Source organism: Lepidochelys kempii, chromosome 10 (genome assembly GCF_965140285.1).
Source record: "Lepidochelys kempii isolate rLepKem1 chromosome 10, rLepKem1.hap1, whole genome shotgun sequence".
NCBI lineage: Eukaryota > Metazoa > Chordata > Testudines > Cheloniidae > Lepidochelys > Lepidochelys kempii.
The window spans coordinates 34,279,676-34,856,391 of NC_136389.1; the positions used below are offsets into that span (position 1 = coordinate 34,279,676).

At 46.9% G+C, this 576,716-nt stretch overlaps 6 protein-coding genes across 16 annotated transcripts in view; 4 read left to right on the plus strand and 2 right to left on the minus strand.

Annotated features, from left to right (window-relative positions):
* Positions 1-37,382: 37,382 nt before the first annotated feature.
* Positions 37,383-62,126, plus strand: DNAJA3 (DnaJ heat shock protein family (Hsp40) member A3). 3 transcript variants are annotated; one of them, XM_073362803.2, is made up of 12 exons: positions 37,384-37,617; positions 39,085-39,221; positions 40,973-41,056; positions 41,930-42,130; positions 42,423-42,575; positions 44,608-44,755; positions 45,973-46,037; positions 47,233-47,361; positions 49,872-49,987; positions 53,739-53,836; positions 59,722-59,844; positions 60,889-62,126. In XM_073362803.2, exons 1-11 carry the CDS (start codon positions 37,431-37,433, stop codon positions 59,829-59,831), a joined length of 1,428 nt encoding a protein of 475 aa, XP_073218904.1. In that variant the 5' UTR covers positions 37,384-37,430; the 3' UTR covers positions 59,832-59,844; positions 60,889-62,126. The 3 variants fall into 3 exon arrangements, with proteins under 3 accessions (XP_073218903.1, XP_073218904.1, XP_073218905.1); XM_073362802.2 differs by lacking the exons at positions 59,722-59,844; positions 60,889-62,126 and adding an exon at positions 56,529-59,711 and having other exon boundaries at positions 37,383-37,617; XM_073362804.2 differs by lacking the exon at positions 59,722-59,844.
* Positions 62,127-85,558: 23,432 nt separating this feature from the next.
* NLRC3 (NLR family CARD domain containing 3) lies at positions 85,559-159,172 on the plus strand. 4 transcript variants are annotated; one of them, XM_073362807.2, is made up of 19 exons: positions 85,559-86,346; positions 111,231-111,427; positions 113,431-113,691; positions 120,655-122,398; positions 124,268-124,354; positions 126,982-127,065; positions 128,701-128,784; positions 131,172-131,255; positions 133,096-133,179; positions 138,152-138,235; positions 139,640-139,723; positions 143,235-143,318; positions 144,643-144,726; positions 150,601-150,684; positions 152,067-152,150; positions 153,447-153,530; positions 153,992-154,075; positions 155,564-155,647; positions 157,114-159,172. In XM_073362807.2, the coding sequence occupies exons 3-19, from the start codon at positions 113,508-113,510 to the stop codon at positions 157,202-157,204; spliced, it is 3,198 nt and encodes a 1,065-aa protein (XP_073218908.1). In that variant the 5' UTR covers positions 85,559-86,346; positions 111,231-111,427; positions 113,431-113,507; the 3' UTR covers positions 157,205-159,172. The 4 variants fall into 4 exon arrangements, with proteins under 4 accessions (XP_073218908.1, XP_073218906.1, XP_073218907.1 ...); XM_073362805.2 differs by having other exon boundaries at positions 111,231-111,408; XM_073362806.2 differs by lacking the exon at positions 85,559-86,346 and having other exon boundaries at positions 110,978-111,408.
* A 2,387-nt stretch (positions 159,173-161,559) lies between these two features.
* On the minus strand, positions 161,560-327,324 carry CLUAP1 (clusterin associated protein 1). 4 transcript variants are annotated; one of them, XR_012161187.2, is made up of 14 exons: positions 327,171-327,324; positions 323,728-323,839; positions 320,890-320,974; positions 313,203-313,382; positions 309,700-309,795; positions 270,902-270,985; positions 265,561-265,694; positions 264,163-264,304; positions 213,411-213,483; positions 190,801-190,908; positions 172,350-172,405; positions 166,298-166,354; positions 165,450-165,694; positions 161,560-161,804 (listed from the first exon to the last, which is right to left on the minus strand). XR_012161187.2 is itself a non-coding variant. In XM_073362813.2 (13 exons), exons 1-13 carry the CDS (start codon positions 327,190-327,192, stop codon positions 165,542-165,544), a joined length of 1,302 nt encoding a protein of 433 aa, XP_073218914.1. In that variant the 5' UTR covers positions 327,193-327,323; the 3' UTR covers positions 165,284-165,541. The 4 variants fall into 4 exon arrangements, 3 of the variants coding, with proteins under 3 accessions (XP_073218914.1, XP_073218912.1, XP_073218913.1); XM_073362813.2 differs by lacking the exon at positions 161,560-161,804 and having other exon boundaries at positions 165,284-165,694; positions 327,171-327,323; XM_073362812.2 differs by lacking the exon at positions 161,560-161,804 and having other exon boundaries at positions 165,596-165,694; positions 166,330-166,354.
* Positions 327,325-388,269: 60,945 nt separating this feature from the next.
* Positions 388,270-429,475, plus strand: LOC140918433 (glucagon receptor). Its single transcript, XM_073362814.2, has 14 exons — positions 388,270-388,547; positions 406,420-406,581; positions 409,060-409,156; positions 410,732-410,839; positions 417,263-417,384; positions 418,070-418,176; positions 418,605-418,761; positions 419,882-420,041; positions 420,777-420,837; positions 421,777-421,846; positions 422,740-422,828; positions 424,085-424,223; positions 425,179-425,220; positions 426,167-429,475. Exons 2-14 carry the CDS (start codon positions 406,504-406,506, stop codon positions 426,236-426,238), a joined length of 1,302 nt encoding a protein of 433 aa, XP_073218915.1. The 5' UTR covers positions 388,270-388,547; positions 406,420-406,503; the 3' UTR covers positions 426,239-429,475.
* Positions 429,476-431,657: 2,182 nt separating this feature from the next.
* Positions 431,658-460,255, minus strand: ANKS3 (ankyrin repeat and sterile alpha motif domain containing 3). 3 transcript variants are annotated; one of them, XM_073362816.2, is made up of 17 exons: positions 460,147-460,255; positions 457,824-457,999; positions 457,224-457,422; positions 456,892-457,013; positions 454,546-454,627; positions 452,987-453,122; positions 452,507-452,668; positions 451,185-451,310; positions 450,415-450,530; positions 447,934-448,110; positions 442,337-442,461; positions 441,763-441,904; positions 441,052-441,224; positions 437,218-437,330; positions 436,204-436,287; positions 435,394-435,488; positions 431,658-435,068 (listed from the first exon to the last, which is right to left on the minus strand). In XM_073362816.2, exons 2-16 carry the CDS (start codon positions 457,994-457,996, stop codon positions 435,406-435,408), a joined length of 2,013 nt encoding a protein of 670 aa, XP_073218917.2. In that variant the 5' UTR covers positions 457,997-457,999; positions 460,147-460,255; the 3' UTR covers positions 431,658-435,068; positions 435,394-435,405. The 3 variants fall into 3 exon arrangements, with proteins under 3 accessions (XP_073218917.2, XP_073218916.2, XP_073218918.2); XM_073362815.2 differs by having other exon boundaries at positions 460,084-460,255; XM_073362817.2 differs by lacking the exon at positions 452,507-452,668 and having other exon boundaries at positions 460,084-460,255.
* Positions 460,256-460,664: 409 nt separating this feature from the next.
* DNAAF8 (dynein axonemal assembly factor 8) overlaps positions 460,665-576,716 on the plus strand; it is a 147,551-nt gene continuing 31,499 nt past the window's right edge. The window contains exons 1-22 of the mRNA XM_073362829.1: positions 460,665-460,711; positions 463,414-463,615; positions 466,353-466,466; positions 467,705-468,226; positions 473,723-473,825; positions 485,127-485,268; positions 487,178-487,324; positions 488,441-488,536; positions 491,935-492,306; positions 494,158-494,317; positions 511,547-511,741; positions 514,145-514,300; positions 519,620-519,814; positions 540,765-540,881; positions 550,110-550,254; positions 553,493-553,808; positions 555,903-556,009; positions 561,367-561,521; positions 566,278-566,425; positions 571,397-571,528; positions 572,930-573,124; positions 574,848-575,174. Of these exons, the coding sequence (XP_073218930.1) occupies positions 463,469-463,615; positions 466,353-466,466; positions 467,705-468,226; positions 473,723-473,825; positions 485,127-485,268; positions 487,178-487,324; positions 488,441-488,536; positions 491,935-492,306; positions 494,158-494,317; positions 511,547-511,741; positions 514,145-514,300; positions 519,620-519,814; positions 540,765-540,881; positions 550,110-550,254; positions 553,493-553,808; positions 555,903-556,009; positions 561,367-561,521; positions 566,278-566,425; positions 571,397-571,528; positions 572,930-573,124; positions 574,848-575,174 (3,991 nt within the window). The 5' untranslated portion in view covers positions 460,665-460,711; positions 463,414-463,468. The remainder of the gene's footprint in view (positions 460,712-463,413; positions 463,616-466,352; positions 466,467-467,704; positions 468,227-473,722; positions 473,826-485,126; positions 485,269-487,177; positions 487,325-488,440; positions 488,537-491,934; positions 492,307-494,157; positions 494,318-511,546; positions 511,742-514,144; positions 514,301-519,619; positions 519,815-540,764; positions 540,882-550,109; positions 550,255-553,492; positions 553,809-555,902; positions 556,010-561,366; positions 561,522-566,277; positions 566,426-571,396; positions 571,529-572,929; positions 573,125-574,847; positions 575,175-576,716) is intronic.

Sequence of the window (576,716 nt, forward strand, 5' to 3'; positions counted from 1 at the left end):
GTTGGGTGTGCCCCGGGGTGCTGCCTGCTAACCGTGCCCAGTGCTGTGCTAATAGTGGGGACAGGAGCCCGCCTGAGCGAGGGCAGCCTCCAGCAAAGCTCCGCTCTGACCTGAGCTGCAGGAGGGGATGTGCCCTGCATGGGGTCTTGGGCCCATGACTGCAATGGGGCTGCTCTGGGAGGCTGCAGGTGCAGGTTCCATGGTTTCCCTTCCCTGTCCCAGCCAGCAAGGGGCAGTAGGGTAAGGTGCCACCAGCCTGGGCATGGCCTGGTCAGCAGGGGTTCATTATTTGCCCCTTAGATCACTCCTGAGTTCCACTCCTTACATGACCAGACAACAATAGACAAGGGCTCCAGACTTCGGCTGACCAAAGCCAGACAGCTCATTAATAAAACCAGTTCTCGTCATGCTCTGATTGTGGATGAGGCCTTGTGTCAGGGGGGCTTGCCCAGGGGCTGGAGAGCTTGGGTCTAAGCCAGCGCTGTTGCAAGAGGAGACTCCCCTGAGAGGAGTCAGGTGTTGTCAATGTAAAAGGCAGCTGGAAGCGCCAAGGTTGTGTGCACATATAGAGGTAGGCGAGGTGTCTGCAGAGTGGAATACGGGCTTTGTGCATGGCAGTTGCATTGGAGGTGGGTATGAACTATGGAGCTAGTACAATGGACGTTGCGTTTGTGACCTTAAGGTCTATTTGAATTACTTTAGGCTACGGACCCCATTTCAGGGGAGGGCTGGTGATAGCCTTGGGAGGCTGTGTGCTGCTCCTGAAGAAAGGGAACAGAGCGAGAGGCATGTGGAAATGTGTTTGGCCACGAGGGGGTGCCAGGCAAATGGCCACCCTGCTAGAGGCCTCCTATTGTACTTTTACGGACCCATGGCTGGATAGTTCCCTTGGTTGTGAATTAGTACAGCCTTAGCCATTTGGTGTCTCGGTGACACGTGAACCTAGGGATGGGCAGGAAGGGGAGTGCCAAGCTCTCTGCATGTCAGAGGTAAGGCACGCACTAGAGATCTACTCCTTCATGGACAAGGTCTTGATATGAGTCTTGAGATATGATGAATAGGGTGTGATATACAGCAAATAGAGAGGGTATAGGAATCCTTGTGGTATATATGGACCACCCCACAACATCACAGACCCTCTATAGTGGGACTGATCCTGGAGTTGCCACTCTGAAACATCTTCCATATGCTCATAAATGATAACTTTGTTTCATTGAGTGGCTTACAACAGGGTGTACCCATGCAAGGGGAGTCATTCTGGATTTTTGGTGTGATGGGAGATGCTTCAATCGTGTTCTGATCACAAGCTACTCCATTCTGAAGTCAGGGCCCACCCACAGTCCTGATCTGGCGGAGGACCTGCAGGGATGATCTCACCTCGAGACTGATGGACTGAAACGGATCTGCCCAGGGACAGAAATGTGGACTGCCTGGGGGGAAGGGGAGGCAGTATTACAATCTATTATCCATAACCCATACATGTTCTGCACCCTCCCTCTGCATCATCCTCACTGGTCACCATGGGTGGCTTACCGATGTAAGCAGTGTCAGGATGAGCTCCACCCTGACATCTGGTGGTGAGGTGTGGCAAGTTGTGGAAAAGAACTTCAGGGGCCGATCTCATTTGCATAGGCACACCCACCCCACCTAGAATGAGGCCATAGCTGCCCAAATGGTCCCTTTGACTGCTGTGGGATCCCCAGTGTCTCTGTTATTGGGGCAGGAAGAATATATTGTTATTACCCTGATTATGGGAACAGTGCTTGGAACTGTACTTGGCCTTTTGTTATGATGGAGGGACTCACCATCAACTAAGTAGCACTCGCTAGGCAAGGGTCATGGGTTCCAAAACTCTGTGAATTGAGAGAAGTGGGGGACAAGCATTAATACTTGGTGGTATAGGCCCCTTAGTGAGGGCCTTACATGCTAATTGCACTTCCTCCTCTCTCCACTGTGGAATGTCAGAGATAATTTTGATTTCATTAGGAGTCTAGTTACAGGCTGCTGAGCTCACTTTGGGCTAATGGTGCACCAGCACTGAGGCTCCGCTACTGCAAGCTGAATTCACTAAAGAGCTGAACTGACTAAGAGCTGAAATCACTGAGCATTGTGTTAAGTAGTGGGGGAGCCTGAAGATATATTGTGGAGAAGTTTGCAGGACGGCTGGAGTGCCTTGTGGACAGGCTGGTGGAGCAGTTCATAGGACGGCGGGAGCTGCTGGTGGGACGTGGAGCAGTTCGTGGGACGGCGGGAACTGCTGGTGGGCCACAGAGTGGAGGGAAGCAGTTTGTGGGGCGGCTGGTGGAGTGGAGAAGAGCGAAGGCCTATGGGGCGGTCAGCTTCAGATCATGTAAGGTGCCTTTTACCCCCGCCCCCATCTCCACCCAGGTTGGGAGGTAAAGCTCTGTAGATAAAATTTTGAATTCTGGGGCTGCCCTGACCAGGGACAGAGACTTTTGGGTCACTGGACTTTTCGGACTTTGGGTGATTTGGGGTTGCTGGACTCAAGAACCAAAGGGAAAGGGCATTCCCCAATTTGCTTGGGGTGGGTTTTTGCTCATGGGTTGTGTTATGAATCCTGTTGGTGGTATTTCCCCAACATAATGCCACATTGTTTCTCTCTGTTATTAAAAAGCTTTTTGCTACACTCAGACTAGGTGCTTGCGAGAGGGGAAGTATTACCTCTTGGAGGCGCCCAGCGGGGGTGGTATATATTTGTCCCAGGTCACTGGGTGGGGGCTCGAGCCGGTTTGCATTGTGTTATTGGAATGGAACCCCTAGATATTGAACCCGGCCCTTGTTGCTGCCAACTCTGATGGGCAGAAGGGTTACACCAATAACCTGCAGCCATTTTTCGACCCTAGTTCTTGCTAATTACTTGCCACTCTCTAATCTTCCCTTTCTGGGTGTTGCCGGCACCCAATGCTGAGAGGCTAAACAACACCTGGAGTTGGTTCGCTACCCGGTGTGCTACACCCAATAATTACAACGGGGTGAAGAAGCAGAAAAGTTTATTTGCAGCTGCAAAAAGGTACAGGGAGAATAGAATCTCAAATCCTGCACCCAGAGCAGGAAGTTACACAGGCTTTTATACATTTTTTTTTTAGCATACTTATTTAATAGCAAGCTGCCCTAAGTATCCATATAGCCAGCCAATCCAGTTTCCAGCTAGTTTCCTTGTTTTTTGTATTATTTGTTAAACTATACATAAAGCTGCTTTATTTAGCATTGTTTTTTTATAGTTGCTCTGTTTGGCCTTGCTTAGTTTCAGGCAGTCTGACTCTGCAACATATTGTTGCAGATTCTTAGCATAACTGCTGTGAGTGCCTCCAGGCGGGGGGGCTAAGGACTCGTGGGCCTAGTACGCAGAGCTGCTGCGAGTGCCTCCAGGCTGGGGGGGGGTGGGGCCAAGGACACTTGGGCCTAGTGCAAGGGGGCTTCATTGACACTCGTGGTCTTCCATCCCCTCGAGTTACCTAGTGGCCATACCCCAGTGTCCCCAACAACTCCCTCCTTTGAGAACACGCAACAACCTTGGCTTTGAGTTTTTTTACTTTGGCTACTTATTTTTTTATAATAGGATTTTGCATAAGCACTTTGTGATAGCTCTGAAGAGAATGACTTATTAATTTTTGTAAAAGGGCCCTGACACATGATACTGCACAGCATAATACCATTAATACAAGCAGTACAGGAAAGAGAAATGTCAATAACAGGCTAAATAAACCACCAAGCCAAGATGACAAATCCCAGCCTGAAAACAAGGTTTGCAACCAATCACTTTCTGGGGCAGTATAAGCAACCTGTGCTTCGGCTCGGGCATGGGCCTCAGCCTGTACCACCTTTTTATAGATTTTATAACTGCTATTATTTATATATACATAACATTGGGGCCCAACGAGGGCACAAACCCCTTCTTGGGATGCCAAGAGATAGTCCAAAGCCAGCCTGTTTTGGAGGGAAAACGTCCTGAGCTGCTGTACCTTTTTATTTAATGTTTTTACTGTTGATTTTAAATTATTAACCGAGTTTTTTAATTTTAAGGCCACTTTATCAAGTACCATTTGCAGCCTTACAGTATAGCGGCCTATGCATGCCATGGATGGCCTGGTAAACAGTGGCGCTATTCCCAGTATAGTGCACCCTACAAGCTTCTTGGTTGTGAAGGAATTGGCGGCTGTGATTGCAGAGCCATTGGCCATTATCTTTGAAAACTCGTGGCGAACCAGGGAAGTCCCGGATGACTGGAAAAAGGCTAATGTAGTGCCAATCTTTAAAAAAGGGAAGAAGGAGGATCCTGGGAACTACAGGCCAGTCATCCTCACCTCAGTCCCTGGAAAAATCATGGAGCAGGTCCTTAAAGAATCAATCCTGAAGCACTTGCATGAGAGGAAAGTGATCAGGAACAGCCAGCATGGATTCACCAAGGGAAGGTCATGCCTGACTAATCTAATCGCCTTTTATGATGAGATTACTGGTTCTGTGGATGAAGGGAAAGCAGGGGATGTATTGTTTCTTGACTTTAGCAAAACTTTTGACACGGTCTCCCACAGTATTCTTGTCAGCAAGTTAAGGAAGTATGGGCTGGATGAATGCACTATAAGGTGGGTAGAAAGCTGGCTAGATTGTCGGGCTCAACGGGTAGTGATCAATGGCTCCATGTCTAGTTGGCAGCCGGTATCAAGTGGAGTGCCCCAAGGGTCGGTCCTGGGGCCGGTTTTATTCAATATCTTCATAAATGATCTGGAGGATGGTGTGGATTGCACTCTCAGCAAATTTGCGGATGATACTAAACTGGGAGGAGTGGTAGATACGCTGGAGGGGAGGGATAGGATACAGAAGGACCTAGACAAATTGGAGGATTGGGCCAAAAGAAATCTGATGAGGTTCAATAAGGATAAGTTCAGGGTCCTGCACTTAGGACGGAAGAACCCAATGCACAGCTACAGACTAGGGGCTGAATGGCTAGGCAGCAGTTCTGCGGAAAAGGACCTAGGGGTGACAGTGGACGAGAAGCTGGATATGAGTCAGCAGTGTGCCCTTGTTGCCAAGAAGGCCAATGGCATTTTGGGATGTATAAGTAGGGGCATAGCAAGCAGATCGAGGGACATGATCGTTCCCCTCTATTCGACATTGGTGAGGCCTCATCTGGAGTACTGTGTCCAGTTTTGGGCCCCACACTACAAGAAGGATGTGGATAAATTGGAGAGAGTCCAGCGAAGGGCAACAAAAATGATTAGGGGTCTAGAACACATGAGTTATGAGGAGAGGCTGAGGGAGCTGGGATTGTTTAGCCTGCAGAAGAGAAGAATGAGGGGGGATTTGATAGCTGCTTTCAACTACCTGAAAGGGGGTTCCAAAGAAGATGGCTCTAGACTGTTCTCAATGGTAGCAGATGACAGAACGAGGAGTAATGGTCTCAAGTTGCAGTGGGGGAGGTTTAGATTGGATATTAGGAAAAACTTTTTCACTAAGAGGGTGGTGAAACACTGGAATGCGTTACCTAGGGAGGTGGTAGAATCTCCTTCCTTAGAGGTTTTTAAGGTCAGGCTTGACAAAGCCCTGGCTGGGATGATTTAACTGGGAATTGGTCCTGCTTCGAGCAGGGGGTTGGACTAGATGACCTTCTGGGGTCCCTTCCAACCCTGATATTCTATGATTCTATGAATTTTTTATATTGCCCTTTAATGCCGTAGTTAGTTGCCGCAGGGACTTAACAGAGGTGTCTTGGGCATTTCTAATTTTTTTTTTTGGGGCAGTGTGGCAGTTATGGAAAGATGAGGAACTCCATGAGCTATATAACAGCTACCTGTCCAGTTGGCTGGCAGCACTTTGTAAGCCTTTCGGCCACATACAAAATAGTGACCTTGTAGGGCCCAGTAAGTATTGTTTTTTAAGGGGATTCCTGGGATATTTAAGGCTGCTTTGGCTGATTTTTTAAATAGTTTATATGCCCCTAAGGGGGCATCCTATTTTTTTGATTGGGTACAAGTGGGGGCGTTTCTAATTGTGCCGTTCAAATTACACTTGCCATAGGGACCATTACAAACCCACCATTGGCTTGCTACATTGGAGATATTAACTGGACGGCAAGTTATATTTCCAAACTTTTTTTTTGTGGTAAGATTATTTGTAAGGGTTTTTTTAAAAGGGGAGGAACCATTACACACACACTGTTGGCCTCCCATTTTGGTCTTTATTCAATACCCATTAGCCCACTGTATAATAACACAGGAGCTTTTTTCCACAGGACGCCCATAGTAATTAGATTGGTTTCGGGTAAAACACAACACTTTTTTAGTAAGTACTGCAACTGAATACTTCTGGTCCTGATAGGTGGCTTGCTGTAAAGAGGTCTTATTCCAGAACGGCGAGTCCGTTCTTTTTTGCTTTTTGGTGGCGGCTAATTCTGCTAGGGTCAAGGGCAGCATGTCAAGGGGCATTCCCGTTTTGAGGGAGAGTGGAGTTGGAGCACATACCCAGCAATCAGTCTGGTTTGTTAAAGTAGCAACATGGTGCGGAAGCGAAACAAAGGAGTTATGCTCCCGACATGCACGGTTTGGAAATACCAATACAGATTGTTACTCAATTAATTATGACCAGAGTTTTTTTAACCTAGGGTCTCCAGTACCTGGGTGGGCCCATTTTATCGTTAAGGTGCCCGCTATCTGTGTTTTTTAAACAGTAGCTTTAGCCCGAGATTGTCACTAGATGAGGAGTCAGCAGGTTGGACGGTCCACTGCTCTGCTGACGAGGGGGCGGGTACTGCCTTCAGACAACAGTGATGGATTCAGTTCTTGTGTTTTTTGAATTTTGCCGCTGTATGGGAGACCAGCAGGACGGTATAGGGTCCTTTCCACTTTTTTTTTGGAGAGGCTCATTTTTCCAGGTATGAACAAGCACAGAGTCACCGGGCTGTAAGGAGTGGACGGGAGAGTCCAAGGGGAGAGGCTGGGAATCCTTGGTATACCCGTGAAGAGACAAGAGAACAGCAGACAGGGAACATATATACTGTGACAAAAAAAACATTACTCAGCTCCCATTCCCCTGACAGAACCGGGGTGCCGTTCATAGGCCATGCCCTTCCAAACATAATTTTAAAGGGACTAAGCCCTAATTTACCCTTAGGGAGAACGCGGATACGAAGTAGGACGAGGGGCAAAGCGTCAGGCCATCGCAGTGAGGCTTCTTGGCACACTTTTGAGAGATGCCGTTTAAGGGTCTGATTGTTACGCTCCACTACCCCACTGGCTTGCAGTCTTCAGGGCGTATGGCGTTTCCAGGGGATCTGTAAGGCATGTGAGATGCTTTGAATGATTTTTGACATGAAATGTGTCCCATTGTTAGATTTCATTCACAGGGGGAGTTCAAAGCGAGGAATGATCTCTTTAACAAACTTGAGGGCCACTGTTTTGGCAGTGCAATTACGGCACGGGAAGGCTTCTGGCCATCCGCTGAACCGATTCACTATGACAAGGAGATATTTGAACCCTTGGGTCCGGGGAAACTCAGTAAAGTCTATTTGCCATACTTGTCCGGGGCCCGGAGTGGATTCTAGGGCGGCTGGTGGCACAGGATGTCCTGGTCGGGGGTTATTCTTTTGGCAGACTAAGCAGTCCGCTTGTACCTGGGCAGCCAGGGGTCAGAGTCCGGAAGTGATAAAGTATTTTCCCATTAGCTGGATAAGTGCTTCCCTGCCAGCATGAGTGGTTTGATGTAGTTTTTGCAGCACTGGCCGGATCAGGCCCTTTGGTAAGAGGACCTTCCCTTCCGGGGAATGGAGCCATCCCTCCTTTTCCCAGAGACCGAGTTTGTCAGTTAGCTGTCTCTCCTTCCCAGAGTCCTGGGGGGTTGGAAGTTCCCCTACTGATGGGATAAGGGCATGCATATGGGCGTTCTCAGTCTGAGGGGATGGCAGGGTGGCAGCATGCTTAGCCTCTCTATCTGCCCGGGCATTACCTCTGGCCACATCTTGATCCTCCCTTTGATGGGCTTTATAGTGTACCACCGTCACTTCCGAGGGAAGTTGTACGGCTTCTAGGAGCCGGAGGATTTGGGGCCCATACTTGACTGGGGAGCCTTGGGCTGTCAGCATTCCCCTTTGCTTCCATAGGCCAGCATGAGCATGCAGCACACCAAAAGCATACTTTGAATTAGTAAAAATGTTGACCCGCTTTTCTTTTGACAGTTCAAGTGCATGGGTCAGGGCTATTAGTTTGGCCAGCTGGGCAGAGGTCCCAGCAGGCAAACCTTCAGCTTCCACAGTGTCATGGAGGGTCACAACAGCATAACCGGCCCTCCTTTGCCCATTTATTACAGTACTGCTACCATTAGTGTACCACTTATAATTTGCATTTGGGAGGGGCACATCCTTTAAATTCGGACGGCTGGAGTACTGGGCGTCTATGATTTCTAAACAGTCATGTTTCTGTTCCTCTGTTTCTGGCAAGAGAGTGGCTGGGTTAAGGGAGGGGCAAGGCTGTAAGGTGACTTTAGAGTTCTTTAACAGCTTAGCCTGGTACCGAGCAATCCGAGCCTGGGTGAGCCAAAGCCCTCCCTTTGCATCCAATAGGGCTCGGACCATATGGGGAGTATAGATTTGCATAACCCCTCCCAATGTTAGCTTCTTGGCTTCCTCAAGCACTAGGGCAGTAGCTGCGACCGCCCATAAACATGCCGGCCAACCCTTTGCAACCTGATTCAGTTGCTTAGAAAAATAAGCCACGGGACGTCTTCATGCTCCTAACAGCTGTGTGAGCACTCCTAGAGCCATCCCCTTTTGTTTATGTACATACAACTGAAACGGCTTAGAGAGATCCGGCAGGCCCAGAGCCGGGGCTTTTATTAATTTTTTTTTTTTTTAGGATTTTAAATGCCCTGTCAGCCTCTGGGGTCCAATAGAAGGGGTCATGCTCTGCTTTTTTTACACAGTCGTACAGGGGTTTAGCCCACAGTCCAAACTCTGGGATTCATATCCTGCAAAAGCCTGCCATACCTAGAAATGCCCTGAGCCGCTTACAATTACTTGGGGTAGGAACTTGACAGATAGCTTTTTTTTTTTTTTTTTTTGCTTGAATGCTGATGCTCCCCTTGCCTTATCTGTAACCTGATTCCTCTACCTCAGACAACAGGGTTCTCAGGAGGGTATTACAGTTGTTTTAATTTGGCTTGTGACTATTGAGGCACTCCTCAAAGACTGAAATAAACCGGCTTGGGTTTGTTGAGAATTCTTCAGCCTGTGTTTTAAAAGCTGCTAAGTTTATTGGATTAAGGCACATGGGTGTAAACTTGCATAGCGGTAGCCTGACGTCCCTCTGCCCCTGGGCAAGCCACAACAGTCTCGGTAAGCAAAGGATAAAGTCCCACCGAGGGGGCAATCTCTGTAACCCGAGGCATCCTACCCATATACGGTGGGGGTGTGGGGGCCGAAGGGGACACCGGCTCTGCCATTACAGTGGGGGTGGGGGTCTGGGGACTAACATTAGCTGCTACCAAACCAGTCGGAGTCAGATTACGGTGCTGTAAAATATCTGGACGAGTACATAAAGTCAGAAACAAATGCGCATACGTATGTTCATTCCATTTTCTTGTTCTCTGACAGAACAGGAGTAACTGAAGGATCGTGTTGTAATTAATTGACCCTCCTGGTGGCCACCACTCCTGGTCCTCTAGTTGATATTGAGGCCAGTCAACTGTACAGAATTGTTTTAATTGGCTTTTAGTTATTGGATCCGCACCAAATATCTTCCAGTTTGCTAGAATGCATTCTAGGGGCGTACACCGTGCCCTGACCCCCGAGCTTTGTCCCTGTCCCATACCTATAGGGTAACTCTGGGCGTCCCCAGGTTCCAACAGAGCATACAATCCGGATTTCAAAAGGTTCCTACCTTATCCAAGGGACCGGTTCCTCACCGTCGTCCACAGCTGCTCCTCCCCTATGTCCAAGGGACTGGTTCCTCACCGTTGTCCACAGCTGCTTTTCCACTATATGAGTGCGTTGCACCGTTGTGCCCTCCGGGGTTGATCACATCGCGTCTCCTCCGAGGCCCCCGATGAACTCACCGGTGCACGCTGGGTGTCGGTTCTCTCCGCAATCCTCGACCTCCAGGAGGGGTCTGGGCAAGGCTAAATAGCAGCCTTGTTGCCCACCCAGGGACGCCAAAAGCTGTTGTCAGCACCCAGTGCCGAGAGGCTAAACAACACCTGGAGTTGGTTCACTACCCAGTGTGCTACACCCAATAATTACAACAGGGTAAAAAAGCAAAAAAGTTTATTTGCAGCTGCAAAAAAGTACAAAAAAAATAAAATCTCAAATCCTGCACACAGAGCAGGAAGTTACACAGGCTTTTATACATTTTTTTTTTTTAGCATACTTATTTAATAGCAAGCTGCCCTAAGTATCCATATAGCCAGCCAATCCAGTTTCCAGCTAGTTTTCTTGTTTTTTGTATTATTTGTTAAACTATACATAAAGCTGCTTTATTTAGCATTGTTTTTTTATATTTGCCCTGTTTGGCCTTGTTTAGTTTCAGGCAGTCTGACTCTGCAACATATTGTTGCAGATCCTCAGCATAACTGCTGCGAATGCCTCCAGGCGGTGGGGCCAAGGACACTTGGGCCTAGTGCGAGGGGGCTTCATTGACACTCGTGGTCTTCCATCCCCTCGAGTTACCTAGTGGCCATACCCCAGTGTCCCCAACATAGGGGAGGTCACTGAAAAGGTGGTGTCGGGATATCTCAAACTACATCTAATATCCTCCAGTTTTTGGATACTAATCATTCAGACTTCAGACCTGGGTATGACAAGGAAATGCTGTTAGTCTTGGTGGTTGATTGTCTCATGAGGGTAGGGTCACAGTTAGGGGGCAGCAAGCAGAGCACTTGCCTGGGGTCCCACAACACTGTCGGCCCCACAAAGCTAAGTTGCTTGGGCTCAGGCCTCGGCCCCGGGTGGCAGGGTGTCCAACTCCAGCCCTGCACGAGGGAATGGATGAGGCCAGACATGCTTGCTGATAATTCTGTCTATTTGAGGTTTTCGATCCCATTGATTGCAGAGTGCTGGGGCCTGACAGGGCTGGGCAGAATCAGATTAAATGCTTAATGGAGACGTTCCAAAGGGCAGTGGTAGCTACGTGCTCCTCCTCCCAACGGTGCTCAGATGTGGAATTCTCTTGACAGGGTCCAGGCTCGGCTCCCTTCTTGTTCAATTTGTACATGAAGCCACCGAGAGATTAGGAGGGTCTCAATGTCTTCAATACGTTAATGCTATTCTGCTCCCCATCTCCTTTTCACTGGGTTGATATCTGTCTAGGTACTTATTATTAATCCACCCTGGTATCTGACGGATGGAACTACGTTCTCTTGACCGAATGTCTGGCAGAGATGGAGGTGGATAAAAGCTAATTGTCTAGCGTTCCATCTGGATAAGATGGAGGTGAAGTTGATTGGCCAGAGAAAATATTTTGAGGAAGTGGTGAGGTCTGTACCTGCCCCCTCAGCTGAGAACATTTACTAGCTGATTGGGTTGCAATCTCATCATGTTATTTCACTCATCCCTTTCCCAAGATTTCCAACTGTAGGTGACGGGAGAACTGGTGGGATTGTGACATCACAGACACCAGGGAAGTGAAGCCTGATTAAAGGAGAGACAATGTCATCTTTATTTGGGTAGCTTAACACTTTGCATTTTTAATTTGTTTTTGAGAGAGAAAAAAGATGTTTTTTATTAAAGATTCAACACCACCTGCCCCTTCAGCTAAGGGATAGGAGAACTCCTAATACATATTTTGAGTCATACAAGAAATCTTCCAACAAGAGTCAGAAGATCAAACACAACATTCCTTATATTTGCGAGGAGAAAAAAACAAGTAGAAAAATAAACTTTCAGGCCTTTTTATACAGCATAAGGAAACAAAGGGGGGCATTAAAACCCACTCTTTAGTTCACCTTTTACTGGCTAAGAGACTGTGTCCTTTCCTTCAGTCCTGGAAAAGATCCCGAGATAACAAAGTAATGGGCTAGATGGTTGCAATGTAACTGTATCTGGAAATATCCAGGAAAGCTAATCCAAAACTTCAGCTAGTGCAGGATGTGGCTACTCACAATGTAAGTAGGGCAAACTGATATTATAGGGGTGTTCTGTGCTCTGTCTGCACTGACCACCATTCATTTCTTCGCAAAATCCATAGTGCTGGCTCTGATTTACAAATACCTAATTGGCCTATGTCCCAGCTATCTCAGAGAATGCCTTACCCCTGTACCCCACCATCACCTGCATTCAGCAGGAACACTTCCGCTGGCTGTGGGAGGGGGAAGCTTGTGAAAGTAGAGGGCCCTTGTCTCTGAAAGTTGTGCCCAGTGAATCTGTCTGAACCCAAGCCTGGCTGTTTTAGAGTTGGATGTAAGACACACCTCCTGTCCAGGCTTCCTGGTGTCTGTTGGTTCTAAAATCCCTTGCATTTAGCTGGGAGCCCACAGCTTTATCTGTCCTTGACTGTTAACTAGTTTGCTGCTGCAATGTGGGGGTGGAATGGAGTTGCACGGAACACATAGTCCTGGATTCTCAAAGGTATCTGGGCACCTAACTCTCATTTACATCAATGGGAGTTAGGCACCTAAATACCTTTGAGTATCTGGGACATACTTCCTCCTTTTTTTGTGTGTAACAATGTTTATTCTAGGGCTGTCAAGTGATTCAAAAAATTAATTGTGATTAATTGCACAATTAAAAAAACCAATCGGGATTAATCGCGCAATTAATCGCACTGTTAAACAATAATAGAATACCATTTATTTAAATATTTTGGATGTTTTTTTACATTTTCAAATATATTGATTTCAATTACAACACAGAATACAAAATGTACAGTGCTCACTTTATTTTTTTACAAATATTTGCACTGTAAAAAGCAAAAGAAATAGTATATTTCAATTCAGCTAATACAAGTACTGTATAATGAAAGTTGAACTTACAAATGCAGAATTATGTACAAAAAATAACTGCATTCAAAAATAAAACAATGTAAAACTATAGAACCTACAAGTTCACTCAGTCCTACTTCAGCCAAACGCTCAGACAAACAAGTTTGGTTATAATTTGCAGGATGCCTTGTTTACAATGTCACCTGAAAGTGAGAACAGACATTCGCATGGCACTGTTGTAGCTGGCATCACAAGATATTTACATACCAGATGCGCTAAAGATTCACATGTCCCTTCATGCTTCAGCCACCATTCCAGAATATATGCATCCATGCTGATGATGGGTTCTGCCCAATAACGATCCAAAGCTGTGCAGACCGACGCATGTTCATTTTCATTGTCTGAGTCTGATGCTACCAGCAGAAGGTTGATTTTCTTTTTTGGTGGTTCGGGTTCTGTAGTTTCCGCATTGGAATGTTGCTCTTTTAAGGCATCTGAAAGTATTCTCCACACCTCGTCCCTCTCAGATTTTGGAAGGCACTTCAGATTCTTCAATCTTGGGTCGAGTACTGTAGCTATTTTTAGACCTCTCACATTGGTAGCCTTTTTGCGTTTTGTCGAATCTGCTGTGAAAGTGTTCCTGAAACCAACATGTGCTGTGTCATCATCCAAGGCTGCTATGACATGAACTATATGGCAGCATGCAGGTAGAACAGAGCATGGGACATACAGTTCTCCCCCAAGGAGTACAGTTACAAATTTAATTAACCCATTATTTTTTTAACAAATGTCATCAGCATGGAAGCATGTCCTCTGGAATGGTGGCCAAAACATGAAGGGGCATATGAATGTTTAGTGTATCTGGCACATAAGTACTTTACAACACCAGCTACAAAAGTGCCATGTGAATGCCTGTTCCACTTTCAGGTGACATTGTAAATAAGAAGCAGTCAGCAATATTTCCCATAAATGTAAACAAGCTTGTTTGTCTGAGGCTATGTCTACACTACGAAATTAGGTCGAATTTATAGAAGTCGGTTTTTTAGAAATCGGTTTTATATATTCGAGTGTGTGTGTCCCCACAGAAAATGCATTAAGTGCATTAACTCGGCGGAGCGCTTCCACAGTACCGAGGCTAGAGTCGACTTCCGGAGCGTTGCACTGTGGGTAGCTATCCCACAGTTCCCGCAGTCTCCGCTGCCCATTGGAATTCTGGGTTGAGATCCCAATGCCTGATGGGGCTAAAACATTGTCGCGGGTGGTTCTGGGTACATATCGTCAGGCCCCCGTTCCCTCCCTCCCTCCGTGAAAGCAAGGGCAGACAATCGTTTCGCGCCTTTTTTCATGAGTTACCTGTGCAGACGCCATACCACGGCAAGCATGGAGCCCGCTTAGGTAACCGTCACCCTATGTCTCCTGGGTGCTGGCAGACGCGGTACGGCTTTGCTGCACAGTAGCAGCAACCCATTGCCTTCTGGCAGCAGACGGTGCAATATGACTGGTAGTCGTCCTTGTCGTGTCCGAGGTGCTCCTGGCCACGTCGGCTGGGAACGCCTGGGCAGACATGGGCGCAGGGACTAAATTTGGAGTGACTTGACCAGGTCATTCTCTTTAGTCCTGCAGTCCTATTGAACCGTCTTATGGTGAGCGGGCAGGCGATACGGACTGCTAGCAGTCGTACTGTACCATCTTCTGCCAGGCAGGCAAGAGATGAGGATTGCTAGCAGTCGTATTGTACCATCTTCTGCCAGGCAGGCAAGAGATGAAGATGGCTAGCAGTCGTACTGTACCATCTTCTGCCGAGCAGCCATGAGATGTGGATGGCATGCAGTCCTTCTGCACCATCTGCTGCCAGCCAAAGATGTAAAAGATAGATGGAGTGGGTCAGAACAAGAAATAGACCAGATTTGTTTTGTACTCATTTGCCTCCTCCCCTGTCTAGATCACACTGCAGTCACTCACAGAGAAGGTGCAGCGAGGTAAATCTAGCCATGTATCAATCAGAGGCCAGGCTAACCTCCTTGTTCCAATAACAACGATAACTTAGGTGCACCATTTCTTATTGGAACCCTCCGTGCAGTCCTGCCTGAAATACTCCTTGATGTACAGGCACACCCTTTGTTGATTTTAGCTCCCTGAAGCCAACCCTGTAAGCCGTGTCGTCAGTCGCCCCTCCCTCCGTCAGAGCAACGGCAGACAATCGTTCCGCGCCTTTTTTCTGTGCGGACGCCATACCAAGGCAAGCATGGAGGCCGCTCAGCTCACTTTGGCAATTAGGAGCACATTAACCACCACACGCATTATCCAGCAGTATATGCAGCACCAGAACATGGCAACGTGATACCGGGCGAGGAGGCGACGTCAGCGCGGTCCTGTGAGTGATCAGGACATGGACACAGATTTCTCTGAAAGCATGGGCCCTGACAATGCATGCATCATGGTGCTAATGGGGCAGGTTCATGCTGTGGAATGCCAATTCTGGGCTCGGGAAACAAGCACAGACTGGTGGGACCGCATAGTGTTGCAGGTCTGGGACGATTCCCAGTGGCTGCGAAACTTTCGCATGCGTAGGGGCACTTTCATGGAACTTTGTGACTTGCTTTCCCCTGCCCTGAAGCACATGAATACCAAGATGAGAGCAGCCCTCACAGTTGAGAAGCGAGTGGCGATAGCCCTGTGGAAGCTTGCAATGCCAGACAGCTACCGGTCAGTTGGGAATCAATTTGGAGTGGGCAAATCTACTGTGGGGGCTGCTGTGATGCAAGTAGCCCACACAATCAAAATCTGCTGATATCAAGGGTAGTGACCCTGGGAAATGTGCAGGTCATAGTGGATGGCTTTGCTGCAATGGGATTCCCTAACTGTGGTGGAGCTATAGACGGAACCCATATCCCTATCTTGGCACCGGAGCACCAAGCCGCCGAGTACATAAACCGCAAGGGGTACTTTTCGATAGTGCTGCAAGCTCTGGTGGATCACAAGGGACGTTTCACCAACATCAACGTGGGATGGCCGGGAAAGGTGCATGACGCTCGCATCTTCAGGAACTCTGGTCTGTTTCAAAAGCTGCAGGAAGGGACTTTATTCCCAGACCAGAAAATAACTGTTGGGGAGGTTGAAATGCCTATATGTATCCTTGGGGACCCAGCCTACCCCTTAATGCCATGGCTCATGAAGCCGTACACAGGCAGCCTGGACAGTAGTCAGGAGCTGTTCAACTACAGGCTGAGCAAGTGCAGAATGGTGGTAGAATGTGCATTTGGACGTTTAAAGGCGCGCTGGCGCAGTTTACTGACTCGCTTAGACCTCAGCGAAACCAATATTCCCACTGTTATTACTGCTTGCTGTGTGCTCCACAATATCTGTGAGAGTAAGGGGGAGACGTTTATGGCAGGGTGGGAGGTTGAGGCAAATCGCCTAGCTGCTGGTTACGCGCAGCCAGACACCAGGGCGGTTAGAAGAGCACAGGAGGGCGCGGTACGCATCAGAGAAGCTTTGAAAACCAGTTTCATGACTGGCCAGGCTACAGTGTGAAAGTTCTGTTTGTTTCTCCTTGATGAAACCCCCCGGCCCTTGGTTCACTCTACTTCCCTGTAAGCTAACCACCCTCCCCTCCTCCCTTTAATCATTGCTTGCAGAGGCAATAAAGTCATTGCTGCTTCACATTCATGCATTCGTTATTCATTCATCACACAAATAGGGAGATGACTACCAAGGTAGCCCAGGAGGGGTGGTGGAGGAGGGAAGGAAAATGCCACACAGCACTTTAAGCACAGCACTTTAAAAGTTTACAACTTTAAAATTTATTGAATGACAGCCTTCTTTTTTTTGGGCAATCCTCTGTGGTGGAGTGGCTGGTTGGCCGGAGGCCCCCCCACCGCGTTCTTGGGCGTCTGGGTGTGGAGGCTATGGAACTTGGGGAGGAGGGCGGTTGGTTACAGAGGGGCAGCAGCGGCAGTCTGTGCTCCAGCTGCCTTTGCTGCAGCTCAACCATACACTGGAGCATACTGGTTTGGTCCTGCAGCAGCCTTAGCATTGAATCCTGCCTCCTCTCATCACGCTGCCACCACATTTGAGCTTCAGCCGTCTCTTCAGCCCGCCACTTACTCTCTTCAGCCCTCCACCACTCCTCCCGGTCATTTTGTGCTTTCCTGCACTCTGACATTATTTGCCTCCACGCATTCGTCTGTGCTCTGTCAGTGTGGGAGGACAGCATGAGCTCGGAGAACATTTCATCGCGAGTGCGTTTTTTTTTTTCTTTCTAAGCTTCACTAGCCTCTGGGAAGGAGAAGATCCTGTGATCATTGAAACACATGCAGCTGGTGGAGAAAAAAAAAGGGACAGCGGTATTTAAAAAGACACATTTTATAAAACAGTGGCTACACTCTTTCAGGGTAAACCTTGCTGTTAACATTACATACATAGCACATGTGCTTTCGTTACAAGGTTGCATTTTGCCTCCTCCCACCGCGTGACTACCCCCTCAACCTTCCCCCCTCCCTGTGGCTAACAGCGGGGAACATTTCTGTTTAGCCACAGGCAAACAGCCCAGCAGGAATGGGCTCCTGTGAGTGTCCCCTGAAGAAAAGCACTCTATTTCAACCAGGTGACCATGAATTATATCTCACTCTCCTGAGGATAACACAGAGAGATAAAGAACGGATTTTGGTTGAATGCCAGCAAACATACACTGCAATGCTTTGTTCTACAGTGATTCCCGAGTACGTGTTACTGGCCTGGAGTGGTAAAGTGTGCTACCATGAAGGACGAAATAAGGCTGCCCTCCCCAGAAACCTTTTGTAAAGGCTTTAGGACTACATCTAGGAGAACCGCAAATGCCAGGGCAAAGTAATCCTTTCACATGCTTGCTTTTAAACCATGTATAGCATTTTAAAAGGTACACTCACCAGAGGTCCCTTCTCCGCCTGCTGGGTCCAGGAGGCAGCCTTGGGTGGGTTCGGGGGGTACTGGCTCCAGGTCTAGGGTGAGAAACAGTTCCTGGCTGTCGGGAAAACCGGTTTCTCCGCTTGCTTGCTGTGAGCTATCTACAACCTCCTCATCATCATCATCTTCTTCGTCCCCAAAACCTACTTCCGTATTGCCTCCATCTCCATTGAAGGAGTCAAACAACACGGCTGGGGTAGTGGTGGCTGAACCCCCTAAAATGGCATGCAGCTCATCATAGAAGCGGCATGTTTGGGGCTCTGACCCAGAGCGGCTGTTCGCCTCTCTGGTTTTCTGGTAGGCTTGCCTCAGCTCCTTCAGTTTCACGCGGCACTGCTTCGGGTCCCTGTTATGGCCTCTGTCCTTCATGCCCTGGGAGATTTTCACAAAGGTTTTTGCATTTCGAAAACTGGAATGGAGTTCTGATAGCACGGATTCCTCTCCCCAAACAGCGATCAGATCCCGTACCTCCCGTTCGGTCCATGCTGGAGCTCTTTTGCGATTCTGGGACTCCATCATGGTCACCTATGCTGATGAGCTCTGCATGGTCACCTGCAGCTTGCCACGCTGGCCAAACAGGAAATGAGATTCAAAAGTTTGCGGTTCTTTTCCTGTCTACCTGGCCAGTGCATCTGAGTTGAGAGTGCTGTCCAGAGCGGTCAGAATGGAGCACTCTGGGATAGCTCCCGGAGGCCAATACCATTGAATTGTGTCCACAGTACCCCAAATTCGAGCCGGCAACGTCGATTTAAGCGCTAATCCACTTGTCAGGGGTGGAGTAAGGAAATCGATTTTAAGAGCCCTTTAAGTCGAAATAAAGGGCTTCATTGTGTGGACGGGTGCAGGTTTAAATCGATTTAATGCTGCTAAATTCAACCTAAAGTCCTAGTGTAGACCAGGGCTTAGCAATTGGCTGAACAAGAAGTAGGACCTCATTGTTTTGTTTTTGAGTGCAGCTATGTAACAAAAAAAATCTACATTTGTAAGTTACACTTTCACAATAAGAAGGTTGCACTACAGTACTTGTATGAGGTGAATAGAAAAATACTATTTCTTTTGTTTATAATTTTTACAGTGTAAATATTTGTAATAAAAATAATATAAAGTGAGCACTGTACACTTTGTATTCTGTGTTGTAATAGAAATCAATATATTTGAAAATGTAGAAAGACATCCAAAAATATTTAATAAATTTCAATTGGTATTCTATTGTTTAACAGCGTGATTAATCATGATTAATTTTTTAAAATCACAGTTAATGTTTTTTAGTTAATCGCGTGAGTTAACTATGATTAATCGACAGCCCTAGTTTATTCTGAAGCTAACCTGGTTAAGGTTGACAGATACTTTTAAGGTGAGTGCCCTATAAATATAAATTGCATAATAAATTATAATGATACTTAGATATGGGCTGGGGAAATGACAGGTCCCAGCATGCAATACTCCATCTGAATATCTCTTTAATTAGACTTGTGGGTCCCCCACGTGTAGCATTCCATTTCAATCTAAGAGGATGTTCAGCAGGGAGCTGTGACTCCAGGAGACACACAGGCCCAGATCACCAAAGGTTGTTGGGTTTGATGTCCAGGTGCTGGGCACTAGTGGTGGCCTGTGATATTCAGGAGATCAGACTAGATAATCTGATCCTTTCTGGCCTAAAGTCATAGACTTTATGGAGTCCAACTCTCAATCTGGGCCAAAGTCCTCCCTCTTGACATAAGGGCCTCTTTAATACACAAGTGTAAACCTATAGGAACATAAGAATGGCCACGCTGCGTTAGACCATTGGTCCATCTAGCCCAGTATCCTGTCTTCTGACAGTGGACGATGCAAGATGCTTCAGAGGGAGTGAACAAAACAGGGCAATTTATCAAGGGGTCCAGTCCCAGCTTCTAGTGGTCACGGGTTTGGGGACACCCAGAGCATGGGGTTGCATCCCTGACCATCTTAGCTAATAGCCACTGATGGACCTGTCCTCCAGGAACTTATTTAATTCTATTCTGAGCCCAGTTATACTTTTGGCCTTCACAACATGCCCTGGCAATGAGTTCCACAGGTTGACTGTGCTTTGTGTGAAGAAGTACTTCCTTTTCCTTGTTTTAAACCTGCTGCCTATTAATGTCATTGAGTGACACCTGGTTTGTGTGTTATGTGAAGGGGTAAATAACACTTCTGTATTCACTTTCTCCATGCCACTCATGGATTTTATAGACCTCTATCATACCCCTCTCATTTGTCTCTTATGAAAGCTGTTCCATCCCCATAACCATTTTTGTTGCCCTTCTCTGTACTTTTTCCAATTCTAATATGTCTTTTTCTGAGATGGCTGCATCTCAGAACTGCATGCACTATTCAAGATGTGGGTGTACAATAGATTTATATAGTAGCATTATAATATTCACTGTCATATTATCTATCCCTTTCCTAATGGTTCCTCACATGCTGTTAGGTTTTTTTTATTGGTGCTGCACACTGAGCGGATGTTTTCAGAGAACAAGTGACTCCAAGATCTTTCTTGAGTGGTAACAGCTAATTTAGATCCCATCATTTTGTATGTATAGTTGGGATTATTATGTCCAATGTGAATTATTTTGCATTTATCAACATTGAATTTCATCTGCCATTTTATTGTCCAGTCACCCAGTTGAGTGAGATCCCTTTGTAACTCTTCGCAGTCTGCTTTGGACTTACCTATCTTCAGTAATTTAGTATCACTGGCAAACTTTGCCTGCTCACTGATTACCCCTTTTCCAGACCATTTATGAAAATGCTGGTCAGCGCTGGTCCCAGTACAGACCCCTGCGGGGACCCTGCTATTTATCTCTTTCCACTATAAAAACCAACCATTTATTCCTGCTCTTTGTTTCCTGTGTTTTAACCAGTTGCTGATCCATGAGAGGACCTTCCCTCTTATCCCAGGACAGCTTACTTTGCTTAAGAGCCTTTGGTGAGGGACCTTGTCAGAGGCTTTCTGAAAGCCCAAGTACACTATATCTCTGGATCACTCTTGTCCACATGGTTGCTGACTCCCTCAGAGAATTCTAATAGATTGGTGAGGCATGGCTTCCCTTTCCAAAAGCCGTATTTGCTCTTCCCCAACATATCGTGTTCATCTATGTGTCTGAGAGCTCTGTTCTTTTCTGTAGCTTCAACCAATTTGCCAGGTAGTGTCAGCAAGTTGTCAGCAAGTTAAAGAAGTATGGGCTAGATGAATGCACTATAAGGTGGGTAGAAAGTTGGCTAGATTGTCGGGCTCAACGGGTAGTGATCAATGGCTCCATGTCTAGTTGGCAGCCGGTGTCAAGTGGAGTGCCCCAGGGGTCGGTCCTGGGGCTGGTTTTGTTCAATATCTTCATAAATGATCTGGAGGATGGTGTGGATTGCACTCTCAGCAAATTTGCGGATGATACTAAACTGGGAGGAGTGGTAGATACGCTGGAGGGCAGGGATAGGATACAGAGGGACCTAGACAAATTGGAGGATTGGGCCAAAAGAAATCTGATGAGGTTCAATAAGGATAAGTGCAGGGTCCTGCACTTAGGACGGAAGAACCCAATGCACCACTACAGACTAGGGACTGAATGGCTAGGCAGCAGTTCTGCGGAAAAGGACCTAGGGGTGACAGTGGACGAGAAGCTGGATATGAGTCAGCAGTGTGCCCTTGTTGCCAAGAAGGCCAATGGCATTTTGGGATGTATAAGTAGGGGCATAGCGAGCAGATCGAGGGACGTGATTGTTCCCCTCTATTCGACATTGGTGAGGCCTCATCTGGAGTACTGTGTCCAGTTTTGGGTCCCACACTACAAGAAGGATGTGGATAAATTGGAGAGAGTCCAGCGAAGCGCAACAAAAATGATTAGGGGTCTGGAACACATGACTTATGAGGAGAGACTGAGGGAACTGGGATTGTTTAGTCTGCAGAAGAGAAGAATGAGGGGGGATTTGATAGCTGCTTTCAACTACCTGAGAGGTGGTTCCAGAGAGGATGGTTCTAGACTATTCTCAGTGGTAGAAGAGGACAGGACAAGGAGTAATGGTCTCAAGTTGCAGTGGGGGAGGTTTAGGTTGGATATTAGGAAAAACTTTTTCACTAGGAGGGTGGTGAAACACTGGAATGCATTACCTAGGGAGGTGGTAGAATCTCCTTCCTTAGAAGCTTTTAAGGTCAGGCTTGACAAAGCCCTGGCTGGGATGATTTAATTGGGGATTGGTCCTGCTTTGAGCAGGGGGTTGGACTAGATGACCTCCTGAGGTCCCTTCCAACCCTGATATTCTATGATTCTATGAAGTTAGGCTTACCAGCCTGTAATTGCCAGGATGGCCTCTGGAACCTTTTAAAAAAACAGCATCACATTAATTATCTGCCAGTCATCTGGTACAGAGGCTGATTTAAGTGATAGGTTGCATACCACAGTTAGAAAAGGAGGACTTGTGGCACCTTAGAGACTAACAAATTTATTTGAGCATAAGCTTTCATGAGCTACAGCTCCGATGAAGTGAGCTGTAGCTCATGAAAGCTTATGCTCAAATAAATTTGTTAGTCTCTAAGGTGCCACAAGTCCTCCTTTTCTTTTTGCGAATACAGACTAACACGGCTGCTACTCTGATACCACAGTTAGTAGTTCTGCAATTTCACATTTGAGGTTTTCCAGAACTCTTGGGTGACATCATCTGGTCCTGGGGACTTATTACTGTTTAATATATCAATTTGTTTAAAAACCTCCTCTACTGACATCTCAATCTGGGACAGTTCCCTGGCCCGAGCCATTCTTGTTAGGTGAAAAATCTGAGGAAACTCCCTCACATCCTCTGGAGTGAAGACAGATGCAAAGAATTCTTTTAGCTTCTCTGCTATGGCCTTGTCTTCTTTAATCCTACTGATTATTTGGCAGGCTTCCTGCTTCTAATGTATTTGAAAATAAGTGTTGCTGCTAGTTTTTGTGTCTTGCCAGTTGATCTTCAAAATCTTTTTTTGCCTGCCTAATTATACTTGTGCACTTTACATACCAGAGTTTGTCCTTTTGTTTCTTCAGTAGGATTTGACTTCCAATTTTTAAAAGATGTCTTTTTGCCTCTAATGCCTCTTCAACTCGCTGTTTAGCCATGATGACTTTTTAATTATTTTTTGGTCATCTTGCCATTTTTTTAAAATTTGGGGTATACGTTAAGTTTGAGCCTCTATTAATTGTGTTTTTTCAAAAGTTTCCATGTAGTTTGCAGGCATTTCACTCTTGTCACTATTCCTTTTAATTTCTGTTTAGTTTCCTCATTTTTTTGTAGTTCCCCTTTTTGAAGTTAAATGCTACTGTGATGAACTTCTTTGGTATTTTCCCCACCTACAAGGATGTTCAATTTAGTTACATTATGGTCGCTATTACTGAGTGGTTCAGCTATATTCACTTCGTGGATCAGATCCTGTGCGCCACTAAGAACTAAATCCAGAATTGCCTCTCCCCTTGTGGGTTCCAGGACTAGCTGATCCAAGAACCAGTCATTTGTGATGTCAGAGACAATAGGTCCCAGCAAGAAGTGTTCCACCTCAGTCACCGCACTGTTATGTACAAAGTGCGGCCCCCATAGATCAAAGTTTCCAACATGTGCTGGTACATCTAGAACAGAATGTTCTCAGCTAGCTGAGCCAGTGCAACCCTATAGGCCCCAGTTTTCAATGTCTGCCTTGGTCTGAAAGGGCCCCCCTGCACTGAGGAATTTTGCAGTTGTGTAGTTTTGCTGCTGATGCAACACCCCCCACCCCGCAACCCACCCCAGTGGGGATGCACTGCATAGCTCTAATGTGGGGCTTGCACTGGTGAGTTTGTACCATTGCAGCTATATCAGCGCAAAATCCCTAATGCAGTCAGGCCCTGAGAGGCTCTTGAGTACTGGGTTGAGGCATCTTGGGCAAACAGGTCTCAGCTTGCAATGTTCCATCTTGATCTGAGTGGGAGTGCAGCCCGTAGAGAACATACTACACTATGATCGGTGCAGCTCTTTAATGCAGGGGTCTTGCCCATGGAGACCACAGTTCCCACCACAGAGAGATCCATCTTGATTCTGGTAGTGTCTTGTGTCTGGAGACAAGAGTCTGAATGTTCTTAAGGGGTGCACTTTGGTGAACTTCCAACATAGGGAGCTTTTCCATGTTTTCAACTGACAAAGTTATTTCAAGAGCCACTGTTACAGTAGGCCATGGTAAATGGCAGCATGTAAAGGGCCTTTCAGAGTCACCAAGGATTATTTTACCTGTCATTTAGTTGCAGCTGCCTTTGAGGTGAAATGCAGCAGCTGCTTAACAGTGCACAACAACAGAAAGTAACAGTTGGGGGTCGGAAGATAAGAAGAGTATTGCATGCAGTTGGAATTGCAAGAGGAATTTAAGTAGGCAGAATGTAATGACCTGAGTTGGTATTTGGCCTGGAGAGGGGGGGTTAACATCCCTACTCTTGCAAAAAGTACCTGTAAGCAGATGGATTTCATACCCTGCTCCAAACAGCATACACCCAGTCTCTGTAGTCTCTGCTGCTCGTCAATACCAAGCATACGTCGGCAGCTGACAGCTATTTCAGATGGGAGGTGTGGGAATGAAAGTGATGCATGTGACTGTGAGTGCCCTGAGTTTATCGTGGACTCCTTTGAGCTGGTTCTCCTAAGCTGAAGGATAAGACTCAGTTCCGAGGTGAATTAAAGAAAAATGGAGATGACTGAATGTCAGGCCTAGTCTACACCTAAAACCTAAGTTGACCTAGCTCCATCACTCAGGCCTGTGAAAAATATTGTGCCCTGTGCGCTGTTGTTAGGTCAACCTAACCCCCACTGAAGACACAACTACACTGACAGAAGAATTCTTCCTTTGAGCTAGTCTCCATCTCATGGACAGGTAGATTAATGACATCGATGGACATACCCCTTTCTGTCAATACCCATAGATGCTTAATGTGCCTCCACAGGGCTCAGCTGGTTCTGAGTATGAAATGGGTACACGCAGTGTGCAGAGCTGGGTCCAGGTAAATTTGAGACTGAAGAGTGGTCGTTAAAGGGCACCTGTGCAGCAATGGGCAGAGGTGGAAGGAGGCTGAGGAATGGGCGGGTACCGTCCCATCTTGTTCTCTCCATTTCCGTGAGAGTAACTGTTTCATATGGGGCCTTTGGCTCTTTCTCCCTGCCATCCATATCTCTGCCACTACACAGGAGAGGGCGTCCTGTAGAAATCCTGAGCTCCGCTAAAGAGGGAAGCCTCAGGAATGGTCAGAACACAAGAATGGAAACACCCCACTGACCAGAGTTATGCTGTGGCCCTGGCACCAAGTGGCTGCTCCCGCAAGTGGGCTGAGCTGTTCTGGGGCTTTTTGCATTTTTTACAAAAAATCTCTAATTTTCAGCTGTGACAAACAGCCAGCCATGCTGATTGGCAATTGGCTGTTCATGTATCCTTCATAGGCTGACGTTTGGGATTTTGGGGTCTTCTTGGGGACCCCAGTTCTGTCATCTCCCTTGCTGCCACAAATCCCTTAACTCCCTCCTTGCCCCAGTCCCTCTCCCCCATACTCACTCCCTTCCTAGTCAGGATGATGGAAATGAAGGCTGCTCTTAGCACTCACAACCCCCAAATGATGGGTAGGGGAAAAGAGGAGGCCTGCAAGCCAGATTTTTCCTCAAAATAAGACCGCAAAAGCACATTGGTTTTCCTTTGATTCCTGGGTCTAACAATGTGTCTACACTACAGGAGCAATACCAGCGCGGTTACACACCATACTTTCGCCAGCATAACCCTGTAGTGTAGATCCAGCCCACAGTGATGGAAGGGGTTTTTCACTGGTGTAGGAACATTGCCTATCTGAACGATGGTAGTTGGTACAACAGAAGCGTCGGCCGCGCTGCGTCTACACCCAGCTTAGGCTGGCATAGCTAAGGCGCTTGGAGGGGTGGATTTTGCATCTACATTGTTTTGCAGGGAAAAAGTTGCAGTTAAAAAATTGGAGGCTGTTTTTAAAAAATTAGGCCCTAAGTCCCTTTGTGCCTCAATTTCCCCATCTGTAAAGTGGGGATCAGCCTACTTCATGGGGATGTTAGGATACATGTACAGTGCTTTGAGATCCTTGGGGTGGGGGGGGGGGAAGGTGCTATTTGAATGCAAAGTATTCTTATATTTGACTCAGGAGTCCTACCCCACTTATCCCCATGAAGCATAGAATCACTCAGCTGTGCCTGTCATGAGTCCCAAAAGTCAGCTCTTTGACACAACCCACATACAATAGGGGACAGGATCTCACTCATGCTCCCTCTCCACCAACTGCTTGGTGTCCCTTCCCATTCCCTCACACAGGGGGTGACTGAAGCAGAACATTGCTGGCTGTTAGCGATTTAAAGGCAGAGTCCCACCAATTAAGGATGAATCCACGACCAGCTCTTCTCTGCAGTATGCTTTGCAGGGATGATGATCATTTCTAAATGTATGTTCTCCGCTCTCCCAGCTAGTAATAGTTTCATTCTGAGTTCTTAACCATCCATTTTGCTTTCAGAAGATCCTAAATTGTGGCCTGTGTTTGGTAACATTTCACTCATGGAGGCTAAAGCATAGGCATTTACCCTGGGAACCTCTTAGTTAGTCTGGAACTGGTTGGAACAAACAGCTGCATTGCAAGTTTCTACAAGGGCCTGGCACTGGCAGTGACCTCGCCCTTCCCCTGAAGGGGCAGCTGCTTCAGAAGGGAAAAATTAGTCTGGACACTTTTCCAGGGAAGCGTCTGTCACATCTGTGTGGGTGCATGTGGAGCAGGATCTGTTGAGGGTATGTTGTTATTAAGTGTTTGTATTGTGACCCTGCTGTGCTAAGTATTGTGAAAAACTAGTGGATCCTGAACCTTGTGATAAACTCTTCTAAACTGGGCTTCTACTTCCCTGGACTCCAAGGACCAGCAATGCAGTCTCGTGGCAAACCAATTAATTACAGGTGGGAATGGATACTTCCCATTATAAGACCCTGTTTTCAGTTGCTTATAACTTTGTCAGTCATTAGCTGTCTGTACTGAAATTTTACATGCTGGGTGTCTGCCACAGGCTGGGTATTTCTGGAAACTTTTAGCCAAAATGGTTCAGCCATTTCTGAGAACAATGAAAAGGAAAAATATGTTTTAACAGAGAAACTGTGACTGCCTGGCAAGGACTTTGGGACTGGAGCCAGGGGGTAAGGGAGGCTGGAACTGACTGGGCACAGACACTGGAAATGGAATGGGGGACTGGGAGACTGGCTCTAGGAACTTGTGAAGGAGGTGTATATGTGCTAGGAACCAGTTGGTGGTGAGGGAAAACATTGAAATTAGATAAAGAACTGGAGGGAGACTGGGACTGACTGGATATGGAGACTGGGACTAGGAGCCAGTTGCGGGGTGGGGGTGTGAGGGACATGGCTGGGGGCAAAGAGAGACCAATCTGACAAGGAGCTTGGGTGTAGAACTGTGAACGGGTGAACAGAGAGGCTGGGGCAAGGAGCTTGGGAGCAGGTTGGGGTGAGACCTAGATTGGATGAGGGTCCTGGGGAGGGGGACTGGGAGCTAGTGGGTGGGGGAAGAGTGGGATTGGACCAGGAGACGGGAACAGCAACTGGCTGGGCAAGAAGACTGGGACCAAGTAGGCAAGGAGACTGGGACTAGGACAAGGAGTTGTTAGTGGGCAAGAGATACTGCTGGGAAGGTTGGTGGGGAAAGGACAGAAGGGGTCAACCTTGTGGGGAGGGGAATGGGCAGAAGAGTCTGTGCCCACTAGAGCACACTCCCTCCAGAGGCTGGACTGGAGCCCAAGGTCCCTGAGTCTCACCATTCCTCTGCTGTCGGAAAGTATCTGTGAAACCCACCGGCAAAGTCTCTCTCCCCTTCCCCTCTAGGGCCGGTTCACATAGAAGAAGACAACCTACTATTGCTATCGGTTACTCCTTCTGGCTCAAGTGGCAGAGGTCTGTGCCTGGCTTTAAAGGTTCCAATCCTGCTGATGGCCCAGGTGGGTGTCAATACGATGTCACATTATAGAATTTCTCTTTTATCAGTTTGCTTTTTTTTAACACGTAGAAAATCATCCACACAAAAATGGCATTAAAAGAACAGGAAGGTTGCAAAGTTGAGCACTCCGAAGTCAAGAAATGCCAGACTTAAGGATGCTGGTAGGTGATTTCCTATCTGGCTCTTATTTCTTCCCATTGGCTCCTTCTTTTAAGTCTCTCTCTCTTCCATTCTTCAACTCGCCTTCACCTCCCTGACACAGTCCTTCTGATACCCTTTACTCTGATCCCTTTCCTTGCTACATGCTCTCTGCTCCTTTTCTGCTGCTGCTGTGCATTCTTCAGCCCCCTCCCTGCTTCCATTTGCCACTCCAGCTGTTTGGCATTAAAACTTGTCTCTCTCTATATGGATTGTAATGCCTGTTCCCCTGGGCACTGCCAACTGTCACATCCCAACACTCACTACCAGCCACCACTAAAAACTGCCCAATGGCAACTGTTCCTCCCAAGTGCCCAGTTTCAATTGCCGAGCCCCAGCTGTCAGACACCTAAACCCAGCTGTCACTCGCAACTTCGCAGTTCCAAGTGTTCAATTCCACCTGCCACTCCGAACTCCCCCACTCTGACTTCCGACCCTACTGAAAACCACCCAGCCAGGTCAGGAACTCCCCAGGGCCAGCTGTCACCCCACTCATAGACAGTTGGAGTTCCAATATACCATCTTCTCTTGGTAAGGGACCATCACCCAAAACCCATCTGCGTACCATTTGAATAGCAAGAGAGAAAAAAGAATCACCCATGAGTCCCCTGTTGTACATACACTTACAGATACATTCTGTACTAAAAGACTCCTCCTTAGTTGTAAAATACAGAGGCTTACGGCTAGAAGTTCTTTCCTTCTACCTTTTTCATGCTCCTATTTCATGTGCTTTTTGTCTGTACACAACATACTCCCTTGTGCAACAGATAGTAAACGGAGGACCTGTAGTAAGGAACGTAAAATAAAGTAGTTTCATCAGACATCCTAGTACAGAGTGTATTCAGTGTTTTAAAGAGGAAATTGACAGATAGCAAGAGCTTTTTCACCCTGTTAACAAGGGTCTTTGGAAGCTAACACCCTTCAATTAAGGATGAAAAAATGCTGTGTCCACTAGACACATCATGCACCTCGTTTGCCAACAGCACATTCGCCTCTGCCCAAATGGCCAGTACACCCCCGAAATAGATCCGACATTTGAGTTAAGTTGGGCACCCCTAAAGGGAAAAGGCATCAAAGGAGGATTAACTGCCTAGAAGCCCTTATGGCACTCAGTGCTACTGGCCCCTGAAAACACCCACTCCCACAGTGCTGTATGTGTGAGACCTTAGGGCTACTTGGTAGCCCTGTGCTGTCACCTGTGGCTCCTTTTGGTCCCCTTACACTGCCCAAGCCACGACCCCTGTGCACCATGTCGCAACACCACTCACTCAATTTTGGCCCCACTGTTCCCTCCCATCATGATGGGGGGGCTGTGGGGCCATCCCTTCGTGGGCCATGGGGTGGCTGGCACTTGATCCTTCACGCTGCTGCCATGGGGGTGGGCTCCCCCTACAAGGGTCATGTCCCATCGGTGCCGACTTCCTCTCTACCTGGGGGATGCTTGACCCTCTCTCTGCTCCAGTCCCGCCCTCACTCCACCCCTTCAGCCAAGGCCCCACCCCTGCCCCGCCTCTTCCTGCCCTGCTTCTCCCCGTCCCTCCCAGTGCCTCCAGCACTCCACGGAACAGCTGATCTGCAGCTGGCAGGAGGTGCTGAGAGGGAGGGGAAAGAGTTGATTACAGTGAAAATGCTTACCTGTAATTATGGCTGTCAAGTGATTAAAAATATTAATCACAATTAATCGTGCAATAAATTGCACTGTTAAACAATAATAGAATACCATTTATATAAATATTTTTGGATGTTTTCTACATTTTCAAATATATTGATTTCAATTACAACACAGAATACAAAGTGTACAGTGCTCATTTTATATTTAGTTTTGATTACAAGTATTTGTACTATAAAAAACCAAAAGAAATAGTATTTTTCAGTGCACCTAATACAAGTACCGTAGTGCATTCTCTTTATCATGAAAGTTGAAATTACAAATGTAGAATTATGTACAAGAAACAACTGCATTCAAAAATAAAACAATGTAAAATTGTAGAGCCTGCAAGTCCACTCAGTCCTACTTCTTGTTCAGCCAATCGCTCAGACAGACAAGTTAGTTTACATTTGCAGGAGATAATGCTGCCTGCTTCTTGTTTACAATGTAACCTAAAAGTGAGAACAGGCATTCTTGTGGCACTGTTGTAGCCGGCGTTGCAAGATATTTACGTGCCAGATGTGCTAAAGATTCATATGTCCCTTCATCCTTGAGCCATCATTCCAAGGGACATGCATCTGTAACCCACACACCTCCGGGGGATGGGGGGAAGAGAAAGAGAAAAGGGGAAAAAAAAAAAAAGAGTCCGCTCTACAGCCTTAGCTAACAGCCAGTTGGCTTTTAGCTCATGCTGTAGAGGCTCATGCACTAAGCTCCAGAGGTCCCCAGTTCAATCCTGCCTGCTGACAACCGGGGTCTGTCGGCATTACATGTCCATGCTGATGGCGAGTTCCGCTTGATAACAATCCAAAGCGGTGCGGAACGATGCATGTTCATCTGAGTCAGATGCCACCAGCAGAAGGTTGATTTTCTTTTTTGGTGGTTCAGGTTCTGTAGTTTCTGCATCTGAGTGTTGCTCTTTTAAGACTTCTGAAACATGCTCCACACCTTGTCCCTCAGATTTTGGAAGGCACTTCAGATCCTTTAAACACTGGGTGGAGTGCTGGAGCTATCTTTAGAAATCTCACATTGGTACCTTTTTTTGCATTTGTCAAATCTGCAGTGAAAGTGCTCTTAAAATGAACATGTGCTGGGTCATCATTCAACACTGCTATAATGTGTAATATATGGCAGAATGAGGGTAAAACAGAGCATAGGACATACAATTCTCCCCTGAGGAGTTCAGTCACAAATTTAATTAACCCATTATTTTTTTAACAAGTGTCATCAGCGTGGACGCATGTCCTCTGGAATGGTGGCCAAAGCATGAAGGGGCATACGAATGTTTATCATATCTGGCATATAAATACCTTGCAATGCCAGCTACAAAAGTGCCATGCGAATGCCAGTTCTCACTTTCTAGTGACATTGTAAATAAGGAGAGGACAGCATTGTCTCCTGTAAATGTAAACAAGCTTGTTTGTCTTAGCAATTGGATGAACAAGAAGTAGGACTGGGTGGACTTGTAGGCTCTGAAGTTTTACATTGTGTGTTTTTGAGGGCAGTTATGTAACAAAAAAATCTACATTTGTAAGTTGCACTTTCATGACAAAGAGATTGCATTACAGTACTTGTATGAGGTGAATTGAAAAATACTATTTCTTTTAAGAGTAACAGCCGTGTTAGTCTGTATTCACAAAAAGAAAAGGAGTACTTGTGGCACCTTAGAGACTAACCAATTTATTTGAGCATAAGCTTTCGTGAGCTACAGCTCACTTCATCAGATGCATACTGTGGAAAGTGTAGAAGATCTTTTTATATACACACAAAGCATGAAAAAATACCTCCTCCCCCCACTCTCCTGCTGGTAATAGCTTATCTATCCAGACTCCAGCGAGAAACTGTTGAATTGGAATTCATTTGCAAATTGGATACAATTAACTTAGCCATTCCCAGTCTCTATTCAAGCCTAAGTCATTATGATTATCACCACTCTTCTGCTGGTAATAGCTTATCTAAAGTGATCACTCTCCTTACAATGTGTATGATAATCAAGTTGGCCATTTCCAGCACAAATCCAGGTTTTCTCACTCCCCCCCCCCCCCAAAACCCACTCTCCTGCTGGCAATAGCTTATCTAAAGTGACCACTCTCCTTACAATGTGAATGATAATCAAGGTGGGCCATTTCCAGCACAAATCCAGGGTTTAACAAGAACGTCTGGGGGGGGGGGGAGGCAAGGGGAAATAGGTTACCTTGCATAATGACTTAGCCATTCCCAGTCTCTATTCAAGCCTAAGTTAACTGTATCCAATTTGCAAATGAATTCCAATTCAGCAGTTTCTCGCTGGAGTCTGGATAGATAAGCTATTATCAGCAGGAGAGTGGGGTGGGAGGAGGTATTTTTTCATGCTTTGTGTGTATATAAAAAGATCTTCTACACTTTCCACAGTATGCATCCGATGAAGTGAGCTGTAGCTCACGAAAGCTTATGCTCAAATAAATTGGTTAGTCTCTAAGGTGCCACAAGTACTCCTTTTCTTTTTGCGAATACAGACTAACACGGCTGTTACTCTGAAACCTGTCATTATGCAAGGCACTGCATTTAGCCGTATGGAGTGGAAATCTATCAACTGCATGAAAAAACTTGTCCAGATACAGACAGACATCATCTTCCTTTCCAAATGCAAACAGATGGACATCGTACCAAAAGGACTGAAGGTAAAAAATCCATTACAATCTACATACCACACAGACTATGCTGACAGCTTGTGCCACACGCTCTCAAAGAAACTGCGGAATCACCTGATCAACATCCTCTACAGCAAACAGGGAAAGATTAAGAATGAGCTCTCAAAAATGGATATTCTCATAAAAAAACAACCTTCCACACAAACTTCCTCGTGGCTGGACTTTAGTAAAACTAGACAAGCCATTTACAACATACACTTTGCTTCTCTACAAAAGAAAAAGGACACTAAACTTTCTAAACTACTACATGCCACAAGGGGCCACAGCAATGGTTCCCTCAACCCACCCAGCAATATTGTTAACCTATCCAACTATACTCTCAGCCCAGCAGAAGCAGCTGTCCTATCTCGGGGCCTCTCCTTCTGCCCCTCTACCCCCATGAACATGATACGTTCTGTGGTGACCTAGAATCCTATTTTCGACATCTCCGACTCAAGGAATATTTCCAACATACCTCTGAACAACATACTAATCCACAGAGACCTCCCTACCAACACTACAAAAAGAAGGATTCTAGGTGGACTCCTCCTGAAGGTCGAAACAGCAGACTGGACTTCTACATAGAGTGCTTCCGCCGATGTGCATGGGCTGAAATTGTGGAAAAGCAGCATCACTTGCCCCATAACCTCAGCCGTGCAGAACACAGTGCCATCCACAGCCTCAGAAACAACTCTGACATCATAATCAAAAAGGCTGACAAAGGAGGTGCTGTTGTCATCATGAATAGGTCGGAATATGAACAAGAGGCTGCTCGGCAGCTCTCCAACACCACTTTCTACAAGCCATTACCCTCTGATCCCACTGAGAGTTACCAAAAGAAACTACACCATTTGCTCAAGAAACTCCCTGAAAAAGCACAAGATCAAATCCGCACAGACACACCCCTGGAACTCTGACCTGGGACATTCTATCTACTACCCAAGATCCATAAACCTGGAAATCCTGGGCACCCCATCATCTCAGGCATTGGCACCCTGACAGCAGGATTGTCTGGCTATGACTCCCTCCTCAGGCCCTACGCTACCAGCACTCCCAGCTATCTTCGAGACACCACTGACTTCCTGAGGAAACTACAATCCATCGGTGATCTTCCTGATAACACCATCCTGGCCACTATTGATGTAGAAGCCCTCTACACCAACATTCCGCACAAAGATGGACTACAAGCCGTCAAGAACACTATCCCCGATAATGTCACGGCTAACCTGGTGGCTGAACTTTGTGACTTTGTCCTTACCCATAACTATTTTACATTTGGGGACAATGTATACCTTCAGATCAGCGGCACTGCTATGGGTACCTGCATGGCTGACTTAGAACAACTCTTCCTCAGCTCTCGTTCCCTAACGCCCCTACTCTACTTGCGCTATATTGATGACATCTTCATCATCTGAACCCATGGAAAAGAAGCCCTTGAGGAATTCCACCATGATTTCAACAATTTCCATCCCACCATCAACCTCAGCCTGGTCCAGTCCACACAAGAGATCCACTTCCTGGACACTACAGTGCTAATAAATGATGGTCACATAAACATCACCCTATACCGGAAACCTACTGACTGCTATTCCTACCTACATGCCTCCAGCTTTCACCCTGACCACACCACACGATCCATTGTCTACAGCCAAGCTCTGCGATACAACCGCATTTGCTCCAGACAGAGACAAACACCTACAAGATCTCTATCAAGCATTCTTACAACTACAATACCCACCTGCGGAAGTGAAGAAACAGATTGATAGAGCCAGAAGAGTTCCCAGAAGTCACCTACTACAGGACAGGCCTAACAAAGAAAATAACAGAACGCCACTAGCCGTCACCTTCAGCCCCCAACTAAAACCCCTCCAACGCATTATTAAGGATCTACAACCTATCCTGAAGGATGACCCAACACTCTGACAAATCTTGGGAGACAGGCCAGTCCTTGCCTACAGACAGCCCCCCAACCTGAAGCAAATACTCACCAGCAACCACATACCACACAACAGAACCACTAACACAGGAACCTATCCTTGCAACAAAGCCCGTTGCCAACTGTGCCCACATATCTATTCAGGGGACACCATCACAGGGCCTAATAACATCAGCCACACTATCAGAGGCTCGTTCACCTGCACATCCACCAATGTGAGATATGCCATCATGTGCCAGCAATGCCCCTCTGCCATGTACATTGGGCAAACTGGACAGTCTCTACGTAAAAGAATAAATGGACACAAATCAGATGTCAAGAATTATAACATTCATAAACCAGTCGGAGAACACTTCAATCTCTCTGGTCATGCGATTACAGACATGAGAGTTGCTATATTACAACAAAAAAACTTCAAATCCAGACTCCAGCGAGAAACTATTGAATTGGAATTCATTTGCAAATTGGATACAATTAACTTAGGCTTGAATAGAGACTGGGAATGGCTAAGTCATTATGCAAGGTAACCTATTTCCCCTTGTTTTTTCCTACCCCCCCCAGACGTTCTTGTTAAACCCTGGATTTGTGCTGGAAATGGCCCACCTTGATTATCATTCACATTGTAAGGAGAGTGGTCACTTTAGATAAGCTATTACCAGCAGGAGAGTGGGGTGGGAGGAGCTTTGTGTGTATATAAAAAGATCTTCTACACTTTCCACAGTATGCATCCGATGAAGTGAGCTGTAGCTCACGAAAGCTTATGCTCAAATAAATTGGTTAGTCTCTAAGGTGCCACAAGTACTCCTTTTCTTATTTCTTTTAAGAAGATAAAAACATAAGAATGGCCCTACTGGGTCAGACCAAGGGTCCATCTAGCCCGGTATCCTGTCTTCCAACAGCAGACAGTGCCCGGTGCCCCAGAGGGAATGCACAGAACAGGTAATCATCAAGTCATCCACCCCCTGTTGTTCTTTCACAGCTTCTGGCAAACAGAGGCTAGGGACACCATTCCTACCCATCCTGGCAAATAGCCATTGATGGACCTACCCTCCATGAATTTATCTAGTTCTTTTTTGAACACTGTTATGGTCTTGGCCTTCACAACATCCTGTGGCAAGGAGTTCCACAGGTTGACTGTGCGTTGTTTGAAGAAATACTTCCCTTTATTTGTTTTAAACCTCCTGCCTATTAATTTCATTTGGTGATCCCTAGTTCTTGTGCTATGAGAAGTAGTAAACAACACTTCCTTATCTACTTTCTCTATATCCGTCATGATTTTATAGACCTCAATCATATCTCCCTTTAGCCGTCTCTATTCCAAGCTGAAAAGTCCCAGTCTTATTAATTTCTCCTCACAAGGAAGCCGTTCCCTACCCCTAATAATTTTGTTGACCTTTTCTGAACCTTTTCCAACTCCAATATATCTTTTTTGAGATGGGGTGACCACATCTGCACACAGTATTCAAAATTTGAGCGTACTATGGATTTATACAGAGGCAACATGATATTTTCTGTCCTATTATCTATCCCTTTCTTAATTATTCCCAGCATTCTGTTCGCTTTTTCGACTGCCGCTGCACATTGAGTGGATGTTTTCAGAAAACTATCCACAATGTCTCCAAGATCTTTCTTTTTTTTCTATTTTATCATTTTTACAGTGCAAAAATTTATAATAAAAAATAATATATACTTTGATTTCAATTACAACACAGAATACAATATATATGAAAATGTAGAATTGGTACAATTGGTATTCTATTGTTTAACAGTGCAATTAAAACTGTGATTAATTGCGATACATTTTAAAAATTGCAATTAACTCACGTGATTAACTAAAAAAAATTAACTGCGATTAATCAACAGCCCTACTTGTAATCCAAACTAAATATAAAGTGAGCATTGTACACTTTGTATTTTGTGTTGTAATTGAAATCAATATATTTGAAAATATAAACATCCAAAAATATTTAAAGAAATGGTGTTCTATTATTGTTTAACAGTGCAATTAATTGTGTAAGTAATCGCAATTAATTTTTTTAATCGCTTGACAGCCCTATAAAAAATCTATTTCAGGCAAACCAACTCAAGGAGATACTTCCAATGAAAACTTACACTGATCTTTCTTAATACTAATGTGGCATGCTCAGTGCTACCAGTAATATTTTGTAATTCTATAGCACTTTGCGTCCAACAAAGTCAAAAGACATAACATTAATTCGTTAATTCCATTTATTCATTCCAAACAATCCTCTGAGGTAGGGAAATATTTTTCGAACTATTTGACATGTTGGTAAACTGAGGAAGAAAAGTTAAGGCTCACATTTTCAAGAGAGGCAGGCCTCTATTTTTGGATGTGCAGCTTGAGATGTCTATGGTCTGAATCTCAGGAGGTGCTGAGTACCTATAAATCCATCTTAAGTTAATGGGAGCTACTGATGCTCAGTACACATGAAAATCTGTCCTTGCTGTTCAAAGCTAGGCACCCAAAAACTGGAGAAATGAAAATTAGGGGCCATTTTTGAAAACCTGGCTATGATTGACTTGCTGAAAGCCACATACTGAGCCAGTAGCAAAGCTGGGAAGAGAATCCATGAATCGTGAACCAACTCCGAATACCTTCCTATAAACTCTAGACCATGCTGCTGTCCATTAGTAAAGAACCCTGGGTCACAAATCCAGTTTTTAATTGGCCTATATCCTTGGTTTGACATGCATCCAGAACATCGGCTGAACTCTGCAATCATGTATGTACATTTTTGGTTTCACTGGAAATATTTCCTCCAGTTGGTATGGTTGGTTAGTCAGGGCTCCCCAGCCATGTGTCCTGGCTGAGCAGCTGGTCCCGCACTGCAGGGGCCGGGGCCTGAGAAGGGACGGACCCAGGGGGCTGCAGACTGCCCCGAACACCCCTCCAGCCAGGGAGCTTAGCTGATCTGTGCCAGCTGAGCCAGCAGGGAACCACTGAGGGAAGGCTAACGCATGCGCAGTAAAATACGTGGCTGGGGGGGTATGGAGCTACTGCGCATGCACAATGCGCCTGCTCGACTCGTCCATACGCCTGCGCACTGAGCGTCCTTTGGCCGGCCGGGCCGCGCAGGCGCTCTGTGCCTCGGCGTCCCAAGATGGCGGCCAGGTGCTCCTCACGCTGGCTGAGCGCGGCGGCCGGGAGGAGCCGGGGCTTCGGCGGAGACACGCGGCTGCTGGTGGTGTGGCTGGGCCGGCGGCTAAGCACGGCCCCCGCCGCCTTCCCGCCGCGCGCCGGGCCAGGGAGCCGCCTCCTGACACTGAGCGCCGGGGTCAGCCCCGCAGGTGAGAGGGGGCTATGTCGGGGCGGGGAATCACAGAATCTCAGGGTTGGAAGGGGCCTCAGGAGGTCATCTAGTCCAACCCCTGCTCAAAGCAGGACCAAGCCCCAATTTTTGCGCCAGATCCCTAAACGGCCCCCTCAAGGATTGAACTCACAACCCTGGGTTTAGCAAGCTAATGCTCAAACCACCGAGCTCCACTCCCCCTCCCCCCCCCGTGCCTGGGGGGCGAAGCCCGGGCAATGAGCGGTGTAAGGCCGGGGGTGAGGGGTTCAGGAACCTGCGGTGGGGGGGCGAGGCTGGGAGAATGAGGGGGGCTGGGCCGGAGGTCAGAGGTTTGGGGATCCAGGGTACCTGTGCTTGAGGGGCTGGGGGTGAGGGGGGGGGGAGAGGAGTGAAAGGTCCCGGCCCTGGGGGGTGTCTCACAGAGCGGGGTTTTTGGTGGCCCAGCAGTGCTGCGGACAGGTGGGAGGTGTTGCGGGAAAGAGGGTCCCCATGTCTCTGTGCCAGGGTGGGGTGGGGGTACTTGATGGCCATGGCCCTGGGAGGTGTGCTCGGGTTGCCAGCCCTGCGACAGGGTCCTGTCATGCTGCTTTCCTGGAAAGAGCTGTGACACTTCTATTCCTTACACATGGGTTCTGGGGTGCCCATCACCCTGGCCCTTGGGCTGTATTCCGTGGGATGTAAAGGTGGAGTTATTTGCTTTCCAACAAGGGAAGTAGATTTGGTTCCCTCTCCAGTGAGGGGAAAGCTAGCCATTGTGCTGAGCACTCCAGCTTTCACCTTCATCCCAACTCTGGCAATTTGCTGCATCTTCCAATGGTACAAATTCCATAGGTCTGGTCCATCCATAGCAAGGGAGAGCTCTGCTTCCAGCTTGTCTAACCACACTCCCTTTTCTAAGCGTTTGGAAGGAAACTGTTTTAGCTTGAGGATAAAATAATTCTCAAAGGAGAATAGTAACACATTTTCCTGTTGATATAAATGCCCCGTTTGAATGGCTGTGACAAAGCCACCTTTACAGAAAAAAACCCCCAAAAAACCGTGTAGTGCAACACCGTAAAGGAGGAGACATCTGTGTGGAATACTGTCTTCACTAAAGCTCTACAACAGCGCAACTGCACTGGTGCAATTGCACCACTGTATGTGAAGACAAACTTAGTCTAAATTTCAGTATGTCTTGGGATCGTCATCTGTTCAGTAACATTTTACAGCGTATTCGTTAATGCAGTTCAGTAACACTGAAGGTCAAAATCAAAGTAATGAAATTATTTTTAATAAATCTGCACCCTATTTACCTCTTACAGCTAAGGTGGCCATGCATGGCTTGTGCAATTCCATGACGCAGCTGGCTTGATCCTTAATACAGAATAGTAGGCTGTGATAAATGGGAAATGGTCTTGGGAACATTGGAGGAGTTATGTCTTCTTTTACAATTCTTCCTGACTCCTTTTTTTCTAATTTTTCTTAGGAACTAAATGCTCTCCTTTAATATGTGCTGCCTCATTTCATACCAGTTCTGCTTTCTACGCCAAAGAAGATTACTACCAGATTTTGGGAGTGCCTCGAAATGCCACTCAGAAGGAGATCAAGAAAGCCTATTACCAGGCATGTATACCTAATCAAAACAAAGAAATGATGTCTCTTGAAATTCAAACTCACCATTGTGATGATGGTGTTGTTGGAGAGATGGCATTATGACCCATTTTTCTTGGGATAGGATGAATTGCACCCTCAGCAAGTTCGCAGATGACCCTAAGTTGCGGGGAGAGGTAGATACGCTGGAGGGTAGGGATAGGGTCCAGAGTGACGTAGAAAAATTAGAGGATTTGGCCAAAAGAACTCTGATGAAGTTCAACAAGGACAAATGCAGAGTCCTGCACTTAGGAAGGAAGAATCCCATGCACCGCTACATGGGACCAACTGGCTAAGCAGCAGTTCTGCAGAAAAGGACCTGGGGATTACAGTGGATGAGAAGCTGGCTATGAGTCAGCAGTGTGCCATTGTTGCCAAGAAGGCCAACGGCCTATTGGGCTGTGTTAGTAGGAGCATTGCCAGAAGATCGAGGGAGGTGATTATTCCCCTCTATTTGGCACTGGTGAGGCCACACCTGGAGTATTGCATCCAGTTTTGGTCCCCCCACTACAGAAAGGATGTAGACAAATTGGAGAGAGTCCAGCAGAGGGCAATGAAAATGATTAGGGGGCTGGGTCACATGACTTATGAGGAGAGGCTGAGGGAACTGGGGTTATTTAGTCTGCAAAAGAGAAGAGTGAGGGGGGATTTGATAGCAGCCTTCAACTATCTGAAGGGCGGGTCCAAAGAGGATGGAGCTAGGCTGTTCTCAGTGCTGGCAGATGACAGAACAAGGAGTAATGGTCTCAAGTTGCAGTGGGGGAGGTCTAGGTTGAGTATTAGGAAATACTATTTCACTAGGAGGGTGGTGAAGCACTGGAATGGGTTACCTAGGGAGGTGGTGGAATCTCCATCCTTAGAGGTTTTTAAGGCCCAGCTTGACAAAGTCCTGGCTGGGATGATTTAGTTGGGGTTGGTCCTGCTTTGAGCAGGGGGTTGGACTAGATGACCTCCTGAGGTCTCTTCCAACCTTAATCTATGATTCTGTGATTTTATTCTGATCTGTAATGTACTTGAATCAAAATTCCAAAAAGAACTCTTATGCTAAAGAGAACATGGCAGGGGGTTGTCAAAGGAACATAAATGTGGCGGAGCAGATTCAGAAGAATTGTCTATCTAGTTCAGTGCTGTCTTGTGGTCAATGCCCATTGTTTCAGAGGAGGGCAAAAAGCTATAAAACTCATAGACATTTGTGAAATACTGTATGAATTTTTTTTGGCTGATTAGCAGGAGGGAAGAGTCCTTTCTTGATGGACTGTTTAAAAAAATAAATAAATAAATAAATAAAATAAACATGGCTTCCCGCCACCTATTAGAAACCTTCTGGAAGCAAATTTTTAGTGGTAGCAGCAGTAAGATCATAACTGCCATTGATCTGACATTATTCCATATGTCCAGGACCTTCTTGGAGGAAGGGGGTGTTCTCACCTGTATGTACAAGATAGCCGATCAGTCCACACCTATGCTTATGTGGAAAAGCTTTGCAGTACCATTTGTGAGAGGCTTTAATACCGATACAATAGGAAACTGATTTTTTATGTCCTTTATATGGGGATGATATGGAGAGAGAATTACTTAGGAAATGCTTTTGGTCTCCTCTAAATGTAAATGTTGAATGCTAGGGTCTGGCTAATTTCTTTTTCCCCCCTGACATGGAAGGTGTTAAGTAGCAATGCTAACAGTGGACTTATTTTCTTCCTGTTTCTAATAATTCTTTTGCTTAGCTTGCCAAGAAATACCATCCCGACACAAATAAGGATGACCCCAAAGCTAAGGAGAAGTTCTCTCAGCTGGCAGAAGCCTATGAGGTAATGTGACTGATGTGTACTCAGTTACCTACTGTGGTAGGGAGGGAACAATAGAACTACAGCTTAGAAAAATTATACCTCCCCTCATCTCAGTTTTTCTGTAAAAGAGCTGCTATTACTTCGTTGGTAACAAAGTATTGTTTTCTAGACTTCAGTATGTATGTGCCAAAAAAGATTTGGATATTCTTCAGTAAATGAACTAGCCAGAATACCTGACTGATGTATTCTAGGCATTTTTTTGGGCCGCTCGTGGGCCATTGTGCTGTTCCTCAATGCAAAATGGTCTGATTGAAGAGCTGAGTACTGGAATGAACCTGTTAGTCAATAGAAAGACATCATAAGTGGCATCAATAATTGGCCTTTTGAGGATAGGGGATTTGTAGAATCCTGCCCCCCCCCCCCCCAACTTTACTAATCTTGACTGTCAAGCTTATTTCATTTGCTAGCTCCATCCCACTTGTCTTTCATACTACAAGGTAAGAGATCATTGAAAGTCACTTTTGCTTACCTTAAAATAGTATAAAAACCCAGAGGTCCTGATCACTTTGCCTATACCTAATGTACTTATTTGGAAGCATCACAAGCTTATGAGCTTAACTGTGCCATCCAATATGCATGAGAGAGAAACAGAGTGCTTTTCTTCCATGGTGTTCATTTCACCTTTTGGCATTATTGAAGGTATCTAGCTGTCCTAATACAAAAGAATTGAAGTTGGGATTCTGTAGTAGTTTCCAGTGTTTTGCTGGTGATGGATGTAAACTCTGACCTTGGAATGAGCAAATGTCTGAATACTCTTATCTAGTGGCAGCCATGCTGCTCCAGTTCTGTACTGTGAGAGAGTCCTGATGGTACTTATGCCTTCCTTCCCCATAGGTGTTAAGTGATGAAGTGAAGCGAAAACAATATGATACTTATGGTACAGCTGGTTTTGACACTGGCTCAGCGGGTGCTGGACGTCAGTATTGGGGTGGTGGTCCCACCATTGACCCAGAGGAACTTTTCAGGAAAATCTTTGGGGAGTTTTCAGGATCCCCTTTTGGAGATTTTCAGGGTGTCTTTGACCAGCCACAGGAGGTAAGGTTAATACATGTATACATTGTGCTGCAAAGACCTTAGCCTCTGGGTATATATAATGAGGATGTTACTGCTTCCTAAACTGAAATCTGAGAATGTCTGAGTATAGATGGTTAATGAGTCAGGTGGGCCCTCTCCTTCTCCAGTACTGTGTCTGTTAGCATTTTAAATGGTCTTCCAATCACAGTCTGAGTGGAGACCACTGGGGCTTTTAATTACAGAGGTTTCAGTTTACTTTCAGCCTATCAGCATATAGATTACAACTGTAATTCCATTCCTTTCTCTCATCTAGTACATCATGGAGTTGACGTTCAATCAAGCTGCAAAGGGTGTTAATAAGGAGATTGTGGTGAATATCAATGACTCTTGTCAGCGGTGTGATGGCAAGGGGCATGAGCCTGGTACTAAAGTGCAGCACTGTCACTACTGCAATGGCACTGGCATGGTAAGTGCTGTTTTAAAGTGTAACCCCGGTTTTCTAATGTTCTTTGACATTTTTGTTTTCAGGACAGGTTAGCTACTTCCTTACTCAAAAATGTTTGATTTCAATTTCTGTGTATCTAAATGTGTGCTGCTAGAAGGGGCCAGATCACCAGCCTTGGAGAGCCAGAAACAGATTCACAGAACAGAGGCCACTTGGGCAGTCTCAGTGCAAGCCTTTCCCATGCTGTTTCCCTGTGTGCTCCCATCCTTGAGGGATCACCTGTAGGGTTGATAGGGTAGTTCAGTTTCCAGGACTTTTTCTGAGATTCACAACAACTGGACCGAGTAGAGTGTCTGATGTAGATACTAGTCCTTATGATTGAGACCTAAATATTACTTTTTCACAGAGACCACCAGTAACAAATGTGAACAACTTTTGGTTTCTATGTGCAGAAGCCAGCCAGTGTTCTGAAGGTACTCTGAGAAACTCATTCATTGCTTTATTTATTAATGGTGACCTCCAAAGAAAAAATTGGAGAAATTGTGATGAGGATTAAATATTCTCAGTCAATTGAATTTTATTCCTAACCAATTCTTGCTTTTTTTCTCCAAAACTTAAAACAGCCATGTGACAGGTTGCTGGATGCTCTCTAGTCACCAGTGAACAAGGTGTTAAGTCCAGCTCAGTTTTTCCTCCCTTCTTTCAAAATGTTCAGGGGAAGGAATATTATTGACTGCTTGGGAAACTGGGAGGAGAGGGGAGGTGGGGGAACCATTCATTTGGAAAGGCTGAGTTTCACACGGAGGGGTTATAGAACTGAATTGATCGCCAACCTGGGGGCAGATTTTTGTTCTTGGTTTTTGAATGTTACCTTATGTTGTTATAAGTCTTGTCTTTTGAGAGACCTTGTTGACTCTAGTTTTTTTATGCTGAATCATTTTTGTAGTTTACGATGAGCTGGGTTCAAATGTTTCCTTTACATTTTGAGGCTCTGTTAATCTGTATAGTCTGTCACATTTGTTTATTCAGTGTTACTCTCTCCATGATGAAATCATATTTAGGGCTTTATTGCAGATTGGCATCCTCTGCCTTATTACAAGGGTGAGGTTTGGTAGGTGAATTACAGAGATTTGGGCTTATTCATGAATCAGATTTTTAGGCTGTGTGGAGATACACATTGTGTGTCTTGGATTGGAATCAGATGGTTGAGATGCATATGGTCTTCCTAGCTCCTGTTACTGAATTGCAGCTGAATTCTTGAAGTGAAAACTCTCCATGCTCTTGCAGTCAAAGTGTACTAGTCAAATAAGGTGCAACCTTTCCACATAAGACTGTGCTTTGTGTCCTAAACTTCACCTTTTAATAGGTTATTGGGGTTGTGCATGAATGATATTGGAAAGAGGTCACAGTTAAGTTAGGACTTCTGTTATCACAAAGCTTCTGATTGACCAGAGATTTCTATCCACTTCAAGCTGTTAAGAGTAGTGGTTTCTTTCACTGAATAAGAGATTTTGGGTATGCTTCTCTGTTGCCTTGCATCTTGGGTAGTGATTTTATGACTGTGTGTTGTGGGTCTGAGGCTACCAAATCGGAATGGAGAGTTTTGTACCCACTCTTCACAGGTGCACATTACTTCAGAAGGTGCAAAGCAGTGGAGAATCAGGCCTTCAGATAGGAAGGGCTTTCTTCCCCCAATCGTTTCTCAAGGTTTCCTTCTTTCACCCACTTCCTCTGACACCCAGAGGCTGTTACTGACAGCATGAGCACTTTCAACTGGCAATCTGGAAACAAAAGGAGATTTACGTTTCTTGGTGGCTTAGTCCTGGTTGAGGCACCTAATCTAGCTCCTCAGGACATATTTTGACCCACCACTCTTACCCATATCTCACAGTAAGGTAGAATACATTTCCTTGGAGCAGGTCATGCTGTGCATGTGTTGGACCATTGACTTAGCAGGGATTGGATTTGCCATTGGAGATGGTTTACGGAAATTAATAATACTTGTACACTATCAAAGGATTCCTCTAATCCCCCCTCTTTCTTCTTTTGCTAGGAGACAATAAATACAGGCCCTTTTGTGATGCGTTCTACATGCCGGCGATGTGGAGGTCGTGGTTCTGTTATGACAACACCGTGTGTGTTGTGTCGCGGCTCAGGGCAAACCAAACAGAAGAAGAATGTGATGGTCCCTGTACCAGCAGGTCAGTTTCTGTATTTGCATGCCGGCCGTGTATCTTTTCCCATGTGAAACTCAGCTGAGCGTGTATCTTGCTTCTAGAGAATGGCTGGCTCTGTGGAGTCAGTGCTCAGACACAGCAGTATGGAGAAACTTGTCTGTATCAAATCTGTCTTAAGAATAAAGAGCACTGATGGCTAGATGGCTCAAAGGATTAGTAATAAGATACAGACCTCTTCATCTCTGGGTGATGGCTTCAGGATGGTGGTAGCAGAAAACAATTACCATCTCATGGCTGTTTGGCCTTTGTGCAATGAATTTCTGGGTCTTACTCTATTTCCTAGTAGAAAGATGTCTAAGGGTAAAATTTTCAAAAACACTTAATTGCCATAAGTTTCACTACATGCAGTGTTGTTGTAGCCATGTTTGTCCCAGGATATTAGAGAGACAAGAAGGGTGAGATGGTATTTATTGGACCAACTTCTGTTGCTGAGAAAGACAAGCTTTTGAGCTTACACAGAGCTGAAGAAGAGCTCTCTGTAAACTCAAAAGCTTGGAAAGAGAGACAACAGAGATTGGTCCAATAAAAGATACCACCTCACCCTCCTTGTGTCTCTGAATTTCACTGACATACGTGTAGGTGCTTTTGAAAATTTTACCTTGGATCACAAATGCACCATCTTGGTTGTCAACTCAGTAAAGAATATTGAATGAGTGTTGAAAGAACTCCCCTCCCTCCTAGAAATGGTCCGATTGTCTGGGTAGCAGCTTGCATTGTTTCTACCTTTGCAGATAAACATAGTATGTCAGTCTCCAGTGCCTCTCAATCGTTTACCTTTCACCAGCACTGAATTCACTTACATTGAAGGGAAAAATACAATTGAATTCAGCTTGAATTGAATTAATGAGCTGCCCAGTTGTGCTTGGCACTAGGATGAGTGCATCCTAGGATACAAACACCTGGTGACACTTCGCTCTTCAAACGCTGGGTGCTGTGGTCATCTGAGATGCCTCTGGAGAACGTGAGTTACGCTGCTGCTGTCTCTATAGTTTCTGCCAGTAAATCCATGGGTGTTTCTTCCTGGATGATGGAAATACTGCTGTGATGGCATCCGGTTGAGGCAGTTGTCGGTGTTCAGGTATTGGGTTAGACTAGGAAGGCTGTATGTGCTTTGGCACATAAGGTGTAGAGCATAATATCAGACAAACAGTATAATATTCGTGTCCTTGTTCTGACTGCAGGTGTGGAGGATGGACAGACTGTTCGGATGCCCGTAGGAAAAAGAGAAATTTTCATTACGTTCAGGGTATGTGTGACAGCTGACTGTACACTGCTTACATTGGGTCGTCTTCTGTGAAGAAGGGGTAGTGTCATCTCCTTTCAGTGTAAACATGGAAATCGGGCTGGAGGGTCATCTCACCTAGCTGAAGTGATGTTAGCCCTTCCGGTTTTCTGAGATTGTGAAAGGCCTGCCCCATACCAAGTGGTAAAATAATATTTAGCCTATTCATAGAACAAAAATGCACGGCTACATATAGGCAGGTTGGTCCTAGGATACAGTCTGTAGCATACAGGCTGTCAGGAAAACTTACAAACTCTCTGGTAACTGGAATTCCTGGAAGTAATGTACTAGTATAGTATCAGCTGTCACTGACACACATGTTCGAAATCCCTAAAGAGACGGCAGGAATGCATTTATGAGTTATTGAATTTAGAAGTTAAAATGTCCTCTCTTTAAAAATGTGAGGTCACTGCTGATTTACATGTTCTTTGCAGATACAGTCCTGTACCCATGTGTATCATCTGTATCATGTCTCTGTCGAGTAAAATTAAGAACCCTAGTGTTTGAAAGGATTTCATTCTCTTCTGACCATTTAATTGAGGGCCTCTTCATTAACACTGATCTATCTCTTCCTCCATTTTTGCTTATATTCCCCTCAAGAAGGATTTAATAACCTCTCCAGAGCCTGTGAAATGCAGTTATCAAAACTGCCAGAGAGGTACTATGAAATACTGAGGGTGCTTCCTTCCCCTCTGCCGTTCCATTGTCCTATGAACTGGATAGTGCAATCTCTTTTCTACTCTCCAAAGAATCTTTACTGGTGGTGATTGACAAGCATTGAAGAGCACAGTGTCATTCTCAGATCTCAGGCTGAGTATGCAGCCCTAGCAGTTAATTTTTTTTCTTGTAAACTGAAAAATTGGGGGGAATTCATTGAAATAGGAAACGTGAAACCTCTTAATGCCATTTTTAGTATCCTCCTTCAGAAGAGAGGCCTGCTCTAGCTATTAATATTTAGTGCCTGAGGTATTTGTGGTTACTAAGAATAACTTTAATTTTGGATTTCCTGCTATGTAATTTTTAGGGGATGAGGGTAAGACTTTTCCTAAAATTATCAATATCAGTTTACAACAACTTAACTTGGTATTTTATCTTGGATTGATGCATATACTGTACTGACATGACCTGTGTTCATTACTCTTGAACTATTTGCTTTTAGGTTCAGAAAAGCCCCGTGTTCAGAAGAGATGGAGCAGATGTACACTCAGACCTCTTTATCTCGATAGCACAGGCAGTTCTTGGAGGTACAGCCAGAGCTCAGGGTCTATATGAGACCATCAATATCACGGTATGTGGTAACAGTGGGTGGAATAGCTAGGAGATAACTTAGCTTGGAACAATAAGCAGCCATTCTTTGTTTTCAAGAAGAGTGAAAAAATACAGGGCAGATTTCCTAAGGTTAAAAGTACCAAGATCTTGCTGTTCTAATCTTAGGCCCCTTGATTACTGACTGCCATGTTGCTGGGGTTCTGCTTGGCCCCATGTATGCAAGGGGTAACTCCGACTTCCCTTTCTTCTGCCTTTGTATAAGTGCTCAAAGGGCAATGAGAGCTGCTGAAGAGAGACAGATCATTGGAAAGGTCGGTCAGGCTGAACGCTGGGAAAGTCCTTGACGCTCCTTTGGGCTAATGTTGCTAACCAGGTTTTGTGTATATATGATTCTCTCCTGCCTGTTGCTGTGTCTTGTTTCTGCTCAGTTTGTTACTACTACTAGTTTGTTAGATTTTGTATTTACATAGCTCTTTATTCAAGGAGGTGATGTTCTGCACATTGAAAGAAAAGGAGTACTTGTGGCACCTTAGAGACTAACCAATTTATTTGAGCATAAGCTTTCGTGAGCTACAGCTCACTTCATCGGATGCATACTGTGGAAAGTGTAGAAGATCTTTTTATACACACAAAGCATGAAAAAATACCTCCCCCCACCCCACTCTCCTGCTGGTAATAGCTTATCTAAAGTATCTAATAGCTTACCAGCAGGAGAGTGGGGTGGGGGGAGGTATTTTTTCATGCTTTGTGTGTATAAAAAGAACTTCTACACTTTCCACAGTATGCATCCGATGAAGTGAGCTGTAGCTCACGAAAGCTTATGCTCAGATAAATTGGTTAGTCTCTAAGGTGCCACAAGTACACCTTTTCTTTTTGCGAATACAGACTAACACGGCTGTTACTCTGTTCTGCACATTGTGGCTGTGCGAATTAAGTATTAACTGTTCTATGCATTGGAGAAACGAGGTTCAGAGGTTGACTACTCCATGATGTCACAATAAATCAATAGCTGGGCTGGGAATAAAACCCAAGAGTCTTGACTGTTCTTTGTCATAAGGACTAGACCACACTGTGGCAGGGGCTCAGTTATAAGTAATGTACTAGGTTTAGGAAGGGTGTACACTAGGGGCTTTTGCTGGCACAGCTGTGTCAGTGAGGGGTGTGTGATGTCTAGACATAGCTGTGCCAGCAAAAGCCCCTAGTGTACACCCAGTTATACTGGCAAAACTGAGCATTTTTCAGTGTAAGCTGCATCTAGGAGTGCAATGCCTGTATAGCAGGGGTGGTCAGTTATTTTTGTCAAGGTCCAAATTTCTTGGTTAAGGTATAGTCAAGGTCCGGACTCCAGAGAAACACTTTTCACACCACAGGTTCCCTGTTCAATAAACAGATACAATGTAGTGCATTAGTAATGTGCCCCATTGCACTAAAAATATAAGTATTAAATGAAAAATAAAACTGAACCACGATATAACCTGAAAATAACCTCCAAGAAAGATGATAGCTTAAATTAAGTAAATAAGGAATTAAGGAGAACCAGTCAATCATTAATCTACAGTACAATGTATTGGAGATTGCATTGTAAGGGAATGAGAGGGTAAAAATAAAATGTTGATAATAAGTAAATACAAAAATTTTGTGGCCCATTCAAAAGCATCTGGTGGTCCGGATTTGGCCCGTGTTCCACTTATTTACTACCCTTGCTGTATAGTATAGTGATATAGCTATACCAGCAAAGCACTTCCAGTGTATATCTGTCCTTAATTACACCTGTCCCTAGTAGGTAGTTCGCTTTAATTCCCAGTGTTGAATGCTTTTTCATTACTATTGAGTAATATCTGAGCACTACCTAATTATCTAAATATAGAAATAAGTCCCTCCTCCCTTACTTCACAGTCTGCAGGAGGAATAGATTGATTAATTTATAGGTAGGGTCCTACCAAATTCATGACAGTGAAAAACTCGTCACGGACTGTGAAATCTGGTCTTTTGTGTGTTTTTACCCTATCCTATATGATAAAATATACAGAGTATACAGCGTTTTTCAAACTGGGAGTCCCGACCCAAAAGTGGTTCTCAGGCCTATTGTAGGGGGGTTGCGGTATTGTCACCCTTACTTCTGCGCTGCCTTCAGAGCTGGGTGGCTAAAGAGCGATGGCTGCTGGTTGCATGCCCAGCTTTGAAGGCAATGCCACCGCCAGCACTACTGCAGAAGTAAGGGTGGCAATACCATATCATGCCACCCTTATTTCTATGCTGCTGCTGGTGCCGATCCTGCCTTCGGAGCTGGGTGTCAGGAGAGTGGTGGCTGCTGGCCGGCTCTGAAGGCAGTGCCGCTGCCAGCAGCAGCACAGAAGTAAGGGTGGTGTGATAGGAACACATCTGTGGAATTTGCTATTTATGCTGTGACAAACCTGTGAAAAAGGTGTGACGTCTCTGTGATTTAAGTAGGCCTCTATTTATTGGTTTCCGTGCTGGCACCTTGATACTGCAGAGCAATAATAAACATATGGGTCTTTTTATTCACAGATACCGCCTGGTATTCAAGCAGACCAGAGGATTCGAATGAGTGGGAAAGGCATTTCCAGGGTTAACAGTTATGGTTATGGAGACCACTACATTCATATAAAGATCAGGATTCCTAAGTAAGTAGGAGGTCTACTAAGATTTGGACGTGTCTTGCAGAAATCTGTAAATTTGCTGTGCAAAATGTGTTCTCAGGAGTGAAAGATCTTCGCTACTTTATCGATGTATGCTTTGAGCCCTAGCTAATGTAGTGAACAAACCAACTTCTATTTTACTGTGTCTTTTGCTGAACTGTAGGTTTTTCCTTTTAACCAAAAAACTGCACTGATTAGTTTATAGCTTAAATTACCATGCTATGAGATCTTTACTGTAACATCCTGGTTGCTCTGAGCGGATATAAATGTCTCAACCGAAAAAACGTTGCCACTCCAAATATATTGATCAGTATGCAAGGCGCTGTCCTGTGTGGCATACTGGGTTACATTCACATTACAGACTTCTGCCAGCATAGCTGTGTCCATCATGGGTGTGAAAAGGTGTGATCCTGGACAAACATATCTATGCCACTGTGGATACAGCTGTGCTAGCCAAACTGCACTTTCGCAAGTGTAGCTGATTTCACTCACGGAGGTGGTTTTATCGTATCGGTACAAGGCGAAGCTTTACCATTATACCTGTGTCCATGCAAGGAGTGCTTTGTCGATGGAGTATACTGATATTCCTACACACAAACAGCGCTCCTAATGTAGACAGAGCCTTAGATCTGAACCGTGCAGCAGGATCTCTGGATTTGTGTGGCATAGACCCTAATCTTACAAATCAGTACAGAATCCCTTGTTTTGTTTGTTGCCCCCAGATTCTCAGTGTGCCACTGATTTCTTTAGGTGCTCTGCAAAGCTGGAGGTTTTTCACAGCGGGTTAAGGATGACATATATTGTCAGGGATCTGCGGGCACATGTGGCTTTAGGTTTTGATGCCCACAAGGCAATTGAGGTTTTTGATGCTGAGTAGGGGATGCATCTCCTGTTTCTTTCACCATTTGGGACAGGATTTGAGATGACTTTACAATAGAGGAAAAGGAAGTTGTTTTTTCTTATTGCCTTTGTTAGCAACTAGCTCTTCACTCCGTTCTACCCTTCCCCAATATCTGCCATTGCTGTACTTCAAATAATGAAGGATGGCTGCTCTTGCTTGATTCTGCTAGAATGATCAGCAGCAAAAGTTAATGTTTGTAATGTAAATTATCAGTAGACTTACTACATGTTGTGACAAAGTTCCTCCTCTGCCTTGGTGGGTCCTGCGCTTATTGGCAGATTTTCTCACCTCAGAGGTTCACGGCAGCCCTCAGTTTGGCCCCTTTCGTGGCTGAAATCTTCTGTTCACTCAGTTAGCCTCATCACTGGCCAGCATGGGGAAAGGAAGAAGAACAATCCCCACAGTCTCTGCTGATCCACCTAGTGGATCGGGGAACAGGCCAGAGACCTTCCCCTCTGGTGGAACCCACAGTCCAGTTCAACTCCTCCAGTATCAAATAGGGAGTTGGGGGGATGGAGGGAACCCGGCCTGCCCTCTACTCTGGGTTCCAGCCCAGGGCCTTGTGAATTGCAGCTGTCTACAGTGCCTCCTGTAACAGCTGCGTGACAGCTACAACTCCCTGGGCTAGTTCCCCATGGCCTCCTCCCAACACTTTTATTCTCACTACAGGACCTCCCTCCTGATGTCTGATGATGGTTGTAATTTCTCAGTCTTCCAGTAGTACTTCTTCTCACTCTCAGCTTCTGGCGCCTCTTTCTCCCAGGTCCTCACATGCACACCACAAACTGAAGTGAGCTGCTTTTTAAACCCAGGTGCCTTGATTAGCCTGCCTTAATTGATTCTAGCAGCTTTTTGATTGGCTGCAGGTGTTCTAATCAGCCTGTCTGCCTTAATTGTTTCCAGAAAGTTCCTGATTGTTCTGGAACCTTCCCTGTTACTTTACCCAGGGAAAAGGGACCTACTTAACTTGGGGCTAATATAGCTGCATTCTATCACTCTTCTGTAGCCATATGGCCCAACCCTGTTACAGTGTATATTAACACTCCCATTTACATGAAAAGCACGGTTGACAACTCTTGGAGTTGTTTCAGGCTTCCTGCAAATTCATACACCAATGCATTGGTTTACACTCCCATCACGTTTGGAAAGTTATTGTAGCCATAAGGATTAGAGACCTAATTTAAAAACAAAAACAAACCCCTGAAAGATAATTGTGGCAATTAAAAATAAATTTGCAGTTATGTGACTATTCTTGAGGCTGCGTAGGTCCCGTGTTTACTGAGAGTTACTCTATGGAATCCAGAGTATGTATACCTTAGAACAGTGATACTCAGACTGAGGCTCAGGAGCTGAAGTGACTCTTTAATGTGTCTCCTGCAGCTCTTTGCAGCACATGATATTAAAACACTGTGTGATTTCATTACTAACCAATCAAAGTTATTAATCAGTCAGGATGCTTTTACTGTGTTATGAACCAGTTAAGTTATCAGCTTGCACTAAGTTATTAATTTATTTGCTGTGAGAATAATATATATTGAGTCAACAGTATGCCCTTGTTGCCAAGAAGGCCAGTGGCATTTGGGGTGTATAAGTAGGGGCATTGCCAGCAGATCGAGAGACTTGATCGTTCTCCTCTATTCGACATTGGTGAGGCCTCATCTGGAGTACTGTGTCCAGTTTTGGGCTCCACACTACAAGAAGGATGTGGAGAAATTGGAGAGAGTCCAGCGAAGGGCAACAAAAATTATTAAGGGTCTGGAACACATGACTTATGAGGAAAGGCTGAGGGAACTGAGATTGTTTAGTCTATGGAAGAGAAGAATGAGGGGGAATTTCATAGCTGCTTTTAACTACCTGAAAGGTGGATCCAAAGAGGATGGATCTAGACTATTCTCAGTGATAGCAGATGACAGGACAAGGAGTAATGGTCTCAAGTTGCAGTGGGGGAGATTTAGGTTGGATATTAGGAAAAACTTTTTCACTAGGAGGGTGGTGAAACACTGGAATGCGTTACCTAGGGAGGTGGTGGAATCCCCTTCCTTAGAAGTTTTTAAGGTCAGGCTTGACAAAGCCCTAGCTGGGATGATTTAATTGGGATTGGTCCTGCTCTGGGCAGGGGGTTGGACTAGATGACCTCCAGAGGTCCCTTCCAACTCTGATATTCTATGATTCTACTCTCTATATAAAAACTAAATATTTCCCCTGTCCTACTGTTTAAATATGAGTATAGTGTGCTAGAGTAAATGAAACCATGAATTCACAGTCCTGTGGCTCTTTTGGGTAGTGTTGATTGCTAATTTGGTTCCTGAACCACTGAGGTTTGAGTATCACTGCCTCAGAAGGATGAGTTTACCCTCCTGAGTTTTTAAACCTGTTCTAAGGATGCCTAGACCTCTAAGCCATCCTTATAAGCTTGTTTCAAGGTAAACTTTAAAACTTGAAAAGTCTCCTGTGTTTGTGTCATGCACTCAAGTGGGAACTCCATTTCTTGAGTGCTCCTCTGCCAACCTGACATTCTGATGTAGCTTCCAGTTTGAGTCTTAGTTTTAACCCTTTAAAATGTTCGACTTATTCTTTTGCAATCAGATGAAATACAGTGACTAGAATCTTCCCTGTTCCCCTAGAGGTTTCCATTAGCAAGGCATATTCCTTTCTCAGGTGCTTATTTTAAGAGGGTCATTGGGATTCTTAAGGCATCTGAGTTATATTAGCTTTGCATTATCAGTAGCAGCCCTTCTGTGCGCAGCTTGGTGGGAAGCTGAGTTTGGGCTGAAAAGGTATCTATCCCTAAAGTGAATACTGACTGAGATAGCAACACTATACTCTGACCTGCAGGAGGCTGACAGATCGCCAGCGAGCCTTAATGATGAACTATGCTGAGGATGAGACGGATGTGGAAGGGACAGTGAATGGAGTCACAAATACATCTGCTGGTAAGCTGTGTGTGATGTACATTACTGCTTCTTTGGTGACTGGCTGTGGGGAATGACTCCTGTAGGTAGGGGAGGGACCAGGCCTAAGGTGGCTTTTGGAGCAGCTTGTGTGTGCATAAGCCTTTTTTCACCTTGTCTGAGGCTTCTAAGTGTTTTTTCTATTTTAAAGGTAACTTTTGTTAGTGTGGTGTTAATAGAGTTTAATACAGTAAATGGGAAGCAGTAGCCACTTGGCAGAAATCATTAGTCTTTCCCTCTCTCCCTAGTATTTACTGTGCGTATAGGTATGCACTGGTGGTATGAGTGGAGAGCCCCATTATCTTCAGATGCTTCTATAATACAACTGAATTTTGCAGTGAGCCTTCATTTCCTTTGTAACATTTAACTCCACCACACCTATGGTGCATGCTCATGGTGGATCTGAAATTCCTTTTCATTCCTTTGTGAGTGGTGATAGAGGGGCCAGTCCTGCTTCCATTGAACCAAAAGGGAATTTTGTCAGTGCCTTTCAGAGGTGCAGGATTGGGCCTACAATGTCTGTGTAGGATAAGTGTCTCCCATATGTTCTTGGTGCTTTGGTTTCTTTGCATTACCCCAGTAGTTCTGATATGAGTCACTTTTTAAAACTCTAAATGAGTAGAAACTTTACTTTGTAAAGCTCAGCCTTTTAATTTGCATTTAGTACATGTAGGAGATTCTCAACAGGAGACTTTGGTGTATGCGGAAGCTGCCAATCTGTCCTGTCTAGTGGGGCAGAGCAATTTAAATAATCGATATTAATCCTAATTGTATCACTTAAAAAAAAGTACATTGATTTAAATCAGATCGAGCCTTTGTTAAACTAACCTGTATATTTGTTGTTTCAGTTTTAGATTAAAATGTATAAGGAACTAAATTATAAAGGCGTTTTAAAAATACCACTATGGGTAGGGTACCTTATTTGAGTTTTACAAAAGTGCTAAAGGTGCAAAACATTAAAAATTAAAGCCTGATCCTGCAAACACTTAAGGAGCTACATAACTTTACTCACATGGATAGTGTATTTACTTCATTGGGACTCCCCGTGTGCTGAAAGTAAATCCGTGCATAACTGTTTGCTGCATGAGCAGCTAAAATTGTATTTTTATATAAAACTTTGTTAGTGGGATAAAATCTGTCACTTCAAATCAAAATTGCTTCAAATCTTAACAGCAAACTAAAAGTTGTTCAGAATTTCAGTACACTAAAAAAGTTCAAAACTTTTTATTCCCACAGGCCACATTTTTCAAAAATAGGAGTCTAAAGTTAGGCATGTAAGGGTGAGATTTTTCAAAAGCTTCTTAGTGACGTAGGAGTACCAGTCCTATGACTTCTCACAGCAAACCTTGAAGAAGGATAGGCTGGTGAAGCATTTCCACTTGACTTGAGGAAGTTCGGTATATTGGAAGAGGGTTACTGGTTTATCCATTTTGTTTGTTTGTGGTGTTCTCACAATAAGCATGTTAAATGAGGCCCTTGGCTTGCCTTTTCAAGCATGGATGAGCATTTGAAGTGAGACTTCTTAGGAGAAAAAAAAATCTGTAAAACCTGATATGTTACAATTAAGAAACTAAGGAAACCAGTACAGAACACCCACTTTAGCAATTTAAGAGTAAAATGGTATGGAAGTAAAGAACTAGCACTATAAATCTGAATTTAAATCAGAAAATCTATTAATTTTTTTTTAAATCACGATTTTTATCCAGCTTGTGGTCTAGCCTTCCTAGCAGAGTTTATAAACACAGTACCCCAAAAGGGTGTTCTTACTCACAGGAAGTGGATAGTGTTGAGTACAGTGCATCTGAGGGGAATTCCACCGCAGGGTCATGTTTCACTACCATTGCATCAGTCTGACTCTGACTTCTGGAGTAGACTTGAAAGATGGACTGCAAAGAAAGGTGCTCTTTCTTTGTTGGCCAATTTATTACATGTAAAGAAGGCCTGAAAAGGATTCCATGATTTTTTTTCTACTCATTTTTTATTATAGAAATAGCCAGATTTGTCTCCTTTGTTTTTGCTGGAGGCTGTTCTCAAAGGGCCGGAGAACTGGGGTGGAAACTTTATCAGGCTTGTGTATGTGGGGAAAGTTTTACCAGTTATACTGATATAATTCTAGCAGTATAGTTAAACCAGTTATATTGGTGTAACTCCTGGTGTGGACACTTATTCAAATATAAGAGTGCCTTTTTTGGTTTTCTTACGTTGCTTTGGAAGGGATTTAAGATAAATTGGAAAAAAAAAACACATATAACTATCTGTTTAAATTCACACTTTACCTTATAGTGATAAAACTTTTCCATGCAGAGAAGCCTTTAGTCATCCAATGTAAGGGTGGTGGTGGAAAATCTTTTACCAAGACATTTTTCTTACCTGTTACGCAGACATTTGAGTTAATGGATATTAACAAATGAAACTCTCCATTTTTAAACAGTCTCACAAAAAATTCCTTCCAACCTCCATTGTTCAGGTTTGCCTCCCTTGGTACTTGTAATGCTCCTCATGGTCAGCCATAAAAAGAGGGTCCACATCTCAGTTTCTAACATAGAAAACACTTTTCAGGTCTTCCTTATACTTTGTAAGGAATCAAAAACGGCACAAACCTATTTTTTCCGGATGTGGTTCTGCATCAGCCAAATCAAAGTTCCCAATTTCATACAGCTTTCCATTGTTTTAGGCCCTCTGATGAAGTGGCAGGGTGGATCACTCCAACTGCAACAGAGAAGACTACCAATACTCAGCTCTTTCTTTCCCATAGATCATGTTTTTATCAGCAGCACTGCAGAGAGTTGGCTTTTGGTGGCAATCTTTATCTGGCACCTCATGTTCACAGCCCTTTTGGGTGCCTCAGAATGTAGCAAACAAAGCATATCTTAAAATAAAGACAGGCCCAGTGACTTCACACAAGTCAGTAAATTCCCTACGTGGTGTGGTTTTTATCCTCACTGCTTAAGATATGGATATCTCTCCTCTTGATCTGCACACTGATGGAGGAGAGATTGCAGGTCTAGTGAGTTGGTTCCCTCCAAATGCATGTGGTGGCTTTCCGAAGGATAGGTCCAGCAGCTGACTTTACCTCCACTTTCTCTAGCTGAACTTTCCCTCCCCTTATTTACTGTACGATACAAGAATCCATTGGAAAAATGAGCCTTGTCTCTGATACATGGGTAATCGTTCTTCATTTATGGTAGCATCTGTCACGCTTCAGGGCAACTGCACTTGTATTCCTGCTGTATGGTCCATCAAGGGCACCCACACTCAGGCCGCTGGGTCCCCAGCCATCACACCCCTCACTCGCTCCCAACAGGGTTTTTCCAGGCTGCACAGGTCCCTGCCTACACTGATACTCCCAGTAAGCAGCCTGCCTGTCCAGGCCAGTGTCTGCGCTTTGATTTCTCTCCGAAAGCTTTGAACAGTGTGATTGCCACCAGTCACACGTTACCACACAGTGTTTTCTAAGCAAGCACATTAAGGTGAAAACATATTAAAACAATAAAAGAACCTACACACATGTGGAAAAGCTTACCAGAGACCACCCCCAACTCCAGCCTAGGGCTTGAGTAAGGAGTCTCCATCAAACCCCACACAGGTTTTTGTGTGGTTACAGTTCATAAGGCCTCAGCTCAGAAAAGCACCTGCAGGAATAGTTCCGTTTTACCTTTTTACAGCCCAGGCCTTTGATCTTGTGACTCTGGGAACAGGTAACCAGCGGACAACGATAGTCTCCTCAGGGCAAACCTTCTGAAGGCGGGGTGGTGTGGAACTTGAATCCCCCCCCCTTTCCCTGAGGTTATATACAGTCACAATCCCCGATAATACACAAACCATTCATTTAATACAGTGGATCCCAAAGCTACTTAATTCAATAAGGTCTCCTGAGAATATAGCAGTAAATTGGCCTGTCTGTCACAGGGCCTTGCATTCAAAAACTAAGCACTTGAAATCTTGCATTTTTTCAGTGATGTTGCATATGAAATTACCTCCTTTTGCATGTCAACCAAAGAGTAGGGGAGACAGACAGGAGATATTAGAGCAGGAAGACACTCCAGTGCCTGTTTTTATTGGTCCATTAGTATACATGAGTCAGGTAAATTGAGACATAACAGCTCTCTTGAGCAGGGACCGTCTCTAATGTGTCTGTTCAGAACTAGCACAAGGCGGCCCTGGCGTCTAGATGCTACTGCAATACATATAATAAATAACAAATCAAGTGGCTAAACAGTGCATGGCCTGCCTGAAAAAAGCACCTATGCTGAGTGGGTGTGCAGCTGAGGGAGGCTATGTAATGGTTTTGTCCTTCTCCACCTGGGCTGTTTGGTGATGGCATACTGCATGCGATTAGTTACTAATGGGAAGTGTTCTTTGGTAGGCATGGCATGGGGTACTCCAGTATTTCCCCAAGTGTGAGGTAACTCCTTGGGAGGGCTCCAAGTGGGACCAGTTGACAGGCAGGGATCGTCCTTTTGTTCTGTTTGTGCAGCACCCAGCATAGTGGGGTGTAGGTCCATGGATAGGGCTCCAAAGTGCTATGGTAATACAAATGAATATTTTTCCAGCCTCGGTTTCATTTAAAAGTCTCTAGCTCTCTTTGTGGGAAACCTTCAAAATGTGACATGAGTGACACCAATGCAGCAACATCTGCCTAAGTTACTGAGATCCTGAAAGGATAGCCCTGAGAGGGAACTTTCCCATTTATTTCAGTGGCTGCTCGCCCAGATACCAGCGACAATACTTTGAATGTAACATTGCTAATTGTTTTGCTGCTCATCAAACCATTTGAGAAAGAAGAGGAAGGATCTTATTACAAGGATCTACACCAAAATGAGGGGTGCAGAAGATGTAAAGCATGAAAATTGATAGGTTTTTGCCTTGTTTTCCTGAAGGGGGTCCCAGCTATCAAAAGCTATAAAAAGAGGGGTACACAACAGAGGTGAAGGATGCAATAGATAGGTGGAAGAGGAGACACCACTCTCTTAAAGAGTATCCTTCACAAGCAAGTTGTGGTGTTTCAAAAACAACTCAGATTATCAGTATTAGGGACACCTGAAAGCTGCAGCAAATACATGTCTTCAGTTCAGTTTTAAATGCAATGACAGACTTTGTATCCTAGAGTAATTGTATCAATCTGTAACTTATATGCAGGGAGTTGACCTGCACAAGTCTAGGAAGAGCAGTGTAAAGAGAATATATACTTAGCTTGCTGGACCCAGGAGGCTGTACTAGTGGCATGGAGGAGAAGCTAACCATAAATTAATCAGAGCTCTGATAGTCTGTGTTGCATGTGGCTTACTTGCTCTCTGAAAGGATCGTTCATGCTACACCCTGGTGCTCACACACAGCATGTTGCCTGTTACTAAAAGTTCAACTAACTAATGATTTTGTGCCTCTTATCTACTAATATCTGTTCACATTTGAAACTTGGTTGGCATATAATAAACTCTTCTTAAATCTGGAGTGTTTGAATGTCAGTGGCTGGAAAGTGGGGGTGGGGGGAAGAGGATAATGAGTGGTACTCTAGGTTAATGCATTTATCTTTCACCTCTGAGGCCCAGATTTTTTACTTTGATCATAAGTGCAAATTATAGTGCCTGGTCTCATTGCATTCTCTCAAGCCACTGCCAAGAGATGCAAAGAAGGAACAGCAGGTGGCTCATGTGCAGTAGCAGATCTGTGCAGGGATGTTTACACAGCATCTGCACACATGAGCACTGGCTAAAGCCAGGCATATTGTGTTTCAATTCACAAGCCCAAATTTACTGTCTAAAATAGTTCCATAACCTTACCTAGACTTCTGAATGCTGTTCCAAGATGTGTGGTGATTGGCACAGGTTGAAGCGTACCCTGATAGCAGCTCTGCTGTTTATGTCTAGGTGGCAGGGCCACGGATAGCTCTGAAGCAGGCGAGGATAGGCCTGAGGCTGAGGCGGGGGAGAACAAGGAGGGATTCCTTACCAAACTTAAGAAAATGTTTAGCTCCTGATATTCCACCTGAGGTAGGAAACCTCTTGTACTTTACTGATTGTTCTTTCCTCATGTTAAGCAGAACATGCATCTCTCTTGGGAGGTAGATTGGAGAGGAAGCAAAGAAATTGCATTGCTTTTTACTTAGCCTCAGGCCTTCCAGCCATCAGTATTAAAACCTGGTCATTTTATTTTATCTCTAAACAATAGCAGAACCCAGCAGTGTAGGGTTAAATTTCATTGTAGCTTCTAACTAAACAGATATGCAGTATAGCTCTGTTTAACGCATGGCTCTACTCTGAAAAGTGAAAATAGCCCTGCCTTAGTCCCCAGATCTGCTCCCTGGGTGTATTCTGAGAAAGATCTGCTCACGGTCACTGAAACAAGTTTAGGGCTTTTAATCCTGCTAGTCAGAGTAGCTAGAAGATGCAAACCATTCTGCTGCTGATGCACAAGGAAGAACAGAATGCAGCTTGCCATGTTTGTTGCTGACAGCTTGGCAAGCCTGTTGAAGGCAAGGGGATTGCACAGATGTCACTGGGGGGCACAGTTGGGCCTGTCGAGCCTTTAATATTGGTGAGGAGTGCAAGGACGGAACCCGGAACCTAGTTTGACTCAGTCCCAGGCTGAGTTTGCAGGACTGGCAGTTGGTGCAAGGGAAATTTCTTCATTTATAAACAGAGCAAATTAGATACAGAAATCCATGATGTGCAATAGTCACGGGACCCCAATGCCATGTTTAGTCAACTCTGAATAGAAAGCACACTTTAAACACCTTGTTTGTGAGTGTAACGGAGCAGTGAACATGGTAAGAATACTTGGACTCCAGAACCCTGCAGTGTAGGCTGAGGATTCCCAGCCTCTGAGGCCCAGAGTTTGTCTCCCTTTTGTTACTGAGTTAAGATTTCTTCCATGTCAGTTCCCAGGGACTAATGAAGTGTGCTCTCAGCTAAAGGGGGAACTGCTCGTTGTTACTGTGGCATTTGCCAACAACCTTTGAGCGCTGTGTGACATTCTCAGGCTTGGACATGAGTAGTTCATTAAATGCTAAATATTTTCCCCATCTTTAACTCCAGGGAAACGTTCTACTGGAAACTAGACAGTGGGAAGCAGCAGTAGATCATTCCTCCATCCGGGGGGGGAGTCATTCTGTCTTCTGGCTGTGAGCCTTGGAAATGAAAGGATGTCACTTAGCAGCAAACTTACTGCCAGCCAGCAACGCCATGAACCACAGAGGCACCAACAATCACCAGATCATGAGGAATTAATCGCCTTAGGAAATGGTAACAAAGTCATCTGTAAAGGTTCTAGGTTTTCTAGTGCTGGGAGCTCATTTGGATCCTTCTGGCCCTATTTACAGAATTAAAACTTGCATTATAATTTAGAGCCAAATGTGATGGAAATTTTAATGGTAAAATTAAAATTTTGTTTCCAGTGGAAAATGAAACAGTTTGCTGTACTGAGCTTTCAGCTAGCTGGTGTCCCACTCAGCGTGCAAATGTCTTGACAAGCCCATCCACTCAGTCACCTTTCTTCAGTGCTAGATCTGCCTGGTGCATCCTTTCCTAGAAGGCTTGGTTTGTCAAAGGCCATAATCCTGTCTTGGACGGTAAAATCTGATGTGAAGAGGCCTTGGCTCTAGACTTATGTAGTACATTTTCTTAAAGAGGGACATCTCACTTCTGCTGAGATTGAATAACAGTGAAGGAGCATAATTGCATATGGCCCCCCACAAGGTGTGAGGTTGGGCATGGCTTTCCTTGTCTGGTTAGCATCTCCTACAGACAATATTGATTAGAATCTGCATTTTGCATCAACTCTTCCCTTCCTCTGAGGTTAACTACAGGTGGCAAAACATTGCTGTTTCTAAACCAGTACAGATCTCTCACCAGCTCTTATGAAAAGCGCTGGGGCTGTCAATTGTTACATTACAACTGAGCCCTGTTAGTCTTCAGAGAAAAGGGCTTTCTTATGTTGGTGGTGATACAAGCAAATGTAAATGATCAGCCTCTAAGAATCATTGTTTTATTTTATATAGGTGTAAAAATACAAACGAATTAGTTTACACTCTACTGCTGGAATTAAGCACTAGTGAAGAGTATTTTCATGGTTACTGCAGCCTGCCTTTTAGTTAAATACTTTACAACTATCAACAAGCCCACGTGCTAGCAATTGACCAGTTAAACAGGATTTGTCTTAGTACATCCCAAGTTGCTAAAATAAAGCACCTGTTGCCTCCTGATTATACTGTCTGTAAAGTGATTCTGTATTGATGTATATAAGATGATCTACTCATAAAGATATTTAAAACCTGTTGTGTTGCTTTCCCCTCCTTGTAAACCACCTGAAAGGGTAGTTTGGACTGCAGGCTCTGAAGTGTTTTATTTTTAGTCCAGATGCTGGGGGAGGGGAAAGGTACTTGTTGCTCAGAGGAGGGGGTTGGAAAAGTGTTTCAGAAAGAAGTCCCAGCCTCTTTCTTTACTCTGACCCTACTGTCTTACTGCTAAGTGGTGTAGAAACAATGCCTAAAGTACTTAGCACCTTATTCTACTGCTTTACAGGTCATTCATTTACTGCTCAAGGGAGAGGTGCTTCAGCTTAGTCTCCCATTCAGTCCCATTTGTAGCTTTGCTGAGCCTAGGAGCCTGAGTCAGAATAAGGCTTTGTCAACGCTACCAAGTCTTGTCCAAAAAGTTGACAAAACAAAACAAAAATCGCCAAAGGGTGTTCACACTTGCTCTCTCTGTCAGCAGATCATGTCCACGTTGTGGGCACCATCGTCGACAGTGTGAGCAATGCACTGTGGGTATGTATCTCCTAGAGCAGTACTATAGGAAGGCGGAGCTGATTGTTGTGTATCTTGGGAGGGTTCCCGCTGAGTTATCCCCCAGCCTCCTCAGCTGCGGGGAGCAGCATCATGAGTAGCTCTGTGAGCTCTCCATGCAGAGGAATGTCAAAGCAGTCTCTCCTCTTCCCCCCCTCCCCGGGACAGCAGTCTCCCTGCTGCTGTGTTCCTAGTGCAGGAGCATTTCAATGATTTGCTCTTTGTTCCCCAAATGGAGCAGCACAGTTAACTGTCAGACACTTCCTGCAGCTTTGAAAGAGGAGGGGCGCATGCCTGCAGGGCAGCAGAGATCAAAACACTGAGCAGAGCATTGTGGGATCCTGGCGGAAGCCAGTTCTGTCAACAGAACAAACAGCACAGTCTACACGGGCTCTTTGTTGACACTAAAGGGAGGGGGAAATATAAAAGTCTCTCGGAGGGGTGGAAGTTTTTTGTTGCTGAAACCGGGCGTTTTTCCCAACAAAAGTCACATTGCTCACTGTTTTGTTGCCAAAAGATAGTTTTTGGCAACAAAACTGGGTAGTGTAGACAAAGCCTAAGGCTGCAATAATCCAGCAAAGCGTTGACACGGCTCTCTGAAAGGTGGCTGGGAATTCAGGCTGGTGTTGAAAAGTGTGTCGCCCCCCCCACCCGCGCACATGCTTCCTGGGCAGAGTGGGCGGCCCTCTGCATTAACATGTCAATGGGATTCTTAAGCCAGCAAGGCCTGTAGGTCTGCTGTTTTCAGACATGGAGAGTGCCCAAGCCTGTGGCATTTATGGCAGGTGCTGTTGCAAAGGGAGAGGGCTGAGCTGATGTGGTTACTGTGGGAAGCCCAACTTCACTGAAATTCCAGAATGACCCATGGTCATGATGAGCTGATGGGCAAATGACCTGGCATCTGCTCTGCCAGCAGAAACAGAGGACTGTGACAGTGCCGTGAATTAGCTCACCAATGCTGGGAGCAATGGCAGGGGGCTAGGGGTGTGGCTGAGCCGGGGAACCTGGCCACCACACTTGTGAATGCCACCTTTGCCTCACAAAGCACCATTATATTAATGGAACAGGTGTTGCCTGTCTCTCTAGGCTGCATTATCTACCCTGAGCACTTCCAGGAGATAGTGTACCATCTGCTACACCTGCTACTGCCAGGCAGTCCTCCATGGCACAATGTCTACCTACTTTGGTGGTAGGTCTGCCCAGCTGCAGCAAAGGTAATGCGTTCCATAACCTAGTGGATCGTGGCATTTCAGAAATGCTTTAGGCAGCCAGAGGCAGGGGATGGGCTGCTGCCAGTAACATCTCTGGAGTTGTTTGAAAGGAAGCCAGCGGTGAGAATAGCTGATGTGTGATGATTCTCACACACAGCCGTGGCATAGCTCCTCTTTACTGGCCGCTCTCACTCCCCCTTCAGCTCACTAGAATTTCTCGCTGGCTTCAGAGGCTAACCCATGCCTCTGAGGTCAAAGAAGATCATGTGAGGCTCCAAGCCTGGTGGGGGGGCCTGGAGCACCTCTGCTTCCATTTCCCCGGGTGCCTCATGAGGAGGTCGGTTACTGTGCTGTAACCCCTTCCCTTGTGCTGTTGTCTGTCACTCCTCACATGTGTGCTGGCTCAGCAGTCCTGTAAACCCAGCCTCACATGCACTGTTCCCTCTAAGTTGTGTGTGGCACGCACATGCGCACACAGATCCTAAACACCGTGCGCACAAAAATTTGCACAGAAGAAATTTTTTGCGCACACGGCCTGTCAAAAATTAGAGGGAACATTGCTCTCGTGCACAGCACGTAGTTACCTCGGTGCTATTTTGCTGTTTAAGAACCTGCCCCTTAATCTGCTTCTGCCATGACTAGCTTGAGCACCTAGAGTTGCTCTTGTGACAGTGCTAATTCTCTGGCCAGGCCCCATTGGAGGGGTCGGGGCCCACCAGGCACATGGAACTTGGAGACAATGAAATAGCAGTTCTGGGAATCCCTTCATTTCCCCCCTTTCACTCAAGTCACTGGCTGGGCACCCAAAGGGGTAGTTATAACTGTCTGAGCTGTGGGTAGGAAGTCCCTTGCACTGTGCACGCTGAACAGGCTGCCACTCACAGCCACAGCTGACAAAAATGGAGGGTTTAATTACATCAGTGTAAAATCTGTCCTACAGAACCATGCCAAGCGCATTCTCCTGCGCCCCTCAGGGAGGTAGCTTCGGTGAGAGCCTTATTACAGAACTGGGAAAAGAGACCGAGCCAGATTTTCTACCTCCTCCTGCAGGGTCTCGGCGCAGGGACTGCAGCAGGTAGGTGGAAAGGCCCAGCTGTATTATTCCATGTCTCTCTGCAACAGGAGTTAGGCTTGTCTACACTACACAGCTTTTAGTGACACGGCTGTGTCGCTAAAAGTCAGGCAGTGTAAACGCTGTTTGTTGGCACTTTTGCCGACTAAATACTTCTACCCCTTTGTGAGCGGGGTTTGCGTTGTCAACAGGAGAGTGCTCCTGCCGACAACGAGCCGTTTAAACTGCCACTTGCCGTGGCAAAACTTTTGTCGTTCGAGGAGGCTTTTTAAAGCACCTGTGAACGACAAAACTTTTGTCGTTCAACTGGCAGTGTGGACAAAGCCTTAGAGCACTGGATAAAAAGCCTTTTCTAATGTTCTAACCACAACTGGTTTAAATTCTCCACCAATCTTGTAGTTATGTTAAAAGGGCGGGGAAAGGATGGTGCAGTTGTATGTTCCAAGGAGCATCCAATCATGGCAAGAGCTGTTGCTTTTGTGTAACACTTAGATTGGGATACTTGGTCTAGGCTGGGTGAGCTGGTCCACTGATGGGTCAAATGTCAATTGGCTCCCTTCTATTTGGTCACGATCAAATATTCCTGCAAGAATGTGCTGATGTAGGTGGCAGCCTACCTCTGTGATTCCAGCGTGGTGCCGTTATTTCATTTTTTTTAGAACTTCATTTAATTGTGTTGCACTTTTTGTGTTAAAATACCTCAGTTCAGTAACTTGTTTTTGTAATTGGGCCTTGGGGTGACCATAAAGTCTTTTTTTGTTTTGTTACTGTTCTAAAAAATTAGGGCTTTAAAGTAGTAGCCATTTTTGACATTATTTGACCAATCAATTGATCTATGACTTTTGGGCCAGTCAAACAATGAACCCTAACTCCACCCTTGCCCATGCTGTTGTAGATTCGGTGTTTCTCAGCAGTGTGCAAACAAAGCCTTTTTATTTTCAAAGCTGTTCAGAACATACAGAACAGTTCAACACTGGTCATTCTCTTCTGGCTATTCACTATTTTCTTCTATGCAAACCTGAATGAGGGAGGAGGGAACAATGTCAGAGGTCTTTGTTGTCTGCCAGCTGCTGATCAAAGGTTCTAGTCCTGGGGTTGAGTTTCAGAATCTGTTTCATGTCATGCTCTGGATGCATGACATAGAACCAGGCCATGTTTGCCAATTCCTGAGTGCTGGGGAGCTGAGGTTCTCGTACTGAGCTCATGCCTGCAAAAAGAACAGGGGAAGAAGCTTTCACTGGCCAGAACAAGGGCTGCTGGGTCATTTTACATGTGGCTTTTACACCATACAGGGGAGCTGAGTAAGGCTTCTATTAAGCCAGGATCTGCTAGGAGTTCAACCAGGAATATTTCCAACAGGGGCGGTGGTCCTCTCTAAGCACGAGAGATCACTTCCTTCTCCATAAGGAAGTTTGAATAACACTGAATGCAGCCACCTCTGGGGTAGAATGCAGCAGCTATTGAACAGCACATGGCAACGCCGCAGGACTGAAGTTAGAAGAATATTGTATCCAACTGAAACTGCAGAGGGACCTTTAAGGAGGCAGAATTACCCAAGCTGGAATTAGGTAATTAGGCCAGGACAGCCAATGATCATACTGTTGTGGGAAGTGCTTTCATAGCTAGAAGCAGTCAGGACTTCATATTAGGCCTCACCTGAGCCGATTGCTGCGGAGCTTTAGAAACACAAGCTTGTGAAGCTGTAATAACTGGTGATGCAGATCCTTGCAGCATGTCCTATAATAGTCTGAGGAAAGAGCCTCCAAGGCCTGATCTACGCTACTAAGTTAGGTCGACATGAGCCACGTTAGGTTGAGTTAATAATGTATGTGTCTACACTACCGAGTCCCTTCCACCGACCTAAAGGGCCTGTAAAGTCGACTTCTGTACTCCACCTCCGCGAGAGGCATCGCACTTGATTTGACATCTGCAGGTCAACATGGGGATAGTGTGAACACTGCGTTGTGTAATTTGAATGAATTGGCCTCCAGGAGGTGTCCCACAGTGCTCTGCTGTGACCTCTCTGGAGAGCACTTTCAATTCCACTGCACGTCAGCCAGGTATACAGGAAGCCCCGGGAACTTTTGAATTTTCATTTCCTGTTTGATCAGCATGGAGAGCTCACCAGCACAGCTGGTCATGGAGACTCAAGGCTGCTAACGCGCGCCAGCATGGAGCACACAGGAGGTGGTAGTGGGTCTGATTGCTGTGTGGCGAGAAAAGTCTGTGCAGGCAGAGCTCCAATCCATCAAAAGAAATGCTGACAACTATGCCAAAATAGTACAGGGAATGGGTGATGATCTACACCAGAGACATGCAGCAGTGCTGCATGGAAATAAAGGAGCTTCGGCAAGCGTACCAGAAGACAAAGGGAGGTGAAGTTGTTATGGTTCTGAGCCACAGACATGCCACTTCTATGAGAAGATGCATGCGATTCTCAGTAGCAAACCCCCCCCCCACCACCACCACCACTACCCCAAAACGCTCCCTGGATACCTCCCAGGAGTCCCGGGCGATCTTGAGCAACAACGAGAAGGATATTGTTGATGAGGAGGAGAAGAATGTGAGGCAGGCAAGCAGAGGATCCATTCTCCCCGACAGCCAAGAACTTCTTTAACCCTGGAGCCCAACCCCTCACAGGACCAGTTGGCGGCAGAGCATGATGCTGGGGAAGGCACCTCTGGTGAGCGCACTTTTCCTATGAAACTGTAGGGGTTACATGCTATTATTTTTAATGTTGAATCTGAACAAAAAAGCAGGTGTAGTGGGTATCGGTGGCTACTCCAGCTACGCAGAGGGTGCTCTCCGAAAAAGACTGTTTATGTGCACGGGAATGGCCCGGGAATCCTCCATGGAGATCTCTCAGAAGCTCTCCTGGAGGCACTCTGCAATCCCTTGCAGAAGGTTTCTGGGAAGGGCTGCCTTATTCCGTCCACCACGGTCGGAGTCTTTCCCGCGCCACTCCAGTATTAACTGTTCTGGCATCACTGCGGCACATAGCATTACGGCATAAGGGTCGGGACTGTACCCAGACACTTGCAGCGTCTGCTCCCTTTCCGCCTCTGTTACTCTCAAGAGAGCGATATTGCATAGGGTCACCTAGGGGAAATGGGGGAAGTTTTCAATGCTAGCCCTTAAACCACAAGCAATTCAACAAGTAATCTGCCCTTGTTTGGTGAATTCTGGGTCACATGACCACAGTTTCCCAAGCGTGCCCTGGTTGTGGTTGGAAGGGATCACCGTGTATTGCAGACAGCATTTAAAAACGGGGGAGAGGGCGCTTCCTGTTTGTCTCCCTTCCCTCCCAACCCAGTGCTGCTTTTGTAACAATCCAACTATTTGTGGGGCTTTACAGTGATGCCTGTCCTCAAGCACCATCCGGGTTGCTAGGGGAAAGGGGGCTTTTCTGAGGTTGGAACCACTCATGGGTGGTGAGTTCTATGGGCCCGTGGTGCCTGTATCCAGGTCTGAGGCCGGGTCTCTCCCTTGGCCCCACCTTCCACCCCCGGGCGCACCCCCCTCCCGCGTCCCCAGGGCCATTTAAAACAGCCTGGGGCCCCTACTCACCCCTGGCAGCGCAGCGGAGCTGAGCGGCTTCCTGCCTGCTCACTCCACGTGACTGCCGGCCCCTCTCTGCAGCCCCTGGGCAGGGTGGGTCTGTGTGCCGCCCCAAGTGCCCCTGCGGCCAATGGGAAACTGCAGGGGCAGTGCCTGGGGGCAGCAGCGTGTGGAGACCCCTGGCCTGCCCTGCCCTGCCTAGGAGTCCCATGTAAGCACTGCACCCCCCTCCCCTCCCAGAGCCTGCACCCCCTCCCTTCCCCAAGCTCCTTCCCAGAACCTGCACCCCCTCCCCCAGCCCAGATCCTACACCCAAACTCAGTCCCAGAGCCTGCACCCCAACCCTCTTCCCACACACCCCCTCCTGCACCCAAACTCCCTCCCAGAGCCTGCACCCCCTACCCCCTCCTACACTCCCACCCCTTGCCCCAGCCCAGAACCTACACCCAAACTCCCTCCCAGAGCCTGCACCCCTACCTCCAGCCCAGAGCCTGCACCCCCAACCCACTCCTGCACCCCCAGCCCCTGTTACAGCTCAGAGCCCGCACCCAGCACCCAAACTCCCTCCCAGAGCCCAACCTCTGACCCATCCTGCACCCCAATCCCTTGCCTCAGCCCAGGGCCTGCACCCCAGACCTCCTCCCCCCACCCAAACTCCCACCCAGAGCCTTAGGCAGGTGGGGGGGTGGAGTTTTTTGGGGGGTGGGTTCTGAGCACCACCAAAATTTCTATAAACCTGCCACCCCTGGAACCACTGACCCCAAGGATGTCTTCACAAAAGCTGCAGCACAAGACCTCTTGCCCATGCAGGGAAGTGCATTGAGGGGGTGTTTCTTTTATAAAAAGAATTAATCTTGCACCAAAAACAATGTATGCACTGTCAATGCTACCCTTGTGTTTTGTATTCTTTGCAGCTGAAACCTTGTCCATTAGCACATCCTCCACACTGGGACAGAGACTTCCCCAGATTAGAAGGCAGATAAAGAAGACTTGGGGGGACATGTTCAATGAGTTAATACTTGCCTCTGAGAGTGAGAAGATGGAGCTCAGCACATGGAGGATTGCACTGTCCAACAGCCTGCACAAGGATAGTGAGGACAGGAGAGCATGCAGGGAACATGAGTGTGACATGCAGGATGAGATGGTGTGGATTATGAGGGAGCAAACAGACATGCTGAGGCTCAAGAAAGGCAGCTGGATGCGAGAATCCCTCTGCAGCCTATGCTGAACCTGCTGCCATCATCGCCCAGTTCTACATCCTCCTCCCCCAAATGTCCAAGGATGCGGGGGAGAGGGGGAAAGTCCAGTGTCCCTTGCACTCAACTCCAGGGGAGGGTACAAGGACCAGAAGGCGCCCATTCCCACACCTGTTATTGTAGTGCAATTGTAAACAATCTTTCCTTGTTTCTTTCCCTGCCCCACCCCCAGTGTTATCTTACTTTTCTTTGTTGTCTCTGTGTGTTGTGAGCATAATAAAACTTAATGGATTGAGGAGAAAAAGCTCTTTATTCATTCAGCACACTGTAGTTAGTGAGAGGTGGAGTTTACAGGGGAGAAAATTCAATGAAGGGGACAGCTTGGTAAGGAACAACACACATAAGTGTAATATTACTGTGGGTCATTGCCTGGCAGCCAATTTTGAGCAGCCAGACACCAGGGCAATAAGAGAACATTGAGGGGTTCTGCATCTCCGTGAGGCTTTGAAAAATAGTTTCAGCAATCTGCCTCAACCTCCTACCCCACCGGAAACTTTTCTCCCTTTGTTTCACATATATTATGGTGCACATAGCAGGCAGCAACAACAATAGGAATATTGCTTTCACTGAGGTCTAACCTAATAAGCAAACAACGCCAGCGGCCTTTTAAATATCCAAAGACACATTCCACCACAATTCTGCACTTGCTCAGCCTATGGTTGAACTGGTACTTACCGCTGTCCAGGCTGCTTGTGTATGGCTTCATGAGCCATGGGAGCAAGGGGTAGGCTGGGTCTCCCAGGATCACAATTGGCATTTCAACATCACCAATGGTTATTTTGCAGTGTGGAAAGAAAATCTCTGCTTGCAACTTTCTGAACAGACCAGAGTTCCTAAAGATGCACACATCATGCCCCTTCCCAACCATCCCATGCTGATGTCGGTGAAGCGTCCCCTGTAATCCACCAGCACCTGCAACACCATTGAGAAGTACCGCTTTTGGTTTATGTACTCTTTGGCAAGGTTGTCTGGTGCCACGATAGGGATATGTGTTCCGTCTATAGCCCCACCGCAGTTAGGGAACTCCATCCTGGGAAAAGCAAAACCATCCACTATGTCCTGCATATTGCCCAGAGTCACTGCCCTTCTTAGCAGAAGTCTTTGATTGCCTTGGCAACTTGGATCACAGCAGACCCCATGGTAGATTTACCCACTCCAAATTGATGCCCCACTGGCAGTCTGGCATTGCAAGCTTCCACAGCGCTATCGCCACTTGCTTCTCGACTGTCAGAGCAGCTCTCCTTTTAGTACTGCTGCGCGTGACAGGTGGGGAAAGCTCTTCCCACAGCTCCGTGAAAGTTCCATTCGAAAGTTCTACAGTCTCTGCTCGTCATCCCATAGCTGCATAAACAATGTGGTCCTGCCAGTCAGTGCTTGTTCCTCGGGCCCAGAAGCAGCAACCGTCGCCAGCCTCTGCGAATTGCTCCGGTCCATGGCTTCCAGCAGGGCTGCTTGCGTGGCATCACATTGTTCCGTGTGGTGGCTCCTGCTTCGGCTGAATAAATACTGCAGGATAAGGTGCAAGGTGTTTGTAATGCTCACAACATTGTACAGCTGAGTGGGATCCATACTTATCGTGCTATGGCATTTATGCGGGTAACCCAGGCTTAGGAAAAAAGGCATGAAAAAGGCTTGGTTTCTTTGCCGTTGATTTCTGGGAGGGAGTGAGGGAGGTATTTGCATCATGGGAGGCTAATGCCATGTTCCCATAACCACCCGCACCAATGTTTTGGTCCCATGAGGCATTGCAAGCCCAACCCAACGTTCCACTCGGCTCCGTGCACTGTGGGGTAGCTACCCACAGTGCAGCGCTCCATGTGTCGATGCAAGCCTGGCAAGTGAAGATGCGCTCCGCTGACACAATGGTGGGGACACGCAAGATCAACTTGCTTAAATCAGAGGCTCAATGTCGACTTCCATAAAAATCAACCTAAAGATACCTCGAGTCACATGTAACACCCGTTCTAAGGGAATAATCCTTAACCACGACACTGCTTTTCGCCCATTCACCAGTAGGTGGCATCACAGCCAAACAAGTGTTAGTTACAATTTGCCGGGCAGAGGCACCCAGGACAAGATGACAGGCAGCGTGAAATACAAGTGTGATGATATATGCAGTACTCTAGGAAAGGGAGAGGGAGATCCCTCCAGTGGGTGAGGCACATAATTGGGCATTAGGATTCCTGGATTCTAGTCCCGGCTCTGTGGGGCTGCCTGTGCAACCTTGCACAAGTCACGTGCAGATGTTATTCCAAGAGGGGCAGGTTCAGATGCCTGGGGCCTGGTCTTTAGACATGAGCAGCCCCAGCTCCTCTGACCACCTGAGGCATCCAAAATCAGAGTCCATGTCTGAAAATATTAGCTGCAACTCCATGCCTCACTTTCTCCTGTCTGTAAAATGGGGCGTTGGGTACCTGTACCATGCATACGGAGTAATTGCTCCATCTATATGTGAAATGTTTAAGGTAATCCCACACACCCCAGCTTTTTTGGGGCACTAGCTCTTTCCACAGCTAACTTCTAAGCTGCAAACTCTCTGGGGCAGACCCATGTTTTGTACCGCACCAGACGTGTCTCCCACTTCACAGACAGTGAGCGATTAACCCTTCACAGCCCTGCAAGACAGGTAAGCCATCCTCATTGCGGTGCTCAGACCGCTTTCTGACAAGAAACTTGAGAGGCATGATCTGCTGTCTCTGGCCACATGCCACATAGATGGTCAGTCAGACGGACAGACAGACAGCCACCACCCATCCAGGATCAGTCCTGACAGCAAGGAAACACGGGAGCCAAGATCTGCAAGAGTGATTGGTACCCAAACCAACAATCCTTAAAGGAGCCAGATTCTCAGGAAGCCCTGAGCCCATGGCCCTTTAAAGCAGTCTCAAGCATCCCAAATCTCAGTTTCCTTCACAGAAAGGAGAACAAAGTAACAAAGGGAGTTTCTTGGCACCTTTCCTGGTCTTCCTGATGTGCTTAGACAATGTGGCCACATACTCTCCTACAGTGAGCTTGCAGGTGCTGAGCACAATGTCTTTGCCTGCGTATTCCTCCGCAGTGAACCACTGCGTGCCCCAGATGAGCAGCAGCCATCCCGTCCAGGGGAGCCTCTCCTGCTGGTAAAGCTGCACGGGATGGAGATTGTGCAGTAAACCAGATCTGTTCAGAGACTCCTGCCCGCACCTTCCTGATTGTGTTACCCCAGTGGTCTGCAGGGACACCACTGGGGCCCTGAGAACACTGGAAATGGGTGTGCCTCTTTGCACACAGCCAGGGCCAGTGGAGAGAAAGACCCAGGGGAATGAGGGGAAAGGCAGCGAGCCCCATACGCACGGATTGGAGCCATGTTTACAGCAAGGGTTAATGCGTCCTTGTTGTCAGCCAGTGCAGTGTGTGGTGCTCAGACCCTGGCACACAACAGCAGGTTTCTTTGCATCCGCATGGTTCCCAGAGGGGCAGCAGGAGATTTGTCTGACTGGAGTACAAAGCTTGAGGGGGTGGAGGGGAACCAATGCCCCCCGGCATCCCCCAGATTAACCCCCTATGCCCGTCTCTGCTCCAGTCTGCCACAGAGATGGCAGGGGGGCTTCCTACCTTCCTTCCAAGGGGAGAGGAGAGACCATTACTCCCCTACGAGCAAAGCCCAGATCAGCCTAGTGGCTCACTTCCCTTCCCCATCCCCGAGAGATCAGAGGAGAGCCTCTTAGCAAGGCTTGAAGTATCTGAAAAAAGTTAGGGGGTCTCCCATAAACCGAGCTGAAATAAACGGTCATGCACTTTACAGACCCGTTGCCACTTCTGTACATGTGTATGGCATCACCATGGCATTCAGATTTTAGCTCATGAAACTATTTATGCCGATGTGCTGTTATTGTTTTTAAATAAGGCAAAAGGGCTCACCCAAATCAATAACATAAAATATATCCTGTGAGTCTGAAGTTCAGTGAGATTCAATGGGGTTGGGGGTATGTCAGGGAGGGTGTCTCAGAGTACAGGGGACTGTGGACTTCACAGGGATCTGGGGCTGCAGCAAGTTTCAGAGGGTTTTCTCTGGAGCAAATACTGAAGCAAATACCCACCAGCAAACGATACACCACACAACAAAAACACCAACCCAGGAACCAAACCCTGCAACAAACCCCGGTGTCAACTCTGTTCACATATCTATTCAAGGGACACCATCATAGGACCTAACCACATCGGCCACACCTTCAGGGGCTCGTTCACCTGCACATCTACCAATGTGATATATGCCAGCAATGCCCCTCTGCCATGTACATTGGCCAAACCGGACAGTCTCTACGCAAAAGAATAAATGGGCACATCTGACATCAGGAATCATGATTCAAAAACCAGTCGGAGAACACTTCAATCTCCCTGGTCACTCAATAACAGACCTAAAAGTGGCAATTCTTCAACAACAAAACTTCAGAAACAGACTCCAACGTGAAACTGCAGAACTGGAAATAATTTGCAAACTGGACACCATCAGATTAGGCCTGAATAAAGCCTGGCAGTGGTTGGGTCATTATAAAACCTAAACCTAATTTCCCCAATACTAATTTCCCCAATACTAATTTCCCCCTACTGTTACTCACAACTTGTCAACTGTCTGAAATGGGCCACGCTCATTACCACTTCAAAAGTTATTTTTCCCACTTGGTATCCTGCTGTCAAGTGAATTGTCTCATTAGACTAACCTCACACTTGGTAAGGCAATTGACATCTTTTCATGTATTTATACCTGCTCCTGTATTTTCTACTGCATGCATCCGAGGAAGTGGGTTCTAGCCCACAAAAGCTTATGCCCAAATAAATGTGTTAGTCTCTAAGGTGCCACAAGGACTCCTCATTTATTTTTTTGTTGATACAGACTAACACAGCTACCTCTCTGAAATCTGGAGTTTGGGGGTCTGTGGGGCATAAGTATGTGCTTGGGGCCAAAGCCCAGTGCCAGAAGTATCACCAGTGCTTTCCTGTCCCCACTTCTCACCACACCCTCCCAGCTCATAAACCTGTCCTGAGAAGGTGGTGGGTGGCCAGTGGGGGAAGGTCCAGGCCCTCCTGCAGCTCCTCCTGTCCCCTCCTCAGCTTCTGGGCAGCAGCGGGACCAGGGCTCGATCAAGGCTGCTATATCTGCCGCTCCCCGGGCATGGCTGCATTCTGCTCCCCACCAACACACGCACTGTTGTGGCCCCTTGGCAAAGGGCCCCTGGCCACTATAAACACCTCTCACCTAAGACCTGACAAACTCATTACAACCTAATGAGTCTGTGAGCTCATGTAAAGCTCAGTTGGCCAGACTTCTTCTCTTATGCCATCGCCGCATTAATAAGGTAGCCTTCATGAGCAATTAGTCTAAAACCATATTAAAATATCAAGTGCCTTAATTTGCCTTTGAGCCATTTTTAATGTGACTGTAGAAAGTTCCTTTGCTTCTGCTCAGCCCTGATCTCAGCCTACAGCCTTAAGTCTGGAAATTGTCTCAAAGCTTTTTTACCGGCTTGGAAGAAAAAAGATGAAAGAGACTGCATGATGCTGCTCAGGAAAACGAAGAAAGGCCCTCCAGAGATTCAGAAAACTGCAAGCATCAAAGACTTTAACACTGAAAGAAAAAAAAAGGGGATGGCACTTGTTTCCTAGCCTGACAGTCTGCTGTTTTAAACTGTAATCATGAGGGATAACACTGCGTTTTTTCATGAGCATTAAAGGGTCCACTGTAAAGCTAGAAGGACACAAGTGTGTCCTGGCTGCGTAACCCCCGTTTCAGCACTGACTTAGTACCTGTATGTTGCTGTGATGGAGTGTGCTCCACAGGCTGGCCCTGCAGGAGCTGAATTGGGCCAAGTGGGCCCAATCAGCCAATTAGGTGGCAATCTGGGAGGATTAAGCCTCGGTGGAAAATCCTGATTAGGGGAAACTCAAATGTGTGAAACAGGTGGGGCTTGTAGAAAGGCAGGAAATTGGAAGCAGAGGGGCTGCAGCTGCAGTACTCCCTAGCAGGAGGGAATGAAGAGGCTGGTGGACCCAGGGGACTAAGGTGGGCTGGCTCAGGCCCAACACTAAGGAAGAGGTTCAGGGGAAAGGTGGCAAGGTGAAGGAGGGAACTACAGCTTGGTTGCTCTTTAGAGGGTCCCTGAGCTGGAACCCAGCGTGCAGGTGGGTCTGGGTTCCCCTGCCAGCTGCTGAGGGGATGGCCCTAGGGCACTGAAGGGGAGGACTGGCTGAGGTTGTGGGTGAGGAGGGACTTTGATACATGCCCCTTGGAAGGGGAAACCACCCAGTGGCCTGGCTGGAGGGCTGAGTCATGGAGAGGGCACTGCAGTTCCTGAAGCGAGAGTGGGGAACGTGCTGGCTGGAAGGGGCACTGGCCTGGCAGAACAGCCAGGAGGAGGCACCATGCAGCGGTGGGTGGAGCGCCCTGTCCCACAGGAGAGGGGTACCTCACTCTCTGGACAGTTCCAAGGGTTGGGTCACTGTCAGGGGCCTGCTGGTTAGATACTCAACTCCTCCTCCTGCTATGCTAAAGAATAAAGCTGCTTCAAATGAAAGAAGGGGGCAACCATGCGAAGACTGTGGCTACCCCCAGAACACCCAAATAATTCAAACTCCCCCAAGCAAACCACTTAAAGAACAACTATAAACTGGATGTGGGGGTGTGGTTACAGACAAATAGGCAGGAAAAGTATTAAAGGAATAAAAGTTTGGGTGATATTATTAATGTGTCTTAATGACTAAAAGCTATGTTAGCAGACGCTTTTGTTCAGGGACACTGGGGGAGCGTGTGGTCACCTGACCAAGTGTGTCTCTACCCCAATGGTGCTGGGAGGCCAGGGCCCCCACTTTTTAACATGGGTGTAGTTTGGGGGCAGGTGGCAGCATTGCCCCCCTACCTCAAACAGCAAGCTTCCAGCAGGCACAGGCAGGGGCTGCACTTTGTGACAGGGGAGGTGATCCCTGCCTGCTTGAGGCTTGCCCTCCGGCCCCCCAAGCTCTGCCCATGTTAAAAAGTGGGGGGCATAGTTCCTGGCCCCCTGGTTCCTGTGTCCATGTCCCCCCCGCACACTTCTACAAAGGTTCTGATGCTCTGGCCCTCACATCTCGGGTATTTGGCTGCTATACGTGGGGAGGGACGTGTTGCAGGCCTGAGAGGAGACCCTGTTAGAAACACGTTATCGTACAGGGAATTGGCAGGTTTTGATGAAGCAGGTAGAGGAAAGGCCTGCCGCAGATGCAAAGTGCCTTAATGGTGCACGACTGACCCCAAGCAACCGGCGTAACCGTAACACAGGGTGCCCCCGCTGAGCCGTCAGGAGCCTGGTGCAGGCCAGCAGCTTTCTCGGGGGAGCATGGGAGAAGGACTAACCGCCCGCCCCATTTTGGAACAGTGCTGACAGTTGCAAAGAGGCCTGGTCTCCGGATCCAAATCTCTGGATCTGTGGTGGGCTGCTGTAGGTGATGGCAGGGGGTGTGGACTGTTTTCTCTTGGTGCCAGCAAGTTGGTGGCAGGAGGAGTGGGTTGTCCACTGCTGAGGCTTTCCTGCAGGCTGGGGTTACAGACAGGCCAGTCGTGTGCTTGGCAGTGCAGTGCTGGCCAGCTGCAGGGAGAGCCCAGGGAATGCTGGGCCATTCACAGCCCCCCTCCTCCTTTCCCAGGCTCTGCACTGATCAGACACTGCTCCCATCTGCCTGGCTGTCCCCTGCCCTCTGATGGGTTGAAGGAGAAGGGTCACCAAGGTGACTGTGGTGTTGCATCCTCCTCCCCTGCTGCTGGGGAAGTCACCAGTGTAAGGCTCTGCCATGGAGCCCAAGGGGCCCAGAAAGAGTGTCTCTACCCTTGGGGCACTGCCCCTGTGCTCGGGGTGTGGCGGGGGCTACAGCTGTGTATCCCAAGATATAAAATACCAGTATTAACAAACACGTTGCAATCCCTCCCCTTTCCTGTGCTGCTGGGGGCAGGCGCTGTCCTCCACACGAGGCAGAGCGAGGGTGTTGTGCTGCAATGGAATCAGCCAGGCCAGCCGTGGCCTAGGGGATCTAGAAGGGTAAATGGGGTCACTAAAGAGTTGCACAACTGAACGTCTTGGATTTCCCTAACCTGTGATTTGATGGGTGGAAAAAATGTTTCCAAGGAGTGATGGAGATTAACCAGGGCCCTGACTAGCCCTAACTAGCAAAGTGTGCAAAACCGAACCAAAGCAGCCCAGAACACACAGCAGAAGGAGGGAAACCTATTTCAAGATGATGGGGCACATTCTGTCCCCGCAGCATTAGAAAAGGCTGAAGCAGCCCTCTGGGGAATACTTATTGAGTGTTATTGCTGGAGCACCTAAGGGCCCCCTGTGTGCTGCCAACCTGGGTGGGATAGGACAGGCTGGGCTGGGGCCAGAAGCAGGAGAGGATGTGTTGAGGGAGGAGCACAAAGGTCTCTGTTTATTCTGCATTGCAACAGGCAGCCATGTGAGGCTGGTCTAAATCTGAGCAGATCCTGAGATTGCTTCAATTTATACTGCTCCCCCCTTTGAGCAGCCCAGTATTAGGGTGCTGTGAAAGCCACCCCCTCTGTTTCCCCTCTCCTAGGTGTGCTGTCTGCGCCCTCTCTTGAGAGGTGCAGTACAGAATTTGGACTGAAGCCTTGGTTACCGAGCAATTCACCCAAGAGCTGGAGTTGTGTCATATGCTTTTATACGTTCATCCCGGAGCCATCATTAAAGTCCATACATTGTTACCATATGTTTTCCAATTAATTTCCCCTTTGTTGTGTCTGCCATGACTCACTCTCTTCAGAGCGGCAGTCTGTGTGAATCTAGCCCGCTGGTGGGGAAGCGTGGTCTTTCAAATGCCCTAAAATTATCCTCTTTGCCACCTGGTCGTCTAGCTAAGCCATATGCAATAGGCTCAAGACACTTAACCCTTCAGGTTCTGGATTGATGAAGTGTGTGTCAGTTCCCTTTGCTGCCAGAATTAGTTCTGTAGCTCCCAGAGCAAACTGTCCTTTCTAGAGCTCAAGGTCTCTTGTACCTTCTCTTATTATTCTTGTATGTTCAGCATAATGGACATAGATCCTTATGTCCACATGTTCTAGTCTATAGGGTGTATTGGGACTACAAGCATGACCATGGCATTTAATGACCACTGCAGATGGTGGTGATCATGGTATCATGGAAGCCAGGGACCTGTGCCCCAGCTTTTGAAAAGCAATGTGGGGGCAACAGCGAGGATACGAGCAGAACACAGACTGGGTTCCCCACTGCCCCAAGAATTCAATCTCTGGCAATATCTTGACTGCACGTGGAAGATTGCTCCCCCTCCTGACGCTTGACTGCACGTGGAAGATTGCTCCCCCTCCTTTCGCATGGGAGATATTGTGGGTTGCTCAGAGCAGTGACCGTGTGAATCTGGCCTCAGTGCCTCCTTTAGAAACTCTCTTGTGTTCTTTCAGCATGACAGGGGAGGGCTGGTGCATTTGAACCACTTGAAAAACATACACTGGCAGATTTACAAAAAGAAAAGGAGGACTTGTGGCACCTTAGAGACTAACAAATTTATTTGAGCATAAGCTTTCGTGAGCTACAGCTCGCTTCATCGGATGGCAGATTTCGGTATCTTTCTGCCTCTCCTTTTATAGTAAGTGACACACTGAGCACTCCTGCCCCAGAGACATGTGGTTTCCTGCATCCTGTGTGCAGTCTGTTTTGGGGGCCTGTGAGCTCATGAGGCAGTCCGCGTATGTCATCGGCACTACAAAGAAAAGACAAGGAAGCCATTTTCGGTGGTGAATAATAATAATAATAATGATGATGAATATGCTGTATGCCCAGCTAGCACTTTCCATCCAAGGCTCTTCAATCACTTAATTAACACTGAGTTCAGCTTCACAACTGTTCTGGGAGGTAATTTGGAATGAAGGATAAGGAAACTGAGGCACACCGAAGTTTATTGATTTTAAGCTCACAAGGAGCTGTTCTGATCATCGAGTCTGACCTCCTGATGGCGCAGGCCAATGTTATTTCTGTACAAAGCCCATCACTTCTCTTTGAGCCATGGCATAGCTGTTAACACAGTACCCACCCTCAGTTTAGAGAGATTGCAGCAGGGATCTGTTTCCCCAGCCTTTCCCACTGCCCCTTCCCAGCTTGCAGTTGGGCTCATAGTACCAGGTGGCCATGGTGCAAGGTGAGGGTGGTGGTTGGGCCCCATCCGGGGACTGCCCAGGGAGCAAGGCCAGTGGGAGCTGGGCATGGAGCAGATGCTTTGGGGTGGGCATCAACATGGAGTTGGATGGGTCGCTCCGCTTGTGGTGAAAGGCCTGGCAGTGCTGGTAGCGTCACCAGGAACAGTCCCAAACCCCACGGCCACCATCTTACTCATGCCAGGGGGTGGTGGTGGTGGGGGGAAGCTTCTGGGGAGGGGGCAGGAGCATGTCCCTGGCAGCTGGCTGGAAGCTGCTTCCTGCTCTTTGGGGCCCCTGGGGAGAGGGCAGAAACACTTCCCTGCCCCTCTCTGAGCAGTCCCACCAGCATCATGCCTCACTGCCTGAAAGGGACTGAGAGAGGTCCCAAAATCTGCTGCCCAAAATCAGCTTGCTTCTGCCTAGAGCAGCCTCTGACCACATCCCTAAGTAAGCCGCTCCAGTAGTTAATTACTCTCATAGTTAAACAAAATAGCCTTATTTCTAGCTTGTCTAGTTTCAGCGTCCAGCTACTGGATCTTGTTCTGTGCCTTTGAGCTGTCTGCTAGAAACCTCTTCCCCACCGAGGTACCTGTACATTGTGATCGCATCAACTCGGAACCTTCTCTTGGGATAACTACATGGATTGAGCTTCTTTAGTCTTTACTGGAAGGCTGGCTAGACCTCAGATCGTTCTGGTAGCTCTCTTCTGAACCCTTTTCAGTTTTTAAACATTCTTTTTGATGGGTGGGCACCCAAACTGGACCCAGCATTCCAGTGATGGCCATATTTGAGCCACCACAAGTCCTGCATCTTGTCAAGGGGTTAGACTAGATGACCACTGTGGTCCCTTCTAAGCCTATAGTTCTAGATACAAAGGTAATACTACTTCCCTACTGCCACTTCATATTCTCCTGCTTATACATCCAAGGCTTGCTTCTGTCCTTGTAGCTACAGCATCACGTTGGGAGCTCCTATTCAGCTGGTTATCTACCAGGACCTCTAAGTGCTTCTCCAAGTAATTCCTTTCCAGGATACACTTAAGTGCGACCTGCATTCTTTGTTCCTAGCTGTGACCTTGCATTTGGCTGCGTGAAAACATGTTCAAGTGAGCCCACTTTGCCATACTAAATACACCTACAAATCAATAATTCAAATATATTAACTAAGATAAATGAATAATTCTGGCTTCCTGCTGCATCTAGGTGAAGGTGGACCTAGGAGAGAGGGGCACAGTAGTGAAGTGCCCATTAAACACCCGTGGGAGTGGAGACTAGGTCTACATGATAGGAATGGTATCATAGAACCGTGTTTATTTTCTGCGTGTGACATCGTCAGTTGCAGCCTAAGAAGGATATTGAAAAATGACGCAAACGCCATTTTCTTTGGATCTTAGCATCATGGTAACAGGGCAGTGTTAGAAACTTTTAAGGGCCATGAGACTCGCTGAGAAAGAGCAGAGTTTAACCCCTTAGAAATCAGCCATGTAGCAACATCACAGAGCTAGATTTTCCTAGTCAGGTGTATTGCGTATACCACACCCTAGTGGTCAGAGCGGGGATTGATAGTCAGAACCCTAAGTTTTTATTCTTCGCTCCACCACACAAAACTTGATGTGTAAACTTAGGCAAATCGCTTAATCTCTCTGTGCCTCAATTGCTCATCAATAAAATGGCACCATAAGTCTTATTTACATCACAGGAGTGGCGCGAGGCTTCATTAGGTCCTGTTTGCAGAGCTCTTTGAGATCCTCTGATGAAAGGCATCAGTGAAGGGCAAAAAATCATTAGCAGGTTTGGGAGTGCCCAGTGGAGAAACTTTTAGTTTGGGGATAAAAGTCTCTTCCGAGTCCCTTGGACCTGCTCAGAAAAAGAACACAAACCACACTGGCCTTTTGTCACTGAGTTTTTGATAAACATCTGCAGATGGATGCATTGTGTGTAACGAGCCCCCAGATCTGATAGGCCAGGCTGTGCAAGCTGCTCTGAGCAAGCAGCAACAATGCAGCTCACCCCAGCGAGCCTCTGAGAATTAAACTGAGCTGATCTGGAGAGCAAGGGGAAGGGAAACCCAGGTGGTGCTAGTGGAGGGGCTGGCCTGGAGAACAGCATCAGCATAACTTTGCATTTAGTCTCTGGGCATCCTTTTGGTGATGATTGTTGTCTCTCTTTGCCTGGTCCACACTACAGAGTTAGATGTGGCCTGCCTTCCGTCAACTTACCTAACTCTGTAAGCGTCTACGCTTCCACTGACGTAACTCGCCCACCACACTGACTTAACTTCACCTCTGCGAGAGGTATAGCGCTGAGGTTGATGTAGTTACGTCAACACACTGTCAGTGTAGACGCTGCGTTACTTACATCAACAGTTGCTGCCTTTCAGACACCATCCCACAGTGCCCCACACTGACAGTTCAATCGGCACAAGCGCTCCTGCTGAGCACAGTGCGGACATGCAAAAGCAATTTAATGACTGGCGTCTGTGAGTTGACGTAACTTAGGTCGACTTGATTTTGTAGTGTAGACTTGCCCTTTGACTCTGCATCCTTCTCAGGAGTCGTCTACTGCCCATGTGGAGGGGAAAAGACATAGACCCTTGTTTGATATATCTGATCACATGCATGTGAAATACAAATAATACATATTAAACTATTATCCAGCTCTAACAGCATTTTACAATACAGCTGAAGAGCTGTATCACTCAAACCAGCCAGATTTAGATTGTAAGGACTCCAGGGTAGGGACCGCGTCTTCATACCTATTAAACACCTATCTAGATGTTAGCACTTTACAAGTAATAAGTAATAGTAACACTCAGAATAGGTTAATTAAATACTTTCTAAAATGACTGAGGTCAGTTCCTCTCTGAGCTCCCATGGGGTCTAGCGTACTTTGTCCAGCCCTCAAGGTCTTTAAGGCACAATCTAATTTCAGAGCTATTGGAGAGCAAGAAAACTCTATGTCCAGGGCTGGATTTACAGAGTTGGAAAAGCAAAGAGCTAAAGTAGAAATGAAGGACAAGGCCTTAGAAGTGTTTGGCCCTACCGGTACCAATTGTACTGCTCAGTAGCAGCAGTTCCTTCATGGAAGGAAAGGCTCATATTTCAGAAGGAAAGTTTGAGAAAAGAATCTGGGTTTTTACATTCCTTTATTTGATACAGTGGAGGAAGCTCAGGAAGAAATATGAGTAGTTTTCTGGCATGGTTAAAAGAATGAAACCCAGCTGACTAGCTGGAGTAGGATCTACTTTAACATCATCTCGCTGCTGCTGGATGCTATGGAATGAGACATATCTTAGAAGTCAAGCAGAAATTAGGGCTGTTGATTATTTGCAGTTAATTTACGCGATTAACTCAGAAAAATTTATCGAGATTAATCACAGTTTTAATCTCACTGTTAAACAATAGAATACCAATTGAAATTTATTAACTATTTTTGGATGTTTTTATACGTTTTCAAATATATTGATTTAAATTACATCACAGAATACAAAGTATACAGTGCTCACTTTATATTATTATTTTTGATTACAAATATTTGCTCTGTAAAAATGATAAACAAAAGAAATAGTATTTTTCAATTCACCTTATACAAGTACCATAATGCAATCTCTTGATCATGAAAGTGCAATTTACAAATGTAGATTTTTGTTGTTACACAACTGCACTCAAAAATCCCCAGTGTAAAACTTTAGAGCCTACAAGTCCACCCAGGCCTACTTCTTTTTCAGCCACTTGCTAAGACAAACAAGTGTGTTTACATTTACTGGAGATACTGCTACCAGCTTCTTATTCACGTCACCTGAAAGTGAGAACAGGCGTTCTCATGGCACTTTTGTAGCCGGCATTACAAGGTATTTACATGAGTGTAAATTGTAAAGAACTGAAAAGGAATGGAGGGCAGGGTGCCTGCTGGGCACTGGAGGCCATGAGGGAATGCTGTGTGGTGGCACCTGTCCACACTGTAGTCTCAGTGTTTCTAGCCCATTTGAAAGCAGGGAGTACCAGAACTAAGCTTGTTCTCAGGAGATTTCCAGGCCACTTTTCAGGCTCAGATGTGGGTGAGCACCAGATCAACCTCTCAGCATTTGGGTTCTCCTCTAAATCTAAACTGTGATCCTACTGAGGTTGCCTAAAATAAAGTGAGATCTTTTTAACAGATGTTGGCAAAAAAGTTTGTAACAAAATCCAATGTCTGGAAGTGAACTTGGCCCAAGTTTCAATCAGAACTGAAAATAAGGAATCCCTGGGTACCAAAGCCCCTGTCCTTTGCGTGATTCTGCTCCACACCAAACTGACATGACTGGGGCTCGAGTGCAACCTTTGCAGGGGCTGTTGCTTCATTGCAGGCTGTCTCCTGAAAGGTAATAAATTCACCCATTATTTATGAGGAGGGCTCTATCTGCAGCGGACTGGGCAGGGCAAGATGCTGGTAATTTTGATTAGCGGGTAGCTTGGATCTGCAGAGCACAAGGAAGAGTTCTAACGGCCTTAAAATCCAGGATTATTTATACTCAAAATGGTGCAAGATCCTTGATGCCAGTCTAAAACAAAACCACATACATGATGTAATTAGACACTGTATAGAAAATAATGACAGACTTGTTCTTTGTTAAAAAAGTAACTTTATCTCCCCAGAATATAGGGCCTGTTGGGTTATTGTCAGATTTTGTAACAGAAACTGAGAGTTATACAGTGGATACTGCTTCATTACGGCAACGGCTAAATTCAAACTCATCCCAAGAAGCAGACGTCGAACAGGATGTGCTATTTTCATTTGCTTTCACCTTATTCGCTTGTTTACACTGCTTCCTTCTGAGCCCTCCTGCTAGAGAAACTTGCAGTGTGTTTGTTTCATTAATTTTGTTACAGTGGAATGAGACTGAGCAATTGGAAAGAAAACAGGTGTAGTAGCAAACTGCATCATTTCACTGCAGGTAACCATCTCACAGAACATTGCACTGTTTAAACAAAATGTACGGACACTGCGGCCATATCTCTGCATCTGAATTCATTCAAATGGAGCATTTGTGACCTTTAATGATAGTGTTTAAAGTTGCTCAGGAAAAATGGTGTGGAACTCCTTGGTTATTATTTCTCCTTAACTCTTGATCAAATTTGCTCCATTTTCATATAAAAAGATTGTCCAAAGTGCCAGCCCTGCACAGTTATCCTGAGATCTGCAAGTTAAACTTCTTTCTAAAGCAAAGAAAATAAACTGGACCTGACTACAAAAGGCTGATCAAAACCATTTATCTGAAAGAGCAGAGAGAAAAGATAACAGCTTGCAACCTACTCCTCCAGCCAACTTCGAGCGACCACCACGGTGCTGTGACCAGGAAGATCAGAACCACTGATGGTACAGTCTCTGAATCCTAGATTTGTGAGGACAGTATATGTTGATGAGCATCTCTGAAACTGGTTCAATGGCAAATGGATAATGCTGGAGTAACACTCATCATAGCCAGGAAAGTGACTGTGAGAAAATCACACTTTGTTTCCGATCCTTTCTGGTCTCTGTGTCTTAAAGACATAATTGTTTAATTTTCTGATAAAAAATACTGTATGGGTTTACTTCTGTAGCTACCACAGAGCCAACATACTCGCAGAAGAGTGGACTGGATTCCATTTGGTTTCCTGAGATTTCCACTCCATTTTAAGCTAAGTTCTGAGACCTTGTTGGTGACGACGTATGCAGCAGAAAGAACACAGTTTGACTTTCAGATTCGAGCGTGAGCTGCCAAGTGCTGTTGCTCAGTGAAGGAACATTTGCTCTGGTTTGAAAACTGTTCAGATTGAATATGGACATTTGTGAGGGAGAATATGCTGTGATGAGAGGACATGCAGCAGAGCATCACATGCAGCAGAGCATCACCACCACTTTGCTCATGGAGAAGGATGCAGGGGGCGGCTGTCTCTGAGTTGGAAAAGGACTCGTGTGGCTATATACTGATTCTGGGCCACAAGTTTTCTCAGTAGACGCTGGCATGCATTTGCATATACTGCAGTCTGGCAGCTTTTGAAATTGACAGGAAGGAAGACCAAGTAAGACCCACAGCACAGGAAGAGGTGAGGAGCAAAACTGAAAGAAAGCTACTCAGCTGGAACTGCAAGAGCGAGGTGAGGAAGGGAGACTAGTTATAGTGCATGGTGGAGGGTGAACTTTGCTTCTGCATCACTTCAGCCTAAGAAGATTCCTGCTTTCTGTATAGTCTTCTGAGTCCTCTGAAAAATTCTCTTGAGGCCCCTCAGGTGGGAGGAAGCTCCCTCAAGCCTCTTGCATTTTCCTTTGTGAACTTGGACGTCTCGGCAAAGGAGTTCCAGCTGCCTAGAGCAAATGGTCTCAAAATCCTTGGGCTTGGCTTAAAAAGAACCTCAGAGCTGATGGACAAGCTTGGGTATTGAGGTGGCTGTTGGACTTGAGGGAGGCTGCAGCAAACTGAGGTAAGTTTTGAAGGCATCCCTAGGATAATTTTTCTTCTTGTGGATGGGGCTAACAGAAAGAGGGGAAAGCTTTGGCACTATGCTAGGGATAGGAGAAGTGCCGCGGGCTCCAGGCATTGTTACCCTGGTGGTCAGTATGGACTGTCATGGAAAACCTGGCATGGGATAATTGTTTTGCCCTGAGCTAATCTGCCCGGGCATGGGATGAACATAACGGTCGAGGAGAGACAAGCTGACATGAGTTAGCATAAGGAAGTCCATCTGGTGTGCAAGAACGGCTCAGGTTTGAGATCTGTACAGGCATAAAAGAGTTGCTCTGGCTGGACTAGAATGGATGGAGCTGCCTTGGAATGTTACAGCCCCACTGACCTTTGAATTTTGTTTAACTTCGTAGATTTCAGTGTCGGTAATACAGTCAGTAACTGAACAGAGAGGGAAAAGTCTGAGAGAGCACTGACTCTTCTGGACAGGCTCTGAACAGCCCCAAGTGTCACTCAGCCCTTTTTGTGCTGCATCATGTCTGTGTAGAGAGCATAGGGGTGTGTTAAAGATGGAGAGGCAACCTGAAGTCTGAATGTCTTTGCTTGCATGGCTTTATGTGAGCTTCCTGCCCCTACATTTTCAAAATCACCACTAAGTTTCTAAGATTTAGCCATACAGGTCCCATATGATAAAGACCTTTTAAACATTTCATCCTGACTGTCTTATCAGTTAGGTGAAACCCAAATAAAAAGGAAGGAAACCAAGCTCTACACCAGTATGTGCTGCAGAGCGTGTGTACCATCTATGGTACAAAACTCAAGCCAAGTCACAAGATGACTGCCCCTGAATGAGGCGCTCTCACCACCAAAAAGAGAGCAGCAGAGTTTGGAACCCTTCTGTGGTTTGACATATTCACGCCTTATTGGCTGCAGGTGGAGTTCCTTTAAACAAACAAACAAACAAAAAAGTCCAAAATTCTTTCCTGCAGCCCCAGAGATAATGAAATCTTTAAAACAGAAATAATCCTGTCATGTGCTTTGATAGGGGCCTTCATCCTGAAGGATCCCAAAACACTTTACAACCCATAGGACTCATGTCAAGAACTGCAGAGAACACTAGAGAGGAACATGGCAAGTATTTAACAGGTCCCAACAATGCAGCACAGCAGTTGAGGATGTGAAGTCAGTGCTGAACCCCGTTAAAACTACACGGGGAATTGAGGTATAAAGTTACTCGTGCTGGAATTTATCTAGGACATCCGGGTCTATCCCACTCTTACTGAGAGCGTCGTAGGATCTTTAATAATTACAAGTGACCACCGCTTCCGTGTACGATGGGGGTGAGAGGGCATTGGTTCGTTAGTGACACCTACTGAAACGCCAACCCTCCTTGTTGCAACACCTTGGTATTCCAGTGTCCTGAGCAAGAACTAACCAGTTCTAAACCTGCTTCCCTTGTGGGAACCAACTGAGCTCCCAGCACAAGGACAAGTGTATATCTCCTAAGAAGCTGCCTGACAAATTTCCTTCTTGAGAAGTTGAATTGGCCTGCTGAGCTTCAACTGCTGTGGCTTCAAACAGGTTCTTGCTAATTTAAATGCCTGAAAAGGAGCTGCCGACAGGCCATTACCATGAGCAGCCTGGCTGGGTGCCATGACAGTTCAGTACTAATAAGCCCCAAATCATTTCCAGGGTGGCAGACAACTGTGATGTGGCTAACAGACAATGATGACTCTAGTATGCATGCAGAACATTCAGCAGGGTTTACCTCCAACTAACCTGCTGGAGAGAAATGCAGACTGCACAAGACGGAAAGTAGATTTGCCACTAAATTAAATGCATTTTGCAGAGCTTTGTCCTTGGGGCAGCAGCAGCTAACTCAGTAAATATATAATTTGATCTCTGAAGATTACCTGTGCTGTAAATGCAGCAGCTGGTACTTTTCTCTGTGAGGTTTGCCTTTTTTTCTGTCTGGAATGATCCATAAACTAGATCCTGATTTCGCTGAGTAGGTTTGTTGTTTGGATGAACAATTTTCAGCCTACGGGTTGTTCGTGAACTGTTCTCTTCCGGTATTTATTACTCACAACTGGTCACCTCAATCAGATGGTGAGGTTTCTGCTCACTGACTGGATGACTGAAATGGGAGTAGCAATCAATGCACTTTGAAGCACATGTTCTGGATGAATAATCATCCCTGTAAAGTTTTGTGAAACTTGGAATCACGAACATTTTCCCCAGTGCCCCGCTAGTGTCTGAATCCTCATGAATGAGGATAATATGAATGTACAAATAGCAGCAGAGCTCCTCCCATACAGGTGTATAGCTGTATTTCCATTGTTCAGCCAGCTCTACGTACTGCTTTGTAGAGTATTCAGAGATGGAGGGTGTACAAAAGGGGCCATAGGAAACAATAGGCTCCCCTGTTCATTAATGGAAACAAATGTGTGGTAATGTTTGCTGAAAGGGGACTGTTCCGCCTCTGAGGGACTGGCTTCTCCCCATACGGAGTGGTTCTGTGCCTTTCCCCTCTGAGATTCACCCACAACACTGTGGTCCTTCCCGGCTCCCCTACTCCTGCCTCTCTCTTCTTCCCCATCCCTACAGCCTTCTCCTTTCAAGCTTGGTTTCTCTCCCTGCTGAATTGGGTCTGTAGCAAGGCTCACACTGGGTCCCTCTGGTTTTGGCCCCGTTGCCCTCTCCAAGCAGTCAGGAATGCCTCAGCTTGATGCAACACCAGTGTTCTTTATTTACAGTTGTTTTCCTGCTGCCACTTTTCACCTATGTACAGGTTTTTGCAGCCAACTTTCCCAAGTGCAGGCCTGGCCAGCAACAGACCAGAAGGCTCCCGGCTCCCACCTCCCCCTGTGCCTGGCCTTTCTTTTCCTCCCTTCCTCCTTTCTCTCTGGCTTCCTCCCAGCCTTTATAGCCCTGGCTGGTGCTGCCGGTTACCAGGCAGACACAGGTCTATCCAGCCAGCCCCAATTCATTTCCCTTGATGGGGGCTGGAGTGGCAGGGGCTGAGTAAGCGCTTCTCACTCAGCACCCAGTCACAGGGTCCCTTCCTTTTGGGGACGTTGCCCATTCTGCTCCCACCAGGTCTGTTTCAGTGCCTACGATCAGCACTCCTCTCCCTGCTTCTGGGAAACTGTCGCTCGGGCTGATCTAGGACTGGATCTGCAGTGTGGGGCAGCAAAACTCCCATACTGCAGTATGGCCTTGCTCCTGGCGGGAGGGCAGGATGTCTTAAGGGTGGATTGTCCCAGAAACTGAGGACCCTTGTAAGGGCTCCAAGGGACACACTGGCACCAGACCCGCCGACAGCAATTCTGGGCCCCAGGGCAGAGCAGTCACTGGGCCCCCTACGATGCAGTCCACCTGACATTTGGCTGGTGCTGCTGGCTGCGCTGCTGGCATGTTCCCTCTAATTTTTTCCATCCATGTGAGCAATAAATTTTGTTATGTGCACCGAGGTATGTGTGGATGTGCACCACCAGTAGAAACAAAACATCTAGATATAATATATATATTTTTAAAAAGTTACCATAGGGATAATTACTCCAGCCAGGACAGGTTACGCATTTTAGAACTCACCACTCAAATAATTAAATTTAAGTTTAAGGGAAATAAAAATTATAAAATGCATAGACCAGTCAAAACACTAAAATAACACATTTTGCAAGAATAAAATTACAGAGAATATATGTGCATTGCAGGAAGTACCAAGAAGTAACAACAATAATAATACACGTATGTGTTGGGAGGTGAGTGTGAAAGAGACTGTGTGTGTGTGAGAACAGAGGCAGGACAGTGTATGTGTGTGTGTGTGTGACACAGAGACAGCGTGCATGCTGGCTGCTGGGGAAGTTTCTGAGAGATGCCTGCACGGTCTCTTTAAGACACTCCCTGAAAGCTCTCCTGCTCTGCTCCTGAGCCCTGTTGTCTCCCCTCCACGGCTTTGCACAGATGGGGTACATGGGCAGGGTGGGAGGAGACTGTGTGTGTGAGTGTGACAGAGACAGAGTGTGTGAGCTGGCTGCTGAGGAAATCTCACAAACAGTGCACCAGCTCTTTAAGAAAGGCACTCAGTCGCACACTCACTGTTCAGAGCTCAGCACCTCTGAGTCTCCTGAGCCAGGCTGTGTCCCTTCTCCCCGGCTCCGCAGAGATGGGGTACCGGGGGAGGGGGACACCCTCAGGGAAAGACTAACCTTTTGTGGGCCGGCGCCCAACATACTTGTGGACCCCCATGGAGGCAATGGGGCATGGCATGGGAAGGTCAGTCCCCGGAGCGAGGGGCCAGCCAGAGGCAATGGGGCATGGCATGGCTGGGGCGGCCCTGCTCCGCCCAATGTGAGGGCACGATTTACAAACTGGCAGTTGCCAGACACATAGAGGCCTGCCTGGCCCTGTGCTGCCAGTGTGCCCCTTCCCCTCAGGGGCGGGCCCATGTTGTACCACGCAGCCCCCCCCGCCCAACACCCCCCTGACTCCCTGTGGCCAGAGGCCCCCCCGGACTCACCCACAAATACACAGCACCACGCACAACACCACTCCTGCCCACAACTGCCCAGCACCCCCGACAGAACCCCCACTCCCTAGTGCCCCCCCACACACAGATCCTCCCTACCCCTTCACAGCCCAGCACCCCCCCCAGACTCCCCACAGACCCAATCCCCCAAGCCCTGCCTCCTGGCCGCACTCACCGGCCTTGCTGGGAGGTGACTGTGTCTGCCGGGCTGAGCCCTCGGGAGTGGCACGATCAGCCAGGCTAGGACCTGCCCCGGCCGGGGTCCCTCAAGATGCACTTGCCTAGAGGGGCCCAGCCAAGCCCTCTGCACTGTCTCCCCCCGACCTGGCTGAGGCTGGCCAGGCTTCTGCACCAGTCCCAGGCGGCTCAGCTCCAGGGACACAGGTGGGACCCCACAGGTGGTGGGAAGCAGAGACTGCCCAGAGCTGGAGGTGCCTGGGGTCCGGCCAGGGGGCAGAGGAGCCAGTGGGTGGGGCCAGGGGGCAGAGAGGAGTCCTCGGCCAGCTGGTGGGCAGGCCAAGAGGAGCAAGTGGTGGGCTGAGGGAGCCAGCGGGGTCTCGGGGCACAGTGCAAGCGGAGCAGGCTGGGGCCCCCTCTCAGCATGGGCCAGGCTCCATGGAGCCACTGGAGCCATTGTAAGCCCGGCACTGGACACCCTGACATCAGCACCCCTCTGTTCCCCCACTCTGCACAGCCAGCAGGAGGGTCCCGGGTGTGGCTGCACAGGGGCACCTGAACACATGCTGCCGGCTGTACGCACTCTGCTAATCAGCTGAGCGGCACTTGAATCTCTCCTGTGGCCTGGCCCCCTGGGCAATTGCCCCCTTTGCTCCGCCCCGTCGGCGGGCCCGACTGGCAGTAGCTGGTAGCCCAGTAGTAACACAGTGCTATTGTCAATATGTACCACTCCCTCGCTCCGCTGAATGGAATTAGAGCAGCTCAGCTGGGTGTGCGAGGCTCTGGATTGCCAATGGAGGAGATTCTTCTTTATCTCCAGTGGTAGAAGCTTGTGCATTTTGGAGCACATGGATCAGACTTATAACCCTGCTGTTACCTTGAAATCCCAAGGGGCCATGGTGTAGCATGGTGACAACCAAAGTCCCAGGTGGCTTGTTAGAATAGACTTTTGCATGTGATTCTGGTCGCTGACAGCGAGCTGGTTTTACTGTGGGATCACTAGTTCCTATCCCTGGCATAAATCTGACAACAGAAAACCCAGCAGGTCTATGCAGGCTAAGCATCCTTTCTATCCACTGGTAGCATATGGGGCTTTTCTGACTTCATTTACTCCCACAGTAATGTCAAGGAAGAGAATTCCCGACAATTGTTAAACTAGGAATAAATAAGTGTGAAAAGATTTGGAAAGATCAATTTTTCTTGGTTATATTTTACATGAAAGTTAAATATATTAACATAATTTAGGATGCTGTGATGTGCTTCTGCAACTTAGATTGGCTTTCCCATTTGGATTTAGGAAGGAAGGCTAAATGTGGTCTAATAGCTAGAGAAGAAGGGAACTAGGAGTCAAGATGGTTGTGTTCAATTCCTGACTCTGCCACTCTGTCTGACATTGAACAAGTCACGTCAGCTCTCTGGGCCTCAGTTTCCCCATTGGCCCACCTCACAGGGTAATAAACGAATGTATGTACAGTGATTTGACAATTCTGGATGCAAGATGCCATTGAAGTGCATGGTCAGTATAAAACATTAATAATGCTAGAAAAGGCCACTAGATGTGTGGGACTGGGAATGAGATTTCACTCATTCTCTGAGGCTGTCAGTGCTGCTGCAGGTTCAACTCCTCTGACAGCATGATGGGGTAGGTTTCCACCACTGTGTAGTTGCAATAAGCTAGTAAAGTGAGTGAATATATTTCATGGGGATTGTTATGCCATGTCTTTGTGCCTTAAAGTTGTGGCATAATCACAAGGAACGAAATTATTCATTATTATTGCTGGTCCAACCCTGCACAAATGAATGTCTGGCAGCACCAAGTCTGGAATGGCTGCTTGGTGCAAAAACGTTCCTGCCCCTCAATTACATTGAGTATTCAAGAACATTCATGCAAATAGTCTTTTGTTTTCAGGAGTGTTTGGGGTTTGGCAGCTTTTTGTGCAAACAGCCATAGCTTCATGTGAACAAGACTATTCCTGACCTGTTCATTCATTGCCATTCATTATGTTCCTGCTTAAAAAGTTTTCAACATCCAATTATGGCACAGAAACAATACCACGTGACTTCAGTGACCAATCATACACCTGGTATAGGGTTGCAACTCTTCCCTGTTTTCACAGGACAGTCCCTACATCCAAAGGGCTGTCTCATGTTCCTCAGACCTGCAAAATGGGACTGTCAAAATTCATGCGTGCATGCATGTGCCCCACACTTCCTTTGATCTAGGAGAAGGTGCCTTGGGCTGGAAGCTAGGACACCAATAATCCTGGTCTCACCTCTTCTACTGACAGGTTTTCATGTAATCCACAACCCTGCTGCTTTAGGAGGCAGGCAAAAACCACTCCTGTGTTTTACATGTAAGTCAACTGTAAGGTTGCACATGGTCATTTCTAGCAGAGGTGGGACTAGAGGCCTGGTCTCTGCTATGACGGGCCTAAATCTCATCCAATTAGACACATAGCCTTGAGGTGCCCGATCTATGTGCCTGGGGTTTCTCTCTATTACTGTTGCTCTAATTGCTAGCACGTGCTCCTTTCCAGAGTCAGGGAGAGCGCTTATGGCTCCTGATACCAAGCGCTTTCCCACTCTCTTACAAATAGCTGTGAGACCCACTGACAAGTTGTGTGCCGCTGTCTAGGGGCAGGTATACGATAACGGCCTTCTTTCGTTGTGGGTTTACTCCTTTTGCTCAAGTGGTTGAGGTCTGTGCTGTGAATCTCCAGGGCTTGGGTTCAAACTTGGCTGAAAAATTGTGGAAAAAGCCAGTATGGCTCATGCAATGAAAGGCTGTTTCCAATGAAGTGAGCTGTAGCTCACGAAAGCTTATGCTCAAATAAATTGGTTAGTCTCTAAGGTGCCACAAGTCCTCCTTTTCTTTTTGGGAATACAGACTAACACGGCTGTTACTCTGAATCCTAATGCACTGACACACAAGGGAGAAGAATTACGGTTGCATGGGCTAACTTAATTCTGCCCTTGCCTAAATGTTGTTAGACTTTGCAACTTTATTTTTTTTAAACATAGGCAGATTTTTTATATGTAATATATAGCTGTTGAACCCCCTGTAAGTTAGCACTTACCCTGAGACATCCAGGCCCTGAGTGTTGCTAATGGGCTGCAGAGCCCTTCATGTGCAGGCCACCAGTTGGACTCTAATCCAATTGCGAGTTGTTCCCATCTGATGGATGTTTGGTGTCCTCTCTCTGAGATGGGTTTCATGGCTCTCCATTCAAGCTCCCACATTACAATCTGGCTATGAGACTTTGTACTAATTGCATGGATGGTGCGTGAAGGAGGCTGCGGGAGGCTAAGCCTCCCCAAACCCCCGCTAATGCTCCCCACCCTGGGCTGTGATGGGAGGCTAACGGCTCCTCTGGCCCCAGTGGGTGAGAGTGGGGGGACGGAGTGGGAGCAGGGCCTCAGACGGAAGGGGCGGGGCAGGAGGCTAGCCTCCCTGAACAGGGGGGGTTCATGCACCACCCATGACTAATTGGCAGACTCATCAGAGGTCAACTACTGCATGGGCCATAGAGACTGAACTACTTCTGTCAACCCTAGAGAAAGCCCTGCCCCCGATCAGGACTGAGGCATGCTGGCAGGGCAATATGTGTTGGCTGGCCGTGTGGCTGGCTTGTAGATAAACAGAGGGCTTTAGTCACCAGTGCAACACTTTTCACCAGCACTAAACCCATACAATAATTTTAAAGCTAAAGTTTAGGGTTCTATGCTGATTATTTGCAAATATACAAGCAGACTCGTTAAATAATTAGCATAAAATGTTCATGTTACAGTGAATGTGTCCCTATTTTTTTGCCAAAAGGTGGCAGCCCGAACCGTGAATTCAGGACAGTCTAAGCAAACCAGTCTGTGAACACCTAATGAGAAGGAAATTTGTTTTCATAAGCAATTCAGTGACTACTCATTCTCAAATGATTTGTAAGCAGGAAAAAGGGCAAATTTTGCCCAATAATGTATCTACAATGAAGATTTCAATCCTCTGTGCTCCAGCATGCAGCACTTCACAGCAATGTGAGGTCAGAAGCAGACCCTCTGCATATTCAGAGTCAGATCTACTGACTTTAGCGGCAAAAATAAGTGTGTACTGCTTTGGAGTATGTCTACACTGCAAAAAAAGATGTGTTAGCTAACTCAAGTTAATAACACAGGTTAAAATAGCAGTGAAGACATAGCAGCTTGGCTTCCCTATAGGCTTGAATGAGCTACAAACCCAAGTTGAAAGCTGAATTGCTGTGTCTTCACTGCTGTTTTAACCCGAGTTAGCTAACCTGAGTTAAGAATGCATTTTTTTGTGGTGTAGACAGACCCTTTCACTCCAGTTCGCTTTGGAGAGCCAACGCGGCTCTGAGACGAGAAGCTAGACTCTAGTCTGGCTTACGCCTCAAATTGCTAACTAATTTGTGAAGCAAAAGAACTCAGGTTGGCTTCAGATCCCAGGGGGAAGTGAGCGGAGTTGCAAGGGTGTAGCTGAGTGGAGAATTTGGCTCAGACTGTAGTGGTGAGAGCAACAAACACAAGACAATTTTGTTCCTAGGTCCCTGCTGATGTCAGCACTTGGATATGGCGCTGGGGAATCATTGAGAGATGATCACTATGAAACCCTTTGATGTCCTGTCTATAGAGTCAGAGTAAGTCTAGAGTGTGGCATTAAACTCAGGCCCTGTGCTGAAGGCTTTGTGAAATGCTATCACCCAGGTGGCAGCTGTTGGAGACAGACAATGCCTTCTGGAGCTCTGGGACACCCTTTCTGCTCTGCTCCCTTTTATGACCAGAGAGCACACAGCTGCAATTGCGATTGTCCCTGCCGCGCGGGCCCCAACCAAGTAGACTTCTTCCATCTGCCTGCTGCACCCTGGCTGAGCCCCAGGGGTCCAGCCATAGTCTGGCCCTGAGTCCCCTAAAACAGATTGCTAGGCTGGAGCTTAGAGGAGCTAAAATGCCAGCTCTTAGCTCTCACTCTGATAAGGTCCTACAACAGAAATCAACTCGCCCCTACCCCAGAGATGGGATAGCTAGAGATGAGCTGCGTTTTGACATCCATGACTGGACAAATGTTATTAATGGCTGACATTTATCCATGCCTTCCAGTTAAAGATCCCACAGTGCTCTACAAACTTCAGTTGGAATCCCCTTTTCACTATGGAAATGCTGCCCCCTGGAGCAGAAGGTACTAACCATTTTACAGTACAACAGTGTAGGGCAGGAATTGAAGAACGGTGTCCGTCTGACTCCTATTAATAGGATTTAGAGGGCAAGAATTAGGCTTTTATGTGGGCATTGTATTGTATGCTCATATAATCTAATATTCACTATAATATAAAAACTATGGAAAACACTGAATTACATCAGGGTAAATATTTTTAACGTATATACAGAATACTCTTATTCATCCCCAAACCCTATTCTCCAAGCCGCCGCATTGTCCAAATCCCTTCCTTGTCCCCCAGCATGAGCTACATGAAGCACAGGGCAAGTCTCATGCTGGGGGACAAGGAAGGGATTTGGACAATGCGGAGGTTCGGATAATGGAGCAGAGATCCCAGGAGGAGGAGCCCACTGCTGAACAGCTCCTGCCCTCTTGATTATCTGAGCTCCTAATTATCTGAATAAAATCCACATCCCCCCCTGCTATTTGGATAATTGGGAGCATACTGTAAATAATCCTTCATTCTCCAGGTCAAAAGCTAACAACTAACTGATGGAGGTTAGGAAGAAGCTTCCCCTATATTCCATCATGGGGTTTCCTACCTGTTCTTCTCCGACTGGCCCATGTCAGAGATAAGGTACTGGGCTATATAGCCTACTGGTCTGATCGGATTTAGAAGTTCCTGTGCTCCTGACTTAAAGGAACAAAATGTATTTACCTGAACTGGTCTTTGGCCAGGACATTAACTCCAATGTCCATACTGGAAGAAAGAGCTAGGAGAATGTAACACTTACAAGTGGTCAAGTCTTCAGTTTTATGTCACATGTGGAAAACACAGTTACTGTGGCTTATCTAGAAAACTCCAGGCCTTATTGACACCCACCAGAGCTTTGTTCCAATCCAAATGCTTCCATCGGAATGGCGCAGGGAATGGCTTCCTATACTGTAAGGTAGTGTAGCGTTCCCATCTTGTGAACAGAGGGCATGCAAAGAAGGTAAATTGTGTTATCTTGTGTTTTGAAAGAGAGAGTTCCTGGTGCAAATATATGGTGCATTGTTCAACCAGGAGGCACAAAACTCAGCTCCTCGCACTGGTGCTCTGAGAGCAGCCCAGGCACTTGGATGCTGATTGACAGTGAGAAAACATTGGAAATGGAAATATCCTGGTTATCATCATGTTCCTATTATGCCTCTGGCATTTAGGGCAGGGACGAAGCTCCTCCACTCCTGTCTGTTTCTGGCAAGTCTTTCAAGAGTTTCCCAACTATCCCCCAGGTTTTTCAGCTTGGCTTCCACAACTCTTCGCCATGATTTCGGGCGGCCTTGTTTTCGCTTGCCTTCAGGTGTCCATCTTATTGCTACTCTGGTGATGGAATCAGTTTCCATCCGAAGCACATGACCGATCCATCTCCAACGCCTCCTGGCAATGATGGTGCTCAGATCCTCTTGGCTGCACTGTGTCAATAGATCTTGGTTTGAGATTGTTCTGGGCCAAAAGATACGGAGGATTTTTCTGAGGCAGGTTGTATGGAATGAAGACAGTTTGGACATGTCATACTTTCTCATTCCCCAGCATTCTGCACTATAAAGTAGTGTTGAAAGTACCCAGTTCTGATAAATCTTGAGTTTGGTTTTGGTGTTGTATTTTGATGATTTCCAGACTGTATTTAAGCTCCTGAAGGTGTTCCTGGCTTTATTGATTTTGTTCCAGATGTCCTGGCTTGTTCCACTGTCCTGGCTGATGGTGCTGCCCAAGTATGTGAATGTTTCTACATTGGTGAGAAAATAATCCTCTATCCATACTGGTGATGGTGAGGCAATATTAAAGGTCATGATGTCTGTCTTACTGTGGTTGATTTCAGTCGAATTTGCTGGCTGAATGCGTTGAGTCGAGTTGTTTTTTCTTGTATATGGTGTTGGGTATGTGATAGGAGAGCGACATCTGTGAAGTCCAGGTCTTCAAGGGATGAGAAGGGTGTCCATTTAATGCCTCTTGGCATGTCTTCTGTTGTATATCGCATTACCCAGTCAATGGCAGTGTTGAAGAGGATTGCAGACATGACACATCCCTGACGTACTCCTATTTTGACTTAAAAACTGAGCTCACTGTGATCAACACTGCATGTAAAGTTGAAATTGAAGCTTTTGATGACGTTGATTATACGGAAAGGAATTCCATGTACCTGCAGAATGCGCCATAGGCTGGCCCTGTGAATGCTATCAAAAGCCTTCTCAAAGTCTATGAAATTTATGTAGGGTTGCCATTGCCATTCTAAGCACTATTCTATTATGTTTTGTAGAATGAAGATATGGTCTGTGCATCCAGGCCCTTTCTGAAAGTCAGCTTGCTCTTTTCTGAGAATGCTATCAACTACCTCTGATATATGCTGGACTATGATCTTACACAATACTTTGTTTGGCACAGATAAAAGTGTGATACCACGTCTGTTATTACAATCACTGAGAGTTCCTTTCTTTGGTATCTTCACTATAACCCCACTGGTCCAATCATCTTTTCCCTTCCCAGACTGATGTAAATAGAGGGGCCAGGATAGATGCTGCTTGAACAATTCTGCATTCAAGTTATCCTTGCCAGGAGCTTTCCCATTTTTTAAGGATTTGATGACTTGAATGATCTCTTCCTTAGTTGGGGTGTCTGTGTTGATATCAAGATCATCTTCTGCCTCCTGGATGTTTGCTTCCTCTTTAGGTGGCTCCCTGTTCAGCAATTCTTTGAAATGTTCTGTCCAGTGCATTTCTTGTTCTTTTTTGGTTGTTAGTAGGTGGCCTTGTTTGTTCCTGATGAGAGTGCGTGTTGGTGTCTGCCGTTTACCACTGATAAGTCGCATCATTTTGTAGACGGTTTCTTGCTCACCACGAGCAGCTGCATCCTCTGCTTGTGTTGCCAGATTATCAATATAATGCTGTTTGTCCACTCTGTGACCTGAGCTAGCTTCCCTGTTTTGTACATTGTCCGTACGTTCCAAAAACGAAGTTTGGTTTTTGTCTTGGTGTTGAGCACTTCAGTCTTAATGCCAGTGGCTTCCTTTCAGCTTTCACCACTGGCAGTCATATAGGTCATTGACTCCTGAAGGCCATCACACACAGTGATGGTCGATTTCTCTGTCGCTGTTTCCATAACATATTTTGTTTTTTACGGGACAGGGTTGTTAGCCCTGTGCCTGACCCCAAACCTGGAGGACCAGGATGTCTGTTTTGTCTGGCCCCTCCCCCACAGACCAATCCGGCAATCTACCAAGAGCAAAAAGCCCCACCTACACAGACTCTGAGGATTGTTAGAGCACGCAAGCTGTCCTGCCATGACAAGGCATGGACACAAGAGGACAAGTCCTGGTTATAGTGTACATTAAATCCCTCATTGGTGACCTTTGTATTCCATGGTTATCTTCATCTGAATTGTTATTGTGTATTCCTTTACAAACGTCTCTTTGGAGTCAATTCTGCCATCCTTACTGAGCATGAATATTGATTTCACTGGGGCTCCTTGGCTCAGAAGGATTCCACCTGAGTAAGGGTGGCAGAATTGAGCTCTTAGGATTGAGGATCTAAGGGCTTGTCTACACGTGAAATGTTACAGCGGCATGTAGTGTCTCAGTGTAGACACTACCTGTGCTGATGGGAAGGGTTCTCCCATCGTTGTAGTTAATCCACGTCCCCGAGAAGTGGTAGCTAGGTTGATGGAAGAATTCTTCCGTCGACTTAGCACTGTCTACACAGGGACTTAGCAGCGCAGTTAAGTTGACCTCTGGGGTGCGGATTTTTCACACTCCTGAGCAACGTTGTTATGCTGACCTAATTTTCTAGTGTGGAACTGGCCTAAGTCCATGAGATGCAGGTAGGCGGGTTGCTAAGGAGTATGACCTCCTGGCACCAATGGAGAACTGCAGCTGGAGATGTACAGCTCTTGAGTTATCACCTGGTTACGCCTCTGCCTTTCTTGGAAGGATGCCATTGACATCCTGATGATTAATGATGTCGCTATCTTTAGCCTTACTTCTTGTGCGTAACACTGTCTTCCTTTTGAAGTGTTGGATGGCTGCAGGACATAAAGTGAACAATGTCTCCTTGGTGGAGCTGATAGAGTTTGCTTGGAGGGCCATTAAAAAACCTGAAATCCATCACTTGTTTTGCCTGATGCATGACACAGCTCTGGGCTCCACTGGAACTCTGCATTAACTGTGACCTGGTTTTTAAGACACTTTCCATCTCCTAATCAGCTTCTATCCAGTAGCCAGTCGACCAGATGTTACTGGTTATAGAAGGGGAAAAATGCATGCTGTACCAACAAAGTTTCTATCTTTTTCTATCACTGCTTAAGAAAATAAGAACAGCCATACTGGATCAGACCAATGGTCCATCTAGCCCAGTATCCTGTCTTCGAACAGGTTTCAGAGTAGCAGCCATGTTAGTCTGTATTCGCAAAAAAAAAAAAGGAGTACTTGTGGCACCTTAGAGACTAACAAATTTGTTTGAGCATAAGCTTTCATATGAAAGCTTTTCTTTTTGTCTTCTAACAGTGGCCAATGCCAGATATTTCAAAGGGAATGAACAGAACAGGGCAATTATCGAATGATCCATCCCCTGTCGTCCAGTCTCAGCTTCTGGCAGTTAGAGGCTTAGGACACGAGAGCATGGGGTTGTATCCCTGCACATCTTGGCTAATAGCCATTGGCCGACCTGTCCTCAATTAACTTATCCAGTTCTTTTTTTGACTTTTGACTTTCACAACATCCCCTACCAATGAGTTCCACAGGTTGTCTGTGTGCTTTGTAAAAAAGTACTTCCTTTTGTTTGTTTTAAACCTGCTACCTGTTAATTTCATTGGTGACCCCTGGTGCTTGTGTTATGAGAAGGTGTAAATAACACTTCTCTATTCACTTTCTCTACACCACTCATGATTTTATAGACCTCTATCATATCCCCCCTTTGTCATCTCTTTTCCAAGCTGAACAGTCCCACTTTTGTTAATCTCTCCTCGTATAGAAGCTGTTCCATCTGCCTAATCATCTTTGTTGCCATTCTCTGTACCTCTTCCAATTCCGATAGATCTTTTCGGAGCACACAGTATGCAAGTTGCGTGCCACTGTGGTCTCTAAGCTCTCTACAACAACATACAATAGCGCTGACAGTGCCCTGCACGGTAATATTATCACAGCCTCTGCTGTTCCCCATGTACGTGTCAAGGTGCTTGTAGTTTTTTTCCTTCCTGCTTCTTTTCTTCTACTTTGCTTTCAGTCTCCACCATTGTGGGTTAGTCCTGGGAAGATGTCTCTACTGGCTGAGCGAGTCATCAAAGAGGAGGGTCGTGCTCGTAGGCCTGAACATAGGGTCAGACTTGTCCAGTAGTTGCTGCATGCTCTTCTGCTGCCCCGGGACAGTGACATACGTCCTCAGCAACAGCGGTAGTAATGCGCTCTGGAGGAGGCTAACGTGTGGGTCACAGGGGTGGGGTCTTCGTCTGGGCAGAGACAGCGTCATTCCCTGGCCAGCCAAAGGGTGGTCGAAAGGCAGCCACCGCTGCAGTGTGTGTGTCCAGTGGCAGGGAGGAGCCAACACGCTCAGCAGGAACTTCACATCCTGTAGTGAGCGCTGATATTCTGTGCTGAGCACCAGCAGATTATCAGCAGTCCTCATCTGCCTTTGATGATGGACCAGCAGCCAGGATTCCCCAACGTTCTGGAGCTCTTCCCACTTCAGCTTCCAGCCAAACTGCTTCCAGCTGCTATTTCATCCCATCTCACAACTTAAATAGGGTCAGGCCAGATCAGGCTGGATCTGAGAGTTGTCAGGGGAAACCTAGGGCTTTGTAGGCCCTCATGCTTCCCTCTGAGCAGCTGTTGAACCAGTGGCATAACTAGGAATGGACATGTGCTGGGCCTCAACTTAACGGTGGGCAGGCACTGACTACAGGTCTGACCCCACAGCAAATCATTTTGTTGCCAGCACCCAGTGCCGAGAGGCTGAACAACAGCTTGAGTTGGTTCGTTACCCGGTGTGCTACACCCAATTATCACAACGGGGTGGAGAAGCAGAAAAGTTTATTTGAAGTTTCAAATAGGTACAGGGAGATTTGAATCTCAAATCCTGTACCCAGAGCAGGAAGTTACACAGGCTTTTATACATCCTTTTTCCCAGCATACTTATCCAATAGCAAGCTGCCCCAAGTATCCATATAGCCAGCCAATCCAGTTCCCAGCTAGTTCCCTGGTTCTCTGTATCATTTGTTAAACTATACATAAAGCTGCTTTATTCAGCATTGTTCTTCCATATCTCCCCTGTTTGGCCTTGCTTAGTTTCAGGCAGTCTGACTCTGCAACATACGGTTGCAGATTCTCAGCATAACTGCTGTGTGTGCCTCCAGGCGGGGGGAGCCAAGGACACTTGGGCCTAGTACGCAGAGCTGCTGCGAGTGCCTCCAGGCGGGGGGGGGGCACGGACACCTGGGCCTAGTGCGAGGGGGCTTCATTGACACTCGTGGTCTTCCATCCCCTCGAGTTACCTAGTGGTCATGCCCCAGTGTCCCCAACAATTTCTTTTGCACATTAATAAATTGACTTAAACTTGGCATACACAGAGGCTCTGATTTGAGTAGGCTTGGGTGCTGATTGGGTGGGCCACGGCCCACTCACGCTCAACCATGGCTACACCCTTGTATTGAACCAATGCCTCAGGATGGTGAAAAAGGATACTGTGCTCCTGGAGGTGCCGCAGTGAAGTGCTCCTAACCGGGGGCTTTGGAGAAGCTTGTCGCAATGAGTGACACAGGCACCCCAAACCCAAGTTACAAGCAGGCTTGGAGGGTTGGTGGGATTATTCCCATGTGCTTCTGGGGGAGAAACTACATTTCAGTGGCTATTTCTTTCCTGTCTTGTGGCTTCTGACTTATATTTGGCTTTATAAAAATCTACATTGTGTAGCTTTAAGTAGACAAACATTAACTCGAAAACAGGAAAGCAGGCCAGATTTCCAGACATTGGAAGCATCCAACTGTGCACTGAAATTAAGCACATAATTACTGTGCATGCTCAATAGCTTATGATTTGTACAAATTCGTCTAATTAGCTATTGGCGCATACAGCTGCCCAGTTTAAGTGTGCAATTACGATAACAGTGCAGTTGCGTGCCCGGGCTGTTTGATAATCTACCCATTGTATTTGGTTTTGGAGCTGAGCAATACCGTTCTGTGTCTGTGGTATTTGCAGGAACTCCTGACTCAGAAGAGAGAGAAAATAATGGTTTGTCTTTTCTGATCACCTTGGCAACATATAGTTCAAAGTTCAAAACAGAACAGGGCATGCTGGACCCTGCGGGAGGCACCTGACGGGACTCGGGGCTACAGCACTGATGAGCCCTGGCAGGTGCGACCTGCGGGGCTGAAGCCCCAAGATCCCCATTCCCGCTGGGCAGAAGCCCCTACTGCACCACCCCACTGCAAGGCAGAGGTCCCAAGCTCCCCCACCCTCCCCAGTCTGGTAGGTGGAGAATGAGGGAGGCTTGGGGGGCTCTGCAAGCTGCACTTTAATGGTAAAAGAGCCACATGTGGCTCACAAGCCACAGTTTAGCCACCCCTGCCATAGACCAATAAATGCTCTGTGCCGCTCCAAGTGCTGGGTTGACTGTGCGTCTTTTTTCAGTTCTTGGGTGGGTGGCCTGCACGAACAATTGCATGCTGCACGGATGCTGAGGTCTGGGTGCAGGAAGAGCCTTCAGGCCGTGCATCACATGCCATCAACCACTCAGTAAGAAAGAAAAATGAGTCCTTTCTGGGGAGGATCACTGAGGTACAAAAATGAGAGCTGGAGTATTACAGGACAATTACATGTCTGCTCTAGCACCAAACTGCACCGGAACTATTCCTCATGTTTAGACGCTCCCAAAGTGTTTCTTTTATGACCAGGCTGACACATTTACATAATTTAAGTGGAAATGAGCTCCAGTGGCAAAGTTTGGATCTGGAATTGGATCCAAATCTGCATTTCCTTCAGGTCAGGATGTTCTGATCCAAGTCCTGATGCCTGGATTGTGAACTGGATCTGAATTTGTTACTCCCAAAGGGAAAAAGGTGCATGGATATTTGCATCCGTGGATGTGTGCCCATGAGTATGTATTGTCATGGATGGTTTTTGGATCCAGTATCGTGGATGGGGCCAGTCTTGCAACTGAAGCACTGGAATGCCAAAGTAGCCCTGTAAGTGAGGTTTAACTTTGATAACTAGGAATGTTCAAATCGACTCATTAATGACACTCTGTTAATTGGTATTTATTTAATTGTGACGTAGAGTCAAAGCTCTGTTCAGGGATTGGATTTAAGTCAGTGGGAATTTTCGGAGGGAACACTTTATCGTTGGAAAGGGTGGACTTGTCAAAATGTAATGTCAAATCCCAGTTTGCCTGCCCAGATCCTCAGAGCCTCGGCTCCCAAGGTCCCTAGCTCCAGAGCAGCCCACCAGGAAAACTTTTCCCAGACCCGGGGCTCTCCAGAGCTGCTGACTTTCCAGGGAGCTGGGCAGCTGGTTCTCTGCCTGGGCTGCGCTCCTGGAAGATAGATGGCCAGGTTGCTGGCCAGGCAGCTGGGGAGTCACGCAGCCATTCAGTGAAAAATTCCAAGATTTTTTTCTTCCATTATGGAACAACAACAACAAAAATTGGAATTTTTCACACAATTCCTGCTCAATTCCAGTAGGCATCCGAAGGAATGCATCCATAGAGGAAGCAACTTAGTTAAGAGCTGCCTCTGTCTTGTCTAGCTGTTCCTGTCTTCTGTGACATGAAGAGAATAACAGAACATAGTGTAGACTGCACATCCCAATGGAGCTGATGTTGGCTTAATAACTAACGCCACCTGCAAATACCAAGAAAGCAAACTGGTAGATTGTAGTTGGATGAATTCATTCATAGAAGTATTCATGAATACTTTGGGACTACACTTTCCTGGCTCTAACAGCTTGCTCTGGCAATGCACTGTGATCTCTGGAAATCTGGGTTCTCTTCCCAACTCCGTCATCGACTCACCTTAACCTCTTACTTAACCTTGTGTGCTCTGCCTGGGCACTTCCTTGCCTTAGTAAAGTGCTTAATGATCATGGCTTAATGATCATCGCCCAATAAAACCAGAGCAATCTCCATACCGTGCCCAAACCTAAAAGTGGATTAATGGGGAAATCAGAGGACTCCAAAGTGGTCAGTCCTGGTTGGGTGACAATGTCGGGGAAGACTGTGCAAGGACCTTTTGCTTTCCTCTTGTTCCCCTCAGCAGGGAACTGCCACTTAGGTACAAGTGATCATGACTTGATCACATTTATAATGTGTGAACAGAATGAAGTCCAGACCAGTGATGTACATGGTGTTTTAAAAGGGCCATTTTCACAAACATGAAAACAGCTATGAGCCAGAACAGCTGGGAGGAAGAATTTAATCAGAAAAATGTGAATGATAAATGGGAATTGTTTAAGAACACCTTATTAGATGCCTCAAAAGGCACAGTTCCACAAGGAAGAAGGCTGTACTGGATAAAAAAATGACCTGGTTTAGAGGGGAAGTGAAGACAGCTATGAAAAATAAAAATAATAATATATAACAGATAAAGAAAGGGGAAATTGATAGTAATGAATATAAATCAGATATTAGATATTGTAGAAAATTTATAAGGGAAGCAAAGTGACACAAAGAGAAAACCATGGCCAGCAGAGTTAAAGACAATAAAAGGAGGTTTTTAAAAAAAGCATATCAGGACCAAAAAAATCCTAACAATGGAATTGGTCCATTACTAGATGAAAATGGTAAAATTATCAATAACAATGAAGAAAAGACAGAAGTGTTCAACAAATATTTCTGTTCTGTATTTGGGAAAAACAGATGATGTCATATCATATGACAACACTCTTTCCATTCCTCTGATATCTCAAGAGGATGTTAAACAGCAGCTGTTGAAGTTAGACATTTTAAAATCAGGAGGTCCAGGTAACTTGCATCCAAGAATTTTAAAAGAGCTGGCTGAGCTTGTTGGGCCATTAATGCTGGTTTTCTTGGAAACATGGGGATGTTCCAGAGAACTGGAAGAAAGCTAATGTTGTGCTGGTATTTAAAAAGGGTAAATGGGATGACCTGGGAATTACAGCCCTGTCAGTCTGACATCAATCCTGGGGTAGATAATGGAGTGGCTGATACAGGAATCAGTTAACAAGGACTAAAAGCTGGTAATATAATTAATGTCAATCAACATGGGTTTATGGAAAACAGCTCTTGTGAAACTAACATGATGCCTTTTTGATGAGATTATAAGTTTAATTGATAATGGTAATAGTGTTGATGTAATATACTTAGACTTCTGTAAGACGTTTGACTCATTACCAAATTACATTTGATTAAAAGATTAGAAAGATATAAAATTGTTACAGGTTAAATGGATTAAAAGATGGCTAACTGATAGGTGTCCAAATGTAACTGTAAATGGGGAATCATCATTGAATGCATGTTTCTATTGAGGACCTGCAGGGATTGGTTCTTGGCCCTACATTAGTTAACGTTTTTTATTAATGACCTGGAAGAAAACATAAAATCATCACCCAAAGTTTCCAGATGACACAAAAATGGGGAGAATGGTAAATAATGAAGGGGACAGGTCATCACTACGGAGCAATCTGGATCACTTGGTAAACTGGACACAAGAAAACAATATTCATTTTAATATGACTAAATGTCAGTGTATACATCTAGGAACAAAGAATGCAGGCCGCAATTACAGGATGGGGGACTATCCTGGGAAGCAGTGACTCTGAAACAGATCTGGGGGTCGTGGTGGATAATCAGCTCCCAGTAAGATGCTGTGGCCAAAAGGGCTACTATGATCCTGGGATGCATAAATGGGAATCTTAAGTACGAGGAGAGAGGTTATTTCACCTCTGAGTTTGGCGCTGGTCTGACCACTGCTGGAAACTTGTGTCCAGTTCTGGTGTCCACAATTCAAGAAGGATGTTCATAATTCAGAGAAGGTTCAGAGAAGAGCCATGAGAAGATTAAAGGATTAGAAAAGCTGCCTTCTAGAGATAGACTCAAGGAGCTCAATGTAGTTAGCTTAATAAAGAGAAGGTTCAGGGGTGACTTGATCACAGTCTATACGCAACTACATGGGGAACAAATATTTAATAATGGGCTCTTGGATCTTTCAGAGAAAGGTCTAACATGATCCAATGGCGGGAAGTTGAAGCTAGACAAATTCAGACAGGAAATAAGGTGTACATTTTTAACAGTGAGAGTAATTAACCAGTGGAACAATTTACCTTACTGCAACCCTAGAATATCCCAACATCCAACAGAATAGCCCAGGGCTGTAGTGGTATTAGAAAAAATGTCTGATGTTGTTTATTCCCTCCCACCCCTCCAGGTGAAATTCATTTACTTCTGCTAATGTGAGGCTGATAGTTTTCACAGAGAGAATATTACATTTTTAGAGTAGCACCCTGTCTGGGAAATTGCAGCCTGGTATGTGGGTAAATAATCTGTGATATCAGTCAGTCATCCACAATCAGTGGCCGGACTCAATCCATTCAGATAAAGAGAGATGAGGCAAGAGCATTGCATGCAGCAGAAGAGCTTCTGATTGTAGCCTGGTTAGCGTCTACCCAGAGAAGAAGGAAAACCCAGTGATTACTTCAAGCAAAGATTGAATTGAACTTTGCAGCCTGGTTAGATCTAACAGGACAGCCACAAGGAGTGATGATTTAGCCTGAGAATGGCTGACTCACTGGACTGTCCTTAATTTGATCATGTATCCTAACTGCAGAAGTCAATGACTCGAGGACAAAAAGAAATATGAGATGAGACAACTCAGCAGCCACTGAGAAAAAAATGATTAGCTCTTAGGCCACCAATAAAACTCCTTGAAGAGGCGATGGTGCATACCCTCAGAACATGTCCGAAGCATGGGGCCAAATTCAAACCACTGTAAACCCCCAAACGGAGAGAACCACAATAGATCAAAAGGGCGAGAGGAGAGCTGGGGGGAATTTGATTTTCTGTTTCAAGGAAAAGTCTGTGATTTCAACCCATTTTTTGTTCAAAATTGGAACAAAACCAAAAATGTTCCAAATCTCCTGTGAAACAAAATTCTGACTTGTGTGGGGGTGGGAGGAGGGGTGGTGGTGACAGAGTGCTGGGAATCAGCCACTGACACAGCACTCTGGTCACTGTTTAACCCATGAGTCCCCCCGGGGAGGGCCTGATTATGGGATCAGATTGGGGTGTGAGTAGCTAATGAGCTCAGTAACACCAAGCCTGGATAAAAGAGCACAGGAAGGAAGTGTGGGGGAGGGCGAGGATGCAGGAAAGAGAGAGATAAGAAAAGGCTAACAGGGCCTGACAAAAAGGAGTGCTCTGATGGCACTCGTGTGTGAAAGGCAGGCAAGTGAAGCCCTGCAAACAAATGGCAGGGAAGGTCTCTGAGAGGCTGCACATAAAGAGTGGGCGCAGTGGGACCCTGTCACAGCGGGGTTGGTTGAAAGCTTGCGTGTTGATAAAATGGAAACATTTCTTGCTGATTTCAACTTGTTTTTTGTTTGGTTCGGGTGAGTAACTGAGCTCTGTGCTTCCCTGACCCGGGTTGAGCAGAGAAGCCGGGCCGGGGTGCTCACTGCAGCACTCCTCCCAGCACTGGCGTTTGACTGTGTTTGTGTTTGTTCTGTTGTGCCGTGCTCCAAGCAATGGGGTGGGGACGCTCCCTACGTACAGTGCTTATTTAATGTTGTTGTTGTGCGATATTGTACCTTTCCCTTCCATGTGCAGAGGGAACGGGGATCCAGTTAATCCCAACCCCAAGGCAGCACCTCCAGAAGAACCTCTCACCCCTTCTCCTGGCTCAATGGAAGCCCCTTCGCGGTGGCTCTCTGAGGTGCAGGATGGTATGTGCTCAGGGGTGTCTCTGGAGGAGGCATTGTCCCCTTGCCAACCTCAAGGGAATTTGCTGCACCTGTGACCCTGTGGAGATGCTCTGGGGCCAAAGCCCACAGGAGAGACCATTCCAGCATGCAGATGAAGGCCCCAGGGCACAGAGAGGGACTGGGAGCCATTGTACAGGGACAAGGCTTTTGGATGGGTGTCCCTGGACTCTGCAGATTTCCCAACATCTGCACAGCTCCTGGGTGGGGGCGGGCGGGCGGTGGCGGGGAAAGTGGGCACTAGTTTGGGAGGCTGAACCCTCTGCTGTTCCTGGTGGAACAACCCTGTCTCTCAGCCCCTGGCACAAGAACTAGTAGCAATGTCTGCAAAGCGAGCCTCACAAAGGGCCAAATCTTAGCCACATGGGACCATGACCCTCCACAACTTCCCTTCACAGAGTTTCTTTTGCATGCCTCCATAGGAAGGGTTGGGTTTGCCACCCACCAGAAGAGAGGAAGATTTAGCCCTGCTCCTTGGCAAGGCTGTGCCATTTGGAACTGCTCTGCAAAGGACTCCCTTGGGTCTGCCTGCCTCCAGGAACCCCGCTAAGGAGGAGGATGTGTGCAAATGCAATGTAGTCTTTGGTTGGAACACCTCTGCTCCCAGCCTGCCTGCATGCAAGCCCAGCAGACAGGAGAACATAGCTCTGAAGGCAGCTGACCCCCCCTGCACCAGTTTCCACCTGGGGATGGGGAGATGCATGCGCAGAGACCCCCTCCACACATGGATCAAAAGGGGCCTGGTTTTCTTTGGCTTCTCAAACCAGACATTTTCCTCTTCTAAGCAATCCTTCCCTCCCACTGCTCGCGGCACAGGAAGTTACTGAATCCAGTGGTTATTTTCACAAAGCAAAGCAATTAGGGGGTGATACTGTAGCACAGAAATGAGAAGGAGTAGGTGGGTGCTCGTTAGCATACTTGGAGCATGATTCATTTGTGTAGTTGAGAACAGAGCAAGTACAGAGCTCTGAAATTGCTGCTAATTAACAAAGCTGGGGCAGAGGTTCTAGGCTCTGATTAGACCTGCTCAAACCTGAACGAGGCCCCTTGCAACGGTGTGTTTTATTTTTTTGGCTTTGCATCTTCCTTTCCAAACCAGATTCAAATCCCCACCCAGCAGTCCCTAGGGGGCTAGGCTTAGATTTTCACTCAGACACTTAGGGGGCACGTTGCAGAATGCATTGAGAACTGGCATCCTTGCACAAGGTCTAGCCAAGAAAGGTGTTGGCAGAGTGCTCTTGGAACTGATGCTATGGCATAGGGACTGAAAGCTGACATAGCCAGTCTGTGCATTCAGACCGTGATGTACTAGCATCCTGGCGTAATGTTTCAGGATGCCAGCTCCATAACACAGGGAGCATTGATCCTAGTGGCGCATGGACAGATTGATATTTAGTTCTTACTATTGTGGGGATCAGGTGATAGTAGGATGACCAGACAGCCAGTGTGAAAAATTGGGACGGGGGCACTGTTGCCTCTAAGCTGTGCATGTGTGCGCACGCACACGGCAAAACACCGCACGCACAAAGATTTGCACAGAAGCACAAAAATTTGCACAGAAGAAATCTTTTGCACACACGGCCTGTCAAAAATTAGAGGGAACATTGACAGGGGGTGGAGGGTAATAGGAGCCTATATAAGAAAAAGACCCAACAATCGGGACTGTCCCTATAAAATCGGGACATCTGGTCACCCTAGGTGTTAGCATCATGGATCTGGGCAGCAGCATCCAAGCATGGGACTGGGACTGGGGCCCCAAGCTGTGGCATGACTGTGAGTGAGAATCTCAGTGGCTTGCAGCCTGCTCAGTCTCCGGCAGTCGCTCTGGGAAGGGCTTCTATTATAAGCTTTCAGTAGAGTACGGCACTTTCAGTCAGCAGCCTCACTGGCTCTAGTGCAGGACATTCTCCTGGTAGCTGCACAAACTTGTCTCAGCCGGAAGTGGCTCATGTCACCAGGGTCTTTAAAGGTTCCTCCCCTCATGGTTTCCCAACAGGCTGCAAGGAAATGTACCTGTGGGTCAGGGTTTGAGTGGTGCTGGCTCCCCCCTGCTACTGATGCTTTTCTTCTCCCTCCCTCAGAAACATGGAAAAAGGCTAATGGTTGCAGAATGAGCCGTGAATGGTGTGCCCTCACTGGGGCCCTGGTCTGAGAGGACAACGGGCAGAGTCAATGGGAAGGCAGTGGGGTCTGTCTGCCAGTCGTCACACTGCTATCGCAAAGAAGGCTTCTAATGCCACCGGAACCCCCTGATGGAAGGTGAGCAGGGGCGTGAAATGTGAGTGTGCATAATGATTAGGGCTCTCGCTCAGCGGTAGTTCATCTTCGGGTTGTCTCTGGTGGCAGCTGCCACCAAAAGCTAACCTTGCTTTCTGACTCCTGGGAAAAGGTGGGGAGCTTTCTCTGACGAGATTTCCTTGGTGTGAAGGGGCCATTTTCAATGATGACCTGTTTGTGTTCCATACAGCAAGAGGAAAAGACGAGGCAGCGAGGGGAAGGGTCTCCAGCCTGGTCTACACTAGAAAATTAGGTTGGTTTAACTATGTTGGTCAGGGTGTGAAAAATCCACATCGCTGAGTGGTGGTGGTGTTAAGCCGACCGAAGTCCCCAAGTAGACGGTGCTAGGTTGATGGCAGAATTCCTCTGTTGACCTAGCTACCTCCTCTCAGGGAGGTGGATTAACTACAGTGACTGGAGACCCCTTCTCATCGGTGTAAGTAGTGTCTACACTGAAGCACAGCTGTGCCACTGTAGTGTTTTAAGTGCAGACGAATCCTTCCTAGCTTGTCTTTTGAAAAGTGAGCCACACGATTTTTAACTCCTCAAAGACTGGACCAGAGTTACCAGTATTGTGCTGGGATATATGGGATACATTCTCTCACAGCCTTTGTTCCATTCAGTATAGCTGGCCTGCACTGTATCATGCAGTGCATAGGAAGGGGGGTGGAGATTAATGACCACAAAAGGACACAAGGATGTTTCTATAAAATCTTCTGATATTGAAGCTGGCACCTGCAGAGCCCCTTTCTAATAGGCTGGTTCCTGAGGGACTTAGCTTAGGTGTCATTTTCTCTCCTAACGTAACCAAATACTCAAACGAGCCCCGTGTTCCCTAACACCAAGTCCAGTTTAAATTAGAAGGAGATGTTCAGAATGTGGCCAGAGAGGTGAATACATGTGACTGTCCAGCTTAACCAATCAGAAATGTGACAACAGCCGTGTTTGCAATGTCGTACCTTTCCCAGACATGAAGAAGAGCTTGGTGTAACTCGAATGGTCTCTCTCACCAACAGAAGTCGGTCCAATAAAAGATATTGTCTCACCCTCCTTGTCTTTACAACAGCCATAGGAATTATAAAGCAAGGAAGGACAACCTCCACGTTTATGGAGGTGTCATTCAGACTGGGAGGCATATCTCAAGTTGATCCGAGTTTTTAAATGGAGGTGAAAATCCCAAGAAGATAAGACTTTCTGGTACGATTTCTGGTGCTTCACTTTTTCACTAGGGATGAAATATTCCCAGAATGATCTTTCTTATGGTATTTTGCAGTACTTACTTTGTAATGAAAGAGGTGCCGGGGCTCAAGCAATTTTTTTACTTTCCTAACTGACACAGCAAGCCCAGAGGTGCCGGGGCTATGAACTGTCAAGCCTAGAGGCGCTGGGGCTCAGCCCTGGCACAAATTAAGCACCAGTATTTTGGCTTTTGGCCCAATCCAGGCTATGCAGAAATTCCCAGAAATCGTTTGAGTTTGATGTGAGTTTTTGGTGAAAGCTCACGTTGACTGAAACTGATTTGCATAGCCCTGTTGGGCAGCATCTGTATTTCTCAAGATTGTCCACTAAACCTTTCTCCCTTTCAGAAAGAGGTTTGATTGTCATCAGTGCATGTGTATTTGGAATATTTCTTCTAATGAATGAAGCAGAAATAATAGAGCAGAAACTTATTAGCTCAGCTGGTGCTGGACTTAGTTTGGGATTCTCTCACTGGCGCTCAATGGCTTCAGCCTAGTGTCTTGTTTGGACAGACCTAGTCAGCTTCAGTTTTATCTCCCTATGTATTTCGTTTCTGGGCAGCATGTTCTGTTCATTATGGTGCAGAGTCTGTACAGAGACCGCCTTGTCCAAGCAGCGCCTTGCCACAGCCATGTGATCTCCAAGAAACCTGCCTATCACCCTTCCATCTCCTGTCACCTCTGAGCAATGGATCCTCAGCACATAGAAGATCCAGATACTGTCAGTGACTCCTCACACTCATCACCCACCTTCTCTTCCTCACAGGGGTTTGGATCAACCGCTATCGGAAGCAGCTGGTGAGGTCCATCTCGTCGCAGTTCCTGGAAGACATCATCTGCTACATGAGGAAGCTGGATCTCCTCAGCGCTGAGGAGGCAGGCCAGGTGCAGGAGGTGAGCTCCCTGTCGGAGCAGGTGAAGGCGGTCATGGATCTTCTGGCTGGGAAGGGCAGCTATGCCTCTCAGTCCCTGCAGACTTACATAGAGACAACCAACTCCCAGCTCTATCTACACATCACCGTCTATGGTAGGAGATGCTGTTCGTTGTCTTCTGTCTGTGTCCATGTGTGTCATAAAAGTCTCTGTGTGTGTGTGCACACACGTTGGTATTGTCTGCTAGCAAGTGTGTACCTGTAGCATTCAGACCCAGGTGTACCCTGGGGAACTTTGCCTGAGTAAGGACAAAAAAGGACCTCCGGTTCTGACCCCTGTTGATTAAGAGAGCCAACTAAGGACACTATCACTGAGACACTCATAGACTCTAAGGTCAGAAGGGACCATCATGATCATCTAGTCTGACCTCCTGTGTTGCAGGCCACAGAACCTAACCCACCCACTCCTGTAATAGATCCCTAACTTCTGGCTGAGATACTGAAGTCATAGAATCCTAGAACCATAGGGTGAGAAGGGACCACAAGGGTCAGCTAGTCTAACCCCCTGCCAAGATGCAGGATTTGTTGTGTCTAACCCATCCCAGACAGGTGGCTGTCCAGCCTCCTTTGGAAAACCTCCAGTGAAGCAGCTTCTACAACCTCCCCAGGCAGTCTGTTCCATTGTCCTGCTGTTTTTAGAGTTAGGAAGTTTTTCCTGAGATTCAGTCTAGATCAGCTGTGCTGTAGTTTGAACCCATTGCCTTTTGTCCTGCCCTCTGTGGCAAGAGAGAACAACTTTTCTCCATCTTTCTTTATGGCAGCCTTTCAAGTATTTGAAGACCGCTATCATGTTCCCCCCTTAATCTCCTCTTTTCCAAACTAAACATCCCCAGTTCTTTCAGCCTTTGCCTTATGTTCCACACCTTTGATCATCTTTGTCACTCACCTCTGGATCCTTTTCAGTTTCACCACATCCTTTCTATACACTGGTGACCAAAATTGGATATAGTACTCCAGCTGAGACCCAATCAGCCCCGAGTAGAGTGGTACTATCACCTTCTGTGACTTGCATGCTGTGCCTCTGTTAATCCAACCTAAAATTGCATTTGCTTTTTCTGCAACAGCATTGCATTGCTGACTCATGTTGGGGTTGGGATCCACCACAACTCCCAGATCCTTCTCAGCAGTGCTGCTGCCAAGCTAGTTATCCCCCATTCTGTATTTGTGCATTTGGTTTTTCTCCCTTAAGTGCAGCACCTTACACTTGTCTTTGTTGAATTTCATTTTGTTGTCTATTCTCCAGCTTAACAACATCCCTCTGAATTTTAGCTCCAGCCTCCAAAGTGTTAGCAACCTCCCCAGCCTTGTGTCATCTGCAAACTTGATCAGTCTGCTCTCTATTCCTACATCTAGATCATTAATAAGATGTTAAATAACACCAGACCAGAACAGATCCCTGTGGAACCCCACATGAGACCTCCCTCCAGTCTGACATCAGTCCATGAATAGTTACTCTTTGTTTGCTGTTGTTTAACCAGTTTTGTATCCATTTAATGGTAGTTCAGTTGAGCCTGCATTTCTCCACCTTACTTATGAGAACATCATGTGGGACTATGGCAGAAGCCTTGCTGAAGTCCAGATATACTATGTCCACCACATTCCCCCATCCACCAAACCAGTTACCCTGTCAAAGGAAGAAATTGGGCTGGTATGGCAGGATTTGTTTGTGGTAAATCCATGCTGGCTGCTAGTGATCACCCCTTCATCCTCCAGGTACTCGCAAATGGAATGTTTCATACATTGCTCCTGGTTTGGGGTACGGGCTGCTTTGTCCTGACTCAAGCTTGTGTGCAGGTAACTTGAACCTCCTGAGAAAAACACGCACACCAACTCTAGGCACATCCCCCTACGGGCCACTGCTCTCTGACCCACCCTCCCCACCGCTGGCATGGCAGAGCCAAGACAGGGGCTATAGTGTGTTGAGGAGTAGGTGGAACAACCTGCGGAATCAGGACCCAAAATTGTGGGCCCCACTGCAAGGGGAGACCCTTCCTTTCTCTGCCCTGCCCTGAGGAATGACTGTGTTTTCTGTATTTCTCACCCTTGTGAGTGGCTAGGGACATTTGCATGAAAAGAGGATCATTGTTGATTAGGACCAGACCTGCTTATCTGTCGCCTGCAGCCGCTTTCTTCTGATAGTGGTCCTGCCATCGCCACAATGTCAGTGGAAGATTAGTGATGGGGGCTTAGTGTTCCCTGGTGACGAGGCGTACATTGGAGACAGTCACTGAGCGGGTTACAGCTCTACGAGATGGCACCTCATGTAGCATATCTGCTTCCTGCATGTCCTGGCAGCAGATTCCAACCTGTGCAGTTCCACTACACTCTGCCTACCACTGCATTTGCAGGTGGATCTTCTTCACTTCCAACTGTCACTGCTAAGTGATGCTGCTGTGCGCTCTTCGGTGGTGGCTTAGAACATAAGAAGGGCCATACTGGGTCAGGCCAAAGGTCCATCTAGCCCAGTATCCTGTCTGCCGACAGTTGCCAATGCCAAGTGCTTCAGAGGGAATGAACAGAACAGGTAATCATCAAGTGATCCATCCCCAGTCGCCCATTCCCAGCTTCTGGCAAACAGAGGCGAGGGACACCACTCCTGCCCATTCTATACCTTTTCCAGTTCCAATAGACCTTTTTTGAGATGGGGCAACCAGATCTGCACACAGTATTCAAGATGTGGGTGTACCATGGATTTATATAGAGGCAATAGGATATCTTCTGTCTTATTATCTATCCCTTCCTTAATGGTTTCCAACATTCTGTTTGCTTTTTTGACTGCTGCTGCACATTGAGTGGATGTTTTCAGAGAACTATCCACAATGACTCCAAGATCTCTTTCTTGAGTGGTAACAGCTAACTTGGGCCCTATCATTTTGTATGTCTAGTTGGGATTATGTTGTCCAGTGTGCATTACTTTGCATTTGTCAACATTGAATTTCATCTGCCATTTAGTTGCCCAGTCACTCAGTATTGTGAGATCCCTTTGTAACTCTTCACAGTCAGCTTGGGACTTAACTCTCTTGAGTAGTTTTGTGTCATCTGCAAATTTTGCCACCTCACCGTTTACCCCCTTTTCCTGTTCATATGTGAATTGTGGCTGTGTTGTACTCAAGAGGTAGCTGCATTTCAGCGGATGGCAGGGTGATCTCAATAGTTTTGCTTGTTAAGTTGTAAAGCACATCTGGATCCTGGACGGGGCTACAGGAAGGTACACCATAGCTGCCCGTTTTACTGGAAAAACAAGCTTCCGCATCTTAGAGCCAGCGTGGCTACACAGAACAAGTTATTACCCTCTGCTGCCTCAAGCAGCATCAAGAGAAGCAGCAGTCATCGCTGATAGAGATGTAGGAGACAGAGAGAGCTCAGTGAGTCAGCTCGACTCGGGTCCCAAGTGGGGCTGGCAGCATTGCCAGTTAAAAGCCAATTATTTAACTGGCTTTGAGGGAGAGGGGTCATCTTGTTTGACTGGGAACGGGTTAGAAAATAGAATAAGGAAAAAGAACTTGGGTGAAATGTTGTTGCTGAAATGTTTGTTTCTGGAGAGCAGGGGGAGAGACTGGAGTGTACATGCCCCAGCTTGGTAATTCCTCACCATGGGAGGCAAGGCTGCCAGGCTGCGGTCCGCTTGATCTGTCTGTCCATATGTGTGTTATGGGTCTGTGGGACTGGGGAGGCTGCAGGGAGTATCTCTGCACTCCCAGGACGGTGGCTAAGCTCAGCCCCTACACTCCCCCATGGGAAAGGATTGCTCTCTCCTACTGCCCCCAGGTGTGCTATGACCCATGGATGGAGTTGGGGATGAGGAGGAGGCCATGCCAGGACCTGGACCCTGTTCCAGGCCGCAGAGCTGTCTAGATGCACAGGATGAGCATGCTGCAGCTCCTTCAGGAGCAGGCCTGTTCTACCTGTGTGCTGGGAGCTACAGGAGGGATTATGTCTGGTTTAGGAGCCCCACCTGGGGTGGTGCAGCTCCACACGGCCCCAAGACAGGGCTGGGGCTGAGTGCGCATTGCCATGCCCTTAGAAAATGTCTTGGGTCATATTGTGTATTACAAATACTGTACAATGAAAGGATGCACTGCCCTCAATATAGGGCTGCAGCTAACCACAACAACCTAGTGCTCAGGGATCTGGCAGTGACAGCGCCTGGACACAGCGAAGCGGCTTCCAAAAGCTCCCCAGCATAGTGTGGGGAATGAATCTAGGACTGAGGTTTTGTGCATGCGGAGCTGTACCCCAGGACTGTTCAGGAGCAGCCACCTAGCTCTGTCTCTCCTGTGGGAGCTGATCAAAGCCTCCTAGCCACACACCCAATTTGTCTGTCTTCTCATTTCTCTGCCTCAGGCAGCAGTTCAGTGTAAATAAGGTTGCTTAATAATTTGCCACCTAGACATTGAAACGCTGCTTCAAGTGAGAAAGTTTGAATAATTCAATCAGGGCTCTACTGTCTGGATAGTAATTGCACAGAAAAGCACTCAATAACATGATGGTGAAGGGGTCACAAGTTAAAGTCTCATTCTGTTTTGTTTCCATGTGTCAGCATCACGCAGCCTCCAAACAAGAAGTCTTGTGCTATATTTAAAAAGTAACAGCCATGTTCTGATGATGATTTACTGAGCACCACAGTCCCCATCCCAGGGATTTTACAAACTAAATCCATCATGGAACGTACAGTGCAGACATTGGGCTGCTACTGTAAGCCATGCTATGGCAAACTGGAGTCACTGACAGCTGAGTCTAAATGAGACTGGGAAAGTCTTATCTGGTGCAACAGATCTTCCAGCCCTTTGACATGCATATTCCATCAACATAGACTAGATAGGCTCCCTTAGGCCTTGTCTACACAGAAAATATTTTTTTCAGTATAATCTAAGAAGTGAATTTAAACTGTTATCATTATACTAGTATTGATCCGAATGTGAATATTCCTACTGCAGAACAAGAATGGCTTTTGTCAGTTTCACTTTTCTCGCTTGCGAAGGAGTTGAAGTTAAATCTAAAAAAACCATTCTTATTCTGGAATAAGAATGTCCACATGGGTAATAACAATATTGGTATAACTGGTAAAACTTTCCTGTGTACACAAGTCCTTCAACTGACTGACTGACCCACTCACTACCATGTTGTTTGCATCTCCTCCTTACATATCAGCTCTGAATTTGGTCAAGAGAGTCTAGCAAGAGAGAAACGCAGCTAAGAGGGAAGGGTGTATGAATATGTACAGTAACTCCTCACTTAATGTCCTCCCACTTAACGTTGTTTCGATCTTACGTCCCCGCTCAATTACAGAACATGCTCCATTTAAAGTTGTGCAATGCTTCACTATAACATCGTTTGGCTGCCTGCTTTGTCCACAGCTGGCAGCCCCGCATCAGCTCCCCTACACCCCCCACTGTGCCTTCTGCCCGCCGGCAGACCCCGCGGATCAGCGCCTTCCTCCTCCTCCCCCCGCCTCCTGCCCGTGGCAGTCAGCTGGCTGGCGGTGTTCAGGAGGCAGGGGAGGGAGGGGGAGCCTGCGCACCATGTCCTCGCTCCTCCTCTCTCCCTCCTGCACATTGCAAGCCAGCTGATTGCCGTGGGCAGGAGGCAGGGGAGGGAGAGGAGAGGAGCGAGGACGCAGCGTGCAGAGTAAAGGGGGGGGGGAGAAGAGGAGGGTTAAGGGTGGGGACTTGGGGGAAGGGGTGGAGTGGGTGGCTGAGGGTTGAGCCCCCCACCCTTGGTGCTTGCAGAGTAGGGGAAGCTGTCACTGCGCAATGTGCTTCTCCTAGCCTACAGCACCTTCAGCCTCCTTGCCTGCCTCATTGTCTCCAGTGCCAGTGGGCTGTGCCTGTGTGGGGTAAGGCGGGGGCACCTCCCAACTATAGTACTGTACTGTATGGCAAAAAAAAGTTTCCCTGGAACCTAACCCCAACATTTACATTCATTCTTATGGGGAAATTGGATTCGCTTAACATCATTTCAATTAAAGGTGCATTTTTCAGGAACATAATTACAATGTTAAGTAAGGAGTTACTGTAAGTTAATTACCCTTTACTTCAATGTACCCTTCCTTTCTCAGACTCCGTAACACTCCATCTAAGGGAGTGGGAGACAGCGTAAGGTGTTCCTGCGTACACCACCCTCTGCCTGACCTGCTAGTGGAATTGCACGTTCATTTGGAAGCCACAGAACTACTTATTTCTGTGAAGGACACTCTGAGTGGGGAACTTGCACTCTGAGATTTGGAGCTGAACTTGTGCTGAACTCGGACCATAACTCACTTTGGTTTCTTGTGAAACTGTGATTGACTTAACTGGCAGGCACAGCAAGACGCTAGCGCAGTTACGGGAGCCGTTACCATGAAAACAAAAGGGTCGCTAATGGATATCGGGAAACCTTTGTATGAGGCCTCAGTTTCGGCACCAGTTCAAATCTCAGACTGCGAGAGAGGCCCTTCCCCAGAAATCAATGGTTCCATTTTATTTGAACCAATGTTTTCTGTCAAAGCAATTTAACACCAGGGCTACTTCTACCCCTGGAAAGTAGATTGATGGGATTGGTGGGATCACAGCAGGGAGAATTTGTGACCATCGTTGTCAAAGATTTGCTGCTTCGGGCTTTTTAAACTTCCTTATGAAACATTTTAAACTAGATTGAACAAAGTCCTAGAGCAGATGCAGTCGGGACATTGTGCCTTTGCTTGGGGGCTGGAGGAGATGGCTCCATCTCTAACTTCAGTGATTCAGTGATGGGTGCAGTTTCCTGCCCTGACATTCAGTCGACACATTCCTCGACAAAGCAGCGGTAACCAGCAGCCAAAGCAGTTCCAGCCCCGTCCTTCTGGTAGCTGGTGAGTGTGTCTGAGTAATGAGAACTGTGCTCCCCATCACAATCACATCTACAGCTGGTACAACCCTCCCCCTTGGTTGCGAGTTTTCAAACGTGCTTTCCTGACCTCCGGAAGCTCCAGCTGGCTTCTCTTCCCTGCAATAATGAGAGAAGGTCAGGCTGTGCCTATTGCTTATGCTTGTGGTCATTGTCTGTCTCCCTCTTGACCTATTTTGCTTCTCTCTACACAGACCCTATGGTGCAAAAGCATTTGGAAAGTCTCCAGAACCGCTATGGAACTGGTGTGGAACTTGGCCAGCTGGAGAGGCTCACTAACCTTCTGCTGGTGGAAGGCTTGACAGATATTCAGCAGAAAGAGCATGATGTCATGCAGATTGAGGCCACCAAAGGCATGAGAAATGTTGCCAAGAAAATCCCCCTGGAGAAGCTCTTCCTTCCTCTGTCTAAAGTCAGCATTCCTCCTCGAATCTCTGTGACCGTGGGTGTGGCTGGGATTGGCAAAAGCACTTTGGTGAAACTGTTTGTCTGCATGTGGGCCAAAGGGGAGGTCAATAAGGATATCATATTCGTGCTACCTCTCAGTTTCCGGGAACTGAACACTTATGAGAAACTCTCTGCTGAGAGGCTCATCCGGTCAGTATTTCCTCACATCACTGAACCCAGCTTTATCTCCAATGGTACAGCCCGGATTTTACTGATTCTGGATGGCTTGGATGAGTTTAAGACTCCTTTAGATTTTTCCAACACAGTTGTTTGCACGGACCCCAAAAAGGAGATTCAAGTGGATAGTCTGATCACCAATATTATCCGTGGCAACCTGTTCCAGGAAGCTTCCATTTGGGTCACTTCACGGCCCACAGCAGCCAGCCAAATCCCAGGTGGCCTAGTTGACCGGATGACAGAAATACGCGGTTTTGGAGCAGTGGAGATCAAGGACTTCTTGGATCAGATGTTCCTGGAGAACAAAGACTTATCCAATCAAGTCTTGGGTCAGATCAAGGCTAACAGATCTTTGTACACAATGTGTACGGTTCCTGCCTTTTGCTGGATATCTGGCTCCTCAATGGGCTATTTCCTAAAGAACAGCACTGATCAATCCCAAGAAATGACAACTGTTCCAAAGACTTTATCAGAAATCTACTCCTATTACTTTAAAATGGCACTGAGTAGTGACTGGCAGGAAAAACAGAAGGAGACTCCCAGGATAGAACAAGCTATAAACAACAGCAAGAAAATTATTGGTAACCTGGGTCGGCTGGCATTTTATGGTCTGCTCAAGAGAAAGTACGTATTTTACGAACAAGACTTGAAAGCCTATGGCATAGACCTCTCATCACTACAAGGCAGCTTGTGCAGTAGGATGTTACTCAAGGAAGAGATGCAGTTCTCCACTGTCTACTATTTCTCCCATTTAACCCTCCAGGAGTTTTTGGCAGCCACTTATTACTATGCTTCAGCAAAGCGAGCAATATTTGATCTCTTTACTGAGAGCGGGATGTCCTGGCCTAAGTTTGGTTTCCTCAATCACTTTAAGAATGCTGTCCAGAGATCACTGCAGTCAGAGGATGGGCAGCTGGATATCTTTGTGCGCTTTCTCTCTGGCCTTCTCTCCCCACAGGTGAACAAATTGCTGTCTGGTTGGCTCTTGGTGAAGGATGAGCATAACAGCTTCCGAAGCCACATGATCAGCTTTCTCCAGAGCTGCCTGAACACTGACTATGTCATCTCCTCCAGGACCGTGAACATCATGCAGTGCTTGTATGAAGTGCAGCACATGGAGCTGGCCAAGACAGTGGAGGAAGCTATGAAAAATGAGAGCTTGGCTGGGATGTTAACACCAGTGAATTGCTCTGCCCTGGCTTATCTCCTCCAGGTCTCTGAGGTGTGCATGGAGGAGACAAACCTCTCCAACTGCCTCACCTACAATATCTGCAAAAGTCTGCTTTCACAGCTTCTCTTCTGCAGTAATCTCCGGTAAGTCAGATCTGGGTTTCCTGTAGGGATCGGGACTATTTCCACATTTTTGTGACATGCGGTAGAAAGTAGCAGCTGTTTAAAGGATATGTGGCAATTATTTTATTCAGGACTATTGTCCTGCAAACAGAAATATACTCTAAAGGTGCAGAGAAGAATGGTATGGGCATGTGGTACTGAGGCAATATGTGTCGTGTTCAGAGCTGGGGGCTGAAAGTCCAGACTCTTGGGGTCTTCTAGTGGAGGGGACTGGAGTAGAAAACCTCTTGAGGTCTCTTCCAGTCCTGTGATTCTATTATTCTATTTTTGGCTCTGCCACTGACCTGCTGTATGACCTTGGGCAGGTCACTCCAGCTCTGGTCTTCAATTTCTCCACTTGTAAAGGAGAGAGGATACTATCTACTTCACAAGGGTGATGGGAGGCTTGGTTAATCCAGGGTCTATTTCAGGAGTGGGTGAGGTTCTGTGGACTACGATGTGCAGGGGGTCAAACTAGATAATCCTGATGGTCCCTTCTGGCCTTAAAGTCTATTAGTCTAATATGTTCAAAATGGCACGTGTTCTTTGGGTGAAAGGAGCTGGGGAAGTGGAAGCGGCAGTACTACTATGCCAAACGTTGTGCTGTGTTTGTTATTACCTATGTGTATCAGTGGCTGATGAGCTATCCTGAGATGCTGGTAGTATTGCTTTACAGAGGCCGCTTAGGAGACCACGGAGTCTGGAACTGGCATTCTTGCTTTGTGGGCTGGTAGAGGTAACAAGACTAAGAGGAGGCAGGTGTCTTTACTTGAACTACTTTCACATTGTACCTTCACCTCTGAGGAGCAGAGGCTAATTCAGTCGCTTTCACTTCATAGTACTTGGCCTCTCTGCTGAGGTTACAATAATAGGTGTTGATTTAATTGGGCGAGGGATGACATGGGCACTTCTCCACTAGCAATTGGACTCAGATCCCCAACTCATTTCACATTGGCCAATGGATAGCCCTTAAAAGACCTTTAGTTATTGCTGGCCTGGATGGATGAGAATCCGCAACTCACAGGTAGAAGATTTTGCATTTCACTCACAGTCCCAATAGCAATCCAGAAGTCTATTGGATCTTTATACCATTTGAGGCTGGTTTAGCATCCCCATTGGATAGACGTCCCCAAAAGTCAGCTGTTCCTAATATCAGACTTAGCGACAAGTAGACAAAGTAAGACCAGGTGACAAGGACCGGCACTGGCTTCAACACAGTGCATTTTAGTGTTGTGCAGGCCTGGAACATGTATTTAATGGTAATGACATGACCTGTGGCAACTACAACCTCATGCCATCTTACAAGACTTATAAAGAGAGGCCCCTGGGCAGTGCAGAGTCCTGTATCGCTATGTTGGAATAGGCTTTACACTTCTGCCATATCTTTCATTGGAGGAACCCAAAGGACTTAAATGTGATTTTTGTATAAGTGAAGCATCTCCAAGTTTTTAGAGGACGTTCTCTGTGGAAGAATAGGGCCTCCTAGAGTTATCCTGGGATGCTGGTAAGTGTGACTGCGTTATCCTAGAGAGAACGGACTCTTCTGGCGCTGTGCATATGGAACGTTCTCTAGTCATGAGGATCAGCAGTGTACAGGCTCTCGGCTCCTTGCTGGGGGATGGTGGGGGGAGGTCAGCTTCACTGTGAAAGGCAGCATCTCAAGGAACATGCTACCTCTGACGGGGGTCACTCTGTGAACTCTTGAGCATGGAAGCTGCACAGATCAGGATCTCTTCATTTTTTCGGAGAGCTCTCACTCTCAGCAGCTCATAATGGACATTTGCTCCTCCTCCTTGTATTATCAAAATGCTTTGTTCTCAGCCGTCTCTTCTGTTTTGCTTTGTTGGCCAGGCTGGACAACAACAAGTTTAAGGACAACGTGATGGAGCTGTTGGGGAGCGTGCTGAGTGTGAAGGATTGTCAGATTCAAAAGATGAGGTACTGGCTAGCATTCATAAAATATTTTGGGGTGTCACTGCAGTGGCCATTTGAGCTAAAGGTTCATGAACTCTCTAAACATTCACATGATCTAAGCTGTGTTGTGAGATGTGCCCTCAGCAAAGCATTGCGCCATGTGTCTCCGCGTGGTCATCCACTCAGGGTGCAGCAGCAGTCAACAAAGAGAGCAGAACAGAGACCATGAGGAAAGGGCGAGAGAATAAAACAGAAAATATCATAATGCCACTGTATAAATCCATGGTACGCCCACACCTTGAATACTGTGGGCAGTTCTGGTCACCCCATTTCAAAAAAGATACATTAGAATTGGAAAAGGTGCAGAGAAGGGCAATAAAAATGATTAAGGGTATGGAACAGCTTCCATATGAGGAGAGATTAATAAGACTGGGACTTTTCATCATGGAAAAGAGACGACTAATGTGGGGGGATGTGATAGAGGTCTACAAAAGCATGAGAGGTGTGGAGAAAGTGCATAAGGAAGTGTTATTTACTTCTTCTCATAACACAAACACCAGGGGTCACTCAATGAAATTAATAGGCAGCAGGTTTACAACAAACAAAAGGAAGTATTTCTTCACACAACACACAGTCAGCCTGTGGAACTTGTTGCCAGGGGATGTTGTGAAGGCTAAAAGTGTAACTGGGTTAAAAAAAGAATTAGATAAGTTCAAAGAGGACAAGTCCAGCAATGGCTATTAGCCAAGATGGTCACAGATGCAACCCATGGTCTGGATGTCTCTAGGTCTCTTGACTGCCAGAAGTATCTGGCACTGACTGCTGTCAGAGACAGGATACTGGGCTAGATGGACCATTGATCTACATGGCTCCCGTATGGCCATTCTTATGTTTGACTTGCAAGCCCTAGCCACTCACTAGTCATCTTCTCCACACTAAAATTGACCTTTTTGTCTCTCTTAATATTGCTGTAGAGCCCAGTGAGATATGTTCTCGTACTTCAGTGCATGCAGGTAACCGCCTAACCCCCGAGCAGTTTGGGTTACCAATCTGCCTCCTAAACTGGTGCTCAATCCCATCTTAACTGACCAGCAAACGCCTCCTCTAACAGGGGGACTTCCAGGGTGGAGGCTCCCCTGCTGGGCAATGCTAATTGACCAAGATGATGATGATGTCATTTGCTGGTATGAGAATGGATGTTTATTGTAATCACAGTCAGGGTGGTGGCTTTGGGAACACACGTTTGTCAAGAGGGGTAGGTGAGCAGGGCAGGTCTCCCACTGCCACGCTGTCTCTCTACACAGCTAATTGCAGTTCATGGGCAGACTTTGACTCTCAAAACTTGTGATCAGTGCCGCCTAGATCAGTAATTTTCAGCTAGATATCAGCCTCTGTCTCTTTCTGAAATCTGCTGCTTGAGCGGCAAATTGTGGCCGAAGGCAGGGAAGTGAGGACTGTGATTTGTACTTAGTTTTACTGGAGTTTTGCTCTCCAAATTGCAGTTCCCAGCTCTCTTGGGCCAGGGGTTCTGAAATGTGGAATTAACAAGGAATAGTTCCCGTGGGCTCAGACACTAAAGTGCTGGTGCAGACAGTATGCTTTGCAATGCTGGTGGAGGCTCTCTCTGAGCTCTTCTGAGAAAAGGCATTCATAAAGTAGCCAGGCCACAAGCAGTGCTGATGCCTTCAAAGTCAGCTGTGCAGATAATTCCCCAGTACCTTAAGCTGGCAGGTTACCGGAGTCTCTCAGGTGAGGTTTGAGGACCTGGGTGGCACAGCCCGAGATGAGGGGTCTGTTACAGGAGTGGGTGGGGGAGGTTCTGTGGCCTGTGATGTGTAGGAGGTCAGACTAGCGGCTCATGATGGTCCCTTCTGGTCCAGATCTCTGAGTCTGCGAGTTATTTGGAATAACAAAGTCGGATCTGGTTAGTGGCCCATGTCTGAAAACCGTGGGGCAAATGGCTAACCTGTAGGACACTGAGGCTGAGTATTGTGTTCTGCCTAGCACTCTGCACTGCTCCTGAGGATAAGTTTGTGGCTCCTTGTTCTCCTGCCCCCTTACAGCAGGAGACCCTCCCCTCTTTGGGAGCACCGGGCCACCAGCAAGCAGAGTCTACCTTTCCCCACCTACCTCTTCCTTCCTCCAGCTCTGTGCCCCTGCCCAGACTCCCTCTCACTTCCACATGAGTCATTGCCTGCCCCAGTGTGGTGCAGCACCTTCCCACAGCCCTCCTGGGACCCAGCCAGGGAGAACTGTCAGTCATAGCCGCAGAGCACAGCCAAGGACAGGGATGGCTCGCTGGGGCCATGGGACTCGTTGCAGGAATGAATTCCAGTCCAGCTAGGTCTGTCAACAGCCAGCACCTCTCCCTGCACCTGCCATTGTCCTCAGTCCCCAGATGACATATACCCAGGGATCAACTGGTTTCCAAAGGGTTAACATGATCTTATAATGAACCAATGGAATTGTATTTTTCAAACATAATATGGTCACCTCCATGTTATAACAGTATTCCTCTTCCGTGCAAATTCCTCAGCTGTGTCCTTGGCAGTTTCTGTGGCCGGCAGCAGGCTTAGAGGGATGTAATGGGCTAGGAACTGTATTTGTTCTCCTTAGACTAGATGCTAACTCCAATTTCTTTTCCCGGACAGCTTGGCAGAAAACCAGATCAGTAACAAAGGGGCCAAAGCCCTTGCCAGATCTCTGATGGTCAACAGGAGCCTGACGGTACTTGAGTAAGTTTCGTATGTTTCCTAGTTGATGTCGTCCATGCTGTGGGCAAACATGGGTGCCTCCAGTGCACTCACACGCCGTCGGCCGTTTCCTTCATGAAAATTGATTAAATAGAATGGGTGACGTCAGCTGACCTTAATTTCTCCACATTGGAGGATGGCTCCTGCCCACCGTAATCAGTTCCCAGAAGAGATGAATGTTGTGGTTGTAGTATTCTTGACTGGTGACTAATGAAAGAAATGTCAGCTGCCAAGCTTCTTTTCTCTTTCTGAAATCAGCTGTCACCAAATATCAAAGATTCCACCCCCAAAGCCGCTTGAACACTGAAATCCAGTAAGAAAGCTCATGTGATGCCCTCTTGTGAAAAAAATCAAAGGTTAAAATCCCTTCCCTGCTCCCCCCACATTCAGAATGAACGAGCATTGCAGACATCGTGACAAAGATTCACAATGAGGGACCCCAAAAAGTTATTCATCCAGGAAATGTAAGGCGCTGTATGATTCCTTCCTTGGGTGTGAAAAGCTCTCTCTACAGCCTCAGTTTCACACTTATTTATTTGTGATGTCAATGATTTTCAATAATAGTAGTCGGGGGACACCAAATTTGTGTGAAATATACTCAACTTTTCCATGTAAAGTTATACATCTAGGAACAAAGAACGTAGGCTGTACTTATGGGATGGGGGACTCTACCCTGGAAATCAGTGACTGTGAAAGAGATTTGGGGGTCATGGTGGGTAATCAGCTGACGATGAGCTCTCAGTGTGATGCTGTTCCGAAAAGAGCTAATGCGATCCTTGAACATATAAACAGGGGAAACTAGAGTAGGAGCAGGGAGGTTATAGTACATCTGTTTGGCACTGGTGCAACCCCTGCTGGAATCCTGTGTCCAGTTCTGGTGTCCTCAGTTCAAGAAGGATGTTGATAACTTGGAGAAGGTACAGAGAAGAGCTGCAAAGGTGATTAAAGGATTGGAAAACCTGCCTTACAGTGACAGACTGAGCTCCTTGAGTTTAATTAGCTTAACAAAGAGAAGGTAAAGGGGTGACTTGATCACAATCTGTTAAATACCTACTTGGGGAACAAAGAATTGACAATAGGCTCTTCAGTCAAGCAGACAAAGATCTAACAAGTTCCAATGGCTGGAAGTTGAAGCTAGACAAATTTAAGATTGGAAATAAGGTACACATTTTAACAATGAGGGTAATTAACCAGTGGAACATACCAAGGGTTATGGTGGATTCTCCATCACTGGCAAGTTTTCAATCAAGACTGGATGGTTTTCTAAAAGCTCTGCTCTAGTTCAGACAGGAACTACAGTAATTCAGGGAAGACCTCTGGCCTGTATCCTACAGGAGGTCAGACTAGATGATTGCAATGGACCCATCTGGCCTTAGCTGTGAATCTATGTAATGATGGACAGTTGACTCTTGATTCCTCCCATGGCGACCTATTAAACTGCACTAAAGTCACCCTGAGTTCCAGTAACAGAGGCTAAGCCCCACTTGCTGAGAAGATCAAGGTTTAAACTGAATGTCCACCCTTAACTCTCCCTTGTCATACCAGTTTTGTTCTTGTCCGGATTTTCTAACTTTAGCTTTTCTTTCTCTCTTTATCCTCATTTCGCCTTCTCCCCAGCCTTCGCAGTAACGCCATCGGACCCACAGGGGCGAAAGCACTGGCTGATGCACTGAAAATAAACCAAGTCCTACTTTCCCTGAAGTAAGTGCTGTTGGTTTTCTTTCCTTGGCTTCTTCTGAAAGCTAATTCCTAATAGACATAATTGTATGTGCGAGAGACCGCTGTATGGGTGTGAACAGTCCTCATCTCACTGGCTATCAGATGTTCAAATGACTAGACTAGAAAGATTGTGGGTAGTAAACAGCTTCCTTCATCCCAGCATAAGTGCAGTCAGCTTGCAGCAGGTGGCTGTCACAGGTGCAATAGCCATAGAAACAACATCTCACTTGCAATGTCCAGGAACAATCCTTTCCTGACAGGGCTTTGGCAGAAGCAGACAACTCCTGAGAGTTGTCTCCATCTTAACTTTACAGGGGACCCAGGAGAAGCCACCTAGATGCTACTTAGTTCTCTCCAGATGCCCAGCTGTGTGGGGGATGCGCTCACTGAAGCTGCTAGCTCTTTACAGTGATGCTGTGCTTTATGGTGTCGTGTCAAAAGGGCTGTCCAGGGACACAGCAACATCTGTGTTGTGTTCTTGGATTTTCTCTGCTATCCCTTTTCTTTAATAAGATGAGGTCAGATCCAGGGCAAATTGCCTGTACGTATAAACGTACTGCATACTAGTAAGTAACATTTACACTTTGGCTATGGAACGAGGAGAAACTCAGTGGTTTTGGCTGAGTTGTGCTCTGAGGTTTTGGAGTGGTTGGACTTTTGGGCCCCTGTGAACGGAAATCAAAGGAATTGTTCATGTGATTCCCTAGCAACTGAACCTGTTGAGTTTTGTACTTCGTAAGTTACGGATCCAGTGGGCCTGGTGCTCCTCTCAGGGATGCTGGCATAAATCAGGAATAGGAAGTCAATGAACTTATGCCAGTGAGAAACCAAGGCAGGATCAGAATCAAGCCCAATAGATCTAGGTATTGGCTCAAACCACAAAACTGAGATTTGGATTTTGAATACCCCCTTCCCCAGTCTGAGGTGTGAGGGAGTCAAGCTGAGGAGTTCTGGCTCCAACCCAGTCTACTTATATCTCCTTACCCTGAACCAACTATCCGGAACTACTTTGAACTCTCCCTCCTCCCCCATTCTCTTTGTAGAAGTCATAGGGCATAACTTAGTACATGGACTGAGGGATTGGGATGGATCTGGTTGGGGCATACATGCCCCAACATCTTATTATTGAGTACAATATCTATTGACTTACTGTCTTGTTTATATTTATTGAATTATTCTCCATATTGAGATTCAACTGCTATTTAAAAATCATGATTATGATTATTGTAAAAAAATAGGCAGAAAGTTTTAAAACAATCAAGAGGAAGTTTTTCTTCACACAATGCACAGTCAACCTGTGGAACTCATTGCCAGGGGATGCTGTGAAGGCCAAAAGTATAACTGGGTTCAAAAAAGAACTAGATAAGTTCCTGGAGGACAGGTCATAGAACATCAGGGTTGGAAGGGACCTCAGGAGGTCATCTAGTCCAACCGCCTGCTCAAAGCAGGACCAATCCCCAATTTTTGCTCCAGATCCCTAAATGGCCCCCTTGAGGATTGAACTCACAACCCTGGGTTTAGCAGGCCAATGCTCAAACCACTGAGCTATCCCTTCCCCCTCTCTTGGCTCTTAGCCAAGAATGATCAGAGACACAACCCCATGTTCTGGGTGTCCTAAACCTCTGACTGCCAGAAGCTGGGACTGGATGACAGAGGATGGATCACATGATGATTGCCCTGCTCTGTTCATTCCCTCTGATGCACCTTGTACCATCTACTGTCAGAAGACGGGATACTGGTCTGACCCAATATGGCTGTTCTTATGTTCTTTTATGTTCTTCTGATGGCACCGAGGGGCGGGGAAGAGCAGGAAGCCAGGCAGAAGGAAGACTAGGCAGAGGAGGAAATGGAGGGATAGAAGTGGCCTATAAGACAATATAAAAAATGAAGGGCCTGATGTCTTTGTTACCCTCAGGCTGCTTTACCCCGCTCTGGCAGTGTGAGGGCCATCAGGTGCAGGCAGATGTGTAAAGTGGATGTCCGTGTAATCTACAGCCACTTTAAGGACTCTTTACCATGTGGCGTGGTGTGGTGGAGTGGTGTGGTGTGAAGGAATGTGTGACTCAACCCCACCACCTTAAACACAAGGGAGGGAGACGAGAAAGGGCAAGAGGTGTCTGGAAGAGGTAGGCTGCTAAGGGGGCAGGAGGCAGTCCCAAACGGCAGGGGCTGGGGGCAAGACTCAGGAGGCGCACTAGGAAAAGAACAGCACAGGAAGTTCAGGCACATGGGGGTTCATTCTTTTATACCATTGCCTGTGGCCTCAGGAGACGGCATGGCTAATATGAGACAGGCTGGGACAGTCTGTGGCTGCATTCTGCTCTAATTCCTAGTTTTTCCACAATAATTGTGTTGTGTTATCTCTGCAGCCTCCAGAATAACGTGATCAAGGAAGATGGTGCTAAATTCCTGGCTGAGGCCCTTTTAACCAACCACAAGCTGACAACTTTGCAGTGAGTGATTCTAAAACCCAAGCTCCCCTATGGTTTGCTGTCTGCTCCTTTCCGCGGCCATCTGCAAGGGCAGCGCTGTGGTCACAGCAGCCTGCTGCTAATTCCCCTTCTTGGCTTGGCCTCCTGGTCAGGGCCATCTGAAAGCACAAGCAGATGAGCCATTGTCCTCTGCCCCACAATCTGACCATTTTCCGTGTCTCTACTCAGACACTTAATCATGTCTTTGCACTCCATTAATCACGGGAGATTAATAATGGGAGACCTCAATTCCTCCTCCATTGCCCAGGCTCCAGTCGCAAGGGTGCCACCATTTCACACAAGGAAGCCTGCACTGCTCACATCAAAGCTGGTTTCCATCTTACAGGAACCACATTCCCGCAAACCCATTCGCCTACAATGCGCTAAATCTACTGCAATTGCTGTGCCCAAAAGTGGGCAGAGGCCAAGTGTGGAGAGAGATGCTCTTCTGTTCAAGGAGCAGGAGGGGGCAGGACAGAGCCGATCTGAAGGAAACATGATAGATGGTGGGGTGGACCCTGAGGAAGATGGTGCCTGGTTTGTTTGCCTGGTTCATACCCAGTCTGTCTTATTTATTCTAACCACTAAGAAGATAAAGCTAAGTGCAAACTACTACAATTAGGAAGCAAAAATGAAATGCACAGCTACAAAATTGGGAATAACTGACTAGGTGATAGTACTACTGAAAAGGATCTGGGGGTTAGAGTGGATCACAAATTGAATGTGAGTCAACAATGTGATGCAAATGCAAAAAAACGCTTATTTCATTCTGGGGTGTATTAACCGGAATGTTATATGTGAGACATGGGAGGTAACTGTCCTGCTGTACTCAGCACTCGTGAGGCCTCAGCTGGATACTGTGTCCAGTTCTGGTTGCCTCACTTTACGAAAGATGTGGACAAACTGGAGAGAGTCCAGAGGAGAGCAACCGAAAGGATAAAAGGCTTAGAAAACCTGACCTATGAGGAAAGGTTTAAAAAATCTGGACAAGTTTAGTCTTGAGGAAAGACAGAGGGGGGACCCGATAATAGTCTTCAAATACATGAGGAGCTGTTATGAACAGGACTATGATGAATTGTTCTCCATGTCCACTAAAGGCAGGACAAGAACTAATGTGCTTAATTGGCAGCAAGGGAGATTTAGGTTAGATATTGGGGAAAATGTTTTGACTGTAAGGACAGTTAAGCACTGGAACAGGCTTCCAAGGGAGGTTGTGGAATCTCCATCACTGGAGGTTTTTCAGAACAGGTTGGACAAACACCTGTCAGGGATGGTCTAGGTTTACTTGGTCCTGCCATAGCGCAGGGGCTGGACTAGATGACCTCTCAAGGTCCCTACCAGCCCTACTTTGCTATGATTTTAGGTCAGGTCGAATAGGGCATGTAACAGAGTGTGATGTCAAGTGTGATGCTAGATTGGCAAGGATTTGCCTTGATGATGATGATGATGTCTGTCAATATGGTAATGGCTGATAACAACATGATCATGGCTGTTACTTGGTGTGACCAGGCCAGCTAGTCTGCCATCCTCCACTCTGATGGAAAAGTCCACCCACCAGCTTACCTGGGGCAGCTATTCAGAGAGAATTTGAGGATCTAGGTCTAGTAGAGCATGATAAGAGATGGGATGAAGGTATAAATAGCAAAAGAGTGTGCACCAAAGCTACCTGTGTGCATTAGGGGAGTACAAAATATACAGAGGCAGAAGTGCCTCAGCCAGAAATGGGAGACCTCAAGTGAGAAGAAGGAAGTTAAAGTGTGTTATTGATGGAGAGCTGACTCCCTCTTTTTGAAGTTTATGGGTGATTCTGTCTTCTTCACAGCCTTCAGAAGAACTCCATTGGGCCCCAAGGTGCAAAGAAAATAGCAGAAGCACTGAAGCAGAATGGGAATCTCAGGGAACTGATGTAAGGATTGACACAGAGGTTACAAGTTAATAGAGAGATGAACAACGATTGAGGGTGACACTAACTTCTGAGTCCCCTTAGGATCTGTCCCAACCTGTTATGACATGGTGTACAAGAAAGGCCAGATATTGCCACCCCTATTCCATGGGTGGTCCCACTGAAATCAGGGGGATTTCTCATGGAGGGATGGACTGACTGTTCATTGTGGCTCAGAATGGCAGAATGTGCATAGGGTGGGCGGTCAGGGAGTCATTTCATAGGCATGGGAGGAATGTTTATGCTCACCAGTTCCCGTGTGATGTATCTTGTAGTAGATCAGCAGGGATATGATAGAGACACTGACGTCAGTGCAAGTGCTGCACCCTATATACAGCTTCATGAGTGTGGATGGGTGCGCGGCTGTGACCACAGGGACACGAGTGGGGCGGGAAGGTAGTGTGTGGTAACAGCCAGCCAGGGACAGGAAACTCCACCAGACTCCCCTGGCAGGGTTTCCTGTGCATTCTTCATTGGGAGGCCAGGGTTTGACCTCTGCTCATCCCCTGCTCGCTGTCGAGTGCCTTCCTGCAGCAAGCATGTGGCCCCAAAACCCTGTGGACACCTTGAGCCTGGAAGGGATATCTGGGCTCTCTATGGGCACAAGGCCATCCACGCAGACCATCTGGGGCTGTGCAGCAGCTCGGGTGCTCGGCAGCTATACCTTGCTTCCTGACTGCCCGGCCGCTTGGCAGCCGTGTTGGCAGGATTCCCATTAAAGGGGAGAGGGGCTCCCACTGTAGAGGGGGCAGCTGGCTGTATTATATCTCCGGAGGAATCTCTATTGGGTGTCCGGGGGAAGAGATGCATCTCTCACTCCTTCCTCCAGTGTAGGTACCAAACTAGATAGCCCCTTTTTGAGAGGTTTGTCCCTGTGCGGTACTGGGACAAAACCAGACGTGGTTTTCTCCAATGTAGGATGGGGGACGCCACTCAGCACCCTGCAGCTCTTAAAAATGGCTTCTGCCCAGGCAGTGTGACCTCACATCTACTGTCCTGCTGGCAGGGGCAGGATCATGTTGGCGGGGATGGGGTCATGCTGTTCCTGGAAGTACTAGGATGTCTGGTATTCTGGAAACGGGCGAGTGGCCACCTTATTCCAGTGTACCCACTGCCTGCCCTATCCCCCCAGCATGCCTCACTGGGAAGAGCCACACCTCCATGGCCCCTTTTCCAGCACGGGGAGGGAGAGACCTGTTCGAAGGGGATCCTCTGCATGCCGATCAGAAGGGTACAGTCTGGCCACACTTGTTCTTATGTTAATAATGTACCCTGGAGAGGACCTGGGCACACCCATTGCTGGAAGTACAGCAGCTGTGCCCCCAGAAATACAAACCACCGTAGTCAGGGAACACAAATCAGACAAGCACTAGAGCTAAACACATGTCTGGGGTCGCACTTTGCAACTCCCTGGAAAGCTTCCCTTCCAAGAGCATTTCTATGAAAAGCCAAACTAGGGAAGGAACAGGTTAAAGAATTTTCAGATCGATCAGCTGTATTAAAGTTGGCAGGGCCTGGTGAAATTCATCTTAGGGTACTTAAGGAACTAGCTGAAGCAATCTTGGAATTGTTAGAGATTATATTGGCGAACTCATGGAGGATGGGTGAGGTCCCAGAGGACTGGAGAAGGGCAAACACAGTGCTGGTCTTTAGAAAGGGGGACAAAGAGGATCTAAGTTTCCTGTAAGCTAAATAAGCTGCTGGCCATGCAGGCTGGGCAGGCGCTCAGGGAACCTGTCCAGCTAGGACCTGCTGCAGCTGTGGGAGGGGCGCCCCTTCCCCAGCCCCAACCTAGCCTGGCCCCAACCTTCTGCGGCTGGGGGAAGGGTGCCCTGAGGCGCTGACTTCCCCTTCAGCCAGGGGGGTGCTTGATCCCCTGCTCCCTCCCAGGTCCCACCCCACCTCTTCCTGCCCCATCCCACCTCCGCCCCGCCTCCTCCCCCAAGTGCGCCCCATCCCCGCTCTTCCTCCCCCTCCCGGAGCTTCCTACATGCTGCAAAACAGCTGTTCACAGAGGGCAGGAGGCACTGGGAGGGAGGGGGAGCTTGGCTGCCAGTGGCTAATTTTTCTCTGTGAGTGCTGGAGACCCACGGAGTCGGTGCCTATGGGGACACCCTTCCCCCGCCCCCAACCCAGCCCCGGCATGGACCTGCTGCAGATGGGGGAGAGGCGCATCTCCCTAGCCCCACCCCAGGTGCTGCTGCGGGGAGAGAGAGCTAGGGGGAGTCCTCTCTCCCCACCGTAGCCCCAGAGCACCCTCCTGCACCCCAAACCCCTCATCCCCAGCCCTACACCCCCAGCTGGAGCCCTCACCCTATGCACCCCAACCCTCTGCCACAGCTCTGAGCCCCTCATCCCCAGCCCCGCCCCAGAGCCCGCACGCCCAGCCAGAGCCATCACACCCCTGCGTCCCAACCCTCTGGCCCAGCTCTGAGCCCCCCCCCCAACACACACTCCAAACCCCTCGCCCCCACCCCCACCACATGAATTTTGTTCTGTGCACCAATATGTAGGTGATGTGTCACACATCATTTCCATATTGGTGCACATAACAAAATTCATTCCACACATGGGTGGGGAAAATGAGAGGGAACACTGAAGAGGACCCAGGGATTTATAGAGCAGACAACCTGAAATCAATACCTGGAAAGATACTGGAGCAAATTATTAAACAAGAAAAAATTATACCAGACCAGCCTAATTTCCTTCAATAGGGTTACTCGTGGACTAGTGGATGCGGGGAAGTAGTAGATGTGATATACCCTGATTTTTAGTAAGGCTTTTGGGTACAGTCCCTCATGACAGTCTCGTAACAAAAAGGGGAAATGCGGTCTAAATGAATTTACTATAAGGTGGGTGCACAACTGGTTGAAAGACGGTACTCAGAGAGTAATTATCTGTGGTTCGCTGTGCAACTGGGAGGGCGTATCTAGTGTGGTCCTGCCGGGGTCAGTCCTGGGTCTGGTGCTATTCAATATTGAAATTAATGATAGAGTGGAGAGGATGCTTATCAAATTTGCAGATGACACCAAGCTCAGAGGGGTTGCAAGCACTTTGGAGGCCAGGATTAGAATTCAAAACAACCTTGACAAATCAGAGAATTGGTCTGAAATCAACAAAGTGAAATTTAATAATGACAAGTGCAAAGTTCTACACTTCGGAAGCAAAAATCAACTGCAGAACTACCAAACGGGGAATAACTGACTTGGCGGGAGTAGTGCTGAAAAGGATCTTGGGGTTATAGTGGATCACAAATAGAATGAGTAAACAAAGTGATACATTTGCAGAAGGCTAATATTATTCTAGGAGCATTACCAGGAATGTCTTGTATAAGACACAGAGGTAATTACCCCACTCTGCTCAGCACTGGTGAGGCCTCAGCTGGATACTGTGTCCAGTCCTGGATGCCTCACTTTAGGAAAGATGTGGACAAATTGGAGAGAGTACAGAGGTGAGCAACAAAAATGCCACAAGGTTTAGAAACCCTGACCTATGAGGAAAGGTTTAGTCTTGAGAAAAGAAAACTATGGGGGGATCTGATAACAGTCTTCAAATATGATGAGGTCTGTTCTAAAGAGGCCAGTGATCAACTATTCTCCGTGTCCACTGAAGGTAGGACCAGATGTAATGGGCTTAATTGGCAGCAAGGGAGATTTAGGTTAGATAGTAGGAAAAACTTTCTAGCCATAAGGATAGTTAAGCTCTGGAACAGGCTTCCGAGGGAGGTTGTGGAACCCTATCACTGGAGGTTTTTCAGAACAGGTTGGACAGACACCTGTCAGGAAGGTGTAGGTTTACTTGGTTCTGCTTCTGCACAAGGGGCTGGACTTGATGACCTCTTGAGGGACCTCCCTACGGAGGGAGGGATAGCTCAGTGGTTTGAGCATTGGCCTGCTAAACCCAGCGTTGTGAGTTCAATTCTTGAGGGGGCCATTTAGGGATCTGGGGCAAAAATTGGGGATTGGTTCTGCTTTGAGCAGGGGGTTGGACAAGATGACCTCCTTAGGTCCTTTCCAACCCTGATATTCTATGATTCTCTTAAAAGGGCTGATCTCCCAGGGATGGGCAGAAGGGTGTTGTCTTTGGAGTGCTTTCAGCTTTGAAATGAACTTCCTCCGACATTCTGCCAAGATGCAAGTGTGGAAACAATTTAGGAAGCCGTGCAAGAGGCGTTTATTTGCGTCGCCTTTTTCTTATGTGGGCCTGTAGCCAGATAGCATTTGCCCTGCCAGTGGGTGAGGGTACAGAAGGAACAGCTGCTGATTTATGCCAGCGGTTAGCATCGATTCACTTTAATCTCTCAGCCACACCCATGTAACGCAGCAATGGGCACAATATAAATCAGAAAAGCGCCCCAAGTTCCCCTGAGTAGGTGGGCGAGGGTTCACAGAGCAGACATTCCACACACCCCACCAGTACGGGATAGGATCACCACATGCCACAGGCTGACAGGGACACAGTGTCACTGAATGGGCAATTGATCTTTGAGCTTGAGTGGACACAGCTGTTCTCTGTGGATGGGCGAGGTCTCCATCGCTCTGGCTTGCATTGTAAATGTATTTGGTGCCTGTGGCTGTTCCTTTACCAGGTCAGTTTTCTACTGTCATTTTGTCCTATGTTGGGATGGGGTGATCAGATGCAGAATCCAGATGGAGGTGTTCGTATTGCTGCTAAAGTGCTGGGCCTTCTTGCCCACCTAGCTCCTCCTTTCCCGGGATGTGACTGGCCTGCTGGGGACTCGGCCTTGGCACGTCACTGCGGAACACTCACTTTTCCCATTGTGAGACTTGGCAGCTGTGAGGAAACCAAGCCACCCCCTCACTAGGGGGCCAAGGTGGGGGCTGGCTTTTCTCAGGCTGATTGGGATCCCCTGCCTCTGGGCTCTGACTGCAATTTCACAGCTGCTAATGGCTGATCTCCCTTTCCTTTCTCACAGCCTCTCCAGTAACTGTGTGGGGGACACTGGCTCCGTAGCCTTGGCCGAAGCTCTGAGAGTGAATCACAGTCTCACAACCCTGGAGTAAGTCCCCTGCCACTCAAGTGCCTGGAGCACCCCTGATGCATTGTTCTTCGCTGCCAAGGTGTGCTTGTTAATGCTCCACCGCTCAGCTCTCCCAAGGGCAGAGTCGTGATCCAGAGTGATCTGGGGTTGCCTCCTACCCCATCCTTGTCTGTTCCCCCAACTCATGTCTGTGGAAAGCAGAAGGGGCATTTGTGGGGAAGAGGCTGGTAGGTTTCTTTGGGAAAATTTCCCATTGATGATCTGCAGGGCGGAGGGGAATGGCTAGGGGCGTGATGGCCTCGTGCATTTTTTTGGGGGATCAGTTCCAGGGGATCTCCCAGGAAGTCTTGGTATCTTCAGAGGAGGGTAGTAGCAGGAAGATTCAGCAAAGAAGACAGGAGGACTGGGGGTGGCATAAGGAGCCTTGGCTTTCCCCGTTGCAACCAGCCCTTGTCTGTTGTGCCCAGAGTTATTTCCCTGCTAGAGGTTTGGTGGCCTGTGGGAAATGAGTTGCTGTCCACTGTCTGCTTCCTCATGGGCTCCATCACAAAACTTTTCCACCCTGGTTAGGAGTCTCAGCAGAGGGGCAGCAGACTGACTCGCCTTAGAAACCAAGCAGCCCTCCGCCCCGACAGACGTGCTCCTTCCTGCTCAGGACTGGGGCAGGGCGCGCCTGCTGCTCTTGCCTGTACTGTCCCTGTCCCGGGGGCAAATGGAAGACTTTTGTCTTCTCAGTCTGGCACCTTTCACCGGGAGCACGTGCCCCTTCTGTGCCAAGAGGGGGACGTCAGCGCACACCTCCCTTCAGTGCAGCTGGGTGCACCCCCTCTCCCAGCTCTCCCAGGACTGCCTGCTGGGGCTCTGGCTGAACTTTCCCCACCTCTTTTCCTTTTTTGCACTCCCCATGTGTGGCCCCACACAGTCCAGGGGCCTCCTAGCCAGCTGTCTCTTGAGGGGTGTCTGTCAGTCCCAGAAGAGGAAGCTGGACAGGCATGTGCCCTGCACCTATTTTTTGGCCTCTACCTACCTCCTGTCTCCAAGCAGAGCTCCTCTGGGTGGCATCCACTGGCTCTTGGGACTCCTTTGGGGAGCTGGGGGCATTGTCTGGGGCTCTCTGCTTGGTGTCCTCAGCCGCTTCATTCTGAACCTGTGACCCTCACTCCTGCTCCTGCTTTATCTTTGGTATCCCCACTGCTTAGCTGATTGCTGGCTCTGTGGCCCCTCCTCCATTGGTGGGGGGGGCGGGGCTTTTGCTTTGGCGAGCTTTGCTGACCTGTCCAGGATTTCCAACAGGCTGGCACGTTTTGCCGTGATGAATTCACTCTTAATCACACGAGGTGAACTCATCCAGTGCTGGGCTGGTACGAAGGCCCACTGCGTCGTTCCTGTGGTGACACTCTGCTGTATCTCTTTGTGTTTCAGCCTCCAGAGCAATTCGATCAGTAACGCGGGGGTCACGGCACTGATAGGAGCGCTCCGCTCCAACCGGGGCCTCATCAGCCTCAAGTAAGTCTTGGTCTCAGCTCTCCCCTCTTCCCGACACTGCCCCACTCAGATCGCGAACACATACACGGGCTGGCCATCTGGCCATGTTGTCACCACAAGAATTGTGTCATTCGGCGCAGCACCTTCCAGGTCTCTCTGGCAGTAATCTTGTTTTTTGCACTAGCTACAGCATGCGTTCCTTGCTACTGAAGCACGACCCCCCACCCTGCAGCTCCTGGGCGAATGGGACCAGTTTCCGGGGGTGGGGGGTGAGGGGAGGCCCAGGGGGGCAACGGGTTTGCACCCACCTAATTGGTCTGGATCCCAATTTGGTGGGTGTCACCTCTTCATACAGCTGAGCTTCTCTTCTAACTCGGTTTGTTTTTTTCCTTGTGAAATGGATCAGCTCAGCTGTGCTTTTTCTAATCCTGCTGCTAGCAGCGAAACCATTGCAAGCCAAAGAAGGTAAATGGGGTGGGGGGGGAGGGCAGGGGGAGTCTCCTTGGCCTAGGGTTACCATATTTCAGGTTCCCAAAAAGAGGACACTGCCGGGTGCGGGGGAGAGCTAGAGGGGCTGTATGGGGGGTATTTGGGGGGTCCCGGAGTGGGGTGTGTGTGTATGTGTACTGGGACAGGAGAGGGTATTTGGGGGGTGCTGGAGGGGGTATTTGGGGGGTGCCAGAAGGGGGTGTGTGTGTGTACTGGGATGGGGGAGGGTACGGGGTGCTGGAAGAATGTGTTTTTCTATTGTGAGGAGGTACTTGGGGGGTGCTGGAGGGGTGTATGTCTATTTGGACAGGAGAAGGCATTTAGGGGGTGCTGGAAAGGGAGTATTTGGGGTTTTTTGGAGGGGGTACCTGTGGCCTCACTCTTGAGGTGGGGGGGCACTATCGCTCCCTGTCATGGTGGCAGGGTGGCTGGTGCAGACCCAGGACACAGCGCCAGCCTGTCCATCAGTGCCTCCCTGCGGGGTTCTCCCCCACCCCAGGGCTGGGATCTGGGGCCTGGGTGGGTGGGATCTGGCAGCTCCTGCTACAGGGAAGGGACCAATCAGCTGCAGTTGCAAGGAAGGGACCAATTGGACGTGGATCCAGCCCTTTCTGAGCTGCAACATCTGCTTGAAAACTCCCAGACGTTGCCTCTGATTTGAAAAATCCTTCTGGACAGAGGGTGGAGGATCAAAAGAGAGGTGATGTCCGGGGAAACCCAGTCGTACAGTAACCCTCCCTTGGCCAATACACTTAACATTTTTCAAAACACCCACGTGCAGCTGAGGAGATGGACAGCTCAGGGGACTGGGGATGATTTAGTAGCTTCCATCTGTAGGTCAGTTCCAGTCCAGCCCAGCCTGCTCCCTGATGGCTAGTCAGGGAAATACGTTTGCTGGGTCTTAGTCCATTTCATTGGATGTTTGTCTAAGAGCTCTGCTCTAGGCATTATTTGGGGCTGTTCTCTGGCCTGCGTTACATAGGAGGTCGGACTAGCTGCTCACAATGGTCCCTGCTGGCCTTGGAGTCTATGAAGAGTAGACAGAAACCAGGGCCACTATTGGTGCTAATGAACCCCCTAGTTTCTGCAGGGCATGAACACCTGCAGGGGGTGGCTCAGAGGTGATGCACATTGGTAGCAGGGATAGGTGGGGCACTTGCCCTGCTCCTGTTCTAGGGATAAATACAGGCTGTCAGTCCAATGCTAAACTCACTTACAAAAGAGAGAGAGAGAGAGATTTAACAAAATTAGGGTGGGAGTTTTTTCAGAATCTCCAACAAGGAGCACTGGACTGTGTTGCCAAACTCTGAAAGTTTGAAGTAAAACATCTGTGAGCACTGCAAGCAACAGGGGCAAACGTCCGAAGTGAAATTACATGTTTCTATTGTTACATTTAGAAAGTACAATGTGCCAGACTGAAACCTGGGATATTTATTTCCTGCTGCGATGTTGTATATAACTGATCACAATGCATTTCTCCCCTGCTTACAGAAACAAATGAAATAGGCTAAATCACAAAGGTGCTTTTTCTAAGGTAGATTGTCCTGCACAGATCAGACACCAATGGAGACACAAATCTTTAAAATTGTTCACTGATATTACCATAAAAGGACAGTAAGGCCTGCAGGGGCTGCTTAATAACAGATGAAGACCCACTAAGCCTCTTCCAGTAGATTACAAATACCAGAAATGCTGCCGTTTTTCCCCTGGTGCATTGTTCCCAGGTCCGTTCCTAGCAGGCGTGGCTGATTGCTTCCACTGAATACAAAGGCCATTACCAGAGTTTTTTACAAAGCATTCCATTTTAAATTACAAGAATACAAACAAAATGAGAAGGAATGAAAAGTTCTAGCAGAAGTGAACCAATGCTGAGAGCCTTTGCAGACTGCTCCTGATGGCTTTGGCACTTGGGTGTTCTCCAGAATATTTCAGGCCACTTGGGTCCCGCAACAGATGTGCTAAACACCTTTATGGGGACTACTGTGGCATTGAAAGGCAGAGCTGCACTGCAGCTTCCTGTTGAAGGATACTGCCCAAGCAGCAGTTGCTGGAGGGGTTTTGTCTGCAAGATCGGCAGAGATCCCAGAGCGGCACTGGGGAGCACAAATTGGTGCAGGTACCATGGCTCCTGTTTTGGAGACGCAGCGATTGTTACCCCTGGCCATGCCCCATCCCACTCAGCCACTTCCCCTTTACGGGGTACAGCACCTCTGAGCCTGCTTTCATTACTCTCCAGGGACTCTGCCCACTCCCTGCATCCTTCCCACCACCGCTTTGTAGCCCCACGCAGATACAGGAAACATCTGGCCCTGTGCTGCGCAATCTCTGTGCCCAGCAGAAACCCTGAGGCAATGAGTATGGTGTATATTCGGTGGAGGTGGGGAAAAATGAAAATATCCTTCTGCTGAATAGCCCAGCCCAAACTCAGCTGCTCCTTTGCGGCTGCTCCCCGCCTAGAGGATAAATCAATGGCACTGGAGTAACTCGCTGCGTCCCTGCTGGGGGCAGGGAGTCTGTGAGTCATTCCCAAAGTGAGATGGAAATTCTAACCCCCTCTGACTTGGGGAGCAGGCAATAACCAGGGGGGAGCAGCCACGTGACCTGGGGAGGGCCACGGGAGCAGTGCAAGAGGAAAACCTGGGCTGGGCTAGATGTTCATCGCTGATCATTCCAATCTGGTTTTTTGCTCCCTCCCCTAACAGGGATTTTTGCCAGCCTACAAAGAGCAGGGCCTGGCGTAGGGAGGCTGTGTGTTGGGTGAAGGGAGAGCGAGGGGCATTGTTCAGGGCCTGAGACATGTGTGTGACTGCAGCAGCTGCTCATGCATCGAATGTTCACCTGCACGTGCCAGGCGGCCTCGCCCTCCCCTATCTGCCCCGGAGAGCCCTCGCCTAGAGGCTACCGCCCCCTGCCGGCCCAGTTGGTTTGTCTTGTTCGCCCTAAAATACAAAGAGTGCCCGGAAGAGAATGAGAAATGTCCGGAGCTGTTCCCACTCCTTGCCCTGGAAGGAGGGAATCCCAGTGACCTCTTGTCTTTTCCTAGCCTTCGGGAGAATTCCATTGGCCAAGAGGGGGCGCCGGAGATAGCCAACGCTCTGCGCGCTAACCACACACTGAGGAACCTAGAGTAAGTCAGCCTGCTTTCGAAGTCCAAATCCTCTGCCCCAGCTTACGCTGTGTGCTCGGCAGCTGTACTGCCCTCAGGCAGGTGCAGGGGAGCTGCTCTTGTGCGGGAGGACAGGTTGGTACGTGGCTGTGGAATACCTGTGGCCAAGGGTGCGTCCTTGGGGCAATGGGGAACACTCAGGCTGGGGATCAGGTGAGTTTGGCCAAGGAGAAGGCATGACAAGGAGCAGCGCTGTGATGGCTCATCAGGGGTGGGGTGGATTGGCCCTTTCTAGGTCCAATCTCTGGAGCCATATCATCACCTCCGTTGTTTTCCCTTTGAGGGAAGGGATTTGCCCCAAACCAGCATCCTCCCGCCTCCCTCCAGCTCTGCAGACATTCCTCCATCTGCACGCTGCATGGCTGCTTGTCCGCTGCTTTTGGGGGGCTGTACTTGGGTGGGGAGGAGTCAGGGCAAGACAGCTGCTCTCCACAGCACCATCCCCCCAGGGCCAGCATCAGCTTCTGCAGACTCCAGGTCTGCCCTGGCAGGTCCTCCTGGAGGGTTTGTTTGGGCCCAAACACAGGTGAGAAGACCATGAGGGGCAGGAGGCTGGGGAGCATGGGGGAGGGTGGGGGTTTTCCAGTGGCAATCCCCACTCACACGATACTCCAGGAGCTCTGTTAGTTTAAGCTCCTGGGGTTTCTCACTAGGCATGATCTGGCCTGATGACCCTGTGGTTCAAGTATGTAAGCAGACCGAAAGAACTTGTGCTTGGCTTAACCATTTTGTAACTTGGAGTTCTGTGGAAAGCAGAATGTAGAATACCCAGAGTGGACCTGACTGATCCCTCAGGAGTACTTAGCCTCGGCAGATAAGACAGCGATTCATCTAGTGAAGTTACCAGTGGGTGCTTGAGAAGAAGACATAAGCCAGTGTGAAATATCCTGCCACTGGGGGTGGGGGAAGAAGGGGTAGCATCTTCCTTACTGCAGCAGATGCCCTGAATTATGAGGATGGAGCAAGCCCTTGCAATATTATCCTGACTAGTACCAGTGCAGACACTCTTCTTGTTCCTAAAAATGTTTAGTTCCATTTTGAAACCTTGAAGCTATTTGCCTCCATGTCCTGCAGCAGTGAGTTCCACAGATTAATCACCTATTGCAGTGTAAAAACCATGTGTATTTCCTTTTATCTGTTTCCCATTAATTGCCTTTTAATGTCATCCTATTGTCTCTTCCCTCCCCTGCCCCCTTTGCACTTGTCTCACTGCACTTCAACCCACCAGAGGCAGGTGTAATGCATCACACTGTGTTTAACTCATTTCTCTGTACTTTGCCTCTAGCCTAGCGGCGAATCTGTTGTATGATGAAGGTGTCAAGGCTATTGCACTGGCGATGAGAGAGAACCAGACGCTCGTGTCCCTGCAGTGAGTTTCACCTTGGCCCTGATTTTTGGTTCCTTCTCTTTAGCGGCTATGTCCCTGCAGTGAGTGAACAGCCTGCAACTATGGGCCTCAGTCCCTCTCAGCACAGCCCAGCTAAGTGGACGGGGGGGGGGGGCGTGATTCCATGCTCAATGGCATCGTCATGGGCAGCACTGTACAGGCTGCATCTGGCTGACTGGTTCAGATCCAGCCCAGGCCGGTAGAGACTGAAAGCTGTTACTTTATGATTTTGCCTTGTTGGTCCCAGGATATGAGAGAGTCAGGGTGGAGGAGGTCATATCTTTCATTGGACCAGTTTCTGTTGGCGAGAGTGACAAGCCTTCAAGCTACACATAACTCTTCTTCAGGGCTGGGTAAGGTACTCAGAGCCAAATACAAGGTGGAACAGATAGTTTAGCAAAAAGAGTTACCCTGTATTCTAAGAGACCATTCAGAAGCGAAGTGGCCCGTTAACACCGTTGCAATCATATGACAAAAACGGGGGGTTACTGGGTTACAGATTGTTGCAATGAACCATAAATCCATTAATGACTGCTTCCTGGAGCAGCTAGTCCTGGAACCCACAAGGGGGGAGGCACTTCTTGTTTTAGTCCTAAATGGAGCACGGGATCTGGTCCAAGAGGTGAATAGAGCTGAGCTGTTCAGTAATAGCAACCGTAATGTAATTACATTTTACATTCTTGTAGGGGGGAAAACACCAAAGAAACCCTCCACAGTAGCATTTAACTTCAAAAAGGGAAATTACAAAAACAAGGGAGCTAGTTAAATGGAAATGAAAAGGAACAGTCAAAAGAATGAAATGCCTACAAACTGCATGGAAACTTTTGAAAAACACCATAATGGAGGCTCAAACTAAATGTATACCCCAAATAAATAAATAAAAATAGGCCCAAAAATGCCCCCATAGCTGAACAACAGAGTAAGAGATGGTAACAGACAAAAAGACACCCTTTAAACATTGGAAGTAAAATCCTACTGGGGAAAATAGAAAGGAGAATAAACTCTGACAAGTCAAGTGTAAAAGCATAATTAGGCAGGCCAAAAAAGAGTTTGAACATCAGCTAGGAAAAGACACAAAAACTAATAGCAAAAAAATGGAGTGCATTAGAAGTAGGAAGCCAAACAATCAGAGTGGCCCCTGGATGATCTAAGTGCAACTGGAGCACTTAAGGGAGATGAGGCCATTGCGGAGAAGCTAAATGAATTCTTTGCATCAGTCTTCACTTCAGAGGATGTGAGGGAGATTCCCACCATTCTTTTCAGGTGACAAATCTGAGGAACTGTCCCAGATTGAGGTGTCATTAGAGGAGGTTTCGGAACAAGTGGCTCAGTTAAACTGTAATAAGTCTCCAGGACCAGATGGTATTACCCAAGAGTTCTGAAGGAACTCAGATATGAAATTGCAGAACTAACAACTGTGATATGTAACCTATCGCTTAAATCAGCCTCTGTACCAGGTGACTGGAGGACAGCTAAAGTGATGCCAATTTTTAAAAAAGGCTCCAGAGGCGATCCTGGCAATAAGCTGATAAACCTAACTTCATTTCCAGGCAAATTTGTTGGAACTATAGTAAAGAACAGAATGATCAGACACATAGATAAACACAATATATTGGGGAAGAGCAACATAGCTTTTGTAAATGGTGAGACATAATCTCCCATCTATTGGAATTGTTTGAGAGTGTCAACAAGCATGTGGACAAGGGTGAGCCAATGGATATAGTGTACTTGGACTTTCAGAAAACCTCTGACAAGGTCCCTCGTGGATCACTAACTGGTTAAAAGATGAGAAACAAAGGGTAGGAATAAATTGGTGTTCAGGAACAGTCAACATGGATTCACCAAGGACAAGTCATGCCTGACCAACCTGATTGCCTTCTATGATGAGATAGCTGGCTCTGTGGATATGGGGAAAGCAGTGGATGTGATATTCCTTGACTTTACCAAAGCTTTTGATATGGTCTCCCACAGTATTCTTGCCAGCAAGTTAAAGAAGTATGGATTGGATGAATGGACTATAAGGTGGATAGAAAGTTGGCTAGATCGTCGGGCTCAACAGGTAGTGATCAACAGATTGATGTCAGGTTGGCAGCTGGTATCAAGCAGAGTGCCCCAGGGGTCGGTCCTGGGGCTGGTTTTGTTCAACATCTTCATTAATGATCTGGATGATGGGATGTATTGCACCCTCAGCAAGTTCACGGTTGACACTAAGTTGTAGGGGGAGAGGTAGATACGCTGGAGGGTAGGGATAAGATCCATAGTGACCTAGACAAATTGGAGGATTGGGCCAAAAGAAATCTGATGAGTTTCAACAAGACAAGTGCAGAGTCTTGAACTTAGAACGGAAGAATCCCATTCACTGCTACAGGCTGGGGACCGACTGGCTAAGTGGCAGTTCTACAGAGAAGGACCTGGAGGTTATAGTGGACAAGAAGCTGGATATGAGTCAACAATGTGCCCTTGTTGCCAAGAAGGCTAATGGCATATTGGGCTGCGTTTGTAGGAGCATTGCCAGCAGATCGAGGGAAATGATTATTCCCCTCTATTAGGCATGGGTGAGACCACATCTGGAGTATTGAATTCAGTTTTGGGGCCCCCCACTACAGAAAGGATGTGGACAAATTGGAGAGAGTCCAGCAGAGGACAACAAAAATTATTAGGGGGCTGGGGCACTTGATTTATGAGGAGAGGCTGAGGGAACTGGGTTTATTTAGTCTGCAGAAGAGAAGAGTGAGGGGGGATTTGATAGCAGCCTTCAACTACCTGGAGGCGGGTTCCAAAGAGGATGGAGCTCGGCTGTTCTCAGTGCTGGCAGATGACAGAACAAGGAGTAATGGTCTCAAGTTGCAGTGGGGAAGGTCTAGGTTGGATATTAGGAAACACTGTTTCACTAGGAGGGTGGTGAAGCACTGGAACGGGTTACCTAGGGAGGTGGTGGAATCTCCATCCTTAGAGGTTTTTAAGGCCTGGGATGATTTAGTTGGTGTTGGTCCTGCTTTGAGCAGGGGGTTGGACTAGATGACCTCCTGAGGTCTCTTTCTACCCTAATCTTCTATGATTCTATGAAATTGTCAGTTTTCGCAGTGGAGAGAGATAAATAGTGGGGTCCCCCAAGGATCTCTACTGCAGCCAGTGCTGTTCAACATATTCATAAATGATCTGGAGAAAGGGGTAAACACTGAGGTGGCAACATTTGCAGATGATACAAAATTACTCAGGATAGCTAAGTCCGAAGCAGACTGCGAAGAGTTACAAAGGGATCTCACAAAACTGGGTGACTGGGCAACAAAATGGCAGATGTAATTCAATGCTGATAAATGCAAAGTAATGCACATTGGACAACATAATTCCAACTATACATACAAAATAATGGGGTCTAAATTAGCTGTTACCCCTCAAGAACAATCTTGGAATCATTGTGGATAGTTCTCCAAAAACATCTGCTCAATGTGCAGCAGAAGTCAAAAAAGCTAAAAGATTGTTAGGAACCATTAGGGAAGGGATAGCTAATAAGACAGTAAATATAATGCTACTATATAAATCCCTGGTACGCCCACACCTTGAATACTGCATGCAGTTCTGGTTGCCCTGTCTCAAAAACTATATATTAGAATTGTAAAAAGTACAGAGAAGATCAATAAAAATGATTAGGGGGATGGAACTGCTTCCATATGAGGAGAGGTTAAAAAGACTGGAACTGTTCAGTTTAGAAAAGAGATGACTAACGGGGAATATTCTAGAGGTCTATAAAATCATGACCAGGGTGGAGAAATTGAATAAGAAAGTGTTATTTTACCCCTTCATATATCACAAAAACCAGGGGTCACCCAATGAAATGAATAGGCAATAGGTTTAAAAAAACCAAAGGAAGTTCTTCACATGATGCACAGTCAACCTATGGAACTCATCGCCAGGGGTTGTTGTGAAGGCAAAAAGTATAAATGGGTTCAAATAAAAATTAGATAAGCTCATGGAGGACAGGTCCATCAATGGTTATTAGCAAAGATGGTAAGGGACGCAACCCCATGCTCTGGCTGTCCCTAAGCCTCTAACCACCAGAAGCTGGGATTGGACAACAGGGGATGGATCACTTGATAATTGCTCTGTTCTGTTCTTTCCCTCTGGAGCATCTGGCACTGGCCACTGTCAGAAGACAGGCTAGTGGGCTACATGGACCACTGGCCTGACCTAGTCTGGCTGTTCTTATGTTCAGATGCAAAACCTGCAGCCATATCTCCACTGCTGCCATGAGCAATACCCCCCACAACACACCTTTCAAGATCCATGGGTCCTACACATGCCTATCATAGCAAGTGGTGCACCTCATCCAGCGCACTGAATGCTCCAATAACAACTATGTGGGTGATACCAGACAATCATTCCACTCTCAGATGAACTCACACAGAAAAACTATAAAGACAGAAACATTCCCTCACTTGTGGGCACAAACTTTCCCACAAAATGATCACTCCATAGGTGACCTCTCAGGCCTCGTCCTCAAAGGCAACCTGTACATCACCTTCGAAAGACAGGCTTGGGAGCTTATCATATCTTTGCTAGACACTTAAAAAATCATGGTCTTAATAAAGACATTGGATTTATGATTTATTACAATAAGGTGTAACCCAGTAGCCCCCCCTTTTTGTCCTGTGACCGCAGAGGTGTTAACGGGCTGGTTTGCCTTGAATGGTCTTTTGGAATAACTTACGCTGAACAATCTGTTCCACCTTGTCTTTAGCTTTGACATGCTGGGCAGGTCTACACTTAAAACACTGCACTGGTCCCGCTCTAGCGCTTCAGTGAAGATGCTACTATGCCGACCGAAGAGCTTCTGCCGTTGGCATAGTTAATCCACCTCCCCGAGAGGCGGTCACTAGGCTGACTGGAGAAGCTCTCCTGCCAGCTTAGTGCTGTCTGCACTAGGGTTTAGGTTGATATAACTGCCTTGCTCAGGGATGTGGATATACAGGGTGTGGATTTTTTACACCCCCGAGCAACGTAGTTATACCGATGTAAGTTTGTAGCATACACCTGGCCTGTGATTGCCTTTACCAGACCTGAAGAGGAGCTCTGTGGAGCTCAAAAGCTCGTCTATTTCACCAACAGAAGTTGGTCCATTGAAAGATATTACCTCCCCACCTGGCTACTGTATGATGACTTTTCAATGGCCCGTGGGATGGTTGGTGGTGAATTGGAGTCGACGTCCCAGACCCCTCCCACCGCTGGCAACCTTTGCAGATGCAAAAGGTTGAATGGGCCCTAGGCGCTGAACCCCTCTCTCGCCTGGAGCCCATCCTCTCTCTCCAGCACTGTCAGGCTGGCAACTTTCACCAGCCCTTCAACCATGTCATTTTTTAAGGCTGAAAAGCCATACGTGCCCCAATTCTTCAGGCCCTTTTATTAATGTCTGATTAATCAAAGCTACTACGTTACCGATGGATTGTGCACTGTAGTGTGATGGATGGATTTGCATAGTGGTGTTTGGAAGCCTCAGATATGCAGGTTTACAGAATTAAACCCTGGAGATCTCCCTGGAGATCACAGCCTTTCACCTGCCACCACGATGCCGCTACTTCTGAGTTCAAAGGCAGCAGCTGTTCAGCAGTGCCCAAGGCTGATAAGTGACAGTTACGGGCAGGATGTGCAGAAGGCTATTGTGTTCGGTACAAACCCAGGGGGGCTTTCATTGGGTGGGATGCAGCTACTCCACAACAGCCTGCGGAGAGCTATCCCCTCTTGTGGCTGGTCCCCCAATGAGAAGGGTCCATTCCCCTTGGCCGGGGGGCCTCTCCCCATTTGCAGAGTCCCGCCCCGCCCCCCAGTGGTCACCCTTCACCGCCCACTCTCTTTGCACAGCCTGCAGTGGAACTTCATCCAGTCGAAGGCAGCCAAGGCGCTGGCCCAAGCACTACACTCCAACACGAGCCTGACCAGCCTCGAGTAAGTGGCGCCTGCAGCCTGCCTGCCTGGCCGCATCGCTGGCTCAGGGTGCGAGGGTGCTGGGGTGGGGGTGGTCACATACTTGCGGGGGGTTAGGGTTTTGTGCTGGGGAGCAGATCAGACCCTCCCTCCCCCAGCAATGCCAAAGCCCTGCGCTGTGGGGGCATTGCAGAGCCGCCTCAGGGAGCGTGTCCCGCTTGGCTCAGTGAGTCTCTGGCAGGGGCTGCATGCGGCATGTACGGCTGGGCTGTGGATTGGGGGAGGACAGGAGGCCAAGCAGGAGCAGGGCAAGCAAGGGGAACCAGCCCTTTTGTGGGCTCAGCTGTCTGCTGAGGAAGATTCTCTGGGGGCTCTTGCGCCTTTGCTCCCCCGGCAAAGGGGGTTCTATTCAGGACATGCACCCATTTCGCGGTGTCCTAATCACTTACCTCTGACCAGCCAGAGCCAGCAGGGGGCCCCGGCAAGCACACCCTAGACTAGTGGTTCCCGAGCTCACTTGTTCCGCAGGTCCCTCCAGGGACCCACTCCCTCCCTCAGCCAGCTCTTCTCAACCCTGGGTCTGCCCTGCTGGAGCATCACCCACCTCCGCACAATAAACCGCTCGTGACCCACGCAGTCAGGGTCCTGCAGCATCCTCCTTTGTGGCCACTCGGCCTGCTCGGTGTTCTGGCTGGGGGGGCTGCCGCCATCCCATGGGCGATGGAGGAGAGGGTCGTAATGCCACAACGTTGCATCGGGGAGGGGGGGATACTTGCATATACTGACAGAGCCCCTAATATTTGGACAGCAGGTCACTCTGTATTGGGTATTTTTGTTGCCTTATATCTCACTGCCTGGCACCCTCTGAATTTCACCCTATTGAGAGAGACCTGTTCACTGCCCCTCTGGGCTCCATCGTCTCCACCTCCAGGGCCAGAAGGGATGGGATCACCTAGGCCGACCTCCTGTATCCCACAGGCCAGAGACCTGCCCCACAATAATTCCCAGAGCAGAGCTTTTAGCAAGACATGCAATCTTGATATAAAAATGGCTAGTGATGGAGAATCCACCACAACCCTTGGGCAGTTGTCCCAGTGGCTAATTAACCACAATGTTAAAAATGTACACCTTATTTCCAAGCGGCTGGATCTTGTCACTGGGCAGTTTCACGGGCTAACAGCACACCCCCATCTCACCATGGGGCAGTGGTCTGCATGTGTCGTCTGGAAGCCGCAGCAGTTTGGAGCATACCACTCAGGGGAGCCAGCTTGTGTCCCGACCCTGTCAGGAGCCATTAACCCTCCTCCCAGAACCTCTGTTGCCTGCGTGACCCATTTCCCCATGAATGTGCTCTAGGGGACAAGGGCCATATATGCTGTCATGTGGCACACGCTGTGTTTCAGTTTGCAGGAGAACGCTATTGGCGATGAAGGCATGATCGCCCTTGCTGCTGCTCTGAAGGTGAACACCACTCTCACCACCCTCTGGTAAGTGTCCACGTGGTGCCGGGGGCGGGGGGGGGGGGGATATGCCCTGTATGTGAAATGTGTAGTGGTGTGCAGAGCAGGGGCACTCAGCCTGCTGGCCCCATCTGGACCGAGATCCTCCAGGCAAACAAAACCTGGTGCTCCCCAGCTCCTCATAGTCCTCCAATCGCTGGACTTCTGGAGAGTTTGGTAGCTAGACAGTTGCACTTGTCCCACTAGGCAAGAGCTCCCAGTCAGACTAGTGAGCACGGGCTCCCTAAAATGGGGGGGGGCCACTGGTGACTGAACTGTGTCCCCACCCCTGTGCCACCCCTTCTCCCTGAGCCCCCACACACCCCTTCATCCCAAGACCCCACCCTCTGCTCACTCCTCTCTGTCCCCTTCCTCACATTGCTCGTCCTTGCGGCCCGTAAAAAGTGATAGGGCCATGCCCCCTGGTCACAATGCTGTATGGGGGTGCATGGCTGCCAGGTCGTAGAGTGACATTAGATCCTGCTCATTAGAATGGTAGTAATGAGTGTGCCAGAGTGAGATAGGAGGTGTGTTTGTGAGCGGGGAAGGGAAGGGTGGCCACGGGACAGCAAAGGCGAGCTATTGCCTGGGGGTGAATGGTTAAGCCATGTCTCCTGGGGGCTGAGCCCACTGGAAATCTGGGGAGATGTCTCCCTCTTCCATTGCCGTTGGGTTGTCACAGGCAGAGAGATGGCTGGGATTTAGCTGGGCCTGCCCCAGTTGATGCGCCAGAGCTAATAAAGTTGGCCTCAAGGTCCTACAGGAAGCGGGGCTCCCGCAGGCTGCTAATTGATTGGACAGAGAAGTCCTTAGCTGCTAGGGGATGGCTATAGGTACCTGCCGCACTGTACTTCAGCACCATGTCCTGCAGAGAGCCAGCCACCCACCCGGCAGCAGGGAGTCAGCCCTGCTTTGTAGTCAATTAGCTCACAGAGACTGTTGTGTCTGTCTGTGCTGGACTCCAGACACAGTTTCCTCTTCGTTTATTGGTGAGTTACTCGGTGGGGCGAGTGTTTTAATAGAGAATGCGCTGCTGTCTGCCCGGCTCATCAGTACATCCTCGGCTGGATCAATGCCCTCATGGCAGGCCTGTCTCCTCGGGCTGCCACGCTCCTCCGCAGGATCAACGTGCTAGGAGAACGGCATTGGCTTGTGAAGCTGGCCCCCACAGCCTGGGTTTCTTGGGTCCGGTTTGCCAGCTCAGTGTAATGAGTGTCTGTCGGGCGTAGGCCGGCTGGGATAGCTTGCCATGAATTGCACTGAACGTTCCTTGTTCTCTTGCAGCCTCCAGGTGGCTTCGATCGGGGTGGGCGGGGCCAAAGCCCTGGCAGAGGCCCTAGTTGTTAACAGAACCCTCACAACTTTGGAGTAAGTGTTCCCCAGCTGCGCTCCTTCTCCAAGCAGTCCCTGCGACTTACCTCTCCTCGGGCCCCTCCAGGAGACAAATCCATCAGCTCTGTAGCATGTCCATCTCCAACAGCTCATTAGGCTGGAAATCCTTTGGGAGCCCTCAGTTCCAGCATGTCTTAAGTCCCAGGCCAACTGGCATGTGCTCTGTCTCCCCCACTGTCCCTCAACCTGCCTTCTGTGATTGTATGACAGGTTTCAGAGTAACAGCCGTGTTAGTCTGTATTTGCAAAAAGAAAAGGAGTACTTGTGGCACCTTAGAGACTAACCATGAGCTCACGAAAGCTCATGCTCAAATAAATTGGTTAGTCTCTAAGGTGCCACAAATACTCCATTTCTTTTTGTGGTTGTATGGAATCCCTGTATTAGCTTTCAGCGGTCTTTGTCCTAATCGCCCTTTTGTATTTCCTGCTTCCCTGCAGCTTGAGAGGAAACTCCATCGGTGTGTCTGGAGCCAAAGCTATGGCCAACGCACTGAAGGTCAACCGCAGTCTCCGTGTTCTGAAGTAAGTAGCTGCCATGCTGGGGCAAATGCTAAAAAAAATAAATTGCATTCTCAAAGCTATAGTAAAAGGGTGGAAAGGTGGCAAAGTCCAGCACTCAAAAGTTAGAAAGTTCCTGAATGAAGGTTCCCTGTGCAATCTTAATTTGGCTCCCTTGTGCGCATGCATCATGATACAGGCTTTAATTACCTGATCACATACTATTTCCTCCCCCCACCGCCACTGGACCCCTGTCTCTTTCTGTGCATAGGACCTAATCCCCTCAATCTGTCTTGGAAATGGCTGAACTGCGTTTGCTGAAATGTTCCAGACAAATTCAGCCTGAGGCAGATGCCCAGCATGGGAAATTTCAATCCAAATGGTCAAAGTTATAATTGAAAATGGAGTCTTATAATGGAAAGTGTCAGGCAACCTTATCTAGAGGTGTCGCCACCAGCACTGTCTACAACGAGTCATCAAAATGCTTCCAAACTGTCATGTATCTTTTCTGTATCTAAAAAGCAGCTTTGGCCCTAACTGGCTTCCTTTGATCTGACTGCTAGTGATAGATGGTTCCATCACACTTCATCATCGAAGGAGCAGCTGTGATGTCACAATCATCTATTGTTACTAACCCTCTATTGTGACATGGACGGAATCAGGCAGGGAGAAGAGGAGGAAGAAATCCAAGTCAATACACATATCCCAGTATGGATAAAAATAGAGGGTTTAACTGATAAAATAAATCAGACTTCCTTATTTTTTTAATTAAATACAGGTTTATTTTTAACAATAAGCCTATTTAAAATTAAAGTAAGGCCTAAACTTACTCTATTCTGTTAAAATCACTTTAAATTAAATAAAAAATATATTAAGCAGTATATATTTGCTGCCGAAGTCTTTAAGAAAGACAAGTCACTGGAAGATAGCGGCTAAGCAGCTGAAACCGGAGGTTGACAGCAGTCACCCTTTTTTTCAGGTGCAGAGAGAACATTTTCTTCATTTGAGTTTAGTCAACTAGTTCGGTTCAATGACTAGTTCATTCTAGGTTAAGAAACTGATTGGAAGTTAGAACAGCGGGAAAGCTTGTTTTCTTTTTCCAATCTATGAATAAAAATGACGAGCTCTACTAGTTCTAAAATCTTGCAGGACTAACTGGAAACAATCGGTTCAGTTCACTAACTACAGATAACAGTTCAGATGTTTAATAAAACAATTTGTTTTAGTTGCAAAACAGTGATAATTTTTATCTTATGTATCTAGCACATTAAAATAGCTGTAATGGTACCAACCAATGAGACTCAAACTTTCTTTAGGAAAATAACTAAAAAGTGAAAATGCAAAACAAGATTAAAATCGAGGATGTAAATCAAGGTTTCCTGCTTTCTGACTGAAATCCATGAATACAACTGGTGTTTTAAATTGCTTGGATTTAAATCAGTCCACCCTGACAGTTCTGCCCGATGCTTTCTCCGGGCCTCACTTCTTGATGAGTCTTTGTCTTCCCTTCAGCCTCCAGGAGAACTCCTTAGGCATGGATGGAGCTATCTGCATCGCCACAGCTCTGACCGGAAACCACGGCCTCACCTATGTCAAGTGAGTGGCAGTTGAGTGCCCAGCTACATGCGGGCATGGTTGGCAGATGGACGGAGACGAGGGAAAGAGTGTGAACTCACCTGCCTCTGGGACCATGACGGCTATGCTGTAGTGTCCCTCTGTGGTAGCATACAGTGTCACTTGTGAGACCCACTCCTCCACCCCATACCTGGCCCAGGCTGCCGCCTCACAATAGAATGCCCAAATGCCACAGGAGGCGTGAAGCCCTGCCTCCAAGTCCCTGCCAAACACCACTGGGGGGGCTAATGGGGTCACCAAGGTGTGGAACCCTCTTGAAAGCCAAACCTTCCCCAGGACCCCCACAGGGCTGTGCTGTGCCAACCCCTGGGTCCCTCCAGCTCCCTCGTGGCCTGGGCTGGCCTCACCGACTGCTTCTTGGCAGTGTCCCCAACAATGCCCAGGCAGATGCTGGGCCACGGACTCCAGCCTCCCAGCTGTTGGATGGGCTCAGTGCCCAGAGCTGCCTTGGAATTGGGGGCAAGCTCCCCAGGCCAACAGGAGCTTGCGCCAGGCCCCTGGCATCAGTACAGGGCCTCTAGGGACAAGGAAGGGGGCTTGGCTTGAAAGTTCATGCAGCATGTGTGGGCTGAATGTCGTTTCCAGCCCGAGGCCGGTGGGGGGAGGGATTTTCCTTGGGTGGGCTGACTTGGGGAGCTGGAGATGGGGGTGGAGGGTGAGGCGCAGGAGGCTGAGGGTAGCAGAAGTGGGGGGCAGCGTTTTTCCTTCCCCGACCGTCCCTTGCTCTCGCTGGGCCCTTGTGCCTGCAGGACTGGATGACCTCTCCTGCCCTGTGGGAGCCCCAGCCATAGCCCCTTCACCTGCTGTTATGCCAGACACTCCTGCTTTTCCAAGCTGTCCCCCGTCTGGTCCTGAGCCAAAGCCGGATGTGGTTTGGGCTGGTATCAAACAGGATGCCATTTTGAAGAGGGTGCTGCTCTGCCTCCGTGTGGCATGAGCTTGCACACACCATGTATGTGAGGTCACACCAGCGGGGACGGGTCTCCCAGCCCCCTGGGGCACATCTACACTGCACACTGAGCCCAGGCTCTGACTCAGGTTTAAGCCCAAGCACCTTCCGTCCCCACACAGATCAGTCTGACTCAGGCCTGAAAGAGCTCAGGATTCGGCGCCTAGGACCCTGTGTGGGGATGGGTGGTGAGCCCAGTCAGTTTTCAGTGTGCACTCAGCTCAACCCACAGACCCGAGCCAGGGGGTCTGCACGGTGGCCGTGGAGCATGACTGTGAGACCTCGCTCCAGCAACTGTCAGCCCAGGTTTACAATGCAGTGTGGGCATGGGGACACCGAGTCCCACAGACAGGGGCTTAGTGCGCAGTGTGGCTGTACCCCTGCCAGCTGGGCAGTCCTGCGCTGGGGTCAGACCGTGCTGGGAACTAGTGCGGCTGTGCGCTCGCTGAGGTCATGCCTGTCCCTTGTCCTCTCCCAGTCTGCAGGGGAATCGCATCGGCCAGTCCGGCGCCAAGGTGATTGCTGACGCCATCAGAACAAACTCTCCGCGCTGCATCGTCGAGATGTGAGGGCCGGCTGCACCGGGAACGGCCAGTGCGAGTCCGCGACGGGCAGGGGATGGTGCAGAGACTCACTTTAATGATAGTGCCGGGTCAACTCAGCTGGCGGGTTCCCCGCAGCAGAGTGCGGCAGCGCAGGGAGCCGCTTTCCCAGCTTGACCCACACGGCCAATCGAGGCCTGCTGGGCCTGGAACGCCCCCGCGGACTCTGACTGGCTCAGAGCGCTGCGTGGGGTGATGGAGGTGCTTGCTCCAGCTGTGCTGAGGCCTAGGGGCACCAACGAAAGCTGCCGCCGGGGCTGCTCCTGCAGAAGGACGTGTCTCTCTTAGCAGCACGGGTGAATGAGGGCACCGTTGTTCCAACGGCCTCCGGGCCTAAGGAATGAGCTTGCTGCAGCCGGGACCATTAAAAGGCAGGCAGGACGGGTGCAGTGGGAACGTGGTTGGAAGGGGTGGGAGGGACGCAGTGCCAGCAATTTAGTCCCACCTCACTTATCCCTGTAACTGAGAAACCCTCCTGCCCTGCTACTGCCGAGCTGGTCCTGGGATCTTCATGGCACAGTGGAGTTGGTGCATCAACTGGCAGGACTTACCTCAATGGTTTAGTAGGGGCAGGGCTTGCCAGGAGCCCTCCTTCCTACCCATCATGTGAGGCCAGAGTACTGTGCACAAATACAATGCCTTTAAAACGGTCCCTCCAGGACAGAATGTCCCCACCTCACAGCCTGGTGTGTGTAGGGCCTGGTGCTGTGTGTACCTAAATGTGTGAGCATGAGGCACTCAATGTACAGGTACACCCAGAGCTTCCACCACGGAGAGACCCCCGCAGAGCCAGATGGTGGGAATTATTTATACAGTTATGACTGGACTGCACGGAAACTTGCCAGGCAGCTGCTTCCCCCCAGTCATTATTGCCCAGCCCTCAGGCTGTATGGCTATTTAATCCCATTGGGGTTGTACATGGCAGGGCCATGCAAATCTCTGCTCCCGAGGTTCACCACATTTCCTGGAGTAAGTTCCATGATGGTCGGTGTGTCCTGCTTTAGTGGGTCTCTAACAGGAAACCTCTTGCTTCCATCAGCTCACGTGGAGCTTTGGCTTGTGAGTACCTCCAGGCCTGTAGAACGAATAAACCACCGTGCTCATGCGGCATCTAACAGCGAGCGACTTGGGGCTCGGCAGGAGACTGACCATTCACCATTCAGTGTCTATGCCCCTGCAAAGCGAGAGGTTTAATGGTCTAGCATGAGCCCACAGAGGGGGCTGCAGCTGTCCAGCAAGCAAGTGGGAAAAGAGGAGAGGAGAAGAGCTGAAGGAGGGGAAGGTGACTGTAGGGTGGTTGGGAAATGAAGTGCATGGAAAGTGGATGGTTCCTGCCCAGTTCAGTTTAGGCGTCTGCTTCCGGGAGCTCCTAGTCACAAAGTTTTGCCACGTGAAACAAAATCTTTAATCCAAACTGACCCCATGTTCTGTGCCCTTCTGAAGGCGATCTTGCTTGGCTGGTCTGCTGCTGACATGCTGTGACCCTAGGCCAGCCATGGCACCTCTGGGGCTCAGCTTCCCCCTCTGCAGAATGGGCCCAGTGAGAACAACCCAGCGCGTGGCCAGCTGGCAGGGCTGAACTTGTAATGCCAGTCTCAAGGGGACAGATTTATAAAGGTCTTTATTGATTTCAGTGGCCGTTAGGTGCCTAAATATCACTGAGTGGCTGGGTCTAGGTATCTGCCCAGGGTTCCTAGGCTCTTGTTTGTGCCTGTTGCTGTGGTGAAGCAATGCAGTGAGCCCTCTGGAAGGGGCGATGCCTGTAGCAGGGCTAAGAGCCAGGCTGCAGGGCCTTCCACCACAGCTGCCTGTGCTCTTGCTCAGACTAGGGCATGAGCGGCGCGCCTGCCAGCCATGCAGCAGCGAGATTCTAACAAGGAGCGTGACCGGTGGGATGAGGTGCCAAGCTCTGAAATAAACGGATTCCTAACCGAAGCAATGACGTGAGCATTCTTACCCGCCCTCCTGCGCCTGCTGTTTGGGCATTTCAAGGGGGATGGATTGTAGGTTCCATCCTCTCTAGTGTGTCGGACGCCATGTCCCGCCTTGCTAGGAGCGGGGCAGCACTCCCCTGCTGTGCACAGCGTGTGCTACGAGGTGGAGCCACCCACTGCATCAGTGCAAAGGCTCCACAGCCATAAGGAGCAGGGTGTGTGGGAGCCCTGGGGCAGCGCTGAGCTGCGGGGCAGCACTCCAGCCATGCCAGAACCTGGCCTGGAGCTGTCACACGTTGTCTGACGCTGCTCCTGGCTCTTTGAGCCCACAACATTTAACCCATTTGGACCAGTAGCAGTCTGGCCTTTTGTGCGCTGGGGGCCCCTGGTCATGCAGCCTCATTGGCTCCAGGCGAGGTGTGGAGGGATTAAAAAACGGAGAGGTAAATTAGCAGCTGGGGCTAATACTGCCCTGCCCAAGGCCTTGAACATGGGTGGATCCACATTTCTGTCCCTGTCCCCACCCAGGTCAGAGGTCAGCTTCTCTTGGAGGCATGTCAGTGACTGGCCCAAGCGAGCAGCCAGTTGGAAAGAAAAGCTGCTAGTAGAAATGGGCTGAAAAGCAGCAGGAAAATGCTGACTCTAACAATAACTGTGCCCAGGCGGCCCGAGCTCGCCACGGGTTCGTTTCTAAACACTTACATCCAGGTTCCCTTCAGGGAGTGTCTGGGGGAACGATGCAGCTAAGCCCAGCATGGTGCCACCTTATGAAAAGGCCCATGGACTTGCCAAACCTCCCTAGTTACCCCTGCCCCCCGCCAACTAATGGAAAGTGCAGAACGTGCTAAGACCACAAGGCTACTGGCTGGGGCTTCTAGCCAGAGGCCGGAGCCTCAAAGGTATTTAGGCCCCTAACACTTTTGAGGGTCTGGGCCAGAGAGCCTGAGCCTCCCTCCACAGGCAGATGGCGCTTGATGCAGTTTGGCAGCTGGGAACTAAGAGCTGTAGGCTGGGTCACCCAGCCCTGGAATTTCCCAGTAAAACAAACTGGAGCAGGACACTTTTTTTCCCCTGAGAATACCCTGTCTCAGCTTCCCCAGCTGGGGGAACCTTCTTCCAAAAGGGCAGGGCAGGACAGCAAGGCTCTCCCCAAATCATCGGCTGTTTGTCATGCTGGCCCCAGGATATTATACTCCTGGGGGAATTCTGAGCCACTGCACCTGCACAGAACATATGGCCCCTGCAGATTTCTTTGCTTCCCTGCAGAAAAATGACTTTCTGACGGGGAAGCAAAGGAAAGCCACAAGAGCGGTCATGCGACCCTCCCCAAGCAGGATGTTTCGGGTGCCCAGGGCAGCCAGGAGAGAGGTAAATCACTGTGGGGCATGGGGCAGGACCGGGGAAGACCCATCTGGTCGCTCCTACCTTACGCTGGGCTCAGCTGCTGGTCACAGCTGGGCTGGGGAGGATGGGTCTTCCTCTTCCCCTAAATGGCATTCAGGGCCATGTCAGACTCACTCCCAGATTTCTGCCCTGGCTGTAGGAAGCTCTGCAAACTCCCCACCCCCCTGCGCTTCCTGCACCCATCGCTCCTCAGCTGCAGGGTGAGGGATCTTTGTACAGGGAGATGCTCCCCCACCTGCCCAACCCCCGTGCAACCAGACCCCCTCCTACCCAAACCCTTCCACTGAGCCTCACCCCCCCTGCGCCCAACCCCCTAAACTCCACTCCCTCTGCACCTTGACCACCCGATGAGCCCCCCCGCCCCGAGCCCCCAACCAGCTGCACCTGGAGCCCCACCCAACTGAGCCCTACTCCCCCAGCATCTGGACACCCAGACCCCCTTTCCCCTGCTGAGCCCCAACCGTCTTCACTTAGACCCCCCGCCCTGCAGAGTCCCATTACTGTTGTATCCAGAACCCCGCAACAAGCCCCTGTGAAGCCAGATCCCTCCTGCATCTGGATTTCCCCACTAAGCCACCACCCCAGAATCTTTTCAACCTACACCTGGATCCCCCCACATTAAGCCCCTCCACCTTTGGATCCTGCCTTGCTGAGCCTTACTGCCCACACCTTGTGCACCTGGCACGGAGGGGCAGGGCACTGGGGTGTCTCTGGGGCAGGGCCGGTTCTTGCCCTGTGCCAGGGTTGGGTGCAACCTCACTGCTGAGTCTGTTTCCCGGGGGGCAGGGGAGCTGCAGAGTGATCTCTCATCTCTATGCAGCCAGTGGCCTGTGCTCCCCAATGCTATGCTGGAGCCTACATGTTTATTTGACAAATAAAATTTGCAGAATTTTAAAACACTGTGCTCAGAATTTTTAATTTTTTGACGCAGAATTTTTAATTTTTTGGCGCAGAATGCCCTCAGGCATATATGATATTACCATGATAAGGTGGGTGATAGCTTGTATTGGCCCAACTTTAGTCGGGGAGAGAGCCAAGCTTTTGAGTGTACACAGAGCTCTGCTTCAGATCCTGGGAGTGGCTCGTATCTCACCCACCTGGTTTCACTGAATCAGCTGTGCAGATGTTTTTTGGCTGCAGTGTGCAGCACTGGGGCCTGGGTCAGTCAGTCCATGCTGAGTGGCACGCTGTTCAGGGCACCTTGCTCTCTGCATAAGCCTGAGCCAAAGCTAGGAATGAACATGGAGACAAAAATGCTTCATTTAAAGCAGTAGGCCACTGTGAATTCAGTTCCACTGGCGTAAACACAGCGTCAATGCAGTCAGCTAGGCTTTATATGGGTGCCAGCGCTAAGCTGAGATCAGAGGCTGGCCTGCAGTGTTCCCAGGGGCTATACAACAGTTCAGCTCCAGGAGGAACTTTTCTTTTTCTGTCTTAAGAACTGGCACCTGGAGCAATGAGAATTACCCCAGGCTGCATCCACAGCTCAGGCGCTACCCATTCTCCAGTGAGCCCTTGCTGGGTAAGCTGCATACAACTAGGCAGGGAGCCCCGATGAGACGCTGTTCCAGCTGGTCATCACTACACAGCCTTTGTCAATCCCACAGCGGGGGAAGGAGGTCTGAGCCACCATAGGTTTCCCCATATTTAAAATAGGACCTAGCCCTTGTTACTGTGTGGTGCTTGCTGGTCAAACGGCTATCTTACTGGGGACCCCTGTAGATCCAGCCTGCTCCTGGAGACACCACCTGACCTCAGCCCTCCACTTCCCCTTTGAAGAGCTGGATGCACCTACTCTGACTACAGTGGCCTGTCACGCATGACTGGTGGTTAGCAATAGCACAGGCCTCGGCCGCACTCACCTCCACTTACTTAGCAGCAAACACAGAGGCGCGGGTGTTGGGTTTTTTTTTAAATCTCTGCTCTGACCTACCACAAACAAGCCCTGTAGCCTGTCTCCTCCAGCCTTCAGAGCAGAGTTCAGCAGTGAAGGCCTGTACAGTTGATCAGTGTTCCCAGCACTGAGCTCAGCAAACCCCTGTTTATCCAAACAGCACAAGGGAATGAAATGTGTTTAGCTAAACAGGCAGCTTTCCATGCAAATGATTCACTGGGGGGGGAATTTACTCATTATCCACCAGATGCGTATTTCAGGTAAAAGGGGGTTGGCTAAGCAAATGTCTGCTGTAATGGCTTCCCTTTCATGCCTGTCTCTCCCCAGGCCCCAGATGGTATTTGCCCAGGGGCAGCAGATGTGCTACCAAACCTCATCTACTGGAGGCATTGCATGCGTGTGTGTCTTTAGATGCACTGAGCTCAGACCCTATGCCCTAATCTATGGGGGGTCTTGCACTTAGGGGTCAGCAGGATACTAGGGCCACCTGCCACAATGGGAGCTGTTCCTTGGCAGCAGTTTGGCATGAATGGGCCTGACTCCTCACTGAGTTGCACTTTGTGCCATAATTGACACCTGGGCGAAGTGGCTGTCCACATCAGGAAGCCGCACAGCGGTAGGAGCATTTCAAACCCATGCCGCATTCCCTTTGCACATGTGTAAATGGCTTCACAAGGGGCAGGCGGTGGTGAATTGAGCCCCATGAGCTGTGAATTCCCAGCGCCATGACGCTAAGGCGTGAGTGGAGTCAGTGATTTCTGCAACAGCTTTTTTTAAAAAAAGCTTTTTTGCGGCAAATCCACTGAGTGCTCTTAAGGGCCCTTCCTGGAGCCTTCAAAGGGCGTTTTGTCCAGGCTGGATGCAGTATGTTAGCCTACAAACTGCAGCCTTGTTTGGCTGAAGCTCTATATGGACGGTGCTAGGTGGCAGTACTGTGCTCTGTGTTCGTACACAGAATATGTTTGACTCTGTCTGATTCAGTTACAAGGCAGACAATAACACATGGGAAATGTAACTAACAGCACCCCAGCACAGGGACCAGGCTTGATTTTATGAGCAGCAACTCTCAGTCTGGGGTGCGACCTCAGTTTTGATAGGTGGGGGTAGTGGAAGCAATGGCTTCTGCCTCTCTCAGTGCACAGCGGATTCCCGGCAGAATAGGTAACTAGGGTTGGAAGTGGAGGTAGAGCGCAGGTCCCCTGCTAACCGCTGGAATGGTGCTGGGATTCCATGACGGATTGTGGAGCGTAGGCCCCCCTGACAGTTCACAGCTAGCTAGCACCCATGGAATCACACAGCAGAAAGGCAGAGGGCTCTCTGTTCTCTTTGAAGCAAGTGGCAAAACTCCCTTTAACTTACTGGATGTACAATAAGGCAAACAGGTCTCCTAGCAATCCCAGTTATGGTGAGTCTTTAAAATCTAGGTGAGTTGCGATATTATTGGTATTGATTTGTGTTACCGTAGCACCTAGGAGCTCTCATCATGGACCAAGACCCCACTGTACTAGGTGCTGTACAAACACTGAATAAAAAAGATGGTTCCCTGTGCACCAACATAAAGTTAGACTTCAGCCTCCTTGCTCTACTGACTGGCACCATACTGGTGTGAAAGGAATGGCTGAGATGGGTGGCATGAAGAAATTCACCTTGAACTACTTAATGTTCCTGCCTTCCTGCAGTACTAATAATGAAGAGGGTTAGATGCACATTTGTAATGCAGATGTAGGGTAAACAAGGGCAGATTTCCAGATGTAGAACATGTCAGGCCAGCAGGGTGCCAGCAATATGGGAACAAAACTGGGCCACTCAACTGTCCTGATGAGCAAGCGCCAAGGTGAAGTGCTCTCATCAAGCAGTAATGTCTGCTCCTGTGAAGCTATGACATTCTACAGCAGCGCTGACAAGCAAGTGAGGCAGATATAACTGACACATGAAGTGAATGCACTTGAGCTTTCTCTAACCTACATGGTTTCTCAACAAGAATTGCGCCTGCCTAATCTACTAAAACTTCTCAATAAAAAAGGTGATATGAATCAATGCGGAAAATACATGTATTTCTGAAACACGGGAATCTATATAAACAACACAACTTGTATAGCACGCAAGAGGACAGCAGCATTTGATAGTACAATAGACTTCTGTGGCTTTTTAGACTTGTTTATGGAAGAGAATCTCTACCCAGTTGTCGTATCGGAAGGTATCATGCAAAAAACATCCAAAGAAGGAAGGTCCTGTAAGGCACGCATTGCAATGAAGGCAAACCCTTAGACAGTTAGACAAACTTTGGACATATTTGACTGCACTCATTGCAAGAGACTACAGCCTGGTCTACATATAGGCTCAGGACTTTAACTAAAGGGCTGATGCTTATGGTGATTTGGTTCAACTGCTGCAAAGCCCCGTGACGGTGGTTCAAGAGTGGATTATTGTAGTTTTGCTTAACCCGTTTCCTGAGAGATTTAAGATAAATTACTGATATAAGATGGGTTTATGCCAATATAACAGCATCCACACAGTGTTCTGCAACGGCTTACCTCTATCAGTTTAATATCACACCTGTAGTTAAACTGGTGCGCCTCTGTGTGGTAACAAGCCCTTAATTTGGTAAGGCATCAGTTTTGGCTAAATCAATATAAAGCAGGTTTAAATCAATTCAAATGTACCCACACAAGGGTTTTACGTCAGTTGTAACCAGTTTTAGTTACACTTGTAGAGGTTTGTGTGTAGACAAGGCCTAAACGACCATTTGGTAGTGGTTTTCAAAGCTTGGAGCCCTAGTTCTAATGCTCAGATACAATCCCACTTTCCAAGAGGTTAAGTAAACAAGTTTTTAATATCACATCACTTTTAATTATCATCAGAATGAGTCAAACTTTGGGAAAGACGAGCAGGGAAGAAGATTGGCAATTAAAGTTTAACTGTCACTATGAAAATAGCTTTATTATTTATCAACTCCAAATTTCATTCCGATATAAAATACCTGCAGGACCAGCAGTGTGTTACATTCCCAAGCCTTGCGCTGTCTGAAGTTTTCATCTCAAGATGTTGAGTGGTTCCACCTCGGAAGGAGAGTCAGAAGTCATTATCACTCTCCTCCAGTGGCTCTGGCTTCCTGGCCCGGCGATTGGCCTTGCTGGGAGAGATTTCCATGCTGTCATCTTCAATGTCATCCTCATCATCATCTTCATCATCATCCAGGTCAATCTCACTATCCTCCGACTCCTCCTGTAAGAAAGCAGTGGGTACTGAATTCATGGCCAGTCCCTTCTCAAACCAGTGCTATCCTCAATGGCCAAAACGTACAAAGCCTGCAATGTACATGTCTTCTGTGTGCCCAGAAACATGGCAGGGGGGAAACCTGCACATCACCCTCTTCTGAGAAGAACTGCAGTCAGGTTCCCTGCCCATGCTGAAATTAACCAGAACCACATCCCTCCATCCTGAGATAATGACCCAGTTACCAAGAAACACACAGTGGGGTGGGGTCCAGTTTTGGATCTGGCATAGGGAGTAGTAACAGTATATGGCTTCATTACTGAGCCAATAGCACAGGCTGGAGCTGCTGATTCAGAAATGATCGGAGAGTGGAGCCCTCACCACCGGAGGGAACTAAAGACACTACACAGCTTTCAGCAGCAATCTCCCACTTTGCTAGGCAGTGGCTGCTCCACCCATGCCGCTGAAGACCTCCTTTCCAGGCCCCCAGTGGGATGCTGACAATGGACTTCTTTACCGCTGCTGAATCCAGGGGGACAGCAGGACCATAGAGGGAACTGTGGAGTGCCCTAGGATAAGGGTGACGAAAGGAACCACAGGAGACAAACCCACCTGTGCCTTCGTGCTGGAGGTCTTGTGTTTACCTGGTTCGGCTTGGGCTGATCCCGCCTTGGAGACCGACAGTGGAGAGAACAATGGGAGATGGAGAAGGGAAAAACATTAAAAAGAAAAGCAAACAGAATGCAACCAAAGTGAGAGCAAGGAAAGGAGGCAGCAGTGGAAGCTGCTCACAGCTGAGGGTGCTGTGCACAATGTCTGAGCGGTACTGCAAAGCGCGATGCTACAGGAAGGGTTGCTGGGAACATGGACAGGACCTGGAAAGCCAACTCCAAACAGCATGCACAGGGCAATGGTGCCCAGAGACGTGCTGCTCACCAGTGCTAGAGGTCTGCAGGCTGTCCTGCATGACTGTCTGCCAGGAGCCAGGCTCCCTGGAAGAGAATAGAGCTTCTCCCTGAAAGGGGCATCCCAGACTGGTTGAGGGAGACAGGGCGGGGACAGAGGAGAGGAGCAGATGGGTAAGGAAACCAGCCCTGGGCTCACTTTGCTCCCCACTGCAAAGATGTTGGCCTGGGGCAGCAGGCAGCTTCTTGGAACCCATCTTCCTTCTCTGCCCCTGCAGCAGCCCCCAGTGCACCTGGTCCCAGGAGCAGCTCAGCCAGAGCTACAGGCTCAGGAAGCAGCTCACCAACCCCGAGGTCGTGTCTCTGCTCTCGCAGCACACAGCTCAGCTGCCACAGGAGGTGCCCTGCCCTGGCACAGGCCGAGGTAGCCAAGCCCCGTGAGGATGATTATCATTATTACGGTAGCTGCCCCGCTGGGTTGGGTGCTGGAAGGGAAACCCAGACCCTGCCCTGAAGGCAATGCGTATGGGGAGTTGATAGCAGCCTTCAACTACCTGAAGGGGGGTTCCAAAGAGGATGGAGCTCGGCTGTTCTCAGTGGTGGCAGATGACAGAACAAGGAGTAATGGTCTCAAGTTGCAGTAGGGGAGGTTTAGGTAGGATATTACGAAAAACTACTTCACTAGGAGGGTGGTGAAGCACTGGAATGGGTTACCTAGGGAGGTGGTGGAATCTCCTTCCTTTGAGGTTTTTAAGGCCCAGCTTGACAAAGCCCTGGCTGGGATGATTTAGTTGGGGTTGGTCCTGCTTTGAGCAGGGGATTGGACTAGATGACCTCCTGAGGTCTCTTCCAACCCTGATATTCTATGATTGTGTGATACACAAGCAAAGCAGGCTGGGAGGCCGGGGGCACAGCCACTGGCTCCAGTGTACAGCTCTCGCCAGCTCTGTCCCTTCGCTGTGTTCTCCCCCCAGCCTGCCCTACTCTGTGGTCTGGTTCTCTCCCTTAGTAGGTTTAACCCTTCCCTTCCTTGGGTTTCCTTCTCTATATTTTGACCCATTTCTGGTTGAGGGTCTGTCCCTGGTAGAGTCACGTAGTTGTGGCTGAGCTCTGGTACCTGCTGGGGTGCTGCTCCAGGAGGAGCTGAAGCAGCTACTGCTGAGAGCTACTGGACTGAGATCTCTTGAGCTCCACGCCTGGGTGGCTGCTGGGACCTGACAGGTACCAATAGGTGGAGTGGGGTGGGCGGAAACAGGCACCAGTCGTCCTGGCCTCCCCTATTCTGTCTGGAGTGGCTACAAACAGAAAGATGAGAGAAGGACAAAAGGGAGTGGAGACAGGAGAGAGCGAGAATGAGAGAAAGCAGCCGTGCGGGTGCCTGGCTTGAGGGGCTAGGCAGCATCCCTGTCCTGGCTCAGGCCAAGAGTCCATGGAGGGAGCCATAGCTTGGCTCTGGCCAGCACAGGCTGGAGCAGAAGAAGGTAAACAAAGACAAAATACACCTTCCAGTCTGGAGGAGGACTTGTGAGTCTTGAACCCAGGTCTGTGGCTGGGCGGTGCTCCCACCAGCCAGCTTTGGCAGAGCCATGGCCAGCACACCATATGTCCTGGGAAACCCATCATGCGGAAAGTGCTGCTCAAAGTGCTGCACTATAAGGTGGGTAGAAAGCTGGCTAAATTGTCGGGCTCAACGGGTAGTGATCAATGGCTCCATGTCTAGTTGGCAGCCGGTATCAAGTGGAGTGCCCCAAGGGTCGGTCCTGGGGCCGGTTTTATTCAATATCTTCATAAATGATCTGGAGGATGGTGTGGATTGCACTCTCAGCAAATTTGCGGATGATACTAAACTGGGAGGAGTGGTAGATACGCTGGAGGGGAGGGATAGGATACAGAAGGACCTAGACCAATTGGAAGATTGGGCCAAAAGGAATCTGATGAGGTTCAATAAGGATAAGTGCAGGGTCCTGCACTTAGGACGGAAGAACCCAATGCACAGCTACAGACTAGGGACCGAATGGCTAGGCAGCAGTTCTGCAGAAAAGGACCTAGGGGTGACAGTGGACGAGAAGCTGGATATGAGTCAGCAGTGTGCCCTTGTTGCCAAGAAGGCCAATGGCATTTTGGGATGTATAAGTAGGGGCATAGCGAGCAGATCGAGGGACGTGATCGTTCCCCTCTATTCGACATTGGTGAGGCCTCATCTGGAGTACTGTGTCCAGTTTTGGGCCCCACACTTCAAGAAGGATGTGGATAAATTGGAGAGAGTCCAGCGAAGGGCAACAAAAATGATTAGGGGACTGGAACACATGAGTTATGAGGAGAGGCTGAGGGAGCTGGGATTGTTTAGCCTGCAGAAGAGAAGAATGAGGGGGGATTTGATAGCTGCTTTCAACTACCTGAAAGGGGGTTCCAAAGAGGATGGCTCTAGACTGTTCTCAATGGTAGCAGATGACAGAACGAGGAGTAATGGTCTCAAGTTGCAGTGGGGGAGGTTTAGATTGGATATTAGGAAAAACTTTTTCACTAAGAGGGTGGTGAAACACTGGAATGCGTTACCTAGGGAGGTGGTAGAATCTCCTTCCTTAGAGATTTTTAAGGTCAGGCTTGACAAAGCCCTGGCTGGGATGATTTAACTGGGAATTGGTCCTGCTTTGAGCAGGGGGTTGGACTAGATGACCTTCTGGGGTCCCTTCCAACCCTGATATTCTATGATTCTATGATTCTAAAGCAGAGATGCCTGGCAGCTCCTCCCATAGCCTCAGATTGGTCCAGCCATTCCATTTCAGCCTGGAGGCAGTACTAGGAATTAACAAGGCAGAGCCCCGCTCTGCATCATTCCTGGCTCCTGCCTCTGTTCCTGGTTATTGAGTCTGGCTTGACGCTAGGCACTGGGCCCCGGCTATTGACTTTGGCTACACTCCTCAGGCTTGATGCCTATGGCTCTAAGCACTGGATCTGATGCTCACGCCCCAGTCCCTGACAGTCATGCAGTGATCAGCACCCTTCCCCCGCTGAAGGGATCTGGACCCCACAGGGTGCCTGGAGGAAAACTTGCTCTTGTGGGCAATGGGCTGGGAGGGGCTTTGCAAGCTTTATGGGAGAAGGAAGACTTGTTTTAGGGCTGAGGCACTGGCTTGGGACTCAGCAGACCCAGGTTCTACTCCCAACTCTGGCACTGACCTGTCACTGCCCTTCTCTGTGCCCCAGTATCCCTCCCCCTCTAAAATGGGGCTGCTATGTCTCTCCCTCCTGGGGGGCTGTGAGGATAAATCAGACACTGCAGTGATGCGGCAGAGAGCTTTCCCAAGCAGCTGCAGCCCCAGATACTAACTGAGAAGCAGCCCAAGGAGTCCTAGCCCCCAGCATGCTGTGAGAGGGCTCTCTCTTTAGATGGCTCCTGCGTTCTCCCTGCTGCAGCAACAGGCCCGCACCAAAGCTCACTCAGCTCCCAAGAGCTGCCTCACAGTGAGTGGCTGTAAGTGAGGTGAGGTATCCAGCTCACACATCCATGCCCTATGCCTGGAGATAATTACGCTTCCTTCCCTGGATACTGCTGGTACCAGAGAGAGTTTGTACTCCTCAGACAGCCAGACAGGGACTGGTTGGAGACAAGGTATTCAGGGAACTTGTCACCTGCCAGCATCCTGCACAGGAATGTGGGTGTCTCTGGCCCAAACACAGAGAACGAGTCATTCCCCAGGAGGCAGAAAAATGAATTTAAACAAACCAATTCAAGCCAGAAGCGAATCGTGGAGCAAGGCCTGGTGAATTCCTGCCTAGACAGAATGTGAGGCACTTCACTCTACTGGGCCCTGAGCAGAAACAACACTGGGAGCTGGTCTGTATAGCTATGGCCTCAGACTCCCTCATCATCACAGTATCTAAGCATCCCCAAAGCTATCAAACACGCCTCGAAAAGGGATAACCCTTCTCCCTTCTCCTCTGCTGGCAGGAGAGACTGCTTGTATAGCTCAGTTTGGTTGGGGTGTGTTGGGGACAGGGGACAGACCTTCTGTGGGGAAGCCATAGCAGAGATGCATTTTGCATTCAGCTGTGAATGTTGGGAGGTCCCCAGTCATTCCTGTCTCTGGGGGCAGTGAGTTCCACAGTGTAGGTCCCACCCCATTTTAAATTCTGTCACCCACACTCCTGTGCCTGAGATCCTGGTCATGGAGGGAGAGGTGTCTCTTAGGTAGACAGAGCCAATACCATAGGGGGGCTTTGAATGGCAGGACTGAGACCTTGAACCAAACTGTTCAATGGAGAACCAATGTGGTGTGCCAGGACATTATGCTTACTAGAGCTGTGCTGCTAAGCAGGTGGTCTACTGCATTTCGTGCTAGTTAGAGCTTTGTCAGGGCATGTCACTTCATTCCTGGGGATACTGGGATGCAGTAACCAAGCCTAGAGGTCACAAATGCATGGATCACAGGGGCAAGTCTGTGGGTCCTGTGAGATTCAATCCTACTGCTCCAAGTCCTGAACCCTGAGGCTCCCACTGTTAATCTTTGCCAGGCTGATAATTCACCATTAGTTCCTGCTCTTTGCGCTCTCTCTCTCTCACTCTCTCGTAGGCCCTTTCTGATTCATGACAGCTCCTTCCTCTCACACTGGGCAGGTTTCCTTAGCAGCCTCTGGGGAGGGGCTTTGCCAAAAGCTTTTGGAAAGTCCAAATATTTATAGCAAAGAAATGTCACCTCTGAGAACCTTATACCAGCTTTAGTCTGAGTGAGTCAGAGCAGTGCTGAGAGGAAGATCTACGAATGGCAGAGCAGGCAGAGCCCCACTGCTGGTTCTGGACAACAGGGCTCTGCTTCCTGCCATTAGCAGCCTGGTCCCTCTACCTTGGACTAGCAGCACTGCACAGAGCCCATCCTGCCATTCACCAGCAGAATGACAGCAGAGGGCAGGGCCCCAGCTGACAGGACACGCTGGTGGAGGACACCAGCTAACTAGACCTTAAAGGGGTGAGTGGAGCAGCTAGAGTGTCTGCCTGCTCCCAGATGGGTCTTAGGTGGGGGTGCTTTGATCCCTAGCATGGCCTGTCTAGCCTCTAGTCACCAGGGTCAGCCTTCACCATCCCTTCCCTGGCCCCATCTCCCTTCCAACAGCAGGGGGTAGAAGGCAGAAGCAGCTCCCCATCCAATCTCCTGGCTGGGTAGCAGGACTGGGAGAAGAAAATCACAGCACAGTCCCCTCCAGTCACCCTCCAGTAGCTTGAGGGCAATATTGTTAGACTCCTTTCTCCCCCTAGAACAAGCCATTTTTCGGGTCTTAAAGAGCCATGGGGGGATTTTCAAAGCAGCCTAGGGATACAGAGACACAGCTTCCATTTAAATGAATGTGCCTACATCCCCTCAACTCTGTCGAAAATCCCAACCCCTCCCTGCACCCCACTGTTGCCTCAGGCTCAATGGCTGGCCAGAAAAGAAATGGGTGGGGCTAGGAGTTTCTAGCACAGACAGGAGATCTGTCATTACTAATGAGGTACAGAATGGAGTTAGGGCAATGGAGAAGTAACAGAGACTAAACAGGCTAAATAAAGAAAACAGGGAAACAACATGCAGGAGAGAGAGGGTGTGGGGGTGTGTAAGGTGAGGATGAGAAAGGAAATGGGGGGAGAATGCCTGTGTGATGAAGATTTGTCAGGGGAACACTGCCATCTAGTGCTGTGGTAGCAGGTCTGTCACTGCAAAGCTCCATCAGTGATGGACAGACCAAGATGCCCTGCAGCCCACACAAGATCTTTTCCTACTTACATCATCCTCTGTGTCTCCACCTTGCATTGTCCCCACGATCCGTTTGTTGGGTCTCCCTGGGCAGCAGAGAGAAAAACACAATGAGAACATGCCCACCCCTCCACTTCATTAACAGAGAGCAACTAAGGAGCTGCTCTGTGAATAAATAACCCTTGGGGAGATAAAGCTCATGGTTTGCTCTCTAGGGCATAATGATGCACCATCATCAAGGCAAACTACAGCAGGGTTGCACCCCAATGCTCCTTCAATGCCACGGGGCTCAGAAGAAGGTGTGGGGGGTTATTATCTGCTTACTCCTCATCTCGTTAGCTTGATTCATGGTGGTTACTCTCCCTATGCCTTATCGTTAAGGCTGCGAGTTTGTGACTGAGGTCACGGATGTCACAGATTCCATGACTTTCCGTGACCTTTGTGACTTCTGCAGCGGCTGGTGTGCCTGGGTCAGGGGCAGCTCAGGCCTGCAGGCACTGCCCCCACAGCTCCCATTGGCCGTGGTTCCCGGCCAATAGAGCTGTGAAGCCAGCGCTCTGGGTGGAGGCAGCACACAGAGCTGCCTGGCCACACCTTCGTCTAGGAGCTGAGTGAGGAGGATGTATCTGCTTCTGGGGAGCCCCCCCATGTAAGCGCCGTCCAGAGCCCTCCTCACCTCATCCTATGCCCCAACCCCCTCCCACACCCAAACTTTGCTGCTGCTGGGGGGGGGAAGGGGAGGTGCAGAGACAGGTAGGGAGCCTGCTGGCCCCACCAACCCCCGTCCCCAGTACCAGCGGGGGTCCCGGGCTGTGTGCCGCCATCCCTCCCCCCAATAAGCACCCGGGCCACTCTCCCCCCGCACCCGCAGTGCCCCCAGGCAGCCCCTCTCCCCCAAGTTTTAGTCAGAGGTATATAGTAAAAGTCACGGAAAGGTCATTTTTGTTTACTGCCCATGACCTGTCCGTGACTTTTACTAGAAATACCTGTGACTAAGCCTTACTTATCGTTAATAAAGTACTACGTCACCACCACCACACACATATCCCTTGATGGCTTCAGAAACATTTTTTCTCTTGATCTAGATTTTTACACCCTAATCCTCATTGTGCTGTTACTTTATTTTAGACATTGGTGTGCTGCATGGACTCTTTTAAATCTGTGCCATTTAGCAACTGGCCAGGTGAGGTGGCCACCAGCAGCCATATTCTAACTCCAAATCCTGTCTTTCGCTGACGTTTTCAGCTCCAATGGCCCATCCATTTGCCAAGTCCCCACCCAGTGGTTGCTGAGATTAGTATTTATACAGCATCATGTGTGCATGGTGATTTGAAGACAAAGTGATGCTTCAGTTATTTTTCATGGCCACACAGAGCATGTACCACATAACCACTGATGGAATGTACATGCAAAGAGCATGCTAAGACCTAAATTACAGCAGTGAGACATGCTGTGTGCGCATGTATGCATGTGTGCGCACAGACGTGCGTCTGTAACATGCCTTTTCTGCAGAGTCTGAATTTTCTCTCACACTGGTGAGAATCTGGAGTAACTCCACTGAAGTGAAGTTACGCTGGTGAGTCAGGCCCTGTGTTTCCATGGCTACCTTATACCAGTGCAACTGTTCCACAGGTTGGGTCACACATCCCATTATATAAAATGGCTTTTCTTGCCACACATAATGAACTCTACAGTAATCTCCCGCTTGCTGACACGCTTGCAAGGAAGCAGCACTCTAGTTACACACAGCTCAATCTGTTTAGTTTATCAAAAAGAAGATTGAGAGGTGCTTGATTGCAGTACATGAGTATTTTCCAGGGGAGAAAATACTAGGTACTTGTCATAAATATCAAGGGAAGGGTAACCACCTGTCTGTATACAGTGCTATAAAATCCCTCCTGGCCAGAGGCAAAACCCTTTCATCTGTAAAGGGTTAAGAAGCAAAGGTAACCTAGCTGGCACCTGACCCAAAATGACCAATGAGAGGACAAGATACTTTCAAATCTGGAGGGGGGGGTCACAAAGGGTTTCTCTGTCTGTGTGATGCTTTTGCCGGGAACAGATCAGAAATGCAGCCTCATAACCCCTGTTAGTTAGTAAGTAATCTAGCTAGAAATGCGTTAGATTTCCTTTTGTTTAATGGCTGGTAAAATAAGCTGTGCTGAATGGAATGTATATTCCTGCTTTTGTGTCTTTTTGTAACTTAAGTTTTTGCCTAGAGGGATTCTCTATGTTTTGAATCTGATTACCCTGTAAGGTATTTACCATCCTGATTTTACAGAGGTGATTCTTTTACCTTTTCTTTAATTAAAATTCTTCTTTTAAGAACCTGATTGATTTTTCATTGTTAAGATCCAAGGGTTTGGGTCTGTGTTCACCTGTACAAATTGGTGAGGATTCTTATCAAGCCTTCCCCAGGAACGGGGGTGTAGGGCTTGGGGGGATATTTTGGGGGAAGACGTCTCCAAGTGGGCTCTTTCCCTGGTCTTTGTGTAAGACGCTTGGTGGTGGCAGCATACGGTTCAAGGACAAGGCAAAGTTTGTACCTTGGGGAAGTTTCTAACCTAAGCTGGTAAGAATAAGCTTAGGGGGTCTTTCATGCAGGTCCCCACATCTGTACCCTAGAGTTCAGAGTGGGGAAGGAACCTTGACAGTACTAAAGGGCTCTTCAGAGAAAGGCATAATAAGAACCAATGGAAGCTAAAGCCAGACAAATCCAAATTAGAAATTGGGCACACATTTTAACAACGAGGGTGATTAACTACTGGAACAAACTACCAAGCGAAGTGACAGGTTTCAGAGTAGCAGCCATGTTAGTCTGTATCCGCAAAAAGAAAAGGAGTATTTGTGGCACCTCAGAGACTAACAAATTTATTTGAGCATAACCTTTCGTGAGCTACAGCTCACTTCATCGGATGCATGCAGCCTCTGTATGCATCTGATGAAGTGAGCTGTATCCGATGAAGTGAGCTGTAGCTCACAAAAGCTTATGTTCAGATAAATTTGTTAGTCTCTAAGGTGCCACAAGTACTCCTTTTCTTCAAGCGAAGTGGTGGATTCTCCATCTTTCAATGTCTTCAAAACAAGACTGCATGCCTCTCTGGAAGATATGCTTTAGGGAAACACAAATTATTGGGCCCAGTACAGGGGTAACTGGGTGAAATGTAATGGCCTGTGAAATAAGAAGATCAGACTAGATGATCCCTTCTGGCATTAAACTCTACGAGTCTATGAAAAAGCCATAAGCAGGATTTAATGGAGAGGACTGAAAACATTTTGACATAAAACTCTCAACTACAGGAAAGCTCCCAAACACATGTCCATTCTTAACAGCGGCAGTTCCTGCTGTCTAGGCAGCACACGGTTACACTGTATGCAGAAATATTCTGTTCATGATGTCTAGCAGGAAAATGTTACCTCCTGACTAAAGTCTCAGAAAAAATGACTGGGAAGCTTCTAAGGCCTGCAGATCCACATCTCTACCCAGGTTCTTTGTACCTCAGATTCATTTATTCAGCAAACACATCCAGTAGATGATTCATCCCCCAAAATGCATCCTGAAAGGCTCCCTCTATGTACCTGGGGTGGAAGAAGTTAAGTGGAACAGTATATATGGCAGCTTTAAGGTGTTTAGTACAAGCTCTCGTTGCTTTTCAACTCCCCAGGTGCAATCAATGAAATACAGATGAATGCTACACAGTTTTGTGGCATTTGCCTGGCTCTGGGAAAAGGGCATAAAGGAAGAAATGGTTACTTACTGTAACTGAGGTTCTTTGGAATGTGATGCAGATGTGTGTTCCACTTAGGTATATGCACACCCAGCGCGCCGGAGACTTTTGCCTACCAGTACCCATAGAGGGGCGGTGCACGCACCTCATGGCTGTGGCCCCACCCCTGGCTATATGAGGCAGTGCCGCCCCGATCCCCCCAGTTCCTTTGCATTGAAAGCCCATGAGAAGAGACTCTGATGCAGAGGGGATGGAGGGTGGGTCGTAGAACACATGTCTGCATCACACCTCGAAGAACCAGAGTTATAGTAAGTAACCATTTCTTCTTCAAGTAGATGCAGATGTGTATTCAACTTAGGTGACTCACAAACAGTAGAATAATAGAATCATAGAATATTAAGGTTCCAAGAGACCTCAGGAGCTCATCTAGTCCAATCCCCTGCTCAAAGCAGGACCAACCCCAACTAAATCATCCCAGCCAGGGCTTTGTCAAGCCGGGCCTTAAAAACCTCTAAGGATGGACATTCTACCACCTCCCTAGGTAACCCATTCCAGTGCTTCACCACCCTCCTCGTGAAATAGTGTTTCCTAATATCCTACCTAAACCTCTCCCACTGCAACTTGAGACTACTGCTTCTTGTTCTGTCATCTGCCACCACTGAGAACAGCCGAGCTCCATCCGCTTTGGAACCCCTCTTCAGGTAGTTGAAGGCTGCTATCAAATCCCGCCTCACTCTTCTCTTCTGAAGACTAAGTAACCCCAGTTCCCTCAGCCTCTCCTCGTAAGTCATGTGCTCCAGCCCCCTAATCATTTTCATTGCCCTCTGCTGGACTCTCTCCAATTTGTCCACATCCCTTCTGTAGTGAGGGGACCAATCCAGAGGCGGTGCTCGGAGTCTACCGCAGTACGGATCGCAAGACCACCCTTCCAAGGCCCGTGTCCACTCTGGAAGATGCAGTAATAGCACAGTGGTCCATAAACATGTAATGACAACCATGTGGCTGTCCTGTGAATGTCCAGTATGGAAATGTCATTGAAGAAAGCTATCAATGTTGCCTGAGCTCTCATGGAGTGAGTCTGTATTCGCTGAGGAGGCATAGTGGAAGCTCTTTCATACTCAGCCTTGATACATGATGTTATCCATCTAGAGATGGTCTGTGCAGAGACCGCTTGCTCCTTCATGAGGTCTGCATATGACACTAACAGGCGAGACGAAACACGAAATGGTTTAGTCCGGTCTAGATAAAAGGCTAGATACTGCCTGACAGCCAGAGCATGAAGGTGCTATTGTTCTGAGGAAGAGTGCAGCTTAGGGAAAACACAGGTAAATACACCATCTGCTCCAGATGAAACTGATGATTGCAGTGTTATCTTATCCTTAGAAAAATGAGTGTAAGGTAGCTCAGCCATTTGGGTCTGGAACTCACACGCCCTTCTTGCCGAAGTGAGGGCAATCAGGAACACGGTTTTCTGAGCCAGAAGGGGCAGCAGACAGGATGCAAGGTGCTCTTATAGAGGCCCTATCAGAGCCACCAGAACCGTGTTTAAGTCCCACAAGGGAACTGGTTCTTGGACTGCAGGATGTAAGCGGAGAAGGCCCTTCAGAAATCTTGTCACCATGGCATTGGAAAAAACTGACTTCCCTTGAATTGTGGGATGGAACATTGAAATCTCTGCCAAATGCACTCTCAGCAAATTGAACGTGAGGCCCGATTACTGAAGATGTAACAGGTACTCCAAGATGTCCTGGATGGAAGCCTGTCTGTTGAGTCCCGTGAGCAGAGAACCTCTTCCACTTTGCTAAGTAGGCTGTCGAAGTGGAGCACTTCCTATTGTTGAGAAGGACTTGTTGGACAGCTTGCGAGCACTGCTCTTCCTCTTCATTTAGCCAGGCAGCAGCAATGCCGTGAAGTGCAGGGAGTTGACTGCAGGGTGGAGGGTGTGACTGCGGTTCTGAGTGAGCAGGTTGGGATAGAGAGGAAGTGATATGGGAGGCTGACTTTGTTGAGGGTGTGAAAGTTGAGAATCAGAGGGGTAGCAATGTTAGTCTGTATCCACAAAAGCAATGAGGAGTCTGGTGGCACTTTAAAGACTAACTGAGTTATTTGGGCACAATCTTTCATGGTTTTTTTAACCCACTGTAGTGGGGTGGCTGCCCCACTCCTATACTAGAGGGGGCTCCAGCAGGCCAGAAAGGCTGTGCGGGTGGGCGGCCAATCAGAAAAGGCCTGCTAGGGAGCCAATCAGAGGCTGAGTAAGAGATAGCCAATCAGGCCCAGGCTCAGCCCTATATAAAGGCTGCCCAGGAAGGGAGCAGGCTGTCTTTCCCAGGCCTTCAGAGGGTGAAGGTCCCTCTCCTGTGTGAGGGGACCACACCACACCACACCACACCACACCACACCACACCACACCACACCACACCACACCACACCACACCACACCACACCACACCACACCACACCACCAGAAGGAACTCCAGCCCAGTATCTGTCAGGCTGCAGGCCCCGAGGGAAGGGCTGGGCTGGTGCAAAGGGGACGAAGGGGAAGCGACCCAGGGAGAGAGGCAGACAAAGGGAGAAAAAGAGGGCAGAAGGGCTGCCACCAAAGGGTCCCTGGGTTGGGACCCAGAGTAGAGGGTTGGCCTGGGTCCCCCTTTGCACATACACCCAGCTGTTGGATGTGATGATACTGGACTGCACCAGACCCCTGGCAAAAGGGGTTAGACTTTGGGGTGTGGTTGGCCGCTGTGGCTGGGCGAAGTGAAAGACTGCTGATAACCAACCCTCCTCCCCCCCAGAAGGGGGTGAACGAGGACTAGGGGGCACTGCTGGAGGGCAGTGTCTTGAAGAGGATGCTGCAAGAAGGGAACAACACGGGTCCAGGCGCCAAGAGAGGGCGAGAGACTGATGGGACACCACCAGTGGAGGGTGCTCCACAATGGACTGAGCTAATTCCCTGACGAGTCAGCAGGAGGCGCTGTGGTGGTGAGTCCCAACCCCATCACACCCACTAACAGATTTATTTGGGCATAAGCTTTTGTGGCTTTTTTTTACCCACAAAAGCTTATGTCCAAATACATCGGTTAGTTTTTAAGGTGCCACCAGACAATTCGTTGTTTTTAAGGTTGAGAATGGGTTTCATCCCACTCTTGGATTTTGGTATCAGGAAGTACTCACAGTAAAAACCATGGCCCTGGTGTTCTGGCAGAAACTCCTCCATCACTCCCAACTTCAACAGAGAGCTGACCTGCTCAATGAGCAGTGTCTTATGAGAGGGGTCCTTGCAGATATGGAAGACAGGTAAGAAAGAGGCATGGAGAGGAACTGGATTGAATAGCCAGCTCTGACAGTGTCTAGGACACAGCTGTTGGAGGTAATAAAGTCCCAAACACACACCTAAATGGAATATATATCTGCATCTATCTGGAGAACAAATGTATCTTCTATATTCAGCTTGTCTGCAGCTCAACCTGAGTGTGGCAGCTCCTATTCACATAGCTTGGAGCTGCAATTCCTCAGGGGCAGGCTTTACTGAGGGAAGGGAATTCTCCGGAAGAAGCTGGAATATTCCCTGCCTCTCTGTGGATACTCAGAGAATGAAAGGCCTCTTTCACTTAACTTGATCAGTGACAGTCTTCTTTTGGGATTCCCCATAGCAGTTTTTCTCTTCATTTGTCCTCTGTACTATTACTGGGGGCACTAATATGTTACCCAAAATCCTAGGCAGTCCCAGTCCCAAACAGAAAAGCCAAATTCACCACTAAGAGCTATGCATATATAGCAGAGGAAGCAGAACTTGACCCAGTGTTTTTTCTCCTTGGTGAGAGGTGACCTGCAATCTTTTCCTAAAAAGAAAAGGAGACTCTGCCTTGCTTTGCTGAATACAGAAGGCCTGAAAGGGTTTCTAAACTTGGGTGGGGACGCTGGTATGATATCTGCTTGCTTCTTACCTTGGAAATATGAGGAATGTCAAACCTGTTCAGAGATGTCTGTGGTGAGCTCTTGTACTTTAGGTGAAAGGGCAAGGAGTAGAATCTCTGACTTCCTTTCAGCCAAGTCTTCATTAGACACTGGAGTTACCTCAGTGTTAACAAAAACCAAACCAAACCAGAAGTCTGACAAAAAACCCAGACCCCATTGCTCAGATTCCACTTTCTTGTTATCACTAGCCCTCTAGCTGCCAGAGACTAGCCCTCCGGGACAGAAAAGACTTGATTTGTAATGTGAAAAATCAACAACTTTAAAACAAACCCTTCCAGCCTTATTCATGCGAGAAGCATAAGGGGGCACACTTGCTTCCTTTTGCAGGTCACCCTAAGAGCTCCCAGAGTCAGGCTTTGTCTTGGGGTGGTGAGATATTGCATACAGTGCCTTTAAAACAAGAAGGTTTTCTCTCCATCCCATGTCTGCTGGAGCGGAGACAGAGAAAAGGTAGCAAAACAAGAGAAGCCCTGGGTAGGCTGTGCTGGAGTCACTATCTGAAGGGAGCCTTTTTTCCTGCTGTAGGGACCATCTGTATAACATAACCTAGGCTAGACTATGTAGCTCTGGAAGAGCTGCCTCAACCTACTAGACATACTTGTTTTCTCCCAACCTGTATTGTATATTGAATTATAAAATGATAGGTAGTCATAGACATATAACCCACGGGCTTCAGTGGAAGAAAGAAGAGGGAAACGCTGTGGGTGTGATTTTTTTGCTCCTCCTTACATTCATGTAAATCAGGAGTAGCTCCATTAAGTCAATGGAGTTACATTTCTGCGACATTGGAGTGGGATGAGAATCAGGCCCTGTGACACAATTTCTGGAGACTGTCTGATCCTGAAGAGGCGAGGGCGAGGGTGCTCAGTACACTGAGCATTAGCAAAAGTGAGATCTTCCAGGTTACTAGAAGAGTCTCTACAGTGAAGGGAGCATATTTTAAAATTCAGATATTTAAAATCAACTCTGTGTGTAAGCCTCCGTAGGGGAAGTAAGAGGGGCTGATAGAGGACACACATACATTTTACTCATGTTCCTGAGGAGAGCCTGAAAATAGAGGGCTTGTGTCTGAAGAACAGGGAGAGCTGGCACGTACGGAGGCGTATGCCACTTGCAGTTAACTCAGTTCAGCTCAGTTTAGCCTGGGGTTTCAGGGCCTGCTCTGGAGTTTAGTACTCACTGATTTACTCCTGCCACAGAGGTTCACATTGCTTCTAAATGAATGGAAGTTTGCTGGGTTTACTTACAGACAACGTGAGTTCAGCAGGGACAGGTTGTACAAAGTGATAATTGGGTATAATGCTAGTAATGAACATGCTGTTATTCACTGTGCCTCTGGATTCAGATTGACTTGCTCTGTAAAGTATGTAGCCACTGAGCTATTGGAAATGAATGTGTATCCAGGGTTTCAAGCTTCATGCATCTGCAGTTTTCCCTCTGCGTGTGACTCTTGCTGCAGCTGGCAGAGTAATAGCGTGCACTGTCTACACTGGACATGTATTAACCCCTATGCCCGAGAACAAATGGATATAAACTGGCCATCAACAAGTATAAGCTTGAAATTTGAGGGTTTCTAACCATCAGGAGTAAAAAAAAAAAAAAAAAATAAGGGGGAGTACTTGTGGCACCTTAGAGACTAACAAATTTATTTGGGCATAAGCTTTCGTGGGATAAAACCCATTTCATTGGATGCATGCAGTGGAAAATACAGTAAGAAGAGATATATCCACAGAGAACATGAAAAAATGGGTGTTGCCATACCAACTGTAACAAGACCAATTAATTAAGGTGGGCTATTATCAGCAGGAGGAAAAAAACCTTTTGTAGTGATAATCAGGATGGCCCATTTCAAACAGTTGACAGGAAGGTGTGAGTAACAGTAGGGGGAAAAATTAGCAAGGGGAAATAGTTTTTACTTTGTGTAATGACCCATCCACTCCCAGTCCTTATTCAAGCTTAATTTAATGGTGTTCAGTTTGCAAATTAATTCCAGTTCTGCAGTTTCTCGTTGGAGTCTGTAATTGAAGTTTTTTTGTTGAAGAATTGCGACTTTTAGGTCTGAAATTGAGCGACGAAGGAGGTTGAAGTGTTCTCTGACTGGTTTTTGAATGTTATAATTCTTAATGTCTGATTTGTGTCCATTTATTCTTTTGCATAGAGATTGTCCAGTTTGGCCAATGTACAAGGCAGAGGGGCATTGTTGGCACATGATGGCATATATCACATTGGTAGATGTGCATGTGAACGAGCCTCTTATGGTGTGGCTGATGTGATTAGGTCCTATGATGGTGTCCCTTGAATAGATATGTGGACAGAATTGGCAACAGGCTTTGTTGCAAGGATAGGTTCCTGGGTTAGTGTTTTTGGTGTGTGGTTGCTGGTGAGTATTTGCTTCAGGTTGGGGGGCTGTCTGTAAGCAAGGACTGGCCTGTCTCCCAAGATCTGTGAGAGTGGGAGATAGTTTTCCAGGACAGGTTGTAGATCCTTGATGATGCACTGGAGAGGTTTAAGTTGGGGGCTGAAGGTGACGGCTAGTGGTGTTCTGTTAGTTTCCTTGTTGGGCCTGTCCTGGAGTAGTTGACTTCTGGGTATTCTTCTGGCTCTGTCAATCTGTTTCTTCACTTCAGCAGGTGGGTATTGTAGTTTTAAAAATGCTTGATAGAGATCTTGTAGGTGTTTGTCTCTGTCTGAGGGACTGGATCAAATGTGGTTGTATCTTAGAGCTTGGCTGTAGATAATGGATTGTGTGGTGTGGTCTGGATGAAAGCTAGAGGCATGTAGGCAAGTATAGCGGTCCGTAGGTTTCCGGTATAGGGTGGTGTTTATGTGGCCATTGCTTATGAGCACTGCAGTGTCCAGGAAGTGGATCTCTTGTGTGGACTGGTCCAGGCTGAGGTTGATGGTGGGATGGAAATTGTTGAAATCATGGTGGAATTCCTCAAGGGCTTCTTTTCCATGGGTCCAGACGATGAAGATGTCATCAATGTAGCGCAAGTAGAGTAGGGGCATTAGGGGACGAGAGCTGAGGAAGCACTGTTCTACGTCAGCCATAAAAATGTTGGCATACTGTGGGGCCATGCGGGTACCCATAGCAGTGCCGCTGATTTGAAGGTATACATTGTCCCCAAATGTGAAATAGTTATGGGTGAGGACAAAGTCACAAAGTTCAGCCACCAGGTTTGCCGTGACATTATCGGGGATAGTGTTCTTGACGGCTTGTAGTCCATCTTTGTGTGGAATGTTGCTGTAGAGGGCTTCTACATCCATAGTGGCCAGGATGGTGTTTTCTGGAAGATCACCCATGGATTGTAGTTTCCTCAGGAAGTCAGTGGTGTCTCGAAGATAGCTAGGAGTGCTGGTAGCATAGGGCCTGAGGAGAGAGTCTACATAGCCAGACAACCCTGCTGTCAGGGTGCCAATGCCTGAGATGATGGGGCGTCCAGGATTTCCAGGTTTATGGATCTTGGGTAGAAGACAGAATACCCCTGGTCGTGGTTCTAGGGGTGTGTCTGTGCAGATTTGTTTCTGTGCTTTTTCAGGGAATTTCTTGAGCAAATGGTGTAGTTTCTTTTGGTAACTCTCAGTGGGATCAGAGGGTAATGGCCTGTAGAATGTAGTGTTAGAGCTGCCTAGCAGCCTCTTTCATATTTTGACCTATTCATAGTGACAACAGCACCTCCTTTGTCAGTCTTTTTGATTATGATGTCAGAGTTGTTCCTGAGGCTGTGGATGGCGTTGTGTTCTGCATGTCTGAGGTTATGGGGCAAGTGATGCTGCTTTTCCACAATTTCAGCCCGTGCATGTTGGCGGAAACACTCTATGCAGAAGTCCAGTCCGTTGTTTCAACCTTCAGGAGGAGTTGGGTCAGATGGTTGGGTTGTATTTCTAGAGTTCAAAACCACTTCTGATTTTGAAGACTTGGCAAAGAATTAGGCTGTGATCTGCAAAGGAGCTGAAGGTAGGTGCCCAAATCCCATTGACTGTCATGGCAGTTGGTCACCTAACTCCCTTAACATCCTCTGAAGTCCCAGACTAAGTCTCTAACCCTTGTGTCTCTAGTACTGGGGAGAGATGCCCCATTAAAAGAACTGGGCTGTTGTGATTTACTGTACATTTCTCTGTGTTTTCTACGCACTGTGTTCAAATATCTTTTAGGCACAGTTGCATGAAGGATCCTTCCTAGTCTTCAGTAAATAATGTGATGAATATGTAAATATGAGATCAGCTGGAACAGGTACATTGGCTTCATACTGTGGACTTTAACAAACTGCCTAATTAAATGTTAATGGAGCCCTTCTGGTCTCTCAGGCAAATACTACCACTTAAAACGGGTGGGCAAACTATGGCCCGCGGGCCACATCCGGCCCCTCCGGGCTTTGGATCCGGCCTGCAGGATTGCCCCCCATGGTGCTGCAGGCCCCGCACCAGCACCATGTCCCTGGGGCTCTGGGGTGGAGGCTCCGTGCATTGTCCTTGCCTCCAGCCACCGCTCCCCACAGCTCCCATTGGCTAGGAACGGGGAACCACGGCCAATGGGAGCTTTGTGGGAGGTACCTGGAGGGATGGCAAGGGCAGCGTGAGGAGTTCTGGGCCCCCCATCCCTCAGGGGCCGTGCAGGGCCATGGTGCTGGCTGCTTCCCAGAGTGGTGCAGCGTGGGGCCAGGGCCTGGTGCGCGCCACTGCCACTCCGGAGCCACTTTAGGTAAGTGGTGCCGGGCCGGACCCCGAAGCCCTCCTGCACCCTGCCCTGAGCCCCCTGCTGCACACCGCACCCCTCCTGCACCCTAACCCCCTGCCCTGAGCCCCCTGCTGCACCCCAACTCCCTGCCCTGAGCCCCGTCACACCTCGCACTCCTTCTGCACCCCAACCCCCTGCCCTGAACTCCCTCCCGCAGTCCGCACCCCTGCCCTGAGCCCCCTCCTGCACTCTGCACCCCTCCTGCACCCCAACCCCCTTCCCTGAGCCCCCCATACACCCCGCACCCCTTCTCTGCCCCAATCCCTTGCCCTGAGCCCATTCCTGTACACCGCACCCCCTCCCACACCCTGCACTCCCTCCCACACCCCAACCCCCTGCCCTGCATACTATTTCCCCACCCAGATGTGGCCCTTGGCCCAAGATGTTTGCCCACCCCTGATTTAAAACAACAGCTTGAGGCTGCATTTGCCGAGGGAACTGACTGGAAAGACTCCACAGAGCTCTTTATGAGTCTTGGGTCCAACACTTACATTCTGTGGTTATAAAAACAATAACTGTCATCCCTCCAGGGAATGGATGTGTGAAAAAAAAAAGCCACATGGAGGCTCAGCAGAGTCCAAGTGACAGGTGCCATTTTGTCTCTAACTCAGGCTGTTTGTCCACTTCACCCCATGACAGGGGGGCAGGTCTGCCCTCTGGTGCATTTGTCAAAGTACATTCAGTTCCAAGGGTCTGAATCTGAGAGGTGTTGAGCACTTGAAAATCCTGTCAACTTCAACTGGAGACAGAAGTGCTCAATACCTTTCATGATCAGGTCCCAGATGCCACAGTCATTAGCATTCCAAAAGCACACAAATAATATTAGATTTGTGAAAGTAGGCACCAAATAATAATAATGCTTAGCTCTCATGTAGCACTTTTCATCAGTAGATCTCAAAGTGCTTTACAATGGTCAAGATTTTTACACCCATTTTACAGATAGGGAAACTGAGTCACAGAGAGGCTGTTTCTTGCCCAAATCATCTGGCAGAGTGGCAGACCTCAGCTGCTGAATTTCTAGCATGTTCCCTTCTCTCCAGTCTCACTAAGGTGTGAAGAAACTACAGATGGGCCATTAATCTAGTGGGGGGAAATCCAATAAGGAATGCCCAACAGCTGTCTGTTCCTTGTTTAGGTTCTCACAGGTTTCCATGGATTTTCTCCTGCTTTTCAAAACATGAAAAAAAATCTTATTTGGGGTATTTAATAATAATCCAGTTCTTACTGACTCTCTAGGTCTTAAAGAAAAATACAGCTCTGAAACCAAAACTAAGACTTAACCCAGGAGAATCTGGAAGTGCATGTACATTAGAAAGGCATCAGGATCAAAGATTTCTCATAGTATAGCTGCACTATACAGTGGTTACATGCTGCTCAACGTGCAGTCCCTCCCGTGAAATCGATTGGTAATGAGATTAGGAATGATCCGTGCAGTGCAGCCACCACCATGCTTATGTAGAACTGTTACGGGCAAGTCAGACAGTGGACATACACAGACATGGGGACCAGGCTCTCTGACCCCTGCATGCATCGCCAGCCAGAATCCGCCTCTTAGGTTTGATTGTTATATACTTAGTTTCACATGCTCCTGTAAGATGCATTTTGCTTTCTGAATAAAAAGCCTTTTCTCTTTTCTCTTCTGCAACGTTTCCGTACTCATCCTTGCTAGGACTGTGTTAAACAATGTAGCTTTTCACAAGAATAGATTTTCTCCAAATACACTGGTTAGCTTGTCAGCCAACACACCATTATCACAGCAATCCCACACACAGCTGCTGGAATGTTAATATGCTTTAGGAAATCTGGATCTCTTAGTCTTTGACTTTGCATTAATAAAGACCATCCTCCCACACCAAAAACCAAAGCAGTCTTGGGTTGCTATAGCCTAAGCTGTCGAACCTCATCCCCAAATATAAACACAGAGGTGATATTTCTATAGTTGGGATCTCTTCAATTCCTAGAATAGAGAGCAAGAGCTATTGAACTTTGGGCACACTCCCCAAGCCATCTGGATAACTGGGCTTCATTAGCACCCTGGATAAAGTTGCTGAGAGAACTGACAGCACTGAATAACAGTTGACTTAATGCAATCAGGCTCTCTCATGCAGCTCTGTAAACACAGACCATCTCTGTCTGAATCTGTAGCATTTCCATTACTGGGATATTCCTGAGCACAAACCATCAACATGTGTCACATTCTGTAATGGTTTTATTACATGGGCCAAAGTTAAGTTAGAAGCTTGACTAGACTCAGGACTGGCTCTAGGCACCAGCAAAGCAAGCACGGGCTTGGGGTGGCACATTTCCAGGGGCAGCATTCTGACCATCCTTTTTTCCCCCCGGCCCTGCTCAGTCAACCAATGAGCCCCTGCGTGGGGCAGGGCGGTGGGCTCAGCGTGGGGGTCCTGGCCCAGGGGTGGTCCCTGCCCTGGCCCACCGCTGCTGGGGGAGCAGAGTGATGCAGCTTCTCCCCCTCTCCCCACCCCTGCCACACGTGTCACAAGCAGCGGAGCCGGAGCCGAGTGGACGGGAGCCTGGGATAGGGGCAGGACCCGTGGCCGGTAAGGGATCCGCTGCCCCGGGCAGCTCGGTGCTGGCTGGGCACTCCTGATCCGCCCCCCTTCCCCGCGGCTGACCCGCTCCCCAGCCACTCTATCGGTTACTGTCCCCTCTGCGGGGGTGGGGCCGGGTCTGAGATCTGCTGGGGGCCTACGGGCGGGATGTACAGACCCGAGCACCTCATTCCAAAGGACTGCTATAGCATTACGCAGTCTTTTAACATTATCAGTATCAGTGGCTTCTGGTGAGCGCAGTTTCTCAAAACTGAAATTACTTAAAAATTATTTGAGGTCTGCCATGTCTCAAAATCGTTTGTCAAGACTCGCATTAATTTCAATTGAAAGTACCACTGCAAAAAATTTAGATTTCACGGAATTATTAAAAAACTACACAAGTATAAAAACCAGAAAAATTCAGTTCATATAAATTCTTTTAATTTATGAGAAACTGGGTGCACCGGAAGAGACTAACGTTTTTCATTAGTGTATAGTTGAACCTGAATTGTTTGTAATTGTGATTTTGTTAAAATTAAATGAGTACACTAGTAGGAAATTGTTTTATTTCACTAACTACAAATTCTCTGTTTTCATTTTTTTAAAAATTTTAAACAGTCAAAAAAAACCCCCAAACCATTTCAAAGTGCAAACGTGTAAAAGCCAAAAAAAAAAGGGCGGGGGAGGGGGGGTGGCCAAAATTTTTTTTTGCTTGGGGTGGCAAAAAACCTAGAGCCGGTTCTGACTAGACTCTGAACTTATCTCACTTATGACTGAAAATTCAGGTTGGAACCTTAGTCTCCAGAAATGAAGTGACAGATCAGTGCACTACATGTAATCACTGTGCCATCTAATCATCTGTTTAGATATGAACAGGCTTTACACTTGTCACTTTCCTATTTAGTCTGTCAGGGGGTAAACAACAGAGAAAACAAAAATGCTATACTCATGAAGTAAGATCCTTCTCGTTGTGAGATTTGAGTATGTCCCTTGATGTTTTAGGTCAATTACAAGCAGTGTCCTTAGTTGCTGATAATTTGCCTCCTGGTGCCATGTGACATAGCAAGAGATAGTGCAATGTTCCTGTGCAGACAAGTAGAGGACAGGGCAGTGAAGAAAGAAATGTAAGAAAGGAAGGTAAGGAGAGGGTGCAGGCTCAGAGGGATGGCCACTCTTGATTCAGCAAACAGAGAGATCAGATAAATTATGGAAAAGTTCAGAGGTGGATTATGTGCCAGAAGAAGTCTATTAAGTATGGAGGCACAGTAACTATGAAACTGTGGCAAGCGATCTAGGCCAGTGGCTCTCAAACTTTTGTACTGGTGACCCCTTTCACACAGCAAGCCTATGAGTGCAACCCCCCCATAAATTAAAAGCGCATTTTAAAATATTTAACACTATTATAAATGCTGGAGGCGAAGCGGGCCTTGGGGGTTGAGGCTGACAGCTTGAGATCCCCCATGTAATAACCTCACAACCCCCAGTTTGAGAACCCCTGATCTAGGCACTCTGGCAGTGAAGATGTACCAGGAGATTGGGAATTGCCTACATGAAGCATAACAAATAATACTTTCGTTAATAACGAGTCTGCAGCCATAGTTATTTGCAGCAGCAAAGCTTTTCCTACAAAAACCTCACTCACAGCAAAATCCACTGCTTTTAGATGCTGTTTCTTCCTTCCGAAGCTGTTGTGAAGGACCCGCCATTTGACTATAGCCAGCTAGCTTGTGCTTTGTTTTGTCTCAATGTTAGCAACTGAAAATCGGCAAAGGCAATCGGCATAGATGGAAGTAAGTGTAGTATTTAGCTGTATACTGGAGCAGTGACCAAGAGTGAGCTCATACACAGTTTAGGGCTAACTATTCCCAAAGCACCAAAACCATGAAGATGCATGCTGGGTTTTTTCTAATAAATTCTGATGTAAAAATTATTTGTGAATATTTGTGCTTCTGGTGGTTTTCGAGAGAGAGTACTTTTATTATGAAAATCATGGCAAACAGTTTGGGATAAAAATGTTTGAAATGTGCCTGGCTGAGATCCAGGGTCTGGCTCTGCTCCCACATACACCAGCCTAAATCCAAAATAACTCTAGGAAAATTAACAGAATGATGCGGCAGTAGATGAGAACAGAATTAGGCGTAGACTTGACAGTTTTTCCAAAGAACAGGTTCCAGTAGGAGCAGCAGCTCTATGAACTTCCTCACACTGCTCCTTCGCCCCTGGCCCAGAGGTCCATTGCTGCCCGTGAAGAGATAATTCATTGTCTCTAAAAGAAAAGGAGTACTTGTGGCACCTTAGAGACTAACCAATTTATTTGAGCATAAGCTTTCATGAGCTACAGCTGTAGCTCACGAAAGCTTATGCTCAAATAAATAGGTTAGTCTCTAAGGTGCCACGATGACTCCCTTTCTTTTTGCGAATACAGACTAACACGGCTGTTACTCTGAAACCTTTCATTGTCTCTGTCTCTTTTAAATACTTGGCCTCTGCTGAAACTGCCCCAAGGTGACAATTAGGTACTTCTTATTTTTAATGTATACAACTGTACAGTAGGAACTGAACCAAGAGCTCCAGGTCACTTCACACAAGCCATTAAAGCAGCTCTCAGATGGTAACTACTCTGAGTCACTGCTGGTCAGGGCTGTGCTGGAACTAGTATCTTAGAGGTTAAAATCTCCAACTCATATGTTATTACAATCATGTGAGCTAACCTGTCCTTCCATAAGGGAAACAGTGCAAGTTTCTTGGGCACATTACTAGGGCAGTTTGGGTGGCATTGTGAATACAACGAAAGGCCAAGTTTTGAAGAAGCACCTCAGGAGGTTAGTGTAGGGCAGGGGTTCTCAAACTTCATTGTGCCGCGACCCACTTCTGCCAACAAAACTTACTACACGGCCCCAGGAGGGGGGATCGAAGCCTGAGCCCGCCCAAGCACCCCCCACCTCCCCAGGACGGGGGCCAAAGCCCAAGCCCAAGGGCTTCAGCCCCAAGCAGGGGGCCTGTAACCTAAGCCCTGCTCTCCAGGGCTGAAGCCCTGGGGCTTTGGCCCCAGGTCCCAGCAAGTCTAAGCCAGCCTTGGTTACCCCATTAAAATGGGGTCCCAACCCACTTTGGGGTCCTGACCCATAGTTTGAGAACTGCTGGTGTAGAGAATATGTGAATTCACTCTACATCTACCGCGAAAGGAAAAGAAGGCATTGGGACCACAGGCCTACGGCTATTTCCAAAGCTATTTCTGAATCCAGACAAGGTAAAAACACACTGATCTTTCCAGTAAAATTTCCCTTGCCTTGGCTCCCTTGAAAAGACTCCTTTTCTCTGAAGCACTACAGTACCCCTGTCAGCAAAAGGGAACTGAGGAGGGTGCAAGCTCATGAACCCTAACAGGATCTTATACCCAAAGTGTCCCACAAAAAAAAGTGTCCAAACCCTGCGCTGAGCAGTGAGGAGGAAGAGGGGGAATTAAGGGGAAGTGAGGATACCTTGCATCAGGATCTCCATGGCCGTGCGCTGCTTTATTAGCTGCCTGTCTTCCACTTCACTATCAGATCCCTCGTCCTCTTGGATCTCTATGTCTGAATCATCATTACCTGGTTAAAATAAAAACAGCAACAGCACTGAATTAATGTAATCATACACAATGCCACAGCAGTTCAACACAATGGCTGGGTGCAAGGGCATGCTAGTGCTCTCTGCTTCTGTTCAGGGATTCCTGGTTCTTGTGGGCCTCAGGGGATATGTCTAAACTGCAATTAAAAGCCCGTGGCTTGCAAGGCTTGGGCTAAGGGGCAGTTTAACTGTGGTGTAGACATTCAGGATCAGGCTGGAAACTCTGTGGTGGGAGCGTCCCAGAGCTCAGGGTGCAGCCTGAGCCCAAACATCTGCTCCACAATTACACAGCCCTTTAGCCCGAGTCCTGGGAACTGAGTCAGCTGGCATTGGCCAGCTGTGGGTGTCTAACTGCAGTGCAGACATACCTAAGGAAACCTACTCTGGCCAGGACTCTATGATGGCACAATCTTGAGTTTCTGGCAACCAACCAAAACAAAAGCAGGACACTGTATGGATCAGGGTGTATGGAGGGCTTCTGATTTCTTGTTTTAACTGAGGAACATTCATAAAATACCCACATTACAAAAAAGAAAAGAAATAGGTGTTTATCCAATAAACACCAGAAAAGGTCACTTGCATCTAAGTAGGGTTAACATGTTTCAGGTTCTCAAAAAAGATGATACTCTTGGTGGGGGAGGAAGGAGAGGGGAGTTGGAGGGGAGTACAGTTGGGGAGTGCTGGGGGGGAGTTGTGTGTACTGAGAGATATTTGGGGGGTGCTGGAAGGGGAATTTGGCAGGTGCTGGAGGCACGTATGTGTACTGGGGAATACTTGGGAGGTGCTGAAGGGGTGTGACTATACTGGGAGGAGTACCTGGGGACTCACTCTTGAGGTGGGGGAGCAGTGTCGCACCCTGTCATGGTGGCAGGGCAGCTGGTGGAGACCTGGGATGCAGCAACAGCTGTCTGTCAGCACCTCCCTGCGGGGCTCTCCCCCTCCCCAGGGCTGGGAGCCAGGGCTTGGGTGGGCAGGATCCTGCAGCTGTGAGGAACCAATTAGATGTGGATGCAGAGGAAGGACCAATCGGGACTCTTTCTGAGCTGCAATGTCTGCTCCACAAAAAAACCCTGACGTTGCCTCTTATTTGAAAAATCCACCCAGACAGAGGGCGGAGGAGGCAATGTCCGGGAAAACCCAAATGTATGGTAATTCTAATCTAAGGGTTTGTCTACATGGAGCAGTCATGTAGATTATGGGGATGTGATTTCTAAAACACGCTACTGTGTTGCACTTTAATTGGCGCAATTAAATTTAATTGTGGGGAGGGATAGCTCAGTGGTTTGAGCATTGGGCTGCTAAACCTAGGGTTGTGAGTTCAATCCTTGAGGGGCCCATTTAGGGATTGGGGGAAAAATTGGGGATTGGTCCTGCTTTGAGCAGGGGGTTGGACTAGATGACCTCCTGAGGTCCCTTCCAAACCTGATAGTCTATGGTCCCTGGTGGCGTGCATTAGCATGCTTTAACATAGTGCTACACTAAAAAAAACCAAAACAGTACTATGTTAAAGTGAACTAGGAACCATTACCAAAAGTTTATTCATTACAGTATATACCAAAGCAATGAGTAATGTATATTATGTATTACTCATTATGCTGTACACAAAGAGAAAGCCCTCTGGATTTTGGACATCTACATAAAACTCAAAAATTGCTCAAAATAAACCCCCCAAAATGAAATTAATAATCCTCAAAAATCAGAAGTCCTAGGTTTATGGAACCAGACCTCTCCCTGCTGCATTGGTAGGGAATAGCCAACCTCCTAGCTCCCCAAAAAGAAGGCACTATTACCAAGAATGGTTATCAAAGAAATTGAGATGAACAGGAAGTACCATATAAAAGCCTTGAGACAAGATAGTATTACTAAGGCACTATTCTAAATATACTCTTTGGGTATGAATCTTATCGGTGTACAGTCAGAGGGTACTATTTTGGCAGCTGAGTATCAAATAAAAATCTTGTAAAAGGTTTTGCAAAGCATGAACTTAAGTCTCCTACTTCCTCAGTCTGACATGAGCGATATCAAGGGCATTTAATAATGGATCAGAACAACACACTGTAATATCCTCAGGTTATTGAAAATAGTGCTGGGTGAACCCCAATATGTTTGGAGGAATAGGGCAGTTCCCCACAGTTCAGATACCAAAGACTTAGAGATTTCTGTCACTCTATTTCCCAGTCCAATCAGTTCTTCGCTCAGTCCCCTATTCCCTCTCCCCAACAGGCTCTCTAGCATCCCAAGTAGATCATCAGTATCCCACTCCTTCTGTCCAATCCCTGATCCCAGCCCCCAACAGGCTTGCTTCCTTTCATGATATTTCACTAGGAAGTGGGTCATAGAATATCAGGGTTGGAAGGGACCTCAGGAGATCATGTAGTCCAACCCCCTGCTCAAAGCAGGACCAATCCCCAATTTTTGCCCCAGATCCCAAAATGGCCCCCTCAAGGATTGAACTCACAACCCTGGGTTTAGCAAGCCAATGCTCAAACCACTGAGCTATCCCTCCCCCTGGACATAGGCTGGTCAGCTGCACTGATCACATCTTTTATGCTCCAGGGATTCCCTTTGGTCAGCTAGAGTTAAGCAGAAATTCAATTTCAAACAGGCGCTAAGCCACATTCTGGCTTACACCTGAGACTTTGTTTAACCTGCATAATAATTCAAATACCTGTTGAAAGCTGCATAATTAGAAACTCCACTTTGTTGTATCCCTGACATGGCTGACTCAGCCACTTTTCACTTCAGCATAGCCTGTTCTGATGGTGGCCCAGCATGGGTTAAGATTGGTGGGTGGGAGGTTAGAAGAAGGCTCCGTTTCCTTTAGGTCCCTTCCCATGACATCAGCTCTTCTTCTTTCCTCTTTCTTGTGGCCAGTACATATCACCCTCCTGTTCACCTGCAATGGACCCCACACCTCTCTCACCTACTAAATGCCTCTCCTCACTCAGTACTGGCAGGTTGCTTGTTTGAAGCCTGCCTTCTAGTTCCAGGGGAGGCTACTTGTTTCTTTGTTCATTGCTATTTATGGGCCACATCCTTAGCTGGTGTAAACTGATGTAGTTCTGTTGACTTAAATGGAGCTATACCATTTACACCAGCTGATGATCTGACCCTATATTTTAAAACTGCCATTTTGCCAACAAACATTACCTGCAGGCAGAAGAGAATACGTATGCTAACCTTCTCAGTCAATAGTACCAGCATAAAGCCCAGAGCACTCAGAATAAGGGGTTAGCCTGTGCATTGTGCAATTTAGAAACAAACACAAACGGAATCATTTTGGAGAAGATAAGGGTAGATTTAATTACCAAAATGTCATTCTAGAAAATGGATATGTCCTCCTTTAATTATGATTAGTGGTACACTGACATTCCCTTACAACTTCTAATTACAGGTAAATGTATAAACGCTAGCCTGTTTTTTTCATAGTCGTATGGATCATTACCAAGTTATTGAGAAAATATAAAGGAAGAGAGGCACTTGAGACATTGTTAGGTGAGGTTATGGAATTGACTAACAATATTATTTAGAATTTATATTTGCTGTAACAGCCATGTGAGGCAATCATTTCTGCCCCGTCTATTACTGAGTTTGAACCAAATACCATTTCCATTTATTCAATATTCATTAGAGTCAGATTTTATTCAGTCCTTGTTTATGCAAACACCTTAGTAAGGGCTCAGCATAAACTAAGTAAAGGTCTCAGGATCTGGTGCTCTACATACAATAGAGGGTACAAATGCCTCATCTATAATGGTTCATACAGCTGCTATTAAATGCCAGCTGTTTGCTTCTGGTTTGGTTTTTTAAGAGGCAACTTTTATCTTTCAATTTTTTAAAATGCTGTATGTTAATTTGGTGCTCCTGAAGGCTAGTAGCACTGACCAGAGTCAAGAAGACTTGGAGCGAGAACACTTAGACTGATTTAAATTAAAGGCACTGGGTTTAGTGATAAACTTTAGGATCAAATATGTTATTTAGCATTAACATGTTTAATTCCATGATAAAGTCAGAGCTTTGAGAATGCATGGATTGGATCCATAACAATTATTATTGGATTCCCAAAGATGCTGTTTTCTACACTGATTTTGGTAAAAACACACTATGGCAAAAACCAAACTGGCAGTTTATAAGTATTTGATATAAAAAATAAAATCTAATTCAACTCACTGAAACTTTAAATCAAACAAGAAAGACAAGACCATATTTTTCTTTAAAAAAAAAAGTAAGTTGGGATTTTTAAAGGGACCCAAGAGAGTTAGCAGTCCAACTTCCAGCTGTGATGCCCCAATCCTGCAAGACTCACACATGTGTACTCTCATTAAACTCAATGGAGCCACATGTGTCAACTTACATACTGATACCTTACACGACTGATACCTAGAAGCATTGAAATGCTCAGATATATACAGTAGAACCTCAATAAGCCACATATCTTATAAGTCACACAGAACATTTCAATCTCTCTTCCCACTTCCCTGAAAGATTTCATCACCAGTATTGAGGGCTGATTTTCCAGAGGGCCTGAGCGCTTGTAGCTTCTATTGACTTTAATGGGAATTAATGTGTGCAGCCACTGAAAAAATTCAGGCCACAAGATGCCATTATTTTTACAAACTATACCACAAAACACAGATTGGTATATTGTGAAGTATGATAATAAAGTATCCACCAGTCTAGCTCCCCTAGGTAGTTCTATATTGCCTATTACTGTACTTTCTAAGTACCAAGTTCAAACTAGGAAAAAGCATACATTTTTAACAGTGAAGGTAATTAACCACTGAAAGAACTTCCTAAGGGAAGTGGAGGATTCTCATCACACAAAGCCTTTCTAGAGCATTCACAAAGTTCTGCTCAAGCTCATGGAGAACTTACTGGGTAAAATTCTCTAGCCTGCATTACGCAGGAGGTCAGACTAGGTGGTCGTAAATATGAGTCACTTCTGGCTTTAATATCTGTGCATCTATAAAAGTATCACCAAATTATTCCAATTAATTTGAAGCTATCAAAATAAATGAACAAAATATATGGCAATTATTTCTTTTCATTTGTTTGTACAGTGTTTGTTCACACGCTGTCTGGTCTTGTGATGGGTTGAATATCTGCTGTAAGGTGTTGGGTGCCCTTAACCCTAGGTGCTGACTTTTATTTTTCCCTGGGGGTGCTCCACCCCCGCTCCACCAAGAGGCCCTGCCACCACTCCACCCCTTCCCAAGGCCCCACTGTCACTCCACCTCTTCCCATCCCACTCTGCCCCCTTCCCTGAGGCTCTGCCCTCACCCCAAACCCTTCCCTGAGGCCCCTGCCCATCCACCGCTCGCTGCTCTCCACCTTCCCCCAAGTGCCTCCCCCAGCTGCCGAACAGCTGATCTGCAGAGCTGCCGAACAGCTGATTGGCGGTGCTGCCAAACAGCTGCGGCTGGTGGGTGCTGAGCATCCACTATTTTTTTCCGTGGATGCTTGAGCCCCAGAGCACCCACGACGTCAGCACTAATACCCTTAACATTCACTGTGTGAGGGTGCTCAGCACCTCGCTCATTTCAAAGTTAAATAATTTGCAATGGGTCTCCAAGTCCTTAATGGGAATCCATGAGTGAATAACTAGAACACCTCAAACATGACATTTGTTATGTGATCGTGTTTCTGGGTAATCATTAATCAGGCTTCAGGGGATCAGTTCATACAATCGTAGCACTGTAGGGCTGGAAGGGACCTTGAGAAGTCAACAAGTCAGCCCCCTGCACCGAGGCAGGAGCAAGTAAACCTAGACTATCCCTGACAGGTGTTTGTTCAGCTTGTTTTTAAAAGCTTCCAAAGATGAGGACTCCACGACCTCCCTTGGAAGCCTATTCCAGAGCTTAACTGTCCTTAGAGTTAGAAAGTGTTTCCCAATATTTAACTTAAGTCTCCCTTGCTGCATATTAAAACCATTACTTCTTGTCCTACCTTCAGTGGACATGGAGAACTGATCACTACCGTCTTTATAACAGCCCCTAGCATATCTGAAAAGTGTTATCAGGTCCCTCCTCAGTCTTTTTTCCCCTCAAGACTAAATATGCCCAGTTTTTTCAACCTTTCCTCATAGGTCAGATTTTCTAAAACTTTTATCACTTTTGTTGCTTGTCTCTGGGACTCTTTCCAAGTTGTCCACACTCTTCTTAAATTGTCGCGCACAGAACTGGATGCAGAACACCAGCTAGGGCCTCACTAGTGCCGAATATAGCGGGACAATTATCTCCTGTGTCTCACATAACACCCCAGAATCATATTAGCGTTTTTTGCAGCTGCATCACATTGAAAATGGATATTCAGTTTGTGGTCCACTAAAACCCCCATATCTTTTTCAGCAATACTACCGCCTAGACAGTTATTCCCCATTTTGTAGTTGTGCAGTTGATTTTTGCTTCCTACGTGTAGAACTTTGCACTTGTCTTTAATGAATTTCATCTTGTTGATTTCAGACCAGTCAAGGTCATTTTGAATTCTAATCCTGGCCTCCAAAGTGCTTGCAACCTGTCTTAGTTTGGTATCATCTGCAAATTTTATAAGCATACTTTCCATTCTATTATCCAAATCATTAATGAAAATATTGAATAATACCAGACACAGGACTGACCCCCACAGGACCAGTAGCGGGGTGGTCACCCTGCTCCAGCCCTGAAGGGGTTAAAACAGCCCTGGGAGAGAGCTGCCTGGGGGAGCCAATAGTAAAAGCAGCCCTGGAGAGGGCTGCTGGTGGGAAAAGCTAGGATGATTGGGGGAAGCAGCCACAGCTGGGGCCATGCCCCAATCAGGCCACAGCTGGCCCTATTAGAGGGCTGAGGGCTAGGAGCTGTAGAAGTCTTACTCTAGCCCTGGAGTGGGAAGGGCTAGGTGCCTGAGAGCAAGGTACTAGAGCAGAGCAGAGCAGAGCAGAGCAGAGCAGGGCAGGGGAATAGGGCTGGGGAGCTCCAGCCTGGTAACTCCTCAGGCTGCAGGCCTTGTGCCAGGCCTAAAGAGGTACTGGGGCTGCAGAGATGTAGCCTGGGGTTAGGCAAAGGCAGCAGGTCCTACTCCCTTGCCAATGATGAGTGGTTTACAGATTGCAGTCTGCCCGAGTGAGCGGGGGCTAGATGATGACTGGCAGTGGCCACTGAGGCAAGGTGGGTTTAGAGGGTTGGGGGTTCCCCTGGGAAGGGAGACCCAAAGTGTGGGGGTACTGCTGGGGCAGAACCCCAGGGTAAAGGGCACTGGGGTCTGGGCAGGACATGGGGCCAGCGGCAGGTGAGACACTGGCCTGCAGAGGGTGCTCTGCAAGCTGGAAAAGATCTAATTCCCAGATGACCAGCAGGAGGCGCCACGCCGGTGAGTCGTCAGTTCGCTACAGGACCCCACTAGATACATCCTCCCAATTTGACAGCAAGCCATTGATAGCTACTCTTTGAATATGGTCTTTTAACCAGTTGTGCGCCCACCTTATAGTAAATTCATCTAGACCGTGTGCCATGCAGAACTGTGTAAAAAGCCTTACTAAAATCAAGGTATATCCCATCTACTGCTTCCCCCCATTCACTACGTCAGTAATCCTTATCAAAGAAGGAAATTAAATGGGTTTGGCATGATTTGTTTATGCTAACTATTCCTTACATCTTCCAGGTGCTTACACATAAATTGTTTAATAATTTGCTCCAGGTTTTGAAGTTAGACTGGCTGGTCTATAATTCCCTGGGTTTTACTTGGTTTCCCTTTTTAAAGACAGGTACTATGTTTGTCCTTCTCTGATCTTCTGGGGCCTTACCTGTCCTCCAGGAGTTCTCAAATATAATTATTAATGGCTTCAAGATTGCTTCAGCTAGTTCCTTAAGTACCTAAAATGAATTTCATCAGGCCCAGCTGACTTGAATACATCTAATTTATCCCTGGGAAAAATCATGGAGCAGGTCCTCAAGGAATCAATTCTGAAGCACATAGAGGAGAGGAAAGTGATCAGGAACAGTCAGCATGGATTCACCAAGGGCAAGTCATACCTGACTAATCTAATTGCCTTCTATGATGAGATAACTGGCTCTGTGGATGAGGGGAAAGCAGTGGACGTGTTATTCCTTGACTTTAGCAAAGCTTTTGATACGGTCTCCCACAGTATTCTTGCCAGAAAGTTAAAGAAGTATGGGCTGGATGAACGGACTTTAAGGTGGATAGAATGCTGGCTAGATCATCGGGCTCAATGCGTACTGATCAATGGCTCCATGTCTAGTTGGCAGCCGATATCAAGAGGAATGCCCCAAGGGTCGGTCCTGGGGCTGTTTTTGTTCAATATCTTTATTAATGACCTGTGTTTCCCCTATCTTGGCTTGCATTCCTTCCCCGTGGTTGTCAGTATTATGGGTTGAATATCTGGTCATCATTAACCTTTTTAGGGAAGACTGACGCACTCTTCTCAGTAAGTTTGCAGATGACACTAAACTGGGAGGAGTGGTAGATATCCTGAAGGGTAAGGATGGGATACAGAGTGACCTAGACAAATTAGAGGATTGGGCCAAAAGAAATCTGATGAGGTTCAACAAGGATAAGTGCAGAGTCCTGCACTTAGGAAGGAAGACTCCCATGCACTGCTACAGACTAGGGACTGAGAGGCTAGGCAGAAGTTCTGCAGAAAAGGACCTAGGGATTACGGTGGACTAGAAGCTGGATATGAATCAACAGCGTGCCCTTGTTGCCAAGAAGGCTAATAGCATTTTGAGCTTTATAAGTAGGAGCATTGCCAGCAGATCGAGGGACGTGACCATTCCCCTCTACTTGGCATTGGTGAGGCCTCATCTGGAGTACTGTGTCCAGTTTTGGGCCCCATTCCACAAGAAGGATGTGGGGAAAAATTGGAAAGAGTCCAGTGGAGGACAACAAAAATGATTAGGGGGCTGGAGCACATGATTTATGAGGAGAGGCTGAGGGCACTGGGATTATTTAGTCTGCAGAAGAGAAGAATGAGGGGGGATTTGATAGCTGCTTTCAACTACCTGAAAGGGGGTTCCAAAGAGGATGGATCTAGACTGTTCTCTGTGGTAGCAGATGACAGAACAAGGAATAATGGTCTCAAGTTGCAGTGGGGGAAGTTTAGGTTGGATATTAGGAAAAATTTTCACTAGGAGGGTGGTGAAGCACTGGAATGGGTTACCTAGGGAGGTGGTGGAATCTCCTTCTTTAGAAGTTTTTAAGGTCAGGCTTGAGAAAGCCCTGGCTGGGATGATTTAGTTGGGGATTGGTCCTGCTTTGAGCAGGGGGTTGGACTAGATGACCTCCTGAGGTCCCTTCCAACCCTGATATTCTATGATCTAAATGGTCTTAAACCTGTGTTTCCGCTATCTTGGCTTGCATTCCTTCCCCGTGGTTGTCAGTATTATGGGTTGAATATCTGGTCATCATTAACCTTTTTAGGGAAGACTGAAGCAAAACAAACATTAAGCACTTCAGCTTTCTTGATGTCATCAGTTATTAGCGCTCCTTCCCTGCAAGTAGAGGACCTACACTTTCCTTTGTCTTTCTCTTTTTCCTAATGTATTTAAAGAACCTCTTCTTATTGCCTTTTATGTCCCTTGTCAGTTGTAACTCATTTTTGGGCCTTAGCCTTTCTGATTTTGTCCATACATACTTGTGCTATTCTTTTGTACTCCTCCTTAGCAATTTGACCATATTTCCACTCTCTGTAGGATTCCTTTTTGATATTCAGGTAATTAAAGAGCTCCTGATGGAACCATATTGTCTCCTCCTACCTTTCCTTTGCATCAGAATAGTCTGCAGTTGTGCTTTACTATTGTTCCTTTGAGGAACTGCTGGCTCTCCTAATCACGTTTTTCCCTTAGATTTTCTTCCCATGGGACCTTACCTCCCAGCTCTCTGAGTTTATTAAAGGCTGCTTTTTTGAAGTCCACTGTCCTTATTCTGCTGCTCTCTCACCTTCCTTTCCTTAAAATCATGAAATCCTCATCATTTCATGATCACTTTTACCAAAATTGCCTTTCACCTTCAGAGTTGCTAGCAATTTTTCCATCTTGGCCCTGCTCTACACTACAAGTTTAAGTCGAATTTAGCAGCATTAGATCAATTTTTAACCCTGCACCTGTCCACACAACAAAGCCATTTTTGTTGACTTAATGGGCTCTTAAAATTGATTTCTGTACTCCTCCCTGACGAGGGGATTAGTGCTCAAATCGACATTGCCGGGTCAAATTTGGGGTAGTGTGGATGCAATTCGATGGTATTGGCTTCTGGGAGCAATCCCACAGTGCTCCATTGTGACCGTTCTGGACAGCACTCTCAACTCAGATGCACTGGCCAGGTACACAGGAAAAGCCCTGCCAACTTTTGAATTTCATTTCCTATTTGGTCACCATGGCGTGACCACGCAGAGCTCATCAGCAGAGATGATCATGGAGTCCCAAAAGAGCTCCAGCATGGACCGAACGGGAGGTACTGGACCTGATCACTGTATGGGGAGATGAATCTGTGCTATCAGAACTCCGTTCCAAAAGATGAAATGCCAAAATATTTGAAAAAATCTCCAAGGACATATGAAGGACAGAGGCTATCACAGGGACCCATAGCAGTGCTGCGTGAAACTTAAGGCGCTCAGGCAAGCCTACCGAAAAAAACACAGAGGCAAACGCCCGCTCGAGGTCAGAGCCCCAGACATACTGCCTCTATGATCTGCATGCAATTCTAGGGGGTGCCCCTAGAACTACCCCACACCTGTACATGGACTCCTGCAAGGGAGTCTCATGCAACAGGGATGAGGATTTTGGGGACGAGGAAGATGATAATGCACACCAGGCAAACGGAGAAGCCGTTCTCCCCAACAGCCAGGAACTGTTTATCACCCTGGAGCCAATACCCTCCCAACCCAGGCTCCAGGACCTTGAAGGCGGAAAAGGCACCTCTGGTGAGTGTACCTTTGTAAATACAATACACTGTTTAAAAGCAAGCATGTCTAATGATTAATTTGCCCTGAAGACTTGAGATGCATTCGCGGTCAGTACAACTACAGGAAAAGTCTGTTAACGTATCTGGGGATGAGGTGGAAATCCTTCAGGGACATCTCAGTGAAGCTGTCCTAGAGGTACTCCCAAAGCCTTTGCAAAAGGTTTCCGGGGAGGGCAGCCTTATTGTGTTCTCCATGGTAAGACACTTTACCACACCAGGCCAGTAGCACGTAGTCTGGAATCATTGCATAAGAGAGCATGGCAACGTGTGGTCCTGGTGTTTGCTGGCATTCAAGCAACCTCCATTCTTTATCTCTGTGTTATCCTCTGGAGAGTGATATCATTCATGGTCACCTGGTTGAAATAGGGGAATTTTATTAAGGGGACATCAGAGGTGGCCGTTCCTGCTGGGCTGTTTGCCTGTGGCTGAAAAGAAATCATCCCCGCTGTTAGCCAGTGGTGTGGGGAGGGGTGAAGCGATCATCTTAGAGAATTGGGTGTGTGCAGAGGGGTTTGTTGGGTTTGTGCTGCATGTTAACCTGAAAACGTCAGCCCCTCCTTTTAAATGGCCAATGTGTCTTTTTCAATTTTACTCTACCTTTTTTTCCTCCCGCAGCTGCAAATGTTTCAACACTGACTAGCATCTCTGTCCCAGAGGCTAGCGCAGATAAGAAGGCGAAAAAAACGCACTGGTGATGAAATGCTCTGAGTTCATGCAGTCCACCTGCACTGAAAGAGCCCAGTAGAATACATGAAGGCAGACCATGGCAGAGTCCAGGAAAGCACAAAATGAACGTGAGGATAGGAGGGATGCATGAGAGGATAGATGGCTGGAGCAACAGGAGAGGTGGTGGCAGCATGACGAAAGGAGGCAGGATGCAATGCTGAGACTACTGGAGGATCAAACTGATATGCTCTGGCGTACGGTTGAGGTGCAGGAAAGGCACAGACTATCACTGCAGCCCCTGTGTAACCAACCGCCCTCCTCTCCAGGTTCCATAGGCTCCTCACCCAGATGCCCAAGAATGCAGCGGGGAGGGGGAGAGAGGCCCTCCGGGCATCCAACCACTCCACCCCAGAGGACTGCCCAAGCAACAGAAAACTGGCATTCAATAAATTTTAAAGTGCAGTGTGGCCTAGTCCTTCCCTTCTCCCACACCCCTCCTGGGCTACCTTGGCAGTTATCCTCCTATTTGTGTGATGAATTTGAAACAACAATGACTTTATTGCCTCTGCAAGCGGTGATCACAGGGGAAGGGGAGGGAGGTTGGCTTATAGGGAAGTAGAGTGAACCAAGGGGCGGGGTTCATCAAGGAGAAACAAACAGAACTGTCACACCATAGCTTGGTCAGCTATAAAACTGGTTTTTAAAGCTTCTCTGATGTGCAGCGCACCCTGCTGTGCTCTTCTAATCACCCTGGTGTCTGGCTGTGCGTAATCAGCAGCCAGGTGATTTGCCTCAACTTCCCACCCCGCCATAAACATCTCCCCCTTACTCACAGATATTGTGGAGCGCACAGCAAGCCAGGGCTTTGGAGCAGAGCCCGGAGCTGGAGTGTGGAGCAGCTCCAGAGCAGTGGAGCCACAGGTTTTTGCCTGGAACTGGAGCGGAGCCAGAGCACAGCTCCAAAGCCCTGCAGCAAGCAGTAATAACAATGGGAATATTGGTTTCGTTGAGGTCTAACTGACTCAGTGAACTGTGCCAGCGTGCTTTTAAATGTCCAAATGCACATTCTGCACTTGCTCAGCCTATAGTTGAACAGCTCCTGACTACTGTCCAGGTGCCTGTGTATGGCTTCATGAGCCATGGCATTAAGGGGTAGGCTGGGTCCCCAAGGATAACTATAGGCATTTCAACATCCCCAACCGTTATTTTCTGGTCTGGAAAGTAAGTCCCTTGCTGCAGCTGTTCAAACAGACCAGAGTTCCTGAAGATGCAAGTGTCATGTACCTTTCCCAGCCATCCCACATTGGTGTTGGTGAAACATCCCTTGTGATCCACCAGTGCTTGCAGCACTATTGAAAAGTAACCCTTTTGGTTTATGTACTGGCTGCCTTAGTGGTCCAGTCCCAAGATAGGGATATGCGTTCTGTCTATCGCCCTACCACAGTTAGGGAATCCCATTGCAGCAAAGCCATCCACTATGACCTGCACATTTCCCAGGGTCAGTACCCTTGATAGCAGCAGCTCAGTGATTGTGTTGGGTACTTGGATCACAGCAGCCCCCACAGTAGATTTGCCCACTCCAAATTGATTCCCGACTGACCGGTAGCTGTCTGGCGTTGCAAGCTTCCAGAGGGCTATCACCACTCGCTTGTGAACTGTGAGGGCTGCTCTCATCTTGGTATTCTTGTGCTTCAGAGGAGGGGAAAGCAAGTCAAAGTTCCATGAAAGTGCCATTACGCATGTGAAAGTTTAGCAGCCACTGGGAATCATCCCAGACCCACAACACTATGCGGACCAGTCTGTGCTTGTTTCCCGGGCCCAGAATCGGCATTCCATGGCATGAGCCTGCCCCATTGCCATTAGGATGGCCAAATTGGCAGGGCCCGTGCTTTGAGATAAGTCTGTGTCCATGTCCTCATCGCTGCCGTCACCGTGCTGCCGTCGCTTCCTCGCCAGCTTTTGCAGGTTCTGGTTCTGCATATGCTGCATGATAATGCGCGAGATGTTTACAATGCTCATAACTGCCGCAGTGATCTGAGCGGGCTCCATGCTTGCCATGGTATGGCATCTGCAGGAGAGCAGAGTTGCAGGGGAAGCGGTGGTTGGATGACCAGTTTTGCACACCTATTGCACTGTCTGCCTCCAGGACACAACAGCTGAGCGGGCTGCATGCTTGCCGTGGTATGGCGAGACAAGAGTTGCAGCAGAAGCGGCCCTGCGAGACCACCAGGAGAGCAGAGTGTTAGCGGAAGCGGTGGATGACGACGGTCATATAGAGGACCTGCGAGGTGGATTCATAGCATCAGGAGAGCAGAGTGGCAGCGGAAGCGATGGATGACTACGACGGTTAGCAGTCCTACTGCACTGTCTGCTGAAAGCAGTATGGCGCCTGCACGGAAAAAAGGCACGAAACTATTGTCTGCCATAGCTTTCACGGAGGGAGGGGCGACTGACGACATGAACCCAAAATCACCCGCGACAATGTTTTTGCCTCATTAGGCATTGAGAACTTAACCCAGTATTCCAGTGGGCAGCGGAGACTGCGGGAACTGTGGGATAGCTACCCACAGTGCAATGCTCCGAAAGTCAATGCTAGCCTCGGTACTGTGGACGCACTCCGCCGACTTAATGTGTTTAGTGCATTAGTGTGGGGACACACACAATCACTTTCTAAAAATCACTTCTATAAATTCGACCTAATTTCGTAGTGTACACATACCCTTGGTCAGAATCAAGTCTAAAATGGCTGCCACCCTGGTTACTTCCTCCACTGTCTGAAACAAAAAGTTGTCCCTGATACATTCCAAGAACTTACTGGAGATTTTGAGTTTTGCTGTATTACTTTTCCAACATATGTCTGGATAGTTAAAGTCCCCCATTACTATCGGGTCTTGTGTTTTTGGATGTTTCCATTATTTGTTTTAGAAATGCCTCTGCCTCTTCCTGATTTGATGATCTAGAATAGACCTCCACCATGACATCACCCCTATTTTTGAACCCTTTTATCTTTACCAAGGAACTCTCAAGTGGTCTGCCTCCCACCTCTTTTTGGACCTCAGAACAAATCTATATATTTTATGTATAATGGAACCCCTCCTCTCTCTTTTCCCTGCCTGTCCTTTCTGAACAAGCTATAGTCTTTTTTTCTAACCAATATTCCAGTCATAAGACTTACCCCACCAAGTCTCTGTGATGCCAATTAAACCATAATTTAGCTTATGTACTAATACTTCCAGTTCTTCCTGTTTATTCCCCATACTCCTTGCACTTCTGTACAAACATCTAAAGTGTTCATCAGATTCCCCCACTGATTTTCTTCTTATTGCTCCATCAACCCTTTTGTAATTTCCCATGTCCCCCAACATCTAACCCTCTGTTAAGGTCACCTTTTTATATTTACATTGTAGTTTAAGATACTGTTCACATTTTTAAAGTATTAACATGGAAAGGATCAGTTAAACTTTAAATTGATCCAGTTTCCCACTTGCATCTGCTCCTGATGGTGCAGGCTTTTTAACAGAATTTATTTCTAGATCGGATTAGAACAAGCATCCTAGGAGATTTTGTTCATATTTTGTGTAATGGATAGGTACCTTTCCACACAAAGATACCCCGAGAGACCATTATATAACAGGACTATTTCTGGCAAAGCGTACTTGTTTTGTAGCACAGCAGAGGTTGAAGAGAGAAGGCAAGTGCCAATTTATTGAAATTCAGAGCTTGGATTAGTTGAGAATAACAGAATAAAGACTGTGACAAAATGACCAATGTTGGTATGGTGGGTCCCATGTTTTTCCTGGCGGGGGGCTAAGATGCCACCCCTTGCCCTTGCTTTTGGGGTGTCAAGGGCCCTGCTAGTGGCCCGGGAAGGTGATAGAGGAGGGAAGTGGGGGAGGGGTCTGAGTTTGTTCCTCATTCTGAGCTCCAGACCCTCTCAACCCCTGCAGGTTTCTTACCCTCTTCCCCCTTGGGTAGCGTTACCCTCGGTCCTTGACACTGGGGGAGGGAGTCTCCCTGCCTTGCTGGGGAAGGGTCTCCCTTCCTTCGGTTCTCTGGGTCTTTCAAATCTCAGCAACACACCTCCAAACTCCAGTCCTCTCTCCTTTCTCGCACACCCTGACTGCCTGAAGCAAGGGGTTTTATTAGGTTCCTGGCAGGGCCTTAATTGACTACAATTACCTGCAGCAACCCTCCCTAGCCATAATTAGCCTAGGGCTTATTTATCTCCCACTCTCCCACTGCTCCCTGGCCCTCCCATATCACAAGACATTTAAAATATTAGGCACTACACTGATGGGCACTATAAAAACCATTGATAGAACTGAGGACAGATACTTGTTACATATACACAAAACTGAGGACAGTGTCTAGTTTTGCCATTAGAACCACTCAGTCTGTAAAATGAGTGAGTGTCCAATAAGGACACTGTCCATGGAGGAACACAAGATTTGTTATACTGTAGCAACATGATCCACCTGATGCTAAAATTATTTTGCCAGGCTGATTTTTTGACAGGCAGGCAAAATATCCTTTGTTTTAACATTGTCATGGTATTAGAGTTGGCAAACAGACTTGGACCTTGGGCGGGTAAATGTTCATGACAGTTTTGCAAGGATATGCACCTGCACAATTGTTCAGTGTTGTACTGAATCCTTACAGTGATGATCAGGGACCTAAGAACAGTCTTCAGCTATTCTAAAGGCTGTTATAAAGAGGATGGTGATCAGTTGTTTTCCATGTCCACTGAAGTTAGGATGAGAAGTAATGTGTTTAATATGCAGCAAAGGAGACTTGGATTAGATATTAGGAAACACTTACTAACTCAAGGGTAGTTAAACTCTGGAATAGGCTTCCAAGGTTGTGGAGTCCCCATTTTTTGGGAGCTTTTAAAAACAAGCTGGACAAGCACCTGTCAGGGATAGTCTAGGAGGTTTTCTTGGTCCTGCCACAGCACAGGAGGCTGGACTTGTTCATTTCTAGAGGTCCCTTCTAGCCTTACATTTCTAGGATTTTATGATTCTATGTCTACCAGATATTTAGTAATTTTTAGGCGTAGATTGATTACAGAAACTATCTGCACTAGATTTGATTGAACACTGCACTGGATATACATTCCACTTCAACAATCCTGATTTTCACCCAACTTTATTACCTCAAAGCTTAAATATAAAATGTCTACAAATATAAAATATGATAAAACAGGAACTCACAGCATGTCTATATACTGTTGGTTCAGCAATCCAGTGGCCCCACTGATTGTTAGGCAGGCTTCCTGCTTCTCATGTTCTTACAATTTTTTTTGCTCTTAGTTTTTGTCTTTTCCTAGTTGATCTTCAAATTCTTTTTTGGCCTGCCTGATTATTTTTACACTTGACTTGTCAAAGTTTATTCTCCTTTCTATTTTCCCCAGTAGGATTTTACTTCCAATTTTTAATGGATGTATTTTTGTCTGTAACCATCTCTTACTCTGTTGTTCAACTATGCTGGCATTTTTTGGCATTTTTTAAAAAATTTGGGGTATACATTTAGTTTGAACCTCTATTATGGTATTTTTTAAAAGTTTCCATGCAGCTTGCAGGCATTTCACTCTTGTGACTGTTCTTTTTAATTTCCCCTTAACTAGCTTCTTCATTCTGTGTAGTTCCCCGACTTGAAGTTAAATGCTGCTGTGGTGGGTTTTGTTGGTATTTCCCCCCCATAGAAGGATGTTAAATTTAATTACATTATGGTCGCTATTACTGAGCAGTTCAACTATATTCATCTCTTGGACCAGATCCTGTGCACCACTTAGGACTACATCAAGTACTGCCTTTCCCCTTCTGGGTTCCAAGACTAGCTGCTCCAAGAAGCAGTCATTAATGGTGTCTAGAAATTTTTTCTCTGCATCCTGTCCCTGTGACACTCCCTGGTAATATACCTCAGAATGATATTAGCCTTCTTTGCAACTGCATCACTTCGGTGACTAATATTCAATTTGTGATTCAGTATAACTCTCAGATCCTTTTCAGCAGTACTACCACCTTGCCAGTTAGTACCCATTTTATAGTTTTGCTTTCCTTCCCAAGCGAAGTCCTTTGAACTTTTCTTTATCAAATTTCATCTTAATATATTCTCAGAAGAATCAACAAAAATAGGATATGTTATTCTAATATATATTGTACATCCTGTACTCCCAGGGCTAAAGGGGTATAGAAAACTTTTATAAGTTTAAGTGTACTGATATATGGTGGTGGGAACAGTGGAGAGAATGAATGAATGAATTCTCTTTCCCTCTTGCCTGGTGGGAGAACACCTGCTGAAAATTAAAACTGTCAAATGCAACTTTTACATTCTCTGTCAATTTTAGTTTTAATGGAATTTGCTTTATCTGAGCCACAGGATTAATCCTCATCTATTTTTCCTGCTATATATAAATGCATATATTGCAATATTAAAGTCACGGTGGTAATTTACACAAGAGAGTTCTACTGATGTCTAACTACTGAAGCAGCACAATCTTACATGTTTACAGTGCTGACAAAACTTCAGGAGGAAATTATTCCCTTCTGATCCTCGACTAGGTTTCTATTTAATAAAAGTAAAAGTTAACATGATAGGCCCAAGTTCTGACTTCATTCATACCCATATACCCCCACTAAAATCAAGGAAGATGCACAGATGTAGTTGAGAGTAGACCATGGCCCATGATGTACTTATTTTTGGTAATCAAGGAGCACTCCTTCAAAATTAGTCATTCATTCATGATTTACTAGAGAAAAGGTTATTACCTGAATCATTCACCATAAAGAATTAATACCAATCCACAAACAAATTCCACAGCATATAAGCGCATGCAAACTAATGAAATCAGAACTTAAACTCCAATTCTGCGAGGTACATAAGCAGCTATGTAACTTTAAGCAACCACCTAGTTCCACAGCCAAAGTTACACACATGCTTAAATACCTTGGTGAATTGGAGTTTAACCCTTGTCAAAAGACTGAACTTCCTTCAGCAGTGCCTCTGTAGCATGCCTAGCCCCTTCTGTCTGGAGAATAACAACCTTCATTGGGAATGAAGTCCTGATGACCTCCTTCATGCTATTGCAGAGCATACAGTATGCATCCGATGAAGTGAGCTGTAGCTCACGAAAGCTTATGCTCAAATAAATTGGTTAGTCTCTAAGATGCCACAAGTACTCCTCTCCTCACTTAATGTCATCCCAGTTTTCGTTGTTATGTTGCTGATCAATTACAGAACATGCTCGTTTAAAGTTGCGCAATGCTCCCTTATAACGTTGTTTGGCAGCCGCCTGCTTTCTCCACTGCTTGCAGAAAGAGCAGCCCGTTGGAGCTAGCTGGTGGGGGCTTGGAACCAGGGTGGACCAGCAGCCCCCCATCAGCTCCCCTAAGTTCCCTGTGCAGCAGCCACCCAGCAGGCTATCAATAGCCAGGTAGTTCTGGTGTCCCTCCCCTTACTCCTCTGCCTTGGAGCTGCTCCCAGGAGCCTCCTGCTTGCTGTGAAGAGGGGCAGGAAGGAAAGAGGGGTGCTAATGTCAGGGTGTCCCCCTTCCCCTGCTCCTTTACCCCATCTCCACAGAGCCGGGGGTGGGGGCACGACAGGGCTCAGGACTGAGGGAGCTTGCTGGCAGCAGCTGCTGTCTCAATTTACTGATCTATTTAAAAAGGCAATCTACATAGAGTGGTGTCAGTGTACTTAAAGGGGCAATGTGCATGTCTCTCTCTCACACACAAGGTCTTTCCCCCTCTGTCTCACTCTCTCTCACACACAAACACAGTGTGTGTCTCTGTCTCTCTCTGCCATGCTGTGTCTCCTATCTCCATTCCTGCTGCCTTGTAGAGTGTGAGCTACATTAACAACAATGTGTTAACTCTTCTGAGTGCTAGTTTGTCATTTAGCAGTAAGGCATTCCCTGGGAAATATCCCACCCTCTTCCATAGAATCATAGAATCATAGAATATCAGGGTTGGAAGGGACCCCAGAAGGTCATCTAGTCCAACCCCCTGCTCAAAGCAGGACCAATTCCCAGTTAAATCATCCCAGCCAGGGCTTTGTCAAGCCTGACCTTAAAAACCTCTAAGGAAGGAGATTCTACCACCTCCCTAGGTAACGCATTCCAGTGTTTCACCACCCTCTTAGTGAAAAAGTTTTTCCTAATATCCAATCTAAACCTCCCCCACTGCAACTTGAGACCATTACTCCTCGTTCTGTCATCTGCTACCATTGAGAACAGTCTAGAGCCATCCTCTTTGGAACCCCCTTTCAGGTAGTTGAAAGCAGCTATCAAATCCCCCCTCATTCTTCTCTTCTGCAGGCTAAACAATCCCAGCTCCCTCAGCCTCTCCTCATAACTCATGTGTTCCAGTCCCCTAATCATTTTTGTTGCCCTTCGCTGGACTCTCTCCAATTTATCCACATCCTTCTTGAAGTGTGGGGCCCAAAACTGGACACAGTACTCCAGATGAGGCCTCACCAATGTCGAATAGAGGGGAACGATCACGTCCCTTGATCTGCTCGCTATGCCCCTACTTATACATCCCAAAATGCCATTGGCCTTCTTGGCAACAAGGGCACACTGCTGACTCATATCCAGCTTCTCGTCCACTGTCACCCCTAGGTCCTTTTCTGCAGAACTGCTGCCTAGCCATTCGGTCCCTAGTCTGTAGCTGTGCATTGGGTTCTTCCGTCCTAAGTGCAGGACCCTGCACTTATCCTTATTGTACCTCATCAGATTCCTTTTGGCCCAATCTTCCAATTGGTCTAGGTCCTTCTGTATCCTATCCCTCCCCTCCAGCGTATCTACCACTCCTCCCAGTTTAGTATCATCCGCAAATTTGCTGAGAGTGCAATCCACACCATCCTCCAGATCATTTATGAAGATATTGAATAAAACCGGCCCCAGGACCGACCCTTGGGGCACTCCACTTGATACCGGCTGCCAACTAGACATGGAGCCATTGATCACTACCCGTTGAGCCCGACAATTTAGCCAGCTTTCTACCCACCTTATAGTGCATTCATCCAGCCCATACTTCCTTAACTTGCTGACAAGAATACTATGGGAGACCGTGTCAAAAGCTTTGCTAAAGTCAAGAAACAATACATCCACTGCTTTCCCTTCATCCACAGAACCAGTAATCTCATCATAAAAGGCGATTAGATTAGTCAGGCATGACCTTCCCTTGGTGAATCCATGCTGGCTGTTCCTGATCACTTTCCTCTCATGCAAGTGCTTCAGGATTGATTCTTTGAGGACCTGCTCCATGATTTTTCCAGGGACTGAGGTGAGGCTGACTGGCCTGTAGTTCCCAGGATCTTCCTTCTTCCCTTTTTTAAAGATTGGCACTACATTAGCCTTTTTCCAGTCATCCGGGACTTCCCCGGTTCGCCACGAGTTTTCAAAGATAATGGCCAGTGGCTCTGCAATCACAGCCGCCAATTCCTTCAGCACTCTCGGATGCAACTCGTCCGGCCCCATGGACTTGTGCACGTCCAGCTTTTCTAAATAGTCCCTAACCGCCTCTATCTCCACAGAGGGCTGGCCATCTCTTCCGCATTTTGTGATGCCCAGCGCAGCAGTCTGGGAGCTGACCTTGTTAGTGAAAACAGAGGCAAAAAAAGCATTGAGTACATTAGCTTTTTCCACATCCTCTGTCACTAGGTTGCCTCCCTCATTCAGTAAGGGGCCCACACATTCCTTGGCTTTCTTCTTGTTGCCAACATACCTGAAGAAACCCTTCTTGTTACTCTTGACATCTCTGGCTAGCTGCAGCTCCAGGTGCGATTTGGCCCTCCTGATAACATTCCTACATGCCCGAGCAATATTTTTATACTCTTCCCTGGTCATATGTCCAACCTTCCACTTCTTGTAAGCTTCTTTTTTATGTTTAAGATCCGCTAGGATTTCACCATTAAGCCAAGTTGGTCGCCTGCCATATTTACTATTCTTTCGACTCATCGGGATGGTTTGTCCCTGTAACCTCAACAGGGATTCCTTGAAATACAGCCAGCTCTCCTGGACTCCTTTCCCCTTCAAGTTAGTCCCCCAGGGGATCCTGGCCATCCGTTCCCTGAGGGAGTCGAAGTCTGCTTTCCTGAAGTCCAGGGTCCGTATCCTGCTGCTTACCTTTCTTCCCTGCGTCAGGATCCTGAACTCAACCAACTCATGGTCACTGCCTCCCAGATTCCCATCCACTTTTGCTTCCCCCACTAATTCTACCCGGTTTGTGAGCAGCAGGTCAAGAAAAGCACCCCCCCTAGTTGGCTCCTCTAGCACTTGCGCCAGGAAATTGTCCCCTACGCTTTCCAAAAACTTCCTGGATTGTCTAGATTCCTGGATTCCACCCTCTGACTCCACCACCTCAACCGAGCTTCTCAATCACCATTGCTGTGTACAGTATTAAATTGCTTGTTTAAAACTGATGCTCTGTGTTTGTGTATGTATATATACATACATACCTACATATAAAAAATATAGTCTTTCATCTAGTGAAAAATATTTCCCTGGAACCTAACCCCCGCATTTACATTAATTCTTATGGGGAAATTGGATTCGCTTAACGTTGTTTTGCTTAAAGTAGCATTTTTCAGGAACTTAACTACAACGTTAAGCGAGGTATTTACTAGGTGACTGCACTCACCCTCAGTACTGCAGGTAGGATTTACAGGGTGCAGTCACACACGTTAGGTTAGTGATTCTGGTAGTCTTTTTTAAGCTAATGGGGTTTTACTTTTTCTGCTCTTCAGCCTACCCAGTAGGCAGCTGATAAAATTCCCCTCAGCTTTGACGGGATCTTTCTGTATGAAGCAGCTGACAATTTACAATTTATTTTCCTAACCCATGCAGTTAAGAAATATAGCTTACTTCCACTCTTGAGCAGATGTTTTTCCTCCTCCTTCAGCCTGTTCTGCATCAGGCGTAGTGTGTTCTCAGCTTCCTGCAAGGAGTGAATACATCAAAATCAGAACAGCTGCCACATTCCCAGGTCAGATGGTTAATCAGATGCTCCTGCAGTAACAGTTAAGGGCATTTAGGAGAAGATTAAGACTGGAGAATTTCAGGATGGGAAGTGTTTCAGAAAGAAACAGTCTTCATATAAATTGGGGAGTTCATTGCCTTTTTGACCATAGGGGAGGGATGTAAGGAATACAGAGAGGTAAAGCAGTGCACAGGGAGTCAGCCATACAACGCTCAATGAGGGTCATGTGACTAAGCCCTCACTCACCACATTGAAAATGAACCAACTGTCTCAATCCCATGAACAAGGACTGCCATTTCTATGTGAAAGGTGCTTCCCATGGAAAGGAAAAAAAGATCTAAGGTAACTATGGTACAATAACCATGTATGGGGATTGAGAGCAAAGGCAAAGAACAGCAGGCTAGAACAGCGGCTGATGTACTGATGAATAGTGATGATTTTCTGGAAGGCAGGATTTCCCATAAAAACTAGTGACTCACAATTCATTAAAAGGCCTGAATCTAATGAGCAAGAACAATATAGAAGCAATTATAAAGTAGCCTTTAGGCATTGCAAAATCCTAGTCTGGCAGGGGTAAACGGCTAGTTAGAAATGGCTCTATTAAACGGTAAAGGAAGAGATGTGCTAAGTATTATTTGGGATTTAGGAGAGTGGTGAACGGTGGAATAGAGGAAAGCTGACCGGAGCACTGGTGTTTTCGAGGGTAGCAACAGCTAGGCCAGAGAAGTGGTACATTCCTCCCAGCTCAGCATTCTGAGGAAGAAAACATGCCTGCCCTTGTAAAAAGGACCCTAGAGGATAAGGGCAGATGTGCAGAATGAGTACCACAGACAGACAACAGCTTCACAGAGCAGTTAACACTCCCTTTAGCCTGAGTTCATCACAAAACAACTGCTGGGAGCAGAGTGTAATTGAGTTCATAGAATATAAGGGTTAGAAGAGACCTCAGGAGATCATCTAGTCCAACCCCCTGCTCAAAGCAGGACCAATCCCCAATTTTTGCCCCAGATCCCTAAATGGCCTGCCTCAAGGATTGAACTCACAGCCCTGGGTTTAGCAGGCCAATGCTCAAACCACTGAGCTATCCCTCCCCCCTATGAAGTTCAAGAAGTTCTCCATACTTTTAGGATTAAAATATATGTAAGCCACTAAAATGCATGCCGATGTGGTTGGATTCTTGGAAAGGATGTTCCATTGGTGCAACGGGGGTGGGGGTGTGGTAGTGGTGTCAAAGAATAAGAGCTTATTTTTGTAAGGGTAGATTAGCAGAGAAGAAAATTGCCGCATGCTTCATAGCAGGACAGCGAGATGGACAATGCGGAAACCTTGGGTCAAGTGTGGGAGCTATTTTTAGAAATCTCACATTGGTATCTTCTTTGTGTTTTGTCAAATCTGCAGTGACAGTGTTTGTAAATCAAACAACATGTGCTGGGTGATCATCTGAGACTGCTATAACATGAAATATATGGCAGAATGCAGGTAAAACAGAACAGGAGACATACAATTCTCTCCCAAGAGGTTCAGTCACAAATTTAATTAACGCACTATTTTTTTAATGAACATCATCAGCATGGAAGCATGTTCTCTGGAATGATGGCTGAAGCATGAAGGGGCATATGAATGTTTAGCATATCCAGCATGTAAATACCCTGCAAAGCCGGCTACAAAAGTGCCATGTGAGTGCCTGTTCTCACTTTCAGGTGACATTGTTAATAAGAAGCAGGTAGCAGTATCTCCTGTAAATGTAAACAAACTTGTTTGTCTTAGTGGTTGGCTGAACAAGAAGTAGGACTGAGTGGACCTGTAGGTTCTAAAGTTTTACATTGTTTTGTTTTTGAGTGCAATTATGTAACAAAAAAAATCTACATTTGTAAGTTACACTTTCACAATAGAGATTGCACTACAGTACTTGTATGAGGTGAATTGAAAAAATACTGTTTCTTTTGTTTATCATTTTTACAGTGCAAATATTTGTAATAAACTAATATAAAGTGAGTACTGTATACTTTGTATTCTGTGTTGTAATAGAAATCAAAATATTTGAAAACGTAGACAAACATCCAAAAATATTTAATAAATTTCAATTGGTATTCTATTGTTTAACAGTGCGATTGATCACGATTAATGTTCTAAATCGCAGTTAATTTTTGAGTTAATTGCATGAGTTAACTGCGATTAATTGACAGCCCTAATGAAAAGTAAAAAGAGAGGTAACTGACAGTGGAAAAACACCAGGAGTCAGATCCTGCTCCATGCTACAGCTTCTTTTTGCCACTCTGGCCATAAAACCACGCTAACTGGGCATGGGGGAATCTCTGCATAGGTAGACCAAGTGTAACCAACTCTTTATCATCTTTTACTGGCCTACAGCATGCCAGAGCCGTGCCAGAGTTAAGCCCAGTAGGAGGGGTCATGCCTGGAGTGCTGTTGTGCTCCCATGACCCCTGGCTGACAGAACAGCCCTTTGGGGGCTCTTACCAGTGGGGATAAGTTACAGCAGCCTCAGTGATGAAAGGCATCCTAGAAACATGACAGATTAGTTATGATAAGGAAAATAAAATAAGATAAAGATAGTATCATAAATCCTCATCAGTTTGCCAACAATTAATCCAATGATTTCACTATTCACCTGCCAAAAATATACTGGATGTGCGTCTCAGCTACAGCCCCATAAAAGCAATAAAGGTAGACAACAGCTTTAATGTACTGTTTGACTGGGTTCTGTTTTTTCTGGGGCTTTGATTTTCTAGACAGGAACCCACACTCCTTTAGCAGCAGTGCAAACGTGCATACAATTAAAAATAATAAATACAACAAGTGCTTTGATAGAAGACTATGCTAGGTCAAACTGCATATTAACTATTCATATTTAGCATGAAAAGAAAAGAGCTTGACCTTGACACAGGGAGCAAGATTAGAAGAGAAGCTGAAAGGGCCATTGATCTCAGGAGGAAATCTTCCCTCCTAGAACATAAGTGGAGCTACACCGCAAGCCCTTAATGAATAGAAACCCAACACACCGCTGTTACATTAAGCACACTCTATTTCTGAATGCACTGCAGATATAATATCTGAAAAGGACACACTTTGGTTGCATGGTTTATAATACAAACATCTTTACACTCTCAGTTAGAATGGTATAACTTTAAGGGCCACATCCAGCCCTCCATGGTACAGCCAGATATGTTAATGGAGAAGAGAACTTCCTCTCACCAAGCCTCACAGAGCAGCAAGCTAGGATTTCTAGCCAGTGCTTGTGAAAACTGCTAGGAAGGTGGATTGGCTACTGGACTAGTTGATGCACCATAGTCCCAAGGGGGCAGTGACAGGTCACCAGACAGTTAGGGCATAAGCTGTCCTTTGCAGCAAGTGCTAGCAATGTGTGCCTCTCATGGAATATGGGTGATTGGCCTGCACCAGCTGCCCTTTTCTACTCTTGAAAGGGCTTGATGGTATAGATCTACCGGCAGAAATATATAGGGGAAAAAACCCTTGTGGAGACACACGATATACCAGCAGAAGAGTGCTTTGCTAGTATAGTTTAAATCAGTTCCCTGAATGGCATCAAACAAGGGTTGCCAAAGTTACTGACAGTCCAAGCCACACACGACAATCTTCAGAAGTTCGAGAGCCAGGGCATGTCTGCTGGGGCTTGGGGCTTCAGTTCTGCTCCAGCTGAAGCCCCAAGCCCTAGTAGGCACATGCGATGGGACTGAAGCCCCAAGACCCTCCTCCCTGCTGGGCAGAAGCCAGAGGCAACATGTTTGGGTGGGGCACAGGGCGTCACGTCCCCCCCCACACACAATTTTTGCCAGGGTTTGCTGGCCCTGCTTGGTCACATGCTGCCAACAGGCCCCCTCCCTGCACTGCAGCTGCACCATCACAGTCTGGGAACCCCTGCTGCTGCCCAGGATAGGGGGCGGGTCCCTGGCGGGGGCTGGTGGATCCAACCTCCATGGTACGCTCAGGAAACTCCATAGTGGGCCCGTGGCCTGACATTCGTTCTTTGCCTGAGGCCCCTCTCTCCTTCGGTACCGAGGGGTTTCTTTTCTTCAAACCTCTTCTTTGGCGCAGGCAAAATGGAACGTGCTGGGCCAAGTCCGGCATCGGTGGTGTGCTGCACGCTGAGGCTGAAGTGCTGGGCATTGGTACCGTGGTGGAGAATTCTGACGCCAGACAAAGAGCAGCCTCCATCAATAACACTCTCAAGCGGATATCCTGCTCTTTCTGGGTCCGCAGGCGAAAGTTCTCACCTGTCGTTGCGATGGCCTTCTCCCAGACACTTAAGACAGCCATCGTGCGGATCGCTGATCAGCATCGGCCTGCTGCATGATGCACCTGGCTTAAAGCTGGGGAAGCGGGGCATGCCCTGCTCAGGGCAAAGTCCTAATTGGGACTCTATTGACTAACTAACACTATCAACTAACTATCTATGAAACTATGTACGACAACAATGAAACCAGTCAATGGATAACTGCTACTGCTCTTGCAAAGCAAGACAAGGCGCTCCAACCATCAATCACGGGCGGTTAGAAGGAACTGAGAGGGCGCAGGGCCGGCTGTTACGAGATTTGCCCATTACTTTGGGGCACGCTCATTTATTAGGGTTACTCTTCCAGGGCGAGGAGGGTGTCTCTAATTCTATATATGTACTGCTTGTGTCACTTGTGTTCTCATAAGGAGCTCTACTTCTCTCTGTTGCAAGTTCCCTCTCAATGGAGCTATCCTGCAGGACCTAGGTTCCCCAGGGCTGGGTTCTTCCAGCCCCAGAATCAGAGGAACACACACACACATTAACAGAGCGCGTCTGAGAGGACCGGATTAATCAGCACTCCCAAGCTGACCCCTTATATGTCCCTGGACTCAGTAGGCTTGCTTGAGCAGCATTTCCAAGCTGTCACCCTCATACGCCTTTGGATTCAGCAGGCTGGGTCGAACAGCATCTCCAAGCTGTCGCCCTCATATGCCATGGACACCGCACCAGAATAGAGTACACCTGAGCAGGCTGGGTCAAGCAGCACTTTCGATCTGCCACCCTTATATGGCCCTGGACTCAGCAGACTGGGTCACACAGCACTTCCAAGCTGCCACCCTCATATGTCCCAGATTCAGCATGTCCCTGTCCCCACTTTCACGTTACAATTGTTCTGGCAGTAACCCACTTGATGAGCAAACCCCACAAGATTTTTGGGTGCTGCAGGGATCTTTAGCTTAGGTACAAGGAGTATTGCTGCAGAGCAAATGAGGGAGCCAAAAAAACATCCACGAGGGGGAGAGACAGAGAGAGGGAGAGAAGCAATCAGCTTAACCATGAAAGTTTTTCATTACCAGGTAATAACCATACGGGAGTCAAACGAACAAAACAGTTATAATATTAAATCTAACTTAAATTTGATTATAAGTCAGGTTTAGAAAACTATAACTGCCCACACAAGTCAGGGTCAGAAGGCTATATTGAGAGAGAGAGAGAGAGAGATGGGTTCTCATCACTCCATGAAGCTTGAATTGATTGGGGTTCCCAGGTGGTGGTGGTAGCTGAGGGTCTAGAGCGCTGGGGACAGGCAGAGCCTCCAGCATGATCAGTCAGGAGAAGATGAAGTCCCAACAGAACTGATTCAGATTTTGGATCCAGGCATCAGAACACTTACTTGAGCATGGGTAGGGGTTTTTGTAGGGAAACAACAATGGTTCAAGGGAGAACACTAGATTTGTTTATGTGTAAACTGATAGCTCAAGGGAGTATACCACAGTTGTTTTGTTCAGGCTAGACAATAGGAACTGATTATTCCTGGCTATGGGTGGTATTCCTTGGAGGGAGCTCACAATGCAATTAGGGAGCTTCACTATTTTGGATACCAATAAAGGATTTATTACTAGAATTGGTCTGATAACTACTGAGCTGAGTGTGTGCAGGCGTGGATTCATTAATATCTGGAGCAGAGATTCCCCCATCATGCAGTGCTTCCTGCTTTTCTGGTCCCAGAGCTCCGTGCGGTTCTTGCCTTGGAATCTCTGTTCTCCATTCTGTATGCTAATGGACACGCCTCCCTGTTCCATTTTCGATGCAAATGAGGCTAGGGGAGTTTCCTTATTCCTGTCACCCTTGTCCCAGGGGTTTAGGTGTGTCTCCCACTGCCTTTTCATTACTTTTTGTAAGTCTTTCTTCTGATCAGTTTTGGTTCTAGCAGAGGCTGGGGGAGGAGGTCTTTCATGAGTCAGACCGGCTGGGTATTGTGCCCTGGTTCTCCAAGAACACAGAGCTGCTAGGTAACACGGCGGTGCCTGATATACCACTGCATGGGAGCACCACTCCAGGAGGCGCCACAGCTGGCCCTATGGATACCGCTAAGGCTGAAATCTCTGACAACTGTGCACGTGGGCGCGCACACACCTAGAGTGGAATCGACATGAGCAAATATTTGAAGAAGAAATAATCCCCTAAAATAAGGAGAACAAAAAAAATTGCAACTGTTCTCCTGGCCAGGAAGCACAAGTCATGGATCCTTGCACCCTTCTGCTTTGCTTCCCTACAAAAAGAACCAAATCTCGCCTAATCCATAGTATGTTTCAGATAGCCATGGAAACAGCCACATGGAACTGTTCAGTTTGCAGAGTTTTTAGAAAGCATTATGGCTAGGAGAGCTAACAGAGAGAGGACAATGGCTCCATGAACGCCCAGAAAGCTGCTAATGTTTACTTGGAATCGTGAATATAATACTGCAAAGCCTAGGTGGGCATTATGTGCTCCAGGGCTACAGCAAGAGAATAAAGGTCATGGCACAAAGTCTGAACCAAACACAATACACTCTGTGTGACAGGAAAAAACAGCCAAGTACTGACCTTGCCAATAATTTAAAACTAGTGAAGTCTTTGGGCCAATATCAACAGGGGCTCCACCTTTGTGAGTGCGAATTTTCATGCCTATGTTTTGGTGTGCGCAAATCCTTGCCTAAATCCAGCAGTTAAGCCTTTGGCTGCCTGGCCTGCACACACACATGTGCAAAAAGGCTAACTACTGCACCAATATGGCATGAGTAAATCTGAGATTCTGTGTAAGGAAACCTGCAGTTTTAGACGCTGCTTTTGGAATAAGAATCTTGAGCTCTTAAAATTCTGAAACAACACTACTAAAATGCTCCATACTCATCTTTTCAAATGAGTTGAAGTTCAGGTATTATAACACGATTTAATTAGGAGACATGTTTTCTTCTTCAATGAACACATTTCCTTAAATTTATAGTGCATCATATAGTCAGACAGAGCACATCCCTCACTAAGTCCCAGAATCCCCTGGCCGCCCACACACAGAACTCATCAGATTTGTCCTACTGTTCCTAGCCTCCGTTCTATGGTTCGCCATCTCCCAGCTGTACTCCCAGAGTCACCAAGGCAACAAAAGTTAGAGCACAGGAGTTTTGAAGGTAAAAAAAAAAACGTAACGTGAGCTGTTCATAACACCTGCCTTTTAGGGCTTGCCATTGAGTTGCTATGTGGGTTTGGGCTTTTAGCATTTGTCTACAGTTCAATATACTTCAATCCCTCCTCTAGCAAACTCCACGATACGTTCCAAAGTACCTGAAATTCTGATCACTTCGGAGAAACACACACATTTTGTATTTTGCAGTCAAAGTTCCCCAGCAGTCAGCACTGTCATTTCATGTTTGTTTTCATGCCCCTCAGTTTCCTTCAATACATATCTTTCTCTCTTTTTCTTATAGTTTCCCTTTCTGAGAAATAATAATTCTATAATTCTCTAGCACCAGCTAGAAAACAGACAGCATCAGTGGAATGCAGCGCCTTTTGGGATGAAGGGAAAGAGTTAGCCAGAATGGAATCAGTCCTGTTGAGACAGTGGGCTGAGTTTAAGGAAATACTTACGCTAGGGAACCAGCCAGTAATCTCCAAAATCTGCACTCTGGGCTGGGAGGCTCTTTATGTAAACTTCAAGGTGTGCAGAAGTGGCATTCCCAATCATTTCTGATTTTCAGACAGTTTTGGGTGTTCCCCTGCCCCCAGCCTGCACTGAGGCTTTTACCTAATCAAGTTTGGAATGTATAGAGAAAGTTCACAGTCTGTACTAGAGACTTTTTTAAAACAACCCCAAAACTATAAATGAATCAGAGAGAAAAGGTGGGTGAGGTAATATCAATCTCTCTTTAATATTCTGGGACCACCATGGCTACAACACTGTATGTAAATGGATCAGGCTATCTCCATATCTCTCAAGTGTAAACTGTCATATAAGGATAATTCTTACTGTACTACCATAATGTTCTATTACTCTGGGAAGCTGTGGCTTTCCCATTCTCAGCTGTTCCACATGAACCAGAACACAATTATCTTTCATGATCTGGACTATGCCTACAAGGAACAAAATGACAAAGTAGTCTGGGTATCTGCAGTTTGCTAAGGGACCAAGTGCAAAGTGTCAGAGCCTGGGGAGCTGTGTACAATCTACCAAGACCCAAACTGCCAAGTGTTAGAAACTGAAAGTGAGGGGGGTTTAGGAGATAAAGGGAAAGCTCCATTAGAGATTTCAAGTGTGAGTGAGAGAAAGAATCAGTGAGAGAGTGGGGTGAGCAAGTAGGGGCAGGGGGAGGGCAATATTACAGCTCATAACAATGATTTTCTATCTTGTTTTTTAGATTTATAATTACAGTTCCAAAAACAAAACAAAAAACTCAACTTCTTATGGATTTATTACAGCTTACTCCCCTAAGTGCTGACTACAGTTTCGTGTGTGTGTGAGAGTGAAACACCTATTTGAGGACTGCGCATTGTTCATCTTTTCAACTGCACCAAGCATCTGCTTTGATGGGATTAAATTCAGTGATGGATAACAGAACATTTAGAAACCTGCACTTCTCCTTCTGGGAATGTGCACAAGGTTCTGAGAAGAAATAATAAATGAATCTTACTGCAAGATGAAAGTGGAGGCTGCTCCTTCAAAGAGTGTAAAACAAGACACAATCATGTATTACTATTCTGCACCTAGATGTTAAAACTCATGGAGATGGATAAATATTCTGAGGGGAACTTTGAAAGAGTCAAATGAAGGCTGCCAAAGCACAGAGAGGGAAAGAGAGACTAGCACATTTTCTTGACAATTTAGCTCCTGTGAATTAAATACCTTCTAAATACTCTATTAAGGGAACCGTCCTCTCGTATCAGCTTCTTCTGTCAGGAACATACTGGGCCAGTTTGCATCAATATGGCACACTGGTACTTCTTCCAGGGATCCCCACTTTGCTTATTAAAACAAGTGAGGATGGGAAATGAAGTAGCTAGGGGTTGGAGGGAAGGGGTGAATTGGGAATGAGAGGGACTGTGGGCATGGCAAGTGAGCTGAGGAAGGTTAATAACTTGTAGCTGGAATTCTCTGACTACATCAGCTCTGTGGATCTACACCACAGGAAATTAAATGCAAGACTTTGTGAACTCTAGAGTTATTCACAGCAGTGTCCACACTGGCCATAGGCATAGATCTAGACCTCACAGCTGCAGATATAAATGGCCCTCCCACCTAACTACCTTCCATTCTTCTCCAAATTCACAAAGCCTATTTACAGACTCTGAAGAAGAGAAGAAGGGTGTGAGTTTCAGAGGCAAAACATTCAGAGAACTGCAGTTTCTGGTAATCAATCCTTCCTGTCATGCTCCTGAAATTATTTCCTCCACAGGATCTCACTTGCAGATTAGAAAGCAGAAGCAATACCCTGGAAGAGAACTGAGAAGCACTAATCAAACAGAAACTGAAGCACTGATCTCTCAAAACAAGTTTCTAATCTGGCTCCAGAATCAGAAAACAATGCTTTGCAACAGTGACTGCCTTACAACTTTCAGCAATGAAGACATCCAGCCAATGCAGATGCACCCAAACAGAATGAGCTCTTACTACTTGGTACTGGGACTCCAACCTGCTCATAATGGAGGTAGGTAGGTACAAAGCATTGGTCCACTTTGATAGGCTTACAATGGTAACAGACTCATAATTTCCCTTAAAAGCTGTGAATGAGTTACAGAATGGCTCGGTTCTGTCCAAGTAATAACTAATGACCATTTTCACATATAGCCCTTTGTAGCTTGGCCTCTCCCAGAAAGTCACAAAGTTTCAGGTGTGTGACAGTCTGTAACCCTATATTTGCCCCTTTTATAGAGCTATGATAAATCTTGCACAAAGTATGCCTTCTGAGGTATCATTTGAAAATGCAGAATTTGCTGATCGTTATTGTCCCAGTAAAATATGTGTGGCAACACTGTATGTAAAGTTATATGATTCTACTCTATGATATTACTAAGGGCAGGCACGAACCAGTTCCTCAGAGACAAAAGGCAAACTGACGACTCAGCCAAGTGACAACAAAATCAAATGGACTTTCACCTGCTTAAGCAGCTATTCTTTGGCAGGAAAAATCTACATTTTCACAAAGAAATGGTTTGAGGTTCTTGTCCACAAAGACTTTCTGTCTCCTGAACCTCAGTGGGAGGTGATTCTCAAAGAAGAAAGAGAATTCTAAAAAGGGGGAATGGATGCCCCAAAATACCCCCTCCTTCATCGCTCTTTACAACATCAGCAGCATTTGAAGAACAAAGGAAGCATAATTGACTAGGGAGGGATCCAGTCTGAAAGAAGTTCAGCCAGTAAAATTGCTAAGATGTGGTGAGAGAGATTTGTGCTTTGAATCCACTTACCTTGTTAAGTTAGGTATTATTTGTGTTTTACTTTTATTTTCTTGTAATCAAACTTTTCTTCTGCAGTTAATATACTTCTTTTATTGTTTTATCTAAACCAGTGTGTTTGGACTGAAGTGTTTGGGAAATTCCATTTGAGATAACAGGGTTTGTGCATATCATTTTCTATTAATAAAATGACGGACTTTCTATGAGCTTGTATTGTCCAGAAGGAGAGAGCTGGGCAGTACAAGACGCACATTTCTGGGGGAAAGTCTGGGACTGGGAATTTGCTGGTGTTGCTCTGCTATGTAATTCAGGAATGGCTGGCTATTGCACTCACACATTATAGCTGGGCGTGATTTACATGCTGGAGGCTGGGTATGAGCAGATCAGGTGTGTTAGTTCTCACAGTGAAGCAGTGTAGAAGGCACCCCAGGCTGGAGAACTGAGGGGATGCAGCTGTTCATTGGTCCAAACTGTACCCTGGGTAATATCACAGGGAGGAAAACTGGAAGTATAACAGATTGATTTAAATGAATCTCTTGACCCTTCCTTTGACAAATATTTAGGATGTTTAGGATGTGGCCTCAACAACACCGAGCCCTTCTGAAAAAGAATAAAGGTTTCGGGAAGGGGTCACTCAGGCATATGAATCTGAATCTCGATGGCTTTTGTAGCTCATGGAATGGCTACTAAAAAGGACGTCTTCAGGGAGAGAAAATGGAATGAACATTCTCCCAGAACTTCAAAAGGAAAGAAGCACATCTAAATCACATGGACTCCTGGGTTGGTAATTTGGCAGGTATAAGTGTAACAACCGCCAAAGGAAATATTTTACAGATGCATGGAAGAAAACCAAAGCCCCCTTTTCAAGAATGTGGACACAAGCTATTTGGAATTCCGCCTTTGGTGACATCAGTTATGTTTATTCTATCAACAGGTGAGATTGCCAAAGAAAGCAGCAGACGTAGGGATAAGCTGTGTATATAGCAGTGAAGTGTAAAGTATGTCACACATTTCATTTTCCATATATGCTGTGTACCTGCTTACAAAGGGACTTGTGGTGAAATCCTGGCTCTACGGAAGTCAATGACAAAACTTTAATTTATTTAAATGGTGCCAAAATTTCACCCTTGAAATCTAATAATTTGTTTAAAAAATGAGTTAAAAGTAGCATTGGTTATAACTTTATCCCTGTGTGTGCCTGCCAATTTTTGCGATTTTACAATCATATTTCCCTGTTTTTTATGGTCTCATCAGATTTCCTCTAACATTCCTTTTCTTCCTCTCTTAATTTTGGCCAAAGTTCCAAATGCTTTCAAGTACGCTAATAAAAGTAACACAAAAACATGTATATGTATTTGTACATTTTTTAGTTCAGTAGAAATGAGGCCATGCTAATCTGAAATGTGCCTTTAATATTATTCTAGCCATTTTCATACTACTCAGTACTTCTGAAATATGACAGGAGAGAAATGAAAAGACATGATAAAACATAATGGCACTGAATGCTCTTTAAAACACATTAGAGAATACAGTGCTATAGTCTCAATAGAAGATAATTTCATACAGGACAACAGGCACATTTTCTATTCAGTCGTGGTGGTGACAGTTCTCTAGCAAAGAATCTGGCCTTGCCCTCATTGAGCAGCCATGAGTGACTGACTGAATGTCTCAATTAGCAGTAAAAGCAGGCTCAAGTATTTAAGCTCCATGTTCAGTTTATCCAGTGAGCAGGGAAGACAATGAAAAACTGCAGGCAAGCTATAGAACATGGTTTTCTTCTACGAGCTGATTATAACTAATTAAAGTAGCAATATAAACTGTGGAACAACCATATTGTGTTAATGCCAATTATTACAACATTAGACTGTCCCTTCAGAACCTGGACCCCAGCTCTGAATGGCCCCAGGGGATCCGCGGAGTCTGGGGACTGAAATCCCTGTCTGCTTCAGAAGAGGGCAACCCCCACTGAGAGGAAAAGATCTGGGGGAAACTCCTTAGTTTCCTGTCCTATATGGTATGGTTTTTTCCTATATACTGACATGATCTACTCCTTAAACTATAACCATATTGATGATTTTACAAAAACAAAGCAGATATTCCATAGAAATGTATTGCAAACATGTATCTTTGTTACCTAAGACTTACAAAACTGCCTCTCCTCACTAATAGTGTGTCCAGGTCTTCTGGCATATGTGGAACTAGTCTCATTATTTGCTATATTAGGTTGTCAGCTCTTCTGAGCATGTACCTTATATTTGTGTTTTGTAATGTGTCATGTACATTCAGAGTGCTCTATAAACATCCAATAACAACAACAAATAGAGATGTCATTGGAATGTTTTTCTTGCACTATTAGCACGAAGTAAAACATTTCCTTATAAATATCGTCCCATGTACACACATATTCACTTGGCCATGTGCATGCCAATCACGTAGGATCTGCCCAAATCAGCAAGAATTACATCCATCTTCCATAAGGCTTTCGAAGAAGGCAGATTTCAAGCCAGATGTATTTCTTCCCCACTGAACATGGTATAAATGATCATAATACAGACATTTCTCCGTATCTCATTCCTGCTTTAACTGGCACAAGAGATGGTCTTACATCTCACGCCTGTTTGAGAAAGCCTTTGAAAACCAGGAATAAGGTACAGTATTTTAGGAATTCTGCAGTACATTGTCACATAAACTAATCTATAACTCTATACAAGACCCAAATATCATCTGCACACTCCTGAGACAGGGTGAATGGGAAGCAGATCTGAAAATCATTTTACAGAAAGCTACACAAGTGTAGCACCTCCACAGTCACTTTTCATCTACCAGCAGAATTGTTTTTTCAATGCGAACTACTATTTACTGAAGAAAATGGATATTAAACAACAAAATGCAGTAGTCTTTGTAAAAGCCAGTGAGTATCTAGAGGATATCATCTAACAATTGGAGCAGCAGACTATGCATCAGGCTGACTCTGCCACTGACTCATTATGTGACTTTGGACAAGTAATTTATGGCTCAGTTTGCAGAGATGCTGAGCACATGCACTTCCCAGCGACTTCAAGGAGAGTTGTGGGTGCTCAGAACCTCTGAAAATTAGGGCATTACCCTCCCCGTGCCTCAGTTTTCCCATCTGTGAATGAGTATCATTATTCATTTGTAAAGTGGGGATAATAATAGATGCTTCCTCAACAGGGCTGTTGTGAGGATTAAATCGTTAACATTTGCTGAGGCATCTGGTCATAGGAGTGAGTGGGGCTAATGTCCCTACTGTGAAACACAAGTACTCCTTTTCTTTTTGCGAATACAGACTAACACGGCTGTTACTCTGAAACCTGACACTAGACATTGTAGCATCTCTAGAGCACCTGAGGGCCTGCAAGATGCAGTACCATCTATGGGCACCAGAGGACTGCCTGTGAGGTGTCAGTCACTCCAGGCCTTCGAGGCTACAGGGGCTGCAGTACACCTGGCTCCCACCTAGGGACCCCGGTGAGGCCCTTCAGGGTTTCCTGCAACACACAAGCTTCAGGCAGCCAGAGTAGGAGCAGTGTAGAGAATACAGAACTTTGTAAAATACATAAAACTACATTTTGCTATGGTTTCTTTACAGTTGCTTCAGCAGATAGAGCCCCTTTATAATGACAGTGTCTGTTGATTGTGACAGCAACTCTGGGAACACCTATGTGTAGCTGAAGTTCTAGTCCATCAAGCTGGCTTTTCATTCCTGTGCTGACAAATAGTTAGATGAATCTATTTTCACTGGGATGAACACACTGCTTTATCCTGGGCTTGCAAGTAGGCATGAGGAGGATATCACAGTTTATTTGTCAATCAGAAAGTCTGTGAAAAGGCAGAGAACTGAAGCTGGGTCTCCCAAGTGCTAAACGAATGCCCTAACCACTTGAACCGGTGTGCATGGACTGAGGCTCAGGACAAGAAAAACTTGAGTGCCTTTTTATGGACCACAGCTCTGGACTGCATTGCTTATCCTTCTGGTTTGTAACTTGAATCATGCCCCATATCAGCCTCTGTATTTCTAAGTGGTGCTGGTCTAGTCGATATAAATCTTACTTGGTATAATCAGGATTCTCTGAGATACCTAGATTTAACCCTTTTTTCTAGAACTGGATGCAACTGTCTGTTTCTATCCCTTCACATTTTCTAGCTCTAAGTTCATGGTTTTAGTATCATTACTACTAAAGCCTGCAAGCAATAGGACTATGTGATCCACCTTCTTTCACTTGGGGTCTCAGCATTTATTGCTTTCATATCCCTCCACAATCTCCTCTCCAGTGAGAAAATCCTACTGAACACATCATCAAGCTACATATACAAGATTCATCTGCAGCTTTGTACAGAATTGGAGTGGTTACTGATAAGTATGAAGGACTCAGTTTGCTTTTCTGATTCCACAGCAGTGCCTGTCAATCAGGTGTCTGCAGCCCCTTGATACCTGCTTTAAAGAAGTCCAGCCAAGACCTTTTAACTTTGCAGGGTTTTTTGCATGGTTTGCTTCTCCAAAACAATCACCAAATCATTGGGCACATTTTTCAGGAGCATCTCCCTCCATACTTGAATTTCAAATGGTGTATTTCTAGTTTTATAAAACAGAACTTCACTCTATGCATCTGCTTTCTTAGCAGATCAGCTCCTCTTGGGTCTCTAATTTTCATTTGAAAGCAAATTTATCTGTCCCATTTATTCCAGTAAGAGTTTCCAAATATTGATATCTGATGCACAGCCTGGTATTTTCCAATTATCAAGCAGGTCATGTTACCCACAGGCAGAAAATGAGTAAGAGCTACTTTAGTCCTTAGCATCCTTTATCAGTTTCAGGTAGCTATGGCTCTTTCTCCTCTCAACCCACAAAGGAGTGAATGAACAATAAGGAACAGAACAGGTCTCTCCAGAGCTGTTAGTCACCTTTTAACCATGCTGTTCTCACAGAAGTGGCTTTTGGTACAGGCCAGACAGAGTGTCATATGCCAGGCAGCACCATGACTCAGGGAAGAGACTGAGCGGCACTCTGGAAGCCCATGCTTGGAGTGAGTGACCACAGAAGAAGTCTGGCCAGACAGTTCTTGTGATTTTAGCACAAATCTCATGGCATTTTTCTTAAAGCCCCAGATGCTGGAAGCAAATAATTGCAGGAGGATCTCAGCTTTCATTAAAAAAAAAAAAAAAGGTTTTTTTTAAAATGAGGTTTCTAGCTCTCATGTTTGCAAAGACAAGCTTGAATATGAAAAGCAACTGCGACCTAAAGGTTCAGTAACAAGAATGCAAATAAAAAGAATCCAGCATTGTTTTGTTTTTTTTCAAAATACAATGATTTGCGGGGAGGGAAGAGCATGGGGGGCTGATGTGATTTTTGAATGCTTGGAACATTTAGACTTTGTAGCTTTGGACCACATCCCCAAGAGTTTGGTCTGAAGGCACAGGCCAGTTGGCCATAAGATAAGTTTCCTACCAAAGTGGAAGTGAGAGGAGGAGAAATGGGAGACCAGGAAGGGTGGGGGCAAGGAAGGGGACATCTGGCAAGAGTTGGACAGTAGAGGAACAGAACCTGCTTTCTTAACTCAGTTGTTTGGGCAAGTGCCTAGAATTTCAATATACCTATGACCACACCATTTCCTTTCAGTTACTCCCTCAGACTTCCCCATTATCCCCCTGCTTTACCAGAGATGTGTGTTTTGCTAGCTGTGCACTTGCTAACCTCTACAAGGGAACACAATTATTCCTTCTGTTTCTTGTTGTGATTTGCTGTAGAATAGCAATAATCCCTACTGTTTTGTAGTATACTCAAAATAAACAGCTTTGAAGATGGATTTAAATACTTCAGCTCCACTTTGGCTATTAATCAATCCCAGCAGCTGTTTATTGCTTTGTATAGAACAAAGCAATAAAGATCATCCCTTAATATATGCACATGATGAGATTTCTTTTCATAATAGAGTGTTGCCACTCATTCAGCAAGGGTGACACAAACAGCAGTGATGTGAGGAAGAGAAAATGTGTGGCACCTGAATCGAGAATGTGACAATACTCTTCTTCCTCTGTGCTACGTGTAGGTACAACAAAAATGCAAGTGAATGCAATATTAAGGATGTACTCTGCCTCACTGTTTGAAAGGAACTGTAATGGGTTAGTTCTCAGAGGTGGTGAGCTGCCATAATTCTTACACAAATTAACAGGAGCTGCAGATTCTCAGCACCTCTGAAAAAAAAAAATCAAAACCACAACTATACAGCATCTCTTGTGCTCTGAGTGGATGAGATTATTCCATTACAGCACAACATTTAAGTTACAACTACTAATTCAAATAAAATCAGGGAAACTAAAATGTATTTAGAGCTTGAAGATGAATCCGTTAACCACAGGGAATGAAGTGCCAAATTACTAACAAATGGAAACACTGTGGTGATCTAACAGATTATTGATAGAGGATTTGCATATTCTTCCTTCAGCTGTCATTTTACTTCTGTAACTTCAGTTACTTTCACATTACAAGATTAGAATCCCCAATTATCATGCTCATGATAGCTTGAAAAGGATGATTTCCAATAAAATGCACAGAGGAAACAAATATGGGGAGTCTAGTGATTCTGTATCTTCTGTGGATACAGATGCTAGCTGCAGGAATAGCCTTTACTGGAGGACTGCTAGCATTAACAGACATAATGGAGTAACACACCAGGTGCAGGTTAAAACAAAATGTTCTTTCACTATTGTACAGTGCACTTTTTAAAATAATGGTCATTAATTAATTGCTACTCTGAAGATAGCTGAGCATTTGATAGCATTTTCTTTTATTATTACTTCTAGGCTTTTTAAAAAATGTTTTAAACAATAATCTCAACAGGTCATGTTGCATCAGGAAACAGCAAGCTTGGCACTGCTTGGTTAGGACGTGGCATTTCTGTATTACTACTTTGCTTTCTCTCGTGCAAGTCATTTTATAAGGATTTTTACTTTCCTGCAAATGTTTGTTGAAGAAAGCTCAGTTTCCATATCAAATACTGCTGCATTGTGTAGATTCTGCAGAACAATCACCAAATCACCTTAACACTACTCAGTGGAATAAGCCAGGACTTTTAAATACAAAATACACCAAAGAGTACATCTCATGAATGTTAAGGTGGCATCAGCAGTCAAAAAATTACTATCACAGTGACATGGTTTCCTGATGAGTTTAAGTGCAGAAAAAAATCCCTGAAATGAAGTTAAACTCTTGTACTTTGGAGAATGTGATTTCAAATGAATGAGCATCTGTCACACATGCAGAGTTCTGGAACAATAATCTCTCCAAAGCTGTATATAAGTTGTTCCAGCAAGTTCCCTGGATCCATCAGTAAGGATTAGCCTTATAAATATTCAACTTTTACATACATTTGTAAATCAACATCATTCTAGGCTGAGGAGCATCTGAATATCACCAGCCTTTGCCTTTCTTACTTTCTTAAAGAGGCCATCTTTACAAAGGAGGAACACATGCGAGTGAGATTGTGTGTCATCATCATCAATTATAAAACCATCTTCTTCCTCTTCATTATCATTATCCTCATCTTTCCCCTCACTTTCAGGTCCTTAAGCAATCATCTCATTGTCATTGTTAATTAGCAGAGTTATCGTTTACTTTGTAGAATACATCAAGCACACCTAATAGTATTTTGTGCACTTATCTGCTACCACGCAGAATGTTTACCAACTTCTATCACGATGCTCGCACTGTCAACGGTGATGGAAACAGTGGGAATAATTCACTGCTTGTATAAACTAAAATGTCTTTCGGGATAAATTTGATTCACTGCCCTTCTTCAGAAAGAGTCCATCCATCATCTTGTAACTTTTCCTACACCAGTTTAATGTAAGTTACAGTGAGTACTGTGCCATGTACATCAATCTACATCTTGAGATGATGTATCAATCTGCCCTTACACTGCGTTCAGAATCAGGGAGATTGATGTTCATGTATCACCTATCAGCTTTGGCTGAAAATCTACATCTCAGAAGCTAAGCCTAGTTTCTTCCCTTCTGTTTTGTTCAGAAAAACTGATTGGGACATGAATTACACATTTTGCAGCAGTCCAGAATTACTTCTCTAGTTGGAATTTGTGATACAAGCTGATCTGCAGGGAAGCACCCTGCTTTACAGGCTTTGCACATATGAGGGCTGACTCACGAGGGCTGAAGAAGAAGGCGTCACAGACCCAGAGGGGAGATTCAAATGCATCTCAAACCAAGTGTGATCGTTCTGAGTTTAAACACCAGTTTACTGATAAAGCAGCTTTTGGGCATTTTCCTGCCAAGGTCAGACCATTTGTAGATGGGATGGTTGGATTTTTTGTTTTGTTATTTTGGTTTTTTTCTCATCATGATGATGCAAAACTTTTGTAAATAACATGACTAAATGAGGAGGCTCTGAGTGAAGTAGCTAGAGACAGCTCAGGTGAGAACATGGGTGAATCTGTTCTCTTGACTTTGAGTCAAATGGAACACGCTCTGGAATGTCAATTTATATGAACGTGAAAGTGTTTTACAGTAACTCCTCGCTTAACATTGTAGTTATGTTCCTGAAAAATGCTATTTTAAGCGAAACAATGTAAAGTGAATCCAATTTCCCCATAAGAATTAATGTAAATAGGCGGGGTTAGGTTCCAGGGAAATTTTTTTCACCAGACAAAAGACTATATTATATATATATATACATACACACACACACACACACACACACACACACAGAGAGAGTATAAGTTTTAAACAAGCAATTTAATACTGTACACAGCAATGATGATTGTGAAGCTTGGTTGAGTTGGAAGTCAGAGGGTGGGATATTTCCCAGGGAATGCCTTACTGTTAAATGATGACCCAGCACTCGGCTGAGCCTTCAAGGGTTAACACATTGTTGTTAATGTAGCCTCACACTCTACAAGGCAGCACAAATGGAGGGAGGGGAGACAGCATGGCAGACAGAGACAGAGACACACACCCTGTATGTGTGTGAGAGAGAGAGATGCGCATTGCCCTTTTAAGTACACTGACCCCACTCTAAGTACATTCCCTTTTTAAGTAGATCAGCAAGTTGAGACAGCAGCTGCTGCCAGCAAGCTCCCTCCATCCTGAGCCCTATTGTGTCCCCGTCCCACCCCAGCTCTATGGAGATGGGGCAAGCAGGGGGCAGGAGCGGGGGGGGACACCCTGACATTAGCACCCCCCTTGCCCTGCCCCCCCGCACAGCAAGCAGGAGGCTCCCGGGGGCAGCTCCAAGGCAGAGGGCAGAAGCAGCACATGGCAGCCGGGGGAAGGACAGCTGAACTGCCGGGCAACTGACAACCTGCTGGGTGACTGCCACACAGGGAACTTAGGGGCGCGGGGAGCTGATGCGGGGCTGCCGGTCCACCCTGATTCCAAGCCCCCACCAGCTAGCTCCAACAGGCTGCTCTTTCTGCAAGCAGTGGACAAAGCAGGTGGCTGCCAAACAATGTTATGAGGGAGCATTGTGGAACTTTAAACAAGCATGTTCCCTAATTGATCAGCAACGTAACAATGAAACAATGTTAACTGGGACGACATTAAGTGAGGAGTTACTGTAAGCCCACCTTCTATTGTGGTTTTTCTTTTTCCTGAAGGCTGTTTGGTCACATACTTCGCTATTTGTTTAGTTCAACAGGAGGTAGTGCAGATTTACTGGAGACTTCACAAGACAAATGACCATTTGCCAGAATAGTACCTCCTTTTATTTGTACTGTTTCCACACCCTTTGCCATGAGATTTTAGTGCTGTGTGAACAATAATAATTATAAATCACCATGGGCACAAGCGCTGATGAGCAAACATGGAAGTCACAGTCCAAGGCACACAGACTGAAATGGGGAAGGAAGATACTGCCTCACTTCTGTGGTGATATGAGATACAGTCAGGAGTGAGTGAGCTGGAGCTGGGAGATACAGAGTTTGGAAATACAGAACTAGAAAACTGTAGGGTTTGCTCTTGAGAGCCAGGCAGCCAAGGCTGAGGACAGCTAACTCACTGCACTGGGGCCAGAGAGAAACAAGAAATGCCCTATGAGTGTCTGAGAAGACATCCCTGATTTCTAAAGGGCTATGAATGATGACCCAAGAGGAATGATGGGGAGCAGGGGGCATCCCCGGATTCCTGGGAAGATGTGTCTGAGCAGAGCCAAGAAGGAAGCTGGGAAGTTAACAGGCCTGGGCTTTTGCAGGGCTCTTTAAGTGAGAGAAGTGCAGTTTTTGATTGAATAATCCAGTGATTAGAAGCAGCTGAGTGAGAGGGCTTGAGTCACCCCTTCCAGCTGTGTGTGGGGCCAGGGACTGAAAAGAATGCAGGCCTCCGGTGACTGGTAAGACACATAGCTGGTGAAACAAAGGTACCCGTTGAAGCAGTGAGGATGGGTGGGCGGATGTCCGCCCACATCTAAGGGCCCCTCTGCACAGCCTAAGGGGAGGAGCCACTGGACCCAGGCATCAAATGATTACAGGGGACAACTAATGAAAAAGTTCAAAAATCAAGGATCCAGAGAGCGACACCAAGTAGAGAATCCCGGACAGTACCCACTGCTCCACACAGGCATCCATGGAGCCAGTGGACAGGGCCCAGGGGAACTCTGCCTGCAGATATGTCTTAATGGAGGATGGCCTCACAGTCACAGAGCACCTCCCCGCTCTGTCCAGCTTCCTCCTCTCGGTATGATGGATGGCCATCTTGGCCAGCGCCAGGAGGAGGTTGACAAGGAGGTCTCGCGACTTCGTGGGACCACGGATAGGGCAGGCTCCCAGTGGCGGGTAAGATGCATGGCTGGTGAAACAAAGGTAGCTGGGAGACTAAGGGAGTTCATCAGCTGAGGAAGGCAAGGAGATAGGGTTGTGTGGGTGTTTTCCTTTTCTTAAATTGCACTCTACTCTAAGGTACTCTACAAGGAAGAACCTGCAATGTCAAGAAAACTATGCGTTGCCAACACTACTTTTCCTTTGCCTGCACCTGAGAGGGCCCCTGCCAGACAGTCATCCTGCCCTTGGAGCCTTCCACTCAGGCCCTGGTCTTGCTTTGCTGGGAATGCAGCCTGCATGTCCCTACCGATGAAAGCCAGGCAGGAGAAACCACCAGGTGTGAGATGTGTCTGTTGGTGGAGACCCTCAGGAAGCAGGTAAGAGAGTAGCAGGAGGTGACTTCTTTGCATGTCATCCGAGGAGTTAATCAACTGGACACACATGGAAACATCCAGGACAGAGGATGACAGCTGACTACAGAGGACTAAAGTGGCACGAAAGGAGAAAGGTGAAGCAGCTGCTCTATGGGGAGAATGGCTGCTGGCCACCTCAGGCAGTAGACAGTGCTCCACACGCCACTCAGTCCCCTGACCGTCATAGCCAAGAACTGTTATGCTGTACTGGCAACAGGAGTGAGAAGCAGATCCCAAAGGCTGAGGAGGAGGAGCCACATGCCCCCAAGGCTGGGAGGCCCACATCTATCACACCTAAGAGGAAGAGGTATAGAGTGCTGGTAGTCGGGGTCTCCCTTCCAAGGGAGATTGAGGCATCCATCTGCCAACCTGACATGATGTCCCAGGAGGTGTGCTGCCTACCTGAAGCCTGCATCTGAGGTGTTATGGAAAGGCTGCTGAGGCTTATCCGTTCCTCTGAACACTACCTCATTTTGCCTGTGTGAACACTAATGATACTGCCAAGTATATTACACTTGAGCAAATCATCAGTGATTACAGGGCTCTGGGAGCAAGGGTTTAGGAGTCAAGGGTGCAGGTTGTGTTCTCATCCATCCTCTTGGTTGAGGGAAATGGCCCAGACAGGAACATGCACATCCTGAGGATGAATGCATGGCTGTGCAGAAGGTGTAGATGTTGGGGGGAAGGGGGAGGCTTTGGATTCTTCGACCACGGGATGCTATTCTGGGAAGGAGTTCTGCTGGGAACAGGTGGGGTCCACCTGACCGAGAACAGGAAGAGCACCAAGCTAGTAAGGAGAGCTTTAAACTAGGTTCAAAAGAGGTAGATGATAAAAGCCCACAAATAAGCATTAAAAAACAGAGGGGTATATGTTGATGGGGACATAGAAAATTACAATAGGGTCATAGGAGCAACCACAGAGGGAAATTAGCAGAGGAATCTACCAAATATTTTAGATGTCTATCACAAATGCAAGGAGTATGGGGAATAAACAGAAAGAATTGGAAGTATTAGCATGTAAGATAAATTATGACTTACCAGTACTTAATTGGCACCACAGAGATTTGGTGGGATAAATCTCTTGACTTGAATATTGGTACAGAGGGATACAACTTGTTCAGGAAGGCCAGCCAGGGAAGAAAGGGAGGGGGGTTGCATTATACATCAAGAATATATACACTTGTTGTGAGTCTAGAAAGAGGTGAGAGGCAGACCAGTTGAATGTCTCTGGGTAAAGATAAAAGGGGAAAAACAGGGGTGATGTCATGGTTGGGGTCTATAATAGGCAATCAAATCAGGAAGAGACATTTCTAGGACAAACAACAGAAATATCTAAAACACAAGATCTGGTAGTAATGGGGGACTTTAACTATCCAGACATCTGCTGGAAAAGTAATGCAGCAAAACACAAAATCTCCAATAAGTTCTTGGAATGTATTGGGGACAACTTATGGTTTCAGCAAGTAGAGGAAGTAACTGGAGGACAGCCATTTTGATTCTGACCAAGAGGGAGGAATTGGTAGCGAATTTGAAGGTGACAGGCAATTTTGGTGAAAGTGATCACAAAGTGATCGAGACTCCATGGTGCTAAGGAAAGGAAGGAGTGAGAGCCACAGAATAAGGACAATGGACTTCAAAAAAGCAGACTTTTAACAAACTCAGAGAACTGGCTCCTTGCAAAGAAAATCTAAGGAGTTCAAGAGAGTTGGCAGTTTCTCAAGAAGACAATATTAAATGCACAACTGCAAACTATTCCAATTCAAAGAAAAGACAGGAAGAATAGTATGATGTCAATATGGCTCCATCAGAAGCTCTTTAGTGACCTGAAAATCAAAAATTAATCCCACAAAAAGTGAAAACAAGCTTGAATTGCTAAAGAGGAGTACACAAGAATGTAAGGACAAAATCAGAAAAGTTAAGGCACAAAATGAGTTACACCTAGCAAGGGTCAAAAAAGGCAATAAGAAGTTCTTTAAATATATTAAGAGCAAGAAAAAGACAAACAAAAGTGCAGGTCCTTTATTTAGTGGAGAAGGAGAGCTAATAAATTATGACATTAAGAAGGCTGAGGTGTTTAACATCTACTTTGCTTCAGTTTTCATTAAAAAAGTTAATGATGACCAGATATTCAACACAATTAATGTTAACAACAAGAGGGAAGGAATGCAATCCAAAACACGAAAAGAAGAATTTACAAAATATTTAGATAAGTTACATTTATTAAAGTCTGCAGGCCTGATGAAATTTATGTTAGGGAACTTAAGGAACTAGGTGAAGGAGTCTTGGAGCCGTTTGCAACTACCTTCAAGAATTGATGGAGGATGCGTGAGGTCCCAAAGGACAGAAGAAAGGCAATAATAGTGGGGAACAAACAGGACCTGGAAAATTACTGAATAGTCAACCTAATGTTGATACCTGGAAAGATACTGGAACAAATTATTGGACAATTGATTTGTAAGCACCTAATAAATAAATAGGGTTATAAGGAATAGCCAATGTGGATATGTCAAGAACAAATCATGCCAAACCAACCTATGTGCTTTCTTTGACAGGGTTACTGGCCTAGTGGATGGGAGGAAGCAGTAGACGTGATATATCTTGATATTAGTAAGGCTTTTGACAGTCCCACATGATTTCTCATAAGCAAACTAAGGAAAAGGTCTACATGAAATTACTATAAGGTGGGTGCACAATGGTTTAAAGACCGTACTCAAAGAATAGTTATCAATGACTAAAAACTAAAAATAAAGGGCTACAACCCAAATAGCAGAGTAAGAAGCTTGAAATGATGCTGGTTTAATTGCTCTAACATCTATGCTTTTTTCTAAATCAGCCATATCATGATTCAGCATTATATTACTTAAATAAGTTCCACTAATAAACAGTGAGAACCACCAACTTTTGCAGAACATAAGTAAATCTGGGCCTAAACTGAAAAACGTGCTTCATAATCTGGTAGAGCTGAGAGGTAGACTCATGGGCAGTATTAAAACGTTTATTTTGGTCCCTCTTTATAAGTGGTCTGCACACAAAGTTCTCATATACAAGTTAAAAGCTTCCCTCAGAGTACCAAATGGGAGAGATTGAAGTAGGAAGAGCCAGTAACTAGGAGGGGACAAATCCACACTTTGTAAAAAAAAAAATTCTTGCCTTGTGGATTGGTTTTATGACTGAATCTATAAACAGAGTTGCCATTTTTAAGGTCTCATCAGAAGTCTGTTTGCTTTCTCCTCCTCTCCCCTTTCATCTTTATGAAGTAAGTAAATATTTTTTCTTGTGTCATGCCTCCAGAATACTTTTCAACATCATTCAGATGTTTTCTGCATGGTTTGCTCCACCTTCATCTGCCCTTGCCTGGTCTGTGATCAACAACTGCTGCTCTTCAAGGTATTTAGCTATTCAGATTAGTTTTCTATAGAACAAAACAAATCCACGTCAAACCCTCTCGTTCTTTGCTGCTATCATGTGTTCATTCTGGGGCCGTACATTAGGATGCATGGTAATTTAAATTAAACGTCAAAGAAAATTTTACACAAGTGATGTGAAGGCTCCTGAAAAGGCGGCTGCTAGTTCAATTCTGGACAACTTTCTCTATTTTATAACTAGCGCTACCAACTCAGGGATTGCTACTGGGTTTTGATGAACTTGCCATTCCAAATTATACTTCTTGATACTGTCTTCTTCTTTCTCTTTCTCTTTTTTGAAGCGTCTGAGAATTGGCTTTTCCTTACTCTTATTTATTGCTGTTACTTCTTGGGGGCAGCTGATTACCTCTTGTTTGTGTTTTATGCAAGATATATCACTACATTTAGGATTTACACAGCTGTTTCACTTACAAACCACATTGCAGACCTGAGAAGAAGTTCTGATTCTGCTACATGCCAGGACTAAAGATTTGGCCCTTAATATTCATGGTCCATGTACCATATCCAAGTTATAGTTATTGAGGGAACCCGTAACTTTGAATTTCCACACTTCTGTGCATTTAAATTAACCACTCTATGGCTGCATTAACTGGCACTCATTTCCTTCCACCAGAAGAACAAAAGCAGAGAGACAGAAAATAGAAAAGCACTAGTGCATGTGACCATGTGATTGTCAGACTGCATTTAGATAAACTCGTGTTTAAAATGTGGAATCATGAGGCAAGACATTCAATAACAAATTCAAGCAACCAACAAAATGTGCTCAATTTAAATTTGTGGCACTGGAGGTCAGTGTTAAGCGTAACCCTTGCTTACTCTAATGGCCGGACCAGAGAAATATGAGTCTGTACAGCCAATGAAGTAGCAGACTTTCAGCTCAGGCAAAAGTAGCTCATATTTTTAGATCCAGAGGTCCTAGGTTTGATCCCCTCTGCTAATGACCCACACAGGGCATTGAGTTACACAAGTGTCTACCAACTGGAGAGCATCTCACCTTGCCACAGAAATAGTGTAGAACTGATTCTATTTGTAGAAACTATTTACTTGCACCATATTTATAACATTTTTCTGTAGAGTAAAGCACATTGGCAGTTATAAAGGTGGTGTGTTTAGACGAGGACTAACCCGGGAAGAAATAGTCATCTGCAAGGACACTAGACTAAAATACTGCAGTCACAGCTGGCTTCTCAGGACTTTAAACATCCACAGAATCTACAGATGGCAACGCCCATTTAGGTCTTTCAAGAGATCTCTTTGGATCGCAGGATCGCTTCCTATTTTATCTTTACCAGTGCTTTGCTCAATCTAATTTTACAAAGGTCAAACAATATTTCTATTACCTCCCTTTGAGAGATTACTTGAGAGGCTAACAGAGTTTACTGTAAAAAGAATTTTCCTGCTATTCAGCCTAAATATTCTCTACATCAATTAAGGTAAGCTACCCTCTTCTCATAACCTTGGAGCCTTAACTTCTTCATAACAGCTACAGTATACGCCTGATTTACTGAAACCCTATCATCTGAATGTCTGCATTATCCAAATCCCTTTCTTCTTCCCCTGGGGAACAAAGAAGGGATTCGGATAATGCAGAGGTTGGGAGAATAAAGCAAAGTCCCACCACCAGGGGGAGCTGAATGGCTCCTGCGGCAGCGCAGGGAGCCCTGTGCAGTCCTACAGTCATAGGAGTGAATGAGTGGGGCCAGGATGGTAGAGCAGCAAAGGGTTCCCCATGTTGCCATTCCTGCACTCCTGATTATCCAAACTCCCGATTATTCAGATAAAATCCATGTCCCCTATGCTATTCAGATAATCAGAACTACACTGTATTAAAAGATAGATTTATTTAAATCTTTGCAGTTAACTGAGGTCCCCACTCACATTAACACAAAGGGCCTAATTCACCACTCCATTACAGCAGTTTTAAGCGGGTGTGATTCCATTAATCTCAATGGAGTTAGAGTGATGTAAAATTCAAATAATGCAGTGGTGAAATATATGAGTTATCTTACCACACGGCATGAAAAAACTGCTAGACTATAAATATGCCACCACCCTTGGTCTCCTTTGGAGGTCTGCTTTCTCTCCCAGAGTATTCTGAGCATGGGCTGAAGTAACAACTACAATACCCACCTGCTGCAGTGAAGAAACAGATTGACAGAGTCAGAAGAGTACCCAGAAGTTACCTACTACAGGACAGGCCCAACAAAGAAAATAACAGAACGCCACTAGCCATCACCTTCAGCCCCCAACTAAAACCTCTCCAACGCATCATCAAGGATCTACAACCTATCCTGAAGGACGACCCATCACTCTCACAGATCTTGGGAGACAGGCCAGTCCTTGCCTACAGACAGTCCCCCAACCTGAAGCAAATACTCACCAGCAACCACACACCACACAACAGAACCACTAACCCAGGAACCTATCCTTGCAACAAAGCCCGTTGCCAACTGTGTCCACATATCTATTCACAGGACACTATCATAGGGCCTAATCACAACAGCCACACTATCAGAGGCTCGTTCACCTGCACATCTACCAATGTGATATATGCCATCATGTGCCAGCAATGCCCCTCTGCCATGTACATTGGCCAAACTGGACAGTCTCTATGTAAAAGAATAAATGGACACAAATCAGATGTCAAGAATTATAACATTCAAAAACCAGTCGGAGAACACTTCAATCTCTTTGGTCACTTGATTACAGACGTAAAAGCGGCAATTCTTCAACAAAAAAAACTTCAAAAACAGACTCCAACGAGAAACTGCTGAATTGGAATTAATTTGCAAACTGGATACAATTAACTTAGGCTTGAATAAAGACTGGGAGTGGATGGGTCATTACACAAAGTAAAACTATTTCCCCACATTTATCCCCCCCCCCGGCTGTTCCTCAAACATTCTTGTCAACAGCTGGAAATGGCCCACCTTGATTATCACTACAAAAGGATTTTCCCCGCCCCTGCTCTCCTGCTGGTAATAGCTCATCTTACCTGATCACTCTCCTTACAGTGTGTATGATAACACCCATTGTTTCATGTTCTCTGCGTATATAAGTCTCCCACACTGTATTTTCCACTGAATGCATCCGATGAAGTGAGCTGTAGCTCACGAAAGCTTATGCTCAAATAAATTTGTTAGTCTCTAAGGTGCCACAAGTCCTCCTTTTCTATTTGCGGATACAGACTAACAGGGCTGCTACTCTGAAACCTATCTAATTCTGCTTTTAAAATAGTACTCCAGAAATTCAGGCATGGAGTGGCCACAGCTCAAAACTGAATCATCTCAATTTGTGTAATCCCTCTTCATTTCAGTATGTTTCATGACAGTCAAGACATCGCCACCCCAGCTCACCCAACACAAATCCCAAGATCAGATTTTGAACTCTACTGATGATATGTCTATGACATTTCACAATAAAAGATCCCTTAAAAACCTGGTAAAAATGGCAGTAATTGACTTTATTTTCTGTTAGACTTTACACAACTTAATTAATTGTCCAGTCAGATCAGCAAATGTGTCTCATTTCAGAATATCCAGACACTAAATCTGCAGAATTCAAATAATTTATCTGGAACAGTCCATACAGTCAAATAGCTGCTGCTTTTCCTTGAGAACTGGCCTATGGCCCTGCTGCATCTCAACTACCTGGAGAGTGCTGAGGTTGGGCTCATTCCACTGACTGATCAGGACAGAGAGAAGCACTGAGGCAGTGGCTGTAACTTCTCTGGCTGAGGATTTGTGCTGCTGCTGTGGTAGCTCAGGCTGATCTAAAGAAGATGAACTCTTTCCCCCTGGACTGAAGATGCACCTCCATGTCTCAATGTTAGTCAGAGTGGAGAGAGACAAGTAAAAGCTCCTGCTGGTATGTTATGACTGGGGCACAAGGGTCAAAATATAGGTATTTCATGAGGGTGCAAGGTAAAGCACCTGGCCAATATTGCCTATGACAAAAAAAAGTATCTTTCACACTAGGCATCCAATTTAGAGGGTGAGCCTTGGGAAGAAATTACATCCAGTGCTGTCAGGGACTGAAAAGCCATCATTCAGGGCCAAGAGATGGAACCCAACCATAGCTCGCAAAGGAAAAATAAAAAAACCCAAGATTGACATTTTCACCAGCATTTAAGAGCCACTGCACACATGGGACCACAGCACTTTAAAAGTCACTTTTCAAGTCAGTGCTACCTCTCTGGACTGGCCTACTGTCTGAAATAATATTATAGAGCAGGAACCTTCAAATGTAATGGTTTACTACAAGGACTCACCAGTTTATTTGCTTTCTTTTCTCTCCAGTTCTGAGGAAGGTATGAATTGTAATGACTCAATAACAGCTCATTTGCTATTCCCTTGATATATTACACTATTATTATATTAGTTTATAAGTTATATTGGCTGGATGTGTGACATTTATATGAATGAATTTATGATTCTGCAGTGTAAATCTCAGATCAGTTTGCATTGTTTAAAGAAATATATAATCCAAATTAATATTGACGGGAAATTACTAGTCACAGCTATGCTTCCCACCCCCACATGAAACATTCACCATCACATCCTTTCTCGCATTTAACGTCAAAATTATTCTGTCTCTATGCCAGAGATAGTGCAAACAAACATTTAAAAGCATTCCACTTGTAGTCAGGATTATTCACTCTTTCAAGTACAGTAAAACCCCGTTTATCCGAGCTTCCATTATCCATATTAACCAAGCTGAGCATGGGGCTTGGGCTCACAGCCCCACCACCCAGGACTGACAACCCGAGCCTCAATGTCCCTGCGGCTGACAACCTGAGCCGCACCCATTCTCCTGATTATCCACATTTTTTATTATCCAATCTGGCCATGGTCTCAATTAGATCGGATAAATGTGGTTCCACTATATAGTATTTATGTTAAAGAGTGCCTGTTCTTAGTGGACTGGCTGGCTCAAGAATTAGTAATGGAAATTGCTGCCTTTTGTTTTGAGATCATTAGTTCCAGTCCAGCCCAGGTTTGTGGCAATCACAAAATCCATCAGCAGAAATTGGTCCCCTTGTAGGGCAGTCTCAGTAGAGAGGCTATCAAATGAATGGCTGTTGTGCTCTATTTCCACCCCTACAGCTTAAGACTGAGATCCAGTGGTAGAGCAGAATTGTTTGGCGGGGAAAGTTAGCCCTGCTTTTGCCACATCATCTCTTTTCAGTGGCTACATGGAGAACAGTTTCCAAGGGTGCCAGTCAGAACCTTTCACCAATACTACATTCACTTATAGTGTATACTCTTAACTCTGCCCCCAGTAGACCTGTCCTCCCCTGCTGAAAGTGCCTTGCAGAGCTGCCAGCCATATCCGCAGGTAGCTCAGCCAATTCAGTGATTCTCAACCTATTTATCATTGTGGGCCACATCCAATACTACCTGTATGGCCCGGAGGATTTCACACGGGCCGCAGCTCTGTGCTGATTGGGCCGCAGATTGAGAACCACCTACCTAGTACTGAGCTGAGGAAAACCTACCCATAATGAAAAATCAGAAGAAGCAATGACTTCCTCTCATATATCTATCTAGGCTATTTCCCCAGGGAAAAGAAGCACCAACATCCCTCACTACTATCCACAATGGCATATGGCAGTCAGGTGGAGTCACAATGGCATATGTGGCAAATTTATCTAACAATCCTTTGTCTGTCTCTTGGTCCCTGGAGAATCCAGTTTGAACTAGTATATGCACATCTCTCCAGGGCCTGGCTTAAAAGAGCTGATAATGGAAGAATTACATTAGCATTTCCCTCCTCCTAAAGGAGTTAAATACAACACAAAGATAATTGCCTTTTGAATACAATGGACCCCAAAGGTACTAAACTTCATTCAATAAGGTTTAAGTTAATTCAATAAAGTTTATATTAATTCATAGACTTTAAGACCAAAAGGGACTATCATGATCATCTAGTTTCCTGCACACCATAGGAGAAAGAATCTCATGTGCCCACTACTGCAGTAGGCCCAGAAACTCTAGCTGAGTTACTGAAGTCCTCAGATCTTGATTTAAAGACTTGAAGTTACAGAGAATCCATCATTTGAACTCTAGTTCAAACCATAGAATCACAGAATCTCAGGGCTGGAAGGGACCTCAGGAGGTCATCTAGTCCAATCCCCTGCTCAAAGCAGGACCAATCCCCAACTAAACCATCCCAGCCAGGGCTTTGTCAAGCCTGACCTTACAAACTTCTAAGGAAGGAGATTCCACCACCTCCCTAGGTAACGCATTTCAGTGCTTCACCACCCTCCTAGTGAAAAAGTTTTTCCTAATATCCAACCTAAACCTCCCCCCCTGCAACTTGAGACCATTACTCCTTGTTCTGTCATCTGCTACCACTGAGAACAGTCAAGATCCATCCTCTTTGGAACCCCCTTTCAGGTAGTTGAAAGCAGCTCAAATCCCCCCTCATTCTTCTCTTCCGTAGACTAAACATCCCCAGTTCCGTCAGCCTCTCCTCATAACTCATGTGTTCCAGTCCCCTAATCATTTTTGTTGCCCTCCGCTGGACTCTTAATTTTTTCACATCCTTCTTGTAGTGTGGGGCCCAAAACTGGATACAGTACTCCAGATGAGGCCTCACCAATGTCGAATAGAGGGGAACGATCACGTCCCTCGATCTGCTGGCTATGCCCCTACTTATACAGCCCAAAATGCCATTGGTCTTCCTGGCAACAAGGGCACACTGTTGACTCTAACCAGCTTCTCATCCACTGTAACCCCTAGGTCCTTTTCTGCAGAACTGCTGCCTAGCCATTCGGTCCCTAGTCTGTAACGGTGCATTGGATTCTTCTGTCCTAAGTGCAGGACTCTGCACTTGTCCTTGTTGAACCTCATCAGATTTCTTTTGGCCCAATCCTCTAATTTGTCCAGGGCCCTCTGTAACCTATCCCTACCCTCCAGCGTATCTACCACTGATCCCAGTTTAGTGTCATCTGCAAACTTACTGAGGGTGCAATCCACACCATCCTCCAGATCATTTATGAAGATATTGAACAAAACCGGCCCCAGAACCAACCCTTGGGGCACTCCACTTGATACCGGCTGCCAACTAGACATGGAGCCATTGATCACTACCCGTTGAGCCTGACAATCTAGCCAGCTTTCTATCCACCTTATAGTCCATTCATCCACCCCATACTTCTTTAACTTGCTGGCAAGAATACTGTGGGAGACCGTATCAAAAGCTTTGCTAAAGTCAAGGAATAACACGTCCACTGCTTTCCCCTCATCCACAGAGCCAGTTATCTCATCATAGAAGGCATTTAGATTAGTCAGGTATGACTTGCCCTTGGTGAATCCATGCTGACTGTTCCTGATCACTTTCCTCTCCTCTAAGTGCTTCAGAATTGATTCCTTGAGGACCTCCATGATTTTTCTAGGGACTGAGGTGAGGCTGACTATATTGCTCGGGCATGTAGGAATGAAATTAGGAGGGCCAAATCGCACCTGGAGCTGCAGCTAGTGAGAGATGTTAAGAGTAACAAGAAGGGTTTCTTCAGGTATGTTGGCAATAAGAAGAAAGCCAAGGAAAGTGTGGGCCCCTTAATGAATGAGGGAGGCAACCTAGTGACAGAAGATGTGGAAAAAGCTAATGTACTCAATGCTTTTTTTGCCTCTGTCTTCACGAACAAGGTCAGCTCCCAGACTGCTGCGCTGGGCATCACAACATGGGAAATAGATGGCCAGCCCTCTGTGGAGAAAGAGGTGGTTAGGGACTATTTAGAAAAGCTGGACGTGCACAAGTCCATGGGGCCAGACGAGTTGCATCCGAGAGTGCTAAAGGAACTGGCGGCTGTGATTGCAGAGCCATTGGCCATTATCTTTGAAAACTCGTGGCGAACGGGGGAAGTCCCGGATGACTGGAAAAAGGCTAATGTAGTGCCAATCTTTAAAAAAGGGAAGAAGGAGGATCTTGGGAACTAAAGGCCAGTAAGCCTCACTTCAGTCCCCGGAAAAATCATGGAGCAGGTCCTCAAAGAATCAATCCTGAAGCACTTGCATGAGAGGAAAGTGATCAGGAACAGCCAGCATGGATTCACCAAGGGAAGGTCATGCCTGACTAATCTAATCACCTTCTATGATGAGATTACTGGTTCTGTAGATGAAGGGAAAGCAGTGGATGTATTGTATCTTGACTTTAGCAAAGCTTTTGACACGGTCTCCCACAGTATTCTTGTCAGCAAGTTAAAGAAGTATGGGCTGGATGATTGCACTATAAGGTGGGTAGAAAGTTGGCTAGATTGTCGGGCTCAACGGGTAGTGATCAATGGCTCCATGTCTAGTTGGCAGCCGGTGTCAAGTGGAGTGCCCCAGGGGTCGGTCCTGGGGCCGGTTTTGTTCAATATCTTCATAAATGATCTGGAGGATGGTGTGGATTGCACTCTCAGCAAATTTGCGGATGATACTAAACTGGGAGGAGTGGTAGATACGCTGGAGAGCAGGGATAGGATACAGAGGGACCTAGACAAATTGAAAGATTGGGCCAAAAGAAATCTGATGAGGTTCAATAAGGATAAGTGCAGGGTCCTGCACTTAGGACGGAAGAACCCAATGCACAGCTACAGACTAGGGACCGAATGGCTAGGCAGCAGTTCTGTGGAAAAGGACCTAGGGGTGACAGTGGACGAGAAGCTGCATATGAGTCAGCAGTGTGCCCTTGTTGCCAAGAAGGCCAATGGCATTTTGGGCTGTATAAGTAGGGGCATAGCGAGCAGATCGAGGGACGTGATCATCCCCCTCTATTCGACATTGGTGAGGCCTCATCTGGAGTACTGTGTCCAGTTTTGGGCCCCACACTACAAGAAGGATGTGGATAAATTGGAAAGAGTCCAAAAGGGCAACAAAAATGATTAGGGGTCTGGAACACATGACTTATGAGGAGAGGCTGAGGGAACTGGGATTCTTTAGTCTGCGGAAGAGAAGAAAGAGGGGGGATTTGATAGCTGCTTTCAACTACCTGAGAGGTGGTTCCAGAGAGGATGGTTCTAGACTATTCTCAGTGGTGGAAGAGGACAGGACAAGGAGTAATGGTCTCAAGTTGCAGTGGGGGAGGTTTAGGTTGGATATTAGGAAAAACTTTTTCACTAGGAGGGTGGTGAAACACTGGAATGCGTTGCCTAGGGAGGTGGTGGAATCTCCTTCCTTAGAAGTTTTTAAGGTCAGGCTTGACAAAGCCCTGGCTGGGATGATTTAATTGGGGATGGGTCCTGCTTTTGAGCAGGGGGTTGGACTAGATGACCTACTGAGGTCCCTTCCAACCCTGATATTCTATGATTCTATGACTGGCCTGTAGTTCCCTGGATCCTCCTTCTTCCCTTTTTAAAAGATGGGCACTACATTAGCCTTTTTCCAGTCATCCGGGACCTCCGCTGATCGCCATGAGTTTTCAAAGATAATGGCCAATGGCTCTACAATCACATCCACCAACTCCTTTAGCACTCTCAGATGCAGTGCATCCGGCCGCATGGACTTGTGCTCGTCCAACTTTTCTAAATAGTCCTGAACCACTTCTTTCTCCACAGAGGGCTGGTCACCTCCTCCCCATGCTGTGCTGCCCAGTGCTTAGTCTGGGAGCTGACCTTGTTTGTGAAGACAGAGGCAAAAAAAGCATTGAGTACCTTAGCTTTTTCCACATCCTCTGTCACTAGGTTGCCTCCCTCATTTCAGTAAGGGGCCCACACTTCCCTTGACTTTCTTCTCGTTGCTAACATACCTGAAGAAACCCTTCTTGTTACTCTTAACATCTCTTGCTAGCTGCAACTCCAGGTGTGATTTGGCCTTCCTGATTTCACTCCTGTGACCTGTGTCCCATGCTGCAGAGGAAGGCGAAAACTCCCAAGGGTCTCTGCCAATCTCACCTGGGGAAAAATTCTTTCCCTAACCCATATATGGTGATCATTAGGATTGTCTGGAATTTTGCAGGATATTGTCAGCCTCTCACATCAGGTATCCCACAATACTTTGCAAAGCTGAAGTCAGCTTTCGTATTAGAAAACAAGAAGCATGTCAATGCCATCATCCATAAATGTTGTATCTTAGCACCTCTATGCCCAACTGGTATGGAATGTAGTATCCAAAACAGAGATAAGAAAAGTACAGAACAAAACAACAAGTACAGGAACTGTTACGAACTGTTGGGGTTGGTTTTAGTAACCTGTAAATAGTTTTGTAATTTTCAAAACCTTATTATACTACTACTAGCTGAAATGAACATCTCTGAGCACACCTTCTGTGTAAGGTGAACATGCTGCGAGATAAGAAATGCTTCCCAGAAGAAAAGTATATAGGTCTCCTTTTTGTATGATACTGCTTTGTCTTTAGACAATACATTTGGCTATGTTCAGTTACTTGGTCTATTGAACATTTTTAAGAATGAACTGTGAGTATAGTCAAACCTCTGGCTACACCTTTGAGTCAATAGGAGGTGGAGCTCAATAGCCACAGAGGCTCTGTATAGCAGCTCCTGGGTAGAAATTTCTTTTTCCCTCCTTAAACCCAGAGCCTGATCTCACTCTAGTGGTCCTGAAAGTGCATGACTCAGGATTTGGCCCACTGGTGTCTGGATGCTAGAATGCCTCACGAAGGACCCTTGATGATGTTCATGCGTCCTTCAGAAAAGTACATCACATGAAGTAGGGTAATTCATACTAATAGACAACGCACCGTATATTTGCAAAACAAGACTCTGAGAGAACAGCTTGTACGTAAGAACTTTAACTGGGAGTTCATATTCACAACAGAATTGTAATCTAGCAGTTATTTCTATACAACCAATAATCTGAGGATTATTTAGCCACTAGAAACTGAAGTCCCTGTTCCCCTTTACGGAATCATTTACACCTGTGAAAAGTGGGTGTAAATGCAACTAAATCAAATGTTCATGTTTTACAGCCACTTTGCACTGGTGCAAATGGCGACAAAGTGCTTGGCAGTGGAGACTAAGGCTATGTCTACACTACAAACCTTACAGAGGCACAGCTGTACTGCTGCAGCTGTGTCACTGTAAAGTCTCCTGTGTACCCCCTCTGTGCTGATAGGCGAGAGCTCTCCCGCCGGCATAATTAAACCATAATTTTTCACACCCTGACCGACAAAAGTTTTGCCACAAAAGAGCTAGTGTAGGTAAAATTTCAGAGTCCTAAACTCAAAATACAACATTATTATACAACCTATTCATGTCATTCTGTGCAACATAGTTCCAACAACCAGGGAGATCAGAAGTATGCAAGACTAACTAGAACTTTTTCTTTTAATGAGTTTTCTTGGTTTTTATATCACTTACACTAAAATGGTTTCTCTGAATGATTTTGATTCCATATTGACCTCTGTGACTCAGAATTTTACATACGGTTGTTCCTTAGTCTTAATGAATTTTAGGCTAGTCTGATTTCTATTTCATAATTCACACATCAACAGTACTTTAAGGGAATATTAATAGTGCACACAAACTAGCAAATGCAGGGAAAGTAAGTGCAGACTGAAAACTGATCAGCCCTTTCATCTTACTTCTTCCATAACATTATCACAACAAGAAGATACTTCATGAAGCTAAAGGGCAGTATATATAGAACTCACTTTAAGGGTATGTCTACACTACAAAATTAGGTCAATTTTATAGAAGTCGATTTTTAGAAATCGATTTTATACAGTTGATTTTGTATGTCCCCACTAAGCGCATTAAGTTGTCGGAGTGCGCCCTCAATACCATGGCTAGCATCGACTCACGACGCTATCCCACAGTTTCCGCAGTCTCCGCTGCCCATTGGAATTCTGGGTTAAGCTCCCAATGCCTGATGGGGCAAAAACATTGTCACGGGTGGTTTTGGGTACATGTCGTCAGTCTCCCCACCCTCCCTCCCTCTGTGAAAGCAACAGCGGACAATTGTTTCGTGCCTTTTATCCTGGGTTACCCGTGCAGACGCCATAGCATGGCAAGCATGGAGCCTGCTCAACTCACTGCTGCTGTTGTGAGCATTGTGAACACCTCGCGCATTATCCTGCAGTATGTGCAGAACCTGGCTAAGAAACTCCAGCAGGAGGACAATTGTGAGGAGGACATGGACACAGACGTTCCTGAAAGCACGGGCTGTGGCAATTGGGACATCATGGCGCCAGTGGTTGATACAGTGGAACGCCAATTCTGGGCCCGGCAAACAAGCACAGACTGGTGGGACCGCATAGTGTTGCAGGTATGGAATAATTCAAAGTGGCTGTGAAATTTTCGCATGCGTAAGGCCACTTTCCTTGAACTTTGTAAGTTGTTTTCCCCTGCCCTGAAGCACAGGAATACCAAGATGAGAGCTGCTCTGACAGTTGAGATGCGAGTAGCGATAGCCCTGTGGAAGCTTGCAACGCCTGACTGCTACCGGTCAGTCGGGAATCAATTTGGAGTGGGTAAATCTACTGTGGGGGCTGCTGTGATCCAAGCAGCCAATGCAATCATTGATGTTCTGTTATCAAGAGTAGTGACTCTGGGAAATCTGCAGGTTATAGTGGATGGCTTTGCTGTAATGGGGTTCCCTAACTGTGGTGGGGCAACAGATGGAACACATATCCCCATCTTGGCACTGGCCCACCTTGCCAACCAGTACATAAACCGAAGAGGTACTTCTCAATGGTGCTGCAAGCACTGGTGGATCACAAGGGATGTTTCACCGACATCAATGTGGGATGGCCGGGAAAAGTGCATGACGTTTGCATCTTTAGGAACTTCGGGCTGTTCGAGCAGCTGCAAGAAGGGACTTACTTCCCAGACCAGAAAATTACCGTTGGGGATGTTGAAATGCCAGTAGTTATCCTTGGGGACCCAGCCTACCCCTTGCTTCCATGGCTCATGAAGCCGTACATAGGTAGCCTGGACAGCAGTAAGGAGCAGTTCAACTATAGGCTGAGCAAATACAGAATGGTGGTAGAATGTGCCTCTGGACATTTAAAAACTCGCTGGCACTGTTTGCTGACTAGGTTAGACCTCAGCGCAACCAACATTCCCATTGTTATTGCTGCTTGCTGTGTGCTCCATAATATCTGTGAGAGTAAGGGGGAGACGTTTATAGTGCGGTAGGAGGTTGAGGCAAATAGCCTGGTGGCCGATTATGAGCATTCATTTCCTCATCTACAAAATCCTCCTCTCTGTTGCGTGAGACTCCCCTCTTGCAGGTGCCCATGGACAGTGGGTGGGGTAATGGTAGGGTCCCTCCTTAGAACGGCATGTAGCTGTTCATAGAAGAGGCATATATGGGGCTCTGACCCGGAGTGACCGTTTACCTCCTCTGTCTTTTGGTAGGCTTTTCTGAGCTCCTTAACTGGTACGCAGCACTGCTGTGTGTCCCTGTTGTAGCCTCTCTCCACCATGCCCTGTGCGATTTTGGCATACATATTAGTATTTCTTCTTTTTGATTGGAGTTCGGCCTGCACAGATCCTTCTCCCCGTTCAGCAATCAGATCCAGTGTCTCCCTTTCGGTCCATGCTGGAGCTCGTTTGTGATTCTGCGGGGGCTGCATGGTCACCTGTGCTGCTGAGCTTGCCATGCTGACCAAACAGGAAGTGAAATTCAAAATTTCCCAGGGCTTTTCCTGTGTATCTGGCTAGTGCATCGGAGTTCAAAGTGTTGTCTAGATCGGTCACATTGGAGCACTCTGGGATAGCTCCCGGAGACCAACAACATCGAATTGCATCTGCACTACCCCAGATTCAACCCAGCAAGGTCGATTTTAGCGCTACTCCCTTCGCTGGGGAGGAGTACAGAAGTCGATTTTGAGAGCCCTTTAGGTCGACAGAACGGGGTTGTGTTGTGTAGACGCATTCATTTTAAAATCGACCTAATGCGGCTAAATTCGACCTAACCCCGTAGTGTAGACCAGGGCTAAGTGGACATACTTTTTTAGTCAGTGTATGGGTGTTACTGCTGTAGGAAGTCAAAAAGTCAAATCTGACAGCATTCATTCACTTCAGAAATGGGATCTGTATCATCTTTATCTTCCATTACCTTCACTGGTTGCTTGTCCCTTTTTGATGTACTATAATTCAAAACTCTTTTCCTTCCCACAGGGGCTCTCTGACCTACAGTCCATATGAGAATCCTCCTACCAGCTCCACCAATCTTAGTTCCCTCCTCTATCCCTTCCCCCAAACTAGTGCTCCACATCTGGAAATCTCTCTGCCCCACCCACCCTTCCTTGAGTCACTGAGTCACTTTAAATTAGGGTTGTCAAGTGATTAAAACATTAATTGTGATTAATCACAGTTTTAACTGCACTGTTAAACAATATTTAGCATATCATTTATTTAAATACTTTTAGAGGTTTCCTATATTTTCAAATGTAGGTTCAGGGCTGGGGGCTCTGGGCTTCAACCCCTCTCAGGGCTCGGAGCATGTGGCTTTAGCCCCTCTTGGGGTGCAGAGCTCAGGATTTCAGCTGCTCTTAGGGCACGGGGTTCCAGCCCCCACCACCCACAGAGCTGCTGGCTGGGGCTTCTGTCCCCTGCCACCCGCGGAGCTGGGGTTTAAACACACACACACCACACGCACACTCCTGGCGGCACTGCGGGCTAGGGTTTCAACACCCTCACCACCTCTGCAGCTCCAGGCTGGGCCTTCAGCCCCACCACCATGAATGCCTCCTTCCCTCCCAACAGGTATTACAATTAACACATTAAAAGAATTAATGCGTTAATTTTGTTTTCAGTTAAGCGTAGGTGTTAACTGCGATTGACAGCCCTATTTTAAAGCCTTTATATCTAGTTTTAGCCTTCCCCCTTTTTTTTTTTAGTCAATAATTCACTTCCTGTAAACTCTCTTTGTGGCGCTTTTTATGGAGGACACCATAGAAATGAATGCCAGAAGCATGTACATGTAACTACTATGGGGTCAGTTAGATGTGCATTTATGAGTCTAATTAGTTGGCATAATAGTATTAGGTCAGTGGTTTTCAACCTGTATTCCATGGACCCCTGGGGGTCCGCAGACTATGTCTAAGACTGCCAAAGGGGTCTGCACCACCATTCGAAATTTTGTAGAGGTCCACAGATGAACAAAGGTTGAAAACCACTGTCCTGGAGGATTGCACACTTTCTGGCTTCTGTAGGTCAAATGCATTACACACACACACACCGGGGGGCTCACTGTATTCCTCCCCCCTCCCACACACCTGGACACACCCATACACCTGTGTGCCACCTTCCCAACCCCCTGTTTCAGGGATTTCCTGCAGCCCCTCCCACTGCCTCTCTCATGCTAGGGGTTCTGCGTGTCCCCTATTCCCCACTTGCCCCCGATGCCTGGGGCTATTTGTGCCCCCCATGCCACTGTCTCCCATTCTCTCCCCATATGGTAGGGACTCTGTGTGTCCCCTATATCACTGTCCTGCATGCCAAGCGGTCTCTCATTCCCCCTCCCACACTAGGGTCCCCCATTTCCCCTACCAGGAGAACTGTGTGCCCCTCAGTCCCCACTCACTCCACATGGCAGGGTCCTCCATTTCTCACCCCAGGCCCAGGGATTCTGTGTGCTCCCCATTCCCCCCCCTTGTGCTCCCCATTCTTATCTCTTTTCTTTCTATCTGGAAGATATGTGGCTCAGGGCATCAGCATTTGTAAACTGTATTGGGAAGATGGGCAGGGTATTCTTATCCTGAAAGGTGTTATTGGCTGTTATCAACTGTTTCTTTGATTTTATAGGTAACTGGGTGGTTGAAGGAGAGGGGAAATCTGCTAACTGGATACAAAAGGTTCCGTGTGTCCCCTATTTCCTCCTTCCAGTTTTCTGCTTTTTCCCAAAAGCTTTCTGAGCAGACATAGTGTTCAAAAGTTATCATGTCACAGACAAACAGACACAGAGAAATGCCATGGAACTGAGTGTAAGACCTTGCTTCATTCAGACAATTACAGCATGTATTAATATTTATGTTTTATTGTGTGCTGAACTATATGGTGAAGAGTTTAACTCCTGAAATATCTTTCCCATAGGACAGGAAAATGAGGAGCTGCACTCCAACATCATCATACTTACAAACCAGACTAAGCACTGCCAAAATAGAAGCAATTAGTAATTAAGATTTCTCTGCCTACTTTTAAATCTGATATTCAGTAACATTTAGCTACACTGGAGTGGAGTGGTCTCCTGGTGCCCATAAGAATGCTACTAAATATACATGATATAAATGTGCTTAGATAGAGAACTGAAGACTATAACCAAATGCTTTTTACATTAACCTTCTGTCTGGCTGCTGTAACAAGGATGTTGTGTGATGGGTATTTCCAGATTAAATATTTCAAATAGGACAGTTCACTGCAAAATTTACCAAAAGCACAGAATGAACAGAATTGAATCAAGGCCAGAGATTCCACTCAGAGACCACCGTGACAGCTGCATTCAAAATAGTGAAATGTGTTTTAAGTGACTACCCAAGGCCCTGATGAGAAATCAATGGTTAAATGAAGATGTCCTTCTAACAGTGGTGGAGTAGAAATGTACTCAATATATTTGTGGTTTCCTTGGGTTAGTCTATTAATAAGAAGTTGCCTATTAAGGGTGATCCCAGGTTCAACTTGTATATTATTAGAAGCTTTTATTAAAGCTTAGCACTTACAGTGTTTTCTCCTATTGATCTCAAACACTTTACCAAGGTCAGTAAACATTAAAACCCTTCTTCTACAAAAGACAAAATGAGACACACTCTAGGTATGTCTAGACTTGGAGCTAGGGGTGTGATTCCCAGCTTGTACAGGCACACTTACAGTAGCTCACTAAAAATAGTAGTGTAGCTGGGGTAGCATGGGCAGCGACGAGTACAAACCCGCCTGAGCCGGACAGTATGTACTTGGCCCAGATAGCCAGTGCCCCTGCTTGCCTCTGCAGACGCAGCCTGAGTTTGTGTTACTTGTGCAGGTCACACAGTGAGTCAATGTCAGAACAGGGAACTGAAACCACGTCTCCTAACTCGTTATTCAGCATCCTACCCTATCCCCTGGACCACACTGCCTCAGACGGCATAGATCTATTCATAGAGATCCATTCACTAGCTGCTAAACCCCCAGAGCAGTAACGAGCTCCTTTTTGGAACCACCTAGAAGATGTAACTCTAAAAATTGCCAGGACAGTGTAGGGTTGTTTTAGTGATGCTGTGGCAGAGACGCTGGCTTAGCAATGACTTTAGGACTCCCATTCCTTATGCTGGTGAAGGGCAGGTGCATTACCTTCACAATGGCCTCGACTGCTTCTGGAGAGGGAGTACAAGAACCACCATCCAGTACACTGGCACTCCCAAATGGACAACTGATGGCAGCAACCTAGAGAATGGCCTAGAAGAAAGTTTTCTGAGGTAGTCTCTTAGGTGACGATAGTTGAAGGAGAAGGAAAGAACTATTTTGAAAAGACACACTCTGTCCATGCTTTGATGGCTGAAAAGGGAGAAGGAGAGCAAGTAAAAGTGGTAAATAAGTAGTAGAGACTTTGGTGTGTTGGTCAATCACAGGATGACTAGGAGCCACCAGTGTGGTATGGCTGCGAAAAAGGCAAATGTGACCCTAGGATGCATCAAGTGAGGCATTTCCAAAAAAGCTACAGAAATATTAATGACATTGTACAAGACACAGGTAAGACCTCGTCTGGATTATGGTGTACAATTCTGGTCATTCATGTTCAGGAAAGATCAATTGAAATTAGAACAGGTTGATACAACGCTTCAAATTGGAAGAGCTAGGATGATCAGGTGAATGGAGAGGACTGGAAGAGCTTGACTTGTTTAGCTTAGCAAAACTAAGGCCGGGAGGGGATATGATCACTCTCTATAAATACACGAGGGAGGATGAAGAGCTACTATTTAAGCTAAAGACAATATTAGCACAAGAACAAATGGGTATAAACTGGCCAAAAATAAAATTCAAACTGGATAGTAGAAGATCTCTAACCATCAGAGGAGTGAGGTTCTGGAACAGCCTCCCACTACGAGCTGTGGGGACAAACAATTAGTTTTAAGAGAGAGATGGACAACTTGAATGGGGTTCTATGACGGGGTTGCTTATGACAGTGGGGGGCAGGGTTAGCCTGCCTTGAGGGTCCCATCTGGTTCACATCAGATGATCCTAAAATGTTATGCTTTAGACTTCAGCTTGTCACCTGCAGGGTTCAGAAGGGATTCCACAGTGTATTCTGGTTTTATTTTTGTCTCCTTCTTTTGAAGCATCAGGAATCTTGTAGTGTGGGCCCTACACTACAAGAAGAATGTGGAAAAAGTCCAGTGGAGGGCAAGAAAAATGATTAGGGGACTGGAACACATGACTTATGAGGAGAGGCTGAGGGAACTGGGATTGTTCAGTCTGCGGAAGAGAAGAATGAGGGTGGATTTGATAGCTGCTTTCAACTACCTGAAAGGGGGTTCCAAAGAGGATGGATCTAGACTGTTGTCAATGGTAGCAGATGACTCAATGAGGAGTAATGGTCTCAAGTTGCAGTGGGGGAGGTTTAGGTTGGATATTAGGAAAAACTTAGGGTGGTGAAGCACTGGAATGGGTTACCTAGGGAGGTGGTGGAATCTCCATCCTTAGAGGTTTTTAAGGCCTGGCTTGACAAAGCCCTGGCTGGGATGATTTAGTTGGGGATTGGTCCTGCTTTGAGCAGGGGGTTGGACTAGATGACCTCCTGAGGTCCCTTCTAACCCTGATATTCTATGATTCTGTGAATGGCCACACCTAGAGATGGGTCACCAGACCGGGGGCGGGGGCAGTGCTCTGTGTTGTCTCTGAGCACTCTCTCTCTAGGGTGCTTAGCTGGTTGGATCTTGCTCACATGCTCATAGTCCAACTGAAAACCATTTGTACACTCCAGAAAGAACTATCACCAGATCAGATTGGCCCTGACCTTGGGTTTGTTTGCCTTCATTAGCAGCATGGGGTGTGGTTCCCTTACCAGGATCATCTGAATCTCTCTCACTTAATCAATGTCCTGGCATTGGCGGGGTGTCAGGCATTGGTGCATCCCCGTCCCTCCCTCCCGTCCATTCTCTGTCTGTAGCAGATAATAGCCAAGGGTATATCTACACTTCACAAAAAAAAACTTGCAGCAGTGAATCTCAGAGCCCAAGTCAACTGACTTGGAGTGCACGGCTCATGCTAAAGGGCTAAAAATAACAGTTTAGACATTTGAGCTCAGGCTGGAACCCAGGCTCTGAAACCTGGCAAGGGGGAAGAGTCCTGGAGCCCAGGCTCCAGCCCACGCCAAATGTCTACACTGCTATTTTTAGCCCAGTATTGAGAACCCAAGCTGCCTGATTGAGTTGACTCGGGATCTGAGACTCACTGCCACTGTTTTTTTTTTTTTTAGGTTTTTTTTTTTTGCAGTTTAGATGTATCCTTAGTGTCCTGAGGGCTGTAATACTTTGGTCTAATTTCAGTTGTTGGGTTTAGTGTGTGGGTGTTGGGTAGTGTCGGTGGCCTGTGATAGACGGGAGGTCAGACTAGATGATCTACTGCTCCCTTCTGGCCTTAAATTCTCTGACTCTAAACAGCATATTTATTATAAAATGATGCCATATAACTGCGTTCAATTCAAAAACTTGCCTTTTTCCTTTACACCAGTTTTGCTCAGTCACCAGTTGCATTTTAAAAGGCAGAGAAAAGTTAGGCATCTCATATGGGCTATAGAGAGGTTCCAAGGCCTTAAATCTGAAAAGCCTAAAACACTGCTTCTACAGTGGATTCAGCCACCACTCCCCCGTCGACTCCGCTTCCGCCTCTCGCCGTGGTGGAGTTCCAGAGTCGACGGCAGAGTGATCGGGGATTGATTTATCGCGTCTACACTAGACGTGATAAATCGATCCCCGATAGATTGATCGCTACCCGCCAATCCAGCGGGTAGTGTAGACATGCCCTAAGTGCACTAGAAATTACAGTCTCATTATTCAACCAGTCTCTAGCCTGGAGTGAGATTTCATCCTATAAAACATTCATTTGTTCAAGGAAGGTTGGGTAGGAATCAGTCCTCAGTATTGAATGGCATCTAGTGGTTCTACTACTGAGTTAATCTAATTACACTGCAGTCGGTCTTTTTACTAGCAAGCTATTTAAACAAAACACACAGAAACACAACAAAAGAACTGACAATCATTTCTCCTACAAAAGATCGTTAAGATTTGATTGGAAGAATAAAAGGTAAATAAGAATTGGAAAATCAATGTGGTGTTTAGGAAAAAGTGTTGACAGTTTAAGGGAGTGAGTATTGCAATGGATTAGCACTTTAGTCATTTTTCTTCTGTTGGTTCTGGAAAGGATACAGTGATGATAAAGTCCAGAACAACTGTCGTTTCCAAACTGTCAGTGTTAGATCATAGAGAGACAACTTCTGTTGGTGTGAGAGACAAGCTTTCGAGCTTACACAGAGTTTTTCTTCAGCTATTACCTCAACCACCTTGTCCCTCTAATATGCTGGGATCGACATGGCTACAACACAGCATACAGTGTTAGATCATACTAATCTTGGAGCAATTTTTTTTCAAGCATAAGATAAATTGTCCACTTTAGTGACAAATTGCCAAGGGTGCTAAAGCATCACCTGAAAAGCAAACAGACTGATGGAGGAGGATGGAGAAAAGCAACAGTAGGTATTTTAGGATGGCAGGGAGGTAATGCTTGAGGAGGTGCAATACTGCACTGTCATTTGTTTCACCAAGTTTGAGAATAGGAGATTAGCAGTGAAAGCCTGAAGTTCATTTTAAAGGCCTAATTCTGCTTCCTCTCCCACTGGCCAAACTCTGATTTCCAGAAGTTTTAAAAATCTGCATTGCCTGGGGACTTCAGCTGGAGTTTTGGCTGCTCAGCACTTTTGACAATCTACCTAGGTGGTGGTACTAGAGGCACTGGTTAATGATGCTTCCCTGAATGGGGATGATGGAGATCTTTGGCCAATCTTTTTCTTTAAATGTGGGGTCTGCTTTTAGCATAACTGCTTCCCCACCTTCTGCTGTTAATCCTCACCATCTCCCTTCCCCATTCCTGGTATTCCCCCATCTGGGCTTTTTTGTCAAGTGGATCAATTTCCTAGGTGCTACCAACACCAGGCCTGAGAACTGCATGCTAAGTAATGAGGAGTGGGCTGTGCTATTTGATACATATGGCTTTGTAGCAGCAGCAATCAGGAAAAATACCAAGTTATTTGCAACTGGTTTCCAGAGGTGCTGAGTCCCTGAAACTTCCATTTAAGTTATACCCTCATTGTAAGCATCAGGGAATAGAAACATTAGTAACCCTAGCAACTAAGGAAGGGAGAAAACATTTCAGTTCAACCGGCTATTTTCAACTGTTATTAATAAAAATGTGTAAAAATAATAATTAACATTTTATAAAATGATCTGTGGCAAGATTGTATAAGTAGGGGCATAGCGAGCAGATCGAGGGACATGATCGTTCCCCTCTATTCGACATTGGTGAGGCCTCATCTGGAGTACTGTGTCCAGTTTTGGGCCCCACACTTCAAGAAGGATGTGGATAAATTGGAGAGAGTCCAGCGAAGGGCAACAAAAATGATTAGGGGACTGGAACACATGAGTTATGAGGAGAGGCTGAGGGAGCTGGGATTGTTTAGCCTGCAGAAGAGAAGAATGAGGGGGGATTTGATAGCTGCTTTCAACTACCTGAAAGGGGGTTCCAAAGAGGATGGCTCTAGACTGTTCTCAATGGTAGCAGATGACAGAACGAGGAGTAATGGTCTCAAGTTGCAGTGGGGGAGGTTTAGATTGGATATTAGGAAAAACTTTTTCACTAAGAGGGTGGTGAAACACTGGAATGCGTTACCTCGGGAGGTGGTAGAATCTCCTTCCTTAGAGGTTTTTAAGGTCAGGCTTGACAAAGCCCTGGCTGGGATGATTTAACTGGGAATTGGTCCTGCTTTGAGCAGGGGGTTGGACTAGATGACCTTCTGGGGTCCCTTCCAACCCTGATATTCTATGATTCTATGAAGGACAAGTGCAGAGTGCTGCACTTATGACGGAAGAATCCCATGCACCGCTACAGACTAGGGACCGAATGGCTAGGCAGCAGTTCTCCAGAAAAGGACCTAGGGGTTACAGTGGATGAGAAGCTGGATATGAGTCAGCAGTATGCCCTTGTTGCCAAGAAGGCTAATGGCATATTGGGTTAAACTTCCAGTCTCAGTATAAAGATTTGACAGTATTTGAACAGAAAGGAGAAATCAGATTTTAGGCTTCATTACAAGTTTTCTTTCAGTCAGGGACATACGTACTTTCTTTTCTGCCAAGGATACGCATATGGACTACAGCATTATAAACCAAAGGGGTGAAAATACCAGGTTGGTTGTGGATTAGAAACACATGGACTAATGACCAAAGCGATAATGCTGATAAAAAGGGTAGCTAATGGGAAACTGGATAACATGGATTACTAACCCGTCAAACTCCTTGATTGAATTGTGAATCGTACACCAATTTTTCAAGACCCTTGTTATCTTTTAGACAGCTTCTTTTATACTTCATATGAACAATGTAGCAAGACAGCTCTACTAGTGCTGTCCAATCAGCATGCAGAAATACTTTGTACTGTGACAGAAATCACAGATTTTATTAAATGACCTTGTTTTCCCCATGGTTATAAAACAGCCTACATTTCCTACGAACCTCCCTCATCAACTGTGCTCTGCTGCTTACAATTCTTATTTCCACACAAAAACCTGCAGTATGCAAAACACACTTTCAGGGCAGATTTCTGGGCAAGAGGACAGCATAAAGAGATTAGAAGGAATTTCATCATGACTCAAGCAAAGATAAGATGGTGCCAATGGGGGAAGGTACACAAAAATATGGGGCTAAATTCTGTAACTATTCATTTTCAGATCCCAAATGGATGCAAATTCATGCTGCAAAAGCAAAATTAACATGCATACATATTTTGAGTACCAATAACCTCATGCACAGCCCCTCAATGCAGAATATTTCTGCCAGGAGTAGGGGCAACCTGTACTGGCAAAGAAGGATATGATCTACATATGCAAGACAGGTTTCAGAGTAACAGCCGTGTTAGTCTGTATTCGCAAAAAGAAAAGGAGGACTTGTGGCACCTTAGAGACTAACAAATTTATTTGAGCATAAGCTTTCATGAGCTATAGCTCACTTCATTGGATGCATACTGTGGAAACTGCAGAAGACATTATATACACAGAGACCATGAAACAATACCTCCTCCCACCCCACTCTCCTGCTGGTAATAGCTTATCTAAAGTGATCACTCTCCTTACAATGTGTATGATAATCAAGTTGGGCCATTACCAGCAGGAGAGTGAGTTTGTGGGGGGGGAGGGAGGGCGCGGAGTGTGAGAAAACCTGGATTTAAGCTGGAAATGGCCCAACTTGATTATCATACACATTGTAAGAAGAGTGATCACTTTAGATAAGCTATTACCAGCAGGAGAGGGGGTGGGAGGAGGTATTGTCTCATGGTCTCTGTGTATATAATGTCTTCTGCAGTTTGCACAGTATGCATCCGATGAAGTGAGCTGTAGCTCACGAAAGCTTATGCTCAAATAAATTGGTTAGTCTCTAAGGTGCCACAAGTACTCCTTTTCTATATGCAAGACACTAAGGTCTGAGAAAAGGAAGCTCTATGTATCAAAAACACTTCACAATACATACACAAAATACTGAAGTATAGGCAGATGTGAAGGGTGGAAATAGTAAACATTTATGGGTGAAATAAAGGATAAAAAAAAGCCTGGGCTAGTAATGATAAGAAGTAAGCCCAAAGATTGACAGTAGCAGTAACACAAACTACAAGGAACAAGTGGCTGAAAGGATGACTGGTGAAAGATTTGCGGCAACCTGTATATGAAATGGAAAAGGAGGAAGGAAGGAAAGAAATCCAAATATAAAAGGAAGGGAGAAAGCAAACTGAATTAATGCAACTCAGAGAGTCACAGGAACACACAAGATTCCAACACAACAGGAATGAAGGCCGCATAAGGGGGAACTCTAAAATGGCTAAACTTTTAAGAGCTATTTTTGATCAGTTTTCAATTAAGAGAATGACAATGAGGAGGTTGGAGAACCTTGTGCAAGGAGACTATTAAACACACTAATTGACAAAGCATTGAGAAAACAGTAAGAGTTTGTCTGCATGACAAGTTTCTGCACTGCAAGTCAGGGTGTGACTCTACTAGCTTGCTTCAACCTAACATGCTGTGTGGACACTGCTACAACAGCATGGTGAAAGTCAGCTTGCAAAGTGTAGTACGCCAAGCTGCACTCTGGCACGTCTACTGCACTGTGGCAGTGTCCACACAAGATGTTTCTGTGAAGCAAGCTGGTGAGCTGTAGATTCACACCTTGGCTTGCCATCATAGGCACCAACTTCCCCTCTTTTCTCTGGTTGCTTGACCCCCTCCCTCTGCCCCCGGCCCTGCCCCCACTCCACCTGTTCCATGAGGCCCTGCCCCTTCCCACCCATTCCAACCCCTTTCCCAAAGTCCCCGCCCCAACTCCACCCCCTCCCTACCCCTATTCCAACTCCTTCCCCAAATCCCCGCCCTGGGCTCACCTCCTCCCCTGAGTGCACCATGTTCCCACTCCTCCCGCCCCTCCTGGAGCGTGCTAAGCATTGCCAAACAGTTGTTTGGCAGCAGCCTGGCAGGAAGTGCTGGGAGGTAGGCAGAGGAGCGGGGACGCAGCGCACTCTGGGGAGGAGGCAAGGAGGGAGTGGGGGCAGGGGGAGCTTGGCTGCCAGTGGGTGCAGAGCACCCACTAATTTTTCCCCATGGGTGCTCCAGCCTGGGAGCTCCCATGGGAGTTGGCACCTATGCTTGCCATGTAGACAAGCCCAAAGGAAATAAAGAATACCTGATAATTGTAAATACATGCACTGCAAGATGCATCCATTGGTTTTAAAAGAATTAGAAAGAAGGAGTTCAGAACTGCTGAAAATTGGTTCTTTGTGAACCCTGGGAAGTATGTGAGAGATAAAAGGAGAAATAAAAGACGATAGGGGAAAGGTTACAGTGATTGGAAAAGACAGCAGTTGCCTGATGCTGATCTAATAGCTTAACTCCACTGACTCATGAGCTAAAAGTACGTTACCTTGTCTGCTCAAGATCGCTCCAGTTCAAAACGAGACAACACAAAATGATGATCTCATCAGTGGAGACAGCTCTGAGGATATGTATTAATTGATAGCATGCTGCTGTGGGAAGCGGCAGGAGGCAATGGAAGTCTTTTTGGCTATTGCTTGATAATAAACAGTGGCCTGCATGATGGGGAAAGAGGTTAAACAAGTACATTTAACTAAGCTAATGTTTTGTCTGGAAAAACAAAACTCTCTTACCTCAAACCTCTCCTGCTCTAGCCTGTGATGATCATCCAGTTGCTGTTCCAGATAGGCCAGATTACGGAATTTTTCCAGATAACTGCTATATTGTTTCTGCAGCTCCTCCTCAATCTTCTCATACTCATCCATAAAGGCTGGTCTGGACAGCCCAGAGACAAAATACAGAAAACAAAACTATTTGAAGCTGCAGAACTCTGCAACATGCTCTTTCGTTTTTTTAGTTCCCTCTGTATTCCTACACTATTAGCCTAATCCAAAAAGCATCTCTCTTCACTCTAAATTTGCCACATTATTTTAAAGACACTAGAATCACTGGGCAAAATCTTACCCTCTGTTGCACAGGTGTGCTTGGACAAAGGAAAATTGTAAGCAGCCTTCCACCACACCCACCCATGTAAGCAGAAAGGCAGTATTTTCCCCTAGCAATAAGGACAACACTAGCAAGAGTTTAGTTTTCTTGCTGATCAGAGCTCCATGCCTCAAAGCAGGCATGGTCCAGCCCCACAGTAGGTTAGCACATGTTCTTCTACTTGCTATCTGTGCTTGCCAGGATATGTTATTTCTCTGTAACAGAACTGTCCTAATAATGTGGCTGGCTGTGTGCCCATCCTCCATCAGCAATAAACCACCATGTCACCCTGTGCCAGAAGGAAGGCTCTTGTACAACACAGACCAGTTCTGCTCTGCTGTCCATGCCCACCCCATGTGCCTCCATCTGGTAGAGACAGGATTTTTATCACAGCATTTACACACAAACATAACGCAGGCACTTCCACACCCTGGGATTTCCTTATTTTCTCTCATCAGCGAGATCACAGATGAAGCAATTGTTCATACTCAATACAAGATCCCAATATGACTGAAGCTAGAAACCAAATCTAAGGCCTGACTGTGTGTGCCTTGATTGCATGGCAGTCCAGGATGCTCTCTAGATGACTCTTCCCCAACCAAGGATACTTCATGACCTGTTTCTTCATCTACTACCTACCAGCAGCTGGAAAAGTTAGGAACATCTTAGAAATCAAGCAGCATGTTTCACCATTATTTCTCCTAGGAGCATCTGCACCCACAGATACCATCTGGGTTTAATGACTTTTTTAAAGTCTGATCATTTTTAAAAGTTCAAGTGACCATTTAAAAATAAAGTAACATTTTCTCCATCTTGACAGTAGCAAAATGTTAGTCAATTTCAAAACCAGATGATTGGAAAATTAGTTATTACAGCCTAGGCATTTTTACAGTGGCAAACCACCACATTTATTGCACTCCCCAGAGGCCATCATATTTCTTGGACTCTTTAAAGACTAGTCAGTCTTCACTACAGTGGGCATTAAGAATACCCTTCACCATCAGTTATACTAATTCTGCAGTGGATAAAAGGTACATAGTCTTTACCGGACACTCTGTAGGGTCTGTAGTCGCTTCTGGTTTCTTTCCAGTTCCAGTTTTCTCTTTTCAATCTTGGCTTCCAAGTTAGCTTCATCAGAGGCCACATTATTCAACATGTCCTTAGTCTTCTGGACTTGTTCCTGAAAGAGAGAATGAGTAGCTGAGTCATGTCCTGCAGAAGCGTAACTCCAATCGTTTTTCAGACTCCAGGCCTGATTCTGCATTATCTTGCACCTTGTGTCACCACAGAATTTTGTAACCGTGAGCCATGTTATGCAATCAGGCTCAGGCAAAGATCAGTCTTCCACCAGCACTCCTGAGTGTCACACTCACATCTTTTCATGTATTTATACCTGCTCCTGTATTTTCCACTCCATGCATCTGATGAAGTGGGTTCTAGCCCATGAAAGTTTATGCCCAAATAAATGTGTTAGTCTCTAAGGTGCCACAAGGACTCCTTGTTGTTTTTGCTGATACAGACTAACACGGCTACCACTCTGAAACCTATCACTCTTATTACAATCATCATTTAGCTTCTCATACATCATGGGTCTCACTGACAGCATTAGAAAGGTCATTACCTTGTTTACAAATCAAACCTATTTATTGTGGACACTACAGAGAAAATCCTGTTCTCATAACAGCTGGCTTTTTCTTTTCCTCTTTCTGATCCTGGGATTAGACATGGATTACACAGTATTATTCTGCACTGCTCAGCACTGACACTGCATGAAAGTAAACCAACACCATTGTTTTGGGACTAAATATGGCCTCTGTGCATGGATTCTGCAGTTTCAACTGGATAGTGTATTCTTCAGTTCTTGTCCTCAACCGTTACACAATATTGCGATTTTGAACAGCTGTCATATCCCACTCCAGAGTGGCCTGCATTTCAGTGGTGGGTAAAGTGATTTCTAGGTGCAATGACTATAAAGCACTTTAAGAACCCTCTGGACTAAAGGCACTGTTACAGCTGCAACTGCAAACCATTATTAGGTTTGCCTGTGCCAAACCAGGGTCACTCAGCTGGTTCCAATAAATTCACCCACTGGGAGAAGTTCCTATATACAGCATCCAGTGAGCCTTTTTTAGGTTCATTCTTCCCAAACCAAAGTGAATCTGCATTCAAATACACAGTAGATTTAAACTGAGCCTGGTGCTGTTGTAATTGTGATGTAGTCTACCTGTAAGGCTGTTTATTGCAGTGATTATGCATTCAAAGAAGCAATTATTTGAAGATGCAATCCAAGGACTCTTCCATTTCTGTTTGCCTCTTCTTAAATGAAAAGGAAATTCAATGGAGAATTCTACTCAGATGCAGCACTATGGCTGAGATTTTTAACAATTCAAAATGAGGATTTTCAAAGATATGTTTCCCAAAGCAATTGCAATTCAGCCAGTTTAGGCAGACTTGCAAAATTCTATAAGCCCATTTGCCCAAGAAGAGTAATCTATTTCTTGGCAGGCGAGAAAAATAGTTTTTTCATTATCACCATCATCATCATTCTGGCAAAGGCACCAGTATATTTGGTGCCTAGCTAGGTACATTTTCACAACAGTTTTCCAAGGCTGACAATGCTCATATGAAGTATATTGTGGCACAAAAATTAGAGGGCTAATCCTGTAAACACTACCAGGCATGCAGATTTTTCCTGGCTGTGTGTGCATGCAGTGGCGGGGAGGGAGTAGATAGTCTTTTCTCCCTTGCATGGCCCATATATGGGAACTAAAGGTAAATTCATGGATGATGGGTCCATCAATGGCTATTACGTAGGATGGGCAGAGATGGTGTCCCTAGCCTCTATTTGCAAGAAGCTGGGAATGAGTAACAGGGGATGGATCACTTTATGATTACCTGTTCCGTTCATTCCCTCTGAAGCACATGGCATTGGCCACTGTTGGAAGACAGAATACTGGGCTAGATGGACCTTTGGCCTGACCCAGTTTGACTGTTCTTATATTCTTATGAAAAAGGAATGCATTTAGGGTAATGCAGCGCCATGGCTCCTCTAGGGGCACGCGATGCCTGAAAGAAGGTGGGGAGAGGTGGACAGAAGGTACAGTGATGGCTCTGTCTCCCCGTCCCCCAACATACCCAACATTCAGCAGAGCCAGCTGGAGTGAGGGTAGGAAAGCTGCATCCCATGGAGGGGTGCAATGAGGGGGGTGCTGTCTCTGTGCTCCTTAGAGCTCAGGGAGGCAGTTGGTCTCCCTTAAACAGATTGCCTCTTGGGATTCCTCTTGCAGCAAGAGTTCTTTGTTGCCCAGCAGCAGCCCTGCTAACGTCTCCAGGACTAGTACTACTTCCTGACAAATATCACATTTTAAAAGAATCTAATCGGTCTTGATCTCTTTGTTTTTTTCTTAGCCCTGCCATGGCCATTTTTTCAAAAATATATTGCAATCAGACTAGTGCTACGTACTCTACTGCAAAGAAGAAGAGAATGGGAAAAAAACCCCTTCACGCATGTTAAAATGTGCTGGGTATGTTCAAAGCATTTGCACCTTTGAAACTTTTTGATCGTTCAGAAAGTTGTTTAATTAAAAAGAGCTATGCGTTTGTTGAAATTCCAGCAGTGAAGATTATTTGCTGTTCAGCTAGAGTAGATCATTTCATTAATTGGTCCGGAACTAACCAGCTGAGGTAGGTTTGAGTTATTGATATTTCCCATGAAGTTATCAACTCTAATATGCCGAGACTGGCTTATTGGAGCTACGGCCTAGGATATCAATACATATTAACAACATTCAGGATGCATATAGACTGTGAACAGCAGGAAAAGCAGATGGAGAGATCACCTTGTGTATCTATTGGATTTGGCATGGCTATTTAAACCTGAAGAGTGTGTGTGGGGGGGAAATACAGTTGGCTATTCAATAATTTAATTTGTTTGGGCTTGATTACTCCACACCCAAGCTGGCAGGGGGAGCTATGTTTCTGGGATGTTTTCAATCCTAGAGCAGGATGAGCAGTGTTTGCACTGATACCTATTTTTTAGGGGTCTGCCTACTAGATGACCACTTTAGCATGGCCAGGGTTTCATGGAATCCCACTGGTGGAGACTACTTGATAGACTGCCCTGACACAGTGCGTTCCTAAGTGTCCTGACCACATGCTCTTCTCAACCAGTACCAACTCTTTTGCCACTGATCGTGTTTCAATCAAACAGAGAAATGCCACTGAGTTGAGTGTAGCGCCTTGTTTTGTTGGCCAATTAACAGACCCCCACCAGATATTGGCTTGTCCCTCACCAATTAACATTCAGAGCTGACACTTGCCATTCAGGATCACAGGATGGGGCCATTTAAAAAACAATTCTTGTTAAAATCTTCAGGTTCAGTCACTTTGAAATTCTACCTATCTAAAGATAAATGTTCTCCCAGTTAAAATACAGGGTCAGCACCACCTCCAGTTTGGAAACAGAACTTTGTGCTGAATGCTTCTCTTTGAAGTGAACTAGTGTGGAAGAATTTAAAATACAGGTATGTCTACACTGCAATGTAAACGCCGGGGTAGTGGGACTCGAGTCAGCTGACCCGTGTTAGGGAACCTTGGGCTGGAGCTTCTACACTGTATTTTAACCCTAAGTTAAGATTATTCTGATCACTGTTCAAACCAAGGGCTCTGGCATCCACGCTGCAGTGCACAGACCCAAGTCAAAGTAACCATATATCCCAAAAAGCCCAGCACCACTCTAGCCCTAGGAACTGTGGGAAAGCTTTAGTGCCCGCCTTGCACATTACCAGGAAGCAGCTCACTTTACAAAAAGCTTGATCAGTTCACTCTCCACTGCAAACCCAGGAGGCCTTCTCTAATAGTGTGCTTGCAGAATGCTGATCAGAACAGGCTGGCTTAATGCTGATTTGAATTTCTGCCATTTGCCAAGAGGGAAGAGAGCTTCTGTTTTCAACAGAGTGGACTGCAGATTGTTGGGATAGAGAGGACTAAGGAAGTTGTCAAACTGAATTGTGGGATACTATCTACTGACTCTGGGGGTTGAGTCAAGCAGGGCTGTGGCTGCATTGCAAAGCAATAGGGCTCAGATCCTGGGTCCCAGCTGGACTTGAGCTCAGACACTCTGGTCCTGCAGGGTCCTGGGATCCTGGGTCCAAGCCCTGGGTCAGAGCAATTGCAGTATATAGATGCAGGGGGGATTAGCCTTGTGCCTGGGCTCAAGCACAGGCTTACACTGCAGTACAAACATACCATAAGAGACCTGCCCAGCTCAGCTACCTCCTGGACATTCAGAGAAACAAAGGAGTGGCAGAAGCGGGACACTCAGCCTTTGGTTGGGGAGGGAGTGCTCTGGGTCATCATGGTCTTGTGACCCCCTTCTGGTGGAGGATTGGAGTAGCATTGCCAGGCTTCAGTGGACACTATATCAGCCAACCTTGATGGGGGGAAATTTCCACGGAAGATGGAAAACTGAAGGGGGTAAAAGAAAGAGATCTGCTAGATCTATTTCCCACAAAAGACCGTTATTCATATTTTAATACATGTGTCTGTTTTTCATTACAGTATCATAGTGGCCCAGCGTATAGATTATAGCTTTCCATACACATGCATGGATGGCTATGTGTAGGGATTCTCTTCTCTCCGTGAAGTTGAGCAGGGTCCAGACACAATCCTTGTTTACCCAGTATCCAAGCACCATGAAAGTCTAGTCCAAAGGGTGTGCAAAGGAGTCCCACCTCTCTTCCACAATGGCAGACAGATGCTATTTTGATGCTGGGGAAGACTGAGTGTATGCTGTGCTTTGTTAAAGGGTGCTAAAGATCCCCCAGATCCTGGAGGCACTGCTTTGCTCATTGTGTTTAAGGCACTTCTGTAATTTTTAGCCAATGACTAGGGGCTGCTGCTGGCCCAGTGCACCACTATAAACAGACTGTGGCTTCTAAAAACCAACCAGGAGTCAGTAGCATGCATCTACATGGGCCTACACAACACAAAGTAACCTGCTTGATTAAAGGGTTGAGTTTGTCTTAAAACCAACAAATTTCCCAATGAAAAAAATGTCATCAACAGCCATGTTTCATTCACATGGATGGGAGATGCAAACACAAATGAACTTCTGCCTTGGTGAACTTATATTTATGCATTTGCCAGTAGCAATGACATGGTGGATGATATGAGCAACTGACTGCAGTTCAATATTACTGTTAAAGCAGCTAGTTAGACTATTTGTTGACACTGCTCTTGAAGGGTGATACAAGCCATACATATACATGCTTTTCAATCCCTAGATGCTGGCAAAAAAGAACCTTGTTCTTCCTACACAAATGACAGCTGGAATGGATATTCTGTGGAATAAAAATTAATAATGAAGCAAATAAATGAACAGCTTACCAGAACATCTTTGATAGCAATTTTCATCACCTTTTCAGTCTCGTTTATCTCCAGAGGTCTCGCAATGGATTCCGTTCTCAATTCCTAGGAAATAAAAACACACCAAGATGCTCAAGCATCATGCAAAGGAATTATCAGTCACAGAACTGGGGGTGGTTGAGCAACTCCAACAAAGGCGTGTGCGTAATAAATGGAGTGGAATTTCATATTTATGCCTCATTGCTCAGGGAGCATCACAGAACAGGAGGCTATGAAAAAGGTCAGAGTTAATGGAGGCCAGTGTTAAGAATTAGCAATGCAGACATCATTTCAAAGTGAGATAAGACGTATTGCTCTGAGCTGGGAACACCTTTAACCTGCCTTTAAGGGCACAGTTTCAGCCACTTACTTGTCATTAATATTAAAGGAAATTACACGGGTTAATACCCCACGCACCTTGCTCAATATGTACCCCAGAAGGTTAATTTTATTATCTTCAATAAAGATATTAAAAAGGTTACAAATGATGATCATACATCTGATCTACTTCAGCCCTATGAGCCAAACACCTCAGCTATCCAGACTAAGGGCTTGTCTATGCTACAGGGGCTAGGGCAGCATAGTTAGAGTGCTGGAGCTATGACACCAATAAATCCGTAGTGTAAAACACAGACTACAGTGACAGAAGACAGTTTCCCCCGCTGCAGGAACCCCACCTTCCCACATGACAGTGGCTATGTTAAAGGAAGGATTCTTCTGTTGATCTAGCTGTGTCTACATCTAAGTTTTAAGCACAGACCAAGCCTAAGGAATGATCAGAACCACTACCACTAACCTAGCCAGCAGAAGCAATCAGTAGATGTCATGTCCTATCCAGTTCCCCCTTCCCAATTCAACTAAGACCCATGGCAGAGGGGGAGGAGGTGCTGACTGACTTGGATTCAACATCCCTCACCAAAAACGGTGCTCATAGGTGGACAGCAGAGGTTGCTGAAAGCCTCATGAGCCTGGTCAGTTTGTGGGTGGAAGAGGATTTAGCACTCATCTGTACAAGCAAATGTAGTTGCAGCCGTGTTGGTCCCAGGATATTTGAGAGACAAGATGGGTAAAGTATTATCTTTTATTGGATCCACTTCTGTTAAGTTTTCAAGCTACAGGAAGCTCTTCTTCAGGTCTGGGAAAGGTAATCTGATCATCACAAGACCTGATTCAGGGATAGATAGTCCACACATAGTTGGAAGCTTCCATTTTTCTTTTAAACAGAAGGAGGACTGACACACTGACAGGCCAAGTGGACTTACAAATAAAGCCTTTGGCTAGGTTCTCCTGAAGGTATGTGTGCAGCGTGGCTAGTTCAGGCTCAGACATGGCATATATATGCCCAAATGGAATGTCTGCCCATGGTAGTAGCTCTATTGGGCAATCGTAGTCTCTGTGCAAGGGCAAGGTGTCTGCAGGTTTTTTTTCCCCAAAGACATCCTTGTAATCTCTGTATTTGGATGGAAGTCAAGGACCAAGAGGAGTGGACAGCTCTGCGAGGCTAGCTACCCGTGCACATGATCACTGGGGAACTACCGCATGCCATTTCCTGGTGTTAAGAAGTGCTACTGGCAGAATTCTGAGAAAAATTCGACTGTTTATTCATGAAAGCTGGTAAGGGAATTGTGGAGGGCCAGTCACAATATATCCAGAAACAGAGGGAAATGAGGGGACCAGATGGCACTAAAAACTGTAGGGTCTCTCGATGACCGTGAGAAGAACAGTTTCTGTGGCCACTGACAGGGGATAAGAGGGACCTGTTGATCATCTTTCCTCATAGGCAACTGGAAATAGCGTGTCTTAGCTTACCACGGTAGTAACAAAGGTTAAGGCACTGCAGGTGCTGTTTCTTCAGGGGCAAGTTACCAGTGGGTTAGGTCTATCTGCATTGGCTCAAGTGATGTGGCGGAATCCAATAGCAGTTGTGAAGCCTCTCTCCTTTCTTCCTGTTGCTCAGGTAGACAATTCACAATATGGATAACAAGATCTATGAAGGTGTCTAGACTTGTTGGGGTCTCAACTGGTACCAGTCCATCCTTAACCTCATCTCACAAGCCACCTCAAAACTGAAATAACTAAGTTGCCTCATTCTATTTCCGATATGAGACAGCGGAAGTGAGCTACGGAGGAAGCAGCTTCCAACAGATGAGAGGCCCGGACCAGTGCCTCCCTTGTCAGAGGGCTGACTACCAGGCTTACTTTGGTATGCTCAGAAGCATACATCTGCAGTCAAAGCAAGAACAAGAGGTGGCACTGATTCATGAAGCCTTGGAATTTGGAGTTCCCATCGAATCATTCAGGCAGAGGAATAGCAGGTCTCAGCTCAGATGACAGTGCAGCCATACAGGCCCGAAGCACAGCATTCTCTACATGGAGTTGATGGACTTGCTCCTGCAAACAACTGATTTTCAGTGGTCAGCTACGCATTCTGTGCCTGCAGTGCTCAGGATCACCCGCTCATGCAGTGCCAATGCCCCTTCAGGTACAGAGAACTCTGCTGGGTCCATCCTCATCTGGGCCCACTCAGAGAATTTAGTAGTAATCCAAGCAAGCTGTATATCCTGGGGTGGCAACCATGCCTATTAGTTAGAGTTAGCCAAGATCTGAATCTGATGCCAACCCAAAGGTCAGAGCAGGACAGATTCAGGAGTCAAGCCAAGAGTCAGAGACAGCGCCAGGTGCCAAGCTGAAGATCAAAGCTGGAGTCAGAGTCGGGTGCCAAGCCAGGAATCGAAGTCAGAGTCAGCATCAGGAGCAGGGCACAGGAGCAGGCACCTGCAGCAAGGCAGGGAAGCAGGAACTGGAAGTAGACAGTGGTCTGGGATAAGGAGACCAGGAATCACAAACAGGCAAGGCTCATGAGTCAGGCAAGTAAAGAGGGTCTGTAGTAACAAACAGCCAGGAATTCACCTAGTTGCTCAGGCCTGGTCTACACTATGGGATTAGGTTGAATTTAGCCATGTTAGGTTGACTTTAAAATGAACCCTACCACTATCCCACCATTGTCCGTGGACACCTGCAAGGGGGGAGTCTTACGCCACATGGAGAAGGATTTTGTGGATGAGGAAGAAGAGGAGGATGAAGAGAATGCGCAGCAGGCAAGTGGTGAATCCGTTCTCCCTGGCAGCCAGGACCTTTTCATCACCCTGGAGCCAATACCCTCCCAAAGCAGCATCCCCGACCCTGAAGCTGGAGAAGTCACCTCTGGTGAGTGCACATTTGTAACTACAGTGCAGGGTTTAAAAGCAATAGTGTTCATAGTCACCTGGTTGAAATAGGGGAATTTTTGTAAGGGAACAGTAAAAGGACCCCATTCATGCTGGACTGTTTGCGCTTGGGTAAAAGGGATCATCCCAGAGAATAGCCACGTGGCGTGGGGGAGGGGTGAAGGGATCATCCCAGAGAATAGTCAAGCGGTGGGGTGAGGGTAGGTGTGTGCTTCACATCTACTTGAATACTGCAGCCCCTCCTTTTAAATGTGAAACCCAACCCACTGCTTGCTCTGGGAAAGGGAGCTGCTGCAGTTTGAAAACATTCCCACATGTTATGAAGGCGTAAGAAGCCAACTCAATTTTACTATCCCTTTTTATCTTCCCCTAGGTGCAATTGTTTCTACGTTCCCCCTATCATCTCCATCCCTGAGGTTAGCACAGACTAGAAGGCAAAAAAAAAAAAAAAATACCGTACTCGCGATGACATGCTTTCCGAGCTCATGCAGTCCTCCCACACTGATAGGGCACAGCTTAATGCATAGAGGCATTCAGTGGCAGAGGCCAGGAAAGAATTAAGTGATTTAGCGCTCATCCCCACTGCATCCACTGTATAACTGCCTACCCTCCTCCCCATGTTCCATAGCCTCCTCACCCAGACGCCCAAGAACACGGTGGGGGGGTGGGGGTGGAGGCTCTGGGCACCCAGCCACTCCACTCCAGAGGATGGCCCAAGCAACAGAAGGCTGTCATTCAAACAGTTTGATTTTTAGTGTGTCTACAATAAACAATGTAGTCTTGTCCTTCCCTCCTCCCCCACCCCACCTGGGCTACCTTGTCCACTATCTCATTTCTTCTTTAAAATTAATAAAGAAAGAATGCATGGTTTCAAAACAACAGTTACTTTATTAAAAAGGGGGGAGGGTAGTTGGCTTACAGGGAATTAAAATCAATAAAGGGGGCGGGTTTGCAGCAAGGAGAAACACACACAACTGTCACACCGAAGCCTGGCCAGTCATGAAACTGATTTTCAAAGCCTCTCTGATGCACAGCGCACTTTGCTGTGCTCTTCTAATCGCCCTGGTGTCTGGCTGCTCAAAATTGGCCACCAGGCAATTTGCCTCAACCTCCTACCACACCATAAACATCTCCCCCTTACTCTCACAGATATTATGGAGCACACAGCAAGCAGCAATAACAATGGGAATGTTGGTTGTGCTGAGGTCTGACCTAATCAGCAACCAACGCCAGCGAGTTTTTAAGTGTCCAAAGGCACATTCTACTGCCATTCTGTATTTGCTCAGCCTATAGTTGAACTGCTCCTTACTACTGTCCAGGCTGCCTGTGTACGGCTTCATGAGCCACGGGAGCAAGGGGTAGGCTGGGTCCCCAAGGATAGCTATTGGCATGTCAACATCCCCAACGGTAATTTTCTGGTCTGGGAAGTAAGTCCCTTCTTGCAGCTGCTCGAACAGCCCGGAATTCCTAAAAATGCGAGCATCATGCACCTTTCCCAGCCATCTCACGTTGATGTCGGTGAAATGTCCCTTGTAAATCACCAGTGCTTGCAGCACCATTGAGAAGTACCCGGTGCGGTTGTACTGGCTGGCAAAGTGGTCTGGTGCCAAGGTAGGATATGGGTTCTGTCCATTGCACCACCACAGTTAGGGAACCCCATTACAGCAAACCATCCAGTATGACCTGCACATTTCCCAGAGTCACTATCCTTGATAACAGAACGTCAATGATTGCATTGGCTACTTGGATCACAGCAGCCCCCACAGTAGACTTGCCCACTCCAAATTGATTCCCAACTGACCGGTAGCAGTCAGGTGTTGCAAGCTTCCACTGGGCTATTGCCACTCACTTTTCAACTGTCAGGGCAGCTCTCATCTTGGTATTTCTGCATCTCAGGGTGGGGGAAAGCACCTCAGAGTTCCAGAAAAGTGGCCTTACGCATGCGAAAGTTTCGCAGCCACTGGGAATCATCCCATACGTGCAACACAATGTGGTCCCACCAGTCTGTGCTTGTTTGCCACGCCCAGAATCGGTGTTCCACTGTATCAACCAGCCCCATTGGAGCCATGATGTCCCAACTGCCACAGCCCATGCTTGCAGGAACATCTGTGTCCATGTCCTCATCAAAATCCTCCTCATGGTCTCTTAGCCCAGTTCTGCATATACTCCAGGATAATGCACGAGGTGTTTACAATGCTCACAACAGCAGCAGTGATGGTGAGCTGAGCGGGCTCCATGCTTGCCGTGGTATGGTGTCTGCACGGAAAAAAGGCATGAAATGATTGTCTGACGTTGCTTTCACGGAGGAAGGGACGTACCCAAAACCACCCACGACAATGTTTTTCCCCCATCGGACATTGGGAGCTTAACCCAGAATTCCAATGGGCAGCGGAGACTGCAGGAACTGTGGAATAGCTACCCACAGTGCACTGCTCCGTAAGTCAATGCTAGCCATGGTAGCGAGGACACACTCCGCTAACTTAATGCTGTTAGTGTGCACATAGGCAATTGACTGTATAAAATCAATTTCTAAAAATCAACTTCTATAAGATCGACCTAATTTCATAGTATGGACATACCCTCAGACAACTTTCTTTGCCTCTCTCTTAAGTAGAGTCCCAGCCAATCAGTGTGGCTGGATGTCTCCCCTAATCAGTTGTTATTGGGGCATTCAGTGCCCAGGATGTGGTACCACACTTTGCGATAGGCATGTGTAGGACCCACGGAGTGTGAAAGGTGTGTTGTGCAGCGTATTGAGTATAGTAATGGAGAGATGTCTGCAGGTTTTGCATTTGTTGTTCTGGAAGAGTTTGTTGCCTTTTTGACATGGTGTGCCCTGTTCTGTGGGGAGCTTGCTTCTGATGAGGAGCTTGGTGAGGCTGAGGGGTTGTCTGAATGCCAGAGGAGAGTGTTCAGGAAAGATTTCTTTCAGGATACGCTCCTCATCAAACAGGAGTTGTAACTGTTTAATGATATCCTGCATGGGTTCCAGTGTGGGGTGGTAGGTGCTTTTTTCCCCTTCACTCGGGGTATTTGGGTGGCCCGTTCCATGATGCGATCTACTTCTCTGGTGTGTGTCCTTGTTTAGTAAGGCTGTTTCAAGTGTGTTAAGGTGTGTATCCCAGACTTTCTCCTCAGAACTATGGTATCTGAGTACCTGGCTGTAGATAACAGATTTCTTGGTGTGTTTGCGGGCGATTACTGGATCCGTGAAGCTAACTGAGGTGATCCAGGGTTTCTTGTATATAGTTGTCCGTGGGGTTCCATTGCTCAGGCTTATCATGGTGCCCAGGAAATTGATGCTGCTGCAGAAGCATTCCGACAGAGTTCAATGGATGAGTGGTGGTGGTTGAAGTGATGATGGAAATATTTGAGGGAGTTTTGGTCAACTGTTCATAAGATGAAAATATCATTGACATATCTCAGCTATATCATTGGTTCGGTGGTGTATTTGTCCAGAAATTCTTCCTCGAGACGGCCCATGAAAAGAATGGCATACTGGGGATGCCAATGCCCCAAAGACAGCTATGTAGGTGAAACCATTCACTATGCTCTCCAATGAACTCACACAGAAAAATGATAAATGACAAAAACACCTTGTCACCCTTGGGTGAACACTTTTCATCACGCAGTCACTCCATATCTAATTTGTCAGTCCTCATCCTCAAAGGAAACCTGCACAACACCTTCAAAAGACTAGCCTGGGAGCTTAAATTCATAACTTTGCTACACACTAAAAATCATGGACTCACCCATGCTTGACTGCTGGGACTGATTAGACTGCGGTGGAGTCTCAAAAAGATCCTTGCTCCTGGCATAGCTGGATCCCCTCCCGCCCTGGTAGCAAGTCCCCAATCCTCCCTCACTTCCTCATCGACCCCCGTCATACCAGGGGCCTGTGACTCAGGCTCCTCGGAGATATCCACAGTGGGTGTGCAGTGTGGTGGTGGTGGTATCTCCGCCAAGAATGACACACAGCTCTTTGTAAAGGTGGCAGGTTTGCAGCGTGGCACTGGATCCACTGTCGATCTCCATGGCCTTCCAATACGGCTGCAGCAGTTCCTTTGCTTTCACGCAGCACTGCTGCTGGTTCCTGTTGTACCTCTTCTCCTCTATCACCCATGCAATCTGCTCATAGATGTCCACATATCTACAGCTGATCCGTAGCTGTGCTTGCACAGCCTCTTCTACCCACAGGCCCAGGAGACCCAATATCTCCTGTCTACTCCAGGCTGGAGCACATCTGGAACGTGTAGCTGGCATGGTCAGCTGGGCAGTTGCACACAACAACGGAGAGCAGCTACGTGTGCTTGCGAAGATGGACAATAAGGAAAAGGCATTTCAAAAATACGCACAATTTTAAGGGTGGGTGCACTTCTGGTCTCAGTGACCAATGGACAGTAGAGTTCACAATTGTGACCAGGATGGTCAGCGTTAGGCATTGTGGGACAGCTGCTGGAGGACAGTTAGGATTGATATAGGTAACAGAGTGTCTACATTTGCACTGCATAGACCTCAGTACCTCTATCATAGCTCAATGCTGCTCAGGGTGGTGATATTACTATGTCAGCGTAGTGGAGGGCTTACATTGGTGGGAGACAAAGTGTAGACATATGCACAACTAGGTTGATGCAAGATGGTTTACATCAACCTAACTTTGTAGTATACACCAGGCCTAAGTTTCTTCCACCACAAGAAGTTGGTCCAATAAAAGACATTAACTTACCACCTTCTCTCCTTCAAACAGTAAAACAGTTCATCATTCACCGGGAAATAAAACAGGTTTCTATTCCCACTGTCCAGAGGGATATTAGAAACAGCAAGGCATTTATTTTTTAAGTACAAAAAACTACCATGTCAGACTCCTTTTAGTGACCCAATGAGCCACCCACAGAACACGTACATCAGATCTGGACTAACTGGTAATGTTCAGACAAAACTGTTGATCCTCAGCAATTCAGGTTTCAAACATCTATGAAAACGTAATGTGTTCTCCTCTCCTGCCTCCCTCACTGTCCTTGGCTGCATGAAGTTTCACTCATCCCTTCACTGCAGAAATCCATGCCAATTTCTACAGTAAGGCTCAATCCTGCAATCAATCAGAGCCACTAGCACAAATGCAGATGCCAAATGCAGATCTGATTGCAGGACTGGAAAACAAGAGCATCACTGCATTTGTTTAAAAAGTCATTTAGGGGAGAAAGGAGAGAAGACCTAAGAATTCAAGTGGATTTTCACAGCTTCTTTATTGGGGAAAAAAAGGAACTAAGACCCCGATCCTGCAAACACTTGTGTAATCACTTTATTTTACTACCACGATTAGTGCCATTGACTACAATTGGGACTACTCGCAGCAGTAAAGTTAAGCAAGTGCGTAAGTGCTTGAAGAATGGGGTGGGAAGAAGTCTTATCAGAAATATCCAGCAATTATATTTTCTAAATGACAAACCCATTGATGTATTTTTAAAAATGGATATTCAAAACCATTTTCACATATACCTGTCATTTAGCTCACTAGAGTTATGAATGGTCTTGTACAGGAAGCTCCAATTCACTGACATTTTTCAGGAGGAAGCTCTAACTTGGTGATGCAGATTAGGTCTGAAAGGAAAGCAGATCTCACTGATCTGGCTGGGACTGCCTGAACTGTTTAGTTTTTGAAATAAAATTTACCTTACAAGTTAATTTAACATCATTAAACCATTATTAAATTAAACAAAGCTTTTTAAGTGAATATAGCTTTGACAGCCCCTATTTTCCCAGGCACACAGACAGCTTGTGCATTCTCTCCGTTCTCCTCCAAAACATGATGGCATCTGCCTCTTTCATTGTTAATTGCTTCTTTATTACTTGGTGTTTATGACATTTAGGGCCAGATTTTTAAAACATAGGCTCCCTTCCCGTGCTCATAATTTGCAGATGCATATAACTGCACTTTTAATTATTTGCAGGCACAACTAATGTCATTACCCAATTCTGCGTACATACCAGGTAGTCAGACATCACAATGACATCAGTTGTGCCTTCCAAAAAGGTAGGCCAGGCTAAAAATTAGGCCTTGCACATTTTCTTTTAAAGTGATTTGCTCTTTGCAATTAGTTGTGCTGATCAGCATATACTTCAAAATACACAAGAGTTTTCCTTTAAATTAAATCTTAAAAGAAAACCTCTCACCAGGGATGAGAGTTATAGAAAAAATTATTAATCCAAGAGGAGGTCGGAAATGGGAACAATTTAGAAATATATCTGATTATTATAACTGTTAATGAAAAGAAAACACACACGATGAACCAGAGGGGTATTCATGAGCAGATTGATTGTTTACCACTTACCCGTGCTTCCTCTTCAAGTGCCCAAAAGCTCAATGGCTGTAGTGCTGCTCAATAAATACTAATTGGAAATCAGGGAAGCCAAGAGTAAAATTAATTTTGATTAACTAAAGCTGACAATCATTAAAAAAGAAAGAATCTACAAAAACCCACAAGAGACACCATTTGCAGGTGATTTTAGTCCTATTTGCTTTGAATCACATTTGCAACTATATGCTGAAGGCAGAGATTTTAATTCAAAGAGTTTTGGATGTAATTTGTGAATAATATTGGGAAAGATTTCAAAATCCATGGGCCAGATTCTTAGTTATTCTACTACTATACTTGGGACAGGCATGGGGGGACAAGGGAGGTGACTAAGCCACTTTTGGGTTCCCCCATATTCTGGGGTTGTACAGGGTCTGCCTGGCCCTCACATGTAAGTTAGGGAAACCCCAGGGCTGCTCATCTTATGTTCTGCTTCCTGTGGCTCCACAGAAAACAGCAGTAGTGCAGTGAGCTTTAGCCATACCCCTGACACACTAGTCTCCACTCACCCAGCTCCAGAGATTAGAAGCAGGACCAGTGCACAGCCCTTGTACCAGCTCTATACTAGGCTGAGAATTCCTCTGAGCTGGAGAGCTGGGAGGTCCCCTGCACAGGAGACTGTTTCTGCCCACTTTAAGACCTTGTCAGTCTTCCAGGGTGGTGTAAAAAGGCTACAGCAGAACTGAGAATGAGGCTCTCTATGCTTTAAGCCCTTTTGATTCAGCTTGGTTAAGTTTAGGCATTACAGCTCACCTGACCTCAACTGTGTATGTGCTCTGAATACACAGCTGATAAAGTCCCTGGGGGCACTTTACCAATAGACAATAGCATAGCAGATAAGGTGCACAGAATAGCAGCTCCAGATTGCCAACTCTCGCCATCTGGTCGCGACTCTAGCGATTTAGAGATGTTTTTAACTTATCCCATGGAAACATGATGAAAGGCGCCAACTCATGTGTGATGTTATACCCCATATTCTTCATAGAAATATTGTTATGATATTAATATGGCATAACTAAGATATGCTTTATGCAAGATGGGTCATGTGAGGTATCATTGGAAAGGTTAAGATTTACTGAATGGGTTTATCTAATCTGTATGCATGTATCATTTCTGTATCTAAAGTTAGGAATATTGTCTATGTAACAATTACAACTGTGTTGATATGTGCTTGGGAAACGCCCACCAGACAGTAAGCAATCAGCCTTAATGGGCCACTAGGAAAAGACAACGAGTCTTCGAAGATGTGGATCCTCCACCTTCTCAGGAGTTCCTTCCTCGGGCCCTTGCAAATAAACCTTGTCTCATGGTTGCCCTGACACTGCAAGATCATGTGATGGTGTCACCTGGTACAAAATACCACCTTGGACACTGCTGGTACTTTTCCACTGGAAACAAAGGTTTCCATTGTTATGTAAATTCTATTTAAGGCTGGGAAGCAAGGCAATCTGGGTTCTCCATTCGCCTCCCCATGTGAGAAGGAAGACTGCTGAACGCTCCTGAACAAACCAAGGAATTAAGCTAGGGGAAGGCAAGCACTGAGTCCAGGCTGTGAACAGAGATCTAGCCTGTAAAGAGATATAACTGGAACTCTGAGCTGCAGAAACTCTACAACCTGCCTAAACAACATTTACGGTGAGAAATCACTATGTGTAACCTATTTCTTTAATGTATTAAGCTTAATTTGTGTGCTCAGTAATCTGCTTTGTTCTGTTTGCTATCCCTTATAATCACTTAAAATTTACCTTTTGTAGTTGTTAAACTTATTACTTGTTTATAATATAACCAAGTTTGTGCAATTCATAACCGGGGGGCGGGGAAGAAGCTGTGCGTATCTCTCTCCACATTGAGGGAGAGGGCGTTTTTTATGAGCTTGAGTTGCGCAGATTTTTCTATACAGCGCAAGACAATACTATTTCGGGTTTATTCTCCAAGGGGGTGTGTACATGAGCGCTGGGTGAATCCTGGAGCTGAATCCTCTCACACAGAGCTGACTTCAGTCTGTCTCTGCAGCTGGGTGTGGCCTTACCTGTATGTTTGTGCTAGAGAAGGCTTGAGGGCCTGGCACAGCAAAACCAAGGTGAGGAAGCCCAGGCTGGTGGAACGGGCAGGCTCAGTTAGACCCCAGCAGATCAGGTGACACTCATAATGTGGGGTACAATCCGTCACATCATGAATAGCCACCACGACTGTCAAAAGGGCTGAAGCCAGAAAGATGCTGCCATTTCCCTACAGTTTGTCTACATGAGACCACCACCATTTTCAATAAGATTGAAGCCATGCCTATAGGCAAAATGGCTACCGCTCTATGGTTCATGGGAATAGGCAGGGCACAGGAGAGACTTGGTGAAAGGGGGCTGGGGAGAGTGGGGGAGCACTGGTGGGTTGCAGGGGAATGCGGGAGCAGGAGGCGGAGTCTGGCACACGGGGAGGCAGAGCAGAGATGGCAGGGTATGGAGCAGGTGGAGGCAGTGCAGGGGTGGAAAGGGAAGTGATGAGGGGTTTCAGAGTAGCGGGAAGCAGTGTAGTGATGGGGGATTAGGAGCAGGGAGAGGCAGGGCACAGATGGGAAAGAAAACAGTGAGAGGGTCCACAGCAGAGGGAGGCAGGGTAGGGGTGGAAAGGCAAGTGATGGGGGGTTCTGGGGCAGGAGGAAGGGAGGAGAGGAGAAGGAGGCTCTGGAGCAGCAGGAGGCAGGGCAGGTGAGAGAAGGTCCAGGGCATCAGGAGGCAGGGTAGGAGAGAAGCAGTTCTGCTCAGTCTTGGGCAGAGAAATGGGTGGGAGTCAGGCTAGTATTCCTTGTACAAGGCTAAACCAATCACATATTATTTTTAGAAATGTATCTGATGTATCTGTGACATTACTGCTTATATGAATAATGATATAAGTTCTTTATTATGTATATCTGTAATCATCAACCCTGAAAAGTAACATAAGTTCTATGTGTGAGTGGGAATCATGGTGCATTAATTAGGTCAGAGGCTCTCAAATGATTTATCATCCAGCCCTTCTTTTAGCAAAGGAAATAAACTGGGGGGGGGGGGGAGGGAGGGGAGTCAAGACAGTAATAGGAAATGAATGGCAGTTCCCCTATCTTAGGGATGAAGAGAGGGTAAATGGAGTCTCTATCTTAGCCACTAGAGAGAGGTATGCATTTTTGTGGGCATTAACAGTTGACTTTTGAACCTGAAATTCTCTCAAACACTGGCTGAGGATAGAGGGAAGTTAAAAAGTCAGACTAACACCCCCACGCCCTCCATTTTTATGGTTTTTTTTGTAATTCATGATTTTTGGGGCCAATCTCGTTATTTTTGTGGGTCCAATACATGACTTTTGATCTACTGAGGTTGGCAATACTGCAGTTCATTCCAGTAAACACTATTATTCATACTTACAGTTAAATAAAGGAAACTAGTACAATCAGAAGCACAGGTTCAGTTTTCACCAGCACCAGCCACTGCAGCACCAAAAGAAGGTAATTTGGATTAAGAAGGAAGTATGACCAAGCCACGGGGGTACACGGATTCAGTGCAACCTTGCTTCAGCCTATGCCTCAGAGAGCGCTGGTAAAGATGAAAGTTGCCTTCTCTTGGCAGAAGCCCCAAAAGAGGGAGGCAATGGAAATACTGCCAGCCTTCCTTGGCGGTGAAATCATAGAATCATAGAATATCAGGGTTGGAAGGGACCCCAGAAGGTCATCTAGTCCAACCCCCTGCTCAAAGCAGGACCAATTCCCAGTTAAATCATCCCAGCCAGGGCTTTGTCAAGCCTGACCTTAAAAACCTCTAAGGAAGGAGATTCTACCACCTCCCTAGGTAACGCATTCCAGTGTTTCACCACCCTCTTTTAGGAAAAACTTTTTCCTAATATCCAATCTAAACCTTCCCCACTGCAACTTGAGACCATTACTCCTCGTTCTGTCATCTGCTACCATTGAGAACAGTCTAGAGCCATCCTCTTTGGAACCCCCTTTCAGGTAGTTGAAAGCAGCTATCAAATCCCCCCTCATTCTTCTCTTCTGCAGACTAAACAATCCCAGCTCCCTCAGCCTCTCCTCATAACTCATGTGTTCCAGTCCCCTAATCATTTTTGTTGCCCTTCGCTGGACTCTCTCCAATTTATCCACATCCTTCTTGAAGTGTGGGGCCCAAAACTGGACACAGTACTCCAGATGAGGCCTCACCAATGTCGAATAGAGGGGAACGATCACGTCCCTCGATCTGCTCGCTATGCCCCTACTTATACACACAAATCCCACACAAAGCTCCCAACTGCCCTTGCTGGCACAAAGAGGGACTGTGTTCACCTTTCTCATCAGCATAGTTGAATCTGGCACACTCACTGCAAAACTAGGAAGTAAGTAATTAGAAATCTGCCAAGCCAGAAGAATCGCTCTTGCCCAAATATGAATGGTCTGACAAACAAGAATGTGTTTCAGCCAAAGGTCTGAAATCTCACTTTGGAATCTGGAATAAGTTACATCTGGCTGCTATGCTCCAAGTATAGACACCCCAAGTGCAGACAAATTTAGGCTCAATCCTGGTTTCATTTTATCAGAGCAAAACTCCTGCATTTCAGTCGCTTCTGGGAATATTGCTCATCCTGAAGCCATTAAAATTCCAGTCTGTCCAAAGAATGTACCAGTCTCAAACTTGCATCACATTGACAGATATTCCAAAGGGTCAAGTAAACCAGTGAGGGAGACTCAGCCACAGTTGATCTCCGCATCAGGAGCCCTGAGGCCATGTCCACAAGAATCAAATCAGCAGCAAGTCTTCTGGAAGAGACAAAGAACTCAGGTCCTGACCACTTGGTACACTTTTTGCAGAAGTCAGGTTGCTAACCCTGGCCAAGTTATGATTTTACTAATTATGTCTTGCGTATGTAAAATCCCTCCTAGAGTTTAAACTAGACTGGATACATTGTGCTCCACTTTCTGTCCTAAACTGTTGTGTAGTGTTGTGGTGCAGTGTTAACCAGCTGCTGCCTTTCTCTCTAGAGCTGGCTGCATTTCAGTGGTGTGTGGAAGCAATGCAAACTATAATGCAGGAAAGGCACCGTGGGATCCTTCTTCCTGAAAGGTGCAGTACAAATGAAAGTCATAAAGTACTGACACCCCAACATTTGCCAGCTATTTTGAGAACAAACCAAGGCAGCTAATAACCGCTCAGTTTTCTCTGCACGTGCTAAAAGCAACAACCCTGCCCTTAGTCTCGAAATGCCCAATTCATTGACACAATACAGACCCTTCATACAAGGGGCAGTAAAACAACAGATCCAGCCAATGGGGAATCCCTCCACCCCCGCCCAGTTTAAGTCCCTGCAAGGCATAGTACTGAGGTAACAGTTTTATGCCATTTCCTCTCTCAGCCATCCCCCCCATACATAAGATGCATAGCTGGAGAAAATGGGCAGTCTTAGAATAAAGGAGAACCAAAAATGCCACCTTTCCCCTCTTTGGGTCCCACAACAAGCAGAGCTTTGCCACACCTGAGAATCAGCCTATGCTGTTCTCCAGTGGATGTTTATCATTGATACTCTCTGGCTTAATGTCACACAGCAGGTTTGCCTGCTCCCTGATGGCTGTTGGAGAACATCTGCCTTTTATTTTTAGGATGCCATCTATTCAATTATGTACAAATATCAAACCGTTTGAAAAAGCTTTTGTTAGTTCCTGCGACTCCAAATGCAGGATGAGAACAAAAGAAAAAGAGTGCTATTGTCATCCTCCTGAGTAAGCAGCTAAAAAGAGCTCTCTGGCACTGGAAGGTTTTGTTTCTTAGCTTATTTATAAGATTAGTAATAATATAGGAAGCATCCAGCACTGCCAGTTAGAACAGTTAGGGAACACAATAAAAACAACCAAAGTAGCACCTAGGTTTTAGCAGTGTGTGAACTGGTCAGATTAGATCAGCGGTTTTCAAACTTTTTTGCTGGCAACGCAGTTGAAGAAAATTGTTGATGCCTGCGACCCAATGGAGCTGGGGATTACGGGTTTGGGGTGTGGAAAGGGCTCAGGGCTGGGGCAGGGGTGCGGGAGGGGGTCAGGGCTCTGGGCTGAGGGTGCAGGCTCTGGGGTGGGGCCAGGGATGAAGGATTTGGGGTACAGGAGGGGGCTCCAGGTTTTGGGGGGAGCTCAGGGCTGTGGCAGAGGACTGGGGCGTAGGGTTGGGGCACAGGCTTACCTCGGGCGGCTCCTGGTCAGCGGCGCAGCAGGGGTGCTAAGGCAGGCTTCCTGTCTGTCCTGGCACTGAGGACCACGCTGTGCCCCGGAAGCAGCCAGCAGCAGCTCCATCTCCTAGGCGGGGGCGCACAAGCGGGTCCACATGGCTCTCACCCACAGGCTCCGCCCCTGCCAGCTCCCATTGGCCGGTTCCTGAAAAATGGGAGTGTTGGAGCTGGTGCTTGGGGCGGAGGCACTATGTGGAGCCCCGTGGGCCCCCCCACCTAGGAGGCGGACCTGATGCTGGCCACTTCCAGGGTGCAGCACGGTGTCAGAACAGGTAGGGACTAACCTGCCTTAGCCGGGCAGCATCACCGATGGGACTTTTAATGGCCCAGTCGACAGTGCTGACCAGAGCCGCTGCAACCCAGTGTCTTACATTCTACGACACATAGTGGGTTGCAACCTACAGTTTGAAAACCACTGGACTATATTATCACAATGGTCCTTTCTGGTCTTAAAGTGAGAAATTACTACCCAATATGCTTTGCCTTTATATATTGTGACAAAGTTCCTCCTCTGCCTTGGTGGGTCCTGCGCTTACTGGCAGATTTGCTCGCCTGAGAGTTCACGGCAGCCCGCAGTTTGGCCACTTTCGTGGCTCAAATCTGCCATTCACTCAGTTAGCCTCATCACTGGCCAGCATGGGGAAAAGAAAGAACAATCCCCACAGTCTCTGATGATCCACCTAGTGGATCGGGGAACAGGCCAGAGACCTTCCCCTCTGGTGGAACCCACAGTCCAGGTCAACTCCTCCAGTATCTCGTAGGGAGTTGGGGGAATGGAGGGAACCCGGTCCTGCCCTCTACTCCAGGTTCCAGCCCCAGCGCCCTGTGGATTGCAGCTGTCTACAGTGGCTCCTGTAACAGCTTTGTGACTGCTACAACTCCCTGGGCTACTTCCCCATGGCCTCCTCCCAACACCTTCTTTATTCTCACCACAGGACCTTCCTCCTGATGTCTGATAATGCTTGTACTTCTCAGTCTTCCAGTAGTACGCCTTCTCACTCTCAGCTTCTTGCATCTCTTGCTCCCAGCTCCTCGCACGCACACCATAAACTCAAGTGAGCTCCTTTTTAAACTCAGGCGCCCTGATTAGCCTGCCTGTCTTAATTGATTCTGGCAGCTTCTTGATTGGCTGCAGGTGTTCTAATCAACCTGTCTGCCTTAATTGTTTCCAGAAAGTTCCTGGTTGTTCTGGAACCTGCCCTGTTACCTTACCCAGGGAAAAAGGGACCTACTTAACCTGGGGTTAATATATCTGCCTTCTATCACTCTCCTGTAGCCATCTGGCCCGACCCTGTCACACTCCCTACCTTGTCTCTCTCATATCCTGGAAACAAGCACAGTAATAACAACACTGCAAATAATTTTAAATCTCTCTGCTAAAAAAATCTTCTGGGCTCAGCTTGGCCACATTCTAGAATCAAGTTCCCTCCTTTAGTTTATAGAGCGAAGTGGAGAGAACAGAAGTTCAGTGTCTTCCTTCTCCTGGAACTTGTTCAGACTAAGCTGAGCAGAAATAGGATATCTTATAGACAAACTGAAAAGTTGTCAAGGAGTCATTGCAAGGTGCAGATTCTGAAGTGAAATCCTTGCAATAACTTTGTGTAACTGACCTTGCTGTTCTACAGTACAGCTGCACAGTTTCCAAGCAGCTCCTTCCTGATTACACCATTCCTAGAGGCCAGTAGGCTCTTGGGGGCAAAAGTGTGAGAGTGAGAAAAGGAAAGAAGAAAATTATGTGCCTGTTATCTCAGAAAGGAAAGATCCATGGTGGAAATAACCAGTCCTCTGAGACATTTAAATCAAGTCTGAACAAAATACTAGGAAATATACTGTATGGAACTGGACACACATCAGACCAGAGAATTTAGTAAATTGCTTTCCCTAATTGTTATGATTTTATGAACCTAGAAAAAGTCAAGTGAAATAGGACTTAAGTGAAATTCTTCAACTTCTACTCTATTTGCATAAAGTGATGCTCTTGGCCACAACCACTGCCCCACTCCCAGCCACGACTCCCAGCTCCCAAGGGGACACGGACAGGTTCCATTACAGAAAGGGAGGTGTGCCGTAAAATGTTTGGGGACCACTGGTGTAAACTGATGCTTCCAAGGGGGAAGACTTCTTCTTGGATACCAGCACAACTGGGAAACAAAGCTATTAAACTGGGAGACAAGAGGGAAAAGAGATTTTAAAACAAATGTGTGACAGAGTATGAAGTCCTACTGCACCTTCCCATGTGCAGCATCCCCAATCACAGCCTACACTTCCAGAGCCAATTAATTTCATTTGAAGGGTACAATTACCCTCAGCTCCAAAATCTCAGCAGGGTCTCTAGTGGTATCTTAACAAATGCCTTAGATCCAGTTACTACCTGACAAGAGGCACAGTATTCATAGTATATTCACATTATTAATGCTCTGTGAGCCATATTCAGGCTCCAGAATTTTACAAGATTTTTGGCTTTACTGTCATGACTAAAGCTTCTTTACCAGGATGCCGTCTGCTTGGTCTGTTCCAAAGTGTGACAGGAGGGCAATAACCTTATTTTTTCCAGCACATGGAAAGAAACATCTGTCATACTATCTGAATTCCCTATTGCATACAAATGCCAAAGTCATTGGCCAGAGGTTCCTCCTTGAAACCACAAGCAGGAGGTGACTTTAAAGAGGAAAAATGTATGGGGAGCCTTACGAAGGCAAATCGCCCAGCTATACAAAGAAACAAAGTTGTTTTCAATATTCCCTTATATTCCAAAACCTCTGCTTAATAGGAGAAATAACATTTTCTTTTCTCTGTTAGTATAATACAGAGTTTCATGAAAGATTAAGATTCCCTCAGAATAGTGAATGATGAAAAATAATATATTTTTCTATAGTGCCTTTCAGACTCAAAGGTATTCAGAAGCACTTTGCAGAGCTACGTCAGGAGTGTAAGCAGGTATTGTGCATGGAACAATAGCTCACATAGGGACAGTTTAATCTTTTCTTTCTCACTAGTTGATTCAGGCCTTTGACTTGAGAACAGGTCACCAGATTGATCACAGTTTTCATTCTCAGCGAGGCTTTACCCGCAGCAACTAGAGTGGCTGCAATATTCAAGCAATGGAAATATTGTGCAGCTCTTTGCATGAGGAAGTCAAACAAAGGCAGTTTGTGTTAATGCGTTTTGTTACGGTTGACTCACAATTTTGACGTAGCCCTGTTTCACACCTGTGGTCTGACGTGGGAAGACTGGATAATAAGCAAAGAAAACCTCATCCAATAGGTACAGACCAGAGTATGTTATTTAGTGCAGTTAGGAATCTTTGGTACAGTCACACAGCTTCAGACAAATATTGAGAGAGACAAGAGATGATTGTAAAGACAGCTCCCTTTACAAGTGAGACAGCATGTGTTTAATTGTAGAATCTTTGTAGAATTCTCTTTCCATACAAGCTAGACGAGTTTAAGATAAATCTATAATATTAGGCTACAAGCATTCAGATGTTTCAACTAGCTGAAAAAACTGCCCTTAAATGTAAACAAACTTGTTTGTCTTCACGATTGGCTGAACAAGATGTAGGACTGGGTGGACTTGTAGGCTCTGAAGTTTTAAAATTGTTTTGTTTTTGGGTGAAGTCATGTAACAAAAAAAAAAATCTACATTTGTAAATTGCACTTTCATGACAAAGATTGCTTTATAGTTACTTGTATGAGGTGAATTGAAAAATTCTACTTCTTTTGTTCATCATTTTACAGTGCAAATATTTGTAAGGAAAAATAATATATATACTTTGATTTCACAGCAGAATACACAGAATACAATGTATATGAAAATGTAGAAAAATATCCAAAATATTTAATAAATTTCAATTGGTATTCTATTATTTAACAATGCAATTAAGTCTGATTAATTGCAATTAATTTTTTAAACACGATTAATTTTTTTAGTTAATCACATGAGTTAACTGCGATTAATCAACAGCCCTAGTTGCTATGAAATTCATCAACATCTAAAATGGTGTCAACATGTAATTTGGATATGGTTACAAAAATATAAGATTATGATACAATAGCTGTCTGCTTACAGTTGCAAGTGAGTTTTTATTATATGCTTGATTCTGGCCTCTCACTCTAAAAATCTACCACAAAATATTTTAGCTTCAAAATTGGTAGGTTACGTCTGGAGACTAGATAGAATTTTTCTGCAGAATTTGAAGTGAAGTAGATAAATGGTGCCTGAATTATGACATCCTAAAATCAGAGTAGAAGTGTTCGCCAGAGGTCAAAAGTTCTCTTCCCCCGCCCACTTTATAGCCAATACAGAAAGCAAGAGAGAAATTAAATCTTGGTTCACTGTACTCCCACGAGTGGGATCTAGAGCCCAGAACAGACATTTAGAGGATTGAAGACTAATTGCAAAAGTTATTAATTTTTGAATTTGTAACATAGCTAAGTACATTGTAGGACTGTTGGGAAAACTAAGCTTTCACTTCAAAAAAATCAATCTCTAGCTCTTTTCCTTGCAGAGACAGACATCAAAATACAAGAGCACCAATCAATAATGGCAAAAAAGAACTCTTCAGCCAAAAGGCAGGACAGAAGGGGGTCAAAAAGTTTCCTAAGACACATGCTGTTGGAGTTCTCCCCAGTTCAGGCCTCAGAGGTCTCCACAGGAAGGGGACATTGCCCCATATCTCAAAAGTCTCATGTTCCCACCTAACTCTCACAAAGATAACTAATATACATTACAATATATCATTGAATCAAATTTAGATCAATGAAAGTCACTGGGTTTGAGGCCCAACTAAGAGAACATCAGTGACAACCATATTTTCACTGTAACTGATGCCCTTTCAATTCTACAGCCTAATGTAACTCCCATTGATTTTTGCGGGCGGTTATTTGGGTCCTTACGGTGCTGAAGTCAGCAGAAAGACTCCCATTAGAATCATAGCATCAGAGCCATGTTAGTCTGTAGCCACAAAAACAACGAGGAGTCCGGTGACACCTTAAAGGCTAAGGGATTTATTTGGGCATAAGCTTTCGTGGGTCAAAAACCCACTTCTTCAGATGCATGGAGTGAAAATTACAGATACAGGCATAAATATATATTGGCACATGAAGAGAAGGGAGTTACCTTACAAGTGGAGGACTGTAGGGAAGCAAGACTAACCAGCGCGGCTCCTCCTGCTGGTTGTTTCAGGAGTTAGCGCTTTTCCAGCCTGGGAGTGCCCTCTGCAGGCCGGTGTCTCGCCTGCTGCTGGCCCCGTGTCCCTCTTGGACCCCAGTGCCTCCTCACCCTGGGTGCTGCCCTCTGGCAGTGTCCGCACACTCTGGGTCTCCCCTCCCAGAGAACCCACAACCCCCTAAACCCACCTTGCCTCAGTGGCTACTGCCAGTCATCTAGCTCCTGCTCATTGGGGCAGACTGCAGTGTAATGGCCACTCATCATTGGCAAGGGGTTAGGATCTGCTGCCTTTGCTTATCTCTGGGCTGCCCCTCTGCAGCCCCAGTACCTTTGTAGGCCTTCACCAAGGCCTGCAGCCTGAGGTTTTACCAGGCTGGAGCTCCCCAGCTCCTCTTGCCTTTTTCCCCAGCACTGCTCTGCTCTGCTCTGCTTCAGTACCTTGCTCCCAGGCAGCTAGCCCTTCCGACTCTAGGGCTAGAGTGAGACTCTTCCAGCTTCTGGCCCACGGCCCTCTTATAAGGACCAGCTGGGTCCTGATTGGGGGAAGCAGCTACAACTGGGGCCACGCCCCAATCAGCCTAGTTGTTCCCAGCTGCAGCCCTCTCTAGGGCTGCTTTAACTCCTTCAGGGCCGCAGCGGGGTGACCACCCCGCTACAAGGACCAATGTTGAAGGCCAATACAGTCAGGACAGATGTGGTCCACTCCCAATAATTGATGAGGAGGTGTCAATACCAAGAGAGGGAAAATTGCTTTTCTAGCGAGCCAGCCACTCCCAGTCCCTATTCAAGCCCAAATTAATGGTGTTAAATTTGCAAATGAATTGTAGCACTGCAGTTTCTCTTTGAAGTCTGTTTTTGAAGTTTTTTATTAAAGAATGGCTACTTTCAAATCTGTTATTGAGTGTCCAGGGAGATTGAAGTGTTCTCCTACTGGCTTTTGTATGTTACCATTCCTGATGTCTGATTTGTGTCCATTTATCCCTTTACGTAGAGACTTTCCGCTTTGGCCAATGTACGTGGCAGAGGCGCATTGCAGGCACATGATGGCATATCACATTAGTAGATGTACAGGTGAATGAGCCTCTGATGGTGTGACTGGTGTGGTTGGGGTCTATGATGGTGTCACTAGAATAGATATGGGGACAGAGAAGACAACGGGGTTTTTTACAGGGATTGGTTCCTGGGTTAGTGTTTCTGTGGTGTGGTATGTAGTTGATGGTGAGTACTTGCTTCAGGTTTGGGGGCTGTCTGTAAGCGAGGACTGGCCTGCCTCCCAAGGCCTGTGAGAGTGGGGGATCATTTTCCAGGACAGGTCGTAGATCATTGATGATGCACTGGAGAGGTTTTAGCTGCGGGCTGTACGTGATGGCCAGTGGTGTTCTGTTATTTTCCTTGTTGGGTCTGTCCTGTAGTAGGTGACTTCTGGGTACCCGTCTCGCTCTGTCAATCTGTTTCCTCACTTCCCCAGGTGGGTACTCTAGTTTTAAGAAGTCTTGAGAGAGATCTTATAGGTGTTTGTCTCTGTCTGAGGGATTGGAGCAGATGGGGTTGTATCTTAGGGCTTGGCTGTAGACAATGGATCGTGTGATGTGTCCTGGATGGCAGCTGGAGGCACGTAGGTAAATATAGCGGTCACTAGGTTTCTGGTATAGGGTGGTGTTCATGTGACCATCACTTATTTGCGTTGTAGTGTCCAGGAAGTGGATCTCTTGTGTGGACTGGTCCAGGCTGAGGTTGATGGTGGGGTGGAAATTGTTGAAATCCTGGTGGAATTCTTCCAGGGCCTCCTTCCCGTGGGTCAATAGGATGACGATGTCATCAATGTAGCTTAAGTAGAGGAGGGACCCTAGGGGACAATAGCCGAGGAAGCGTTGTTCTAAGTCAGCCATAAAAAAGTTGGCACACTGGGGCCATGTGGGTACCCATACCAGTGCCGCTGACTTGAAGGTATAAGTTGTCCCCAAATCTGAAATGGTTGCGGGTGAGGACAAAGTCACAAAGCTCAGCCACCAGGTGTGCCGTGGCCTCATCGGGGACACTGTTCCTGACAGCTTGTAGTCCCTCCTCGTGTGGAATATTGGTTTAAAGAGCTTCTAAATCCATGGTAGCTACGATGGTGTTTTCAGGAAGATCACCAACGCATTGTAGTTTCCTCAGGAAGCCAGTGGTGTCTCAAAGATAGCTACAAGTGCTGGTAGCTTAGAGCCTGAGGAGAAAGTCCAAATAGCCAGATAATCCTGCTGTAAGAGTGCCAATGCGTGAGATCATGGGGCATCCAGGATTTCCAGGTTTATGGATCTTGGGTAGCAGACAGAATACACCTGGACGGGGCTCTAGGGGTGTGTCTTTGTAAATTTGTTCCAGTGCTGTATCAGGGAGTTTCTTGAACAGATGGTGTAGTTTCTTTTGGTACTCCTCAGTGGGATCAGAGGATAGTGGCCTGTAGAATGTGGTGTTGGAGAGTTGTCTGGCAGCCTCCTGTGCATAATCTGACCTGTTCATGATGACGTCAGCACCTCCTAGACAAATTGGAGGATTGGGCCAAAAGAAATCTGATGAGGTTCAACAAGGATTTGAACTACCCGGGCTCAACGGGTAGTGATCAATGGCTCCATATCTAGTTGGCAGCCGGTATCAAGTGGAGTACCCCAAGGGTCGGTCCTCGGGCCAGTTTTGTTCAATATCTTCATAAATGATCTGGAGGATGGTGTGGATTGCACTCTCAGCAAATTTGCGGATGATACTAAACTGGGAGGAGTGGTAGATATGCTGGAGGGGAGGGATAGGATACAGAAAGACCTAGACAAATTGGAGGATTGGGCCAAAAGAAATCTGATGAGGTTCAATAAGGATAAGTGCAGGGTCCTGCACTTGGGACGGAAGAACCCAATGCACAGCTACAGACTAGGGACCGAATGGCTAGGCAGCAGTTCTGCGGAAAAGGACCTAGGGGTGACAGTGGACGAGAAGCTGGATATGAGTCAGCAGTGTACCCTTCTTGCCAAGAAGGCCAATGGCATTTTGGGATGTATAAGTAGGGGCATAGCGAGCAGATCGAGGGACATGATCGTTCCCCTCTATTCGACATTGGTGAGGCCTCATCTGGAGTACTGTGTCCAGTTTTGGGCCCCACACTTCAAGAAGGATGTGGATAAATTGGAGAGAGTCCAGCGAAGGGCAACAAAAATGATTAGGGGACTGGAACACATGAGTTATGAGGAGAGGCTGAGGGAGCTAGGATTGTTTAGCCTGCAGAAGAGAAGAATGAGGGGGGATTTGATAGCTGCTTTCAACTACCTGAAAGGGGGTTCCAAAGAGGATGGCTCTAGACTGTTCTCAATGGTAGCAGATGACAGAACGAGGAGTAATGGTCTCAAGTTGCAGTGGGGGAGGTTTAGATTGGATATTAGGAAAAACTTTTTCACTAAGAGGGTGGTGAAACACTGGAATGCGTTACCTAGGGAGGTGGTAGAATCTCCTTCCTTAGAGGTTTTTAAGGTCAGGCTTGACAAAGCCCTGGCTGGGATGATTTAACTGGGAATTGGTCCTGCTTTGAGCAGGGGGTTGGACTAGATGACCTTCTGGGGTCCCTTCCAACCCTGATATTCTATGATTCTATGAAGGACAAGTGCAGAGTGCTGCACTTATGACGGAAGAATCCCATGCACCGCTACAGACTAGGGACCGAATGGCTAGGCAGCAGTTCTCCAGAAAAGGACCTAGGGGTTACAGTGGATGAGAAGCTGGATATGAGTCAACAGTGTGCCCTTGTTGCCAAGAAGGCCAATGGCATTTTGGGATGTATAAGTAGGGGCATTGCCAGCAGATCGAGGGACGTGATCGTTCCCCTCTATTTGACATTGGTGAGGCCTCATCTGGAGTACTGTGTCCAGTTTTGGGCCCCACACTACTAAAAGGATGTGGAAAAATTGGAAAGAGTCCAGCGGAGGGCAACAAAAATGATTAGGGGACTGGAACGCATGAGTTATGAGGAGAGGCTGACGGAACTGGGGATGTTTAGTCTACGGAAGAGAAGAATGAGGGGGGATTTGAGCTGCTTTCAACTACCTGAAAGGGGGTTCCAAAGAGGATGGCTCTAGACTGTTCTCAGTGGTAGCAGATGACAGAACAAGGAGTAATGGTCTCAAGTTGCAGTGGGGGAGATTTAGGTTGGATATTAGGAAAAACTTTTTCACTAGGAGGGTGGTGAAACACTGGAATACGTTACCTAGGGAGGTGGTGGAATCTCCTTCCTCAGAAGTTTTTAAGGTCAGACTTGACAAAGCCCTGGCTGGGATGATTTAGTCGGGGATCGGTCCTGCTTTGAGCAGGGGGTTGGACTAGATGACCTCCTGAGGTCCCTTCCAACCCTGATATTCTATGATTCTATGATTCCTTTGTTTCTGAGGCTGTGGATGGCATTGCGTTCTGTACAGCTGAGGTTATGGGGCAAGTGATGCTGTTTGTTCACAATTTCAGCCTGTGCACCTCTACAGAAGCACTTTATGTAGAAGTCCAGTCTGTCATTTTGACAGACTGGACTCACTACAAAAGCTATTTTCCCTCTCTTGGTATTGACACCTCCTCATCAATTATTGGGAGTGGACTACATCCACCCTGACTGAATTAGCCTTCAACACTGGTCCTCCACTTGTAAGGTAACTCCCTTCTCTTCATGTGCCAATATATATTTATGCCTGTATCTGTAATTTTCACTCCATGCATCTGAAGAAGTGGGTTTTTTAACCCACGAAAGCTTATGCCCAAATAAATCTGTTAGTGTTTAAAGGTGCCATCGGACTCCTCGTTGTTTTTATTAGAATCACAGAAGACTCATAGATGGAAGGGACCTCAAGAGGGCATCTAGTTCAGTCCCTTGCACTCATGGCAGGACTAAGTATTATCTGATATGGGGCACCAGCAATTTTTTTTTCCAATGTGTGCGCAGACCGGCAGCCGATGGCTCGTGGACCGGCACCAGTCCGCATACCACCACTTTGAGTAGCACTGATCTAGACCATCCTGAACAGGTGTTTGTGTAACCTGCTCTCAAAAATCTCCAATGATGGAGATTCCACAGCCTCCCTAGGCAATTTATTCCAGCGCTTAAACGCCCTGACAGTTAGGAAGTTTTTCTTAATGTCCAACCAAAACCTCCCTTATTGCAAATTAAAACCATTGCTTCTTGTCCTATTCTCAGAGATTAAGAAGAACAATTTTCCCCCCTCCTCCTTGTAACAACCTTTTATGTACTTGAAAACTGTTATGTCCCCTCTCAGTGTTCTCTTCTCCAGACTAAACAAACCCAATTTTTTCAATCTTCCATCATAGGTCATGTTTTCTAGACCTTTAATAATTTTTGTTGCTCTTCTCTGGACTTTCTCCAATTTTTCCACATCTTTCCTGAAATGTGGAACCCAGAACTGGACACAATACTCCAGTTGAGGCCTAATCAGCGCAGAGTAGAGCGGAAGAATTACTTCTCATGTCTTGCTTACAACACCCCCGATAATATATCCCAGAATGATGTTCACTTGTTTTGCAATGGTGTTACACTGTTGACTCATATTTAGCTTGTGGTCCTCTATTACCCCCAGATCCCTTTCCGCAGTACTCCTTCCTAGGCAGTCATTTCCCATTTTGTATGTGTGCAACTGATTGTTCCTTCCTAAGTGGCGCACTTTGCATTTGTCCTTATTGAATTTCATCCTATTTACTCCAATCATTTTTAGATTAGGCCCGCACTGTGTGCATTCAGAATTATTATTATTAGAGCAACACTCTGTACTTATTTAGCACTTTCCATCCAAGGATTTCAAAGCACCTTAAAAACATTAATGCATTAAAGCTCCTAGCACCCCTGGGATGTATGACAGTTATTATGCTTACACCAGGGGAGGCTCCAAGAGACTAAATAGTTTGCTCAAGCTCCCAGAGGGAGTAAGTGTTAGAGGTGGGAACAGAACCCCAACCTTCGGTGTTTCCTCTCTTCATATCAATAAGTGAATTAAAAGAAAGATTATTTTTAACTTTTCTTGCTTTATAAATAGTTTGTAACTATAAGATGTGGCTATAATGAAAACCTGGTAAGGATGCAATTTTTTATGCCTGCTATCAGCATGGAAGCAGTTTATTTTTGGCTTTTTTGTTTCATTATACTGCTGTGTGTAATAATGCAGCTTGTCTAGCCAAGGTGGTTTCTTGACAGGTTCCTGCTAACATGTCCACAGGTCTTTTGACAGATGCCAAGTGGCAAGCACTCTTGAAGTCAATCAGCTCAACTGAGTTGTTACAAACAGCCTTGATTTTTCTCCTTTTGGCAGTTCAGAGATCCAACCCATGAGAACTTGGGGCTTTCCTCACTCCACTGACCACAGTAAGCATGTCCCCCAAGGGAGTTCATTACATTCCAAAAGGAGCTATTCTCCCCTGCACTCAAGGCCCTCTAATTTGCTGTATAATCTCATCAATTCTCTTCCCACAGTCACTGTAATCACAATACTCATTCTGTGCATGGAAAAAATGGCGGTCTCCAAAAAACTATTCTGTGGATTGCTGTTATGTGAACTGAAGGGCACCTGCTTCTGCGACACCTTCTGGCCCAGTGTCCTAAACAGCTAAAGCCATGTGGTTACCCTCAGTGCTGATCACTAAGCTAACTCCTATCAAGAGATCCACCAGTTCCATACACATACAGAGAACAAATACACACTGAAGGTGGTGTCTCATTTTGACCAGGTACTGAATGTCTGTTCATTAACGTTACATAGCTGTATTTTGTTTGATCAAGATCTTGAGAGCTTTAATCCCGAACTCGGAAGTTTCATTTTCTATCATGCTGTGGCAGTTACTCATACAAGTTTGGCTGCTGTGCTCTAAAAATCAAGGCACTATAGTTGTACTAAAAGGATTTCTAAAATGTCCCAAAAGCAGCAAAAAAGAAAATAACCAAGATGAGCACAAATAGTACTTTGCACATCTAAAGTACATCATCTGGGGATCTCAATGTGGTTTACCAATATTCATCCATTAAGCCTCACTATAACCCCATAACACAAATCAGTATTATTATACTTGTTTTGCATGTGGGTAAACTGAGGCACAGAGTATGGAGGTGACGTGGCCAAGCACACACAGTGAGCAGAGTAGAATACAGAACCCTTGAGTTCTGACATTCACTCCTAATTCTAACCTTACATATATATGACCTAAGATCAATCCGAATGTTCAGTTTTCTAGGAAAATGAATGAAAGATCATATAATTCTATACCTTTAGAAAGCATTTTGAAAACAATTACACTTATCTGGATCATACACACAAATGATGAAGGCTCTTTGTTTTAATGGGTTCAGACAGATACCATATTGCATTTCTAAGAGACAGAAACCCACACCTCAACCTCCTCCTGATAAGTACACATATATGTATGCTCAGATACACATACATATTATATGTATTACCATTAGGGCTGTCGATTAATCGCAGTTAACTCACGTGATTAACTAAAAATAATTAATCGTAATTTAAAAAAATGAATCGCGATTAATCACAATTATAATCGTACTGCTAAACAATAGAATACCAATTGAAATTTATTAAATATTTTTGGATATTTCTCTACATTTTCAAATATATTGATTTCAATTACAACACGGAATACAAAGTGTACAGTGTACACTTTATAGTATTATTTTTTATTCCAAATATTTGAACTGTAAAAGTGATTAAAGAAATAGTATTTTTCAATTCACCTCATACAAGTACTGTAGTGTGATCTCTTTATGGTGAAAGTGCAATTTACAAAAGGTAGATTTTTTTTGTTACATAACTGCACTTAAAAACAAAACAATGCAAAACTTTAGAGCCTACAAGTCCACCCAGTTCTTGTTCAGCTATGACAAACTAGTTTGTTTACGTTAATGGAAGATAATGCTGTCCGCTTCTTATTTACAATGTCACCCTGAAAGTGAGAATAGGCGTTCGCATGACACTTTTGTAGCAGGTATTGCAAGGTATTTACGTGCCAGATATGCTAAACATTTGTATGCTCCTTCTTGCTTCAACCACCATTCTTCCACGCTGATGACGCTCATTAAAAAAAAATCATGTATTAATGAAATTTGTGAATGAACTCCTTGGGGGAGAATTGAAGGTCTCCTGCTATGAGTTATCTGAATTCTGCCATATGTTTCATGTTATAGCAGTCTCAGATGATGACCCAGCACGTGTTGTTCGTTTCAAGAACACTTTCACTACAGACTTGACAAAACGCAAAGAAGGTACCAAGGTGAGATTTCTAAAGATAGCTATAGCACTTGACCCAAGGTTTAAGAATCTGAAGTGCCTTCCAAAATCTCAGAGAGACGAGGTGTGGAGCATGCTTTCAGAAGTTTTAAAGGAGCAACACTCTGATGTGGAAACTACAGAACCCGAACCACCAATAAAGAAAATCAACCTTCCGTTGGTGGCATCTGATTCCGACGATGAAAATGAGCATGCGTTCGACCAAACTGCTTTAGATCGTTGTTGAGCAGAACCCAACATCAGCATGGAAGAACGTTCTTTGCAAGGATGGTTGAACAGTGAAGGGACATTTGAATCTTTAACACATCTGGTACATAAATATCTTGCAACACCAGCCACAATAATGCCATGTGAATACCTGTTCTCACTTTCAGGTGACACTATAAATAAGAAGCAGGCAGCATGATCTCCCGTAAATGTAAACAAATTTGTCTGAGTGATTGGTTGAACAAGAAGTAGGACTGAGTGGACTTGTAGGCGCTAAAGTTTTACATTGTTTTATTTTTGAGTGCAGTTATTTTTTGTACATAATTCTACATTTGTAAGTTCAACTTTCACGACAAAGAAATTGTACTACAGTACTTGTATTAGGTGAATTAAATATTTTTTGTACAGTGCAAATATTGGTAATAAAAATATAAAGTGAGAACTGTACACTTTGTATTCTGTGTTGTAATTGAAATAAGTATATTTGAAAATGTAGAAATCCAAAAATATTTAAATAAATAAATGGTATTCTATCACTGATTAGCAGCGTGATTAACCACATGATTAATTTTTTTAATCACTTAACAGTCCTATTTGCCATTTACACATACATAAAGCTTCACTGTTGCCTGAAATTTCAATGTAAATAAATCAAAGTATAGAAATAATGATCCCTTGTAAAGATCTTCTGTTAAGGACCTTCTGTCCTTCTCAAGCCTCAAATCAGAGAGAGAGAGAGATTTTATTCAGAAATAAAATAATTGACTAAAGAATTAAGAAATCCTAGGGCTGTTTCTGTTGGATTCAGAGATTATATTTAATTTTTGCACAATTTCTATGTAAATTAATGCACAAAAGAATTCCAGTAGAGCAAGGTTAAGAGTGAGAGGCAAACTACAACCCAAGATATTACCTCATTTTTACAGGAAATATGAACAACAATTTTACTTCACTTTCTGAATGATCTTTTTCCCGACAGGAGAGCCTGCTTCTGCCTCCAGAAGTGGAGCAATTTAAAGGGTTAGTGCCAAAAGCTGGAGTTTGCTTTAATTTTAAATGAAAATGAAAACCCCTTATTTTAGGATGAGCCAGTAAAACAGAGGCATACCATTTTCTCCTGGGACAGTTCAGCTAACATCTTCACTATGGGGGCACTGGAAAAGAGGAGCAAGCTACGGAAGGCTTACATGTTTTAAAATGCACTAAGCACATGATAAGGTACTTGCCAGTGCACTTCTATACAATTGGTTTTAGAACACAAAGTTTAACGAGCAAAAAAACCAAGACACCTTGCTATTGCCCTGTTACTGTACCTATCCTATGTAATTTATCATAAGCATTCCTTAGCCATACAACACAGAAAGACAACAAACATTGGAACTCAATATTCTTCAATTTTAAAAATAATCATCTTAGACTGATGGCAACTTACTTTGTATCGGTGGGTCAAATTCTCATCCCGTAACAAAGCCAGAGTTAATGGAGTTTGTCAGAGGGACCAACAAGCGGACTGAAGGGGAACAAAATCTTTCCCCCACAAACCAGAATGTGGGACAACCATATGGCTGCTGCAATCATCTCCTTGGCTGCATTAGGAACTGCATCCTCCCACTCACCCTTTATACATAGGTTCTGGCCAAGTGGATCAACAAAGTTCATGGACCTTTAGCAACATATCTGCTCTTTCCTGGCCTGCCTCCAAAGCGCACCCATTGCACTGCCACAGAGGTAAAGGAGTAATGCTCCACCCCACACAGGATACAGAATCACCTTGCATAGCCACTCCACAGCCCACCTCCATTCCCCAGTGCAGCAGAACTGTGATGGTTTCACTGCCTGTCAGGTTTTGGACAGACACACAAGGGAGAGAATCAGAGTTTGCCCATAAGTGAGGATTTAGCCCTCACACTGTAATTCAGCAGCAGAGAGGAGGACATTTATGTTCGGTTCTATGCAGAAATCTCCTTGTACTCTTCCAGCATGTTGTTGAAATGCACTTGTATTTACACTAATAGAGATGTGAAGTGACCTGTTTGCATAATGCGTAGCACAATAGGGCCCTAATCCCTGCTGCGGATTTTGGCACTACAATAATATGTATGTTTACTAATAACAATCCAGAAAGGCTATTCTTATCATATGAGAGAGGCAAGAGATCTTCCTCACTGTGCCTTCACACAAGGCCCAGATATATCACAGAATATCAGGGTTGGAAGGGACCTCAGGAGGTCATCTAGTCCAACCCCCTGCTCAAAGCAGGACCAATCCCCAACTAAATCAAATATTTACAGACCCTGTGCTCCCCCTCTTTCCATGTGCCCATGAGATCCTTATTTCAATCTCCATCCACCTGAAAAGGAGTGGGGAGAAGAAGGGAAAATGTGGGTCCATTGCTCCACACCCACAAAGGGAGCCAGGAATGGAGAGGGAAGCAGGCACAGTGCACTAAGGAGCTAGGGGGACATTATGACCTGGCCCAGTGCAACTCCACACTGCCCTCAATACCAGTGTAATTCCTGAGGACTAATTGCACTGACTTCAGTGCAGATACTTTGGATTTAGATCAACGGAACAGACAGCAGATTTTGGCCCTAGTCTCTTTCATGTGTAGACCTAGTTTCAAATCCTGTTTAGGTCACAAGTGAAAAGTAGATTTGGGTGGTCCTACAAATCTGATTAAGAAAATCTAGAAGCATTAAATCCTTTAACACACCTGTCTGCACTGAAAGGATCACTTGACCAGCATATTCACCTTTAATTCATGTTATTGTTAGTTATTTGTATTACAATAGCACCTAGAAGCTCCAACTGAAATCAGGGCCTCATTGTGCTAGGTGTTGTATAGACACATACTAAAAGATAGGTCAGGTCCTAAAGAGCTTACAATCTGGTCATGTCTAGACTTACAAGCTTACAGTGACACAGCTGTACCATTGTAAGAGCGTTTGTGTAGCCGCGTTATACCGACTGGAGAGAGCTCTCCCATCGACATAATAAAACCGGTTCAACAAGAGGCAGTAGCTATGTCAGCGGGAGAGAGTCCCCTGCCAACATAGCACTGTGCACGAGCGCTTACGCTGGCAAAACTTATGTGACTCGGGGGGTGGGGGGTGGGGGGGGAGATTTCACACCCATGAGCAACAAAAGTTTTGCTGACCATGGCCTAAATAGACAAGACAAAGGGTAGACGGGGGGAAAAGAGGCACAGAGAGATGAAGAAGACTTGCCTAAAGTCAAACGGCAGGTTAATGATAGAGCCAGAAACAAACCCCAGGTGTCCTGAGTCCCAGTCCAGTGGTCCATAGACTAGACCTTAGCTATAACACTTTGCAATTTTATTTCAATTTTCATCAGAGAACCACAAAGTGTTTTACGGGTTATTGTAAAAGCCTCCCAATTGCCCTAAGAGGTAGGGAAATATATTATACCTATTTTACAGACAGGTAAACTGAGGCAAGTGTCTGCTAAATTTGAAGCCTCAACCCCAATTTGCTCGAATAGAGAATTAAGTTTTTGTCTCGTGGCTACTGCAAGGGTGGGACGAGGATGTCCACTACTCAGTATTTCCTCAGCCTCTGTTTTTTTAAGTTCTCACCTCAAGAATAACTCCAATACCTATCCATGCTGCTGCTCAGAGCTTTCCCAAGCAACAAGGTAAGAGAGAAACTGACATGAATCTTGGCAGTTTTAGTTCTACCTACAGGACTATAAATAGCTGCAAATAAAACTGAAATGAAGGCTGTAAATAAAACATATAAAAATCCACATTTATGAGATGTATGTTTTATCTACGCTTCTATATGGCTCAGAAACATGGACGACTTACGCCAAACATACCAAAAGACTAAAGAGTTTTCATATCAGAGGCTCGCATAAAATTCTTCGAATAAGATGGCAAGACAGGGTGACAAATGTGGAAGTATTAAATCATGTTGGTATGTCATTCGTGGAGATGTTGATTAGTAAGAAAAGACTCAGATGGCTTGGACATGTCAAGCAAATGCCAGATTACAGGATCCCGAAGAGTGAGCTGTACTCTGAAGTTCGTAAAGGGTCTAGAAAGAGAGGCAGACTGCTGCACAGATTTCAGAATGCTTGCAAAAATTATTTAGTATCCTTTGGAATCTCTGTGGATTGAGAAAGGATTGCAGAATGCCACTCTGGTTGGCAGAACCAGCTTTTAGATGGAGTGATGCATTGTGAGGGGGACTGGATCAAGCTTTGTGATGACTGGTGTCAGAAGACGAAAGAATCTGTTGCTCAGATTCAGAGCACTGCGAGTGCATGGGTGTGCCCTACCTGTGGACGGGACTGTCATTTGCACGAGACTCTGCAACCATCAAAGAACTCATGGGTGCATACACCCTGCTGTGTAAAGAGCAACAGTGCCATTGAAATAAAACTGACGAGTATTTTGTTAATTTCATGGTATAAACAGCAGCAGAGTTGTCTGTGTGCAGACTTGGCAAGGCAACACTTTCAAAGGGGAACCAAATGTAAGGTCATCTATGCAGCTGTATGGGCTGGAAAGATTTTTTTGTAAAACAGCAGCTTAGATACTGCAAAACTTAATAGTTTCAGCTGGATGATAGTTTCAGAGGAAAAGCTCCCCAAGGACTAGTGGTGAGTGAATTTTTCAAGCCTTACTGTAATTCTAGATATTCTTTAAGTAACAAAATATATTGTCTTTAAAGAATAAGGGACTCCAACTAAAAATCAGCTGCTGTGGTGCTGCTTTTATCCTACAGGAATTATAATTATGCTGACCATTCAAATGAATGGGACATCAGGACATACAGTAGTCAGGAAGTCAAAATGCAGTGGAGTTCTATAGGCATTCCCTGAATTTATCCCAGACGTTCTGCAGCTCTAATGGAGGTGACGAAAGCTGCATTTTGTTTTCAATGCCTTCTAACGTAATTTTAATGTTCAGACAAAGCAGCCTTTAAAAAACCAATCACTGTCACAGCCTTTATAAAAGAAAGCAAAAAATACCATGCAGTTTGAAGTACAAAATACATTAAACAATCTATGTGTATAACTACAGCAAAAGAAATAATGACAAAAACAAGCAAATCCAATGGAAAATTAGCCAATTCGGTTTGTACCAACAGAGGCCAGCTTTTAATTTGAAAAATGTTTGTTTTGCTTTATTCAATGTCCAACAGGCTAAAACTAGCTGTACGCTTATGTACCGGATTTTGGATTGAAGCAGCATTCCTTAGTTTGGATGGATCCCTCAGAAAGTCAGAACTGGTCCAAATCATTAGTAACAAAACATGCAAGGTCTTTTCTAGTGCTACTGGGAAGTTTTCTTTGGGCTGTCACAGTAAAGCATCATGCCTTTAGGATGTAAATTTATCCCTAATGAGGCACAGGCCATTTCTCACCTGACAGGATTTCTTAAGGACAAGGGTAATCTGTAAGACATCTGTGCAGAGCATAAACCCCACATTTATACAAAATTGGCTAGTCCCAGCTAGAGCAATGAGTCATTATGCCGTCGGAAAAATATGTTCTCTACAGGATATAATAATTCACACCCTTCTGGAAATTGCACCTTTAAAGAGGCTTCCAATGAAGAGAGCTCTTGATGGGCCCACTGAGAAGTGGTTGCACTGGAACACTCACTCTTCCCTGATTTTCACTTCACACCTTCGTCACTCTGCTCTTGGATATGTCCCTCATTAAGGGCCCAACCCTGAAGCCAAATGGACTCCTAAAAGCTGTGATTTGGCCAAAACGATTAAATTATTCCCAATTTCAAAGCAACTGCCAAGTGCTCTTTTAAAATTCTCCCTAAAAATTGACATACTCTTGACTTTTTAGCTGTCTGAGTTGTGTGGAGGTGTGTGTGTGCAGGTCAAAGCAGCTTAACCCTTTGAACTCAGACACCAATGCATTAGCCAGCTGCCTTGTGAAATCTGTTTCAATAGCCAAGGGATTAGACAAATATACTGTGGGAAAATGAGGCCTATAAAGATTTTGTTTTATTTTATTAACATTTTTGGAATACAAATGAGCTCTGTTTTGCATCATGTTTTCATGGAAATTTAAGACACTTTGAAAAATGGTAGAAATTTGTGTAGCTTCACTGCAGCTCCTGAAAATATTTTTATCCTTCAACGAAATGCTATTTTGTTATTTCTCACAACAATTCTTCCCCTAGACTTTCCGGGCTACCAAGCACTCCGACTGGTATCACACAACCTCTGTCAAAGGATGTTTCAGGCATTACTGTCTCTTTAGCTGAGGAAAAGGATATATGAATGAGCATCTGCTGCCCTTCCTTCTGTAGTCCTCATCTGAAGGATCCAAGCTGGTGCCATGCTTGGCAGCTGGAGGTGGTACAATGGCCTTCCTGGAGGATGATGGAGTTGGAAACCCAGGCCTAGAGGAGGAGGCTGAAACTGACCTGGTAGTTTGAGGGATAACCCTTGATGCCCATAGGTCCAAGAGGGATAAGGGTATGGTGCTGGGGGAAACCAAGGAGAAAGATCTTTTGTTACAGACCTGTGGGGATGATGGACAGATTCCACTGAAGAGTGTTATCCAGGAGTAGGAGATGACAAAAGCTTCCGGGGGAGGCCAGCACCAAGGTTGGAAACAGGGATGGTACTTAGGTCAGCACTGAGAGACCATCCTGTCGCAGGAGGGGAGAGTCCAGGACTGACAGACAAAGTAGGTCCCTGCCTGCCATGGATCCCTGAGGAATCGACAGTATTGTCAGAGGTGCCATTATTATTGATGCCACACGTACCAGTTGTCATTGGTACCACACATGTGGCCACTGACATCAGCGATACAGATGGTATGGACAGTACCAACTTCAACAGTACCAACAAGGTCCATTCTGGATTGAACGGTACTGGAATTGAGTGCTGCAGTTCAGACGGTACGGGGGAGTCACACTCTGGGGCTCTCATTCTTACCTGGGTACTGGAGGGCTTACGAGAGCCCTTAACATACAGTGGCCAGAGTCCCCATGAGAGGTTGAGGAGCCCTTCTTGGGTTTCAGCATAGTTTTTCCTTCCAGAGACTAGAAAAGTTGGTGACCGTGGAGGAAGGCCCTGGGGATGGAGAACAATGCCTCTTTTCTCAGCAAGTCTTCATGGCTCATTTCCCTTTGTCAGAGTCCGTAGAGCAGCCAGGGCACTTCTCCCTATTTGCCCCCTACTCCTCCTCACAGCTGCCCCACAAATTCTGCTCTATTTGCTCCATGGCATAGATGGCTGGTGAAAATATTCTTTGGGGGTGGGGAGGGCTAAATAAAACGGTCATGTCCTGCTCTCAGGTGTGTGTGACAGGGTTCCTGTTTCTGTCCTGGCTCAGTGCAGGGGGAAGGCCCTGGAATTGCACTCAACTACCTGTTAGCTCAAAGATGGCATTAACATGTATAATGACAGGTTTCAGAGTAACAGCCGTGTTAGTCTGTATTCGCAAAAAGAAAGTTTCCACGGCATGCATCTGATGAAGTGAGCTGTAGCTCACGAAAGCTCATGCTCAAATAAATTGGTTAGTCTCTAAGGTGCCACAAGTACTCCTTTTCTATTAACGTGTATGTGGATGCATACTGACAAGCGTCAGAAAAGAGACTACACCACTACAGAAAACAACCAACAGATATGCAACATCAGGAAGTTCTACATTACATTGGGGCAGCTGCCCAAGTATCTGAAGGACACTAAGGAAGTCACAAAAGACTACTGTGCAGTGCATGGACAATAACGCGAGTCAAATGGACTCATGATTAAAGGCAACTGCATCACAATTCCAAAGAAAATGAGAGGAAAAATCCTAAACCTCATCTGTGAAAGACATCAAGGATTAACTAAATGCCATGAATGGGCCAACCAGTCAGTGTGGTGGCCAGGCATTGGCAAGGAACTAACAGACCAATACAACACCCCTACCAGACAGGACTTGGAAGAGACTGGCTGCAAATTTATGCAAATTCACAGGAGGACATCATTACCTGGTCACTGGGGACTGTTTTTGCTCACTTCAGTATTCCAGAACAACTAGTGATGGACAACGAACTACAATTCACTGCAGCGGAATTTAAGTCATTCTGAACAAAATATGATTTTGATCATTTTACTAGCAAACCACATTACCGACAAGTGAATGGAGAGGCCAAGAGATCTGTACATCCAACAAAATCCTACAGAAAGAAGATCCATTCCTTGCTTTTCTGAGTTACATATCAACACCAATAGCAGCTACTGGATATAGTCCAGCACCACTCCCAATGGGAAGATGACTCTGTTCTAATGTTCCAACTTTAAAAAAGAACCTATCTCCAAAGTGGCTAGTCATGAAGAGAGTAGCCAAATTGGATAAAAAGGCTAAAAGAACTTATCAACACTTTGACAACAGACATCATTCAGTGAAAGAAGTGCTGCGTCTAGAACCTGGTGACTGTGTTCTTTTCAAACTGGATGAAGAAAAGAGATGGACAGCTCCAGCTGTTGTAAAGAAAAGGAATTTAGCACCCAAATCATATGTGATTGAGACGGACAGTGGAGAGTTCAACAGAAACCATCAGCATCTACAGTTTATTCCTCAGACAGAACAATCAACATAGCAAACCCCACAGATGGCAGATGCAGAACAAGATGACGACTCAAAGATTCTGGACTGACCACAGCCAGTTATTGCAACTAATATACAGCCTGATGACCAAGTTGTCATACTTTGGGCCATGTGATTAGGAAACCAGTACAATTCAGAGACTCTTAGCAGACTGATAAATACTGAACCTCAAAGACAGCATGATAATGTAAATATTGCAAATGGTAGGAATGTAGAGCTTTAAGTGGCAGATGTAATGGAACGCTAAACTGTATTATATTAGGTGGCACTTCATGTAAAATATCTTATTTAAATGAACCTGAGACATACCTGGCAGAGCATTAAAGAATCTTAGGATGAACACATCCGGTATGTATAAGCAAGCTCTGTAGCCAGTCCACATTTGGTACAAGAACATGACAAAGTATACGTACACACTGTTACTCATTTAAGCTCTCAAGCAGCTCTTTAGAGGTGAACTGAAATGTTTTGTAAACACAAACTGGCAAACCATTATTCTCTTGGGCTTATTACAAGTAATAATATGAATGAGAAGCTGGGTAACCCATATGACCTCGCTCCACTCACACACAGAATCTACATCTGATGTATTCATTGCAGCTGTTGAAATCGCTCATTCATACTTGTTTCTCTCTCTACATTTGCAGCATATGGTGAATCTGAGTTCCCTGTCTGCAGAGCATACTTACCCTCAACTCCACCTCTTTGCCAAGTAAATCATACAGAGATGCTCCTCTGGATGTGATTTCAGAAGCAAGCTGCCTGGCTGCCTTCAAATCAGCAATCTAGAAGAACAGCATAAAAAAAAAAATCAAACAATGGAAGAGTCTCTTTGCCCTCACAAAGAAAATTTGTGACAGGCTTTGTCCCTTTTAAAATTAAAACCGTATGTGTGACCAGCACGGTGCCTGAATCTCTCCCATGCTACATCTACACTCAGGGCCGTCCCTAGCTATTTTGTTGCCCTACACAGCCCCGCCGCAGGGGAGCTGTGTGGGGCCCCAGCCCTCCATGTGTGGTGGCTGGCCCCAGGCCTTCACAGAGGGTCTGTGTGAGGCCCTGCCCCAGGCCTCCATGGAGTGGGGAGAGGGGAGACTGGCCCCAGGCCTCCACAGGGGGCTGTGTGGGGCCCCGCCCCAGGCCACTACGGGGGAAAGCAGGCGGGCTGGCCCCAGGCCTCCATGGGGGATGGGAGGGAGGGGGGCTGGCCACTTCCTGCGGGACGGAGAGTGACCCGACCCCAGCCTGCTCTGCTCCCCTGGTTCCCATGCTTGGGGGAGGGGGAAACCGCCCCCCAGCACTCGCTGGCAGCGTGGCTGGGAGCCAGGAGAGCAGAGCAGGCTGGGGCCAGGTCTCTCTACTTACCAGTGAGTGCAGGAGTGCTCCTGGAGTCCTCAGGGGAGTTGGGATGGGGCTGGGGCAAAGCAGGGGTGGGAAGAGGCGGGGCTGTGGCCATGGGGAAGAGCTGGAGCAGGGTCTGGAGAAGCACGCAGCTGCACAGGGCACCAGAAAATTTGGTGCCCCAAATTTCCTGGTGCCCTATGCAGCTGCGTACTTTGCGTATGGGTAAGGACGGCCCTGTCTACACTACACAACATTAGCGGCAGCATGTGGGGTATGTGTAATTACACACCGCAGGGAAAAGCCGGAACCTGGCAGAGCCTTTCCAGACTACTCCCCTACTGCCAGAGCCTTTCCCTTTCCCTCCTTGTGGCAGGAGAAGACTCCAGCAGCTGGGAACTGGTGGAATCATTCCTGCCTGCCAGAGTCTTTCCCTGTGGGAGAAAGGGCTCCAGCAATGGGGAGCTGGCAGTCTTTCTCCACTACCCTCCTGCTCCAAGAGTCTTTCCCTATGGTGGGGAAGGGCTCCAGCAGCAGGGAGACACTACATAGCTAAAAACAGTAGCGTAGAGGGGGAAGCATGGCTTGGGTGAGCAGAGAGCCATGTAGGATATGTACTCACGTAGATAATCACATCCTTCAGTCTGCACCATTCCTGACAGGCTACACCTATTTATACTCATTCTGGGGGGATACAAGGGAATGTACGCTACACGCTGCTGAAAGAAGTGAGCTGCAGCTGCATTCAGTGAATGCATCCGATGAAGTGAGCTGGAGCTCATGAAAGCTTATGCTCAAATAAATTTGTTAGTCTCTAAGGTGCCACAAGTACTCCTTTTCTTTATACTAATAATGTTTCATTTGATTTCCCGTTTTCAAAAAGCACCTACATAGTATTAATTTTGATGGACTATATGGACCCATAGAGTCAAAGGTGTAAACATGATGCTCTCACTGTCCCAAACTGAACAATTTAAACAAGGTTCGGTATATAGAGACCTCAGCCTGGTTAGTATCACTGTTAAAAATATTGTAACCTTAAAGAAAGAAAAGAAGAGAAAAGAGGTTAAATCATTTAAAATGTAAATGTAATGCATTAAGTAAGGCTTTCATTTTAAGAACACTCCTTGTTCCCTTTCCTTCTAGCTAGAGGGAGCTTTCACAAGGAACCGTCCCCACCCTCCATTTGACAGTCTTCTGTTGTTATTAAGGATAATAGTTGTCCTTTTTGGGGAAAAGAAAAAGTTAAGATGAGCTTGAGTTCTTGTAGTTAAAATCCAACCCCATTTCTAAAAGGAATAAAGACAAACACACACAAAAGATGAAAGAGAACAGCAAAGACAGAAAATGCACTTTCCTTCTCTGGGGTTGACTTTAACTTGCAGTCTCACTGCTGGAAAGTAAACAGACACAGCACACAGCTGTATCAGCTGCTCCAAGACCTAATTCAGGTGGTTGAGGGCATTACTTTTATCTGCCTTTTTAATCCCAGACTCACAACAATGCTGCAAAAGATGCAGTCTTGGCTGGCTAAGCCAGACTCTTATTAAACAGTAGGCAAAAGGAGAGAGATAGGAAAGAAAAGAAATAAGGGTGGGAAGGAAACAGACACACAAAGGGGGGAAGGTGATAAAGACTCACATCCCAGGTGGTATTTGGGATTTAGCTAAAGTTGGCAGAGGTGACTACATCATCTGGGTCCCTCTCTCTGACCCAGTCTGGTCAGGACATCCCTCAGGATCAGGCCAACAAAGGCCCAACAGCGTTATGGTAGATCCTGGGGTGCCAAGAGATGGGAGGTGACAGCCATGATGGTAAAGCTCACAAGGCACCAAGAGAGGGGAGGTGAAAGCTCACTGTAGCCACTGTTGGCAGACAGCTTCTTCTTGATTTTCCCCCCCGAAGTCTTTTCTTTTAGAGACCCCAAAAGGGAGTGACAGGTGGAATAGCCCATCCTCTCATTATTTTGTCCACCTATTAGGCCTAATTTGCAACACACCAATCTGTGTTAATGGATTTCCAGTCCCATGCTTCTCTTGTTTACCAGGCCTGATTTTAATAGTCCTGGAGTTACATTAATAGGTCTTTTTTGGACTAATTCAGTCTGTCTCACTTATTCACCTTTTCCCATGAACATTTGTTGTTGTAGGCTATCATGACATTTTATAAACTTTCATTCACTTTTAAAGTTTGGGCCTACAAATTTGCTCTATTATTACAACACTAACACAGGAAGCATGCAACAGGCTCTTACTCCAAGAAAGGGAGAAGTTTCTTAAAGAAAATTCTATAATGTCACCTGACACATTAATGTAGCCATAATCATTGCCACTTTTAAAAGAAAAGTATTATTCCTGCATAATGAACAAATAACTGATAGGACTATTCAGAGAGTATCTGTGTTCTGTTTTTCCGTGGTATTTGTGGAGCAATTTCTATTTTAAATGCTTCTATAGGTCCTGAAGCACTGCACAATAAATTCAAGGGAAAGACTCTGATTGACTTCAATGGGCACTAGTTCAGGCCCATATTGCAGTGAGTACTCCCCATGCTTCTCTAACACAATTATACCAAATCATCTCAATTCTGCCCTGCCACGTTCCCTACTATTCCAGTCCTGCTCCAAAGCAGAGATGACCAATTCTGTACTAAACTTCAATACCATTATGAGCCAAGTTTTTCTTGGGATTAGATGGGGACCAAATGTGTCACAGCAGGTAAATTTAGGAAGGGAGAGTTTGAAAAGAACGTACTAATGCATACATTCTGTGCGTACGCTTATGAGGCAAATGAATTTGGTTTCCATGACTACAAAAAAAAAAAAAAAAAAAAGAATCTTTACTTTCCTTACTTTTGAACCAAGGTCAAACTTGAATTTGGTGCTTTCTTCCTCGGACACTGAGGTGGTCTCCATTCCTTTGGTTTTCATGGCATTGTAAAGCACAGAAGTTATTTTTAACAGCTCCTTCACTGCATAGCCGTCTGCTTGGTAAAGCTTCTTTGTGTTGAGCTTTATATGAGCTTTGGTAGCCTATTGGAAGAAGACACAAAGAAATATTTCAGTCCATTATAGACAACAGATTGTCAATTCCCGAGTCAAACATTTTCCTAAAAGTACTTATTTTGGAATCATCATGTTTGTCTATACATAACTAAAATTTTCAGCTCAGGAACAAGGGATTTTTTGAACAAGGATGACATACACACACCTTTTGAGAGTCATAACATTTCTGGGCACTTATATAAATGAAAAAGCTCAAACCATCCACTAATTCTCTCAGGGTGAAAGTCACCCCTGTGCAGAGGGCCAGCAAAAATCCTATTTACCACTTACATCTCCTGTAAACTTAATTGGTACTTAAGTGCATGGGCCTGGTGCTGACCCTCTGCATGGAGATGAATTTCAGTCTCAGTGCATTACTGTAATTAGATCAATTACTCTAATAAACTGTCTCTTCTTCCAACATTTTTTTTCAGATTGACAGTTTCTCTTAAATTTATTAATATCAAAAGAGGGAATAATTTGTTTCCCTTTCTCCTCTACCCCACCACATGCACAGATATACATACAAGATTCAAATAATGGATGTATATACCTTTGATATTTATTTCAAAACGCCTTGGGAAACAGCACTCCAGTGGCACAGAGAAGGAGATATACTTAATTATTGGAATTTCCTCTGGGCTGACGTTACAGACTCACAGACAGGAAGAGTTGGTGCAAAACAACAATTAAAACTGCCATTCACTCTTGCGAACTCAACATAATTGGCTAAAACTTTGTTCCTCCCCAGAAATAAAAGTTAACAAACTATAAATAGCTAGATGGCTTAAGATTCTTCTCTCTTTGCATCTGACCTGCTATCAAAATTTACCTCCTTTAAGAATACTAGGTAGTAGAAAGAGGTTTCCTATCCAAGCCTAACACGCATCCATGCGTATTAAACTTCACTTTCACCATTAGGCCCTAAGCTAGGTGTGCTGAAGCATGTACCAATCTTTTATGTGATTTTTATATCCAAATTGGATCTACCACAGGTAAAATCCAATTGGCAACAAGTAAGAAATTGTTCAAATATTTATTTTATTTTTTTAACTTAACATTTTATTTCCAATTTTTTTAAAGTGCTACAGTTTTAGTTGGACCTATACCAGGCTTGACTGCACAATCCTTACTCAGGCAAAATGCTCTTTGAAAGAAAAGGGATTTTTTCCTGGGAATGGATTGCTGGATTGAATCCAGTGTTTGCACTCTGCCCCAGCTCTTAAAGGAAGAGCATCAACTTCAAATCTAGTCAATTTTTTAAAAAGCATTTTCAGGCCCCAGACCTGCTTGAGTGTCCTGCCAATTTTGTGGCTTTGCAATCAGATTTCTTTATTTTTGTAAATGTTTCCCTCACCCTGTTACTGTGTGAAAGGCCCACAAAAACAAGAGAGGAAACTGACAGACTAATTTTGCAAGGGAAACTGAGAAAATGACTGACAAATGAGACCAAGGTTTCGAGAAGGATTTTTAGGGCCTTCAATTTTGGGTGCTCACCAATTAGAGTAGCAAAAAATCACTGGTCACAGAGTATCCTCAAATGCACCAGTAAGAAAAGCAAAAAAACCTTGACGTTTTTCCCTTCAGTTTCTTTCAGTTGAAGGAATCTTAGGAGTTAATCATCACAACCCTTTGAGCAGGGGGTTGGACTAGATGACCTCCTGAGGTCCCTTCCAACCCTGATATTCTATGATTCTATTCTATGAACAGCAGGTATAAAATTTTCAGACAGAAGTGTGATTATTAAGTTGACAGTGCCCTTTAACACCTGTTCCACAAGGGAAGCTAGAGCACCACATTACAAAGAGCATTGCTATGGATGGGAATTCCAATTTCAGTTCATTTAAAACACAAGGGGGGAAAATCAATGTCTAGTAAAAGGAAAAAACGTATTTTCCACTTGGCGACTGTTCTCTCTCTCTCACACATACACACACCCACACATTCTCAGCGCATGTGGACAGGAAAACACATGACTGACATAACAAAATCATCTGCAAACAGATCAACATCTTTTCCTGATCCACTAGTTTAAAAAAGGCATAAAAATGTCTTCACAGCACCATTACAAAACCATCTCCATTTATTCTGAGAACTTACCATATGTGTTTAATTTAAGCCACATGCAATTAAGACAAAAGAAGAACTAAAACCACCACAAAGTGGGGTCGATAGACAAGAGATTGGGTTAGGCTTTTAAAATGTGCTTTCATATTCTTTTTGGGCCAAATTTTGGACTCAGTACAAAGCCCTAACAAACAGGTTCACAGGCTGGGGACACAGAATATTCTTCCTCCAAGCCACAAAGCAGCAGTGGTGCTGCTTCACTGACATTACTGCAGTTGCTAAAAACCTCCCACCCCAGGGATTCAGGTGAGCTAGTGGATCTGCATACTCCAAAGCCCCCATGTGCACTAAGATGGATGGAACGGTGCTACACAAATGGTGAAAACTATTGCGTGGGCTCCCCACATTTGTCCTCCCTTCTGCAAAATGGGTCCACATCTTTGTGGTTGGATTTGAGTCTTCTACCGCATGTGGAGATGAGAGTGGAGGGAAGGATTCACTTTCTTAAAGTGCAGGGCAATGGAGACACACAGAGCAAAACTATGTGAGGCCAAAACATTATTTTTCTCCAGGCAGGCCTCCTCCAGGCCTTAATGTGTAAGTCAACTTATGGCAAGTTAAAAAAAGATGGTCTCTTCAGCCTGTTTGTGCATTGGCACCACTATGCTCTGTTTAAATGACAAACATAGAATAGAATATTGTTTAAATCAAAAGCATCAATTTTCCTATATCTCATTGACTCTCCATTTAATGGTTTGGATCTCTTCAGGCAGAGTCAATATTGTCGACGCAACCTACAGACATAGTCACTAGAGATACTCTAGTCATTCACTACTAGCTCAAAAGGCTGAGAAACATGGACCACAATGAAGAGCTGAAGTCAGATTCCCCCATATGGCAGAGGATTGCAAACAGCGGGATTTTTTTAAAAAAACTATTAGCCCAGATGGAAAGGCTGAATTAACAAGTTAGAAGAGTATGGGTATAGAATAGAAACACTAACAGAATTTAAATAAAGTAGAATGTAATCAAACACCACAACAGAGAAATCATACAGATATTCTGCTTAGTCTGGAAAGGATTTGCTCTAGTTACATTTTAATGAGGATTAATGATTTCTGATATTCTTCTTTAATGGAATTAGGTACATTTGTCTCCATATAAATCTTCTATCTAATTATAGATGCTACAGGTTATTAGCTATTCCTGAAGATAACTGTGTGTCCCATGGACAACAGGAATTACTGAAGAAACATCTTCAAGTCCTTCCCATTCTAAGAAGCAGAGGAAACATCTGAGCTGAGAGTTTGTTTACTGAAGAATCGCAGTAATTCCTCTATTACCCTGTAAAATTAATTGCAGACTTTTAGCCATGGGGTAATTTAGCCACTCTTCTTTCATCCCATAACTGTACTATTCTGTAAAGCCTTTAGGGATACACCAATATGAAGAATGGTCTGAAAAGCATATTATTAAAATGATTTCTGATTTCACACTTCTCTTTCCAAATTGTATTAGGCTCAGAAAAGAAACTTAAAACTGCTGGATCTGTGGTTGTTCTTCACCTCTAATGATGCCCCAGGGATTAGAACTGTAAGATATGGAAAGGTTACACATCTGCGCTCAGTAGAATTAAGAACTGAGAACTAATTATCCATATGTAAGGCTGCAAGTTTGTCACAGAGATCATGGAAGTCACGGATTCCATGAGATTCCAGGACCTCCATGATTTCTGCAGCAGCTGGGCCAGCCGCACCAACCGCTGCTGGGGCACTCTTGGGCCACCGTGTCCCCGTCCCCCAGCAGCAGCAGGAGTTTGGATGTGGGAAGGGGCTCAGGGCTGGGGATTGGGGCGCAGGAGGAGGTGAGGGCTCTGGGCGGTGCTTACCTCAGGGGGCTCCCTGGAAGAGGCAACATGTCCCTCTCTTAGCTCCTAGGTGGAGGCGCAGCCAGATGACTCCGCACACTGCCTCTGACCTGAGCGCCAGCTCCGTGGTTCCCAACCAATGGGAGCTGCGGAGCTGGCACTCGGGGCAGAGGCAACACATGGAGCTATATTGCCGCACCTCCACCTAGGAGCTAAGGGAGGTACATGTCGCCGCTTCCGGGGAGCCTTAAGGAGCCAGGTAGGGAACCTGCCAGCCATGCCAACCCCTCCCCCAGCACCAGCAGCAGTCCCGGGCCACGCACCACTGCCTCCCCACCCCAGCAGGAGTCCCAGGCTGCTCCCCCGAGCACCTGTGGCACCCCCGGGCCATTCCCCACCACCTGCAGCACTCCCAGGCCCCCCCTTCTACTCTCCCAAGATTTAGTCAGGGGTATATAGTACAAGTCACGGACAGGTCACGGGCCATGAATTTTTGTTTACTGCCCATGACCTGCCCATGACTTTTACTAAAAATACCCATGACTAAAACATAGCCTTGTCCATATGTAATCTATGGGCAAAACCTGGCTTTATGGTCACTTCATATTTCAAAAAGCTTCAAAATTAGAGCCCCACAAAACAGTTTTAATCTGACAGCTATTCATAAAGAGAGATCAGGCTGATAACCTTCTCAAGTCAAAAACTCACCATCCAGGCCTAAGAATCTGAGCATCTTTGTGAAGTACAACTCATTTTCCTGTATAACACTCCTTCCAACTCTCTCAATATGTTTACCTCCAGCACAATTTCCTGCTAAGGACATCCAACACCATATCTACAGACAGTAGCAGCCACTGGTGATCAACACGTGGTTCACGCCCCTTAGCCCAGAAACACATTTTTACCAAGCCCCACTGAGTGAAAGGCCAAGCTCTAAACATTCAGACTTAGCTCACTTATTTAGTTCAATGTTGCGCTGGAACAGCTGGTCAAAATTCACTTTGCTGAAACTCTCCTTCATTGCTGCATGACATAACCATGGTTCAGTGCTCCAGACTGAAACTGCAGAGTAGTCTGTGGTATGAGCTGTAGTTTGTGGAATTTTGCTCCTGGGTGAGTGTGAGGAAATGGACTAACCTAACTACTAACCTAATACTGTCCAATTCTGTGCTGAATCACAGAAGGCCCAGCATAGGAAGTGTAGCCTGGTAGGCGGGAGGGGTAAAGGCTTCACACCACTTCTGCACTCTCTTCAGACAATAAAAAAAAAAAAAAACTACTTTGAACTTCTCAGTGAGCCCATTGCAGAGAGCTTTGTGAATGACCCTGTTCTCCAAACTAAAACAGACAGAATACATGGCACGACTTTAATATACTGCAGAGAAAGGCAGACGGGAGGAGAGGGTAACTAAACACAAATATTAACTGACTACAGAAGGGGGCCCCTCAACATCTCACTTATACCTTCATTGGTACCTTTTCATAATGCCCTCAACTTCCCCCTGTATGTTTTTCAGTCAGCAACTCTGCTTACTGGTGCCCTGATGCTCCTACCACAACAAAGCAGGAGTGTCCATTCCTGTTCAAAAGGGATGCAAGACCAAGCATCTGCCCCAGAATTCTTGCATAATCACTTTGCAAAACTCCTCATTATGATTAGGCTTGGAAGGTTTAGATATTTATCAGCAAATGTCTATAAAGACAAGGTGGGTGAGGTAATATCTTCTATTGGTGAAAGAGACAAGCTTTCAGGCTTACACAGAGCTCCTCTTCAGCGTACACATACACAAATGCGTGCGCACCCCATCCCCCAATAAAAGCAGGAAGATAGGCAAAGCAAGAAAAATGCTGCTTGAAAACTTATGAATGTTTGATTTAAGGATATTGACTTTGTATTTTGACATGTGATATTGACAGCTTGTGGTTTAATGGTTATGATGATTTACCTTTTTGAATCTCAACATCTACTTTCATTGAATAACTATCGTCTTACCCCCTTACTGCCAGACCCCCTCACAATTTTCCACAACTGTAAAAATTTAAATAAATAAAAATCAGAAAAGATGCTTACAACATTATCCATTTGATTTATTAAAAAAAATATCTAATTCTTCCAGAGTTATTATCTAGAAGTTGAATCCAGAGTTAAATCCGAATTATGATTTACAGCAGACACCTTCCTCCCAGAATGTCTGGTAAGGAATAAAAAAAACAAAATAAAAAAAAACGCTAAAAAACACTATGAAAAAAATACACTAGAACTAAAATAGCTCTGTCTTATGCCTGAGAACAAGTCAAGCAGCAAGGAAAATAAAACGAGAAGTAATGTCATGCATCCATGGAGGGTGTAGAAAGCGAGGAAAAGGGCAACTCATTCAGATGGCAACTTTTTACCTGGCCTGCCGGTGTTGGTTTTTTTCCAGACCAAATACAACACACTGTTGCTACTGTCTTTATACTGTACTGCTGGTGGTACTGTTCACTGCTTATGCTCATTACAATCCACTTTCAACAACATAATTGAATGAAAGATGTATGATCCCAACAAGGAAAGAGGGAAACTCTGCTGAAGTAAAGCAGGGAAGAGAGATTGTGCCGTAGCATAAAGGTCACCTGCAGAACCACCCAAAATGTTTATGAGACACTCAGACACTGTGGTGATAAGTACCATTGAAAACCTCCAAATCTACTGACAAATAAAAGATCAAGGCACATTGCTTGGCAGGCAGGTCCTCTAGAATTCCATGAATTCAGGGGAGAACCCTACGTTAAAAATATCATTTGGTCCAGTTACGCCAGTACAGTCCTTATACAGAGTGGCTGCGCATCTTATATTTTAAAAGACAACCCCTATTTAGTGTCTAATATCCTTCAATCTGTATCCAAAAAGCAGTAACACAAAGCATTTGATCTGATAAGAAGTATGCATTCAGGCAATAAAGAAAAACAGGATTACACACTGGGACACAAATATTGATTTTAGACCATAACTAAAAAATCATTACGCCTTGTGTTTTTCACAGAGTTCTCTTATTTTCTTGATATGTAAGTTGTTACCCTACTACAAAAACAGGCATAAAATGTTAGGAGAGAGATGGCCATATTTGTTACTGAGTGCATCCGAAAATCCACTTTGTCATTTTTGTTAAGAAAACTTGATTTTTGCACGTTAGCTTTTTCAAGTGTGAAAAATGGACAGGAGGTTGCACATGAATATTGCTTTATGAGCTTAAAGCTAAGCAGTTGTTAAAACTCCAATACTACCAAGACTTACTCATATGTTTAATTTTACGTGATGTGAGCCATCCCATCCAAGTCATTGGCTGGCCTCATTCATGTCAATAGCAACACTTCCATTGAGTTTCATCCAGTGACTGCAATGGGGCTACTAACATCATGTAAAAGTTAAACCCGTGTTTAAGTTTTTGTAGGATCAGGGCCTTCGCTTGAATTAAGATTTAGTCAAATATCAACTGCAAGTAAATCTCTCCCTCTGGCTCTCATTATTTTTTCTGTGGGCTTTGGATCAAACCCCAAATGAGGTTGCTTAAGCAGACTCACCATAAACTGAGCTACTGCCTTAATGAAGAAAACCCGGTCCTGCTCTGTCTCAACATCAGAAGGAACATCAGTCTGAGGTTCATATCTACAGATGGGAACATTAATCGAGTCAGACAAGCAACATGCATGAAGTATTAAACAGGTAAAAGCCAATACATTTATGTGGCAAATTCAGACATCATAAAGATCCTGCAAACCAAATTTTCAGCCCCTGATGCAGGTGGAGAAACAGTAGTTCAGTGTCTAGGATCTGGAATGTATAAATTAGAATGTCATAAAAATTGCATGAGCCATAAAGCTTGAGCCATCTTTGCAAAAGAAGTTGTTAAATTCAGGTTTTGAAGCTATCGTTTGGCTTAGTTTGTAAGAACAGCCAGACCTAGCTGATTCACCCAAATCAATTTCAAAGCTTGGATTCAGGCTTTAAATCAATTTAATATTTCTGATGAGAGATTATTTACTGTACTGTGTCAGTTTTTCAAATCGCAAGCCACACAGATAAACCAAACTAATCTTAATTAGATCTGACTAGGACTTAAAAAAAAAAAAAAGCCTTTGATTAACTGAACATCCCTAATCTTCCAGAAATCTGCTAAAATGACTAGCAGTGAAATGGTTAATAAAACAACAACATTGCCATTTAAAATATCATCATGAAAGTAAACACCCCCTTGGAAATGAACAAGGACAGTTGAGAGGTCTCAGAGCTATCATTTTAAGCAGAATGAGGAAGATTACTTCCAAACATAACCCAAACTGAATCTTTGCAAGGCTAGAAAATGTTATACATGACAGTTTAGATTTTGGAGCATATTTACAGCAATCGATGGGTTCTGCAGCAAAGCCTCTAGCCACAAAACAGAGAAAAACACAGGGCCCTGATTTACAGTTAATATTATCCCTAAAATAAACTTTCTTGCTTCACTAATAATATATTAATATTTTACATTTTTATAGCACCTTTGATCTTGAGAATCCCAAAGCCCTTTACAAACAGCACCAGTATAACACAGCCACCTCTGGAGGGGAGGTCACCAACCAACTGGTCCACAGTACACTATATACCAGTACACCTGGGAAGAGGAAACTAGGGAAATCCCCTACTTCCTAACTTTTATGGAAAGTGCTATGGGATCATTAATATCCAGACAGAACCTCCACTTTAAAATCTCATTTGAAATTCAAAATAAGTGAAGTCTAAATTAACCTCTCTACCTTACAATACAATTATAAGACTCCTGGAACCAGGGAAAGCTGGTTTATTGGGTACCTGGTACAATTTGGTTAGTTTCCTAGCTGCCTGGGATGTAAATGAGGCACTTCACTTAAAAGCAGAGTACTTCCAATCACCTTATAATATACACGTGAAAGCACTTTATACTGTTCAGCTTAATTGGATGAATATGCTTACACTTTTTTGAAAAGCAATCCCTTTCTGTGTAATGAAATGTCTTTTTCACTGCTCTGTTTGCCATCTCTTGGAGAGAAGTTGTTAAATTCAGAGAGATGGGAGACAACTTGGAGAAATGGAGAGACAATTCGTGACTTCTGTTTTTAAATTTGAAGGGAAAAAGGCAAGTAATTTAAAAACCAAACTTAGGGGGAAGGGGAAGCATTGTTAAGACTTCACAAGACTTGATATTAATATAAATGTTTTAATCAAAACTTTTTTATTAGTTTTAAACAGTCCTACAATACTTGCAGCCCAAAAATTGCAGCACTGAGCTAGTGCACAATAGCCAGAAAGCTAAAATTGCTTGAAACTAACCATAAACTAAGTGAAATGCAAAAAGTAAGCAAGCAGCAAAAATGATCTTTGTTAAATTTCTGCCCATTGCAATATTGTAAGGTATCATTAACTGAAAAAGTAAGAAAATGTTCTCTTTTCATACACACACACAAAGAGAACATTTTAGTACTTTTTGATATTGATGATATAATTAATGTATTATAAATACACACACACACACACACACATATATAGCTTAATCCACCATTGCAGTTTCACAAGTGTTTGAAACCAATAGCATTACACTGACGGAAAACTATAGTAAAATGATACTAGAGCAGGCCCATGCTCCCTGAGGGGTTCCTTCTTCCATTGCCTTTCATTGTGGGCAATGTAGTAAGTCAGAGGAAACAGAATGAAATATTAAGGAAAAATCATTACTGCACGTTTCAAACATTGATCTCCTCTGACACGTTTCAGAGTAACAGTTTTCTTTTTAAAGTATGAGCCTGTTCTGTAAAGATGGGGCAAAGCCTTAGCTGCAGGAATAGTTTTTAAAAGAGCCAGTGGGGCTGAACTCAGTCCAAGGGAGAGGTGGAGAAGAATACTTCACTTTGCAAAGAATACCTCTAGAGAAGACTAAGTTTGAAGGTAGTCTCAGTTAGTCCTCCACTGCCTGACTTTAGCTCCTGCAATGCAAGCCTCATGCCGTATGTTTGCTACAGAATCTAAAGAATATGGAAATTCACACTGGTGAATGAGGAAGGGGACTCAAGGAGAATACACTCTTTATTTTTCGTACTTTTCCTTTAGTTTACCCTTTATCTACATTATTTTCCTCTGGAAAAATTAGTTTATTATATCCATGGCACATAGAGACCACTGAAGCCACAAGCTTGATACTTAAAATGCCAACTTAATTACCATATGTTCCTATCTGGCACTCAGAACAGTAGAGCTCTCAAAATGACTAAATTTCAATTGCACCAAGTTCCTCTTTAAGCCACTCAGTACAACTCCACTCCAAAATATCAGCTTCAAATGGCTCTCTAACTTCAGGTCCAGTGACTGAGTTGACATTTTTTCTTGCACTGAAATAAAGCACCAACCTTTTGCATAGCCAAAGAAGCATCTCTGAAACCAGCATGAAGTTTGGAGTGCGGAAATTCTCCATAGAGATGAGTCGGGGATAGCCCAGAGCCCTCATCATCTCAGTAAAATCTGAAAGACAAACAACAAAAACAATTCTTTCTTTTCACTATAGTCAGCAAAGATGCTCAAGTCCCACAATGCACTGTTTATGGTTACCAACAAACACACTGTGCTAGAGTGAATCTAGAATAGACAGAATTCATGAAGTGATCAAGGAAAAAAGTTAATACCAATTTACCAGGAAATTATCTTTAACGAGCAAAAAAAGATGACTTTTAAATGAGAAATGTTCCTAATAACTGAAATATTAAAATAAAATCAACTAAGGATTTCAAACATCCCCATTGTCGTGTATAACAACAATGCTCTCCCAGCCTCTGTGGATGGAGCGCTCAACCACAGGAAGGAAGCCTTTCATCGCCCTGTAGCAAACCCTCCCAGTTGCCCTAAGAAATGGCATTGAGCATCTCTAAAGAAAGACATACCATAGTCTTTACCTGAAGGAACTGCAATAACACAACAAACTACTTGCCCACCTACGCTGATACCTTCCTTCGATAGAGGCCATTACCTGATGTTTCAGAGAAAAGTTTAAAAAACCAAATACAATGCACCTGACCAGTTGTTCAATGCCCAATAAGGGAAAGAGGTAGAAGTTTCCTCCAGACTCCTGCACATTACAGCAGCAAATACAAAAGGTCATGTACCAGCAATATCATAATGTAAACCCACAGCAACACAATGGTTCATCGAAATATGGGACCAAAACTGACAGTGAGACCTACAGGTATCTGCAAAGCAGCCCTCACAAGACCTGGGATCACTGTCCTGAGAAAATCAGTATCATACCAGACATACCGGGAATGAGTAGAAACCCTTTGCAACCTGGGTATCTACAACAGCTTGAACTCATTTTCTGTCCCATATTTTGTAGGATCAATCTGATTTTCACAGGGTGACACATCCTGCATATCTGGAGTCTACATAGAATCCACAATATGTCATCACAGCCAGATGCAGAATTATGGTGTGGTGACTTTTTGACATGAGAATTTGTTGCAGTAGTGTAAACAGTGTGATGTCACTGTGATGCAGCAAGGTGAGATATTCATGCTGCAAGACACATGATGATCTCACAATGTGACAGAATTAGGATATGAGACAAAACTGTGTGTGATAAACCTATGATATGGCACGATAGCACAATGCCAGCTGAATACGCCCCATAACAGTGCAATACAGAGGAATGATATTGTGAACGCTGCAATTCAGTGGGCGAGGTGCTGCGATGCCAAAATGTACTGTGTTGATACTATGTGGTGACAGCAGGCTGTCATGCGATCACGGCATGAGAGAGCACAATAATGCCACACAATGGTATGCCGTGGCACAACATACAGCAAAACAAGACTAGACAAGAAGAGAATGCTGCATCAGGTGGGGATGAGCTTTAGCCTGATGACGGCAAGATACAATATAATGGAGCAATATGACATCAGGAAGCTATGATGAGGAATGATAACACTGTGTGATAATGTGTGTGTGTGTGTGTGTCAATGGAGTGGGTGTGTGGTGACAGTGTGGGGTGGTGCAGTATGATGACATGGTGATGGCATAGATGTACAGCAATGGCAGGATGATGCAGTGGAGATAGTTGGCATAACACCAATGTGGTGATGGCACAAGTGTGTGGTAAGGACACAACGACGGTGTGGACCATGCAGGTGTATGGCGATGGCGTGGTGATGGCACAGCTGGATAATGATGGCATGGGGCACTGCAGGTTTGTGGTGCTGATATAATGATGGCTGGTGGGCAGTCATGAGTGGCGACGGGGCAGGTAGTTGGTGTTGGCATGGTGATGGCGAGGTAATGGTGTGGGTGTGTAGCGATGGCATGGCAATGGGGTGAGTGGATGGTGATGGCATGATGATGGAGCAGGTGTATAAGGATGGTGTGGCAGTGGCGTGGGTGGTGATGGGGCAGGTGTGTGGCAATGGCGAGGCGATGGGATGGATGGATGGCAATGGCATGGTGATGGCACAGGTGTGTAGCGATGGCATGACGATGGCATGGGTGGTGATGGGGCGGGTGTGTGGCAATGGCGAGGCGATGGGACGGATGGATGGATGGCAATGGCATGGTGATGGCACAGGTGTGTAGCGATGGCATGACGATGGCATGGGTGGTGATGGGGCAGGTGTGTGGCAATGGCATGGTGATGGCGAGGGGATGGGGTGAGTGTAGGAGGATGGTGTGGTGATGGCGTGGGTGGTGATGGGGCGGGTGTGTGGCAATGGCGAGGCGATGGGATGGATGGATGGATGGCAATGGCATGGCGATGGCACAGGTGTGTAGCGATGGCATGACGATGGCATGGGTGGTGATGGGGCAGGTGTGTGGCAATGGCATGGTGATGGCGAGGGGATGGGGTGAGTGTAGGAGGATGGTGTGGTGATGGCGTGGGTGGTGATGGGGCGGGTGTGTGGCAATGGCGAGGCGATGGGATGGATGGATGGCAATGGCATGGTGATGGCACAGGTGTGTAGCGATGGCATGACGATGGCATGGGTGGTGATGGGGCAGGTGTGTGGCAATGGCATGGTGATGGCGAGGGGATGGGGTGAGTGTAGGAGGATGGTGTGGTGATGGCGTGGGTGGTGATGGGGCAGGTGTGTGGCAATAGCGAGGCGATGGCGAGGGGATGGGGTGAGTGTAGGAGGATGGTGTGGTGATGGCGTGGGTGGTGATGGGGCAGGTGTGTGGCAATAGCGAGGCGATGGGATGGATGGATGGCAATGGCATGGTGATGGCACAGGTGTGTAGCGATGGCATGACGATGGCATGGGTGGTGATGGGGCAGGTGTGTGGCAATGGCATGGTGATGGCGAGGGGATGGGGTGAGTGTAGGAGGATGGTGTGGTGATGGCGTGGGTGGTGATGGGGCGGGTGTGTGGCAATGGCGAGGCGATGGGATGGATGGATGGCAATGGCATGGCGATGGCACAGGTGTGTAGCGATGGCATGGGTGGTGATGGGGCAGGTGTGTGGCGATGGCGAGGGGATGGGGTGAGTGTATGAGGATGGTCTGGCGAGGAGAAGATGCGGGTGGGTGGCGATGGGGCGGGTGGGTGGCGACGGTGAGGGTGGGGCTGGCGACGCGATGGCGTGGGTGGGGTTGGGACGGGTGGGAGGGGATGGCGAGGCGACGGGTGGGTAGCCATGGCACGAGGGGGGCAGCAAGTGTGCGCAGCGCTGACACCGCAGAAGGACGACGCGCCGGCCACCCCCACCACCACGTCCCCACAGCACCAGGCCCCCGCCTGGGCCCCAGGAGCAATGTCCCCCATGCGGTCGCGGCTCCCTCCCTCTCCTGGGGGCCCGAGCTAGATTTCCTCACTCCTGAGATCGCGGAACGACATGGTGACCCCGCGGCGCCGCCGCCGCCGCCGCCGCCTCCGGCCCTTGCGAACAACCACAGAGCAACTGCCGGGCCGCGCCTGGCACCGCCTGCCTCTGCGCCAGGCCGCGCTGCCAGTCCCTATGGCAACCGCCCTACGGCGTTACGCCCGGCCCAAACTACGGGAGAAAGCGAAGGGCTCAGACGATGGGCGGTGCTGAAGGACAGACGGGAACGAGTGCGCGCGGGGCGGGGACTAGCAAGAAAGAAGCAGAGGAGCGGAAGACCCGGGTATCATCTCTGGATGTGAAGGAGATTGCTCAACCAGTGCGCCCACCCCAGCCAGACTCTCCCCAGAGGAACAGCAGGAGACAGAGTCCTGCACATCCCATTAACCACGTCTTTCCTGAATTCCTTGCATCCACATGCAAAAATGCCTTCAGGAATTTTGGGGTTGAATTGTTCCCTTTATTTCTTACTGGGATGTTGGGAGGCTTAATTAAGTAATGTTTGTAAAGTGCTCTGAAATCTTTGGAGGAAAGAGCTAGAGAGGGGAAAAGTATTATTTCAGTTTCCTTTGATCAATGAGGCAAAGGTTGGAGCATGTGCTGAAAGACTTGGAGTATATAGCTTCCACCATTTCAAAGCCCCACAATCTATTCTGAGATGAGTGTATCACTCTGGTGAAGTAGAGAACAACCTAAATGTTCAGATGTTTATATGGTCTCGGTTCAATCACATCTGCCTCCATTGCTTAGTGTCAGAGACTGTAGCCATCCACTACTTACTCACAGCTAAAGGTGTTACATTTTTTCTAAAGTGGTAGATGCTTGTGCTTCTAGTGCTGAAGATCCCCCAGGTTCAGTTCTCACTGATGACTATTGTGACTAGTTATATGGCCACAGTTTGTAACACTTAGCTGAACCCAACCACTACCAGTGCAGGAGACCAACCTGGCTAACCCCTGCTTGTGGCCTGATGGAGACCCAGCTGGTGACACCCCAGGAGGGCTCTAACCAGGGCAGGGCAAGCAGGATAGCCGGCTAGGGCGCAAAGCTGTGGGGGCAGAAAAATGGGATCCGAGGCAATGTGTGGGGAAGGGAAAATAGGGGCATGTGGGCCCCCCCACATATTTTTGGTTGTGCCCCCCAATCAAGACAGGCTGGGTGGCCGGCTAAGGCGAGTCAGGAGGTGGAGGTGATGTTCCCTCCCCCAAGTCCCACTGCACAGGGCTGGCCTGACCAACTCCCGCCATGCAGGGCTGGCCCGAGCTGCCTGGCGTTGCCACTCAACCCCCACCGCCAAACATTCCACCACACCCCCTGGGGATCATGCCCCACAGTTTGAAAACTGCTGTGTGGTGGTCATGGGCCCCTGCTTTAAATTGTGCCCCTCCCCTCACTATCTATAGTTATGTTGCCTCTGAATGGGATGAAAAAATTACCAAAAAATGGTAAGGGGCACAAATATGCTTGCTCGCCCCAGGCACTAAAATGCCTAGTTACGGCTCTGCCCTCCAGCCAAACCCTTTGACAAAAGACCAGGGGGTATACTTAAGAGGCGTACTCCAATAGCAGGCTGAGAACAGCTGATAAGAGTCGGATAATCAGAGCTGGCCCTTGATTTTGCTAGGCCCTGGTTGAAGTAATATGTTCAGGGAGGGAGAGATTACAAGCAGACTTCTCCAAGTCTCATAGCACATTTGGGGGTGGGGGTAATTTAGCAGCTGGGGCTCTGGGATATTTGTCATCACTGGGAGGCTTTATCTACTGAATGCAGTATTAGGGCCTTTCTCAAAGCGGGGGGCCAGAGGAAGATAGGTACCTGATTTTATCTTTCTAAGGAAGGATGATTGCAAGCCAGCTGAGATTGGACTGTGACAGGCTCAGTCACAGAGACCCCTTGGGTCTGTCACCTGATGTGCTGAGATTACCTCTGAGCCAGCCCGTTTTCCTTGCCAGCTTGGGACTCCAGAACTGCCATGTTGAGCCAGAAACGCTAGCCTGCTGCAACACAGACCCAGATCTGGTCCAGGCCCTCAAAGCTGCAGACTTTAACCAAAAACTGCTCAGCAGGTCACCTATTTCCAGCACCCAGACACCCAGCTCCCAATGGAATCCAAACCCCAAATAAATCCATTTTACTCAGTATAAAGCTTATGCAGAGTAAACTCATAAATTGTTCGCCCTTTATAACACTGATAGAGAGATATGCACAGCTGTTTGCTCCCCCAGGTATTAATCACTTACTCTGGGTTGAATAATAAACAAAAGTGATTTTATTAAGGATAAAAAGTAGAATTTAATTGGTTTCAAGTAATAACAGACAGAACAAAGTAAGTCACCAAGCAAAATAAAGCAAAAACATGCAAGTCTAAGCCTAATACATTAAGAAACTGATTACAGGTAAAATCTCACCCTCAGAGATGTTCCAGTAAGCTTCTTTCACAGACTAGACTCCTTCCTAGTCTGGGCCCAATCCTTTCCCTTGGTACGGTCTTTGTTAGTTTCAGCAGACATCTTAGGTAGAAACTATGGGCTCTCTCATGACTGGCAGTCCCCTTTGTTCTGTTCCACCCCCTTTTATAGCTTAGGCACAAGGTGGGAATCTTCTGTTGCTCTGGGTCCCACCCCTCCTTCTAAATGGAAAAGCACTAGGTTTCAGATGGATTCCAGTATCAGGTGACATGTTCACATGTCCTGTGAGACCCCAGCCTCCATTCTTCCAGGGCTGGTCCACATGTACCCAGCAAGGTTTGCAAGTAAACAGAGTCATTTACAACCAATTGTCCTAGTCAATGGGAGCCATCAAGATTCTATCCACCATTAGTGGCCCACACTTCACATAATTACAATAGAACCTCAGAGTTATACTTCATATTTCTAGCTTCAGATACAAAGAATGACACATGCATACAAATAGGATGAACACACTCAGTAGATTATAAGCTTCATAATGATACCTTACAAGAGACCTTTTGCCTAAAGCAGGGGTCTCAAAGTCCCAGCCCATGGGCCATCTGCGGCCCGAGAACCTACCCACCACGGCCCACAGAGGAGAGACCGATGTAGCCACACTGCCCGCAATGTTTGCTGCAGGCGCTGCCCCCCGCAGCTCCCATTGGCTGGGGGAGAGGGACAGAAATACCATCATTAGTCGCCAGGCAGAGTCAGCCATGGAGGCGGCATCATTTTTTTCCACAATGACTATAAACAAGTCAAAATACCGAACACAACTATCTGATGCTCACCTTGCTGCAATCCTGAAGGTTTCAACTGCTCAGTCACTGAGGCCAAACATCAACAAACTGACAGAACTGAAGCATTGCCAGGTGTCTGGCAAACACTAAAAACTCTCTGGCAGGCGAAGAATTGTATAAAGTTGTATGACAGCTTTATTATTTCTAAGAAATTCAAAATAAAAAATGCAATATAAACGTTTTCTGAACACCATCTTCAGTGACATTATTGGCCCACTGGGAGGATTTGAGGACTGGCACTGGCTGTAAGGTAAATTGAGTTTGAGACCCCTGGCCAAAAGCATATTTCAGTTACATCATATTCATACTCTTAAGCATATTTCCATAAAACAGATGGAGTGCAACGTCACAGGGAGGATATAGGTGCATGTTGGGAAGGGCTGCTGACAGAGTACAGCACTGCAAAATGTAAGCACTTAGACTAGAACGCTAAACATGCGTCTCAAGCTGGCCCTATGGCTAGTAGGTTAACTGAAGTACAGATAGCAGCAGAAACAAACACTGCCCCATAACTGAAGCTAACACCTGAAGTGAACAAACATTTCCCAGTGCATCTGTAACATAGACTCATAGAAGATTGGGAAGAGACCTCAGGAGATCATCTAGTCCAACCCCCTGCACAAAGCAGGACCAACCCCAACTAAATCATCCCAGCCAGGGCTTTGTCAAGCTGGGCCTTAAAAATTTCTGAGGATGGAGATTCCACCACCTCCCTAAGTAACCCATTCCAGTGCTTCACCACCCTCCTAGTGAAATAGTGTTTCCTAATATCCAACCTAGACCTCCCCCACTGGAACTTGAGACCATTGCCCCTTGTTCTGTCATCTGCCACCACTGAGAACAGCCTAGCTCCATCCTCTTTGGAATCCACTTTCAGGTAGACATCACCACATGAGACTATGTGCTAATGTACACGAATCAAGTGTCCCCAGCCTACTCCTGCCTTCTTCCATCCCACATGTACACACCTGCCACCCTCAGCTCCCACCATCAAATGAAGATGACTGATCATGTCAGCAGTACTTCATAACATGAAATACTGAGAGGCTGTAAGTATTGAGTTTGCCTCTACATGTCAGCTGTGGGGGGCCTTTTAATGTTGAGGCATCAAATAAGGACAACATGACACTCCTTCTACTAACACTTTGTGGTTTCAAATGTCCTGCAGGAACAGGGGACCTGACCACTGGACTCCAGTCAGACTAGGGACAGAACAGCCACAACTCCTGCCAACAGTCTCATCATTTTCGTGGAGCAGAATGAGCTGAAAGTAATCAGATGTTGTTCTGATCTCGGGCTGTTTTGGCAAAAGGGTCTTCAAGCCCAGTATGTATAATACACACACAGTACTCCCTATATGGTACCCGATAAGTACACAAAACCAAGGAAAAGAACTCTGTAGCCAAATAAAGAAAGAATCTCAAGAAATATAGACACATTAGGAAAGAGTTAACACTTTAAATAGTCAAGTTAAATGACACACAATTACATTTCCTGTTTCTGCAATGTCATGAGATATCAGACCTTAAATATGTCACTGAGGACCAAATACTGGCCAGCCTGGATCTTGGAAGCTGTAATGAAAGTGGAGATGGGAGAAGAAGAAAAAAGGAAACTTTTTCTGTGATGTGATTTAGTGGGCAGAGGGCAGGTGGGAAGTCAAGGGTGCATTACAGAGAAATGAAATCTATAACATGAATCTGCAGTTTATCTCAGGGCTCTGCACTTTGTCACATAAATATCTTCACCACGTATGTGGCGTGTGTATATGAACACATCTATTTAAAGTACAATACTGAATCACTGTATGAGATGCTTCTCAGGGCACCCAGGACTGTGAGTCACCTTATTACCACCTGCCTCCCGTGCAAGGGAGTCTTGCCAGTGCCATTTGGGTGTTAGCCCCGAAGGCCACCAGTCTGTCAGCCACTCAAGCACTCTCCTCTGGGCTTCGTCAGTCCTGCCTTTGCCTTGCAGGTTGACAACAGATGCACCCCAACACCAAGTCCCTGCAAAGTGTCCCTCTGTAGTGAGCAGCCCCGATCGCTGGATACCCACAGAAATCCCAGCTCCTCTGTTCCCAAAGGAACAGTGTGCCATAATTTACCAGTTTTACATTTGTCCATCACTCCTGTGCCATGCATAGCACTTGAGCTCATTTATAAAACCAAAGGAAATTTATACAAGAAAGAACAGAGATTCAGATAATAACCAGTGTGAGAAATAGGAACAAATGGTTACATAGACAACAAAATCATAACATGTTTTCTAGTGACTACGCTTCACTAGCAAGACATTCCCTTGAAGGGCCGTCCTTAGGATTTATGGGGCCCTACACAGTATTATTAAACTGGTACCCCTATGTCCAACTTGCTCTTAGCAACACACACATAACCTTACAGTATTCTACAGTGTTCTACAGAGGTGTATAACTATTATCTCCCTAACACACACACACCTCTTTATACAGCTGGAGACGCCAACACACTGACCCCCTAGCAAGGAGACTGCAGCGTGCACTGGATGTGCAGGAGCCAATCCGTTCTTACCTGCTGTCCCAGCCATAGGCATGGACTCTGCGGGTGGGTGCTCTGGGGCTGGAACACCCAAGGGGAAAATTTAGTGGGTGCAGCGCACCCACCAGTGCCAAGCTCCCACCCTTTGCCCCCCGCTCCTCTCATATGCCAGTGGCCCTGCGCTTACCAACTCCTCCCTCTCCCTCCCAGCTCTTCCAGAGTGCTGCGAACAGCTGATTTGCGGCATTCAAGCTCCGGGAGGGAGAGGGAGGAGCAGGGACGGGGCGCACTTAGGGGAGGAGGCGGGGAAGAGGCAGGGCAGGGGTGGAGCGGGGTAAGAGGAGGCAGGATGGGGTCTTGGGGGAAGGGGTGGAGTGGGAGCAGGGCCTGGAGCGGGGGAGGGGGAGCGGTTGAGCACCCCCCTCCACACACACACCCCCAGCAAGATGAGAAATCTGCGCCTATGGTCCTGGTGGTGCCCCAAATTTTCGGGTGCCCTACCCAGCCGTGTATGCTGAGTATGCCTAAGGACAGTCCTGTTCCCTTGTCTCCTACAAACTAGGCAGCTTACCCAAGTCTTTTCCCCAGCATTGTCACCCAGTTTGGTTGAGACCCCTTCTGATAAGATCCAAGCCTGATGACAGCTTGTCCTCACAGATGGAAGGAATAACTGGGGTTCATCTGTACCCCAGACTTAGATTCAAAAGTTCATTATATTGCCCCTAAAGAGGACAACTCCTGCTGTTTGCCGCTTCCTATTAATTTCTTCTTTTTGAAGATTTCACAATCCTTCACTAGCATCTGGCTCAGATTTGTGAGTGGATGACCATTCTGAGCCCTACAATACTCATTTTGGACATGACCAGCCAGAGTGAGATAAGCATCTCTTCCCTGCTGCCTGCCAGGAGTATGTGGATTACCTTTTGGTGACCTGTCTTCACTCACAGACCTAGAGAACATAATAGGTGACAAGTTTTGTGTATATATTTTTAGTATATATGCACATAACTTGTCACATATTGTCTGTACATAAATCTGGCAATGATCATGATGACGAGTGTGATACAAGCTTTCCTTAGGCCTGCTCTACACTGGGGGAGGGTCAATTTAAGTATAACGTAGCTGAAGTCAATGTACTTAGATCTATTTACCGGGGTGTCTTCACTGCGGTAGATCGACAGCTGACTCTCCCCCATCGACTCCGCCTACACTTCTTGCTTCAGTGGAGTACCAGAGTCGATGGGAGAGCTCTCGGAGATTGATTTATCGCGTCTTCACTAGACGCGATAAATCGACCCCCGCTGGATTGATCGTTCTGGAGGTAAGTATAGACATGCCCTTAGAGACCTCACATGACCTTCTTCAGTGAACTAGAATGTAAATGTCAGACCCAGGAGATTCATGTAACCCTTATGTCCTCTGCCAGCTGGCATCAAGCCGTCCCTGGGTCACATCATAGTTTTCCTGTGATTAGAGACACATATACCCCATGGCACAATGAGACCAAATTCCATGTCAGCAAATTCTGTGGCGAAATTAATTTATTCTGCAATCATGTGATACCCTTAAGTCTCATCATTTCTACCGCCACACAACAAATAAGTCAATGGTTATTTTTTATATTGATTATTTTTTTAGGGGGTGGGTTTCTCATGATGCTCTCCTGCTGTCCTAGCTGTGTTCCCTGTTCCTCAGCTCCCATAATATTGTCTGGACATCCCAGCTCAGAATTTTCTTCCACCCATGTGTGCCTGGTAAGGATGGACTTTGTAGCTGCTGGGTAGTTCATCTCCCTGGCTCTCCAGGTCTCAGCTAACTGGTTTCCAAGCAACGCACCAACCTACTCTTCTGGCTCCCCACACTTCCAGACAGTAAGCTGGAGTCCAGCTTCGGCTCCCAAGATTCCTACTGCCTGCCTCCCGGAACAGAGCCAGGAGCATCTAATTTACTCCCTATACTGGGGAAAGCTGGAAAGCAAGAGGCAGCTGCAGGCAGGTCCCAGCAGGGTAAGGAGACAAAACAAAATGTCAGGTACTTGGCTGAAGAAAATGGCAAATTTCACAAAAAAAATGCTGAATTCTGTGGCATCTTAGAAAAAAATGCCAGCATCCACGGTCATGGAAGCACAGACCCATGGTGCTCTGAACTGAATGAATTATGCAGTTCATATCTCTCCGAGCTATTGTTGCAGGCTCTCTGCAGATTCATGCAGAGAACTCTACATTAGTTACACTCAGTTCATGCTTTTGAGTTTTTTCCACAACTATGGAGGCTAGAAAGAGTCTTTTTCAATGAAAGCTCAGATTCTGGAGCACATTTTTGTGGCATGGGATGAACTGTATGGCAAATTCCACAGCCATGATATATCCAAGTCCCTGAATATAGCAGAGGCTGGTTAATATGTTCTCTACACATCCTAAGTGATTTGTCCTGATCTAAACAACACATTTCATGACAGTGACAGCTAATGAGGATTGGCAAACATCCTTAGAGCACTATGGATAGAGGCCCCAGGAAGAAAATATGTATGGGAGAGAAGGAGGCAAAATGAGTGGCTGGTAAATGATGCCTAGGATATTAATGAAGTTCTATTAACATCTTTTATTGAAAATGAGTGTTTCTAGCCTTCATAGTTGTGGGAAAAACTCACAAGCATGAACTGCATATAACTGATGCAGAAGGCTGCAGAGAGCCTTCATTTACCAAGATGCTCCCCTTCTTTTGTCGTTGTTTGAATAAAACTGCTGCAGAGGGTGGATTTTGAAAAGCCTTTCCCAGGAGAGATATTTCTCATGGAGGTGGCGGCCCCTCATCTTAGCTGGAACCACTGATTGTTAATGAATTAGCAGCCCCTGCTGTGAATATCACAGAACTGAGTGCATAGTTTGGCAGGACAAAACAGCTCATTAGTAAAAACAGCCATCACTTTAGCATCTCATGAATGAAACATGTTCCTATTCAGGTATTTCTTTTCATTTTATAGTGTTAATTTTCATGCTTACAAAAGTGAAACATTAATACAGTGCTGGCTAGATGGGCGAACCTTCCACACACAGCTCTGCCAATTCGCTTTAACTTTATCTGCTGCACCCCCTAGTGGCCCAGAGGCAGGTCTTTCCATCTTCTTTCTTTGGCGGCACGCCTGCCGTAAGTCTTCCGCTCTTCTTTCTTTGGTGGCACCGTGGGGGTGCGCGATCCAAAAACTTTGGAGACCACTGAGGTAGAGAATAAGGAGGAGTATCATTGTGTGAATGCCACGACTTGGCTCTTATCTGCCATTCCTCATCTGATCATTCTTGATCTGCCATTTCCTCACTTGATTTCCCAGACCAGAAGAAGAGCTCTGTGTAAGCTCAAAAGCTTGTCTTTCTCACCAACAGAAGTTGGTCCACTAAAAGATATTACCTCATCCACCTTGTGTGTCTAATATCCTGGGACTGATACAGCTACAACAAAACTGTACATTTCTTCCCATGGGTATTTTCTGAGAATTAATACAAATTAACAAAAACATTCCTGTTAGATCACTGTGTCAGGATGGTTCCCTACCATATATTCCCTAGTGCTCTGCCCAGTAGACTTTTAAATATCTGAAACGATGAGGTTGGAGAAATTTTTCCACAAATTTGTCTGTACATTTATACCTCTTTCATCACTATGGTATCCAAACACCTTATACACCGAACACAGTCTAATTGAGCTCACTCTCAGTTTTCTCTGACATTCAGCCTACATTTCTTCATTTCATCTCATTACTGCTGGTTTCACCCTTGAACAGCTGCTCCCCATCCTTGGTGTTTACACACTTGCAGACATTTTTATTCTTAGCTGTCACTTTTCCAACATGTAAATAATTAGCTCTTTTAATCTTTCCTCCTAACTCAGTCCCTCCAGTCTTCTGATCTTTTCTCTGAACTCTTTCCAATATCTTTCTAGTGGTGAGGGGCCCAGTTTTTCCAACACATCCAGTCATGGTTCTCTAGATTGTTTTTTTTAAATGTTAAAGCTGGTATGACATGTTTTAACCATAACCTCGGTCTCTTGCAACTTCCCTGTTTGGGAGGTGTTCTTTCAATTATTGAATAAAAATGTTTTATTGAAAATTGCAGCCTTATGGTTTCTTCTGGAGGGCAAAATCCCTTTTGCTTTGTGATTCTCTTAGCCTCCAGCTGCAGCAGGGTTATGTTCCCATTTGACCACCAAGCTACTCAGGAGGACAGCTCTTGATGCACACATGGGCTGGCAAGTCCCTTTGGAGGAAAGAGCTCTAGTTATGGCATGAAGCAGAGGAGTTGGCTTGCTCTAGCTTATAGGAGCCCTTTTCCAGCAACCACACATGGGTTGAAGACACAGCTGTGCTGCCCCTATGAGATAATTCAAACTGATATTTTGATCCCTGAAAACCCAGAATGAAACTATGCTCCATGCCCAAGCAAGCTTTGTGTGAGTGGGAGCTTGATAAAAGAACGTAAAGTATGCTGAGGGATACTGCAGCTGAGGCAGCAAACGTGGTCCAGGGAACAGGAGTGAGTCAAAGCAAGGGCAAGAAAATTATTTGCTAACAGATGTGCCACCAAGGACTGCACCTGTCACACATGATAGAAAACATAACAGATACTCTGCCTCCGCTATTATACTTAAAGCAGTGGTTCTGCACCCTATTATTGATAGGTAACAGATTGTGGTTCCTTCGAGCATTCAATCCTGTGGTTGCTCCATGTTAAGACAAATAAATAAACCAACCACATTTGGTTTTGCCCCTTAGAAGTGCTGCATTATCTAAGAACATCCCAGGACGCACAATCCCCTCCATGTAAATAAAGATTTCCTTGCAAGTTTAAGATAAATCCATGGGCCACATCCATGCCTGTGAAAGTCGGCTCAGCTCCACCGACTCTCAGCTACACAGATAATCACCCCCAATGGTTTCATTCAAAATTACATTTGGACGACTCTTCTGAGACCAGTATTTCTGTAAGACCTGCAAAGAGCATCCTCCAGCTGAGACAGACTAAGCATGGCTCCTGGCTGGCTTCTGTCTAAGGACCACAAGGGCTCTGGCTGCAGTAATGAATGGGATGCCCACTTGCAGAGAGCAAGTCTGGCCAGCAGATAGGGAGCTCTATAGGTGGTTAAGCCTGTAGTAGTGTCTGGCTAGGAGCATTTCCTGGCTGGTATCTTTAAAGGAGACTAGCAAAGGAAAAACCTTAGTTAGCTTATGCCTTTTCTGCTTTTTTACAGGGATTCCATATTGTCCTATTGTTTGCTTGTGCTCCTCTCCCTGTTGGTCTGGCTCCACCTTTGTCTCTCATCTTCTATTTAGATTGTAAGCGCTTTGGGGCAGGGGCTATTTTTTTTCCTGCTTGTGCAGCGCCTAGCCAAAGGGGGTCCTGGTGCATGACTGGGGCTCTGAGGCACTATCACAATGTCTGTTATTATTTAATAAAGTGATAATAATAATAAATGAAGGCCTAACAGTGTTATTGCCTTTGTTTTAGCTGTTCGTTATAAAAAATAAGTAGGTAAATAAATTCTCTTAAATTATAAATTTAGGCCTTAATCTTATCTTAATCTTATCTCTAATCCTGGTGGATTAGAGAACTGGTGAGCCAGTGAAATCTGATTAATTGCGAAAGGAAGTTATTTTGATTCTGATCATGTCAAATATTTCTTTCCAAGTCTATTTAACTCAAGCAGTGTGCAGAGAAAGTCTCTTTGTTCAAGATTCAAGATCTACCCCACCGTTTCAATTCAGGGCTGAGAAAGTTCTCAACCCACCTCTCTGAGGCATCTGGGAAGTTCTCCAGCAAAACAGGAAAGAATAAATAAGGCATTCCTGACATTCCTAGGGTAAAAGAAAATAAAGAGAGATGTAGGGCTACCTTCCTCTTTTGGAGGAAGGGGCATGCAAAAGTTTCATGCTGTCTTTTTATGAACCATGAAAAAGCAAAAATGAACTCAAACCCATCATTTTTTCTTTTCAAATCACCTTTCAGATCCCCTGAGTAAAAAGCCAGCCATGGCTGAAGAAGAGCTGGTCCTCTCAAAGCTTGTCAAAATATAAATGAAAAGTCACCCTGTTTTTTTTCAGACTACCCCCAAATAAGTTTAGCCGGGGCAGGCTGGCTTAACTCAGAGGTGAGTCTGGGAGAGTCTACGCTGGAGTAATTCACCCACCCAGGTCCAAGAAGAAGTGTATCCAGAAAAGCAGTTGGATGTAGGAAGGTATAAATGACACGTTCTTTTGGCTGTTCAGTATGTAAATTACAGCATCTTAGAATCTTTTACACCCACTTTCTAATGTGCAATTCACATTCCCTCTGAATTGGGACTAACTATCACACTGATTTTTCAAGTAAGAGCCTCTGGGTTAGTTCCACGTCCAAATCAGACCTCTCCAACGGAACACCAGGAAAAGTTCATTTCTGCATAAAGTCTCTTTTGAGTTGTCAAGGTCACTGCCCTGAATCACATGATCAGAGATTCCTATTTGCAGCTGATGGTCTGTCTCAGTATGGGCCATCTTGAACAGCTTAGTGTTAGAACTAAACAGAACCTCAAGAGCCACCCTTCTCATCCCAGCTTCCTTGCACCTTGTTGCCATTTTAAAAAGTTATCCTCGGTTTAAAGCTGCAAGTGGGTAAATAATTGCAGCTTCTAAATGCAAATATGCATGCTGGGTGAGCTCAGCTGACAAGAAGATAAACTGCTGTGGATCACTGACTGAATCCAAAAGTACTGCTTATGTTTAGAAACCTACAAAAGTCTTGCCTCTTTATACTCATTGAGGGAAATAGGTCCAGGAATTACCCGGCTCAAGCAATTACATGCACAGCTGCTCACTCACAGTTACTGTACAGGCATTAGAAAAAGCTCTGAGAGCAGAGTATGATAGCCAGGATAACAACCAATCTTTGTATCAAGCTGAATGGTCAATATATCATCAGTTGCTGTTTGATCACTGAGTGAACAAGCAAGAGAAATTATCTGTGATGAGAAAACATGCCAAGCAAGTAAATTTCCAAATCTATCTCAGACATTGCATGACAGGGCAGGAAGGGAAAGTATAGACAGTCATTTATTTGTGGTGTGGAGGGAGATGCAAGGAAACATTTCCCCTCTAAACTACCTGTGCCCTGGTTCTAAACTGAACATCCTTAACCCCCTCTGAAGTCAGAGTGAAAGAAAATAAAAACTTAAGCTCTAGTTTTTCTTTAGTGGCCTCCCAATTTTTGGGTGCCCAATTTAAGATGCTCTAGGCCTGAAACACAGAAATGATGAGCCCACTGTGACGTTAGTGACATGAACAGTGACCATATAGACCATTGTTGCAACCAAGGTCCTATAGTTGCACCAAATCCTGTACAAAGGAGGTCAAGAAAGGTGTCTATAGAAAGGTTGTAATCTGATGGTTATGATTATGCTGTCTGTATGTGTGTATCACTTTGTATTTGAAGTTATGAATATTGGCTATGTATTTGTATCTCAATGTGTTTGATTCTAAGTAGCATCAGTAAGGCATTTGGTCAGCTTCTTGAGAAAGGACTATTCTGAGTAAGTACTCAATCAAGAAACACTGAATTGACAATGGACTTTGGGAGATGCCAATCCACATCTCAGCTATCCTGGGAATGTTCAAACTAACACGTAAACAGTGGCATCGGCCTGCAAAAAGCTGAATCACTCATGGCCATGTGATTTGCCTAGGTGGCTACAAACTCCATCTTGTTGCTGTGATTTTGCATAGAAGAACAAAGGGGTTTCCACCCACGAGAGAGAGAATATGAAAGGCCCTGGAAGCCTCTCCATTTTGTCTTCAGCTGGCTCAAGAGATGGCCTCTCCACCCCAATGAGATGCCTGAAAGAAACTGGAACAAAGGACAGTAACTACGGAGGATTGCTGGACCCAGGCCATAAACCACAATGTGAGTCTGAAAAGGATTGGGCCCAGACTAGGAAGGAGTCTAGTCTGTGAGAGAAGTTTATTGGAACATCTCTGAGGGTGAGATTTACCTGTATTCAGTTTCCTACTGTATTAGGCTTAGACTTGCATGTTTTGTTTTATTTTGCTTGGTAACTTACTTTGTTATTACAAAGTCTGTCTGTTATTACTTGGAACCACTTAAATCCTATGTTTTATACTTAAGAAAATCACTTTTGCTTATTAACCCAGATAAGTAATTAATACCCGGGGAATAAATAGCTGTGCATATCTCTCTATCAGTGTTATGATGGTGGACAATTTATGAGTTTACCCTGTATAAGCTTTATACAGAGTAAAACAGATTTATTTGGGGTTTGGATCCCATTGGGAGCTGGGTGTCTGGGTACTAGAGACAGGAGCACTTGCTAAGCTGTTTTCAGTTACATCTGCAGCTTTGGGGGTGTGGGTCAGACCCTGAGTCTATGTTGCAGCAGATTAGCATATCTGGCTCAACAAGGCAGGATTCTGAAGGCCCAAATGGGCAGAGAAAATGGGCTCAGAGGTAGTCTCAGCACAGGTGACAGTCCCAATGGGATCTCTGTGACTGAACCCATCACACCCACTACACCAAGCAAAGACAATAGGCACTGCAAATGCTCATCCTCTCTGAAAATTGGGCCCAAGTTGTCTCTAGTTACACACCCGAAAATGAAGGGACCCCCAAATCACCTGCCGCTAATGGAAAAATTGGATCTTATTTTTAATCACTAAATGCTGCAGCTCTAACTTTGAATGTGCACAAGGAGCAGGGCAGTGGAGAAAAAAAGAGGGCCAGATTTACATAGCCCCTTTCCAAGGAAGAAGTGCAATTTAAATGACAGGAAAATGTCTTTGAGCCAAATTTAGATCTTGAGTAACCAGATCATTAGTTAATTAATTTGGCCTTTTAAGTCATGCTTAGATATTAAGGTGATTGGCACCTTAACAACTAAACACATAAAAGTTTTCTAGACAGGCCTGTAAGACTATATAAGCTCTCCAGGGCAAAGAGAAGCCTTTTGTTAGGTAGCTATTCAGTGCCTAGCACATTGGGGTTGAGGCCATAAATAACTAAATCAATAATAAATTAATAAAGACATGAGTAATTGGAAGTAAAAACAAGACTAAGTATTAGCTAGATTCAGCCCCAGGAACTTTCAAAGCAGTTCTTACAGTAGCTGAACATCAGTGCTGTTACTAGGAGGGACAGGCTAATTGAAACAAACTGGTTACTGGAGTAGCCACTGGGCGTGCTGCTGGTGGCAGGTATGAAATAATGTTGACAATTACCTTACAATATGAATCCCAATCAAACCCCATCCACAAGCAATAATTTCTCCGCCCTGTGATGTCATCACCCTGGAGCAGAAAGAGAAAGAGAACAGAATTCAAGGTAATCTCTGTGTTTAGACAACAGGACCATCCATATATATTGACAGGAGAAGAAACTGCCTTGTTCAAATAGTTCCAGATTTGTTAGATTACACTGAAACTCCTCCAGTACCTCTCTCTATCTGTTATGTATGAGAGCCACTTAGCTGCATTCTGTCATAACAATTTCTCATTTTCTGAGGCTTTGCTGATGTGAAGAGTTGTTGGCTTGGGGGGTTATTTTCTTCTTCGCTTTTGATGACTATTGGTTTCTAAGTTGTGTTAATAGGTGCTTTGCACAGAATGGCTATAAAGAAAAAGGACAGAAGCTGTGCTTTGAAATAACATCCTAGTGTTTGAAATAACATCCCTTTTCAGCATCACAAATAAGCATCCACAGACAAGTAGTGAGACATGTAGCCCAGGCCACACTGTGATCCAAAAGGAAGGATGGGGAAGTGGTTAGGGGATGAGCCTAATGCTTAGGAGAGCCAGCTTCAAGTCCTTGCTCTGACTCATCTCTGTGCCACGCTCACACTGTGACGTTCCCCTCTGGTGTTATCTCGGCCGGTGATCTGCTAGGCCACTCCAATCCTTGACTCTAGAAGTCAGCCTTACCTGCTCTGCTGTGAGAACCCCTATTGACTTGTTATGCTTTGACTTACAGTTTACTGCAAGAGGGTTAGTCACTGACTAGCTCGAAGGCAGTTCGAGTTATAGTTCTCTTGCCATCCAGCCATTAAGACCATGAGGCAGTGTGCCTCAGTTTCCCCATTCACACACAGCAAACCATGTTTTTTATGGTTTCTTTGATGTGATAAGCTTTAAACCTGTTTACAGGTATTAATTGAAAAGTAACACTATCATAAGGTTTAACATCTGTGTCAAAATTCTTATCCCCAAAACTTAACATTAATACCAAAAGTTTTACCTTAGATGTGCATTTATAAGTATCTTCATGATTCCATGCCCTCTGTTCAGATATTCTAGTTTGAGGTTAGTTTGTTCATTACCCATGGTGTCCTTTGACTCTCTCCCATGTAATCAGTCACTGGCTTTTCTTTTCTTCCAGTGTTCCCTTCTGTGTTGGCTCTTAATTTAATCATGTTTCTGACACTTTGATATCTCAGGCTCTGGCAAGATAAGGGTTCAGGGGGATCCTGCACATTGCCTGGCCCTTTGGGGAGTGGTTTCTCAACCCCAGGACTGTACATATGCAGAAAATCCAGCTCCCCTTTTGGGGTTACCCTTTGTTTCCCCCTCCCAGCACTGAGACCTTCCCTGCCCCCTAGATGGCTGTGATCTGTGCTCTCTGGACTAGGTGTGTTTACCCTTTGATCAGATACACCTTTTCCCAGCAGCTCTCCCATAACTACTTTCTGTGTCTCACCAGTGTGTGGGAAGACACCCCCTTCTTTGTCAGTTGGGCCATCTGTATTCTTACAAACTACCACCTGTGAATTTCCTCATCCGAACTCCTCTGTTATCACAGGCATTGGAGATGCATCTTGATGTAAAGAGACACAGTTACCTTCCAAAACTTTGCAGAAATAGCATCTTGAAAAACCAGGACCTGGATTGGGGTACCCTCCGCCACCCCTTTCTCTGTCCCTGAGAAGTCAGCTGTGTGACTGCTCCTCTCCAGGAGGTCAATTACACTGTTCCTTCTCAAAACCTGGGTCACAGGCTGAGTGCCTGGGTGCACAGATCCTGACCCAGCCATCCTCCTAGTGTCCTGGGCATCCTGCCCCAAATGACTATTGAGGAGACATTCCCTCAGAACTTGCCACCTCTTTGCCCCTCACCCATTTTCCCAACAAATCTTTAATTTTGTTTACATATTCTCCAATACTCATACCAATATCCCTCTTATGATTTCTAAATTTAACTCTATATGTTTCAGGAGTAATCTGAAAACTTCGCAAAACAGTATCTTTAAATTTACAAGAGCCTAAAGCATCTTCAAGAGGCATTCCATTGAATACACTTCAACCTTTACCAGTTAATTTCGCAATCAGGGTAGGAACTCTTATCATCAGGGATTTCATGTGTTACACACAGCCTTTCGAAGGTAATCAGATATTCAGCAATATTATCATCCTCACTATATGTCAGACATAAGTGTTCCCACTTGTGGATTTTGGGAGTGATGGGAGTCGCTGGGGTCGGGGGGTTCTGGTCCTGCTTCTCTAGTAGGTCCAGCTGGTGTTTTTGCTCTCTTTCTCTTTTTTCTCTCTGTCTCTCTCTCTCTCTTTCTTCCATGCCCCTTCTGTGTGCAGCTTTCTCCCTGGCTGCCTCTGCCTCCATAGCTCTTCTGTGCGCAGCCTCCTCCCTGGCTGCCTCTGCCTCCATAGCCCTTCTGTGCGCAGCCTCCTCCCTGGCTGCCTCTGCCTCCATAGTCCTTCTGTGCGCAGCCTCCTCCCTGGCTGCCTCTGCCTCCATAGCCCTTCTGTGCGCAGCCTCCTCCCTGGCTGCCTCTGCCTCCATAGCCCTTCTGTGCGCAGCCTCCTCCCTGGCTGACTCTGCCTCCATAGCCCTTCTGTGCGCAGCCTCCTCCCTGGTTGCCTCTGCCTCCATAGCCCTTCTGTGCGCAGCCTCCTCCCTGGCTGACTCTGCCTCCATAGCCCTTCTGTGCGCAGCCTCCTCCCTGGCTGCCTCTGCCTCCATAGCCCTTCTGTGCGCAGCCTCCTCCCTGGCTGACTCTGCCTCCATAGCCCTTCTGTGCGCAGCCTCCACCCTGGCTGCCTCTGCCTCCATAGCCCTTCTGTGCGCAGCCTCCTCCCTGGCTGACTCTGCCTCCATAGCCCTTCTGTGCGCAGCCTCCTCTCTGGCTGCCTCTTTTCTTTTATCTCCAGTTCTTTCAATTGCAGTAATCTCTGGTGCTCCCTCTTCTTTTCTGCGGACTACAGCCTAAAAAGCTCCAACTGTGCAATCACTTCACTGCTTTCACTCATTTTTCTGCTTTTCTATTCCTACTTCCCTTTCCCGAAATAAGCAAACAGAAAATAACAAAACTGTTACCTCCTCCTGACTGTTCTTAGCCACTGCACTTAAGACTCACTTAAAATCACAAATATCAATGCTTAAAGTGTGAACTTCACTTGGAGTTACAAGCTGTACATACACCCTGCTCACTGCACCACTGTGACATTCCCCTCTGGTGTTATCTAGACCAGTGATCTGCTAGGCCACTCCAATCTTTGACTCTGGGAGCCAGGCTTACCCTGCTCTGCTGTGAGAACCTCCACTCCTGGGCTGTTCATGCACAGCCTCTGACGTGTAAGATGCTCCCACTACTTGCAAGAGAATGACACTAGCCAATATCTCCGGTTCCAGACACAACCCTAGGGATCTCCATCTTGCAGTGTCCAGTTATGCCCGCTGGACGCTGCAAGCTTATATGAGTTCATCAATTCAACAAAGAAATTGATATGTACCAGGCTTGTTCTCCCAAGGGGAGTCTCTGACACGCTTCAAATGCACTGCTTCAGGTAGAATAAACAAACAGATGTATTAACTATGAAGATAGATTTTAAGTGATTATAAGTCAAAGCATAAGAAGTCAGATTTGGTCAAATGAAATAAAAGCAAAATGCATTCTAAGCTGATCTTAACACTTTCATTGTCCTTACGAATTTAGATGCGTCTCACCACAAGCTGGCTGCTCTTTAGCCAGGTTCTCCCCTTTGATCAGCGCTTCAGTCGCTTGGTGGTGGTGGTGTCTGTAGGGTGGAAGAGAGAGAGAACATGGCAAATGTCTCTCCCTTTTATCGTGTCCTTTCTTCCCTCTTGGCTTTGCCTCCTGTCCCCCCCTTCAGAGTCAGGTGAGCATTACTGAGTCTCTCCAAGCAAGGTTGAGCAATTCCCCTGGTGTGGCCTCATGCAGGTGAGTCATTGCATTGTAGCTTCCTTGCTGGACAATGGCTGTTGATGGGTTATTTCACACCCCGCCCAGGCGTTGGTTACTTTCCTTGCTGTTCCCTCTGGGGAGCTAATATCTGGCTGATTCCCCCAACTTACAGCATGTTTTAGTGGCAACCATACTACACAATTCTCATAACTTCATATGCATTAATGATACACATATATGGATAGAGAAACAACTTTCAGCAGATCATAACCTTTCCCCTGATACCTTACAAGGCATGCTTTATATGGAAGATCACAATTATATGAAAATGAGGAATATGGGGGTTACAGCACGCTCCCCCAAGGTATAGAATGTCACACACATCATTATACAAAACTCAAAGGCTGTGGAATGAGGAGTTGAACTGAAGAAACAGGGTCAGGTTTCAGAAGGGACGAACTTCAGTCAGGCTCAGGAATTCAAGAGGGCTCCAGGCTAATTGCACATAAAACCTGTGCTGGATTACAGAATTTTTGGGCCTTGTGCACTTTGAAAATTGGGCATCCCCACAGCTTCCTTAAATTAGACAGAGCATGTGCGATACAGTCTGTAACTATGAGAACACCTCAATTTATTATTATTATCAGAGAAGACTTAAAATACCTAATATGAAATATATTAATAGATCTAGAATATATATGGCTATTTGATTTTTTAAAAATCTAATATTCATTCGCGCTCTCTCTCTTCTTTTGCTCTGGGAAGAATTAGTGAAGTATCCTAATCGCTTAGGTGTATTTATGAAATGTGACTTAGAAATTAACTCAACCATGCCCACCTGGCTCCCCAGCTCTAGGGGAAAGGGTTCCTGACAAAAGTGGAAATTGCCAGAGACCATACAGATCAGAAAAGTGCCAAGTACATTGGCTATCTGAGCCTCCTGAGCCAAAGACGCTTTGCTGCCTTGAGAAACAGGCAGGGCTAAGAGAGAAACTTTCAGGAAAAGGAGCAGAGTCTCAGCTGACTATCACGGACACAAGTTTGATCCGAATTGACACAAATAACGGACTGACTCAGACACCGATTGGGGGATTGGGCTTCAGCAGCTGAGCAGAAGGATGCCATGATGGCCAACTACAAGGACCTAGAAGAGGACACCATGACAGCTCATCATACCAACACTAGCACAGAGGCAGAATGAGCCAAGGATGAGCTGAACCCCAAAAAGGGACCAAGAAACCGGATCCATCCCAGCAGCTCCCTACTCCTGCATGGCTCTGATTGCCAGGGCCATCTGGGAGAGCGCCAAGAAGAGGCCCAGCTGCCTAGGTTGCCAAACCTGCCTGTGTACCTGCCTAGGGCCCCCCAAGCTGAGCGGTGCTGTGACCCCCGTGCACCAGGTCACAACACCATGCACTGAAGTTTGGCCCGCCCACCCCTCTCCCCATCTTGAATCATGATAGGGGAGTGGGCCAGGCAAAACCTGGTCAGGGCCCAAAGAAGGTTGCCATCTCCAAGAGGCAGAAAAAATTGGGCACTGCCCCACCACACACACACACACACACACCAGCCTGAACCTCCATGCCCATGAGCCCCTCTACCATCATCTCCCAAGCTATCAGCAGTCCCTGCCTGCCCACCAAGTCCCCACATCTTACCCTTCTCTGCTGGCAAGCCTTGGGTCTGTCCTGCTCTCTGGTGCCAAGAAGAGCAGGAACCACTGTGTCGGCACACTGAGAGCTAAGCAATAGGCGTGGACCAGCCACCATGTGAGTGCCAGAATGGAAGCAAATGCCAGTGCCCTACGTGTGTATGAAGCAATGGTTGCCGGTTGCAGGGTGCTGGGGTTTTTTGCACTTGTAACTTACAAGTAACTTGTAACCTGCTGTGTCACTATTGCTAATGAAACACAGTATTGCCACCCTCAGGAATTCAAAAATCACGAGTCAGGCATCCAAAAATCATCCTGAGATTTTCTATTTGCTTTCCAGATTGAGTCTTTAGCTTGCACTTGCTTCATATTCTCAAGCTATTTTCTGCAATCATGATGGCTAGAAAATTACTTTTTTTGGAAATAAGAACTGAGATTCCCAGGCTATCTATTGACTGAAGCAGTTGGGACTTTAGGAAAAGCACCAATTATCATGAGACTTATGATAAAGTCATAAAATCAGCCAAACCTGGAAACGTGCTGAGACATGTTTAAGAACTTAAAATGTGAAGTATGGTCAAGAATTTATATGATTCAAAAGAGGATTGGATATTCATATGGGTATCAAGATTATCCAGTTCCATAATCAATGAGAACCATTTTGGAAGGGATCTGTGGCTTCGTCTACACAACAGAGTTAGGTCGATGTAACCTGCCTTACGTCGACCTAACTCTGTAAGCATCTACACTAAAATGCAGCTCCTGTGGATGTAAGTCGCCCACTATCCTAACCTAATAACTCCACCTCCGCGAGAGGCGTAGCGCTTAGGTTGATGTAGTTAAGGGTGACGCAGTGTCCAGACACTGCATACTTACGTTGCCTGTTGGCTGTCAGCCCTGCAGTAGAATTCAGAGGAGTTAAAAGGGAGGGGAGCAGCCCATTTGGGGACAGACCAGGGAGGACAGCAGATCTGCTACCAGCAGCTTCAAGGGAGATGAGCCGAGGGAAGGCAGAATCTCTCCATAAACAACTGCCCAAGGGTCCCTCCCTGAGGGAAGGCAGGACCTGCTGCGGGGACAGCCTGAGAGGGATGCATTGCCCTCTCAAGAACTCTGGACTTGATTGATCCCCTTCATTTTTGTGTGACTACCCCAGCAGGGGAAAGCTTTGGGCTGAACTGGCCCAGGAGCTGGCCCATACCCCAGGAGGAGGCAGTTGCCATGCCGCCACCAGGAGGTGCCTTGTGGGGAGCAGACACCCCTCACACTGCCTTACCCAGATGGCAACCTAGAATTGCAGGTATGTAGTAGGAAGTGGTCAGGGAAGGCTGTTTTAAGCCTCCCTGGCGGTCAGAGCATTGATAGCAATCAAGGGGCCCCGGATTGGAGCCCAGTGGAGTGGCCTGAGCTCCGCTACCAACAAACCCCCTGCGCATCACCAGCCTAATCCCTAACCACTAGGCTGCACTCCCCTACCAACCAACCCCAAGCAAGGGCTATCACAGGGCACAATTTGTTTTGCAGAACCTTTGTCACTGGTAATGCACAAGAAGGAAAGAGCCCGGTTTGACTCTCAGAGCCCAGGCTGAGCTTTCAGGGCTGGCGGCTAGAAAAATTCCATCCTCCTTGTAACCAAAGCCTATTTGAGAGGAAAACCACTGCACCAATAAACAGGTAGTCCACACTGCTGCTTTTACAGGGCTTCCGCACACCCGCAGCAATGCAGAGCAGGTGGAAGAGAGGGAACATCCTAGGGTCTTGGTCCTCTCACATCAGGTTGGGGGCAGGAGAGAGATCCTGTCTCCTCTGAGCATGTAACAAGGACAGGAAGTGAGGAAAGAGACCTGCAAATGGCAGCACTGGTGTCCGCTGGAGCCCCAGAGTCTCAACATGTGTGCCATCCCTGGAGTCTTCCAGCAAAAGTTGCCGGTGGGGACGGCTGTATTTTTCAAACAGGAAACGTATTTGCAAATATCTGAGTCACCCACAGCCAGCTTGTGGGGGAGATTGTGCTAGGGCTGGGAAGAGTCTATTAGATTTGCAGAAGAATATTTCGGCCCTCCCAAACTCCAATTCCACAGAGAGCTGTTTTGTGATCAGGATGAGTCAGAGTAAAGGGCGCATCCCTCTTTAGTTTCTGGGCATCTCTCTGGAAAGTTGGTGGCATTTCTATTAATAACTAAAGCCTGACCTCAACACTTGACATACAGGTGTCAAGCAAGAGATAGGACACAAAATCCAATTCTCTATGATCCCAGATCTTTAACCCATACTTCCCTCTGCTTACAAAACAGGACCTGCCAACATGAGGGGTCTCCTCTCTCCTGTGCCATACTGAAATAGTTCTGTTCATCAAGATGCCTGAGTTGGATCCCCCTTGTTATAAAGGAGAGGGAGCAGCTGAGAAGGCATTCTCCGTGCGGGCTCCAGGATACTGAAACTTCTGCCACCCTGGCACTGAAACAGCTCAAACTGGGTGACCTTCTATGCAGGCTGCAAAAGAAATCTGTTTGCCAGGGAGAGGGCTGATAAAACAATGAAAGGGTGGAAAGGAGAAGATATCGGGCTGGCTGAGTTCCTGCTGAAATGAAGTGATGCTTCTGGGTTGAAATTTAATTTATTTTATCATTAATGATTTGTTAGGTGGAGAGCAGTGTTTCTCAACAACTGGTCTGAGGACCGGTGCAGGTCCCTGAGATCTCCCTGACACAGTTTAGGAAGGCAGCAAGCCACTCCCTGGTATCAAAAAGTTTGAGACACACTGGCCTAGAGCCTTGGAGAGATGTCTTTTTTATTATTTGAAGTCTAAACCAATAAGTAAGACTTTGATTGGGAACTCCTTGGGACATGGGGAGAGGGACAGAACATGCAGGCATAACTGTATTACAAAAACTCACTTTTAAAGTGAGTACCTACACATGGTGTGTATAGCTATGGAAGTGTGATGATTCTGTTCCAGTGTACTGCACCTTTAAGCCTCTAAAGAACCATCTGTCTGGGGAGAGTGACGGCCATTTTGTGTTCAGCTCACTGCAGACGGTTACAGAGCACACACACACACTATGCTCTCCTGTGCAGAGACCTGTGCTCTGTGTTGCCCCCAGCCTGGCCCATTGCGTACAATTGTTTTTGAAAGCCAGCTGAAGTTGGAGACAGACTGATCCAAACCGGGTTGTTTAAGTTAAAGAGACTGAGCTAAGGGGTCTGCAAGGTTCCTGGTGAGGTCAGGGGTTGTATGAGAACAAGCAGAAAGAGTCTAGAAATGGGAGATGTTTGGAGCTGACATCACTCGAGTGTGTTTTGATTGGTGAATGAGGTGGGAGGAGGCTGCCCTTCTTCCTGGGCATTGTTTATCTGCGAGTCAGTAAAAAGGAGCAGGGCCCCTGTGGACTAGAAGGGACAAGCTTCACCATCATGGCTGCCTCTTCCACTCACTCGTGGGACCCCAGGATCCCCGATGACACCACTGGGGTATTGTCCTGAACTATGTCCTGGCCAGACTAGGGCAGAGAGAGGGAAACAGATGTCATCACCATCTCCCCCAGCTTCAGCTAAGTCCCGGCCAACACCTGGCATGTAAGATTTGGGTTCCTGCTGTCACCCCCTCCCTTATGTGTCATGTCCCCTTCCCCAACTTCTCTTTCTCTCCTACTGTCCCTCTCATAAAAGTCTGGCTTGGCCAGCCAGGTCAGCACTATCTTGTGCAAGATGTCTGTGCCCAGAAAGGCAGCTAAAAGCAATGGCCTATATAGGTCGATAACAGTTACCTGGCAGACAGTAGTTTACCAAGTCTTGGTAATGCCGCTCAAACCATGTGCCTGGCTGTATATCTCCAGCAGCTATTCTATAGTAAGAGTCAGCACCTGAGACAGAGGCTGCATTCTCTATGGTTGCAGCTCTTTATCTGTCCCCTTTTGCATGTGTTTGGCTTAAAGGAAAAAGCATCTGACTATCTCAACTCACAACTTCTCTTTTCCCCCCAAAATAGGGATTTTTTCCTCATCAGAGACTACAGCTAAAGGGGAAAAGGGATATTTTTAAAATGAAAGCCTTACTAGATAGTTAAAGCATTTTAAATATGAAGTGTTTTGCCTTCCTTTTCCCTATTTTTAATAAGAAGTTAAAGAGATTTTTAATGGTGGTTGGTACAATGGGACTCACCAGCAATAAACTGACCTTGAACCCCAGGCCACACTTAACTGCTTCATGTTGCGACAGTGAACAAGGGTTTTATTAATATCATATCCATTCTAAGGCCCGAGACACCCCCCTTTTCAACAGCGCTCATGAAGATTCTTCTTGTATCTTTTATTGCTTTCTTGATTTCTTAAACGTCTTTGATCCTGGTAGTAACTGCTTGCTCTGTGTGTGTAGGGAGAAACAAAGCTGATGATCATCAACCTTAATCTGAGCTGGGAGGCCAAAGGATGAATGACCCCCAGAGATGGCAAGCCCCTTGACGGTATTGCTTTGGAGCTGGGTTCAGAGACAGTTGCAACTGAGCTCTGAATCATTAGACCTTTTCTGTCTTCAGGGATGTCATTCTAGCTCCTTTCAACAGTTCATATAAAAACATTTTTAAAAGAAAAAAAAATGTGTTAAGGGATGAAGATGGAAGAAAGAAAACCCTGAAGAAATAAGTCTGATTTAATCACAATCAGCCATCACCATGGTCAACGGATATTATGGCCACTCAGGTTCCATTTGGGCATTTGTTTTTCAGTGTATTTAAACCCCCTGCTGACACAAGGGTTTCTTGAATGTAGAGGGCAGAAGGATATATGAAGGGTTGTGTTAAATTGCCCCCCTCCGATCCAGTTCGGCATGTGCATTTTAAAACACACCTGCTCTTTCTCCTGAAAGAGACGAAAGCCATATGATCTGAACTGAACCTTCTATAACCCGTACAGTCTGAGTGGAGATACTGACGATTTTTTATACCAGTTAATTGACCTTTCTATCGCGAGAGGCAGCATTATGCGATAGCAGCTCTGGCTAAGAAATAAAAATCAGAAGGATATTTTCAACCAGGCCTTTACCCTCCTATTTAGAGCTTTAAAAAAATATTTAGATTTTGGGCACACACAAAAATCCATTACCAAAAGAACAATAGCAAATGCTAAACTGTCCAGACTCTGCATCATAGCCCTGGGGAATAGCTCTTCATCTGAGGCAGCTTTTAAGCACCAAGCACAAGTCTCCCAGGAGTAACAGACAAAAGAGCACATCTGAAATAGCAAGGCATTTCATTTTAACACCATAATACAGACTAATGTAAAAATCTTACCAATGGGTGTCTAGTAATTCTCAGCTGGGCAGCCTAACAGCACAGAATGCTGTACTGGAGTATGCAAGCAGGTATCTGGTACAATGGTAAGATACAATGCACTTCTCCATTGTAATGACAAGAGGTGAATTGAGAACAAGGGAGAGGGCTCCTTACCTAGGCACTGATTCCGGGGCTGGAGCTATAGATGCTAACTTCCAATGTGCTGGGGGTTGCTCACTGCTCAACCCCCTGCTCTGCCCCAAGTCCTGCCCCCACTCAAAGTCCTTCCCTGAGACCCCTTCCCTCAAAGCCCCTGCCCCTTTCCCTGAGACTGCCATACCCTCACTCCTTCCCCTTCACCCCCATAGCCTCCTGTGCACGTGAAACAGCTGATTGTGGTGGGTGTGGGGAGGGGGAGTAGGCGTTGGTTGGTGGGGGCTGCCGGCAGGTGGGAGGTGCTGGGGGCTGGGGAGCGGATGGGGGGCTGCTGATCTATTACTGTGGCTCTTTGCCAATGCACATTGGTAAATTCTGGCTCCTTCTCAGGCTCAGGTTGACTACCCCTGATCTAGGTCAACTCTCGCAGTAGCAGCCTGGCCCAGATCCAAGCTCACCCCAAGGTGGCACTAAACAACTGATCAACAGACAGGACACTGGCCTGGGAGTCAGAGCAGCCATGTCCTAGCTAGGCTCTACCACTGACTTGCTGTGTGATCTCAGCCAGGTCTCAACCTTTCTGGTGTTTCAGTTTCCCCACATACCAAGTGCTTTGAGATCTGCAGGAGGAAAGCTCTGAGTCCCAAGTATTATTACTTTCAGTTAGCTTTTTCTTCCACCTTGTGGCAATTTTGCCTCTTACTATGAGTGGCAACTGAGTTAATTTACTCCTGTGCTTTGGATAAGCATTCTCATCAGCCAAATAGCCAAAATGCCCACAATACCATAATTCAGTAAGCATTATTTCGTCTGAGAAGTTACCAGCTTCCAAAAGCTGCAAGTCATTGGGCCACTCCAGCAGATACAGGGGTAAGAGGAGGCAGTTGTATTTAGTGGGCAGAGCACAGGAATAGAAGCCAGGATTCCTGGGTTCTATTACTCCTGGCTCTAATGCTGCACTTGCTCTGTGACATAAGGCAAATCACAAACTCTGTGCCTCAGTGCCCTGACTTCTAGAACAGGTTGTAAATTATATCCGCTTTGCAAGTGGGGTGTGAGCTTTAGTACTATGCGTAAAGGCAGTTCAGCTCCACAGGTGAAAGATGCTGGAGCAATGCAAAGCCTGACTGTAAAGGCCCCCAGGTTTGAATTCCTCCTAAATGTATCTCTGAGCAGCTAAAAGATACATGCAGATTAAAAACCTGGGAGAAAAATCCCTATTTCTCCATCTCATTACATCATATGATGGCAAAGAGCAATCAATGCACAGGTCCCAACTTGGGACATCCGAAATGCTAGTGAGAGAGGCCTCACAATGCACTTAAGACAAAGCAGCCTTACCAGAGGCTATTTATTTCTCAGTTTCGTGAGAGTGGAACGTAACTACCTCTCAGAGATTCCATAGCCTGCAAGTGCATGGAAGAACAAAACGATCCCAGCCATGCCACACAGTATGGACACTATTTAGCCTGCCAAGTGTTCAGATGGGAGAAGATGGTCCTTTGCCTTGACTAGAGGAGGGATGCAGAGACTCCACCTACAGGACAGACAGGGAGAATAAATGTTTTCCAGTGAAATACAATAGTTGAATTCTTGATTGTATTGTTCAGCCTATCCATCTGAGTGAGAAACAAATTGATGGGCAGGGAACCTAGTACACTGGCTGGCTAAGGATCCCAGTCCAGTGGGCTGGTCAAAAATTATCACACAAGAAAAGCACTCAAAGCGAGTTTCTCTGATTAAATATTTTAATTCAGTAATTCCCTAATAAGTTGAGAATGATCATTTATCAAAGGGCACATGGTGTAGCTGCTTGAAAACTAATGAAACGCATGTGACCTTTGATGTAGAATGTTAAGAATAATAGAATGTCAAGGAAATGGAAATATGACACACAGCCAGCATTACATGTCCTCTAGAAGTAGCAAGGATGCCTGATTTATTACTCATTGTACAAATCCTGGACTCTCAGGCTGGTCACTGGGGGATATTGAGGAGAGGGGCCCAGAGGAGACCAAAGCCTGAGGTAAGTGGGCAAGCAGGATACCGGGAGGAAGCACAGGCAGGAACATCTGTGAGGGGAGGGCTCCTACCTCATACTGAGAATGAGGAGTGATCAGCAGGTTATCTCAAGTGTCTATATACAAATGCATAAAGCCTTGAAAACAAGCAGGGAGAACTGGAGGTCCTGGTGAAGGCAATGAATTATGACGTGATTGGAATAACAGAGACTTGGTGGGATAACTCACATGACTGGAGTACTGTCATGGATGGTTATAAGCTGTTCAGGAAGGACAGGCAGGGCAGAAAAGGTGGGGGAGTAGCACTGTATGTAAGGGAGCAGTATGACTGCTCAGAGCTCCAGTATGAAACTGCAGAAAAACCTGAGTGTCTTTGGATTAAGTTTAGAAGTGTGAGTGGTGAAGTGTGAGTGATGTAGTGGTGGGAGTCTGCTATAGACCACCAGACCAGGGGGATGAGGTGGATGAGGCTTTCTTCCGGCAACTCGCAGAAGCTACTAGATCGCACGCCTTGGTTCTAATAGGCGACTTTAATCATCCTGATATCTGCTGGGAGAGCAGTACAGCGGTGCATAGACAATCCAGGAAGTTTTTGGAAAGCGTAGGGGACAATTTCCTGGTGCAAGTGCTGGAGGAGCCAACTAGGGGTGGAGCTTTTCTTGACCTGCTGCTCACAAACTGGGAAGAATTAGTGGGGGAAGCAAAAGTGGATGGGAATTTGGGAGGCAGTGACCATGAGTTGGTCGAGTTCAGGATCCTGACACAGGGAAGAAAGGTAAGCAGCAGAATACGGACCCTTGATTTCAGGAAAGCAGACTTCGACTCCCTCAGGGAACTGATGGGTAGGATACCCTGGGGGAATAACATGAAGGGGAAAGGAGTCCAGGAGAGCTGGCTGTATTTCAAAGAATCCCTACTGAGGTTACAGGGACAAACCATCCCAATGAGTCGAAAGAATAGTAAATATGGCAGGCGACCAGCTTGGCTTAACAGTGAAATCCTTGCGGATCTTAAACATAAAAAAGAAGCTTACAAGAAGTGGAAGATTGGACAAATGACCAGGGAAGAGTATAAAAATGTTGCTCGGGCATGTAGGAATGAAATCAGGAGGGCCAAATCGCACCTGGAGCTGCAGCTAGCAAGAGATGTTAAGAGTAACAAGAAGAGTTTCTTCAGGTATGTTGGCAACAAGAAGAAAGCCAAGGAAAGTGTGGGCCCCTTATTGAATGAGGGAGGCAACCTAGTGACAGAGGATGTGGAAAAAGCTAATGTACACAATGCTTTTTTTTGCCTCTGTCTTCACGAACAAGGTCAGCTCCCAGACTGCTGTGCTGGGCAACAAAGCATGGGGAGTAGGTGGCCAGCCCTCTGTGGAGAAAGAAATGGTTAGGGACTATTTAGAAAAACTGGACGTGCACAAGTCCATGGGGCCGGATGCGTTGCATCCGAGAGTGCTAAAGGAGTTGGCAGCTGTGATTGCAGAGCCATTGGCCATTATCTTTGAAAACTCATGGCGATCGGGGGAAGTCCTGGACGACTGGAAAAAGGCTAATGTAGTGCCCATCTTTAAAAAAGGGAAGAAGGAGATCATGGGAACTACAGGCCAGTCAGCCTCACCTCAGTCCCCGGAAAAATCATGGAGCAGGTCCTCAAGGAATCAATCTTGAAGCACTTACACAAGAGGAAAGTGATCAGGAACAGTCAGCATGGATTCACCAAGGGAAGGTCATGCCTGACTAATTTAATCGCCTTCTGTGATGAGATTACTGGTTCTGTGGATGAAGGGAAAGCAGTGGATGTATTGTTTCTTGACTTTAGCAAAGCTTTTGACATGGTCTCCCACAGTATTCTTGTCAGCAAGTTAAAGAAGTATGGGCTGGATGAATGCACTATAAGGTGGGTAGAAAGTTGGCTAGATTGTCGGGCTCAATGGGTAGTGATCAATGGCTCCATGTCTAGATGGCAGCCAGTATCAAGTGGAGTGCCCCAAGGGTCGGTCCTGGGGCCAGTTTTGTTCAATTTCTTCATAAATGATCTGGAGGATGGTGTGGATTGCACTCTCAGCAAATTTGCGGATGATACTAAACTAGGAGGAGTGGTAGATTCCGTGGCAGGTAGGGATAAGGTACAGAGGGACCTAGACAAATTGGAAGATTGGGCCAAAAGAAATCTGATGAGGTTCAACAAGGATAAGTGCAGGGTCCTGCACTTAGGACGGAAGAATCCAATGCACCGCTACAGACTAGGGACCGAATGGCTAGGCAGCAGTTCTGCAGAAAAGGACCTAGGGGTGGCAGTGGACGAGAAGCTGGATATGAGTCAACAGTGTGCCCTTGTTGCCAAGAAGGCCAATGGCATTTTGGGATGTATATGTAGGGGCATTGCCAGCAGATCGAGGGACATGATCGTTCCCCTCTATTCGACATTGGTGAGGCCTCATCTGGAGTACTGTGTCCAGTTTTGGGCCCACACTACAAGAAGGATGTGGAAAAATTGGAGAGAGTCCAGCGAAGGGCAACAAAAATGATTAGGGGTCTGGAACACATGACTTATGAGGAGAGGCTGAGGAAACTGGGATTGTTTAGTCTGCAGAAGAGAAGAATGAGGGGGGATTTGATAGCTGCTTTCAACTACCTGAGAGGTGGTTCCAAAGAGGATGGTTCTAGACTATTCTCAGTGGTAGAAGACGACAGGACAAGGTGTATTGGTCTCAAGTTGCAGTGGGGGAGGTTTAGGTTGGATATTAGAAAAAACTTTTTCGCTAGGAGGGTGGTGAAACACTGGAATGCGTTACCTAGGGAGTTGGTGGAATCTCCTTCCTTTGAGGTTTTTAAGGTCAGGCTTGACAAAGCCCTGGCTGGGATGATTTAATTGGGGATTGGTCCAGCTTTGAGCAGGGGGTTGGACTAGATGACCTCCTGAGGTCCCTTCCAACCCTGATATTCTATGATTCTATGATTCCTCTCAGACTCTCCAGGCTCATCTTGCCACCCATACCAACTGGACTTAGTGATAAATGATCACTTACACCAAAAATCACACCACATTCAGGTTGCTTCCAGTCCCAAGAGACCAGGCCTTTACTCCAGGTCAACCAGCACCCTAGATCTTACACCAAAGACAACGCCCATACGCAATGCTAAAATAAACTATCCACTGGTTTATTAACTAGGGGAAAAGTTATTTACAGGTTAAAGCAAGCAAACATCTAACACAAATGAGCTACCATCTAAATCCTAAGAGTGACAGAGTTGTAGTCATCTGTCAATTTGAAGTGTCTTTCAGGGCAGACCCAGAAGGCCCCTGGAGATTTCTGGCTTCACTTTAGAATCTCTGGCCCTTCAGAGTTCAAACAGCCAAAAAGATGGAAAAGTCAAGAAACAATACATCCACTGCTTTCCCTTCATCCACAGAACCAGTAATCTCATCACAGAAGGCGATTAGATTAGTCAGGCATGACCTTCCCTTGGTGAATCCATGCTGACTGTTCCTGATCACTTTCCTCTCGTGTAAGTGCTTCAAGATTGATTCCTTGAGGACCTGCTCCATGATTTTTCCGGGGACTGAGGTGAGGCTGACTGGCCTGTAGTTCCCAGGATCCTCCTTCTTCCCTTTTTTAAAGATGGGCACTACATTAGCCTTTTTCCAGTCGTCCGGGACTGTCTGTGACTCCATGGTAAGACTGTTATAATAATCCAGGAGTTCACATTTGTTACTGGCTTGGTGAAATCTAATTCTAAAACACACCACCAGCTTGGGATGTCTGCACTGTTTTTAGAGAGACAAGGTGGTTGAGGGAATATCTTTTATGGGACCAACTTCTGTTGAAGAGAAACAAGCTTTTGAGTTTATACAGTACCTTTCTTCAGGTCACCTGTGTGTAAGCTCAAACAGGTCTGTCTCACCAACAGAAGTTGGTCCAAAATTACCTCATTCACCTTGTCTCTCTAATATTCTGGGACCAACATGGTTACAACACTGCATACATAGCACCCTGTTTTCTGACATTCTGCCCTGAGATAGGCACTCACAGTCGTGAGCCACTTTACACAGTGTGACAATTAAGAAGGAAAGTGTAGATCCTCTACTTAGCAGGGAAAGAGCGCTAATAACTGAGGACATCAAGAAAGCTGAGGTGTTTAATGCCTATCTTGCTTCAGTCTTTACTAAAAAGGTTAATGGTGACCAGATACTCAACATAATCAATATTAACAAAGGGGAAGGAATACAAGCCAAAATAGGGAAAGAACAGGTTAAAAATATTTAGATAAATAGATGTATTTAAGTCAGCAGGGCCTGATGAAATCATCCTAGGGTACTTAAGGAACTAGAGAACTCATGGAGGATGGGCAAGATCCAGAAGACTGCAGAAAGGCAGATGCAGTACCTATCTTTAAGAAAAAAGAAAAGGAGTACTTGTGGCACCTTAGAGACTAACCAATTTATTTGAGCATAAGTTTTCGTGAGCTACAGCTCACTTCATCAGATACATACTGTGGAAAATACAGAAGATGTTTTTATTCACACAAACCATGAAAAAATGGGTGTTTATCACTACAAAAGGTTTTCTCTCCCCCCACCCTACTCTCCTGCTAGTCATAGCTTATCTAAAGTGATCACTCTCCTTACAATGTGTATGATAATCAAGGTGGGCCATTTTCAGCACAAATCCAGGTTTTCTCCCCACCCCACCCCCACACAAACTGGGAATGGTTGAGTCATTATAACCAGAACCACTAACCCAGGCAGCGTGAACAAATGATTAAACAATCAATTTGTAAGCACCTAGAGGATGATAGGGTTATAAGGAATAGCCAACATGGAATTGTCAAAAAGAAATCCTACCAAATCAACCTAATTTGACAGGGTTACCGGCCTAGTGGATGGGAGGAAGCAGTAGATGTGATACTGACACTAGTAAGGCTTTTGACATAGTCCCACATGACATTCTCATAAGCAAACTAAGGAAATGTGCTCTAGATAGAGTTACTATCTGGTGGATGCACAACTGGTTGAAAGACTGTACTCAATGGTTTGCTGTTAAACTGGAGGGAGTATCTAGTGAAGTCCCACAGGGGTCAGTCCTGGGGCTGGTCCTATTCAATATTTTCATCAATGTCCTGGATAGTGGAGTGGAGAGAATGCTTCTAAAATTTGTGATGACACCAAACTGGGAGGGAGTTCAAGCACTTTGGAGGCTGGAATTAGAATTCAACAAATTGGAGAATTGGTTTGAAATCACCAAGATGAAATTCAATAAAAGACAAGTACTACACTTAAGAAAAGTTAAATGTACAATTACAAAATGGAAGATAACTGGCTAGGTAGTAGTATGGCTGAAAAGGATCTGGGGCTTATAGTGGATCACAAATTGAATGTGAGTCCATGTGCGGCGTGTGCCTCTGGCATATGGAGAGGTTGGGTGTGGGGACTATGGCCCTACCCTCTGCTCCACTCCCACTTGATCTCCCCTCCCCAAGGCCCTGCCCACATTCCACCCTACTCCCCCTGGGTCCCCTCCCCAGAGCCTCCCCCGTCCACCAGCCGATGGGCCTGGGGAAGGCAGAGCACAGGAGGCACTCCCAAGGCGGTGGGTTGGCCTGTTTGGGGAGGCTTAGCTTCCCCTGGCCTATGATACCTGCCACCCATGTGTGAGTCAACAATGATGCAGGTATGAAAAAGGCTAATATTATTCTGGGGTGTATTAACAGGAGTGTTGGATGTAAGACACTGGAGGTAATCTCACACAGCACTGGTGAGGTCTCAGTTGGAGAACTGTGTCCAGTTCCAGATACTTCTCTTTAGGAAAAGATGTAGACAAATTGGAGAGAGTCCAGAGGAGAGCAACAAAAAATTATAAAAGGTTTAGAAAACCTGACTTGTGAGGTTAAAACAACTGGGCATGTTTATCCTTGGGGAAAGACAACTAAGGAGATACCTGACAACATCTTCAAATATGTTAAGGGCCGTTAAAGAGGATGGTGGTCAATTGTTCTCCATGTCCACTGAAGTCAGGAAAAGTAGTAATGGGCTTAATCTGCAGCGTGGGAGACTTAGTGTTTCCTAATATCTAACCTAACTACTAGGAGTAGTTAAGCTGTGGAATACGCTTCCACAGGAGGTCATGGAATCACCATCATTTGATGTTAGACAAACACCTGTGAGGAATGGTCTAGGTTTACTTGCTCATGACTCAGCACAGGCGGCTGGACTGGATGACCTCGAGGCTCCTTTCAGCCCTATATTGCTCTTGTCATAGAATCACAGCAAAGTGCTATTAACACCACAAACAGCCTTCACGCATAACCGTCTTAGTGAATACTTCGGTAGGCCCAATTCATAGGTGCCAACTCTGTGGGTGCTCTGGGGCTGGAGCACGCATGGAAAAAAATAGTGGGTACTTTGCACCCATTGGCAGCTCCGCTGGTCAGTGCCTCCTCCTCCCCCCAGCACCTCCCGCCCACCAGCTGTTTCCCAGCATGCAGGAGGCACCCAGAGGAAGGCGGGGGAAGAGAAGGGGCAGGAAGAGGCAGAGGTGGGGGCTTGGAGGAAGGGGTGGAGTGAGGACAGGGCCTGGGGTGTAGCAGGGGTCAAGCACTCCCCAGATCCAAGTAAGTCAGTGCTTATGGCCCAACTTAACCAGACACCCCCATTTCTGGGGGACGGTGAAAGGGCTCATTCCTTCACCCTTATCCAAAGGGTTATTATTAGAGCCCCATGCTTTCAAAATGCAAGATAACATGAAATAAAATAAAAAACAAAGGATAAAACAAAGTGCCCCTCAGGTTGGGTCAAATGTCAGTGTGTGGCATTGTGACCCAGCGCATGGTATCACAGCACTGCTCAGGTCTGGCCTGCCCACCCACCCATCCCCCATTGTAATGGGGGAGGAGGCAGGCCAGTCAAACCTGAGCAGCACTGCAACCTCATGCCCCAGCTCACAATACCCTGAGCAGGGAGCCCAAGCCAGCCACCACCAAGCCATCTTTCAGCCCATTAGAAACACCACCTTCACTGCTGAGCTCTAAGCAGCTAGACTCTAGTCTGCACTGCAGCTCCTTTTCTACTAGCCTGCAACCCTCTGATTGGATAGCCCCTTGCACCCTCCTCTCCTGATTGGCTGTTTCTTGTGCAGACTCTCTAGGCCACTTGGAAGACTTAGCTCCACTGCTCCTTTTCTGGGATGGTTGTGGCAGGACCCTGAGGCCACCAGCAGGGGGCCTCTGGGCCTAGTCCACCCCATCACAGTTACCATTTGTAAGTGGGGGAATGGTCCTGCTATTGTGCGGAACTTTCCTGGCTTCTGCACTACCCCGGTGAAGTGGGCTAGCAAAAGGATTTGAGTCCTCGTTTCCAGTTCCTTTACCCAGAGGCCTCCCTGCCCTTGAGGACTCCTCTTCCACTCTTCTGTCTGTCAGATTCCTTGTAACCCCGACAAGGCTGGGCCCAGGATTTTTGGGGGCCTCGACCCCCAACCCTGCTGTGGTCACCTAGGACAGGGGCTAAAATGTCCCCACTCTGGGGTACTCTCTCTGCACTGGGCACTTTCCTGACCCACTGATCATTTTATACAATTTAAAGCAAATACAAGTTGTTTAATTAACAATTAATTTTAAAAAAGAATAAGAAAAAATGGGAAAGGTTAAAGAAAAACACATCACCCTGCTCTGTGGCAGGGAATATTACAAACAGTGTCTCTGGACATCAGGGCTCTTTACAGTCTGTTCCTTATAAGCCCCAGGTCTCCTTCTCAGGCCCTGGCTGTGCTGCAGGGATGCTGCGGGTTGGACACTTGCAATGGTGGTGGCCACACCCCTCCAGGCTTTGGGTGGTGGGACCCTTCTTCCCAGCGTCAGCCCCCCCCCTCCACTGGACTTGCGATTATAAGTTCTTTTATAACTTTGGGCTGTATCTTTAGTTGTACCCCCTTGCCCAGCACTGCATTGTGCTCAGACCTCGCCTTCATTACTCTCCTCCCCAGGGTGGGGGTCTTACTGCTGTGCCACGTCTCTCGTTGCCCAAGCACTAGACTTTCATTTGTTCCTGGCTCTGGTGTAGGGCTTGGTCCCCTTGTTTAAATTAATTTCTCAAGAATGGCTCCTTGCCACGGGCCAGCCCCCCGTAAGATTTCTGTTTTGGCCACTAAGCTAGGCCACTTTAAGCCATGCCCACTTCCTCCTGTCCCACTGGGGCTGCCCCTTCTTCTTGACCACACACAGCTCTACCAACACCTCTGCTCACCTGCAGCCCCCCTGTTATTCTAGCCCTGGGCTGCCGCACAGCTCTGCCAATGCCCCTCAGTTAGAACGTGCACACCCCTGCTATTATAGTCCTGGGCTGCCTCAAAGCTCCACAGGGTTATCTACAGCAGCAAAAAACAAGTGTGCATGTAATTCACCACCAGCAACAGAGGAAGCCATAGCATAGGCAGGGCACTGGGCTTTTTTGCTATCTTGCCATCTAATCCTGGGTGTGGAGTGCAGAGCAGAATAACAAGGCAATTCAGGCAGCAGCACTGGGAATGATCGGTGGGTCCAGCCATGATTTACAAAGGCATTCTGTCAGCCTGGCAACTGGGCCAGGGTTAAAGTCTGTGCTGTGGGATGGATTTGTTGTGTTGGCCCCATATATATTTGGGGATGATTTAGGGCTTGTAGGATGTGATCTATCCCTGTCAGAACTAGGGTGACCAGATGTCCCGATTTTATAGGGACAGTCCCGATATTTGGAGCTTTGTCTTATGTAGGCGCCTGTTACACCCCTCTGCCACCCCCCCCACACACACTCTTTGTCCCGATTTTTCATACTTGCTATCCGGTCACCCTATTCAGAACAGAATTCTCATGTCACAGGGTGGCTGGCCCCTTAAACAGAGATTTTGTTCCCACTCCATCCCTGACACAGCCAACTCTCCTCCCCAGGTGAGAAAAACGATGGTCATGTGATCGGTGGGCCAGGCCCATCTAGCCTAGAGGTCAGGGGAGAAAGGGGATGTGGCAGTGGCAGATGGCCACGGGGAACCAAGGAGAGCACATTGCAGGCAGGGCGTCGGTGGGTCTGCTCAGGTAGGAGCAGGGAACAACCCAGAGGAGCCAAGAAGAGCTGAGAGGAGAGATGGAAAGGAGCTTGGGAAGGGTGAAAGCTGAGCTCCAGGGGGGCAGAAGAATTCAAGGTGAGAAGATAGACCCCTTGGGAGGAGGGGAGGGGCCCAGTTTGAGACTGGTGCAAAGAATGTTTGTTTTGGACTTGGCCTGAAAAGTGCTATGTCCCTGGAAGGGGTGGACTTTTGTTAAGGACTTAGCTGGTGGACCTGACACCGCAGCAGCCAAGCCACATAGTGGAGTTTACTGAGGAGCCCTGAAAAGGGGAAACTGAGGTAGGGCTGCTGTAGAGCTACCCTGTACCCCAAGGGGGAACTGTGGAGCTGGCAGCCTGGTAACACCTCCCATGCAAACTGGGACAGGGAGCCTTGATTAGAAGGGCCAAGGACTGAGTAGGCTCTGGAGACTCAGTTACTGGAGGAGAGCCCTCCTGGCCAGGGGTGGGTCTTAATCATGCCCGGCCTCGCCTGTGAACACACAGTGTCCTGCAGGGCTCTCCCAGGAGCACTGATTTCAGCTGGAAGGGGCTGGTTTTGTTTACACTGTGCTTCTTCAGCTGTGGTTCCCTTGTAATGCAGCTCAGCCGGAGAGGGAAGGCTAGCGATGAGGCCCTTGACTGCAGACTGTTAGCTCCTGCTGACTGTGTGTCCAGGGCTGCCCACGTGGGGCTAGGGGGTAGTGGGTTCCTCTGGTCAGTCCCTTTGGATCTGGACGTGAGGAGGAGCACACAGGTGAGGTACAAACTGTTCAAACAGAGTCTCAGTCACAGGTCTCCATAGCAACCACAGCCCCCGGTGACTCAATCAGATCCTAATCAATGGAACTCTGCAAAGCGGCACATGGGGTCTGAACACGTCAAAACCAACCAGAGCTGCGCTGACTTGTAGCCACTGTCAGGGGCTCCCATCCCTGCCGCTGAATCAAGGCAGGCCAAAGCACCCGTTCCTTGTGTGCCCAGGGGGAGAGATTGGCACCTGCATGTTGCCTTAAAATCGTTCTCTCAGTCAATGAGGCCCAGATCCTCAAAGCTATTTAGGCACCTAACTCCCAATGGGCTTTAGTTGCAACATAGGAAGACGGCTGCTGTAGCAACCCCCTGCAACACCCGCCCCCAGCCACAAGAGGGCTTATTAGTGCAGGGCACCCACTAACCACGAGGTAAGAGCCTTCATGTTGGAGACCCCTCCTTGCAACATAGACCCACAATACAATGGGGATAGAGCTCTTGCAACAACTGCTTCCAATCTGGGAGGGGTGTTGGTCAAGCCCTTTGAGACTGGTGGGTGGAGAAGCTCTGAGTGTGGTTGCTGTCTGGTGAACAAACTAGCAGTGTGGATGGGCCCTGATGGACTTTCTCCTTGTGCCGTATCTGCTCTCTGTACGTTAAAGCTGATGCATTTGACCCAGGGAAGCTATCTCCAACCCCTTGTGGAGAGGCATGCTGACACTCCATAATGCCAACCCTGAATGACAGCTCCTTATTGTGGTCCCAGACTCCCAGAATTTGGAGGTGATGCGAGGGTGATCCTCTTTTGATATCTGGACATCCAGCCGGCATTGCTTGTTACAAAACTTTCCCTCACACACCTGCCTGAATGTCTCTCTCATTTGTCATGTTTCTGTCATTTCTGGAAGACCCTGGACTACCATGTGTACCTGCCTCTTCGCTGATTTTAGGGGTGGGTTTTCTGAACAGAGGGTCAATTTTGTGCAGTATCCAGGGAAAGACGGATCCAAAGTGGATGTTGCAGCTCTGCAACAGGATAATTGTTTTCTAATCTGGATGGTGCTGCAGACAGTAGCTTCTTTTAGAATTAACTCAAGTAACTTACAGTCCAACTCGACTGTAGAAAGGTCACACACATATACACATCCTGGAGAAAACACTCACAGCGAAGGCAATTGCATATGATTCCTTTCCTTTTACAATCTCCCTTTATTGGGGTGAGTGACTTTGATGTGTCAGAGTGGTTGGCATCTGTGGCAGCAGTGATGCATGCACCTGATTTGAGACTCAGGTCTTTGTTAGGCTCAGAGCAGGCAAACACTGGACCTGGTTCCTTTGTAATAAGCACAACAGTTTGGGGACATCCCCTCTAGATTTTGGCCCAGAACTTTGGAACAACCAAAGAGACCAGTCCCCAAAGATTCCATCCCAGCTTTTAGACTGAACCTATTTCCTCCAGGAATTGCATTTCAGGACTTAGTCAGTGCTGTGTGAATATTCACCCAGGGCTGCCCTGATCAATAAAGTCCATAGTTACAGTCTGGATCTCACTGTTAGAGATGTGCAAAGAATGGGGAAATTGTCTGTGAATATTCATTTGCACTTAAAATAATATTTTGATGTGACAGTGTTCATGCCCCTTTCAGGTTGAATGCCACAACCACTCAAGCTTTATTACTATTATTCAGTATGTACATTGCCTTAAGTGCTGAACGTTCTCCATTAGCTGTGGATTGCACTAGGTGCTGTACTAACATACAAGGATAAGTCTCTTTCCCCAAAGAGCGTTACTACATTTACTAAGGCAAATACTCCACAAAAGCACATTCTGTGTTCTCCAACATTCACCAAAAGTGAATTAAAGCAGTGTATTTTCTTATAAAACTTGCCATTCATGCTGGTTTGATTCATTCACAGAAGTAAGTCAATCCAGGAACAGAAACAATTCCACATGATTTTTATAGCACTAACCAGCACTTGCAAACATTCACAACAAACTGCTCACAAATGACCTACAGACCAATTATTGGTGAGAAAAATTAATAAATAATATTAAATATTATGAACGAATGTAAAAGTTTTATGAACAGGGAAAAGTTGAAATTCAGAAATTACTTGCAAATTATTTACTTCAGCTCTACTCACCCGAAGCAATATCCAAAATACCTGGGGTAAAATTCAGGCTCGCTGAAGTCAATGGGAATTGCGCCATTGACTTTGATGAGGCTGAATTTTTGTCAGGGTTCCCTCCCCACTCTGAACTCTGGGGTACAGATGTGGGGACCCACAGGAAAGACCCCCTAAGCTTATTTCTACCAGCTTAGATTAAAAACTACCCCAAGGCACAAACCCTTCCTTGTCCTTGGATGGGATTGCTGCCATCAAGTGAGTTAGAAAAAGATTCAGGAAAAGGACCACTTGGAGTTCCTGTTTCCCCAAATATCCCCCCAAGCCCCTCAGCCCCTTTCCTGGGGAGGCTTGAGAATAATATACCAACCAAATAGGTAAACAAGGTGAGCACAGACCAGACCCTTGGGTTTTTAGGACACTGAAAACCAATCAGATTCTTAAGAACAGAACTTTATTTTAAAGAAAAAAGTAAAAGAAGCGTCTCTGTAAAATAAGGATGGAAGGTAATTTTGCATGGTAATAAGATTTAAAACACAGAGGATTCCCCTCTAGGCAAAACTTCAAAGTTACAAAAAACAGAAGTAAACCTCCCTCTTACCATAGGGAAAATTCACAAGCTAAAACAAAAGATAATCTAACGCATTTCCTTGCTTTACTTACAATTTTTGTAATCTAGATGCTTATTTCAGGTAGGGTTTTAGGTTCTGCCTGGTCCCTCTCTTTGTCCCAAGAGAACACAAAACAAAAGAGAGCACAACAAAACCTCCCCCCCAGATTTGAAAGGATCTTCTTCCCTTATTGGTCCTTTTGGTCAGGTGCCAACCAGGTTATTTGAGCTTCTTAACCCCTTACAGGTAAAGGAAGGATATTCTGCTACCCTTATCTGTATGGTTATGACACCCCACCATCTGGAATCTGCTTTTTTTCTGGGTTGATACATGCTCCTGCGAAGGATGTGGGAGAGACCTCTAATATCGCAGTGCCTTGACTTTAAGAATTCCCAGGAACCTCAGACACAACAAGATCTTTTGTATTCTAGAAAGAAAAGTTTCTGATGTCAGTAGATGGCACTATTATAGAGAGTATTACAAGTTTTCTTTTAACTGAACATGAAGGCAGTTAGATCTTGGAAAGTGCTCTGCTGTTAGTTGTAGTGTTTGTTCTTTTTGGAAGTTTTTGCATACACAAGTAAAAAGTTTATTCATTGTATGAGTCTCTCTGACTGGAATCATTTTAGATGCTAAGGGGTCTGCCCGCCCCCCCCCCCCAAATTACATGGTTTCAGAAACATTATGTTCTCATGTTAAGTGTCCAACTGAATTCACTGTCTTGCTTCAGCAGCTGTTGATGCATTGATTTTTAGGCAGGGTGTATGCAAACTTAACATTACCTGTCCCAAGAGCAGGCCTGAGCTTTGCAACCGCTAGCTGGTGGTGACTTGTTCTTTATTACAGAGATTTCAGGTGGATCTGATTGATCCCACCTTCTGTAAAGCAATATGGAAAATACTTGGGGTAAAATTCTGGCTCACTGGAATCAATGATAGGGTTATAGAGTTCATAGAATATCAGGGTTGGAAGGGACCTCAGGAGGTCATCTAATCCAACCCCCTGCTCAAAGCAGGACCAATCCCCAATTCTTTGCCCAGATCCCTAATTGGCCCCCTCAAGGTCTGAACTCACAACCCTGGGTTTAGCAGGCCAATGCTCAAACCACTGAGCTATCCCCCCCACCTGCATATGTCCAGCTTTTCCCAGACATTGCCTCTTTTTTGAGACTCTGTCTTCTGTTCAGTCGGATTTGTCAAATAACAGGCAATGTCTTGGATTTTTGTGGAGCAGACATGTAGCTGAGAAAGAGCCCCAAATGGTCTGCTTCCTGATTAGACCCTCCCTGCATCCGCAGCTGATTGGTGCATTCCCTTGCAGCCACAGCTGCTGGATCCTGCCCACCCAGACCCCAGCTCCCAGTCCCGGGGAGGAGGTCCTGCAGGGAGGAGTTGACTGATGGCTCTCATTGTGTATTGGGCTTGCGCCAGCCATCCTGCCACCACGACAAGGCGCAACACCCCCCCCCACCTCCAGTGAGTACCCGCAGTGCAGGAACCCGCATCCAAGGGTCCTTGTAGGCCAGACTGGGAGGAGGATCTTAACCCAATGGGGGGCTGACGCTGGGAAGAAGGGTCCCACCACCCAAAGCCTGGAGCGGTGTGGCCACCACCATTGCAAGTGTCCAACCTGCAGCATCCCTGCAGCACAGCCAGGGCCTGAGAAGGAGACCTGGGGCTTATAAGGAACAGACTGTGAAGTGCCCTGACAGCCACAGACACTGTTTGTAATGTTCCCTGCCACAGAGCAGGGTGATGTGTTTTCCTTTAACCTTTCCCAAATTTTCTTATTCTTTTTTTAAATTAATTGTTAAACAACTTGTATTTGCTTTAAATTGTATAAAATGATCAGTGGGTCAGGAAAATGTCCAGTGCAGAGAAAGTACCCCAGAGTGGGGACACCCTAGCCCCTGTCCTAGGTGACCACAGCAGGGTTGGGGGTTGAGCCCCCCAAAAATCCAAGGCCCAGCCTTGTCAGGGTTACAAAGACTCTGACAAGGAGAGTGGAAGGGGAGTCCTCAAGGTCAGGGAGGCCTCTGGGTAAAGGAAGTGGAAGCGAGGACTCAAATCCTTTCACTAGCCCACTTCACCGGGGTAGTGCAGAAGCCAGGAAAGTTCCCCACAATAGCGGGACCATTTCCCCGCTTACATAATTGGCATCACAAACAGGATCGTATCCACAGGGTCCATCTCATTGGTATACTGGTTGAGTTCTAGTAGCACAGTCCAGGCCTGGTCGAGCACCCTCCCATGGCTGGAATTGAAGAACTATGGGCCCAGTTTGCTGAACTTCAGCGCAGATTATCAGACCAAGCTGAGGCATTACAACAAACTAGAACAGAACAGAGAGAAGCCTTATCACTGGCTAAGGTAGTAATAGACCAACAGGCAGCAAAAGTTAAGAAACCTCCTATTATTTACGTCCCACGGGAGCAGAAGGTCACAGAGTTTGGTGGCTTCCTGACAAGAACAGGAGACATTATGGTAGAGAAGTGGGTCAAGTCTGTGAAGGCAGCTCTGCGTGTGCTAAGAGTACCTGAAAAAGATCATGTAGACTTCATAGAGGGACACCTCAAGGGCCAGGCCAAGGCCACAGTAAAGTTCATGGCAGTGGTAGACAAGAAAGATGTGGAAAAGGTATTTGAACTGCTCCTAGAAGTGTATGGGGACATGGTTCCTATTGGAACCCGACTAAAGGAGTTCTTTGAGAGAAAGCAGGAGCCCGATGAAAATATCCGGACATAGCATATGACCTCCAGGAGAGAATAAGCAAAGTGGAACAGCGAGACCCTCGACGAGTTCCAGACCCAGATACGGTTCTGAAAGAGCAGTTGGTGCTGGGGCTCCAGGATGATTCCCTCTGCTGTGAAATGAAAAGGAGGTTTAAGGAAGAGTCCAGTAAGAAGTTCCATGAGCTCATTCAGGCTGCTATTGTGTGGTGTGACAGGGTTGGGCCTGATGGCTATAGGAGAGTAATAGAAGGCAGATATATTAGCCCCAGGCTAAGTAGGTCCCTTTTCCCTGGATAAGGTAACAGGGAAGGTTCCAGAACCATCGGGAACCTTCTGGAGACAATTAAGACAGGCTGATTAGAACACCTGCAGCCAATCAAGCAGCTGCTAGAATCAATTAAGACAGGCTAATCAGGGCACCTGGGTTTTAAAAAGGAGCTCACTTCAGTTTGTGGTGTGCGTGTGAGGAGCTGGGAGCAAGAGGCACTAGGAGCTGAGAGTGAGAATGCGGACTGTTGGAGGCCTGAGGTGTACAAGCATTATCAGACACCAGGAGGAAGGTCCTATGGTGAGGATAAAGAAGGTGTTGGGAGGAGACCATGGGGAAGTAGCCCAGGGAGTTGTTTCTGTTGCACAGCTGTTCCAGGAGGCACTCTAGACAGCTGCATTCCACAGGGCCCTGGGCTGGAACCTGGAGTATAGGGCAGGCCCCGGTTCCCCCCAAATCCTCCCAACTCCTGGTCAGACACAGGAGGAGTTGACCTGGACTGTGGGTTCAGAAAAATGGCCAAGCTGAGAGCTGCGGTGAAGCTCCAAGGCGAGCAAATCTGCCAATAAGCACAAGACCCACCAAGGTAGAGCAGGAACTTTGTCACAGTGGTCAGAAGACAAGAAAGTTCCTGTGGCAGAGACAGCCAATACTAACCCCCGTACACGAAGTGGGAGCCTAGTAAATGCAGCTTCTGGAGAAAAAGCCCTGCCCCAAACACAGCTAACATTGGAAAGCTTAAGTAAAGCTGTCCAAAAACTGGCGGTCCAACAGGGGGAGATGCTGAAAGTGATGACTGAGTTAATAAAAGAAAAAAAATCACATTAGTATGCCAAAGTATCCAAGGGCACCGGGCTCCCAAAGATCCCCACTGAAGGATGAGCTGGGAAGGTACATTTGTTACACTTGTGAAATGCCAGGGCATACTAGCTGAGAATGTCCACTGAAAAGGACAACAGAGTCCCAGGCACTGGAAACCAGTGGGGCACCAGGAGTGAGTGGTCCATCTACAGTAGAAGGCCAAGCAGTGGCAGAAGGATTCCTAGGCCTCTCCTTGGTGCAAAATCACTCTGCAAACAGTTTTAAAAGGAATGCGGGCAGTGCCAGCATATCTAGCGACTTCTGTAAGCAAGCATTTGAAGACTGTCTAACTGCTGAAGTATGTACAGCAGGGGTGAAGACCAGATGTTTGTTAGATACTGGCTCAGAAGTCACCACCATTACTGAGTCGCATTTTCAAAAATATTTGAAAGACAAGGAGCTGATCATGCACTTCATACAGTTTGTACGTCTAACAGCAGTTAACGGGCTGGCAATCCCAGTGGTGGGATGCCTCGTAGCAGACATAGACTACATGGGCCAGAAACTGCCAGGAAAATGCATCTTCATCCTAAAAGACAAAGCCTCAGAAGGGAGTCATATAGAAGAAGGAGTCCCAGGGATTCTGGGAATGAACATAATTAGTGAGCTAAAGGAGCTAGTCTTACCAGGAGAAGTAACCAGGAGGATGAACTGTCATGAGCATTCTAAGAAGAATGCTGTGCTGAGTAGAGTACTGGCTCGAGCAGAGAGGCAGAGTCATTCCCGGGGCCCCACAAGGCGGATTGGAAATGTTAAAGTGGGCAAAAAACGGAAGACCATCATTCCTCCTTGGAGAGGGAAGATCCGTGACGAACACTGCTGTGTACCAGGAAATACCAATAGATATCAAGCTCTTGTAGAGCCTACATCTGGGGTAAACCTACCTTATGGGGCTCCAGCCAGCCAATGTACCGATTAATGCCATCAAAGAAAGAGTACCAGTGAATCTTCTAAACCCAAGTTTGAAGGCTAGGAAGTTGCATCCTTGAAACAGAACTGCAGAGGTACTGAGGGAGTGGTTCCTCAGGTAAAGGTAACATTTAAAGGTAACATTTAAAGAGAATGGGAATAAGCTGCAGGTGATAAGGAGGGAGAAGGAAGGACGAGTTACCTTTCCTCAAGAAACATGTGGTGGGAGACTGCCAGTTCCAGTTCAAGCGGCACACCAAGAGCTGATTCCTGCACAGGTGGCTAACTTAAGGGTGTTGCCAGAGAAACATCAAGAAGCCTTTTCTAAGGATGAAGTGACCAATTTCGATGTCTGGGTCAAAGGTATCCATGACAGGCCAAAGACAGCCAGAGAAGTTGCTCCCAGAATTATCTGTCCTCTACCTGCAGCAGGTATTGCATTCACAACTAGAATTTCTCAGAGTACAATAGCCAAAGCCTCCCAGCTTCTAGTTCTTAGAAAGAGTGTCGACGGGCTGGAAATGGAAATGGGCTGTGTAAAATAGCAGAAAGAGCCATGATTTTTAATTGATTAGGCATTGAAAAAAAGACTACCTTGAAAAGCCACCCTTTTCTTTCTTTTTTTCTTTCTTTCGTATGACCTCACAAACTCTCCTGTGCATGCACAGCTAAGTGTTTATTAGATTCCATTTTGCAGTTGGATCAGAAGCAAACTTAATCCCCCATGAAGCCCATAGTTTATTAATGACCCACTTAATTTTCTCCCATGTCATTAATGTTAAGAGACTGAATTTAAATCAGAATCCTGGAGAGATGATTAAACCTCATGATGATGAGAAGCCTTATCCAGAAACAACCGTGGGAGGGTGCATTAGAGCCAAGAGTGAGAGAAGATTGTAGGTCAACCACAGTGTGCGTGCAGGGAAAGGACTGGGAAGGAAACCCCATCACTCAGTTTCTGTTTGCAGAATGACTTTTGCGGGTGTGGGAGGCCTACTGCTGGTGGATGAAGTTGGATTGACAGTCCCCATATCCCCAGAACAGCTACAGCATTGGTAGCAGCAGTGTATGCTTCTCCCATCTGCTGCTCCCCACTTGATCAGAAGGGACCTCTGGCATCCCCCAGCCGATCTTTGGCCTCTCTGCTGAGGCGCCTAGCAAGGATACATGTTGTGAAGGCAGGTTGTGTGATGTGAACCGGGCCAATATCCCCAGCTCATTTTTCAAAAGCCACTGACTGTGAGAAAGAAAGAAAGAAAGAAAGAAAGAAAGAAAGAAAGAAAGAAAGGGAGAGGAGGAGACACGGCATGACCATCAGACTAGGGTGACCAGATGTCCCATTTTTAGAGGGACAGTCCTGTTTTGGGGGACTTTTTCTTATATAGGCGCCTATTACTCCCCACCCCCTGTCCTGTTTTTTCACAGTTGCTATCTGGTCACCCTAGAGAGACAGACACAGACTTTCTTCAATTTCCAGCCATTTATCTACTTATAAACAAGATCTGTTTTGCTAAATGGCACCAAAGGCACCTACTATCTAAACAACCCCCCACTTCCCAGGCCACCCCAAATAGTGTGTAGCCTCCAGCCACTGATGAAAGCAGCTTCCCCAACTCAGCTGGAGGAGAGGTTTGTTCTTCATGGACATCCCAGTGCAGGGTGGGGTGCACAACTGAAGCTGGTGAATTTACAGCCATCATCACACAGCTGAGTTCCAGACTCCTAGAATGGAAGAGCTCAATAGAGCACATTGCAGGATGGATCATAGGACAGAGACTTCCACCTCCAGGTCACTGGCTCAAATTCAGCCCAAGCTAATAGCGAATGGGGACTGAGAGTCATTGTCATCTGCTGACTGGTTGATGGCTTACGTGAAATGCAGTTGATGGGTCACTGCCCAGTTTCCAGTGGCCAAAGGTCCACATTCCAAAACCTGCCACCATCGCCGCTTCTGGCCTTTTGGCTGATAGGTCTCAGCAAAAAGACCCAGAGTTGATGGGAGACTGAGCTGTCCTCTCACAGGTTCCCTCCAGCATTGGCTGAGGCACATGTCAGTTGGGAGGGAAGCATGCCCCATCCCTGCCTATGCTTTACCTAATCGGTAGAGCCTCCACCTCTCATCAGCACTACATTCACCCCACGTACAAACCTCAGTCCTTTGGGTGAAGGGAAAAGCCAGTGCGTCACAAGCCAATGTGCTGCCAAGGAGATAAAGCCTGACTTGTCATGGTGCCCCAGGTGTGGCAGGTAGGAGCGAGAAGGGGAGGGAGGAGACTGGCGGATCAGTTCTGTACCTTGAGCAAATACCTGATCAATAGGAGAGTAGCAAGCTTGCAGATTTCAGTGTGAAAGTGAATCCACACAGCAGGGAGAGAGGGGATCAAGCATTTGGCGATCAGCGTGAACAATGAAGCAAGTGGCTCCAATGAGTCACACTGCACTTTAAAAAAAAAAAAGCTGAGGAAAGGAAACGTCAAAGAATCCAGTGCAATATTTTTGAGGCCATTTAGCCTGGTAGGGAAGTGAGGATGTGGCAGGCGTAACTGTAACAAGTCTGCAAGGAGAGATGAACCATGCTCAATGGCAGTGGGCTCTCCAGCAGGAGCCATTCGACTCTGCTGGACTGGACAAGGCCAGGAAATGCCGCCAACAAGAAATTAGATCACAAAGTGACAAGGGAGACAAACAGAGCTGGTTGAAACATTTTCAACTGAACATATTGGCCTTTCATTCAGAAAACAAATTTCAAAATGTGGGAATTTCCCATGGAACAGAAAGTCCATTTTCTCACAAGTTCTAGAGATGAGCCTAGACTGAGAACTCATCCCCTGGGACTGCGGATACCTTCCTCACTGGGCTTTCTGGACACAGGGATAGGAAGGTGGAAGAAAAGAGGTTATAATATTCAGACACAAAATATATGGGCTGACTTGTTCAATTCTGAGGTGCTTATATCCGTATTTGGACACCAAAAGAAAAGCAGCCCAAATTTTCAGAGGGGCTGATTGAAAATGTCCAAATTGGTTTTTGAGGGTAAATTGGGTTTTCAAGAAAACACATTTTTTCATTCAAAGTGTCTGCTTTCCAAGGAAAATTTTGATTTTTTATAAAAAGGCCTGAAAGTTTTGACTGAAAACCAGAAGATTTTTATTCAGAAATGCTGCTGCAGTGTCTCATGGGAATTTTAGTTTGGGTACCTCATGTGGCCATTCTCTCTGTACACCAGACTACATCATCCATGAGTCACCATGGCCACAGACTCATGTGATGGACTGCCTCCTTCATGCATCATGGGAGATATCTCTGCTCAGGTACTTTGAGTTGTTGGCTACAGTGAATGGAGCTGAGCATTCACCCCAGCAGCAATGCCCTCCTAACAGGGACTGTAGCAGTGGACTTTGGATAGTCACTTTTCATGGTAAGTTTCCCTTTATAAATAGCTTATGAAAGGTTAATAATGATTAATAAAACTATTACTACATGGGTAATTAATTGTTAGTGTGCAACAGGTCAATAGATTGCTTTATAACCATGGCTATAGCCATCTACAACACGGTCTACTGTTGCTCTTATAGGCCACCTGTAACCTGTCATGTTCATGTCTGTAACATGCCTGGGACATCTGGTAATCATTTATAAACCATTTATAACTGGAAGAAGTAGAAGGCCTCAGTAGAAGGTGTGACCAACTTTGCACTTCTCTAGCACCTGTCACCGGGGGATATCAAAGTCCTCGTTCCCCCTCCACCATTTCTCAGACTGATGAGTTACAATGGGACTTGTATGGTGTTATGTGTGGATGCTAACCTGTCGGTATCTTTGGGACAGAGACTCACAGCTGAGCTACAGGGAGTGTTAAACTTTCAGTTGGAACAAACTGCCAAGGGATGAGGGGAATCCTCCATCTCTTGATGTCTTCCAGACTAGACTGGATGCTTTTTTGGATGATTGCAAACTCTGGGGCAGGGACCATCTTTTTGTTCGTTCTCTGTACAGTGCTGAGCAAAATGGGGCCTTCCTCCATGGTTTGGGCTTCTAAGGTCGAGGACAATAATATGCGTTACATAAGTTGCAAAGCAAAGTTATTGGAGTTAAGACAGGGATAACTGGATGCAGTTCTCTGGCCTGTGTGATGCAGGAGATCAGACTAGATCAGTGGTTCTATCTACCATTGTGGGCCGCATACAATACTACCTCTCTGGCCCTGAGAATGTTACATGGGCCGCAGCTCTGTGCTGATTGGGCTGCAAGTGGCCCGCAGGCCGCAGGTTGAGAACCACTGGACTAGATGGTCATAATGGTCCCTTCTGATCTTGAAAATCAATGACTCTCCATTGTGTGTAAATTCCTCTTTTCGAAGCAGGTCCCTCCTCCAGTTTACTCACAGAATGGGCACAACACAGGTACTGGCAGGGCAAGCTGCCCCATCATGCCCCTCCAATGTGCTTTCACTCTGTCCTGCAGGGACCCCTTTTAGGGCTAAAGGGGAGTCCAGTCTCTGTGGCCCCTTTCAGGACTGCCCAGGCATTGCTAAAGCACTTGTCACCTTGGGATCTGTGTGGTAAAGCACCACCATTACTGTTGGGAAAAGGACCAGCCACTCCGCCATGCCCGATTCCAGCTGCTTCGTCACGTGGGAATCTTTGTGGAGTTTTCCTCCTGTTGCTGGGCTCCCTGCTGATGCTGCCAAGCACGGCCCCAGCGGTGACGGTGTCTTGTGATGTGCAGCAAGGACCGGGCTGAGTCCAGCCGGCACATTGCACCCGGCACCCGTCAGACAGGAACATTCTTGCATTAGCTTGGTATCGATTCCAAAGCAAAGGTCAAACACATGAAATCAGCAGCTCAATACACTTGGTTTCTAATTAATAAGGAGTAACTAGGAAGGCCATGTTTTAAGTGGGAGATCTCAGTAGGCAGGAGATCCCAGGTCAGGGGCATGCCGGCTTTCCAACCTGTCATGATGGCCCACAGGAGCCATGGGGAGCCAGGCCCAGGTCAGGGCTCCTAAGGCTGGGGGCTAAAGAAGGCTTCAGCAGTTCCCAGCAGGAGGCACAAAGGTGAGCTGAGGCAAAGGGATAAACTGGGCCCTCTGGGTAAATGGAACTCCAGCTCCGAGTAGAGGCTGCAGCTAATACCGATTGGTTATAGGATGACATGATACCTCCGAAGGGGGAGGAGGTGGAATCAGTCTGTATGCATGAGAATCCAGCTGCTGAGAACACGGTTCCTAGGACAATTCCATTATACATGCTGATTCTTACCTTCAGCCAACCCGGGTAGAACAAAACCCTGTGCACTATTACAGTGGTTAGCTGTTGCTGCTTAATTGTGCACCTCTTGCTTGCAAGCTAGTAATTTAGCAGTAGCCAACATGTTTCCTGCCCTCGGAGCTCTTCCCTGCCAATTGTGCAGGGAATGTTACATGGTAAGCTGCCCAGGGAGCTCCAGAAACCAATTCCTCTGACCCAAGAATGGGCTGCCTGCTTCATGCTGAATGTCCATCTTCCCTAGCTGCAGGACTGAGGCGGTGCTGCCTCCACGCTAGGTGCTCACCACCGCAAGCATGACAGAGCAAGGGTCCCAGCTGCATGACAAGCTTTTCTGGAAACGTGCTCCTGCGAACATACTCACGAGGGCCGGGAGCAGCTTGGTGGAGGTTTGAGTACCAGCTGTGTAACAACAGGCAGGGCGGCCAGCTGTCACTCCATCATGACTCGGCCCTGCAGCGGTGGGAGGCCGTTGCTGTGCTGTGCTTAGAGCAAGAGGCGTAAGCAGCCTCCTCTCTCATACAAGCTCCACTGAAGCTAGTGGGGTTTTCAAAGCACTCAGCATTGACCTGACTGGCCTGAACGGGAGCCCAAGCTGAGAGCTTTGGGAGCCCCCCATCCCTGATCACAGCATGCACAGCCAATGGAACACCAAGGTAGACTCATGGCATCATCAGGAAACATCTGCTTTGGCCGAGGGCCTTTCCTGGAGGGTGGGATACCTTTTTCCAAATGGAGCCCTTCCACGGGGGTTCCATCACTCATGGTGCCTCATAGCCAGGGCAGGCCCGGTGAAGGGCAGACTGCTGCAGCACTTAGTCCATTCCCCCCATTACCCAGCACCTCAAAGCCCTGAATGTGTTGATCCTTACGCACCCCTGGAAGGTAGGTGGGGCCATTGTCCCCCTGGTACTGATGGGGAACTGAGGAAGCATATGGAGGAGCAGGGAACTAAATCTCGGTCTTCCAAGTCCCCCCAACCTAACAACTGGACTGTCCAGCGCCCACAGCCTGCAGTGACTACCACCACAACAGTGCTGCTGCCTTTGCATCTGTCCTGCACCAGTGGCCCTTGGAGGTGGTTCACAAACTTAGCTCCTGAGCCCTTGTTGTCATTAAAGATTCTATGGCACTTTCCCCAAGAGCAGATGGTTTAACCCCAGTGCCCTGGCCAGATTCCAGCCTCTATCCTGCCGTCCTGCTTCAGTGGCATCCAGTGGTTACTCCCTGCCCCAAACATACGCACAGTCTTTGCCCTAATACAGAGACATGGAGCCCTCCAGCCTGACGCCCTCTCTATGCTGGCTGGCTTTGAGACATCAGTGTCGTTTAAGGGTCCAAGGCTACGTCTACACTGCAAAAAACCCCCCTGCAGCAGCGAGTCTCAGAACGTGGGTCGACTGGCTCAGGCTTGTGGGGCCTGCGCTCCAGGGCGAAAAATAGCAGCATAGACATTCAGGCTTGTGCTGGAGCTGGGGCTCTGAGACTCTCCCCTGTCACTGTGTTTCAGCCTGAGTCGGCACATCTCAGTGGTTTGAGCACTGGCCTGCTAAATCCAGGGTTGTGAGTTCAATCCTTGAGGGGGCCATTCAGGGATCTGGGGCAAAAATTAGGGATTGGTCCTGCTTTAAGCAGGGGTTGGACTATATGACCTCCTGAGGTCCCTTCCAACCCTGATATTCTATGATCTCCACGGCTAGTTTTAGCCCTGCAGTGCGAGCCTCACGAGTGCAAGGCGCTTGACCTGGGCTCTGAGACGGGTTGCCGTGAGTTTCCTTTTTGCAGCTTAGATGTATCCTTGGTGGGCACTGAGCACTGGAAAAACTTGGCCACTGATTTAGGCGCTGGTAGGTGCTGAGCCTTTCGGAAACCTGGCCTCAAGTCTCGGCAGCTGCACCACCACCGGAGAACCTCTGGTGATCTGCCGTTGTTTATATGGCCTGTGGCCAGCCAGAGAGCTTTGATGGATGGAATAATTTGGGTTTTCTTTCACTTGGCTGATATAAAATATGGATTGTTACAGTTCTGTTGGATTCCTCCCCTGCCGTGGGGCAGTTGGTGGAGACTCTCGTGTGATTTTTCATACACTACTGAACATTATTCTTTGTTTTCCAGTGTCCAGATCTTTGGTTACAGGACACTAGATCTTATCTAGTTAATAGAAGATAGGGAAGATAAAGAAGGCAGGCCACAGGGTGGTGGGAATTCGCCATGCGTAGGCCTCAAGCACAGAGAGTGTCACTGATGTGGCCACCTAGTTTCAAATATTGCTGCTGAACCCAGATGAGCACCTGGCTGGGACTGGGATGGGCCCCTGGGTCTACCATGGAGGTGACTCTACTCCCCCCCACATGGGGCCCCTAAAATTGAATCTCAGCTATTGGAGACCAAGCCTGGCTTCTGTTTCCATGGGAACAGCTGTTAGGCTGCAGAGCATACATACAGTAAAGATTTTCAAATCCATGAGCTACATAAGTGTAGCTAAGTGCGTCCAGCCTCCATCCCTAGGCCCATTCCTTTCAGCAGAGAGCCCAAACTGCCCTCTTTGCTTTCCCAGCTGTCCTCAAGAACCAGGTCTCCCTCCGCTCTCCTCCTTTCCCGTCCACTGGCTTCCTCTCTGTGCTGTCAAATGCACTCCAGGCTGGTGCAAGGGCCTCCTCCTCTGCAGCGCCTGGCATTAGAGCAGCTTTGTGCACCCCTCTGCCACACAGTGCAGTCAGCAACCCCATCCACACCAGCTTCACCCACGCCAGGGCTTGGGCAGAGTGTGGCAGGGTGCTGACCCTGTCCGGCGCAGGCTAGGTCAGGCAGGGAGCTAGGGACGGCCAATCAGTGTAGCTTCATGGAGGTTAGTGGTGGTACCCTGATTTACAGCAGCTGAGGACTGGAGCCCCAGTGTCTAGGGTTAGTTGCTGCAGTCACCGTGTGTGTGTGGGACTCCGGCCCCCATCTCCAGCGCAGCACCCCTGGGGATGGGGAAGAGCCGGGGTTCAGGTGCAGGAGCACAAAGGAGAACTTGTCATTACTGAAGAAGCCGGCACGCACACGCTTTTCCTCTCCCACGCTCTCCAGCCTTGCAGGCCCAGGGACACAGCCCATGTGGCTCTCTCAGTGCACCGGGATGCCTTTGCCCTGGCCTGGGTTAAGGAATCATGGAATGAATTGGGGATCTGGCGCTCTCAGATTTCCCCAGGCCTTTCAGTGTGCTTCGGAGCCTGGCCTCGCAGGCTAGTGCTGGACAGACACCACCGGCTCAAGCAGCTCTCTTAGCCCTCAGCTGCCTTTGCTACCACTGGCCCAGATGCCCTGGCATGATGCTTGTGTGACTGCACCCTGATCTACGACAGGATCCAGCTGGACTAGTGTTCTTCTGGCCTCAGGGCTCTCTCCCGCAGGCAGCCATTAGGTTCTGTCCCGTCGTCCCTTCCTGTGCGTGTTACGGAAGGGCAGACGGTGCGGGCTGCAAGTGCCAGCAGTTTGCTGGTGATACTGGGCTCTGCATCTCATCACAGCCAGATGGAACAGTCTCTCAGCTCTCCCAGCGTCTAACCAGGAGTGAGGCCGGTAGGAGGACAGGCTGACTGTCCATCAGTCCAGAGGTGACCCTGGCTGGCTGGCAACACAGCCAGAAGGGATGGCAGGTGATAGCTGCCCCCTTCACACAGGGATTTTGCACACGGTCTGCCAGCAAGATGCAGTTTGGAGGTCCTGGTGGAATCGCAGCTGTTTCCGCAGGGTGTAGTAGCAGCTATAGCTGTGAATGCATTTTCCACCTGCAGCTGGCAAAGAGACTATGGATCTGAGCCTCAGTGGCCCCATGAGCCACATCACCTCTGAGCCAGCTTACTGCCATATGCTCTACCTGGGACTGGAGCTCCTTGGTCACCCACTGCAACACATGGCTCCTGGGAACCCATAGTCGGTACTGGCTTCCCGCTGGGCCCTGGCTGCCATTCAAGCCCTGTGTGGTTTGGGACTCAGGATGTGTCTACCCAGCAGGCAGGTGAGATTGCAGTTCCTGCAGCCAGGGCCGAGCTAGCTTTGGTCTAGATCAAAGTTCGCTTGAGTAACAATGGCAGGGTAGTCATGGCAGCAGGAGTGGCGCACGGGCTGACCTCCTGAGTACAGCACCGCCCAGGACCCGTGAACTAGCTAGATCTAAACTAGCTCAAGTCTGCCTACCCCAGCCACCGTCACACTTCCTGGCTGCAGTGTAGACGTACCATCGGAGGCCTGCTTTACGCACTAAGGCTCAGCTGAGGGACTGGCGCTGGCATAGCCAGATGGCTGGTAGCAGAATGCTCAGCTCCAGAATTCATTCCTTTTGCTGGGCTGAGAGTGCCTGCGGCTGGTGAATTTCATGCATGCCGCAGGGGTCATCTGCTTGCCTCCGCATTAGCCTCAGGGCCTGGTGTGAAGAGGCAGACCGTGCCCTTTAGGTGGGAGCATTTTGCTGAGCCCAAGCCTCCTTGTTTGACACTTTAGTGTGTTTAGAACAGTACTTTTTATGGATGATAATCGGCATTTGAACCAAGGACCTTCAGCACTAAAAGCCTGAGTCTCCACCTCTTGATCGAAAGGAGAAGCTTCATTAGCTTGCAGCAGCAGTAGGGTCTTATCCTCTATATAGACAAGCCACTAGAAGGGGACACCAGCATGCTTAGCTAGTGTAAAGTAATGACCATGTTTTATTTCTGTCAGTGAGCTTAGAACTGTTTGATAAGCACATTTCATACAGTTTAACAAATAAGCAACATACATGCATACTTAATAGGCAGGTTCCCAATGTCAGAGTCTCTCAGCTAGCCACCATAATGCACTCAATAAACATCGGTCACTAACCCCTTATCATGAAAGGGGCCCTGCTCCTGGCTGGAGGAATTCCACCTCCACAGTGCAAAGGGAAGGGTAATGGTATGGGTCTGGGCCTCTTAATAACATAGTGTAGCTTGGCCAAAAGAAGCAGGTGCAGGAGAGGAAAATAAGAACAAGAACAGTTAATATCAAATACTCAAAGCTATTTGATTTCCAGTTACAATGACACACATGGTCATGACATCCCTCACTGCACAGCATCTCACTGCCAGGTTCCATCAAAGAGCAGGAGGCTGATGCTGTCAGTCCCCCAGACTCCAGCACTGGGACTGGGAAAGTAAAGGGTGACAGGCAAAGCAGTCGGGGGGGCGGGGCGACGACAGTCACTGGGGCGAGGAGTCCTGTCCGCCAGGCCAGAACCATGCGCTGGAAAGACCAAACAATCCAGATTAGATAGGAGCAACGTGCGTGGAATCATTGCGCCCAGTTTGTCTGGCTTGGCAGATGCACGGGTGAGCTCTGCATTGCAACATGATGGAGATTATCATTCATAATTGTTACTGAATGACCCAGCACATTTTGCAAATCTCAAAGTGCTTTTCAGAAGTACAAGCACTGCCCTTCACCAAAATGCGGCTGTTTCTGGGGTGGAAGGCTGCTGCTATTTATTAGTTTACACTAACTCTATGGTTGCATGAAAAAATGGAAAAAAGCAGGGCAGCTATTAAAAGGAATAGTGGAACCAAAGGAGACAATATGTAGCTGAAATTCAGCCAGGGCACTGAAGCTAACACCTGTATTCTGGCCCTGGTATTTTTGTTAGCCACAAGTGGTCAGAAATTCAGCTTCAGAGCTTCCCTGTGACTGAGTCAGTGCTAACTCAGACTGCAACATCCCTGACTGCAGCATCAACACCCTTTCCTAGAGGATGCTGGGCTTTCCCTGTATAGCCAGAAAGCTATTGCAAGGTCAAGGCCAGGAGGAGCTGGAAAGAGTCTGCAGGAGGAAAAGGGCTTGGGAGGGGAATGCCACCCTGCTGTGTAACAGTGCCCTCTCTGGCCGATTATGGGGCAGCGCTGCCGTAAAGATCTGAGCGTGAAACCTCCCGCACGAGGCAGGACCGTAGCCTCGAGGCATGGCAGGTGGGGGCATTGCCTCTGCTCAGGGGATGTGGCGCCTGCTCTTGGCAGTGGCCGGGCAGCGGGACAAATCTGGAGGCAGCTCTGGGCTCCTGGAAAGAAACACCCTGCAGGTGGTGGAGCAGAAACCAGGGATCCTGTCACTTGCTCAGCCCCAGAGAGACAGGGTTGCATTTAGTGCTGCAGAGCAACCCCTAGTGGGCAGTCTAGGAGCAGCACCCATGGGCCAGGTGTTGAGGGAGTTAGGATTTCTCCCGACCAGAAACAGCAATAAAGTCAGGAGATGCTCAGTGCAAAATAGTAAGAGAACCCCCCCCCCCCCCCCGAATGGGAGAGTTGGCCTCCAAGCAGCATCTTGGATGAGCATCAGATCAATGCCTCTGGAGCTGCCATGGCTTTTAAATAAACGATGAGGCAGAGCAGGCCTGTGCCAGGGGGGTGGGCAGGGACATGGATAACAGTGCTGTTGGCACCTGGAGTCTGAGCTACTGCAGTTATTTTCCTCCCACCTGCCACTATGTGATACTAGACAAACAACACCGGCTTGCCCATGCAGGCATCTGGGGACGAATGCCACCTAAGCCAACCCCTCTCTTGCAAGTACCTGACAGCGTGGGTGAGGCCATGTTTCCAGAGCAGTGCTGAGCATGGCCCTGCGTCCGTGGGTTGACTACAATGAATACCCATGCTAAGGAAGAATTTTATGTGCAAAGTGCCCCCTGTAAAGTGGGTGCCTGTACCAGGTGAATAGAGGATAACTGAAATGACAGCAAATATCAGCAGCCTTATCATGTCATTCCCCGGCCCCTCCTCCCTTAGTCACAGCTTAGCCAAGCTAGGCAGATTTCGGATCCTGAGCCTACCCTGTGGAAAGTTGCATTAATAGGCACCCCTGAAGGCAGGGCAGGGAGCACAGGGGAACCCGGCCTTGCATGGATGAGAGCGTGGCTGTGGCAGAGCTTGCAAGGGACTCCTGCCAGCTAGCAGGATGCAGCCCTCAGCCACTCCTTGTTGGGATCACGTGGCTCACACATAGAGCCTGGCCCCTGAGAGGAGGACACAAAAATCCGAGAACCATTCTCACACCCCAGTTCTGTACCCACTTCCCAGTCCTCCTCTCCCCTACAGGTTTAAATGGGTGCCAGATCGGGCCCATCTGTGTGCACTGCTGCCCTCTGCTGGAGAGAGTGCCCCATGTTTGTCTCTGGGACCCAGCTGCAGTGCCCACTTATCGGCCATAGCCAGGGGTGCTGGAACAAGGTGTGTAGTGGGGTGCGGAGAGCCATGGAACCAAACTGCAAAGCCTGTGTGCGATGGAAACCCCTTCAAGCCAGGGGTGTGGCAGCCCCGCCCCCCAGGGCCCCTAGTGCCAGCATCCATGGCTGCAGCCTGCAGCTGAGCCCTAAACTGGCTGCAGCTAAGCGAGCATTCAGCCACAGCCCTGTGTCCCGCGGGTTCTGGGCTCCATCCCTGGTGCAGGTTGGGGGTGAGTTAGCTGATGACCATGGTGTATTTCTTGCAGACAAAAGTGTCCCTTCCACTCTCAGGGCATTGCATTGCCCTGATCAGCCCAGCTCAGCTGATTAGAAAGGAGTCAGTCCCAGATCGTCTGTCACATGGCCCCTACTTGATGGGCTTTTGTCTTGTTAGAAATCCTAGCTGGAGAGATTCTTTCTGTAGTTCTTTGAGCACAGGGATGTTTGAATGGAGAACATTTGGGTTGAGGGGAGGTTCTTATGGGCTGGTAGAACCAGGGCTGATATGGGAATCTCAGAGCAGGTATGCATAGAAATCTCCCAGGATACTATCTCAAGTTCAGCTCTTTAAAGCCTGCATAAGCACTTTATTTTTAGCGTCCTTTCCAAATGTGCCGAGCAAGCCCTGGGAAAGCTGTATAATCCGCTTGCATGTGAGGCACCAGCTAGGCTAGGGGGCAGAGCCCAACCCAGGAACAAATCCCAGGTCAGATGCAAGAGCACCATCCTTCATCCTCCCGAAAAGGGCAAGCCAGAGGGCTATGTTTTCCCAGACTGAAAACCAAGGCCCCCAAATGACGCACACCTGGAATATCCTGTGCTCCAGAGGAGAGACGAATCTACCTCTTAGCACATTATTTGGGGCTGGTCTGAGCTGCTTAATTCTTTTAAAATCTCCATTGGGGGCTTTATTTGAGATAAACAGCCCAGCAGTATTCTGTTTACTAGACAGATGCATCTCTTAATTGATCTGAATTGCTTTACCTGTTTAAAGCCTGTACAAATGTACAAATTGCCATGTTTTGTCTGTTGAGTGAAATAAATGGCTTCTTAAAACCCTCTTGCAGACATCGTAGTGTGTGCACAAGATAGATGCAGGGATCCCTTCACAGAAATGCAGCTACTTCTGGGGTGGGAGGCAGCAGCTACTTATTAGCTCACAGCAAAACTATGCAATGGCTTAAAAAGCAGAGAAAAGCAGCATAGCTCTCAAGAGCAGCAGAGGAATTTAGGGAGACAAAATGTAACTGGACTGGAGCTGGCTCACTGAAGCTAACACCCTGGCTTTGTTTGTAGTATAGTTAATAACCACAAGTGGTCAGGGACACAATTTTACCCACCCTGGGTACTGGAATCAGCAACATCTCTCAGCCTGCAGGTGTTTTTTCTTTCCTGCGATTTTGATCATGCAGGTCTTTGGAGTTTCCTTGTAACCAGGCTGGGCACCTCCCAAGTGCCCCTCATGGCCTGGGGTGGCTCGGCTGGACCTTGCCTCAATTTTCCCTTCTGGTCAGGGCCGCTTAAGAACTCTGCATCACAGTCCAATGGTCATTAAAACACTCTCCCTTCTGGGGTCCACTTTATTTAGTCCTTCCATACATTGGCCCTTCAGGCCCCATCCCAGTAGAATGTCTCTCTTCCTGTGAAAAAGGAGGCCTCACAGCTCCTCCCAAAGCTGGGTGCAATTCAGACCAGCCCTTTATTCCCTGCAGTATTCACCTGCTTCCTTCCATCAACTGCAGTTTCCCCTGGCATCTGCCTGCCTGGCAGTCCCACTCCTCCCAGCTAGATCATTAGGCTCCCACTAGGGCTCCTTTTAAATCCCACACCTGACGCAGGTGTAACGGGGCAGGGCTGGCTGGACAGGGCTGGCTGACCCCAGGCCTCCTGGCCCTTAAAGGAGCAGGCCACCCTGTTACATTCCTCTTCGGCTCCTTTGAAAGATCTCAGGTATTGTCCTACATTTTCTCATTCTGCTCAACTAAACAGAGCTGAACCACTTCCCTACACTGCACGGCCAATCTCTCCCTGTTGCTCCAGAATGGTTGACGAGCAGATACCGCCTTGTAGCACTGAGACCTGGCCGCTTTCACAGAACAGATCACGGCACAGTGAGGAAGATGCTCTCATGCAACGTGATAAATCAGGCAACTGAATGTAACAACAAATGGGCAAAGGACTTGTTACAAGTCCTGCTTTTAAAACCTTTATTTTGGCCCTGCTTCTGCAAACATGCATTTGAGCCCCAGCAGTCACTGAGCTGACTCGCTTCTGCATGTCAGTAATTTGTCATGGGTGAGGCCTACAGTTATTACGGAAGCTCTGGTGTTGTAGGGCCCCATTGCAGGATTTAGTGAGGCCCTGCCAAGAGGAATTCCCCCTCCACCTCACACACTTTGCTTCCTTAAGATGCATGAAGATCTGCAAAGTTTTCTTGGTTTGCTTATTGTTTTAAACCACAATTTCTTTTCTCATTGTCTTTTTCACCTTCAGGAATATCAGCCAGGTCTTGCCTTCCCTCTCCCGTTCCAGGACTCCTCGGAGAAGCAGAGAACTGGAGCGGGAGCCCTCAGTAGATTTGAAACATTCTCTCAGCCATCTGAGTTAAACAGAGGCTAACAAAAAGAACCAACTACCCCAGAGTTTTAAACAGCCTAACAGCCCCTTTGCCACTCCTCAGTAGTTCACACTTCACGCTTGTGCTGTTTGTGACAGCAGCAGCCTAGAGACTTCCAGAGAAAACAGGACAGACAATATCATTAATGATAATCGTCTGTCCGTTCTTCTCCCAACATTAAAAACCACACACTTCAGGAGGCAAAAATCCCCAACCCGTTCCAGGCTGTCTTTAGCCCACATGAAGACTCGAATATGGATGCAAACTGGTTTGTCTTTCCTTTGCAGGTGGCGGCCTTTCGCTCAGGAGAGATCAAACTGCGAGGAAGTGCTGAAAGGAGTGGGGAGGGCGAGCACCCAAGAAAGAGGGCGGATCTCTGCACCCCACAGTGCCTCAGTTCAAATTGGGAACAATTGCCGTGGGACAGGATGGACTGGACGGGGATGAATGTACGTCTGAGCGGGAGCTCCCTGTGCCATGAGAGGCTGGGAGGGGAGTGGGAGGCAGGCTTGTAAGAGTCTGTGGCGTGGTGACAGCTCTCAGACACACACATGCTCATACTTACAGATGCTCACATAGCCCCAGCAATTAGAGGCACGGTTTGCCAAGGAGGCAGGTACGCTTTAGACTCCAGCTACGGCTAACTTGTCTTCAATCCCCTCCCAGCAATCACTCCATCCTGTGGCTCCCAGGTGCCAGGTTCTCAGGCTGGAAGCAGGAGTGGAGAAGTGGACTGTCTCGGGCAGGCTGCGGTTCTCTCCTTAGCTGTGGGGATTTATGTCCAAAGCAGAGTGCTCCCTGGGCAGCCAGCCGTGTCGTCTGTGGAGTCACAGGGCTGCCTTCCACCAGCAGCCTGGGCTGAGACAGGAGAGTGCTGGGGTTTGTAAAGGTAAGTGGAATTCAAAATCATTTCAGAATAATGGATGGGGAAGGGAGCTGGGAAGATCAAAGAATCCTCACCATGGAGGTGCACAGGTTATTCAGGTATGAGGAAGTGACTGTGAGTTAAACTCTGTGGAAGGTCAGGAAACTGGGAAAGCCTGAGTTATTTTGCAGTGGGGCTAAGCATCACTGTGTAACCAGAGGTACAGCAGGGAGATCCTTCTGCCATCTACTACATCTGGTGTATAATGCATCTTTCAGTGCCCTCATGCTCCAGCTACTAAGTACGGCACGTGTTTAAAGTCCATTGTTACAGTCTAAGCCCAGAAACTGGTGTTAAATATAATCTTGTTTCTCCCAAAGCATTCTCTGCAATTGCATTCCATCCTGATAGTCGGATTTGATTTACCGCCTGCAAATTCACTCTTTAATCAGTTTGACTGCTTGCTGAGAGGTTTATTTGAGGAGGGTTTAAAGAGACAGACACTATGACCAGAAAATGTATTCTAGCCTATTGGTATTTTCCTTAGACTGGGTTACTCTGTGTAACCCAGGGCAAAGGAGACTGTAAATTCATATCCTCTAGTTTCTAAGTGCAGTGTGTGCAATTATGGATACAGCCAAAGACTTATCTGAAGGGACGCCCCATTGAATAGACTGTCATATTTCATTGCAATGGAATGGGTGCCACCAGAGACTTAAGAAGTAATTATTTAAAGGAATGAAATGAACAAGTATGTGACTGTTAAACCTCTTAACTTGCAAAATAAAACCTCTTCTCTCGCTCTCTCCTGTGAACCTTGGTGTGATTCTCTCTCCCCTCCGGGAAATCTTTGTGTGATGTTATTGACACCCGTAAATTGTTCTGGGTTCCTTGTTCTCCAAATAAGCTCAGACAGGATTTAACAGCTGCTCATGCAAGACATCATCACACTTCCACCATCGAAGTGTTCAGAGCAGAGCGCTGGAAAGAGAAAAGATATTAAAGAAACCAGCCCCCCAGGAGAAAGCAGGGACATGCCGGTCTGTGTTGGTGCTGTTGGAGGGTCAGCTGGAGGTGCAAGGGCCATGCTGAATGGGAGTGAGGGGAAAAGGCAAACAAAAGGACTTTGTGCTGACTGGGCGGGCCGCCAGGGGAAGGGCTGAGGGCTAGTTCTGTGACTCCCAGTGGAGCTCCAGGCGCTGCAGGGTGGTGGCTGTAATGGCATGCTAAACTGTACCATACTGTTCAGCCACGAGGTGCCGCTGTGTGTGACATACCTTATTTAAGCTAACCTCAGCCAGACCTGGCAGAGCATTAAAGGATCTCAGAGTGAACACATCTGGAGCGTATAGGCCAGGGGTGCTCAAACTGGGGGTCGGGACCCCTCAGGGGATCACGAGGTTATTACATGGCGGGGTCGCAGGCCATCAGCCTCCACCCCAAACCCCATGTTGCCTCCAGCATTTATAATGGTGTTAAATATATCAAAAAGTGGTTTTAATTTATAAGGGGGGTCACACTCAGAGGCTTGCCGTGTGAAAGGGGTCACCGGTACGAAAGTTTGAGAAGCACTAGTATAGGCAGCTCTGTAGCCAGTCCATAGCTGGTACAGGAACATGACAGTGGTGAGGGACCCAGTCGTAGTGCCCCGGGGCTGGTTCTAGCCCAGGGAAGGCGTGGTACAGGGCAAGCGAAGGGGATGGCTTTGCACTCGAAGCAGCTGGTTTGGAATGTCTAGCCTCACTGGAAAGCCCTGTTGCTAATCTAGCTCAGTCAGCTGATCCCCTCAGCCTGTGCAGCACAGGGGGTCAATTCAGGGCTGGGGTCCGGTTGGTTCTGTGTAGACACCAAAGATCCACTTGCTGCAAGGCTAGGGGCTTGCCCCAGTGTCCCTGGCCAAACTTTCCCCTCACACCCACTGTTGGGCAGGGTGATTCATAGATTTTTAAGGCCAGAAAGGGCCACTGTGATCATCTAGTCTGAACTCCTTCATAATACAGGCCATAGGAGGGCCCTGAATTAATTCCTGTAGTTGAACTAGAGCATATGTCTGTGCAGGGTACCAGCTGGCTGCTGCCCAGGGTGGCTCCATTTCAGTGCTACAGAGTTTGCAATGTGCTTTGGGATCCTTTGGGTTGGGAAGTAGTATAGGCATTATAAGAAAGAAACTTGACTGCAAGAGCCAGGAGATGAATCTCCTACACCTGGAATGGAGGCTTTAAACAAAGAGGTGCTGATTAATCATCATCCATTTGTTAGGGGCTGAAAAGGTGTTTGGGGCTGCTGGAAACAAAGACCATACACGAGAGTCAGTCCCTGTCTGGAGGAGCCTGCAGTGTGAACACCAAACCAGGGCTGCCCAAAATTGGGAACACAGCAGTAGTCTGGCCACACCCCCTTTTCCATGCCACACCCCCTTTGGAAGGACGCATAGGAAGGACACCACCCCCCGCCCCCGTGGGGCATTTCCACTACTTTTAAGGCTGCTCTGCAGACTGGAGCAGCACAAAGCAGCCTTAATGGGGCTGAGGATCTGTCCCTGGGAGACCTAGGGGAAGGAGAAAAGGAGTACTTGTGGCACCTTAGAGACTAACACATTTATTTGAGCATAAGCTTTCGTGAGCTACAGCTCACTTCATCGGATGTATGAAGCTCACAAAAGCTTATGCTCAAATAAATGTGTTGGTCTCTAAGGTGCCACGAGTCCTCCTTTTCTTTTTGCAGATACAGACTAACAGGGCTGCTACTCTGAAACCTAGGGAAAGGACGTAGCTTAGAAATCTAAAAATAATTCTCATTTAAATGAGTGAGGGGCATGGGCACCCCAGGAGGCGCGGGCTGCAGGCATGAATGGAAGGCGGAAGGATGTGTCCCAGAACACCTGGGGTGAGAGGGTACTGTACACATGGCCAAGGCAGGGGATAGATGGGGACTGAGTCAGAGGGAACATCCTCTGCCCTGGTGGGCCCACCCCTCACGTGCCTCACAGATAGATGTAAGCATATCCGGTTACACAGTCGTGTGCTATGGGGGACAGGTCTCCTTGCCCCCACCTGTGGAGCAGTGCAGCCCAGACACGGGGACGGGGAGCCCTGTGGATATGTGTGGTGGGCTCACAATAGCACTCATACATCTGCAGCCTGCATTCCCCGCCACAGGGAGGCAGAGCCAACAGACCTACCATTTCTAAGGGGCCATCACTTAACTCCCATCATTGCCACATGTTGCTTTGGCCACCAGAAGCATGGGGCTTGTCTGGCGCAGGAGAGAGGCGGCTATCTCATACAGACAGGGAATCTGCCCCCTCCTCCTCAACCTCCTCTTCCTCCCACACCTCATATTTCCTGCTCAGCAGGTTCAGTGGTCAGCCTGATTGGAAACACCTAGGCCAGCTCATCAGCACAGGGACAGGTTGTCCACCAAATGCTTGAGACCTTGCTCGTGTCCTTCACTTGATTGATCTATTCCCTGCACTGTGCAGCCATCTGCTGACTCTCTCTGCCAACGATCTCAGATACCCCCCAGCCACCTTCTGACTGCATTTGCCAAATTCAGATTGACTGGGACAAGGTCTTCTCTGTGCCTTGGACAAGGGCTATTGGATCCGCTTTTCCCCAGCTGAGAGCTGGCTAACGCTGTTCCTGTGGTGCTTCCACTGTTCAGCTCTCTGGGTGACGCTGTGACAATGCTGGGAACATCCAACTGACTGCAGTGTCCAGGCGACATAGCCCTGGAAGCAGAGCAGCCTACAGGATAGCATGCTGGATGGAGACGCAGGAGATCTGGGGTCTAACATCAGCCCTGCCATGTCCACTTGCTGTGCCTCAGTTTCCCCATCTGTGAAATAAGCACAATAACACTGATCCTGCTTTGTACAGTGCTTTGAGATCTACAGCTGAAAAGAGCTAGGTGTTACGATACATGGGGTATAGAGTCCCCAGGGGGAGCCATAGTGTAGCACCTGCATCGTGGCGGTAAGTGAATGATGGATGTCTAACCACAAAGACTTAGGGACGGGTGGAGCTTTGGCAGTTATCCACACCCCAAACATGCGTGTGCCTGCCCAGTTACAGGAACTGATGCGTGTGCCAGACCAGTCGTCGCAGGACACCTCGGTCATTTATGGGGCAATCACTGAGTCCGTGGACACAAGCTGTGTTTAGCCAGCTATCTCCCTAACCAGCTGGATGCCGGATGGTTGGGGCCTTACACATCTCCTGAGTCTGGCTCCAGGTCTCAGGGCAAGTGAGCTGATGTAACTCGCACCACGGAGCACAACAGGAAAAAGCCACTCGCCTCAGGGCATGAGTATGTGTATGGTAAAGTAGCCCCTGCCTGACTGGAGCCCGTGTCTTCTTCCAGCTCAGTGGTGTGTCTGTCCTCCCAGCAGCGACTCCCGGAGCTGTGCCTACCTTCCACAGCTGGATGGAACCTAGGAGAAAAGCAAAGACGCCTGGCAGCAAAGACTTCCTCTTGAATTCCTCTATTTCCTTTCCACCCCCAGCTAGTCTGCTGAGCAGCAGGACATTTTCCAGTGTCGATATGATGCCTATGGCCAGATCTGGGCCCCATCACAGGGAGTAGCTGCATGGTGCCTGTTCTGGGCCCCCCCACGTGCCCCAGTGCCTTGCATCTGGTTGCTGCTACAGTGCTGATCGCTGAACCCCTGGGCAGCAGTGCTCAGCCCTTGGAGGCAGCTATCCATCCTGCTCCACGAATCTTTGCCCTTTAAACAGCAGCCCTTGGAGCTGTGACTGCGGGAGCTGGATGAGTGCTGGGGCTTGGTGGAGAATGCGGGCCCTGGATTACTGGCTGGTTGCCCTCAGCAGCAACCCATGCCTCTCCTGGTAAGAGAGCCGCCTTTGATTCCTTCTGACCCCGTCAGTGATGAACGACAGAGCCCGGGCTTGTCCTGCCTGTGCAGTCCAGTGCTGCTCATTTCTGACAGCCCATTGTGGCCCAGTGCCGAGGCTGTGCTGGGGTTAACCCTTCCTATGCTGGGCTGAGCACAAGTGCCCAATTACCCGTGAAATGGTGCAAAATGACAGTGTTCTGCAGAATATGAATCTGTGCAGCGTGGCTGAGTGATGACTGTGGGGGCGGGAAGACAGGATCACAGGCTGCCGATATCTGGAGGAGGCGCAGGAATTACAAATGCAACAATGAACACAAGCTGGGTAGCAGAGAAAATCTCTTGGGCATGCAATCGACTGGGCCCTAGAGAACTGGCAGCACTCACTGTGCTAACCTTGCCATAGCCAGGTATAGCCAGGGAAAGCCGTCAGCAAGCAGGCGATGCAGTGGCTGGGACCTACCGGGCCCTTGCTGTCTCTCACTGCTTTGATCCTAGTCACTGATCCTGTTTTCCACCCATACTGGCTTCTACAGGTGGGTGTGCAAGATTTGCTCAGATCCAAGCCTGGTCTGGAGCATGAGGGAAGAGAGTCTGAAGGTATCGCCCTCTACCAGCCTTCAGGGCAAGGTGGGTCCCTCACAAGTGCCCCACTTGGGCAGTACTCTGCCTGACCCTTAACCTGGGGCACGGTGCAGAGAGCAGGGAGAGCACAGGGAGCTGGTGCACCAGGCCAGGAAGCATTCCAGTTCCTACCTGTGTTCAGGGGAGCCCAGTGGTGGCTCCTGCCCTGCTCCGCTGGATATGTGCCTCTGCCCCTCTACACACTGGCTGGCAAAGCTGGTGGTGCACATGGCAGGGGAATGAGCTGCATCTCCCCAAGGGGGTAGGAGCACGCAGCTTGGGGAGGCCCCCGGTATGGCTCTTAGGGCTGCCAACTTTCTACTCGCACAAAACCGAACACCCTTGCCCTGCCCCTTCTCTGAGGTCCCGCCTCCAGCTCACTCCATCCCGCCCCCCTGTCGCTCGCTCTTCCTTCCTTCCCTCCCTCACTTGCTCATTTTCACCAGGCTGGCTCAGGAGATTGGGGTGTGGGAGGGTGTTGTATCAACCAGGCAAGGTACTAACAAGCTTCAACAGGACTTTATTTTCAGAGTGGAAACCTCTTTACCAAGCTGCTGCTGTATCCTCTGTAGCTTTCTCCCAGCCTCTCAACTCCACACCCCTCCTTCCTGTTTCCTGTCCTTTCAGACTCCCAACAGCCACTGTTCCCAATTCTAATAATTACAAGCAACGTCTAAACACCACATTCCCTCCTCTCCTAAGAAACTCTCCCAATTAAAAGAAACATTATTATTCTAACCACAGGAACAAATATGAAACAAGACACTGTACTGTTGGCAGAAATATTACACTGAAAACACTGTAGATACTACATAACACAGTCTCTAGTCCAGACAGGTGGTCGTCTGGGTCTGACAGGCCGTCTCTCAAGCCCCGGTTCCAGTGTAATGTCTTGTTGTGTTGGTACTACGGTGAAGTCATCCAGTGCAGACTGGGTGTTGGCATAAGCTCCTCTTGGTGCATAGGCAGGTGCAAGATAAGAAGCATTCCATCCCCACCCATCAGAAAGTCGATAGGTGTAAGGTCCCTTCTTCTCTATGATTTTAAGAGGAGCTGTGAATTTATGGTCCCCTTTGTGTAAAATTCCAGGTTTTCGTATTCTAACAAAGGAACCACACTCAAACTTTGGTTCCTTAGCTCCCCGCCGCTTGTCTGTGAAAGCCTTAGACTTTGCTTGGTTCTGTTCAACTGTTTTTCTCACATCATCCTTGTTTGGGGCCTCAGGTTGTGCCTTTAACAATCCAGCAATGTTCAGTTTAGTATTCATCTGTTTCCCGTGCAGTAACTCTGTGGGTGATCTTTGCATTGTAGCCCGGTATGCTTGCAAGAAATCAGTAGTGAAGGGTATCCACAATCGCCCTTCCAGTTTAGCCGTTTGCAAACTCTCTTTCAAACTTCTGTTAAACCGTTCGATTTCTCCATTGGCTTGAGGGTAATATAGGGATGACCTTCTGTGTAAAATGTTCCTCTGTGCTAGAAAAGTTTTAAACTCCAGGGAAGTAAATTGACTACCACTATCTGAAACCAGTTCTTTGGGGTTACCTTCCCTGCTAAAAACTGAAGAGAGGAACTTAATTACTGTAGCAGAAGAGATTTGCGATGTAAACACTACCTCAGGCCATTTACTGAAATAGTCTGTTAAGGTGATGGCATAACGGCAGTCGATTGGAGCAGTATCAAAGGGCCGTACAATGTCAATCGCCATTTTTTCCCATGCAGGTTCAGGAAGAGGAACAGGCTGTAATGGAGGGGCACATGTCACTGCTGTCTTATCATGCATCTGGCAAGTGACACAGGATTTTATGAGTGCTTCAGTCTGAGAGTCCATCCCTGGCCACCAATACAGATCCTGTGGTCGTTGCTTGGTTCGGACAATTCCTTGATGAGTATCGTGTGCCAGGTGTATGAGTTTTGACTGTAATTCTTCTGGCACAAGTAACCGGTGTGTACCTCGTAGCACACAGCCATCGAGCAAAGAAAATTCATCCTGAACTCTAAAATAAGGCAGCAAAACAGGGTTAAGGTTTTAGGGTTACTGGGCCATCTCTTTGTCAGAAATTCCTGTAGTTTTTGTTGAATTGGACACGCTGAACAAGCAGCTTGAAATTGTTCTCTTGTAACTGCAGTAAGAGTGCTTGTAATAAGCGCAACCACTACATCCTCATCCTGTGGTGGACCATCTGGTGAAGGCAAAGGCAGACAAGAAAGGCCACCAGTGACCACATTTTGGTTTCCAGGCTTATATTCCAGTTCATAATTGAAAGAGAGTGGTCTTGCAGACCATCTAGCAATACGATATCCTGCTCTTCCCAGTCCTTTCATGGTGAGCAACGTCATCAAAGGGCTGTGGTCTGGGCGCAACTTGAACGTGCAGCCCCACAGGTAAGTTCTCCATTTTTCAGTAGCTTAGACACAAGCAAGTGCTTCTTTTTCGACTGTAGAATATTTTCTCTCAGTATTACTTAGTGTCCTTGAAGCAAATGCAACAGTCCTCTCTGTGTTATCCTCATGAAGTTGTGTGAGGACAGCCCCAAGTCCATAATCAGAAGCATCAGTAGTTACAATTGTGGGCAATGCAGGACTGAATAGTGCAAGTACTGGACTATGTACAATCAAGTCTTTCACCGTTTTGAAACTAGCTTGTGCATCGTTGTCCACACTAAGGTTGAACTTCTCCGTAGTAATTCCCATAACGGTTCAATGACAGAATCATAACTGGGAATGAATTTTGTATACCAGGAGGTAAGACCCAAGAAGGAACGTAAGGTTTGCAAATCTGTTGGAGGAGGAGCATTTGAAATTGCCAGGATATGAGCTGGATCAGGTTTTAGGCCAGCCTGTGAAATTGTATGCCCCAGAAAGGAGAGTTCAGTTTGTCTAAATTTGCATTTGGACCTATTGAGCTGGAGGCCTGCTGTGCTGATGCAGTTTTGTACAGATTGCAGGTTATTGTCATGCTCCTCAGAAGGATTTCCAAATCCTTCTGATTTGGATATCATCCAGATAGCACTGAACTCCATGCTGATTCTTCAGAATCAATGACATCATTTTTTGAAAGGCACTTGGGGCAGATGCGAGACCTTATGGAACATGTTTAAAACAAAATAGTCCCTCATGTGTAATAAATGCTGTGAGGTCTCTGCTATCTTCATGCAATATAACCTGGTGGTATGCGCACTGCAAATCAAGAGTAGAAAACATCTTTGCTCCATGGAGTTCTGCAAATACTTCTTCTATGTGAGGAAGAGGATGGCTGTCGATCACAATAGCTTTATTTGGCTCCCTTAAGTCCACACAAAGGTGAATGTCTCCACCCTTCTTCTGCATCACTACTATAGGTGAAACTCATTCCGAGGAGTCGATCTCTTCAATAATGACCTTTTGAACAAGTTTTCTAAGTTTTCTAAAACAGCTTCCCTGACTGAAAATGGTAAGTGCTGTAACTTCTGTCGTACAGGCATCACATTATGCCACATTTTAACTTTATGCGGAAACCCATAAGCACAGCCGAGTTTCTCCTCAACCTGGTGTTGGGTCCCAGCTGAAACTGGTGTGTGTACCGCATGAGTGCTTTGCTGAGGAAGATCAATTTGTCCATTAACTACCCTGAGATTTAAAGCAGCCAATAAATCTCTGCCAAGGATAGGAGTGCCTTTGTGGACAATGTAGAACTCTGTAGTTACACAGCAATCATCAAAAGTAACTATTACTGGCAGGCAGCCATGTACTGGAATATGGTTTTTCAAATAGCACACCAAGTGAAGCTTGGGTTCAGTAAGAGGCACATTTTTAAAGTAATGCAGATAGATGGAATCAGGTAGTATAGATACTGCTGAGCCAGTGTCCAACATTAGCTGAATCGAGTGTGTGGTTTGCCTGAGGGTATGGCGGAAACGTTTACAGTTCACTTTATCTGTTCTGGAATATGTGCAGTAGTGATTTTGTCCACGCTCAGCACAGTAACATCTGGTATTGTAACTGCATGGACCTGTTGATTGAACTGGCTACTGTGACATACTTTAGCAAAATGTCCAATCTTTTTGCAATGATTGCACTGAGCTACTTTTGCCGGACATAGTTGCAAGGTGTTGTGGGGATCCACAGCGAAAACATGCTTTTACTGTATTTTGAATTTGCTGATTTGGTGGTTTTTCATTAGTTTTCCTCTTGTAATTGTGTGTCTGCAGTGGTAGTGAACTTTTCTGCAAAGGAGTCACAGCCTGGACTGTGCCTCCTGTATCCACGCTCATTATTTTGGCTTCAGCTGTAGCTGACTCAATCTGAGTAGCAATGGTTATTGCTTTTTCTAGTGTAAATTGTGGTTCTAGAAGTAAGCGCTCTCTCACGTGAAGCATGGTTGTTTTCTCAATGAGCTGGTCTCTAATCATCTCATCTGCCATATTCCCAAAGTCACAAATTACAATCAGACTCCTCAGGGAAGCAATATACTGCATTATAGTTTCCCCTGGTTTCTGCTCACACTGGCGAAATCTGTAGCGATTAGCTACTACATTCACTTTTGGCACAAAAAAATTCTTTAATGCAGTGAGTACAGTCTCATATTTATCATCTGCAAGGGGAAAAGTGTAAAATATACGCCACCCTTCTGCTCCAAGGCAGTGGATTAGCAGAGCACGCTTTCTTACTTCAGAAATCTCTGTAGCGCTGATTGCAAGCAGATAAGTCTCAAACATATGGATCCAGGTAGTAAAAGCAATTGGAGGCTCACCTGGGCTTTGTAGAAAGGGTGCAGGTGGGTTCAGAGGCAGAAGATCCATCCTCATCACCAAAATGTTGCATCAACCAGGCAAGGTACTAACAAGCTTCAACAGGACTTTATTTTCAAAGTGGAAACCTCTTTTCCAAGCTGCTGCTGCACCCTCTGTAACTTTCTCCCAGCCTCTCAACTCTTCCCCACTCCTTACTGTTTCCTGTCCTTTCAGACTCCCAACAGACAGTGCTCCCAATTCTAGTAATTACAAGCAACATCTAAACACCACAGAGGGGTTGATGGCTCCAGCTGGGGGTGTAGCTCTGGGGTGGGGCTGGGGATGTGGAGTTTGGGGTACAGGAGGGGACTCGGGGACAGGGCCAAGGGTTTTGGGGTGTAGCAGCGGGTGCAGGTCTGAGGTGTGTTGGCAGAGGCCTGGGGCTAGAACAGCAGTTCCCCAGCCAGTAACCCATTGCCCTTGCGGGAGTCCAGCTCTGCTCAAGTGCCAGCCCAACAGGGCTGAGTGCCTCCCTTTTCAGGGCCCACCCCGGGCCTGACAAGCCCCCCAGGTGCTACAGGTTGGGGCTGATGCTGACCACAGTTCTTTAACTGCAGCGTGGCTGGCGGGGAAGGGCTTTCTGCCCACAAGAGCCTTCAGCAGCCAATCAGATTTCCAGTTTGCTGGCATTGCCTGGCTTCTCTGTGGTATGTAGACAGCTCCATGGGCATGGGAAGGATGGGCTTCCACAGTGGAACTGCAGCGGCCAACCTGCTGCTAGACAGAGTATGTCCCCAGGCACTCGGTGACACAGTTCCAGCACTTGTGTTGCTTCTTCAGTACACATGTGGCTGGAGAGCAGCGCTCCCTATTTTAGGATTATCCCTTTACGTTATGGAAACACTGTTTGCATCCCTCTTCTTCTCTGGCTCTCTGCTGGGCAGTGCAATAACAGCTGTCACTCAGCCAGTGCTCAGGGTGTGAGTATACGGCTGTTCTGGGACGTTGTGGCTAATGCTTTGTGAGATCTTAGTAGCCCACAGAGAAATGGTGCCAGGCCCACATCCAGCCCTGCAGTTGCAGGAGTCGCAGTCACTCCCGATGCAGGGGACAGTGCCCACCGTGGACTGCACTAAATACACACCGGGGCAGTTTTTGTGTTGGAGAGGGACATGTTGACATATTGAGAAGATTTCAGGATGTCCATTACAAATACATACAAACATCCTGCCATGGCCTGTGCTTTATGGGAGCAGGGACAATGGAAGGGCACTCAAATCATAGAATCATAGAATCATAGAATATCAGGGTTGGAAGGGACCCCAGAAGGTCATCTAGTCCAACCCCCTGCTCGAAGCAGGACCAATTCCCAGTTAAATCATCCCAGCCAGGGCTTTGTCAAGCCTGACCTTAAAAACCTCTAAGGAAGGAGATTCTACCACCTCCCTAGGTAACGCATTCCAGTGTTTCACCACCCTCTTAGTGAAAAAGTTTTTCCTAATATCCAATCTAAACCTCCCCCACTGCAACTTGAGACCATTACTCCTCGTTCTGTCATCTGCTACCATTGAGAACAGTCTAGAGCCATCCTCTTTGGAACCCCCTTTCAGGTAGTTGAAAGCAGCTATCAAATCCCCCCTCATTCTTCTCTTCTGCAGGCTAAACAATCCCAGCTCCCTCAGCCTCTCCTCATAACTCATGTGTTCCAGTCCCCTAATCATTTTTGTTGCCCTTCGCTGGACTCTCTCCAATTTATCCACATCCTTCTTGAAGTGTGGGGCCCAAAACTGGACACAGTACTCCAGATGAGGCCTCACCAATGTCGAATAGAGGGGAACGATCACGTCCCTCAATCTGCTCGCTATGCCCCTACTTATACATCCCAAAATGCCATTGGCCTTCTTGGCAACAAGGGCACACTGCTGACTCATATCCAGCTTCTCGTCCACTGTAACCCCTAGGTCCTTTTCTGCAGAACTGCTGCCTAGCCATTCGGTCCCTAGTCTGTAGCTGTGCATTGGGTTCTTCCGTCCTAAGTGCAGGACCCTGCACTTATCCTTATTGAACCTCATCAGATTTCTTTTGGCCCAATCCTCCAATTTGTCTAGGTCCTTCTGTATCCTATCCCTCCCCTCCAGCGTATCTACCACTCCTCCCAGTTTAGTATCATCCGCAAATTTGCTGAGAGTGCAATCCACACCATCCTCCAGTCATTTATGAAGATATTGAACAAAACCAGCCCCAGGACCGACCCTTGGGGCACTCCACTTGATATCCTGCCAGCTAGGCAGTACTGGACGGGGGGAAGCACATCTTGTTGCTCTTCTCAGGAGTCACATGCTCACCCTGCTGTGCATATCGCAGCCAACATATGTACTAGCTGTGTGGGACATGGGACATCTAGAGGATGTGCGGAAAGCACAGGGCAGTGTGGGAGGTGGACACAGCTTCTCGCCTTCTCTCGAGTGCTTCAGATGAAGATGCAACCCTCCCACAGTTGTAGATGTGGGATAATCTGCTCTGAATGTCACAATTACATTGCAGGGATAAAACGTTTACAATGGATATAAATCCTCATGCTTCCGGGCATAACCCAACCACTAATGGGTAGGGTCAGGAAGAAACTTCTCACGCTGGCAGGGATATGTGCAGCTTCCTCTGCAGTAGCTGGTGCCTGCAGCTGTCAGAGAGAGGGTACTGGATTGGCAGAGCACTGGTCTGCTGCTCTGGTTTGGCAATCCCCATCACAGCCTATCCAACATAGGGAGGTATAATAACCACTGCCAATAACCCTAGCAGCTATGGCCCACCTACTGCTCTAGCAGTAACATGGTGCCCTCCTGTGCAAGGGGCCCAGGCTTGAGAGTTGAGCTCTAGGATACACTGGGCATGGGAAGATGCTAGAGACTGGGATCATCTGGTCTGTCCCAGAAATCAGAAGCTGGGGAGCAAGAGCCACACTTCCGGGCACACCTCAGCTTGCGGGACTGTGGCCCAGTTGTCTGGCTGAAGGGCACTCACACACAAGTCCCTGTCCAGTCTCCTGGTGATATCGCACAGGCCCAGGGTATTTCAGGGTGCTCTCAAAGTCCTGTGAGCCTGGCTTGCAGGATGTGAGGTGGTGCCGCTGGAACTGGGCGCATCCCAGGACACTCAGCGTGGGTGGCGACCTTGGTGCCAGTGGCATCTGTGGAAGCTGCTCTTCGCATTGCCCAAAGTGCTCAGCATCGCTCCATCTCTGCTCCCGTTGGCTTCAGGGAGAGCCAAATTAGGCCAACATGGAGCATAGCGGAAACTCGCGCCCCTAAGCTTTACCTTCCTCCCTCAGCCAGCGCAGACGGGCTGGAGCCGACAGCACAGCTCCCATGGCCTTCAGCGGCAGCAGGAGCAGGCCCGGAGATCCCATCAAGACCAGCCACTTCCTCCCTTCCCTTTGCTTCCTGAGTGGGTTAGACCATGAGTTGCTCCAGCTCCACTGGCTGGCCCAGCCCTGAGCCAACGGTGCCTCCTGCTCTGAGGTTGCGGGGTCACCGACTCTCTCTGCGTTACCACACCCAGGTCCCTGCTCCCTGATGTCCTGAAACCATCCTACTTCACCTTTCTCCCTGCAGGCTCCTGGACGTCAGGGGGCCCTTCATTTCTCTGCCCTCTGTCCCTTTGCTCCTCAGTTCCCCCATACAGCACCAAGAGCAACTGGCAGCCTCTGTGAATCCCAGGACAGCCGATATCACCCCCATACAGGCTTAGCATAGACTCATAGACTGTGCTGGGCTCCCGTCAGCATCCGCTCCTGTACGGCTAAGGGAGAAGCCCTTCCTGGAGTGAGTTGATGAGCTTTCCTTCCTTAGCTCTGGAGAGGCTGCTAATTGCAGCCAGTCCTCAGTGAAACGCACTAGCAGAGAGGGCCCTGCATGCTGAATTCAGCAGACATGCTTCTCTCTGGGACTTAATGCGAGGGGAGGCATGAGCGGCGGGGGGGGGGGGGGGGGCTGCACCCAGGGCCGATTCACTCCTCAGCTGCGCTCGTTAAAGGCCCAGAGGGTTCCAATTAAAGCTGTGACTTTGGAGGGCTGCTGCTTTCCTAGTGCCCGGGAGGACGGTGGCTGTTAGAGGTTGGTTCAAGGTGGGAGATTTGGCTCCAGATTTCAAGCACCCCAGTGCTCAGGGTCTCTCGAGCCAGGTTTGGCCAAAGGCTCTTTGCAGACTGGTCCTGCTGGGGTGGAAGGCGTTGATTGACAGGGAAACGAAGGGGTGGCTGCCCAGCTCCTCTTCATGCTCCGCTGGGCTGAGCAGGACACCCTGTTACATTGCTTTGTGCCCTGCTGATTGCAAAGGGGTTTGCTCCAGCAGGGAGGCTGAGTGCAGCCGTGCAGGTGTCCCAAGAGCGCTGGGCTGCAGCCAGACAGCCAGGGGGCTGGTGAGCTAGCCAGTGAGTCTGCACTCAGCCTCCCTAATGGCTTGGGAGCTGCAGCGGAAGCTAGCACTGCAAGGGTTAAGAGCAGCTGGTGTTCAGATCAAAGTGGGAAGCTGCTTGTGCCTTAACTCTGGCCTGAGAGCCGTTTAACCCCTTCTAGTCTGACACCAGACAGACATCCAGGCGCTGCAGCTGCTGTAATGTCACTGCTGAGCCTGGGCCTGCTCCAGGAGAGCGCTGGAGCTGCCCACGGAGCTCTGGTGCCTCTGGGACGCTGCCCCCTCCCTCCCCCTTGGCTGGGCTGGCAAAAGGAGCCGGGGGGGGGGGGGGTTTGGTCTGTGGTGCAGATGGTTCTGTGAGCCTGCTGGTAGCAATGACTCCGCTCGCTCTAGTGATCAGAGAGAGGGTGCCCCATTTCGCTCCATGGCTCGCAGGAGCAGGGGCAGAAGGGGTGGGTGGGCCCAGTGAACCCTCCCAGGCTGTGCCAAAGGGTGGGGAACAATCCTGTGTCCATGCAACACTGCAGGAGGAGAGCAGCAGTCCCTGCTGGGCTATGGGGAGGGGGCGTCCCAGGCTGTGCAGCAGGATATAAGGATAGTCAGGATGGATTTGTTGAGAAAAAATGGTGTCAGACAAACCTAATAGATTTCTTTGACAGGGTAACAAGCCTTGTGGATGGGGGGGGGGGAGCGGTAAATGTGGTGTATCTTGACTTTAGCAAGCTTTTTGATACTGTCTCACATGACAACCTCATAAACAAACTAGGAAAATACAACCTAGATGGAGCTGCTATAAGGTGGACACATAACTGGCTGGAAAACCGTTCCCAGAGAGGAGTTATCAGTGGTGCACAGTCAAGCTGGAAGGGCATATCGAGTGGGGTCCTGCAGGGAAGTGTCCTGCGTCTGGTTCTGTTCAATATCTTCATCAATGATTTAGATCAGTGGTCTCCAACCTTTTTACGCACAAGATCACTTTTTGAATTTAAGATCAACCCAGGATCTAACCTGCCCCTTCCCCAAGGCCACGCCCCTTCCCTGAGATCCCGCCCCACTCTCTCCACCCTCCTCAATCCATGCTCGCTCTCCCGCACCCTCACTCACTTTCACAGGGCTGGGTCAGGCGGTTGGGGTGTGGGAGGGGGTGCAAGCTCTGGGCTGGGGCCGAGGGGTTCAGAGTGTGAGAGGGGGCTCCTGGCTGAGCCTGGGGCAGGGGTTTAGGGTGCTGGAGTGAGGGGTGCAAGCTCTGGGAGGGAGTTTGGGTGCAGGGATCATATGGTCACACTGCACCTAATCTCATAGAATCCACTGGACATTTCATGAGTTCTACTTTTTATTAGTGTCATTTGTGGTTTATAGATCCAAAATCCTTCAGGGATTGTCACAAATGAGTGTAACATTCTCAACTGTGGGGTGTGCATTGGCTGAGCCTAGGGCAGGGGGTTGGGTGCAGGAATGAGGGGTGCAAGCTCTGGGAGGGAGTTTGGTGCAGGAGGGGCCTCCGGACTGGAGTAGGGGATTGGGGTTTTTGGGGGCGGGGTGCGAGGTGAAGGCTCCAGCTGCGAGGCGCTTACCACAGGAGGCTCCCAGTCAGTGGCACAGCGGGGCTCATGCAGGATGCCTGCTTGCCCTGGCCCCACGTCACTCCCGGAAGCAGCTGGTTGCTGGCACATCTCTACGGCTCCTGGAGGGGAGTGGGGCAGCAGGCCTCCATGCACTGCCTGTGCCTGCAAGCACCACCTCCACAGCTCCCATTGGCTGGTTCCCAGCCAATAGGAGCTTTGGGGTCGGTGCTAGGGGCAGGGGCAGCATGTGGAGCTGCCTCACTCTCCCTCCCCCTCCCCACAGGGGCCACAGAGACGTGCCTGCAGACAGCCAGTTCTGGGAGTGGTGTGGGGCCAGGGCAGGCAGGCAGCCTGCATGAGCCCCAGTGTGCCGCCGGACTTTTAGTGGCCCAGAGATCACGATCGACTGGCAGAGGCTCCCGGATCGACAGGTTGCTGACCACTGATTTCGATAATGGCATAGAGAGTATACTTACAAAGTTTGTGGATGATACCAAGCTGGGAGGGTTTGCAAGTGCTCTTGAGGATAGGATTAAAATTCAAAATGATCTGGACAAACTGGAGAAATGGTCTGAAGTAAATAGGATGAAATTCAATAAGGACAAATGCAAAGTACTCCACTTAGGAAGAAACAATCAGTTGCACACATACAAAATGGGAAATGACTGCCTAGGAAGTACTGCGGAAAGGGATCTGGGGGCCATAGTGGACCACAAGTTAATATGAGTCAATGCTGCAACGCTGTTGCAAAAAAAGTGACCATTCTGGGCTGTATTAGCAGCAGTGTTGTAAGCAAGACATGAGAAGTAATTCTTCTGCTCTACTCTACGCTGATTTGGCCTCAACTGAAGTGTTGTGTCCAGTTCTGGGTGCCACATTTCAGGAAAGATGTAGACAAATTGGAGAAAGTCCAGAGAAGAGCAACAAAAATGATTAAAGGTCTAGAAAACATGACCTATGATGGAAGATTGAAAAAACTGGGTTAGTTTAGTCTGGAGAAGAGAAGACTGAGAGGGGACATGATAACAGTTTTCAAGTATGTAAAAGGTTGTTACAAGGAGGAGGGAGAAAAATTGTTTTTCTTAACCTCTGAGGATAGGACAAGAAGCAATGGGCTTAATTTGCAGCAAGGGAGGTTTAGGTTGGACATTAGGAAAAAACTTCCTAACTGTCAGGACGGTTAAGCACTGGACTAAATTGCCCAGCGAGGTTGTAGAATCTGCGTCACTGGAGATTTCTGAGAGCAGGTTAGACAAACACCAGTCAGGGATGGTCTAGATAATACTTAGTCCTGCCATGAGTGCAGGGGACTGGACTAGATGACCTCTCAAGGTCCCTGCCTGTCCTATGATTCTATGATAGCTGGGGGATGGGCGATATCCACATCCCACCTGTGGAACCTTGTGAAATGCTCAGCCCCTGCTGCCACACGGATGTGCCGTGGCGTTGTGGGGAGACTCTGGCTCTGGGCGATGCCCCACATGGGCTGGGGCACTGGTTTGCCTCGCCCCACCACCGCTGCCCATGTTCTGGCTGGTCTCAGTTCTCTGTGGCAGCGGTTAGCCTTCCTATACGCATACTAGGATGGCTCTGCTCTCCTCCAGCTGTGACACAGGGAGAGAGGGTCCAAGGGGCAAAGCGCAGCTGCGGCCACGCTGCAACTGGCAAGCTTAGCGCTCGCCTGAGTCCACTGCAAAGTGATCGCTCCTACTCCCCTTCTGTCTCTCTTCCAGCACCCAGGGACCCCGGCTTGGCTCAGCGACCCTCGCACTGGGGCCAGCAACTGGTCTCTCTCCCCCAGTCTCCAGTGGATAGCCATGAAGGGCGTGTTCTGCTCCTTGTACAGCTGGATGCTTGTTCACCTTGCCTGGATGTGTCTCCTTTCCTCCATGCAGGTAAGGGTGCATGCACCTGCCAGGTCTCATCAGCACCGAATCCCAAAGCTGGGCTCCGTACCCATAAGCCTCCGCCCCTCCCCACAGGGGCTGCCCTGGAGAGGCAGGCAGGGGATTCTAGGCTCCCCCTCTTTCCAGCCCACCTTATGGAAATGTTTAATAGGGAGGGGAAATAATTTCCCAAGGATCCTGGTAGATTCTCCATCACTGGCGACTTTTAAATCAAGATTGGTATTGTTTTAAACTGATTTGCTGTCGTCGAAGAGGGATGATTGTGATGCAGGAGGTCAGACAAGATGATGACAGCTGGTCTGGGAAGCTCTGACTCTGCCCTCAGTCACTGTTCTGTTCTGGAAGATGTTCCCTGCCCAGCTCAGAAACAGCCCCCAGCCCGGCTCACAACCAGTTAATCCAGGAGAGATTCCGGCCCAGCCACTGAGTGTAACATGAGTATCGCCCCGGGGCAGGAGACAGGCCTCAGGTTGTGTGGCCTGAAGCTTAGCAGATTGGGGCTGTCTGACCACAGAGCTGGAAGCGAGTTCCAGAGCTGAGGCCCCTCCACTGAGAATGCCCGGCCCACACTGTCTAGGTGCTGTGGGCCAAGTTCATCCCTAGTGTCACTCCATGGAAGCCTGTGGAGCAATGGTTACACTGGAGTGAACTTGGCCCAGTGGCTGCATCCTCCCAGAGAATGGTCGGGAACGCTCCTGCCATTGCTCTAGAGACCCAGCGCCGCTCTGCTGGTGACAGCACAGAGACCATCCAGCCCTGGGGTCTGCACCGGCTGTCCCCAGCCCTAGCACCAGGGAGGGCCAGAGCCGCGAATGATGAGGCCTGCTTGCGAGAACGCCGAGCTGATCTCCTCTGCCCTGGCGGTGCGGAGGGAGAGCCGGGGGTTGTCTGGCCGCCAGGACCCAACTCAGATCCTCCATGGGGTTTCCCTGGAATCTCATTAAATACCCCTTAATGTTTTCAGGATGATAGGACCTGCTGCTCCCTTTCCCCAGCTGCCAGTGTCCCCTAATCCTGACCCAAACACCCAACTATACCAAGATTGGGTTCCCTACCACTCTCCCGATGGCCCTCAATCCAGAGATTGCTCTGCCAGCCCTGGGCCTCACCCACAGCTGTGCCCATGGTCCTCAATCCAGCCCTGCACCACCTGCCATTTCAGCCCTGGGCCCCACCCACAGCTGTGCCGATGGCCCTCAATCCAACCCAGGGCCTCACCCACAGCTGTGTCAATGGCCCTCAATCCAGCCCTGCACCGCCTTTCATTTCAGCCCTGGGCCCCACCCAGAGCTGTGCCCAGGGCCCTCAATCCAGCCCTGCACCACCTGGTGTTCCAGTCCTGGGCCCCACCCACAGCTGTGCCCATGGCCCTCAATCCAGCCCTGCACTCCCTGCCGTTCCAGATCTGGGCCCCACCCTAGGGTTGCCAACCCTCCTGGTTTGGCCAGGAGTCTCCCAGAATCGGGCTGTATCTCCCGGAGGCTACTGAAGCCAAACCGGGAGATTTTAAGCCGCTAAAAGTCCAGTGGCCCAGTGGGGCTAAGGCTGGTTCCCTGCCTGCCCTGGCTCCCTGCCGTTCCCGGAAATGGCCAGCATGTCTGGCAGTGGCTCCTAGGAGGAGGTGTGGCCAGGGGGTCTCCGCGCGCTGCCCCTGCCCCAAGTGCCAACTCCGTAGCTCCTTTTGGGAACAGGGAACCGTGGCCAATGGGAGCTGTGTGGGCAGTGTTTGCAGGCAGGGTGAGCACACAGAGCCGCCTAGCTGCTCATGAGCCTAGGAGGCGCTGCCAGACATGCTGCCACTTCTGGAACCCACCTGAGCTAAGTGCCACCAAGCTGGAGCCTGCACCCCGAATCCCCCCTGCACCTCAACCCTCTGCCCCAGTCTCCTCCCAGCTGGAGCCTGCATGCCAAACCCCTCCTGCACCCCAACCCCCTGCCCCAGCCCTTAGCCCCCTCCCACACCCAGACTTGCTCCTTGCGCCCGAACCCCTACCCACACTCTGAACCCCTTGATCCCAACCCCCAGCTCAGAGCCCACACCCCATCTCACACCCCAACCGTCTGCCCCAGCCTGGTGAAAGTGAGTGAGGTTGGGAGAGAGCGAGCGACGGAGGGAGGGGAGCTGGAGTGAGCGGGGGGTGGGCCTTTGGAGAAGGGGCAGGGCAGGGGCTGGGGCTTGGGGCAGAGGGGGCAGGTGGGGGCAAGGGTGTTTGGGTTTGTGCGATTAGACAGTTGGCAACCCTACCCCACCCACCGTTGGGCCGATGGCCTTCAATCCAGCCCTGCACCCACTGCCATTCCAGCCCTGGGCCCACCCACAGATCTAGCCTCTGCCTCCTCCTGCATGCTGACCAGGCTGAGTGAGTGGGAAGGGGCTGCATTTTCCATGGCGGTCCCTGTGCTCCAGGCAGGGCTGCCGGAGCCCTGGGCCGGCGCAAGGCTCTAACCTGAGCTCTGTCCTCCCAGCACTGCAGAGCGAAGGTTCTGGAGAAGACCTTCGAGGAGTGGATGAGATACCGGGACGAGTGCTTGAAGAAGCTGGCAAATGATCCATACCCCACAGGTAGTGCAGCCCGCAGGGGCAGTGCTGGGGGGTTTGGAGACCGTAAGCATAGTGGATTTGCTGACTATGGCCACGTTCCTGCAGGGGCGGCTCCCTCCGAGCGGGGGCTGTCAGGATCTGCTCTCAGCTTGGACCAGTGATGGCCACAGTGAAATCTTGACTCTGGGGCTGGAGCTGAGACACTCGGAGCGTGCCTGCGCTTTTGCAAGTGTGGGGAGAGAAACTCCCACAGGCCAGCCCTTTCCTGGGGACGAGGGCTAGGAGCTGGGATGTTTCTGATGACATGACAGTCCCTGCAATTCTGCCCCCACCCCTCCACAACTGCCAGAGGCTCCCCCGCCATGGCTCATTAATACCGTCACCCGCAGTGCTGATTGCCTCATGGCCATTCCACTGGATGGCCATGGCCATCCCCAGCCAGCCCCTGGCCTGCTGCCGCAGCTAAGAGCCACCTGCCGCAGCTGACGCACCTGCCTGCTCAAAGCCATTAAGAACATGGAGGGGACCAGGTGATCCCCACCCCCACTAGCTAATTACGGCCCCCAATCTGTGCCACCATGGGAAGCACCTGCCCGGCTTGCACCGCATTAGCCACCATCAACTCATTGTGACGCCACCATGGCAACTGGCTGCATGTCCAAGGTGAGGAGACACAGAGCCTGTCTCATCACAGGCTGAGAGGAGATGAAACAGACACATGGGCAGAGGTTTGCAGAGAGTTCCTGGGTGGCATGGCCCTCACAGTGTGGCACTTGGAGCTCTGGGTGCTGAAAAGAAGCAAAACATGGTGCAGGGCTCCAGGAGACAACTCAGCTGGGTTGCCTGCTCCCTGGGAAATCCTGTCCAGGGCCCAGGCCGATAGCCGGCACTCAGACTAACCCATGAGACAGCTGCCAAGGTCCCAGGCCCCGCTCAGTGTGAGGGCGGGCAGGATTCTGGGACTTTGGCCATCACTGGGCATTGGTGGGCTCTAGCCTTTGCATTGTAGTAGTACCTTGGGGCCCCAATCAGAGGTCAGGGTCCCACGGTGCTCGGCGTTGTGCAGACACGGAACAGACAGTCCCTGCTGTGAGCAGTGTACAGACCAAGTAGGGCCAGTTCCCAGGGCACGTGCACACAATCACTGAAGCTCGCATTGTTAAAGCTAAGTCTCAGCATTTTGATTCGAGGAGCTCCCAGTAGTAGCCTGGGTCACTGTGACCATGAGAATGGCCAACAGGCCGTCAGCACCCCACGAAGGCAGGTGTGGGCCTGAGCCGAAGCTCAGGGAAGTCAGGGCCCAAGTGAGTCCCAGGGCTTTGGATGAGGCTCTCGCTAAGAGCAGCAGCTGCTGGCTGGGATGGCTGGAGAGCTGTTTGCAGAGTGGCTTCTGGGTGGTGGCAGGTGGAGAGTTCCACCAAGTCGGCAGGGGAGGGGAATGAGGAATGCTCACAGCTAACAGGTGTGACTACCTGCAATTCCCGCGGCCAGGCTGTTTGCAAGGCCTTTGTTAGCAGATGATAGGAATGGTGCAGACCAGACACTGTGCAGACTGCTGGCTTCTCCCCTCCTGAGCTTTGCCTTTGTCCTTCAAAGGGCTCTACTGCAACCGGACGTTCGACATGTACGCCTGCTGGCCAGATGGGAGTCCGGGCAGCACCATCAACGTGTCCTGCCCTTTCTACCTGCCGTGGTTTGAGAAAGGTAACACCCCAGTGCCCTGCTCTGGAGTCTGGCATCTGACTTCACAGGGGGTCACAATCCTCTCCACTGTAGAGATGGGGAAACTGAGGCAGACCACAGGGAGCTGACTTGGTCAGGGTCACACTGCGAGTCAGTGGCAGGGCTGTGAGTAGGACCTGGGGATCCACTTTCCCTAAACCCTCAGGGCCTTGCACACCTCAGGGCATCGCTCACCCCTGCACAGAGTGGGTGTGAAACACGACCAGGTCTCCCCCAGTGAAGCGTCTCACTCTCACTAGGCACTGGTGAGTGACTGCACAAGGGGCTAGAATCAGGTGCCTGGCACCTCCGGGGAGGTATTCAGCAGTTTAGTGGGGCTGGGTCATGCTGCCCTGTGGCTGGGTCATGCTGCCTTGGGGCTGCATGCTCACTTGCAGGGGTGCCTTTTTGCTGTGCCTGCATATGGGGAGGGAGGCCCATCACCTGCCCCTGCCCATGGGGTAGGAACAGCCCCTCTCTATAGCACTCCCCACAGCTCGGTCAGCTTGACCCATGGCTCTGTCGCCTCACTGGGCCACTCACCCAACCCAAACAGCTGCAAGCAATGGCCCGACAGCCTGCACCAGGCCCTGTAGCCTCATCACCCAGGGTGAGTCTGCGAGGGACGGGAGAACAGCTTGGAAACAGGAGAATCCACCTGCCTCTGCAGCCAGAATCCCCTGCAAACAGGCCCTGTACTCAGCCCCCAGCGCAGGGTAACCATCTCCCCCACACCACCCTCTGCCGCTCTTACGCGTCTCTTCCTCTGCCAGCGGGAGCCCAGAGGGGCAGCCAATGCACAGCGAGAGAGGCTGTCATGGGGATGCTCCTGGCCTGACTCCAAGGGTCTCAAGGGCCAACCTGGCTTTGTGGCCTGATCTTACAGAGCCATGTGCCAGGCTGTGCTCATTCATTCCACGCTGGGAGGAGCATCTGAATGTTGCGGTGGTGCTGTCAGCCCTTTCTGGCTCCCCCATCACTGTAGGGGATTGGCAACAAACTAAACCAGCCATAGGCCCCAACAGAGGGAGTCCCTGTGGTAGCATAAACCAAATGTAGCCCAAGTGGCAGAGGCCAGTTACTGCAGCCAACTGGACTTTTAGCATCTGACGGGACGCTGCCAGGTTCCCTTTTTGACTAGATGTTCTGGCTGAAAACCAGACACCTGGCAACCCTACGCTAGTGGCTGGCTTATTATACACATGATAACACCCCCCCACACACACTTTTAATTATTTACTACACAACTTACAAAACAATAAGAATACCTGGTAATGCATTTCCGATCGCCAATAACAGTAAAACAGTGTAAAGAGGCACTCAGTCACTGTTACGCTATATAATCTTTTATACAGATAGGTGGACATTTCTCCCATATAGAACCCCACAGTTCAAGCTCTGCAAAAGGGGATTCAGCCATCCGTGTTGCATTTTCAGGACCCACTTTTGGGTCAGACCGGTCATTCTGTGATTCTTCAACCGTCTGTTCACGAGGTCTGTCTGTAACACTTGATATTGTGTCTGGCGGCTTCCCCTCCAGACTTCCTTTTTCTCAGCTGATCCACATGTTGGCGCACAACTGTGCCATCTCCCAGAATTACTGGGTAGGACTCTGGTCCTTTAACGTCTTGAATGGCCCCTGGCATCCAGTTGTGACCAAAGGTTTTCACATAAAGGACTTCAACAGTAAAACTACATTTTTTAGCATATCTGCTGCTTTTGCTTGTGTTGTTTTTGCTGTATTTTCCCCACTAAGAATGGATGCATAGGGTCTAACCTTGACTTTAGTTTCCTTCCCATTAACATCTCCGCTGGGGACAGGCCTGTAGTAGACTGCTGTATTATCTGACAATTAATGAGACACTCTCATATCTATAGTACCCCCAAGTATTCTTTTAATACCCTCTTTAAATGTCTGAATTGTCCATTCAGATAACCTATTTGAGGATGGACGGAGGTGTCGATGTAACTTGTTGAATGCTGTTTTGCTTCATAAATTTTTGGAATTCCATGCTAGTAACATCTTCCATGATCTAATACAAGCATTTCAGGTAAAGCATAGATCCTAAAACTGGTCCTTACTTTTACTATGGTGGCTTCGCTAGGGGATGTATTCATGGGTTCCTACCCATCCGAAATGTGCACACACTAGTACTGAAAACAGTCTTCCCCAGGAATGGTCCAGGATAATCGATGTGCACTGTTCTCCAAGGCTTCTCTGGCCACTACAAAGAATGGAGTGGTGTCACAGTAGAAGCTTTGCAACTCTTTTGACCAATTTAACAGGCTTGTACCCAAACTCTCAATGTCCGTATCCATCTTTGGCCACCACAGGTAAATCTGGGCTAACGCTTTCATTTCATACCTGCTTTCGTTAGCCTGTTTAGCACTTCTGCTAAATGTTGTAACTATTTTGTGTCAGTGGTATCTCTCATTAGTGTACCATCCAAATATACTGCCTCCCGTGGGGTACACTCACTGCTGTGGTGCTTCCTTGTGGCTACATGTGGGGGGTTAGTTCTCATCCAGTCTGGTGCCCCACTTCCATTGCTCATTTGCTAGCTCTGCGATCTCTCTCTCTGGACTTGGGGTGCTCCCTCTTCATGACTCGACCCTCTGGCCAGGTCACTATAGCCCTCCCTTTCCAAGGTATCAAAGTCCCACTGGATCAACTGTCTCAGGCAGTCTTCTGATCCACTGCCAAATCTGTGCCACTTTCCCAGTGGCTAGCAGGGGAACCCAGGCCTGCCCACTACTCCAGGTTCCAGCCCAGGGACCCTATGCCCAGCAACTGCAGTCTGCTCAACCTCCAACCTGTTGCCACGCCTTGGCCTCTTTCTTAACTCTTTTCTCTATTTTCTGGCCCATCTCCACTCCCCGTGGTTACTTCACCCCTCTCGGCTTCTTGCCTGAGTCTGCAGTCGAAGGCAGGATCCCAGGACCTACTCTCCCCCTAGAACTCCTCCTTGTACCTAGCCAACTCCCCTCCTCTCTAGGGAGTGACTGCAGAGCTCCTCCCTGCTGCCCACCTCCTACCACCTACTTCCTCTCTTTATAAGCCTAGCCCAGCTCTTACCCCAGCTGGGCTTCGTCAGCCATTAGGCCTTATCAGTTCCTGGCTCTTCTCCACGTGCCACCTCTAAGGTTAGTTGGCCTCTTTCACCTATTCAGGCTTGGGGAGGGGGGGTAGACACCCCATCCCAAACCACATGTGGAACTCCCTGAATGAATCCCTCCATGCTTCTTTGGAAAATAGCAGGGGCTGAGGGCACCCCAAAAGGAAACTGATTATTTTTAAACAGGCCTTTGTGAGTATTTACAGTGTCTTAGTGCTTTGTCCTGGAAGAAGAGTCCATCTGTTGATAGGCATGGCTCATGTCTAACATAGCTCCTGCTAAAACTACAAACAGATCCTCAGGTTTTGGAATTGAGGACTGTTCTAATTGTGAGACCCTATTTACAGGCAATTTACAGTCCCAGATATTGTACGGCGCCATCTGATATGGTACGGCGCCATCTGGCTTTAACACTGATACTATTGGTGCAGCCCATTCAGAAAACTTTACGGGAAGTCTTTCTGGATGCTACAGGCCAATGGAAAGGACACCAGCACTCACTGGTTCAAATTCTGGGATGCTTGTGATGTCCCAAACAAAGACCTGATTGAAGATCCACCAAAGGAAGTCCCGGGGTTTTGCCTTCCCCATTGGCAGCAGACTGTGCTCAGCCACATGCAGACAACACACAGAAGGTGCAGCTATCTTCTCCACTGATGGAAAAATCAAAGAATCACCGAATTGTCACTGTGGTGAGGTACAAACCATGCAACACATTACAGACAATTGTCGCATTCACGGTTATGGTGGTGGCACAAGAAGGATCCACCTGGTTCAAAGCATTAGAATGGCTTTTGATTCACCAGTTTCAGTTATAATCCCAGCCTGTTGGTTTTCAAATGCCATACAAAAGAAGAACAGGCTCAGTAATACCAGTTGCCTCTAGTCTTTTTAATTTCAACTTTTTGTTTCATAACAGAGAGTACAGATCTGGGTTTGAAATAACAAGGCGTGACATTTATGTAGATTTTTAGCAGTCGTGCCTTTTAAGGTGCCCCATTCATCTTTAAATACTCCTTATATGTATTTAAAACAGTTTCCAGAACTAGATTATCTTCTGATTTAAAGTGATGCACTTTTCTCTTCCAGTCCAGTGAAAGGTCATCCAACCATCCTCGACCAAGCAACTTTGGGTCAGGGCCTTCAGCCATGAGCAATGGTGGATGCCTTATTTGGCTCTGGTGGGAAACCTTTGCATTGGTGGCTCCCAGTATCTTTATTGCTTCTCCAGTGTTTCATTTGTTGTGGAGGGCAACAAAAATGATAAGGGGGCTGGAGCACATGACTTATGAGGAGAGGCTGAGGGAACTGGGATTGTTTAGTCTGCAGAAGAGAAGAATGAGGGGGGATTTGATAGCTGCTTTCAACTATCTGAAAGGGGGTTCCAAAGAGGATGGATCTAGACTGTTCTCAGTGGTAGCAGATAACAGAACAAGGCGTAATGGTCTCAAGTTGTAGTGGGGGAGGTTTAGGTTGGATATTAGAAAAAACTTTTTCACTAGGAGGGTGGTGAAGCACTGGAATGGGTTACCTAGGGAGATGGTGGAATCTCCTTCCTTAGAGGTTTTTAAGGTCAGGCTTGACAAAGCTCTGGCTGGGATGATTTAGTTGGGGATTGGTCCTGCTTTGAGCAGGGGGTTGGACTAGATGCCCTCCTGAGGTCCCTTCCAACCCTGATATTCTATGATTCTATGATTTTATCCTGTTTCTGCACTGGAGATGGTTCGCTATCTTTCCACAAGGTCTCACATGCTTCTTGGTTCATAATAGTCATGCTACATCCCATATTTGAGCTCAAACTGTGCATTTTTCCCCCACTTACAGTCAGTCCAATATGAATGGGATCTACTTTAGGAATATTTGTTTCAGTAATACTATAAATAGGATAAGTCACTTCTTCCTCTTCTTTTTCATTGCTTTCCTTCTCCAGTACCATGGCTATGAGGCTGCTTTTCATCATGGTTTATGCCTCTGCTTGCTTGGTTTTATTTTGGCATGGTCTTCTAATATCTTCTAACAACAGTCGATCTGTAAATGTGACATTTTTCATGTTTAAATCTGCAGACCTTTCGGGTGTGTTTGCCTCCACAATGATAACACTCCCTGCTACTGATTGGATCACTTTCCCAGGTTGCCTGGCAATTTTGGGCACAGTACCTTGTGTTCCCTGAAGGCTCTTCTGAAGGCTTCTGTGACTTGTATTTGTAAATCCTGTATATTTTTCTTTGCAGATTCCATAGCCTGGGCTGATTTCAGAGCTGTTTCAAATGTAATTGTGGTTCAGAGGGTAATCTCCTTTGCATTCTGTCATCATTCATGCCACAAACTAATCTGTCTGTTGGCATTTGTGTCAGAGTTACACCGTAATTACAATCTTGAAGGAGCTTCCTCAGTCCTGACACAAATTTTCCTACTGTCTCTCCCTATTTCTGTTCCCTGGCTGTTGGGTTGAAATGGTTTTTTAACAGATTTACTAGCTCATCAGAAGTTTCATCTCCAGGCTTTTCAGGGGTTAACAGGCCCCTACACTGCTGAATGTGATAGCTTTCTGCTTACCTTCATCAGTCATAGCATTAGCAGTGACAAAATAAGATAATATTTTGCATTATTCTGCCCAAATTTGCGGATTAAATGGTTAAATGGTACCAAAGGTTGCAGCCAGTTCCCTGGTGTTTGCGAGGATACTAATGCACATACTAATGTACGCTTGCGTTAGTATGTGCTGACCCCTCAAGTGGAGACAGACCCAGGTATCACCCTTTCATCTGGTGATTCCTGGGTGTGTCTCCACTTGAGGGGTCGACTCCACTTCATCACCACAGATTGCAGCTTAAACCAAATGTACTCCAACTTCTTTGAGTATTAACAGCCTCTTTAGTCAGCCAACACACATCTATCCTGGCAATAGCTCCACAGTTGCCAACAATGCACAACACAACCCTAGAACAGCCACACATTTCCTTCTTTAACTATCTGCCTACTCCCCTGACTTCTTTGCCAGGCCTGAAGCAGAGCTCTGTGGAGCTGGAAAGCTTGTCTCTCTCACCAGCAGAAGTTGGTCCAGTAAAAGACACCATCTCACCCACCTTGTCTCTCTAATATTTGAGATCAACATGGCTACAACACTGCAAACATACCCCTCTTAGAGGCTGGTTTATTATACACATTATTACTGTCCCCAGGATTGCCTGTTGTGGGAAGCTCGGGGGATCAGGCTTTTGTCTGAGGGGAGTCCCCAGGGGAAGGCAGTCAGGCTGAAAGGTGACCCTGGTGTGCTCTGTGTCTGCAGTGAAACATGGGTTGGTGAGCCGCAAGTGTGGGCCAGATGGGCAGTGGGTGATGGTGAATGGAACGCAGCCATGGAGGGACTACTCCCAGTGCGAGGAGGAGATGGAGTCCACCATGGAGGAGGTGAGGCTGCTGCACCTGATGGGGGGTGCCCCTGGCTCTTTCTGTGCCAGTCCCCTGACACCCCAGGGGCGTGTGCTAGGGCCCAGCCAGGCCTGGGCTAGGCTGGGCTGGGAGGAGTGTTGGTGTTGGGGAGTGGGGGGACACAGGAGCCTGAAACAAGAGGGATAGGTGGTGGTGAGGTGTAATAATGCACAGGAGGATGGGAGTGGGGATGGGTGTGCTATAATGCATGCTGGGGAGGGGAGACCATTCAGAAATAGAGTTAAATGTAAACACAGGTGCACAGCTCCCTCCCCATCTCTGCTCAGTCACATGCCGCCTCTCCCTTCTTGGGGTGCTGAACCCCACTCCCTGCTCTCCCCTCCATGACGAATCCCATTGTTTGGCTGGGGTGGGGGTGGTCACAGCTTCCCACTGAGCCCCTTAGCCCCACTCCTGGAGGCCATTCAGGAGGCCATTCAGAGGCCCTCGCCAGGCTGGGGAGCTCAGGACTCAGCTCCCTGGGGTGGGGAGGGTGTGAGGTCAGGCTCCAGCAGCCCAGGGACCCAAGCCCACCATCCCATGGGACTCTGTTTCAGCAGGGCAGCGCATCCCCCAGTGGGCACTTGGAGTGCGGGGAGGCCGATGGGGGCAGGGGTGGCAGAACTGACTGTCTGCCTCACCGGGTCCCCTTTGCCCATGCCAGGAAGGGGCCCGCCGGCTGATGGTAAGTTTCAAGGTGCTCTACACGGTGGGATACTCGCTGTCGCTCCTGGCACTGGTCTCTGCTCTGCTCATCCTCACCATCTTCAGGTAGGGCCTGAGCCTGGGGTGCGGGTGCTGTGTGTGCCACACTGGAAGGGCATGCGGCGGGGCGGGGCTCTCCAGCAGGACGGGATGGAGGGGAGGGATGATCCTGTGCTGGGCACGGCGCGCAATGCTGCTGCGACTGACTCTAGCATCGCAGGGGAGCTGTTGCACCATCCCTTACAGTGCCTCCTGCTGGGACAAGTAGGCAGTGAATGAACTGTGAGCTTGGCACAGCCAGCCCTCCTGCCTCTTTCCCTAATCCTGCTTGGAGAGGGTCGGATGGCAGTAGCTCAGTGCTCCCCCTGGGCCTGCAGTGCCTGATGCAGGAGAGGCTGGGCTGCTCTAGGTTACAGAGCCCTTTCCCAGGGAGAAGATGCATTCTTTTTCCTCAGCTCTCCAACGCTGAAAGCTGTCTCTCTCCCTGGGCCTAGGAAACTCCGCTGCACCCGCAACTACATACATGCAAACCTCTTTGCCTCCTTTGGGCTGCGGGCCATCTCGGTGATTGTCAAAGACGCGCTGCTGGAGAAGCGGTGGGGCATGGAAATCCTGCATGTTTCTGACTGGGAAGCGCTGCTGAGCAACGAGGCAAGCCCACCAAAAAACCAAGTTCTCCTTGGGTGGGGGTGGCATCTAAGTGCCAATGCCTGTGCCCCCCCCTCCCTGGCCAGCCATGGTGGCTGCCCGCTGTACCCCAGGTCCATAGCCTGACAGCTGGCCAGGGAGGCTTGACTTGGGGCTTCGGATGCAATCGGCGCTCAGATCCACCAGCACCCAGAGATCTCACCCCCAGCCCCAACCACTAGGTGGACCTGGGAGAACTCAGAGGAACCCTCTGGGCGGGTGCGTCTATTGGCTCAGCCGGAGGGGGGTGCTGCCAGTCTCCCACAGGTGAATTTTTAAAAGCTGTTGAGGATCCTAAATCAGCACCGCAATACGTGTGCAAGCGTAAAAACCTCCACCCAACAAAGCAGGGGAAATCAGCTCCTCCTTCACTGGCCTACCACAACCGGAGTTGATGGATCCCTTCCCCCTTCCTCAGGGTGGGGTAGCCCAGTAGCTGGAGCACTGGCCTGGCACTCAGGAGACTCAGGTTCTCTCCCTGGATTTCCTGATGGATGATCTTGGGCACATTGTGTCCCCTTTCTGTGCCTCTGTTTTGCCATCTGTAAAATGGGTGTCATGATAGAAAAGTGCCATAGAACTGGTTGTTGTTATTTTAACAAACCACCCGCTGCCCCTGCAAATGCTTCCCACACCCTATCACTGAGCCAAGCAATGACGTTTCCCCTGCTGGCCAAGATCCGCTGTGCCTTCCCTCCCATCTCTCCCCAATAGCCCACCTGGCTGTGTCTCTGACAGGATGAGAGTTGGGCACTTTGCTCTGGGAGATGAAGCCCTGAATGTGAACAGGATCACCACAACAGAGCAGCAGGGGAGAATGCCCTCTGGTGGGGTGATGTAGCCTGGCTCTCCCTGCCACTCCTGGTCACATCCATGTTAGTCTGCCCAGCGGCGGGCCGTGCCTGGTGTCATGGTGGGCACAGAGTGTGCTGGTTAATGGAGACTCCCGGGTGGGAATGGACAGTGCTCTAAGCATATTCCAACTGGCTGCATTTGTAGCCCCAGGTCCCCAGCTCAGAGCATCCTAGTCTCCTCTTCCTGCACAGTTACTTTATCTCTCTCTCTCTGGGGCGCCTCTCCGCAGGCTGCAGTTGGCTGCCGGGTGGCTCAAGTCGTGATGCAATACTGCATTCTAGCCAATCACTACTGGTTTCTGGTGGAAGCTGTCTACCTGTACAAGCTCCTGATTGGAGCGGTGTTTTCCGAGAAGAACTACTACACGCTCTACCTGTACCTAGGCTGGGGTGAGAAGGAAGATGGGAGTGAGTGTGAATGGTGGCCTGGGCGTGCATGTGTGTGTGTGGGGGGTGTGCACATGAGGAGGCAGCGTGGTGAGGGTGTGGGCATGAGGTGTGGGTAGGCAGTGTGGGGATGCATGTGGCATGGGTGAGTGAAATGGGTGTGGGCCTGTGGTGTGGTCAGGTAGCATGTGCGGGCGGGCATGGGTCTGGGGATACATGTGTATGGTGTTTGCCAAAGTGAGTACTAGAATTACAGAGGATGTATCGGGGAGCACAGGGGGATGTGGGGCGCTTCAAGAGGGCAGAGACTCGGCCAAGTGGGCAAGTAGCCACCAGGTTCCCCACCTGGGTGACTTGGCAATGGACTGACACCCAAGTGGTTTTCATTCAGTTCTACGTGCCCATCAGACAGCAGCTCACGCCCCTAAAGCAGGATCACTGCTCACAGCTGATAGCGCCTCACCAGGAGGGTTAATAACTTAGTGACATGGATGAGTGGTGCCCCCTAGTGGTGCATGCATGTCACAGGAAATCCTCGCTAGGTGGGGAAAGTGGAGGATTGGGGTCGTGGCCTATCCTCAGTCCCTCAGGGATAAGAATCCCGTGGAGGGCAGGGGCAGGTCCCTGTGTGGATCTGGGCGGGGAGAGAGGGTAGGACCCCCCCTTCGGTTTGTGGGAGCTGCCATCTCAGTTCAGGCAGGTGCTTGGTCTTCACAGGGTTTGCTGTGTGACTTGCAGGAACCCCCGTGGTGTTCGTGGTGCCGTGGCTGGTGGCCAAATACCTGAAGGAGAATGCAGAGTAAGTGCAGACGCTCCTCGCTCTGCTTCCCCAGCAAGCCAAAGCTCCATGCTTCATGCCGCCTGGGTTCTAGTAGGGAGCAGCCATGGGAAAGGCAGGGAGAGCTCTTCCACTGAAACGAACGTGCATTGACTGCTGGGGAGCGGGGCATCTGATTCCTCCACTGCCATGGCCCACCTCGGTCCTGGTTTGACTCCCCTAGGGGTGAGGGAAGAGCTCAGCCTCCAGGGCTTGGTCAGTGCTTGGCCTCCCTGGTGGGGCAGGGCTGGTCATGAGTGCTGTGCTTGGAGGTGCTTTCTGGGACGGTCTCTGCATAGTGGGAGCAGAGCAAAGACCCACCCACCTGATTTCCCACAAGCCACCAAACGGGGCTGGTCACTGGTGACCTGGGCCCCTGGAACAGTGCCTGGGAGTGAACAGCTCCATCTGCCAAGCCATGGAGCTATTGGGGTTAAGCTCTCAGCCTCAATAGCCCAACCATCAGGAGGAGACATGAAAAGGAGCCCATCCCCAGCCTGGCCAGTGGGACTTGTGGGCTGACTCCTGGGGGTAGTGAGCTCCAGCTGTCAGGGAAATACAGGCCTGACCTTCCAAGCTTCTGATGCGTCCGGTCAGAGGCACCCTCCTCCAGGGTGTGGGGCAGGGAAAGAGATTGTCTTTCACTAGCCCACAGCCCACCAGGTTCCTGCAGTCCCTGCCCTGGCCCCTGCAGGTTAGCTCCGCGGGTGGGTGGGATGGGAAAGGATTCCAACTCCTAGAAAATGGGCAGGCTGGCACAGCTGGTGATAGTCATTCCTGGTCCACCGGGATGTCCCAGTGATCCAGTGCCAGTGCTTTCACCTGGCCCCGCTCTGGCTGTGCACCCCAGCGTGGATAAAGCACAGCTCTCCTGCCTGCTGGCTTCCCGATGTTTAACTGCATGCCTCTCTCGTGCTGCAGGTGCTGGGCTCTGAATGAGAACATGGCCTACTGGTGGATCATCAGGATCCCCATCCTGCTGGCGTCCCTGGTAGGTGATCTCAGAGGCCTGTGATGGGGGGTTACATATGAGGCATGGTGTCTCTAAGATGACAGCAATCAGTCTCCTGCAGTCACTGACAGTCTGGCTCAGCTCAGAGGTTGAACATGGCCCAACGATACCAGCAGCTCCTGCTGTAGAAAACACCATCCCTAATCCACAGCAATGCACCCTTCCCTAGTGACTTCCCCACGAGCCTGCCCTGGGAGGGAGCTCAGCATCATTGTCCCACTGAAGAGCTGAGGAAAGTGAGGCACTGGGGAGCACTCAGCCAGTCAGGAGCAAGCACCTACACTTGGCTTGCAGTCCACTTGTCTAACCACTAGGGGGTGACAAAGAAAGGAGACTTGTCCCTGCCAAGTAACTAACCCGAGTGAACCCCTCTGATGAAAAGAGAAACACCCGTATGTGGGGCCCTGGCCCTGGCCCCTCCAGATTCCTGACCTGGATGTCGGGGCAAGCAGAATCAGGCCCCCAGAGATGCCATCCCACATGATCTGTTGAGCCCAGTGCATGCTGGGAGAGGGCTATGCGAGTCTAGTGGGGGCCAGGTGGCTCCCCAGGCCTGCCAATGGGCTCGCTGTTGAGTCTCTAGGGATGTTCGTGCTGCTCCCTGCCCCACAGATATGCTTGCCATCACCGTTACCCCCTGCATGTCCCTCCCCCTTGTTCCTCCAGAGGTGCTGAGTGTGACCCGCTTCCCTTCATGTTCAGCTGCCCCCGCTCTCAGAGGCCGTCACTGTCAGAGTGACCTGGGGAGCCCAGGAAGGATAAAGGGTGTGTGTGTGTGTGTTCAGCCTACGCACCCCCCAGGGCTGGCCCAGACAATATGCAGAGCCCCCTGGATGAATACAGAAGTAACCCTCCGCATTCTACCCCCACAGATCAATCTGCTGATCTTCATGAGGATTCTCAAGGTGATCCTGGCCAAGCTGCGTGCCAGCCAGAAAGGCTATGCGGACTACAAGCTGCGGTGAGCTGTCTGTGTGTGCACCTGCTGGGGATGACTTCCCAATGGGTGCCTGTTGCGCCGGCTGTTCTGGATCTAGCTCCCCGGCATTGTAAACCCAGGTCGGTGGGACCCAGGCCCGTGGACTTGGTGTGTCCAAGCCTGCGCGTGTGTCCACATTGCATTGTAAGCCTGGACCTGGGTCTCGCTAGAGCCTCCATCCCGCACTACACAGACCGCCTGAGCCACATTGCAAAATGCTAGGGCTTGGATCCCAGTCCAGTGGGATGCAGGCTCGGACCCATCCCCTGGGTGGGACCCAGGGCTTGAGTGCTTGCTGGCTGAGTTGGACAGATTTGTGTGTGGACCATAGGGGGGGTTGGGCTCAAATCAGCGTCCGAGCCTGGGTTCACACTGCATGCATGCTGCACTGTAAGCATGCCCTTGGAGGTCTGGCCACACAACCCACTGTCATGCAAATAAGACTGAGATTTTGTCAGCCATTACAGCAGGTTGCGCTAGCAAGTGGCTGTTAGCACAGGGTGTATGTCTGTGTGTGTGTGCACAACAGATCAAGTCTGACCTGTGTATCACAGGCCCCTGAACACTCCCTCCCCCCATATATGCCTACAGGCTAGGATGCCAAAGCTGTACTGCCCACTTGTCTGGCTTGAGGGTCTCGTTACAACGTGGGGATGCGGCCCGTGGTTCCTCCATCATTGGTACCAAATGGAGCACACTGTGGCCACCATTGCCCATGCTGAGCACCGATCCCAGCATGACATGCTCCAGCTCAGCTGAGCAGCCTGACCGCACAGCATGCTGGGACCTGTTGCCCTCTTGGGCAGGAGTGGTTGCAGGCAGGGGCAATGATGATGTTTGAGTGGGTGGGTTCACTGGCCCCTCTAGGGGCTGGAAGGACATCGCCTCCCGTTTCACACAGGGCAGTCCCCCCGAGCGAAGCCTCCCAGCTCCTCCCGCTCTGCTCCCAGAGCAGCATCCTGCTCGCCAATAGCTGACTCTCCGCTTCCCAGCTCCAAAGCACCACACAGCTAATAGCTCGTGAATCCTCTGCACTCCCAGGCAGCGATTACCCCAATGTGAGACGCCAGACCCTTAGGCCAGGCTGGGACTAACACTCCATCTATCTCCTCCAGCCCTCAGCAAAGACATTTCCGTATTTTTTCTCACATGTCACCCCCGCTTTCCTGCCCCTCTGAACATAGGGCCCCCCGGCCCTTCCGTATGAACTCTGGGAGGGGGATCTCGTCCTCTTTCAGGCTGGCCAAGGCCACGCTGACCCTCATCCCCCTCTTTGGGATCCACGAGGTGGTCTTCATCTTTGCCACGGACGAGCAGACCACGGGCATCCTGCGCTACATCAAAGTCTTCTTCACGCTCTTCCTCAACTCTTTTCAGGTGAGCCGGGAGTGCTGCAGCATCTCCACCTCAGGCAGGAGCAGAGAGCCTGTCCCCCTCTTCCCCTCCTTGTGCCACCATCACCCGGGGGAAGCATGGCCCTTTCCCCTCCAGTCTGGCCACATTAGCCCATCAGCCCTGCTCGCCAAGCTGCAGCCCCTCTCCTGGCTCCTCTGTTGGTGTTGGGGAGCAATGGGGCGTCGAGCTGGGCTGCTGCTCAGGAGCCTCAGGGCCCACACAGTCACATGCCTTCCTTGGGCTGGAGACAGGCTGGGCTGTGCCCTGCACTGATGGCCCCTGCAAAGCTGTCCCAGCAGCTGCAAGGTGCGAATCGGTGTCTGGCACCTGAAGTGTCGTGCTGTGCCACACTCCAGTCACCTCCGACTGTGTCTGCTCGGCCCACCCCTTTCAGCGTGTATGTAACAGCCCTGTGTGGCTGGCCTGGCGCTCCTGGGCTCTACCCGCCTCATCCCATCGCTTGGAGCAGCCTGGAAATAGCAGGCCTGTCCCTGCCCGCTGTTAGAGAGGTGTACGTGCCCGCATGCTGGGCTGGCGATGACATCCGCATGCGCTGGAGGGAGAGCCCCCTGTTTGGGCAGTGCGTGGCCATGGCAGGCACAGGCCAGGGGCCTGTCCCTGAGGAATGCACCCATGGGCTGAGGGCTGCCCCTCGGGAACCGTACTCTCCCTGTCCTGTTGTAACGCTGCACCATGACCTGCTGGGGGGATGGTGACTTAGGTAAGCACGTCGGGACGGGTTGCTGCTGTGTCACGGTGTGGGTGGGTTTTCCCCTCCAGCTGAAGCCAGTTGGGGTAGCTGGGCGTACTGCATCCCGAACTGGTTCTGTAGGATGCACTGAAGAGCAGCTGCCAGGGCCTGGCAAAGCCAGGCTGTCTTCTCAATGGGGAGGAGGGTCGCTGTGCTGCCTGGCTCACCCCTGTGCTTTCTCCCCAGGGTTTCCTGGTTGCTGTGTTGTACTGCTTTGCCAATAAAGAGGTAGGTGCCCCTTTGTCCTGCTCCCTGCAGGGGGGTTGCTCTCTGGCCCTGCAAACACCTGCAGTCGGGGCTCTAACCTGAGCTGTGCTCTGTAGCCCAACCCTGGGTCTTCTCTCCATTACTCTCCTGCCAAGCTACTGCTGATTTGCTGTGTCCTGAACTCAGAGACCATGTACCACTGGATAGCCTGGGTGGTTAGGAGCCTTTGATTCTACTAAGAACCTGTCAAGCTAAAAAACAAACAGATTTTATTGGATGCATCCACCCTAGCTTGGGTAGGGGCTGCCTCATAGCATGGCTCCCAATTAGGGTTGCCAATGTTCGTTGGATGTGTTCCTGGAGGTTTCATCTCATGACATGTAATTAATTAAAGATTAATGTTTAATTCCTGAAGACTCCAGGACAATCCTGGAGGGTTGGCAACCCGTACTCCCAACCTGTTTGCAGTCCAGGACCACCGAGTCAGGAGTCCAGAGATCTGTATCTCTTTGCTGCCACACCCATGCTTAATTCAAAGGGGAGGCCTCACCCACAGCTCCCAGAATGCAATGCTCTGTCTCAATCAGAGCACCCAGCAGCTCAGATCTGTAAGTTGCATTTCTGTGCTAAGCAAGAAGGCAGCCCTAGGCCATGCTGCAGAACTGGCCTTCCCATCCCCTGTGGCCACATTGCTCGTGGGCCAGCATGCCCCGGGGCTCACATAGGAACACAGCAATGCTGTTTTTCAGTCCTTTGGGGCAGGACCTGCCTCTTCCTATTGCATGGGCCAAATCCCTCCTTGCAGCAACTCCACTGAAGCCAGGGCCTTGTACCTGTGCTGAGTTCAGCCCGCGCCTCTGGGACTAATGGAACTTAAACCCTATGCAGGCCTGGAGCAGCAGCTGTGAACCTCCCAAGAGGCTGTGAAGGAGAAGAGTGTCTCACAAGCTCCTTTCCTCCCTCCTAGGTGAAGTCAGAAATGAAGAAGAAATGGCAGCTCTGGAAGCTTGACCATCCAGCGCTCTGCTGCGCACAGTGATGACTATACTGCCCTGCCGTTGGCAACCTGCCTGGGAAAGCCACAGGAGAAGGGCTGCCCCCAGCTTGATGGCTGGGGGAGTAGGCCAAGAGGCCTGCCATGCTCCCGAGCCACGGAGGGGATGTACCTTGTACTGCATCTCTGCAGATGAGGGCCTTGGGGATTGTCTGTGCACCAGATGCCGTGGAGGGCCAGTCCAGGGATGGAGAACAATGGGCCCAGCTGGAGCTGCAGCAGGGTAAAGCACCTGTTTCCCAAACATAGGCGCATCGGGGAACCGCGGGTGCTGGTGCAAGCACTCCCTGAGCTGTGGAGCAGAAGCTGGGATCCTGCAGGCCTGCCCTGCTGCAGAACAGCCGCTCCTGAGGCTCCGATGGGGCGAGGGACACACGGCTCTGGAGATGCCCTCAGAAGACATGGAAGGCCCTGAGATAGGGCCCTGCTGTTTATGCTGCACTGCATAACAGGACACCAAGGGTGTGAGGAAACAGCCTCCTGACTCCTGCTCGCATCCTCTGCTACCTGACCCTTGGGTGCAGCACCCAAAATTTACCTCTACAGGATGCACCCTTCATCAGGCAGCACTGCATCCGGTGAACGTCCATCCCCAGCAGCACTGCTGTCACCGGACCCCCTGCTGGAGTGAGACACGCAAACCTCAGCCCATGGGGATGGAGTCTGACGGGGTCAGGACTGTCCGAGGACAGGCCAGACTGCAGCAATGAGACGCTGCTGTGATTGCTGTGTGGTAGTGGACAACAGTGGCTGCAAGTGGAGCTAGGCCTGTGGCTAAGCCTTTAGTCAGAACTGATCCAGGCCTCCACTCGGGGAGCTGGAAGGCTCACACATCTGATCCATGGGGGTGGAGTGCTCACCCTGTAAATCGGGGACACTCTGCTCCCTCTTCTGGTGCTGCTCTCCCCAGCTGTTAGCCGGGGAGACATTTCAGAAGCTGGAGGGCTGGGACAGGCCTGTATGCTTAGCCCCAGGGAACCCCATTGTGGGTTTGGGCAGGTTGCCTGCCTGTCGCTGGCCCATACGCGAACAGCAGGCTGGCTGGGACTGCCTGGCACGGATGTCTCATAGCTGAGTGGCAGGGAAGCCAGAGTCGCTGGCGAAACACGGCGCAGCTGACTTGTCTAGCCTTGCGAGGTCTGCCTCAGGGGGAGGAGGGAGCTCAGAAACCCAGATGGTTTCTTTTCATCACTCAACTCCTTCAGCACACTGGGTCTGGGCTTTCAGCCCTCTTGCCCCAGCCCCATGGTAGATCCAAGTCAAAGATCCATCATCATCTGCCTTCCTCTCCTTCCCGTTGCCCTGCTCAGCTAGCCCAAAAGCCTGCTGTTCCCCCTCCTCTTCAGAGCTGCCTCCTGCCCAGCTGAACTGGCCAGAACTAACTGTCTTAGCCAACCCCTCTCAAAATAGCCTCTAGGCACCTTAACCTCTTTAATATATTTATCCTCTGAGCATGGCCCTGCCTCCCAGGACTGGTGCTGTCCCCACTTTTCACAGATGAACAATTGAGGCTAGAGAGATGCATGTGTGACCCAAGGTCAGGCAGGGGCAGAGCTGGGCACTGAACCTGGCTCTCACCAGTAGACGCTGGTCCCCTGAGCCACATCCACCTTCAAGTGTTGGGTTTGAGGCGGGTAACTTGTATAGCGTAGGGGCAGGCAACCTCTTAACACTGAGTGGTCCAACTACGTTAGACCCTAATAACCTGATAAGAGCGTTGAGGTCGGGTTGCATCAGTCATGACAACACCTCGCCCCTCTCAGGTCAGGTTCTGGTCGGCTGTGATCGAGCTGGGTTGGGTCAAGCTTTAACGTTAGGCGCAAGCAGACCTGCTCATGAGTCCTAGGCTAGTGCCCTACCCCTGGGCACTCCTTCCTCTCTGCCTTGGCCAGTGCTAACCCCCCTCTTTCTTCCATTGCTGCAGCAACTGAAAAGTCCCAGGCTGGTACAGCTAAACAGGCAACCTGCTCCCGTCAGGCAGGCTCACCCATCCTCCGTGCTCGGCAACTCTGCCGCTGGCGATAGGAAAGGGCGGGAGATTCTGGAGCTTGCCAAGCAAGGGGTTGGATTTGCAAACTGTTCTGCTTCCAGCCCAGGTGGCAATGGCCTGGCTGGGGCAGTACAGTCAGCTACGTTCCCGGAGGAAGTGCAGAGCATGCTCTTCTCTGGGCCCCCTGAATCCAGATTGACAGGGCTGGAGTCCAGTCTGCTGCTCAGCCCCAACCTGGGGCCTCCTGACCCTGGACTATGGGCGTGTAGTCTCCATAGCCCAGCCAGTCCTCTGCATCCTTGCTGCAGGTGCTGGGAAGAAGCCAATGATTACTTCCTGTGATGTGGATCCTGGGGTGCGAGGAAGTGGGCTGGGACCAGCAAGGCATTTCTCCTAGATCATTCCAGAGCCCTCCGCTGGGCGCAGCTTCTGGTCTGGGGCGGATTGCAACTGGTGCTCTAGAGGTGGCGGGAGCCCCAGACCCCATGGGCTCTGCTGTAAATCATGCCAGTGGTGTCGCCCGCTGCTGCCCACGTGCCTCAGGCCCATGCAGTTTACGCACTGACCTTCCTTTACAGGGCTGCACTTCCCCATCTCCTGGTGGACAAAAGCAGAATCGTGCCCACCAGCTGCCAACTGCCAGAGCTACGCCTGCCTCACTTGGATTCTGAGCCCTCTCCTCTGAGGGCAGGGACGTGCCTCCTGGCAGGGGGGCAGATGCCAGCAGCTGCCAGAATGCTGCCCGTAGTTGCCCTCACCTTCAGTAGAAGGATGCGTGCTGTAGGGACCACGGCTCCCCCCAGGCAATGCTCCAGCAGCAGCAGAACAGACCACAGCTCCCAGGGAGGAGGCAGGCTGCCCCAATCTCTCACTTTATGCAATTTATGTCCAGGTGGCCCCTCAGGCTCCTGGCAAGTTGCCAACATGGCTTCTTGGTAGCAAGTGGTGTCTAAGTACCCCAGGCAATGCAGTGCTCTGTGGAGGGGCTGGATAATGCAGCCCTTCCAGGGAGTTGTGGGAGGGATTGTTCTTGGGATTTTACAGGCTAGCAAGGAGCCATTCTAGCTGTTTCTGGGCTCAGCTGGACCCGGCTTTGAGGCTGGAGGGAGTTCTGCAGGAGCCCTCGGTAGCTGGTCAGCTGCTAAGGAGCACCAGAGCGTTTTGCACATTGTCTTTTCACGTGTAAATAAACGTTTATTTTTTCAGCAAAGGAAATATGCACTGCTGTTTTGGGGGGCTAAGTGGGGGTGCGGGGAGAAAGCCACCTGGGCATAGAGGGAAAGGGGTAGGAGCTCCAGGGCATGAGCTGGGCATTGAATACCTGAATCAAGCAGGCAAGTGTTTGACTGGCTTCTTCCTGTGGCTCTGGCTGGCACCCACCTTCCCTCCATCTGCACAGAGCACCATGTTCACTCCTTAACCAGAGCAGCAGGTGAAAATCAAACCCTGCTGACCCTGGGAGTGACTAATAACCCCCTGCAGAGAATCCAAAACACCACAAGCTCTTCCTTGGCTTTGTATTTCACTCAGCTTGGCCCACACCCTCAGAGCAGGCAGCTTCTCACCCTACTGAGCCATGGGGCTGGTCAAATTCTCCTCCATGCTAGTATAATGCTGCAGAATCTGTCTCTTGTTTGAGCCTGAGCCAAAGTCCACTGCAGTTCATGGAATGATTCTCCAACTCCAGTCGCTTTGGGAGCCACGCAGCGCAAGGTAAGCTGCACGCCAAGCCCTGCCCCAGCCCAGAGCCTGCACCCCACACCCAAACTTCCTCCTGCACCCCAATCCAGGTGCATCACTTTATTTTCATTCACTTCCTGTTACTTATAATATAGGAGGAGGATGAAGAAAAAAATGAATGAAAAACACAGGGAAGATAAGAGAATGTTCTTTTTCTTGGCTGGGTCCTGAGGGCGGGGGACACCTGAAAATGAAGCTGCGCCCAGGGCCCCACTAACTCCAAATCCGCCACTGCTGCCAGCTAGGCGGAAAGTAGTTAGGAAGCTATGTGGCACATGGACAGTACTGGCCAACTCTAGAGGAACAGGCAGCGTCGACCATCAAGTCCACAGCATAGGACACCTGCATATAGGCTTGAACGTGCTGATCAGGAAGCTTTGGTGTGGCTGGAGAGAGACTAAGTTCAAGCCACTTTAAAAACCAGACACAATGATTTAAGCCAACTCTCCCCGGCATCATCTCTGCACAGATGGGCTACAGGTTGGAGCGAGCGATTTGTGAAAGCCACTACAGTCTGACAGGGGATTTGGACCCCTCTGAGATGAGAAGCAGGCCCTGGGTCACTAGCTAGGCTCAGGGCCTAAATTCCAGACTGCAATCAATACTGCAGCCAAGCCCACACAGCCTTAACCCCTCTGTAATGCACTTTGCCACATGCTCAGCTCTCCTCCCACAGCTGGGGCTGTTTAGGCTTATTCAGTGGAAGTAGCCAAAGGCACAAACAGACTAAGGGGAATGGCCAAGCGATCAGGCTGAGAGAGGGAGGCAGGCAGCACAATTTAGCCCAGAAGTTCCCTTGTTGGGTCAGCCCATCTCACAGCCCAGCACGCCACATGCTGCTGTCAAATCTGCTGCAGAACCAGCCTAGAGCTAGTACGCAGCATGTCAGGAAGTGCCAAAGATGTGCCCCTTGGAACTGTGTGTATATGGGAAGAATCGCAAAGGTTTGCGATTTCTATTTGATTCCAAGTGACAAACAATACGATCAGCGTTTGCAGCGATGCCGTAGCTATGTTGCCCCAGGATAGTAGAGACACAAGGTGAGTAAGGAAGAGCTCTGGGTGGCTCGAAAGTTTGTCTCACCAACAGAAGCTGGTCCAGTAAAAGATATTACTTCCCCCACCTTGTCTCTGAGATTATTGCATAGTTCAGCCTCTTATAAAACACAGCTCCATGCCCCCTGTTTGCCTGCTCCATAGAGGCCCCTACAGACAGTGCAGAGGTTGAGTACTGGCTGCTGGGTTACAGATCAAGCTGAGTGATTGGCACTTTGTTTAACAAGTCATAATGAAAAATCCCATCTTTGCAAAACAGTAAGAGCTAGTGGGCTGCTGGGGACATGTGTACTGCCTTCTGCACAGCCTCTTCTCACCCCTGAACGCTGATGAAGACACCTGCAAAAGAGCTTGTCTACAGAGGGACGCTAACCAGCCTAATGATAGCAGAATTACTTCGCTACAACTAAGTCAGTCAATATCCCTGTGTAGACAAACCCCAAGACCTGACCCTGTAACCGCTCTCCAATGGAGAGGTCTGGTGAAGCCAATAGGCTATTTACATGTGTACAGAGCATTCCCTTATGAAAGTATGTGAAGGACCAGGCTTATGGTGGAAGGGGGTCTGGGTTCAATGACAAATGTTTAGAGAGCCCCATAGTCTTTCCATTCTATGCTGCTCTGTGTAGAATGTGGATGAACACAGTGATGCCTAGGGGGCCATGGCAGCCAAGTGCAGGGCAGAGCAGCCCTGAGGTGGCTCTAACTTATTCCAAGGGTCATGCAGGTTCCTGATCAGCCTGGCTTAGGGGAGGTTCAACTGGTGCCCTAAAAGTTACTTTTTTACCCCCACCCCATTCCTAGATGCAAGCTGAGCGTGAGCAGAAGAAAATCACACCCCATGTGTGAGCATTTCCCACCACCTCTTCCTTCCCACCTCTCCCCAGCAATTCCTTTCTCCGTGCAGGTGATAGAGATACTGCTCCAGCACGGGAGTTAGGCACGCTAGAGGGACAATCGCAATGCGCCAAGCCCTCCCCCACAGCCACAGTAGAGGGAGCCCTACTCACACCTGGCTCTAGCCCACTGCTCAACATGCAACTGGCGACCCGACCAAACTAGTGCAGACAGATCCAGTCACCGATTTATTCCCCAAACACAGTGCACATTAATTCTGGTCTCACATGTAAGAGAAAAAACAGAAGTATAAACAAAGCCACGCAACCGAGCATGCTGCTGTGGCAAACTCACCTCCCTCCTCGCTGCTCTGAGAAATGAGCCAGGAACATTTGGAGACACCAAAGCATAGTGAATTCAGTGCTCCACCAGCACAGAGATTAACTCTCATTTGCCTGGCCCAGTCTCTTTGGCATTGGGCAGCAGAGCAGAGGGGAGATCCTGGCTCCGAGGATGGAGTCACAGCAGATATTGCACTTTGGGGTTTGTGGTCAAGATCTAAAAATAAAATACAGCTTTTTCCCCTTTACCAGCAAAGAGAAAGGTAGTTTCCCCAGCTCACCATAGACCCATCACAGGGGTATGGTCTTTGTCCAGAGGGCTGCAAGAACTAAGGCTGCCCTGAATCACTACACAGCATTAAAAATCATGTCACTTGGACAGTGCACCCTGAGCCACGTGAACACTACCTGTGAGAGCTCCCAGGGGCAGCAGCAGCATCAGGTCAGAGCAGCCAGTGGCCAAGACATCTCCATGAGCTGGAGCAGTGTATGTGAGGGGCCAGTGCACGCTGCAGTCTGTCTCCTGCAGCAGCCCGTGCTCCTGGAGCTCTCATTTCCAGCTCCCGGGGGCTGGAGCAGGAACACAGGCTGAAGACTATCCATTTCCACATACACATAATGGCATCAAAAGCACCCGGCAATTAAGAGGGAAGTGTCCGAGGCCTGCAGCATTTAAGGCTGTGGCAGCCACTCGTGGGGGAGGGGGTGGTGGTGGTGGTGGTTAGGGGAAGAGAGAGAGAGAGTGAGTGTGTATGTGCGTGTGTCTTTTACTCAGCTCCCTGGAGAGCCCCATTCACCATCTCATTCTTGTGCTGTAAACCCACAGCACCTCCCCCGCCTGCCTGGGGAAAAGGCCTCTGCAGCTTCCCCTTGTGCCCCACACCCCTCCCGGCTACCCTGCAAGAGCCCAAGGCACTAGTGTCTAAGAGTACAACCCCCACGCCCAGCGTTCTCATGCTGAGGGGCCAATGCGGGGGCTAAGGACTGCATGGAAACATTTCTGAACCATATGGGTCCTTTGAGGGAAGGAAGGAGATGAAGCTTCAGTCCACTAAACGAAGGGAAGAATAGCCCGGCAGGGGACCTCCTGTGGGCCCAGCGGGAAGAGATGGCAAAGGAGGCTGGAGAAGCACAAGGAGAACGGAATGCCTGGCTGCCCGTGGCCCAGAGGAGAGCAGGACTCAGCTGCCTGGCAGCATGCTTGGTCTCTCAGGCCCACAGATGCCATGAGGAAGGGTGCCTCTCATACCCCTCAAGAGACGGAAGCCAGGGTTTCCAAAGGTGCCCAGCCTGAGCCACCTTGGGCCGAGCTTTCTTCCGAGCCTTCCCATGCAGCAGCTTCAAAGGCCCATCCTATGGAGAAAACAGGAGGCCCCTCCTGCTCTCCCAGAGTGCAGGGAGAAGAGGGCAGCCCTGCCTGCTGCCTTGGGGACAAGCAGCCTCCATGAAGGGAAGGCAGGAGTCAAGAAACGGCAGGCAGGAAGCCCATTCATGGCGGCAGAGGCACCAAGCAGAGGGACCAACTGGGCCCAAGCTCAAGTCTGAAGGAGAGAGACTTGGACACAAGAACAGGAGCCAGGGGCTGAGGGTAGGGAGCCAGGTAACGGGTTCTCAGGGGAGAGGATGCCCCATGGAACAGGCTCCTGGTGTTAGACGCCTGCCTAAGGTCTCCTGTGACTGCCTTCAGACAGGGGCAGACGTGAGGGGAGGGATGTGGTGCCCATGGTCAGGTGTTACCCTGGGGGCGGGTTTTATAGAACCAATCACAGGGCCAAGCCCCGCATGCAGCACAGAGCACATAGCTCACACACAAGTGCTTGGGGATGGTATAAACTCACATCAGGCAAGAGCTGCACATGCCCTCCTCTCACGTGGCTCCTGGATCCCCCATTCAAAGGGGTCAGTGCTGCACCAGCAGCAGGGGTCAGTTGCTGCCTGTGGCAGAAGCTTCTGGGAGCACGCTGACTTGGTAGGAGCAAGGCCTTTGAAATGTGCTACCCTGGGGGGTTAATGTGGGCATTTCGTGGACTGGGAGAAGGATCTAGGGCCAGCTGCCAAGTCAGCTCTGACAGGGGGTCTGCACCCGTAACCAAACAGAGGGACCTGCCGGGTATGGCAGGACACTCAAGTGATCCCATACCGGCATCCAAGGAGGCAGGAGCTAACAGCTGAACCGCTGCAGGCTGCCAGGAGTAGGAGCTCCCTATAGGATAGAGTTGCACAGCAGGTTACGTTCAATCTCTCAGATCCTACAAGGGCTGCAGCTTGGGGCTGTTTGATCGTGTCTCAAAGGGGAGGCCCAGCACATGGAATGGCAGGAGACCCCCTCCAACTCTCCCATTTCCAAATCACAGGATCTCATCCCACCAGCCACCACTGTGCTGGCCTTTGCTCTGCATCACACACGTTTGCTGGGTCGGCCCACGGGCAGAGACCAAACTGAAGGAACAAGTTACGAGGGGTTGTGGTGGGAAGGGGCATAAGGGAATCTGGCTGCTACAGACAAGGGCTGCCTCTGTAAAAATATCAGGCAGCCTTAAGCAAAACTGAGGCAGAGTCTCCACGGGCAGCGAGAGGCCAATTAGCCCCGATGCTTCAGCTCTTAACATTCTAACCCTTGGGCAGGGAAAGCAAACCATCTGTAACCAGAACCCAGAGATCAGCCCGGCTAAGGCCGCCTGCCCACTTGACTCCTCGTCCTCCGCCGTCCCCAGGTGGCTGACCCCCTTCTCCAGGCGCCCGCCTGCCTCCTCCGCGCTCTCAGCAGAGGAGCCCTGTTGGCGGACCAGCCTTGCGCTCGTTCTCCCAGGCACTCAGCTTCCGGGTGGAACCGTCACCCGACGTCAGAACTCCTGCAAGGGAGAAGGAGCCACTCAGAGACCAAGAGCCCCCACTGCTCACTGGAAAATTAACCCTTTGCTGAAGGCAGCAGGAACATCGCTGTAAACAGCAGCTTGCTGTAGTTCCCACCAGCAACTCTCTAATCAAGGGACCTATATGGAAAGGCTGCTACTGATAGCAACCCCTGGGAGTTTGGTAGGGCAGGACAGAGGTGTGTAGGCAGAGCTATCAGAGGAGGGAGCTGGAAGGAGCTGCATGGCTACAGTGCCTCCAGCCAGCCCCTGCTTTTAATGGGCATTGACATGGGTCAGTATTTCCCAGCCCCACCCCACTTACCATCCTGCTCCATTAGGGCTCTGGCCAGCTCTGCTTGCCTCGCTCTGAGGCCTGTAGCCGTGCGAGGTTCTGAGTCACAGAATGCAGGGCATTCCCTAAGGGCATAAGCAAAACCTATTAGCCATCAGCCTAGGGCACCACAAGACAAGGGGCAGGGGAAAGGATCAGCCAGTAGGGTCACTGCATTCCTGTCTCTTTCCCACCGCACACCTTGCCACCCTCTGAACCACTGCTTTGATAGCTTCCTGCCACTGGGTCTAACTTCCACTACTCAGGAGAATGGGGCATGGACACTGGAGGCACACAAAGGCATCTTCATGGGCCACAGAGCTGGAGCAAGGCCAGTGCAAGAGGCCAGCACGCCTCAGCATGGGTAGGTTAGCAGGGGATGGAGTACGGAGAGAAGGGCTCCCCAGGCTCTGCTCCAACCTGTTTCTATTGCAGCACGGAGAAAGGCTACTCCTGTCCTTCATTCTAACTATGAAGGAGCCACCTTGAGGTGCACAGGAGGGAGTATTTGTGCCACAGAACAGCTGGAGAAAATAATTACTCCTGCTGCCTACAGGTGTCAGCATGGCTCACTAGTACAGCTGGGCCAGATGGCTGTGGGTTCAAGCCCCCACACAAGGATCCAGGGCTGATCTGGCACTTGTGCCATAGTAAGACAGGTTATGTTTTGCATGGGGCAGGTATCTTTTGCCCACTCTCCAGTTACCACCTGTTTTAGAAACCAAGTGTCCTTGGGTTTATTTCAGAGGGAGTTGGGGATAATCCTAGTGGTGTGGTCCCCCAAGACCCTCTCCACTGTACCCATATCTCCCACATGCTCCTCCAGGAAAGCCGACAGCTCAGGCAGGCTCAGGGACTTCAAGGAAACTGACCCTCCTTCTGGACCTGTGGGATTAAAAGCAGAGAGATTCTCACCAACCATTGCAGCTTCTCCGTGGCAGGAGCAGAGAAGCGAGAGCTTGAGGCTCAGTCCCCCTCACAGCCTTCATGCCCACAGCAGCTTGAATTGGTTGGTTTTGCTATACTGAGATCTTGACTCAAATGTGTTACTACAATGTAAATGTGTGACAAGCAGCAAGTTCCCTCAGTCCGCTAATTCTGCCAAAGAGGGATTGTGCTTGCACGGCACAGTTGGCTTAATGTTTGTGACCTCATCACCCTAGAGATGCTCAATAGGTCAAATACGAGGAGAATCTCAAGGAAATGGAGCTAGACGTGCTAGATGGTAATTGCCATGATTTTCTGTTTTGAAGAGAAGAAATGAAGATGCAACTTCCCCCGCTCTCCAGGGTGGTTCATAAACAGCTGTCAGTGTAGCAGTCGGATCAGTAGCGAATTGCCTGTGACATGCTCAGACAGGCCAACTGGTTTGCACAGGGTGGATGTTTTCCCAAGTATTCCCTCCCACACCTAGTTCTTGTTAATGGTGACATCTGCAAGCTCCCCAGCACCTCCTACTTGTCCAGGGGTAAAAAAAAAATCTTCAAAAGCACCTAAGGGAGTTAGGAACTTAAATTCCACTTTCAAAGGTACTGAGGAGCCCAAGTCCCACTTGAAGTCAATTGGATTAGATGCTTTTGAAAATTTTACTCTAGATCTATCTCATTAACGACAGAGTTTTTAAAGGATCTGTTCGGTAGCTCAGCCATTTCAGACGTCTCATTAGTTTCACCTTCTTCATCTATTAAAGCATCTGCTTTTTCTCTGGTGCCTCGCATATCCCTTTGGCTGCATTCATTCAGTCTGACTGTTTGCTGCCTTATCTTTTCCCTGCAGCCTGGACCATTCATACTCACAGCAGCACCTGGCTTTTACCTTCTCCCTCAGGCCATCTGCCCTCACCAGCTCCCAGCCGTGCCTTGGTCTCCATCATCCTGTCAGCCAGGTGCCCTTGCTTCAACCGGGAACATAGCTCTGCCTGACAGGCTCTGCCAAATGAGAACAAACCCCCATTAGCGAGGTACATGCGCTTCTGGGAAATCACCTGCCAGTGCCGTCCTGTGTCCTGAAACACCTGCCTGGGCAGCCAAGGGATCAAATGCTTCTTGGGGCGAGCAGCTCACTGGATTATAAACTGCCCTTCCCCGTCATAGGCAGATGTGCCCGAGACAAGAGTCCAGTGTGCCTTCCACAGCAATCCCTGCCCCTGTGCTTAGAACAGCTGCAGGGGTCAGTGAAAAAGGAGGAGGCAGGGATAGGTCCAGGCCTGGGTTTCACACAAATGCCCCTCAGGCTGGATTTGGTCCACATGACATCCAAGCCTGGTTCACACCCAAAGTTACACACTTGTAATTTAGAAATGCAAGCTAAACCAATGCACTTCAAGGTTTAAACCGAAGCAAGAGGGTCCACACACAAAGCTGCACCAGTTTATCATCACACCTTTAGTTAAGCCAGTGCAGCTTCAGTGTACAGACAAGCCCAGACTCTGTGCACAACCTCAACTTTCATTTAAAAAGAGAGAATTTAAGTTTCTTGCCTTGAGATCGTGAAGGAAACCTTCCACACGTGAACTGCTGCTTTCCTGAGTCTGCAGTCAGCTTCTGTGCAACTCAGAAACTTCTCTCCCCCACAACAGAACTTGGTCCAATAAAAGATATGACCTCCCCGACTTTGTCTCTTTAATATCCTGGGACCAACATGACTACAACTACACTGCAGACAACGAAGTCCCTAATAAGTTAGCAATAACTAAACTTTGAGTCACCATACACAGGCCAGATTTTACTCTGGATCTCTGGGCAAGCCTGTCATTGCCACCAACACCAGTTCTGCTGTGGATGGAGGGGCACACAGAGTCCTAACATTATATTCTGACCCATATGCCACAACGAAAAGTACAACTGGATCCCTTCACCAAATTAGTTTGACATCCCTCTTCTAGGCAGACAGCAGCTCCATGTCCATTAATGGGACAAATCCCAGATCCCTCCACCCACCTTCAAAGGAGCAGAGCCAGAACAGCAATGCGGCAGCATGAAAACAGCTGAAGCATGTCACACATACACATGGTTTTAAGGTGTCACTAGGACACCTCGTTGTTTTTGCTGATACAGACTAACACGGCTACTACTCTGAAACATGGTTTTAATAAAGAGACATGGACTGTCATGGCAAATATAGCCCCAAACACAGGCTATCAGAGCCACAAATCTACAAAACCTTAGGCCAATGGAACTGCCTCTGGGACAGCAACACACACATTTTTAGGAAGATTGAGCAGAATGGGCAGCATTGTGGGAACATGTGAGAATCAGGAGTGAAGTTCACCAGATACTGATTTGTTTACAGAGGTGAAGTCGACTAGTCTTTTTTCACCGTCCACCCTAAATGGAAAGTGTAAAACAAAATGGCACGGGGGGCAGAATTCTCCCCATATTAATAACCTAACCTGTTATTCAGTAATAGATAACCCCACGTGTTTTGAAAATGATTTTCAAGTCGACAATGTCCTTTTTAATCCATAAAAATAGTGCCTGCTTTAAGAAAGGACTGATTTCTCAGCCAGTAAGTGGTATACAAGGATTTTAGAAAATGATTTACCATTACAGGTAAAAGTGAAATAGCCACTTAATAGGTAAACCCTCTGTGAGGTTGCACTCTATGTGTTTTATGGAAATATGCTAAATGAGCATTAATATAATGTAACTGGAGTACGCTTTGTGCAAAAGGTCTCTTGTAAGGTATCATTACAGCTTATAATCTACTGAGTACGTTCATCCTATTTGTATGAATGTCTCATTCTTGTACCAAAAGCTAGACATATGAAGCATTACTCTAAAGTCCTATTGTAATTATGCAAAATGTGGGCCATTAATGGTGGCTTGAAATCTTGATGGTTCCCATTAACCAGGAAAATTGGTTGTAAATGGCTCTGTTTATTTGTACGCCTTCCTGTGTTGTGTAAGTCAGGCCAGGAAGAATGGAGGCTTGGGGTCTCACAGGACATGTGATAATGTCACCTGGTACTGGAATCCATCTTAAACCTTGTGCTTTTCCATTTAAAAGGAGGGGTGCGAACCCACAAAAGATTCCCACCTTGTGCCTAAGCTATGAAAGTGGATGAAACAGGACAAAGGGGGCTGCAGTCATGAGAAATCTCCTAGTTACCATCTGAGCTGGAACCAACCAGAACTATACCAGGGGAAAGGATTGGGCCCAGACAAAGAAGGAGCCTAGTCTGTGAAAGAAGCTTACTGAAACATCTCTGAGGGTGAGATTTACCTGTATTCAGTTTCTTAATGTATTAGGCTTAGACATGCGTGTTTTGTTTTGTTTTATTTTACTTGGTAACTTACTTTGTTCTGTCTGTTATTACCTGGAACCACTTAAATCCTACTTTTTATACTTAATCTGGGTTTGTTAATAAAGAAAAGTGATTTTATTAAGTGATTAATACCTGGGGGAGCAAACAGCTGTGCAAATCTCTCTATCGGTGTTATAGAGGGCGGACAGTTCATGAGTTTACTCTGTATAAGCTTTATACAGAGTAAAATGGATTTATTTGGGGTTTGCACCCCATTGGGAACCCATCACACCCTCCACCACGTTTGTTGGGCAATACATGCTGCTCTGGCATGTGTGGCTGGCCCTCTGCTATGATCACTGCCTCTGCACAGCTGAGCTCTGGAGGCGGGCACCACACACATGCACGCGCGCACACCTTATTTACTGTATGTGCTGCATACATGTGAATTCTGTGGTCAAACTGCTGGAGAATTCACTCAACTCCAGCCGCTGCATGCAGGGGTAACACAAGTGCCGTCTGGGAACACTATGCTGTTATCGCAAACCAGCCTCCTTTCTCATTTTTCCAGGGGGGCCCCTCTGGGACTCCCTCTCTTCACCACGTCCTCAAAGGCCTACAGCAGGGATTCTCTCCCCTCTGGCTACGGCAGGCTGGACACAGGTCCTTTGGGAACTCAGTGATGCTGCATCTCCTCTCTCAAGGGGCCAAGAACGTTGCTTCCACCCCTGGAGTGAAGGACAGAGACTTTCCAGTTTCAATCTATTGACCAACACAGCAGGACTGATGGGCTGAAAGTATCAGCTTAACCCCCAGAGCAGAAACACCACTGAACATGGGATTTATGGCATGCAGGATATTTTCAGAAGAACAGAAAAAAACAGAGTTGCCCTGCTGGCTAGAGTATCTAGGACTGTTCAACGCAGAGTGAAGTGTAAACCTCTCCCGTCCCGATGCATCTCACTGGGCAATGCTTATAATTTAGAGGCTGTGAATTTCATCCTGACGGCAGCTGGTGATCAGTGTGAGGCCTGAGTGTCCTTGCAGTGGAGAAGCACTACAGGTTTTAGTGGTAGGAGGGCTCTTGGTCTTTCTTCCCAACTCTGCCACTGCTCCCTAAGTAACCATAGGCAAGTCACTTAGCACCTGGTTCCCACTGGGGTTGAACATTCAGAATTCCAGCTCTGGAAAGCCACGCCCCTACCTACTGTGCTTCAGGAAGGGGCTTCAGTATCTGCTTATCTTGTTGGAATGTCCTCATTTGAGGGAGGATTAGAACGGGGTTCAGATGCTGTGGTGTGACTGTGTGTGGGCAGCTCACTAGAAGGGCGCCGCCTGCATTCACGGCAGACAGTGGACACGCTGGGATGGCCCCATTCTCCGTTTCACCTGGAGCAACTTACTTCATTTGCTCTAGCAGGACCCCAGCGTCCCTGGTGATGGCTTGGGCCTCTTGCAGCTGGATCTGGACATCATTCCAAGCCACGTCCCGCTCCATCAAGCAGTTCTCGACCACTGCCCGCAGCTCCTGCTCCTGGGACACCTGGCCCTTTATCACTTCCATTTCCTCACACCTCTATAGTGGGGGAGAGTGAGAGAGGAGGGACTGAAAGGGGGAGTGCTGCGCGCTGCAATCTCAGACACTTGACTGCTCACAAGACATCCCTAGAACTTCCTGTTACAACGATCTGGGCGGTTACATAGGGCTCCATATGTACCCACCAAACCCATGCGAGGCCCAAATGCAAGTGGGAAGAAAGCTAGGTAATGTTCCCACACAGGGTCAGCTCTGATCTCCGGGATTCCCCTTCTTTCCATGCACGAGGGTGGGTTTGCCAAGCTGACAGAAATTTCTGCATGAATTTCCCCATTTCAGCATGAGCAGATCCTAACCAGGATGGCAGATATCACTAGTCCAGCATCCTGGCCAGCTGGGTTTGAACTAAAGACATAGAAGACTCATCAACAGAGAGTGAGGGTTAGAGGGTTACTGAACTTACCCTACCCCTTTGCATCCCTTCCAAATTACCTCAGCTCCCTCACTTAAGAGCCTTTCCCCCCGCAAAGGAGGTGCCATAGTAAATATGCGATTGGGTTAGAGCCAGGCTCCTTACCTTGTGCAGCTGAATGGCCATCTCCTGCATTTCCGCCTCCAGCCGATCTGCATAGGCCAGCTCTAGGGCATCGCTGGGAGGCCTGGCATTGCTGTGCCATCGAGCAATGGCAGAGGTCATCTTCCGCTTAGGCCCGAACAGACTGATGATACAACAGCAAGCGGTTAGCAGCAAAACTGAACCAGGACCTTGCTTCAGAGACTCCTGCCCCTTCTTCCACTGAGGCCCATGAAAACCCCAGCAACGAGCGGGAAGGATAGTTAGGGACAGCAGAAAACCACGATCTATCTCCTCTAAGGCTCTGCTGACAGCTGCAGGAGAGTTGCAGGCAGGGACTGAGATGGGGGGGTGGGGAGGGAGGAGGAAGTGGTGCATGGCTGGAAGACCAGCGCTTGCTGTAGACCAGGATTAAGGCACATTGAGAAATCTGTGATGGATCCCCAGGCTGGAGGGCAAGACTAAAAGGTAGTGGCAGAATCGTGCAAACCCAGAGGGGGGGCTGGAAGAGAGGACTGAACTTTCCTGATCCCTTCGTATGCCCCAGCGACAAAGGAGCTACACTGTGGAGACTCACGTGATGCCTATTTCCTTGAGATCACTCTCTGTGAGGGTCAGGAAGATCCGGAGGTCGATGTCCTGCTCCTCAAACACCTGGAGGTACTTCAAACACCCGATCTGCTCCAGGAATGTTGCCAGGTCCTGCAGCCCATCCAAAGCAAAGATGTTTATACTCACACGAGAAACTGGACCCTCCTGTCTCCTTGAATGAAAGGCTAACAGCTACTTTGGAGCTATCCTAACTTTCTCTGCACTGTTCACTCTCAAAAGCCACATGCTGTAACGGGGCCTGGCTTGTAGTTTGTAGCAGCCAGACACTGTAAAGCTCTTCCTTCAGATTCCCTGCACTACACTGGGCTGAGGAGAGGATTGCCCAAACCATCCCAAAAAGCAGGTTACATAGGACAGAACTGTGTCAGGGATGAAGACTATTTGCCAGGTGAAAGTGTAACTGTTGCAGCCTTATCTGAATATTTAGTAAGAGCACCTTTGGCTAAAATCCACCTTAAATGGAAGGGATTTGATGGCACCATGATTGTGGGAGTGAAGAATACAATTCCCTCAGACCTTTTAATCGGGAATGATTTTAAAACATTGTGCAGTCAGGTTAATATGAAACTGTCTATTGGGGCAATGATTTGCCTATAGAGGGTTTCTCCAAATGTTTGTCTGAGGAAGATAGCTGTTTGTCTGTTCAGAAAAGCAGGTTATATGTGAATGAAGTTTCTGAATGTCTGTCTAATATCTTAGAAGTAAATCTGGAATTAGATAAACACAGAGAGAACTCATTGATCAGGAAAATGTTTCTCTAGAGCAGATTAAAGTTGATGGTCAGGTTGAAGCCCTAATTGAGGAAGAAGGGGGTATATTCTTGGTGAGTGTAGTTTTTAAAAACGAGCCTAGACAAGGTAACAGTAATTTGCTTAAAGTAGTTCAGTATGAGCCACTGTCTGTAAAAAGCAGAAGTTTGTCTGTTGGGAGTGGTATCTTTCCTGTTAAGGAAGCTGTCCCACTCTCCAAGCAATTGTCCATTAACAGCCAGGTGTGCTGGGACAAAGGAAAAAATGTCTCCAATTGTTTGTCTGTTTTGAGCAACGGCAGCATGCCTGCTAAGGAACAGTGTGTATCTAGCTCTCCTCTGTCTGTAAAGCAGACAGAAGAAGCCGGTCAGCCAAGGATGGTTGAAAATGTATCCGTCATCTCAGAGCTGATTCTGGATTTAATTGAAGCCCAGGATGGAAATGTTCCTAAGTTTGTGTCTGTTAGGGATAATGACATTGTAACCAGGTTACATCCAGTTAATGTAATAAATGAGTCCCAGGGACCAGGCAATTTTCATGCTTCTATTTTGCCTATTGCTAGTGTGTTGTTGGGTAAAGATATGACAACCTTGTCGAATCAGGTTGATATTGTAGCCAGGACACAAGGAAAGCATAAACATGATTTGACTACGTTACCCACTGACAGTGTGGAAACTTGTAACAAGGAGGAAATGATTCCTAATCTTGTGCCTATTGTCAGCCAGGAGAGCTGCAAAGGGGAAAGGAATGCTTCTAACCTTTTAATCATGGAGTCTAGCAGCTTGCCTGAAAGGGGGTTGTGTAATAATCCTTCTGATTGGCCAGAGGTGATTCTGGATGTAACTGAAACTCAGAAGGAGTTTGGTGATTTGTATGTTGTGCCAAAGTCGGTTCTGGACATAAATAAAGCTCAGAAAGAATCTGCTGCAGTTCATAATACTGCAGGAGGGAAGGAATTTCTTAGTGACGTCTTTAAAGTCTATAAAAAGTCAATAGCTGTGCCTAGTTGGGTGAAAAGGAATTACTTCCATTGACTCTTAATGGGCCATTGTTGGTAGTAAAGAGTTTGTCTTCTGAGAAGAGTGTGTTGGTGGCTAATGGCTGAAGTCTTTCAAGTAAAAACGAATACACTGAATTTGCTTTAGAAAGACCCATTGTGGGTAGCTTTGAAAAGATTTCAGATGGTATAAAAATTGTTAGGGAGTTTGAACAGCCCTACAAGCTTGACCAGCTTGTGGTGGAGACAATGTTGATGGGACAGGAATGTCTCCATGGTTATTCTTTGAGTAAACAGTCTGCATCTCCGGTTCAGAGGGAAAACTGGATAGCTGAATCTGCAGAGCAGGAGAACAGTTGATCTCTCGAGAATATAGGGGATGGCAGGTAAACTCATCTCTAGACATTTTGGATATGTCTTGTAGTCTCTTATTGGACTTGACATCTGATTCCACGTGGAAGCAGAGGTTGGTAATGGAAGGACAAAAGAACCTTGAGTTGAACAGGCTTGTGAAAAATGGATGGTATCTCTTTAAGACAGAGTCTAGCCTTGGAATTGGTAAAGGTTAAGAATCTGAAAACTGGTAAACAGGCTAGTGTCTGTGTTAAAGTAAATTACCTGACTGATGGGGGTGGGGGGAACACTTGCCTCACTCATCTCTAAGATACCAAAACCCCAAGGAAGTGGTTAAACTAAAAGCCTATGTTAAGGAAAACCCTAAGGTAAAGAAAAAACTAAAAAGACTCAAAAGGGATATTGAACAAGCTGACCTAAAGAATGATTTATCTAAACAAAAGGCTTGGCATGGCAAGAATAATTGTAAATGTATTTAGTGTTTCTGATACCATTGCTGTACAATGTGCATGATCTTGAACATGTTAAGAGTGGTACATAATAGAAACCCTTATGATTATGCCTTTTGGTTCAAGAACACACTTTGTATTAAAAAGCCTAATAATGTTAAGGTTTCACAGCTAATGCCTGTACACAATCCTAAAACTTTCCACAGCAAAAAGACCATTACAAGCTTGAACTGCTGTCCACAAAGGGAAACTGAGGTACAACCTTCACAGCTTTCATGGCTGAATGCCAGAGTAAGTGCTCTCTGAAGAACATTAATGGCCATGTTAAGTCAACACATGGATCACACCCTAGAATCACTAAAGTGTTTCACAAAGTGTGAACTAAGTTTTTAACTTGGTCCAAAGCATGCATCAATATTTTGGCCTTACAAAGAATTCAATGTAAACACTGCTCGTATCGATGATGGAAGGTTCTTAAGGTGTATCCAGGAGCTCTAGTTTCTCCCTTCCACACCAGTCTCACATTGGGGGTGTGACACTTGACCAGAAAGCGTTAAGCATCCTGCAGGATAAATGATTCCAATTCAACTCTTTAAAACATACAGGGAGATAATTATATAGGTAGAACTCAACAATGTAATCAAACCGTCCCTGTCTATGCTGTATTTTGTTAATTCAGAGATCAAGAGAACATCTTAACATTTAAATGAACTGTAAACCTAGGATATCGCTGTATTCATCTCTTTTTGAAATGTATAGCAAATCATCTGCAAATGGTAGAAAAATGGGCAATTGCCTTATGTTAATCTGTATGAATAATTACCTGCGATGCTTAGGAAATGAGTGTCTATTGTTCGCCGAGGGACTCCGAGCTGTTACAAGAGGGCCTAAAACTATATAAAAAATGGCTTGGATCCTGATCCTGTCATCTCAGATCTGCTTGAGGCTTCATGCAGGGGAAGCCTAAGCCATAAGGACTGAGATCCCAGTGCTGACTGGACCACCCTGAATACAAACATTGGACTGTAACCTATGGACTATTTCTGAAAGAACTCTTTGCATCTGCAAAGTTCACCATCTCCGCTATGAATCTGAATCTCAAGGTTGACTCATGTCTGTATGTATACTGATCTTTTAACCAATTCTCTCTTTTCTTTAATAAATTTTAGTTTAATTAGTAAGAATTGGTTGTAAGTATGTATTTGGGAAAAGTCTGGAATATTCATTAACCTGGGAGGTAATATGTCCAATCCTTTGGGATTGGTAGAACCTCTTTTATATGATGAATAAGATTTTCAGAAATCCTCATCATACCTGACTTGGGTGTCTAGGTGGAGGCCTGAGGCTGGGTTATTTTAAGGAAACTGTGTTGTTGGCTTCTGAACAACCAGTGAGGTAATATAGAAGCTACTGTGTGCTGGTTTGGTAAATCTAAGTATTGGAATATCTCCCAGCTTTGGGGATTGTCTGACCCATTCTTTGGGGTTCATCCTAATTGAGTGACCTCAGCTGGCTCCCCTGGGATTCTGGTCACAGCGGCATAGTTGGCAGGATACTCATTACCACAGGTTAACTGGGATTTTGGATCAGAACCACACACTTGTCAAAAATTAATTTTTATATTGGAGAGTTTAAGGGTTAAAAATCAGTTACAATGAGTGAGCCAAGGTCATATGAAGAGCTTGACAGAAAAACCCTTGAAGAATTGTGCTTACAGAGGGGGTTGTCTTTTAAGAAAAAGCTCCCAGAGCAAGAACTGAAAAATCCGTTAATGGCCAGTGAAAGGGAAGCAGACCCAGTGAAAATGTTTGCAGTGGGAAACCAGCAGCAACTAGAACATGAACAAAAGTGGACAGATCTTCGATTGCAGGAAAAGCAAAAGATAGCTGATATGGAAAAAGAAGCCCATTTAAGGCTTATGGAATGGCTGGCTGCTGAGGAGAAGGCTCACCAGATGCAAGAGGAATCTGCCAGAAGCTCCAAGTCTTGAAACAGCAGAAAAAGATGCCACAGCCTGCCTGCAGCTCTTACCTGGGGTCCTCATCCCCTCATGACAACAACTGGGAAAGGATTTGTCCCATTTACAAAGATACTGAGGACATAGAGGAATTTCTATCTACCTTTGATCATCTCTGTGAAATTCACTATATCCCAGAGGTACATTGTATGCCTGACCTGCTAACCAGATTGACTGGGAAAGCCAGGGAGCTGTTCAATGAAATGGGTATGAATGAAGCTTTGAATTATATAAAATATAAAAAGATACTGTGTTAATGACTTACACCATAAATACCTCTGATTGAATCTTAGGGGCAGGGGGGGTGCTGCCAGGGGGAGTCTGCGCCATCAGCAGCCGGGGGGAGTCCTGGGGGGCCAGCAGCTGCTCTGACTGCGCCCGGGACTGCTTTTCAGGAGATTCCCGGGGCAGTCGCATTGGCTGCTGCTTGGGTGGTCCCCAGGGCCAGCTGCAGGGACCTCCAGAGCTGCAGCCGGTGCGGTTGCCCCCGGGGCTGAGGCTGCTCCAGCAGTGGCTGGTGCAACTGGCTGCAGGACCTCTCTAGCAGTGGTTAGTGTGGCTGTCCCCAGGGCCAGCTGCTTGGGCGGCCTTGGGGTCAGCCACACAGGCCACTGCAGAAGTCACAGAGGTCGTACCTGCTCTGGTAATTACACCGGGCTGGGAGGGCAGCTTAAGGAGCCAAGGTTAGAAGCACTGGGGTGCAGGGATCAGGAATGCTCCATCACAGCAATAGTGATGCCCAAGCAGGAGTTTCACTGCAAAAGCAGCCTCTCCATTTAAAAAAAAAAAGAGTATTAGAATGAGCTGCAGAGGTTCAGCATCAAAGTCCACTCGGGGTGGGAGAGGCAGCATTGCTTCCTTATCTGAGAAAGCCAAATGACCATGCTGGAGTCCTGGGGCAGCGTTCTCTTCGAGGGATCTCCAATAGCTTTGTACTGACACACATTCTCACCCCATCACAGAGGTGAGTTTTCTGTTCTTCTTTGCAGCTCTTACCTGGGGTCCTGTGTAGGTGGTGGCTTCTCGGTTAGGGAGTATACAGTGCTGACTAGACACCCCAGCTTTGCGCGGACTCTGAGACCACTGGCTGTCACTGTTGCTGTACCGGGTCTTGATCTTCACGTAGCTTTTAGCCTGTTTCCGACTAGAGAGCTGTTTCGCATGGTCAGAGTCCTGGAGAGACAGAAGGGGCCTGTTTAATGGCACAGGGTCAACTTGCTGAGTCACCAGAATCACTACAGGGAACTGCATGGGTGTGGAACATGGGGAAGCTCTCAGCTACTTCAGTCCCAGGCTCTGAGTCTGGGCAAGCTCACTGTAGGGCCTGGGGTAGGAACAGAATACTCTGTCTTAGCCACATTTCCCAACAGGAGACTGTTTCCTAAATGGAGCAGAGGCCCAGAAGTGTGGGTGATAAAGACTAAGCAAATCGCTTGTTAAAGAGAACTTCCAGGGTGAAGTCGTGAGCACAGAGCAACTTGCAGGGACTCTAGTCTCAGGGAGACAAGCGAAGGAGACGATTCCCCAATCCATCATGCCGAGGGTTTTAGGTAGGATGGAACTGTGTCAGGCAGGATCAAAATCCTTATCTGGACTGTAAGCTCCTTGGGGCAGAGCCTGTCTTTGTTCTGTGTTCGTACAGCACCTAGCACCATGGGGGTCCAGGGTCATAAGCGGGCTCCTAGGTGCTACCACCACCTGCGCTAATAATTACACTGAGCTGGGAAGAAAGTTTAAGGAGCCAAGGTTAGAAGCACTGGAGTCTGGAGCCATCAGGAATGTTCCATTAGAGCAACAGCAATGCCCGAGCAGGAGTTTCACTGTAAAAGCAGCCTCTCCATTTTTAAGAGTATTAGAACGAGCTTCAGAGGTTAGGCATCAAAGCCCACTAGGGGGAAATGGGGGTGGAGGGCGGGGGCAGCATTGCTTCCTTATCTGAGAAAGCCAAATGACCAGGCTGGAGTCCGGGGCAGTGTTCTCTTCGATGGATCTCCAGAACGCTGCACTATGATAGAGAGGCCTTGCTTTGGAGCTAATCCTTGGAGTGCCAGCACCACAAAGCAGCCATCACCTGTTGCATTCTTTCAAGCCCAGAGAAACATTGAGCCCTCTGACTAGCAGAAGGATGGGGTGCGGTTATTCCTGTGAGCAGCAGCTCAGAGAACCAGGGAGCCCTCCTAGTGCCCAACAATGTCATACCCATCCAGCACATCTACACCAAACCCAGAACCTGGTCTACGAATGCAAGTGGTTACTCGAACCACTGAGTAACTTACATAGATTCCAAGTCCAGACTTCCTCCCCATACTCCAACCTGTAGAAGCCAAGACCACCTTAGAAGCAGTGGTGCAATTCTACTTCCACAAATCCAAGTGACCTGATCCAGTCATCTGGCCAAATTCCTTCAACAGTTATCAAATGCTAGGGTATGGGAGACTTCCCTTCTAGAAGTGGGTTAGGGACAGAGCAAGGGCTCAGGGATTGGGAAAAGAATGGACTTTAAAAACATGGTGAAAATTAGTGCTCACCAGGGAAGGGCACAGACATCACCAGGTAGAGCACAGCATAGTGCAGGGAAGGGAGTCTGCTTCAGAAAACAAGGCAGCCCACTGGCACCTGTCAGGATGCTGTCAATCACAAAGTGGCTATTTATACTGCCCTGGGGCTAAATGATCGTGGAAAGGGTTTATCTCAGGACAAGAATTTACTGTTTGTATTCACTGCCCTGCTGTTTGTAAGAGGCTCCAAGAAAGCTCCTGAATCAAATGGTCACATGGTCTGAGCCTTCTCTGGTGGGGAGGGCAGTGAATGCCTAGGACAAGGGAAAGTGCTGTGATTGGAGAGTTACTGATCTACCCATCAGGAAACCACTCTGCAGGGAGGGTGCTCAGCTACTTGGATCAATGTCAAATGATACAACTTTCCAGACTACTGTACCCCTTTCAGGAGTCTGATTTGTCTTGTGTACCCTCAAGTTTCACCTCACTTAAAAACTACTTGCTTACAAAATCAATAAAAATACACAACTGTCACAGCACACTATTACTGAAAAAAGTCTTACTTTCTCATTTTTACCATATAATTGTAAAATAAAGTGATTGGAATATAATTATACTTATATTTCAGTGTATATAGACCAGTATAAACAAGTCATTGTCTGTATGAAATTTTAGTTTGTACTGACTTCGTTGGTGCTTTTTATGTAGCCTGTTGTAAAACTAGGCAAATATCTAGAATCTATGTACCCCCTGGAAGATCTCTGCATACCCCGGGGTACACCTACCTCTGGTTGAGAGCCACTGCCTTAACACATTCAAAAGGAGTTTACAGCTTTTGTTCTACCCTTGGAGGTTCTCCCCTCCTGTCCCTAGATCCTACAGTCTCACAGCTGATGTAAAGTTATGGCAAGTGGCTGGCGTATTTGTGAGTTCCCGTATTCCACCAACAGCAGTGACAAAGAAGAGACAAAAGCCCCACCTCATTGCTCTCCAGGGAGCCCTCACTGCTGACCCCCAGGGCTTTGGGCAGACACTCGCTGCTGCTGCTGCTGCTCCTAATGGTGTCCAAGTTGTTGGTGAAGAAAGCATTTTCTTCTGAAGGGGAGCAGAAAGGAAAACAATGAGTTCCTGCTTCTTCTCCTTGATCTTCTCACCTCACGGAGACATCCAGCCTGAGTCTGTGTGCAACAGCTGCTCAGATTAGGAGGTTACTCTGAGGAGTGAGTGGAGAGTATCATGTCTGGAATGAGGGCACCCGTCCTTCCCCATACCACTGCCAGTGGGTGTAAAGTAGTTTCAGTGCAATACATTGATGGACAGATTTATAGCCATTTAGTATCACTGACTGCAGTAATGGGTAACAGATGCACGTTTTAGGGCATGGGGTTACCAGCTAAGTCTGTGTTCTTGTCCCTAAGCACCCAGGAGAGGTCTCCCAATGCTCGTGACATAAGGCCAGTGCAGATGGACGGCACTCATTTTCTTTCTACCCCTCTCTCCTCCTTCCATCATGGCACTTCACTCTCCCCTGGGATGGCAGGACAGAATTTATGCCACTCCAACAAAGGATGCCTGTGCACTGATGGGTTGCCCCCTTTCTTGCTTGAATCTCGGACAAGATGACTTCCTAGAAGCTCTTCAGACCTAAGGGGTGGTGAGTGAGAAAGGAAATATGCAAGCTCTGAGGCAGTTCTCAACCCCAGGTCACTCAGACTGGAAGCTAGACACTCCTCTGAGACCATGCCTTACCCCTGCTGCTGCTACTTTCCACGTCTTGCTCGTTGATTGGAGAGGTGACGTCCCGGAACCGGAGATCCTCCCCTTCAAAGCTACCATCATCACTGAACGTAACGTAGCCCTGCAGAGGGACCTGCTCTGTGTGCAAAGAGATGAGAATGCAAGTTACCAGACAGGTTGCAGCATGCGGAGCAGCAGCTGCCAGCAAGTGTCCAGGGATCTGAAGACAATCAGGGGAAGAAATCACATTTTAAAATAACCGGCTTCCATTCCCCTTTGAATGACTAACAACATTACCAGGAACGTGAAAGCCTAATAGCTCCCTTTGTATACAAGATTAGCGCTGATCACTGACCATGCTCTAGCCAGATGCCTGTATCTAAGAGGATCGCACATAACCAGCCTTGCAGCAGATGCACCTCCGGCTTACTGAGCTTGGAGTATTTCCTCCCTTCCCCGAGTTTTTGGTCAGCACACCGTCAGCACCCTGTGAAGTTCTGCAGCTGGTGATTTGAGCATTTTAATACAGTCACCTCCCAGTAGTAGTATCAGGCTACACCAAAGCATGTTTCCTCACTAGCCCGAACAACGTTAAAATAAGGTCAGTTCAAGCTCAAGGGAATCTGAGGGTTGGTATTTTTTCTTCAATACAAATCAATATTCCTGGCCATCCAAGATAACCAAGTAGCTGGCTAGAATCACTGAACATCACCACTTCTCGCCATGCATCCAACAAAGGGCAAAGCTCATGCCCGCCCTATATTTAGGTAAGCCCATCACCTTCATCAAGGAGTTAATGTTTAAACCCGGCTGACGTTCTCCCGGCCTGTCACATGGCCAACCTCACCAATTTCCACTGCAGCAGGAAGTGTTTCCGGTTCCTCAGGCAGTTACAGCTCACCTGGCCCTGATGCTGGGAGATTAGTTTAATCATTCCTGCTGTTTGGCCTGCCTTGAATCCTCCCCGCCCCCCGACACACCTGCAGGTTTGTGAATGGCTCTGTGACTCTTGAGTCTATCTTGGAAAGGGTAGAGGGGCCAATCTCAAGAGTCAGACCGCAAGCAGAGATTGAGATGATGCTGAAGGACATTCTCAGCTGGTAAGTAAAAAGTCATCCCCCTCATGGATCAGCTGGGAGATGGTTTTTAGAGCTGGCTTTCAGCCCCTGTAAAGATGGGTGTTTGCTTAGTGTTGGCAGTTGTAGGAGCCATGCAGGAAGGCCCAATCTAAAGGAGCAGGGAACTGCTGGCGCTGCAGTAACAGCAAAGCAGCACTGTGGCACCCCTGAGATCACGAAGGAGCCTCATGGTTAGATTCCCCGACCCACGCTCACCACAGCGAGACTGCTTCTTTCCTGCAATTCCGACAGCTGTTATCTTAGCCAAAGCCTGGGGCCCCTCGTGGATACTGGGGCCCTTGGTCTTACGGACTGGTCTCTGTCTCTGGGGGGCGGAGCACGATTCATCCGAGGAGCTCAGATCTTCACAGTATTTTCCTGTGGTCCAAGCACAGACCATTAGCTGCACAGTACCTCCAGCTACTTACATCCTTGATTTGCTACTGGCCCTTTAAAAGCAGTGGAAAAAAACAGTGAAACAAAGCAAAGGGTGAGCAAGCAATGGTTGACTGGAGCAGAAGCTTATTGCAAGGCACCCCTCGCATCAACAAGGGCTACAATCCAGGACTCCACTGCTGTTTAAAGGAGAGGGATTTCCAGCAGACACCTGAAGTATCACTGCTCTATAAAACAGCAACAGCCTCTTCCCCAAACACCTTCCCTTAACGTGCACATATGAGGAGGTGTCTCAGTTACCTGGGCCCCTGCAGAAGACTTTGGGCACAGGGGTTGCATGTAGGTCCATCAGCCCCACGATTTTCATGTGTCCATACTTCATGGCCAGAGTCCGTGCCGTGGCTCCCGTGTTCTCTCTCACATCCACCTTCACGCCCTGTGGGAAGGCAATGCATACTTCTGGCATAGGTGTTCTGAATGGACACCACACACACAATTCAAGGGAACCAAAGAACTTTCATATTCCATCAAGATCCCTCTCTTCTTGTCTGCCTTTTTAAACTATCAGGAAGCGTAAGGCTCCTTGAGATCCATGGATAAATTCCCTGAATCTCTTCTCAATGCTACTGCACCTAATGATTCGCTGTCTGCGCGCTCTCTCTCTCTATCATCACAATAGCCCAATATCTCTCTTTTCTGCATCACCATCAGAATCTTGCATGATCTGCTGCTGATTATTTCTTCATTGCCTCATCTTTCTGAACAAAGTCACGATGCAAATTACATTTAAATTTTCTAAAGGGGCTGACTGTGGTTAGAAGCCAAAAGGACTGAATATTCAGACATTAGCACGGAGGTGAAAGATGCCTGCTAGACACATGCCTACAAGCACTAGATAGGATCTCCTAGGGGTGGATCAGATATTTAACGGACATGCTTTGTCAGAGTCAAAAAGACTCAAAACAAGGGCTGTTTCAATAGCCTCCAGAGTCTGACTTACCCAGAGTGTCTAGATCATTACAGGGACAAGTTTACACTACAGCACTACATCACCACAGCTGCGCCACTATAGCATGTCTGGTGAAGATGCGCTATGCTGACAGGAGAGCGCAAGGGCAACAATCCAGCCTGGAGCATATGTAGTGTAAGTCATCATGGCCTGGTCACAATCCCCTGGGCTGGGGCTCCAACTCCTAGACAATCTCAGGTAAAAAAGATGTTTTGCTAAAAGCTACAGTGAGCTAAAACTCCTGCAGCAGTGCGGTGTCCAGAAGGAACCAACAACGCTGACCACATTTGGCTACATTTGTTGGATGTGTCCAATGCAACACCTATTGCAAGGAGAAAAAGCAACAGAGACCACCTCTAGAAAGAAGAGATGGAAATTTTGCCCTGGAAATGGGCTAGTGTTTTAATAGATTATACCACAAGAGAAAGGGTGAGGCACATAGTGAGTCAGAAATAGGCTGTGGGAATTTGGAAGTTATTTTTGGTTTCTTTAGCAACAAAATATGTATTAAAAAGGAGAGAAAAAAGGAGCCTTTCATCCCCTTTGGAAAAATCTAATTACACCTAAGGAAAGACCAGAGATTCTATGCTGTAAACATACAGGGGCTGTTAGGGGAAATCAGTTTGGATTTGGGATCTCTCTGCTTTATTAAACAGATGTATAGGCATTCAACCCCCCAAAACAACAAAATGAGGTTGTGACCTACCACCAGAGGGGATTTGTAATGGAGAGCAACAGCCTGGAAATATAACCTTTTGGAAGGCCTGATCTGTCACATCCTGTGTTCTCCTGACTATAAGTCTGGACCCTGAAGATTCTAGGATTTATTTAGAATTGGGCAGACACTTACATGATTGAGAAGATACTGGACAATTATCTCATGTCCAGAAGCAGCTGCTTCCATCAGAGGTGTATATCCATATACAGGCTCCCTGGATGAGAGAGAAAAAGCTCATGTAGATTGGATTCAGGACAGGTGAAATTAAAGATATAATATGGTTTGCTGGTCACACACAGAAAAAGAACCAAAGAGAAAATCTCACCAGCTGAAGCAGAACCTACCCCCCAGCTTGCCAAGTCTTCACAAAAGATTTCAGTTTTCAGGGCTTGTCAAATTGGCCCCTTTAACCAGCACAAAATTAAATTGAATTCATTACTTAAAAAAAAAAAAAATAATAAAGAGTACTTAGCTAATGAAGCCATGTATTACTCAAGAAGGCACATCCACTAAAATGTCATTTTAATCCCTCTATCCCAGGCAGGATGGGGCCAACATAATAGCATGTCCCACCAGGGCACCCCCAGCTGAAACCTGGTCAAGCCCCACCACTCTTTCACCCATGTAGTTAGCAGGAAAGGCAATTCCAGTACACGCAGGGTCAAATCCTGTCAGACACATCCCCGTTTCTGTCTTGCACACCACATTCTCTGCTTTGGTTGTATTTAATATGCATTTTCTACATACATGAATTCTGAACTGTGTTTGTTTTCTGGGGATAAACTTCAAGCTACACTTAATCCTTGGTATGCAAAAGAAGTTGTTCAGAACTCTGAGGAAGATGAGCTATGTTCAACTGAACACTAATGTCCTACCCTATAAGCCAGGGGTGGGCAAACTATGGCCCGGGGGCTGGATTCGGTCCCTCGGGGCTTTGGACCCAAGCCGCAGGATTGCCACCCTGTGACACTTTGCCACTCCCAGAAGCGGCCAGCCCAACGTCCCTGCAGCCCCTGGTGGAGGGAGGCCAGAGGGCTCTGCGCACTGCTCTTGTCTGTGGGTACCTCTCCTGAAGCTCCCACTGGCCAGGAACGGGGAACCGCACCCAGTGGGAACTTTGGGGGAGGTACCCACAGGCAAGAACAGTACGCGGACTCTCTGCTCCCCCACCTCCTCCAGGAGCCGCAGGGACATGTTGTCGGCTGCTTCTGGGAGCATCGCAGGGCCGAGGCCAGGGCAGGCTCCTGCCCTGACCCTGGTGCGCTCTGCTGCCACCCCGGAGCTGCTCCAGGTAAGCAGTGCCAGGCCAGAGCCCGAACTCCTCCTGCACCCTAACTCTCTACCCTGACCCCCCTGCCGCACCCTGCACCCCAGCCCCCTGCCCTGAACCCCCTCATACACCCCATACCCCTCCTCTGCCCCAACCCCTTGCCCTGAGCTCCTTCCTGCACACCGCACCCCCTCCCACACTCCACACTCCCTCCCGCACCCCAACCCCCTGCCCTGCTCGCAATTTCCCCACCCAGATGTGGCCCTTGAGCCAAAAAGTTTACCCACCCCTGCTATAGGCTGTCCAAAGCCAATAGACAGCTAGTGCTATGTTATACAAGGGCCTGGAAGGATTTTTTTTCCTGTGACACGGCTCTTGGTGTATCATGTAATTTAGCCACTGATGATGTTGCAAATAGGCCAGAAATTTAAGAACATAGATAGTTGTTGAAATAAATATTTTATGCATTTACATAACAAGCATTTCTTTCCATGGAAAAAATGAAGGAAACAGGGTTATGACCAGAAAGATTTTACTACTCTGGGTCCTGCAGAGCCACCGTAACTAGGGAAGGAGAGTCAGCTATTCTGCTTCAAATAGCAAGAGTGCCAGTGGAGTTTCAGGGCTAGATCCTTGGCAGGTATAAACTTGTTTACCTCCACTGACTTCAGAGCTCCACTGACTTCCATCAATAAGTATCTGGGGCTTTCAGTTCTGGAAATCAGTATCATTAGACATTAACGAAATAGAAACAGCACAACCAACACATACCAGGTTGTTTGATGTGCATGCTACCAATGGCAGGTTCTTAGAAACATGGGCATGGGAAGCCAGCCAATGTGTAAGCAACCATGCATGAGCACTGACTAGTTTATACAGGGTCAGCAGCAGAGAGCAACTGTAATGCACTTTCACAGAGATCCGCCAAAACAGAACCTCATTTCAGGTGACGTTGGTTTAAATGTGGCATTGTGAGGAGACTCCACTCCCCAGTTTAGATGGCACTATGATCACTACATTAACTCCAAGGCCCACAGGGATAGTGGATTACATCTTATTTCCTTAAACTGCAAGGAAAAAGGAGGGGACAGAATGTATTTTCTTCCTTTATGCTCTGAGCAGTTCTTATGCTAATGTGCTCCTTTTGCATTTGAAATCATGTGGAAATCCTTGAGACAAAAAAGAAATACCAGGTATTTTTCTCTTACTTGCAGTTAGCGTTCGCCCCATTGTCCAGTAAGAATTTGACCATCTGCTGGTGTCCAGCACTGGTGCAGTGGAAGAGGGCAGTCCAGCCATGAATGTCCTTCATCTCCAGCTCTGCGCCTTGCTTCAAGAGAACAGAGAACGTTCTTTACTGCAGCATCTCTCCTGGGTCTGTTAGCCACTGCCCTCTGAGCTGTGATTCTAAGAAAGTTTGAATCCCTGTCAGGAAGCTTAATTTACAGGAGCGCATTGAGCTTACAGTTTTCTGTCAGAACTGCCGGAGGCATTTCAATTTTGCAATAGCAGCTTTTCCTAGCCATTCCGGAACACCCACCTGGAGGAGGAAGTAGGCAACACTCTCATTGCCACAACTGGAGGCCAGCATGAGTGGGGTCTGCCCTTCTGGTGTCGGGACATTCACATTCACTCCCGCCTCCAGCAGCAGATGCACAATGGTATCATGCCCAATGTAGGAGGCGTACATCAGCGGGGTCCAGCCACCAGAGTTTTTCTTATTTAAATCCAGTTCCCCACTAAAAAAAAAGTAAAAAAGAAATCAGCTGAACCAGTACTAAAGCTGGTCACAGCTGCAGCACAGACTCCTATAGTCAAAATCATCTTTATTACCATTGTAGTTAAAATAAAAACAGTGTTAAAAACAAGTCTGGCACTGGAGCCTTGTCTACACTGTGGTTCCCCATTAGACTGAACTCCAGTTCAGCTGAATCAGCAGGAATTTCAGGGGGTGAATTTCCCCATCCCAGACATGGCCCACAAGTTACTTTACAATGAGCAAATGATCTGATACCACTGAAGTTCACTGGCAAAGGGTCATTGTTCTAGTGCAGATTGATCCTGTTCTGCTGTCATTTAAAAATAAAACCAGCATAAGTAACAACAAAGCTGTGTTGGTCATGCGCTGCTCATTCCTTACCACTGAATACACTCCTGCACCACCTCATACTGGCCAATGGAGGACGCTGTGTGCAGGTCCAGTGGAACATCCAGCTCTTCTCGACAGATCATCTGGCCTACCCCATGCCACATAGACAGGCTGCGGTTCAGGAGCTCCGATTCGCTGGCTTCATCACTCAGCTCTGACATCATGACCTGTGGAGCCAAAGCAAAACAGAACTTTCAGTTCCGATTTCAGGATCTTACAGTACTGTGGTGTGACCACTCAGCTCTGGAGCTGAGGCATCCTCAGCTTCAAAGGTGGGATCTTCTCAGAGATATGTCATGCTGAATTCCGACCCATCAATGGAACCCCTCCTCCGCCCTTCCTTGGTCAACAAAGCTCTCCTGTGAAAAGGCAAGTGGTTGCTGCAGATCCTCCATGACAGCCCTTTACTGTTGTTCTACAACTTTTGGTCTATCTACTCTACAAACAGCAAAGCCAATAATACTAGAAATCATCTTTTAAACTGATTTTAAGGTTGTCAGCAGGATGAAATTCAATAAGTACTCCACTTAGGAAGGAACAATCGGTTGCACACATACAAAATGGGAAATGACTGCCTAGCAAGGAGTACTGCAGAAAGGGATCTGGGGGTCATAGTGGATCACAAGCAAAATATGCGTTAACGGTGTAACACTGTTGGAAAAACAAACATCCTTCTGGGATGTATTAGCAGAAGTGTTGTAAACAAAACACAATAAGTAATTCTTGCACTCTGCTCCGCCTCAACTGGAGTATTGTGTCCAGTTCTGGGCACCATATTTCAGGAAAGGTGTGCACAAACTGGAGAAAATCCAGAGAAGAGCAACAAAAATGATTAAAGGGCTAGAAAACATGAAGAAAGATTGAAAACATTTGGTTTATTTAGTGTGGAGAAGAGAAGACTGATGGGGACTTGATAACAGTTTTCAAGTACATAAAAGGTTTTATAAAGACAAGGGGGGAAAAAACCAAAACACTATTCTCCTTTCCTCTGAGGATAGGAAAAGAAGCGATGGGTTTAAATGACAGCAAGGGCAGTTTAGGGTGGACATTAGGAAGAACAAATAATACCACAGTAGTCTCACTGAAGAGAACGGGACTACTCAAGGCTCTTCGCTTCTGATGCGGTAAACACACAGCAGTCTATAAGGAGGAACAACGGTCCACTGATTAGAGCACCAGCCTGGGACTTGGGAGACAGAGGTTCAACTTCCTGCTCCACCACAGACTTCCTGTGTGATCTTGGTCAAGTCACTTAAGTCTTCCTGTAACTCAGTTCTCCATCAGTCAAATGGAGAGAATAGCACTGCCCTATATCACAGTGGGAGGGAGTTGTAAGGATAACTATATTAAAGATGAGGATGTGCTCAGGTACTACGACAGTGGTAGATAAATACCTTCGACAGCTATAGTCCCAAGGAAGCAAATGAGAATTTGTGTGTGTAAAGTTATTCAAGTGCTCAAGCAGCTGCCTAAACCAAACCACATGAGGTGCTTGGCACTAAAAACCAAATGCAATCAATACTGTTATTCAGTTTGTCATTTTAAATCTCCTTTTAAAAAAATATAAAAAGCCTCTGTTCCTAAATGGAACACCTGGTCATTCAATAGGATTCACCCCTGAAGAAGAATCTAGTGTAATCATCTATTGCTTTAGGCACCTAAATCAGATTATTTTGTACATTGATTATGAACATTTTACATAAAGAACAGAACAAAGAGCCTAAATATTAAATCTGGAAACGAACTTTTACATTGGGTCCTACATGATGATTAAATCAGAACAAACCCTCCTCTCAAAAATAATGCCACACAGAGATCTCCCTCCACACTGAGGTTGTGGGCCACGACTGCCTCATCATGAGCCAGTCGGGGAGCTTCTGTGCAGCCTTGCTGCTGAGCTCCACAGGCAATATAGCCATCCCCGAGAGATTACACATGTAAGGAGCCTTCGAGGCAAAACCATCCTGGGCACAGCCTGCCCCTCAAACACACGTGGTCAGTTCCTGCGGGCGCACAGCAGCATCCGTGCGCCGTGCTCCTGGGGTGGGGAGAGAGGTGGGCCCCGTCACGCCACCAGGCCTGCTCTGGCCTGTGGGTACCTCCCCCAAAGCCCTGCAGCCCACCAGCTGCCAGACCGGACACAGCAAGCCAGCAGCTGCCTCATCCCGGGACACCGAGCGCCTGGAGCCGGCCGGCCACAGCGCGGCTGCCTGGCACCGGGCGGCTGGAGCCGGCCCAGCACTGAACCCACCGCAGGGAGCGGCCCCCTCAGCCTGGGCACCGGCTCGTCCCGTCTCAGCCTCCCGCCCGTCACCTCGCCGCACTCTGCCCGGGCCGGGGACCTCGCTCCGCGCCACTCCCGGAAGCCTCTCGCGCACGCCGAGATCGCCGGGAGCGCAGCTCCTGCGCCTCCTTCCCTGTGACCAATCGTGGCGAAACTACAAACTCCACAATACCTCGCGGCAACTTGTGCGACCCACCCCTCAATCCTGCTAACCAGCCAATAGAGGATGAGAATCGCATGAGGCGGGGCTCAAATTAGCCAATGAGATACGAGAAAGAGGAAGTTGAGGGAGATCCTGGCAGGGAAAAGGATACGATAACAGTCTTCATGTATCTGAAGAAGTGGGTTTTTTACCCTCGAAAGCTTATGCCCAAGTAAATCTGTTAGTATTTAAAGTGCCACCGGACTCCTCGTTGTTTTTTTGTTTTGTATTTGTGATGTCGAATTTATTCTGTCAGGACCTCGGCGGTGGGGCGGGGCTGGGGGCGGGGCAAGCGGGCGGGGAGCGTCGAGGGGACTCTGAGGTGTGTTGTGAGTGGGGCGGGTGGAGGAGGGTTCGCGCTGCGGCGGGCTGGGGGCTGCGTTCCGCTGTGTGGTGAGGCCGCGGGGCGGACAGCGGGGCTGGGAGCGGGGCGGACAGCGGGGCGGACAGCGGGGCTGGGAGCGGGGCGGAGCTGGGGAGCCGGGCCGCGGGCAGGGGCGCTGCTGGCGGTGGTTGGCCTGGTTACCATGGGGACGGGAGGAAGCGCGGGGGTGGAGCCAGGGAGCGGCCGGGGGCCGGGCTGGGGCGGAGCCCGGCGGCCGCTCGAAGCGGTTGGGGCCGAGGCGGCGGTTAGCCTGTGGAGCGGCCTGGGGCCAGGGCAGAGGGGCCGCGGCCGCCAGCCTGCGGGGAGAGGCCGCGTGTTGTCCCAGATCAGAACGGGCCCGGGGCGTGTTCGCGGACCCGCTGTTCAGCCCAGTCAGGAATGAGCCGGGGAAGGTGCGGGAGCAAAACTGCGGCTCACGCCAAGTTGTTTAGCTTCCTCCGGACCCAGGCAGACTCCGGAGGGTGCCTCCCAGGCTAGGGCGCCACCAGGGCAGATGGAAGTCAGGGTCAATAAATGCAAAGTGGCGCACGTCGGAAAGGAACATTTAAACTATTCCTGCACCGAGGCAGGGTACTACATTAAGGGTGTCCGTTCTGGAAAGGGGCCTGAGCGTTACTGTGAACAGCTCAATGCAAATCTCTGCCCAGTGTGCAGCTGCCTTCAAAAAAGCGAGCAAGATGTTAGGTGGCATAAAGAATGGGCTGGAGAATAATAGAGAATATTATAATGCCATCGTTATCAATCAGTGTTGTGGCAGTATACTGTGTGCAGTACTGATAACTGCATCTCAAAAGGGATATTGCAACATTACAAGAAGTTCACAGAAGGGTGATGAAAGTGATTAGGGTAATGGAAAGTCTCATATGAGAAAGATTGAAAAGACTGGGATAGTTACTTTAGAAAGGAGACTAATAAGAGGGGACATGATAAAAGCCTATAAAATAATGAATGGTATCAAGAAGGTAGAGCAGAACCTTCTGTTTTCCCAGTCTCTTAATACAAGTGGACACAATGGAATTACAAGGTGGCAAATTCAAAACTGATATAAGGAAATACTTTTTCACACAACCCATAATTAATCCATGGAACTCTGTCACAGAATGTCACTGAGGTCAACATTTTAGTAAGATTAACAAAAGATTGTTCATATGGATTGGACAGAGGAAGTGTGGTGTAATGGAGAGAGGGAACCCTGGTGCTCTGCCACTGGCCTGCTGGGTGAACATGGTCACTTCACTGCTCTGTGCCTCAGTTTCCTCAACCATAGAAGGGGGATAATGATGCTGACCCCCCTTTGTGAAGTGCTTTGAGATAGACTGTTGAAAAGCACTAGATAAAAGCTAGGGATTATTTATATGGGTAGCAAGAATATCCAGAATTGTCATAATGCTAACAAATTTTGGAAGAGATGTTAAATGTCATAATTCAGGTTTTAAGGCAATTTCTAGCTATTAGGGATTAGTAGGGGAATAACCTAAAATGAACGGTCGATTCTCACTTCTACCTAATACAAGGGTGGTTGCACCTTCCACTGAAGCATCTGTTGCTGGCCAGTGGACTACATGGACAGTGGGTCTGGTCCAGTCAGGCTATTCCTATGTTTCCTGTTACTATCTCCACCTATGACAGAAATCTTGGGTTTCATACGGGGAACTCTATATGGGGGAGTAACCCCGGTAACAACTCATCCCAGCCCCGTGGGAATAATCTTGCACTCAGCAGCTCCCATTCATTCTCTAGAGGTGACGTCATTCCTGTGCTAATCTCACCACATAAATCCAGCCCCATGTCAGGCATCAGATGCAATGCAAACTCAACACTGTCTGATATGGATAAAGGAGACATATTAGATGGATGATGTGCAAAGCATTCACAGGCATGTTATTCGCCTTGTGTATCTTAAATTGTAAGCTCCCTGGGCAGAGAATGAACCTTGCTCTGTATTTAAAACACTCTGTCAACCCGTGGCAATACAAATGATTTAAGAAGGATAATATAATCATAAGCATAATTAAATCAGTGACTGAGTTCCATACAATAGCAGCCTCCCAACCTCAATTACCAGGTAGAACAGATTTACTCCCATTTTCAATTCCTGTGGAAATCATATGATTGTATCACAAATTGAAAACAAAAAGGTTCCCAAATAGTATTAATTATCCAGTGAGCAAGGAGGCAGCCTCCACTGCCCCTTGTGAAATACCCCTTCTTAATGGACTGTAGGAAGAAGCCAAGAAAGAACCCACTCTCCATAAAAATGTTGAGAAGTCAAAATCCAAAGGGCAGATCTTTGTATCCCCTTTGTGCTATTCTCGCAACCCAAAATATACTTAAAGCATTCCCTTGGTATGGGGGAACCTTTGACTGGCATAGAGCTGGCAGTACCAACTTCACATCACCCGTTTCTGCCCCTCTCCCAGTGTAAGGGGTGAACTGAGGTACGTGTGAGGGTGCTATTAGAAGCCAGCACAATTTAGAACAGCTGTGAGGCTGTTCTAAATTATGCCAGGGGCACAAAGATGTCAGCCTCATGGGACTCAGGTAGAAAGACAGTCTCCATATAATCCACTATACTGTAGATCATGTCCAATGCTGGGGTATTGCTGACCGTATAACAATCAGAATGATAGGACTCCCAAGAATTAAGTTGAGGCTAATGCACATGGGATCCATTCCTACCCTGTGCTGACGCTACCTCTGTTTTCTTTAGTGGCATATGCTGAAGCCATTTTGCCTGTGAGTTGGTTATATGGGAGCTGTTTCAAATGGCATCAGAAGGACAAAGCCAGGAAAAAGAGGATCCATCTGAGGATCTTACAACCCCTTTCCAGGGTAACAGAACCTTACACTGGGGGGCCATCCTCTCTGCAGTGAAAGACCAAATCCCATCTCTGGAGTCTGACACCTCTACGGTAAGCATTGCTGTCCAGCATCCTTCCTCACTATGTTCCACAAAGGGCTCTCTGAATGGCAGCAGCTGAGGATCACCTCATTAGTGAGGAGCTCCTGAGTAGCCAGCGCTACTCTCAATGGACCGCTCATCTGCTGGGAGCAGTGCTGTAGTGGGTGTTAGTCCAGGAGTTCTGTAATTGTCAGACTGCTGCGCCCATTCTCCCCCTTGTGTTTTCATCATCTCAAACACTACTGAACTCAGGCCTGAGTCTACAATGTGCTGAGCATCCTCAACTCTCATTGAAGTCAGCGGCACTGGCATCTCGCAGCATGAGGCCTCCTGTGTTGTTCATCTGCCTAACAAAAAGCACACCATGAAATACGCAAATAACCACATTTAAATGGAATTTCTTTTGTTGTTCTACTTCATTCTGCTGGGGTATTAATTGTAGCACTGTTAGAGCCTGGCAGAAAGACTCCGAACATGCCTCTCTGTGGCTGAAGATCATGGAAATATGATCCTTGGCAGAGAGAAGATCTGGGTTCTCTTTGCTGCTCTGCCACTGACTCGCTGTGTGACTGTGGAAGAGTCATCCCACCCTACCCAGTGCACCTCAGTTTCCCCATCTGTAAAGTGGGGATAATGATACTTACCATCCTTTGTGTAAAGCACACTGAGACTGACAGATTAAAAGTGCTGCATAAGAGCTATATGGCATTATTATTTTCCAAGCATGTCTTTTGTACTTCTAAGAGGGTGACTGTCTACTTTAAGGGTAATAGGGACTAGGGCCCCGATCCTCAAAGGTATTTTGGCTCCTACCATTCATTGAAATCAATGAATGTTAGGAAGCTAAATCCTTTTGTGGATCTACCCCTGTTCCATGGTGTGTCCCTTAATGTTTCTGGGACTTTCTGAGTGGATGCTTGGGAAGGGCAGGAACAGTTGGCAGAGAAGAAGTTGGTCCTGGGAGAATAATTAATGCTTGCCAAGAACCATACTGTTTCTTTAAGGGCCTGGGGTCAGAAGACTTGTAGTGCAGGATGGGGCAAGGATCCCCTCTCTCCCAGCTAACTGGGAGGAAGGTAGCATATAGGCTGCCTCCCCTCTCATAACAGAAGACTCCAACAGGGGAAGGAACATTGCTTGTTCACCTCTCCCAGCCTAGCAAGTAAAAGGATTAAGTACAAAGGGGCCAATTAGGAGAATCTGCTTTAAGGCTGCAGCTGGCCTGGATCAGCACAGTACCAGCAAGGAGGAACTGTAGTGGCTTTTGTGATGTGATCCCTTGACCATGGGGACCTGGCTTAAGTATTGGTGATTCTGCCCAGGTAAGACCTCTATTTTCAGAGAACACACAAGTAATAATAGTTTTCAAACCTATTTAACTTTAAAGGAAGCTTAATTTTACCATCAAAGGAAACTATTTCTTCAGATTTAGGGTGTGGCTTAGTGATACAGAGATCATCTTGTGAGTAGCACAGATGAGGGAACTTTCAACGTGGACATTAATCATGCTCATAAGAGGTAATGTGGTCTAGGAGATAGGGTACTGGACTGGGACCCAGATGACCTGGTTTTTGTTCCTGGTTCTGCCTCTGAAAAGCTGTGTGATCTTGGGTAAATTACTTTCTTTCTCTATGTCTGTTTCCCATCCCACCCTTTGTCTATCACGTCTAGTTAGACTGTATGTTCGTTAGAGCAGGGACTGCCTCTTACTTGGGCCCTGATCTCAGTCAGGGCTTCCAGGTGCTATTGAAACAAATAACTAATAACAGTATGACTGAAAAGATCTTTTTGTACCATGGTGTCATATATTAATTTCATAGTAAGTCAGTCCAAGGTCTCTTTCATACAAAAACATTCTTTGTTTCTACGCATCTGGAGCAAGCATCCTACTGAAATGTTATCTGTAGCTTGACCATGGTCCTTAATTTACATAAAGTAGAGCTGATTGCAGTACCCCTCATATTTAATACAAAACTGCAGCCTACCGAGACTCTATGTCACAGCTTGCAATGCTCCATCTTGATCTGAGCCGTGTCTGCTCAGAACAAGAGATACTGCTGCACCTGAGACCTGTAATCTCGATGTGGTATGCTCTAGTATTGAAGAGGGCAGTGGCAGGTTGTGTTATACAATCAATGGGGGCACTTTGGCCACCCCTAATGTGCATTTCATTAAGACTAGAGCAAACTTGTGCAGTGCAGGGGGAGGAAAAATAATCTCACCAGGGAGTCAGGATTTGCCAGCCCAAAGAGTTACTGGAGATGATATGCCTTGCGGTATAAAAGGCAAAGTGAAAGCTGGAGCCTGTCTGCCTGATGTGGGGGTGTTGATTCTTCCATTTGGTGTAAAGTATGGTTTCTACTTGTACATTCTAGATATTGCACTGGACATTGCAGTCACTGGGATTTGCAGATAACCCAGTACCTCTCAAGCTTTGGAATACTTACCTATTTTTGTCCCCATTGATATGAATGGGACTTTTGCCATTAATCTCACTAGACATGGGTTCATACCCAATATTTTATCTAGCTCTTGTTATTGAAGCCCGTTAATGTGCTAAGTCACCAAAGAGAGAGTTTATCTCAGACTCTTTGGATGTAGAGTAGTTGACACTCCACTGATATGACTCAGCAGGATATCCCTCAACACCATAGCTAACTGTGAGATAAAGAAATGACTTATGCCCTCATGAAACATCTGTATAAATGTGCTGGCCCTTCCTTTCATTTCTTTGTTTTGTATGGCAGTCTGATTGTGATGAAGATGGGGAGCTGTTCATCTTCCAGCGAGATCTACCCAATCTGATTCCTGACTTGTCGGAAGAACTGACAGATCTTTCTCCAGGAGACACAGACATGCAGGTTATTGACTGTACTACTGCAGCCATATATTCTGTGGTTGTCGGCAGTGCAGCTACTTAATATTACAGTAGATTTTTAGGTCGCACTGTGTGATATAAGTACCTGGGCCCTTTTTCTCATCTTGGGTCTGCGTCTCTCTTTCTCTCTCTATTCCTCATCTATTTTTGTAGGCTCACTTTGTCTCTCTATTCTTGGGATCTGGGCCCTTTTCTCTTAGTCCCACCTTCTTGCACTTCCTCTTGTTATCCCCTTACTCTCTGCCCACCGTCTGTCGGGAGGGTGGGTCCTTTCTTTAGAGGCTTATAGTGTGGATCCTCATTCTCCCTCCCAAAGGCTCTGGCCCTCTTTCTTCCCCTCGCTGGCCTGGTCACGCTCTCTCCCAAGGAGCCCTTCAGTGTCCCCAAAATCAAATGAGCCTGGTTTTGAATGAGCTCCTGCTCTATGATGGAGATGATGCTGGCTGTCTTGCAGTAGTAGCTGACAGGTGGAGATGCAGGCAGTACGTACTTGTCAGGAATTATGATGTATGCATTGCAGGAGACACTGATTTGTTAGGGAAAACACTGTAGAACACTGAGTCTATGAACCTTTCTACAATAGATAATTGTCCCTCAGCCACTGACCAGCTCCTACCCATAGGATGATCTGTGAAGCCATACATCATCCAAGCATTAAAAGTAGGCTATGCAGCAGGTTAACTTGCAAGCCTTTCACTGTGTGAAATGTCTCCAATTACCATACTCCATATACAGAAACTAGAGATGAAGTAGTTAGGGTGGGTATATCAAGAAGTAATTGTATGACGTTAAAAACTGGGCATAGAACCATTCATAGATAAAGGGATTACATTGCACCTGGAGTGATGAAACTCACTGATTACAGAAAGCTAGCTGGGGAGCAGGCCAGCTCCAGTATTTTGGCCTCAGGACACCAGCTTCTTGTGCTTTCCTATTGAGCTGGGATCTGTATGTAAGCAATAACACAGAATAACAAGGCACTGGGCTAAAGGGGTTTCAGGTGCATCCAGCACTTCCTACAGTTACTGTTTTTACAAAATGAATCTCATTCTGCTTTGTAACAAATCTCAGAGATGAGACCTGACCCAGGCAGTTATTAGATGCCCACTCAATTTGAACCTCCATCAGCCAATCAGTTCTACTTGGTTTATTGTATGTCTCTTTATTGCTTTGGTGAGGGGAATGATTGTCTCTTCTGTGGGGCATTTTCTGTATCTATAGCAAATATCAGAATCTGTGGAACACTCCAGAGAGACTTGGAATGGAGACCTAGAAAGTTCAGATCTTCAGAAAGAAATGGATGTTACCCAAGCTGTGGGAAGAGAAAATGTATCATTGGTAAGAGATCAGACATATGCTTTTCCTAACCTGCCTGAAGAAACTTCAAGCCAACAGAGAGCAGTCCTTGCAGATCCTACAGATCAAACTCTCAGAGGGAAAGAACTGGGCAATGGAAAAGACAGGGAAACAAAAGACTTTTGGACTAATAAAGTACTGTCTATGAAAGGGCCATATTTTGTAAATGCAAACAACAGTGAAGAGAGACGAAAGATGATAGAAACAAAAATACTCTCTAAGGTGACCTTAGAGGCACCGTCTGGAGATGGAGGCAATTCAGAACTAAAAACAAAATCACCATTGGAGACTATCAGTGACAATCTAGAAAGAATCACTAAAGCAGAAAATGAGCAAGGAGCCACTTCAGCTGAACACCCTCGAGGGCTGATGCTCTTTTCATTGCAGGTAGGTGGGGCAAAGGGGTAGTTTTCTTCAGTGATTGCTTAGGTATCTAGCATGATGGATAATGCATTAGGTGCAGAATGTTCATTGACAATAAGAGAATATGAATATCCAATTCTGCACACACCATGTCATTATGAATTTATATTGCAGTAGCACCTAGGAGCCCCAGTCACAGCCAGGGCCCCATTGTACTAGGTGCTGTACAAACTTGGAACAAAAAAAGCAGGCCCTGCCTTAAAGGTACAAGTAAGCCATGTTGGAAGTTAATCTCATTGATCAGAACAGGGAGTGTCCATGTTCAAGGACACAGGGCACAGAATCTCTGATGTGGATGCAATGCGTGGTGATCTTTCTAGCCGTCTGGTTGCAGAGAGTTCTGACATTGTAACGAGAGGTATATTTGTCATGGCCAGACAGTAACATCAACAGTGTTGAGAACTTCCCCATTTCTTTTACTGGGGTACCAGTTTTTGAAGCTTAATTGGTGGGGTCGGTGACTTGCTGCTGTCATGGAATTGCAGCTGAAATATGATTGTCTGAGAGAAATTTTAACATCAGTGGAACAGAAACTTCTTGTTTGGTGACTGTGAGAGAAATCAGACTAGGAGACATGATCCAGTCTCCTACCCTTGGCTGCTGCTCTTCTGGTCTACCAGCTCCCCAGGGTCAGTGTAGCACTCATGAGATAGCAACCTGTGTGCTAAAATAGAAAATTAACAGTTCTTTATTTAATAAATTAAAATACATTGCCTCGTGGCTGACTACCATGAGAACCTTTGGATTTCTGTTCAGAGCCTTCAGTGGGGTCAAAGTACAGATTCTTCAACATGCCACAAACTTTACAGGACAAATTTACAAAAATCAGTATTGAAGCTGCGCTCTCAAAACATAACCGTAACTACATATGCATAGTATACACGCACTTGCCTTTTTGTGCACTGAGCTGCCTAGCTTGAGCCAGCAATTCCCTGTGTAGACTTTGTCCAAGCATTTTTGGGCCTAATTCTGATCTTAGCCCTACTAGTGGATATCGGGAGTATCTCTGTTCAAGTCAATGGGCCTGATTGTCCTTTCAGTATCCATTTTACACAAGTACAACCCGTTGACGTCAGTAGAGTTACTTTTGATTTGCACCAGCATAAGTGAAAGAGTCAGGCTCAGTGGATTTTACCTTGGTGTAAAAGAGCAGAATCAGGCCCTTGTATACACAACTTATGCATGTGTGTAATAGGGTGGTTTGTGCATTAAGGGGTAGAAGCCTTGGTCAGCCAACCCTAGTTCCTAAGGAGGCGCACCTGAGCAGAGATCAACTGATTCCTCTGTAAACAGCAGCAGGAAGCTTGGGGCTGGGGAAGTTGAGTGGAGTACAGAGGTTGCAAGTACTGAGCAAATAGGCTCCACCAGAGAAATGTGAGACTACAGGTATGAAAGGCCTGGGAGTGACCTGATAAGAGGGGTAAACAGATGGACTGGAAAACTTCTCTTTTGAGTATTTGTTAATTTAATACATGAGACCCTAAGAAGGGCAAAAGAATCTGTGAGTTATTGAAGAGGGCCCTTGAGGGGAAAAGTGAGGCAGGGGCTGATGCAGGGCCATCCCTGGCCACAAGGGGGTGTGCAGGAGGTGACCTGTTTACAACCTGGTTTTGAAAACTAGCCCCTATTTAATCCCCAGCTCCTGAAGGTAGTTAAACTCATGCCTCACTTTAAGCATGAGAAGCCCCATTGAAGTCAATGGAACTACTCATGCTTAAAATTAAATCTGTGCTTTGGTTTGGGGCCATAGTAACTCACTTAAAGAGGCATATCTCATAGACTGACTTTCACAAGTCATCTCTTTTATTATCAGTCAAATCCTGCAAACCCTTAACCCCTTTGCTGCCGGGCCTTATCGGACACCCTATAATAGTCTTTGCTCATGTGATAAGGATGTGCGGGAGTGGACCTGACAATATAATTATGTACATGATACATCAGTGTTTATATTTATTTAAATATATTATTATATTAATATATTATTTAAATATTATTAAATATTATTATTATTATTATTATTTAAATATATTATTTTAATATCATTTAAAAAGAAGCTGGTTGCCAATGACACCATAATTACAGCGAACATGTAAATTCAGAGCTTTCACTGAGATCCTTTGATAAAACTGTATCAGTGCTGAGATCTAACACAGTTCTCATTATAATAACCTCCATTGTCTGTCTGTCACTCCCTCTTGAGAGATGCTCCTCACTCTTTCCAGACCAAGAAATCTCAGGAGGAGCTGCTGAGCCATGACTAGTTTCATGTCACTGACACAGGTTTCAGTTTGTAGCCATCATCAGACTTTTGTCCTTAATCAGACTTTTAGCTGCAACTTACAATATTAGAATGAAGCTAATTAGTGTGTGCGTGGTGTAATTGCTATGCAGTTACAATGTAAGTGACAGCCAACTTCCTTTTCAAAATGTCATCAATATTTTTAAATAGTCATTGTCCTGATGCTATTATTTTATGGGCTGGACAGGTATGTTTTTACTAAAAAATGACATTTGAAAATATGTTTCAGTGGGGGAGAAAAATCAATCTGCAAGTTCTTTCGTGTTAAGTGCCTGATCCTGTTACTCATACAAAATAAGATTTAAATTAGTTGTTACCACTCAAGAAAGAGATCTTGGCGTCATTGTGGATAGTTCTCTGAAAACATCTACTCAATTGCAGGCTGTCAAAAAAGCTAACAGTATGTCAGGAACTATTAGGAAAGGGTCGATAAAATGACAGAAAATATCCTAATGTCACTATATAAATCCATGGTATGCCCACACATTGAATACTGCATGCAGTTCTGGTCAGCCCATCTAAAAAAAGATGTATTAGAATTAGAAAAGGTACAGAGAAGGGCAATAAAAATGATTGGGGATAAGAAACAGCTTCCATATGAGGAGAGATTAAAAAGACTGGGACTTTTCAGCTTGGAAAAGAGACGTCTAAAACGATGTATGATAGTGGTCTGTAAAATCGTGAATGGTGTAGAGAAAGTAAATAAGGAAGTGTAATTTATCCCTTTACATAACGCAAGAACCAGGGGTCACCCAATGAAATTAATAGACAGCAGGTTTAAAACAAGCAAAGGAAGTACAGTACTTCATACAACACACAGTCAACCTGTGGAATTCATCATCAGGGGATGTTGTGAAGGCCAAAACTATAACAGAATTAAAAACAGAATTAGATAAGTTCATGAAGGATGGGTCCTTCAATGGCTATTCGCCAAGATGGTCAGGTATATAACCTCATGCTCTGGGTGTCCCTAGCCCTCTGATTGTCAGAAGCTGGGACTGGATAACACGGGATGGATCACTCAGTGATTGCCTGTTCTGTTCATTCCCTCTGAAGCACCTGGCATTGGCCACGGTCGGAAGACAGGATACAGGGCTAGATGGACCATTGGTCTGATCAGAATGGCCGTTCTTATGTTCTTATGCCATAAATGAGTAACTGTATAAGGCCTAAATTTTCAAAAATAGTTACCTAAGTTGAGTCTTCAAAATACTGACCTGGTTTTATAATTAGGGAGTAGTCAGCTGTTGGCTTCTTTTATATTTTAGTTTTTAATACAATTTAGGCCAAGATCCTGCTATTCATTATGCTCAAGTGGCACCCATTGACATCAATAGGATGGATGCAGTGGTGTCTCCATGTAGAATGTAATGAAGGATCCAAGCCTAGTGTCTTTACTTTAAGCAGGTATATTTTTAATTAATGTTGTGCCTTAAGTCACAGTCAGGACAGACACTTTCTATATGAAAAGCTGTCTGTAAATGACTAGTAATATAATAAAGCGAGCATTGTGGGCAGGTTGGGTATTTTGGTATTTGCATTTTTAAGCCCAAGGAAGGCTTTGAGAGGAATCGGTAAATTCTGACATTTCCTGATATTTAGCCACCAGACGATGTTTCTCCTCAGTATATAAAGTAAAGAGCTGTGAATGTTGAACTTTAGTGAGCCACTGATATCCCATGAATTCCAGCGCAGACCCAGGATGGCTATTTGCATGCTGGGAAACATCTTACTGTTTAGCAGCCCAAGAAAACACAAACCTGGTCTGAAGAAGGGGTATGTAAATATTTAGACCCAGATCCTCAAAGGTATTTAGGCACCTTTGGGCTTTAGTGTTTGCTTGCCAAGCTGCAGATCTCTGCTTACAACTCCTGGGTGCATTTGTTGACCAGCACATTTGAGCTAAGGTTGCAGTTGAAAACTCTCTCTCCTCACTGAAAAGTAGAAGAGGAGGATGGTGGCCTGCTTGGCTTGCTGCTTTGCTAACTTCCTCCTCCATGTAGCTAGCTCCTCTCCAGCCTAAATTGTGGGAAGAGTGCACATAGCTAATTATATATGGTGATGAATAATTTGAGGCCATCCCACTTACTTATTGGACAACCAATTCTGAGATCCAGGTTGCTGCTGGCTGTGCTGTAGAAATAGTGTTCCTAGGGCAGGAACCCATCTGCCTTTAAGTAAGGTAGAACAGGGAGAAAACCAAGGAAGGGGGCTACATACCTCATCCTGAAAGTTGCTGGGGATCCACAGCTCCCTTTGAAATCAGTGGAAGTTACAAGTGCTCAGCACCTCTCAGGATCAGGCTCTGTATCCTTGCTCTTGGAAGAGAAGAGGGCATGATCCACCTGACTGTCTCTCTGCCTTCATGATTTTTCCTCGTTTATTTTTATAGGGGTCAGTGATCCTGAAAGGAGGAGCCCGCTGCAGAAGTGGGTGTGGGGAGTGGGATGCATTATCTGATAGGAAACACAGTGTTAACATTTCACTGAGACTTGGGCTGAATCTGTGTTGCTGATTGGCATGAGAGGGAAGGAGGGACCAGCTGTTAGGAAGGGACTCCAGCGTGTGTTTAGCTGCTGGAACTGAGTTATAGGTTGGGGGAGAGGGTGACCACAGTAAGCGGAGTGGGATGTCAGGTGGATATTAGAGAGATGGGTCTTGTATTTCTGACCCTGAGGAGGTGCTGATTCAGTCCATATTACTGCATCCATCCCAGACTCAGCAGCTTCTTCAGATAGGGCAGGAAGTTCCTCCACTCTTATCATGTTGAGCATCAGTCCCTCCAGCTAGGCTCTCTCAGCACTTAGATTGCACTTGGTCACATCAGATCTGCTCAGTCATTGCAGTTGAATGCAGACAATGGGAGGCACCAGGCAGTAGCTCCCCTCTTCTAGATAGCCATGCCAAGTTTTGTAGGTCCATCCTATAGGACCCATGTCTCCAGTGGAGTACAGGTTCTTCTGCTGGGGAATGACAGCAACATGACACTGGCGGAGTTCATGAAGGCAGGTGTCCATATGCTGTTCATGCATTCAGATACTTCTGCATGGTAAAGGTACTCAGGAGAACTTATCCCATGGAGTATAGGCCTTTGTGATTTTTACCTTTGTAATAATCTCTTGGGGATGAATTTTCCCTTACCATTGGTTTTATTCTTTCAGGATATCGAGAAGTGGGATCTAGACAAGATTCTCAAGGACCTGGAGGAGCAGAAAGACCCTAGAACTCGCTCAGAGGAGCCTGCTCTTCCTTCAAAGGATCATAGTAACATTACAAAACCAAAATATTAGCTAGCTGTAACTGCGTAAAAACAATCCGCTCCGAGTAGGACCCACCAGAACTGACCTCTGTTTTTGCCTATGTCATATTAGGAAAAACTTTTTCACTAAGAGGGTGGTGAAACACTGGAATGCGTTACCTAGGGAGGTGGTGGAATCTCCTTCCTTAGATATTTTTAAGGTCAGGCTTGACAAAGCCCTGGCTGCGAGGATTTAGTTGGGGATTGGTCCTGCTTTCAGCAGGGGATTGGACTAGATGACCTCCTGAGGTCCCTTCCAACCCTGATATTCTATGATTCTCTCTAACTTCTCTTTGCCTGTCCACATTGATGGTGCCTTGAACATATATCCCTCTGCTTAACTTCTCTTACGCTTAAGAATTTTTATTTTTATTTCTAACCTAAACTTTCCTTTACTGTGAGACCATTGCTTCTTAGCCGACCATGTTCTGAGAATGAACAATTCCCTTCCTTAATCTGTGTCAAACGTACAGGGCCAGATGCAGCCCTGGTCTAAGCCTATTGATAGAAACAGAAGCACACTAGAGCTGAATTTGTCCCACTGAGCCTATAGTCTGGGGTCATGTCTGGTAACTTCTGCCCATCCCATCGTGGGGCCATATTGCCTAGGATTTGTGGTTATATCCTTTCAGGCAGCTGGGCAGTGTGCAACACATTGTCTGGGGCACCTGCTGCTTTTTAAAGGAGATGTAGTGTATCACCTATGACTTGCTCCTTCTTGCCCACTCTAGAACTACAGGATGGAGGTCTCTAGGAGCCACTGTGCAGTTTCATCTTTCAGCTTCCCACTTCCCTTGCAATGTGGCTTCAGCAGATGTGGGTAGATTTTAGCCTTTGGAAAGGAGTAGCATGAGCACCCGGCTAGCACCTTCTGTTCCCCATACATTAGTTGCCCAGGGAAATGGGCATTCCCTCTTGGGGCTATGGCATGCTGGAAGACATGGAAAACAGGCCCTCTTACCTAATACCCAGGCCCAAATTGGATCAGACTTCTAAGTCTGAGAAGATACCAGGCCCTATGCTTGGGGAGTAAAGGTGGGTAGTAGGCCTATGGGGTACAGATAAATACAGTCAGTTGGTAAGTGCCATTTAAACACTTAGTGTCACTGGAAATTGGAGTTCTTCTTTGAGTGATGTCCCTATGGATGCTCCACTTTAGGTGTTTGTGCACCCCTGCGCTCATAATTGGAGATTTATGGAAGCAGTGCCGAGTGGGGTCGCACATGCACCGTCCCCATCTTGCGTCGCTTCAGGCGATTAACTGGCGCTGTGCGACCAACCCTCCCTCAGTTCCTTCTCTACCACTATTGGCTCAAGTTGGAGCAACTAGCAGCGCCTCTCGGATTTCTGGGTAGCATAGTTTCCCCTAGTTTTTAGGTTTTCTTCTATTTAGAGATCTTTATTACTTTATCCCTGTCCTTTTTGTTTTCTCAAAAAAAAATTGTTATAGGGCTGTAGGTTTCAGTTTTCACCGCTGCAGCTCAATAGTCATATCTCCCTTTATGGGGCGAGTACCTTCCCTAAGGGGCATGCCTGGCTTCCCAGGGTTCAAATGCTGTCTTACCTGCAGGCTTTCTATACCTCTCTTGAATGGGCACTCTCAGTGTGTCTTGCAATTATATGTCTTGCTGAGACAGTGAAGTGCTCGCACTGTCACAACCTCAAAGCCCATTCCAGGAAGGCGAGAGATCTCCAACTCAAACTTCTCCTCATGGAGAAGTCTCTCCGTCCAGCGTCTGAGCCTGAGGTACGCACCCCTCCTAGCCAGAGATCGCAGACTACAGCCTCTGACATGGGCCCTTCTTCCATGGCCCAGGCTTCTAATCAACCCGCCAAGAAGGCGGCAAAAAAATGGGTTACCATGTCCCTGACTCTGGAGTTGGTCAAGAAAAGGCGCTCCTCTAGCAGGCAAACACTCTCAGGACCTACTGCATCAGTCATTCCAAACAATGGGACCTTCCGCACCAAGAAAACGAAAGTCACCAAGCAGCTGTGCTCGGACTCAGGCAATAAGGGGTAAATGAAACCCCAGGCTGCAGGACTGCCAGAGATGACTAAACACTTGGCACCCCCACAGCTGACGGCACCGCCAAGTGCACACATCCTGCACTCCAGTCACACATCGGCACTGACTGGCATTTGGTACCGATGGCATCCACTTTGCAGCAATTCATGCACCAAAAATTTTTGGTTTCCTCACTGTTTCCTCAATACCTGGGTACCTCTGTCCTCGCAGTACCTACTCAACCCAGCTCTCCATCTCTTTCCACTCCACAATTCTCAAGCAAGGATGAAGATGGAGAAGATAATGTCATGCACTCTCCACAACATTCCTCCCCTGTGCTGCTCCCATCACGCCTGCCCCTCCATATAAGACCTGCCTGATGGACCTTCAGAACCAACCCTGGTATGGACATCCCTGGATGCCACCTGTGCCTTTCCCACCCCAGTGGCTATTTTGGAGCCAATGGACAGCATATCCACCATCACAACATAGATCTGCCATCCTTCCCAAAGCTAGCACACAGCAATCACCCTTATCAGCAGCACAGGGACCACCTGAAACTTCAGAACAGGGGGATGAAGAGGAGGAAGAACTCTCTGACCAGGACAGCCCACCTGAAGTCCATATCTCTTCATCTTCACCTGATGACGCCATTATGCCCCCGCCTCCCAACACAGGTAATGACTTCAAACAATTCCAAGACCTCTATCAGAGTTGCCACCTCACTGGACATTTTTCTCAAAGAAGTCCAGGAGTGTCTACATAAACTAGTAGATATTGTGCACACATAGACCTCATTCAAAATCGCCCTTCCTATGAATGTTGTGATTACGGAACCTGTAAAGTTGCTGTGGCAAACCCCAGCAACGATCCCACTTACCTGTGAGAGGTCTGATTTTAAAAAGTACTATGTGTCTGCAAAGGGAACTGAATTTCTCCTTTTGCATCCAATGCCAAATTCATTAGTGATTGACACAGTCAATGAATGGGGTAGACAACAATACCCCAGAAACACCCCTTATGACAAAGACTGGACGTGGCTCAACCTCTTTGGCCGCAAAGCATACTTTTTCTTGACCTTACACTTGAGAATAGCTAACTATGAAGTGTTAGTGGCAAAATATGGCCACAATAACTATGCAAACTTCTCTGAATTTATTGAGTTTATTCCAGAAGAGACAAAGGAAGAGTTCAAACCAGTTATTGCAGAAGGTCAACTCATAACCAGAACAGCATTACAGGCCACTCTTGACTCTGCAGATTCAGCAGCAAGATCGATAGCGACCACGGTGGTTATGAGGAGGGCTTCCTGGCTTCATCGATCGGGATTCCCAAAACCAGTACAGTCGACGGTTGAAGACCTACTGCCCCTGCTGCTCCCACAAACCAGCGGGAGACCTCTGCATTGGTGCAATCACCTGTGCTCTTTATTTCAGTTTACTTTCCCATCACTTTCTAGCTACAAACAACTTCAGTATCACAGCCCCAGGGACTGCTAACTCCTGCAGCCAGCAGGGACGAGCTCCAACTCCCTGGCTTCTTTCCTGCCAGCCTTTATATAGCCCCTGGCTAACATGGCCGGCAGCTGTTCCCCATATGCCACTCAGGCCTGGGCTTACTCAGCCAGCTCCAATTCTCCTTTCTTGATTGAAGCTGGTGTGATAGAGGCCTGGCTCAAAGTTTCTTAGCCAGCGCCCTGAACACACCTCCCCTCACTTAATGAATTGCCAGGTTCGTCCTTCCTCGTCCTCTTCACCCCCTACCAGTGGGATTCAGCCAGGGGAGTGTCTCCCCTTCTTCTGGGTGATTCCCCGGCATCCTTTTCGTGGTGTTTCATCCTCCCCCTACCCCTGCAGAAAGTACACTGTGGGGGGTGGATGCCCCTGTAGCTCTGCCGCCACCCACAGGTCCTCACACCAATCACACCCTTGTGGGCATCCTTTCACCTTTATCTCCTTTTCTTCCAGTAGGGGGCTGGGGTCCATCCTGACCTTCTCAAGGACACCCTGGGCCTCGGGTTCTCCCAAGCCACCAAGCGGAGTCCATGTCTCCTCTCCTGGGAGCTGCATTGTGGGGAGCTCCAGTTGCCCCTTTTCTTCCACTAAGGGGCTTCGGCTGGCCAATTCCCCCACAACTCCTCCCTCTCTTTCTACCCATCTGGGCTTTCTTGTCTAGAGTTTCTGTGTTTGCTTCCGCAAGGACCCTGGTCCTCTTCCTGACTGGGGCTTGTCTGTCTAGGGATCTCAACTCCCTTCTTTGGGAACCTTTCCTTTTCCCTCTGGGGGGAGGGCCCCAGTCCATACCCAACACAATGGGGTATGGTAACCTCTCTACTACCCCAACCCACTTCCATTTAAAGCTGCCCCGCACTTCTAGGGGCACCTGGGCCACTAGGCAGTATCTCCTGTCCCCGTGGATACACTCCAGGGCCATCTGTGCACCTGGAATTATCCAGTGTGGTTTTATCAGCCCCCTCTGGACAAGCGAGCAGGCTGAAGTAGTATCCACTGGGATGGTGGACAGCTTCTGACCCCTTTCTTGCCCTCCAGCATTAGACCAGACACAAAATACAGCCTACCAACATTCCATATCAAGGCAGTCTCCCTTTTTATGTCCTGGCTGCCCGCACTGTCTGCAGACAATCATGCCAGCTCTACTGGGAGCTCCTCGGGGTTCCTCCTTCTTCCTCTCTGGGCCTTTCCCAGGGAGGGGTTCCCTCAGTTTCTTCCCCTACTCTATGTCCTTATAGGGTCGGCCCTCCTTTCGGGTGACATCTGCCTCCCTGTATTCCTCAGTCAACTTGACCGTTGCATCGACTGAACTTGGCTGATGTCGCCTGACCCAGACTCAGATATTCTCGGGGAGATCCTGTAGCAATTTTTCTAGGACAAGGGTGTCCATTACCTCCTAGGGGGAGCACAATAACACTCCCTCTGTGTGGAAGCCATGTGACTCTGGCAATGATGCATCAAGCATAATGTCCAGATTACATCCTCTTACCTACCTGGTTGTCATAATATCACAGTGGATACCCTGAGGAGGAACTTCTATCAAGTCACGAGTGGGAGCTGAATACGCATGCTGTGCTCCTAAACATTTTTCAGACTTGGGGGTTTCTAACAATAGATCTTTTCATAATCACACAATATACCAAATGCCCCCAGTTTTGCTCCAGGGCAGGACTCGGTCCACGCTCTCTTGGCAACGCCTTCCTCATCAAATGGAACACTCCCCTCCTATACGCCTTCCTTCCCACCCTCTCCTAGCCTGCATGCTTCACAAGATCAGGCAGGACAGATTCAAAGTGATCCTAATAGCCCCCACATGGTCTCGGCAAACCTTCTCCACATGGTGGTCTGTCCACCATGCATGCTCCCACTTCTACCTCAGCTGCTATCGCAGGACGCACACTGTGTCATCCATCAGGATCCTCAAAGACTCCAACTCAAAGCGTGGTTATTGCCTGGCTCTCGGGATCTGAACTGACATGCTCCAGAGGCATATAAAACTTTTTGTTAAACAGCCGTAGGACAACTACCAAACTCACATACATGCATAAATGGAGGCAATTCGACTCATGGTGCCAACGCAAACAGGCCACACCTCTGTCAGTCCCCTTACCACTCATACTAGACTACTTGCTAGAACTAAAAAAGACGAGCCTTTCTGTGAGTTTGATATGAGTACATCTATCTGCAATCACAGCATTCCATCACAAAGTAGATGGATTTTCTACTTTTCCATACCCACTTACTAAACGCTTTTTCAAAGGCCTCTCCAATTCCTACTCTGAAGTTAGGAATCCTAACCCACCATGGGACCTCAATTTAGTCCTCCACACCCTCAGCAGCCCTCCATTTGAGCCCATGGCGACAAGCTTCCTGCTACATCTTTCCATGAAGGTTGCATTCCTAGTGGCTATTACATCCACTAGGAGGGAGCTCTCATGGCTGACCCACCTTACACAGTCTTCTTCAAACATAAAGTATCCCGCAGGCCACACCCCAAGTTTCTACCTAAAGTTGCCTCATCCTTTCACCTCAACCAACCAATCCACTTTTTGACATTTTTCCCCGAACCACATGTGCATAGACGACAGTCCAGACTACACTCCTTGGATGTCCGCAGAGCTATAGCCTTCTACACTGATAGAACAAAATATTTTTGCAAGTCCCCAAAACTGTTCATTTCAGTTGCTGACCGATTTAAAAGGCAATGCCATATCTGAACAACTGCTATCCAAATGGATAACATTGCATAAAACTTTACCTCCAGCATGACTGACAACCTCATACGGGGATCCACACGCATTCTAGAAGAGCCTTATCAGCCTCCATAGCATTTCTTAACAATGTTCCCATCATGGAAAGCTGTAGGGCTGCAACCTGGCCCTCACCCCATACGTTTACCCAGCATTACGCTTTACTACAGCAACATGCATCTTCCAGTACCCTGTTCGATCACACTGTACTTTCATCTGCTACGACTCCAACTCCAAAGCCCCCTCCTTCCACTAGAGGGCACTGCTTTGAAGTCATCTAATGTGGAGCACACAGTGGGACATCGCTTGATGAAGAGAAAGTTACTCACCTTTATGCAGTAAGGTAGGCTCTTCAAGATGTGTACCCCTGTGGGTGCTCTACTTTAGGTGTTTGTGTGCCACTGCACTCATAAAAGTGGAGCATCCCCAGGGACACACATCTTGAAGAACCTATGTTACTGCACAAGGTGAGTAACTTTCTCATTTTGCATGTCCTATTGTAGAGAACAGGTTTTCAAAACATCCAGAGAAAAGGTTTTGCTTGCAAGTTTTAAGTGATCACTAGCCCTTTGTTTATTAAAATATGTCCCCTACTCTGTATGCTCATTTATACTCACTTCTAACAGCTATGGCCTTTTGAAGCTACATGGAAAAATAGTAGCAGGTGAAAGGTTATTTTTCTTGATGCCAGCCTAGAACTAGCCTGTTAATTATCTTAAAAGAGAAACATATTGGCCCAGTTAGTCCTTAACTGATGTAAATCAACATAGCTCCATCAACTTCCATGGAGCTATGACAATTCATACCACCATTTGCTCTGACCCACTTTCTCTAAAGGCACCTATTATTATAACAGCACGTAATTGTCAGATTACTATAGAGTCTAGGGAGAATATACCCCCTCCACACTAACTAGCAGATGGTAGGTGTCACTCCTGCTGATAATATTTCTGTTACCTGAGGTTTTTCCATTTAGTTGGAAATTTTAACTGGAATATTTTGTTAGCAGTGTTTCCCAAATGGTGGGTTGCAGGCCTATGGGTGGGGGGAGGCAGGGATTGGAAAACAAGCCCACCCCACACTCCCTGCTTAGCTGCGGCTCCTGTCCTGCAGGGCTGGGCATGGTTCCCTGCTCTGGGTGTTGTGACCTGGCACACAGTGCTGCTTGGGGGCAGCTGGGCCAAATTTTAGCAAGCAGAGATGTGACCTGGTGCACCGGGTTTCAGTGCTACTCATTCATGTTTGGCCACTACCCCATCCCAATAGAGGGGTGGCCAAGCCAAATTTCAGTGAATGGCATTGCCATTGCTAGACTGCGTGCCAAATTCCTCATCCCCCACCTTAGGCTTAAGAACCCTGAACTCTAGCATGAACTGCAATGTCAAAGTAATGTTTACACAGCTTTGTTTAGCATGCTAGCACGAGTCTTGCTAGCACAAATCTGTTGCCCTTGGCTGGGGGGTTTGCTGCCAGATGTAGGGTAGACATGTCTTAAGCGTGCGCCTGTCAGCTGAGGACTTCTTGCTCTGAGAGTCCTTGAAGACTGGGCTCCATCTTCTCCGCAGAGCTGGAGACATGTTCATACTGTTTCATTCTTTCCATTTTTCCCTCAACATACACAACTCTGCAACCCCAGTGTCTCTAGATTAGACCCTCAGTTATGCCCATGGAAACCCACTGAGGGCTAATGGGGTTGCACAGATGTCACTGGGGGCCCACTTTGGCTTGTAGAAACTTTGTTACAGATGACCATGTGAGAGAAGGAATGCCTGACTCTGAGACCCCAGGCTGAGTTTGCAGGAGTAGCAGGCAGGAGAACAAGCTTATTACTTGCAAGCTTATCAGATTTGATCTGCAACTCAATGATGCGCAATGAAAATGGAGCCCCACGCTGTCATCTGTACAGAGTCACTGTTTAGGATTGAACTGAACTTGAAAGAACAAATTTTTAAAAAGTGTCAGAAACAATTAAAAAACAAAATCCTCCCCATTTCAAAATATAAAAATAAAAAATCAGACACCTTAAAGTTTGGAAAGATTGATTGAATCATTCTTGTGGGCCCTTAAGTTTCTGTGCCATCCAGCACCATTTGCAAGGGCCAGATTTGCAAAGGTATTTAGGTGTTTAAAGATGCAGGTAATCTCCCTAGGTGTCTAACAAGTGCCTAAGTGAGTTAGGCACCTAATTTATGTTGAAAGCAAATAAGAATTAGGCATCTGTCTCACGGAGGTGCTTAGCACCTATCTGCTTCTTTATATACCTAAGTACCTTTGTAGATCTGGCCCAACGTCTGCAAATGAACCATCAATTATTTTTCCTCCAAAAGGTTTATAACAAGTGCTCCCTAGAAAAGGTACCTCTTATGCCATTGCAAAGCTAAAGCTAAGTAGGAAAGAAAATGGAGGCTCTGGTTACTTTAAATTGAAATCCTCAGGGTGAGGAGGAGGAAAAAGCATTTTGCCTGAATAACTGAACTAAAAATCTGGGAAGAGGATGACTGTATAGGTCTATAGTTTAAGATGTGACCCTTATCTGCATTGTCCATGACCTCAGACATGATGGTTCTGTAAGTGCTAGCATCCATCTGCTTTAAGAGTTCTTATAGATACATACAGTGCTCTCTTGATGTAAATAGAATCAATAGAAATCTCAGGGTTAAGCATTTGGGGGACCCACCCACTCATATGTTTCTACCCTCTCCAGACCTCTCAACCTAATGGTTTGTACATTGATTAGACTTTGAGTTGTAGTTTTCATTGTGTCATTGCCCTTCACAGATGAAGAGAGCAGTTCAGACTAATGCAGTTTCTTCCATTGCAGTTCCACTTGCATCTCAGGATCATTCCCTTTCTGTTCTTCATCTTTAATCTTAAATCCAAAGAGGGGAGTCGCAGTGCTAGGTCACCGCACTTTGAAACCCAGGGCTGAAATCTCTGTTTGAAGTCTCTGCAGTGAAGTTGTTATTTACATCACTTGGAAATAGCTGTGGAGGTGCCCTTCTTGGGTTGCTAATGCAGCATCACAGAGTATGTCTACACTGCATTGTAAACCCAGATTTGTGGGACTAGGTGTTTCCAAGTCCACACTTGAGCATCCACACTGCATCGTAAAGCTGGGTTTACAATTGCTGGACCCGGGTCTCAGGCTTAGTCTGTAGTGTAGATATACCCTAAGTGTTAGGTTACGTTAGTACCCAACTAAAATAATCATGGCAACAAAAAACAGCACACTTCCACGTGCCACTGGGCCAGAAGATTGTTCCACGTACTGTCAGACTCAGACCCATCCTTGGTGATCTATGTATTTGTGACATCCAGGTTTGATTATTGCAATTTACTAATACAGACTGAGCTGATAGTGCCACTGTAGTTAATGTTGGCTGATGTTTTCTATTAAAAGACCTTGTTTTCATTTATAACTTTGTCAGACTTAAGGCATTTGGGCTGAAATTTCCCATGCTGGGTGTTTGCCTCAGGCTGAATTTCTTTCTTTCTTTCTTTCTTTCTTTCTTTCTTTCTTTCTTTCTTTCTTTCTTTCTTTCTTTCTTTCTTTCTTTCTTTCTTTCTTTCTTTCTTTCTTTCTTTCTTTCTTTCTTTCTTTCTTTCTTTCTTTCTTTCTTTCTTTCTTTCTTTCTTTCTTTCTTTCTTTTCTTTCAAGTTTTATCAAAAAAAGGTTAAGCTGCTGTCAAGAACGAGATTAGGGAAAATATGTTTTGCTTGTGTTTAAAAAAAAATTCTTATAGCTGTTTTGTTGAGAAGCACTAGAACTTCCATGCTTTGGAGCAAGGACTTGAAATTTGGAGGGAGTGTCGCTCTGGTGTTAGGGATGTCTTTTGCTGTCCCAGAAAACATTAGCTAAATTTGACTAAGCCTTTGAAAAATTTCAATTTGCTCAGTAGAGACTTGTTAGAGTTTGGCAGCTAAATTCTCTGAAGATTCCACCTTTGCTAGGTATGCTCCATTTCCTCATCGCTCCTGCGTACTGTGCATGCACCATCCCCGCGGTGTGACTGAGCATGCTGTAACCCCTGATTTCATGTGCTTAATAGAACTTTCCCTGCAATTGCTGAATGAGGCAGCAGTCCTGTGAAAAAAGTAGTATGTGATCATGTCACTAAAGGCTGTCTCATAATGCATATGCACAATGCAGCTGAATTAAAATTGCATAGTCAGTCATAATGTTGGAATTTTTCAACGTTTGAGTGCTTGACTTTGCAACTGTGGTGTTTTTTTAATGTAGCTTTTTGTGTAAAATCTTTTATGTATTTGAAGAATGGCATGTTATGTTTCTGTTCTCCCCTCTCTGAAACAAGCAGGGTGGATCCCTGACTGTGGGTATGTTATTCCTTACAGGGAATATTTTCAGGGAGTCAGGTAAATACCATCAGTTCTCCTCTCCCCATTTTTACCTTCTCCCTGTTCTGTCTCCCTGCTGTTTACCTCCCTAAGTCTTCTTCCGTTAATACTGTAACAGTCCATCCTGCCTTTCCTACTGGATGCCATAGCCCAAATTCCAAGCGGAAGTGTAAATGGGTGTAAGTTACATTTCTTTACACTGACCTAAGGGACTGTAGGTCAGTGTAAGTGGCTTGACAAGGAGGCAGAAGAATGTGTAAATTACACTGGTTTATGTTCTTTTGTATTCCCTGCTGAATCTGGCCCTATTTATCTGTCCTGCCATGCTGTATCAGTACTCCAGAGGCCAGCTTCTAGGGAATGCAGTGGCACAAGCCAAGTGATGGCAGTCAGGAGCAAAGGAAGGTTAGACCATTAGAACCTTACACATAGGTTTCTTTTAAGTTTATTTAAAAATTAAACTATTGGCCTGGTTTTGAAGAGAAACCAGATTTTGACTGCAGCTAACTAGCAATAAACTCCTTACCACTCCTGTGTCCATGACACTCTGTAGAGAAAGTGATAAGGCACAAAAGGGGAAGTTGGAGGCTCTTACAACAGCAAGACTGTAGTAAATAGTTCTCTGTCATCTCTGTTCATCCATAGAGGCCTTGGTTGCTAGATCCCAAAGTAGGCTCATGGAAAAGCTAGAAGAGTTGTGTGCCAAGCAGTCCAAAGCATTGTCTCCACGCCACAGGAAGCCATTGGCCACGTTTGCTCACTTTCAAGAACACCGAGGAGATCAGAAGTAGGTCCTTCTCTCTAGGAGTTAATTTTTGCACATACTGGGTGATTATGGTTGGGACTATAGTAAGAATGTCTGGGAATTAATGATTTCACTTGGGTGCAGGAATTGAATAGCACAGTATGAATGTGGCACAGTATTTTTATTTTTGTAAGGTGAGGAATTGCATGTGTTTATGGTGGTGTTGAAAAGAAAAGCTAACAAGAGTTACCCAGGCCAATCCATTGAAAAAGGTTGTGATGAAGTCAGCCAATCTCTGCAGCAGTGAAGGGCTCAAAGAGCCTGTCGCTCTCAAAGGGTGGGATTGGCAAAGAACCCTAGAAGAGTTAGGTGCCTAAATCACCTTGAATTTCAATGGGATTTAGGCATCTAACTCCATTCGGGTCCTTGAAAATCCAACGCGGTATGATCTGAATCTACTCACCAGTGCCCCAACTACCCCAGTTCAGCCATGTGGTAACAAGGTCCCAGTCAGGTACCCATTGAAGTCAAGATTCGCATTGACTTCCATGGGTGCTGGCTCAGGCCTTAAGTGAGCAACCCCCTTGCTGACTTAAGCCACAATGACTAGCTCTAGAGGGAGACTCATCCATGACAGTGCAGGGCTTGCCAAGATAAGGGAGCAAACTAAGGGTCAGTGCTCCATGTCATAGTGTTTGACTGTCATCCGTAAGGTGCCTTTCTATGCAGCATTCTAGGAGAGGGGAAGGGCACAAATACAACATCCTTTCTCTGGCTCTGCCAGAGTATTTGTCTTTGCTTATGTCTTCCAGTAGAGTACTGAAGAGCTTGCAATCTAAAAAGAGAAATGGATGAAGTGTGGGAGAATGGGGTTGAGCAGACAAGCCAAGTGATCAGGGTGATGAGTGGCCATGTTTTGATCGTTCCATGCGGGGCTTGGGGTTTGTATTTTCTCTCAATGGCCTCTGACCTTGCCATTATTAGCTGGGTGTAATTTTTTTCAGGCATCACTGTAGAACTGGATCTTGAGGAGGAATCTGAATGCACAGAAGCAGTGGCCTTCCAGACCCGCTCAGGGAGGACATTCTATGCATAGAGGGTGGTGCAGAAGAAATGGTAGTGAAACAAGCAGACAAACTGGGTATCAAGGATGGCATCGTTGGCAGAGCAGGGAGGACAGGAGCAAATCAATAACAGACAAAGGCAGATTATTAGGGAAGGGCAGAGTTATGGGGATATTGAAGGGCAGGACCAGAAATGTGAACATGATGCTGTGAAGATGGGGGAACTAGTGGAGGCTTTCAAAGAGGGGAGTAATGTAATGTGATCTTAGTGACAGCAATTTGTGTACATGGGAGTGAGAGAGAGGACTGTCCAAGAAGCCCAAGGAGGAGGTTACTGTAATCAAACCTGTGCCTGTCTTGAGATTATAAGTTCTTTGGGGCAGGGACTGTCTTTTTCTATGTTCTACAGTGCCAACCTCACCATCAATGCTTGAGAAATAAATAATGGTTATTGGGACCAGGAGTCCTGAGAGGTCAGAAGATTCTCCCCTCCAGCTGGGGATAAAAATCAGAGCATCACCATCAGGTCTCTTAGCAGACAAGTGTAGGCATCTCCTCTGAGGGGATCAGAAAATACTATTTTCTGCCCAGTCTGGTCATGTTGATTTATATGGCTGTCTGTGCCTCTAACTGAGCAAGATCATTGTTCAAGTTGAAAATTGGAGATTCCTCAAAGATATCCAGTACAGTTGACTATTTGGAAACAGACAGACTGTAAATCTTTAGCGTTTCCTTCTGCCACATGCAGAGACCGTGAGTTGGAACCTGTGTAATAGCCAGGAGTGCAGTCCCTTTCTTGAGCTATTTTCATTCCAAATGTATGTCCTGTTGGAACTCTTCTCCTGGGAAGATGAATAATACATTGAAATAATGGTTTATATTCTCAGAGAAGTCATCTTCCCGTCACCTTCCCAGAGCTGTCGAAGTATGGATATGCCAAAACTGCAATATACAGCAGAGCTCCCAACAGTGTACATTGATTTACGGGATGCTAAATCACACAAATCAGCGTTACCGTCCGTTGAAAATCAAAGGTAACTTCTGGGGTCTGATGTTAGTGAGAAACGAGGGACCAAGGGCACGAACTTAAGGTTGTTGCGAACACCATATCCATGGTGAGCCGTACCATGAAAGGCTTTCTTTGCTGTATCACTTCTTCTTGCCCTTGGTCTGGAAAGGGTAGCCCTCTGGTGGAGTGAGTGAGCATTTGGAAGGGAAACTATGCAATCTGAAATCCAGGATAAATGGGCAACCAAGGGATTGCTGGCTCTGCTTTTTCAGTCTCCTGTGAGACTATGAGGTGCCTAGATGGTGAGTTCTGGGAGATTGGCCTCTTTCCAAAGACTCAAAAAGCTCTGGCAGAATGCTAAAGCTAATAAGTCTGAGAGAGCTATTTGCTTCCTCCCCAAGATGCATGGACACATAGCATGTCCACAGGGTGAGTGGACAATATTTATCAACAACTAAGCAGAGACTTCTGTACTCTTTTCCCAGAGATCCTTAGCGATGGTGCTGGCTAGAAAATGGTTTGAAAGAAAACAGCAGTCTGAACAAACCTTGTAGATAATGAAGACCAAGTAGATGTTTTAGATGCACTCACCTAACACCCCTGGGTCTAAATGTATTTCATTAATGAGTTCTAATTTAACCCACAGGGAGGTTAAATTTTACTACAGGCTTAAATTTAGCTAAAAGCAAGTTGTTCCAGTAAAAACAAGCATAAGATTATCCTTCATGACCCCAGGATGAGTTATGTTGTCGAAGTGGATCATGTTGTTAGGGCATCAAACTGTGTGTATCAGTTACTGGGTATTTGCTGTTGGGAAGATGCCCCTGAGGAGCTGTCTCCATGTAGTTTTAAAGAAAGAAAAGATTTATTATTATTTAATTAATTTTTTTATTATTATTGGATTATGGGCCAAATCCTCAGCTTGTATAAATTAATCTAGCTCTTGTGAAGTCAGTGGAGCTGTGCCAGTTGATATCAGCTGCAGATCTGACTCCATATATTTTCTTTAACATCCCATTGTTTTAAACGTCCATCTCAGGCGTGACTAAGACAGCACATTATGAATAAATATCCCAGGCTGGTTGTTGATATTGTGACCGTGAACAGAGGTGTCCAGTAATCAGATCTCTTTGCTACATAGCTTGAGTGACAGCTCCACTGAAGACGAGGAGGATACAACAGTTAAGGACCAACAGAAAACAAAGGAGAGAGTGCAAGATTCTTCCCAAGGACCACGGTACAAACTACTTGAATCTTCACCTTTTCATGAAATTGAAATGATCCCAAAAAAGACTGAGAGTGAGATCTCACCTATTAAAATATTATCCAGCAGCGACTCTCATAGCAAATCTGCTCAGTTCAATCGTTGAAACAAAAAGTTTCAGTCTGGATCTAGCAGATTAGTCTTGTGTTCTTTTTGCTGCAGCCACAATCAAGATGCTGGAGTTAGAACATAATTGTTAATGCTTGAGGCAAAACAGAATTCACCTTGCTTTTTTGCAGTATATGGAATCTACAGGGATATCAGGAGTAAAAAAAATTTTTTTTGTCAGTAAATGAAACAGACATGGCTCAAAAGACACGTGCAGAGTAGACACAGACAGTAGGGAAAAAAATTTTCTGAGCCACTTTGTTTTTAAATAAGTCCAAATCAAACATTTTAAAAGACTATGGGTATATACTAATATCCAGCCTCTTTAGGAAAATGATCAAACAGAAGCTAGAAATTGATCTAGAATGCTTTTTTATTGAAGTGTGTGGGAAGAGAAATTCAGATCTCCTTATTTGTCTGGGGTAATGTGAACAGTCAAGGAACTCCTGAACTGTAAATGCTTCTGTATGCAGGGATGCCAACACCTCCCTATAGCCAAACTCAGGACCTGATTCAGCGAGGTAGTTAAGAATGTGCGTAACTTTAAGCATGTGACTAGTTACTGCTCACATTCTTAAAGTTATGTATATGATTAAGTATCTTGCTGAGTCAGGGCCTACACGCTTCACCCATGTATGCTCGCTGTTATCTTTAGAAGCCGTTCCCTGGATCTTAATGACGCACTTATACCTGAATTAGTGCAGTAGAAGGAACAAGCAGAATGTGCTGTTTTGTTCTGTTTTTGGTAGAGCCAATTACTTTTATTTTTAAAAATAGTTTTGAAAGAATAAATGATTCGCCAAGGAACAGAGCCCAACCACTCAGAATGATTTAGCAACTGAAATAGTCAGATACCAGAACCAAGCAGGAGCGATCCGGCGCACTAGGTGCTCTCATTTGTGCTGGTATTAATCCAGAGAAACTCCACTGAAATCACTGGGCGGTACACCAGTGTAAATCTGGACTCATATAAAGAAGACCTGGCCAATTGAATTTTGGGGATTTTTTAGCAATTTTAAAACCAAATAAATAAATAAAATGCCTGACAAATATTACTATTTCCCTGTTCCCACGTTAGGAAATCTGGTCATCTGAGCAGGCAGAAAATCTTTGGGCTGAATTCTGATCTCATTTTTTTGGGCCTTGTGCTGTTGTCACTCTACTGATCTGTTTGGAGTTACACTGAGCTAGAATCTAGATAGTCCCCTCCCAGGGTAAAGCCTGCAGGAGGGAGAAATCTCTGAAGATCTCCTCAGGGAGACACAGAAGTGCCCTCAAATCTGGCAGATCCCCAGGGTCAGGTGTAAGAAATCTCTGTACTCATGCACCACCTCTGGCCCCTGACATTTCCCACCTCACCTCCCTAGCAGGGCCAGCAAACTCCACTTGGTTCATTCACTAAATTTCTGTATGGAGTAGGGTCAGATTAGGTAACCAATGTCTTCACCCTACCCCACTAGTTGCCTCCCAGGAGGAGAAGCAATCATAGAAGGAGTTTAATTATCACATCTATTCCTACTGGAGATAGACAAGTATCCAATCAGAATCACTGCAGAGACATGGGGATGTGTCAATAGAATCCTTACTGCTAACTTACTCTCTTTGCTCTTGCAAATTACTCATGATTGTCCAAGGTCTGTTATACCAAGGCATTCTGCTGGCGCCACTGCTATCAATGCACAGTCGAGGCAAAGCCAGGAATGAACAATCGTCACTCTGCACTTACATTAGCAGCTTACCTGGCAACAGATTTAGAATCTGAGGCCCTGGCCTTATGGATGCTGAGAATGTCATCCAGTTCACATTCATTATTTTTGGTATCTGGCAGGGGAGGTGTTAGCAAACCCACACTGCTTAGTCATTCCCCTTAATGGTCCAATACTTACAGTAGCCAGGGGTTTCAGGTGTCCAGGAGAGTCTTGTCATCTCTAGAAGAGGTCACAGGATAAAGTAATAATAATAAGAGACAGAAAAGAGGAGACCCTTAAGAAAATAGAAGTGGGAAGCCTAGCTGTAGAATACTCTGTGTTCTGAAAAGTACAAGGTCAGTTAGCACAGCACCATAACAGCATGCAGGTGTGTACTCTTCAGAGCCAGAACACTTGTAATATCAAACTCAGACAGCACAAAGCCAATTCTCCGGGTCCAGATAATTCTCAGCTGCCTCTTTCAGAACCGAGCAGTGACATCTGTGATGCTCCCTTCCTGACACTGAAATCAGCCCAAAAACTGGTGGCCCTCACCTTTTACCAAACAGCTTGGGAGTCCCTTCAACATTAAAATGACATGCAGCCACAAAACAATTGTGTCCTGATGTTGTGTTGCAATATGATGCCATAACTTTCCATCATCATGACCTAGGGAAATCACAGAATTGTGATGTTGATAATTCAACAATCTCATTTCCTCAAGTGTTGGGAGGGAGAAGGCCTCCCTCACCTCCCTCCTATCTCCTGTAGGAATTACTGGGGGGAATCTTATCCTCTCTCTTTATACCTACCTGACTGGCTGCTGGATGGGAAAAGGGCTCCATGAGGGGAGCTGTGGACTCTATGACTTCCATGCCAGCATTCCATTTCCTGAGTGCTCCTGAGACAGGCATTGTGGTCTTCTGCCTGACAACCAGGAAGAGTGAGTGCAATGCTGGTCAAATACCTATCCCAGGACAGCTGCACGGAGGGCTAGGGTAACCTTTTCAAAGGGCCCTATGTCCCATTTTCTAAAGTGACTTGGCTCCTAAATCCCATTGTCTTTCAATGAGACTTGGGCTCCAAGTGCATATGGCACTTTTGGAAGTGGGACATAGGCTCCTGAGTCATGTAAGGGCCTTTGAAAATGTTGTCCCTCCATCTCTAGAGCCAGGAGCTGTCCATAACATAAACCGTTCTAGATCACAGCCCACTGCAGTAAAGAGTCAAACGGGCCATCCCCTCTATTGCTTCTTCTGCAGGGACAAATAACTAGTCTCATCACAAAGGACAATGTCACCAGAGCCTCATGAGTGCTGTCGATGTTCATAGTGTTACCATCCTAGATCGATCCAGCAATGTCTAACTGAACCACCTGGAAGCCCAAAGAATTCCAGGTGGGCTCATGGTAGCATATTCTATAATTTTTGAGCTAATGTTAGGACATCAATAACCATTATCCAGGTGGTCTTCTGTGCCCTGCTTTGCGCTGCCAATCAAATTAGGTTCCTCAGTAAGGAGCTGCTAATTATAATGCTTTACCTTGGTTTAATCCATTTGATTTTTAATTTTCAGGGATTGCACTGGGAAAAGCCTGCTGTTGCAGCAACTCCGTAACTTCCGTAAAGAAGCATCTCAGCCTCTTGCTAACAAGGCCTCTAAGCAGATGCTAAGAGATGAAGGAGTGAGCCAGGATCTTGAGAGCCCAGAAGAGATGGGCACCCTGAAAATCAGGAGAAAACGCTATCTAAGAGTGAGAGGGGAGGCAAACAAGGTGACTTCCAGGTGGCTGGTGCGCTCAGACTCTCAGAGGGGAAGTCCCCCCTTGCCAAACCATGTGAAACATGAAGCTGATTCTTCAAGGGAAAACCAGAAAGAGACTGAAGACACACTACATTCAGGAAGTGCTTCAGAGCCCCCTCTAAATAAAGCAGCAGAATCCCCAAGGTACAAGAGAGTTTGGAGTAAAGCCATCAGTGGTGATTCTGAATGCCATTCCACTAAGCATCCATCAAGAGCAGAGGTTTTCAACCTGTGGTCTGTGGACCCCTGAGGGGCCACAGATTGTGTCTGAGATTTCCAAAGGGGTCAGCACCTCCATTCAAAATTTTTTAGGGGTCTGCAAATGAAAACAGGTTGAAAACCACTGACCTAGAGAGCATATTACTGGCTGCAAACTAGGGGTGCAAAGTTGACTGGCTCAGTTAGCTAGAGAGGCAGTCAAGGCCGGTGGCTCTTGCTTAATTGCTTAGAGAGGCAGTTGGACCCAGTGGATAGGGCTCTGGCCTTAGATTAGGGAGACTTGTGTTCTATTTCCAGCTCTGCCATCAGCTTGCTGGATAACCTTGAGCAAGTCACTTCCCCTCCATTTCTGCAATCTGTAAAATGAGGATAATGACATTGACCTCCTTTGTACCGCACTTTGAGAACTACTGATGAAAACCTGTATAAGAGCCAGATATGATGATGTCTTTATCTTTTACAAAGCATGCCCAGGAGGAACTGAGAGAGCTATGAAATGCCTTGGGAGGCTAGGGAAAGAGAATTAAAAATGGTATTAATAAAAGAAATCACAGCGACTTTGCTTCAGTTATCCAGGCCTCTGCCACCTCGAGACTAGACATGTGTAGCACATTCTGTGTAAGGTTATGTCTTGAGATGAAACTGGTGATAATGGCTGTATGCATCTGCCTTCTTATGTGGCTGTGATTCACACAGGGAGCCCATTACATTGATGTTCCATAGCCTGCCCAGGCTGCATGATATTGTCATGGTGAAGTTCTCGGTGTTGATTTTGACCTGTGAACCTCTAAATGTCTCATACCTGCCTGTCCCAGAGACTGCCTCTCTCCCAGCATTAAATTGCCACCATTGCCAATGACCAAAGCTCTTGAGCTAACAGGAGGCTGGTTGCAGGGTGTTTTTTCTGAGAGATCCTTAGCAATGGAGCATGTGCCTTTGTTTGGTCTGGCAGAACCCAGATTTGTTTTCTTTTGAGCATGCCACAAGGAACCTGAAGAAGAGCTCCAAAGCTTGTCCCTCTCACCAACAGAAGTGGGTCCAATAAAAGATATAACCTCACCCATCTTGTCTTTCACAAAGATATCAGGCATCTGTGGAGGTGTTAAGCTGGAGGATATGAGGGCGGCTAGAGGCTGGGTTATTTGGTAATTATTAGAGTGGCTGGTAGGGACAGATCACAGGGATCGTCAGTTTTTGCGTTGGACATTGTGATGTGAGAGCACCTAGAGCTTGGGAGAGGTGCTGTAAAATGATCAGGCATGTTATTAAGTTTGGAAACAGCAGTTAACATCCGCAGCCCCCTGAACACAGCAGGATGTGGCACAGTGGAAAGTCTGTTGTAAAATGTGGGAGAAGAGAGGAAGAAGAGGCTTTAGGAATCCATCAGGGAATTTTGGTGAGAGAAAAAGGGGGAAAATCAGGAACAAGCTTAGGCAGACTGCTGCCATCTTACCAGCATATTCCAGCCTCCAAGCAGTTTGCCAGCACTTAACCTGGGTCTGAGCCTGTTCCCATTCCCTGTTTCTAGTGTTGTTTTTACACAGTTTTGCCCAATCATTTCACATGGGTCCTCCTCAGGTATCAGAAGGGCCCCCTAAAACCATTGCACCAGTTCACATCTTGTCTCCAGTATACAGTGTCATGTTTGATGAGCCACAAGGAATCATCTGAAGGATTTGCGTGCATATCTAAGTAGGGTGAGTATAAACAGGGGGCTGAGACCCCTGAGTTAGAATAAAATGTAGGAGGATCTGTATGTTATATTATATTTTGCAGGGCAGAAGAAAGCCCGAGAGAGCTGTCCCTAAAGGAAAAGCAGATGAAAGAGAAGCACAGGAGACAGAGACTCCAGGAGCAGCTGGAGCAATTGCAGCCTCAACACTCGGTCACTGGAAAGCAGCCCATGGCAGAGAAAACTCCTGTTTTGTTTCACCCGGTTAGTAGCTCAGCATAGGAATGCTCCTTTTAGAGTGTTTTGCTTCCTGCTGACCCCGTTTTGAAAATTCTGGGAGAATCTAGCCATGACCTCAAAGTCCAAAAAACCTTTTCATTCTAATACTTTAAGGTTGTGTTACATCTCTGTTTTCATGGGCTAGCTTCATGGTTCTGCCATGCCTGGTCATAAGAGCAATCTTGAGAGTTATTCTCTCTTACTTACGCACCTGCTTCCACCGCCGGACCCGTGCCTGTGGAGAACACCTTCTGCATTTCCCAAAGGAGCTCCCACTGCTGGGGATGTGGGGTGAAATCCTGGCTACGTTGAAGTCAATGAGAGTTTTGCCACTAACTTTAGTAGGGCCGGGATTTCACCCAGAGTTCTCGTAGCTTTTTTAAAAAACAAAAAGTTTATTTTTATGGTTTTAAATAAGTTCCTAGCTTCGATTTGGCCTCCTGTCCCCAGCGTCTTGGCTCTCAGTACTGCACCCACATCTGGATAGGCAGCAGGTGTGAAAGGAGGATTGTGATTTTAGTTAGTTTCTTTCCTTGCAGTGTTTGATCTTGCCAACAGTGTTCTTAAGGGATCACAAAGCCATTTGAACTCTCTGAAGCCTAAAACAAGGCTTAGAGAAGGGGATCATGTCTCATTTCCACAAGATCTACATATTTAGTCCTGATTTCTCACTGCACTGATTTTGCTCCTAGCAGTGCCCTCCATCCCCACAGAGGGTGGTAGGGAGTAGGATTTCCCCCTACATTTTCTCCAGGTCCGTTGGTAGCAATCACTTTGGCTTAGCAACAGTAGAAAACATTTCACTTAGTGCTAAAGTCTTGTGGTCTAAATGCACTTGACAGGGGAAGGTCCATTCAAGTTTGCTAATTTGTAAACAAATGTGACTTTATTGGATTTCTGCATCTTAAATATTCATTTTTAAAACATTGGATTTACCACTGATGAAAGGTGTTGGATTGACAATCCTGCCAGCTGAAGTCCTCTGTGTTTATAGAGGAGGATCAGCAAGAGCAATGCAGTGCAGAGTTCTCACATAGCATTCTGCTAAGAGACTTAATTCTTGTTCTAGAGGGACCTTCTATAAGGGTTTCTCATCTGTAGTCTAGTAGAGTCTGCAAACGTGTTGAGTTTGTGGCATGTCAGAAACTGTTAAGGAGCTCCTGTTGGTGCTGGTTAAGATGTGGGCACTTGTTCATTTGGACATAGATTAAGTCCCACCAACTAATTTCTTATATTGCACCAAACAATTGTCAGGATGCGATATATTTTGATCACTACCAACCTTTGTTAGATTTGAACCCATGTAATAAAGGTAAAAGACTCCCTAATCCAATGCTAATTTCATAAACTACCCAGTCTCCCAACTATAACTAAATTCACGATGCACTGTGGTGGAGCCAACAAGACAACAGCCCACACTGAACGCACTCTGTGGGCAGCTTCTATCCAATTCTTGTTCATGAAAATCCATTATTAAAATTAAAAAGAGAAACAAAAAATATGTCAATATAATCCATCAGATATAACCGTCCTTTTTAGGGTTATTTGAAATTCACTTTGACAGTTAGCAGTATTTCTGGGCTTCAAATTAGAACAGTTTTTTCTATCTTCTTTCTTTTTTTATTTGCACAGACAGAAGCAGAAAAACTGAGAATGTTTTGACATCTGAAACTGAAGAAGCTATAATTTGGCAGCTGTGTTGCTCAGCGATTTGGAAATGAAAATATCTAAGACCAATTTTATTTATATATATATATTCAAAGAACAAACTGGAGTCTCTGACAGGGTAGCACACTATCAAATTTGTTTTCTACATACTTTTTTTGGCAGCGATAGACATTCAGATTTGGAACATGGGACTCCTGACCATCCTAATGTACATCAGTAATTGAATTGAATAATAATTACAGAAGCTCAGAATCCCTTCACAGAGGTTGTTAGAGAGTAATACACAGTTTTTATAAACTCTGTGACAATTACATAAAAGGTCTTTTTTCAACTCTTGAAAGCGACGAAATTCAGACTTAATTTCATCACTGTCACCTTAGCTTAACCTAATTCAGTCAAACTCTGTTCACAGTTTCTGCTTTCAGCGGGGTGGCAATAGCATAAATGAGAATCATTAGATCTGGGATAACATTTTCAAAAATGCGTAAGTGACTTATGAGAGTAAGGACCAGACTTTCAAAGGTAATTAGGCGCCTAAAGATGCAGATAGGTGCTTAGTGAGATTTTCAAAACATTTAGGTGCCAAATTCTCATTGATTTCAATGGGTGTTTTGAAAATCTCACTAGGCACCTATCTGCATCGTTAGGTGCCTAAACACCTTTAAAAATCTGCCTCTAAGTCCAATTTTCAAAAATGACTTTGACAGTTAGGAGTTTGAGTCCTATTGACTTTCACTGAGACGTAGACTGCAAAATACCTAGATCACCTTTTAAAATGGGACTTAGGCTCCTAAGTCATAAGGACGTAGGCATGTTTGAAAATTTTACCCTTGTTCCATTGGGCCAGGCATAAGCAGACTTTCATGAACATTTCATCCAACTAAGTGGGGACATAAACAGTTCTGTAAGGTACACGTGGGGTTTAAGCAATAACATAGTATAAATTGCACAGATTTGGTTTCAGTAGATGGACAAAAACAAGTGTAACTTATGTGCAGTGGTGGAGAAGGGATGTTGGTTGCAGGTAAACCAATTAAAAAGAACATGTAAGATAAAGTAGCGGCACCTGCCTTTTAAGGTTACTTATCTTGCATACTCTCCTAGGGTATGTCAACCCTGCATCTGGGAGCCAATCTCCCAGCCTGGGCCCACAGACTTGTGTTAGTGGGGCTTGTGCCAGACGTTGCAACACAACTATTTTTAGCACGCTAGTGAAAGTCCCACTAGCACAAGTATGTGGACCCGGACTGGGAGGCTTGCTCCCAGATGCAGGGTAGACATACCCCCAGTGTCAAATCAGTACCATTCGTGCTATCACACCTCTTTCTGACTGACTTGCACTCCTGCTTCCATTGGATTCTGTGGCAAAGCTGTCATGGATGTCAGTGAGAGCATGATCAGACACCTGACATGGAACTTACCTGCCAATAATGTCATAGCTGAATGTAGCCCTTGTGACTAAACATATTGCATTACCTATAACGGCCCAAATTCAGTGAAAGTTACTCTTGCCTTACACAGTGTGACTAAAAGTAGAGTTTGGCCCAAAATATAAGCAAAAAGCCTTGAACTACTGAACTACTTGAGTTAAAGACAGAGTGAAAGACAGCCTGAAATCAGACAATTTTTCAAAAATGAAGTTTCTGATCTTTCACCAATCTAGCTAAGGTACTTATATGGTCCCATTGCCATAGTATCTGACTGCATCATGCTCTTTAATGCGGTTGTCCTTGCAACACCTCTGGGATGGGGGACTGGGACACAGAGATGAAGTGGTTTGCTCAAGGTCACACTGCAGGTCATTGAACCTGGGTGTCCGGAGTCCCAAACTAGTAACCTAACCTCTGGACCATCCTCCCTTTCTATACCAGCTACCCTTGAGAAGCCTGGCAACTTCAGTGCTCTTGAATGATATTTTCCTTTAAAAAAAAAAAAAAAAGACAAATGAACTAAGAGCCTGATCCCTCAAAGATTTTCACAGATGAGTAACTTTACTCATGTGAGTAAGCTACTCATCTGGGTACAGTCTTTTTTCCAGATCAGGCCCTACCTGACTAAACAGGGCAAGAAGATAAAATTCACCCCCTCTTAACTGGTGCATAGGGCCTTTCACCTAGGTGAAACTGACTGTATGCAAAACTGTCAAATGCACAAAGTAAACAAACAAAAATAGAACAAAATAATTCTTTTGTATTGTATCTGATGTGACTGCTTGTAGGAATAGTAGCTGAAACATTTTCCTACTGAAGTGCGATTTTTGAGTTCCTGTGTCTCTAAATCAGACTTTGTAGGTTTAAATTAGATCCTCGTGGCCCAATTCTGTTTTCATTTACACCGTTGATGTATAACTCACACCAATGTGATTTTGGAGTAACTGAATGCAGAATTTAGCCCTTAATGTTATTTTAACATAGTTTTTTAATTTAAAGTGTGATTATGTTCAGAAACACATCTATGTAAAAATGGTCCAAGCTGCTTCCTGTGCTGAACTTGGCCTGTGCATACTCTTCAGATTCCCATCAGATTTCTTTGCTCTGGTTATGCTGGGATTATACGGAGCAGTGATACATCAAACAGCCACCAGGTGGCCCCTGAATACTTCTCTTTTGTCTAATAAAATATTTGCCAATTGTCTGAAACAATACTAAAATCTCTCTTATTTAATGAAAAAAATAAATTAATTACTACTGCCCTAACTCCAGAATGGCTTAAAAATAAGATAAGTTAATTAAAGATGATGTAGTAAATTCTATTGGGCAAGAACTTTAAGGCTATATTCTCTCTTGTGCTGTCAGCAAAAAGAGGCTAGAAACAAGCTGGATCTGGCCAGCTGAGAATTCCTTCGGTGTGGGAGAACTGTTAGCTGGTGCAGTGCCAGTGTATCTGGCTCTTCTGCCAGCTTATTATTATTTTTTATGCAGTGCTCCAGCTGTGTTCATCTGATTTATAATCCCTTAGGGACCATGGGCAATAAGATCTAGAGAAGTCCACAGGCTATTCTAACCTATGCCAGGGCTCAGGATTGCACCCTTGAGATTCAGCAAGCCATAACTGGCAAAACAGAGAATCCTGGCCTTAAAGTTTTGGCTGTAAAGATAACCAGCTTCAAAGACTGCTGTGTAGTTAGCTGTATTCCTCTTCGGGTTCATACAGTAATGCGAGTTATGGGAGTGTGAAGACTGGTAAACTGTCGGTCCATACATTAAAACAAGTCAAGAAGACATTTAACATCTCATTATCCGACTGACTCCTGTCAAAGGTTCTTATACCGCACCCATCACCATGGTATCTGAGCTGAAAATAGTCACCAGTGGTCTGCTTTAATGTGTTATTTGACCGGGTTTTGCAGAAATACTGCTGAGGTGACACTCGCCTCAACCAGAGTGCACTCAATTATCATTTCAAAACACTAAGGCCCAGACTTTTACAGGTATTTAGGCATTGCTGTGCTCAGCATTGCAATGCCCAACTGATTGAGGAGCCTACATCTCATTGTCAAGAGGGACTTAGGCACTTAAGAGCCTTAAATCCATTGATTGTCAGTAGGGTGCTGTGCAGGTCGTAATATAATACATGAATTACACTAGCTGGTCACAGTCCAGGACCCATGGGACGGAGAGTTTCTTTCAGGCTGCCAGCAGTCCATTCCATTTCTATAGAATATAAGCTTTGATTTATTAAAAAAATTAAGATTCTAACCCTTCTGCCTTCTATGGAGTCTTTCAAGTAGGAGCTGGTGCAGTGTTGTCGTCTTGAGTCTGCCAACAAACAGCCTGAAACTAGAGCTTTAAGGCCTGACCTAATGTGCATCGAAGCCAAAGGAAAGAGTCCCATGGTTTTCATTGGGGGTTGGATCAGTCCTAAGAAAACTGTGAACTTCTCGATTTATCTCAATGGGAATTTAACTCTGAACCTAGCTGGAGATCACTGAAATTGCAGGTCGAAAAGATCAGTGTAGCCAGCTAGTCCATCCCCTGAAGGATTCTCTTATGTTAGATACAGTAGATTCCACTTATTAGAACCCTTTGGTTGTCAGCAAAAAGTTGCTATTATCCAGCAGTTGCTAATAAGCAGAAGGCAGGGTTATGAGGCTATATCTGGGAAAGGAAACACTGGGGTATGCCTTCCTTGGCTGCAGCCTGCAAACCTACCTCTAGCGGGGGACTGCAGCCTGGATGCTGAGGCTTTCTATGGTGAGCAGGGATGCTGGAGACCCCAGAGGCTGCACCATACCTCTCCCTGTGCTCTCCATGGGTCTGGGCTCAGGCACATTCCAATGCTTCTTTCTGTGCCTGCAGTCGCTTGGCAGGGCACAGCCCGGAAAGGGTAGGGAGAGGTGCCATGCATCTCCAACAGCTGGGCTGCAGCCACCTTCCCTGCTACTGCCCAGCCCACAGCCTTGCCTCCTAGCCTACAGTCCCTTACCGCCTGTGCACTCCCTGTGCGCAGGCAGGTTTGCAGGGCTGCAGCCAGAGAAGGTACATCCTAGCACTTTCTTCCCTTGCTGCAGCCTTGCAAACCTGCCTACAGGCCAAAAAAAGAAGTTGCTAATAAGTGGCATACCTTTTCCAATATCCAAATCCCATTAATCCTGCTGTGAATGGGACAGGATTGGTTCCCAGCAATGTGTTGCCATTAAGCAGAAGTTACTAATATCAGCACTGCTATTAATCTACTATACATTTATGGTCCCCATTGCCATGGTATTTGAGCACCACACAATTTTTAACAAATTCCTCCTCATGACACCCAGGTGAGGTGAAGAAGTCCTGTATTCCCATTTCATGAATGGGAAACTGAAGCAGAGAGACCAAATGACTTTTCTGAGGTCATATAGGAAATCTGAAGTGGAGCAGGAACTGAATTTAGGTCTCCCTAGACCCAAGCAAGCAACCTGACTCACTGCACTATCCTTCCTCTGTCTCTGGTTTTCCACATTCAAAGCAACAGCCAGTTACATGTGCAGAGCTGACGATTCTGGGTGCTCCCTACAGTACTTTCTCCAGTGCTTTGTTAGGTGACTTAAGGAAGGGTGAGAGCACCATTGCTTGGGACACTATGCACGGTCAGCTTGTTCTTACCATTAGGAAGCTGTGCCTGATTGTCAGTCCTTAATTTCCTTATCTTAATATAATCCTTCTGCCAGGTGGAGCCGGCAGCAACCAGGGCCGGGTTCAATATGTAAGGGTTCCTTTCCAACAATACAACACAGAACTGGCTCAAGCCCCCACCCAGTAACCTGAGAAAATTACACACCACCCCGGGCGCCTCTGAGAGGCAGTACTTCCCCAATCACAAGCAGAGTCTGAGTGTAGAAAATAAACTTTTAATGAAAGGAGGGAAGTCACCCAACGTTAATTAGGGAAAATGCCACAAGCAGGATTCATAATCATAATACTGTGAGCAGGACACCCACCCCAGTGTGCCTGGGGCAGAGACTTCTGCCTCATGTTCTTGAGTTCTACAACCAAAAGTTCCTTTCCTGCGTCCCCCTCTGCTCCCTCACCATAACCCACTCACAGTGGTTGTCCTTGGTCAGTGAGGACCCAGGGTTCAGAGGTGCATCTGTGTGAGTTCACCTCCCACCCAGGGAAGAAGGCACCTTACTTGCTCTGCCATCTGAGCACATGATCTGGCTGGCTACCCCACCAGCCACGGTTCCTCTCCACTAGCCACCTGGCCAGCCATGGTTCTTTGTTGCCTGGCCACCCTGCCACCCGACTGCTTGCCACTTTCGCTGGCTGCCCGTCAGTTACCTTCTGCTGCCACCTGCCTCTCTGCTGTGACTTCTGTAGATCAGTCTCTTAGGGCTTGTCTACACTGGCACTTTACAGTGCTGCAACTTTCTTGCTAAGGGGTGTGAAAAAATATCCCCCTGAGCGCAGCAAGTTTCAGCACTGTAAAGCACCAGTATAGACAGTGCACCAGTGCTGGGAGTGTGCCCATACCCCTCGTGGAGGGTAGCTACGCCCCTCGTGGAAGTGGTTTTTTTTGACTGCTGGGAGAGAGCTCTCCCAGCGCTCTGCTGCAACTACACAAGCCACATTAAAGCACCTCCGCAGCAGCACTTTAACATTGCCAGTGTAGACTATCCCTTAGTGATTTTTAGTTCTCATCAGGCTGGGCAGAACTAAATGGCTCCTAATGAAACCTATTTGGCTCTATCTTTAAACAGTGGGGAGGAACAGGTTAAACCAGACCGGGGACCCTTAGGGAGAGTCCACACCTCCTGGCTGGGACACCTGTCCCCACCCCTCTTACTTTCACAGGGGTCTGACATTTGAGCCCCTGGCTTAACAAGGTCCTTTCTATTAACAGTGACCCCCTCATTTGGGACAGGTCAAGCACAGTTCTGCTCTCTTTTATTCATACAAGACAACAACATTGATAACAACATTTCATTACTCCTACATTCAGTACTAAAGTAGTTTGTAACCCAACACCAGCCAAAGTCGATCACTTTGAGCAACATGGTTCTATCTGCTGGATATCTTGGCAGAGCAGGTGTGTTCATGTAAATACAGTTTACTCCTGAAGTCTCTCCACCTCCCAGCTAGATGTCAGGGAGGAATTCATTCACACCCTGCTTACATTAATTTCATCCTGCATCTCTTAGTTATACCTCAGGGTTCAAAGTGAGCTATTAGGGGAAGGGAGGAGAAACAGAGGGCAGCAGCTATCAGGAGAGAGGGGGAACAGGAGCCGAGCGTGACTGAACAGGAGCATGGCAAGTGGGGCACAAGTAGAATTTTTTCACTGCCATCCCTGCTTCTGTAGCTTTGAGTTGAAGATTGTCTTTTTTCGGGGCTTGCAGCCCTGAACCCATTCAAAGACGTATTCTGAAAAACAGAATCACTGTATCAGTTCAAGGCTGCAGGGTAGCTGGCTGCTGCTTTGAGTGGGGAAAGGTGCTGGTGAGAGAACGCTTAAGGGAACATTCACTTGAAAGTCCTCTGCCCCTGCCAGCCAGTGATCCGCTGGGAGAGAAGTGAGGTCTGTTCCCTGCTGGGTAGTGAGGCCTGTGAAAAGAGCAAATTTGCCAGCTGGAGCCTGGGAGAGCAGAGCAGAGCAGAGCCTTGTTTTTGTCCATCGCACTATCCTCATTCTTAGGCTCTGATTGGCCTGGCCCTTCTGGAGAGATGCCATGTTTCATCCCATAGCCCTGGGATGTGTATGGAGGAGAATGAGGAACGGGGGCAAATAGAGAAAGAAGGGAAGGGGTTTAAATGGAAGGGCAGAGGTGGAAAGGCAGGGCAGAAGGCAGAACAATGAGGAGGGACTAAAAGAAGAGAGGAAGTCTAGTAGGAAGGGGAGAGAAGGCAGAGAGGAGGGCAAAGAGAACGTGGCAGATGGGAAGGCAAGAAAGGAAAAAGAGAGGAAAGTCAAATGAGACACCAAATGGTAACGTTAGGAAGAGGATGTAGTGTTCACTGGCACAGGTTTCAATGCATCGTTGGGCGAATACATGCTGACACCAGCTCCTGAACTGGGTTGTAGATGTCTATGCAAATTAGTTTTGGCTTTTGGACTCCTGGGAAGTGGCTTCCATAATTCTTCTTTTACAAGGTGTGTAGCCCTGCTTGCATAATCAGACCAGTACACAGTTCCATCCTGTGCTGGTGCAAGAGCCCCTTGATGCTAATACTGTAGGGGTGCACTAGCATAGAGAAGGGCAGACAGTAAAGAATGCAGGGGTCCCCAGTTCACAAGAGAACTTCACCCTAGATTCTTCTTGTAACTGACCTTTTTGTCTGCACCAGTTCACACAATGCTGCAGCAGCACAGCCTCCAGGGCATGTTCTGGGGTCCCCATCCCACGGAAAACAGGTTGAAACGAGAGTGACATGTATTTTGTATATGCATCCATGCCGCTTCGTTTGGGGTACAAGCTGCTTTGTGGTGACCCAGATCTATGTGGCGATAACATTTCCCACCCATTCCAGACACATCCTCCATTGGCCTCCACACATAGCACTTAGCCCACCCCCTTGTGCCATGGTAGAACAGCAGGTGGCAGGTTTGGAGAGGAAGGTTGCCCTCTGAATCTTGAGCCTTGCCAGTTGAATGCCTTTGCAGGAGCCCCTGGCTTTGTCTATACCACTTTCCATCCATGGCATAAAGTGGGTGAAATCTGATGTCTTTCCAGGGCTGTGGTTGTTTTCAGTCCCATTTTCTCTAAGTGGAATTTGAAATGGCGCTAGAAAGATATGAAATATTTAGTCCTTGATATTCCTTGGCCCATCTTGGGAGTGATTAAAATGAGTTTTGGTCCATTATTGAATATACTTATGGCAGATCTTGACAGATGGAAACATTTGTTGCTTTTGCTTAAGGGAAAGGTTAATATAAGTGAAATGAATATAATTTCCAGAATTGTATACACAGAGCTTGCTGCCAGTAGAGGTCCCTAAATACTTTTCCATTCACATTAGCAGAATTGTCAAGATAGATTTGAAGAGCAGGCAGTAAAGCAAAATGTTAATTAGCTAACCCCTATCTGCCATCTAAAAGGGGGCCGATGAGGAGGAAATTATGTCTGCATAAGGCAGTTGCTCTTTGACAAGCTGGCAGAAGTCTGTGTTACCTATGGGCCAGAATCAATCACCTTTACTTCCACTGAAAAGGACCTCTTGCTTCACTGAGATCAGAATAGAACTCAGATCTCTGATTCTCTGCTCAAACTGGGACCTGTGGAACTACTTGCCGACAAAGGGAGGCTGAACCTGCCCCTGTGTTTTTGTGCCTGAGCGTAGTGACCCCACTACTTATAGTGAATCAGGAGGGACTAGTGGTTAGAGCACAGAACTGGGAGTCCAAAGAGCCAAGTTCTTTTGCCAGTGACTTCTTTTTTTGATGCTGGAAGCAGTATGGGCTATGGTTTTTGTACAGTGGTGATCTTGATTGGGACCACTAGGTGCTACCATAATACAAATCTTCATGTCAACTAGAGAAGCCCTATACGCAACAGCAGCACTGTTTGTAGGAATTTCAAATGGTCTAGTTGAGGTTTTAAAGTGGAAAAATCCTGCAATAATGATTATTTTAAAAAGTATGTAGCTGTGTAAGGCTGCACGGTGAGCACCTGCAACTTCCTCAGAAGTTACTGGCAATTACAGGTGCTCAGCACCTCTGGGGATCAGGTGCAGAGATAGGCTGTAAGCTCTTCAGGGCAGGGGATATGACTTAAGTAAGACAAGACATGTTGGAAAAATCAATACAACAACAGATTGGCCCTCGCAGATGAAAACAAGAGAAGGCTTGATCTGGGAAAGTGCTGAGTGCTCTCAGGTCCCAGTGAAACCAGTGGGAGTTGAGGGCACTTGGCACCACACCGCAGTGTTCCACACCTTTCTGGATTGAGCCCATATTGTCTTGGAGGAGCATCATTTTAAAGGTGGCCCATTTACCCAGCTAGCCCTCTGTGATTGGTACAGGGAAGGCCGTGTGTACAATGGCCACACCCTCTCATTCCATCTTTAATGCCCTGCCCTTCACAGCAGGTTGGCCTTTCTTGCAAGGACCCCATCAGCTTAAAAATCAGTCCCGTCTGTGCAAATGTTTTACTTGCCATCACTACAAGTATTACGTAACGGGCCAGCTCCCCTTTGCTCTCCCCCAATCCTGGAGATGGCTGTGTGCAGGGCTGGGACTTCAGCATAAGTTACAGCATTGCTGCTAACAGCCCAAGGGGTCAAAATGGTGCAGTGCAGGGGATCTTGACCATGCCCCCTTTCTGCAGCGGGATGGGAGCCTCAGACTCTTTGCATGAGGGTGATCCTCCCGAAGGCAGGTGCCCCTGCTTCATGGCCTTACTGCAAGAGAGGAGCTGGTCCTATGACTACAGAGTTCAAGGGGAAAATGTCCTTTTTCTTTTTTCACCCGTGTTTACTTCTTGCATTTGACAGCCCTTTAGTTTCCTTGTTTCCCTCTCTAGAGAGCCAGGTTCACCCTGCTCTTCCACAGACTCCCTGAGTGACCTTGAGCAAGCATCAATTCCCCATCTGTCCAATGGGGAGGATAGCCCTTCCCTTCCTCACAGGTGTGTTGCTAGGATAAAGACATTAAAGATTGTGAGCTGCTCAGGTATCCAGTTATGGGGGCCATGTGAGTAGATCATATAGTCAATCACTATCCCCCTTTTTTTGTGTGAGTCTCTCACAGAACAACAAGGGAAGGCTCTCTATATATATACTCAACAGGAAAATGTGCTTGTGAAAGCTACAAATATTAAACTATACCCAGGGTTGAGGGTGTATTTCAAGTCGCATATAGTGTTGGCCTGATGCCATGTTAGAAATGGAAGAAGAGAAGTATTTAAACATAGTATATGCTTCAGGAGGCAATGGGGCCTGGTAAATAGGACACTCAACTGGGTCTTAGGACACGGGGATTTTATTCCCAGCTCTGCCAATGGCCTGCTGGGTGACCTTAGGCATGTCATTTCCCCAACCTGTGCTCCTCAGTTTCCCTATCTGTAAAATAGGAATGGTGATGCTACTGAGCTTGCTTGAATAGTGCATTGAGAACTCCAGATGCCAAGCACTATAAGGGAGCCAGGTGTTATTTGGGCTGCCCAGCCAATAATGGCTTTGAAATAGTTCTGTTTCTGGAATGTGTAAAGGAAGGAAAGAGACGAAATGTTAGTGTTTTTCCTTAATGTTGTGCTGTCCATCTTCAGAGTGCTTTACAGACCTTAGCTATTTAATCCTCCTGTCAGGTAGTTAAGTCAGGAGTGCTATTCCCATTTTAAAGGTGGAGAGATGGAGGGAGAGAGGTTAAGTGGTGTACAGAAGGAATCAGGCTTAGAGCCAGGATTAGGACCCGAGTACCTGGTTCCCAGTCCTCTGCTCAGATCACTGTATCACCTCTCCCAGAGTAAAGCCCTCGAGTTCATGCACTAGAATGTGTGTTGGGCAGAGAAATCTCTTCCATACCTGTTTGTTTATTTTCAAAGAGATAAAGATCATTAAGTTGTGTCAGTCTTAGGGAAGGAGGAAGTGAGGCTGGCGTTTATGGTTGGCAAAGTCATTTGACCTGTTTGTTTGTTTCAGCCACTTATTGCATCTTGTCACTAACCAAGATCATAAGCTCGTTGGGCAAGGACTCTCTTTTTGCTTCACATTTGTGTAACACACAACACAATGGGCTGTGATCCCTGCTCAGCCTCTCCAGTGCTAATGTAATAAGAAGAATAAATAACCATCTCAGGAAAGGAGCTCTCCATCTTGTATTCTAGAAAGCAAACAAAATCAAACAGCCTGCTTCTGTTCCCACTTCTACTGGTTTATACCAACATGACGGCATTGACTTTGATGGAGTTTGATGGAGTTCCTCCTGATTTACTCTCATGTAAGGGAGACAAGAATCAGCCCCTGTTATATTTTGGTTGGGCGCAAGATCCTGGAAAATGGGAATTTTCACCTAAAGATGTTCAAGATAAGATGTGCTAAGTGAGGCCCTTTTGTGTCATATCTGCTGGTATGGAAGAACAATCAGAGTGAGGACTCTCAGAGCAGCTGAAAGTGGAAAATACAGTGAGCTTTCCAGCCTGGTTTTGTATCCCTGTGGTTTGGAAATCATTCCGAAGAGCATCAGAACATTTGAGGGCTGTTCTTTGAGGTTTCCTGATCACTAGTCCCTTCTGATCCATTCATAACATCTCAGAGTCTGACTAGAAATATACTGGCAGCGAGTGAGAGGTCTCTCATAACTAGTAGCTCAGGAGTGGCCAACAGGACGCTTGCTTCCAGAAACGGTGTCAAGAGAGCCCATGCTGAGCCAGATCCTGGCAACACATCAGAAAGACAGCACAGCAAGGGCAGTGGCACATACCAGCAGCATCCAGCAAGGAGGGTTTCTGACAGCACAGGATATCACTGGTTAGGCCAGGTAACACTGCAGTGAGGCTCTGCATGTGGTTGCTGTCCTCAAGAGCAATTGTTTAGTGCAATGGAGCCATCTTGTTTACTGCAGATAGCAGAGGAAGTGTATGCTCTATTCCAACAACATCCGTTTACCCTGTAACCATACTCCTGTTGCCAAGGTATACAGCCAACAGCACAAGCAATGTATATGTGCCAGTGCGTGCTTCGGCCAGATCCTTGGCTCTGATTTGGTCTCTTTGCACTGCTTTGGTGGCACAAAGTAGCCATTAAACTGCCCTGCCTGTCAGCTGAGGTTTCCCCTGGGGTGAGTGAGTCCTCAAGTGCAATAGAGACAGTGTAGCTCGCTGTACACCACACCCCTTCAGAGCCCCAGCATGGGGGTTATCAAGGAAGTGGCCAGCGGGAGAGGGATGTGTATGGAGCACTGCAATGCTCCAACTATTCCCAGCTTGTGTATCAGCGCTTTGGGTTATAGCAGCCCTGAGAAGGCTGCTGTATATTGCACCTGGGATTGACCCAGCTCCTCCCCAGGCAGACCCTCCCTGACCCAGACCCCTCCCCTCCCCTCCCCTCCCTCACAACTGGGGGAACATGAAGCTTGTATAAAACCATATCCCCCTGCTCTGGGTCCTGTGCTGAGCAGGGCTGTGTGCAACAGTAGGATCCCACCTGCACCTTCACAGTGCAATAATTGTATTGCATAAATCTGTATAGACACAGGCAGGCGTTAGCCCTCTCGGGCTCTCACAGAGGGAAGAATGACTGATCCAAATCTTATCGTACTTCCCAATCAGGAGAGACGATCTCTTTCAAGCTAGAGCCTGAGAATAATAGTAGAGAAAAGAAGCTATTCCTAGCAAGGAAATGTCTGCTTTCAATTTAAACAACCTAACACAATATGCAATGCCTGGACCAAATTGGAGAGCTGTGTAAAAGGGACGATAGCAGCAAATAAAGCTTCTGTTTCTCAGATCCTTGAATTCCTGAAGTCTTATTTTGGCAGTACTTTAGAATTATCTACTTTGGAGGTTTGTACCTCATCCATTTCAACAATCTAAAGCATGGTTCAGGTCAGAAAATCTCTGTATCATCCTGACACGGTTATATTTCTCAGCTCAGTAACCTCAGAATGGTTAATATTCAGAAAACCACTCCTGTTATCAAGTATGAGTCCAGTGCTAAAGTGCATTAACAGAAAGACCATTCAGACCATTAATGTCAATCTTATGATTCTTTTCATTATTAAATGTTGCCATCCTAATTACAGTATGTTCTGCCAGTTTAATACAGGAAATTCAGACAATTTCTCATTCTTATCCATTGCTTCCATTCTGCACTGATAAAGCAGTTCTCTGGCTGATAGCAGGATTTATTCCACAATTTAATGTGTAGTTTGAAATTGACTAACAGATGGTATTGCCATCATTTTTTCCTTTCCCCAAAGAATGGGAAAGAACAAACACTTGACATTTCTGATATGTCTTCATCCACCACTAGAAATTAGGAAGCCATGAAAGAATGTTAGCTGCGTTTCATTGGAGAGATGGACATGATTGCTAAGGGGAACAATTGCATTTCCTAGCTGGTTAAAGCACAGCTCTGTCCAGTTTCCAGGCTTATGAAAACAGACACATGGCAATGCCTTCTGCACACTTGCTTTTTTCTGCGCATGAATACTGTGTACTGTAAGAGGTCATGCAAGGCTGGAGCCATTTTAACATGGAGAGAATAGAGACTTCATTAGAGGAATTAGCTAAGGCTGCTAAAGTACCTAGAAATCAGTTCACATTTACAAATGTACAGCTGATGCATCATTTGGCAGACAATTTCTGCAATCGGTAATTTGCCACTCATCAGGGATTGCCTGTTAAATCCCCATGATCCAGGCTGCGGGGAGGATGACATAGAAAGATAAATTTAGACTTGGCTGCAAGCAACTGTTTTATGAATCCTCCAGCCAGTATGGAATAAGACCTATTCCATCCACAGTCCCTACAAATAAAGGATACATCTTCATTTCTTTAATCAGGAAGCCACCTTCCTCCTCTTCAATGTGAAGTACACCCTAATTTAGTCCTCACTGCTATGAACTCTGTTTAACACTGTGAAGACTGTATCACAGCAGGACCTGACATTTAGTCTCATCTTTACACAACGTTGGTGTGAATTTAATGCTGGATTGAGAGCCCTGGAGTCCAAAAGCTCCTGGTTAGCCACATAAAAGATACAGCTATACAAGGTCCTCCTCTAATGGGCCTCACTCGTCACTGGGAGAGACCCCCAGAAGGACAGAGAGGTGAGTTCGCTCTGTGCTGAGAGTACCAGCTATGATCATGGTTTTATACCCCTGGATACACTGCATTTACCTAACAGCCTTTCATTTGTTACCAATCCAGAGTGGAGTCCAGCCTTCTACTTAGGGGTGAAAGGTCTCAGATCTGTTTACCAGTGAACCATTCTGCCTCCCCACCCCTCGCCCAGTAACATCCAACCATCTAAAAATCTCAATAGGACCTGCTCATATTAGAGCAACAAGAGCTGTTTGGCCAATCCAATATATGGACTTGTTGAAAGGAAATTTGCAAAAAGGCCAACTCTCCTTTCCAAGAACTGATTTAATAATTTTATTAAAATGATGTTAAAATAAAAAGAAAATGGTACAGAGTTAAAGCACAGAAGTTTCTGGTTATCAGGGAATAAGGTACAGATTATCAAGAGGTGCGAAGATCTACAAACAGCATCATTTACCAATTAGAGCTATTTTCTTGGAAACACATTGTTCATCTTGGCCAACAAACTTGTATCCACGAAGCTTCAGCCCGATGGTATTGATAACCAGCTCTGACACAAAGCCAAGAGAGCTGGGGATGAAAATGCACAGTTCCATTGCGATTGTGTGCTCAGCTTGCACTGTAAAGTTCACCACACGCTGCAGTGAGGACAGATTAAAAGTTACCTGTGTGTTTTATTTAGGTTGCAAGAAATCAGTGTTTCAGAGCATACTGAATGCATGTTACCGGAAAACTGGTAATGGCCAATGCAAAATTGTGAGAATTGCATTTGAAAATAAAAGGGCGGGGGAGGGATTCTTCTCCTAATTGACAAAATACCAATACTCAGTTATAATCAAGGTGATGAGGTGAGAGTTCACTTAAATGTACATGATAGATCAGCGAGATTTGTTAGGCAGAGCAGACAGTAATACAAGCTCTATCACTCTTATCAGTCTTGATTCAAGGGCATTTCCCTGATAAGTAATTAACATTTAAGGTTGATGATGAATACTGAATGACTCCAGTCATACTACCTCTGGCTGTGATCTCATTAGCTTCCACAGGCTAAGCAGTGTTAGGCCTACTCCGGACATGGATGAGAGAGCTCTAAGGAAAGCCCAGCATGCTACAGGAAGTAGCGCTGGGAACTCTATAGGTCAGTATAGAATCAATGCCCAGCATGGAGCTAGGAGGTGATAGGTTGCTAGAGGTGCCGTCTCTTGGATAAAATGTAAAAGTGAAGCTGTAAACATGCATGTTCCTATAGATTTATTACCGCCACCTGCGATGGTCGCATTCAGCCAGTTGTATTGATCTAAATCAATATAGTTTTCTGTTTCAGGCCTCATAATACAAATTAGTTTAATGTTCCCACTCTCCTTCAACAGGAAGCTTCTTATTTGCCAGCTATTAACACGTTGCCAAGTGCAGACAGCGTTAACGGTGAGATGCTTCTCATGACGATTTGGCTCGCCAGTTGTGGACAGGTAGCCACATGTGGTCAGCACAGTGGACGCTTCCCAGACACTGTCTTGACAGCAGTCAGCATCTACCAGGCTCTTGTTACCTGGCTTCTGTCCCTGGTGAGTTACACAGTGTGAAATGCTACAGAATCAGGCTCCCCACATTTTGTCCACCAGAAAAATACCAAGGTGGGGAAAAAAATGTATCATCCTCTTAATACTTCTCCTTCCTCTACCACAACAGAAAATGGCTGACCCAAACAAGGTAAAATCATGTCCCAATCCAGCTCAACTTGAAGTGATTGGAGAGACTCCCTTTGAGGTCCGCGGGAGCTGGATCAGCCCTTGAGTTTGCAAAGAGCATGTAACAGGAACAAAAATGAAAATCAGAGGAACACTGAAATCTTGGCCCTCCACATTTAAAAAATCGCCAGTAGCGAACTGCTACAGAAATTCCCTTCGTGGAGGCAGCGGCAGTGCTATTCCCAGTGATGCAATTGCTCCACGCAGGGGGTTGGAAATGTGCCTGAGCCCTGTATTGAGAGTGCATTTTTAAAGGCATTTCTCTCACTTGGAAGAATAGCTTTATGTTACACATGGAATAAGCAGCAGGGTCTATAAATCTATCTAGAGATCCCAGCAATGGCATAAACCATGGGAACATAAAGTGAGGGGCTTGTGTAGTCACCAGAGCCCTGCGATGGAATTAGAGCCTCATAATTCAAAAGTTGCCTGTTTTTTCCATCTCATATGGTACATGATCCAAGTCAGGGAATCTGGCCTTGCCCAGGCTGCCACTCCCTTCTGTGGCTGCTCTCCCTGTCTTTTTCCCATTGCATCTCCCTTCTCCCTCCTCTCCCCCATGCCCAAGCTCTCAGGTCTCCTGCTGCCTCTTCCTCCTCTTGCTGCCATCTCTTTCCTGGTGTTTTCTATTTTCCAGAATGTTAGGAACCATTAGGAAGGGGATAGACAAAAAGACAGTAAATATCATAACGCCACTATATAAATCCATGGTACTCCCGCACTTGGAATACTGCATCCAGTTCTGGTCGCCCCGTCTCAAAAAAGATACATGAGAATTGGAAAAGGTACAAAGAAGGGCAACAAAAATGATTTAGGGTATGGAACAGCTTCCATATGAGGAAAGATTAAAAAGACTGGGATTGTTCAGCTTGGAAAAGAGATGAATAAGGGGGGATGTGTTAGAGGTCTATAAAATCATGCCTGCTGTGGAGAAAGTGAATAGGGAAGTGTTATTTACCCCTTCACCCAATGAAATCAATAGGAAGAAGGTTTAAAACAAACAAAAGGAAGTATTTCTTCATGCAATGCACAGTCAACCTGTGGAACTTGTTGCCAGGTGATGTTGTGAAGACCAAAAGTGTAACCGGGTTCAAGAAAGAATTAGATAAGTTCAAGGAGGACAGGTCCATCAATGACTATTAGCCAAGATGGTCAGGATGGAACCCCATGTTCTGTGTGTTCCTAAGCCTCTGACTGCCAGGAGCTGGGGCTGGATGAAAGGGGATAGATCTCTTGATAATTGCCCCTGTTCTGTTCATTCGCTCTGAAGCACCTGGCACTGGCTATTGTCAGAAGACAGGACACTGGGCTAGATGGACCATTGGTCTCATCTAGTATGGCTGTTCTTATATCCCTGTCAGGACTCCTTTTTGTCTCCTTTCCACCATGAATAGCAAGGTCTCTCACTGCAATCCGTGTGCTGAAATTCATCATACTTCCTCAGGAATTTATGAGCCTTACAGCTCTTGTCTTGGCCAATAAGGGGTTTATGAATCCAGAGCTTTGTCTCTGGAAATAAACTGATATGCTTGATACCTAGTGTTCATTATCAGGCTGGCTTTATATCCTTCTCATTTCAGATTAAATCTGTACGTTAAAAAAATAGAATACTTCCCTCTGCAACAAAAAATATAATCTATTTTTTTTAAAAAACAGCCTTGGTCTAAGTAAAACAGGAAAGTGACTGATGCATTTGTGGCTATTACTGATCGTTACTTGGGAATATGTAGGCTTATTAAAGAACCTTGTGCTAGCTCCTTATAATGGCATCATCACTTGGCATTGATTTTGAGCAGAGATTGTATTGATCTCATTATCATTAATAAAGGCAGCGTACAGTGCTGCTGTGGGCTAAGAGCTTGCAGCACAGTGTTGACAGGGACTCTCCATTCTCATTTCTTGCTAGGCTAGGGAGCTAATACAAGCAGCACGTCTCTCTTGCTCTTGCATAGCTGACTGAGTGCACAGTTTTCAGGTTACGGGGGTCCTTCCTGGGAAGATAAATCCCATGACCTACCACCACCTACTATTCCTATTTAATTTGGCCTTTATAATGTTACTGCTGGCTAAAGCTTAGCTATTCCTTTAGTCAAGCTAGATACAAGCTATCTCCACTCAAAAGCAGCCAAGTCAGATGAAGGGGTATTGTCACTCCCTTTCCGAAAAGGCCATCATGCAGTTGTGTGTAACATGAAAGCATCTGTTCAAATGAATTTACAGGTACCTCCCTTGAAAGTGAAAGGTGGGCTCAAAGCCCCGTTTCAGGTGCTGGGTCTGCAGCAGGTCTGGCGAGAGGATGGGCTGGCACTCTACGCTTGCCTAATTCCAGCAGACGAATCTCTGGCACAGAACAGCACCAAGATCCGGAAGCATAAAGTGAGTGGCAACACTTTGTCATGTCCATTACTCAGAAATGCTCTGGTATTTATTAAGAGCCAGATTTGAATATCCTGACTCCAGCTGAGATGCCTAGGAGCCAGCGTAGTTTAGAACAGTCCATAGGCTGCTCTAAATCACAGTAGGGGCTGCCAGCTCAGGATTGTGGGAGCAGACAGGGGACTTACAGACACTCTACTCTATTTCCCACTCTGCTCTTCTCACCTGCGCCGAGTTTGAAATCTGCAGCTCAGAATACATCCCCATACATCAATGACCTTTTGTCTGTTTGTTGCACATTAGCTGGCCAATATATCTCCAGTGGCTGTCAATACCCAGTGTAGAAATCTTTATCCAGCAGTCAAAGAAGGAAAGCTTGTTTAATTTGCAGGGTGGTTTTGTGATTGTATTTTTACTATGTGAAAATGTTGCTTAAGAGGGCATATTGTCTTGCTGTTAAATTCACAGGACCTGGAATCCAAAGCCCTGGCTTCCATTCCTGGTCAGTTCAATATTAGGTGGTAATCTAGTCCTCTTAACCATTTTCTTACTGAATGATGTATCAGGAACACCTTGGAAACACACTTTTCTTTGATGTGCTAGTGTACCGATCTCCTGAAGGCTATGTTTGAATGAACGTTCTGTATATAATCACTGCTGAGGCACTGACTGTAGCCCTTTGCTAGGTTGGGGAGGACTGGCAGCTCTCCGGTGGCACAAAGCAGCTCTAAAGATGGTGTAGCTAGCCAGTGGCAGATCCCTCAGTTACAGGGGGTGCTTGAGTGGCACAGAACCACAGTCACAGTTTCTGTGCAACCCCACTTAGTGGCTGCTGATGTGGCCAGGGAAAAGGGGCTCTGGCTGGATCCTGGAAATCCCTGGCTGCCAGAATGACCCCTTGGGGCCATGAGCAGCCCTCATGCTGTTCTAACTTGCACCAGAGATCCAGCCTGGCACATCACAACCTCCAGATCAAAGGTCGGGGGTAGGGGTGCAAATCTGGGTTTAGAACCCATTCCGCTGCTCAGATGGAGTGAGTGCTCCTCATCCACAGCTGAGGAGCTGGCTGCCTGTGAGCAGGGAAGACTAAGTTTCCCATGAAGTATCATAAAGCTAGCCTGGAATGTGACAGCTGTGGCTGCAAAGCTTTGCAAATATGTGATTTGACGCTGACAACTTATGTCATAATTAAAACACTGCACAAGAGACAATAAGCAAACCCTCCTGTTGATGCCTGGGCACTGTGGGGAGAAGCAGCTGGGTGGGTGAGGAAAGGCAGCTTGCTAAACTGCCTAAGGGTATCACAATGATTTCCGCCTTAGGTCCACTGGATCCAAGATAAATGCTTTGAAACACAAGCAAATGGGTGGTAAAGAGACTTCCCCCCCCCATCCCCTTGCCTTGATACTATCTGTTCACCTCAGCTATGGAGCTGATCAGAGTGTCGAAATAAGTTAACACCGAGCCAGCTCAAAAGTCCCATCTGGTGTCATATAATTGAATGTATTTTGCAGGCTACAGGCCTAGGCTGCTCCGAACATTTGGTGAAGTCAGGGAAGGGGGTTGATTTTATTCCACATTGCCTGCACGTGCTGCATAGAGCTTCCAGTCACAGAAATAAATCATGGAACAATCCTTCCACCTTGTTTGCATGCACTGCCATTGGTACCCAGTTCAGCTAATACACACAACGGTGAACACATGAGCCAGCTGGACGGTGTTCCTTAAACTGGGCCTGTGTGCAACTGATGTTTCCTCTCGTGAGAGGTCTCCTCTCATTACAGAGGCTCCAGCATATGCCCTTCCCTACAACACTGCCTTTGTTTCCTGCTTTCTTCCAACACTTGTACAGCGGCTCTTGGTTCCCTTGTCAGAGATGTAAGCTGATGGGAACCACTAAAAACTTTCAAAAATGTCAGATGCAGCAGAGACAATGAAAACAAAAGCAACTCACTGCTGCCTCTTTTATTGTTCTCCTTATCAGCCACAGCTATTGCTGGAGAGAAAGCTGGCAGATTTCACTGTTCAGACTCTCCGCTCTAGTCTCTTGCTGCAGTGCTAATGTGTAGTATCTTACCTGGCAACATGAGATAACAATATTCCTCTCTTGCAGCAGTTAACATTCCTCGTTCTAGTTGTTTCTTATGGAAACAATGGCAATCAGTCATCGGGGCTTAGCTTAATTTGGTGTGCAAAATCTCATGGTCACTCTGTTGTCCAGGAAAATAACTTTGTTGGTTGTGAGATTTGAGGACAATATGAGTTGTTAAATTTTTTAGATCATCTACGAAAGAATGTACAAGGTCATGGTCAAAATTTAAGTCTAGCACCCGGACATTTTAATGTTCTCAGCTTGAGTAATCCATAGTTCTTTTATTAGTATGGCGAACAGACACATGACTGGCTGTGCAAACTATTAGATACATTTAGTGTCCACATGTTACCAAAGAGAAAATGTCTGTCTGTTTATGTATTGGTCTGTTGAGCCCATCACAGTAGTATCTGATTCACATCAAGTTAGCCACAGTGGATTGTGATGTTTTTTTCTTTTAATATTGTTTCATGAATGTAGTGCTGAAAGGCAGTGGATTGCTAGTCCTGGAAACTGAGGACCTATTTCAGTCCACAGAGCAAGTGTTAACTTCCCTCAGCCTGTCCACTAATATTGCGCAGCCATGACATGGTGGGACCACTCATAGGTTGAGCAGGACATTAAGTCCCATTGGGCCTTGCATTTCTTGTCGCTTTGGCTTGATTGCCAACAGGGAGGCCAGCTGTGGTGGTGACAGTAGTCTTTAAGAGGTGTCAGGGCCCAGTCTAACTATGGGGGCCTTCTTTAAGGAGAACAAGCCCATCTTGGCCAACCTGTAGTATTTATCTGCCTAGATGGCTGGTGTCAGCTAATTGAATAATGAGCACCTGGCCTGATAAAAGGCTGCCATAGTTCAGTTGAGAGGGTTGTTCCTAGAAAGAAGAGGCTCAGAAGAAGAGGTGCTCCCAGAGACACAGGCCCACGAGGAAGATCACTGCTGCTGAACTTTCTTAGTGCAGGACCGGAAGGACTGAATTATTAACATAGGCGCTGGGAGGAGGCCTGTGGGACTCCTGAACTTAGGCGAGGAGGCTTGTTGGTCTTAGCAGCCAGCTCCCAGAGGAAGGGTAGACTTGAGGGGCTAAAGGGTTTGTACCGTGAAAAATAATAAATCAGCCCCCTAGGAGGGGGAATCTTGATTTAAGTCGTGGACTGGGAGTAAATCATTGCAATTGCAAGACTGCAAGAGAGAGAGAGTCCCTGCAAGACCAAGGGGTTGTACTTGAGGGTGGTGCCCTGCCACACTTGTAATAATAATAGTAGTTAGCTCAGACTGCAGAGGTGGACATTTGGCCACTGTGAACTGGACTGACCTGTCCTATTCATTTCACATCGGCCATTGGATGCTAATGTTTTTTTTCAGGCACTACCAACCTAGAAAGGACACACTCTCCATTCCAGTCCCCTGAGCCTTCTGCTTTCTGTTTACTGGGCATTTCATTGGCAGCGGCATGTCTTTTGTTGTTGTCAGATTTTATTTCTCTAGCCCAAGGTCTAATAGTTTCTGAATAAAAATATAACAGGCTCCTCAAGGAGGGAACTGCTGTCTTGGGCAGGTCAACCTTTCGATCTCTCAACCATGACAGCATCTTTTGTTTTTAAATCTATTTCTATAAATCAAGCAAATCTTCAAAATTTATCCCCCTCTGTCATCAGCTTTGGTAGGTTTTGGAATGCCAGTTTCTGTCCCCCTTCCAAACAAGTGATTGAAACGAGACAAGTTTACCCATTCCCTATACAGATCAGGGTCCTGGAGTTGTTAGAATGATACATTTATCTCTTGTAACCTTTGCATCCTGATAAACAAGATGTATTTAGAGGAATGTCTGATGGGAATCAGATTTTTATGACACATGCTCTTTAAGAATTTAAACAGTGTTTTCAGTTAGGCAGGCTATCACTAAATAAAGCAACCTGATTGTTTTCTATACACTTGCTAACACTAAACAATTTTGTGGTGCATGAAAATAACTTCCATGGAGTCTCTGTCATTGAATGAGCTGAGGATTGAGTCTGAGACCTTTACAGTTTGTGCTTTTGTTTGAAGGTACCAGAACAGATGCTAGAGAGAAGATATTTTGCATAACTATTAATCCTGATCATTTACAAGCTGGCCCCTGTTGGCTGGCCCCTGTTTGGGAAAAGTCTTCTCTCTGGCAGCCCTAGTTGTTTAGAACCAATTTGGAGGGACAAGTGGGTTTAGAGAGGAAACCAAAGAGATCTGTAACTTCCCAACAGTGTAGAACAAAGATTGGGTTTCAGTGTTTTTAATAACAATCTTATTAAAAAATCAAATGAATACCACTGTTCAGACCTGTAAAATAGCCCCGTGAAAGATTTCTTAAGTGAATATTATACAGCATTAGACTGATTTATGGTTCCCTTAATGAAATAGTTTCCCCCCACCCCCAGCTTCAGAAAGGCAGAATCTGGTTATAATTAAAAGCAGTGATCCTTCACAAAGATTTATATAATACAGTCATCCCCTGGGCTGCAGAACAAGTGGAACGTCCCCTAGCCAAAAGAAAGTTACTGGTCACCTTTGGTTGTAGAACACTGATGAGATTCATAGCATTGCCCCTTGGCCAGAACTACTGAAATGATTAGCTGGCTTAGCCATAAAGCTTTATTATGGAGAGCAGCATTGGCCTTAACAACTTCAATTGGCTGTAAAGTCCAGATGTAAAATAACTGAGACATGCTGTCCATCACTCAGGGCTCCCAGCCTTTTGGGCGTCCATACCACTTCAGCAGATGAAGAACTTGTCTGTGCCTGCCTGTGCCCTCTTCATCCCCCTTCAACTGGAGCTAGCAACCTCCTCTCTACCTTAGTGATGGATTTAGGGTCTCACCTCCGTGCTAGTCCCCAGCCTGCCTGCCTCCTGTTTAGTTGTACTGTACTTATATGCAAGGCTGGGTAGGGCATAGAGAGCTGAATGAGAGAAAATGCTAGGCAACTGTTTCATCATTAAAATAGGGAAGGGGTTGTGCTGCTGGTGGGTTTGACAGGAGAGGGGAAGATAGCCAGCCAAGGATCAGTGGCAAAGCTGGAAGTATAACTGCTGGTCTGCATTGGGAACTGTGGTAAATTCTCTCCTCCATCTCCCATTTAACTCCAGTCATGCAACATGTGTATAAAAAGCTTTTTGTAAATAATATGTGCTGCTGTCTTGCAGTGCGCTGTTAACTTGAAGGCCAGGCGTTTAATCAAATGTCACTGTTTGTAGGCTAAGGAAGCTCTTCGAGGAACATCCATTTTTTACCAGCAGATCTCTACGTACCTCTCCCATACATGGCTTCCAAATGTTATCTGGTGGAGCAGAGAACTGACCAGTCGCCTCCAGAACCAACTATATCCACTCCTTCCGGAGATTCCTGCTGTACGGCTCAACTGCATCACCGCTCTTAACCCTGACCCTAAGGTACTGTCTGTGAACTGTGTGTTTCTATGTTCTACCATGACTAGGGCCAGTAACAGGTGTTGGCCTTCATCCATTAGGAATCTTTTCCTATGGTCTAGGTAAGGACTTAGGGCCTGATCCTAAGCCCTCTTAGTACTCATAACTCCCATTACAGTAAGAACATAAGAACAGCCAACTGGGTCAGACCAATGGTCCATTTAGCCCAGGATCCTGTCTTCCAACAGTGGCGAATGCCAGGTGATTCAGAGGGAATGAACAGAACAGGTAATCATCAAGTTATCCATCCCCTGTCACCTTGTGACATTGCACTCCATATGCTTTATGAAAATATGCTTATGAATGTGAATATGATGTAACTGGAATATGCTTTATGCAAAAGATCTCTTGTAAGGTATCATTACAAAGCTTATAATCTAGTGAGTGTGTTCATCCTATTTGTTTGCATGTATTATTCCTATGTCTGGAGTCAGGAGAATAAGATATAAACTTGTATTACTGATGTAAACATATTAAGTGGAAGCCATTAAGGGTGGTTCAGAATCAATGAACTGTAAAGGGCTCTGTTTACTTGCAAACCTTCCTGTGTTGTGTGGGCCAGCCCAGGAAGAATGGAGACTAGGGGTCTTACAGTGACATGTGGCCATGTCACCTAATAATGAAGGCCATCTTAAATCTGGTACTTTTCCATTTAGAAGGAGGGGTGGGATCCCAGAGAGACAAAAGATTCCTGCCTTGTACCAAAGCTATAAAAGGAGGTGGAGCAGGACAAAAGGAGGCCAGTCATGAGAAAACCCCTGCTTACTACCTGAGATGTCTGCTGGAACTAACAAGGACTGTACCAGGGGAAAGGATTGGGCCCAGACTAGGAAGGAGTCTATGAAAGAAGCTTAAGGGAACATCTTTGGGGGTGAGATGTTACATGTAATCAGTTTCTTAATGTATTAGGCTTAGACTTGTGTGATTTTGCTGGGTTATTTTGGTCTGTCTGTTATTACTTGAAACCACTTAAATCCTACTTTTTATACTTAATACAATCACTTTTGTTTATTAATAAACCCAGAGTAAGTGATTAATACCTGGGGGGAGCAAACAGCTGTGTATATCTCTCTATCAGTGTTATAGAGGACAGACAATTTATGAATTTACCCTGTATAAGCTTTATAAATGAGTAAAACGGATTTATTTGGGGTTTGGATCCCATTAGGAACTGGGTGTCTGGGTGCTGGAGAGGTAACCTGCTGAGCTGTTTTTGGTTAAAGTCTGCAGCTTTGGGGGTGAGGCCTAGACCCTGAGTCTGTGTTGCAGCAGGCTAGCGTGTCTGGCTCAACAAGGCAGGGTTCTGGAGTCCCAAGGTGGCAGGGAAAATGGGCTCAGAGGTAATTTCAGCACATCAGGTGACAGTCCCAAGGGGCTCTCTGTGACTGAAACCGTCACACACCTATTCCCAGCATCTGGCAAACAGGCTAGGGACACTTTAGAGCATGGGTTTGCGTCCCTGCCCATCCTATCCTTCAGTCAATGAGGATTATGGCGCTCAGCACCTCTTAGGATGAAGCCCTTATCAGACTAAACTAAGCCTGGGAAGGCATTAACATGAGCATGTCTAATGATCCATAGGAAGCATAAAGATTAACCTTTCACTGTTGTCAGGATGTACATGTCTTTCATAATATCTGCTCAAATGAATGAAATGCTAGAAGAGTTCATGTGTTTCTGGTTTAATGGAGATGTCTGTTTCTTTGAGGGACCTTGGACATTATATAGGACTGGCCCATTCTATCTAATTGTGAATGGTCACAGCTGCATTCACAGAAACAGTTCTCTGGGACAAATTATGATTGCTACAGGACAAATGTGCTAAGCCTCTTGTTCTCCTAGCATTTCCCTGCAGGAGGCAGTCAGAATGTCAGGAGGCACAGCATTTCCTGAGTTCCAGGGGGCTCCCAGCACTGCTCATCCCCACAGAGGATGCTATGCTGTGGAGAGGTGAAGCCATGATGCTTACAGATTGGTAAACAACCAGATGGCTGCATTGGCGGCAATGGTCTTTTTCCTGAAGGTCTAGCAAGGACCACCAGCGAACGTGCTTCTTCTTCCCTTCCTAGATATAATGCATTCAGCCGTTGCTGCCCAGGCGGTGTCCCACTCATTGCCTTCTCGTAGCATCAGCAGCATCTGTCAGTCATGTTGTTTTCCCATAATTTCCAGGCCAATATAAACACAGATACACAATCCCAGGAAACAGTGGACACAGCAGTGTTGTTTCACGACTGAGCCGATTCCTTTGAAACTGATGCAGTACAATACCTCTTATATAATTCTAATCAGGGGTTAATAGTTACCCAACACCAGTCAATATAAGGAAGAGGTAGGCACTAACATAGCACTTACAGTTTTGCCTATATGATGTTCCGCCTCCTTGACTGAAAAGGCAGCTTCTCTCTCATTGATGTGCAGCCAACGTGGCTTCAAGTACTGGCAAGTGCTGAAAAGTTACCCAGTATATTGTACAAGATAAATCTGGTGCTTATTTGTAAGGCATAGAATAAGGCCTTATTTAAATCAGGGAGAGCTTTTATGTCTGTCCCTTATTAGGGGAATTATAAATCATTAGAAATTGAACAGTCAGGCAGCAAACCCATTTTCTGTGTGAGGGATCTATCTCAGCCTCGCCTGCTTAGAAGAAATTAAGTTAGATAAAAGGCCAGATTTCCCCCTCAATTTCAGGTGTTGAGCACCTCCTGGGATCACTCTCTTAATTATGTGAAGGCCACATCACATCATGGCCCTTTAACCAGGTCAACCCACTTTTAAAACATGAAACTTTCAGTTAAAATTCTGATCTCTCTAAGCAAGCTAGAATCGGCCAGATTCTCAGCTGATGGGGACTGGTGCTATTGACTATAGTGGAGTCATGCTGATTGACACTAGGGGACAATCTGTCCCAGAGTTACTAAAAGCCAGCACCATATCGGTTTTACATGTGAAATTCAGTGTTAGCTTTAATCAGGCCTGTCAGCTTGAAAACTCTGGTGTAGCACCAGTGATCATTAATAGTTATCACTGATATCACAATGGGGACCAGAGTCCTAACTAGATTGGTACCCCATAGTGCAGAGCATTGGACACATGGTTAATAAATACAGAGCTCTGTCCCAGAGACCTTACAGTCTAAAAGACAAGATGCAAAAAGATCGATGAAACAAACAAGTGGACAGGAGTGGGGAGAGAGGAAAATGGGATAAAAATGTAATAGGATGCCTTAGTCCAGCCTTGTTCTGTGCACAGCGGGTAACCGGTCAGTAGCATTAATCGTTATACAGATTCTTTGTCAGAGAGAGAGAGAGACAACATTTAGTTTTCAGTCAGTTGGTCCAGTAGTTTCTCAGCAGATTCTGAGTCCCAAAATAGATCATTTTGCCTTTGGTGCCTTACTTTAAAAGTCTCTGTTATTAATGCTATACATACTTTATATCGATCTGCAGTATTTCATTTTGGATATCCAGAGCAATTTCACAAGGGGATCATTAAAACCCCAGGTTAGGTTAGGAGTGACATAATCCTTGTGGAGGTTTGCAGTTAGTGTTCCATGTCAGCAAAAAGGGGATTGCTTCATTTTAATATAAAATACAACTAACTGCATCTTCATATTAACCCTTGGGATGCTCTGTATTTGTCCTGATAACCTCCTTCCCCTCTCCTGTTCCTTAGTTCCAAGTGAACAAGACTTACCTCCTTAGTACCTTCAGCAGTGCTCTGAGCACAAGTGGGCAGGCAGTCTCATAGTCCATGCCTGCTTTTTCTTGGCCACTCTGCACAGAGTCACCCTGGGCTCCCAGTCTGTGCTAGTTCCCAGCCTGCTGGGGGAATCAGGGAAGTGGATTATATCTGGAGCAAATGCCAAGAGAGGATGGGGGCTCCTGCTTGGGGAAGGTGGATCAAAACTTACTCAGCTGTGAAGCACTAGCTCTGCTTTACTTGCCCATGGTGGAATCCTCCAGTAGCTCTGCCATAGCCCTGTAAATTAGCTAGCTCCCAGCTGACTTCCACCAACAAGTGAAGGCTTGTTTTCCTTTTTCATGGGATAGTTCTGATTAATAATGGGCCCATCCTGAGTTCCTTACTTTTTACTGAGGCAAGACTCCCATTGACCATGATTGGAGTTTTGGGCCCAGTCCAAATTCTCCTGGGTGTAACTCCACTGAAGCTGAGGATGCGTGTTGTCAAAAAATAACAACACAGCACAATATGGGGTAGCAAGAGCACTTGGTGGCTATATGAAGACTGAAGGCATATCACCGAAGGCATACAAAATTAATTGCTGTAGTATTTCTTCACTCTGTTAATATACAGATACAGCCCCCTAGAAAACAACCTGCCTCCAGAATTTGTGAACAACATGCCACATAAGAGATCTACTGCCATACATACAAAAGACCAAAGCAGAGTCTGAGTTTTCACAGATGTGATCATTCTGGTTTAATGATAGGTATAAACTTCTAGCTGCAACAAAATATATCAGTCCAGTACAGTTGATACCAGAGTGTGCTTCATGTTACAGGGATATAGTCTCTAAAGATCATGAAGAATGAGGAGCCACTTGGGAATTTCTTGGTCTGAACATTCTGAATTCGATCAATTAGGCTTTAGTCTCCCAAGGGAAGAGGTTAAAATCCCCCATCACTTGGGACATTTAAAACAAGACTAGAGAAAGCGCAAGAAAATGTATGATGGGGAACTATCTTGCATCAGCAGAATGACCTCCTGGGGCTGTTCTCTGATTAATATTTAAGAAGCTCTTTCCCAGAGAATATATTAATGGGATATTTGAATAACAGCATTTATATGACACAGCTGACAAGAACTTTTAGAGTTTTGCAATGCCTTATAGATGTGATGTTCATTCTCTTCTCCAAAATATATGTGTTATAATATCTCCCCACTCCTGAATCTCTGCTCTTAGCATGTGACTGACAAATCCCATAGCTGTAGAGTTTTAATGCCTTACATTGTCTTATCAACAAGCACCATGCACTTACCCCTGGTAAGGGTGAACAGCACCTGCCTCTTATTAGCAGCTTTTACCATCACAGCTGATGGAGGAAAACAATGAGGAGTCCTTGTGGCACCTTAGAGACTAACAAATTTATTTGCGCATAACTTTTCATGGGCTAAAACCCACCTTATCAGATGCCTGGAGTGGAAAATACAGTAGAGAGGTATAAATACACAGCATATGAAAAGATGGGAGTTCTCTTACCAAGTGGGGGGTCAGTGCTAATGAGCCAATTCAATTAAGATGGAAGTGAGTTATTCTCAACAGTTGACAAGAAGGGAGGAAAAATGACTTTTGTAGTGTTAATGAATTCAGTGTAATCAAGGTGGCCCATTTCAAACAGTTGACAAGAAGGTGTGAGTATCAGCAAGGGGAATATTAGTTTTTGTAGTGACCCATCCACTTCCAGTCTTTATTCAGGCCTAATGTGATGGTGTCCAGTTTGTAAATTAATTCCAGTTCTGCAGTTTCTCGTTGGAGTCTGTTTTTGAAGTTTTTTTGTTGAAGAATTGCCACTTTTAAGTCTGTTATTGAGTGACCAGGGAGATTGAAGTATTCTCCTACTGGGTTTTGAAAGTTATAATTTTTGATGTTAGATTTGTGTCCATTTATTCTTTTGCATAGAGACTGTCCGGTTTAGCCAATGCACTTGGCAGAGGGGCATTGCTGGCACATGATGGCGTATACACGTCTGTGTAGGTGAATGAGCTTCTGATAGTGTGGCTGATGTGTTTAGGTCCTATGATGGTGTCCCTTGAATAGATATGTGGACACAGTTGGCACTGGGGTTTGTTGCAGGGTTTGGTTCCTGGGTTAGTGTTTCTGTTGTGTGGTTTGTAGTTGCTGATGAGTATTTGCTTCAGGTTGGGGGGCTGTCTGTAAGCAAGGACTGGCCTTATGGAGGAGCTCCCTTGCACAACTGCTGCTACCATCACATCAGCGTTTAATCATCTTCACTGACATCTTCACCTGATTCTCATTAGGTTCTTGGCTGCAGAGCTGCTACCTCTAACTGTTTTCTGTCAAACAAATAAATAAAAATTGCATTAAGTAATGTGGTCTGGGCTCAGCGCCTCACAGCTCTTCAGATGTTTTATTAATCTTTTACTGCTGCCTGTGCTCTATCTTTCTCTCTTCTTTTCACACAGTCTGAGAAACAGTCTAGTGGCTTCAAGCTACGCCCCAGGTGTGGACATATCGGGTCCTTCATGTATGGATATGACAGTTACCTGAGATGCCTTGGGTGCACCATGACTTGGCTGGATGTGGGATCTGGGAGCTCTCAGGTCCCAGTGTGTGCCTCAGGGCTGTGCTGCCCTCCTCTGAAGCTTCTGTTAAGCCTGATGCCAAATCTTCAAGGGCTTCGTTATAAAGCATCTGAACTGGGCATTAGGACTTTGCCTTAATGCATGTCTGACAGGATCGACCCTCCACAACAGTGCTTCGTCATCTTCAGAGTGATCGGCCTGTTCCAGCTGGAGTCACTGGAGGATGCTGAGAGATTGGCATGCTTGATGCCTGCCCTGGATGGTGCTGGATTGCAAGGCCAAGGCACCACCTCTCAAAGCACAGATCAAAATCCTAATCAAGGAGTGCTACTCACCTGCAACAGTAACACCTCACCAGTCCTTGATTAGTCAAGGCCTCCTGCTATTCAGTCTCTTCCTGAGCTGGTACTGAGAGGCCAGCTACCAGGCATTCCTACACCTATTGTAAAGCCCGATGAACTCGTTACATTGCCTTGGCTTCAGTGCTTATATATGCCTCACATTTCACCTGATTGGTCAGACCACTCACCCAGTGCTGAGTCCACTTGGGGCTGACTCACTCCCCTGTCAGTAACTCAGATGCCCCAGACCCCATGTATACAGTGATAATATGGCTGTACAAATGGATGCCTAATTGCAGACTTACGAGTTGCTGCATTAACACACTCCAGAATCTCAGTTTACAGTGAAAAAACATGATGAAATCGTGACCCCACTGAAGTCAGTGGGAGTTTTGCCATTGACAAACTTATGGTTGAAAAGCTGACCTTCGGAATATAACCCAAATTTAAACTAACATGATGATGTTTGCCTGAAACAAGCTTGGAGAGGTGTGAATTGATCCAGTTCATCACAGTGGTTTGTTCACTCTGGAGCCGAATGACTGTAAATTAACTGTGAACACGGCTAACTATTCCACAGATGATTGGTTAGCAGAACCATCCAGTTAACATTCTTATCCATCATAGCTGGACGTGGTGGTACATACTAGGGGAGGAGGGTGCAGTGGGGTATCTAGTTGCTGTCAACGTTTGCTGGAGGACGGGAATGTGGAATTCAGTGCTACCTCCTCCTACGCTTAAAATCACCTCTGTCCCTGCCCTAAAGTGGGAAGAAGAGAAAGCAAGGTATATACCCATCCCAGTACCAAATTCTCAACTATCTTGTGTATGCCAGTATCCAGGACTGCCCTCCCGCCCCCGCCATCCTGCGTGATAGAAACCCTAATTGCCCTCTCCCTAGCCATCCAAACCTCCACCAGCCCCAGGCTGATTGCACAATGCATTCATGCATTTTCAATACTAAAATCTGCCCCACATTGAAATTCTGGGAGTTCTGTAAAACAAATGGAATTTAGTATCACAATAAATAACACAAGGGATTGGACCACATGGTGGCAGAGAAGGGAGAGCATTTAGCAGTAATGCCCCAAATCAGCGGTCCTTGCAGCCTAATTCTGGGGTCCTTGCCATGTAAATCGGAAGTCCCTGCTGTAAACAGTTCCTGCTGTGCTGCATCAGACTTGGGTCTTGAATATGTCTCACAACTGGTGCCTGAGCACCAGCTTTCAGTGCATGTGTCCCTGGCACTTTCTTTAATGCTGTTGATGCTTTATCTGCCAATGGCATTGACACAGCTGAGGTTGGTGGCTCCTTTGTCAGTGCTCCTGCCACTCATCTTGGCTTAAACCTGAAGATGCCAAATGAGCTGGTGGAGATAGTTAATGTGGATCATGCGAAGGAGCTAGGAGAGTCTCTGAGGCACCCAATCCTTCTATGGAGGTAGAGAGGAAAGCCAATGACTTTCTCATGGAGGATTTGAACAGCATTTCTTTCTGTTTCTTATGCTGGGAAGCACCAAGGGCTTTGGGGATGAGATAAGGAAGTAGCTAGTGTTCCCTCCCGCAAATCCGGCTATGGCTTCCTGCTTTGGCTGGGAAACATTTCTCAGGCTAGTAGATTCTATTTGCTACATAAAGATTATTTTCAGATTCTCTTGACATAGTTTGATGGTCAAGCCTTTTCTTTAGCTCTTGTGGGGAATGAGTGCAGAATATGCTTGCATTCAAGAAGGGAAATGTCAGAGCTCATTGTTTTCTTGTGCGACAGCCGGAGTAACCAGGCTCCTGTAGAATATGCTTCCCCTTCCTACTTTCATTGTTTCTGCTCTGTATTTTGCAACCCATTTTTGTTGTGCTGTGAAATCTCTTCCCCTAACTGTGTCTGGCTTCATCTCTGCAGTCTTGTCTGAAACAAAACAATGGCTCTAGGTTGCTTTTTAATGATTCTTTAAGAAAAAGTAATGTTTGTTTTCAGTCTCAGCTATGCTATAGAGCAATCTTCTCCAGTGCCTTCAGGTGACAGAAATCTGAGTATGTCTCCTGAACAACAACAAAGAAATTTGACAGTTATAAAGAAAAACACAGGATGCCATCAGGTAGGAACGGGGCACCCTAGTCCTCTTGGGAATAACGCTATGGGCCCAGATTTTTTCTGTGCCAAGGTCTGCTTGGTAGGGGGCTGTCAGGGAGATGATCAGGCTGCTCCAGCCCCAGGGTAAGTCAGAGCAGCTTTGGGGCTGCTGTAACTTCTGTCAGTTGCTCATAGTCCCCAAGGGACCATACAATCATTGAATTTCAGGGTTGGAAGGGACCTCAGGAGGTCATCTAGTCCAACCCCCTGCTCAAAGCAGGACCAGTCCCCAACTAAATCATCCCAGCCAGGGCTTTGTCAAGCCTGACCTTAAAAACCTCAAAGGAAGGAGATTCCACCACCTCCCTAGGTAACACATTCCACTGCTTCACCACGCTCCTAGTGAAAAAGTTTTTCCTAATATCCAACCTAAACCTCCCCCACTGCAACTTGAGACCATTACTCCTTGTTCTGACATCTGCTACCACTGAGAACATCTAGATCCATCCCCTTTCGAACCCCCTTTCAGGTAGCTGAAAGCAGCTATCAAATGTTCAATGAGTGAGAATTGTTCTACTATGTCCCGTTTCATTTCTGACACACCCTATGTGCCAGGGTGTTGGGGGCAGTTGGCATAGGAGCTGATTATGCTGCCTTGTGCCAGCAGAGAGCTCTCCTATTAGGGGAATTCTCAGCAGCCATTGAAGGCCAGCTTCCTCCACTTTACACCCCCTGAGTGGTGCAAAGTGGCTAGAACGTAGGCAGAGATTCTCTCCCACTTTCCCTGAAGATAACAGGGGGGCTTTCAGTCATGATGTGTAAGCTGGTTTAATGGGGCCTCTGGGCCTGATTCTGCTCTCACGCCACTGTTCCACTGGTGCAACACTGATCATTTCAGTGGAGGAAGTGGGAAGAAAATCAGGTCCTGAGGCTAAGCTGATATAACTTACACCTCCTTCCTGCCTCTCTCTCAGTGTATGTTACGCTCCCTTACTGGCATGTCACTTATACCCCTTTATCCATCACTTCTCTTTGACCCTTGATCCTAACACATACTATGTGTCCTTTGAACCTTTAGCTTGGCTGTGTGGAGCTTCCATGATGTACCATGATCTCCCCTCTTGGAGATGGGAAGGGGTACATCATGGGAGATGTAGTCAGGCCAGGGAGCCCAGCCCTTAGAGGAGAATGGGGACATGAGGCAATTGAACGAGAACTCCCATGTGGGACTGCAGCATTATGTCCAAATAGAAATATTTTGGTTTTCAAGTGTTTGGTTTTCAAAGAAAAATAAAACATTTCCATGGAAAGCAGCCACTTTTTGTGAAAAAAATCATTTTGCCAGAAACCCAGTTCTCCATCAAAAATAGTTTTGATGGAACATTTTCAACCATCCCTGATTAGGAGGCATCACTGGCAGAGCAGGGGTTTGGAGGGATGTGTGAAAAGAGACATGGATAGAAAATAGAGGATAAGGCAGAGTTTATATTTAGAGCCCGGAAGGTGATCACAGGAGACTGAACTCCCCTATTGAAACAAGTTCTTTTGGAGAGGCCTGGGAACAGGGCCTGGGTCAAGAGAAATGAAAATGTCACTCCTGTTGTGCGCCAACATGCATCCAGCTGGCCAACACTGACTCATGCTGAAAAGGAGCGGCAGAAAAGATTAGAAATAAATGGGCTTCCCTGGGCCCTGAATGATTTTGACATTATTCATAGTTCCTGATAACAGTGGGATCACTCAGCTACCCAACAGGGGATAGTACATTATGGTCCAAAGCAAGGCTCATCCAAGAATTTTATCCATCTGTGTTTACATGATTCTCCCCTAAATATGTGGCTAGATTTCTATACAATGCATGCTGAAAGAGGGAAGTGCTGGAGGTCCCCTCTTCTCGGACATTTAAAACTAGACTGGTCTAAACACTAGCTAATATATTGTAGGCACCAGTGGGGCATTGACCCGTGAGGAGAGGAGTCGACTAGATCAACCAATAGGACTTCCTACCTCCACTTTCTATGACTCTGTGAATATCATATTTGGGATAACTGCCAGACAATACAATCTGACATATCATGGGTACAATGTATAGAGGCCTCTGATTCCATGACGTCCATTAGACATCACTCCTTTATTTGCTAACTAGCAATGTGGCTGATAAATATATAAATGGCCTGATTTTCAAAACCTAAGAAGTCTAGGGCCTATTTGCAGGTGTGTACCTTTGTTGTCACAGTCACTGCAATTTAAAATGGCCCATAATTTGTAATTCATTCCCTTCCTGCACAATCAATGAGAGGGTCTTTTGGTCAGATTATTATTCCAGTAGCAGGAGTTACTTCACTGAAATCAATAGGCTTGAGCCTGATGTTACTGAGATTAGTGTCACTTATAGTGAATGGGAAATAGGTAATCTCAACTGAATTCTGCCCTTATTTACCACCATACAATTTCTTACTTACTTGAGGCTGCAGAGGTGTCAATGAGACAGGACTTGTGTCATAAATATAAAGGGAAGGGTAAACACCTTTAAAATCCCTCCTGGCCAGAGGAAAAATCCTCTCACCTGTAAAGGGTTAAGAAGCTAAAGGTAACCTCGCTGGCACCTGACCAAAATGACCAATGAGGAGACAAGATACTTTCAAAAGCTGGGAGGAGGGAGAGAAACAAAGGGTCTGTGTCTCTCTGTATGCTGCTTTTGCCGGGGATAGACCAGGAATGGAGTCTTAGAACTTTAGTAAGTAATCTAGCTAGATATGTGTTAGATTATGATTTCTTTAAATGGCTGAGAAAAGAACTGTGCTGAATAGAATGACTATTCCTGTCTGTGTGTCCTTTTTGTAACTTAAGGTTTTGCCTAGAGGGATTCTCTATGTTTTGAATCTAATTACCCTGTAAGGTATCTACCATCCTGATTTTACAAAGGTGATTTCTTTACTTCTATTAAAAGTCTTCTTGTAAGAAAACTGAATGTTTTTTCATTGGTCTCAGATCCAAGGGTTTGGCTCTGTGGTCACCTATGCAAATTGGTGAGGATTTTTACCAAACCTTCCCCAGGAAGTGGGGTGCAAGGGTTGGGAGGATTTTGGGGGGAAAGACGTGTCCAAACTACGTTTCCCAGTAAACCCAGTTAGAGTTTGGTGGTGGCAGTGGAGATCCAGGGACAAAGGATAAAATTAATTTGTACCTCGGGGAAGTTTTAACCTAAGCTGGTGAAAGTAAGCTTAGGAGGTTTTCATGCAGGTCCCCACATCTGTACCCTAGAGTTCAGAGTGGGGGAGGAACCTTGACAGCTTGGCTCATTTGATTTAAGTAACAAAAAGGTAGTGAAATAATGTAAGAAATGGGAAATGGAGATTGACACTCAAACTCCTACAATGGGGCAAACCAAGAGTCAGCCTTTCCCTCAAGTTTCCTAAACTATGTTAGGTTGTGTCCTAACTAGAGCTGTGTGAATAGCAATAAAGGTTTCCATGGAGATTTCACCACATTCTGGATCAAGTTTGCTTTGATCACTTTTGCCCTCTTTCTCTTTCAGCTTCTTGAATATTCATGGGGGTGAGTTTTTGTGCTGGGGTCAGCCTGCATGCATGCAACACCACAGCTCATGTACGAGTAACACCCTGTTTGTGTTCAGTTACGTGATAGCACCAAGAGTGCTCGTGGGGCCATCATAGATCTTGTGGGCTTAGGCATGAGGACTGTAAGAAGTAGAGCAACAATAGGGAGGGAAATAAGGGATTTCCTACAATAAACAGCACTGTTTGAACATCGTGAACAGCAGAGGGAGAGAGCTGGGGTCTCCAGTTTGAAAATGGTGCTGGTAAGGTCTCTCTCTGAGAGACACTTGGCTCACGTGCTACGGAGTGCCCACAAGTGATTGAGGGAGCGGTGTGATCACCCAGACACAACTACCCACAGGTGCTGCAGCACATCCACATTCCTGTGACTGTGCCACCAGATGGGTGCCCTGCCCAAGGGCTGCTGAGGGTATGTCTACACTACAAAATTAGGTTGATTTTATAGAAGTCGATTTTTACAAATCAATTTTATATAGTCGATTGTGTATGTCCCCACTAAGTGCATTAAGTCGGTGGAGTGTGTCCTTATATCATGGCTAGCATCGACTCACGGAGTGGTGCACTGTGGGTAGCTATCCCACAGTTCCCGCAGTCTCCGCTGCCCATTGGAATTCTGGGTTAAGCTCCCAATGCCTGATGGGGCAAAAACATTGTTGAGTTGTTGTCAGTTGCCCCCCCGCCTCCATGAAAGCAACGGCAGACAATCGTTTTGTGCCTTTTTTCCTGGGTTACCCATGCAGACACCATACCATGGCAAGCATGGAACCCGCTCAGCTCACCACTGCTGTTGTGAGCATTGTAAACTCCTCGCGCATTATCCTGGAGTATGTGCAGAACTGGGTTAAGAGACACCAGCACAAGGATGATTGTGATGAGGACATGGACACAGACATTCCTGAAAGCACGGGCTGTAGCAATTGGGACATCATGGCGCCAGTGAGGCTGGTTGATACAATGGAATGCCGATTCTGGGCCCGGCAAACAAGCACAGACTGGTGGGACCACATCGTGTTGCAGGTATGGGATGATTCACAGTGGCTCTGAAACTTTCACATGTGTAAGGCCACTTTCCTTGAACTTTGTGAGTTGCTTTCCCCCGCCCTGAAGCACAGGAATACCAAGATGAGAGCTGCCCTGACAGTTGAGAAGTGAGTAGCGATAGCCCTGTGGAAGCTTGCAACGCCTGACTGCTTCTGGTCAGTCGGGAATCAATTTGGAGTGGGCAAGTCTATTGTAGGGACTGCTGTGATCCAAGTAGCCAATGCAATCATTGACGTTCTCCTATCAAGGGTGATGACTCTGGAAAATGTGCAGGTCATAGTGGATGGCTTTGCTGCAATGGGGTTCCCTAACTGTGGTGGGGCAATAGACGGAACACATATCCCTATCCTGGCACCGGGCCACCTTGCCAACCAGTATATAAACCGCAAGGGGTACTTTTCAATGGTGCTGCAAGCACTGGTGGATCACAAGGGACGTTTCACCAACATCAACATGGGATTGCCGGGAAAGGTACATGACACTCGCATCTTCAGGAACTCTGGTCTGTATGAACAGCTGCAGCAAGGGACTTACTTTCCAGACCAGAAAATAACCATTGGGGATGTTGAAATGCCAATAGTTATCCTTGGGGACCCAGCCTACCCCTTGCTCCCGTGGCTCATGAAGCCATACACAGGCAGCCTGGACAGTAGTAAGGAGCAGTTCAACTTTTGGCTGAGCAAGTACAGAATGGTGGTAGAATGTGCCTTTGGACGTTTAAAAGCTCGCTGGCGCTGTTTGCTGACTAGGTTAGACCTCAGCACAACCAACATTCCCATTGTTATTGCTGCTTGTTGTGTGCTCCATAATATCTGTGAGAGTAAGGGGAAGATGTTTATGGCGGGGTGGGAGGTTGAGGCAAATCACCTGGCAGCCGATTTTGAGCAGCCAGACACCAGGACAATTAGAAGAGCACAGCTAGGTGTGCTGCGCATCAGAGGGACTTTGTAAACCAGTTTCATGACTGGCCAGGCTTTGGTGTGACAGCTGTGTGTGTTTCTCCTTGCTGCAACCCGCCCCCTTTATTGATTTTAATTCCCTGTAAGCCAACCACCCTCCCCGCTTCGATCACAGCTGGCAAAGGAAATAAAGTAACTATTGTTTTGAAACCATGCATTCTTTCTTTATTAATTAAAAAAAATGAGATAACTGACAAGGCAGCCTGGGTGGGGTGGGGTGGGGTGTGGGAGGTGGGAAGGACAAGGCCACATTGCTCATTGTAGCCACACTACAAATCAAAACTGTTGGAATGACAGCCTTCTGTTGCTTGGGCCATCCTCTGGAGTGGAGTGGCATGGCTGGGTGCTTGGAGCCTCCCCCCCGTATTCTTGGGCGTCTGGTGAGGAAGATAGGAACTTGGAGAGGAGGGCAGGCAGTTATACAATGGATACAGCGGGAGTCTGTGCTCCTGTTGGCTTTCCTGCAGCTCCAACAGATGCTTCCTCATGTCCATTTGCTCCCCCATTAGCCTCAGCATCACCTCCTGCCTCTGCTCTTCGTGCTCACTTAATGCTTTCCTGGCCTCTGCTTCCATGCATTAAGCTGTGCCCTATCAGTGCGGGAGGACTGCATGAGCTTGGAAAACATGACATCGTGAGTGCGTTTTTTTCGCCTTCTAATCTGCGATAACCTCAGGGATGGAGATGATAGTGGGAACATAGAAACATTTGCACCTGGGGGGAGATAAAAAGGGAGAGTAAAATTTAAGATGATACATTTCGGAGAACAAAAGGGAGACTCTTTCACAGTGAATCAAGCAATTCACAGCAGACAGCACATGTGCTTTAGGTACAAGGTCACATTTTGCCTTTTATATTGAGCACCTGCCAGTATGGTGACACATCACACATGGCTGAGCAACAGAATTTGGTTTCCAGGCAGTCATGGTAAGCCTTTTGGTACGCCATGATAAGCCTTTTGGTATGCGGGGTTGGCTTCTTCTGCCTTCATAACATGGGAACAGTTTCAAACGGCAGCACCATCCTTTCCCATAGCAAGCAATGCCGGTTTAACGTTTAAAAGGAGGGGCTGCGGTTTTCGGGTGGATGTGCAGCACACACCTTCCTCCACCCCACCTCATGGCTATTCTCTGGGATGATTGCTTCACCCCTCCCCCTACCACATGGCTATTCTCTGGGATGATCCCTTCACCCCTCCTACCGCTGCATGGCTATTCTCCGGGATGATCCAAGCAAGTGCAAACAATGCAGCGTGAATGGGGTCCTTTTACTGTTCCCTTACAAAAATTCCCCTATTTCAACCAGGTGACCATGAATGATATCACTCTCCTGAGGCTAACTCAGAAAGATAAAAACCGAATGTTGCTTGAATGCGACCAAAACCCAGGACCATTCGCTGCCATGCTTTGTGCTGCAATGGTTCCAGACTACTTGCTACTGGTTTGGCGTGGTAAAGTGTCTTGCTGTGGAGGATGAAATAAGGCAGCCCTCGCCAGAAACCTTCTGCAAAGGCTTTCAGAGAGAGCTTCATGGAGATGTCCCTGGTGGATTCCCGTTCCATCCCCAGACCCATTAACAGACTTCTCCAGTAGCTGTACTGGCCGTGAATGCATCCCAATTCTTCAGGGAAAATCAGACATTAAACACTATTGCTTTTAAACCCTGTACTGTAGTTACAAATGTGCACTCACCAGAGCTGCCTTCTCCGGCTTCAGGGTCGGGGATCCCGCCTTGGGAGGGTATTGGCTCCAGGGTGATGAAAAGGTCCTGGCTGCTGAGGAGATCGGATTCACTGTTTGCCTGCTGCGCATTCTCCTCCTCCTCCTCCTCTTCCTCATCCACAAAATCCTCCTCCCTGTTGCGTGAGACTCTCCCCTTGCAGGTGTCCATGGACAGTGGTGGGTAGTGATAGGGTCCCCCCATAGAATGCCATGCAGCTGATCATAGAAGCGGCATGTATGGGGCTCTGACCTGGAGCGACCGTTTGCCTCCTTTGTCTTTTGGTAGGCTTGCCTGAGCTTCTTAACTTTCATGCGGCACTGCTGTGTAGCCCTGTTGTAGCCTCTCTCCACCATGCCCTGTGCAATTTTGGCATATATATTAGCATTTCTTCTTTTTGATCGGCGTTCAGCCTGCACAGATTCTTCTCCCCATACAGCAATCAGATCCAGTATCTCCCTTTCAGTCCATGCTAGAGCTCATTTGCGATTCTGGGGGGACTGCATGGTCACCTGTGCTGCTGAGCTCACCATGCTGATCAAACAGGAAATGAAATTCAAAATTTCCTGGGGCTTTTACTGTGTACCTGGCTAGTGCATTGGAGTTCAAAGTGCTGTTCAGAGCGGTCACATTGGCGCACTCTGGGATAGCTCCCGGAGGCCAATACCGTCGAATTGCATCTGCACTATCCCAAATTCGACCTAGCCAGGTTGATTTTAGCGCTACTCCCCTTGCCGGGGAAGAGTACAGAAGTTGATTTTAAGAGCCCTTTAGGTCAATGGAATGGGGTTCGTTATGTAGATGCATATTTACTATTCTTGTGTAGAAAGAATAGTTGGTTGTGTCGACGCATATTTACTATTTTTGTGTAGAAAGAATAGTAAATATGGCAGGTGACCAGCTTGGCTTAACAGTGAAATCCTTGCTGATCTTAAACAGCAAAAAGAAGCTTACAAGAAATGGAAGATTGGACAAATGACCAGGCATTGCTCAGGCATGCAGGAGTGAAATCAGGAAGGCCAAATCACACTTGGAGTTGCAGCTAGCAAGAGATGTTAAGAGTAACAAGAAGGGTTTCTTCAGGTATGTTAACAACAGGAAGAAAGTCAAGGAAAGTGTGGGCCTCTTACTGAATAAGGGAGGCAACCTAGTGACAGAGGATGTGGAAAAAGCTAAGGTACTCAATGCTTTTTTTGCCTCTGTCTTCACGAACAAGGTCAGCTCCCAGACTAAGCACTGGGCAGCACAGCATGGGGAGAAGGTGACCAGCCCTCTGTGGAGAAAGAAGTGGTTTGGGACTATTTAGAAAAGCTAGACAAGCACAAGTCCATGGGGCTGGATGCGCTGCATCCGAGAGTGCTAAAAGAGTTGGCAGATGTGATTGGAGAGCCATTGGCCATTATCTTTGAAAACTCATGGCGATCGGGGGAGGTCCCAGACTACTGGAAAAAGGCTAATGTAGTGCCCATCTTTAAAAAAGGGAAGAAGGAGGATCCAGGGAACTACAGGCCAGTCAGCCTCACCTCAGTCCCTGGAAAAATCATGGAGCAGGTCCTCAAGGAATCAATTCTGAAGCACTTAGAGGAGAGGAAAGTGATCAGGAACAGTCAGCATGGATTCACCAAGGGCAAGTCATACCTGACTAATCTAATTGCATTCTATGACGAAATAACTGGCTCTGTGGATGAGGGGAAAGCAGTGGACGTGTTATTCCTTGACTTTAGGAAAGCTTTTGATACGGTCTCCCACAGTATTCTTGCCAGCAAGCTAAAGAAGTATGGGCTGGATGAATGGACTATAAGGTGGATAGGAAGATGGCTAGATCGTCGGGCTCAATGGATACAATGGCTCCATGTCTAATTGGCAGCTGGTATCAAGCAAAGTGCCCCAAGGGTCAGTCCTGGGGCCAGTTTTGTTCAATACCTTCATTAATGATCTGGAGGATGGCGTGGACTGCACCCTCAGCAAGTCTGCAATGACACTAAACGGGGAGGAGTGGTAGATACTCTGGATAGGGTAGGGATAAGATACAGAAGGACCTAGACAAATTAGAGGATTGGGCCAAAAGAAATCTGGTGAGGTTCAATAAGGACAAGTGCAGAGTCCTGCACTTAGGACGGAAGAATCCCATGCACCGCTACAGACTAGGGACCGAATGGCTAGGCAGCAGTTCTGCAGAAAAGGACCTAGGGGTTACAGTGGACGAGAAGCTGGATATGAGTCAACAGTGTGCCCTTGTTGCCAAGAAGGCCAGTGGCATTTTGGGATGTATATGTAGGGGCATTGCCAGCAGATCGAGGGACATGATCGTTCCCCTCTATTCGACATTGGTGAGGCCTCATCTGGAGTACTGTGTCCAGTTTTGGGCCCCACACTACAAGAAGGATGTGGAAAAATTGGAGAGAGTCCAGCGAAGGGCAACAAAAATGATTAGGGGTCTGGAACACATGACTTATGAGGAGAGGCTGAGGAAACTGGGATTGTTTAGTCTGCAGAAGAGAAGAATGAGGGGGGATTTGATAGCTGCTTTCAACTACCTGAAAGGGGGTTCCAAAGAGGATGGTTCTAGTCTATTCTCAGTGGTAGAAGACGACAGGACAAGGAGTAATGGTCTCAAGTTGCAGTGGGGGAGGTTTAGGTTGGATATTAGGAAAAACTTTTTCACTAGGAGGGTGGTGAAGCACTGGAATGGGTTACCTAGGGAGATGGTGGAATTTCCTTCCTTTGAAGTTTTTAAGGTCAGGCTTGACAAAGCCCTGGCTGGGATGATTTAGTCGGGGATCAGTCCTGCTTTGAGCAGGGAGTTGGACTAGATGACCTCCTGAGATCCCTTCCAACCCTGATATTCTATGATTCTATGATTCATTTTAAAATCGACCTAACGCCGCTAAATTCTACCTAATCCCGTAGTGTAGACCAGGGCTTCCCATCTTCTGGTCAGAGCTTAAAAAGCAGGAGTGGGGTGGCAGGACACATGCAAGGTCAAAAGGCCACAGCAACAGGAGAAGCAATGTGCTGGAGAGGTCCTTGCTGCTTCTGCATTTGATTGGTGAGTAGTGAAGTGACCTCTGAGCAGCTGCCAGGGATTTTCAGGATTGGGGTCTCTGGGGTTTCCCAGCCTGCATGGCCTAATCTGCATTGCACTGCTACCTGCATAGCACAGAGGAACTGACAGAGACCTTTGGGACCAGAGTCATTTTTTTTTTATCTTAGGTTGGTGATTTCTTGCTTCTGTTTCTATCACTGTCATATTTTCCACAGCAAAGGAGTGTGATGTCACAGGCAGAAGCTGGTGCACAGTGAGCTGCAGAAACAAAGGGACAGATCCTCCATTGGTGTAAATTGAGGTAGTACCATTGACTTCAACAGAGCCATGCCAATTCACAATAGCTGGGATCTGCCCCTATGGAGTTCTGCCTGTTAACACCAGCTGACCTCAAAATTCTGTTTCCATGCAAATGACTCTTATAGTGTTAATAATAATTAATAATAATAAAACTAAAACAAAATGCTGCTGCAGCACAGGGCCAGGAGGTGTCAGTGGGGTTTTAACATTACTCAAATGAATCGCCTTTCGTTGTTGTTTTTAAACATTTATAGAAAGACATGAAGTCCATATTATTTGTGCGGCAGAGCAGAATATCTCGCAGGTGCTTACACAAATAAACTGTGTTATATGTACTTTGTAGGCCAGAATGGCAGCTTTTTGTGTAATTAGCCCAAGCTCTATCTACAATAAAAATCTTAATGAGGCATTTGTGAAATTTCATTTCTTTTCCATGGAATACATTCTGGTGGCATGTGAGCTCAAAAGACATCTTAATCTCTAGGGTCAAATTCACGGCTGGTGTAAATTTGAGTTGTTCAACAAAAGTCGATGGAGCCATGCTGATTTACACCAGCTGAAGATCTGGCTTAGAATTGATTTTGTTTCCAGTCAGAGGGCTAAATTCCGCTCTGTGTAAATCCCAAGTAATTCCATGGATATTCCTGCAGTGACTCCAGATTTACACTGATATAACTAAGAGCAGAATTTGTCCCATTAAGCAGAACTTGGCCAGTAAGAGTTCCCTCCATGTTCTGTAGATGCATTAATTCTTAGTCTGTATCTTTGCATGCTAATCTTCAAGCCAGAACAAATTGTTATGACTGGGAAGTAGCTGGCATGTCCTTAAGCATAGAGGCTCAAACTGCACTCTTACAATTTGCTTGGTTTGCTGCACAGAAAATGTGTACGTAATAATACAAAGTCAGGTGTGTAGTTTATGCTGGGTAATGAAATGCCTCCAGGGTGCTGCAACGTGGGGCTAAAGGCCAGCCTCTCATCTGCCTCAGTAGTGACTGCATCTAAAATAACAGGATCTCTGGAAATGTGGTGTGTTTGATTTGCTTTGATGAACTGACTTTGGTTTCATTCTTGTAACAATTGGCTGATTCCTAACCTGGTTGCAATGTTCAACAGCTAACCAAATTGGTCTCATCATGTAGCCCTTTCCAGTGAGATGTTCAGAACCCTCACTGACAGGCAAGGCGCAGCAGTGCTAAGCATCTTGCAGGCTTATATATAGGCCTGATCCCCCATTGCATGTAACATCCCCCATTGCATGTAGCATCCATTGAAGTCAGTGGGTGGTCTGCAAATGGAATGATAGCTGGGTTGGTCCCTAATTGTGTTCATTCTCCCAAGATACCAATTGTAACAGATCTGTGCTCTTGGATGTCATTTCAAGTAATCTTTATTGCACCTAATGGGAAAGATAGAACAAAAAATGCCATGATATTGGACTAATGAGTATAATCCTTTGTCACTTTTTCTGATCTCTAGCCTTAGCATTACCCATGCTGTCTTTTTCAGTTCCTGACTTTGAAGGATCAAGATAATTCACAAATAAAAGCTGTCTTTTGTGCATTTCAGGCAGTGGAGAAAGCATTTGCAATGCCAGCTGGGTTCTACTGGCAGACAGTAGAGACTGATGAAAAATACTTCCTTAACAGTAGTGACATTGGGGCCAGTGCAGATATAGACACTGAGGTAAGAGTTCCTTTCTGACTTGCAGAATGAAGTGGGTATCAGAGGGATGATCAAAACTGGCATGAAATGTTTGAATTCATGTGATGGGTACAAGTAATCAAACTTTAAACATTTCTCACTCAGATCTAAATATGTCACCCTAGCCTTTGGTGTCGTCATTTTTCCTGTGCCCGTTGCTCTGAGCCTGAAAAGATTAAACTCTGAAATGTCTGAGCTGGGGAAATCGCTGCTAGCCAGGTGCATATCTGCAGTAATAGATGCATTTTGAAAACCCAAACCAGCTTGACTGCAAACTGATCTGCCATAGACCTTGCCTGGCTTTTAGAACTTGTACAATAAAAAGTTGAAAGAAAAGGAGTACCAGTGGCACCTTAGAGACTAACCAATTTATTTGAGCATAACCTTTCATGAGCTACAGCTCACGTCATCGGATGCATTCAGTGGAAAATACAGTGGGGAGATTTATATACACACAGAACATGAAAAAAATTCTTGACATCTGATTTGTGTCCATTTATTCTTTTACGTAGAGACTGTCCAGTTTGACCAATGTACATGGCAGAGGGGCATTGATCTACAACCTATCCTGAAGGACGACCCATCACTCTCACAGATCTTGGGAGACAGGCCAGTCCTTGCCTACAGACAGCCCCCTAACCTGAAGCAAATACTCACCAGCAACCACACACCCCACACAACAGAACCACTAACCCAGGAACCTATCCTTGCAACAAAGCCCTTTGCCAACTGTGTCCACATATCTATTCGGGGGACACCATCATAGGGCCTAATCTCATCAGCCACACTATCAGAGGCTCGTTCAACTGTACATCTACCAATGTGATATATGCCATCATGTGCCAGCAATGCCCCTCTGCCATGTACATTGGTCAAACTGGACAATCTCTATGTAAAAGAATAAATGGACACAAATCAGATGTCAAGAATTATAACATTCATAAACCAGTCGGAGAACACTTCAATCTCTCTGGTCACTCGATTTCAGACCTGAAGGTCGCAATATTACAACAAAAAGACTTCAAAAACAGACTCCAACGAGAGACTGCTGAATTGGAATTAATTTGCAAACTGGATACAATTAACTTAGGCTTGAATAGAGACTGGGAGTGGATGTGTCATTACACAAAGTAAAACTGTTTCCCCATGTTTATTCCCCGCCCCCGCCACTGCTCCTCGGACGTTCCTGTTAATTGCTGGAAATGGCCCACCTTGATTATCACTACAAAAGGTTTTCTCTCTCCCGCTCTCCTGCTGGTAATAGCTCATCTTAAGTGATCAGTCTCCTTACAGTGTGTATGATAAAACCCATTTTTTCATGTTCTGTGTGTATATAAATCTCCCCACTGTATTTTCCACTGAATGTATCCAATGAAGTGAGCTGTAGCTCACGAAAGCTTATGCTCAAATAAATTGGTTAGTCTCTAAGGTGCCACTAGTACTCCTTTTCTTTTTGCGAATACAGACTAGCACATCTGCTACTCTGAAACCAATAAAAAGTTGAATAAGTCTGATTCATTTGGGGAGGCTTTAAAGCTTCACTCTGAACTTGATCTAAAGATGCTGCTGTTTTAACTTTCTTCCAGCTAGATGGACAAGCTGCTTAGAATGATTTTGATTCCACACATCTGACTTGACCCTGTAGGGTGCTTGATAGTCCACCCGTGGGCACTTAGGATCAGGGAGTGACTTATCTCTCTCTAGAACAACTCTTGTGGCTGGTTCAGGAGTGACCCCGTTGATCTTCTAGAGCAGGGGTGGGCAAACCTTTTGGCCCGAGCCACATCTGGGTATGGAAATTGTATGGCAGGCCATGAATGCTCACAAAATTGGGGGTTGGGGTGTGGGAGGGGGTGAGGGCTCTGGCTGGGGTGTGGGCTCTGGGGTGGAGCCAGAAATGAGGAGTTCAGGGTGTGGGAGAAGGTTCCAGGCTGGGGCAGGGGGTTGGGGTGCAGAGGGGGGTGCAGCTCTGGCTGGGGATGTGGGCTCTGGGGTAGGGCTAGGGATGAGGGGTTGGTGGTGCAGGAGGGTGCTCCATGCGGGGACCCAGGGGTTTGGAGGGTGGGAGGGGGATCAGGCCTGGGGCAGGGTGTTGGGGCACGGGAGGGGATCAGACTCCAGTTGGCGCTTACCTCAAGTAGCTCCTGGAAGCAGCGGCATGTCCCCCCTCCGGCTCCTACATGGAGGCACGGCCAGGCAGCTCCCATTGGCCGCAGTTCCCAGCCAATGGAGCTGTGGAGGCGGTGCTTGGGGTGGGGCCCCCAGGCTGCCCCTATGTGTAGGAGCTGGAGGCGGGACATGCCGGTGCTTCCAGGAGCCACGCAGAGCCATAGCACGTGTGGAGCAGGGCAAGCCCCTGACCCCGCTCCCCAGCTGGAGCGTCGGAATGGGGTAAGACCTGGACCCTGCTCCCCGGCTGGAGCTTGAGGGCTGGATTAAAATGTCTGAAGGGCCAGATGTGGCCCCCAGGCCGTAGTTTGCCCACCCCTGTTCTAGAGAGAGCTGATTTTGAGCTGGAAAGAGGTCTTCATGGTATGAGGCCATGAATAGGATGCACTGTGAGAGGGGAAAAGTACAAAATGGGATGATCCTTGAAGTTTCCCCTACTTTGCTCAAAGTTGTTCAGTTACTCACATTTCCACCCAGTCTAAGGAGTAACTTACTTCCTTGCTTACAAGGTCTTTGCTAGAGGTTCTATAGGGCAGAAGGCTATGGGAAAACTCATTAGCCAGTCTGAGCAATGGGTTAATATCAGGGGAATTATAACGAAATCAATGGGGAAAACAGAACTTTTTTGTCTAGTTGGAATAGATTTTTTTTTTATTACTGAGGTAGATTTATAACTTATCATAATGTTGTAAGCTTCGTTATGTGTTTATGAGGGAATAGCATTTGGTAATACTTCATTTAAAGTGTCTGGTAATGATCAATTAAATTGGCATTCACTGGAGCAATAAAGCTCCTTCTTGGGGAAAGAATTCTGTACAGAAGGGGGAACCAGGAACAAATTGTAGGCCATGCTATGCAGCCGCAAGCCAGACCTTTCAATGTCCCTGAATTTCAGGAAAAACCCAGATTCTTACATTTAAGGTTTGTGCTCCTTGAAACAAGAAATTTCCCCTTATGGAAAAGTGAAATACAGAACTGAAACACAAAAAATTATGCGGATTCAGAATGATTTTCTTTCCTAATCAGAAACACAGATGTGTATATTCAGTACACAACTGGATGTCTTTCAGTACTCTTTGTCGAAAGATGGGCTGAATGGGATTAATCAAGAAAACAGGATTTTAAAATATAGATATATTACAGGATGCCCTGGTGTACCTGTTTTTGAATTCTCTTCTAGTGTTGATTTTATAATTTCTGAAAATATAGAAAGTCAGCCATCTATGCTAATATTATTTGAAAATGTTTCTTTAATACAGAAAAGGTAACCAGTGCATTAGATAAATTTCATTCCTTGCCCCCAAAGAATCTACAACCTAATACAAGACAAAGGACAGTAGTTCAGATCACAGAAAGCATTATGTTATTAATTAGTTATTAATATTTCTGATTATGTCAGTGCTGAAGGGGCCTATTGTGCTAGGTGCTGTACAAATACAGAACAAAGGGACAGTCTCGGCCCCAAAGATTTTATAATGTAAGAAAATATACATCTACAATTACAGCAGGATGTAGAGTACAGATACTGCCAATATGGGTATAAACAGCACGGCTTATGCAAGTAGAGCAGAGGCAAGGTCTTACTCACCTGAACCCCCAGTGTGTGTACTCTACATGGCTCTCTACATGCTTCCAACATCTACACTGGTATTTTTAGCTGTCTAGTGTTCTGCTTCTTCCTGGCTGCTGGACCCTTTCCCTATTGCAGTAAAAGGCTCCGGCAGGGGAGAGGCAGTGGGACAGCGCTGCCTCTCCCCTGCCAAAGCCTTTCTCTGCTGCCTCCTCGCTTCCAGAGACTTTCCTTACTGAAGTGAAAAGCTCTGGCAGCAAGAAGAGGGTCTGGTAGAGGAAGGCAGCAGGGAAAGACTCCAGCAGCTCCTTGTTACCAGAGCCCTTTCTCCATTGCTGGAGCCTTTCACTTCCGTGTGTAGCTACACATGTAGGTTCCTGTACTCTATGCTCCACCGTAAGGGTGTGGACATAACCTAAGGCATGGGGATTATTGAAGAGGAGAAGAAGAGAAGAGATATCACTGTACAATTGATGCGAATGGCTGGTTCTCCCTAGAGCAGTGATACTCATACTGAAGCTCACGAGCTGCAAGTGGCTCTTTAATGTGTCTCCTGCGGCTCTTTGCAGCACATGATATTAAAACACTGTGTGATTTCATTTTTGGTTAATAACTGTGGGTATGTCTACACTACAAAATTAGGTCGAATTTATAGAAGTCGGTTTTTAGGAAGCAATTTTATACCGTCGATTGTGTGTGTCCCTACTAAGTGCATTAAGTCAATGGAGTGCGTCCACAGTACCATGGCTAGCATCGACTTTCAGAGCGTTGCACTGTGGGTAGCTATCCCGCAGTCTCTGCTGCCCATTGGAATTCTGGGTTGAGCTCTCAATGCCTGGTGGGGCAAAAACATTGTCGCGGGTGGTTTTGGGTACAAGTCGTCAGTCGCCCCGCCCTCTGTTAAAGCAACGGCAGACAATCGTTTCGTGCCTTTTTTCCATGCGGGCGCCATACTGCTTTCAGCAGACAGTGCAGTAGGGCTGCAAACTGTCATCATTGAGTGCTATGAATCCACCTCGCAGGTCCTCTATATAACCGTCATCATCCACCGCTTCTGCTGCCCCTCTGCTCTCCTACTCTCCTGGTGGTCTCGCAGGTCCTCTATATGACCATCGTCATCCGCCACTTCCCGCTGCAACTCTGCTCAGCTGCTCTTGTCTCGCCATACCACGGCAAGCGTGCAGCCCACTCAACTGTTGTGTCCTGGCAGCAGACAGTGCAGTAGGTGTGCAAAACTGGTCATCCAACCACCGCTTCTCTCCTACAGACACCATACCACGGCAAGCATGGAGCCCGCTCAGATCACCGCGGCAGTTGTGAGCATTGTAAACACCTCATTCATTATCATGCAGTATATGCAGAACCAGAACCTGCAAAAGCAGGCAAGGAGGCGATGGCAGTGCAGTGACGACAGTGATGAGGACATGGACACATACTTCTCTCAAAGCACAGGCCCTGGCAATTTGGCCATCCTGGTGGCAATGGGGTAGGCTCATGCCATAGAACACCGATTCTGGGCCTGAGAAACAAGCACAGACTGGTGGGACCACATAGTGTTGCAGGTCTGGGAAGATTCCCAGCGGCTGCAAAACTTTCGCATGCATAAGGGCACTTTCATGGAACTTTGTGACTTGCTTTCCCCTGCCCTGAAGCGCAAGAATACCAAGATGAGAGCAGTCCCCACAGTTCACAAGCGTGTGGTGATAGCCCTCTGGAAGCTTGCAATGCCAGACAGCTACCGTTCAGTAGGGAATCAATTTGGAGTGGGCAAATCTACTGTGGGGGCTGCTGTGATCCAAGTAGCCAACACAATCAGCGAGCTGCTGCTATCTAGGGTAGTGACTCTGGGAAATGTGCAGGTTATAGTGGATGGCTTTGCTGCAATGGGATTCCCTAACTGTGGTGGGGCGATAGACGGAATGCATATCCCTATCTTGGGACCGGAGCACCAAGGCAGCCAGTACATAAACCGCAAGGGGTACTTTTCAATGGTGCTGCAAGCACTGGTGGATCACAAGGGACGTTTCACCGACATCAACGTGGGATGGCTGGGAAAGGTACATAATGCTCGCATCTTCAGGAACTCTGGTCTGTATGAGAAGCTGCAGCAAGGGACTTACTTTCCAGACCAGAAAATAACCGTTGGGGATGTTGAAATGCCTATAGTTATCTCTGGGGACCCAGCCTACCCCTTATTGCCATGGCTCATGAAGAGGGGAGAGGGATAGCTCAGTGGTTTGAACATTGGCCTGCTAAACCCAGGGTTGTGAGTTCAATCCTTGAGAGGGCCACTTAAGGATCTCGGGCAAAAATTGGGGATTGGTCCTGCTTTGAGCAGGAGGTTGGACTAGATGATCTCCTGAGGTCCCTTCCAACCCTGATATTCTATGATTCATACACAGGCATCCTGGACAGTAGTCAGGAGCTGTTCAACTATAGGCTGAGGAGGTGCAGAATGGCGGTAGAATGTGCATTTGGAAGTTTAAAAGTGCGCTGGTGCGGTTTACTGACTTGGTTAGACCTCAGCGAAACCAATATTCCCATTGTTATTGCTGTGTGCTCCACAATATCTGTGAGAGTAAGGGGGAGATGTTTATGGCAGGGTGGGAAGTTGAGGCAAATCGCCTGGCCGCTGATTATGCACAGCCAGACACCAGGGTGATTAGAAGAGCACAGCAGGACGTGCTGCGCATCAGAGAAGCTTTGAAAACCAGTTTCATGGCTGACCAGGCTACGGTGTGACAGTTCTGTTTGTTTCTCCTTGATGAAAACCCACCCCCTTGGTTCACTCTACTTCCCTGTAAGCCAACCGCCCTCCCCTCCCCCTTCGATCACCGCTTGCAGAGGCAATAAAGTCATTGTTGTTTCAAATGTATGCATTCTTTATTAATTCATCATACAAATAGGGGGATAACTGACAAGGTAGCCCAGGAGGGGTGGGGGAGGAGGGAAACACCGGATGGGGTGGGGAAGGTGGGGAGGAGGGAAGGACAAGGTCACACTGCGCTTCAAAACTTATTGAATGCCAGCCTTCTGTTGCTCGGGTAATCCTCTAGGGTGGAGTGGTTGGGTGCCTGGAGCCCCTCTGCCCCCGCGTTCTTGGACGTCTGGGTGAGGAGGCTATGGAACTTGGGGAGGAGGATGGTTGATTACACAGGGGCTGCAGTGGTGGTCTGTGCCTTTCCTGCAGCTCAACCATATGCCGGAACATATCAGTTTGATCGTCCAGTAGCCTCAGCATTGCATCCTGCCTCCTCTCATCATGCTGCTGCCACTCCTGTTGCTCCAGCCATCTATCCTCTCATGCATCCCTCCTGTCCTCGTGTTCATTTTGTGCTTTCCTGGACTCTGTCATTGTCTGCCTCCATGCATTCTGCTGGGCTCTTTCAGTGTGGGTGAACTGCATGAGCTCAGAGAACATTTCATTGTGAGTGTGTTTTTTTCTCCTTTTTATCTGCGCTAGCCTCTGGGACAGAGATGCTAGTGGCAACACTGAAACATTTGTAGCTGTGGGAGGAAAAAAAGGGAGTAAAATTGAAAAAGACATATTGGCCATTTAAAAGGAGGGGCTGATATTTTCGGGTTAACGTGCAGCACAAACCCAACTAACCTCCCCACACACCCAATTCTCTGGGGTGATCACTTCACCCTTCCCCACACTGTGTGGCTAACAGCGGGGATGATTCCTTTTCAGCCACAGGCAAACAGCCCAGCAGGAATGGCCACCTCTGAATGTCCCCGTAATAAAATTCCCCTATTTCAACCAGGTGACCATGAATGATATCACTCTCCTGAGGATAACACAGAGAGATAAAGAATGGATGTTGCTTGAATGCCAGCAAACACTGGGACCACACGCTGCCATGCTTTCTTATGTAATGATTCCAGACTATGTGCTACTGGCCTGGCGTGGTAAAGTGTCCTACCATGGAGGACGCAATAAGGCTGACCTCCCCAGAAACCTTTTGCAAAGGCTTTGGGAGTACCTCCAGGAGAGCTTCACTGAGATGTTCCTGGAGGATTTCCGCTCCATCCTCAGATATGTTAACAGAGTTTTCCTATAGCTGTACTGGCCGCAAATGCATCCCAAGTCTTCAGGGAAAATTAATCATTAAACATGCTTGCTTTTAAACCGTGTATTATATTTACAAAGGTACACTCACCAGAGGTGCCTTCTCGGCCTTCAAGGTCCGGGAGCCCGGGTTGGGAGGGTATTGGCTCCAGGGTGATAAACAGTTCCTGGCTGTCAGGAAGAATGGTTTCTCCGGTTGCCTGGTGTGTGCTATCTTCAACCTCCCCTTCCTCATCATCTTTCTCGTCCCCAAAATCCTCATCCCTGTTGCATGAGACTCCCTTGCAGGAGTCCACATACAGGCGTGGGGTAGTTGTAGAGGCACCCCCTAGAATTGCATGCAACTCATCATAGAAGCGGCATGTCTGGGGCTCTGACCCCAAGTGGGCGTTTGCCTCTGTGTTTTTTTGGTAGGCTTCCCTGAGCTCCTTAAGTTTCATGTGGCAGTGCTGCGGGTCCCTGTTATAGCCTCTGTCCTTCATGCCCTTGGAGATTTTTTCAAATATTTTGGCATTTCATCTTTTGGAACGGAGTTCTGATAGCACGGATTCGTCTCCCCATACAGTGATCAGATCCAGTACCTCCCGTTTGGTCCATGCTGGAGCTCTTTTGTGATTCTGGGACTCCATGGTCACCTCTGCTGATAGATCTGCACGGTCACCCGTGCTGATCAGCTTGCCACGGTGGCCAAACAGGAAATGAAATTCAAAAGTTTGCGGGGCTTTTCCTGTCTACCTGGCCAATGCATCCGAGTTGAGAATGCTGTCCAGAGCGGTCACAATGGAGCACTCTGGGATAGCTCCTGGAGGCCAATACAGTTGAATTGCGTCCACACTACCCCAAATTCGATCCGGCAATGTCGATTTCAGTGCTAATCCCCTCGTCGGGGAGGAGTACAGAAATAGATTTTAAGAGCACATTAAGTCAACAAAAATGGCTTTGTTATGTGGACGGGTGAAGGGTTAAATCAATCTAACGTTGCTAAATTTGACCTAAACTCGTAGCGTAGACCAGGGCTGAGATTGGTTAATCAGGATGCTTTTACGATGTCATTAACCAATTGTAGTTGATAAGAATTATATATATCAATTATATATATATTATATATATATATAATTATATATATATAAACCATATATATATATAATTATATATATATAAACCCCTAAATATTTCCCCATCATACTGTTGAAATATGAATATATAGTACTATAGTAAATTAAACAATGAATTCACAGTTCTGTGGCTCTTTTGCGTAATGTTGGTAGCTAATTTGCCTCCTGAACCACTGAGGTCTGAGTATCACTGCTCCAGAGAGAGAAATCTCACCACTGTTATTAAGAGCGTTTGAAGCTATTTGACACATTCTCTCCATTGCACTCTTTACCTGACTGTTCAGGTTGCTGTGGCATTGCTGTTTGAAACCCTACTCCGAACTCCTTTGGCCGTCCATCACATGTTACAGCTGATCCTCAGCTCTGGTTTGGATATCTGTGGGCTCCGCTTGCTCTATCCCGAGCACAGCGTGCTGCTCTCTAGCACAGGTAAGGCCTCATCTGCATAAAAAAGTTGCACCCATTTAACTGTAGCAGCTCACAAACCTGCACATCCCTGCTTGAAAAGGAAGAGGACTTCAAGGGGGATATGAGCATGACCACAATTAAGCCTTTCTCTTCCCCTTTGGAGTCAGATTTTACCCTGTCCCCATCTATCCGTCCCCGGTGTAAAGTTTTGGCAAGTTTTTGCCATTTCCTCTATTTTTACTCCCTGATACTCTTCATGTCACCACATTGCTTTTCTCACTGGCTTTTATTTCTCTGTAGATGGCAGCCCCAACTTTTCTCTTTGAGGCTCAGGAAACTGCAAAATCTGGGGCTGCTGACCTGGCCTTTCTCCAACTGCTCTGTAGAGTGATCCACCATCCAGAATGTCATGGTTTGTCAAGTGGCTTCTGCCACATCTTTTAACTTCTGGGGCACTGAAGAGAAAATGAGGCACCAACAGTAAAGCCAAACATGAATGCCTGCAGTTAGACACTTGGGCCCAGATCCTAAAAGGTACTTAGGTGCCTAATTCTGATTGAATTCAATGGGAGGTTGGTGCATAAATACTTTTGAGGATCTGGCCCTAAATACATAGCATTAGGCACTCATGTTTGTAAATATCAGCCTTAGCTGCTCAGTGCCTCAGTTTCCCCATTAGTAAATCAGGCATAATAAAACTCACCTCCCAGGGAGTGTGCGAGGCTTAATTATATCTTAAGCCCTTCAAGATCCTAGAATGGAAGCCATCACATAACTGCAAAGTTCTGGGATTGTGTCTGTACAGGCTAGCTCTCCTAGAAGTCCTGTGTGTGACATCAGGTCACATACTCATACTCTATTTCTCTTGGGGTGGGATATTGGCAGACTGAGAGGGAGAGAAACGTGTTCTTTTCAGCTGGGTGGAAATTCAGTCTAGACCTGCTCAATCACGGAGAAAAATTCTGCAGTCTCCCTGCTGCCTTGTCACATCTGAAAACAGTGGGCCCAGACTGGCTCATAATTGTGGTTGTGGTTTCAGTTGTCTCAGCAGTAGGTATGTAATATGTTGGTACAAGTGAATGGAGAGTTTTGTAAGTGAATAAAAAAGCCATAAAATCATCAACCAACAACAGAAGATGAGCAGAGTTCTGCTTTCTGATCCACACAGCAGATCTGCCCCCAGTGCTTTGCTCTCTGTGCATGCTATGGGGGCGCTGTGTATGGAGGGAGGATATATTTGAGCTGAGATCCACAACACAGGTCTGAAAATTGAACTTTGTTTGAATCTTGAAAAAAATACAAATATATTTCTGGTTTAAAATATTTTCAGCAACTTTCTCCTTTATTTACATGCTCTATAGTGCCTGAGGTCATGATTCCATTTCATCTGCATGAATTCATGTCATCAGTTCCTAAATCTCATGCTTCAGGATTTCAGCCAGTCTCCTGCAGGGGTCAGGAAGGAATTTTTTCCCCAAAATGTGTTCTGGGTTTGTTTTCATTTTTTCTCCTTCCTCAGCAGTTATGGCCATGGCTGGAGATGGGACACTAGACAGGGTTGTCAGTGCCCTGAGATGGTACTGAGAATTCTCTTTCTTAGATGCCTGGCTGGTGGGTCTTGTTCACATACTCAAGATCAAACTGATCCTGAATTTCAGGTTGGGAAGGAATTTTTTCCCAGGTCATATTGCAATGACTTTGGGGTTTTTTGCCTTCCTCTGCAGCATGGGGCACAAGTTGCTTGCTAAGTTCATCTGGGTATATCTCACCAACTCAATTCCCTGCCATTACAGGGGCCTTGGACACTGGTGCACCTTGATCCCTCCTATTCTCTGCATGTGGCACACAACAAATCCTGCATCTTGGCAGGGGGTTAGACTAGATGACCCTTGTGGTCCCTTCTAACCCTATGGTTCTGTGATTCTAATAGTTTAGTCTCCAAAGGGCTATAATACTTTAAGCTAATCCAGTTCACTGGATGCAAAACAGGGTAACTGGGTGAGATTCAGTGGCTGGTGATGTGCAGGTCAGACTACACGATCTGATGCTCCCTTCTAGCCTCATACATTGACTCTAGATGCATCTAAACCCCAGTGCTGAGGAGGAGGTATTCAGTCCCCCCTTGGCCAATGGCTGCAGTGGGTTCAGTGGAGAAGCAAAGTGGATTCCATTCCTGCCCTCTGCCTAGCTATCTCCAGCCATGCAGGCTGTGAGCTTGGAGAAGGTTTTGCCACAGAGTGCAGGAGAGAGGTCTCCTGTGGGTCCTCCTCTGTGGCAAGATATAAGGGAGCCCAGAGCAGGGAAAGAAAGAAGTGATGGTCAAGCATTTTTTTTAAATGTCATTCCTTGTCATTCCTTTCCCACGCAGCACAGATCCTGACCAGGGAGAGTAAACAGTTTGCATGGAGTTTTGGCAAAGCTTTCATGTTTCCCAGTTGGGGTCCCCTCTTGGCTCTCCTGTTGCTAAGGAAAGGACCAGGAAACAACCTTGTCCCCTGGCCCAAATTCTATCCCACACTTGAACCCCACCAAGCCTCTCTGAGCGAAGTGTGAACTTTGGGACTCGATGGCTTTCATTGAGAGCCACTCACTCAGCCTTGCATATCTGTGCAGAATCTCCAGCGTGTGGTCATGCAGACTTAGCAGCATTAACTACTATGATGGTTGCCGTTAGGAAAATTATCAGGGCAGAACTGGCAAAAATTATCAGTGACTTAAATGGAGCTGTTCCAATTTGCACTAGCTGAGGATCTGGCCCTCTGGGTTTGACAGGAGCCTGCTGCTGCAGCAACACCCCCTGGCTCCCCAAACCGCATGGAGCCAGCCCTAATTAGGCATGTTTGTGTGGAGGGCTCAGCAGGAGTGGGGACCAGGCCAGAAGGGACCCCATCTCCTTCTGCTGTTTCGAGGTCATTCCTCGCTTCTCTCCTCCCGCCCTGAGCTGCTGACAAGTGGGAGAACCTGGGCTTTCGTGTGTTATTTGCAAGGCACCCGGACCCTGCCTAGGAATGGGAAGAGATTGCAGCTCTGATCTCCCAGTGTAACAAGCAGTGCCAAAGCAAGAGCCTTCAGAGGTGGGCAGAGACCCAATGAGAAACAGCTGTTAGCCTGGCAAATGTGGAAGGGGAGCTAGAGACAGCACTAATAAACTGTCAGTCATCTAGGCTGAGTAATGAACTGAGAAGAGACCTTGAGTGGAATGAATGAGACTGGAAAAGGGTGATTCCATGCGTTAGTCACACGTGTTTATCTTTCACAGACAAGCTGCCTTCTACTTACACTCCAGAGGCTGGCAAGGCACCACCTGTGCTGGCTTTAGGCTTGAGAGGGCCAAAAGCACGGAGCGCCTTGCAAGATATCATAGGGCCCTCGGATCCACAGCTAGCCAGCATGACAGACTGCGGCTCCATCAATGCCATCTACTGCAGGAGCCAAGCCGAGCCCCTCGCCTACCTGCCCCACACAGGCAGCCGTGTGCACAGGGAGCTGTGCCTCTTGTTCGGAGGAAGAGCATGCTGTGATGAGGTGCTTCATGTTGGTGTCCAGAATCCTGCTTGCAAATATAACAAATCAAGGTGACAATCCCGTACTGCCCATTTCTAAGATCCTGTAATTCTAGTTTCAGAGTAACAGCCGTGTTAGTCTGTCTTTGCAAAAAGAAAAGGAGTACTTGTGGCACCTTAGAGACTAACCAATTTATTTGAGCATGAGCTTTCGTGAGCTACAGCTCACTTCATCGGATGCATACCGTGGAAACTGCAGTAGACATTATATACACACAGAGACCATGAAACAATACCCCCTCCCACCCCACTGTCCTGCTGGTAATAGCTTATCTAAAGTGATCATCAAGTTGGGCCATTTCCAGCACAAATCCAGGTTTTCTCACCCTCCGCCCCCCCCCCCCCACACACACAAACTCACTCTCCTGCTGGTAATAGGGAGAGTGGTCACTTTGGATGAGCTATTACCAGCAGGATAGTGAGTTTGTATGTGTGGTTTTTGGGAGGGGGGTGAGGGGGTGAGAGAACCTGGATTTGTGCAGGAAATGGCCCAACTTGATTATCATGCACATTGTGTAGAGAGTTGTCACTTTGGATGGGCTATCACCAGCAGGAGAGTGAATTTGTGTGGGGGGGTGGAGGGTGAGAAAACCTGGATTTGTGCTGGAAATGGCCCAACTTGATGATCACTTTAGATAAGCTATTACCAGCAGGACAGTGGGGTGGGAGGAGGTATTGTTTCATATTCTCTGTGTGTATATAAAGTCAGCTGCAGTTTCCACGGTATGCATCCGATGAAGTGAGCTGTAGCTCACGAAAGCTCATGCTCAAATAAATTGGTTAGTCTCTAAGGTGCCACAAGTACTCCTTTTCTTTTATCGCTCTGATTGTTCCTTGGGGAGTGGGACACAAAGCAGGCAGCCACCAACAGAGCGAGTAGCTAGGATGTGAAACTCACCCATTCTTCAGATGCTTTCCTGGGTTTCTCCATACAAGGGGTGAGTTGGCTCCTTTTAATGTTACCCTGCTGAACTACACTGTGCTGAAGTTCACCTGATTCCAGAAGTCCCATGTAAGCCCTGAAAGATCCCTTCTGAAGCTGTGAAAGTAGAGCTATTGCTGTGGCACCAGGATGGGGATTAGACAGCACATGGGCCTCGTGCAGCCTCTCTGCACTGAAGCAAATCGCAGCCACTCAGAGTTAATTCCCTTTCTCATTGCGGGTTGTTTCCTCCTGTAATGTTATTTGGCAGAGTTTAAAAAGCTCTGCATAATCTTTAACACTGAATTGAATTAATGTTGTTTGGCTTTAAAACTCTAAAAAATTCCCTTTGACAAAGTTTGGTTTTTTTATTAGGGGTCCTTCGCCCCCTTACCAAGAGGAAACCCTGTTACTTTAGTGTAACATAGCGAAACAATGCTAAGAGTTTGGTCCAATAGGAGGGCTTAGCTGGGAAGAGTATAAACTCCATCTCCAAGCTCAGTTCCTCAGGAAAACCAACATCTCTTACTGTCATCCTCCTGTGGATTCAAGACATCTCAAGGGAAGGGGGTAAGCAGGCAGGCTTGCATTAGCAGTCTGTGTTTAGCAGGCCTGGCCACGTGATTCCCAGATTACAGATTGCATTTTTGTCAGTCCCTTGGCCTTTGAAACCACAATTTGGGTTCACCCTGCCATAATTTGTTCCCTTCTGGAATGAAGGAATATTGGATATTTCACTGCCCTTGGGCATCACTGCCAGGCCCAGTTTATAATAGCTTTGAAAGTGCTTCTCCCCAGTTACAGTCTGATTAAATATTCACCAGTGAGTAGCAGGTTTAAAATATCACAGGATGGGAAGAATATTTGAGATATGGCCCAACATTTCTCAGTTCCTAAATTTTCTTGCCAAGCTGACCGCATTGCATTAGCCACTTTTAATTGAACAGAGAGAGCTGGAGAGAGAAGCTGCAATGTAGAAAAACATCCAGTCTGTGTACAAACTCAATACGCCTTAAGGTGGCCCATGCTCTGATGTCACAGACACGGGATTGAAGTGGCACTTCCAGTAAAGCAGTTTTACAAAAGCAGCCTCCATCTCCTTGGGGTTAGTGGGCAAAGCTGATAAGTGCCAACGTCTGGGTCTAATCTTAACAGCTTTCAATATTTCTGTTGTTTTTCCTTAGACCTCAGAGTTCTTCATCTAATAGAGTAAATGCTGACCAAGAGAGAGCTGATCTCCAGGACATGGCACTGTCCAGACCTCCAGCAACACTGGTCTCGACCACCAAAGGTCATTTCTAAGGAGCAAACCTTGATGTTTCACACGTGTTCCAGGCTCCTTCACTATAGCAGAGGGTGTTATTGGTTATCTTACTCCTCCCATTGCACTCCTCACTGCTGGGTCCTGGCCAGGGGGACAAGAGTCAGGAATTAGTTTGTGGAACATGTAGTGCTTCTTGCCCAATGTGAAGCAACAGTAGAATGTCATGGCCTTCCTTGTCTGCTTCATGTGAGTAGCTATTAGACGCTGTTGTAGGGATATTGATCTCAAAGCCTAAAGAGTTAAAGTGTTTATAAACTCTTCCACTGTCCAACATTAAACAATGATAGGAAGGTTCAGGTTATTTTAAACAGAGGCCTTGGTTTTACTTGGTTACATGGCAAACACCCAAAAGTGTTCATTCAAATTAAAAATGTATTGATTGATTAGAAAGAATAAGATATCAAAACAGGCATTTAGATTGGAACTGTGGTTGAATGATTATGCAAAACAAACTTAGTCAAAACCTTTAAATCCTTTCTCCTTTTTAAGGCAAAATATCAGAGTCTCTTATTTTCAGAACAGCCTTTCTTTGATGAAAACAAGAGGGATTTTTTACTCTCAGTCCTGATGTGTCCAGGTCATTTACTTTTCCTGTTCTTAACAAGCAAACAGACCCATGGTGGAGAAGAGACAGAATAGAAAAGATGGGTGAGATATAGCTCCTCTTGCTGTTTTTGGAACACTGGCCTGCTGGTTAGTTACAAGTGGATGCTTTTGGCTGGCAAGTCGACCACAACACCTGCTGCTTGGATCCTGGTTTACGATCTGGTCAGTGACGTCATCTAATTGGATCTTTTCTTCTTAGACAAGGCAGGCTTGGATGAATACAGCATGGTTGACTTCAGGATTTGATAAAAAGCCAAGAGAGTGAGAGAAAGGATAGAAGGAAAGAAAGGGGGAGGGGAGCAGAAAATAGCATAAGGGAATGGAAAACAATGCAGGATCTTACGTGCTTGAAAACCAAGTTCCTTGAACAAGATTACGGCCAGCCGGACTTCCTCTCAGGAAGAAAATCCTTTAGATGAGCTGAGATGAATTGAAGTGCTGGCATTTTTGGGGATGAGCTGGGATGCAAAGTGGGATGGTATATGTGAGGGAGAGCTGAAATGAACTGATCTGAACATGTCTTCTTTCAAAATCTCTTTTTAAAAAACCCACAAAGGGGGAAAGTAGGCATCATAATTCATCCCCCTAATTATTTTATCCACCAATTACACCTAATATCCATTACACCAATTTTGGTCTATTAACTTCTGGTTTCATATTTTCTATTTTTACAAAGCATAATTTCAGCAGTTCCTTGGATTATATCAACATGGACTTTCTGGTTTAGCCTAATCCATCTTCTTTGTCTGTCTGGTTCTCTCGCACTTGTTACAACATTCAGGGTTGTAAACAACTTGATCTATTTTTCATGGTTAATGTAACATCTTATGAACTTTCACATACTTTTTACATTTGAGCTCACAGGGATACACTTTGTAAGTCCAATTGTCACAACAGGCCTCCTAGACCATGCTTGAGGAAATCTAAAACAGGAAACCCTTTATTCTTGGGACCTACTTAGTGAAGGAACAGTTCTATGGGAGTTAATCGTGTCCTTGAATTGCATATCTACCTAATGTGACAGGGCAAGGCCAGATGGCTATAGAAAAGTAGTGGGAGATAGATATATTGGCTCCAGGCTAAACAAATCTCTGGTACCAGGATAAGTGAAATGGTAGCTGCTCCAGGTCAATTAAGACACCTTGGGCCAATTAAGAACTTTCCAGAAGGCAGGGAGAAGGCTAGTTGATTGGGACACCTGAAGCCAATCAGGGGCTGGCTGAAACTAGTTAAATGCCTCCCAGTTAGTCAGGTGGACGCGTATGTCAGGAGCTGTGGGAGGAAGCTGCGCTGTTAGAGAGACTGAGTAGTACATATCATATCAGGCACAAGGAAGGAGGCCCTGAGGTAAGGGTGAAGTGGAGCTTGAGGAAGTGAGGGCTGCTGTGGGGGAAGTAGCCCAGGGAATTGTACATGTTATGTTTCTAAAAGGTCAGCTACCATAGCTGATACTATTAGGGTCCCTGGGCTGGAGCCCGGAGTAGAGGGTGGGCCTGGGCTTCCCGCACCCTTTGCCCCCTGATTAATCACTGAGACTGGGAGACAACTGAGACTGTGCAAGGAAGGATAACTTCTCCTCACCTTGCTGGCTTATGATGACTCAGTAGACTGTGACCCTTGTCTCTAGAGAGAGAAGGGTTACGTGGAGGGTCACAGTGAGCCTCTGAGGCTAGCGAAATCCGTCAGGAAACGTGGGACCCACGGAGGCAAGGACAGAGCTTCGTCACACCATCTGCCTGTCCTCTTCACAGCCTGGGATATAATCACATAGGTAGTGCAGTTAAATAGTTCAAACAATCCCACATGCATGTTCCTGGCCTTTCTAGGGCCGGGGACGAGGTGGTCAACCAGTCATCTGGAAAGATGCACAGGGAGCAGCTCCTATTAACTGGCTCTTGCATTGCTCCTCTCCCTTCCCAGGTTCCCCACTCCTCCTTGCAGGTGTAGGCTCCCACTTTCTGTATTCCCCCTAAAGAGCTGGCTGAGAAGTTGCTCCAGTAGCCCTATACAGGAGTGACAGCCAGCTAGGAAGTGGGAACAGAGAGAGCCTGTCTTCCTGGGAAATCTGTGCTCAGGAGGAGAATGTGTGAGGTAGATGAGCCATTGGGCCCTGTGGCCTCCTCTAGTGGGGTCAGGGACAGCAAATCCTTCTGCCCTCTCTAAAGGAGGAAAAAAGAAAAGGAGTACTTGTGGCACTTTAGAGACTAACAAATTTATTTGAGCATAAGCTTTCGTGAAGTGAACTGTAGTTCACGAAAGCTTATGCTCAAATAAATTTGTTAGTCTCTAAAGTGCCACAAGTCCTCCTTTCCTTTTAGCGGATACAGACTAACATGGCTGCTACTCTGAAACCTGTCTAAAGAAGGAGTGGTTTTAAGATTTTGCCACCAGAGCACTGCTGACCTTCCTCTGCTCCCTGGCACTAAGGGTAGCCCTTCAGGGAGGAACTGAGGGGTATAGGAGCCCTCCAACCAGCAGTGAGAAGACAGTAAGGACAGGAGAGGAAGAGGATGCTCTGGCATAGAAAAGAGGAAGAGGAAATTAATTTGCCAAAGAAAAGCGGATTGGAGGGGAGAATGGAAACAGGAGCTAGAAAGATGAGAGAGGAAGGGAAAGTGAGGGACAGAATGAGAGGAAGGAAGATAAAAGTCAAGAAAAGATGAGGCCTACCTTTTAAATGCATTCAGTGTAAGTATGTATGTTAACACTAGCATCTGAGCAAGTTCCTCTGGCAGACACCCCTCCGCTCTACGTTCCGGGGTGGGGATGATGGCAGGTGGTGGTTGTTGCTGATGGACTGAGCCAGATTTCCTGCTTCCCTATCTTTTTATGGCCACTGATGATTCACATGTGATGTGGGCTGCTGAGCTGCCCCCCCCATCCCCCCTGCTATGGTTCCATCTGTGGTTGTTGGGCTCAGGAAGTTGTATCCAACCTTTGCTCTTCAAACGGATGGGTGGTGCATCATGCCTTTTGGAAGAGAAGCTGAAGATCTTCTCTGGGAGGGGACAGCATGCAGGAGTATTGGAGAGAGGAGCCACTGTGCTCCCTCACTGAGCTCTCTGGAAGCCTGCCTTGGAATAAGCTAGTCACACCCTGTCAAGGGGTGATCCTCTCCAGCACATCCCTTGTGGCCCGGTCACTGGATTCCACACCTTCCCTCTGGTTCTTTTAATCCACTACCAGCCTTATGTAAGGGGACTGTGCCCCCTTACTAACATTCAGTGGGGGTGTTTTGGTTGGCTAGCTCCCAGTACTAAAAAGGGCGAAGGGTCGATGGGGAATCAGGACCCTGAGACTGACAGCCCCCAGGAACAATGGGGAGAGGCCAATGGTCCAGGGCAGCCTGAATGACAGGGTGAGCAGGCTAATCAGGGAGTCAGGAGGACAGGGAGGTCCCGTCCTCCATGTGAGCTGGCATTGTCTGGGTCAGACAGAGTGAGGTCGAGCTAGGAAGAAAGTAGGGGTCCAAGCTAATCTGGGGAGCAGAGCTGTGCCAGATCCAGAGGGACCCGAAAAGCAGCCCAGAGAGAGCAGACCCTGTCCTGGGAGCAGAACTGCAGCCCCAAAGCCAGAGGCACAGCCCAAGGAGAGCAGACTTGCCCTTGGAGGAGAGCTGCAGCAACCAGAGCCAGAGGAGCCGGAAAAGCAGCTCAGGAAGCAGGTCAGTGCTGGGAGCAGAGTCACAGAAGCAGCCTGCAGAGCAGACCTGTCCTGGGAGCAGAGCTGTAGCAACCAGAGCGAGAGGGGCCAAAGAAGCAGCGCAGGGAGCTGGAGGCAGAGCAGCAGCAGCAGTGCAGAGACAGAGTGGTGCAGCTGTGGCTGGAGCAGTCTGGAGCTGGGTGCGGTGAGCAGTTGGGGAGAGCGACGGGGACCTTGGGCAGCAGGCCCAGCACAGGGAGACGCCTCAGTCAAGGGGCTCTGCAGGCCAGGCTTGGATCGTAACCCCGACAGGGCAGGGGCGACACTGGGAAGAAAGGTCCTACCACTTAGAGCCTGAGAGCGTGTGGCCACCACCAGAGCAAGTGTCCAACCCACAGCGTCCCTGCAGCACAGCCAGGGCCTGAGAGGGAGACCTTGGACTTACAAGGAACAGACTGTGAACTGCCCTGATGTTCCAGAGACACTGTTTGTGATGTTCCCTGGCACAGAGCGGGTTGACATGTTTCCTTTAACCTTTCCATTTTTTATTATTCTTTTTAAAATTAATTGTTGATTAAATAACTTGCATTTGCTTTAACTTGTATGTAATGGTCAGTGGGTCAGAGAAGTGCCCAGTGCAGAGAGAGTACCCTGGAGTGGGGACACCCTAGCCCCTGTCCTAGGTGACCACAGCAGGGTTGGGGGTCGAACCCCCCAGGAATCCTGGGCCCAGCCTTGTTGGGGTTACGAGGACTCTGCCAGACAGGAGAGTGGAAGGAGAGTCCTCAAGGGCAGGGAGGCCACTGGGTAAAGGAAGTGGGAGCGAGGACTCACATCCTTTCGCTAGCCCTCTTCACCGGGGTAGTGCAGAAGCCAGGAAAGTTCCCTACAATAGCGGGACTATTCCCCCGCTTACACTTAAGCTGGCTCAGGAACAGTGCTTTCCACAGAATGTAGTGTCATCATCTGGGTTGGTCTGGAAGTTGGGGCTGGCCCCTTTCATCAGGTTTCCTGCAGAGATGGAATAGTTTCCACAAAAATAACTTGATGCTCTTCTCATCTTTACTTTGATCCAGGGGATGTCATTTTGGTTGTGTCACCTGCTGTGCCTCCTCACGCATACGGGGATGTGATTTCAACCTGTACTCAGAGAGGCTTTACTCTGCAGGGAATCAGGCAGCTGCGACTTTCTCCCAAGCGAGCCATCATGCTCAGCATGACAACAAGTCAGGTATGGGACAGAGGGTCACTAGAATAATGCTTTCCCAGATCCTGAATGCCATATCCATGAGTGCTCCTGCTAAAACCTACAATGTAGCTGCAATGGGTTAGTCTGATTCCAACCCCAGTGGTTTTGATTTTGACATGACTGTCCAACATCTTGCAGGCCGGGCTCTCAGGATAGTGAAAGCACCCCAAAATATCTGTGTGGCTGGTGCAATATGATTATGTCGTGATGTTTACATGTTGTGTCATGATGCTGCCGCATGGTGAGATAAGGTCAGAATATCATGATGCAATTGTTACAGTCAGCTCATTTTCATCTAGGATGACCATATGTCCCGATTTTATAGGGAGAGTCCCCATATTAAGGACTGTCTTATATAGGTCCCTATTACCCCCCACCCCCGTCTTGATTTTTCTCACTTGCTGTCTGGTCACCCTATTTTCATCCCAGATGACAATGTTTTTAAAGTCACACTCCTGCAGGCCTCAGGTTAACAATGCAAGACTCATAATGAAGAAGCAGTGTTACTTTATGTGCCTGTTGCGACAGCTGGTCCCAATGTGAAATGATTGCATTAGTAATCCCAGTTTAGAACAGGGTCTACTTTTACATTAGTACGGTAATAGCATCTCCTCTGAAAAGGGGACAAATATTTTAACACATTGTTCTGACGCTATTTGAATCCCAGAGATGGTCAGCAATGCTGACTTTCTCAGCAGAGTGGTCAAATCAGCCACCAGTGAATCCAGCTCTGTGAGGTGGACCAGGCTGGTGGAATAGGTGCTGTGCCATTTTACTAATCCACACAAAGCCAAATGGGCCTTGGATTAGCTTGCACTCACTAAGGGAAATCATGTTTTTTATAGCGACGAGCATGCTTCACCCTTGCTTCATCCTTGGGTGAACTTTGCTTTGTGGTTTTCTCACTCTTGTTACCCTTTTGCCAGCCAGCCTGCACCCAGGATTCCCCATCTTTCTGACATCATCTTCTTTTGCTATGAGTGGCACCTCCAGTTGCTTTCAGAGCTGAATTTCCTTTGTGCTGGAAAATCCCATTAAAGCCCCATCCTTCCTGGCAGCAGAGAACACTAATGGCCAGATTGTGCCATTGTGAAAGTCAAATATGAATTTTGCCGTTGATTTCAAATGGGAGCTGGATTGGGCCCTAACTGTAAAAAATCACTGTAAAATGATTTTTAATCAATGAATGTGTCATCAGGAGATACTCCTCATATGTGACTGCATAACTTCATAGTTCTTCTTCGAGTGCTTGTTCATGACCATTCCAATCAGGTGTGTGCACGTGTGCGTGCACAGCAGCCAGAAAACTTTTCCCCTAGCAGCATTTGTCGGGTCAGTCCAGGCGCCCCCTGGAGTCGCACCTTCATGGCACTCAATATACATCCCTGCCAACCCACCACCCCTTCAGTTCCTTCTTACCACCAGTGATGGCTAGCTGGAACAACATGTTGCTCTTGCTTTGCAAGCGTGTTTGGGCAGTGTCCACTCTTAGTGTTTATAGTTAGTTCTCAGTAGTTACTAGTGTTAGTTTAGTATTAGTAGTTAGGTCATAAGTTTCCTTTTGGGGTCCCCCCCACAAACAACACCCCCCCAGCACTGGGGTATGCCCAAGTCCCCAGGGTTCAAACTCTGTGAGGACTGTGGAAAATTTATACCTAAGAGCAACCCACACTCTTCCTGTCTGTGGTGTCTCGGGGAGAGCCACCAGAAGGAGAGGAGCAGAATTTGCAAAGGGTTTTGCTCTAGGACTTTAAAAGACCGGGAGCAAAGACTCAAGTTCCTTCTCATGGAGGCAGCAGTCCAGCCACAATCCAACCCAGGCTCAGCAGATCCCACACCCGTCACCTCCTCATCGGTGCCAAGAAAGGACCACAAGGAGTCACGGCACCACCACAGCTCCACCCATAGACAATCTTCTGTGAGGCACCAGTCTCAGTCCCCAGTGCCCCAGAAAAAGAAAAGGCCAGAGAGGGGTTGCTCTCTCCCTTTCAAGCCCAAGGAGCCTGTGGCAGGGAGTCCCGAACCAGGCCACGTCACCTCAGCTCCTCTGCCTCCCAGGGTCTCATTGACTCCTGCCACCCCCCGGGTCCAGTTGAGTCTGAACCCTCACCACTCTCCGGACCGACATAGCAGAGAGCTCCAGCTCCCCGCTACAGGAACCCCTCTCACAAGCAACTCCTTATGCAGGAGGTGCTCTCATTCCTTTCATTAGGGGCAGTGAAAGAGGTTCCTCAGGAGTAAAAGGGCAAGGGTTATTATTCCCGGTATTTCCTAATACCGAAAGCCAAAGGTGGGCTCAGGCCCATCCTAGACCTGCGAGAGCTCAACAAGTCGACTTCATAAGAATGATGTTCAATGAACTGGGCCTTCTTCTGAATGAGGGGAAATCAACACTGTCCCCTGTTCAGAGGATAAAGTTTTTAGGGGCTGTACTGGACTCGACACAAGCCAGGGCATACCTGCCGGAAGCAAAGTTTCAGTCCCTCAGTGACATGAAGTCTCAGGCAGTTCCAACCACAGCAAGGAATTGCCTGAAACTACTGGGAAACATGTACCTACATAGTACAGCATGCCAGACTCAGACTTCAACCTCTTTAGTCATGGCTAGCATTAGTGTATCGGCCAGTCTGGGACAGCTTGGATAAGATCATAATCCTGCATCGCCCAGTACTCGACTCCTCCCTTGGACTCCCTTTCGTCATGGATCACGTCCTGCATCCATGAGTGCTACAACCTGGCAGGTGTGCCTGCTCCCCCGATCACTGCACACTCCACCAGGACTCAGGCCTCTTCAACGATGTTCCTGGTGCAGGTTCCTACACAGGAAATCTGCAGAGCAATGACGTGGTCCTCCATACACACTTTCACCATGCATTATGCAATCACCCAGCAGGCCAGAGACGATCCGGCCTTTGAACAAGCAGTGCTCTAATCAGTGGACGACTCCGACCCCACCTGCTGAACTTGGGCTTGTGAGTCACCTGATTGGAATGGACATGAACAAGCACTCAAAGAAGAAAAAACAGTTACCTTCTCATAACTGTTGTTCTTCGAGATGTGTTGTTCATGTCCATTCCAATACCCATCCTTGTACCCCTCTGTCGGAGTAACTGGCAAGAAGGAACTGAGGGGATGACGGGTCGGCAGGGCTCTATATTGAGCTCCATGAAGGTGTGACTCCAGGGGGCTCCCAGGCCGACCTGACAGATGCTGCTAGGGGAAAAGTTTTCTGGCTGCCATGCACACACACACGCGTACACCTGATTGGAATGGACGTGAACAGCACATCTTGAAGAACAACAGTTACGAGAAGGTGAATAACCATTTTTTCTTCACATCTCTCTCATAAGTTAATACCCATCTGAACAAAGAGATCTCCCAATAGCATGTATTAATATAGATTGTCAGGGTTCTCTTATCATGGTGCCAACCAGCAAGCTTTTTATCTGATGTTATGTGTAATATTATATCGGATGCAGCTGAATGAGTATGCATTTGGCATTGTCAAATCTCAGTTCAAGGAAACCGAGATAATCATCATTAAAACAGGGCTTCCAATCAAACCGAGAAAGACAAAAACGAGCCCAGGTCTGTACTCCTCACATTAGCACAACAGCCAGTGAAGTGAGTGAGACTTTTCCTTGCATAGGGAGACAGCCCTTTGTAAGTCATGTGTTGCACAGGGTGAGGGGTCTGAGACTGTAGAGTGGGGCACTTCCTGGTTCACCAAGAAAACTCTGCACAAGGAGCTTGTTTACCACCTGCTTTTCTTCAGATCTGAAGAAGAACCATCTTCCTTCTTCATAACACTTTATCAAATAAAAAAATAACACTATGTCCAAAATGCTTGTGAAGTAAGGCTCCTAAATCCACATGGCAGCACTGAAATACAAATGGCCTGATTTGCAGAGGTGATGAGCACCAGCAGCTCCCCTTGACTTCATGGGATCTGTGGATGCTCAGCTTCCCTGCAAATTAAATCACTTTTAAATAGGTACTGTGACAGGGTTGGGCCAGATGGCTATAGGAGAGTAATAGAAGGCAGATATATTAGCCCCAGGCTCAGTAGGTCCCTTTTCCTTGGGTAAGGTAACAGGAAAGGTTCCAGAACAATCAGGAACCTTCTGGAAACAATTAAGACAGGCTGATTAGAACACCTGCAGCCAATCAAGAAGTTGCTAGAATCAATTAAGGCAGGATAATCAGGGCACCTGGGTTTTATAAAGGAGCTCACTTCAGTTTGCGGTGCGTGTGTGAGGAGTTGGGAGCAAGAGGCACTAGGAGCTGAGAGTGAGAATGTGGACTGTTGGAGGACTGAGGTGTACAAGCATTATCAGACACTAGGAGGAAGGTTCTATGGTGAGGATAAAGAAGGTGTTGGGAGGAGGCCATGGGGAAGTAGCCCAGGGAGTTGTTGCTGTTGCACAGCTGTTCCAGGAGGCACTCTAGACAGCTGCATTCCACAGGGCCCTGGGCTGGAACCTGGAGTATAGGGTGAGCCCGGCTTCCCCCCAAATCCTCCCAACTCCTGGTCAGACACAGGAGGAGTCGACCTGGACTGTGGGTTCAGAAAAACGGCCAAGCTGAGGGCTGCCATGAAGCTCCAAGGCGAGCAAATCCACCAATAAGCGCAAGACCCACCAAGGTAGAGCAGGAACTTTGTCACAGTACCTAAACATGGACTTAGGAGTCTAGCTTTAGGTTCCTAGGGTTGAAGTGTTGGCCTATGTAATTTCAGATGGCTGTATTTTGCCCTAACAAGACTTCAAGTCCCCCTGATAAGAGATCCTCAAGAGAAGAACCTCCTGCTGAGCCACGCTTGCACTGTCTGATTTTACTGCTGAGAAAGGAGAATGCTGGCCATCATGTTCCTGCATTGGTGAAAGGTAATGCCAGTCTTTCCTAGGTCCCTCAGCGAAGAGCATTGGTATTTGGGCATGCACCAGACTGAAAAGCTTCATTTAACAGCACCATGTTGCAGTCAAACCCTTTCAAAATATATGGGCTTGACCTTAGCTTTCACTAAGTAGCATGCACCACCAGACTTGTATATGAATCAGCCACCACCATTAGATCCACATTCTGTGTATCAGGTAATCAAGCTATGCAGTAATTTGGTCTTTAGCCTTCAGTTTTTGGACTCCTCATTGCCCAGGTAATCATGGTGGCCAAAAGTATCCATCTGCAACTGTGCCAGAAGACAGTCCCTCTTCCTATCAGATTCAGACCTTGCCCTTGTGATCCACCTATTTGTGACGCCTAGGCTTGTTTATTTCAACTCATTCTATACCTAGGAATTCATATTTTAAGGACAGGAGAGACTATTAGATCATCTAGTCTGTATAACACAGGGCAGAAGATTTCACCCAGTTTTTACACCTCATAACTAGTGTTTGATTAAATCAACTCTTCCAGGAAGGTATCCAATCTTTACTGAAGACTGCAAGAGTTGGAGAATCCACCACTTCCTTCGGCATTTTGTTCCAGTGGTTAATCACCTCACTGTTAAAAATGTGTACCTTGTTTCTAATCTGAATTTGTCTGGCTTTAACTTCCAGCTCTTGTTACGGACTTCTGCACTAAGTTTCAGAGCCCGTTAGTACCTGGTATTTTCTTCCCTTGAGGGTACTGATACAGCGTAACCAAGTCACATCTCAGTTTTCTTTTTGATCAGCTAAACAGATTGAGCTTCTTAAGTCTTTCACTGCAAGGCTTCTTTTGCAACCCTTGACTCAGTTTTGTGGCTCTTCTCTGCACCCACTCCAATTTTCTAAAATACTGTATGCAGTAATCTGGTATTGTCCTCACCAATGCCACATACAGAGGTAAAATCACTTCCATATTCCTACTCAACTGTCTATACGTCCAAGGATGGCATTGGCCATTTTTGCCGCTGTGTCACACTGCAAGCTCATGTGCAGCTGTTTGTCCACTCTGACCCCTAAATCCATTTGAGTCATTGCTTTTGTGCTCGGTACTCTAGGTTCTCTGTCTTCATATGAAGTAGCTGTGAATTCATGAAGCCAGATGCCTGGCTTAAAAAGCTCCAGCTGCTGCAAATGCAGCAGCCCTTCTGCTTAGCAGCACAGGTGAGCATACTGCCCTGGCTCTCTGCAGTGGCAAACAGAGTCCAGTTCAGAGTCTCTATCGTGATATTCAAAGGCCTCCAAGGGTTTGGCCTTAGCTCCATGAGAGAGACCCCTTCCCCTGTGACCATGTTGTCCCACATCTATCTAGCTATGGAACAATTAAACTTTTGACAAATTGGGAGACTAGGAGCTAGAACTTGCACTTGATCCAGGCCTGGACAACAGCTCTTGTTCCTGCAAGGGGTGAGGCTGAGGAACCTCAGCATATTCAAAATTTGTCTCTTTGACTTGGCTTTCCCTCAGCAAGGTCTTCACACAGGTGCACGTCTCCACTCGTCAGACATATGGCCACCTGCAAAAACCAATGCCCGGTGCTCCTTCTACATTCTGAGAAGAAAGGGGGGGATTGTTATTGTTTTTCTAGTTTTAAATCCTTGGGACGGTATCAGTTACTCCGCTGACAGAGCGTTCTCAGGGGCCAGGCCCAGACTGCAGAAGGAACTAAGGACCATCGCAGACCTTCTGCTCCAAGTGCATTTCTTTGACTTTGCCTCCTCCAATATAACCATAGAGCAACATGTATCTGCTGTAAAAAAATCCAAACCCAGTTCTCCTGACTCAACACAGGCTTCTCCCCTTGGGGAGAGGATGAGGGAACAGACATGATAGATATTAGTCATGTTGCTTAATGCATGACTGAAGGTGCTCAGGTAGTATGGTGATGAATGAGTATGGTGGTATGAGAACTTACATAGAATAGAATAGTGATGGGGCCATATAAGTAGCTAGAAAGACAGAAGGGATGTGTGCCCCATGACCAAAGAGCAGGAGAGAATCCTTGGCCAAATTCTTCTAGCTACTGCCTGTCGGGGAAGATTGACTACAGAGAACCCCTCCCGTCACTGGAGTGAGTGTCTACACTGAAGTGTATAGTAGTGCAGCGGTGCCACTGTGGCGGTTTAAGTGCAGACATAGCCTCACTCGGCACTTATTTTTAAAAATCGTGTCTCTTAGCACATAGGTATTTCTTGGTGTACGTGTGCAGTGGTAGGCATATGCTTTGGGCCAGATTCTCAGCTAATGTCAATCAGTATAGCTCCATTGCCTTCATTGCAGCGATGCTGATTTATACTAGCGGAGGAGCTGGCCTCTCAGACTATCAGGACTGGCTTTGTCCAGTGCACAGCAAGTTCTTTACTTATTAGCTTTTCAATTTCTTTTCAGGCAGGGACCCTGGAAGCTGGTTAATTGAGTATCTATGTGGCAAATAATAACTTTCCTCTGTGCCCTTCTCTAACAGTATCCACCCAAGGATCTCAAAGTATTTTACAAACACGAATTAAACCTCAGGGAAAGCATTACTATCCCTATTTAACAAATGGGGAAACTGAGGCACAGAGCAGCTAACTGACTTGGGCACAATCATACAATAAATCTGGGAATAGAACCCAGTTCTCCTGACTCAGTCCTGTGTTTCAATCACATCATCCGTTCTTCACTGCTTCTTTAGTCCACTATAGTTATCCTCTAGTCATCCAGCCCACACTTGGGCAGAACTCCCTTTTCGCTGCAGGATTGGACCCTGTACATTATTCTTTGGGGTTTGGGTGCTTTACAGTGTCCTCTCACTAACTACCCCAGTTTGAGAATTATTCTTCTTCCTCCCATTAGTGCCTTGCTTTTCTATAGTGCACAGTATAATGCTTGAAAATGGAAAACCATAAATCACAGATGTTACAACGGGAAACACATTTAGAGGTTCAGAATGATTTGATAATGCAAAAGGTTCTTTCCCTTTTCTCCAGTGAGTATCTCACACACTCCCTGAAAACATGCTCAGGCATGACTGATTAATCATGGCAGACTAATTACAGCACTGAATCATTTTCTGCCTAAATTCCTTAGAAAAGTTACTCATTGAAGAAATGTGGTTCCTGGTCTTTCTAAGGGAATTTGAGCAAATATTTCTCTTTGAGAAGGTCACTGAGAATATGCACAGTGTTTACAGTGCTTTCATGTACCCAAGCAGAAATTGGCAAAAGGAAAAATTTGAAAAGGTAAAAGATTGCCACTCAAAAATTCATAGATTCTAAGTCCAGAAGGTGATCATAGAATCATAGAAGATTAGGGTTGAAAGAGACCTCAGGAGGTCATCTAATCCAACCCCCTGCCCAAAGCAGGACCAACACCAACTAAACCATCCTGCCAGGGCTTTGTCAAGCCGGGCCTTAAAAACCTCTAAGGATGGAGATTCCACCGCCGCCCTAGGTAACCCATTCCAGTGCTTCACCACTCTTCTGGTGAAATAGTTTTTCCTAATATCCAACCTAGACCTCCCCCACTGCAACTTGAGACCATTACTTCTTGTTCTGTCATCTGCCACCACTGAGAACAGCCTCTCTCCATCCTCTTTGGAATCCCTCTTCAGGTAGTTGAAGGCTGCTATCAAGGCTGATTTTCTCATCTGACCTCCTGCATAAATCAGGCCAGAGAACTTCCCTGAAACAATTCCTTTTTGAACTAGAGCAGATATTGTAGAAAAACATCCAGACTTGACCACAGTCCTTAGACCAACTTTGTAAACATCTCTTTCGTGCTGTCACAACCAAGGCTTGGAGGATCAGTCCTATGGCAGGGCTGGTGTCTGACTCTGAGAGCATGGGTCGAGAGTCAGATGCCAAAGCCAGGGGTCAAAAACCCATTTCAGAGTCTAAATACCAAAGCCAGGGGTCCAAGTGGGAGGCAGAGTTCAAATACTGAAGCCAGGGGTTGGGATCGGACTTGGTGTTCAAGGGCAGAAGCCCGGGGTCCAAGTCAGGGTCGGAGTCTGGGAGTGAGACACTATAACTGGCTGGGGAGTCCACCTAGTTGCACGTTACTTCCTGGAACTTCTCTTGGGCTTAAATAGGGTGCCTGGACCAATAGGGGCCATGAGGGAAGCTGTCAGTCTGGCCTTCTGAGGTGGTGCTTCCTGTGGTGTTTGTCTCTATGGGGTCTATGTGATAATGCATCCAGCCTTATCACAGCTGCCGGGTAGCTGTGTAGAGGCATCAACCTCCTCGTGGGCCTACCTTCCAGCTCCCGCAGAACCTCACACCTGCTACCCTTCATGGCTTCTAAATTGACCTGGACTGGTGGCTTATTCCAGAGCCACCTGTGGAAAAGCTGACAGTTTTGTCAAATAAGCTTTCATCTGGCCACCAGGAAATGCCAGGCTGGCTACAAGGACCCCACAAAGAAGTCCAGTGTTGCTAAGGAATAATCCTTTCCTTCTCCAATACTATTCCCCTTTCCAAGGTATGCCAACTAGGATCGTACTCCTAGAACCTGTCCGTGCCTGATGATATATCCTAGTTAGTCTAAGACACCAAATGACAGTCAGGGCTGAAACAGAACACAGAGACTTGTCATTTCTTTTTGGAGTGGTTTCTTTTCATAACTTGGGGTCGGTGTCAATTGAAAATGCTAGGATGTTGGCTGCAAGGCTAAGATCTTTCTAAGAAAAGTAATGGCCAAGCCAGGCTTTTCCAGCAGCTACTTAATCCTGCTGTAAATGAATGTGGCTTACCATGCTGGTGAGGCTGCAAAACTGTGTTTTATATTCCTTGCGTGAACTCGCCATGACCCATATTAATATCGGAGCTTGGAAATATGAGCCAAGGATAGATGGCAGGATGGCGTGCATTTCCACTTAGTCTTGCTCTGACAGAATGCACCGTAAATAGCTGTGCGTGATATTTCGTACACAATCTATTGTTCTGTTCCTAGGACTGATGAATGAACTAGCAGAACGAGGACTCCTTGGGGAGGTACGAAGCAACTTACCTCCCAGTGCTGAACTGGAACCTGCATTGTGTATTCATGTGGCTCCCTATACTGACAGCTTGTTGCAGACACTGGGTATGTCAGAATGATGGAAAATCTAAGATTCTGCTGATTACAGAGCGAGATGCTGAGGTCTGCCTAATCCAGAACCCAGGATTTGCCTATTATAGGGACAGATCCTGGAGTCTTTACTGGGAATTTTCCTGAGCAAGAACCTCAGGATTTGGTTCATTGTCAATAATAATATATTTAGCACTGTACTCTGAGATCTTTTCCTAATGCTGGTTAGTGACTCCAATGGGACAACTAGTAAGGTGTTATCCTTACTTGTACTGGGTATCAGAAATGAGGCCATATACATTGGCTTTAGGGAGTCAAAAGCTCCCCTAGTAAAAAATAGGTGTGTGTTATCAATTAGAATTTATATCATATTGTGGGCTGTAAAATCTTAATAGGTAGCATAAAGGAGAGAAAGAAAAGGACATTTTTCCTGGGGATTCCATTTCTAAATAGCATTAAGCTAGGAAGGATAATAGATTTGGTATGAAAGTGAAGGGTATGGTGATCAAAACCAAATCTTAAGCCAGATCCTGGAATCTTTGCTTGGTCCTCCCCATTGAACTCAGTAAGTGTTTTGCCAGAGTACAAAGGCTTCAGGACTGACCCATTGTGCACTCAGGTGAATTCTGAAGGAAGATTCTGAGTCCAACCTGCGGACATGAAGGCCCAGCTCCTCAAAGATAGTTAGGCCCCTGTCTCCCATTGAACTCAAAGGCTTTGAGATCTGGGCTGAAATCCCTAATTGCTGTAATTGGCCTCTTGGTGCCAGTAGCAACTGATAAACCAGTACTGGTCCTAATTGCTTAACAATTGGGTTTAAGAACTGAATAGTGATAGGAGTAGAATGCGGCAAAGTTCCTTTCAAGGGATTTCCGACTGTTATGCACGTCCTGGTCATGCCTAGCTGAAGCATGGGAAATGTGTTCCATGCTGCAGAGCTACTGAGTAACCAGAAGTTGGTTTACTGCAGCCTGCATCATTGCTCTGAATTGAGTTTTGTCTCCCGTGTGATCTGAAGAACCAGCTGATTTTTGCTCACTGTTAAAATAAATATATAGACACTGATATTTTTAAAAGAGAAAAGACACTGACCTAACCAAATATAAATATCTAGACATCAGTTTAAAAACACAATCCAGACTTTCTAGCTCTGATGATTTTAGGGCTGGAGAATGATTCACTGTTGGAAACAAAACTTGCTCATGTTTTGCAGATAAGCCCTTGCTTTAGACCACGTTGAGACTCACTCACCAGACACTTGCCTACGTCCTACTTTTGTATCTGGGAGGAAGCTACTCTTAGAACCCATGCTCTGTTATTCTCTGGAGAATTAATCAATCCCTCCACACTAAGAGAAAGAGGAAGTTTGTTACCCTGGATAACTAGATTTGTTGTTTTGATCTTCTCTCTGAGCAGGAGGCAATCTCAGTGCAGTGCCAGACTCGTGTAATGTTCCTCTGGATCTTTTATGCCACCGAACCTACGCCTCGGATCCTGAAATGGAACAAGTTGTCATCCTGACACTGATTGGAAAGGAAGCCATGAAGAGTGCTGGCCATCTTCTTTGCCAAATCCTTCATCCTGGCTTCCAGAAGCAACCTCAAAACCCAGGTGACTCCTTCTCTTGGGGAAGGTTTGTACGCCTTGGCCAGCTAAATTCTATCCAGCTACTCTTAACTCAGCAAGTTCATTTAGGAAAAGTGGTGAAAGGGGCTCTGTAACGGGGCCCACTCCTCCCCATCCTTAGATGCCCCAAGAACCTCTCAGACTCTCTCTGCTGAGTGATTTATTTACATTCCCATCACCGACACTAATACAGCGCTTTTCTCCCTTTAGCCCTTTCCCACAGGGCCAGGGAGGAACAGAAGTCTCCCTTCCTTGAAAGCTGTGCACGCACTGGACTCAGCTGGCGCTGGTTACCCCCTCTCTCCTCCAGTATGTCCTTCCTGCATCCTTCTCATAGCCTCTGCTGCTGGACTAATTAGCTCTTCCAGCCTGAGCAGCTAAACTAGCTTGCACCTCCCTAGTTAGCCTTTTCCAGGGGAGCTGATTGATGCCTAAGTGATCAGATGCCTAAGTGCCTCACCTGCTAGCTTCTAACACTCTGTCCCAGGCCCTATCAGGTAGATAGGTGTGTTTATTTATCTCCCTAAAGAGTCTGTGAATGTTAGTGAGTGATCTTGGCCCGGATGGGCATCATTTGACTGCAGTAGGTTTTGAATCAGTTCAAGGATGTGCTAAGGTTCAGGCTAGCTCATATATGTAATCCGAACCAGTTTGCCCAGCCCTCATATTTAGGAGGCAGGATGGTTCTGTGGATAGGGAACAGAACAGGGGAGTCAGGAGACCTGAGTTCTACTCTAGTTCTGCCACTAGCCTCTTGTGTGACCATGGGCATGTTACTTCACTGCTTTGTGCCCCAGTTTCCCCATTGGTACAATGGAGATAATGACACTGACCTCCTTTGTAAAGTGCTTTCAAATGTATGCCTGAAAAGTGCTATATAAGAGCAAAATAGTATGATTATTTTATTAACTGGCACTAATTGCACAGAAATTGTTATGAAGTAAAAAACAAAGTACTCCTTAACATAGGGTCAGAATCTGGCAGCCTGGGTCTCACTGAGTAGCACGCTACTCCGAGAGTAGACTTGAAACCAATGGGCGTACTCGCAAAATATGATACTACTCACTGCGTGCAAGGGTTCCTGAATCTAGCTCATAGTAACCTCAGCAACATACAATTATGTATTGAACCTCCAAACATCTTGCTACACAGAAAACAAGCCTAGTTTGCAAACATAACAATAGTTAAGTTATTCTAGTGACAAGTCAATGTTACAATGGAGTTGATTACTATAATTAATATCCCTTAAAATGAAGCATTATCAGAGCAGTTACAATATCTATAATTATATACTATGCTGTATCAAAGCACTTAAATATCATTGTATTCCCAACATGTCCCTTTCACCTGCTCTACATTAAAGCCTTTCTTTAATCAGACTGCGGCACTTGATCTCCATGCGTCTCTGCTGATGTGGCACAGGGTTCTTTATTTCCTAGGTAGCCCATTCCTGGCTCTAATTATTAGCCATTTAACTTCCGAGAAGTTGTATTGTTTGAATATACTAAGTTTTAGCCCAGTGTGATTCCAAACCCTGCATTGCACTTCCTGGTGGATGGGAGGGATAGTGGAGACCAAACAAGTTTGGAAGTTCCTGTCTGCTAAAGAAGATCATAAGACGAGTGTGAATGTAAGACACTAGCAGAGAACAGCCTCTAGGAAACACAAGCTACCAATTAGTAATTAACAGGTTTCTCTTTTCTTGCAGAAGGACTTGACCCAGGGTTTGAGCTTCTGAGCCTCAAGTGGTTGCACCGTCTCACTCGGAGTCAGGCCAAAGAAGTAACCCCTTTCGAGGTGGGAGATACCTCCTGGCAAAGAAGCATCAATATGCTGATGTCCAGCCCAGCTCTCATCTGTGCGCTGCGGAGAGTCAGTGCCTTTGGGGTTCTTGCTGAGACCCTGAAGAAGCTGACGCTGCTGGGAGACAAGACAAACACTAACACCAGTGACCTTCAGAGAGTGATGGCCTTGACCCCAGAGATGGCCTTCAGGCAGGCAGTCCTCTTCTTCACCGAGAAAGAGTTCATAGCTGGTAGGAGTTGTTCTTACTGTTAACAGGCTTTGCAGTTAGGCAGGCCGTGGGCAGCTTACTGAGCACAGACAAAGGAGCCTTTTTGCTGTGTGTTCCCGTCAAGCAGGATAAAAAACACAGTAAATTAAATTAATTCAGGGTCAAATTCTGCACTTGTGTGCATGTGTGGGGCTCCAATAAAGTCACTGGAAGCCATATTGGTGAACATGAAGGTAGGTTTTGGCACTAATAGTCTAACACAACTTTGCACCCCCATTGCACCTTTTACCTGAGGATCTCAACGCACTTTATACTATTAAAGAGCCTTTACAGTCCCATGAGCTAGGTAAATAGTATTATAGCCATTTTGCATGTTTATATACGCAGACATGGAGATGCAGAGAGCCTAAATGGCATGCTGAAGGGCTTACAGTAACAAAGTCAGGAATAGAATCTAGGAATCATGACAACCACTCATTTGTTCTGACCACTCGCACACCCATTAGACAAGCTTCCACACCCTACAGCTGTAAGGATCCATGTGATCTCATAAACTGCTGCATAATGATTGATCACATGACAGAACACGTGATAGCCGTCAACTTCTATAGGGTTTGACAACATGTAAAGTAGCAGACATACAGTCCAGTGCCTGGTGTCCCTATACAGACAGACTCCTTAGGGACTAACTCAGTGATGCACTGAATCCTTTGTTTAGGATTTCCTTCTGAACAAAAGGAAAAGGAACTCATGGAAAATGGATGGCACTGTTGCCAAAGGCTCCCCAAACATGAATGATACTTGCTGGCACTAACGCATCTGTGTAGTAAACCTACTGGTTTCCTTCCATAGAAAGGAATGTGCAGCCAGACCTGCTTAAGCCAAATCACTTTGCATACAGTGGTTTTATTCAGATTTGATGCCTTGGAGTAGCAAAACCTGGAGCTCACTCTGTTACCTGTAATATGAAATCTATCAGCAAGTCACTTAAGAAATCCTGACTCCCAGCACCAAAGGGTAAATAGTCCATAATGCACATATGCTATAAGATCATATGCCATTTTCTGGGTACCCAGAGATGGGCACATGATAACTGTGTGTATTGAATGAGGAGAAGGTGTCAGAGTTCCATAAACTCATTATAAATTCCTTATGAATTATAATAACCCTCTATTTCTTCCTGTTTCTGCACATTTGCATTACTGCCAACTCAAGCTTATATGCTCCTGTCAGATGCATACAGTGCTTATGTAGTGCAGAACAACAGTGCAGTCTAATACAATAGCAGACATGAGCTGTGTTGGTGTCAAAAAGTATAGGTACATGCTGTTGTGGTGATCTGCAAATGAACTATTCAGGTGTTTTGTGTTTAGAGTGGAGGAGCATGAAAAGGGGGTCTTCAGTAACGGGATGGAAGCCAGCATCTCAAAGTTAGATCTCCCCAAAACTGTGTATAAAAGCCACTGCGAGTTGATGTGGTATTGACCTGCCTTAAAGTCCTGGTGCAAGAAAAGTTCAGGCAGGGCTGTGAGATCAGCTTGCACAGGAAGGTGGTGGTTACAA

Bases quoted from the DNA above. Each gene is read 5' to 3' on its own strand.
- DNAJA3 (XM_073362802.2), top strand. From the start codon at position 37,431: ATGGCGGCCAGGTGCTCCTCACGCTGGCTGAGCGCGGCGGCCGGGAGG. The intron at 37,618-39,084 runs GTGAGAGGGGGC...AATTTTTCTTAG, and splicing joins CGCCGGGGTCAGCCCCGCAG to GAACTAAATGCTCTCCTTTA. The intron at 39,222-40,972 runs GCATGTATACCT...TCTTTTGCTTAG, and splicing joins TCAAGAAAGCCTATTACCAG to CTTGCCAAGAAATACCATCC.
- NLRC3 (XM_073362805.2), top strand. The intron at 124,355-126,981 runs GTACTGGCTAGC...TTTCCCGGACAG, and splicing joins TGTCAGATTCAAAAGATGAG to CTTGGCAGAAAACCAGATCA. The intron at 153,531-153,991 runs GTAAGTGTTCCC...GCTTCCCTGCAG, and splicing joins AGAACCCTCACAACTTTGGA to CTTGAGAGGAAACTCCATCG.
- CLUAP1 (XM_073362813.2), bottom strand. From the start codon at position 327,192: ATGTCGTTCCGCGATCTCAGGA. The intron at 320,975-323,727 runs GTTGGTGCTTTA...TCCCATCTGTAG, and splicing joins CTTCTTTGGCTATGCAAAAG to ATATGAACCTCAGACTGATG. The intron at 265,695-270,901 runs GTAAGCTGTTCA...TCTCTCTTTCAG, and splicing joins TTGCTATCAAAGATGTTCTG to GAACAAGTCCAGAAGACTAA.
- LOC140918433 (XM_073362814.2), top strand. From the start codon at position 406,504: ATGAAGGGCGTGTTCTGCTCCTTGTACAGCTGGATGCTTGTTCACCTT. The intron at 417,385-418,069 runs GTGAGGCTGCTG...TGCCCATGCCAG, and splicing joins TGGAGTCCACCATGGAGGAG to GAAGGGGCCCGCCGGCTGAT. The intron at 418,762-419,881 runs GCAAGCCCACCA...GCCTCTCCGCAG, and splicing joins AAGCGCTGCTGAGCAACGAG to GCTGCAGTTGGCTGCCGGGT.
- ANKS3 (XM_073362816.2), bottom strand. From the start codon at position 457,996: ATGATGTCAGAGCTGAGTGATGAAGCCAGCGAATCGGAGCTCCTGAAC. The intron at 450,531-451,184 runs GTAAGGCATGGT...GCTCCCCTTCAG, and splicing joins GGAAAGTAGCAGCAGCAGGG to AAGAAAATGCTTTCTTCACC. The intron at 441,905-442,336 runs GTGAGTCTCCAC...TTGTATCATCAG, and splicing joins CTCAAGGAAATAGGCATCAC to TCTGTTCGGGCCTAAGCGGA.